The 576716-nt window shown below is 47.2% G+C and overlaps 2 protein-coding genes across 2 annotated transcripts; both read left to right on the top strand.

Annotated features, from left to right (window-relative positions):
* The first annotated feature begins 17285 nt into the window (after positions 1–17285).
* Positions 17286–46612, top strand: LOC119978721 (lipopolysaccharide-induced tumor necrosis factor-alpha factor homolog). Its single transcript, XM_038820556.1, has 4 exons — positions 17286–17444; positions 35474–35674; positions 43279–43432; positions 46012–46612. The coding sequence occupies exons 1-4, from the start codon at positions 17303–17305 to the stop codon at positions 46118–46120; spliced, it is 606 nt and encodes a 201-aa protein (XP_038676484.1). The 5' UTR covers positions 17286–17302; the 3' UTR covers positions 46121–46612.
* Positions 46613–108200: 61588 nt separating this feature from the next.
* Positions 108201–548195, top strand: LOC119978346. Its single transcript, XM_038819919.1, has 77 exons — positions 108201–108395; positions 109362–109412; positions 111478–111638; positions 116333–116403; positions 162422–162587; positions 164935–165072; positions 166968–167157; positions 174645–174784; positions 193641–193744; positions 224240–224405; positions 227218–227400; positions 233402–233554; positions 243108–243252; positions 244753–244911; positions 249249–249373; positions 255932–256222; positions 256891–257049; positions 260280–260464; positions 263906–264088; positions 267810–267901; positions 281389–281558; positions 293692–293851; positions 294653–294732; positions 311799–311979; positions 323946–324101; positions 341253–341386; positions 345834–345992; positions 349584–349764; positions 353658–353869; positions 360933–361121; positions 364487–364629; positions 365879–366041; positions 367089–367175; positions 371704–371838; positions 371984–372103; positions 382208–382300; positions 382988–383205; positions 387048–387241; positions 398764–399066; positions 401187–401416; positions 405078–405239; positions 407848–407925; positions 411454–411825; positions 414782–415138; positions 419573–419923; positions 423751–423882; positions 424214–424363; positions 429902–430018; positions 434311–434521; positions 436520–436686; positions 438056–438168; positions 439992–440070; positions 442051–442188; positions 453821–453983; positions 454165–454286; positions 456758–456898; positions 459341–459454; positions 460143–460271; positions 461049–461210; positions 462727–462891; positions 463253–463418; positions 467987–468186; positions 476663–476755; positions 481941–482145; positions 487663–487850; positions 489528–489625; positions 492783–492967; positions 499356–499558; positions 501610–501772; positions 514013–514122; positions 523168–523290; positions 528416–528557; positions 532310–532486; positions 535815–535938; positions 538730–538865; positions 542991–543179; positions 546131–548195. Exons 1-77 carry the CDS (start codon positions 108344–108346, stop codon positions 546299–546301), a joined length of 12318 nt encoding a protein of 4105 aa, XP_038675847.1. The 5' UTR covers positions 108201–108343; the 3' UTR covers positions 546302–548195.
* Positions 548196–576716: the final 28521 nt, after the last annotated feature.

The raw sequence follows: 576716 nt of genomic DNA, 5'->3' as shown, positions 1-576716 counted from the left end.
GAGCACTGTGAAAAATCGCTTGGAAGGTTCTCCACTGTTCCTCTACTGTTCCACCATAAAGTCTTAGCTCCCAGTCTACCTTAGCTAGTTCTTCTCTCATCCCCTTGTAATCTCCTTTGTTTAAACACAAAACACTAGTATTTGATTTTACTTTCTCACCCTCCATCTGTATTTTAAATTCCACCATATTGTGATCGCTCCTTCCGAGAGGATCCCTAACTATGAGATCATGAATCAATCCTGTCTCATTACACAGGACAAGATCTAGGACCGCTTGTTCCCTCGTAGGTTCCATTACATACTGTTCTAGGAAACTATCGCGGATACATTCTATAAACTCCTCCTCACGGTTGCCTTGACCGACCTGGTTAAACCAATCGACATGTAGATTAAAATCCCCCATGATAACTGCTGTACCATTTCTACATGCATCAGTTATTTCTTTGTTTATTGCCTGCCCCACCATCTCGTTACTATTTGGTGGCCGATAGACTACTCCTATCAGTGACTTTTTCGCCTTACTATTCCTGATTTCCACCCAAATGGATTCAACCTTATCCTCCATAGCACCGATGTCATCCCTTACTATTGCCCGGATGTCATCCTTAAATAACAGAGCAACACCACCTCCCTTACCATCCACTCTGTCCTTCCGAATAGTTTGATACCCTCGGATATTTAACTCCCGGTCGTGACCATCCTTTAACCATGTTTCAGTAATGGCCACTAAATCATAGTCCTTCACGATGATTTGTGCCACCAACTCATTTACTTTATTCCGAATACTACGAGCATTCAGGTAAAGTACACTTATGTTGGTTTTTTTACCTCTGTTTTGAATCTTAACATCTCCAGTTTTATTCCTTTTGTTATTACTGGGCCTATTCACTGTGCTCCCCTCAGTCACTGTACCTTGTACTGTCGCCCTTATGGATTTCTGACTATGTCTTCTCTGCCTTGCACTTTTCCCCTTACTTCCTTTTGTTTCTGTCCCTGTTTTACTACCTTCCAACTTCCAGCATTGGTTCCCATCCCCCTGCCACATTAGTTTAAACCCTCCCCAACAGCTCTAGAAAACACCCCCCCTAGGACATCGGTTCCAGTCCTGCCCAAGTGCAGACCGTCCGGTTTGTACTGGTCCCACCTCCCCCAGAACCGGTCCCAATGCCCCAGGAATTTGAATCCCTCCCTCTTGCACCATCTCTCGAGCCACGCATTCATCCTATCTATCCTGACATTCCTACTCTGACTAGCTCGTGGCACTGGTAGCAATCCTGAGATTATTACCTTTTGAGGTCCTACTTTTTAGTTTAACTCCTAACTCCCTGAATTCCGCTTGTAGGACCTCATCCCGTTTTTTACCTATATCGTTGGTGCCTATGTGCACCACGACAGCTGGCTGTTCACCCTCCCCCCCCCCTAGAATGTCCTGCAGCCGCTCCGAGACATCCTTGACCCTTGCACCAGGGAGGCAACATACCATCCTGGAGTCTCGATTGCGTCCACAGAACTGCCTGTCTATTCCCCTTACGATCGAGTCCCCTATCACTATAGCCCTGCCATTTTTCTTCCTGCCCTGCTGTGCAGCAGAGCCAGCCACGGTGCCATGAACCTGGCTGCTGCTGCCTTCCCCTGGTGAGCCATCTCCCTCAACAGTATCCAAAGCGGTATATCTGTTTTGCAGGGAGATGACCGCAGGGGACACCTGCACTGCCTTCCTACTCTTGCTCTTTCTTTTGGTCACCCATTTTCTATCTCCCTCAGTAACCTTCACCTGCGGTGTGACCAACTCGCTAAACGTGCTATCCACGACCTCCTCAGCATCGCGGATGCTCCAAAGTGAGTCCATCCGCAGCTCCAGAGCCGTCAAGCGGTCTAACAAGAGCTGCAACTGAACACACTTCTTGCATGTGAAGGAGCCAGGGACAGTGGACGTGTCCCTGAGCTCCCACATCGCACACGAGGAGCATGACACGGGTCTGGGATCTCCTACCATGTCTTAAACCCTTGGTAAACTTAAACAACTACAATTTCAAAATAAAAATAAGTAAATTAGACAATGAAAAGAAAAAGAGAGACTACTTACCAGTCACTTACCAGGGTTAAAGAGCACCTCCTCACACTCTGCACCGAATTACCTCACTGCACCAAATTACCAAATTTCAATCCTCCACTCTGTACGAGTCTCACTCCAGATGAGTCTCCTGGAAAGTGCTTGCTTACTTTGTGCGCAGTCTCTCTGTCTTTTATACAGACCTCAGCTAACCGATGACTCAAAAAAATACCTTAACTTAAAAGAGAAGAATACAATGTGCCCCTAAACAGGCCTCAACAGGCCTCAAGTGATTGCCAGATAACTGCCTCTCAGCAATTAGGGTGGGGGCAGCTTCAACCAATCAGACACTAAGCTCCACACTGCACTTTTAACTGAAAAACAGCAGAATTAGATTTTCCACTTACCTTTGCTGATTTACCTCACTGCACCAAATTACCAAATTTCAATCCTCCACTCTGTACGAGTCTCACTCCGGATGAGTCTCCTGGAAAGTGCTTGCTTATTTCAGGGTAATCCCCTGCGGTGGTCTCCAGGGGAGGTGTTTTCTGCTGTCTGCAGAGCTGGTGGAAGTACTGGATTGTTGGGACGTGCCCACACAGGTTTTTGAAGATAGACTGTGGTGATACTGGATCTTTTGATTTGAGGGGTGTATGAATGCCTCTGAGCAGACGACATTGGATCGCAGTTTCAAAAGATTCTTGACCTGCGTATTGTATTATATGTTAACAAGAACAGAACACCCTATATTATATTTTAACAGTAATGAGAGTACCCGACACTAGCTTCTGATCATGCTTGCACTCCCAAGTGCCAGATCACACGATTTAGGCCTGTGACTATCCCAAGTGTTCCAGTAGATGTTGAGATTTTTCCCGTGCCACCTTTCCCGCTGCCGCTATATGCTATCCTGCTGTTGGATCGGCGTAGTTTCACTAACTTCATTGTAACGCCCTACACTGGTGGGTGAAAGCAGAACTACGGGCATGACATGAAAATAAGGGGAAGTCTATTTAGGACTGAGCTTAGGAGAATCATCTTCACCCAAAGGGTTGTGAATCTATGCAATTCCCTGCCCAGTAAAGCAGTTGAGGCTCCTTCATTAAATATTTTTAAGGTAAAGATAGATAGTTTTTTGAAGAATAAAGGGATTAAGGGTTATGGTGTTCGGGCCGGAAAGTGGAGCCGAGTTCACAAAAGATCAGCCATGATCTCATTGAATGGCGGAGCAGGCTCGAAGGCCCTACTACTCCTGCTCCTAGTTATTATGTTCTTATGATCACTGGCAGTGCTCATTCATCACGTATATATCACTCCCGTCTGATATATCATCGGCTGTTACAGATAACCCTTACTGGACAGGTTCACTACGCTAAAATGTCCTTCAGCCCTGGAGTTTCAAACACTCCCTCTTAGACTTCGGCTTGTCTGGGAGATAAAATGCTGGGATAAGAATCTTGGTGCAGGGAGGAGGGGAGAGAGGTCTCCGGGCAGCCGCCTCTTCATCCTGAGGGAGGTCTCCGGGCAGCCGCCTCTTCATCCTGAGGGAGGTCTCCGGGCAGCCGCCTCTTCATCCTGAGGGAGGTCTCCGGGCAGCCGCCTCTTCATCCTGAGGGAGGTCTCCGGGCAGCCGCCTCTTCATCCTGAGGGAGGTCTCCGGGCAGCCGCCTCTTCATCCTGAGGGAGGTCTCTGGGCAGCCGCCTCTTCATCCTGAGGGAGGTCTCCGGGCAGCCGCCTCTTCATCCTGAGGGAGGTCTCCGGGCAGCCGCCTCTTCATCCTGAGGGAGGTCTCCGGGCAGCCGCTTCTTCATCCTGAGGGAGGTCTCCGGGCAGCCGCCTCTTCATCCTGAGGGAGGTCTCCGGGCAGCCGCCTCTTCATCCTGAGGGAGGTCTCCGGGCAGCCGCCTCTTCATCCTGAGGGAGGTCTCCGGGCAGCCGCCTCTTCATCCTGAGGGAGGTCTCCAGGCAGCCGCCTCTTCATCCTGAGGGAGGTCTCCGGGCAGCCGCCTCTTCATCCTGAGGGAGGTCTCCGGGCAGCCGCCTCTTCATCCTGAGGGAGGTCTCCGGGCAGCCGCCTCTTCATCCTGAGGGACGGCTCACGGCCGTCGCCTCTTCATCCTGAGGGACGGCTCACGGCAGTCGCCTCTTCATCCTGAGGGAGGTCTCACGGCAGTCGCCTCTTCATCCTGAGGGAGGTCTCACGGCAGTCACCTCTTCAGCCTGAGGGGTAGATCACGGCAGCCGCCTCTTCATCCTGAGGGAGGGCTCACGGCAGTCACCTCTTCAGCCTGAGGGAGATCTACAGGTAGCCGCCTCTTCAGCTGTGTAATTTCAGCTGAGCAGAAGGTCCAGTGTGGGTACTTTCCAGAGAGAAATGTTGGCACAGAACTTGGGGCCCAAAATTTTGCAGAACATGAGGCAAGGTGGGAATAAAAAAATTGCTTCTCATTCAAGAAATGTTGACCCTTTTTAAAAAAAAAAAAAAAGAAATGATGTGCATCATTCTGACACCTCGTTGAATGGCATGTAACTGAATTTAAAAAGCTTCTGTCAAAAACGGGAAATGTTACCTGTCCTTATCATGATTCTTTTAGGGACCTCGGGAGATTATAAAAATCTATTTCCAACCAGATCCACCATGATGGGGAAAATAGAGCGTGGGGAACCCTCCAGTACATGCTCTCCAAATTCACAAAGCTCTGAACGATCTGACCACTGTGGAGACACAGCCCTTGGTGCTAAGCCTTCCGTCAACACCCACCTGTCATAATATTCACTCATGTATATCATGAGATGCAGACAGGCAGTGATTGACACACAGGATAACCAATGAACACACACGACATAGAACAACCAATCACCAGACAGGAAACCACCACTATAAAGCCCACAGGGCTTTAAGGCTCTCTCACTCTCACAGGACACGGCTAGGGAGATAGTTGCAGTGCACAGGCCAATGAACCATCACCATGTGGTAGAGAGCTAGTCTGGTCAAGCCAGTAGGAGGTTAAGAGAGTGTCAACCCGCAATAGATTATGCATGGCAATCAACAGGTTCAATAAAACAGTGTTGGACCATCTCCTGTGTCGGAAGCCAGTTTCTCGCTTTACTGCATCAAGGTGCAGTTGATGTTAGACCAACACCGATAACACATCATGGTACCAGAGAGAAATTAACTCTAACGAACCTACCTCAAGTGAATCTGCAACGACCAGCACGCAGCCATCTAGCAGCATGGAAAAGATCCAACCTCCTCCAGATCTCCGGCAACCGGAAAGCCTTCAAACAGAAGTTCCTCCTGTATATCGAGGCCTCCGACCTCGAGGCAGCATTGGCTGCCCGAAAGATCGCGTTGTTCCTGTCGACTGCAGGGCCTATGCCATCCCCATCTATAACTCCCTCGCGTTTGCCGATGGCGAAGACAAGACTAAGTTCAAGGCGGTTCTGCTGAAATTCAACAACCACTGCGACAGTAAGGTGAATGTGAGCTTTGAACGGTACATCTTCCAACAGAGGCTTCAGGATAAGGATGAACCTTTTTATCCTTGTTGACCCATCTCCGCATCCTAGCGCAGTCACGTAATTATGACTCGACGGCTGATTCCGGGATCAGATCATTTTCGGGGTCCAGTCCGACTCCCTGAGGGAGCAGCTCCTCAAAATCAAACAGTTGACCCTCTTGTCACCATCAAAACGTGCGTTGACCATGAGCATGCCAGGAATCATTACTCCTGCATCAGCAGAAAATGCAGAACTAGTCTCCCACGAGGCAGAAAGGGTACAAGCCATCGCAAAAATATCAAGGCCTGAGCATCGAGGAGAGTGGCCATTTTGCGCTCCTTTCCCAGGTCCCTACGCATGCGCGCCACAACCAGGTGGATGATGAGGCCGAAGACCCCGATGCGCATGTGCGAAAGTCGGCTGACTGTACTGCGCATACGTGATGGTGCAAGGAACGCGCTGACGTCAGCGTCATGACGTGTCCAAATTGTGGCTCCGCTCATTTAAAGTGGCAATGTCCAGCCAAAGGAAGGCAATGTCTACAGTGTGGAAAGCTTGGGCATTATGCGGCCTTTTGCAGGTCCGCTCCACCGACCAACAGCCAGCGACCCCAGCTGCAGCGCAGACGTGTCCGCTGCGTACAACAAGGCATGCAGGGTTCGGATCCCGACAGCCCAACGGACCCCAATGCTGACTGCCTCGAGTCTCCATACTGGGTGGGCATAATCACCATGTGCGAGCTGGCCTCCACCGTGCCTGCAAACCACCTTTCAATCCTCACTGTCGATCCTGACGACGAGTGGTGTGCTGTCGTCACGGTTAACCAGTCTCACATCCGATACTTAAATTGGACACTGGCGCATCTGCAAACCTCGTATCACAGTCGGAGCTCGACAGCATCCGAGACCAACCTAGCATTCTTCCACCAGCCTGCCAGATCCTTGACTACAATGGTAATGCCATAGCTGCCAGTGGATAGTGTCAGCTAGATGTATCTCACAAGGCAATCAAAGCGACGTTACGACTCAAGATCGTCCGGCCTGACAAGGTATCCCTGCTCGGTGCTCGTGCATGCAAACTCCTAAATCTGGTCCAGCGCGTCCATGCCATGTCCTCGACGCGGGCAAATGCCTCGCCCAATGTAAATCTCCAGGCTGAGTTGACGACATTCTCACGCAATACCACAACGTGTTTGATGGAATGGGCGCACACTCACATCGTTACAAGATATTGCTCAAACCGAATGCCACCCCAGTCATCCATGCACCACGCCGGGTGCCGGCCCCTCTCGAGGATCGTCTGAAATCGCAGCTACGAGAGCTCCAAGACCAGGGTATCATCTCAAAGATCACGGAACCAACAGACTTGGTCAGCTCCATGGTCTGCGTCCAGAAACCCTCTGGTGAACTCCGCATTTGCATTGATCCCAAAGACCTGAATCGCAACATCACGCACGAGCGCTACCTGATCCCAAAGCGTGAAGAGTTAACCTGTGAGATGGCTCATGCCAAATTATTTACCAAGCTGGATGCCTCCCGTGGGTTCTGGCAGATACAGCTGGATGAGTCCAGTCGGAAGCTGTGCACGTTTAACACTCCGTTCGGCAGGTATTGCTACAACTGCATGCGGTATCCTATCAGCTGCCGAAGTATTTAATTGCATAATGGAGGGCATCGAGGGGGTGCGAGTCTATGTGGACAACATGATCATCTGATCCACGACACCCGAGGATCACATCGCTCGCCTCAAACAAGTTTTCCAGAGGATACATGAAAATGGCCTCCAGCTCAACTGGGCCAAATGCTCATTTGGTAGGTCCGCTATCAAGTTTCTGGGTGACCACATTTTACAGGGTGTGCAACCTGGTGCTGGCAATCAATGCCATGAACATAAAACATAGAACATTACAGCGCAATACAGGCCCTTCGGTCCTCGATGTTGCGCCGACTTATGAAACCACTCTAAAGCCTATCTACACTATTCCCTTATCATCCATATGTTTATCCAATGACCATTTGAATGCCCTTAGTGTTGGCGAGTCCACTACTGTTGCAGGCAGGGCATTCCACGCCCTTACCACTCTCTGAGTAAAGAACCTATCTCTGACATCAGTCCTATATCTATCTCCCCTCAATTTAAAGCTATGTCCCCTCGTGCTAGACATCACCAACTGAGGAAAAAGGCTCTCACTGTCCGCCCTATCTAATCCTCTTATCATCTTGTCTGCCTCAATTAAGTCACCTCTTAACCACCTTCTCTCTAACAAAAACAGCCTCAAGTCCCTCAGCCTTCCCTCATAAGACCTTCCCTCCATACCAGGCAACATCCTGGTAAATCTCCTCTGCACCCTTTCCAATGAAGACCCCAGAGGACAAAAAGGCGGTCCTCCGTTTCCTCGGGATGGTGAATTTTCTCGGGAAATTCATTCCCAACATGGCATTCCACACCACAGCCCTCCGGCATCTCGTAAAATAGTCGACAGTGTTCTAGTGGCTTCCCGCACATCAAGCGGAGTGGCTTGAACTGAAGCCAAAGCTCATCACAGCCCCAGTACTGGCATTCTTTGACCCAACCAAGGATACCAAGATATCCACAGACGCAAGCCAGGACGGCATTAGAGCAGTGCTCCTCCAGCGAGACGACTCCTCGTCCTGGGCTCCAGTGGCATACACCTCCAGGGCCATGACTCCGACCGAACAACGGTATGCCCAGATCGAAAAGGAGTGCTTGGGTCTACTGACAGGAATAGTCAAGTTTCATGACTACATATACGGCCTGCCAAAGTTCACGGTGGAAACAGAACACAGACCACAGGCCTTTAGTCCACATAATCCAAAATGATTTAAATGACATGACACCTCGGCTGCAGCAAATTCTTCTTCGTCTCCGCCTATATGACTTCGAACTCTTCTACACACCGGGTAAGGAACTGATCATCGTGGATGCCATATCCCGATCCGTCACCACGCCATGTGAAGAGGGCGACTTCATTCGCTACATTGAAACACAGGTGCAGCTGTGTGCCAGCAACCTCCCAGCCACTGATGAACGAGTTATACAAATACGTGAAGAAACTGCCAAAGATCCTCTACTGCAGCGCGTGATGAAGCACCTCGCCCATGGCTGGCAAAAGGGGCAGTGCCCCTGGTTCTTTAATGTTAAGGATGGGCTGGCGGTTGTTGAGGGGATCCTTCTTAAACTAGATAGAATCATCATTCCCCAAAGCATGCAAAACATGGTGCTCAGACAGATCCATGAGGGTCATCTGGGGGTCCAGAAATGTCGATGCAGAGCTCGGCACGCAGTTTACTGGCCTGGCATCAGCCAGGACATTACCAACACGGTCCTCAACTGCACAACATGTCAGAAGTTTCAACCAGCTCAGCCCAAGGAAACTTTGCAACAGCACGAGATTGTGACCTCTCCATGGTCCAAGGTGGGGATAGACCTCTATCACGCAAATGGGCGTGGTTACGTGCTCCTGATCAACTACTTCTCCTGCTACCCGGAAGTGGTGAAACTGTCGGACCTCACGTCCAAGTCCGTCATCAAAGCCTGCAAAGAGGCATTTGCCAGGCATGGGATACCACTCACGGTAATGAGTGACAACGGTTCATGTTTCTACGGCCAAGAGTGGTCTGAGTTTGCACGATCCTACCACTTTAGTCACATCACATCCAGTCCCCATTACTCGCAATCAAACAGGAAGGCCGAGAAAGGGGTCCATATTGTCAAGCGGTTGCTGTGCAAGGCTGCAGACTCAGCTGCGGATTTCAACCTGGCGCTATTGACATACAGCGAAACCCCTCTTGTCGACTGGTTTGTGTCTGGCGCAGTTGCTCATGAACCGCAACCTGAGGACGACTGTTCCAGCCATCCATGTTCCAGACCTTGACCACCTCACGGTGCTGCAGAAGGTGCAGCAATCCAGGGTCCAGCAAAAGATCACGTATGATGCTCACGCCACGGGTCTGCCTGTGCTCGCTCCAGACGATGTTGTTCACGTTCAGCTGCCTGAGGGAGGTTGGTCAGCCCCAGCTGTTGCCGTCAGACAGGCTGCTCCCAGGTCTTTCATTGTCCCAAATGGCTGATGGCTCCATTTTACGGAGCAACAGGAGGGTGCTGCGTAAAATTCCCTGCCCATCACCCATCACTTCTCCGCATGTCATCATGCCTCCTCCGGACGTCTTGCACCACGAGGCCACCGATCTGGCAGCGATCCCGCCTGTCCACAAGGCCACCGAGATGGCAGCCATGCCGGCGTCCCCCCCCCTCTACCTCTGCAGCAATCAACGAGAATTCGTCGCCCACCACAAAGACTGAATCTATAGACTTAAATCTTGTCAATTTTGTTTGCTTTGTATTTGCACGATAGACACCTTCCCATGTACATATGTTCATTCATAGATCACAGAATTTACAGTGCAGAAGGAGGCCATTCGGCCCATCAAGTCTGCACCGGCTCTTGCAAAGAGCACACTACCCAAGGTCAACACCTCCACCCTATCCCCATAACCCAGTAACCCCATCCAACATTAAGGGCAATTTTGGACACTAAGGGCAATTTATCATGGCCAATCCACCTAACCTGCACATGTTTGGACTGTGGGAGGAAACCGGAGCACCCGGAGGAAACCCACGCCTATACGGGATGATGTGCAGACTCTGCACAGACAGTGACCCAAGCCGGAATCGAACCTGGGACCCTGGAGCTGTGAAGCGTTTGTGCTATCCACAATGCTACCGTGCTGCCCCTTCACCACTTGTACATAGTTATGCATGTATATACAGCCACGTTCCAAAATTTATTTTAAAAGGGGGAGATGTCATAATATCCACTCATGTATATCATGAGATGCAGACAGGCAGTGATCGACACACTGGATAACCAATGCACACACACGACACAGGACAACCAAACACCAGACAGGACACCACCATTATAAAGCCCACAGGGCATTAAGGCTCTCTCACTCTCACAGGATACGGCTAGGGAGATAGTCACAGTGCACAGGCCAATGAACATCATCACCATGTGGTAGAGAGCTAGTCTGGTCAAGCCAGTAGGAGGTTATCAGTTAGGTTAAGAGAGTGTCGACCCACAGCAGATTATGTACAGCAATCAACAGGTTCAATAAAACAGTATTAGACCATCTCCTGTGTCGGAAGCCTGTTTCTCGTTTCACTGCATCCAGTTGCAGTCGATGTTGGACCAACATAGATAACACATCACCACCTTTCTCTTGAGACAATTCCAACAGGAAAGCCTCACACTGGACAGGTTGTCCATGTGCACCTCATTTGACTTCATCAAGTATTCTTGAAAGTTGGTTCAGGTTGTGATTGCTGTTCAACGTCTCACCTTTCATCTCACTGTTAGGGACCATTGTCACATCCTCAGTCACAATCTTGCACGTTGGAAACTATAAACTAAATTGAGCAATGCTAAACTATTCACTCTCTTGCTTTTTCCTCAGCTCCTCCTTTTGTAGTGTCGGATATGATGGCTGCTAGTAGGCCTGCTGACTCTCGCTGGGAGAGACTGCAGATGCCCTTGAGGTCTGACTTTGGATTATATTCATGTTGGTGGGCAAGAGTGGATTGGCTGGCTGACCAGGAGCACCAGTGGACTGGCAGAAGTGCCCTGTTTCCTTTCTGACTGCTTTCCACAAGCTCCCCAATCTTTCACCCAGTCCACTCGCAGGATTCAGCAACAGCTGCACTTGCTGCGGGTCACATGTTGTTTACATCCTGGTTCCTCTTGACATGTACGTTATTTGCATTTTGAGCACTATCACCACATCCCCAGAGGTGTGTGTATATATACACAGATTGGTTGTGAAAGATATGTACACAAAGCTAAATCTCTACACATTAACAGAGTCTGAATAATGCAGTTTACTAATCCTCTGTGGATTTCATTACAGTCGAACCTTCCAGAGATTCCCCTTCTGGAGCAGTAGCACTGCTACCTCACAGCACCAGGGACCCAGGTTCAATTCCGGCCTTGAGTGACTATCTGTATGGAGTTTGCTCTGGATGTTCCAGTTCCCTCCCACAGTCCAAAGATGTGCAGGTGTTAGGTGGATTGGCCAAGCTAAATTGCCCCTTGCTATCCAATGGTTAGATGGGATTATGGGGGTAGGTCGATGTAGACTCGGTGGGGTGCTCTTTCATCGGGTCGTTGCAGACTCTATGGGCTGAATGGCCTCCTCCTTTGGCATTTGCGTATCCCTTAACTGCTATCCGTTTCTCCTTATCACAGCCTAATTTGGTGTTGGCGGTCAGAGGATCTAGGCACGCTGCCCACTTTGGGTGGGTAACTATGACTAATCCGATTCCCTGGAAAGGGCTGGCAGGCTGGGTGCAGGTAGTAAAAATGAACATTCTGCCAATGTTCTTGTTTCTGTTCCAGTGCCGGCTGGTCTTTTTGCCCAAGTCAATCTTTCGAGGGGTGGACAGGCTAGTCTCATCATTTGTGTAGGGAGGGAAGGTAGCTAGGATAAGGAAGGGGACAGAAGTTGGGGGAGGGTTTGGCTCTTCTGGACTTGTTACATTATAATTGGGGGAAATTGTTACACTAATTAGGCGGCGAATGTGGTTCGGGGCTGGTGTAGAGAGATGGCGGCTTTGTGGGTTCTTGTAAAGGTTCGGGCACTGGCAACGGCGCTGCAACTGTTCGCCCTGGGGAATACTTGCGTAGTCCTGTGGTGGTCGCCACGTTGAAGATTTGGTGGCAATTCTGACAGCACTTCAAGGTGAGGGCAGGGTCGAGGGTGATGCCAAGAAGAGGGAATTATGGGTTTGAGCCTGGGAGAAGGATGAAGGAAATGATTCTCCGGCCTCTAGGCAGGTGAATAGCAGGAGAGGCCGAAACAGATAAACGCGCCAGACGCCAAACGGTTTGCTATGCTCCCATAGGTGAAAATCAGAATCTTGCTGGAGCATGGCGAGAAGCCAATTATCACTAGTTAAGCCCTATTTCCATATGGAGGAGACCCATATCCAATGGCCTCCGGTCATTCATCAGCTGCCCCAATAAGTGGTCACGCTGGCGCCAATTAGTACTACTTTTGAAAAATGTGTAACTGGTGAACGGGCCTCTGTGTGGAGTCGAGGAGGTGAGTAGCCATCTTTGCTCATGAGCAAAGAGCTCGGGGGCGCTGGACCTACCACCCCAATGATCGTTCTGGGGTGGGATGGCACTGGGGGCAGCTGTGCATGGCAAACCCTGGATTGAGTGTACCCATTCCAGGGGAAAAACCCGATCTCTTGCCCCAGTGACTTCCCATGACCCCTACAGACTGCTGAGGCCTCTGGCCGTGCTGCTGAAGGCTATTGCTAATAGGAAATTCGCAATTGTGGTTAAGTGAGCACGTCACACAACCCACATGGATTCCCATGAGTGGGCTGACCATGTAAAATGTGGGTGTCGTTCCCTAGCATCCCAATCGCACCTTGATGCCTGGACACTGCTTGAACAGTGCAGGAAGCAACACCACACACTCAACAGCCAACATCCGAACACTCATGGGGTGAGACACAGCTCCAGGGATATCTCATGGCTGGAGAGTGGGTGAGTGCTATGGGGAGGGGGAGAGGCCTGGAGAGTTGGGACAAGAGTTTGGAGGTCCGCCCTCATTGCGGAAGAAAGTGATAGAGGCATCATACTGGTTGTGCTGAATGTTTCACTGGTGTCATACAGTTCCCCACTCCGGATGGTGCTGGTGTTGCCCACCACACCAAGTGCCCTCATGATCCTCAACGTGATTGGCCTTCCTGGCTCTACCACTGCATCTAGGTGTCTCCCCAGGATGCGCATCTGAGGTGGAGGCAGCCAGCTCCTTGCCTCATCCCATTGCCTTTGATGCCTCTGGTGGGCATGCTCTGGCGCACTTGTCGACGGCACATGCACAACCGTGTCACCCTGTCCTGTGTGCTGACATCAAGATATGGCTTCATCAGAGGAGTGCGCACTGTCGCCACTCCATGGAACATGTCCAGATTGGCACCCAATGCCCCCCTCCTCTCAGTCAGTGCCCAAAGGACCCTGGGTTCACCTTGGGATGGGGCTTGGGGGGGGGGGAGCTTGGCCTGCCAGCCCTGACTGCTCCCTGATATCAACTCCCTCGGTGATGCTCCTCTGTGATTTGGGCCATGCTCTGCAGTGCCTCGGCCATTCCCATCTGAAAGTGGTTCGACCCCTGTAGCAGAAGGTCAACCTGGTACTGGGTAGCATCCCCACTGTGTTGGACATCTGCGAAGACCCTCAGCTATGGCCACTACCAACTGTGCGATGCCTTGGACACCTTCACTTGTGGTGCTGACGTGCGCCAGGCTCTCGACTGCGGTCGCCACCCTCGCAGTGGTGCCACGCATTGCCAGTGACATCTCCAGCGCCCATAGCCGTTGGGACTCCTCCAATCGACTATGGACCTGCTGGAATGTCTCTGACATCCCCCTCAATATTCTCACTGCACCCTAATGTCTCCATCAGCTCCAGCTATACCTGTTCCAGAGGCTCCGCATCAGGTTGCGATCCAGCAGACCTCCGATTACTGTCTCGCCTAGGGATTCCTGCCTCGATCTGATGTATGTCAGAAGCTGTGTGATGCTCACCAAATTGTGCCTCAGAAACCTGACCACAAACATTTCCCACCGAGTTGTGTGTATCTGTATTTACTGTTGAGAAAGGCACGAATGTTAGGGCAATTGGGGAAATACAAAGTTCAGTCTTGAGGACTGTGCACATTACAGAGGAGGAGGTGTTGGAGGTATTACAGCTCATCAAGATAGATAAATCCCAGGGACCTGATGAAATGTATCCCAGGACGTTGTGGGAGGCTAGGGAGGAAATTGCTGGCTCCCTAGCTGAGTTTTTGAATCATCGAAGCCACAGAAGATTAGAGGGTAGCAAATGTTGTGCCCTTGTTTAAGAAGGGCTGTAGGGATAAGCCCTGGGAACTACAGACAGGTTAACCTTAGTTCTGCAGTGGGTAAATTGTTAGAAGGTATTCTGAGGGCTAGGATCTACAGGCATTTAGACAGGCGAGAGCTAGCTAGGGAAAGTCAGCATGGCTTTGTAAGGGGAAAGTCATGTCTCACAAATTAGATTTTTTTTTGGACGGGTAACCAAGAAGGTAGATGCTGTCAATGTTGTCTACATGGACTTTAGCAAGGCCTTTGACAAGGTACCGCAGGGTAGGTAGGTTGTTGCAAAAGGTTAAATCTCATGGAATCCAGGATGAGGTAGCCAATTGGATATAAAATTGGCTTGGTGACTGAAGCCAAATGATGGTTGTGGAGGGTTGTTTTTCAGACTGGAGGCCTGTGACCAGCGGTGTGCCTCCGGGATCGGTACTGGATCCGCTGTTATTTGTTATATAGATTAATGATTTGGATGAGAATACAGGAGGCATGGTTAGTAAGTTTGCAGATGACACCAAGATTGGTGGCATAGTGGATAGTGAAGAAGGTTTTATAAGATTGCAACCGGATCTTGACCAATGGGCCGATGAATGGCAGATGGAGTTTAATTGGGATAAATGGGAGGCGATGCATTTTGGTAAATCAAATCGGGGCAGAACCTACTCAGTTAATGGTAGGGAATGGGGTGCGTTACAGAACAAAGAGATATAGTGGTACAGATTCATAGCTCCTTGAAGGTGGAGTGGCAGGTGGACAGGTAGGTGAAGAAGGCATTCAGCATGCTGGGTTTTATTGGTCAGAATATTGAATACAGGAGTATGCTGTTGAAGTTGTCAAGACATTGGTAAGACCACACATGGAATAGTGTGATCAATTCTGGTCACCCTAATTATAGGAAGGAGATAGTTTAAACTAGAAAGTGTGCAGAAGAGATTTACGAGGATGCTACCAGGACTTGACGGTCTGAATTATAAGGAGAGGCTGGATATGCAGGGACGTGGTTCCCTGGAGCGTAGGAGGCTTGGGGTGACCTTTAGGAGGTCTATAAAATAATGAGGAACATAGATAGTCGGCATCTTTTGCCAAAGGTAGAGGAGTCCAGAACTAGAGAGCATAGGTTTAAGATGAGTGGGGAGAGATACAAAAGAGCCCAGAGTGGACATTTAGAGGGTGGTGAGCATCTAGAACGAGCTGCCAGAGGCAATGGTAGAGGCGGGTACAATTCTTTCCTTTTTAAAATAAAAAACAACAGTTACATGGGCAGGATGAGTATAGAGGGCTATGGGCCAATTGCGGGCAAGTGGGACTAGCTTAGCGATCGAAACTGGGCGGCATGGACAAGCTGGGCCGAAGGGCCTGTTTCCATGCTGTAAACATCTATGAATCTATGACCGAGGGCGTCATTAGCCACCCGTGTGGTTCGGTTGTGGGGGTGTGAAAGAGGGGGTTATGTACCACATGGGGCGTTGGGGGTGGGTGGAGGGGTCCAGAGAGAGAGGTTGGTGTCTACTCGCCTATTCTGCCTGGTGTAGGGTGACCCCCTGGTCGCACTCAAGCTTACAGTTGCCGCCACCTCTCACCACCACCACCACCAAACCCCCCCCCCCCCCCCCCCCCGGCCTCTGCCGCATCTAGGAGTGTGGCTCGATCTGTATCCCTGAATCTTGGGGCCAGTCTTTTCATTGCCATGGTTGTGAGCTGACTTGGGTTGGCTGTGCAAGAGCTATTTAGTGGGGGGGCTGGAGAGCAAGATCCCGGCCGATCAGTTGGCGAGCCTTCATTTGCGGTGGAAAGCCTGTGGGGCCTTGTTACGTGGACCCTTAAATGTTCAATAACGTTGCCGGTCTTGCTGTGCTGAGTGCTGGGAAACTCGCAGCAGTTCCCACTGGCTTAGAAATCTTTCAGGGGAATTGCCCTCCAATAATCTATTTTTGGAGGGATGGTTCGCAAGCATGATGGGGGAGGGGTGGGTTCCAGCATTGGGGGGGGGGGTTCAGGTATATGCAGGCGCAGAAAGGTTTTCCCAAACATTCCGGTGGCACCGTCCTCTTTGGACGAGGTGCTGTCGGTGGGGGGGCCTATAGAGAGGGGTCGCTTGGCGATCTATGGTAGGATCATGGAGGAGAAGGAGGACAAGGAGTCCATGGAAAGAATTACGGCCAAGTGGGAGAAAGAGCTGGGGGTGATATTGGAGGAAGGACTATGGTGCGGAGGGTTAACACCTTGACCTTGTGCACGAGACTGGGGTTGATGCAATTAAAAGTGGTGCGCTGTACTTAATGAAGGCAAGGGTGAGCTGACTGTTTGAGGGGGTGGAGGATAGCTGCAAGCGGTGTAGGAGGGATTCAGCCAACCATGTGCAATGTTCTGGTCCTGCCCAAAGCTGGAGACATTTTGGGGGTTGTTTTTCAGCATCATGTCTGCATGTGAATTTGGAGTCGGGTCCCTTGGAGGCCATATTGGGGCTGCTGAATGGTTCGGGGGCAGATGTTGTGGCCTTCACCTTATTGATTGCTTGAAGGTGGGAAGGTGGGTTCTGTTGGGTTTGAGGCCAGCTTCTCTCCCCTGTGCCTCGGCGTGCCGGGGGGGGGGGGGGGGGGGGGGGGGGCAGTGGGTTTTTTGGAGAAGGTGAAATTTGTTTAGAGGGCAGATGAGGAGTTGCACCAGGGATGGGTATTGTTTGTCTCATATTTTGGGGATCTGGTTGCCATCGGTTGGGGGGGGGGGTGCAGTTCAGGTAGGGCGGCATTGGATATTTTGTAAAAATGTTAATGTTGAAAATTTGAATTAAAATATTTTTCAAAAGATCCCTGGATAGGATGTCTGACTCGACTTTGTCCTACTTATGGACTAGGCAGTTCCAAACCTTCACGCCAGTCGGTCGCGTATCGTCGTTGTTCGTTTTTTTTTTCTTCCTGTACTTTCTCCTGGTATTTGAGAGATGGGACAAACGGCAGCTTGGTAAGGTTATTCTCTCCTGTTTGGTGACAGTAAGCCCACGTCGAGTTGTCGCCCTCCAGTGTGACATGGCAACACGGAGATCTTGTTCCTCTGCACTTCACGGTGAACAGTGTAAGCCATTCACTCACTATCGTCCAATATAATATTTTCAGGGTGTACAAAACAAGTTGAACATTACGCACAGTGTCCCTCGTGGACATGCTTGAAGTATTTCACCCCCACGGATAGTGACTAAAGCTTGCAATTTTATTCCAAATTTGCAACTTATTTCCGTTGCAGCGGTTCTTTGGTGTGATTGTGCTATGCTTCACACATCCTCACCACCTTCTCCTCCATTGCTCGAATGGGCAGCACCATAGCACAGTTGCTTCACAGTTCCAGAATCCCAGGTTCGATTCCGCCATGGGTCACTGTCTGTGCGGAGTCTGCACGTCCTCCCTGTGTCTGCGGGGGTTTCCTCCGGATGCTCCGGTTTCCTCCCCCAGTCCAAAGATGTGCTTATTAGGTGGATTTGCCATGCTAAATTGCCCTTCGTGTCCAAAAAAGGTTAGGTGGGGTTACATGTGTACGGGGATAGGGTGGAGGTGTGTGCTTGGGTAGAATGCTCTTTTTCCAAAGGCCGGTACAGACTTGATGGGCTGAATGGGCTGGTTCTGCGCTGTAGATTCTATGATATAATTGTTGATGGCCAATACAGTTCCCCTGATGGCTACCGTGTGTTATCTCTTCCCCTGTGCCCCTGCAGTTTGTCCTGGTAAAGAGCACTTAGCTTTGCTTTGAAATTGCACCTCCTTAAGGTGTTTTTTGTACAGACAAAAACACACCTACACTTGGAGCATATAATAAATTTCAGAATATTTTCAGATGTGTAACACTTTTTTGCTGTGCCATCCTGAAGCTGCTTCTGTTTTGTTGACATTGTGTACATCTTCCAGGATGATATCTACCCTACACCACCTACTTGTAGGCTGAGCAAAACATCTGCAGTTTTTTTCGGATTCAACCGTCCTGTAAGTCATAGCCTGTGTTTTTATCAGTTGCCGTTGTACTCTGGGTGGTGCATTCATCAGTGGCTTATGCCAAATCTGGCTTATGGTCCATTTTCACCATGAATCATTCACCAAACACATGTTTGGATTCTTGTGATACTAAATAACAGAGCTAGGGTTTTGTACTCTTGTTTGGAATATAAATGAAATGAAAATCGCTTATTGTCACAAGTAGGCTTCAATGAAGTTACTGTGAAAAGCCCCTAGTCGCCACATTTCAGCGCCTGTTCGGGAAGGCTGTTACAGGAATCGAACTGTGCTGCTGGCCTGCCTTGGTCTGCTTTCAAAGCCAGCGATTTAGCCCAGTGTGCTAAACAGCCCCTTATGAATATAAACAATGCTTGTGATAGACGTTAAGGGCAGCACGGTAGCATGGTGGTTAGCATCAATGCTTCACAGCTCCAGGGTCCCAGGTTCGATTCCCGGCTGGGTCACTGTCTGTGTGGAGTCTGCACGTCCTCCCCGTGTGTGCGTGGGTTTCCTCCGGATGCTCCGGTTTCCTCCCACAGTCCAAAGATGTGCGGGTTAGGTGGATTGGCCATGCTAAATTGCCCGTAGTGTCCTAAAAAGTAAGGTTAAGGGGGGGGTGGGGTTGTTGGGTTACGGGTATAGGGTGGATACGTGGGTTTGAGTAAGGTGATCATTGCTCGGCACAACATCGAGGGCCAAAGGGCCTGTTCTGTGCTGTACTGTTCTATGTTCTTGCACAATGCACATTCCTAACCCTGATGATTCCTGAGACTGTCTCCTGTTCTTTCTGCTGCGATCAGTGAACTGGCCATGCTGTTTGGTTTTGCCCATCACTGCAATGTCATTGACAATGCAGAATCATTCAGGAATGTTATGCTGCTGGGACAGATCCTGACTAGCCGAAGGTAACCAAAGGGGTATCTTCCACGTGGTGTCCTAAATGTCATGATTTCTCGAGATCCCTCTGCCAAATGAACTGACCATAGTCAAGTTTTGATGTCCAGTTTGGAATTTCATTTCTTTCATGTTGGAACCTTGTGTGGGCATCTCTTTAGTGAGATTTAGACATGCCGAGTTGTGCCATCTTATTTCAGTACATGTGTGATGACAACAATAGTGTGCCAATGCACACAACTAATAATGCCGTTATGCTCTTGTCATCCGACTCTGTCTTGCTTCTCTGTTGACCAACAACATTGCATCTTCTGTTGTGCACCACCATATCTGAAATTTCCTGTATTGTCAAATCTATTTGGGGTAGATCTGTAGATCATGGACTGGCTCGATGTGTTTTATTCTTGGCCTCTTCCATTGCAATAGGTGCGTTGCATTCTGTACGTACTGGTAACCCTGTTACAGCTGGTCCACATTGTTTAAGAAAAATCGAAGCATAGAATATAGGTGCAGGAATAGGCCATTTGGCCCTTCCTTCAAGCCCGCAGCACTTCAATTTGATCATGGCTGATCATGCAAATTCAGTATTCCACTCCCGCTTTCTCTCCATCCCCCTTGATCCCTTTAGCCACGAGGGCCACGTCCAGCTCCCTCTTGAATATATCCAATGAACTGGCCCCAGCAGCTTACTGTGAGGTTTTATTTTGCGTTCAGACTTTCTGCATTTCAATACAAATGTAACAATGCAATGAATGGGTGAATGCAGGCATATCATTGGCTCCCAACAGTCCAGAAACCCACTTCTTCAGGATTCTGGTAAGATTTTTGCACTTGTCCCTGTATCAACTTTGGCTTTGAGTATATGACAGTGATGTCTCTTTGGGCACATGCTGTTGATCATAATAGTAAAGCTTCTTGACTATTTTGACTTCATCTACACATTCACAACATGGATAGCACGTTCAGACTTTTCCACTTTGCATCCTTACCTGGTCTGTCTTGTGGGCGATCTGACACACTCTTGATTGCTGTTATATGCCACAGAGACTGTTTGGTCGTGTCTTTTGCAACCTCTGGTTGCACCCCCCAGAACCAGAATTCCTGCCAAATGTCCTATTGCACCACATGGCTTGCAAAGGTCTTGGAATGCAGGGCAAATGAATTCCCTCCCATATTGGCACAGTGGTTAGCGCTGCTGCATCACAGCACCAGGTCCCATGTTCGATTCCGGCCTTGGGAGACAATATGGGGTTTGCATGTCCTCATCAAGTCTGCGTGGCTTTCCTCCGGGTGCTCCGGTTTCCTCCCACAGTCCAAAGATGTGCAGGTTAGGTGGATTGTCCATGTTAAATTGCCCCTTGGGGTGTGGATGCAAGAAAAGGGGGCAGGGGTTTGAGCCTAGGAAGGGTTCTCTTTCGAAGGGTCAGTGCAGACTCAATGAGCCAAGTGGCCTCCTTTTGCACTGTAAGGATTTTATGAACAGCACCGACAGTAGCAGTTCAAGACGCTGGCTCACCATCACCATCATCGTGGGTGCAATTGGAGATGGACAAAGATTGCTAATCTTGTCCACACAGTGTGAAAGAATAAACCACTTTTGCAGTGGATACAGGATACCATAGTAGCAGATGGTTGTTTTGTTTGCTTTCTACATCCTAGCTACCACACATTATTGTCATTAAGACAGTCACCCAAGGCCAGAATGAAACCCGGGTCCCTGGTGCTGTGAGGCAGCAGAGCTAACCATAACATCCTTCTGATCCTCCTTGGATAGGCCGAGCGTTGACTCAATGCAACCCCTCATTTCTAATGGCTGTTTTATTTTCACCACGTATTTAATCTGAATCTGCAACACATAACATTCTATCCTTTTTGTTTTTAAAAACCCTATATTTGGATAGGAAATCTGGTGGCCTTTTAATTCATGCTGATGAATGTAGTGGTCATCTTCCTGATGTTCCCTGTTGACCTCTCTCTCTTGCTTTGTAATCTCTCCCCTTGTGGAGAGACTCAGTAATGCAGGTGCTTTTAAAAAAAATTCTCTTCCCTCTTTGGCTGTAGTTCAGGTTTTTGCTCCACATCCCAGTCTGCAAAATGGGAAGCCAGTGCCACTATTTGACCTTTTGGCACAGGAATAGCCCCTGATTTAATGGTGCTGCTACTTTTGTCAAAACCGATTTGCACAGTGTGACACTGAACTGACTTGTTCCCATTCAGAACTGATATCCACTGTACTTCAAAACACTAAGAAGTCTTACAACACCCGGTTAAAGTCCAACAGGTTTGTTTGCAATCACTAAGTTTCAGAGCGCTGCTCCTTCATCAGGTGACCTGCGCTCCAAAAGCTAGTGATTCCAAACAAACTTTAACCTGGTGTTGTAAGGCTTTTTACTGTGCCCGCCTCAGTCCTAATGCTGGCATCTCCACATCATGGCTTCCGCACAGTGTCTGTGGAGAAACTGTCTCCCAGGGTTTTGGTGCGCGTGCTACCACTGAACTGCACCAAATCTTGTCTGTGGCTCCTCCTGTGATCTTCAAACTCTCAATCCTGCAATCATAAGATATGGAAGCAGAATTAGACCATTTGGCCCATCGAATCTGCTCCGCCATTCAGTCATGGCTCTGAAATTTGAGATGTGGTCTAAAAGTGCAGCCTTGGACTTCATGCTGAATAATTTTCTTGGATTAATTTCAGTGGTCCTCTAACTTCATATTCGTAGACCAATTCAGTAGGATTAAATCTGATGACTCATTCCAGTGCATCCCTAATAGCGAATAATAAAAATAGAATCCCTTTGTCCCAATCAGGAGGGTGATGCGACCATCAATTCACGCGAAACAGAGTAGATGTAAACTGTGGCTTTCATCGACTAGAACAGTGCCTGCCTGCGACTGCTCTGCTAGTGAGAGCTGCCTACAGGGCTACTGCTCTTTATACCTCCCCTCAAGGGGTGGAGCCAGGGGCGGAGCCCAACAAAGGCACCAACATGATACATTCCAGGTAATACCTTACAATGGTCCATAGGTGGAGCCCACGTGGGCAACAGCATGATACAGTGACATACATGGTGAATGGTTAAAGCAATATGTTCAGCACAGAGGGTATACTTAGTGATGTGCTCTCATCGTGGCTTTCAAGGTTTGATGCTACCACCTCTGATTTTGGATGAAATGTCGATTTGTACAATTTTATCTCCAGGATAGTTTTACCTCTCGAGTAATTTTGACCTGAAATCTGCCCCTTGATCTGTGGAACTCTAAGCCGTATCTAATAAAGCATTTGCTAAATTCCTCTACCATTCTCCCAACTATAATGTAGATCCATAATAGTTAACAAGTATCGATTTGTGTGTGTGTGTCAGCATCAGTCCCCAGCATACTGATGTGGACGCTGTTTATTACGCTGAAAGCATCTAATCTTTCCTGTGACTCTTATCCCTTCCGCATTGTCATTTGTATGTTGAGGTTTCATCTCCTTGGAAGTTTTAACGATTCTCTTTTTCCACCCCCCCCCCCCCCCCTTGCTTGACTGTCCTTTATTGCATCTTCCCATTTCCTATCATTCTCCGACTTAAGAGTGTTGAAAGTATGAGCTAACTCATAATCCTCAGCAAGCTCCGCTGCATGTCTCGCAAACCAAATGTATGTTTGAAACTGTTCTGCCACTTCTTTTGTCTGGAAGCATCCGGTACTAACTCATAAAGCAGTCTTTCTCTTCACTGTCTCATTTACCAGAACTTTCCTCTGGCAAAAATGCATAGACGTCATCAGCACAAACCACAAGTTTACTTTGCAAGAGCAACGTCCAAATATCTTGTGGCCATTTAATCTGTTTGGCTATTTTCTCAAAAGCTTTAAAAATACCCCTGTGCCCTTTTCTTCAATTTTTGCAAATGCCTGTACAAATCGAAACATCTCCTCACTAAGAACTGATATATTCAGCTCTGTTGTTCGGCTGCAATTCTCTGCATTTTAATTTGATCTCTTTTTTTTTGCTTTCTGCTAATGCTAGCTACTGCATTTCCACTTCCCTTTGGGAAATTCTCTTTCCCCCCCCTTGCACTTCTAATTTCTTCATTTCTATTCCTCTTTGAACTGGCTGAATTTCAATTACAATTTCCCCATTTTTTGACATACGGAACCTGTATATTTTAAATGAATTGCTATGCTTTCAATTACTTCAGCTTTTCTGACCTCTGTAGATATCCTAATTCCTCTGCCAATTTCGCGAACTTGGCTTTGGTGCAAATTTCAAATTTGCTAAGTTTATATTGTTTACTTCGAAAAAGGCCTGGGTTAGAACAGGACCCATCCTTGCAGTCTCCTTATTTTAAATAACACATTCTGACTTGGTTTCACATTGCCTCATGCTCATTATGTTTAAAAAGTCACAAATCCCCTCCATCCAAATGGAATTATGTTTTTTTTAAAACAAAAAATTAAGAGTACCCAATTAATTTTTTCAGTTTGAGGGGCAATTTTAGAGGAACTGTTACTGGGGAACAAATGGGAGGTCGGGAACGGCGAATGCCTGCGGAGGGTGCGAGCTAGAGGCTGGCCTAAAAAGGGTGATGGCTAGTCTGCAGGTGGGGGTCTGGAAGCCCCCCGACCAGGCTGATTACATGGAACGTCAAAGGGCTGAATGGGCCGGTCAAGAGGGCTCGCGTGATTGCATATTTGAGGGGGCTGAAGGTGGATGTGGCAATGCTACAAGAGACACACCTAAAGGTTACAGACCAGACGAGATTGAGAAAGGGGTGGGTTGACCAGGCGGGTAGCGATCTTGATCAACAAACGAGTGGCATTCAAGCCAGGGAGAATGGTGTCAGACAAGGGGGTAGGTACATAATGGTGAGTGGGAAGCTGGACGGGGTGTGGGTGGTACTCGTGAGCATATATGCTCCGAATTGGGATGACGTGGAATTTATGTGGTGGGTGCTAGGTAAGATCCCAGACTTAGAGTCACATAACCTGATCATGGGAGGGGACTTCAGTACAGTCATTGATCCGGAATTGAACCGGTCAAAATCCAGGACAGCGAGGAGGCCGGCTGCGGTAAAGGAATTGAAGGAGTTTATGGAACAGGTGGGGGGGGGAGTAGACCCATGGAGGTTTGCACGGACGAGGACGAAGGAGTTTTCCTTTTTTTCACATGTCCACAAGGTATACTCTCGCATCGACGTTTTTGTTCTGAGCAGGGCGCTAATACCGGAGGTGGTGGATACTGAATACTCGGCAGTCGCAGTATCAGATCATACCCCGCACTGGGTGGATCTACGGGTTAGTGTGGAGAGAGGGTAACTCCCGCTGCGGAGACTGGATGTGGGGTTGCTAGCGGACAAAGCGATCTGTGGGCGGGTTAACAAATCCATCCTGAACTACCTGGACACAAATGATATGAAGAAGGTCTCCACAGCAATGGTTTGGGAAGCTCTGAAGGCAGTGGTCAGAGGGGAATTAATCTTGATACAGGTCCACAGAGAAAAGGCAGAACGGGCTGAGGGATGGGTTAGTGGAGGAGATACTCCAGGTGGACAGGAGATACTCGGAGGCTCCGGATGCAGGGCTACTGAGGGAGCGGTGGAGGTTACAGGCGGAGTTTGGGCTGTTGACCACAGGGAAAGCGGTGGAACAGTTGAGGAAGACAAGGGGGCGGGGGGAGATTTATGAGAAAAGGGAAAAGGCAAGCAGCATGTTGGCGCATCAGCTCAGCGAAAGGGAGGCAGCCAGGGAGATGGGTAAAGTAAAGAGTAGATGTGGGAATAATGTCCTGGACCCAGTGGGGTGAACGAGGTGTTTAAGGACTTCTATAGTAAATTATATGAGTCGGAACCCCTGGCTGGGGTGGAGGGAATGAGGCAGTTTTTGGATCAGTTGAGATTTCCGAGGGTAGATGAGGGTCTAGTGGAAGGGCTGGGAGCTCCAATTGAGATTGAGGAAATAATCAAGGGGCTGGATGGCATGCAGTCGGGCAAGGCCCCGGGGCCTGACGGCTACCCGGCTAAATTCAATAAGAAGTTTTCAGAGATATTGAGCCCACTGCTGGTGAGGACATTTAATGACGGAAGAGAGAAGGGAGTTCTCTTTCTCCTCACCTCCCGCAGGCCTCTATTTCATTGATCCTGAAACGGGAGAAGGATCCGGAGCAATGCGGGTCTTACAAGCCAATTTCTTTATTGAATGTGGACGCCAAACTGCTGGCTAAGATACTGGCCACAAGGAAAGAGGACTGTGCCCTGGGGGTGATAGGGGAAGACCAGATGGGATTTGTAAAGGACAATCAACTCCAGGCCAATGTTCGAAGGCTTTTGAATGTTATTGTGATTCCCTCAGAAGGAGGGTATGTGGAGGTGGTGGTAGCAATAGATACGGAGAAGGCTTTTGATTGGGTGGAGTGGAATTACTGTGTGAGGCGCTGGGAAGTTTTGGGTTTGGTGAGGACTTTATTGACTGGGTGCAGTTGCTTTATCAGGCACCAGTAGTGAGTGTGCGTATGAACTGGTTGAGGTCCGGGTACTTTAAACTACACCGAGGGACGAGACAAGGGTGCCTCCCTCCCTGTTACTGTTTACTCTGGCCATAGAGCCATTGGCCATGATGTTAAGAGCCTCTAGGAACTGAAAAGGGCTGGTTCGGGGGGGGGGGGGGGGGGGGGGAGCACCGGGTCTTGCTTTACGCAGATGACCTGCTCTTGTATATTTCGGACACGTTGGAGGGGATGGGGGAAGTAATGCTAATCCTGGGGGAATTTGGCAATTTTTCGGGGTATAAATTGAACATTGGGAAATGAAAGATGATTGCGATCGTGGCAAGAGAGCAATAGAAGAGACTGGGGGAGCTGCCGCTTAGAATGGTAGGGAAGAGCTTTCGGTATCTGGGAATCCAGGTGGCCCTGGAATGGGAGGCACTGCACAGGTTAAACCTATCCCGGTTGGTAGGACAAATGGAAGGGGACTTGGGACATGCTCCTGCTATCACTGGCGGGGAGGGTACAGACCGTGCAAATGACTGTCCTCCCCAAGTTTCTGTTTGTCTTTCAGTGCCTCTCCATCTTCATCCCAAAGGCCTTTTTCAAGTGGGTGAATAAGGTTATTTCGGACTTTGTGTGGGCGGGTAAAACCCCGCGAGTGAAGAAAGTGTTGCTGGAGCGCAGTCGGGGGGGGGGGGGGGGGGGAGGGTGGTTGGTGCTGCCGGAATTCTGCAATTACTACTGGATGGCTAATGTAGCCATGATTAGGAAGTGGGTAGTCGGGGAGGTGTTGGTGTGGGAGCGGATGGAGGCGGCGTCATGCAAAGACACCAGTTTGGGAGCACTGATAACGGCACCTCTTCCGTTCTCGCTGGCCCGATACCGGTGGTGGTGGCGGCGGAGAATCTAGGGGCAATGGAGGTGATACAAGAGAGTGGAGGGAGCATTGGTTTGGACCCTGATTTATAATAATCATCGGTCTGTACCGGGTAGGCTAGATGGTGGGTTCTGGAGATGGCAAAGGGCAGGAATTAGAAGGATGGGGGATATATTTATAGATGGGAGCTTTCCCAGCTTGAAAGCCTTAGAGGATAAATTTGAATTGCCAGCAGTGAACTGGTTTAGGTATTTGCAGGTGCGAGACTGCCTGAGAAAACAGGTGCCGGCCTTTCCGCTGCTGCCGCCACGGGGGATACAGGATAGAGTAGTTTCCAGTAACTGGGTGGGAGAGGGGAAGGTATCGGATATTTACCAGGAGCTTTCAGATGCGGAGGAAACTCCAGTGGAGGAGCTTAAGGGCAAGTGGGAGGACGAGCTAGGAGGAGAGGTAGAGGCTGGTCTATAGGTGGATGCCCTAAGCAGGGTTAATACCTCCTCATCATATGCCAGGCTTAGCCTGATACAATTTAAGTTAGTCCACCGGGCACACATGACAGTGGCTAGGATGAGTACGTTTTTTGGGGTAGAGGATAGGTGTGCGAGGTGCGCGGGAAGCCCAGCAAATCATGTCCACATGTTTTGGGCATGCCCAAAGCTTAGAGGGTTTTGCTAAGGCAATGTCCACAGTACAAAAAACATGGGTGGTGCCGAGTCCGGAGATAGTGATCTTTGGAGTGTCGGAAGAGCTGGGAGTTCAGGGGGCGAAAGAGGCCGGCGTCCTGGCCTTTGCCTCCCTGGGAGCCCGGAGATGGATCTTGTTAATGTGGAGGGACTCAAAGCCCCGAGTGCAGAGACCTGCGTTAGTGACATGGCTGGGTTTCTCGGTCTCGAAGATAAAGTTCGCCTTAAGAGTATCAATGGTCGGGTTCATTCGGAGGTGGCAGCTGTTCGTCAACATTCTTGGGGAAAATTAAAATGTCAGCAGATGCAGGGATTCCGTGGGGGGTGGAAAAGAGGGCCGGATTGCTGTTTTTATGGTTGGGGTGTGTGAAGATTGGGATGGAGGTGGGGGGAATGTTTATTATACCATGTTGATGTCATTGTTAATGTTATTTTTATTAAAAAATTCAAATACCTTGATAAAAATATTTTTTTTAAAAATAAGTTCTACTGTTCAGACTCTTTGTCATTCTACCTTGTGGATTCGGCTGTCTACATCTCAAATTCTTGCCTTTTTAGAAGTTACCATTTGCATTTCTCCACTGATATCTGATAAATGGGGCAGCACGGTAGCATAGTGGTTAGCATCAATGCTTCACAGCTCTAGGGTCCCAGGTTCGGTTCCCGGCTGGGTCACTGTCTGTGCGGAGTCTGCACGTCCTCCCCGTGTGTGCGTGGGTTTCCTCCGGGTGCTCCGGTTTCCACCCACAGTCCAAAGATATGCGGGTTAGGTGGATTGGCCATGCTAAATTGCCTGTAGTGTCCTAAAAAGTAAGGTTAGGGGGGGGGGGGGGGGGTTGTTGGGTTACGGGTATAGGGTGGATACGTGAGTTTGAGTGGGGTGATCATTGCTCGGCACAACATCGAGGGCCGAAGGTCCTGTTCTGTGCTGTACTGTTCTAAATAAGGTTTCTGATGTGGCCACTTGCACCTCCAATGTCTCCAGATGCCTTGTTACTTGATGGTTATTCTGTTTTCATCTCCGGTTCCGTTAACGTAGTTAATTCTCTAAATTCCTAACACATTCCAGTCTAACCAGTCCAGCTCCGTTCTTGCCCCACTGGAATTCGCTCTCCCCAGTTAATTATTTTTACACTGGGCTGCCTATTTTCCTTTTCTATCACCACCATCCTAAACATTATGATACGATGATCACTGTCTCCTAAATGTTCCTCCACTGACACTTGATCTACTTGGCCCACCTAACTTCCAAGAATTGGGTCCAACAGTGCATCCTTTCTTGTTGAACTGGGGGGGGGGGGGGGGGGGGGGGGGGGCGCTGCTGTAGAAGATTTTCCAAAAACACCATCTAAGAGCTTTTGAGACCCTGTACCCTTTACAGTACTATATGTCCACCCTTTACAGTACTATATGTCCAAGTCTACATTAGGAATACTATGTTTAGGAATAAAAGCAGTAGGAGGCCATTCGACCCTTCGAGCCTGCTCCGTCATTCATTATGATCATGTCACGGCTGATTATCAAGTTCAATACCCTGAAGCCGCCGCCTTCCATATCTGATTCCTTTAGCCCCAAGGTATATCGAATTCCTTTTTGAAATTATGTGATGTCTTCGCCCCCAACTACTTTCTGTAGTTGTGAATTCCATATGTAGTGAATTAATATGTTTGTATCTCTCTGTATCTTCCTTGCCGACTTGTTCCTCTACACCTTTCCCATACACCCAGCAATATAATTACACCCTTGTGCGTGTGTGTTACACCATGCCGTGCCCCAGTCTTTATATTGCAGAGGGATATTTGGACAGTGGATCACAAACTGTAATTAGTCATTGGATCATAAAGAAAGAGGAGGTAGAGATTAGTGTTGGGGGTGGGATGGTGGAACATGGGTTATCTTTCCCAATACCCCTCTTTCTCCACCCTCAATTCTTTATAGCTTATTTTGCTGAATACTTCCATATCTATGAGTCCTCATCATCCGAATCGGGGGGTGTTTACTTCCTAAACCCTGGAAGTCACTGGAAAGATGTGGCGTTCTCCCAATCTACACCAGAGCAGATGTCAGTGTGCAGTAGTTTGCTGCACACTGTCCTTTTTGTATGAATGATGTGCAAGCTCCACTAAGTTGCTGGTGCTGGAGGAAGTGTTCTGCAGTCTATGATGAGCACCATGTTTTCTCACTTGCAGTCGTTTGAAAATGAAATGAAAATGAAAATCGCTTATTGTCACGAGTAGGCTTCAATGAAGTTACTGTGAAAAGCCCCTAGTCGCCACATTCCGGCGCCTGTCCGGGGAGGCTGGTACGGGAATCGAACCGTGCTGCTGGCCTGCTTGGTCTGCTTTAAAAGCCAGCGATTAGCCCTGTGAGCTAAACCAGCCAAAATGGGGATGTTCTGAAAACTGAGTAACCAGGCCAACGTTATTGATGGGGCCTGATGCAACAGTTCAGATACAATCCTTAACCAGTATCTGCAAACTTGTGCCCAGTGCAAACAGTTGACGTATAAAACGCCACATGCAAAGAATCAGTCACTGCAAGAAGAGTAGATAAAAGCAAATTATTGCGGACACTGGATTCTGAAACCAAAAAGAAAATGCTGGAAAATCTCAGCATGTCTGGCAGCATCTGTAGGGAGAGAAAGGAGCTAATGTTTCGAGCCAACTGGCTTGCTCCCAGTTGTGAATACAATGATGTGAGCCCCAGTGGGATTGAAGTTTTCTAAAGGAGGGTATTGAAACCAAGTCCATCTGGGCAAAACATTAATTTCTGGCAACCCGCTAAATTTTGTGTAATCTATGCTGCATGCATCTTGATCTGCATCTGATTTTTTTTTTTTCAAGCTCTATTTTTCCCTTCCCTCATCTGTGTAAATCTGTTCACTTCGGTAGGAGGAACTTTACTAGGCAAACCATTTTTGGATTTTATAGCAGGTGTGTACGAGTGTGTGTGTACGTACGAGAGTGTGTGTGTGTGTACGTACGAGAGTGTGTGTGTGTGTGTGTACGTACGGGAGTGTGTGTGTGTGTACGTACGAGAGTGTGTGTGTGTGTACGTACGAGAGTGTGTGTGTGTACGTACGAGAGTGTGTGTGTGTGTGTGTGTGTGTACGTACGAGAGTGTGTGTGTGTGTGTGTACGTACGAGAGTGTGTGTGTGTGTACGTACGAGAGTGTGTGTGTGTGTGTACGTACGAGAGTGTGTGTGTGTGTACGTACGAGAGTGTGTGTGTGTGTACGTACGAGAGTGTGTGTGTACGTACGAGAGTGTGTGTGTGTACGTACGAGAGTGTGTGTGTGTGTGTACGTACGAGAGTGTGTGTGTGTGTGTACGTACGAGAGTGTGTGTGTGTGTGTGTGTACGTACGAGAGTGTGTGTGTGTGTGTACGTACGAGAGTGTGTGTGTGTGTACGTACGAGAGTGTGTGTGTGTGTACGTACGAGAGTGTGTGTGTGTGTACGTACGAGAGTGTGTGTGTGTGTACGTACGAGAGTGTGTGTGTGTGTACGTACGAGAGTGTGTGTGTGTGTGTGTACGTACGAGAGTGTGTGTGTGTACGTACGAGAGTGTGTGTGTGTGTACGTACGAGAGTGCGTGTGTGTGTACGTACGAGAGTGTGTGTGTGTGTGTACGTACGAGAGTGCGTGTGTGTACGTACGAGTGTGCGTGTGTGTGTGTGTGTACGTACGAGAGTGTGTGTGTGTGTACGTACGAGAGTGCGTGTGTGTACGTACGAGAGTGTGTGTGTGTGTGTACGTACGAGAGTGCGTGTGTGTACGTACGAGTGTGCGTGTGTACGTACGAGTGTGCGTGTGTACGTACGAGTGTGCGTGTGTGTACGTACGAGTGTGCGTGTGTGTACGTACGAGTGTGTGTGTGTGTGTGTACGTACGAGTGTGTGTGTGTGTGTGTACGTACGAGTGTGTGTGTGTGTGTACGTACGAGAGTGTGTGTGTGTGTACGTACGAGAGTGTGTGTGTGTGTACGTACGAGAGTGTGTGTGTGTGTACGTACGAGAGTGTGTGTGTACGTACGAGTGTGTGTGTGTGTGTGTGTACGTACGAGAGTGTGTGTGTGTGTGTACGTACGAGAGTGTGTGTGTGTGTGTACGTACGAGAGTGTGTGTGTGTGTGTACGTACGAGTGTGTGTGTGTGTGTACGTACGAGTGTGTGTGTGTGTGTACGTACGAGAGTGTGTGTGTGTGTGTGTGTACGTACGAGAGTGTGTGTGTGTGTGTACGTACGAGAGTGTGTGTGTGTGTGTACGTACGAGAGTGTGTGTGTGTGTACGTACGAGAGTGTGTGTGTGTGTGTACGTACGAGAGTGTGTGTGTGTGTACGTACGAGAGTGTGTGTGTGTGTACGTACGAGAGTGTGTGTGTGTGTACGTACGAGAGTGCGTGTGTGTACGTACGAGAGAGTGTGTGTGTACGTACGAGAGTGCGTGTGTGTACGTACGAGAGTGCGTGTGTGTACGTACGAGAGTGCGTGTGTGTACGTACGAGTGTGCGTGTGTACGTACGAGTGTGCGTGTGTACGTACGAGTGTGCGTGTGTGTACGTACGAGTGTGCGTGTGTGTACGTACGAGTGTGCGTGTGTGTACGTACGAGTGTGCGTGTGTGTACGTACGAGTGTGTGTGTGTGTGTACGTACGAGTGTGTGTGTGTGTGTGTGTGTGTACGTACGAGTGTGTGTGTGTGTACGTACGAGTGTGTGTGTGTGTGTGTACGTACGTACGAGTGTGTGTGTACGTACGAGTGTGTGTGTGTGTACGTACGTACGAGTGTGTGTGTGTACGTACGTACGAGTGTGTGTGTGTACGTACGTACGAGTGTGCGTGTGTACGTACGAGTGTGCGTGTGTGTACGTACGAGTGTGCGTGTGTGTACGTATGAGTGTGCGTGTGTGTACGTACGAGTGTGTGTGTGTGTGTACGTACGAGTGTGTGTGTGTGTGTGTGTGTGTACGTACGAGTGTGTGTGTGTGTACGTACGAGTGTGTGTGTGTGTGTGTACGTACGTACGAGTGTGTGTGTACGTACGAGTGTGTGTGTGTGTACGTACGTACGAGTGTGTGTGTGTACGTACGTACGAGTGTGTGTGTGTACGTACGTACGAGTGTGTGTGTGTACGTACGTACGAGTGTGTGTGTGTACGTACGAGTGTGTGTGTGTACGTACGAGTGTGTGTGTGTACGTACGAGTGTGTGTGTGTACGTACGAGTGTGTGTGTGTACGTACGAGTGTGTGTGTGTACGTACGAGTGTGTGTGTGTACGTACGAGTGTGTGTGTGTACGTACGAGTGTGTGTGTGTACGTACGAGTGTGTGTGTGTACGTACGAGTGTGTGTGTGTACGTACGAGTGTGTGTGTGTACGTACGAGTGTGTGTGTGTACGTACGAGTGTGTGTGTGTACGTACGAGTGTGTGTGTGTACGTACGAGTGTGTGTGTGTACGTACGAGTGTGTGTGTGTGTGTGTACGTACGAGTGTGTGTGTGTGTACGTACGAGTGTGTGTGTGTGTGTGTACGTACGAGTGTGTGTGTGTGTACGTACGAGTGTGTGTGTGTGTGTACGTACGAGTGTGTGTGTGTGTGTGTACGTACGAGTGTGTGTGTGTGTGTACGTACGAGTGTGTGTGTGTGTGTACGTACGAGTGTGTGTGTGTGTGTACGTACGAGTGTGTGTGTGTGTGTACGTACGAGTGTGTGTGTGTGCGTACGTACGTACGTGTGTGTGTGTGTGCGTACGTACGTGTGTGTGTGTGTGTGTGTGCGTACGTACGAGTGTGTGTGTGTGTGTGTACGTACGAGTGTGTGTGTGTGTGTGTACGTACGAGTGTGTGTGTACGTGTGTGTGTACGAGTGTGTGTGTGTATGTGTACGTACGAGTGTGTGTGTGTGCACGTACGAGTGTGTGTGTGCGTGTGTGTGTACACACGAGTGTGTGTGTACGTCATTTATTTTAGTGTTCTTATTGGGATTTTTAACGTGTTAAGAATTATACACCCCTTTACATATGTATTTACCATTACTGGCTGGCCTCTAGACATTGTGTATAATTCCATTTGTTTTGCAAGGAAGGGTTGGGGGGGGAGGGGAGAAAGAACCCTGTTTTCTCACTTGTGTTCTCGAGAGAGAGAGGCTAGGATGGTCAGTTTCCCGGTTTGGCCAGGGGATCCCTCTTGTCGGTGGCCTTCCTCCTGTTTCTCCTGTTACACCCAAGCTCCCTGTTTTGTTACCTGTGTGGTAGGTAACATGTGCTACTCAATCCTGGGTTAGTGATGAGGTATTCTGAATCCCGATGAAGATTCAAACTCTTCCAGTTGTACCAAAAGGTTTATTGAGTAACTAGAACAATATTTGCATGAGTTCTTTACTTTAACTTTGATACTAGTGATAAGGTTAACAAGATCTAACTATGGTAACAATATGTAACTCCACTAGCCATCTGAACTAGTCTGCTGTTGCTTTGATCACAATGCATCCCAGAGAGAGAGACCCAATGTGGCTGCCCTTTATACCACTGTTGGTCCGTCCTTCTACTGATCATGTGCTGCTACTGATTACACATTAACTCCTTGTGTACATGCACACACAGATCACCACACTCCCTTTCACCTAGGTGTATCCTACTCCTCCCCAGATTTGTTGTTGGTTGTGAATGGGTGTTTAAGAATCTCCCAACGTTATCACTCCTGCATTATAACCATTTTCTACAAAATGCTTAGGTTTTTTTGGAAGGCAGGAATAATTTGTGATTAGTGGTCTCTAAACTATGGTGTGAATGTGAAATACGTCGAAGGTGGGGAACTGCAGAATGTTTTGAGACTCTGCCCACAGTAACGTGACCAAAGTATTCCGAGCGGACTTTCTGAAGGCTTTATAAATCGTAAATTATATCGACAAGGGAAATCTATGCCAAACTGGAGACTCAAAAGGCCATCAAATAGGTGGCATTAGATCAATCGTTCTGCAACTGATTCACTGGGGACTAAATTTGAAGTTATAATGAGTGACTGATCTGATATCATTTTGTTTTATGTCCCTTCAAGGTTGAACATTGTGTTTACAAATGTTGATGGTAGAACAAGGGACATTGTTAATAATTAACCAACTTGGGGGGATGTGTGGTGTGGGAGTGCCTGCTGAATTGGGAGTGCCTGCTAGTGTGGTTGGTGAGGAGGGGGGGGGGGGGGGGGGGGAAGGGAAGAGAAGGAAGAGTGGTGTGAGGGAGTGCCCGCTGAGCGTGGTTTGGGGGCAGGGCCGGCTCAAGGTACCGGCAACTCGGGTAGTCGCCCGGGGCGCCATGTGCTAGGGGGCGCCATCAAGGAGTGCGTGACCGGCGTCAGAGACCCGGCGCCGCGTAAAAGACTCTGGTCCCGCGTATGCGCAGTTGGGCCGGTGCCAACCAGCGCATGAGCGGTGGCCGCCCTCCCCCAGGCCGCCCCGCACAAACATGGCGGATGGATCCAGGCTCGCCGGTGGAAGAAAGGAGGCCTGCCGACAGAGAGACCGGCCCGCCGATCGGTGGGTCCTGATCATGTACCAGGTCACTCCGCCCCCCCCCCCCCCCCCCGCCCTCGGGGCCCCCTCCGCTCCGCCCCCGCCCCCCCCCCGAAGGGCGCCGAAGTTCAGCTTGCCCGGGGGCCAGCAACCCTAGGGCCGGCGCTGTTTGGGGGGGGGGGGAGGAGAGGAGGAAGAGTGGTGTGAGGGAGTGCCCGCTGAGCGTGGTTTGGGGAGGGGGGGAGGAGTGGAGTGGTTATGTGAGTGCCTGCTGAGTGTTGCTGGGGGGATTGTGAGTGGGGGAGTGGTGTGGGGGAGGGGGAGAGTGGTGTGTGGGAGTGCCTGCTGTGTATGTGTGGAGGGGGGGGGGGGGTGTGTGAGTGCCTGCTGAGTCGGAGGGGGAGAAAGAGTGGTGTGTGGGAGTGCCTGCTGAGACATCCGATGTACAACTTGAAGAAAAAGCATCTAGGCAGAGCAAAATTACCAGCATAACACTGCTCAAAGCAAAACACTACTCCAGAGCTTCAAGTAGATCTAATACTTGGGAAAGAGCTGAGTAATATTTCTTACTCTTCAATTTCAGGTGATATATCGAGCCCAATGGAGTCAAAAGGTGGTTATGGTGCTCCACCCCCGAACTATACAGATGCAATGCAACCACCAAGCTACCAGGGGATGCCTGGACAACCGCCTTATCCTGCACAGCCCTCTGCAGTTGGATACCCATCGTATCCTGCAGGACCCCCCATGGGAGGACCTGGAATGCCAGCACCTCAGCCTGTCGGTAAGTTTGCTTCTCGCATCCCTTGAAAGTATTACAATGAACTCTGAACAGATGTTATAAGAGTGTTGGATTGCCATGTCATACCCATCTACAAGAGTCTGCATAGACTTCTAATCATCGAATGGGGTGCGTTGTTCCAATATTACTGCCTGTGGATAGAAGGATTACCCAAATTGTTGTCTGCTTCACAGAATGGTTTTCATTCATGCCCAAAATTGGGGTTTGTCACTATGGGGTGCGCTAAAAGGAATGGGTAACCGAGCCATTGTGCATTTTCCTCCCTTCTTTAAAAATGCATCAACGTGTGCATTTTTTGGTTGTGGTATTGACTGCTTAATACTACCTGGATGTTCAGATAGGTGGAGTTTGACAAAGATGCTGTGGACCGAAAGACAAAGGGATGTAAGTGGTGGTGATGATGACCTGAGAAGTTTGCCAATAGTGGCACATAAGAGATCAGAATGTGTTATGAGATGAGGAGGAACTACATCTCGCAGAGGGTGGTGAATTTGAGGAACTCACTGCCCCATAGTGCGGTGGAATCTGAATTATTAAATGGTTTCAAAATGAAATAGATATATTTCTGATTTTTTTCTTTTAAAAACGGGTTAAAGGGATATAGGGAACAACAAGGACCTGGATTTGAGGCCCATGATCTGATTGAATGGTGGAGCAGGCTTGAAGAGCAGAATTGCCTGCTTCTCTCCTTGCCTTATTCTGCTCCTAGTTCCTATGTTAAATGGCAGAACAGGGGACAGGTGGCCCTAGTGGGGTGGGTTGAGGGGGAGACAATGGGGAGGAAAAACTGATCGATGGGAAAAATGAAAGTAAATTGACAGCAATAAAAGTGGGGTGAAAACCTATTCGGATGATTCAGGTGAAGATCTATTCAGATTTACAGGAAGCCTTGGGGTGGAGCCGATCCTGTATGTACTGTATGAATGGGTTATTGGCGGTCATCAATCTCTGTCTATTTTGCTTCCCTCTTATAGGTTGTTGCTTTCTGACCAATTATCCTATCTTTAGTGCAGCTGAGGTCGATTCACTTGGGCAGAATGAGAATTTAAAAATGAGATATCTCCTTATCAAAGACATAATACAGAATTAGGCAGTGCATTACTCACTAAGCTAGGATTTCTGAAATTTCCCCGCTACAGAACTCTTTAGACTGCCAAAGAACACTGAGAAACACACTATTGTGCTGAAGAGTGCAATAGGTGCAAACATACAAAAACCTAATTTATAAGTCTTTTCAATTTCTTTTATATCTACATTATAGTTTAAAATTTCTTGCATTAAAAATGTACTTGGGTCCTGCCTTTTTGTCATTTTGTGTTTTGAAAAATATTTTATTAAGGCATTTATATTATAAATTTTAACAAAATAAGCAACCGTCCACCAAACAAACAACAAAAACCAGCTAAAATGGCTTACATAAACAACTCCCCAACCTCAATTCAGAACCAACCTTACCCAACTCCCCATGCCTCCCCTTTTGAAACCCGCCCCGCACCGCTGACAGCTTAATTTTTCCCAAAGAAGTTGATAAACGACTGCCACCTCCGGGTGAACCCTAGCATAGATCCCCTCAGGGTGAACTTGATCTTTTCAAGTCTGAGAAACCCAGCTGTGTCACTGACCCATACCCCCGATTTAGGGGGCTCCTAGTCCCTCCATGTTAATGTCATGATATACACATCAGTATATAATGGTGCAGAGACACACACTGACTGACACACTGCAAGACCAATCAACACACACAACACAGCAGCCAATCACCAGTTAGGGCACGCTCACTATAAAGCCAGAGGGCACTAATTTTCCCGCTCATTCGGGATGCAGCCTCTGAGACAGACAGAGCTCCAGCTAGTAGCACAGACTTTCACCATGTGCTAACAGTTTAGACTGGTCAGGATAGGCATAGGTCTTCAGTTGTTCTAACATAGTGTCGACCCACAGTGCAAGTATGTTCAACAGTTCTTAGCTTAATAAAATAGTGTTGTACTATTACAAGTGTTGGGAGCCTGTCTACGTTACTGCTAAGATAATCACAGTCTCCATATATCCAGAGTACCCAACACATCAGTTAACAAGATCCGTCTCTGGGCTACCAGGCTGGCAAAGGCCAAGACATCGACCTCTCTTGCCCCCTGGACTCCCCGGGTCTTGTGACACACCAAAAATCGCCACCTCTGGACTCGGAACCACTCTTACTTTCAGTACCTCTGACATATCCTGTGCCAGTTTCTCAACGCTCTCAGCGGCATCGCCAACAGCTCTGTAGCCAGGGCAAGCGGGGAAAGTGGACATCCCTGCCTCATTCTCTGGTGCAGCCTAAAATAATACGAGCTCACCCGGTTCATCCGCACACTCGCCACCGGTTCGTCCACACACTCGCCACCAGTGCCTGATACAGCAGCCGGAACCAATCCACAAAACCCTGCTCAAACCCAAACTGCCTCAGGACCTCCCACAAATCCTCAGGGGCCATCATTGTTGCATTTGGCAACCTTCTGATATTAGTCGCCAGATGCCTCCCCTTCATGAACCCTGTCTGATTCTCCCTATCACCCCCAGCATACAGTGCTCCATTCTCGAGGCCAAGAACTTAGCCAATAACTTGGCATCCACATTTAACTGTGCGATCGGCCTATACAGCCCACACTGCTCCGGATCCTTATCCCGCTTCAAAATCAGAAAGATCGAGACCTGCGACAGTGTCGGGGGAAGCACCCTCTGCTTCCTTGCCTTGTTAAATACACTCACCAACGAGGGTCCCAGAATCCCAGAGAGCATTTTGTAAATCTCCACTGGCTATCCATCTGGGCCCGGGGCCTTGCCCGACTGCATCTTTCCAGCCCCTGCACCACTTCCACCAGCCCGATGGGGACACCCAATCCATCCACCAGTTCCTCTTCCACCCTTGGGAACTCCAGCCTCTCCAAAAACCACCTCAACCCTTCCACCTTGACTGGGGGACCCCACTCATACAGCCTACTGTAGAAATCCCTAAACACCCCATTCACCCAAACCGGGTCCAAACCTGTTTTCACCCCACTGTCCTTCACTTTCCCGATCTCCCTCACTGCCTCCTGTTCCCTCCCTCAACAGGTGATGTGTTATCTGTGTTGGTCTAAATCGACTGCAACTGGATGCAGTAAAGCGAGAAACAGGCTTCCGGCACAGGAGATGGTCCAACACTGTTTTATTGAACCTGTTGATTGCTGTACATAATCTGCTGTGGGTTGACACTCTATTAACCTAACTGATAACCTCCTACTGGCTTGACCAGACTAGCTCTCTACCACATAGAGATGATGCTCACCAGCTTGTGCACTGTGACTATCTCCTTAGCCGTGTCCTGTGAGAGAGGGAGAGTCTTAATGCCCTGTGGGCTTTATAGTGGTGGTGTTCTGTCTGGTGACTGGTTGTCCTGTGTCGTGTGTGTGCATTGGTTATCCAGTGTGTCAATCACTGCCTGTCTGCATCTCATTATATACATGAGTGGATATTATAACAACGGGTACGTCAGCATACTGCTTGCCTTCTCACCATATTCATAAACTGCCCTTCTTGCCCTCCTCGGCTGCCCAACTGCCTTCCCCGTGGATAACAACCCAAGCTCCTTCTGCCGCTCCTTCAACAGCCCCACCTCTGGGCTTCAGAGTTCTTCCTGTCCACCTTCAGAATCTCCTAAAGCAGCCTTTCCATCTCCACCCGCTCTGCCTTCTCCCTGTATGCCTGTATCAAAATAAACTCCCCTCTCACCACTGCCGTCAATGCTTCCCACAGCGTGGCCGCCGAGACCTCCCCTGTGCTGTATATCTCCTCATACCCCTGAAAGGCCCCCCTCACCTGCTCACACATCTCCTCCTCCTTATCCAACAAAAGCCCCACATCTAGCCTTCATTGTGGGCACTGGGCCCCATCCTTATTCACCCACAAGTCCCCCCCAATGCGAAGCATGATCTGACACCACTATCGCTGAATACTAGCATCCTATCTAAAACAAAAAAAGTCAATTCGGGAGTACACACTGTACCCATGTGAGAATAATGAAAATACCTTTGCCTTCGGCCTCCCAAGCCTCTGTTGGATCTACACCACCCTCCCGCCCTCTGGGTGCTCCATAAAACCACTCCCCTCCTTCGCTCCTGCAGACACCTTCCCTGACCTTAAACTTGACCTGTCCAAGCTTAGGTCTAAAACTATATTAAAATCTGCCCCCCCCCCCCCCCCCCCCCCCCCCCATTATCAACACATGCAAATCCAGATCCGGGATCTTCCCCAACACCCGCCTTATAAACTCCAGATCATCCCAGTTCGGAGGATAAATATTCACCACCACCGGCATCCCTTCCATTTTCCCACTCACCATATCACGTATCTCCCTCTCCACCTCTTTTCCCCCCCCCCCCACCCATGAGTCAGCCACTATACTCCCCACTTCGAACGCCACCGTTTATTAATCAAAATCGTTACCCCCTCATTTTTGAAATCTATTCCCAAATGGAATACCTGCCCTACCCATCCTTTCCTCAACCTAGTCTGATCCACCACCTGCAGATGTTTCTCCTGCAACAAAGCTACGTCCACCTTTTGGACTTTTTAAATGTGCGAACACACAGGCCCTCTTGACTGGCCCATTCAACCCTCACATGTTCCATATGATCAGCCTGGCTGGCGGGGAGAAACTGCCCCCACCAATCAACCATAGCCCCTCCAGCCCACGTCCCACACCTTCTCATGCCCGGCCTCGGATGCCAATTAACCCTCCCCATACCCCCTTTCTTTTTAAAAAAAAACAACTTCCCCTGTCAGCAGTCCCCCCCCCCCAACCACCGCGAACCACAAAAAACAGCCACAAACCTCATCAACACAATTGCCTCCTGCTCACCCCCCACTGCGCCTCCATGAACAAGCTTGCCCAGCTAGCCTGGTAGACCCTGCCCATGGCACTTAGCATCCTACACCCCCCCCCCCCCCCCCAAACCTGCTCAAACATTATCCATTATCCTGGTGTAAATGTAACTACACCAACCGAATACAAAGAAAAGAGCAACCCACCATCCCCCACCAAGAAGAAACACAGAGCAATGGCCCCAATCACAGTCCAAAAATAACACAAACTCCAAAGGAACAGGAATGGAACTCTCCTCCAAAGTTCCATCTCCTGCCAGTTCATTGTCCCTGACCAATTTCATCACCACCTCCGACATCCTGAAGTACAGCTCTCGATCCTTTGTAGGTCACCCACAGGTGCGCTGGGAATAACATGCCAAACTTCATTCCCTTCTTAAAGAGGGCTGCCTTCACTTTGTTGAAGCCCGCTCTCCTTTTGGCCAACTCTGCATCCAGGTCCTAGAATATATGCAGCTTGGTACCCTCCCACCAGGTGCAGTGCCTCATCTGCCTGGCACACCTCATTGGCCAAGAATCATTCCACGCGCACCACCATCGCCCTCGGCATCTCGTTCCCCTGCGGCTTCTTCGTTAGCACCCTGTGCGCCCGGTCCACTTCCAAGGCCGTTTTTATGGAGCACAGATACCCCTTCACCCAACAGCTTCTCGAACATTTGAGCAACATACATGCCGATGTCCACTCCCTCGCTGCCCTCCAGCAATCCAACGATCCTCAGATTTTGCCTGCGGGACCGATTCTCCAGGTCCTCCACTTTGTCCTGCAGCAGCCTCTGTTGATCCCGCATCATCGCCGTCTCCACTGCCATCGAGGCAAGCTGCTCCCCCACCGTCTCCTCCACCTTCTGGATCACGTGGCTCTTAGCCTCCAGCCTCTTCTCCATGCGGTCGATCCCCACCACTCTCGCCAGGTCCTCCAAATTTTCCTTCCTCTGCTGGGTGACCTCATTAAGGAAGCCCACCAACTGCTCTGTCGACCGTTGAGAGTTAGTGGCAATCCCTGACCCTCCACAATTTTCACCTGTGTCGTAGGCACAGCTCCAGCTATCACCAACCGTTCTCTTCTTTTTCAGCCACTTCTGGTCCATGAATCCATCCGCTGGTGGGACACTCTCCTACCACCCCACCAGAAAATCCACCCGCTAGCCGTGGAAAAGGTCCATAAATCCCATTATGAGCGGGAGCCATTAAATGTGCGACCACTCACACAATGGCCGCCACTGGAAGTCCACCTTTTTGTCATTTTATCTTTTTGTCATTTTTAATGCAAGTGTTGCTGCTTCAGTTCAAATAGGAAGAGTGCCAATGGACTTCTGGATTCTCATTTTTGAACACTGACACGTGCATACATCCTCGCTCATTCACTTTCTCCTTCTCCTTCTCTGTGGTCTAGTGACTCCAGCCCCCCCATCTCTTTTTCAGCATCTTCGCTCCCACTGGCAGGTCCAGTTCTCCCCATTACTCCCTCTCAGCAAGCCAGACTCTGGACAAGCTGGAAACAGCATGAAACTCAAATTGCATCAGTCAGTCTGGCCTGGTGCAGAACCCCAGGGAGGCTCCCATGGAACCCAATTTTTGAACCCTTGCATTAAGCAATCAGGATTTATTAGAATTCTTGTACCTGCTTGGGAATCTAACTCTGCGTTTCCAAAAATACTCATTGTGAATTGACCCTTGAACCTGAATTTCTGATCTGTTCTTGAATGCTGTCTTTGTTTTTTTCAAGCCTGCTGTTGGCTGTTTTTAATCACTTTCACCTTCCTCAATATTGGAGCATACACACTTTGAGTTTGTTATGGGAGCGGCGTTTTCAGAACCCCAAAATGTATCATGGAGTTCAACCAGGAACGCTGCCTTTAATGGATTGATGCTTTTGAAGCACACGCTTGTTCCCTAGATGTGGTATTACAATTATGGACATGTGGTTTTTGAAACAAAACAATGTTTATTCCATGGACTTAAATTAACCTTTTAAAATAAATATTGGTTTTCTTAACACCCCTTACTTCAAAGATAACTCCGAAAATAATACAACACTAAATCCTTCAAAATGTTCCATGAAACCTCCAAAAGACTTCACCTTTAACAACAGACATGAGGTTACATTCAATATACTTATAATCTTTGGATTTTCAGACATCAATAGACCAGGTCTGTGTTTTCTTCTTGCAGATTTTTGAAAAATGCACAAACACACCCAGCCTGGCACTTTTCAGCTGCTCTCTCTCTCTCTCTCTTAAACTGAAACCAAAACACTGCAAAATGGCTGAGCTAAAACCCAGCTCCACCCACACTCTGACATCACTTCAGTAATATGAGCTGCTCCATTTCTTAAAGGTACATTGCTTAAACATCCATTTCTTAAAGTTACTCTCACATGACAAGTTGAACTGAGCAAACAACACTCAACCAAGTGAACTGCTACCTGATCTCTCTTCCCTCTCCTTGCTTGGTCTTGAGTGTTTACTGATGTGAACCAGCAAGTATGAATGCAGAACATAACTTGCCCATGGAGACACCTTTGGGTTGGATAGTAAAATGGGAGTAGAAATATTTAAACTTCGAATAATTTGATTTCCACATCTTGTCATTATTGTTAAATGGTTTGATTTGGGTAGATTTACAGAATATTGGCTATTTAGGATGTCCTTCGTAAGCGCCTTTGTTCTTTTTTTCCCCTTTAGTGGTCCAGACTGTTGTTGTGCAGCCCTCACAACACTTCGGCTTCCAACCAATCCAGACAACCTGTCCATCCTGCAACCAGTTGGTTATCACTCGTGTCAGCCACTCGCCAGGTGCACTGACATGGCTTAGCTGTGGAGGTCTCTTCCTTGTTGGGTAGGTTATCCAAATAATCTGGAAAGAATCAATGAAATTGCACATGTGCGCTTGCTGTCCATCGCAAGTGTGTGGAAGCTATGCTCTTCCATTAGTGAATCTTTTGTTGAATATTTTTGCCATTTTCAGTACATTTTACATGAGTGCAGAAAGTTTCCATGGGTTGCAATCTGACCATGAAATAGGAAATGTCAGCAACTATCAACAACGGAGAAGGAATCTGTAATTTTGAGTTGAGACCGTTTGCAGAATAGGTAATATCAGAAGTGATCCTGGGGACCAAAAAACATTTGTACTTAATGATGTAGCATGGAATTATTAGATTTATGCCTTACAGAAGCAGAAACTATCAAAACAGTGAGGTGGAGGCAGCAATAGCTCATATAAAGAAAAAGAGAAAATGGGAGAAATTCAAAATGTAGCCTGTTGAAAACAACTTAAAATGCTGATAAAGCATAACGGGCATTTCTTTGTCCCGAAGCGGGTTAATATTGGGCAATGACCCTCTTAACAGCGAGAAAATATCTACCTTAAAACATCCTCCATGTCGAGAAGACATTCTAGGCAGAATTCCTAGTCTCCCCTATCTCACTGATGTGAGAGGAAGTTCTGCTTCAATAATATCAAAGCAAATTACTGTGGAAGCTGGAATCTGGGGAAAAAAAACAAAATGTTGGACAATCTCAACAGGTCTGATAGCATCTGTGGAGAGAGAAGAGAATTACTGTTTCCAGACTGGATGATGAGTTCTGTTTCTGAGATTGTGTGGGAAGGTGTGGTGGTTAGCACTGCTGCCTCACAGTGCCATGGACCCAGGTTCAATTCCGGCCTTGGATGAATGTCTGTGTGGAGTTTGTGCACGTGTCTGTGTGGGTTTCCTACAGGTGCTCCTGTTTCCTCCCACAATCCATAGATGTGCCGGTTAGTTGGATTAGCCATATTAAATTGCCCCTTAAGGGGATAGGGCAAGGACGTAGGTCTAGATGTGGTGTTCTTTCGAAGGGTTGCAGACTCTATGGGCCAAAAGGCCTCCTTCTGCACTGTAAGGTTTCTACGATGATTCTAGAAGAGCAAAAGCAGCTAGAGGTTGTGGTACCAGAAGCAGAAACCAGGGTTACTCAGGGAGCAATCTTCCAGAACGCAGGAGGTGAGAGGAAAATGCTTTTGATGTTTGGGCAGTGTAAATAGCAGGATATAATCCATTGAACAAGGAGGCTGGTGAGGTTAGAAGGTTTGTGATGAGAGGGATTTAGTTAGTTTAGTTAGAGGTGCAGGAAGGGTCTAATATTGTCAAGAGTCCTGTCACAGTAAATGGTAATCCTTGGCTGAAGAGATAGCAGGGTGCTTCCAAAGTTTTTCTTTAGTGCAGATGATAAAAGTCTTGCAGATTCAATGGAGAATGAGCAACTGGTAGAAATGAGAGGAATTCTTTACAGGATTCAGTTTGTGAGAAAGCACATTCTAGATGATTGTGGAAGACATTGGATGTGTATGACAAGCCTAACATTGGTAGGTAGAAGACCTGTGAAAGTACATCGTAGAATCATATAATTTACAGTGCAGAAGGAGGCCATTCGGCCCATCGAGTCTGCATCGGCCTTGGAAAGAATACCCCACCTTAGCCCACACCACCACCCTATCTCTGTAACCCCATCTAAACCTTTTGGACACCAAGGGTAATTTAGTATGGCCAATCCGACTAACCTGCACGTCTTTGGACTGTTGGAAGAAACCAGAGCACCTGGAGGAAACCCACACAGACACTGGGAGAAAGTGCAAACTCCACACACACTGACCCAAGCCAGGGATCGAACCTGGGACCCTGGAGTTGTGAGACAACTGTGCTAACCACTGTGATATTGTGCTTCCTGGTGACGCAAATGTTGTCATTAACAATTAGTGCTGAAGTTTAATACCCTCGTTTACACACTTTTGTCCCTATGATTGTTTTTCTGTGACCATATGATATAGGAGCAGAATTGAGACATTTAGCCCATCAAGTCTGCTTCGTTATTCAATCATAGCTGATATGTTTCTCATCCCCATTCTCCTGCCTTCTCCCCTGATCCCCTTATTAAGCAAGAACCTATTTAACTCTGTCTTTAAAGCTACTCATGACTTGGCCTCCACAGCCTTCTGCAGCAATGTGTTCCACAGATTCAACCATCCTCAGACTGAAGAAATTCCTCCTCATCTCCGTTTTAAAGGATCGTCCCTTCAGTCTGAGGCTGTGCCCTCACATTCTAGTTTCTCCGCTCCACATCCACTCTATCTAGGCCTCTCAGTATTCTGTAATTTTCAATAAGATCCCCTCCTCATCCTTCTAAATTAGTACAGACCCAAAGTGCTTACTTGCTCCTCATATATGACAAGCCTTTCATTCTGGGGATCATTCTTGGGAACCTCCTCTGGACGCCCTCCAAGGTCAGCACACTCTTCCTTGGATACAGGGCCCAAAACTGCTCACAATGAAAAATTATCTGGCCTATTTCCATGTTGTTGCCTTTTCAATTTGTATGTTCTTCAAAATCTTGTGTCTGAAGGATGCTCTAACTGCCTGATGTTTTCTCCCGTTCTAGGTGTGTGTTTGGCTGCTGCCTGATCCCATTTTGTGTCGATGGTCTTCAGGATGTGGAGCACAGTTGTCCAAATTGCGGGCAGCACATCAGCAGTTGTAAGCGCCTGTAAAAAGAGAACATTTCTCCGAGATCCTGCTGTGCCTCTGTGACACTTCAAATTTTGACGTGACTTCTAGATGGAATGTTCCTTTTTTTAATGAAATCCGATTTGTATCACTCGGGAGATATCACGTGTTCACTTCCAGGGTATGAACTGATGTTTTAGTGAAAAATCATTGAGAGGCTGGTTACTACATGGCGGTATCTTCTCGAGTGAATCTACACGGGTGGTCCTGCAAGAGTTGTTAGCAGCCGTAATTAGGAGGGGTGGGAAGGGGTAGAAATGGCAAGTCTTACTTTTCCCCTTCAGGTAACTTTGTCACTTGGTTTAAATGGTCTTAAAATAAGTTTGGCAACAATTTTTTTTTAAAAATAGCTTTTAAGTGAGTTTCATTAGAAGTAATTCTCAATATGAATCGTGTTTGAATTGGTCAATTTGATGGTAAAATCAATTGTGATTTTGACAGTAACTGTGCTAAATAAAGCTTGCATTAAAGAGAGATCGTCAGACTATCATTAATGTGCTCACGGGCTGGTGATCTGACATCTTATAGGTTTGGGCATCTGTCTAGTTCCGCACTAATTTCATGTTCCTTAAGTAGGGACAAGGTGAAAGATATTGGGTTGGATTCTCCGCAGCCCCATGCCAAAATCGCGGGGACGGAGAATCCACTTTCATGCCGTTATCGGGCCCTCGCTGGTCCGGCGATTCTCCGTGATCCGAAAATCGGTGTGACTGCAGAGTACTGCGCGCCACTGGGGGGCATTTGCCAGAGACAATCAAGCAGTCCTCCTCTCCCGACTAGCCAAGTTCCCAATGGCAAGGAACTAACCACCTATTGCCAGTTGGGATGTTGGCGTGGCGGCTGCAAATTCCAGTTGGGGGTGAGGGGATCGGAGGCCAGAGAGAGCTTTATGGGCGGCCAGGGTTTACATCTGCGCAGTTTCAGGCTCTGGCGCACAGCCGATCCGGGGGTCCCTTTCTTCGGTATGGCTCCGCGGTCTGAGTGCGTTATGGCGTTTGGCGAGGCCGCCGCCATGCACATGTGTAGACTCTGAACTGGAAGTGTGGGGGTCTGTATCCACAGTTAAGCTGAGAGATTTACTCCAGGTGCCTGCTAGCCCCCTGCAGGGCATTGAATTAGTTCAACTTTTTTATCGGAATTTTGGGAGTAAAACGCCACAGTTTTTACATCGGCGTGGGGACATCGTCTCATTTTGGGAGAATCCAGCCCAGTAACTTGCAGAACGTTTTATCTCAAAGTCAATTGATGCTGCTGCCCAGAGAGTCTGTCTATCTTTTCTTCTTTTTTAAAAATTTAGAGCACCCAATTTTTTTTTTCCAATTAAGGGGCAATTTAGAGTGGCCAATTCACCTAACCAGCACATTTTTGGATTGTGGGGGTGAAACTCATGGAGACGTGGGGAGAATGGGCAAACTCCACACGGCAGTGACCCAGGGCCGGGATTCGGGTTCCTCAGCGCCAATGCTAACCATTGTTCTGCATATCTAACCATAGGGTACTGGGATATGTCACACCTTTTTAAACATCCTTCATCTGCTGCATAAACATAGTGAGAAATTAAATTTGGAAATTTGGACATTAAAGGGAAAGATTAAGATCCATGATATTAAATGTGAAGATTCTCATTCTGTCTTGAAAACTGAACAAGAAATGGATGCCAGTTCGATGTGAATGATGCTATCATAGAATCACTACAGTGCCGAAGGAGGCCGTTCGGCCCATTGGGTCTGCACTAACCCTCCGAAAGAGCAGCATACCCCCACCTAACATTTAGATACAAAGGGGCAATTTAGCATGGACAATCCACCTAACTTGCACATCTTTGGATTGTGGGAAGAAACCGGAGCACTCTGAGAAAACCCACGCAGACACGGGGAGAACGTGCAAACTCCACATAAACGACGCCAGAGATCCGAATCGAACCTGGGGTCCCAGCACTGAGACAGCAGTGCTGACCACTGTGCCACCATGCCACTCCCTACATTAATGTTTTGAGGGTATGAATAAGAGTGACAAAACTGGAAGTGAAACCAATCCTTTGTCCATTCAATTGGAATCTAATGGGGCAGCGGACAGTAAAAGTTAACTGTTTTGCGTTAATGACAGATTTATTGCCGTGGGTGAGTTATTCATTGTAATGGCATCTCAATTTAAATCTAATGCAAACATCAATAACTCATGGTAGTAGGTAAACAACCGTGGAAAGTGAGTTAGAAATAGAATCCTTGCATTGCAGAAGGAGGCCGTTCGGCCCCATCGAGTCCATTCTGACCCTCCTGAAAAAGCTAACTAGGTGCTACCTGTAAACCTACCTAACCTGCAATCTTCGAACTGTGGAAGGAAACCCGCACAGACACTGGGAGAGCGTGCAAACTCCACAATCATCCAAATTGAACCCGGATCCCTGGCACTAAGGCAGCAGTGCTAACCACCGTGCCACCCCCTGATTAGTCATTAGATTAATTCGCAAGCATAGATTTAAAGTAGAGAAGTTTTCACGCCTTCCACCCCCAGATTGTATATTTTTGTTTTCTATTTTAGAAGTGTCGTAATATATACCAGTATATCATGGTGCAGACACACACTGATGGACAGACACTAGGAACTATCAACATGCACAAACACCGCAGCCAATCACCAGTTAGAACACGCACTATAAAGGCAGAGGGGAACATTTTTCCCGTTCATTCTGGATGCTACCTCTCAGAAGCACAAGAGCTCATCAAGTACAGTACAGACTCTCACCACGTGCTGAGAGAGTCAACTGGTTCAGACAGGCACAGGTTTCTAGTTAAACTAGCATCGTTTAAACCCACAGTTATAGTATGTCTATTATTTTATAAGAGTTAATAAAATAGTGTTGAACCTTCTTCAGTGTTGGTGGCATATGTCTGCTTCACAAGTCCACAGTGCCCAACAAGTCTAGAAGTTCCCAAGTATTTGAAAAGCAAAGTAGCTCTACCGCTTGCAAAGCAGTGAAGCATTTTTGAATCAGTGGAACAAAATCCTATCGTTACTTTAAGCTGGGTGACCATGTTAGATCTGCTGCCTATTTCATGTTCAGTCAACTTCAAATGATTGTAAAATGGGCAGTCGGTCCCTCTTCCACCCCCTTTGAGTGGGATTTATATTTTTAAAAACTCTTGGATAAGCTTTATAGGAATTGCATATGCCCCATACAAGTATGCACACACTGGGAAAACTGACAAATGTATCTTTGTACTAACAGCATAAAATAATAAGATTCCAGATACATGTGAATTGGATGCATGCAAATTGAATTCAATAATCTAACAGTGGTTTATTTGATTGGTGCTCGACATTGGCTACTTTTGTGGGTTCCACCCCGCCTGTGATGTTGCAGCCTGTCGCGTGACTTAGCTATTAAAGAGACATTGTGTACGACTACAGTGACACCCCATAAGTAACAGACAGTGTGTAGGGATGAGGAGTGTACTCATTAAATGTGCTGATTAGGGTGGCACAGTGGTTAACGCTGCCTTAAAGCTCCAGGGTCCCGGGTTCAATTTGTCCTCGGGTGACTGTGTGGAGCTTGCACATTCTCCCCGTGTCTGCGTGGGCTTCCTCCGGGTGTCTGGTTTCTTCTCACAGTCCAAAGATGTGCAGGTTGGGTGGATTGGCCATGATAAGTTGCCCCTTAGTATCTGTGGTGAATGTAATATGATAATTCACACTGTCTTTGTAAGCGCAGTAGCGTCATCCGACCACTAGGGGGAGGAGCTCTGGGAATGCTCAGGAGCTTGTACAGGGCTCCACCCGTGGCTCCGCCCATGACTCCTCCCCCTAGTGCTGCTATATAAATACCCTTGTCCAGAGTCAGCCTGCAGTTCACTGAGAATTCATCAACAGGTAGCAGGCTGGCTCTGTAGTAAGTTGATTAAAGCCTAGATTCATATCGGAAACAAGTGTCTGGTGAATTGATGGTTCCATCAGTATCCAAAAGGTTAGGTGGGGTTTTTGGGTTACGAGGATGAGGTGGAGGCATGGGCTTGTGTAGGCTGCTCTTTCCAAGGGCCGGTGCAGACACAATGGGCTGAAATGCTTCCTTCTGCACTGTAAATTCTATGGATTTGATCCTTTAAATTTTAGAGCTAGAATATACTGTCTGCTGCCACTTCAGCCTTTCAGTAAAAGCAGAGAATTACCCACACAAACTAGTTTTAACTAATTGTGGCCTGTCTAAAGCTTCCATTGTAATGATTTCTTGGTGAATTTGACTTATTCCATTTGAAAATTTATGGGCGCGATTCTCCCACCCCCTCAACGGGCCGGAGAATCGTCACCATTTGCGCCGGCGCGTTTGGCTCAGCGCCGGTCACGGGCTGCTGTACGTGGCGGGGCCAGCGATTCTCCGGCCCAGATGGGCCGAGTGGCCGTGCGGAAAAATCAGAGTCCTGCCGGCGATGTCCACGCCTGGTCACTGCTGGCGGGAACTCTGCACGAAGGATCAGGGGGCGGCCTGTGGGGGTGGGTGGGGGGTGGGAGGAAGGAGGGCTCCGATGGGGTCTGGCCGTGATTGGGCCCACAAATCAGCGGGCTGGCCTCTTCTTCCCCCCCCCCCCCCCCCCAACCCTGCCGAGCCTACTTTGTTGTGCGTCCAGCCCCAGAACCCCCCGTGCCATGTAGCGGCCGGAACATTCAGTAAGGCCACCGTCCAAAGATGTGCCGGTTAGGTGGGGTTTACGGGGATAGGGTGGGGGAGTGAGCCTAGGTAGGGGGCTCTTTCAAAGGGTCGGTGCAGATGGGATGGGTTGAATGGCCTCCTGTACTGTAGCAATTCAGTGGTCTATGCTATGGGACTTGAAGCCTGGTGAAAAATCATAATTTCTCTTCACCAAATATAAAAATCTTGCATATTGGTAGGGAAAAAATATGTTTGGATAAAAGTCTTTTGCATTTGGTGCATGAAGGTCGTGCCTCACATATTGGCTGAATAATGCCTGGAGTGTGGGGACAAGACATGTGATAAAACCTCTAAGAATAAATTTAATCTCAATTGGTAACCCTAGCAATAGATTCTGGCTAACACACACATCAGTGACGGAATACATTTTAAAAGTCACCGCTGAGAACCCCCTCTCATGGGTGGCACGGTAGCACAGTGGTTAGCACTGTTGCTTCACAGTGCCAGGGTCCCAGGTTCGATTCCCGGCTTGGGTCACTGTGCAGAGTATGCGCATTCTCCCTGTGTCTGCCTAGGTTTCCTCCGGGTGCTCCGATTTCCGCCCACAGTCCAAAGATGTGCCGGTTGAGTGGATTGGCCATTCTAAATTGCCCTTAGTGTCCAAAGGGTTCCGGAGGGGTTACAGGGGTAGGGTGGAGGTGTGGGTTTAAGTAGGGTGTTCTTTGTAAAGGCAGGAGCAGACACGATGGGCCAAATGGCCTCATTCTGCACTGAATTCTATAAATTCTATGATCTTGTTTGAGCCTGACCCAATAAAGGGGGAGGGGGGAGGGGGGGGGGGGGGGGAACGGTTGTGTTGCCACTGAAGTATGCGCATGTTTTTCTGCCATTTTGGACCTTTTGGTGTAAAGCAGCAGAGCAAGAACCTCCCTCTTTGCCTCATCATCTCATCATGGGAATATTTTATTTCCGATCATTTGGAAATATGCATGGTGCCATCTGTTCAGCTAATCAGTGATAGAGCTGTGCCTCCCCTGTTTCATCCTAATACTGAGCCTCCCCCACCCCATAAATTATCGAATAACTTGTCCTCTTCCATTCTATTATTTTTTAATTAAGAATCACCACCAATGTTACAATCCTAGCTGGTCTTACTGGACAATCTGGTCCCAGAATGGAATCCTGGCCCATTTTTATTTTTTGTTCATTCCAGTCTCTAAACAGAGTCTCAGGACTGCCAATTAACTTTTAATAAAAGAATTTACTAAACACAATGCACTGCTCCTTCACCTCACCTATATCTTCACAGATTTTAAGAATAACACCAGTTTCAAAATATATCTTTTTCTTAGTAGGTACACAGTTCCTGTAAACCAACAGGCCAATTGTGGTCAGACACACTACACTCTGAAACCAGGTGACAGATTCCCCACCCCCACTGTGAGATAACTGGTCTCGCTGGAACTTTGATTTTCACGCAGACATGGGGAGAATGTGCAAATTCCACAGACAGGTGACCCGGAGGCAGAATCATGGTCCTCGGCACCATGAGGCAGTCTCGCCCAACTTTGTTGTTTTAAAGTGTGTCTAATCTCTTAATCGGTATACAACCCACCATTACGCAGTGATCAGAGATTTCTGCAGGTACATACTTGTATGAGGAGTTGCAAGGCTGTAAATCTAATTTGCCTGCATCGATTGAAAATAGTGATTCAAATGCCACGGAGTGTTGTATGTTGCAACAATTATAACTTTACAATGTTTTGCTCGCATGATTATACAATGTACTGAACATTGGTTATTAATTAACGAAACATTTTATCCTATTTCTACATCTGGTAAATAGAAACATAGAAAATAGGAGGAGGCCGTTCGGCCCTTCAGGCCTACTCCTCCATTCATTCTGATCATCCAACTCAATAGCCTCATCCTGCTTTCACCCTATATCCTTTGATCCCCTGATTCCCTTAGTGCTATACCTAACTGCTTTTGCCTCAACTACTTCCTCTGGCAATGTATTCCACAGGCTCACCACTCTCTCGGTGAAGACATTTCTCCCCTCTCTGAATTCCAGTGAATACAATCCTCACCGATTCGATGTCTCCTCCTATTTCAGACCCGCCATCCCAGGAATCTGGTAAACCTTTGCTGCACTCCCTCAAAAGCAAGAGCATCCTTCCTCCAATAAGGAGACCAAAACTGCACTCAATATTCCAGATGTGGCCCTGTGTAATTACAGCAAGACACCCTTGCTCCTCTACTCAAATCCTCTTGCAATGAAGGCCAGCATACTATTTTCCTTCTTTACAGTCAGTTGTACCTGAAGGCGTATCTTCAGTGACTGGTGTACGAGAACACGCATGTCTCGTTGCACATTTTCCTCTCCTAATTTATGGCCATTCAGATGCCTTCAGTATGAGATTCAGTAAGGCATTCAGTATGCCTTCTCATTTTTGATCCATAAAACTGGATAACCTCTCATTTCTCCAAATTATACTGTATCTATCATTCATTTGGCCACACACTCAACTTTAGGACAGCACGGTAGCAAAATGTTTAACACTGTGGCTTCACAGCGCCAGGGTTCCAGGTTCGACTCCTTTTGTAAATTACAGAATGTAATTTGGACATTCTGAATTCTCCCTCTGTGTACCTGAACAGGCGCCGGAGTGTGGCGACTAGGGGCTTTTAACAGTAACTTCATTGCAATGTCAGCCTCCTTGTGACAATAAAGCTTAGTATTATTATTGTCCAAATCACACTGTAGGATCTCTGCAGGCTCCTCACCGCTCACCCACTACTGACATCAGGCTTACTGGTTTATAATTCCCTGTGTTCTCCCTAGCTCCCTTATTTTAAATTGTGGAGTTACATCAGCTACCCTCCAATCTGCAGGAACTGTTCCAGAGTCTGGAAGAGTCCTGAAAGATAATCACCAATGCATCCACTATTTCTAGAACCACTTCCTTAAGTACTCTGGGTATAGATTATCAGGCCTCTGGGATTTATCCGTCTTCAATCGAATCAATTTCCCCAATACAATTTCTTCACCTTCAGTTCATCCCTTTTGCTAAAACCAGCATTCTCAAACATTTCTGGTATCTGATTTGTGTCCTCATTTGTGACAACAGATACAAAGTGTGTATTTAGTTGCTCAGCTATTTATTTGTCCCCCATTGTATATTCCCCTTTTTGTTTTATAATTTTTTTTTCACAAGTAGGCTTACATTAACACTGCAATGAAATTACTGTGAAAACCCCCTAGTCACTACATTCCGGAGGAAACCCACACAGACACGGGGAGAACGTACAGACTCCTCACAAACAGTGACCCAAGCGGGAATCGAACCTGGGACCCTGGAGCTGTGAAGCAACTATGCTACCCACTGTGCTACCGTGCTGCCCCCGTTCTGACTGTGATTGTCTTAATCATACGTTTTTTTCTTCACGTACCTATAGAAAATTTACAGTCCGTTTTTATGTTCCCTGCAAGCTTCCTCTCACAATCTATTTTTCACTTAGTAATCAATCTCGTGGTCCTTCTTTGCTGAATTGTAAACTGCTTGCAATCTTCAGACCTGCTCTAAAATGCTAATCCCCTTGCAATTGACAACACAGTTACTCTTTTCAACTAACAGTTTGTGTTTTACTTTCTCACATTTACTGTAAAGAAAAACTTGTATTTATATAGCACCTCTCAGGCCCGCCAGATGTTTCAAAGCTCTTTCCAGTTAATGAAGTGCTCTTCAGATTTTAAACTTTGGACAGGACACCGGGGTTAACTCCCAAGATCATCTTTAAAATAGTGCTATGGAATCTTTATGTCCATTGGAAAGGGCAGACAGGGCCTTAGTTTAATACTTCATCCAAATGTTAACCCTTCTGACAGTGCAGCACTGGAGTGTCAACCTTGATGTATTGCCACTTCCTGACTCCAGAGACAAGAGTGCTACCAACTGAGCTATAACGGTTACCACAAGCCTCTGGGTGATCTCCTGACTCCTTGGCTCAGTGCCTAGAAAACACCATGTTTGTCCTTCCTGTTCGTTAGTTCATGTCGGTTCATGTTTCTGAAACTTCTGAACATGAACTCATAGGCCCTGCTTATTGCTGATTCTGGTTTCAATATGTGTCAGTATCTTTAATATTGAGAAATAGTTCATAAGGTTATAGGAGATTCCCCTTTCTGTGGCAGTAGTTAGCATTAATGTATCTCGTGGTCATCAAGAAATTCTTCATTAGTCAGTGATCATATGTGCAATTATCCAAGAACATCACATTTTGTTTTATTCTGCGATGGCTCCAGATGAGAACGACTACTTGGGAACGGCAAAATGGCCATGTAAGCAAAACCATGTTATAAAGTATGGAGCAGTGCATGTAGGAGGGAAAAGATGGGGAATGTAAATACTTCAAGAATGATATTGCAACAGCTAAAGTGTCAAAGGATAGATGCAATGCTCAACAAGTCGGGCTATGTGGAGTAGCAAACAATAAAGCAAATAAAAAGAATAACTTTATAATGTCTTGGACATATATAATTAGTATGGTTTGTGTGGAAAGAGGGATGTCTTTTCTTACCCTTGGGAGTGTAAATTCCAATTGAATAATTCAACAGCAAGCTTTCATGAGTTTAAAATTATGAAGTTTATTCTCACGCGTGTGCCCCGATTTAATGCAACATCACACACACCGTGTCACATGCATGTATGTGCACACTGAAGAAGATTATACAAACAGTGCCATTTTCCAGGATATAGTTAATTCAGCCCCTGGTTTACAGTTTCTGATCATATGACTGCTGGGTCATCTTTCTGCGGTTCACCCCGTCTTGTTTGGAGGAGGGAGACTTATTGTGATACTGTGGGAAGTTAATAGTAGTCATTAAGTTTCAATCTTCCTTTTAGCCAAGTATATTGTTACGACACCCTGAGCTAGGACACGGTCAACTTCAGTAGCCCCCTCCCCCCTCCCCCCCCCCACTTTGATATGGAGTCGCAACATGAATTAGAACATAGAACATAGAACAGTACAGCACAGAACAGGCCCTTCGGCCCTCAATGTTGTGCCGCGCAATGATCACCCTACTTAATCCCACGTAACCCGTATACCCGTAACCCAACAATCCCCCCATTAACCTTACACTACGGGCAATTTAGCATGGCCAATCCACCTAACCCGCACATCTTTGGACTGTGGGAGGAAACCGGAGCACCCGGAGGAAACCCACGCACACACTGGGAGGACGTGCAGACTCCACACAGACAGTGACCCAGCCGGGAATCGAACCTGGGACCCTGGAGCTGTCTTATTCTTAGAAAAATACCCAAAGACTGTAGCCCATGGCTGCCCAATGGTTACAGTCACCAGGTTTGTAAGTTTAAACACAATTGCTTTGTATTTATAACAAGAACTATAATGAAATATGCATCAATTCCAACTGGTTAACTATTATCTAATTCTTAAGCCACTCTCTACACACACAACACAATGGGGAGGAGAGGGGTGGAAATAATAAATTAAAAAGTGTCTAGACTTTCCTTCAAAGTAAGCTTTCAGATCCATATATCTGTTTTCATCCAGTAATGGTTTCACTGGAGACTAATTCATTCAGGTTCTTTGTAAGTTCAGAAATACATCAGCTCACAGTCTTTCAGGAGAGAGTGGGCAGGTCCTTTTCTCTGTGTCCCGCTCTCAACTCTGCTTTCCTTGGGCGGAATTCTCCGACCTCCCGCAGGGTCAGGGAATCGCCCGGGGCCGGCGTAAATCCCGCCCCCGCCGTGGCCAGAATTCTCCGCCACCCAGGAATCAGTGGGAGCGGGAATCATGCCCTGCCGATCGGTGTGCCCCCCGCGGCGATTCTCCGGCGATTCGCCGAAATCCCCCTGCTGACAGGCATCTCCCACCGGCGGGAATTGGAGCAACTCTGGTGCCGGCGGGATTGGCAGCGCGAGCGGGCCACCGGGGTCCTGGGGGGGGGGGGGCACAGGGCGATGGGATGCCCCCACGGTGGCCTGGCCCGTGATCAGGGCCCACCGATCGGCCAGCGGGCCAGTGCTGTGGGGGCACTCTTTTTCTTCCGCCACCGCCACAGCCTCCACCATGGCGGAGGCCGAAGAGACCCCCCACCGCGCATCACCTGGTGGTGACATCAGCGGACGCTGACGCACCGGCGCATGCGCGGACCGGCGAAGGCCTTCTGGCCAGCCCCAGTTCCCAAGTAGTCGAACTCATTTAAGAGCATTGCAAATCGTTCAATAAATACGTTCAACTTATCTCCGCGTCTGGAGCATCTTTCAGCAGAGCCTACATCAAGTCGCAGCTTATGTTACTTGAGGTAATATCACACAACAATCACCACTGCAGTTTGGGGGTCTATATAGAATGCCCACTAATCTTTTTTGCCACTTGGTGATTCTCAGCTCTACCCATACAGGTTCCACATTGTCAGAGCTGATATCCTTCCTCACTATTGTGTTAATTTCCTCCTTAACCAGCAATGCAATCCCACCACCTTTTCCTTTTGGATTGGATTGGATTTGTTTATTGTCACGTGTACCGAGGTACAGTGAAAAGTATTTTTCTGCAAGTAACTCAACAGATCATTCAGTACATGGAAGAAAAGGGAATTAAACAAATTTCAAGAAAATTCAAGAAAATACATGAGAATACATAATAGGGCAACACAAGATATACAATGTAACTGCATAAGCATTGGCATCGGTTGAAGCATACAGGGTGTAGTGTTAATGAGGTCAGTCAATAAGAGGGCCATATAGGAGTCTGGTGACAGTGGGGAAGAAGCTGATTTTGAGTCTGTTCGTGCGTGTTCTCAGACTTCGCTGATACCAAGGTGTACCACGACCACTGGCTGTTCACCCTTCCCCTCCAGAATGTCCACTAACTGCTCTGAGACATCCTTGATCCTTGCACCAAGGAGGCAACATACCATCCCGGATTCTCGTTTGGGGCCACCAAAATGCCTATCGACTCACCTTGCAATTGACAGCACAGTTATTCTTTTCAACTAACAGTTTGTGTTTTACTTTCTCACATTTCCTGTAAAGAAAAACTTGTATTTATATAGCACCTCTCATGACTGCCAGATGTTTCAAAGGTCTTTCCAGCTAATGAAGTGCTCTTCAAATTTTAAACTTTGGCCAGGACACCAGAGGTTAACTCCCAAGATCATCTTCAAAATAGTGCCGTGGGATCTTTATGTCCATTTGGAAAGAACATCCTTAGTTTTATATAATAATAATCTTTATTGTCACAAATAGGTTTACATTAACACTGCAATGAAGTTACTGTGAAAATTCCCTAGTCACCACATTCCGGCGCCTGTTCGGGTATACGAAGGGAGAATGATGAATATCCAATTCACCTAACAGCACGTCTTTCAGGACTTGTGAGAAGAAACTGGAACACACCGAAGAAACCCACACAGTCTCGGGGAGAACGTGCAGACTCCTCACAGACAGTGACCCAAGTTAGGAATTAAACCCGGGACCCTGGAGCTGTGAAGCAACAATGCTATCCACTGTGCTACCATGCTGTCCTTAACACTTCATCCACTTCATCCACTTCAACCCTTCTGACAGTGCAGCACTGGAGTGTCAACCTTGATTTATTGTCACTTCCTGACTCCAGAGACAAGAGTGCTACCAACTGAGCTACAACGGTTACCACAAGCCTCTGGGTGATCTCCTGACTGCTTGGCTCAGTGCCTAGAAAACACCATGTTTGTCCTTCCTGTTCGTTAGTTCATGTCGGTTCATGTTTCTGAAACTTCTCCTGAACATGAACTCATAGGCCCTGCTTATTGCTGATTCTGGTTTCAATATGTGTAAGTATCTTCAATATTGAGAAATATTTCATAAGGTTATAGGAGATTCCCCTTTCTGTGGCAGTAGTTAGCATTAATGTATCTCGGGTCATCAAGAAAATCTTCATTAGTCAGGGATCATAACTGAAATTGTTTTATTCTGAGATGACTCCTCATGACAATGACAACTTGAGAATTGCAAAATGACCATGTAAGCGAAATCATGTAATAAATTGTAGAGCACTGCATGTAGGAGGAAAAATTATGATATTGAAACAGCTAAGAGTGAAATTGAAAAGTATCAAGGGGTAGATTCACATAACACAATGGGGAGGAGAGGGATGAAAATAATAAATTAAAAGGTGTCTCGACTTTCCTTCAAAGTAAGCTTTCAGATCCATATCTGTTTTCAGCCGGTAATGGTTTCACTGTACACTAATTCATTCAGGTTCTTTGCAGGTTCAGAAATACATCAGCTCACAGTCTTTCTGGAGAGAGTGGGCAGGTCCTTTTCTCTGTGCCCCGTTCTCAACTCTGCTTTCCTTATGTCTCTGGAAATCATTCTATCCGGCAGGGTCCAATCACCACCTGTTACCTGGCAGAATATGGCTTTTTGGCCACCTGTCAATCAATCAAACAGAGTCCCACCCCACCTCTCGGATGCCGCAACGTCTGGGTTCTGCTGTCCAAGGCTAGCAGCTCCATATTCCTTGTTGCAACTTCTTGAATTGCTCATTCTCTCTGCTGCTTGACTTAAAGATACATGTCCATTGAGCATACATGGATTAACAATTATTATCTTTGATAAATTTAGAGTACCCAATTTTTTTCCACTTGAGGGGCAATTTGTGTGGCCAATTCACCTACCCTACATATCTTTTTGGGTTGTGGCTTGAGACCCACGCAGATACAGGGAGAATGTCCACACGGACAGTGACCTGTGGCCCGGATCAAACCCGGTCCTTGGCTAACCATTGTCAGCAACAACATGTATTCTTTCCAGTAATGTGTATAACTTTGCATTAAAATGTCTGCAAAATTTAGCTCCACTAGAACAATTTGAATTGGATCACTTTGAATCATTCATGGAACTTAAAAAGATTCTGGCTTGTGTGTATTAGGATCTCTTGGTGCAAACTGCTAACATGGACCTCCGAATGCTGGAGAGCTATGAAATGAAATGAAAATCACTTATTGTCACGAGTAGGCTTCAATGAAGTTACTGTGAAAAGCCCCTAGTCGCCACATTCCTGCGCCTGTCCGGGGAGGCTGGTACGGGAATCGAACCGTGCTGCTGGCCTGCTTGATCTGCTTTCAAAGCCAGCGATTTAGCCCGGTGAGCTAAACCAGCTAACAAAAAACCCCGAATGTTCCTTTCTCCACTGTAATGTACATGAATTGAAGCATCACTCCCTGTGGTTTTGTGGTCACCATTACTGTAAAAATGCTGACCTGCTTTGGTAGGAATTGTGAATGGCAATCTGACATACAAGAAATTTGGCAGAATTTACACTGGTATTTTTTATTGGTTTTATGTTAATAGAAAATACCGCCTGTTTAGTCTTTGTGCCTGCTTACAGTAACTCGTGGTGCATGTTTGCAAATGAATGCAAACACATCCAGTCTTTACCTCCTCCTAAGTCCCAGGAGGCTACATACACTGGAAAGAGAGACATCCAGCTGGGTTAGTGGTTTTTCTTTAGTAAAGCAACTTGTTTTATTATGCTCTTGACGTAGCATAAGCTGCTTCCTTGATGTGCACTCTGACAAAGGAAGACTTGGAGATAGCTTTAACACATTTATTAAACTGTTAACAATTCTCTTACTTGGATTTGACTCTCCCGTTAATCCTTCTATAGCTACTCAGACTGACAAACCAGTCTGCTACAATCCACGTGGTGGGTGTGATGTATTTCAAATCAACCCTGTATACTCACTGTGTGTCTCCACTGGAAAGAGGAAGATCATGTGTGCTGTGTCCTTCTATATGGGTTGGTGTAATGCCCCCCTGTGGTAGTGTGTCATCTCTGTGTGTATCGTGAATGCCCATTGGTCGTGTCCTATCTTACTGGCCTATTGGTTGAATGTCTGTGTGTCATGTCTCTGGTGCCCCCTCTAGTGTCTTATCTAGTCTACGTGCATTTACATTAACCCCTTGTGTATTTACAGTGATGCATATCACCACACAACTCTCAGTGGGATGAATATTTGTCTTCAGAACCTGGGTGCTAAAGTGGCAGAGAGAGTTGCCTGACCTTTGTAGAATCTACATTATTTTTATTTCTGACAGATTACCACCCAGGCAGTGGAGATTTAAAAAAAACTTAACAATGTTTCAGTGGGGAAACACACAGAGTTACATTCCTGAAGGTTCCCTATTCATTCTGTGTTGAATTAGCTGGCGTTATCAAGCAAACAGACCTCTGAGTAGAGAGCAGAGAAATCAACTTTTCTTCCTTATTACTATCCAGTGAACATGACCGATGTCCAGTCGGGATGGATTTAGCTGTGGTGCCTTTCAGAGTTGACACAAATACCTTATCAAGCGTAGCTCTTAAGATTCTGATGTGAAAAATAGCCACAGAGGTGGGACACTGGAGTATAGTCAGATTCAGCGGGAATACAGTGAGCTTGAGTCACAGTTGTTAGGAGAGGATGGGAGAATAAAGGTAAAACACAGTAGCTATCAAGTTAATCATTTACTAAATTAGTTTAAAACAAAAGGAACCATTGCTATGTACAATCGTTCATTAGTAACTTAGCAATGGACTCTGATGTCAGATTAATGATCTGAATCTCCAGCAGCTCATTCATAATGTGGCTTTACCCCTGCTGTTACACAATTATAGTCCAGCACAAAAGCAGCTTGAAAATATCCTGCAATCTTCCTCGATAAACGTTTGTTTGGAGGGAATTTTCTGATCCCACCTGCTGTCTCCTGGTACCAGAGAGAAGCAGAGCTTCACTACCGGCTGTTAATTGACCTCTCCAGCCTGACAGTGATATAATTGCTGCTGTCCCATACCATGACCACCCCGCCACCCCTCCATCTCCCAAACCCACCAGGTTTAGAGCCAGAACTCCTACTAGGCCACAATTGTTTGCATTAAAATAAAAGCCCCATCCCCTGGCTGTTATTAGGGTTGGCTTTAAGTTCTTCAAGTGATTTCAGGATCTAAGAAGTTTCATCTACTTACTACTAAGAAGGATGAAACCACATTAATTAGAGAACTATAAACTAGTTGGCTTAATGGCAGTGGCAGGAAATTTATTGGTACCCCTACTCAAGATTGCAGGCGCACTGGCTTCAGCAGGTGAATAGTCGATTTTGAGATTCCAGTATGCTGCAGTTTGGCAGAGGAGATTCCCTGTTTTCTTTTCAGCGGTGGTCTTTGCTATCTTGGCTTATTTCAACAATCAATGGTAAGTTCAAACAGAACCCATTGTCACTTTAGTCTCTGCCTGCTCAATATGGGAAATCATACTCCACAAAACCCGTGGGTAGAGCAATCAGTGACCCCTTGTGGTATTTGTGAGGTCTATAACATTCCCCCCCCCCCCCCCCACCCACCCTCCCTCCAACCCCCAAGTCCGTTTCATCCCTTTACTCCCACAGCGATGAGCCCTCTTTCGCCTTTTGATGCTTGGCCTTGAGTCTGTGGCGGTTGGAGCCAGATTGGGGGTTGTGAAGCAGATTCCTCGTCGAGTGCCTGAGGGTCAATGAAGGGGGCTCGATCTCTGTGTTGGCCCCTGGAGGCAACCCAGCTTCCTCAACCTCCACCTTGAATCCCAAATCTTCATTATCGGCGCGTGGTTTGGGGGGGGGGGGGGGGGGGGGGGTGTCCACCCATGGGTTAAAACCCTGTGCAGAAGGCGGCCATAACTGGAGCTGGGACTTTGTTTCCACTGGAGTGGGCTACCTACTCGGGTGGCCAAGGTGCTTTTTTTTTAAGACCTTGGCGTTAACTCTATAGGAGATGGGTCCTGACTTCTCCAGCACGATTTGAGGGATCTAACTGGAGCCATCCCTGAAATTCCGTACATAAATGGCATCTCCTGTCTTAAATGCTCTCTTGGGCCTCCTGGCATAGTAATTCCTCTTTTGGCTCTCCTGCTTGGACTCCACCTTCTGCACCAAACTGGGAAATAGCAGATTCAGCCTGGTGTGAAGTCATCATCCCATCAATAATTCCACCGCGGCGTCTCCTGTCATGGTGTGAGGCGTAGTTCGATAATCAACAGGAATTGATCCAACCTCGTGTCCATGGAACCTGCTGCCGGTTTCTTTATTCCATTCTTGAATGTCTGTACTACCCACTCTGCCAGATCATTGAACAATGGGCGATACGCACGCTCCAAATGTGCTTGATGCTGTTCGATTTGAATAATACCTGGAACTCCCCACTGGTAAAGGCTGTACCATTGTCGGATACAAGGACCTCTGGTATGCCATGGGTGCAAAATCTGTGCCGTAGCTTCTCCTATCATGGCGTGAGAAGTCATAGAGGCCATGCGATGCACTGTCAGCCATGTCGAATGTGCGTCGAGCATAATTCAGCTTAATGGATGAGTGAAGTCTACGTGTACCTGTACCCATGGTCTTCTTGGCCACTCCCCTGGGTTCAAGGAGGCCGAAGGTGAGAGCCTCTGGTTCACCTGCCACAAGGGGCATTGCTTCACCAAGTCCTCGATATCTGCATTGAGCCCTGGCAATCATACATAGCTATTCATGAGCATGTTCACCTTGAGGTGGCCTCCCGCAGTACAGCTGGGATATTTTCCCTAACCAGTAGCGCAACTCCTCCACCCCTTTTACATCCCCCTCTATCCCGCCTGAAACATCTAAATCCTGGAATGTTTTGCTGCCAATCCGGTCCTTCCCTCAACCAGGTCTCTGTAATGGCAACAACAAACCAGCTTTGATGTTTTTTCTGAAAAGTGCAGGGATGACAACAAAGTGGTCAAATTTGGGATTAATTTTACAGGCCTGAAAAAGATTTAAACTCTGCTGTATTTTGTGGGATTGGTGCTTCCTTGATGGCCTTGACTTTACCCTCATGGGCCATAGGCCTTTCTCATGTACCCTTGGTAAATCACTTTGCCTGCATAGAGTACACATTTCTCTCGCTTGAGACTTGCGTCAATATTGGAAAACCACCTGAAGGCCTCCTCCAGGTTCGCTAGGTGCTCTAGTTTCCAAGGAACAGAAGCAGAGGGGTGGTGCATCAGAGCTGGAAGTACAAAAACCTTACCTCGGGGATTCAGAGCCCAGTATCCAGAGAGCGGACTCAGAGGGATGGAGCTTTGGAGCTGTAAGTACAAAAACCTTCAGGGATTTATTCAGGGATTTCTCTGAAGCTGGAAAAAGACACTGAAAAAGTGATGTTGCAGGAAAGCTGTGAACTGATTGTCTGGAAGGGATTATGCACTAAATTTGAAAAAAAAACATTGAAAAACAAATTAATTAACTAGAGATGTCTGGGCAGGTGATGTACCATAACTGCATGATGTGGGAACTGATAGATAAATTGCAAGCTGCAGTGACCATATCTGTAGCAAGTGTTTGCACCTCGAGGAACTTCGGAGAGTTGATGAGCTGGATTCTGAGCTTTGGACACTGCGGTACACCTGGGAGAGAGAGATACCTGGACGCTTTTTTTCAGGGGGCAGTCATACCCCGTAGATTAGCATCTCAACTTCAGCCTCTGGTCAGGGATAGCAGCGTGTGACTGCGAGTGAGACAGATAGAAGGATCCTAAATTCAGAAATGGAAGAGCCTCAGCTCTTGACCTTGTCCAACAGGTACGAGGCACTTGCTCCCTGTGTGGATGAGGAAAAGCACTGTGGGGAGGATAAGCTAGCTGACCACCGTACCGTGGTACGGGAGGCCATTCAAGCGGGTGGGGATAGCATCCTTTGAAAGCAGGACTGATAGTCCCACATGGTATGTTGCCTACGTGGTGCCAGGGTAAGGGACATCTCTAACCGGCTTGAAAGGATATTGGAGGGGGAGGATCCAGTTATTGTGGTTCACATTGGGACAAACAACATAGGCAAGGCTAGGAAAGAGGACCTGTTTGGAGAATATCAGAAAGTACTAAGAACAGGTCCTCAAGCGTTATAATCCCTGGATTATTACCCGAACCATGTGAAAATTGGCATAGGGTTGAGAAAATTATGGAAGTAGACACGTGACGGAAGGAGTGGTGTGAGTGGGCACTGGCATCATTATTGGGACAGGAGGGATCTGTACCTTTGGGACGGTCTCCACCTGAACCAATCGGGGACCAGTGTTCTAGTGGAAAGATAAACAGGGTTGTCACAAGGACTTTAACCTAGCAAATGGGGAGGGGAGGAATGGCCTCAGGGAACTCGCAATTCTAAAAAACAAGTAGCTGGGCAGAGAGTAAAGAAGTAGGTCAGGAATCCAAATGCAGGGGGACTTCCGGTGGCGGCGATGTACGAGTGAGCCGCACATTCGGCGGGCTCTCACTCCGGCGGGGCTGAACAGCTGATTCCCCGCGATAACGGGACCACGGGGGCGGCAAAAAGGCTGCCGGGAACAGAAGAGGAGAGCGGGCTGCAGCAGACGGAAGTGTGGGAGGCCAGCAGGTGAGGAAGAAAGAGAGAGAGAGAGACGGAGGCAAGGAGGAAGCTGACCTGAAGGGTAAGATGGCGGACCCACGGACCTTCCTTCCTCCAGGACAAAGGGAAAAAAAAGTTTGGAGTTGCTGAGGAGGGACAGCGTGGACCCACTTCAGATGCCCAGGAGGTAAAATTCAAGGAGCTGGGCGAAGGAAAGCGGCAGCGAAGGCGCTGAGGAGCGGGCTGCGGCACATGGAACAGCGGGATTCCAGAAGGCAGAAGAAGAAGGAGAAAAAGGGACAGAGACAAGGACCTGAAGAAAATTACCTGGGACCTAAGATGGCGGACACACGGACCCCGGACTCAGCAATCCAGCTGGCGCTGGATAACATGCTCCAGGTAATGAAGTCCAGTTTTGAAGCGCTGAAGCGGGACAGCTTGGAGCCAATCCAGAAAGCGGTGGATCAGCTGAACCAGAGGCTGGACGCCCAGGATGTTAAAGTTAAGGAGCTGGGAGAGGCGGTGGAGGAGCAGGCGGATGCGCAAACGGTTGCAGCGCTAGAAGTCGACGGCCTGAAAGAGCGGCAGAGAAGACTGCTGGACAGAGTGGAGGAGCTGGAGAATAGAGTCCGCAGGAACAATCTGAGGATGGTCGGCCTCCCGGAGGGGACGGAGGGAGCTGATGCTGCAGCGTTTGTAGCAGACCTGCTGAAGCAGCTGATGGGGGCCGAAGCCTTTCCGTGACCGCTGGAGCTGGAGGGGGTACACAGAGTGCAGGCAAGGCAGGGCCCCGCCCGACGGTGATTAGGTTCCACAGGTTCGTGGACAAGGAGTGGGTGCTGCAGTGGGCAAAGAGCGCCAGGAGCAGCACGTGGAACAACAGTGTTCTCCGCATTTATCAGGACCTAAGCCAGGAGGTGGCTCGGCGGCGAGCAGCCTTTAAGAATGTCAAGGAGGTGCTGTTCAAGAAGCACGTGAAGTTTGGTCTGCTGTTCCCAGCTCGGCTATGGGTCACGCACCAGGGTCAACACCACTACTTCTCCGAGCCCGAAGAAGCGATGGATTTTGTGAGGGACCTGGGGCTGGTCCCGAAAGGAGGCCCCAAGGACGTGAGTTAGGGCCCGAGGATTTCTGTGGGAAGGAACGCTGAATGTGCCTGGACTGCTGCTCAACGGTTTGCTGGGCCAAGGGGGCCAAGCAGAACATTTGAGACTCTTTCCTTTGTTCATGGACATTTATGTGCTTTTTCTCTTTTTTCTGTGGTTTTTTCTTTTTTTTTCCTGTTTGGGCTGGTTTGTGCTTTTTGTGCAGCTCGCGGAAGACACTGGAGTCGGCTTGCCCCAGTGGGTGGGGAGGAGGACGGGGAAACAAGGGGAATGGGACAGGAAGGCGCCGGAGTGTTGAGTCACCGGGCTAGCAGATTGGCTAGTCAAGGAAGTCAGATGGGGGGGGAAGTTACAGCCAGTAGATGGCAGGGGTGGGGGTATCGGGGGATGGGGTTAGGGGAGGGGGGGGTTGTTCTGCTGACGGGAGAGGGACTTGAAATAGGCACTGGAAAGGAGGTTGAGGGTGGAGGCAGCCAAAGGGCGGGCCAGGAATGGCGCGACGCACGGGTCAGGGGCCGGCCCGAGAAAGGCTATGGCTGACCGGCGGGGTGGGGGGGTGGGATGTGCCCCCCGACCAGGCTGATCACCTGGAACGTTAAGGAACTGAATGGGCCGGTTAAGAGGGCGCGGGTGTTCGCGCACTTGCGGGCCCTGAGGGCGGACGTAATTATGTTGCAGGAGACACATCTGAAAGTGTCAGACCAGACCAGGCTAAGGAAGGGCTGGATTAGCCAGGTCTTCCACTCGGACTTGGACTCGAAGTCCAGAGGGGTGGCAATCATGATCAACAAGCGCGTGCAATTTGAGGCAGAGGGCATATCCGCAGACAGGGGGGGCAGATACCTGATGGTACGGGGCAGACTGGAGGGGAGAAGAGTGTTGCTGGTGAATATATATGCCCCGAACTGGGATGACGTGGACTTCATTAAAAGAGTGCTGGGGAAGATCCCGGACTTGGATTCTCGCAGGCTAATAATGGGAGGGGACTTTAACATGGTCCTTGACCCGACTTTGGATCGGTCGTGTCCCAGAACGGGTAGGCTCTCAGCAATGGCAAGGGAGCTGAAAGGGTTTATGGAGCAAATGGGGGCAGTGGACCCCTGGAGAGATGGACAGCCAATAGGAAGGGGCTACTCGTTTTACTCGCACGTCCATAAAGTATATTCCAGGATAGATTTATTTGTACTAAGCAGGGACTGTATGGGGGAGGTAAAGAACACGGAATACTCAACAATTACCATTTCAGACCATGCCCCGCATTGGGTGGACCTGCAGTTCGGGGGAGCGAGCTATCAACGCCCGCAATGGAGGCTAGATGTGGGACTGCTGTCGGAGGAGGGGATCTGCGAGAGGCTTCGGAAATGTATAAAAAATTACCTGCAGGTGAATGACACTGGGGAGGTCTCAGCGGCGACCGTGTGGGAGGCGCTAAAGGCAGTAGTGCGGGGGGAGCTGATTTCAATTGGGGCCCACAGAGCCAAGGCAGACCGGGCAGAGATGGATAGATTGGTCAGGGAAATGGGTCGGATAGATGAAGAGCACGCGGAGTCCCCGGGGGAGGTTTTACTCAGGGAGAGGCAGAGGCTACGGGCAGAACTGGGGGCACTATCCACGAGCAGGGCCGTGGACAGCTTAGGAAGGCGAGGGGAGTGGTGTACGAGCATGGGGAAAAGGCTAGCAGACTGTTAGCGCAGCAACTCAGGAGGAGGGAGGCAGCCAGGGAAATAGGTAGAGTGAGGGACGAGGGGGGGCGCAAAGTGGAGGATCCGGCAGAATTGAATAGGGTATTCCGGGACTTCTATCGTAAGCTGTATACTTCGGAGCCGCCGGAAGAACCGGAGGGGATGAAAAGGTTTCTGGACGGGTTAACATTCCCAACAGTTGGGGGGGGGGGGCGAGTGGAAGAGCTGGGGGCCCCGATTAGAGTAGAGGAGGTATTGGGGGGCCTAAAGGCCATGCAGTCGGGGAAGTCCCCGGGGCCGGATGGATACCCAGTAGAGTTTTATAGGAAGTTCTCTGAGCTGGTGGGCCCGGTCTTGGCGAGGGTTTTCAATGAGGCAAGGGACAGAGGGACCCTGCCGCCGACAATGTCACAAGCCACCATATCTCTGATATTGAAGCGGGGTAAAGACCCGGAGGTGTGCGGGTCCTACAGGCCAATCTCCCTGATTAATGTAGACGCCAAGCTCCTGGCAAAGGTACTGGCGGGTAGAATGGAGGACTGTGTACCGGAGGTGATTGGGGAGGATCAAACGGGGTTCGTGAAAGGTAGGCAGCTGGCGGCCAATCTGAGGAGATTGCTCAATGTGATAATGATGCCCCCGGCGGGTAGAGAGGTGGAGGTAGTGGTGGCAATGGACGCCGAGAAGGCCTTTGACCGGGTGGAGTGGGACTATCTATGGGAGGTGCTCGGATGGTTTGGGTTCGGGGAGGGATTGGTGGATTGGATCAAATTATTATATCAGGCCCCGAGGGCCAGCGTCAGGACCAACAGAGAAGTGTCGGAGTACTTTAGGTTGTACCGAGGGACCAGGCAGGGCTGCCCGCTCTCCCCGCTGCTGTTTGCGCTGGCCATAGAGCCGCTGGCGATTGCGCCGAGAGCCGCAGAGGGTTGGAAGGGGATGGTGAGGGGCGGGGTTGAACATAGGGTTTCTCTTTATGCAGACGACCTGCTCCTGTACGTGTCGGACCCAGTGGCTGGGATGGGAACTATACTGGGAATGCTGAGGGAGTTCGGCCAGTTCTCAGGATACAAATTAAATACGGTCAAGTGTGAAATGTTTGTGGTCCAGGCAAGGGGCCAGGAGAACAGATTGAGAGGGCTACCGTTTAGGCTAGTTGAGGAAAATTTCCGGTATTTGGGAATCCAGGTGGCACGAGACTGGGGCAGGCTGCATAAGTTAAATTTGGCCAGGGTGGTGGAGCAAATGAAGGGAGAGTTTCGGAGATGGGATGCACTCCCGCTGTCGCTGGCAGGGAGGGTGCAGACTGTAAAGATGACAATCCTCCCTCGATTTTTGTTTATTTTTCAGTGCCTCCCGATCTTTATCCCACAGTCCTTCTTCAAAAGAGTTAACGGGCTGATCATGAGCTTTGTCTGGGCGGGAAAGTCTCCGCGGGTGAAGAAGGCGATGTTGGAGAGGAACCGCAGCGAGGGAGGGCTGGCTTTGCCGAGTCTGGTCAATTATTACTGGGCGGCCAACATCGCTATGATAAGGAAGTGGATGGTGGGTACGGGGTCTATTTGGGAGCGGGTGGAGGCGGCTTCTTGCAGGGGCTCCAGTTTGGAAGCCCTGGTCACGGCTCCTCTACCGCTGCCGCCGGCCAAGTACACCACCAGCCCGGTAGTGGTGGCGACCCTGCAGATATGGGGCCAGTGGAGGAGGCATGTGGGGGAGATGGGGGCGTCTGTCTGGGCGCCAATCTGCGACAACCATCGGTTTGCCCCCGGCAGTATGGATGGGGGGTTCCGAGTATGGCGGCGAGCAGGGGCGGGAAGGGTGGGTGATATGTTCCTGGAAGGGAGCTTCGCGAGTTTGAGGAGCTTGGAGGAGAAATTTGGGTTGGTAAGGGGAAATGATTTTAGATACTTACAGTTGCGGGACTTTGTTCGTAGACAGGTCCCATCTTTCCCACGCCTCCCGCCAATGGGGATTCTAGACAGAATAGTCTCTAGGAGGGAAGAAGGGGAGGGCAGAGTCTCGGGTATATATAAGGTGCTCATGAGGGAGGAAGGGTCCCAGACAGAGGAACTGAAACTTAAATGGGAGGAGGAGATAGGCGGGGAAATGGAGGATGGGCTGTGGGCAGAGGCCCTGAGTAGGGTAAACTCGACTGCGACATGTGCTAGGCTCGGGCTGATCCAATTTAAGGTTGTTCACCGGGCCCATATGACGGTGGCTCGGATGAGCAAATTTTTCGGGAGGGAGGACAAATGCGCTAGGTGCGCGGGAGGACCAGCGAACCATGTTCACATGTTTTGGGCATGCCCTGAGCTGAGGGGGTACTGGGAGGGATTTGCGGGGGTCATGTCCCAGGTGCTAAAAACAAGGGTGGTGATGAGTCCAGGGGTGGCAATTTTTGGGGTTTCGGAAGACCCGGGCGTCCAGGGGGAGAAAGAGGCCGATGTGCTGGCCTTTGCTTCCCTGATAGCCCGGCGATGAATATTATTGGCGTGGAGGGACTCAAAGCCCCCGAAGACTGAGTGGTGGCTTGCGGACATGTCGAGTTTCCTGGGGATGGAAAAAATTAAGTTCGCCCTGAGGGGATCTGTGCAGGGGTTCACCCAGAGGTGGCAACCATTTATTGACTTCTTTGCGGGAGAGTGAGCGTCAGCAGGGGGTGGGGGGAGGGGTAGAGTAGAGTAGGAGGGAAAATATGGCGGGTAGTACCGGTGGGAGGGGAGCGGGCTTGTGCAATATGTAACGATGGAAGTATTGAAAGTACGAGGATGTTTGCACATTTTTGCCTTTTTTGCTTCCTTTCTGATGATGTCTGTAACTGTTTATAAAGCCAAAAACTACCTCAATAAAATTGTTTATTGAAGGAATCCAAATGCAGCTATTGGCAAAACTACAAGGGGTATACTTGTTAAACCAAAAGAGAAAAATAATAAACAATCAAATAAAACATCATTGCTGAGGGACAGGTATGGGGGAATAGTGCAATTTAGAGTTCTATATACTAATGCATGGAGTGTAAGGAACAAATTAGATGAGTAGCAGGCGGAAATGCAAATTGAACAGTAAGATGTAGTTGCAGGGACAGGGCAGCAGGATGGTCGGGGCTGGGAACTAAATGTACCTGGTTAAAATGTTTACAGGAGGGACAGGGAAGATGGCAGAGGGGATGGAGAAGCCTTACTGATTAGAAATATTATCAATGGTGAGGGAGGATATAATGAGGGGAAAACATCCTGTAGAGACCATGGGCACGATTCTCCGATGTCGCGCCGCATCGGGAAAGCCGTCGTGAACTCGGTCGAGTTCAACGACGGCGGGAAACGGCCCCGATCACAATCGATTCTGGCCCCGGGAATGGGCTAGCATCGGGGCTGCGAGGAACACGGGGGGCGTGACGTCGAAAGCGCGTCGTCAATGTGCGACGCCCGAATGACGCCGCTCCGCGTCGTAAAAGGGTGCGATCCACGCACGGAAAGGAGGGAGGGAAATGTCGGAGCCACGGAGGGCCGCCCCGAGGTTCCGTGATACGGACCTGGAGACCCTCCTTGATGAGGTGGAGCAGCGCAGGGGCATCCTCTGCCCAAGACGAGGGCATCGCCACCCTTCCAGCACCGTGCGACGGGCCTGGCGTGCTGTGGGGCAGACCCCTCGGTCCGGGGAGCAGTGCCGCAAGAAACTCCACGACCTCACCAGGGCTGCCAGGGTAAGTGCCACGGGCCGGAGGCACTTACGGGCACTGGGGGGGGGGGGGGGGGGGGGGGGGGGGGCGAGAGTGAGTGGAGGGTGGTTAACAAAGTTGTCACAGACCCACATGAGCGCTGCGACCCCCTGGAGAGATCCCATGGTGTGGCTGCAACTTTCCCCCCACCCTGTGCCAATATCTGAACGCCCTGATGATACCTGTCGAATTGTGATGCTCTATCTATGCCCCCCCCCCCCCCCAACAGGACAAGACTGCTCACAACAGCCGGGAGCGCAACCGAACCGGAGGGGGTTCACCCATTATGGACCCCCTGACAGTGTTCTAGCAGAGGGCCCTGGACCTTGCTGGGGGATCTGACACCCGGGAGGTCGCGCAATGCGAGGTTGGAGGACGAACGTCCAGGGCCGTCTGGTGCCACACACAAGCGACCATCCGCGATGACCACCGCACCCAGGGTCGCACGCCAGAGGGTGGCAGGAGGTCGGCCAGGAGTGCCATTCTCCAAATCCGGGACTCTCGAGCGGGACATACCGAGGACGGACAGTGACGACTTTCATGGCTGTGCATTGCCCGAAGGTCAGGCCGTGAGACAGGAAAGGACGGGGTCAGTGGACCCAGACGCACAGAGGACGGCGAAGCAGTCAACGGACTCATCTGACGTTGAACCGTACCTGGGCCGTGTGCGCCCTGCGCTGGGACATGACTGGGAACAAGACACTCCTGAATTTCTGACGGACGAGGACCTAGAGCTTGCGGCACTGCTGTCTCCCACACCATCCACCATCCCAGAGACACTCACCTCGGTTGGGCAATTAAGTGATGAGGCTCCTGGGTCACGGTCTGGTGTGCACCACACAGCTGAGCCGGTACAGCAGGTGGAGGTCGGAGCAGCCGAGGGGCTGTACGGTCGGAGGGCAGCCCAGGCCCAGCATCCAGCTGGCGCCCAGACGTTTCCCGGGTTCCTGGATTTACTCGACCCACCTGGACAGCCGATGCATTTTGAAACCCAGGGACACAATGACGGGATGAGGGCCATCTTCCAGCAGCTGCAGACGCAGTTAGAGGAGTCAAACCATGTCCAGGAGCAGGGAGTGGTGCCGCTCATGGCAGCCACCCAGGCCGACACCGCACGGGTAGCGTCCGCGATTGAGGCAATGGGTGAAACGGTATCGGCCATGGGTCAGGTTCTGCAAGGCGTTGGGCTTCACGTGCACGCGTCATCCATGGCCCAGGAGAGGGCTGCCCTCTCACAGGCAGCAATGCGCCAGAGCCAACATGACATTGCCGGCGCGCTACGGGCCATGGCCCAGTCCCAGCAGGCCATGGCACAGTCCCAGCAGTGAGTTGCGGAGAGCATCAACCGCCTGACGCACGTGCTGGATGGCGTCGCGCACTCACTGGTTGACGTCGCACAGTCCCTGGCGGGAATGTCTCACTCACTGGACTCCGTCTCAGCGAACGTTCGGACCCTGGTCGATACCGTTGCAGGCCTTCAGGGCTGGCAGCGCCAGGTGTCGGTGGGACGACGGGGCACCTCCCCGCTCGCACCTCCGTCCCACAGTGAGGCCAGGGGGCCACCGGGCTCCCCGAGGGAGGAGGAGGTTCTGGGGCCCGTCCCATTAACTCCATCACGGGACGTCCCTGAACACTCGGCCTCCCCCCGTCCCATCCCTGGTGCATCGGGTGGGCAGCGGGCAGAGCAGGGTGGCACCACGTCATCCGAAACGCCCGCAGAGCAGCCTGGCCCATCAAGTCCGGGTCGCCCCAGGAAACGAGTGCCGACGGGGAGACATGTCGCGGGGCGTGATGTCCAGGAGGCTGTACAACGGCACTGGCGAGGACAGCGGGCACAAAACGCGTTGGTGGCTGCAAGATTCATTGCGTGTGACGGCATCACTGAACAATACCACTACCACCTGCATCGCCAGTCGTGCAGACGGACAGCACACAACTCCCACCACCACCACCCCCCCTCCCTCCCCCCGCCCCCGCACCCCCGCTCCACTTCATGATCACCCTTACCACTGGGTCCAGACAGTATGGCACGACATTGATGGCTGTGTCAGCGGGTGTGATCAGTGCCATGTTGAATGATGACAGCCCGATCTGCAATGAGCTGTGAGCTCAGAATCGTTAGACAAAGTCTGACTCATGGTAATAGCTGAACCATCCATCTCAGTGGTCGCTGAGTTCACGTGCCCGGGGGGGGAGGGGGGGGGGGCGTCCCTCAAACATAGCAGGGATGAATGACTGCGCAAGAATGTACGCATCATGCACACTCCCTGGGAACCTTGCGCACACGTGCATGATCCTCATGTGGGGGTCGCATACCACCTGGATGTTCATGGAGTATGTCCCCTTCCTGTTAGTGAACAGTTCCCTGTTGCCTGCAGACGGGCGCATGGGGACGTGAACACCATCATTCACTCCCTGGACCATCGGTATCCCGGCCACGTTGGCAAATCCACGGGCTCGTGCTTCTTGATTTGCTCGGTCCTCGGGAAAGGTGATGTAGCGGTCCGCGATGGCGAACAGGGCGTCGATCACGTCCCGGATGCACCTGTGGACCGATGCCTGCGATATCCCGGATAGGTCCCCACTCGGAGACTGGAAGAAACCGGTAGCATAAAAGTTAAGTACCACCATCACCTTGACGGCAACCGGTATCGCGTGTCCTCCTCCCGTTCCACGTGGGGTGAGGTGCGCCACGAGGTGGCAGATATGTGCGGCCGTCTCCCTGCTGAACCGGAGTCTCCTCCTGCAGGTGATGTCCGGCAGTGTCCAGAAAGAGATCCGGTCACGGAACACCCTAGGCCTCGATTGTCGCCTCTGGCGCCCTGGCTCCACCATCAGTGTCTCCTCCTCCTCCTCCTCCCCCCATGCTGCTCGACATAAGTGCCCACAACCTGTGCTGTCCTCAGCGTTTGGGGGTCAATGTTCCCCTCGGCGTCCCCCTCGACATACCGGCCATGAGTGCCTGCGGCCTGTGCGGCGACGACGGGCCACTCCGCGGCCATTCCCTCTGCTGCTGCAGCTGCCCCTGCATCCACTGTGGGATGTCGCTGTGGACGCTGCTGGATGTCCAACTGCAGTGCAGCGGCCCCAACCACTGCGCTGAACATCGCCGTTCGGTTCGAATACATTATCGTCACCTACAGAAGGATGGTGGGGGGCAGAGAAACAACATATTAGACGGAGGTTATTCGACACCTCGGCAGCCGCCTGCCACGGGATACCTGTGTGTCTCGGTGGCCTGGTCGCGCTGCTGACACGCGGCCAGCCTAACCCCTGGTCACTTTCTGCGTCTAACGGTCAGTTAACAACGTCCCTCCTCACCGGTGCGTCAGTGGCCTGTGGCCATCAGCCACAGGGCAACCAGCGGCCGTGTCCTCGTCACCGTCCTGCCATGGCAGGGCGGCTGAGATGTTGCATCCGGGGGTGGACGACCCACTCCACTCACTCCCTCCGACTACTCACTCCCTCTCCCCCCACTACTCCCTCTCCCTCCCCTCCACTACTCCCTCTCTCCCCCCACACTACTCCCTCTCCCCCCTCCACTCACTCCCTCTCCCCCTCCACTCACTCCCTCTCCTCCCTCCCTCCGACTACTCACTCCCTCTCCCCCCACTACTCCCTCTCCCTCCCCTCCACTACTCCCTCTCCCCCCCACACTACTCCCTCTCCCCCCTCCACTCACTCCCTCTCCCCCCTCCACTCACTCCCTCTCCCCCCCTCCCACTACTCACTCCCTCTCCCCGCTCCAACTACTCACTCCCTCTCCCCCCCCTCTCACTACTCCCTCTCCCCCCTCCCACTACTCTCTCTCCCCCCACTACTCGCTCTCTCTCCCCCCACTCCCTCTCCCCCACTACTCCCTCTTCCCCTTCCACTACTCCCTCTCCCCCCCACTACTCGCTCCCTCTCCCCCCTCCCACTACTCCCTCTCCTCCCCCTCCCACTGCTCGGTCCCTCCCCCCCCCCCCTTCCCCCCCCTCCCCCACTACTCACTCCCCCCCCCCCCCCCCGGCCGCTGCGTTCTCGGGGAAGCCTTCCCCAGTCTGCGGAGACTCCGGGACGGTCCGCTCACCTCCTCTCTGCTCGTTAGCCAGCACGACTGGCTGGTGACTATAAAAAGCAGGTGTGGGGTCACACTGGGGTCACACCGTCGGGACTTCGGCCCAACCGGGCTGGAGAATAGCTGGGGTTCGGGAGAATCGGCATTTTGGGTGCCTCGGGCGATTATCCGGGTTTTGCCGCGCGGAACATGACGGAAGCGATTTGGCCGTTTGGGAGAATCGCGGCCCACTATTCTCCCAACCGGCGTGACATCGGAGAATCGCACCCCATATGTGTGGAACTGAGGATCAAAAAGGATCTAAAACATGAATGGATGTTGTGCATTGACCCCTGGTAGTAGCTTCAAGGTGTTAGATTGTATAAAGGAAGAAATTAGGCAAGTGTGTCGCAAAGGCAGAGTAGTATTATTGGGGGATTTCAATTTACACAAATTGGGAGTGGGGGGACAGGCACCTGTCAGAAAGGTAGTAAATTTTTGGAATATTTCTGGAATAGTTTCCAACGGCATTATGTTCTAGATGCAACAAGGGGACAGGCAATATTAGATTTTGTTATGAGTAATGAGCCCAATTTAATAAGTATCCTAACTGCACGAACATTTATCAAATAGTGATGACAACGTGATTGAATTCAATTTGCATTTGAAAGTGAAAAGCACGATTCAGATACTAGAATTTTAGACTCCCTCAGATTCCACATTAAACTGGGAAGATTTGTTAATGGGTCAAACAACTGAAGATCAGTGGGGAATATTTAAATAAACATTTAACGAAATGCAGAGCAAGTATATACCCCTGAGAGGAAAAATAACAGCCATGGGCAACTAAAGAGGTTAGAGACAGCATAAAACTAAAAGAAAGTGAAAATACAAGACATGGCACAGATCTGGAAGAGTGGGATAAGTACAAAGATGAGCAAAGGGCCACAAAGCAGCTTAAAAGAGCTATTAAATGGGATTATGAAAGGACACTTGCATAGGGCATCATAATCAATAAGAAGAAATGTCATAGTTATATAGAGAGATAGCAGGTGGTGAAGAGCAATGTAAGCTCACTAAAAGCTGAAAATTGAGATATTGTCAGTGATAATGGGGAAATGGCAGACATGTTGAACAATTACTTTGCCTCAGTATTTACAGTAGAAAAGCTACAGTTGAAGCCAAAGGCAGGTAAATGAATTTAGGTCACAGATCAGCCATGATCTCATTAAATGGTGGGACAGGCTCGAGGGGCTGAATGGCCTACTCCTGTTCCTCTCTTTCTATGAACCTTGTCCTGTGGCCCCTGTGATTAATACATGGTTGAGATTTACTGCCACCTGAGGTAGCCCTTGGAGAATATTTTCCACGTGCTGAAAGACAGCACATGCTGATGATACGCCGAAGGGCAGACTTGTATATTTGTACAGACCCTTATGGGTGTTAATTGTGACTCACTTTCTGGATGTTTCTTTTAGTTCAAGCTGGGGGCTCCCGTATCCACCTCCATCTCTAAGGAATGACTGTTAGCAAATTAACCTTATCCTTATCGGGGGTCAGAGTGACCTTGGTAGTGACGATGCAGTTTAACTGCATTGTTTTGTCCTCTGGAGGGCTGGTGTACTTGCAAGGACTGGGACTGAGGTGGCTTTGGCTTCCGGCCTGGGAAGCACACATACTTATGATTCTGGCAGCCTTGTCTAGCTTGTGCCCTTCAACAGTCTTGCGGCTGACAGTTGTTTTCCTCCGGGGAGGTTTCCCAGCTTCCTCTGTAGTGATCCAGCAGTTTTTTAAACTGCCAGGGTGTCTTTACAGAGTGTTGGGTTCTGGTGGGCGAGGCATGTGGGAAATGCAGGCTTCTCTATCCCCCTCCCCCAACCTAAGGACATTCACCAACCCATGACATTTTTGAGCCCCTTTTCAGCATTTTCCAGGGACAAAGCTATTTCTATAGCCCTCTGGAAGTCTAGGTTGGGCTGTTCTGGTAATTATTTCTGGATTTTAACCTTGTTAATACCACACACTAACCTACAACCTAGCATCTCAGTTAAAGATGGACCAAATTCACGGCAATCTGGCAACTTCCGCAATCTAGTAAGGAATTCCGTAAAGGTTTGCTCGGTGTCCTCCCAGCTGTGCTAAAATGGTAGCATTGGAGTATTACGGATGGCTTTCGGACGTAACAGTTTCCCACCAGGTACACGAGCTTGTTGATTCTTTTAGTGTCAGGAGCTGCTGGATAGGTTAAGCTTTGGATAATGCTAAACATCAGGGCCCTGCTGTCAGGAGTATTACCTTCTGACTCTCATCCCCTATCAATGCCTTTGGCACGAACAAAATAGCGCATGTACTTGGCAGACTGGCCCTAGTCTCGACATTTGCATCATATGGCTCAAGTCGTCCAAAGAAATGCATTCCCGGGGTTTTTTTTCCTTACCGAAGTTGTTTCTGAAGTTTTGAAGGCTGCTCAGACTGCCGTGCTTGATCCTCATCGCTAACCCAGAGGACGCAAGCTAAAAGACAAAGCAGGTTTATTCTTGAAGATAAATAAACCGCAGCCATGGTGTACAAAACAAATGTCCCAGCCCGGAGTCATTAGGAACTGCCAGTCCGGGTCTGGGGTCGTTACTTAAGGCCCCTCTCGTGAAACCCTATTGGGCGAACCTCCGCCCACTCAATCCGGCAACTCATCATAGAATCATAGAATCCCTACAGTGCGGAAGGAAGCCATTTGGCCTATTGAGTCGCACACCTCCACCCTATCCCTGTAACCCAGTAACTTCATCTAACCTTTTGGACACTAAGGGGCAATTTGTCATGGCCAGTCCACCTAACCTGCACCTCTTTGGATTGTGGGAGGAAACGAGAGCACCCAGAGGAAACCCACGCAGATACGGGGGAAAAGTGCAAACTCCACACAAATAGTCACCCGAGTCCAAAATTGAACCCGGGTCCTGGAGCTGTGAGGCAGCAGTGCTAACCACTGTGCCACCACACCGCCTCATATTCCAGGAAGCCCATGGGGAGACCAATCAGTGATTCCTCCATGGTCTTCATGGGGGTTATGATGTGGAGATATCGGCGTTGGACTGGGATGTGCACAGTAAGAAGTCTTACAACACTAGGTTAAAGTCCAACAGGTTTTTTTGGAATCACTAGCTTTCGGAGAGTAACTCCTTCATCAGGTGAGCGGGGGGCTTGTAGCAGATACGATGCTCAAACTTATAAATAGCAATTCACAGTCCGGAGACGGACAAAGGGTGGTTTGAACAAAGGAAGATGACATGACTGAAGAAATGTAAAAAGGACAATATTGTGACTATTGTTTAGTTGGATGTGGGTTTAAAAAAAGGTTTTCTGTTGAAAGGACAAAATTGCCTATCGCAAACCATCTGGCAATTGTGTAACTTGTTATTTTTCTCACAGCGGGAGCACTATCTGTGTTTGACAAGAACTGAGACTTTTTCTGGCTCAAGACTGAAATATTTGTGAACTTTACAGTTGAAACGGATTTAAAATAGGCAAAACCCAGAAGGTGGATGTCGCTGTGTGCAGCTGGGGTCAAAGGCAGATGGGGGAGAAAGGGGGTTGTTCACCCATGATGCAACTGCCTGGCAACAATCCTAAAAGAGAGCGGATTGGACAAATATCTGTGCTGCAATTGTCTGACATCCTGATACTCAACGAAGAAAAGCTTGATTAAACCACGTACTTGTTGCACCATTGTATACCCAGAGTACAACTAGAATCTAGAGCAGTGTACAGCCCAGGTAATAGAGGGACTTTATAATACATTCATGGGAGCATATGTCAATTAACATAAATTTCAGCAAGTAGATCATTTTTAGAGTGTTATATTTTGAAAAAGTACCTAAAGAAGCTAAAACAATGTCTTTAACATCAATGCTTCTTCCAGGATTTTGGTTGAGATCTGTTGTCTTCAAAAAATGTAGTTAAATATCAGACTCCAGTTATCCAGTTATAGAGGTATCATGAATTTACAGTGCAGGAGACCATTCAGCCCATTGAGTCTGTACCAGCCCTTGGAAGGAACACTCTACTTAAGACCACGCCTCCACTCTATCCCTGTAATCCAATAACCCTGCCTAACCTCTTGGACAGTAAGGGATAATTTTAACATGGTCAATCCACCTAATCTGCACTTGCTCTGGACTGTGGGAGGAAACCGGAGCAGGAGGGGAGAAGGTGCAAACTCCACACAGTCACCCGAGGCCGGAATTGAACCCGGGTCCCTGGAGTGGTGAGAACGCAGAGCTAACCACTGTGCCATCGTGCCGCCTCATATTCACTTTTCTCATGGGTATTCTAATGCAGCTGGTTTCAAATTTCCTGTGGATGAGCTTCTCCTTCGCTCTAACGCTAAGACGATAATAGGTTTGTTAAAAGTACTCTGGTTCCTGAAACATTGACTCCTCTGGAGGCATTGGGCGGAATTCTCCATAGCCCGACGGCAAAATCGGGATTAGTGATCGGGGGGGGGAAGAATGGCTTCCGATGCCGGATCCGGCGTAGGTGCCGGTTTGACGCCGGTTCGTGATGCTCCGCCCCCTCCAAATCGGCATCATTAGGACGCATGCCGTCTCGCCACTTCAGCCGGCCCACCCGCGATGCTCCGCCCCTGATGGGCCGAGGTCCCGACTGTGCGGGCCGTGTGTGGTCCCAGCGGTCAGGAACCCGGCGTGCCGGCTGCGGACAGTGTCCAGCACTGCCACACCCATCTGGGATCGGGGCCACTGGGGGGGGGGCTTCTTCTTGTGGTGGGGGTGGACAGGGGGTGGGCTGTGGGGTTGGGGTGGGTGGGTTAGGGTTCCAGCACGGCCGCGCCATGTTTTCTGGAGCGACCGGTGCTGGTCGTCAGCCCTGCACATGCGCGGCCCGGGACCCTGCGATTCTCCCACCATTTTCCTATGATCTGCGGGAGGTTCACGCGGCGCCGGTTCTAGCCCCTCACCGGTACTGGAATTGGTGAGGGGTTCGCGCCGGTTTTGCCGTCGTGATCCACCCGTGGATTCTCTGTTGGGGTCGGCACTTAGCCGCTGGAACGGAGAATTCCACCCATGGAATCTGGGATTCTAATTCGCAATATCTTAAGTGACATCTTGTTCGGTGGAAGTACTGAAGATGGTATATATGGGTTGGTGTGTGGATATTTGTGAATTGTGGAAGATTGCAAACTCAATGAAAAGTGTTGAGTGAGGAAAAAATAGTGAATTGACCTTGCTGTATTGTAACAAATGTTGAAAAGAAAGGGAGATTAGATGTGCGGTTGCAATGCATTTGTGGTGTGCACAAATAAATTGTTTAGGTTTAAGGGCGGGTGGTAACCTCGCAATGTAGCTCTTTGTAAATGGAAATCTTTAACATTTTGTGACATTTTGTATGCGCAAACAGAAATCATAGTGGTAACTTTAATTTAAAGAGAAAGAAGGGAATTTGTTGTATATTAATGTTTTATCCTCAAGTCCCCTGCTGGGGGCGTGTTCAGTCCCTGGTCTCGAATGCTTCATTGACGTTTTCGGGCTCCGGTATTATTTGCCTTTTCGTCCCTAATTTGGGCTATTTCCCTCGTGGCTGCATGTTTTCTTGGCTGATGAGCCACGAGGCGGCTAGCTTTGTGTCCGTGCTCGTACAGGCTCCACCATGCCTGGTGGAGTTGGTGCACATCTTTCCTCGTGGAGAGCAGGTCAAAGTCCATTTGTAGCTTTTTCCTCTCTGCCAGGAGCTCTATGGTCGGGGCCTCGGTGTATCACTGGTCTGCTTCTAGTGTGGAGTCGACTAGCTGTTGCCTCGCCATCCTCTCTTCCCTGCCTCTTTGTGCTTTGTAAGTAATAGTTCACCGTTCCCCATTCTGGTTATTAGTAATATACTCACCTATAGCCTGTGATATTTTCTTGCAGAAAGCCTAATCTGCCAGGAGAGCTGTGTCCACCCTCCATGGGGGGAGTTGGGCACGGCCCGTCTCCAACCTCACATCCATGTAATGTGGAGCATAGTTGGAGATTACCTGGGAGATGAAGCAGAACTCCTTCTCTCCTGGATAGGTGAACCACCATCGGTCCTCGGCCCCCATCTGCTCCATGAATAAGTTGAGTTATTTTGCCATGTTGGAGGTCTTTCCTGTTTTGAGATTCGACCTGTCTGTCCGTGGGTCCTACAGTTGAAGTGCCCCCATGATTAGTTGGTGCGTGTCTGTCTAGGATTTCGCCACGGCCTTTTTTTATTAACTCACAGTTGGCCAGGACTACTGGTGCCCCGACTAGGAAGCCGCTGACCATGATGTACCATCCCCCTGGGTCCATAATGGTCCTTGGAGCTGTAAACACCATCCTCTTATTTAGTAGTATAGCTACCCGCTAGCTCTCATCCCGTATCAGGAATGCTAGGTCTGTCCAACCCAGCCATTCCTTACCCGCAGTCAGTCCTTCTCTCTCAGGTTCTCTCTCTTGGAGGAAGTCTATGTCATCTTTTCAGGTGGGTGAAGACTCTGGACCTTTTCACTGGGCCGTTAAGTCCGCTGACATTCCAGTGACTATCTTGATGGGGGGTTTTATCCCCACTTTCCTGCGGGATCAAGGATATTTATCTGGTGGATGTGTCCCTGCACTCCGGGCTTTCCCTTTGTTAGGGGGGCCATCCAAAGTGGCTACAGTCACCTTTCTTCTCATGAGGTCGGGTCCCTGTGCACTGGGGTTTCCCTTTGTCTAGGGGCCACCCAACATGGCCACCAACTTGTACGCCATGTGGGTGAGCTTCTGCACCCCTTTGTTCATGGACCCTCCAAGGTGGTTGCTTGCGGTGCCATCTTGTTCCAAGCCGCCATGTGTGGCCTGTTGCAGCCAGCCTAATGCCCTTTCTCTCTTTGATCCTGTGTTCCCCTTGTGATATTTTCTCTTCCTCCAGCACACCCCCCCCCCCCCCCCCCCACTCCTCCCTTGCAATCATCCTCCCAGTCTTCCCCGCTTGTCAGGCGCTCTCTTCCTTGCGGGGATGCATGCTTCCTGGTGCCAGCTTCCCTGCCAGTGTGGTGGCACACTTCCAGGGTTAGTTGTGTATCCTCCCGTCGCCTGTTCTCTGAGCTCCCTACCTGCCATTCCCCTCACCCTCTCCTGTGCACTGCTGCCCTCACTCTTTCCTTCTTCTGTTTCATTCCTCGCCCCCAGAACGAGGCAGTGCAGTCCCGCACAAAGTGTTCATCCAGTTGGTTCATAGTTAGCAAATAAACAAGTAAAATCTCTTCCAATGATCTCTTCACTGCTGTCCCTGTTTGCCGATTCTCCAGCCGTTTTCCAGGACAAACATGTCCTCATTGTAGGGGCCGTGAAGAAGTGCTCCCTGCCTTGGAATGTGTTTATACCGTCAATTCTCTGTGAGACTGTGAGAATGAGTGAATATAAGGCTTTATTATCCAGGAATTCGCCTGCCAGTGTCTGCTGTACAAATGAGTGCCACCCACAGGTGGCCGATCTATATATCGCCCCGGGAGAGCGGAGCCCACTGGGGTTCCAGTACAAGGTCATAGGTCACGGCACTATACAGACAGTTCATACTTAGGTGAATACATTCACCACATGACCCAGAGCTTGGCTGAATATAGCATCCCAAGCTTTACGCCGCCCTTGTACAGGGCAGCCTTCGCCATGTTGAACTCTGCCTGGTGCTTGGCCAGGTCAGCCCCAATGTCCTGGTAGATCCTGATCCGGTGACCTTCCCAGTTATGGTTCATTAACTGCCTCGCCCAGTGCAGGATTCTTCCCTGGTCTTGGTACCGGTGCATTTTGGCGATTAGCGCCCCCGGGTCTGGGCTTTGGGCGAAGCAGCCGGTGTTCTCTGGCAATTTCTGGTGGGTTGGGTAAGCTATCCCTTACCACCAGATTGTTCAGCATTTGGGCCCACATAGTCCGACATAATCGATCCCCCCCCCCCCCCCCCCCCCCCCAAACACCCCCGGCCGGCATGTCCACAATCCGCAGGTTTTTCCCCCTCAATTGGTTTTCCTAGTCGGCTGTTTTCCCTTTCAGACGCACGTGTGCCGCGACCAACCTTGCTACTTCTTTATCTAGGGCGATGATCTGGTCGGCCTGGTCTGTTGGGCCTTCTCCAGCTATTTTATGGTGCTTTCCTGAGCTTCTCTGCCTTGTCCAGTGCCACCTAATTGGTGGTCAGAGCTTCTGCGACCGCACCCCTGAATGTCGTTTTTTGTCTCTTCCCTGTGTCCTCTCAGTTCCCTCCATCCTCCACCCACCCCTGGTGTGGGGGGGGGAAGAGAGATTCCTTGTGCAGCGGGTCGGTCCTTCCCGTTCTGGTGAGGCCTGGGTTTCGCCACCTTGTGTGTCAGCCAGCTCAGCCACTTGTTTCTCCTGGCTTTTTCCACTCCTAGTTTCCACACAGCCTCTGGAGTGGGTGTTATTCGTGTTGCTGATGGTTGAGGTGTGGGGATGTTTTCTCCTCCGTATTAGCGGGCTATTTCGGCTGAAAGAGCCTATTTGCGGGAGGAGAGCCACCTGATGTGCGACTTCGGCTCACGTCGTCGTCATTGGAAGTCCACTCTATGAAACATTTGAACTATTTATAGTGCATTTAATTGTGGAAATATTCACTCAGTAATGCAAGCATTTCTGATTTTCGAGACTTTTGCTTCTTTCTGAACGTATAGAACTTGTAATATTTAAAATTTGTAAATGTATTTAGATAGATACGTCACAGTTACAGCTCTCTATCAACCAAACTTGTAAAACTCACTCTGTATTCAGACAGTGACACTGTCAGGCACTTGATGGTATTGCAGCCCCATTACTGTAAATGGAGAATGCATGGAGGATTGCCTATATTGCAGCTCCATTACTGTAAATGGAGAATGCATGGAGGATTGCCTATATTGCAGCTCCATTGCTGTAAATGGAGAATGCATGGAGTATTGCCTATATTGCAGCTCCATTACTGTAAATGGAGAATGCTGGGAGGATTGCCTATACAGTGAGGTCTAATACTGTAGATATTTCAGCATGTGAGCTAGTCTAAATTAATTTCAAAGTAAACAGTTAAGGGGTGTTGTCAGTAAAAGCAGGTCAAAGCATGAAGAAATAGTACCAAAGAAATTAATGTTGGTACGAAAGATGTACACGGATACACTTTAGGTGGATTGGCCACGTTAAACTGACCCTTAGTATCCATAAGGTTAGGTGGGATTATTGTGTTATGCAGATGGAACGGGGAAGTTGGCCTAGGTAGGGTGCTCTTTCGGAGGGGCGATGCAGACTCGATGGGCCGAATGGCCTCCTTCTGCACTCTAGTGATTCTATGATCATTGATCATAAGTACAAATTATTTGCCAGAATCCATCAAGTTCACTTTCTGAGTAGAATACAACAAATAATGGTGTTGTTAATTAATCAATTTTTATCCATTAGTCTATTTTAGACCCAGATCCTGGTTATGATTTTACATAGAGGAGTAACATCTCACACACCCACACCGCCCCCCCCCCCCCCCCCCCCCCCCCCCGTTAAATATTCAGGGTGAGGCTACTTCTTCAGTGATTTAATGGCTCTCAGGACTTCGACACCCGTCTGGGCAGATGTTTCACCTCTGAGATCTGCCGGGTAATGAGGTGGTCGACAGCTCTCTAATCCAAGCACGGCACTGCTAATAGAGGCAAATCCTGATTGAGTAAGAGCCAGGTGCTGGGCACGCAGCAATACCTGGGATTTACTGGGGCTGGGCTGGGAGGGGCTACTGAAGGGGATGGAGGGCTGGATTCAGCATGCAGGATGGGGTGGAAGTTGGGGCTAACTTGGGGAGGGCTTCTATTGGGAAAGGTTTCCCCAAACAGGAGGAAACCTTCCCCACACCACCCCCTCCCTCCTAACCCCAGCCCACAAATAGACCACCAGGATCAAAGTGTGGACAACTCCTGCTACTGGTGTGATGAATGTAGAAATAGTTATGTATTGTACTTTGTATTTGTTGCAGTAAGGTTTTTTAAAAGCCTGCGTTCAGGTATATATTTGTTGCAGTAATATTATTGAAGAACCTAGGTTATGGTATTCAGACTGTGTCTGCTAACGCTGTAATTAAGAAGTCGTAAAAGGTGAGATCGTGATTGAGTCGAACCATTCACTTGTTTAAATAAAAATGGCTAATAGAACATTGTCATGATTGCTGAAGATTCCCTGGAGAGTAGATAATTTAGGAGGGGTATATTTAGTCCTAGCTAAGCAGGTCATGTGACATCTTAATGGGATACAGATGATGTAGTTATTGGGAGGAGCTAGGGCCACCTACAGTTTTCTATAGGATTTGAATCTGACAAGGATTTTAAGTTGAACAGCAGTTTTACCAAATGTTGCTATGTTGAAAGGAACTGTCTCTCCAAAACAAAATTGGGGTCTGGTCCAATATCCTAACAAATATTGGGGTCTGGATAGGTGTCCCAACAAATGGTGGGACATCATCCTACTTGCGGTGATATGCCTATGGGCCCTGTCATAGATGGATGATGTGTGACGCCCAACCAGCAGGTGGCAGTACAGACACTCTAGAGCAAGGTCATGTGACCTGTGACTCCCATATAAGGGGAGATGCATCCAGTCATCTTCAGAAGAACATTGAGAGGGTAATAAGACATACAAGTGAATAGTCAATGCTCGGTACAAGTTCCAGGCGAGTAATCAGCAAACTGTATCAGATTGCTATCTTCCCACATGAGAATTAATAAAAGATTCTGGTTTGGACACGTCAACCTGATTCCTTCATAAAGTATAAAGGACCAAACACAACACTAACAAATGTTGGCGTCTGCTCCAGGATCCCAACAAATGTTGGGGTCCACTCTGGAATCCTAACAAATGTTGGGGTCTGCTTCGGCATCCTAACAAATGTTGTGGTCGAGTCAGGTATCCTAACAAATGTTGGGGTCTGCTCCGGCATCCTAACAAATGTTAGGGTCTGGTCCAGGATCCTAACAAATGTTGGGGTCTGCTCCGGCATCCTAACAAATGTTACGGTCTGGTCCAGGATCCTAACAAATGTTGGGGTCTGGTCCAGGATCCTAACAAATGTTGGGGTCTGGTCCAGGATCCTAACAAATGTTGGGGTCTGCTCCAGCATCCTAACAAATGTTACTTTCAAGGCAATTCCCCCATGATGCATTCTTCATTTAGGGTAATGGGGCTGAAAAACCATCAAATGCCTGACAGTATCACTGTCTGAATACAGACCTGGAGTCTAGTACTGGTGATATATCAGCAGCAGCGTGGCGAGACCCTTCAGTGGCCAGTAACTCCGACATGCCACCTTGGTTGAAGCCACAATCAGATTAGCCATGATCTTATCAAATGGTGCAGCAGGCTCGAGGTCCAAATGGCCCACTCTTGCTCCTAATTTGTATATATGTTTATGTGTATCCCCTCTCCACCCACTCCTGCCAGAATACCCCTGGGCGTTCGAGGCAGATGAGCTGTACAATTCCATCCAAAGATAGGGAAACCACAGTAGATCAGGAGCTTTGGCCATTTTAGGTTCAAGGTCAGGCATTTCTCACAAGCAGGCTCCAGTCTCGCTCCGTGTCTGTGTGGGTTTCCTACAGGTGCTCCAGTTTCTTCCCACAGTCCAAAGATATGCAGGTTAGGTCGGGTTACGAGTTTATGGGGAGTGGGCATTGGGGAGTGTGCCTACATATGCTGCTGATTTGGAGGGTCAATGCAGACTCAGTTGGCCAAATGGCCTATTTTGGCACTGTGGTGATTCTATGTATTCTATGAGCACGAATACTCTCTCTCCCAAAATGTTAGATCATGAAAGAAATCTATCATATTTGCATTTGAATAAGTTTATCAGATTGTTTTCACCATGCTGCTAACAAGCCTATTTCACAGATTCACTACTGAAATAGTTCCACGGATGATTTTTAAATTTAAGAGCAGGCAGCCTCCTTCAGTTCCACTGTTATGGAAAATCTGAAATAACTTGGGTGGCAATCTCCGTCCCACCGTACCCGTTTTTGGGTGCGGTGCGCCCCTGCCAGCAGCAGGATTCTCCGTCCTGGCAGCCGGCCAATGGGAGCTGGATTCTCTGTTTTTGGGACTAAGTCCTCACGCCGTCGGTAAAATTGTAGTCTTTTACGGCAGGAAAACTTGCAGCAAAAGGCCACTGATTCACCGTTTTGCAGGGGGCCAGCAGGCAGCTGGCATGGAGCTCGCAGCTCCAGCTGCTGATATGGCCCCCCTCACCTCCGGGTCAGAGGCCGTGCATGCACACGGCGGTGGCCGCCAGCGGCCAAGCCACACACCATGGCGGACTCAGACGCGGACCTGGACTGGCAAAATAGTGCCCCGCATCTGCAGCCCGTGCGTCCCGGGCTGCCGCACACATTGCCCCCAGCCCCGAATGAAGCCCCCCCCCCCTCCCCCCCCCGCTCACCGATCTATGGTGGCCCTGTTCTGAGTCTGCAGCCGTCATGTGACCATGAGCGGTCTACGGCATCGGGAATTGGGCCGGTCAGGGACGGAGCATCGCGGGGCAGGGCTCAGGCAATGGCCTGCGGCGGTGGATACTCGGCGCGGCGTACTCCTAGAGTATGACGATTTTTGGGGGCAGAGAATTGAAGAACCGCCGCCACTCCCAATTTTGTGCGCCAAAATGGATTCTCCACCACATCGCCGAACACGATTTCGGCTCTGGGAGCGGAGAATCCAGCCTAGGGTTTCCCATTGTGTGCACCCCCACGCCGTCGGGAAATGCACGGTCGTGAGTGCACTGGTGGCGAAACAGAGGATCCCGCTGACGGAGAATCCAGCCCCTTGTGTCAATCATGAGTAGCTGGTCCCTTTAGAAATCTAAAAACAATCAGCAATAAAGTCTTACATTTGGCACTCCACCATAATTATTTCCTCAAAGATTTTCATATCACACTTTTGGCCCATAACTGCTCGCGGTGGGAATCCACATGCCGTCGATTTTAAAAGAGAAATCAGCATACTTACTAGCGCTCTGATGATGTGAGGCCTCCAGCTCCCTGGGCTGCATAGGCTCCAGTGCTGCGCAGGACGAGTGCAGCTCTGCCCCCTTATGATTCGGTTAGCTTGGGAACCCTCGTTGAGACCTGGCATTTAAACAGATAAAAAACAACGGGCAACATTTTTAACAAGTGTTTTTAAAGGTATGTAAAAGTTTTTTTAACAGGTTTTTTTTGCTCTTTCTTTTAAACGAGCATTACTGTTATTGATTTTTTAAAGTAAAGTTTAATTTTTTTATGATTAAAGGTGATTATTTATCAGTAAACATAGGTTTGGTTATTTGTTTTAAATCTGTGAAACTATTTAAATCTGCACTATCGGGACCCGTGTTCGATTCCGGCGTCAGGCGACTGCCTGTGTGGCATTTGCACATTCTCGCCGTGTCTGTGCGGGTTTCTTCCGGATGCTCCGGTTTCCTCCCACAGTCTAAAGATGTGCAAGTTAGGTGAATGGGCCATGCTAAATTGCTCCTTAGGATGGGGTTTCAGGAATTGGACGGGGAATTGGACCTATGTAGTGTGGACGTTCAGAGGGTCAGTGGTGACTCGATTGGCCGAATGGCCTCCTTCTGCACTGTAGGGACTCTATGATTCTATAATTCTATGATTATTATCTAACTTTACATGTGGCATGCTTAAAAATGTTTGTATGTTTTAGTTTAGATTATGGTCATAAGATTTTAAAAGTTCCCAGGGCTTTTTGTTGTCACTGATTTTTTTTTTATTAGTGTTTATAGAATCACTGCAGTGCAGAAGAAAGACAATCGGTCCATAAAGTCTGCACTGACACTCCAAAAGAGCACCCTACTCAGGCCCATGCCCCTGCCCAAGCCCCATAACCCCACCTAACCTTTGGACACTAATGGGCAATTTAGAAAGATAGCATCAGAGACTCGGGTTCAATTCCGGCCGAGGTTGACTGTGTGGAGTCACACATGGGAGTTTGTACTTTCTCCCCGTGTCTGCGTGGGTTTCCTCTAGGTGCTCTGGTTTCCTCCCACAGCGTGAAGCTGTGAAACAAAAACAGCCGGGAGTTGGATCGCCGCGTGCTTCTAGCACATATGCCAGGATGAGGGAACAAAATGTAACATCTCAAAGTTTGCAGATGATACCAAGTTGGGTGGGAAGGTGAACTGTGACGAGGATGCAGAGATCCTACAGCATGATCTGGACAGGTCGGGTGAGTGGGCAAATCAATGGCAGATGCAGTATAATTTGGATAAGTGTGAGGTTATTCACTTTGGAAACAAAAACAGGAAGGCAGATTGCTACCTGAATGGTTGTAAATTGGGAGAGGGGAATGTGCAGCGGGACCTGAGTGTCCTTGTGCATCAATCGCTGAAGGTAAGCATGCAGGTGCAGCAGGCAGTAAAGAAGGCTAATGGTATACATTGGCCTTCATTGCCTGTGGTTTTGAGTGCAGAAGCAGGGATGTGTTGCTGCAATTATACAGGGCATTGGTGAGGCCACACCTGGAATATTGTGTGCAGTTTTCTGAGGAAGGATGTTCTTGCTCTCGAGGGAGTGCAGCGAAGGTTTACCAGACTGATTCTAGGGTTGGCGGGATTGTCATATGAGGAGAGATTGACTAGGTTTGAATTGTTCTCGCTGGAGTTCAGAAGAATGAGGGCGGATCTCACAGAGACTTATAAAATTCTACAGGACTAGACAGGGTAGATGCAGGGAAGATGTTACCAATGATGGGTGTGTCCAGAATCAGGGGTCACAGTCTCAGGATTCAGGGTGAACCATTTCGGACAGAGATAAGGAGGTATTTCTTCACCCAAAGAGTGATGAATTCCTATGGAATTAATTACCACAGGAAGTATTTAGTATTTGATGCTAAAACATTGAATATATTCAAGAGGCGGCTGGATATAACACTTGGGGCAAATTGGATCAAAGGTTATGGGGAGAAAGCAAGATTAGGCGATTGAGTTGATGATCAGCCATGATCGGATAAATGGCAGAGCAGGCTTGAAGGGCCAAACGGCCTCCTCCTGCTCCTATCATCTATGTGTCTATGTACGCCGCACGTCTGGGTCGTCACGCCCTTGTTTTAAGAATGTAATTCGCCATGATAAACACCATGTTTTAACAATATATTAAAAATCTTGTATTTGGTGTTGACTTGACACTTACCTTCCTGTGACACTTACCCCGGCACACATTTTGAGCAACATCCCTGGTGTTCTAACCCACCATATTGTCTGAGTCATTGCAAGCAACAGCATGGGAAACCTACCAAGAACATATACACATCTATATGCCAAAGATGCAGTGAAGAAAGAGTGAGGTGTTTGCGATTCAGGCACGGGGGTGGAAAGGAGATTGAGGGAGTTACCTTTTAAAGTGGTAGGGAGGAGTTTCAGGTATCTGGGGATTCAGGTGGCTAAGGATTGGGGGCAGCTTCACAAATTAAATTTGGGTAGAGCAGTCGATCAGGTGAAAAGGGATTTCCGCAGGTGGGTCATGCTCCCACTAACACTGGCGGGGAGGGTGCAGACGGTAAAGATGACGGTCCTCCCGAGGCTGCTGTTCTTTTTTCAATGTCTCCCGATTTTTGTCCTGAAGGCCATTTTTAGGAAAACAAATGCGGTGATCTCGGATTGTGTGTGGGCTGGTAAAACCCTGAGGGTGAAGAAGGCATTCCTGGAACAGGGTCACGGGGAGGGGGGCTTGGCCCTCAGGAGCTTTATTAACTATTACTGGGCAGCCAACATATCGATGGTCAGGAAGTGGGTAGTGGGTCGGTTTGGGAGCAAGTAGAGGCGGCATCTTGTAAGGGCACGAGTTTGGAGGCTTTATTAACGGCGCCCCTGCAGTTCTCGCTGGCTCGGTTATCCACAAGCCCGGTAGTCGCCCTGAGGGTGTGGGGGCAATGGAGACAGCATATTGGATTGGACGGGGCATCAGTGTGGTCACCGATCTGTGATAATCACGGTTTTGTTCCGGGGGACTGGACGGGGCCTTTAGGAGGTGGCAGCGGGCAGGGATTGAGGGATTTGAGGATCTCTTCATTGAGGAGGGCTTTCCGAGCTAGGAGGCATTAGAGGGGGAGTTTGAGTTGCCTGGCGGGAACGGATTTCGGTACCTGCAGGCACGGGACTTTGTTCGGAGGCTGGTTCCAAGCTTTCCTCACCTCTCCCTGAGGGGACTACAGGATAAGGTGCTGTCAAAAGCAGGAGTTGGGGAGGGAGGATCTCGGAAATATATAAGGAATTGATGGAGTGGGAAGGGGTCCCAATCGGGGAGGTGAAGAGGAAGTAGGAGGGGAGTTGGAAGTAGGACTATGGGAAAAGACCTTGAGGAGGGTTAATTCATCCTCGTCATGTGCCGGGCTTAGCCTGATCCAGTTCAAGGTGGTCCACAGGGCTCATATAACTGCGGCCCGGATGAGTAGGTTTTTTGAGGAAGTGGAGGATAGGTGCAGACGCTGTGAGGAAAGCCCAGTGAATCATGCACATACGTTCTGGGCGTGTCCGAAGTTGAGGGGATTCTGGCAGGGATTTGCGAATGTTGTGTCAGAGGTCCTGGAAGGGAGGGTGACTTCGAGTCCGGAAATGGCAATGTTTGGGGTATTGGAAGACCCGGGTGCTCGGGGCGGGGGGGGGGGGGGGGGGGGGGGGGAGGCCGATGCCCTGGCCTTCTCCTCCCTGGAGGCCTGGAGACGGATTTTCCTGGGATGGAGGGACTCGAAGCTTCCAAAGTCAGGTGTATGGGTTAGCGACATGGCAGGGTTTCTCAGTCTGGAAAAAATTAAGTTTGCCTTGAGAGGATCAATCCAGGGGTTCGCCCAGAGGTGGCAGCCATTCATCGGCTTCTTTAAGGAAAATTGAACATCAGCAGTAAGGGGAGGGGGGAGGGGAAAAGGGGGGGGGGGAGGAAAATGGGAGGCATGGTAGTGTAAGACAAGGACAGGGAACTTATTATATGGGTAATCAGGAGATAGGGCAGGGGGGAGTAGGGTATGTTATTTTAATGTTGTTGCGTGTATCGGCCCGCTCAGTTGTTTAAGGAATGTTAAATTGTTAAGCTGTGAAAATTACAAAACCTTTGTGGCTGCTGTAGAACCACAAGGACCACTCTTGCTGCACCAACTCCATGTTCAGCAATTAAGTCTGTTTTTTAAATGTATCTTTTTATGTTCCCTTCCAGTGGTCCCATTAAAGACCAGTGCTTCGGCTGTATGGAAACAGGGCTCTCATGAAAAAGCTTCAGAAAGACCTCCTAAGAATGATGTTTGACGTTATGAAGGCAGACGACTAAAGGCTATTGCAAAAGTCAACCTCAGATATTTGCATTGAATCCCATTTTGGGCAGCAACGCTGCACAGTGGTTAGCACCGTTGCATCACAGTGCCAAGGACCTGGGTTCAATTCTGGCCTTGGGTGACTGTGTGCTGTTTGCACATGTGTCTACGTGGGTTTCCTCTGGGTGCTCCAGTTTCCTCCCACAGTCCAAAGATGTGCAGATTAGGTGAATTGACCAATGGAAATTGACCCTTACTGTCCAAAAAAACGATGTGTAGGTTAGGTTAACGGAATAGGGCGGGGGATTGAGCTTGGGTGGAGTTCACTTTCAGAGGGTCAGTGCAGACTCGGTGGGCTGAATTGTCTCCTTCTGCATTGTAGGGATTCTATGGTTCTATGAACCCTTTACGAATATGATGGGTGGTATGCACTGAGCAGACAAAGTTGGTATGCAAACAGGCAAGCAGCTGATATTGGACACATAGGTGCATGTTTAAATTTACAAATTAGGGTGTTAACAGATTATATGCTTAAAGATTGAGAAGGTGATGCTGCCACCTGTTGGTTAGAGCTAAGTATGGAAAATTATGAACTTGAATAACAATCAGCACAACTGTGTCACTGAGATCTGAGACCACAAACTCTAATGATCTTGAGTGCTTGAATCTCAATTCCCTTTTTTATTCCCATGTTAGCTTTGTTCTACCACTGTTGTAGCACAGTTCCCAGAAAGAAAAACTGCTCAATGTCATAAATGAAATATTTTAATATCAGGTGAATCACCTGAGGAAGGAGCAGTGCTCCGAAAGCTCGTGTTTGAAACAAACCTGTTGGACTTTAACCTGGTGTTGTAAGACTTCTTACTAATTGATAGAGGCATTGCCGTGGAGAATGCACCAGTTAATGGTGACTGACAGTTAACTGCCGATCATTGTTTGAAAATTTAAACTGGAGAGCTTGACTCTGGTCATTGCAGCAAATGTTTTAGTTTGCATTTATTTTGTTTAGCTCAAACAAAAAGATATTGGACTGGATTCTCCATTATTGGGACTATGTCCCCACGCCGGCGTAAAAGCGGTGGAGTTTCATGGCAGAAAAACTGACTCTACTCAATGCGTCCGCCCATAGACCACCCTCTATCTCTCCTCCCAGCTCCGCCTCCCACTTGTGCTTCAGCTCCTCAGTCTGCGTCTCCTCTGACCCCATAAGTTCCTTGTAAGTGTCTGAGACGCTCCCTTCTCCTACCCACCCTTTGGAAACTACCCTGCCCTGAATTCCCCTTAGCGGTAGGAGCAGGAAGGTTGACCTGTTTACGTAGGAAGTCCCGCACCTGCAGATACCTGAATTTGTTTCCCCTCGCCAGCCCAAACTTTTCCTCCAGCGCCCTCATACTCGGAAAGCTCCCCTCTATAAACATATCCCCCATCCTCTCAATCCCTGCTTTCCGCCATATCCGGAACTCCCCATCCATAATTCCCGGGGCAAACCGGTGATTAATACAGATTGGGGACCAGACCGATGCTGCCTCTGCTCCCACATGTTTCCTCCATTGCCTCCAGACTCTCAGGGCCGCCACCACCACGGGGCTGGTGGAGTACCGTGCCGGCGGGAACGGCAGAGGCGCAGTTACAAATGTCCCCAGACTGGTGCCCTTGCATGAAGCTGCCTCCATACGCTCCCATACCGACCCCTCCCCCACCACCCACTTCCTGATCATGGCTATATTTGCCGCCCAGTAATAGTTACTAAAATTTGGCAGCGCCAGCCTGCCCTCTCCCTGACTCTGCTCAAGCATTACCTTCCTTACCCGTGGGGTATTGCCCACCCAAACAAAGACAGAGATCACTTTGTTGACCTGTTTAAAAATAGGACCGCAGAATAAAGATGGGGAGACATTAAAACACGACCAGGAATCTCGGGAGGATCATCATCTTCACCGTCTGCACCCTCCCAGCCAGTAACAACGGGAGCGCGTCCCAACTCCAAAAATCATTCTTCATTTGGTCTACCAGCCGGGCCAGATTTAATTTATACAGCTGGTCCCATTCCCGTGCCACTTGAATGCCTAGGTACCTAAAGCTTCCCCCTACTAATCTAAGCGATAGCTTCCCCAATCGCCTCTCCTCTCCCCTCGCCTGGACCGCAAACATCTCACTTTTCCCCATATTTGGCTTTTATCCCGAAAACCAGCCAAATTCCACTAGAATCCTTATGGTTTCTTCCATCCCCTCCATTAGGTCCGATACATACAGAAGCAGGTCGGCTGCAGAGAGCGAGACTCTGTGCTTAACCCCCTCTTTCCCCCACTCCCCCTCCCCGGACCAGCTCCTTTCAGCCCCTTGATGCTCTCAGTGCAATTGCCAACGGCTCTATAGCTGGCGGGAACAACAGTGGGGAAAGGGAAAGGAGGCATCCATGTCTTGTCCCCCGGTGCAGTCTAAAATAGTTCGATGTTGTCTTATTTGTCCATATGCTTGCCACAGGAGCCTGATACAGCAACCAGACCCAGTGAATAAAGCCCCACCCAAATCCGAACGTTCCCAGTACCTCCCACAGATATTCCCATTCTATCCGATCAAAAGCCTTTTCTGCATCCATTGCGATTACTACTTCCACCTCCCTACCTTCCGGGGGCATCATGATCACGTTTTAACAACCTTCTTACATTGGAAACCAACTGCCTTCCCTTAACAAACCCTGTCTGGTCCTCCCCAATAACGTCTGGAACACACTCCTCAATCCTGGAGGACAGAATTTTGGCCAGCAGTTTGGCGTCCACATTCAATAGGGATATTGGCCTGTAGGACCAACACTGCTCTGGGTTCTTGTCCCGCTTCAGAATCAGCGAAATCGTGGCATGTGACATCGTCGGGGGCAGCAGCCCTCTTTCCCTTGCCTCATTGAACATCCTCATCAACACCGGTCCCAACATCCCAGAGAACGTTTTATAAAGCTCCACTGGGTACCCGTCCGGCCCCGGGACTTTACCTGACTGCATGGCCTTCAGACCGTCCACTATCTCTTCCAACCCGATCGGGGTCCCCAGCCCTTCCACCAGCTCCCCGTCCACCTTTGGGAAATTCAGCCCCCCCTAAGAAGTGCCTCATCCTCCCCAGCCCCGGAGGGGGTTCCAACCTATACAGCCTGTAGAAATCCCTAAACGCTTTATTCACCCCTGCTGAATCTCCAATCAGTTTCCCATCTCCGTCATTTACTTTCCCTATCTCCCTGGCTGCCTCCCTCTTTCCAAGCTGCTGTGCAAGCATTCTGCTGGCTTTCTCACAATACTCATAGATGGCCCCCCCTCGCCTTTCTCAGCTGCTCCACCGCTCTCCCTGTGGTTAACAAGCCGAACTCAGCCTATAGCCTCTGCTGTTCCCTTAAAAGCCCTGCCTCTAGGGTCTCTGCATACCTCCTGTCGACCTGTAGTATTTCCTTAACCAGTCAGTCCGTCTCTGTCCTGTCCACCTTCTCCCTGTGGGCCCGTATTGAGATCAGCTCCCCTCTGACCACCGCCTTCAGTGCTTCCCAGACCATCGCTGCTGAAATTTCCCCCGTGTCGTTGACCTGCAGGTAGTTCTGAATACATTTCCTCAGCCGCTCGCACACCCCTTCGTCAGCCAAAAGTCCCACATCTAACCTCTAGTGCGGGCGCTGGTTACTGTCTTACCAACCTGCAGGTCAGTCCAGTGCGGAGCATGGTCTGAGATTGTGATTGTTGTGTACCCCGTGTCCACTACCCCAGCCAGTAAGGCCCTGCTCAAAATAAAGAAATCAATCTGGGAGTACACTTTATGCACGTGTAAGTAGAAGGAGAACTCCTTCACTCTTGGCTGCCCAAATCTCCATGGATCCACCTCCCCCATCTTCTCCATGAACCCTTGTAGTTCCTTTGCCATTGCTGGCTCCCTGCCCATTTTGAAGCTTGACTGGTCCAAGCCAGGGTCAATAACTGTGCTGAAGTTCCCTCCCATGACCAACCTGTGCGAGTCCAGGTCTGGTATCTTTCCCAGCATCCTCTTTATAAACTCCACATCATCCCAATTTGGCGCATACATATTTACTAATACCACCTGCCCCCCCTCCAGTTTCCCACTGACCATAATGTACCGATCTCCCACATCTGAACCTATTCTACCCTCCTCAAACACCACCCGCTTATTGATCAGGATCGCAACCACTCTAGTCTTTGAATCCAGCCCTGAGTGAAAGACCTGACTGACCCAGCCTTTCCTCAGTCTAACCTGGTCCGTTACTCTAAGGTGTGTCTCCTGCAACATTACCACGTCCGCCCTCAGTCCCCTAAGATGCGCGAACACACGTGCCCTCTTGAACGGCCCATTTAACCCTCGAACATTCCAGGTGATCAGCCTAGTTGGGGGGCTCATTTCCACCTCCCCTTTGCTGATCAGCCATCCTCTTTTTTTGGCCCACCTCCAGCCCATGCTCCGCGCCTCCACTGGACCGCCCCAGGCAGCCTCCGTCCCAACCTCCTCACTGCCCCTTGGCCCAAGTCCCTCCCTCGTCAGCAGAGCATTTTACCCCCATCCCCCCCCAGTAACAACACTCTGTAACTTAACCCCTTTGATAAACCGAACACATGCACACCCCCCACTATGCTTCCGTGAACTAGCCCACCCAACTAGCTTGATGGCCCCCATCCCTGGCGCCGGATAGTCTCCCACCTATTGTTCCCCCCTCACCCCCAGCTCATAGAAACATACTGCAGCTTCAAACAATCCCCACACAATTGCCCGACAGAAAAATATCAAAATCTAAACAAGCACACCTCCATCCCCCAACAGTGCAAATGAAAACCTTAACTCACTCAGCTCTGCCACTGGTCTCAGATCAATACAGAAGGCATTACAAACAGTTTCCACAAAACGAAAAACGAGAAACTTTTTAAAAAAAAAGAACAGAGAAACAAAAAGAAAATAAAAAACATGAACTTTGCAGCAAAGTTCACAATTTCTCAGTCCATCACCAGTCCTTTCCTTTTCACAAAGTCCCGCACGTCCTCAGGTGACTCAAAATAAAAGTGCTGTTCCTCGTGCGTGACCCAGAGATGGGCCGGATACAACAGTCCGAACTTCATCTTTTCTTAAAAAGGATAAACCTAATCTGGTTGAAGCCTGCTCTTCTCCTGGCCACCTCCACATTCAGGTATTGGTAGACCCGCAGGATACTATTGTCCCACTTACAGCTCCTTGTCTGCTTGGTCCACTGTAGCATGCGCTCCTTATCCAAGTACCTGTGGAATCTCACCACCATTGCCCTGGGGGGGTCTCCCTTTTGCAGCTTCCTCACGAGTGCTCTGTGAGCTCTGTCCACCTCCAACGGTCGGGAGAATGCCCCATCCCCAGTAGCTTCTCAAACATACCTGCGATATATGCCCCAGCGTCCGCTCCTTCGGACACCTCCGGGAGCCCAACAGTTCTCAAGTTCTGCTTGAGGGACCTATTCTCTAGGTCCTTCATCTTCTCCAGGAGCTTCTTCTGCTAGTCTCTCAGCATCCCTTCCTCCAACTCCAGCGCAGTTTGATGTTCCTCCTGCTCAGCCAGCGCCTTCTCCACCTTCTTGATCGCCCGATCTTGGGCGAATGGTGTCAAGCTACTTGAGTATTGTTGGAGCGGCACTCATCCAGGTCAATGGAACGGCACTCATCCAGGCCAATGGAGAGCATTCCATCACACCCCTGACTTGTGCCTTGTGGATAATGGACAGGCTTTGGGGAGTCAGGAGGTGAGTTATTCGCTGCAGAATTATTGGTGTCTCACCTACTCTTTTTTCCACAGTATTCATATGGTTGGTCCAGTTCAGTTTCCGATCAATATCCCACAGAATGTTGGTGGTGTTTTGTCATATTCAAAATGCCAACCTTATACGAAGTCCAACATTTATTTGAAAAATGAAACATTACAAACACACACCTCTTGACTCAGGTTCAGTAAATTTCTCTTAATATGTGCTCAAGTGAAACCCCAATTAATACTTTCCACCTGCACAGAACTAAACACAATTGATATGCAATTAACAAGTGCAAAATCATTGTTATTGAACTCATCAGTAACTATTCCATGATCTAACATGTAGAAGTGTATTAGAACAGTTGTTTGGACAGTGTTTTGTAATTAGCTAATGTGCGGAAATGATGGATAAAGAATAAATGGGTTAACGTTAGTAAGGTTAGATTTAATCAGGGGTGGATTAGTCGCATGGCAAATCGGGAGGCAGGATTTCCAAGTGGGTGGGGAGTCCCCAACAGCCTGCAGTTTTAAAAACAGGATCCTTATCTGGAAGCCAACCAGACCAAAATGCTTGGCTCCCCATCAGATGAGAAAACTGCAGAAAAGGCTGCAGTCCAGGGGCAGGTATGTTGCATTGCTAAGAGAAAGATGGTGAAGGGGGAGTGGGTAGAGGCTGGTTTGTAGGGTCAGCGGCTGATGACAGGAGGTGGAGACAGATTGTGGCAGAGATCTGAGGGTTGGAGGGTGGTCAGTGATTGAGCGGAGGCCCGATCTTGGTGCTGAGTGATAGTTAAAGTGGGAGGGATGGTGTGGGGGTGGGTGGTGATCTCAGTGGAGATTCGATCAATTGTGGGGGGGGGGGGGGGGGGGGGGGGAGAGAGACAATTCAGTCACAGGGCGAGTCACAAGTTATCTTTCAGGTTGGAGGAACCGGTAGTTGGAAGCACCCCTACTCCTCTTGGTCCACAAGCAGTGCTAGAAAGACACTCCCACTTCCACACTGTGGTACTTGCCTCTTTTTAATGGCTAGGTTTCCCACACCCTGGAAAACCAAGTCATCTGTATTACATTTAAAATGAAAATCACAACTGAGGCCCACGTCCTGGGACTGGGTTTTGTAAGGGTCCTCCTTGTTTATTTTTCCTGTCTATTCCCTTATTTATCCCTTCTTTTATTTTCACCATTACATATTTGATTCATGGGTGATTAATGGACATTAATGGACTTGAGGCAAGCAGAGGATTTCAGCAGCAGGAGAGTTCACTGTGCTGGTTCAAGCTGGAGCTGTAGACTGATCAGCACCAACGACAGAGATTAGCTGGGGCTCAGTTTGATTGATTTGGCTGGTGGCCAATGAATTTGTCCAAACGGCTGTGCTCTGCCCCATAACAGGCGATGATTGAATCTGATCCCACCGGATCACAGTCAAGATGTTTCATTTTGGTTTCACTTTTGATTCTTCATCCCAGATTCAGGGATCTAACTAGTTCTGTCCAAAAAGATTTATTAATCATCTTCAAAAGGCTATTGTGAGGACTGACTCAGTCTCCAGCAAATCTGGGTGACATTCTTTTTGGACTACAGTGGCCTGAAGTCAAACTATCAGCTGAAAGCAAGGTTCAATATGAAATTAAATATCTCTACAGAAAGGTATAGACTTGAATGTGAACCTCGAACTGAAGGCACAGTTTGATGAGAAATAAACCTTTCCTCCAAAAAGCCTGCTGCCTGTAAGTACTGCATTTTCTGACCTGCGGGGATCCTTAATGAATGACTCTGCAAGGAAGACTATTACATGCGTGTGAGTATTCATTTACTGCAATTAAAAAGTCACACACACAACCCCTCAGTCACACACATACACACATACATACACACACACACACATCCCTCTTTCACACACACACACACAAACACACCCACACATCCCTCATTCACACAACACACACACACATCACTCATTCATATACACAACACACATCCCTCATTCACACACACACATCCCTCATTCACACACACACACACACACACACACAACACACACACACATTGCTCATTCACATACACAACACACATCCATCATTCACACACACACACACATCCCTCATTCACACACACACAACACACACACATCCCTCATTTGCACACACACACAAACACACACACACATCCCTCATTTGCACACGCACACACACAACACGCACACACATCCCTCATTCACACACACAGACACATCGCTCATTCACACACACATATCGCTCATTCACACACACAACACACATCCCTCATTCACACACACATCTCTCATTTGCACACACACATGTCCCTCATTCCCACATACCCCTCATTTACACACACACATCCATCCCTCATTCACACACACACACACCCATCCCTCACTCACACACAAACACAAACCCATCATTCACACACACACTAACCCCTCACTCACACATCCATCCCTCATTCACATACACACACATCCATCCCTCACTCACACACAGAGACTCATCCCTCACTCCCACACGCACTCATCTCTCACTCACTCCCACGCACACCCATCTCTCACTCACACACACATCCCTCATTCACAACACACGCATCCCTCACTTACACAGCCCGCTTGATTGGCACCCCTTTCAACAGCTAAAACATTCACTGCCTCCACCACCAATGCACAGAGGCAGCAGTGTGTACAACAAGGATTCCCAAACTGGGTTCCACATCTGACCAGGCAGACCATTACAATTTACATTTTAGCGGTTTCCAGCTCATCCAATCTCATTGATTCAGGGATGGGTGTGTACATGAGTGTAAAGGATGGCTCTAAACGTGTGAGAGAGGGCTAGGTGTGCATATAAGTGAGCGAAGGGTCTGTGTGTGTGTGTGTGTGTGAGGGATGGGTGTGTGTGTGAGGGATGGGTGTGTGTGTGTGAGGGATGGGTGTGTGTGCTAGGGATGGGTGTGTGTGTGAGGGATGGGTGTGTGTGTGTGAGGGATGGGCGTGTGTGTGTGAGGGATGGGTGTGTGTGTGTGAGGGATGGGTGTGTGTGTGAGGGATGGGTGTGTGTGTGTGTGTGTGAGGGATGGGTGTGTGTGTGATGGATGGGTGTGTGTGTGAGGGATGGGTGGGTGTGTGAGGGATGGGTGTGTGTGTGAGGGATGGGTGTGTGTGTGTGAGGGATGGGTGTGTGTGTGTGTGTGTGAGGGATGGGTGTGTGTGTGTGAGGGATGGGTGTGTGTGTGAGGGATGGGTGTGGGTGTGAGGGATGGGTGTGTGTGTGAGGGATGGGTGTGTGTGTGAGGGATGGGTGTGGGTGTGAGGGATGGGTGTGTGTGTGTGTGAGGGATGGGTGTGTGTGTGAGGGATGGGTGTGTGTGTGTGAGGGATGGGTGTGAGTGAGGAATGGATGTGCGTGGGTGGGATGGGCGTGTGTGGGTGGGATGGGCGTGTGTGGGTGGGATGGGTGTGTGTGGGTGGGATGGGTGTGTGTGGGTGGGATGGGTGTGTGTGTGTGAGGGATGGGTGTGTGTGAGGGATGGGTGTGTGTGTGAGGGATAGGTTTGTGTGTGAGGGAAATGAAAAAATGAAATGAAAATCGCTTATTGTCATGAGTAGGCTTCAATGAAGTTACTGTGAAAAGCCCCTAGTCTAGTCACCACATTTCGGCGCCTGTCCGGGGAGGCTGGTACGGAAATCGAACTGTGCTGCTGGCCTGCTTGGTCTGCTGTAAAAGCCAACGACTTAGCCGAGTGAGCTAAACCCTGTGTGTGAGGGATGGGGGTGTGTGTGTGAGGGATGTGTGTGTGTGTGTGAGGGATGGCTGTGGGTGCGTGTGTGTGAGGGATGGGTGTGTCTGTGAGGAATGGGTGTGTGTGTGTCAGGGATGGGTGTGTGTGAGTGAGTGATGTGAGTGAGGGTTGAGTGTGTGTGTGAGTGAGGGATGTGTGCGAGTGAGGGATGGGTGTATGTGTGTGCGAGTGAGGGATGGGTGTGTGTATGTGTGTGAGTGAGGGATAGGTGCGTGTGTGAGTAAGGGATGGGTGTGAGTAAGGGATGGGTGTATGTGTGTGTGTGAGTGAGGGATGGGTATGTGTGTGTGTGAGTGAGGGATGGGTGTCTGTGTGTGTGTGAGTGAGGGATGGGTGTATGTGTGCGTGAGTGAGGGATGGGTGTATGTGTGTGTGAGTGAGGGATGGGTGTATGTGTGTGTGAGTGAGGGATGGGTGTATGTGTGCGTGAGTGAGGGATGGGTGTATGTGTGTGTGAGTGAGGGATGGGTATGTGTGTGTGAGTGAGGGATGGGTGTATGTGTGTGTGAGTGAGGGATGGGTGTATGTGTGTGTGAGAGAGGGATGGGTGTATGTGTGTGTGAGTGAGGGATGGGTGTATGTGTATGTGAGTGAGGGATGGGTGTATGTGTGTGTGTGAGTGAGGGATGGAAGTGTGTGTGAGTGAGGGAAGGGTGTATGTGTGTGTGAGTGAGGGATGGGTGTATGTGTGTGTGAGAGAGGGATGGAAGTGTGTGTGAGTGAGGGATGGGTGTATGTGTGTGTGAGTGAGGGATGGGTGTATGTGTGTGTGTGACTGAGAGATGGGTGTATGTGTGTGTGAGTGAGGGATGGGTGTATGTGTGTGTGAGTGAGGGATGGGTGTGTGTGTGTGAGTGAGGGATGGGTGTATGTGTGTTTGTGAGTGAGGGATGGGTGTGTGTGTGTGTGAGTGAGGGATGGGTGTATGTGTGTGTGAGTGAGGGATGGGTGTATGTGTGTGTGAGAGAGGGATGGGTGTATGTGTGTGTGAGTGAGGGATAGGTGTGTGTGTGAGAGAGGGATGGGTGTATGCGTGTGTGAGTGAGCGATGGCTGTGTGTGTGAGTGAGGGATGGGTATGTGTGTGTGAGTGAGGGATGGATGTATGTGTGTGTGAGAGAGGGATGGGTGTATGTGTGTGTGAGTGAGGGATGGGTGTATGTATGTGTGAGAGAGGGATGGGTGTATGTGTGTGTGAGTGAGGGATGAGTGTATGTGTGTGTGAGAGAGGGATAGGTATGTGTGTGAGTGAGGGATGGGTGTATGCGTGTGTGAGTGAGGGATGGGTGTATGTGTGTGTGAGTGAGGGATGGGTGTATGTATGTGTGAGAGAGGGATGGGTGTATGTGTGTGTGAGTGAGGGATGAGTGTATGTGTGTGTGAGTGAGGGATGGGTGTATGTGTGTGTGAGTGAGGGATGGGTGTATGTGTGTGTGTGAGTGAGAGATGGGTGTATGTGTGTGTGAGTGAGGGATGGGTGTATGCGTGTGAGTGAGGGATGGGTGTATGCGTGTGTGAGTGAGGGATGGGTGTATGTGTGTGTGAGTGAGGGATGGGTGTATGTGTGTGTGAGTGAGGGATGGGTGTATGCGTGTGTGAGTGAGGGATGGGTGTATGTGTGTGTGAGTGAGGGATGGGTGTATGTGTGTGTGAGTGAGGGATGGGTGTATGTGTGTGTGAGTGAGGGATGGGTGTATGTGTGTGTGAGTGAGGGATGGGTGTATGTGTGCGTGAGTGAGGGATGGGTGTATGTGTGTGTGAGTGAGGGATGGAAGTGTGTGTGTGTGAGAGAGGGATGGGTGTATGTGTGTGTGAGTGAGCAATGGGTGTATGTGTGTGTGTGAGTGAGGGATGGGTGTATGTGTGTGTGTGTGAGGGATGGGTGTATGTGTGTGTGAGAGAGGGATTGGTATGTGTGTGTGAGTGAAGGATAGGTATGTGTGTGTGAGTGAGGGATGGGTGTATGTGTGTGTGAGTGAGGGATGGGTATGTGTGTGTGAGTGAGGGATGGGTGTGTGTGTGTGTGAGTGAGGGATGGGTGTATGTGTGTGTGAGTGAGGGATGGGTGTATGTGTGTGTGAGAGAGGGATGGGTATGTGTGATGGATTGTTGTGTATGAGTGTGTCCAATATGAGTTCTGAAGAAGAGTCTCATTGGACTCGGAATGTTAAATCTGCTTCTCTTTCCACAGATGCTGCCAAACCTGTCGGGTTTTTCATGGTCTGCCCGTTTATTCCCGACTTTTGTGTCGTGTCCCCCCTCGAGGAAAATCCTGCCACGATCTCTGGTAATTTTGGGCTGTATCAATTCAGGTCTCTGGCCAGTGGATGGTGCTGTGACAGCTAATGGCTCCATCTCCAGGCACCTGTTTATCTCCACTCACCGAGCTCTCATTCTGGAGAGCTCAACCGTTGAAATAAATTTTCCCATTGATTTTTAATATTGTACCTAAAGGGATATTTCCCCTATGTCTTACCCTATTCAATTTTACTGGGACCCCTGTAAATGGCAAGGGAAACATAACCAGATGTGTTTAAGGGTGGCACGGTAGCACAGTGGTTAGCACTGTTGCTTTTCAGCTGCAGTGTCCCGGGTTTGATTCCTGGCTTGGGTTACTGTGTGGAGCCTGCACGTTCTTACCGTGTCTCCGTGTGTTTCCTCCCACAAGTCCCGAAAGACGTGCTGTTAGGTGAATTGGACATTCTGAATTCCCCCTCTGTGTACCCGAACAGGTGCCGGAATTTGGCGACTGGGGGATTTTCACAGTAACTTTATTGCAGTGTTAATGTAAGCCTACTTGTGACACTAATAAAGGTTATTATAATTATAAAAGGGAATTATATTTATTTTGAAATGTTGTCAGTAGAAAGCAAAATAATATAGCAGGTGCTTTTCTGATCATCGACGTGAAACATGAACTCTGTCACTCTCTCCGCAATGCAACTTAACCTGCTGAGTATTTCCAGCTCTTTCAGCCTTTATTTCGGATTTCCAGGATCTGCAGTATTTTGATATTATTTAAGACTGCTGGTGTATATTTCTATTTATCCAAATCTCAATCCATACCAGTCTAAAAAGATTAAAGTGCTCCAGAGTTGAAAAAAGTCTTAAGGTTTTAACTTAAATTGTGCTCTTTATTAATTTCACAGATTTATTCACTGAAACACTCTTGAGAGACTATGTCTACATCAGCAATGTTTCGCGTTCATGGGACATTCAAGGGGGCATCAGATGATTATGTGAATAGAAACAATCTAAGACAGGGGAATGGCACTAAGTCATGATGCTCATTTGGAGAACTGGTGCAGACAATGGGCCAAATGGCCACCTCCTGCTTCGTAAAAATTCTGTGATCCCGTGGTTCAATGCGATAATAATTTTAGTGGGCGAAAAATATTCAAGAAGGAAATACTTTGGGAATGTAAAACAGAAGAAGGGAAAATGTAGAGAAGGCCGTTGATTTTAACTCGCGGTGAAAGTTGGGGAGGTTTCAACATGCACTCACTGGCCCAGCTTTCAGGCCCAGGGGGTTTTAACTCCCCAAGTCTTGTCTGTATATTGTCAGATTGTCAGTCAGCTGTGCACTCACAATCGGTCGGAAATAGGGCTGACGTCAGCAAGTACGCAAGTGCGGGTTGTCAAATGGCACTGGGCCAGGAGCAAAGGGAGACACAATCACAAGAAGGTAAGTGTCAGGGTGGGGATTTTGGAGCCCTTGTTCTGAACTCCTACATCAGACGAAATAGATTCTCTCCATTAACTCAGTCAACAACATTAATCAGATTTTTAGTCAGTAAGGGAATTGAGGGTTATGAGGATAAAGTGGGAACGTGGAGTTGAGGATTATATCAGATCAGTCATGATCTCATTGAATGGTGGAGCAGACTCGACGGGCCGAATGGCCTACATCTGCTCCTACGTCTTATGGTCTATTAGATCTTCTTTTAATCTTCTGTACTCAAGGGAACATAAACCTATGGAAGTATGAAATGTGTAGCCCAACTTAACTCTTTTAGTCCCAGAGCCAAACTGGTGAATCTGCACTCCACTCCATCCAAGGACAGCTTGGTCTGGCAACTCCTCGGCCCAAGACTGTACAAAACTATAGAGAGTTGTGAACACAGCCCAGTCCATCATGTGAACCAGCCTCCCATCCATTGACTCTGTCTACACCTCCCGCTGCCTTGGGAAAGCAGGCAGCATAATCAAAGACCCCTCCCACTTGGATCATGTCTCTTTCATTGGGCAGAAGATACAAAAGTTGAAGTACGCGCACTAACAGATTCAACAGCTGCTTCTTCCCTGCTGTAACCAGGCTCCTGAATTACCTGCTTATGGACTGAACTGATCTGTCTACACATCTCTATTGTTGTAGCACTATAGTCCGTATGCTTCATCGTATGTATTATGGAATTGAGCCGGGAATTGAACCTGGAACCCTGGAGCGGTGAAGCAACTGTGCTAGCCACTGTGCTATCGTGCAAGTTCAATACCCTGATCCCGTCTCCCCCCCCCCCCCCCCTATCCCTTGATTCCTTTAGCCCCAATAGTTCATTCCTTCTTGAAATTACACAATGGGATGGGCAATAAATGCGGGTCTATCCAGCGATGCCCACATCTCAAGCAGAAATAGTTTTAAAGGTCATGTTTCGACTGGACAAAATTTTGTTTTGAGCACAACTGGAATAGAATGAACAGTTCTGGATATCACAACTGAGGAAGCATTTATTGGTCTGAGAGGGAGTGCATGGTGGATTCACCAGAGTGAAAGCCACGCCTCTAAGGTTAATTTACCAGGAAGGATTAGACAAACCAGGTGTTCCTGGGTGGTTGAAATTGATACGGTCAAGGGGTCGAAGTTTGTAACATTTCAAGCTGAAAGCGCGGGGGGGGGGGGGGGGGGGGGGGGCGTAGAGAGAGAGATACATTTCCCACTGGCTGTTGAAATCAAGGCAATGGGATAAGAATGAACCTTTCAGGGATGAAATTAAGAGACACGACGACACACACGGTGGCGCAATTCGGAAAATCTCTTCTGCAGTCAGCAAATGAGGCTGAGATTTGCGGATTTCTGGGATGTGGGGGAGTGGATGGAGCTAGATCATAGATCAGCCATGATCCCCGGTGACAGGCTCGAGGGGCTGAATGGCCTCTTTCTAATCCTTTTAAGGAAAGAAACGAACACTGGAGCTAATTGGACATTCTTGACCCAGATTCAGTCCACAGGAAGCTGGTCTGATACTTAACACCAAGAAAGAAGACAGTCCCTGCGCTGAAACAGAAACTTTAATCAAAGCAGAGATTTAACATCCTGCGACCTTAAATCAGAATGAACCTTTCAGTTTGAGTATAAATCAATACATAACATTAGTTTTAAAGGGAACTCTTCTGCTTGTGTTCAGATCATTGCGGTTTCCTGTGTTTTTTTCTCAATATAATTTGATCTGTCTTTTTTTGGATATCACCCGACTGGGTATTCGCCTGCTGGATGTTAACTTTTCCTAACCAATCAGAATATTAGCCAAACTACAGAAGCCCCAGGATTGGTGGAAAGTTTCAAGCGATACCCCCCACTTCCAACTCCCTCCCTCTGGGCGCCTGGGCGAAGGAGTCAATGTTGGGATCTCGCCGCGGCTGAAGGGTTCCACTCACAGCCCCAGGGGGGAGGGAAACAGCAGCTTCATCCTCCTCCTCGTCCCTGTTGCAGGAACTGCCTCGCAAATGTGGGACTGTCCCAGGAGATTTAGCCTGTGACAAGTATGAGGCTGCAGGCGGTTCTCGTTCTCTGGGCGGCTGTCAGCGCCTTTGGCAGTAAGTTTACATGTGTGTGTATGTATGGAGATAGCCCATCCTCTATCTGGACAGAGTCTGTACCAGTTCCATGTTCTTTTCCAATCCAACGTTTATTCCATTGCTTAACAAACTGCGGTTCAGTGCGAGTGGGTTTAACAATAACAGAATCTAATGAGATTACTGAGCACATGAACAGGGTCCCCGCGGTGCCTCTGTCTGTCTGACTTGTAGAAACTTCGCTGTGAACTATGAGCAAAGTGTATGTGTGTGTGCAGAGTGAATTAGCCAATTTGAAAGACTGGTCTGCTGCAGGAGGCGGTGCTTTTGTCTGTTTAACTGTTTGCTAACCAGCCCAGGGTAGAAACTGTATTTCAAAATGATTTTTGTTTTGGAAACAAATTGTGTCATGAATTTTCCCCCTTTAAAGTCAAATAATCTGGAGTTAACATCCAGGAGAGTGCTGGGGAGGAGGGGGAACTCGAGCACTAGATTCTGCACCAGATATGTATCATCCAAGATGTTGGATTGGGAATGGTACAGTCGGGGATGAATTGTTGCCTTGTTCCGCTGACACCCAAAACAAGGTGGCACTCTCTCATTTACAAGGGGGAGGTTGGAGGTGACTACCTTAGTTTTGTTGCTGTTGCATGAATTGCACCCCAGTGATTGTTCGAGAGAAAGGGGATCCCGGTTCCTCTGGCTGTCTGGTCTTTCGGCCCCTCTTTGAATGACTGACAGCACCCCCCCCCCCCCCCCCCCCCCAAACTGTAAAACATTTGCACCCAGCCCTTCTGAAATCGCAGCCACTGGGCAAAGCAGTCCAGATATAATCTGTAAGAGGATGGGGTGGTGTTTCAACCTTGTTTCACAGTCCATTAGCCATCCTGATTACACCCCCCCCCCCCTCAAATCTTTAAAAAGATGCCTGTTGCCATGGAATTCATTGAGCTGTCTTTATGTCTTGTCTGTTTTTTTTAACTCCAGGAAATGTAGTGAAACTTCGACCAGGTATTCCCTGTATGGCCACTTGCACGGGTAAGCACCAGTTATCTTAATATGTGCAGGGATTGGGAAATCCTGTCAAAACTGACTGGAGATCTTTGACTAACAGTTGTGGGATCAGTGTTATTCACACACACACACACACTCTCACTATTAACCACAGCCATTTCTCTAATGATATCCGGTGTTGCCATTCAAACTGTGCTGATAGTCACTGGGATTGGGAGCAGCATTCCTGCTCTTCACTGGAAGTGTGGGGAGCACCGCTGACAAACTGGAATAGCATTAGTTGTTATCCAGCCTTCCCTCCCCAGCTCAGCTCTCTGCCTGCTGGAACAGACCAGCAGTGTGGTTTCTGCATTACAGAATAAAAGATTGGCGGCCAAAAAATTAGTCACTGCCGAACGGGCCTGGGTACAATAATCGTACTGTTGCTGCAACTCGGCTCTGCCCAACTCCAGAGCAGCAAAGACGAGCAGTTTTCCAACAGGAAAAGGGAAATCCTTCGTGTAACTAGGCGGCTGTTTGCATTTATCCTCAATTATCCTCAATTATCATTCATTATCATTGTTATCATCACCACTTCAGTGTCCACTGCCCTTCCCTTTCAGACCCTAGTGTGTTATGTCGACTGTTACGGATTGCTTCACCTGAAATTTGTGGACTAACATCGTATGTGTGCATTTTGAAGTCCTCCTTCAATATTCTGAGTAACTAGTAAAGTATTTTTGAAGCACCTCTTTCTGTTGTTAACTTTAAAAAAAAAAGAATCCTGGGGTAACAACATGCCTGAAATGACTGCAGCCAATGTTGCTGGACAAAGACATACACCCAGCATTTCAGTCCAAGTGCGAAACAATCCAAACTGAATGCAATAAGCTTCCATTAAAACAGGAGACAGATAGGCCCACATTTCTCTACTAGGAACGTCAGATGTAATTCCTGGCCTAGCACTGGGCAAATGGATTTTTGTTTGAGGATAGAGAATGGATTTAAAATCTAACTGGTGCTGAAATGATATGGAATTTGAGGGATTTTTAAAAATTCTGAAATATAATAGCGCGAATCACACTGAAAACGCAGGAATCAACTTCAGCTGCCGCTTCCCATTGCATGTTCTGTTCACACTAAGGTAACTCTGGCAAACGGGAGGATTGCAGCTCACTAAAAGAAAATCCGCTGTTACCGTCCAGCTCACTTTATTGCTATCTATTGCTCATTTTCACTTGCATTTCGACCTGAGGGTTGTTTCCTGATCTGCCTGTAATATTGCTGCAAATGGATCAACCCAGGTTTGGCCAGTAGTCTGCATTCTACAAAAATGCAGGCTGTATATCATCATTCACTGCCATTGGCAGCAGTCACTTCTGGCAATATCTTTCCTGAGATTCTATGGAGCTAAGTGAAAGAAGTCTTGATGTGAATCTGATTTATTTACTCGTCTCTCCGTCCGGAAGAAAGTACTCTCGAACATGTCCGTACTTCAGAATATTCTTTATTGCGATCGGGGCCGCTCTCTAGGTATTCCGGAGAACCACCTTGGGGAGTGCCAAAGTTTTGCTCAAAACATTCTTTTTTTATATGCATTATTAGGGGGCTGTCCCTTACATTCACTTGAGCTCGCCCCCATTACAAAGCATAAATTTGTTATTGCAATAGTTCCAGTACATAATTTTACAGACTTTGGGGTTATCTATTGGCACATGAATATGTAGCAGTCTTAGCTTAATTAGGAGGTGTTAGTTATAGTTGCAAGCGGTTCCCATATTTCATCTGGCCACCTTCCTTGTTTCTCAAGGCTATTCGGCTTACAGTCATGAGTTGGCTCAAGACTTCAAATATCAACTCCCTTATCTCAGCAAGTTCATTATCCTTCAATAACAAGCTCCTCCACTTGTGATTTCCCACTAATGTATCCCATTCATTCTGGCTCTTAAGCTTTGCTTCACGTCCTCATTGATGCTTCAAAAATATTTGATTAGTCATCGTAGAGCGTCATAAAAAAGCAAGGAAGTGCACATGCAATACTCGTGCTTCATTTATTATTCAACATTTTGGTCTATCACTGTAAAATCAACTCATTTTATTATTCCGTCAGGTACCAATCAACTGAACTACCAGAAAGGTTTCCGATATACCTACAAATACACAACTGCCACAAATAGCTTCCTGCAGGGCAGTTCACACGAGAGCAGTGGAGTAGCAATAGAATGCTTAGTGAATATCTATGTTCTTGACAAGTGCCACCATATGTTAACGGTAGGTATCCTTATTGGTTTTACTGTTTCTGCTGTTAGATTAGAATCACTACAGTGTAGAAGGAGGCCATTCAGCCTGTCATGTCTGCACTGATCCTCTGAAAGAGCACCCGACCTAGGTCCACGCCCCACTCCATCTCTGCAACCCCACATAATCTTCTGGACACTAAGGGCAATTTAGCATGGACAATGCATCTAACCTGCACAGCTTTGGAATATGGGAGGAAACCAGGGCACCTAGAGGAAACCTAGGCAGACATTGGGAGAACGTACAAACTCCACGCAGACAGTCACCCAAGGCCAGCATTGAATCCGAGGCCCGGGCACTGAGGCAGCTGTGCCACCGTGCCGCTCGTATTGTCTTCAGGTACATTACACTGCAGGCGGACCTTATTCTGGGAATGTTGTAGCTGTATTTTTCTCATCCACAGGTGACTGGGATTCACACTGCAAGGCTGGTAGCCAAGCAAGAGAGCTAGCCTCCAGAAAGGTGTTGGTGGGTCCCTTGACTGAGTCATCTGGGCTAGAGAAATTACCAGAACCTTGCAAAATAAATAGAATTTACTGTGCAGAATGAGGCCATTCGGCCCATCGAGTCTGCACTGGCTCTTGGAAAGAGAACCCTACCCAAGCCCACACTCCGCCCTATCCCTATAACCCAGTAACCCCACCCAACACTAAGGGCAGTTTGGACACTAAGGGCAATTTAGCATGGCCAATCCACCTAACCTGCACATCTTTGGACTTGTGTTGCAGTTTTTGAAATATCCCGTCCACCGTAAAAGCCCATATAATCTGTTTTAGGTATTCAGGCTGCTACTTTACAAATTATTCTGGGGACATCAAACACCCAATATCCTGTGGAAAGATGATGAAACACCTTGAGGCCAATGATGTCAGTAAGATTCCTTAGTGGTTTACACCTTCACTGGGATTCCTCTCGTGTGGACTAATATCATAATCTGCAAACAAACAAGTCTTCACCATAACCTATTGAGTTATTGGGCATTTCAATATAGAATCATAGAAGAAGCATAGAATCCCTACAGTGCTGAAGGAGGCCATTTGGCCCATCGGGTCTGCACTGGCTCTCTGAATGAGCACCCTAACCAGGTCCAGTCCCCTGCCCTATCCCTGTAATCCCACCTAATCTTTGGACACTAAGGTGCAATTTCACATGGCCTATCCACCTAACACACACATCTTTGGACTGTAGGAGGAAACCTGAGCTCCCGGAGGAAACCCATGTAGACATGGGAAGAACATTCTAACTCCACAAAGGCAGTCAGCAAGATCGGAATCGGAACCCGGGCCCCTTGAGATGTGAGGCAGCAGTGCAAACTACAGTGCCACCAAGTCACTGAAATATAATCTCTTTTGGCCCAAAGATATGAGTTTGCTGCCAATCACAGTACATCCTAGTCATTGGCACTAGCCCAGGGTAATCATTTTGGCAATAGTTGAATATTTTCAAGCAATGGGGTGGAAAAGAACAGTTTAAAATGGATTTTTGTATTTGAATGCCCCTAGCAGAGGAATGCAAACCTGATCCCACTTAATCCCCCTAATGATCTTCCTGCTGTTGCATCATAGCTTTCTGTTTGCAGCCATCTGCTCTATCCTCCGTGCAAGTAACTGAAGATTTGCTCACTGAGTCATTGGCCAGCAGGATTTAGACATTTTCCGCTAACAGAGCGGGGAAACCATTGAGCACGTCACCCGCCAGATCCTCAACCCAGCCTCCGTCTGTCATTATTCTTCTTTTGAAAGATCTTTTAGGCTCAATCACCCGTAGCGGGAAGGTCATCAGGGGCTAAAAGTGGCAGTTGTCAGTCTCCTGTGAGACTAACTTTTTGCCCAAAACAGCTAACACAACGTAGTCCAATGTTCCCCAGCTGTGTTGAATAATGCAACTGAGAAAACAAAGGGTGCTTTAGTGTATCTGAAACAAAAGGTTATAATTTAATCCTGATTGCATTTTAGACATTCTTGGAATGTTGAAAGTCTTTAACCTCAGCTGAATTACATTTTGGAGGCCATTACCAGTCATGTTATTCCATGTAGGCAGCACGGTAGCACAAGTGATTGGCACCATGGCTTCACAGCGCCAGGGTCCCAGGTTCGATTCTCCGCTGGGTCACTATCTGAGCGGAGTCTGCACGTTCTCCCCATTCTGCGTGAGTTTCCTCCGGGTGCTCCGTTTTCCTCTCACAGTCCAAAGACGTGCAGGTTAGGTGGATTGGCCATGATAAATTGCCCTTAGTGCCCAAAAAAGGTTAGGAGGGGTTATTGGGTTACGGCGATAGGGTGGAAGTGAGGCTTAAGTGGGTTGGTGCAGACTCGATGGGTCAAATGGCCTCCTTCAGCACTGTATGTTCTATGTTCTATATGCAGCAGGTAAGTTGTGATTGAATAAGCTACATCCTTATCTCTGTGAGGGCAGCATGGTGGCACAGTGGTTAGCACTGCTGTCTCACAGGGACCCGGGATCAATTCCAGACTCGGGTGATTGTCTGTGTGGAGTTTATACGTTCTCCCCATGCCTGCGTGGGTTTCCTCTGGGTGCTCTGGTATCCTCCAACAGTCCAAAGGTGTGCAGGTTAGGTGGATTGTCCATGCTAAATTGCTCCTTGGTGTCCAAGGATGTGCAGGTTAGATGGGTTATGGGGTTACGGGGTAGGGTGGGAATGTTGGTCCAGGTAGGATGCTCTATTGGAAGGTCTGAATAAAGCATTAATTCACTATTCTTACACTTTTTCAATTGTGCTTGCTAGATCCCAGCTCCTTTTCAATCCCTGAGTGACCATTTATTTGTTTCCAACTTCCAATATGAGGTTAATTTTGCCAATCTGAGGAAAGATACTTAAAGCTGTTTCAAAACTGATGTAATTTTATTGGGATTTTGATTCCAATAAAATGTCATAAAACTAACTGACATAGCCTTTAAATAAAAGCAACAGTTTGCAGATGCTGGAGATCTGAAAGAAGAATTGGTAACCGGTACATTGAAAGGTAGCTGAGTATGATGATGGTGCAGACAACCACATTTTTGTTCATTGTGCAGGAGCGGGTATGAGGGTACACAGCACTTTACAGTATTGAGCCAATGTTCTGATGAGGTTGGTTTTCCATTGTTGGGTGAGTTAGCTTAAAATTATCCCTGAAGTGAATTAATTACCTCATTACTGAAGCATTCTGTCATGGCTGAAATATCTTGCTCCCCGGCCAGCCCAATAAGTTGGCCAATCTTTGATCTCCCTTCTATTGATGGTTTACACCCAAATGTTAGTCTCAGCACACAGAGAATTGACCAAGGCATGTTCCGGTGATCACTGGTCAGAAAATATTGCTGGTCAAGATCTGGATTAGACTTGGCTGTATGCTGTCAAAATGAGAGTGTTTCAATGGTAAAATAGAACATAGAACATACAGTGCAAAAGGAGGCCATTCAGCCCATCAGGTCTGCACCGCCCCACCCAAGCCCTCACTATTAGTGGCCCATGGAATTGTGTCCAACAAGGGTTCTCCGTAATGAGGAAGAAAAAAAACTTCTCATAATCCTGGCTCTTCCTCTGAGAAAGGCGATACCTCACTTTTGGTCCTCTTTTATTTGTGGCATTAGAAGCAATTCGGACGAGGTTCGTAAAATTGATTCCAGAGGTGAGGGCTTTGTCTAATGAAGAGAAAGTGACCAGTTCAGGCCTATACTCACTCTCTCAAGTTCAGAAGAATGAGAGGAGATCTAATTGAGATATATAAGATGATAAATGTTATTGACAAAGTAGATGCAGAGTGGATGCTTCCTCTTGCTGGGCAATCTAGAACGAGATGTCTGTCATAATATACACCGGTATATTATGGTGCAGACACACACTGATGGACACACAGGGACCAATCAACATGTACAAACACCGCAGCCAATCACCAGTTAGAATACACACACTATAAAGGCAGAGGGCTCCACGGTTCCTGCTCATTCTGGGTGCTGCCTCTCAGTGTAACAAGAACTCATCCAACCCAGCACAGACTCACAACACACGCTGAGAGAATCAACTGGTTCGGACAAGGCTTAGGTCTCTAGTTTAAGTTAGCATCATTTAGACCCTCAGACATTGTGTGTTAGTTAGTTAGAAATAGTGAATAAAATTGAGTTCAACCTTCATCAGTGTTGGAAGTGTCTGTTCATCTCTCAAGTCTACACTAGCCAACACTTCAAGGTCCTAGCTTTAGTATAAGGGGTCGCAGATTTAAAACAGAAATTAGAAGAAATTACATCTCTCTAAAGATCGTGAATCTGTGGAATTCACTACCCCAGAGTGCAGTGGATACCGGGACATTGAGTAAATTTAAGATGCAGATAGAGAGATTTTAAATTAGTAATGAGTTGAAGAGTTATAGAGAGCGGACAGAAGAGTGGAGTTGAGGCCGAGAGGAGATCAGCTATGATCGGATTAAATGGCGGAGTGGGCTCGAGGAGTTGAATTGCCCAACTCCTGCTCCTCGTTCTGATGTTACTCACCATTAAACTCCTTGAGTGTGTTTAACACTTTAGGACTGAAGAACTAAAATGATGGTATTAAATTGGTATCTTATTGCTCAAATGAACAGATGTAGAGATTGGATGATTAAATATTACAATTCAGGATATGGCCTGTTTGTTACTTGCAATTCTAAATGGTCAATTTATGCTTTCAGCTAAAAAATACACAGATTAAAGGATCAATGTCAAATGAGGTGGAACTTCTCCCAGGTCAGGAAAAGCTAAGGTACTGTTTAAAAATGTTTAATGAACTTAAATTCAATTTTGATGGTTTCTTTAAACTGTTCGTTACAGGCCTGTTAGGCTGAGAGATTGTGGTGCTTTTTCATTCTGAAAATAAGGATAAATTCTCTGTTTCTGAGCCCATAGCAGTATCTGCACGCTCAGGGGAAAGGGTCAGAGGACGAAGGCTACCATGTTGCACTACCTCTTGACCCACCCCTTTATAGTTCATCTCTCAGAGCACATAACTCCCGAATTTTTCCAGCTTTGTCACCCAGCTTTGACAAAGAGTCATCCAGACTCGAAACGTGAGCTCCCCTCTCTTTTCAGAGATGCTGTCAGACCTGCTGAGATTGTTCATTGTTTTCTGTTTTTGTTTTGGATTCCAGCATCCACAGTAATTTGCTTTTATAACCACTCATGAATGTTTTGAGACTAAAAAAAAATCAATTTCAGTTACAGGGAAAATAAAATGATGTTCCATCAATTCTCACAACAGTCCTCCAAGGCATATGTCGCAATCACTTTGTTTTGCACTAAACATAACTCATACAGGAAGTTTGCACCTTACAGAAAATAATTTATATAATATTAACAGATCTCCCATGGCATTGCTCTCTGACCTGGTTTTTATAACAAAAAATCTCTTATGTTGACCATAAGATCTGACTCTCTTCTTGCAGTAATGGAATAAGTCCGATTCTATTGCATGATGCTTTGTGGATCAAATTCCAGAATTGTCCAATAGTTTGTAACAAAAAAAGAAGTTGTGAGGAGGATACAGAGAGGCTGCAAAGAGATCTCGGCAGGTTAAATGAGTGGGCAATAAGGTGGCAGATGGAATATGATGTGGAGAATTGTGGAGTTATTCACTTTGGTCGTAAAATTTGAAAGCAGAATATTTTGAAAAATGTGTGAAACTTGTAAATGTCGATGTTCAGAGAGACTTGGGTGTACTTGTACAAGGTAAATAGAGTTAGCATGCAGATACAGCAACAATTAGGAAGGCAAATGGCACGTAGGCCTTTATTGCAAGGTGATTGGAGTACACGAATAAGAAAGTCTTGCTACCATTGTCAGGGCTTTGATGATCATACCTGGAGTGCAATTTTCATCTCCGTATTTAAGGAAAGATGTACTTGTGGGGAGGTGGTTAGCAAAGGTTCACTCGATTGGTTTCTGGGATAAGGGAGTTGGTTTCTGGGATAAGGGGGTTGTCCTATGATAAGAGTCTGAGAAAATTGGGCCTATACTCCCTGGACTTTAGAAGAATGAGAGGTGATCGTGAACCACACTAGATTCTGAAGGGGATTGACAGGGTGGATGCTGAAAGACTGTTTCTGCTGGTTGGAGAATGTAGAACATGGGGGCCCCAGCCTCTGGATAAGGGGCCAATCACTTCAGACTCAGATGAGGAGATATTTCTTCACCTAAAAGGGCATGAATCATTGGAATTCTCTACCCCAGAGGGTTGCGGATGTTCCATTGTTGAATATATTTAAAGCTGTGGGATTGACAGATTTTTGGTGTCTTAGGGAATTAAGCGATATATGGAATGGGTGGGAAAATGCAGTTGAAGCCCAATATCAGCTATGATCGTATTGAATGGTGGAGCAGGCTCAATATGGGCCAAATGGCCTGGTCCTGCTCCTATTTCTTGTGTTTTTAATGTAAATGAGTGCCCTTATATTTACTTGTGCAAAGTAATACACGCAATGTTTATCACTTACCATTTTCGAAGCTGATACGCAGCAAGATTGTGTCTGCTTGATGTTACCTAAGGAACAATTAGCAGTAGATGTTAATCTTAGGCTTCGGTGGTATGAGAAAATGATCCTCAGATATGGCACATCGGGGTGAGAATTCTGGATTTTGGCAGTGATGAGACCATCAATTCACTAGACGCATGCTTTGAGATATGAACAGTGGTTTTAATCTACTTACTACAGAGCCAGCCTGTTACATGTTGAACTCTCGATGAACTGGTCGGCTGGCTCTGGGCATCGATATTTATACAGCAGTCCAGGGGGAGGAGCCGTGGGCGGAGCCAAGGGTGGAGCCCTGTACAAACTCCTAAGCATTCCCAGAGCTACTCCCCCTAGTGGTCAGGCAACGCAACTGCGCTTACAATCGTACGGTCTCATATATATATATCACAGTGTGAATTACAGAGTTACATTCACCCCCGACAAAAAAATCAAGTCCGGCGGAGGTGGTGGTTCATAAATCGAGTCTGTCTGGTGGTCGAGTCGACCGCTACGATCTGCGGAGCACCGGGGTTGCAGCCTCTTGTGGTGGCTGGATGGGTGTTGCGGGTTGGGGTATGATGGTGGACTCCGGGGGTGATTCCGTCCAAGCTCCATACCAGTCTGGTTCGACTGGGGGTTAGCCGGTGCGGGTGCGCAAAACAAATGTAGCGAGCTAGTGGGCTCAGGAGAGCAAGGGGGCGGCTGGGTGGGGTGTAGAATGAAGGGTCATTCAGCGGTCCAGACCGTCGCATTCTCCCTCTCCACCTGCCGTTCCCCCTGGGGTTGTAGCTGGTAGTCCTGCTCGAGGCAATGCCCTTGTCGAGCAGGTACTAGTGGTAGCCTGTCGCTCATGAAAGACGAACCCCGGTCGCTGTGTACGTAGCTGGGGAAACCAAACAGGGTGAAGATACTATGCAGGGCCCTAATGACTGTGTGGGAGGTCATATCGGGGCACGGGATAGCAAAGGGGAAGCGGGAGAACTCATCTATGACGTTTAGGAAGTAAACGTTCCTGTTAGTTGAGGGGAGTGGCCCTTTGAAATCGATCGCGAGGCGTTCAAAGGGCCTAGAAGCCTTGACCAGGTGGGCCCTGCCTGGTCTATAGAAGTGCGGTTTGCACTCCACGCAGATCGGGCAGTCTCTGGTGACAGCTTTTACCTCCTCAGTGGAGAAAGGCAGATTTCAGGCTTTGATGTAGTGGGCGAGCCGGGTGACCCCCGGGTGACAGAGGTTGTTGTGGATGACTTTCAGGCGGTCGTTCTGCGCGCTGGCGTACGTCCCGTGGGATAGGGCATCTGGGGGCTTGTTAAGCTTCCCCGGTCGATACTTTATATCGTAGCTATAGGTGGAGAGTTCGATCCTCCACTGCAGAATTTTATCGTTTTTTATTTTGTCCCTTTGCGAGTTGTCAAACATGAAGGCAACCGATCTTTGGTCGGTGATGAGGGTGAACCTCCTATCTGCGAGGTAGTGCCTCCAATGACGAACAGCCTCCACGATGGCTTGTGCTTCCTTTTCGACTGCCGAGTGTCGGAGTTCCGAAGCGGAGAGGGTACGGGAGAAGAATGCGACTGGTCTCCCTGCCTGATTTAGTGTGGCTGCTAGAGCTACCTCCTGAGGCGTCGCTCTCAACCTGAAAGGGGGTGGGTTCATCCACCGCCCGCATGGCCGCTTTGGCGATGTCCTCCTTGATGCAGTTGAAGGCCTGGCGTGCCTCAACTGACAGGGGAAATAGTGTGGCCTTAAAGAGTGGGCGGGCTTTGTCCGCATTTTGAGGGAGCCACTGGGCGTAATACGAAAAGAATCCCAAGCACCGTTTGAGGGCCTTGGGACAATGAGGGAGAGGCATACGGTCCGGGTCAGGACTCGGGACTCCGTTTTCCACGACATAGCCGAGGATGGCTAGTCTGGTCGTGCGGAAAACGCATTTCTCCTTGTTATAGGTGAGGTTTAGTTTCTGAGCCGTCTGGAGAAAACGGTAGAGTTTGGCATTGTGCTCCTATTGGTCATAGCCGCAGATGGTAAAGTTATCCAAGTACGGGAACGTGGCCCGCAGCCCGTACTGGTCCACCATTCGGTCCATTGCTCGTTGGAACACCGAAACCCCATTAGTGACGCCGAAGGGAACCTGGAGGAAATGGAAGAGGCGGCCGTCGGCCTCGAACGCCGTGTAGTGGCGGTCCTCCGGGCGGATTGGGAGCTGGTGGTATGCAGACTTCAGATCCACCGTGGAAAAGAGCCGATACTGGGCGATCTGATTTACCATGTCTGCAATCCTTGGGAGGGGGTACGCGTCGAGGAGCATAAACCTATTAATGGTCTGACTATAGTCTACGACCATGCGGAATTTTTCCCCGGTCTTGACGACCACCACCTGAGCTCTCCAGGGGCTGTTGCTGGCCTCTATGATCCCCTCACTGAGAATCCTTCGGACCTCTGGTCTGATGAACACCCTATCCTGCAGGCTGTACCGCCTGCTGCGAGTGGCTACGGGTTTACAGTCCTGGGTGAGATTGGCAAAGAGAGGAGGGGGGAGATTCGCAGTGTGGCTAGGCTGCAGATAGTGAGTGGGGGTAGGGGCCTGCCGAAACTGAAGGTGAGACTCTTGAGGTTACACTGAAAATCTAGGCCCAATAAGAGTGGGGCGCAGAGCTCGGGCAGGACGTAGAGCTGGAATTTGGCATAGCTAGCGCCTTCGATTGTGAGCGTCGCGGCGGTGCGCCCTTGGATCTGGACAGAGTGGGAGCCCGAAGCGAGGGAGATAGTTTGCCGCGCAGGGAAAACGGGGAGCGAACAGTGACCAGAGCTGGGTGTACGAAGCTCTCAGTGCTCCCGGAGTCGAAAAGGCACGTCGTGCTGTACCCGTTAATTTGGACCGTCGCCATCAAGTTTCGCAGATGCTTCGGGCGCGATTGGTCCAGAGTGACTGCGCTGAGTTGCGGGTAGTCGGCAGCTCGATCAGCTGTGCTGGAGTGGCGCTGCGATGACTGCCCTCTGAGTTCGTAGCCGTCGAGGTGAGTTTCAGAGTTTGAAGGGGATGGATCCCAAGATGGCCGCCCCCATGAGTTGCACATGGCCGGCCGCATGGAGGAGGATTGCCAAGATGGCCGCCCCCATGAGTCGCACATGTCGGGTGGGGGCGGAGTCGGCATACAGGCTGCAGCATTTCGGGGCCTCCGGGCCTGTGAATTCAGGGAATGAGTGCTTTGAGCCGTGGGAGGGTTAGAGGCTGGGGCGGAACGAGTGCTTTGAGCCGTGGGAGGGTTAGAGGCTGGGGCTTTCTTTGCCAGACACACTCTGGCATAGTGTCCTTTTCACCCGCAGCTGCTGCAGGTCGCATTGCGGGCCGGGCAGTGCTGCCACGAGTGCTGATTCTGGCCGCAAAAGTGGCAGGCTGGGGCAGCATTGTGGCTGGGCGGCCGTGCGGCGCAGGCCTGGGGGAGTCGCTGGTCGGGGGCCCATGATGGGGTCCACGGGGAACGAGGTGAGTCTGAGGAAGGAGACCTCCATAGTGGTAGCAAGTTCAACAGTCGCTTCAAGATTTAGGGTCCCCTTTTCCAGCAGTCGCTGGCGCACGTAATTTGACCTAAGGCCCACAACAAAGGCATCGCGTACAGCACATTCTCTATGTTCTGCCACGGTAACCGCCTGGTAATTACAGTCACTGGATAAAGTTTTAAGCTCTCTCAGGAATTCTGCGAGCGATTCCGTAGGCCGCTGGCGGCGAGTAGTGAACACGTTTCGTGCATAGACTTCATTAACAGGCCTCATATACATTTTGTCGAGTAGCGCTAGGGCTTCAGTATACGAACCGGCACAGTTTAGTTGAGTAGAGATTCTGTGGCTCACCTTCGCGTGCAGTAGGCTCAGTTTCTGCTCCTCTGTTGTTTCGGCTGTGCTTGCTTCCGCCAGGTAGGCTTTAAAACACCGGAGCCAATGAGAAATATTTATTTTGCCTCCGCATCCTGTGGGTCGAATTCCAGCCGCTCAGGCTTGAGGGCTGATTCCATGATTGATCCTGACTGTTTCTTAAGTAGATTAAATTGATGAGACCATCAATCACTAGACACGTGGTTTGAGATATGAACAGTGGTTTTAATTTACTTACTACAGAGCCAGCCTGTTACACGTTGAACTCTCGATGAACTGGTCGGCTGGCTCTGGGCATCGATATTTATACAGCAGTCCAGGGGGAGGAGCCGTGGGCGGAGCCAAGGGTGGAGCCCTGTACAAACTCCTAAGCATTCCCAGAGCTACTCCCCCTAATGGTCGGGCAACACAACTGCGCTTACAATCGTATGGTCTCATCATTCACCACAGGCAGCCCTTGGGTGGGGGTGTGAGGGATTGGCAGCTTGGAAGAGGGTCCTGTGTTTATCACTCCTCTGGAGGTGGAGGGGAGCAGCTGAGCTTTGTGATGTGGAACTGGGCTCTCTGCCCTCTGTATCTGTGGGTTTGTTGGCAGGGAGAAGATATGTGCCTTCAATAAAGGCGAAGGGAGTCCAACGAGTAAACAAAAGAAGATGTTTTATTTATAAGGATAACTATTTACATGAGGCCCAGTTAAACCTCACCGGATCCTCTCTCTCCCGAGGTTGGTTCCTGACTGGCCGACTTTATATATAAGCACGGTTAGTAGCTGCATAGTTTGCAGAGGAGCTCATACTCTTCACGGCAGACAGGGAAAATAATCATCCCTGCCCAGTATGTCCCCTATAGGTTACTGCAGAGCCAGACCGCATTGATATGAACAATCTGATTTATAAATTCCTAAGAGATGTCAGCAAATTCAGCGTTCCACAATTATTTCCCATCTTTTGATTCTTGTCCTTGTGCTTGCTTGGTGTATCTATCCTCATGGCCTGTGACCATTCTCTGTTCCTCTTCTCTTCCACTTGCTCTCACTACCATTCTTTTCGTACCTTTGTGGTTGTTACCATTCATTTATCTCTGCTCTCGCTAATTGAAATAGTGACCATCCATCAGTAAAGTAAAACCGATTCTAATCATTCTGCTTCTGTGAGAAACTTTCCAAAGTAATTCACCTTGACAGGAGAACCCTCCAGTTCTGACGAGTAACAACTCCACTTTTACTTGGGAAGGGAGATTTGGACTGCAGCAGTGGTGTGTTGAAATTGCGTTTATCAATGAGCGCTGAAATTTGTTGATCGTGCTCCAGACTTGCACGATCTACTAACTCCAGGGAACACCATTTCTGGAGCAGGCCTTTAAAGGGGAAAACTCTGCAGATTTCATGAAGTGAAAGGTTGCTGCCTTCGGTAGCCCTGGAATTGTTGAGTTGCAGCTTTCTCTAATGGTAGGAATTGTTTTGCGGTCAGCTCCTGCTTGGTTACCCAATACCCGTAATGATGATAGAAATAGCCAACCTAACCTTGAGGATGAAGACCTCGAATTACTGTTATGAGAAGTAGAACACAAGTGGTGGAATTTAACAGAAAAATTTCTAAGTTAATTTGTAGTAGGTTTTCAGGAAGTTTCCAGATCCGGTGACTTCCCCACCGCTATCAAACAATACTTAGTCATTTTTTGGATGCTGAGAGGTTTCTCACTGGTTTAGCCCACACCTAGAATTTTTTTTAGCACTGGGGAGCTGAACTCAAAGATCGGGCCGCCATTTTGATTGGGTGCCCCAATCACTAAGTGAGCTTGTGAGTCCTCCACACCCCCCACCCATCGGCAATGTCACCCCCCCACACACATGGGCACTACCCCACACCACCCAAATAAGGACACCCTTCTATGGGGCCCCCCACACCCCTTTACAGGACCCCCGCCAGCTCCCCCAACCTCCCAGAGGCCCCTACTTACCAGCCATGCACCCACCCTCCTTCAACCCATCCTCCTTTCATGAGCATGGCCCCCCTTCGGGTCCTGACCACTCTGGCTTCTTGCACTGCCACCCGGCAGGTGCTCTTGCCAGTTTGGTGGTGCCAGATGGGCCAAGTTGCCCATATTCCAGAGGGAGTGCCAGGGAGCCACCCTGCACTATCACTGACCATCTAGGGGTCTCCGATGGCTCGGGAGACCCCCCTCCGTGTGCCGTTTAACCAGGTCCACATTTATGTGCACCAGTACTGAATGGTGCTCTGCTGCAGTCTCGCTGGGGAGGCTGGTAGATCCCACGTAAGCGTGCCTAAGTAGGTTTGAAACTGAATTAACTGCGTGCCATTTGGTCACGCCCATTTTGGTGGGATTCCAATTCCGTCGCCTCACGGGACTTAGAAGATCCTGTGAGGCGTGAAGGCTGCTGGGAAGTCCACAAGAGGCCTCTCCCAGGATCTACCAGCTGCGTTGTGCTCTAGCTTGAGTGCAATGTGGCCACAAAATCGCAGCCACAGAAGTCTTTCTTTGTGATCATGGTGAAAAGGTGCCAAGGCAATTGTGGCACACTGCACTAACATGAGGCACTGTGGCTTGACTGTTGGAGTTCAACAATATCTACCAGACAGCTGGTAGTAGACACATTGTCCCCATTAGGTTCATCTATGATGTTAAAGTGCTGTAATCACATTTGTATTCTCGACCTACCATTTAGTTTGTCACACATCTGTTCTTTCCTCGAATGACATTCTGCTAACATTCTTTCAGTCAGAACTCCTGCATGCCCCAAAGGTTTTGCATCGTGACATTGCTGATGTTCACCATCACACTTAGTGTGACTAGCATTGTCGTAGAAATGTAACTGAAGGACGGTCATTCCTGCACAAAACTACTGCACGCAGGTGGAGAGGAAAGACTTGCGTTTGGATGTTGGCCAATGACGAGGTGATCTTGCATCATCAGTCACGCCAGCAGTCAATCACACACTAATCCAGACATGACCGCAGCAGTTAAACACACACTAATTCAGACTTTTAACCTTTACTGAACCAAATACATATAATACAAAGAAAAGTACAGCACAGGAACAGGCCCTTTGGCCCTCCAAGCCTGCGCAGACCATGCTGCCCGTCTAAACTAAAATCTTCTACATTTCCAGGGTCCGTATCCCTCTACTCCCATCATATTCATGTATTTGTCTAGATGCCCCTTAAATGTCACTATCGTCCCTGCTTCCACCACCACCTCCGGCAGCGAGTTCCAGGCACCCACTACCATAAACCTATGCCCCCTAGTAATTGACCCCTCTACAATACAATATATCTGAAATCCCTACATTCATCACAGGGGTATTAGCAAGTTGATACCTCCTCGTTCTGCATTGAGGAGCGGGGCAATGGGACATATCGAGCTCTCATAATGCTGCTCCCTGTGGAGCCATTCTTCCGGTAATGCCTAGAAGAATGATGTGTGTAGTCAGGCCACCTCCGTGAGCAGATGTCAGAGTGACCAAGATTATCCCTATGTAATTTTGAATTCCAGCTGCTTGTAAACTGCCCTGCACACTGACCCGATGAAGCCATGGGTGAAAGGACTGTATTAGGTAAAGTTGTCTAATGTGTCAGAAGGGAGTGATGTTCATGTTACAGAGTAGCTATATGTTGCCTTAATGCTACTCCATTAACTGTAGTTTAAGCCCTTCCAACGATGATCCCAACATCAGAGAAGATGGATTACGAGTTGTGATAATTCCATGAGAACATTGAACTTTTGAAATCATTTCTCTCTGTGATTGAAGGTGATGGAAAGTCCCAGGTAACAAAGGCAAAGGAAACAATTGTGGAAATGTGCCTGCACTTTACTCCTGGAATTGTGTAGCTATCAGTTTGTTACGGGCACATCTTTTGCATTGGTCCTGTGCAATGGCCCCTTGTTAACATCCTCTCTCTCTTCAGATCCATTTCCTTCAATGTCCTCCTCGAGCAAGGAGATATCTCACTCCTCTATTTATCCCCCAGGCAGCGCAAGGTTCATAGGATTCAGCAAACAATGACAATCCACTCTGTGGCAAATGTGAGTTACCACATCTATGGACAATTTAAGATGACTCGTAGGATCTCTACAATGCAAAGGAGGCCATTCAGCCCATTGAGTATTCACCAACCCTCCAAAAGAACACTCTACCTCGGCTCACTCTCCCTCCCTATCCCCATTGACCCTGTGAATTGATCATGGCCAATCCACCTAACCTGCAAATCTTTTTGGACTGTGGGAGGAAACCGGAGCACCCAGAGGAAACCCACGCAGACATGGAATGAATGTAATAACTCCATGCAGACAGTCGCCCAAGGCTGGAATTAAGCCCTGGTCCCTGGCGCTGTGAGGTAGCAGTGCTGGCCACCATGTGCCGCATGCAGCTTTGTCTTTTGTTCATCCCCACATATGAACACTGTGTTCGATTATACCTGCGATCGGATCACTAACCAGCATTGAATTTGCACCTCTTCAAGAACATTTTGGACTTCTTGGGGCCTTGCTCCTGCTTGCTGCTCAGGCCGCTGCACATCTTGGACCTGTGCCAATCGGTGGTGAACCCATCTCCTTATTTCATATTAGAGCTATAAACAAGACAAAGTTGCTTTTGTTCCTTGTTCCTCTTAGTATCTCAATAAGTACATTTGAGAATTAATTAAAACTTTCTGTTGACTGACTTTCCTCCATCTCCATGCTAGGAAGCCGGTGCAAAGCCCTTGGGCTAGCTTCCATCTAGGCATGGCATCCCCAGGCACCAACTGCAGGTGAAGCAGATGCTGGAGGACTGCAGGTGGCTGATCCTCACACTCAGCCATGACTGCACATTTACAATGAGGGTCTTGATCAGGGTGATTGTAGCCATATACAAGAAGCCCCCATCAGCTAATTGTCAGCTTGCCTCCATGGGTCTAGACATATATATATATATGAGAGAGAGAACATAACCCTATCATAGTGTGAGGACTTTAACCATTGCCAGCCATGATCATTTACTTGGGAATATTGAGCCTTGGAGTGTGCTTGGCTTCTGTCCAGCAGCTATGGCCCTAGATTGTTTGTCCCTCCATCCACTTGGCCAATCACACACATCAAATGTGGCTCCTACTATTTTGTAATAGAAAGAACTAAGTAAACAAATCAGATTAACTGAGGGATAAATTAAAGGGGCTGTCCCAAATGGATACAGCCTTAAACAAAAAGTGAAGCACGAATTAAACTTGAGACATCAAATCAAAACGTGGTTAACAGGGTTAGTAAGGCACCCCAGCCCCTGTGTTGTACACCAGGCACGGAAGGTCTCGAGGGTGCCCGTGGACACCACATACCCCCTCTCCAGGGACACCTGCCCGCGAACATAGCCAGGCCCAGGAGCAGGTTCAGAAAGGTCCTCCTCCCTGCCCACACCTCTCCCAGGCACCGGGTGCCAGTAGATCTGGAGCGTGGGACTGAAATGCAAACAAAACTGCAACAAATGATTTTTTTAAATAACTAAACAGGAGTGCAGCCTATAAAATGTAATGGACTCTCACAGGAATGTGCCCCATTAGTCAAGGAGCAATGTTCCTCCAATGGGCCTTTAACCAGTACACAGCTGAGCTTTGTTCTCCATTGCTTGAGCACTTAATTAATACTGTGCCCCTTCAGTCGGCTCAAAAGAATATTCCAGAACTCCTCCCACGCACTTTGAGACCCGTCCTGTATCGTTTTCTCCCGAGTTTATTTTTCCAACTGTTAAAATTTGAGTTTGACTAAGACTCTCTAACATCCTCCTTTCATACACCACGATCGCCCCATCCTCCTCCACAGTCATCACCTCTAATTCTCTCCTGTTACTATCCAGTCTCCCACCCCCCCCCCCCTTCGATCCCCATTACTCTTGACCCCATTGTTATTTATGTTGATATTCCTGTTCCCCACCAGTTTCCTTTATTATGATGTCCCCACACCCTTTTGTTCATCTCACCCCGCTCCTTCTCACCATCTGCAACCCTACCATCGGAGACCTCTCACCAATGACTTTGGAATTACTGGCCTACCAGATCCAGCTGCCTCCCCTGAATATGACTGCTCCCTCTACCTCCTAGTATAAAATGGTGTGGATGATGGACCGCTCGCTACATACAATTCTCTGCACAACTGTCACTTCCCAGAGAGGCCTTCCCCTGCCCAAGTTGGGACTAAGATGTGTGGCATGCAGAGCCCACCTACACGGCCCAGACAATGTGGCCTCAGTTGGCTTTGTGTCTGGACTGGATCTTCAGTAGGTGATGAAGCAGCAAGAGGGGAAAAACCTACTTCACCTCATCCTGACCAATCTACCTGCCGCAGGTGCACCTGTCCATGACCGTATTGGTAGGAGTGACCACCACACCTTCCTTGTGGAGATGAAGTCCTGCCTTCATATTGAGGATACTCTCCATCGTGCCACTGTGTTAAATGGGATGGACTTCAAACAGATCTTACAACTCAATACTTGGCAATTGTGAGGCGCGGTGGGCCATCAGCAGAAGCAGAATTGAACTCAACCACAATCTATAATCTTATGGCCTGTTATATCCCCCACACATTAACACCAAGTCAGGGGATTAACCCTGGTTCAATGAAGAGTGCAGGAGGGTATGCCAGGAGCAACACTAGGCATACTAAAAAAATGAGGTGTAAGCCTGGTGACGCTACAACACAGGACTACTTGCACGTCATAAGGCGGAAGCAGAATGCAATAGGTAGAGGTAAGCATTTCCACAATCAAATAATCAGTTCTAAGCTCTACAGTCTTGCCACGTCTAGTTGTGAATGGAGCTGGACAATTAAGCAACTCACTGAGGAGGGTCCACAAATATCCCCATCCTCAGTGATGGGGGAGTCCAGCAGATTTGTGTAAAAGACAAGGTTGAAACATTAGCAACAATCTTCAGCCATAAATGCCAAGTGAATAATCCATCTCATTCTCCTCCAGAGCTCTCCAGCTTAACAAATCCCGGTATTCAGCCAATTCAATTCACTCCACGTGATATCAAGAAATGGCTGAAGGCACTGAACACTGCAAAGGCTGTGGGCACCGACAACGTTTCAGTAATAGTACTGAAGGTTTGTTCTCCAGAATCAGCCAAGCTGTTCCAGTACAGCTACGATCCTGGCATTTACTCGGCAATGTGGAAAATTGCCTAGATATGTCCTGCACACACAAAGCAGGGCCAATCCAACTCGGCCAATTTCTTTATTCTGCGCCTGTGGCGCTGTGTGTCTAAATCAGCCCTGGGGTCATCTGAGCAGTCCAATCAAGGGGGTACCGCATTTAAACTGCCCCAAAGCACTTACTCACTGTCCAGCCAAGAAGATGGCAGCAAGAAAGGTAACTCCCAAGGTTCAGGGAGGGTGTCCTGACAAGGATTTTGGTTGCTGTGGAGGAGAGGAAGTCAACCATTTATCCGCAGACAGGCAGGAGACCTTGGGAGTGTCCAAGTCCATCTGACCGACCCCTTCCAGAGACTAAGTGGCTTGTGGCAGAGTGGTGAGAACAGGGTGGCACTGCGACCTCTGGCACCCGCAAGTAGGCCTGTGCCCTCCAGATCCCCTGAGTAATGATACAGGGAATCCTCTAATATCCCCCCCCACTCCTGAGTGATGATACAGGAAATCCTCAAACATTCCCCCCCCCCCCCAAGTCATGATACGGGGAATCCTGTAACCGAACCCCCTGCCCCATGAGACAGCATCAGGAGAGATGACTGTCTCCGCGCATCATTGCTCTGAACTGACCCAATCCACAGGGAATCCGTGAGCTGCCATCAGCCAGACGGGAGTCAGACATTCAGAGTATCTCTGAGGAGCATCACGACCCTTTACTCCCTGCAGGTCATCATCACCCTCCTGTATCGAATGGACAGCTGGCATTGGGGAACTCTCATTGCCAGCTTCCTGAGTTGTTAGCCCTCGCAAGCCCCCTCGGATGCTTGGAAGGGCCATGTCCAGAAAGGGTCACCCAAGTGTCCTCTCTAATCCTGGACCTGAACCTCCTGGAACTGTGTTGCGATGAGGGCTTCTCTAGCCCTCCTGTCCATGCGCATGGGACCACTGAAGGGTCTTTCAAGAGGGTCTTGGGTTTCCTGGTCGCACCTGGATGCTCACATTTGGACGTTGAGGTGGGCATTGGGAAGGGGGGAGAATTCATTGGGAACGCTAATGCAGGAGCTGGGGGTCCTGCGGGGAGGTGAACCCCTTGGCCTTATTTCTGAGACACCAGGTTTGCTAGCCCTCCCTCTGAAAGCTGTGGCTCAGCCTGGGCTGCAGCACTGTGGGGAGCTGATAGTGCAAAGGGTTAAATCATGATAGGTAATCAGTGTCACAAGCATAAATCACAGCTTACTAACTGGGCATCATTGTTTCCTCCCTCGGTGATAGCTGTGCCAGTAAACACCCTGGTAACTCAAGCGGTAGCCATCAGGGTGCTGTCATCCCTCCATAATGAAAATCACCGGATAGTAAATCCTCAGCTTCAGCCAGTGCCTCCTCCTCCACCCTCAATCTGAGGTCATGGTGTCAGGCTTCCGTTTATCAAAAGCAGTAGAGATTTGCACCTGCATAATGCCATGCCGGCTGGGTGGGAAGGTGCAACGAGGGCGGATCCTGCATCGTGATGCCTGCTAATGAGTTGGTAATGCATGCAAATCAGCCTTGTGCCCTTTCTATGCGGGAACCTGATTGTATCATTGGGTAGGGTCTGGGAAGATTGGAAACTTAAATCTCGTCATCGAGAATCTCATTTTTGCCATCTTGTGAGGTTTAGTGGTCATTATGGGAATTGTGCCCGCGTCTAACATGACCATTAATTGCAACCAATGTGACCATTAATTGTGGCCAGGGACAATTGTCATCAGAAACTAGAAAGTGGAAGGAGCATATGATTTATGTGGTTAATTGAATAGCATTTGGTGATGTAGAAGATTAATCTGGATCAGTAATAACTGAACCGCTGTAACTGGCCTGACCAGTCATTTATGCCAAATAATTATTACTTGTTTGCTCCTGTGCTTTATGCTCCATTTGTAAATCCAAAATTGCAAGTGTTCTTTCTTAAATGACTCTACTTGCTCACTCTTTCATGGGATTGTGCCTTTGAGGCCCGTAACTTATCCAGACATCAGCAGCTCTTGCATTGCCAGTATATTCCCAATCCTTGTATTTCCTCCCAAAATACGTCATCTCACACTTAACACATTGATTGGCATCTGTCTACTAACCTGTATTTTCCTGAACTCTACATTTTCCCTATTTGTCTCATTGGTTCTCCAAACCACCTACTTCTGCATTAGTAGCACACTGAGATTATGCCTCCTACTTCAAACCATCTGTATCCCATAGATCAGTTCATTACTTCCAGCAACACCCATTGAACCATCACTTTGTTTCTTGTCGGATCAACGTTCCAAACATGCTTTTACATTTTTAATTGTTCCATTTGCCTGAATTGTATTCTCAAGCCACTTGAAATAACTTTTTTTTCAAAGTATTTTTATTCAGGTTTTGCAGAAGTTTTCCTAATAAAACAGTAGTAACCATAATAACAAAACAAACTAGAGTGAACATTAACATAGTGCAAAAAGGGAATATACAATAACAATTAAATAGACATTACCCCACGTGACCCAGTCTTCCCACACCATCCCAATGAAGCACTCACCACCTCCCACGGATTGCTGCTGCTGCTGCTAACATTTTAATTTTCCCCGCGAAAGTCGACGAATGGCTGCCACCTCCGAGAGAACCCTAGCGTAGACCCTCTTAAGGCAAACTTTATTTTCTCGAGGCTGAGAAACTCAGCGATGTCGGTAACCCAAGTCTCTACACTCGGGGGCATCGAGTCCCTTCACGTTAATAAAATCCGTCTCTGGGCTACTAGGGAGGCAAAGGCCAAGACGTCGGCCTCTTTCGCCCCTGAACTCTCGGGTCTTCTGACGCTCCAAAGATCGCTATCTCTCGACTCGGCACCACCCGTGTGTTAAGCACCTTGGATATTGCCCTCGCGAACCTTTGCCAGAACGCTCTAAGCTCCGGGCATGCACAAAACATGTGGACATGGTTTACAGGGCTGCCCTTGCACCTCATACAAATGTCTTCTACCCAAAAAACCTGCTCATTCTCGCTGCTGTCATGTGTGCCTGGTGGACCACTTTAAATTGAATTAAACTGAGCCTGGCACATGCTGAGGAGGAATTAACCCTGCCCAGGACCTCTGCCCATAGACCCGCTTCCAACTCCTCACCTAGCTCCTCCTCCCACTTGCCCTTGAGCTCCTCCACCGGGGTTTCCTCCGCCTCCTGTAGTTCCTGGTAGATATCCGACACCCTCCCCTCCCCCACCCAGGTGCCGGAGACCACTCTGTCCTGTATCTTCAGTGGTGGCAGCATCGGAAAGGCCACTACCTCTTTTTGTCAGGAAGGCTCGTACTTGCAGATATTTAAAGGCGTTTCCTGACGGCAGATTAAATTTGTCCTTTAGCGCCTTCAAACTGGGAAAGCTTCCATCTATGAACAGATGTCCCATCCTTCTGATGCCTGCCCTCTGCCAGCTCTGGAACCCACCATCCATCCTACCCGGGACAAACCTGTGATTGTTGCATATCGGGGTCCAGACCGACGCTCCCTCCACCCTCTTGTATCTCCTCCACTGTCCCCAGATCCGCAGTGTCGCCAACACCACCGGACTTGTGGAGTAACGGGTCGGTGAGAACGGCAAAGGAGCCGTTATCAAAGCTCCCAGACTAGTACCTTTACATGACGCCACCTCCAGCTGATCTCCACCCCCGCAAATCGGCAGCTTTCTAATCATAGCTATATTGGCCGCCCAATAGTAATTGCGGAAGTTCAGCAGCGTCACCCCCCCCCCCCCCCCCCCCCCCCCGGACTGCGCTCCAACAGCGATCTCCTTACCCGCGGGGTCTTATTCGCCCACACAAAGCCCGTAATGATCCTACTCACCCACTTAAAAAGGGCCTTAGGGATGAAGATGGGGAGGCACTGAAAGACAAACAAAAATCTGGGGAGGACAGTCATTTTCACCGTCTGCACCCTCCCTGCCAGTGACAGCGGGCGCATGTCCCACCTTTTAAAGTCCCCTTCCATTTGCTCCACCAACCGGGTCAGGTTGAGCCTGTGCAGGGCATCACATTTCCTGGCCACCTGTATACCCTGGTAACAAAAACTTTTCTCTACCATCCTGGGCAGCAGCTCTTTCAGTCTCTCCTCCTGCCCCTTGGCCTGGATCACAAACATCCTGCTCTTTCCCATGTTCAGTTCGTACCCTGAAAAACTACCAAAATCCCTCAGGATCTGCAGAACCTCACCCATCCCCTCCACAGGGTCTGAAATGTACAGGAGAAAATCATCCGCGTATAGCGATACCCGATGTTCCATCCTCCCCTTGAACCTGTCCCCGGCAGTTCCTCGAGGCTCTCAGCGCCATAGCTAGTGGTTCTATAGCTAGGGCAAATAGTAACGGGGAGAGGGGACACCCCTGCTTCGTTCCCCGGTGAAGCTCGAAGTACCCCAACCTCAGCCGGTTTGTACATACACTTGCTACAGGCACCTTGTACAGCAATTTCACCCAGCCAATAAAGCCCTCGCCAAACCCGAACCTCCCCAACGTTTCCCAGAGGTACTCCCACTCCACTCCGAAAGAACTTTTTGAGCGACCTTTGAAATTCTATAAATTCTATTGCGGTTAAATTGGGCAATTCTTTTTAAAGGAGCTACCAAGTGTCCTATGGTTCTAAATTGGTGATATGCAGTACATACCTTTGGCTGGAACTGCACTGTCCACCATATTGTATAAAGCCAAACAAAGGGTGTCTTTTGATGCAGGAGTTAGGTTGAGCTCAGTTGGCTAGATGGCTAGTGTGTGATGCAGAGCAAGGCTAGGAGCGCAGGTTCGATCCCCATACCGGGTGAGGTTATATCGCCTGAGGTGCAGTGATCCTTAAGTTAAGTCATCACCAGTTAACTCTCCCCCTCAAAGGGAAAGCAGTCTATGGTCATCTGGGACTGTGGCGACTTTACATTTATTTTACATTTTTATTCCATTCATATATACCTAAGTGTTGCTTCAGGTCCCTACTGAAACTTTGGTTTAGTCTGGGGCAGCCAGCAAGGGAGTACTAAACCTAAGTATCACACTCTCGATGATTGCTTCTTCAGAGCCCTTCCCAAGATTCCTCATACCTATTGTTACCCAACACTCCACCCTAGACTTGCGCTTCCTCGCTGAAGTATTAGAAATATGGGGGATATGATCAGTAAATTTGCAGATGAGAAAGAAATTGGTGATGTGGTATATTGCGAGGAGGAAAGCTTTAGATTACAGGATGATGCAGACGGCTGGTCAGATGGGCAGAACAGCGGTAAATGGAATTTAACCCTGAAAAGTGTGAGTTGATGCATTTTGGGAGGACTAACAAGACGTGCAAATGTACAATGAATGGTAGGTCCTAGGACGTACAACAGACAGAGGGACCATGGGGTGCATGTCCATAGATCTCTGAAGGAAGCAGGATGGGTAGAAACGGTAGTTAACAAGGTGTAGGATCTCTTATTTTCTCAAGAGTCGAAGTTTGCTGGTAGGTTTAGATTGAGTTTATTGCAAAACTTAGTGCAGATATAAAAAAGAGACAAAAGCTCAGAGGAGCAAAAGAAAGAGAACAAAAAATATGAAATGAAAAGGATAGAATCACACGCGCAAAGGGTCAAGCTTTCTTATACATGCACATTTTTGGTAACAGCCCTTCCTTTGTTCCCCATTGGCTTACTAATCCTGAGTTGTGACTCCTGATTGGCACTCCATCTCTGCATTTTATACGTGTATTTAACTTAGTGGCTGTGCTCACATTGTTACATTGTCACATTTGTGGTTTGGATTCAATATTTTCCCACACAAGGTATATGGGGTACTTGGCTTTATCAGCTGAAGCATAGTATATAAGAGCAAGGAGGTTATGATGGAGCTGTATAAAACACTTGTTAGGCCACAGCTATTATGTGCAGTTCTGGTCACCACTCTGTAGGAAGGATGCAATTGCACTGGAAAGGGTGTAGAGGAGATTCACCAGGATGTTGCCCGGGCTGGAGCATTTCATCCATGAAGAGAGGTTGGACAGGCTGGCGTTGTTTTCCTTAGAGCAGAGAAGGCTGAGTGGGGACCTGGTTGAGGTGTGCAAAATTATGAGGGATATAGAAAGGGTAAATAGGAAGAAACTTTTTGCCTTAATAGAGGGATCAAAAACAAGGGGACATAATTTAAGGTAAGGAGCAGGAGATTTGGAGGGGATTCGAGGAAAATAATTTTCACCCAGGACGTGGTGGGAATCTGGAACTTACTGCCTTATTTAGACAAGCACTTAAAACACCATAGCACATAAAGCTATGGAGCAAATTTGAATAGATTGTGGTTTGCTGGCTGACACAGACACGATGGGTAGGATTTTCCGGCTAGTCGAGCTGGCGGGATCCTACTGTCCCGCCAACGGTTCACCTCCGCCACAGGTTTTGCGGCGGTGAGCGGTACGTCCAACAGGAAACCCCGTTAACAACGGCAAGAGCAGAATTCCCACCACCGGCCACTGGCAAGCCGCCCTCCGCCGCTGCAAAATATGGGGCAGAGGGGGAGAAAAATCCCGTCCAATGGGCCGAAGGGCCACTTTCTGTGCTGTAAAAACTCTATGACTCTGAAGTATCTACCTGACAGTCTAGCGCTGACTCAAACCTAGAATATTTGCCTTCTCTGCGGTGAAGAGATCTGAGGCTCACAATATCTAAACTCTTTGGAGCTCACAATTTGAGGCTGGGGGGAGGGGCTTGGGGTGGGGTGTGGGGGCTTTTACCACTGCGCTGTATTGTGCATTCCTGAATTTGTTCCCAAAATCTATTGTGTTGCCTTTATCAATCCATTTGGTCCCTTATAAAAGTGCTCTCATTATTCAAGCATGACATGCCTGCAGCACGAACTTGTTGCCTGTCCTTGTTTAACCCATGCATACCAATTACTTTTATCCCTAATTATGGATTTTGTGAGTTTGACATTGGTCTGTAGTTATTCAGTTTATGCTTTTCTCTCTCTCCCTTTGAACAAGGATGTTACTGTAGTTACTCATCAATCTTAAGACACAATTTGTATATTGAAGAATTGAACAAGATGGGCAAAATCTACATCACCATCCCCAACATTTTTTAAAATGTCATCAGTACTCCGTTTCTTCGGCCTGATTTTCTGTTGAGAAGTAATTTCTTTTCTAGAGGAGGATCTATCAGTTGCTCCATAATCTCCTCTAGGACACCCATGTTGTCCGTCCACTAAACATTCAAAATATCTACTAGCTCGGCCACACCTTCATGCTCCGCAATTTAATTCCATCCTTTGTCCTTGTGAGCTCCTATCCACTTAAACTTTTTAGTCCTCGTATGCTTATGCAACTCTTTTGGATTATTTTTTATATGACTTTACCCTTCTAAACTCCTTTAGAAATGATCGGCAAGATTTTCTGGCCATGCTATACTGGGTTTCCCCATGATGGATCTGTTGATCAATTTGAATCTCTGTTGACTGCATCGGGCCCGGAAAATTCCACCAGCTGGAGTTTTTTTATGATATCACAGGGAAGGTTTATTTCATAGATTTCATAGAATTTACAGTGCAGGAGGCCATTCGGTCCATCGATTCTGCACCGGCCCTTGGAAAGAGCACCCCACCCAAGCCCACATCCCCACCCACCCCTCAACCCAGTAACCTACCTAACCTTTTGGACATTTAAGGGCAATTTAGCATGGCCAATCCACCTAACCTGCACATCTTTGGACTGTGGGATGAAACCGGAGCACCTGGAGAAAACCCATGCAGACACGAGGAGAACATGCCATTGATACGGACTACATAGATTTCCAAAAGGTGTTTGATAAACTGGCACACAACAAACGGATGAGCAAAACTGGAGCTCTTGGGATAAATGGACAGCAGCAACATGGATACGGAACTGGCTGAGTGATGGGAAACAGAGGGTAGTGGTGACTGTCCCAGCTTTGACAAAGAGTCATCGGACTCGAAACGTTAGCTCTTTTCTCTCCCTACAGATGCTGCCAGACTTGCTGAGATTTTCCAGCATTTTCTCTTTTGTTCGTGGTGACTGTCTGTTTTTTTGGACTGGCAGAAAGTTCATAATGAAGTTTCTTAAGGGTATTGGCTCCCTGTTCTTTATGATATATTAATGACCTGGACGTTGATGTGCGAGGCACAATTTCAAAATTTTCAGCCGACATGAAACTTGGAAATACGATGAACTGTGAGGAAGGAGCATAGTGCAGAACTTCAAAAGGACAGGCAGGTTGCTAGAATGGGGAGTGGGGGGGGGGGGGGGGGGGGGTGTCAAGCAGCAGATGAAGTTTAACACATAGAAGTATGTAGTGATTCATTTTGGTCAGAGCAACGCAGAGACACGTTATAAAATAAAAGATACAGTTCTAAAGGGCAGCACAGTAGTATAGTGGTTAGCACAGTTGCTTCACAGCTCTACGGCCCCACGTTCGATTCCTGGCTTGGGTCAATATCTGTGTGGGTGCCTGCATGTTCTCCTCGTGTCTGCATGGGTTTTCTCCAGGTGCTCCGGTTTCCTCCCACAGTCCAAAGATGTGCAGGTTAGGTGGATTGGCCATGCTAAATTGCCCTTAAATGTCCAAAAGGTTAGGTAGGTTACTGGGTTGAGGGGTGGGTGGGGATGTGGGCTTGGGTGGGGTGCTCTTTCCAAGGGCCGGTGCAGAATCGATGGACCGAATGGCCTCCTGCACTGTAAATTCTATGAAATCTATGAAATAAAGAGTTGCAGGAGCAGAGGGACATGGAGCTTTTCATGCACAAATGATTGAAGGTAGCGGAACAGGTTGAGAGAACGGTTGATAAAGCATGTGGCATCCTGGGTTTAGAGTACAAAAGCGAGGAAGTTATGTTAAACTTGTAGAAAACTCTGGTTTGGCTTCACCTGGAATATTTTATCCAGCTCTGGAAACCACACCATGGAAAGGATGTGAAGACATTAGAGAGGGTGCAGAAAAAATTCACAAGAATGGTTTCCGGAGTAGAATGGAGGAGCTGGGCCCTTTCTGCTTAGAAAACAGAGGGTTGAGAAGAGATTTGATAGAGGTGTTCCAAAATTGTGGGGGATCCATAGAGAGTAGAGAGGGAAAAACTGTTTCCATTGGTGGAAGGATAGAGGAACCAGAAGGCACAGATTTAAGATGGTTGGTTCAAGAAGCAATGGCAATATGGGGAAAAATCTTTTTCCACAGTGAGTGGTTGGGACTTGGAATGGAAAGTGTGGTGAAGACAGGTTCAATTGAAGCACTCAAAAGGGACTTCAATCATTTTATGAAAAGTAAAAATTTATGAGACTCGGGGGGGGGGGGGATAGGCAAGGGCGTGGCACTAGGTCAGTAGCTCTTACAAAAGGGTCAGCATGCTCACGACCAGCTGAATGACCTCCTTCTGTGCAGTAACCATTCTGTCATAATATACACACAAGTATATGATGGTGCATAGACAGACACTGACTGACACACTGAATGACCAATCAACACACAGAACGCAGCAGCCAATCACCAGACAGGACACGGCCACTTTAAAGCCAGAGGGCACTAGTTTTCCCGTTCTCTTGGGATGCAGCCTCTGTGACAGCCAGAGCCCGTGATCAGCAACATGAACATCCACCATGTGCTAGCAGGATAGTCTGATCAGGTTAGCCTCAGGTCTCCAGTCAACTCAACATAGTGTCAACCCACAGTGCAAGTATGTTTAACAGCTCATAGTTCAATAAAATAGAGTTGTACTTCTACAAGTGTTGGAAGCCTGTCTCTCTCATTGCTATGGTAAATGCAGTCCTCGCAGACACAGCTTACCCAACACATCACATTCCATGAGAGTCTAACACCAATATTGTGCCTGAGAAATGAATAGTGAAGAACGTTGTTCTCTCTAGCCTTGACAAAGAATCATCCAGACTCAAAACGTTAATTCCGTTCTCTCTCCGCCTGTGCTTTTAGACCTGCTGAGATTGTCCATCGTTTTCTTATTTTGCTTGAACCAAGAATTAAGTTTGACTCTGGTCTTGAATGATCTGTTTGGTTCCACCAAACCCCAGCAGTGAGGGGTTAAAGTTCATTGGCATTTCTCCAAACATTCGTGAGGAGCTTACCTGTTTGATTCCTTTTAGGGGCAGAAAAAATGCTATTCTTCGCTGTATCATAAAGCGAACAGGAGGACAACCTTCCCTGACCACGTGACAGCCCGCTGACCACCTCTGTCATAATCCTTGGCCTACATAAAGCATTGCAATGTGAGCACTTGTCTCTCGCTCACAACTTCCTGGCTTGTTTTGCAAATGTATAGGTTAAGAATGTTTACTTCATCGTTAAAACTTGTATTTTCTTGACTGTGACAAAGCTAATTATGTTCCAGGATGAAGGTCTCTTCCATGCTAGCCTCCACATGACTGCAGATTTCACCTTGCGTTTTCTGCGCATGGAAGCATTCCCTGGGCTGAAAGCCAATTGACGGCCCATGTCATTTTTTTACAGTGGGGAACCTGAGGTAGCACAAAGCTCCAGGAATCAACCTCGCCCAGGTCCACTGAGGCAAATCTCCTGTAGTTACGGGCCTATCAACATTATTCCAAGATGTTGAGGCTGTTAAAGTGCTCTCAGAGCACGGTGAGAAATTCCCCTTTTAAAAAAAATAATATCTCGGGGAGAACCCGAACATTGACCTTAGGGCAAACTTTATTTTCTTGAGACTGAGAAACCCAGCCATGTCACTCACCCACGTCTCTGTACTCGGGGGCTTCGAGCCCCTCTACATTAACAAGATCTGTCTCCGGGCTACCAGGGAGGCAAAGGCAAAGATGTTGGCCTCCTTCGCTCCCTGAACTCCCGGATCTTCCGACACTCCAAAGATCGCTACTTCCGGACTCGGCACCACCCATGTTTTTAGTACCGTCGACAGTGCCTTAGCAAAACCCTACCAAAACTCTCCAAGCTTCGGGCATGCCCAAAACATGTGGACATGATTTGCTGGGCTTCCCGCGCACCTCGCACACCTATCCTCAACCCAGAAGAACTTACTCATCCTAGCCACTGTCATGTGTGCCCGGTGGACTAACTTAAATTGTATCAGGCTAAGCCTGGCATATGATGAGGTGGTATTAACCCTGCTTAGGGCATCCGCCCATAGACCCGCCTCTATCTCTCCTCCTAGCTCGTCCTTCCACTTGCCCTTAAGCTCCTCCACCGGAGATTCCTCCGCATCTGAAAGCTCCTGGTAAATATCCGATACCTTTCACTCTCCCATCCAGGTACTGGAAACTACTCTATCCTGTATCCCCCGTGGCGGCAGCAGCGGAAAGGCCGGCACCTGTTTTCTCAGGCAGTCTCGCATCTGCAAATACCTAAAACCATTCCCTGCTGGCAATTTTAATTCTCCAAAGCTTTCAAGCTGGCAATGCTGCCATCTATAAATAGATCCCCTATCCTTCCTGCCCTCTGCCAACTCCCATAACCTGTGCTTATTATAAACCGCAGTCCAAATCGATGCTCCCTCCACTCTCTTATATCTCCTTCACTGCCCCGAGATCCTCAGCCGCCACTACCACCGGACTTGTGGAGTGAACGGCCGGCGAGAACGGCAGAGGTGTCGTTACCAATGCTTCCAGACTGGTGTCTTTACATGACGTCACCTCCAACTGCTCCCATGCCGACCCCTCCCTCACCACCCACTTCCTAATCATGGCTATATTAGCCATCCGGTAGTAATTGCAAAGGTTCGGCAGCACCAACTCACCCTCCCCCCGACTGCGCTCCAGCAACACTTTCTTCACTCATGCGGTTTTGCCCACACAAAGCCCGAAATAATCTTATTCACCCGCTTGAAAAAGGCCTTTGGGTGAAGATGGGGAGGCACTGAAAGACAAACAGAAATCTGGGGAGGACCGTCATTTTCACGGTCTGTACCCTCCCCACCAGTGATAGCGGGAGCATGTCCCATCTCTTAAAGTCCCCTTCCATTTGTTCTACCAACCAGGATAGGTTTAACTTGTGTAGTACCTCCCATTTCCAGGCCACCTGGATTCCCAGATATCGTAAGTTCTTCCCTACCATTCTAAGTGGCAGCTCTCACAGTCTCTTCTCCTGTCCTCTTGCCTGGATCGCAAACATCTCGCTTTTCCCCATGTTCAATTTATACCCTGAAAAATTTACCAAATTCCCTCAAGATTTGCATTACTTCCCCCATCCCCTCCAATGGGTCCACAATGTACAAGAGCAGGTCATCTGCGTAGAGCGAGACCCGGTGCTCCAACTCACCCCCTTCACCCCCCCGAACCCAGCCCCTTCCAGTTCCTAGAGGCTCTTAACGCCATGGCCAATGGCTCCATGGCCAGAGCAAACAGTAACCGGGAGAGGGGGCACCCTTGCCTCGTCCCTCGGTGTAGTTTAAAATACCCCGATCTCAGCCGGTTTGTCCGCACACTCGCTACTGGTGCCTGATAGAGCAACCACACCCAGTCAATGAAGCCCTCACCAAATCCAAACCTTCCCAGAGCCTCCCACAGTAATTCCACTCCACCCGATCAAAAGCCTTCTCCGCATCCATCGCTACCACCACCTCCGCCTCCTCTCCTTCTGAGGGCATCATAATAACATTTAGGGCAGCACGGTGGCGCAGTGGGTTAGCCCTGCTGCCTCACGGCGCCGAGGTCCCAGGTTCGATCCCGGCCCTGGGTCACTGTCTGTGTGGAGTTTGCACATTCTTCCCGTGTCTGCGTGGGTTTCGCCCCCACAACCCAAAGATGTGCAGAGTAGGTGGATTGGCCACGCTAAATTGCCCCTTAATTGGAAAAAATGAATTGGGTACTCTAAATTTAAAAAAAAAGTGTTTAAAAATTAAAATAAAAAAAATAATAACATTTAGAAGCCTTCAAATATTAAGTTGCCTGCCCTTAACTAATCCCGTCTGGTCTTCCCCTATCACCCCGGGACACAGTCCTCTTTCCTTATGGCTAGTATCTTAGCCAGCAGTTTGGCATCCACATTCAGTAGAGAAATTGGCCTGCAAGACCCGCATTGCTCCGGATCCTTCTCCCATTCAGGATCAACGAAATTGAGGATGGTGAGACATTCCCAGCACACGCTGAAGTATTCCTGCCTCTATGGCATAATCCTGGTCCCGCAGATTAACCTGCGTATACCAGTGACGTGGAAACAAATTGGGGAGGCAGGAGGGGGCAGGCATTGGCATAGTACGGGACTATAATCCAGAGTCCCAGGCCAAATTCTGGGGCCATGGGCGCACATCCCACCATGGCAATTGGCGGGGCTTGAATTCAGTTAATTAATCTGGAATTGAAAGCTGGTCTCAGTGGTGACCTTCTTTGATTGTCCTAACACTAAAATCCATCTGCTTCACCAATTTCCTTTAGAGAAGGAAATCTGCCATCCTTACCTGGTCTGGCCTACATGTGACTCCAGCAATGTGGTTGACTCTTAACTTCCCTCTGAAATGGCCGAGCAAGTCATTCAGTTCAAGGGCAATTGGGCACGGGCAACAAATGCCGACCCTCCTGCTGCACCCAGATCCCATGAAAGAAAAAAAATCAATTAAATAGTCTGTATAGAACTTAAATCAACCAGCGAAATCACTCGAGTAGCATAAGCAAATCGTTGTACAATTTCGCTTTCTAGTCGGACAAAGCAATCATTTTCAAAGCAGGCTGAATTTCATGTTATAACAAGGTTTAATTGTATCTAGGTGGCAGGCATTAACTAGGGATACACTTGGAGCCCCTGTAAATAGATGTAGACTAAAACTGCTGCAGTAAGGTTAAACAAGGAAACCCTGCCATAACATGACATCTACTGACTGCACAAAGTGGATCTATTTCCCCAAGCTTTTAATAATTTCTTCCTTACTGCAAGTCAGATCAAAGATGGGAAAGATATCATGGCATCACTGGACATGCTTGTTTATGAAATTCATAAAGTGATCTGTGAAATATCTATCAGAAATACCAAACCTGACCATTCAGCAGATCTGGGGGGTTTTTTGGAGTACCAATTGCAACACAGAGGTCATCATTGACTTGCCATCCCCACTGCAGTTATCACCTCCAATCCTATTCTCTTACATTATTCCTTCTCCAAAACATATATCCTTTGCCTCTTAAATAATGATTCTGTTTCAGCCTCCATGGTCATTTCTGGTAAAAGTATTCCACAAGGTAAGAAATCAGTGAGTGAAAAAGGAGTTTAACATTCTGCTTCTTTTACAGTCTCTGATCTCTTTTTACTGATTTCAATAATTTGGACATAACAGGACAGATTTCAGAGAGATGTGTGTTTTGACAGGGTGGATGGAGAGAGATTAACGATAATCAAAATAAAAGACTAGTCCTGAAGAAATCCAACAAGAAATTCAGAAGAAACCTTTCTTCCCCAAAGAGATGTGAGAATGTGGAACTCGCCAGTGGTTGAAGCCAATAGTATAGATGGGTACAAGGGGAAGTGAGACAGCCATATGTGGGTGAGGGTTACAGTGATAAATTTAGATAAGGAAAGATGTGATGAGACTTAAGTAGAACATAAACACCAGCATTGACTGGTGAGACCAAATGCCCTGTTTCTGTGCCGTTATCCTATGTAATAACCATGTCATTTCTATCTTTACAACCTGAGCATAAAATGCAGCAAGGGAAACTGGTTGGGAAATAGCCCACATGCAAAGCAGAATCTGTTCAGTTGCTGAGAAGTAGAACTGAAGCCAATTTTTATGCACTATTGTATTTATTTACAGAGTTACACATTACAGACATAAACCTCCAAACCTAACAACCACAGTTTTAGTCGATATCTATTACGAGGGGGCTCAAGTGAATCCCTGGTTAACGCCCACCACCTATGTGCAATTAAACCCTGTAAAACATGAAATAAACTGGTGACATAAAAAGGATCTATTTCCCCAACCTTTTAATAATTCATTCCTTACTGGAAGCCAGATTAACCATTTGAAAGATATTATAGCATCACGGGACATGTCAGTTTACAAATTCCATAAAATGATGTGTGAAACTTTTAACAGGATAGAAGCACTCCTTTTCTATCCTCTACTCCTGTGAATAAGAAAAAGCTAAATAATGAGCAGTGCAGCTAAGGTTTACTAGCACACACATGTTTCAATCATAAGCAGCAGTTCATCTAGAATCATGTTGCAGCAAGTTGCCTTGATTTGGCAGTACACTTGGTCGTTTAGTTTCCCTTAAACCAATAGTTTCCTGTACTTGATGTACCAGCACTAGGGCCAGAAACCTCTGGCTGTTTGCTAGTGACGGGATTCTCTGGTCCTGCCGGCAGTGCACCCTGGTGCATGGGGTGGTTTCGATGGGAAAACTCATTGACAGCGGTGGGTGCCGAGGACCCCATCACCAGTGAACGGCACGCCGCTCCTGCTGCCGAGAAACACGCAGCTGGCAGGCCAGAGAATCCCATTCTAGATCTTTCAAACAAAGCACATACATGGGATGCAAAAGCAGCAAGAAAAGACAAATGGGGTGTATATTCTCTTTATGCTCACATCCACTTTTCAATTCAAGTTAGCAAACAGAGGATTATAAGTACACAGAATATTGAAGCATGCACATCAACAATTCAAGTAGGATGATGATGATAATGATGAACATTAAATTCACATGCTCTGCCAGATATGATCACTGTTAATCCATTATCCTCTTGGCCTGTCTGATATCAGTGCAAATGTTGAAAACCAGCTTGATCTTGTCCTTCCTTCCATCAGCAAGTCCATACTTTAGTTACTTTAATTAGGAGATAGCTTAGTTGGAAAATTCCCAGCCATGCATTTAGCTACAACTCCAAATGTATGCAGAATGATTGACAAATTTAATTATATGAGGAATGTTTTTATTCTTTCATGGGATGAAATCATCGCTGGCGAGGCCAGCTTGTTGTCTAATTATCCTTGAGAAGGTGGTGGTGAGCTGCCTTCTTGAACTGCTGCAGTCCATGAGGTGTAGGCACACCTACAGTGCTGTTAGGGAGGTACATCCAGGATTTTGATCCAGCGACAGTGAAGGAACAGTGATATATTTCCAAGTCAGGTTGGTGCCAGGCTTGGAGAGGAACTTACATCTGGCGGCAGCATGGACTGCCACCCGCTGTCCTTGTTCTTTCAGATGGTATCGGTCATGGGTTTGAGAGGTGCTGTCAAAGAAGCCTTGGTGAATAGTCTGAGACAGTTCTCCCAATTTTGGCACAAATCCCCAATGTTAGTGAGGAAGACTTTGCCGAGGCAACAGGATGGGGTGTGCAACTGCAAAACAAATGATAAAATTTGAGCCGAGTAGTCAGGGCTAATACCCGTGTTTTTAGAATCTAATGGTTTGAGACAGTAGCATCTAATGTAGAGTGCTGCCCAGTGAAAGCAATTGGGAGAGGAATACAACCTATAGTGAAGTTTGAATATAAACTTATCTTTGATTTATTCAAGTTTAGCTATTTAATACAAGAATCTGCCTGAAGTTGTTCTTTGCGTGCCTAAATGAAGAGCTGCTAATTGGTAATTCGTCTTCAAAGGCATGTCCAATACACAGCACCATCGCGTATAAGGAAGCTAGTTCCAAATCCAACCCAGCTGGAACAGGAATCATCCCTTATACCTCTGGTATGAGACTGCGACTGCCGGGCCCTCACAGCTACGGAACACTCTGACTTACTCATGCGCGATGCCTTTGTTACAGGCATTGCATCGGACCCCATCCGGCAATGACTGCTGGAAGGGGCCGCCCCCGACCTCGCGGCCGCAAAGGCTCTGGCGCTTTCCATGACGGCCGCCTCCCATAGTGCGCGATCTTACTCCGTTAGTCACTCGGCCCACCCGTCCTACATCTCGTGGACCCCGCAAACGCCCCCCCCAGCAGCCGCCCCCGCGCAATATGCCTGCGCTGCTCGCCGCATCGCGCTCCCTGGGGGTCCCCACTGTTACTTTTGTGGTCAGCAGGAGCACCCCCGCGAGCGTTGCCCGGCCCGCACCGCGACCTGCAAAGCTTGTGGCAAGAAAGGCCACTTTGCAGCGGTGTGTCAGTCCCGGACGGTTGCCGCTATGATTTGAGTTTTGCAAGCACACGGTTGGTACCTTGCCTGTTTGAATAGCTGAAGGGACGTGCTGTTTGATATGATCCGCTAGTCTTTGCTACATACGGTCTGCATACCTGGCACCACACTGGCACTGAAGTTCGTATGCCACGTTACTAATTTGTGTGATAGCATAATGTCCTTTTGGCTTGATGGTATGTTCCTGAGTGCAAGACAAAAACCTTTGTCAACATGTGTCTCTTTTTTCAGCAATACACAAGTTTTGATTGGATGAAGGAATAGGGCTGTAGGATATGAGAGTTGCTAAAGTTCTAGCTGCATTCAAGGAAGGAGTGAGTGATAAATCGGACAGTTACAGGACAGGCAGCCCAACATCCTTGGTGTGGAAGTCATTAGAAACCATCATCAAAATCAGCTTTTGTCTGGGGCTACTTAGCACCGGGCTAAATCGCTGGCTTTGAAAGCAGACCAAGCAGGCCAGTAGCACGGTTCGATTCCCGTAACAGCCTCCCCGGACAGGCGCCGGAATGTGGCGACTAGGGGCCACATTCCTAGTGACTTCATTGAAGCCTACTTGTGACAATAAGCGATTTTCATTTCATTTTCATTTCATTTCATTTTGTTCAGAAAGATAAAGATTAATTGAGGGGAGCTAGTTTGGATTTGTTGAAGGCAAATTGTACTTTTAATTTGCTTAAATTCCTTGATATGGTTAGTGATAGTTGATCTGGGCAAGTACCCGGCACTGCTGGCGTTACCTGGGCACTTTGGCACTGCCAGCCTGATGCAAAGGTGCCCGGGTCGCACTGCCAGCTGGCAGGGACACTGCCAGTGTGCCAGGCTGGCATTTTTCCCATGGCAGGGATGAGGACCGGTGGTGAGCTGCACATGAGGTGGGGAGTGATGTGGTGGGCTGGCTGGGTCTATGCGGACTGCGCTTGATGCAGTGTAGCGAGAGACAGACTTCCAACACTTGATGACATGCAACACGATTTCATTTAACATCTAACTATTTTACATGTTCAACTGTGGGTTGACACTATGCTGACCTGACTAGAGACCTGATGCTAGCCTGACCAGACTTAATGACTACCACATGGTGTTTGTACTAGCTATGCTCACGAGCTCTGACTGTCTCAGAGGCTGGATCCCGAGAGAGCGGGAAATATGGTGCCCTCTGGCTTTATAGTGGTCGTGTCCTGTCTGGTGATTGGCTGCTGTGTTCTGTGTGCTCACTGGTCATCCTGTGTGTCAATCACTGCCTGTCTTCACTCCATTATATACATAGATGTATATTATGACAGGGAGTAGGGGGCCTGAGGACCCCCTGACAGGCCAGTTGGGCCTTTTGGGAGGGGGGGGGGGTTTGAGAGTTTGGGGTGGCATTTAAAAATGGGGTCCAAATCTCTGTGCGGGCCGTTCTCCACTGAGGCTCCCAATTGAATAATAATAATCTTTATTATTGTCACAAGTAGGCTTACATTAACACTGCAATGAAGTTACTGTGAAAATCCCCTAGTTGCCACATTCTGGCGCCTTTTCAGGTACACAGAGGGAGAATTCAGAATGTCCAAATTACCTAACAAACACGTCTTTTGAGACTTGTGGGAGGAAACCGGTGCATCCGGATGAAACCCACACAGACACGGGGAGAACGTGCAGACTCTACACAGACAGTCACCCAAGGCGGGAATCAAATCCGTGACCCTGGTGCTGTGAAGCAACAGTGTTAGATAATGCGGTGTTTCTCAGCACTGCAAGTATGCGACTCTGTTCCAGTTTGTTTAGATCATGCCCCGTGTATTTATGGACTTTTAGAACATATCGAACAAAGTGCCCATTGTTAAGGGGGAAGTGATGGATATGAAAATGGCTCAGTGACAGGGAGCAAAGGATGGTGGGTGGATGTTTTTCAAACTCGCGGGTGGTTTGTTGTCACTTTCTCCAAAGATCAATTTTGGGTCCTGTCAGGAAACCGAGGTAGCTGTAAGTGATCTATAATTGTATTGTTAAATATTAGAAATAAGATTTAAGTGGGTTCAATTTAGTATTTTGTGTCGGAAAGGGTACAACCCTAGTAAAAGCCTACCATGTTAGACAAAAATGTTAATGTTTGGAGGTTTTTGGTTTCAGTTCCAACTGTCTCTGTTGTGCTGAGAAAGTTTAGAATGTGAAAAGTAGACACTAGCTTGGAGAAAGAATAAGATGTTGCTTTGCAACCAAGGGCACCTTTAGGGGAAAATTCATTTTGAGTGAGTTTTAAACTGAACCTAAAGGAAGTTGAGCTAGAAAGCTAGAGAGTGAACAGCCCTCATCTCTACTAGAAGCAGGAACATCAGACTGTGGAGCAACGGGCATGAAAGCAAGCTCCAGAGGAAAAGGACGGTTAGATCGAGAAACTAGAAAATGACGAGAAATTTTAAGGAGGATTGAAATAAAAGAGGAACTGCCATTAGAAGAATGTGCAACAGTTCATTGAAGTTAAAGACAGAGCTAAAAGGTGAAGAAATTGGTGAAGTTGGCTAGCAAAAATTTAAAGGATAAATTTAAAGACTGATCTGAAACAATCGTAAACTTTGGTGTCTGTATTTCCAGTCTTTGAAACAATAGTATTCTGTTGGGGACTGAGTGCCTGAGGTTGTAGGTAGAAGTTTGGACCCTGTGGCAATTCAAGGAATGCTGAAAGAAAAGTTGAAAATCGAGGGCAGATCATTGCTGAAACTGCTGAAAGCAAATCTTGTTTCGAAGGATAGTTGGAAAACCTGGAGATGGGTCCTTGATTGGAACAGTGAGAGTAAACATTTGGTTGAACGAAGATTATAAAACCTGCCATTTTGAGAGGGTAGGTTAGAAATGCTTGTGGGATAATCAATTTGAGGAGAAATCCACAGAAAATCGAGTGAGTGGAATCTGTCACTGGGTTTCAGAGTGGTGTGCTGCCAGACCACAGTTAGACTTTTGGGTTGCAGGAACTGTATGTGTATTGAGAACATTATAGCATAAGATATGTTTTGTAACTTTTGTTAATCTTTAAATCTGTGTACATTTGTGAAGATAAGTGGGAGAAAAGGAGGATTGTATTATAGTCAAACTTTTGATGTTTAATAAATGATTATTGAAAGATAGTTGGTAGTCCTGTGACTCTTCATCCATGTTTTGTTAAAAAAAGTAAAAGTTTGGTCTTTTTTGAGCGATGGTTCCGTTCTGGGATCTTCCTGTCCAGCAGTAGCATCAATTGGGATTATAACAGTCCAATACACTTTTCAGTTTTTTATAAATGACCTAGGCCTGAATTTTCCACCCATCAAGTACGCACATTTGACGGGTCTGGAAATGAGCGTGAACCACATTCCCGATTGCGGTTGGCCTTTGAACCCAATTTCACAATTAATGGCCATTCAGCCTGAAACATGCTCTGTGAAAGGCCGAGCATTGGCAGGGAGGGCGGGAAGAGGGGGAGGGGCTCCGAGAACAGCAAGAATGTGGGCTGATGTTTCCAGTGGGATCCCTCAGGGGGACAGCTGTTGCGGAGCTGTCTCAGCAAGCTGCTGACCTGTGAACAATAAATATTGATGTTAAAACTACGCCACGAGTGTTTAAGCAGCACAATCGCACAGAGACCTCAGTCCCCAGACATATGAGTTAAATATATTTCAACCCTGACCTTTCACCCCGCTCTGGATCGAGATTGCAGCTTAAACATAAAGACTTTGCACATTCTTCCCATGTCTGCATGAGTCTCAGCACCACAACCCAAAAGGATGTGCAGAGTAGGTGAATTGGCCATTCTAAATTGCCACTTAATTGGAAAAAAAAATGAATTGGGTACTGCAAATTTATTTTTACAAAGTAAAGGCTGCCTGGCCAATCGGCCCTCCCACCAACCATCAAGGCAAATGGGCCAAGTAAAATCCTGGTCAATGGCTGTTCAATTAATTTAATTTGGTTTCTTGATTGTTGGTGGGCGATCTTCCAACGCGCCTGCCAACTGAAATATCGCATGGGGGGTGCGATGACGTTGGGACGTGTGCCCCAAGCCGCCTTGTGCAATTTTACATTTCTCTAGGTCAGACACATACCGGAACTTTATATGTAAACTTTTGGCCCGAGACTTGGAGCAAGCAACATTATCAAGTCTGCAGATGGTATGAAACTTAGTAAAGTAGTAGACAGTGATCAGGACAGTTGGCTTCAAGGTGACATCTGCACTTTAATAGTGCAGGTTAAAAATAAGGTCTCCCAATTATGACCGAGATGGGGAGACATTATTTCGCTGAGGGTTATGAATTTTTGGATGTCTCTTTCCCGGAGAGTGTTGGAGGCAGGATCAGTATATATTTAAGGCAGAAGTAGATAGTTTCTTGCTTGACAAGGGAAGGGAATCAAAGGTTATCAAGGGCGTGGTGGAAGTGCATATAGAGGGCGGGATTTACCGGCCCTGTCATGCCCATATTGGTGACATGATGAGGCTGTTGAACCTCGCGAGAGGCCTCTTGCAATATTCGCGATGCTTGAGACATCTTGTGAGATTCAACCGAAATGCTCGAGACGTCTTAATCTGGATCTCTCCCTCACTGGGTGTGATACAGATCAGTGTATTTATATAAGTCATTAGGTTCATTTAAATATGTTTGTGCCATTTCTTCGTGGGACCTCGACCGGGCTCTGTTTAGTACTGGTCCATACAAACATGGATCCGTTGCAACGGCACCTGGCGGGTGGAGGGGGTGGGGATCTCGCAGACCATTGGAGACACCGTGTGGTCGGGCTCTGGTCAGGGTGGTACCCTGGAACTTCCACTGGCACCTGGGCATGTTGGCACTGCCTGCCTGCCACCTCGGCACTGTCTTATGGGCACCCTGACAGTGTCACTCTGGTACTGCCAGGGTGCCAGACTGACAGTGCTAAGGTGCCTGATGCCAGGTTGCCCATGCCAGGGGTAAGTCCCGGGGTTGCCTTGCCCTTAAGAGATGAGAAGGGGGGGGGGGGGCGGGGTTCTTGAGCACCCTGGAAGAGGTAGGTTGGGTGCAGTGGGGGGTCTGGAGACCGCAGTGGGGTTGCTGAGGGGGATCGAACGATCGAGCTGTCTTTAAAAATGGCGCCCCGATCCACAAATAGTCTTCCTGCAATGACGAGCTCAGCTCATAAGTGCAGGAAATTATTTAAGTGAGGCCTCGACAGGGTGTTGCTTGCCAAGGCCAAAAAGAATGGCAAAGAATAGCGGCGTCTTTGTTGATGCTGCAGCCACCAAGAAACACCCCGCTAAACACGCCCAAAAGCGGATTCTTTTTTTTTTTCCCGTTGAATTATGCCCAGTGTGTGGTGTTGAGATTGCAATACGATTAGCTATTGAAAGGCAGAGGAGGCTCGAAGGGCCGAATGGCCGTCTCCTAATCCCTATGTTTGTCTGACATATGGCAGACGCAATTCAACATGAAAACTTGGGAGGAATACAGAAAGACAGCATACTCTAAATGGCATGATTTTCAACAGTGCAGATGAACAGGGAGAACTGGTGTTCATATATACAAACCCTTAAAGTTGGCAGGGCCTGTTGATATGGTGGTTTTAAAAAATGGTTTCCTTGGACTTCTAAGCAGAGGAGTGGAATAGAATAACTAAGACATCAAGCTTAAACTTTATAAATTATTTGTTGAGCCTCAGCTGGAGTATCATAGTTAATTCTGGACACCAGATGTTAAGAAAAATGTTTAGGCCTTAGAGATGGTACAGATGAGGTTAGTACCAGAGGCGAGGGACTCAAATTATGAGGGGAGGTTGAGAGACTGTTCTCCTTCGAACAAGTAACCATACAGGGTGGCCTGATGGAGGCTCTTAAAATGATAATATAGATAGAAACAAATTATTCCCTCTGGTGAGAGTGTCAATAACCAAAGTCATAGGTTCAAAAAAATATTAGCGAAAGGTCTAGCAGGGAGATGATCTTTTTTTCACGGAGCTGGCAGGTTCTGGAATGTTCTATCTGAAAAGATGATGAAAGCTGAAGTAAATTCAACAGGTACTTGAGGATGAGGAGCTTAACAGGGTTAGAGACAAAAAATGGTGATGTAGCTTCATCTTCCATGAGCCAACATAGGGGCAATGAGCTGAATGATCTTCCGTCTACAATTCACTGATAATACTCTGAATCTGCTTCACAATGTCAAGGCATTGTTCACGTCTCGGCACGAAAGACTAAAATCTGTCGCATCATGTCTTGCTCCTGGGCTATCCTGCAACAACAAGACAGTGGGTAGAGACTCATTGAAGGCATCAAATCTGCTGCACAATCATTTACAATGTGTATTTGGGAATCTAAATTCTAACCTATCTTGGTGCAGTGTCACGAACAGATTCTTGGTATTGGCAAGAGGGGTATAATAGAGGAGGGTGGCACGGTGGTGCAGTGGTTAGCATTGCTGCCTCACAACGCCAAAGACCCGGGTTCAATTCCAGCCTTTAGTGACTGTGGAGTTTGCACTTTCTCCTGCGTCTGCATGGGTTTCCTCGAGGTATCCTCCCACTGTCTAAAGATGTGCAGATTAGGTGGATTGGGCACGATTAAAAAAAGAAAATGTCCCTTAGTGTCCAAGGATGAGCAGGTGGTGGGGAAGTGGGCCTAGGTAGGGTGCTCTCTTAGTGGGCCAAATGGCCTCTTTCTGCACTGTGTGGATTCTCGGCACTTTAATTTCTGCTGCCAGCTGTATGCTCACTTCCTGATTGTTAAAGCTGACGGTGTACACTCGCCAGCCCATTTCAGGTTTTGAAATCAGGTACGGGACTAAAGGAGAGTTTGTATGTTGCATCTGCCATGATGAATTGGGAGTGCTTTGAACACGAGATGCGACTTAACAACATGAGTCACTGCAGCAAGCGAGCGTTGGATTAGGATTTGGATCCGATCTGCATATATCCTGTCTTCTTTCTCTTTAGTGCTCACACGGGAACATTGCCTTGACATTGTGAAGAAAAGCAGATTCTTCTTTGCTCCATCTCCCTTGAATCACTTGCCCAACAAATATCTATTGATCTTGAAATTTTTAATTAACCCAACATTCAACCCCGTTTTGGGGAGAATGTTCCGGATTCCTCCTACCTTGTGTGTGAAAAACCGCTTTGTGATTTCACTCTTAGCCCTAACCTTTGAAGATGGTTCGGGATTCCTCTGCCAGATTAAATAGTTTCTCTGGACCTACTTGATATGTGAACTCCATCCCTAGTACTGGTGTTTATTTTTCAGATCCCCCCCCCCCCCCCCCCCACACACGGATCACTATTGTTCTAAAATACTTGCAAATATGCAAATCGGTATCTTTTTCCTTTTGCAGCTGGAGAGATTTGACTGTAATTAATTTTAAATGTCCAATTTAAACTCCACAGCTCTCCAATAAACATCAATATGAAGTGAGCACCATTTGGGAACTCCGATTTCGATTGAGATAGTGGTTTAGTTTATGAAACGTAATTCAGTTGAACCTAAGTTTTCAAAGGATCCTAAAGCCAACAAATGTCTGCTAAAACATTAAAAGAGTTTTATTTAAAAAGGTTAATTTTCGGAAGGCTTTTAGCTAAGACAGTACTTTCAGTTGAAGTTACTCCTGGACCAAGTTTTCTGTTTGGACAGATAACATTTGACTACTATAAAAAGAAAAAAAAATCTCACTTCCAGTTATTATTCCCTTGGTCATTTGCCTTGCTTCTTATAAAGAGAATCTTGTCTTCAAACCTCCGATGTTTTCTGTTCCCACTGATTATCACTGGTGGTCATGGCTGAGCAGAGTTGCAGAGTTTGCTGGTATGAAGGAGATAAATGAAATAACACAGTTGTGATGACAAGAGCAGTGAAAACCCCTGAGCAAATTATGCAAATTCTCCTGATTTTAGTGCAGTTCCCACACACTGTCAGGCATGGAAACTCCTCCTAGACACTTTCCCAGATGATGTCATGGAGCACTCACTAATCACTATTGAAATGAAAATTACAAAGCAAATCAATGGGAGTGGGTGACAACACGCAGGAGAACATTAACGTTAAGGATAGATCTTTCAAATTAAAAGGGCTACTGTCCACAGCAGCTGCCTTTTTTCATGGCGGCAACAGTTTTGCTGACGACAACAATCAAAGCGCAATGGGCCCACATATTACAGCTAACCCTCGTCAAACTGAAGGTGCCACTGTACGTGATCTGTTTTGCAGCCCCTTTGCCCCAATGGAATTTTGGTACCGATTCCCTGAAATGCCGACTTGCTCACTCTGATCTGGTTTCCATGCTTTAGAACATTGAACAAGCTGGACTGCTAAACTTCCAGAATGAAGCCTGTCTCCAGACATTCCATAGTGTGTCTGTCATTCATATCCAATCTGTGTGTGCGCCTGTTTTTCTCTCATTCAGGAGTCGGCTTGTCACCACCTTCTCTCAAGGACAGTTAGGGATGGACAACAAAAGCTGGCCTTGCCAGCATATCCCAGGAACAAATTTTTAAAATGCCTGAAACTGCAGTTCCCTGCACACGTTCTCATTGATGCAACGTCAGTGGAATTAACGAAAAAAGTGCATGTTACACGGCATTATCTCAGTAACTGGTTCCATTATTATGACTCTGACATGCTGGTCATTGCTGCTTCACTGGCTCATACACCAGTGTTTGAAATCTAAATTAATCTTCACTCTTTAATTTGTTCCCACTCTTTTTTATTTGTTCCCAAAGTTCATCTTTTGAATCCTCTCAGTTTATTTGTTTTTCCTCGCTGCTCTGTCCTGGGTTTTTGGCTAAAATAGCAGTCGCAACATTACCGTGTAACTGGCCTTGAGAAGAGGTAGACCAACTGAGACAACTTTCAGGCTGATTTCTTCCCCCAACCTATCCTCAAACCAGTAACCAGAACCTAAAGCTTTGGACACTAAGGGGCAATTTAGCATAGCCAAACCGCCTAACTGGACTACGGGAGGAAACTGAAGCACTGGGACGAAAACCCACCTGGGCAGCACGGTAGTGCAGTGGGTAGCATTGTTGCTTCACAGCGCCAGGTTCCTAGGTCCGATTCCCAGCTTGAATCACTGTCTGTGCGGAGTCTGTACATTCTCCCTGTGTCTGCGTGGGTTTCCTCCGGGTGCTCCGGTTTCCTCCCACAGTCCACAGATGTGCAGGTTAGGTGGCATTCTGAATTCTCCCACAGTGTACCCAAACAGGCGCTGGGATGTGGCTAGGGGCGTTTCACAGTAACTTCATTGCAGTGTTAATGTAAGCCCACTTGTGAAAATAATGGTTGTTATTGTAACCATGATGTGGAGATGCCAGCGTTGGACTGGGGTGAGCACAGTAAGAAGTCTTACAACACCAGGTTAAAGTCCAACAGGTATGTTTCGAATCACCAGCTTTCGGAGCACAGCTCCTTCCTCCGGTGACTGAAGAGGTTCCAGAAACATATATGGACAAAGTTAAAGATGCAAGACTATACTTTAAATGTGAGTCTTTGCAGGTAATTAAGTCTTTACATGTCCAGACGGAGCAACTAGAGAGAAGGATAATCCAGGGTTAAAGAGTTGTGAATTTTTAAGATTAGAACAGTACAGCACAGAACAGGCCCTTCGGCCCTCGATGTTGTGCCGAGCAATGATCACCCCACTCAAACTCACGTATCCACCCTATACCCGTAACCCAACAACTCCCCCTTAACCTTACTTTTTAGGACACTACGGGCAATTTAGCATGGCCAATCCACCTAACCTGCACATCTTTGGACTGTGGGAGGAAACCGGAGCACCCGGAGGAAACCCACGCACACACGGGGAGGACGTGCAGACTCCGCACAGACAGTGACCCAGCCGGGAACCGAACCTGGGACCCTGGAGCTGTGAAGCATTGATGCTAACCACTATGCTACCGTGCTGCGAATTGTCTCGAGCCAGGACAGTTGGTAGGATTTCACAAGCCCAGGCCAGATGGTTGGCAGTGAATGTAATGCGACATGACTCCAAGGTCCCGGTTGAGGCCGTACTCGTGTGCGGAACTTGGCTATAAGTTTCTGCTCAGCGATTCTGCGTTGTCGCGGGTCCTGATGGTCGCATTCATAGAATTTACAGTGCAGAAGGAGGCCATTCGGTCCATCAAGTCAGCACCGGCTCCTGGAAAGAGCACCCCACCCAAGGTCAACACCTCCACCCCATCCCCACAACTCAGTAACCCCACCCAACACCAAGGGCAACCCTGGACACTAAGGGCAATTTATCATGGCCAATCCACCTAACCTGCACATCTTTGGACTGTGGGAGGAAACCGGAGCACCCGGAGGAAACCCACGCAGACACGGGGAGGATGTGCAGACTCCGCACAGACAGTGACCTAAGCCGGAATCGAACCTGGGATCCTGGAGCTGTGAAGCGATTGTGCTATCCACAATGCTACCTTGGAGAACACTTACCCGAAGATCAGAGGCTGAATGCCCTTGACTGCTGACGTGTTCACCGACTGGAAGGGAACATTCCTGCCTGGCAATTGTCCGTTCATCCGTTGTCGCAGTGTCTGCATGGTCTCGCCAATGTACCACGCTTCGGGACATCCTTTCCTGTAGCGTATGAGGTAGACAACGTTAGCTGAGTCGCACGAGTACGTGCCGCTTACCTGGTGGGTGGTGTTCTCCCATGTAATGGTAGTACCCATGTTGATGATCTGACACGTCTTGCAGAGATTGCCAGGGCAGGGTTGTGTGGTGTCGTGGTCACTGTTCTTAAGGCTGGGTAATTTGCTGCAAACAATGGTCTGTTTGAGGTTGCGCGGTTGTTTAAAGGCAAGTAGTGGGGGTGTGGGGATGACCGTGGCAAGATGTTCATCGTCATCGATGACGTGTTGAAGAAGCTGCGAAGAAGATGTAGTAGTTTTTCCGCTTCGGGGATGTACTGGACGACGAAGGGTACTCTGTCGATTGTGTCCCGTGTTTGTCTTCTGAGGAGGTGGGTGCGGTTTTTTGCTGTGGTGCATTGGAACTGTCGATCGATGAGTCGCGTGCATATCCCGTTTGTACCAGGACATCTTTCAGCGTCTGTAGGTGTCTGTTATGCTCCTCCTCGTCTGAGCAGCTCCTGTGTCTACAGAGGGCTTGTCCATAGGGGATGGCTTCTTTAATGTGTTTAGGGTGGAAGCTGGAGAAGTGGAGCATCGTGAGGTTATCTGTGGGCTTACGGTAAAGCGAAGTGCTGAGGTGACCGGCCTTGATGGAGATGAGTGTGTCCAAGAATGCAACTGATTCTGGAGAGTAGTCCATGGTGAGTCTGATGGTGGAATGGAACTTATTGATGTCATCGTGTAGTCGTTTCAGTGATTCTTCGCCGTGAGTCCAAAGGAAAAAAATGTCATCGATGTATCTGGTGTATAACGTCGGTTGAAGGTCCTGTGCGGTGAGGAGGTCTTGTTCAAACTTGTGCATGAAGATGTTGGCATATTGAGGTGTGAATTTGGCCCCCATGGCTGTTCCGTGTGTCTGGATGAAGAACTTGTTGTCGAAGGTGAAGACGTTGTGATCCAGAATGAAGTGGATAAGTTGCAGTAGGAACCCACCTCTTCATTCACCTCAGGGAGGAGCTGTGTTCCGAAACCTAGTGATTCGAAACAAACCTTTTGGACTTTAACCTGGTGTTGTAAGACTTCTTACTATTGTTATTATTATAGACTTGGGGAGAAAGTGCAAACTCCACACAGACAGTAACCCAAGGTCAGAATTGAACCCGGGTCTCTGATGCTGTGATGCAGCAGTGCTAACCACTGTGCCGCCCTTGTCACTGTGCCAGCCAGGATATACAAGAATATTCCAACTCAACAGTGTAGGTTATGATGTGATGCTCCAGAAAGAAATACTAGCTTTGCCTTCGCACATGAATTTTATTTATACAGTGCGCTATTTTGACCAAACAGCAACACCTAGAAAGAAGCCATCATCTCCTTCATGCGCTTGAGTCATCCAAAACTAATCTCGCTGCCCCTCTCCACATGGACTGCAATGGTACAAGAAGGCAGCTCGTCATTACCTTTCCAAGAGCAATTAGTGATGAGCCTTGCCAGCGACACCCAGGTCCTGTGAAAGAATAATAAAAAATCTACCCATTGACAGTTGTCGTCTCTCAGTTTCAAATCATTAGCTATACACTTCCTCATGATACACTAGTGTGCCTCCAGTGACATAGCATTCCATACGTTTAACTAAGCATTTCAACTATAGCATACGCCACTGTTGAATGTTTAAAAGCAATGCATCCCTGTTTAGTAGATAGAGAATGTGTGAACTGGTTTAGCACTTGGCAGTCCTACCTACATGGATTCCTTACAGACCACTAAATTGTGTTTAGTTGGAGAGCACAGCAGAATATAAATAAGAGTGTATGCTCCCTTCTAAACATTATTGATGTTTTCTTTCTAGTTTTGCAATAACAGGAACTAGGATTCTTTTGCCTCCGCATCTTCCATTCATACGGGGACAAGCCTGTGCAAAAAGACTCATTAATGGAGCTGGATGTTCAAAACATCTTATGATAAACATTACAGCAGATTACGTGACTGGCATGATCTTCCAACATGAAAGAACAATTCCAAAATACACCAGCCTGATGTGCAGTACATTCCTCACCACGTCTGTTGCCCAATCCTTTTGAGCATGACCTCATTGAGGTCTACAAAATCATGAGAGGTATAGACAGGGTGGGTTGCAAGAAGCTTTTTCCCAAAGTGGGGGACTCAATTACTAGGGGTCACGAGTTCAAGGTGAGAGGGGAAAAGTTTAAGGGAGATATGCGGGGAAAGTTATTTTCGCAGAGCGTGGTGGGTGCCTGGAACGCATTGCCGGCGGAGGTGGTAGAGGCGTGCACGATAGCGTAATTTAAGATGTATCTAGACAGATACATGAATGGGAGGGAGCAGAGGGATACAGATCCTTAGAAAATAGGCGACAGTTTTAGATAGAGGATCTGGATCAGTGCAGGCTTGGAGAGCCGAAGGGCCTGTTCCTGGGCTGTAATGTTTCTTTGTTCTATCTCGGGCAATGTTGTATGTCCATTTGGCATCACCATCGAGCTCAATTACAACTGCCCCACTTTCAATGCATTAAATGCACCAATTATTTTTTGCAGCTCAGTTAGCACTTGGCACCTCGTTAAATTATGATTACCTTAATTAATTACTCTTTTGTGTCTGCCATTTAAATTTGTAGATTGAAAGGAGTAATTTAAATGTGACATGGAGATGCTGGCGTTGGACTGGGGTGAGCACAGTAAGAAGTCTTACAACACCAGGTTAAAGTCCAACAGGTTTGTTTCAAACACGAGTTTTCGGAGCACAGCTCCTTCCTCACCTGAGGAAGGAGCAGTGCTCCGAAAGCTAGTGTTTCAAACAAACATGTTGTAGTTTAAATGTGCAACAGGTTTTCTGGTATTTTTGTGATTGTTGAAGGCATTAGCACCACAGAGTGATGGTCAGAGGTGCCAGTTCCACAGGGTGAACAGACGAAACCCCTCGTGTCATCGGATGAAGTGTTAAGGCGCACGTCATTGAAATAAGTGGCATGTACCTCATTGCAGTGCATGTGGGCAGTAGTGCAGTTAGTGGGCGAAGGTGGGGGAGGAGAACCGGGGCAGAATTTGGGGTTGAAAGGTGGGGGGGGGGGGGGGGGGGGGGGGATATGGGGCAGAATTTGGGTTGAGCCAGATTCCAATGGAGCACAAATTATGAAAAAACGGTGACCCCTCCATCCCGATGACATCAAAATAGCCAGGGCCAGTGCATTCTCAATCCCCAACAGTGGAAATGGGGGCCGGTGCAGGTTTTTATGTAAAAAATAATCCAGTCCATTGTAGAGTAAACAGTTGCCATTGGGAAAGCAGCTACAAATAAATTGTTGCAGTCATTTAACAATTTGAACTCTTTGGCTGCGTGGTGATGGTAAGTATGGTGTTTGCAGGATTAAAGGCCCCGAAAGTTCAGCAAAAACGAAGAGCTATATTCAGGAGATGTTAGCACTCTAGGTGTACACTGCCCAGTTACCCACACAAATGGCTGATGGCATCATCTCCATTCTCTTAAAGTGCCTCTGTTCAGCTGCAAGGCTGCGAGTAAGGAATCATTGAAAATACTCTAAATACACAACAGTAAGATTCTAAGAATTCTGGTTGTAACTTCCTTTTTGGATTGGCTGTAACCCGTTCAGTCACATTGAATGAAGCAACAAGTCCAGTATTGCTCATGTATCTGTTGCATGGCGCTTGGCAGAACCTTGTGATCAAAGTTGTGGTAACGTGGAATACGTTTTAATACTGAGAGGTCCTTGCTTTTGTTTGAGATGCAGCAGAATATGGTCCCAAAATGGTGAACAGGAAGCACTTGCATGTTTCTGAACTGAGATGACTGACTTTGGTAAGGATAATCAAGATGCATCCTCTCCCTTTGCCTACGTCACTGGTGTTAGCCTTTTTGCTGAGACAAATAAGGAGCCTAGCCCCTGCTTGAGGTCCCACGCCAACATTGTTTTGAGACAGCCAGCATCATCACGGGAAACCAATCCTGGGGAACCCCTCCCATATGGAAGTAACTTGTCCAAAATGGATGTTCCCAAATACCAATAATGTGTACAGTTTGTGCAATTCTAGAATCTTATAGAATCTCCTCAGTGCAGAAGAAGGCCATTCAGTTCATCATGTCTGCACCGACCCTCCGATTGAGCACTCCATTTATGCCCACTCCCCTGCGAAACCCCCTCCGTAACCCCACCTAACCTATAGGTCCCTGGACATGAGGGACAATTTTCCCATGGCCAATCCACCTAACCTGCACAGCTTTGGACTGTGGGAGGAAATCGTAGCACCCAGAGGAAACCCATGCAGACACGAAGTGAACATGCAAACTCCACACAGACAGTCACCCAAGGTCAGAATCAAATCTGGTCTCCTGGCACTGAGGCAACACTGCCACTCATGTGGAACTGGGTATAGGATGGTGATCTTACATTAATTTTTTTGTTTGGAAATGTTTTTCATTGAGCTTTCATATTTTATATCCAACAAATTACATTATTAGAAAAAAACACGCAAAAATTAACATGTATATTTACAGGTAAGCATCTTCATAATAACAACTGTGGCCACCCCCTTTAACCGGCATACATATTTTACATTCCCCAATATGACCGAGGCACATGTTTATAGGCATTTATTTACAATTTGGTTTTGGGCCTTCGCTTGCCATCAGACTGTCGCTTGCGGCTTTGTCCTTTTTTTTTTGGAATAATTTTTATTCAAGTTTTCAACAACAAATTTTATCACAACAGAGAAAAACAGTAACCCCTCCAATACAAAAACAATAAATTAACAAGAAAAAGAAATAAGCGGAAAACCATGAGAACAAACCCCCATAACGAACCCGTAGCCCTACCCCCCGATTCCCATCCATTTTCCCCTGATGCTTGGCCACCCGACTATTCTTCCTCTTGTTCGTTGGCCACAAACAGGTCCCGGAACAATTGCATGAATGGCTCCCACGTTCTGTGGAAGCCGTCGTCTGACCCTCGGATGGCGAATTTGATTTTCTCCATTTGGAGAGATTCCGAGAGATCGGACAGCCAGTCTGCAGCTCTGGGTGGTGCTGCTGACCGCCAGCCAAACAGGATTCTACGGCGGGTGATCAGGGAGGCAAAGGCAAGGGCGTCCGCCCTCCTCCCCAGGAATAGATCTGGCTGGTCTGAAACCCCATGGCTCCACCCTCACCCCCACCACTTTGGACATAGCCTCGAAGAAGGCTGTCCAGTACTCCACAAGTCTGGGGCAAGACCAGAACATGTGGGCGTGGTTGGTCGGGCCTCTTTGGCACCGTTCACATCTGTCCTCCACCTCCGGGAAGAACGTACTCATAAGGTTTCTTGTTAAGTGGGCTCTATGTACCACTTTAGTTGCGTCAGGCTGAGCCTTGCGTACGTGGAGGTGGAGTTGACCCTATGCAGTGCTTCGCTCCAGAGTCCCCACCCTATCTCAATCCCCAGGTCAGCCTCCCATTTCTTTCTTGTTGCGTCTAGTACGGTGTCGCCCCTTTCTACCAGTCGGTCATACATGTCGCTACAGTTCCCTTTCTCTAGGATACTTGTGTCCAGTAGGTCTATCTTACATTAATATTAACCAGCATTCATATTAACCAGTCGATACATAACTGTATTCAGAATAGTTTTGCATGTCTGTCATTGCAGATCTTCCCTGGAGAAACATCCACTTCAATTTTCTTTCCAAGATGGGATAATCCCCGAGATCTGTCCTTCAGAGAGTGAAGAAACCTGGGCCTTGAACATCAAACGCGGCATCCTCAGTGTTCTCCAAGATTCATACACAGTAAATAAACAAAAAACTGTTGAGGAGGTAAGACACTTATAACAAGCATTCATATTAATGTTGAGGTTGATAATGGAATGTTCTGAAATTTAGACTGGTATCCACACTAAATTTGACCATACTGATGGAAAAGTTGCATCTGATTTAATTACAAAAAAATTGTGATGTATTTGAAGATTCCAGTATGTCAATCAGATCCTTCAATAAATCAGTAAATTAAGCATGTTATATTCCTGTTTTCTTCTTAAGCTAGTTATCATGATCAGGTTAACTTGTTAGTACCCGAGTCCTTTCACCTGTGAGTCAAAAGGCTGTGAGTTCAAATCCCATTCCAGGACTTGAGCACAAATATCCAAGTTGGCACTCCAATGCTATCCTGAGGGAGTGCTCCGCTGGCAGAGGTGTAGGGCGGTATTCTCTGTCCCGCAACACCCGTTTTCTGGTGCGGGGCATCCCCGCCGGCAAAGGGATTCTCTGTCCCGGCAGCCGGCCAATGGGGTTTCCCATTGTGGGCTGCACCACGCCGCCGGGAAATACGCAGGCATAACTGCACTGCTGGCCAAATGGAGGACCCCGCCGACAGAGAATCCAGCTGGTTGTGTTTTGGATGAGATGTTAAACTGAAGCCCTCCCACCATCTCAGGTGGATGTAAAAGATCCCATTGCTCTACTTTGAAGAAGAGCAGGGGAGTTAAACCTGGCATCCTGGTCAATTGTTATTCCCCAACCAACACCACAAAACCAGATTATCTGGTCACGTTGCTGTTCACACTGTAGCATTTTGAACATTACAACTTTATAAATACCTCATTGGCTATGAAGTACTTTGGGTCAATTAAGGACATTATATATAAATGTAGTATTTTTAACTTCAAATGATCAATTATTAATCCATGAATTATTGATCATGTTTCTGGTCTTTTAATTTGATTTTGTGAGTAATATTCATCATCACGATTGGTAAAGATGTATTGGACTTGGATTAGTTCAAGCTCCTGAATATGGAATTGTGCAGTGAGAAGTTTAAAAATAAAACCCAGATGTAACAAGGTCTCTTTGCTCCCAAGTCGGAAAGTTATTCAGAGAATTCAGTAATGTCTGACGATTAACCGACATTGTTGCCACTGGCACAAATCTGTGTTTTCATTCAAAGAGAGCTCCCACTGACTACATTAAGTGGGATTTCTTTTTATCTTCAGGTGTATATATTTTGGTTGAATAAGAATTTGCCACATTTACTTGCTGAAATCCCACACTTCATGAACTAAATAAAATATAGTATGAGTTTATGGATATTTAAGGGAATTTTCAGAAAAGAAATTTGAAGTTAGCTTTACTACAGATTCCAAAAGAGCCCTTTCAGAATTCTTAGCGGTTGATGAGCAAACATTGGGATTGAACCCAAGAAGAAACCAGATTACAGCATTCCTCACCAACTCAAATACCACATGAAGTCATCAGAACGTTTTGGCCATTCATTTTGCTGGGACTGTAATATCCCACCATGTGGGAGGGACCATAATATTCTGGCCACTGTCACAAAGCATAACAGAGTCTCATAGATAGGTGTGCACCTCATAATACATTACAGTTCCAGACTTGTGCTGAAAAGCAATAAAATTACTTTGGTGTTGCAACAGGTATATTGATATCTTATTGTCGATATACTGGCTGCTTTTGAAAATGCTATGCTCCGAACCCTTCGGAAATCTCTCTCTTGCCTATTTAACTGATCCTGTCTCCCGCACTGTTGTCACATGCAGATTTAGGGCAGGAAACTTATGTTTGTTGCATGACACTAAATGTGCAGCTTTTCACTCTAGTCCTGGTACTGTCTCTGGGCCAACAACAGCAACAACATCAAACATTTACATTTTGTCTTTTCAGATAGAAACACCTTCACACTATTTTCACATGTAGGCACAAAGGGAAACTAATGTTGGGCCAGGAAGGAAATATTAATGGGGTAAAACTGAAATATTGACTGAGACAAGGATTGCCATGTGGTTTTGAGAGGTGGAGGGGTTTAGACAGGGAGTTGGAGAGCTGAGGACCCAGGTTTGAATTCCGGTCTGGGTCACTGTCCGTGTGGAGTTTGCACATTCCGCCCCACAACCCAAAGATGTGCAGGTTAGGTGGATTGGCTATGCTAAATTGCCCCTTAATTGGAAAAAGAAAATTTATTAAAAAAAGGGAGGTGGAGAGAACAACTTGAAGTTCCTGTAAGTGCTCTGCAAAATATAATTTACATAAGATATAAAACGATGGGGGTTTAATTATTTTTGCTGCATTCTGGAACATCTCTTGTCAATTCCAATTAGTATATTATGCTATAATATATTTATAACTTTTTGTTTTAATAATTTTTCTACAGGTTGATATTTCGGGCAAGTGTTTGTCTACATATAAGGTGCAAGGTTCCCTCCTTGTGAAGTTTAAAAATCTAAATGATTGTTCACGACGCTCAATGGCTGTCACTTCATTGCAGTCAGTAGCTCTACCCAATTCTGCAGTAAGCATAACCTTTACCATCATATGTTAAGATTAATGTGACTTTTCTCTGACATCTTATAATAAAAGCATTGTACTTACCTACTTTAAAATCGTACTGTATCAGTTAATAGATCGATAGATTAATCCCTCAACAAATATCTAAAAAGATAGCTTCTGAATGGAGGTAACAGGGAAGGTTGATGAGGGCAATGCTGTTCATTTGGTGCATATGGATTTTCAAAAGGCATTTTAGACCATGCCACACAACAGACTTGTAAACAAATTCTAGCACATGGAATAAAAGAGAAAGTAGTCACTTGGGTAAGAAGGTGGCTGAGTGACAGAAAATAGAGAGTAGTGATAAATAGTTGTTTTTCAGATTGGAGGGAGATTTGTAGTGGAGTTCCCCAAGGCTCAGGGTCATGACCCTTGCTCTTCCTGATATATATTAATGATCTAGATTGGCGTTTAGGGCATGATTTCAAAATTTGAAGATTTGGAACATTGTCAACTGCGATGAGATTTTCTTGAACTTCAAAGGGACATAGACATAGTGATGGACTGGGCAAGCAAGTGGCAAATGTAGTTCAGTGCAGAGAAGTGTGAGATAATTCATTTTGGCAGGAAGAATATAGAGAGACAGCACAAAATAAAGAGAGAAATTCTAAAGGAGGTGCACGAATAGAAATACTTTGTTGTATATGTACATAAGCCATTGAAGATGGCAGGGCATATTGAGAGAGCAGTTAATAAGGCATATGGTATCTTGTACTCAATTTCCCTATTAATAACGTTTTGAGAGTAAGGATGTTGTGTTGAACTTGTATAAGACACTAATTAGATCTCATCTGGAGACTGTATCCAGTTCTGGTCTCCATACTTAAGGAAGGATGTGAAGCATTGGAAATAGAACAGAGGAGATTCCCAAGAATGATTCCAGGGATAAAGAAGGGTTAAAGTATAGATTGGAGAGGTTGTGATTGTTTTCCTTGGGGAAAAGAAGGCTGAGATAAGGCTCGATAGAGATATTCAAAATCCTGAGGTGTATGGACAGGGTAAATAGTGAAAAACTGTTTCCTCTCAAGACAGCATCAGGAACCAGATGGCATGGATTCAAAATAATTGGCAAAAGGAGTAAAAGTGATGTGAGGAAAAGATTTTTCACCCAGAGTCTGTAAGAAATTTCCTGGGAGGGTGGTGGAGGGCGGGTTTGATCGAGGTATTCAAAAAGGAATTAGATTGCTATTTGAAAAGAGAGAATGTGCAAGGTTGCAGGGATAAGGCAGGGGAGTGGGATTTGGTAGAATGCTCTTTCAGAGGGCCAGTGCAGACTCAATGGGCCAAATGGCTTCCTTCTGATGAGAATTCTGAGATGCAAAGACAAACTGTAAATAACTTGTTGGAAGAGATAATAAACAAGTCAACTTTTGAACTATCAAGTTAAAGCCACGACACTTGCAAGTTATCATTACTAGTATATTAAATCATCTTGTTGGTATAATATGTGAAAGAGAAAATGGCTATTCGAATAACTGGCAGCATGGTAGCACAGTGGTTAGCACTGTGGCTTCACAGCGCCAGGGTCCCAGGTTTGATTCCCCCCCACTGTCTGTGCGGAGTCTGTACGTTCTCCCCGTGTGCGCGTGGGTTTCCTCCAGGGGGTCCGGTTTCCTCCCACAGTCCAAAGATGTGCAGGTTAGGTGGATTGGCCCTGATAAATTGCCCTTTGTGTCCAAAAAGGTTGGAGGGGTTATGGGGATAGGGTGGAAATGAGGCCTTAAGTGGGTCGGTGCAGACTCGATGGACCAAATGGCCTCCTTCTGCACTGTATGTTCTATTATAAAAACAAGAGTGTTTGTGTAGGGACGAAATGGAGACTATTAATCCATCTGATGTTTCATTGCTCTATGTTAGTCTCATCAGCAGATTCTGGATTCCCAGTTGGAATGCACACAAAGTTATAAAGGTGGAATCATAGAAATGGCCACTTGCAACGAGTCGAATGTCTTTCGACCCTTCTCCAAAGAAGGTAAAGGAGCAAAGACAGAGATTGTCACGACACTGAAGCTTCTAAAGATGGAAGAAGCATCACCCATGCCCAGAGGTGAGTTAGAAATACTGAATGCAAAGCAGAACTCAGCACCCATTCCACAGAGCCATAGGATCCCTACAGTGCAGAAGGAGGCCATTCGGTCCATTGGGTCGGCACCGAACCTCTGAAAGAGCACCCTACCTAAGCCCATTTCCCCCATCCTATCCCCATAACCACACCTAACCTGCACATCTTTGTCTTCTGGAATAATCCGTATCCAAAGCCAGCATTTAGCACTGGTGCCATTGGTATCTTGAATCACATGGTCACCGTGTGTGTCGGCAAACTGTGTTGGACTACCAAGCTGTGTTGGTACATTTTAGCTCTCATAAAGATTTTGCAGCATAAATAAATGGAACGAATATTCAACTCTGGAATAGAGAGGGGAGCTCAAATTAAAGTTTCTACACGTAGCCATTTTTGAATGGTACAGGCTATTGTTTTCAAAATTAAACTATACATTGCACTGTACAGTTGAGTAGAAAAATGGTCATAAAGTGGGATTCATAGGTTTCCTTTAATTTCTATGTTTAGATCTCACAGATCCTTGTGGAGAACCACTCACATCTTTCAATCTGTAAAATGTCCTTTTATGCTACCATTTGCTATTCTCAGTAAAGTTCCATTTATCATAATTCCATCTACCCTTATCTTTATTTAAATATATAATATAGCACCTTATTAAATATGTCTTGAAAACCCATATGAATCATATCCATTGTATTTCCTCCTACCTGTCCTCTGATATTTACCATGTTTGATCTGACCTTGAGAAATCCTGCGGACTGGCTCTTATTAAATCCTGATTCATGAAATGCTTCTTTCAGTTATGTTCTTTGACTAGGCCCTTTCTTTGGGGACTGCTGGGCTCATTTTCCAGGCAGTCATCACAATCTTGACCAATTATTTACTGATCTCTTGTGGTTAAATTCAAGCCGTAGAACATCAAATATGGAAGCAGCGAAGCTTGAATCGAGGGCAGTGACTATCGACAACAGTAATATATAAACAAATATATTTTGTCATTCTACAAGGTGAATGGGTTGCTCTAAGCTTATTTCAGTCCAGACCAGAGCACCGTATGCAACTTCTAGAACAGTGAGATAGTGGGCTGCATCTAGTAAAGCTCCTGGGAGTGGGAAATGAGGCGAAAGGGGCATTCAATTGTGCAGGAGGTGAAATGGCAGCTTACCGAAGGGGTAATAGTTTGGAAGTAAATCAGCGGTGGATTAACAGTAGATCTTGTTCCCCAACAAGTGATAGGAACCTGTTTTTTTTTTTCTAAGGGGCAATTTAGCATGACCAGTCCTCCGAACCTGCACATCTTTGGGTTGTAGGGTGAAACCCACACAGACATGGGGAGAATGTGCAAACACCACACCGACAGTTACCCAGGGCCGCGATCGAACTTGGGACCTTGGCGCTGTGAGGCAGCAGTGTGAACCACTGCGCCACCATGCCGCCCAGAAACCTATTTTTAATTACCATGTCATGCATACTCAGTAAAACACCAGGTTTAATGGAATCTTTGCGATTTAAGTGGGCAGCAAATTAGGAGCATGTGCCTTAATTCAGATTCATGAGAAGGTAAGGGTGCCATGCAGCAGGTGAGGTTGTCTTCCTTGTGGATTTGGAGTGCAGTTGACGTCTGGAGAACTTTGTTGGATGAGGAGGTGAGGAAGCTGAGCTGTTGCATTAAGCTCGGCTGGTGCTATCTGGGTGAGGTCTGGGCGCGAATGTCAGATGGAGGGATGTCGGGTCATGGCGGCTTCATGATGGGTTGTGGCACGGAGGGAGAGAACTGAATGGCACAGGGAAGGTCAATCTCTACCGCTGTCAGCAGAAGCATCATAGAAGGGAGGGGGCTGGTTTAGCGCAGTTGGCTGGTTAGTTCTATCAATGGAAGCGCATGCCAAGAAAATTGACTCAATAAGTGGATCCTGTGCTGTATATTTTCTTTAGATTCCGGGTGGGATTCTCTGGTCTCCCAACCGCGTGCTTCTCTGCAGCGGGAGGCAGCGCGTTGTTCGCTGGCGGCAGGATTCTCTGCTCCAGCCGCTGTCAATAGGAATTCCCACTGAAGCCACCCCACACCGCCAGGAAACCCGTGGGCCAGCGGCACCAGAGAATCTCGCTGCCAGTGAAAATCCAGAGAATTCCGGCGTACATTGAGAAAAAATTGAATGCTGAACCAAGGCTGGAGATATTAAAAGGGGTGATCACATTTTTGGTAAAACAGATGAGTTTTAAGAGGGATCTTAAGAGGAAGGTGGAAAGTTGGTGTTTCTGGGCTTTAGGCCTACTGAGCGGAAAGCATGCCTATCGATGATGGGACAAAGAGAGCCCTGACTCAGAGTTCAAAGAGTGGAGGGGGCTGGAGGAGCTTACAGATATGGAAGGAGGGAGGGGTATCAAAACCATAAAGGAACTTAAATGAGGATGAGAATTTTAAGTTTGAGGCATTGATCGACAAGGAACCAAGGTGGGTGAGCTAGCAGAGGACTGATGGTGGAATAAGACTTGATGTAGGGTAAGATCCCGGCAGCAGAACTTTGAATGAGGCGAGGTTTATGGGCGTTAACGATAAGAGGCAAACCAAAAGGCATTTTAGTCTTCAGATTTCAGAAGGAGATTAGCTAAAGCAGGGATGGAAGTGGAGGATGTTTGAGGGGGCGTTGGTGGCCTTGATGTTGGAAAGAATATGGAGTCAGAATGTCTGCTGGGGGCTGAAGATAATGGCTTTGGTCTTCCCAATGCTTAGCTGAACGGAAATGTAATTCTTCCCAGGATGGGTATCGGAGAGTTTGATATTACTAAGGCAGTGGAGAGATTGAAAGGTTGTGGAGAAGTAGGTAGAACTGGATGCTGTCAGCATAGATGTGAAAGCTCACCCCATCTCTTCAGATGATGTCGCCAAGTAGGTGAATCCGTGACTAGAGCTTGTTGCGACCCCAGCCAAAGGCTACAGCGGGACAGAGGAAGAGGAGTGAAGTGATAATAATGGTCACAGTCGCAGAGGATGTAATTTGGATTAAAGCTGGTTGGCACCTTGCTTGGGACAATAAACCCGATTGGAAATATTTAGGAAGAAATCTGTAAGAAAGGTGGGCATGGATCTGGGATGTGACAGCAAATTGCAGACTTTGGAGAGGAAAGGGAGATTTGAGATGGGACATGGAGAGAGGTTTTATTTTTAGGTGATGGGAGGAGATCTGTTGTATTGAAAGGAAAGTTGATAGTGACTGAGAAGCCAGGTAGTCAGCAATTGAGTGAGATCCATAGAATTCTGACCGTGCGGAAGAGGCCATTCAGCCCAACGAGTCTGAACTGACCCTCCGAAAGAACACCCCATCTATGCCCGCTCCATCCCCACAACCTAATCTGTATATCCTTGGACACTAAGGGGCAATTTAGCATGGCCAATCCACCTAACCTGCACATATTTGGACTGTGGGAGGAAATCTGAGCACCCCCCGGAGGAAACCCACGCAGACACAGGGAGGAAGTGCAAACGCCACACAGACAGTCACCCGATGCCAGAATTGAACCCGGATGCCTGGCATTGTGAGGCAGCAGTGCTAATCACTGTGCCACCGTGACCCTGCTGATCACGCTCATCATGGACTCCGTTTTTGGTTAGAGCGCACTCGTATGCTTGAATGTGGGAGGGTTGATGAGTAAATTTGTTGATGATTGTAAGAATAGGTGGGGTGGTAAATAGTGAGGAGGATAGCCTTCGATTACAGGAGGATATAGATGGCTGGTCAAACGGGCTGATCAGGGGCAAATTGAATTCAGTCAGGACAAGAACAAAGAACCATACAGCACAGGAACTTCGGCCCTCCAAGCCTGTACCAGTTAGGATACCAACCTTTGCCAAAACCCTCTGCCCTTCCTTGTGCCATCTCCCTCTATACCCATCCTATACATCTGTTTGTCAAGATGCCTTTTGAACACCGTTAATGTACCTGCTTCCACAACCTCCCCTGGCAATGTGTTCCAGGCACTCACCACCCTCTGCATAAAAAATCTGCCTCGCACATCTCGTCTAAACTTTGCCCCACGGCCCTTAAACTTATGCCCCTGGTGATTGACCCCTCCACCCTAGGAAAGAGTGCCTGCCGATCCACTCTATCCGTACCCCTCATAATCTTGTAGACCTCTATCAGGTCACCCCTCAATCCCCATTTTTTCTAATGAAAACAATCCGAGTCTATTCAGCCTCTCCACATAACTAACACCCTCCAGACTAGGCAACATCCTGGTAAACCTCCTCTGCACCCTCTCCAAAGCCTCGACATCTTTCTGGTAGTGTGGCGATCAGAATTGTGCGCAATATTCCAAGTGCAGTCATGCCAAGATTCTATACCACTGTAGCATGACTTGCCAGTTTTTATACTCGAAGCCGTGTCCAATGAAGGCAAGTGTGAAATGAAATGAAAATCACTTATTGTCACAAGTAGGCTTCAATTAAGTTACTGTGAAAAGCCCCTAGTCGCCACATTCCGCCGCCTATTCGGGGAGGCTGGTATGGGAATTGAACCCGCGCTGCTGGTCTGCCTTGGTCTGCTTTCAAAGCCAGCGATGAGGTGATGCATTTGAGCAGGACAGACAAGACAAGGGAATACATGATCAATGGCACGACCCTGGGAAGCACCGAGGATCAGTGGGATCTTGGTGTGCATGTATACTAGTCCCTTAAAGTAGCTGGGCAGGAGGATAAATTGGTTAAGAAGGCATATGATATACTTGCCTTTATTAGCCGAGGTAAAGAGTTTAAGAACAGGGAGATTGTGCTGGAACTGTATAAAACATTGGTTCGTCCACAGCTAATATTGTGGGCAGTCCTGGAATCCACATTATAAGAGAGATGTGATAGCACTGGAAAATGTGCAGTGGAGATTTACCAGGATGATGCCTGGGTTGGAGATTTTAGTTATGGAGAGATTGGATAGACTGGGGTTGTTTTCCTTGGAGCAGAGGAGACTGAGGGGTGCCATGATTGGCATGTATAAAATTGAGGGACATAGAGTAGGCAGGAAGAAATGTTTCCTCTTGGTGGATGGGTCAATGACCAGGGGACATAGATTTAAGGTAAGGGGCAGGAGGTTTAGAGGGGATGTGAGGAAAAACCTTTCACCCAGAGGGTGGTGGGAGTCTGGAATTCACTGCCTGAATGGGTGGTGGAGGCAGATGTGCCCTTGCAATGCCAAGGCATACAAGGTATATGGACGGCAATGCCAAGGCATACAAGGTATATGGACGAAGTGTTGGAAAATTGAATAGTTAGGTCGTTGGTTTTGACCAGCACAGACATGATAGAACGCATTGGCTATCATCCAATCTTCCGGCATCTCTCCTGTGGCCCGAGAGGAATTGAAAATTATTGCCAGTGCCCCTGCTATCTCCTCCCTTGCCTCACTCAACAGTTTGGGATATATTTCATCTGGCCCTGCAGGTTTATTTACTTTTAAGCCTGGCAAACCACTCAGAACCTCCTATCTGGCTATGTTAATTTTTTTACTTTTATCACAGTCCTTCTTCCTGATTTCTATACCCACACCTCTCTCACTCGTGAACATCGACACAAAATATTCATTTACAACCCTATCTGCGTCCTCCGGCTCCACACACAAATTACCACTGTGGTCCTTATTGGGCCCAACTCTTTCCCCAGTTATCCTTTACTCTTTTATTGTACTTATAAAACAGTTTCGGATTTTCCTTTATTTTCCCTCCCAGTATTCTTTCATGTCCCCCTTTTGCTCTCCTAATTTCCTTTTTAAGCTCCATCTTGCACATTCTGTACTCCTTTAGGGTTTCTACTGTTTTGAGCCCAAGATATCTGCCATAAGCCTGCCGTTTTCTCCTGATTCCAATGTTGTATATCCCTCGATATCCAGAGTTCACTAGATTTGTTGATCCCATCCTTTCTCTTGATTAGAACATGTTGGCCTTGTACTCTCTCTATTTCCTTCTTGAATGGGTCCCACTGTTCTGTCACAGATTTACCTCAAGGTATCTGCTCCAGTCCGCTCCGGCCAAATCATATCTGATCCTATTAAAATCAACCTTCTCCCAATTTAGAACTTTGACGCCCATTCTTGAACTTTTCCACAACAATCTTAAATCTAACAGAGTTATGATCACTCTGCAAAATGCTCCCCAGCTGATGCTTCAGCCACTTACCCGACTTTGGTACCTAAAATTAAGTCCAGGACCAATCCCTCTCTTGTAGGACCTTCTACATACTGGCTTAAAAGGTTCCCCATAGAACCATAGAATTCCTACAGTGCAGAAGAAGGCCATTCAACCCATCGAGTCTGCACAAATCCTCTGAAAGAGCACCTATCTAGGCTCACTCACCACCCTATCCCTGTAACCTAAACTATACATCCCTGGACATTAGGGCAATTTAGCATGGCCAATGCACCTAACCTGTACATCTTTGGAATGTAGGAGGTAACCGCAGCACCCGGAGGAAACCCATGCAGACAGGGATAGAAATTGCAAACTTCACTCGGGCAATCTCTCAAAGTCGGAATTGAACAGGGTCCCTGGTGCTGTGAGGCAGCAGTGCTAAACGCTGTGCCACCAGACACATTTGAAGAATTCTGCTCCCTCTAAACCTTTCACACTATAGCTACCCCAATTAATATTGAGGAAGTTGAAATCCCCCACTATCACTACCCCATTACTTTTACGCTTCACTGAAATTTATCCATATATCTACTCTTCTATTTCTCTCAGATTGTTAGGGGACCAATAGAACAAAAGCAGCAATGTGATGACTCTTTTTTAGTTCTTAAGTTCTACCTCAGTTAAAGAATCTTCTAAAATATCATCCCTCCCTACTGCTGTAATTTATTCCCTGATCAAAATTGTGACACCCCTTCCTCTTTTCCTACCTCCCCTGATTCGACGAATGGTCCTATATCCTGGAATAGTGAACTGCCAACCCTGCCTCGCTTTCTCAATCATATCTCAGTGACAGCAAAGACATTATACCCCTATGTTTTAATTTGTGCCCTCAACTCATCTGCCCTGTGCGCCAGACTCCTTGCATCAAAATAAATACCATTCAATCTTGCCAAAATCCCATGTGACTAAATGGTCTAGCGATTCTATGCCTTCCTAACTCGCTTGCTGTCTCCCCCACCCCGCCAAGTTAGTTTAAACACTCCCCAACAGCACTAGCAAACCTCTCTGCAAGGACGCTGGACCCATTTTTGTTCAGGTGTAACCCATCCCCCTTGTACCACCATCCCTGAAAATGGTCCCTATGACCCAGAAATCTAATTATTGCTTGTGGCTTGCAAATTGGCTACATGGTTACGTTTTAGAAGCAGCAAAGTATGTTGAACCCATCCAGATGTTGTGAAGGATGCTGTACAAATGTCTTTCTTTCATTGTAATGGAAGCCTCGAAACCTGCACTGTCTCATTGACTGTGGTTTCACATTTGGCAATTTGTGAATCAGCAATTGTGTTTCTTAACAGTGGAACAAAAGACATCCCAGCACAGCACTCTGCTGTTTGAGAGAGAGAGCGGTAAAGGGAAAAAGACAAGATATTCGAGTGTAGAGCAAGTCACGGATGCAGTGAGACAGCTCTGTTTAACCAAAGGCATGACCTTTGAGGTAAGTCACATTTTGCTTTTTCATTGGTGGTGCAGAGGGTGGAACTAATTTACAAATAACTTTCTGTTCCATGAAGGCTAAAACTCTCAATTAAATGTTCAACTTCCTTGAACGTTTGTTGGAACGGCATATACAAAAGAACTTTTTAAAAAAAACAACAGGCAAATCTGGATGAAAACTGAAGGCCCACATTGCGAGATAGTGATGAGTCTGAAAAGAAAAGTGTGGGATGGATAAAGTGAAGAAGCAGCAATTAACTAATGCCAAGCTTTGGGACACAATTTTATGGCCACGCTGTGCCCGAATAGCAGCTCGCTCTGGCACAGCGGAGCCAATAGATGCCGGGAGACCCTACTCCCAGGATCTAACCAGCTCACAATGCCTCTCAAGATCTAACGTGATCTCGTGAGATGTGCAGTGTAAATCCCGTCCATTATGGGTGGAATCACTTTTCAGCAAATCTGCATGTTAAAACGAGACAGCTAGTCTCATTTTAATGTGCAGGTTCCCGGGTTACCCGAAGTGTGGGATCAATCCCCTTTGACTCGAGACCTCAGGTGAGCACTGTTCAGTACTGGCCAGCAGAAATGGGGGCCAGATGGAATGGCACTCGTGGGGGGTCTCCCAGGGAATTGGAGGCACCAGGTACATGCCCTCTCGGCAGGGTGGTACCCTGACACTATTGGTGCCACCTGGGCACCCTGGCAGTGCCTCCTTTGTGCAAGCCTGGCTCTTCCAAGGTGCCCAGGTGATACTGCCAGCTGGCAGGGACACTGGCAGGGTGCCAGGTTGGCACTGCCAGCTGGTGGGGGTGTCCTGTGCAGGTGGTTGGGGTGGGCGCGGTAGTGTGTTGGAGCGTTGGGGGGTAGTAGGGTTGGGTCAGGGGGCCTTGGTGATATACCATTTTTAAATGGCATCCTGATCTCCAGCTACACTGAGGAGTTCCAGCGAGCAGAGCTCCTCGATGCACAAAATAGGGCCACGTGCGGCCTCTGCTGCGCTTTCCCCGCTGAGGCCCCCTATCAAACACAAGTGGCATTTTATAGTCTTGTGTTTCCCGGCGCTATGAGCGCTGGGAAACATGCGGATAAACGTGCTCGCTATGGGACTTTGTTCCCTTTTAATAAAATTGAGATCTCGATATCAAATTTACAGGTTACACAGCAAAGGGGTCTCTGGAGATCAAAGCAAAATAGTTTGTATTTTTTTAAATCCTGAGGATTTCTAGAAGAATTGACTACTGTGGAAGCATCCATCAAGGCCATTCAGCCCATCAGATCAAAGTCCGTTCTCTGAAAGAGTTCTTGACCCATGTGCTTTTGCCATAACCTCTTTAAATTTATCATGGAGTCACTGAGTTTTACAGCACAGAGCGGGGGCTCTTCAGCTGTTGAATTAAAGTTGTTTTATGTTTAAAATAAAAAATTCAATGATTCAAATTAAGCAGCAGGACTAAAACAGGTGTCTGTGGTGCCGTATGATTAATTGATTTACTCTTTCATTGTTGGTGGCAAGGCCAGCATTTGTTCCCCTTCTCTAATTGCCCCTTGAACTGAGTTAGCCATTTCAGAGAGCAGTTTAAGAGTCAACCACATTGTCTGGAGTCACATGTAGGCTAGACCGGATAAGGCAGATTTCTTTCCTCAAAGGACATCAGTGAACCAGATGGGTTTTTACAACAATCGATGAGAATTTACTACCTTTCAATTCCAGATCTTTATTAATTGAATTTAAATTGCCATGGTGGGATTTGAACCCACATTACCCTGGTTTCTGGGTTACTCGTCCAGTGATATTACCACTACAACACCACCACCTCATTAAATTTGAGCTAAGTGACTTTGAATTAGTAGTATCATAGAACATACAGTGCAGAAGGAGGCTATTCGCCCCATCAAGTTTGCACCAACCCACTTAAACCCTCACTTCCACCCTATTCCTGTAACCCAATAACCCCTTCTACCTTTTTTTGGTCACTAAGGGCAATTTATCATGGCCAATCCACCTAACCTGCATGTCTTTGGACTGTGGGAGGAAACCGGAGCACACGGAGGAAACCCGTGCAGACACGGGGAGAACGTGTAGACTCCGCACAGACAGTGACCCAGCAGGGAATTGAACCTGGGACCCTGGTGCTGTGAAGTCACAGTGCTAATTACTTGTGCTACCGTGCTGTCCTTAGTATATTACTCTCATATGCCTGCATCTGCCTTGCATATTCTCCTCCTCCAGGTATTACCCTTAGAGGTAATTGCAACCATGGACATGGGATCCACTCCTGACCAGGCATCAAGCTAGCAGCATGGGAAAACCCGTCTAAGAGGGGAATATTAAATCTGGGCCAGTGCCACGCCTTCCCCATCTGTCATACCTGGAACCTCAGAGCTTCAAGCCATGAAACTTAATCACCTTTGACCTTTCCTCCAACCCCCATTACCCTCCCTCCATCACACTAGTCCTGCCTTCTGTGACTTTCAAGGCACCGACCATTAATCTTGATCAACTATGAACCTAGAGCGACACTGTGGCACAGTGGTTAACAATGCTGCCTCACAGTGCCAGCGACCCGGGTTCAATTCCTGCATTGGGTGACTGTATGAGGTTTGAATGTTTTCCCAGTGTCTGCGTAGGTTTCCTCCACAGTCCAAAAATGTGCAAGTGGATTGACTATGATAAAACTGCCCCTTATTGTCCAGAGACGTGCAGGTTATGTGGAGTTATGGGGATGGGGCGGGGGAATGGTCTCGCTCGGGTGTTTTTTCATGGTGTTCGTGCAGACTTGATGGGACATATAGCCTCCTTCTGCATTGTAGGGTTTGTATGGTTCTAGAGCTGTACCCTCCCACCTCTCCCTCTCAATATTGATCTGTCCTCCAGCACCTTGGACCTGCCCGCCTTCACACTTGACCTGCCAAACATCCCCAACTCTCCCCTCTCTCACCCTTGACCTGGCTCGGTTACCCTCAATTCCCCCGGCTTCACCATTGACCTGCCATCAACCATGCTTGATCTCACCTCCATCATGTTAGAACCGCCTTTGGTAGTGATTGACGTTCCCTCTGTCATCCACCTCCCTTCAACAGGCAGCCATGCCCATCTCTTCCCCCACCTCCCTGGGTAGCGACACCTGAGCTTAATGCAACAACTCCGCCTCCTATTCCTGGTCCATCAACGTTCCCCCATACGTGAAAGGTTGCTCCTTTCCATCAGGTAGACTCCCTCAAACAGCAAGAGAAAATACTGGACAATCTCAGCAAGTCTGACAGCATCTGTGGAGAGAGAAGGGAGCTAACCTTTCGAGTCTGGATGGATCTTTGTCAAAGCTTCTGAAAGGTCCAGGCGAGGTAGACTACCTTGCCTACTGCACGCCACCTTTAACCAGTTGTGACTCTGAAGGCACATGTTTCTTGTTTGCTGCTAACTTACTCGCAAAGTTACAATTTAATCTGGTGACCATATTGTGTTTAATTGTGAAGCATGACTGAAGCATTAAAGTGGGGCTCCTGCTGCTTGGGAGCCTGCTAGTGGAACCATAATCTGCCTTTAAACCACCACCAACTGATGACCTGGCTTTCATCTTATTACCAGGAAGCTGACATTTAATTTCCCGCACAATCAAGTGCCTTCCTCTTTTCCCGCTTCCAGAAACTTCGCTAGATGCTGTTTGTAGAGCCAGTTGGAGCCTTGGAATTTCTCCTTAATTGAGGTTGAGGAACTGGGAGAAATCAAAATTGAGGTGCAATAGCACTACCATTGGTGGAAAGAAGTGAAATGAAATGAAAATCGCTTATTGTCACGAGTAGGCTTCAATGAAGTTACTGTGAAAAGCCCCTAGTCGCCACATTCCAGCACCTGTTCGGGAGGCTGGTACAGGAATCGAACCATGCTGCTGGCCTGCTTGGTCTGCTTTAAAAGCCAGCGATTTAGCCCAGTGAGCTAAACATTACAGAGTGGTCAGTTACACTGAATCAGAGAATCATAGAATCGACAGTGCAGAAGGAGACCATTCGGCCCATCGAGTCTGCACTGGTTCATGGAAAGAGAACACTACCTAAGCCCACACCTCCATCCTATCCCCGGAACTCAATAACCCCAACCTAACCCTTTTTTTGGACACTAAGGGCAATTGATCATGGCCAATCCACCTAACATGCAAATCTTTGGACTGTGGAAGGAAGCCGGATTCTCGGAGGAAACCCACGCAGGCACTGGGAGAACGTGCAGACTCCACACAGACCGTGACCCAAACGGGGAATCATACCCGAGATGGAGCTGTGTAGCAACTGTGCTAGCCACTGTGCTACCGTGCTGCCCATAAACAACAGCTAGCAGTGTGTAACTCAGGAATTTTAATTTTTAATAATCTCTATTGTCACAAGTAGGCTTACATTAATACTGCAATGAAGTTACTGTGAAAATCCCCTAGTTGCCACATTCTGGCGCCTGCTCGGGTACACAGAAGGAGAATTCAGAATGTCCAAATTACCTAACAGCACATCTTTCGGGACTTGTGGGAGGAAACCGGAGCACCCGGAGGGAACCCACGCAGGCACGGACAGTAACCCAAGCCGGGAATCGAACCTGGGACCCTGGCACTGTGAAGCAATAGCGCGAACCACTGTGCAAATTTAGAATGGAGAAGTTGATATCAGAGTCTTTTGTGTTAGTGAACTTCCAGAGAATATCAGACTTTAGACTGTTTTATACTCATTACTCCATCCGTCCCAATCTGCTAATGTTTGAACAAAGAGCAAATGTTTGAACAAAGAACAATATAGCACAACAGGCCCCTCGACCCTCCAAGATACCACACCACCCTTGGCCAAAACCCTCAGCACTTCCTAGTGCCGTATCCCTCGAAACCCATCCGATCCATGTATTTGTCAAGATGCCTTTTGACTAAGAGCTCAAGCAGAATTTGTATTATCAATGGGAAAATATTTGAATTATAATGCGTTCTGCTTACATCGATATTGGCCGGAATTCTCCAGTTGTTGCAGCTCACTTTTCCCGCACCCCGTCGGTCAGTTTCGTGGCAATGTGGTATAGTTTCAATGGGACATCCCATTGACAAGCGGCGGGAGGTTAGAATCCTGCCGCCAGCGAACGGCAGGGACCGGAGAATCCGGCCTGTTAGTGATTTAAGTAATAAGGATATGTTGTAATCAAGCATATAGACCTGCTTTTCTGCACTTTGGTGATCTGAGAAAGCTATGCATTGGCGTGCCATGTAAAAGTAGACATTAATCAAAAGTAGGCATTTGCTTTGCTGTTAGGCAGCAGCGAGACACAGCCTGAGCGAAGCATTGGTGCTCCATCAATGTGATGTACTGAATTGAATAGATTCCTGTCCTTGTTTATGGCATTTTAGAGTGATGGTGTTTTAGAGTGAGGTTATCAAATTATTCCAAATTTGAAGGATGCAGTTTAACCCACTGGGAAACAGACATATTAATTTCAGTGAACCAATAAGGGAGATTTTGTCTCTACATTCAATGGTAAATTTTACTTGGGTGGCCATAGGTGAAAGGGCAATGTTCTAAGTCACTGGACTGTGCATTGATGTCTGCTATGTCATTGGCAACGTATGTGATAGACAGTCGACATGGTACAATTTTGTAGTTGCAAACAAAACAGAGATCTGTTGTTAGTAGGTAAAACAAACAGAATAGCCATTCTTCAACCAAGCAGTCACAGAAAGTCACAACACAATAGAGGGAAAAAAGCTTGAAAGGACACAATCCCTTTTGTGGGCATCAGGCTGGGCTTCAGACTTTCAATGGGAATAATGAGTTATGCTCACAAAACACCCACTGTGTTAGTGTTGGCGGATAAGTCTTTGAATACACATTAAAAGGCATTCGGAATAGGGTGAAGAGGCTTCACTCTGACATGTAGATCAGCACAGATAAAAGGACAGGAGATAAAAATGTGATGCTTTTGTTTCAAGTGGGAAGATTAATCAACTTAATTGTGAAAGACTTCTAAACAAAGCAAGGGCTGATGTCTGAACTATTTGTCGGTGTTATTTGAATGAACGTGGAACAAGCATGCACAGTCCCTGAATTTCCACAGCAGTTCCAATACTATTTTGTAACTTTTCAAACAACTATTTCTCTAGCATTACACTGTTCTTTGCCAAGCTTAAGGGGAAACTGAGGAAATCTGTGCAGACAATCAGGAACATTGGGAATAATTTTAAACCCCCCCCCAATGGCACTCACCCAGCCCGGAGCTGTGACCCATCCCGGAACTGTGTCCCATCCCCTGGGTGTTCAGATGTTGACTTCCGCGTGTGTGGTGTTGACATCCGCAGTGTTCAGGCATGAAACCTTACTCACCATCCCGCCCCTCAATCATCAATAAACATCCCTGATTTGCCTTATCCAAGGCCTTCCCCACCCTTCAGGCAGTCTATCCTGGCATCAGGTTGGCATTAGGGTGGTAAACCTGGAAAGAACATTTCACCAATGCTGTAGAGTTAAAATGCACAGCATTTAAGGAAACCCACATTTCCGCGTTTCCCCACTATGATTCCTGGATCCAAGCCCTGAGATTGCAGGAAATGTCGGCCAGTTGTGGTTGCTGAGGTGCTATTCCTGGTAAGCAATATTGCATCTCCATTTCACAGCACAAATCAAATATCTGTTCTGATCTGAGCCAGGACCTATAAAGGAGTTGGTGACTTTCCTCCAGTAACTGCATGCTCTCAATGATGAAGCATCTGGACTTGACTTAGAACCTTCCTAAATGTCACATCTGAGACAGACCAGCTAACCGACTGATTGAAAATACAGAAGAATGCTCTTATTCATATATTAGTTTGCAGTTCTGTCTATATTCCAATAATTTAAAATTGATCAATATCGGATTGTCAATTTGCAATATTTGTGAATCTGTGTATATTTCTACCCGTTTCATTTTGCCTTGTCTTAGTATGATTTGTACAATTTTCTCAATAAACCCACTTTTCACCGGAAAGGGTTGGGGGCAGGAGGTGTTTACACTTCTAATGTTAAGTAAGCTGAAGCATATTAAAGGGAATTCATTGCCTTTTGCTTATGATAGCTTGAACTTAAATAGCACACTTCGACCGGGAAAAAAAGGCCAGTGTCTCTACCTAATATGAAAGCAGCTCTGTCGTTGGTTTAAATTTCAGTAATATGTCACATAGGGCACGTCGAGATATTTACAAAGCACCTTTTTCATGTGGCTATAGGGATTATAAACTCATAAAGTTAAAGTATGTTTAGGCTGTAACTACTGAATGGTCTCTTACATATGGATCAAGTCATTCATTGTAAATGGGCAGTTTAAATCCAGCAGTCTTTTTAGCAGACATTGATAGCAATTAAAGCTCCTTTTATACTTCTTTACAAAACTGGAGAATGAAGACAGAAACTGGAGAACTGAAAAGTGTAGTAATGCATGGTTTGAAAATTTTGACCGCTTCTTTTAAAGTTTTATCAGCTCCCAGTCCCAACTTGGGAAGTTGCCTGAAAGGGAAGGAAAATTGAGGCAGGGACTTTCTACCTGAAATATCCGAGCAGCCATCCCGACCTTTGACTACGGGACTTTTAGGACAACCCGGATTAACTTGCTCTCTGATCCTCGATTCTATGGCATAAACTGTGAGTGCGAGAGGGAGAATTAGGAAAATAAGTGAGACCATCGCACTAATGAACGCAAGGAGTCAAATTCAATGCACTCCTGGCATGAGATGAAGTGCTGAAACTGCAGGGAAGCAATTAAATGAAAATGTATGCGCGTTCCATTTAAAACTGGCACTTGCTGGTTTTACTAAGTGCTGGATAACATTTGGAGCAGCCAAATGTAGATTTGCTGAGAAAGTGGGAAAACCATATTTTCAAATGTCAATGACATGGGTTTATGACTGCATGGTGATTCTGATTCAAAATGACGCAGACCTCTTTCGATTACTTGAACAGTAATCCATTAATGCAACAAAAAAGTGCTGAAAAATCCACAGCAGCCAAATCTTCCCTGAAGGAACTCCTGGCCATTTTTCTAGGTCCCCTTCCCAGCTGCTGACATTAAACATTGTGGTGCCTGAATCTTATTTAATTCTATTACACTACAATGAAGGCAGCACCAGTATAATTAATTTGATAACTGCTCTGCAGTTACAAATATGGAATCACTACCAATATTTAGTCAATTTGAATGTTCTTTTTGAGTATGTTAGGTAACTTGCCTTGCTGTTTTGCATAATGTGGAACAATTGAACAATTAAGGGTTGTCAACAAACAGTCAGAGTGGAGCCAGACTAATATTTGATCGTTCTGGAGCAGCCATTCAAAGCCTCATTTTCCGGCTGGTAGTTGGAGTCCAGTGTAAAACGGGCGATATCAATTGTACGTTGCTCCTAATTTCCATTCTCAGTGACTTTCAAGTCAAAAGATTGACCCAGATGTTTGCTCCTGGGTCGGGTGTGCAGAGGCAGGAGAATTCCCGCAGGCTGGATTCGAGGTTGGGCCCAGAAGTTGGAATGAGAGCGGAGGCTGCCGGGTGCAGAGATGGGCTGGATGCAGTGGCCGGCTGGGCAGAAGACGTGGCTTTGGCACTGTGTTGAATTAATTAAAAAAAAAAATTAAAGTCAAAAAAAGCATCCCTCACTGTGGGAACTCATTGTTGAAGGTTCATCATTTAGGAAGGCTGGGCAAAAAGGAGAAGAAGGTGGGGTAGTGCTGTTAATGAGAAACAAAATTAGTGAGAGAGGATCTTGGATCAAGATGTGGAATCTGTTTGACTGGAGCTAAGAAACAGCAAGGGGCAGCAAACCTTTGTGATATTTGTTTATAGGCAACCATACTCTGGTGGTAAAGTTGTGGGCACAGGATAAATCAGGAAAGCGGAGCAGCCAGAGGAAACCTATGCATACACAGGAGGAGGTGCAAACTCCACACAGACAACAAGGCAGGAATTGAGCCCTGGTGATGTGAGGCAACAGTGTCACCCTGCTACCCATAGTAATAATGGGCAATTTCAATTTACATATGAACATAATTAGCTCTACTTCTGTGGTCATGAATTCCTGGAGTATATACAAGATGGATGTCTGGGGCAGTACATTGAAGAACCAATGCGGGATCAGGCTATTAAAGATTTAGTATTGTGTAATAAGAAAGGGCTAATTAATAACCTTGCTGAAAAGGAGCCTTTCGGAAATAGTGACCATAATATGGTGGAATTTTACATCAAGTTTGAAAGTGACATAATTCATTCTGAAACTTGGGTCTTAGATCTGAACAAAGGAGGTATGAAGGTATGAGGGGCGAGTTAGCTATTGTGGATTGGGAGAATACATTAAAGGCTTTGCCAGTAGATAAGTAATGGCTAGTATTTAAAGAAATATTACGTGGTCTACAAGAAATATGCATTCCTCGAAGACACAAAAGCCTAACAGGAAAGTGAATTAACTGGCTAGCAAAATAAATTAAAGATTGTATCAGGTCAAAGGAAGTGTCTTATAAGGTTGCCAGAAAATAAAAGTAGCAAACATCTGGATTGGGAGCAATTCAGAATCTAGAAAAGGAAGACTATAAGAAAGGGAAAAATTAATATGAATGCAAACTAGCGCCAAACATAAAGGCAGATTCTAAAAGCTTCTCTAGGTATTTGAAAAGGAACAGATTAGCAAGGACAAATTCCTTTCCAGGCAGAGATGGGAGGAATGGTGTAGAGAATAGAGAAATGGCAGAGAAACTAAATAATTATTTTGTGTCTGTCTTCATAGAGGAAGCTCAGGAAAAACTCCATGAAATACTAGGGAACCAAGGGGTTTGTAAATGTGAGGAACTGAAATAAATTGTGTTTAGCAAAGAGGTAGTATTCAAAAAATTTATTGCATTGAAGGTTAATAAATCCCTTGAACCAGATAGGCCACATTGCAGAGTATTGAAGGAGGTGGCTATAGAGTTAGTGGATGCGTTGGTGACTATATTTCAAAATACTACTGACTCTGGAAAGGTTCCTGCAGACAGGAAAGTAGCAAACCAACCATTTAATGATGGAAAGAGAGGGAATACTGACAATACAGACCTGTTAGTTTGATGTCAGACTTGAACATTATCCCTCTTACTATTGTAAAGGCTGTGTTAAGTGAACACTGAGAAAATAATATGATTAGGCAGAGTCAACATGGATTTATGAAAGGGAACTCGCGTTTGACATACCTGTTGGAGTTCTTGGAGTATATTTCTTGTAGCACACATAAAGGAGAACCAGTGGATGTGGTGTATTTGGATTTTCAGAAAGCTTTGGATAAGGTCCCAGACAGTAAGTTAGTAAACAAAATTAAAGCACATTGGATTGGGGGGAACATATTGGTGTGGATTTAGAATTGGTTAACAGATAGAAAACAGAGTACGAATAACCAGATAATTCTCAGAATGGCAGGCTGATACTAGTGTGGTATCACAAAGATTAGGACTGGGACCACAGCTGTTCAAAAATCTATAATCAATGATTTGACTGTGGGGACCAAATGTAATATTTCCAAATTGGCTGATAACACAAAGGTGGAAATGCAAGTTGTGAGGAGGATGCATGGAGACTCGAGGGAATTTGGACAGACTAAGTGAATAGGCAAGAACATGGCAGATGGAATATAAAGTGAATAAGTATGAAGTTACTCACTTTGATAGAACAAAACAGATAGTTTTATATAAGTATTTCTTATATGGTCAGAATTTGGGAAGTGTCAATGTCTAAAGAGAGCTTGGTGTCTTTGTCAATGAGTCACTAAAAGTTAGCATGCAGGTGCAGCAAGAAATTAGAAAGGTAAAGTTGGCCTTTATCGCAAGGGGATTTAAATATGGGACTAAAGATGTCTTCCTGCAATTATGTAGAGCCCTGGTGAGACCACACCTGGAGTATTGTGTACAGTTTGGTCTTCTTACCGAAGGAAGGTTATACTTGCCACAGAGAGGCAGCACGGTAGCATAATGGTTAGCACAGTTGCTTCACAGCTCCAGGGTCCCGGGTTCGATTCCCAGCTTGGGTCACTGTCTGTGCGCAGTCTGCACGTTCTCCCCGTGTCTGTCTGGGTTCCTCCGGGTGCTCCGGTTTCCTCCCACAGTCTAAAGATGTGCGGTTTAGGTGGATTGGCCATGTTAAATTGCCCTTGGTGTCTGAAAAAGGTTAATGGGGGTTACTGGGTTACGGGGATAGGGCAGATACGTGGGCTTCAGTAGGATGCTCTTTGTAAGGGCTGGTGCAGACTCGATGGGCCGAATGGCCTCCTTCTGCACTGTAAATTCTATGATTCTATGAGAGAGTGCACTGGAAGTTCATCAGGCTAATCCCCAGGATGGCGTAATTGTCTTATGAGATGATATTTAGGAAATTGGGCCTGTATTCTCTGGAGTTTTGAAGAAGGTGATCTCATTAAAACTTCTAAAATTCTTAAAGGGTGTGGCAGGGTAGATGTGGATGGGATGTTTCTCCTTGCTAGTGAGTCTAGAATCAGGGGACACAGTCTTAGAATAAAGGGTAGACCATTTAAGATTGAGATGAGGAGCAATTTAGAGAGTGGTGAATCTTTGGAATTTTCTGTCGTAAGAGTGCTGGGGAATCTCAATCGTTGAGCATGTTCAAGGCAGAAATCAATTTAATAATTTGGCCTCATACTTGTGACTGTATAAATGAGCTGTGCTGTCCCTTATTTAAAGTATTTAATGCTAGGTTATAATCAGTGTTAAATTCAAAAGTTTAATAGCCAGCCTAACCTACCCTGTATTTTACATAATCACGGTGCACAGCTATTAAAGACTTTTGTACAAATACATAATTTTATACTTCATCGAAACTGCTTAGCGATTATGTTGTCTCGCTGTGTAATTCACAGGGAGAGATTTACTGGTGTGTGATGGGATAACTACTGCTTTTATTGATAGGGATCTTTGTTTATTACAGTTAGTGATGAGGCTCATGTCTGTTCACTAAGTTAGGAAAAACCAAGAACACGTCTTCCGCTGAATTACTCCAATGCAGGTCTGAAGGAATTTCCTGGAAGTAGCATTTCAATGCACTGCGGATTTCCCATTATTTTGAATTTACATTTCTATTCTGTTTCATGAGTGCTCTGTCCAAAGGCAGGTTCTTGGCTCAGGAGGAAGAAGCAGCATAGTGGGATATCACTAGACGAGTAATCTGGGGGTCCTTGCTAATGCTCCGGGGACGAGGGTTCAAATCCCACCATGGCAGCTGGTGGAATTTAAATCAAATTAATAAATTAGAATGTAAAGCCGGACTCAGAAACAGTGGCCATGGCCGGAATTTTCTGGCTGTTCCCGCCAGTGGGGTTTGAAGGTCCTGCCGATGGTTAACCTCTCTCTGCAGATTTCCTGACATTGGGGGGTGCATACAACGGGCGAACCTAGACAATGGCGGGCTGCCGCCAAACATGCTGCAGGGACACACAGAAAATTCTGCCCCATAAAACTGTCATTGATGATCAAAATCCATCCAATGCCTTTTAGGGAAGGAAATCTGCCATCCTTGCCCAGTCTGGCCGACCTGTTCCTCCAGACTCGCAATAGTGTGGTTGACTCTTAACTGCCCCTCTAAAATGCCCCAGAAACTCACTCAGTTCATGGGCAGTTAGGGATGGGCAACTAATACTGGCCCAGCCAGCCGCACCCACATCCCAAGGAAGGATAAATTTTCACATTATTATATCTCTAAGTGCCGCAAAGAGAAAAGGTTTTGAGGTGCCAAACACTTGGATTTCTTACAAATATGCTGAGGCGTTTTGTTAGGAGATGTTGCTCATACAGAGCACTGGAGAACTGGAAACCCATGCAAGCACACTGTTGATGTCACGATAGATCACGTGATGTTTCATCAGCAGGATGGTATTCCCTAATACTTAACACCCCTCCCCCGTTACTTATTTAGTGCAGGAACATCCTCTTAATGTTTTTACAGCAGACCTATTGTACATTCTCTCTATACATATATACAACTCAAGAGGACAGTCTCTCAGGTGGGCGTCTGTTTCTTTTGGGTTGTATCCACCGGTCTGGAATCTGGCTACTCGAGACCTTAGAAGTCTCCTCTATTCCTTCAGTAGGTGGTTCTTCCTGGAAAGTTACTGCAGTATCGGTCTTTACATGTATTGGAAAGTCCTCAGAAACTGAACTTGTCTCTGTGGCTGGTCTCTGTTCAGAAGTATCACTGTTAAGATTTTCCAAGGGAAATACTTCCTGGGAAGTTTCAGATATTTCACTCTGTGACACTAGTAGTTGATCAGTATGACGTCGGCAAAATCTCTCCGCACCCGTCTGTATGGTGTTTGATATGTGAGGATTACAGCGTTCTCAATGGTAGTGTAGCTTCTTGCTACCACTCACTCTCCTTCAGTGAATATTCGCTTTTTATAATTTTGTTCCCTCTGAGCAATCTATGCTAATTGTTGTCATTTAATAATCTCTGAAGTTTCAGGTGGTATCAAAAGGTCAAACATTGTTCTTGGCTTTCTTTTGAAAAGCCGCATCGCTGGTGGACTCTCATTGTGTGCACGGCGTTTTGGTATGATGGCAAGATGTTATTTACATGTCTTGATAATGTACTTTGATAAGGTTCTTTGATGCCTTGATTGAGTGTTTAAGTGACTGAACAAATTGTTGTGCTAATCCATTTGTTGCAGTATACCAACTTGATGTGCTGTATATCATTTCTTTTGAAGTAGTCTTCAAACTCTTTCGAAGTGAACTGAATTCCAGTGTCACTTATGACCTGCCAAATCTCGTAAATATTTCATCCAACTTCTCAATAGTTTGTTTTGTCCTCGTGGAGTTCATCGTCACTACTTCTGGCCATTTAGAGCAGTATTTTAAAAACTTTTTCTCCTGGGACCCACTTTTGCAAAACGGCCGACCTTCGCGACACACATCATGTTCGCTTACCTTTAATGCGAAAGGTTGATTCAATCTCATTTGAATCAGGTTCAAAGGAGGAGAGGGCAATGCGCATATTGGGTGCAGACTTCAGCCAGTTCCTTTGTGCCGACTTTATGTTTATGAAAACGGAAATCCAACCTCTAACATGCGAGTTGTCGTGAAGGGCAATAGCAACAAAATGCGTGTTTTATTCATCACTGGATACTCCTGGAGATGCTACACCAGAATGCTGACAGTCTCATGGGCTTTTGGCGTGTTTTTAATGTGGTATCGCAGGTCAGGTTCAGCAGCGTGGTCTTTTCATTTGGAGTCAGCTGTAAGTTAGTAACTGACACTGGGGTCTCAACCTCAAAAGGAGTTTTACACCCACCACTTTCCTTTCAAAATCTGAAACTTCCTCCCTCATTTGCTAGTACTTTCCTGCATATAACAGACATGGGCTTTGCATCCTTATTTGCATTGGCACAAGTGACAAAACCATACCTCAAGAAATCATCTTTACACTGCTTTGTTCTCAAATTAAGTTTCTTCTTTGTAGAACACTAGCCCTGCCCTGGACTCTTCTTAGCAGCTCTCTCCAGTAGATTGTGTTGTGAGATCCTGTCCAGTAGGTATACTATCTATTTGAGTCTCAGGCCGTCTCTTACTTTTAAGAAAACAATCCATCTTCACATTTTACTTGTCTTGCTTGCCAGCAGCTAGAAAATGGAAGAAGCTCTCCTCCACTATTTGGTGCCAAAAGCATGTACATAAGAACATAAGAACATAAGAACATAAGAACTAGGAGCAGGAGTAGGCCATCTGGCCCCTCAAGCCTGCTCCGCCATTCAATTAGATCATGGCTGATCTTTTGTGGACTCAGCTCCACTTTCCGGCCCGAACACCATAACCCTTAATCCCTTTATTCTTCAAAAAACTATCTATCTTTACCTTAAAAACATGTAATGAAGGAGCCTCAACTGCTTCACTGGGCAAGGAATTCCATAGATTCACAACCCTTTGGGTGAAGAAGTTCCTCCTAAACTCAGTCCTAAATCTACTTCCCCTTATTTTGAGGCTATGCCCCCTAGTTCTGCTGTCACCCGCCAGTGGAAACAACCTGCCCGCATCTATCCTATCTATTCCCTTCATAATTTTAAATGTTTCTATAAGATCCCCCCTCATCCTTCTAAATTCCAACGAGTACAGTCCCAGACTACTCAACCTCTCCTCATAATCCAACCCCTTCAGCTCTGGGATTAACCTAGTGAATCTCCTCTGCACACCCTCCAGTGCCAGTACGTCCTTTCTCAAGTAAGGAGACCAAAACTGAACACAATACTCCAGGTGTGGCCGCACTAACACCTTATACAATTGCAACATAACCTCCCTAGTCTTAAACTCCATCCCTCTAGCAATTAAGGACAAAATTCCATTTGCCTTCTTAATCACCTGTTGCACTTGTAAACCAACCTTCTGTGACTCATGCACTAGCACACCCAAATCTCTCTGAACAGCGGCATGCTTTAATATTTTATCGTTTAAATAATAATCCCGTTTGCTGTTATTCCTACCAAAATGGATAACCTCACATTTGTCAACATTGTATTCCATCTGCCAGACCCGAGCCCATTCACTTAACCTATCCAAATCCCTCTGCAGACTTCCAGTATCCTCTGCACTTTTCGCTTTACCACTCATCTTAGTGTCATCTGCAAACTTGGACACATTGCCCTTGGTCCCCAACTCCAAATCATCAATGTAAATTGTGAACAATTGTGGGCCCAACACGGATCCCTGAGGGACACCACTAGCTACTGATTGCCAACCAGAGAAACACCCATTTATCCCAACTCTTTGCTTTCTATTAATTAACCAATCCTCTATCCATGCTACTACTTTACCCTTAATGCCATGCATCTTTATCTTATGCAGCAACCTTTTGTGTGGCACCTTGTCAAAGGCTTTCTGGAAATCCAGATATACCACATCCATCGGCTCCCCGTTATCTACTGCACTGGTAATGTCCTCAAAAAATTCCACTAAATTAGTTAGGCATGACCTGCCTTTAACGAACCCATGCTGCGTCTGCCCAATGGGACAATTTCTATCCAGATGCCTCGCAATTTCTTCCTTGATGATAGATTCCAGCATCTTCCCTATTACCGAAGTTAAACTCACTGGCCTATAATTTCCTGCTTTCTGCCTACCTCCTTTTTTAAACAGTGGCGTCACGTTTGCTAATTTCCAATCCACCGGGACCACCCCAGAGTCTAGTGAATTTCGGTAAATTATCACTAGTGCATCTGCAATTTCCCTAGCCATCTCTTTTAGCACTCTGGGATGCATTCCATCAGGGCCAGGAGACTTGTCTACCTTTAGCCCCATTAGCTTGCCCATCACTCCCTCCTTAGTGATAACAATCCTCTCAAGATCCTCACCTGTCATAGCCTCATTTCTATCAGTCGCTGGCATGTTATTTGTGTCTTCCACTGTGAAGACCGACCCAAAAAACCTGTTCAGTTCCTCAGCCATTTCCTCATTTCCCATTATTAAAACTCCCTTCTCATCCTCTAAAGGACCAATATTTACCTTAGCCACTCTTTTTTGTCTTATATATTTGTAAAAACTTTTACTGTCTGTTTTTATATTCTGAGCAAGTTTACTCTCATACTCTATCTTACTCTTCTTTATAGCTTTTTTAGTAGCTTTCTGTTGCCCCCTAAAGATTTCCCAGTCCTCTAATCTCCCAGCACTCTTTGCCACTTTATATGCTTTTTCCTTCAATTTGATACTCTCCCTTATTTCCTTAGATATCCACGGTCGAATTTCCCTCTTTCTACCGGCCTTCCTTTTTATTGGTATAAACCTTTGCTGAGCACTGTGAAAAATCGCTTGGAAGGTTCTCCACTGTTCCTCAACTGTTCCACCATAAAGTCTTAGCTCCCAGTCTACCTTAGCTAGTTCTTCTCTCATCCCCTTGTAATCTCCTTTGTTTAAACACAAAACACTAGTATTTGATTTTACTTTCTCACCCTCCATCTGTATTTTAAATTCCACCATATTGTGATCGCTCCTTCCGAGAGGATCCCTAAGGATCCGAGAGGGTGCTTCACGTTTTGTACGTGCAGGGCGTGTGACCTGCTCGCTGCTGCCGCTGCTGGCCAGACGACTGCGCACAGCCTCATTTCTTTTCATTTAAAAAGCCGCCATTCTCAATTGAAGGCCATAAGACATAGGAGCAGAATTAGACCACCCGGCCCATCGAGTTTTCACTAGAGTGGTTTCACTAAAGGGCAGCAGGGCGGGTGAATGGGCAGCAGGGTGGGTGCATGGGCACTGAGGTTGGTGTACTGACCATGTGAGTGGGCAACTGTATGGACAATGTGAGCAAGCAGATGCCCGGCAGTGTGGGTGGGAAGAGGTTTCCGCAGTGGAGGTGGGCAAATGCACAGGCAGTGCGAGCGGGCAGGTGTATGGGCAGTGGACGTGGGCAGGTGTATGGGCAGTAGGAGCGGGCAGGTGTACAGGCATTGGGAGCGGGCAGGTGCACAGGCATTGGGAGTGGGCAGGTGCACAGGCATTGGGAGTGGGCAGGTGCACAGGCACTGGGGGTGGGCAGGTGCACAGGCATTGGGAGTGGGCAGGTGCACAGGCATTGGGAGCGGGCAGGTGCACAGGCATTGGGAGCGGGCAGGTGCACAGGCATTGGGGGTGAGCAGGTGCACAGGCATTGGGAGCGGGCAGGTGCACAGGCATTAGGGGTGGGCAGGTGCACAGGCACTGGGGTGGGCAGGTGTACAGGCACTGGGGGTGGGCAGGTGCACAGGGATTGGGGGTGGGCAGGTGCACAGGCATTGGGGGTGGGCAGGTGCACAGGCATTGGGAGCGGGCAGGTGCACAGGCATTGGGCGCGGGCAGGTGCACAGGCATTGGGAGCGGGCAGGTGCACAGGCATTGGGAGCGGGCAGATGCACAGGCATTGGGAGCGGGCAGGTGCACAGGCATTGGGAGTGGGCAGGTGCACAGGCATTGGGAGTGGGCTCTGGGTGCCCAGATTCTCTGAAGGAGAGGAAGGATTGAGTCGATGCTCTTCGGAGAGGCAGGCTGTCCCACTTAATTCGGGAACAAAGCAGTATAAAGATGATTTCTTGAGGTATGGTTTTGTCACTTGTGCCAATGCAAGTAAGGATGCAAAGCCCATGTCTGTTATATGCAGGGAGTGGGAAGGTGCACAGGCATTGGGAACGGGCCGTGCACAGGCATTGGGAACGGGCCAGTGCACAGGCATTGGGAGTGGGCAGGTGCACAGGCATTGGGAGTGGGCAGGTACACAGGCATTGGGAGTGGGCAGGTACACAGGCATTGGGAGTGGGCAGGTACACAGGCACTGAGAGCGGGCACGCGTTCAGGCATTGGGAGAGGGCAGGTGTACGGGCATTGAGAGTGGGCAGGTGTACGGGCATTGAGAGTGGGCACGTGCACAGGCAGAATACAATTGTCTTTACTTCCATCCTAGGCTGATGCTGAATGTTCCCCACGTTTTTAAGAGAACGTGATAAATTTATAGTAGGTGTGATTTATATCAGATTAGTTAGAGTAATTATAATCAATCTGCAAAGAATTTCCAGTGAATAATGAATCAACCCAATATGTCAATCAATTTTACAAATTGTCACTATGTTGTGATTGGAATGTTTTTGTAGTGTGATATCTGCAATTGTTCCAGGATCTAAGTTTGTATAATTAGTCTGGATTCTTTTAAACTTAGTCAAAACTTGCCTGTCCCACTGATTAATTTTGTCTAATTAAACTATACGAGCATAATATGTTCGATGATATCCATTTCCATCTGATACACATTTTAACAGTAAGATTACGCAGGCCTTGTTAGAAATATTCAATGCGCAATGAATTCAGATTTCAAATTCTGATTTATTTCCTTTGTTCAGTCTGCAGATCTTTTCATGTCTTTGGTTTTTGACCTCCGGGGCCTTTCCCTAGGTGCCCTCCGAGACTTGTGGCAGCGAGCGCTATTCAAATGCCGGGATAACTGGTAAGAAGTTCAGGCCTCTGGCAAAGGGCCTGTAGCTGAAATGGTAACTAATATGTTAGTTTTGCTTTAATGTGGTGCTGTACAACACGGTGTCAATACTTGTACCTTTGGGAGGTCTGGATGCGGGAATGGTCCCATTTGGCCCTGCCATTTTGGCGCCGTTTTTTTGGCGCTGAATTGGTTTGGCGCCGATTGTTTTGGCATTCAACGATTTGGCGCCGGATGTTAATTACCTACTTAATAACCACTTTTAAAACCAACATTTTAAATGTAGTTCTGTACCTAGTTCCACCAAAATTCCACCTAGTTCTGTAGCGCAACATACTCTTAGAATTTTACTCTAAAAATTTAAAAGTAGTTAAGTCTAATTTTACTTTACTGATTCTCATAAAAATTTATGAGAATCAGTAAAGTTTGCAGAAATGGCTGAAAGTATTTTAAGTAAGAAAGACAAACCTAAATTTTCTCACAGAATAAAGGTTTCGTATTTTTATCCAAGTTTAATTTAATCCATTTATTTACATGCTTTGGCGCCAAACCGTGGTGGGCCAAAAAAATGAGCGCCATAACAACTGAGCGCCAAATAAACGGCGCCAAAAGATCGGGGCCAAAAAGGCGGCGCCAAAAAGCACCCGACCCCTGGATGCACTGCGTTATTACAGTGAGGACGAGGAAGCTGTGAGGGACCTAACCACAGCTGTCACATGATCCCTGAGATTTTCCAGCCACTTATTACGGCCTGTGGACATTTTTGTGGTGACCTGCCTTTGTCACATCTACTTTACAGGGCAAACTGCCACCTACCAGCATTCCACTGATGTAACATCTGGAACACATTCAGCTCCTGCGTAACTTACCACAGCACAGGGTTTCTAAAGCACCACATCCTTGAAATCAGGCCAGGAGACACTTACACATTTCCTGCTCTGGAGTGAACTTAACTATCAACAAAGTAAGAAGACTAAAGTTTGGAGCAGGTCACCTCTTCATCCCTTCTCCTGTGGAAAGGAGGCATCAGCGATACAAGAGAAGCACCTTTCATTTAAAAAATAAATTCCCCTCCAGGAAAAATGGCCTACTTGCAGTCTGTGGGACTGTTGCATCATCCCCGGGGCCTTCATGAAGTCAAAGACTTATTTTTCTGACCACACACGCAGGACTCTGGGTGCCCAGATTGTTTGAAGGCGAGGAAGGATTGAATCGATGCTCTTCTGAGAGGCAGAATGTCCACTACATCATTCAGGAAGCCTCCATTCAGGGTACCAATATGGGCCCCGACTGGAAATCTGAGCATTGGTTTGCAGTTCCAACCCTTCTGTCCCCACTTGCAAGAAAAGTGCGCCAAACTGTGGGGGCACAATGGAACAGTGTATGTGAAAGTGCAGTGGTTGTGCACACTGCTAACGGATTGGCAAGTTCCCCATTTAGCTTTGTGCAACGTTTAATGCATCGCCAAAGAAACGTGCTGCGAAGCAAAGAGTTCACCCACCTTTACTTTGGTCCAGTGAACAGATTTGAGGGAAATGAATGCCATCTTTGACTTGGATTCAGACCTCACTCCATGCAGCTGGACAGATGCTCCTGGACCCAACCAGGATCATCCTCATCGTACACTCCCGGAAAGAAACCACCAAATTTTGTTAAGTTTTGCCCGCATGACTTTACATTGTCACCCTTATTGCTCCGACTATAACGTCAGCCTTTATGGTTAAACATGGCCCTTTAAGAGCTGCACCTAATCCGCAGGCTAAATGCTGCGAATCAACCATCCCTGTTCAAAATAGAGGGTTGATTATATGGAAAATCTTTGACAGTCGACCTCTTTGTGCTGTGGGCAAGGGTGTGCCCAAGATATGAGCCAGCACAAGACCATTTTCACTGGGATCATATAATTGAGCCCCTAATATCTTTCTTCAAATTATGAAATATCTTTATAAATAAACAGCACACTCAATCACGCACAGGATGAATCATCTTTCACTTTGTGGTTCATAGAATCAACAGTGCAGAAGGAGGCCATTCAGCCCATTGAGTCAACACCAGACCTTGAAAGAGCATCCTACTTAAGCCCACTCCTCCACCCTATCCCCATAATCCCACCTAACCTCTGGACACTAATGGACAATTTATTATGGCCAATCCACTTAACCTGCACATTTTTGGACTGTGGAAGGAAATCAGAGCACCCGGAGGAACCCCATGCAGACACGAGGAGAAAGTGCAAAGTCCACATGGTTCCCCATGGTAGGCTTATGAAGAAAGTAAGGAGGCATGGGATAGTGGGAAATTTGGCCAGTTGGATAACGAACTGGCTAACCAATAGAAGTCAGAGAGTGGTGGTGGATGGCAAATATTCAGCCTGGAGCCCAGTTATCAGTGGTGTACCGCAGGGATCAGTTCTGGGTCCTCTGCTGTTTATGATTTTCATTAATGACTTGGATGAGGGAGTTGAAGGGTGGGTCAGTAAATTTGCAGATGATACGAAGATTGGTGGAGTTGTGGATAGTGAGGGGGGCTGTTGTCGGCTGCAAAGAGACATAGATAGGATGCAGAGCTGGGCTGAGAAGTGGCAGATGGAGTTTAACCCTGAAAAGTGTGAGGTTGTCCATTTTGGAAGGACAAATATGAATGCGGAATACAGGGTTAACAGTAGGGTTCTTGGCAATGTAGAGGAGCAGAGAGATCTTGGGGTCTATGTTCATAGATCTTTGAAAGTTGCCACTCAAGTGGATAGAGCTGTGAAGAAGGCCTATGGTGTGAAAGCGTTCATTAGCAGAGGGATTGAATTTAAGATCCGTGAGGTGATGATGGAGCTGTACAAAACCTTGGTAAGGCCACATTTGGAGTAGTGTGTGCAGTTCTGGCCACCTCATTTTAGGAAGGATGTGGAAGCTTTGGAAAAGGTGCAAAGGAGATTTACCAATTTGTTGCCTGGAATGGAGAGTAGGTCTTACGAGGAAAGGTTGAGGGTGCTAGGCCTTTTCTCATTAGAACAGAGAAGGATGAGGGGCAACTTGATAGAGGTTTATAAGATGATCAGGGGAATAGATAGAGTAGACAGTCAGAGACTTTTTCCCTGGGTGGAACAAACCATTACAAGGGGACATAAATTTAAGGTGAATGGTGGAAGATATAGGGGGGGTGTCAGAGGTGGGTTCTTTACCCAGCGAGTAGTGGGGGCATGGAATGCACTGCCTGTGGAAGTAGTTGAGTCGGAAATATTAGGGACTGTCAAGCGGCTATTGGATAGGTACATGGATTATGGTAGAATAATGGAGTGTAGATTAATTTGTTCTTAAGGGCAGCACTGTAGCATTGTGGATAGCACAATTGCTTCACAGCTCTAGGGTCCCAGGTTCGATTCCGGCTTGGGTCACTGTCTGTGTGGAGTCTGCACACCCTCCCCGGGTTTGCGTGGGTTTTCCTCCGGGTGCTCTGGTTTCCTCCCACAGTCCAAAGATGTGCAGGTTGGGTGGATTGACCATGATAAATTGCCCTTAGATTATCATAGAATTTTGGACACTATGATTAAACTAGGACCAAAGTTCGGCACAACATCATGGGCCGAAGGGTCTGTTCTGTGCTGTATTTCTCTATGTTCTCTACGTCCACACAGACGGTCACCTGAGGCCGGAATTGAACCCGGGTCCCTGGTGCTGTGAGGCAGCAGTGCTAACCACTGTGCCACCCATATAAGAACATAAGAACTAGGAGCAGGAGTAGGCCATCTGGCCCCTCGAGCCTGCTCCGCCATTCAATTAGATCATGGCTGATCTTTTGTGGACTCAGCTCCACTTTGCGGCCCGAACACCATAACCCTTAATCCCTTTATTCTTCAAAAAACTATCTATTTTTACCTTAAAAACATGTAATGAAGGAGCCTCAACTGCTTCACTGGGCAAGGAATTCCATAGATTCACAACCCTTTGGGTGAAGAAGTTCCTCCTAAACTCAGTCCTAAATCTACTTTCCGTTATTTTGAGGCTATGTCCCCTAGTTCTGCTGTCACCCGCCAGTGGAAACAACCTGCCCGCATCTATCCTATCTATTCCCTTCATAATTTTAAATGTTTCTATAAGATCCCCCCTCATCCTTCTAAATTCCAACGAGTACAGTCCCAGTCTACTCAACCTCTCCTCATAATCCAACCCCTTCAGCTCTGGGATTAACCTAGTGAATCTCCTCTGCACACCCTCCAGCGCCAGTACGTCCTTTCTCAAGTAAGGAGACCAAAACTGAACACAATACTCTAGATGTGGCCGCACTAACACCTTATACAATTGCAATATAACCTCCCTGGTCTTAAACTCCATCCCTCTAGCAATGAAGGACAAAATTCCATTTGCCGCCTTAATCACCTGTTGCACTTGTAAGCCAACCTTCTGTGACTCATGCACTAGCACACCCAAGTCTCTCTGAACAGCGGCATGTTTTAATATTTTATCGTTTAAATAATAATCCCGTTTGCTGTTATTCCTACCAAAATGGATAACCTCACATTTGTCAACATTGTATTCCATCTGCCAGACCCTAGCCCATTCACTTAACCTATCCAAATCCCTCTGCAGACTTCCAGTATCCTCTGCACTTTTCGCTTTACCACTCATCTTAGTGTCATCTGCAAACTTGGACACATTGCCCTTGGTCCCCAACTCCAAATCATCTATGTAAATTGTGAACAATTGTGGGCCCAACACGGATCCCTAAGGGACACCACTAGCTACTGATTGCCAACCAGAGAAACACCCATTTATCCCAACTCTTTGCTTTCTATTAATTAACCAATCCTCTATCCATGCTACTACTTTACCCTTAATGCCATGCATCTTTATCTTATGCAGCAACATTTTGTGTGGCACCTTGTCAAAGGCTTTCTGGAAATCCAGATATACCACATCCATCGGCTCCCCGTTATCTACTGCACTGGTAATGTCCTCAAAAAATTCCACTAAATTAGTTAGGCATGACCTGCCCTTTACGAACACATGCTGCGTCTGCCCAATGGGACAATTTCTATCCAGATGCCCCGCAATTTCTTCCTTGATGATAGATTCCAGCATCTTCCCTACTACCGAAGTTAAGCTCACTGGCCTATAATTTCCTGCTTTCTGCCTACCTCCTTTTTTAAACAGTGGCGTCACGTTTGCTAATTTCCAATCCACCGGGACCACCCCAGAGTCTAGTGAATTTTGGTAAATTATCACTAGTGCATCTGCAATTTCCCTAGCCATCTCTTTTAGCACTCTGGGATGCATTCCATCAGGGCCAGGAGACCTGTCTACCTTTAACCCCATTAGCTTGCCCATCACTCCCTCCTTAGTGATAACAATCCTCTCAAGGTCCTCACCTGTCATAGCCTCATTTCTATCAGTCGCTGGCATGTTATTTGTGTCTTCCACTGTGAAGACCGACCCAAAAAACCTGTTCAGTTCCTCAGCCATTTCCTCATTTCCCATTATTAAAACTCCCTTCTCATCCTCTAAAGGACCAATATTTACCTTAGCCACTCTTTTTTGTCTTATATATTTGTAAAAACTTTTACTGTCTGTTTTTATATTCTGAGCAAGTTTACTCTCATACTCTATCTTACTCTTCTTTATAGCTTTTTTAGTAGCTTTCTGTTGCCCCCTAAAGATTTCCCAGTCCTCTAATCTCCCAGCAATCTTTGCCATTTTATATGCTTTTTCCTTCAATTTGATACTCTCCCTTATTTCCTTAGATATCCACGGTCGATTTTCCCTCTTTCTTCCGTCCTTCCTTTTTGTTGGTATAAACCTTTGCTGAGCACTGTGAAAAATCACTTGGAAGGTTCTCCACTGTTCCTCAACTGTTCCACCATAAAGTCTTAGCTCCCAGTCTACCTTAGCTAGTTCTTCTCTCATCCCCTTGTAATCTCCTTTGTTTAAACACAAAACACTAGTATTTGATTTTACTTTCTCACCCTCCATCTGTATTTTAAATTCCACCATATTGTGATCGCTCCTTCCGAGAGGATCCCTAACTATGAGATCATGAATCAATCCTGTCTCATTACACAGGACAATATCTAGGACCGCTTGTTCCCTCGTAGGTTCCATTACATACTGTTCTAGGAAATTATCGTGGATACATTCTATAAACTCCTCAAGGTTGCCTTGACCGACCTGGTTAAACCAATCGACATGTAGATTAAAATCCTCCACGATAACTGCTGTACCATTTCTACATGCATCAGTTATTTCTTTGTTTATTGCCTGCCCCACCATATCGTTACTATTTGGTGGCCGATAGACTACTCCTATCAGTGACTTTTTCGCCTTACTATTCCTGATTTCCACCCAAATGGATTCAACCTTATCCTCCATAGCACCGATGTCATCCCTTACTATTGCCCAGATGTCATCCTTAAATAACAGAGCAACACCACCTCCCTTACCATCCACTCTGTCCTTCCGAATAGTTTGATACCCTCGGATATTTAACTCCTAGTCGTGACCATCCTTTAACCATGTTTCAGTAATGGCCACTAAATCATAGTCATTTACGATGATTTGTGCCATCAACTCATTTACTTTATTCCAAATACTACGAGCATTCAGGTAAAGTACACTTATGTTGGTTTTTTTACCTCTGTTTTGAATCTTAACATCTCCAGTTTTATTCCTTTTGTTATTACTGGGCCTATTCACTGTGCTCCCCTCAGTCACTGTACCTTGTACTGTCGCCCTTTTAGATTTTTGACTATGTCTTCTCTGCCTTGCACTTTTCCCCTTACTTCCTTTTGCTTCTGTCCCTGTTTTACTGCCTTCCAACTTCCTGCATCGGTTCCCATCCCCCTGCCACATTAGTTTAAACCCTCCCCAACAGCTCTAGAAAACACCCCCCCTAGGACATCGGTTCCAGTCCTGCCCAGGTGCAGGCCGTCCGGTTTGTACTGGTCCCACCTCCCCCAGAACCGGTCCCAATGCCCCAGGAATTTGAATCCCTCCCTCTTGCACCATCTCTCGAGCCACGCATTCATCCTATCTATCCTGACATTCCTACTCTGACTAGCTCGTGGCACTGGTAGCAATCCTGAGATTACTACCTTTGAGGTCCTACTTTTTAGTTTAACTCCTAACTCCCTGAATTCCGCTTGTAGGACCTCGTCCCGTTTTTTTACCTATATCGTTGGTGCCTATGTGCACCACGACAGCTGGCTGTTCACCCTCCCCCCCCCCCCCCCCAGAATGTCCTGCAGCCGCTCCGAGACATCCTTGCCCCTTGCACCAGGGAGGCAACATACCATCCTGGAGTCTCGATTGCGTCCACAGAACCGCCTGTCTATTCCCCTTACGATCGGGTCCCCTATCACTATAGCCCTGCCATTTTTCTTCCTGCCCTGCTGTGCAGCAGAGCCAGCCATGGTGCCATGAACCTGGCTGCTGCTGCCTTCCCCTGGTGAGCCATCTCCCTCAACGGTATCCAAAGCGGTATATCTGTTTTGCAGGGAGATGACCGCAGGGGACACTTGCACTGCCTTCCTACTCTTGCTCTTTCTTTTGGTCACCCATTTTCTATCTCCCTCAGTAACCTTCTCCTGCGGTGTGACCAACTAACTAAACGTGCTATCCACGACCTCCTCAGCATCGCGGATGCTCCAAAGTGAGTCCATCTGCAGCTCCAGAGCCGTCAAGCGGTCTAACAAGAGCTGCAACTGAACACACTTCTTGCACGTGAAGGAGCCAGGGACAGTGGACATGTCCCTGAGCTCCCACATTGCACACGAGGAGCATGACACGGGTCTGGGATCTCCTGCCATGTCTTAAACCCTTGGTAAACTTAAACAACTAGAATTTCAAAATAAAAATAAATAAATTAGACAATGAAAAGAAAAAGAGAGACTACTTACCAGTCACTTACAAGGGTTAAAAAGCACCTCCTCACACTCTGCACCGAATGACCTCACTGCACCAAATTACCAAGTTTCAATCCCCACTCTGGATGAGTCTCCTGGAAAAGTGCTAGCTTACTGTGTGCGCTGTCTGTCTGTCTTTTATACAGACCTCAGCTAACCGATGACTCAAAAAATACCTTAACTTCAAAGAGAAGAATACAATGTGCCCCTAAACAGGCCTCAGGTGATTGACAGATAACTGCCTCTCAGCAATTAGGGTGGGGGCAGCTTCAACCAATCAGACACCAAGCTCCACACTGCACTTTTAACTGAAAAACAGCAGAATTAGGTTTTCCACTTACCTTTGCTGATTTACCTCTCTGCACCAAATTACCAAGTTTCAATCCCCACTCTGGATGAGTCTCACTCCGGATGTGTCTCCTGGAAAAGTGCTAGCTTACTGTGTGCGCTGTCTGTCTGTCTTTTATACAGACCTCAGCTAACCAATGACTCAAAAAATACCTTAACTTCAAAGAGAAGAATACAATGTGCCCCTAAACAGGCCTCGGGGATGGCAATGCAGATGGAGTAACCTGCCTGTGATATTAATGGGATTTTACCAGGTGAAAACTCATAGCCCGGAGGGTAAGAATTCCAAACCGGTAGAACTATAGAATTCCTACAGTACAGAAGAAGGCCATTTGGCCTATCAAGCCTTCACCAACTCTCTGAAAGTGCAGCCTACCGAAGCCCACTCCCCAACCCTTTCCCAGTAACCTCACCTAACCTACACATCTTTGGATTGTGGGAGGAAACTCCGCGGAGCACCCGGAGGAATCCCGCGCAGACACAGGGAGAACGTGTCAACTCCACACCCAAGGCCGGAATTGAACTTTGGTCCCTGGCACTGTGAGGCATTCATGCTAACCACTGTGCCACCGTGCTGCCCAGGTACTGGCACAGCCAAGGCAAACCATCTCCCCTCATGTTCTTTTCAGAGCGTTTTGCCCTGTTTAGAAGTTGGACTAGAACCGCAATTTAAATCATTTTTAAATGATCAGAATGAAGTGGTCGAAATCTGACAGCTTTATACCCTCAGCACAAATACCCTCCAACTGACAAAGCAACTTCCTTCAAGTATTTGCCTACAAACAAGCTCCAAGGCTTTCCCCATTCAATGCAATCTGACCCATAGCAGCCTGTTCAATGTGACTTTTCTGAGGCTTAATTTTGTCAGCGATGTTTTCAGTAAGATTTCTGTCTTTTAGATAGCTATTCTGCTACCACTGAGGAATTCTGCCAGCAACAACACGTACATCTCTGAGTGAGGATTTCTTCTAGTTATCCATTGGAAAGTCAAGTTAAAAACAATAATATGCAGGCTCCCTTGGCTCTGTGTCCTGGCAATCAGCTTAAAGCTTTTGAGATTACTATTTCTCCTTTGGGAGTTTACATTTGTGTACATCTGCAATTCAGTATTATAGTCACGTTCCTGTGCAAGTAACAGCAGCCACATTTAAAATTACAAATCTGGAAATAGTCATTGCAAGCAACGAGGAGGGTTAGGGCTGGGGAAACACAATTCCTGAAATGAGGATCTTCTACATCACTTGCCCTCTTCCGAATGCGGGATGGCACCTCAATTGCAAGTGAATAGACAGACCTTGTTAAATCAAAAACTATGGGCGAGATTCTCCCAAAACGGGAGAAATCGTAAAGCTGCCGTAAAACCCGGGCGGGTTTTACGGCAGCGCGCCCCTTCCCGACGGGGGACCGATTCTGGTCCCCGGTCGGGGCTAGCAGCCCGACGCCGTAGGCTCCGGCAAGACGGGCTTAACGAAAATCGTTAAGCCCGCTTACCGGAGTTAGCGCCGGCTGACGCGCCATATGACGTCAGCCGCGCATGCGCAGTTTGGAAGACTCCAACCCGCGCATGCGCGGGTGACGTCATCGCGTTTTTGCGCGAAACCCGCGCATGCGCGGGCCGGGTTGCCCCTCAGCCGCCCCGCGAATGGATACTGCGGGGCGGCGGAAGGACAAGTAGTGCGCGGGCATCGGGCCCGCTATCGGTGCCCACCGATCGCGGGCCCATGGCACCCTTGGCACGGCCGTGGTACTGCCGTGCCAATCGGTGCCATGGTTATAAAAAGCGAGTTGGTGACGCCGTTTTTACGAACGGCAAGACCAGGTGTGTTTGCCGTTCGTGAAAACGGCGGAAAGGGCTGGGACTTCGGCCCATCTAACAGCTGTGAATCGCTGCCGGCCGTAAAAAAACGGCGGCAGCGATTCGGGTCGGGACTTCGGCGGGGGGGTGGGAGAATAGCGGGAGGGCGGGAAAAATGTCGGGAAGGCCCTCCCGCTATTCTCCCACCCGTCGTGGGGGGCGGAGAATTTCGCCCATAGTTGGGGTTAGAAAGGAATAGAATATTTAACAATAAAAATAAGAATCAAATCACCCTCTGTGTTTATCTCTTTCCAGTTCACATCACAATAAGATAGAGTTAATGAAACTGCACTCCAGGCTGGGTGCCACACTTGATGGCAATGTAGATCAGAGGATTGAAATTGGTGGCCAAACCACTTCTGTCAATTAAAATAGTGAGTGTCATGAAGCAGGCACTAACCTCCCTGCCCGACTCTCTAATCTATATTCTTTCAAGCATAAAGGAAGGTGTTGTCATTGTTGGAGGCCAATTGTCTCAATCCCAGGACCTCACTTCAGGAGTTTCTCAGGGCAGTGCCCTAGGCCCAACCATCTTTAGCTGCTTCATCAATGGCCTTCCCTCCATCATTAGGACAGATGTGGGGATGTTCGTAGATGACTGCACAATGTTCTGCACCATTTGCAACTCCTCAGATACTGAAGCAGTTGATGTCCAAATGCAGTAACACCTGGACAATATCCAGCCTTGAACTGATAAGCGACAAGTAACATTCGCGCCACATAAATGCCAGGCAATGACCATCTCCACCAAGAGAGAATCTAACCATTACCCCTTGACATTCAATGACATTATTATTGCTGAATCCCTGCCACTATCAATATCCTGGATTACCATTAACCAGAAACTGAACTGGACTAGCCGCATAAATAATATGCAAATATTAAATAAAAATAATATATAAATATAATTGCAGATCAGAGGCTAGGAATACAGCATCGAGTGCATGATTCCCCCAAAGCCTGTCCACCATCTACAAGGCACAAGTCAGGAATGTGATGCAGTGCTCCCCACTTGAATAAGTGTAGCTCCAAAAACACTTAGGAAGCTCAACACAATCCAAGCCAAAGCAGCCTGCTTGATTGATACTATATCCACAAACATTCACTCCCTCCATCACCAATGCTTAGTAGCAGCAGTATGTACTATCTACAAGATGCACTTCAGCAACTCATCAAGACTTGTTATACAGAACCGTACAAACCTACAACCATAACCATCTAGAAGGACAAGGGATACATGTAAGCCCCACCACCTGGAGGTTCTCCTCCAAAGCCACTCACCATCCTGACATGGAAATATATTGCCGTTTCTTCACTGTCGCTGGGTCAAAGTCCTCACCTCCCTCACTAACACAGCAGTGGGTGTAACTACACCACATTGACTGCAGTGGTTCAAGGCGGCAACTCACCATCATCTTCGCGAGGGAAATTAGGAGTGGGCAATAAATGCTGGCCCAGTCAGTGACACTCACATCCCATTAATGAATTTTGAAAGTAGATCCACACTGTGAGCCTCATCACAGAATATTTAATATCATAATCTTGTTATGATTCTCATAGAGACTCATAACTTTTAAAAAGAAATTTCAACTTCTAGTTCATAGCAAAAGTTTTAAAACTTTTAATTTAACAAATGATGAAAAAGCACTATTGACTAAGCACTATTGTGTAGGCAATTTAAACTTTAAACTACAGACATTGGCCTTCCCCTTGTATACTTATCACCTATCCTACACGCCACGGAATTGCAGTTCTTTAAGCAAACAGTTCCAGTTGCTCCCAGTTTCCAGTTAATTGCTTTCTTTTTATTTTCCCAGATCGGTAATTTCAAATCCCAGAATTGACTTTCACTGTGGCAGTTCCATTGGAACATCCTTCCCTCTATGAAATGAAAAAATGAAAATTGCTTATTGTCACGAGTAGGCTTCAATGAAGTTACTGTGAAAAGCCCCTAGTTGCCACATTCCGGCGCCTCTCCGGGGAGGCTGGTACGGGAATCGAACCATGCTGCTGGCCTGCTTGGTCTGCTTTAAAAGCCAGCGATTTAGCCCAGTGTGCTAAACCAGCCCCTACCCACTAACTAGGAGAATCTTCCAGTTTCCTTTATACCTTCATGAACTCGGCCTCTTCAATCTGTGTTTCATATGGTGAACAATAAATTCAGCATTTTCTCAGCTTCAGATGCAGGACAGGCTTTCTACCTTTCACATAGCTGCAGACCAAACCAAACAAACTGATGTCTGTCAGTGATATTAATTGATTTATAAGGAAGCCGATACCCTGATCTCAAAATAGCTCTTCTTATGGCAACATGAAACACATTAACCTTGCATCCAGGTGGAAATGCTAATTGGACAACTTGATCCAAACTCTCTTTTATCTTTGAAGTAAATGGGCCATTTACAGCACAGCTGTTTACAACCCGATACTAACAACACCTTTCTGAGACTTTGGGAGACTCCAAGTATACTCACGGCATATAGTGAACTGCTGCCATTGTCTCCAATCATAAACACCTTGCCCGTTTTCAGTAAAGCAATCTAAGCTTTCCTTTGATCGCTAACAATCAAACCACCAAGGTTTATTGTCAGGCAGATGACAGAAGAGGTCATATGACCCCCCTTCATTTAAAGCCGCAGTCCCAAAATATGATCCCAGAAAACTCAAACAAGCTACTCTTAAATTCCTGTTTGATACATGGTTACTGCATCTGTCGCATATTGCATGTCACATTAGATGTAACACTCACTCATTTTGCTTTTAAATTTCACCTGTAATCTAAAGTGTCGTCAACATTTCTGATTTATAATCAATAATGCATTTGATACTGACTCTCGTCATCATCTTCTCGACATAGCATCCCTGATATTTTGGCGCTTCTGATGCTCTCAATACAAGAGCAATCTCGGAATGATTTATCTTTAAGGGTCTAAGCTTCATTGCAATTGGCAGTACTCTTGCTTTGGGATCAGAAGTACCGCCTCCTGGTATTGGATCACATATGAATTGTTTCCATAACAGACTCTGTGCAGTTGTGTTGCATGGAAAGAAGGCAGTTAGGGGATAAGAAAGAACAATTTGCATTATTTAGCACCATCCTAAAATGAATGAGCAGTTCATTTGTTGTTTGCAGTGTTGGTTAAGCGAGACAAATAGTAGTCAGATCTCCTTTGAATAATAAAATTGGATCTTAGCCTTAGCCTTCATTGAATCACCTGAATCAGTGAATCACCTGAATCAATGGGTGAACATCTCTGAAATACCAGATTCCGAGCACTGTCCTGGCATGTCATCTTAGATTGGGAACTCAAACTCCTAGTAAGGAGCTCAGATCCCAACATTTTATTCCTTGACTAGCTTGGTAACAACGAGGTTAAAGTAAAAGTCTCATGAAGAAGAATTAAGAAGAAGGATATGAGTCTCTGTTACTTGTATATTTAAACATGTCCCTCTTTTGACCCAACCAGATAGAGCATTTGGTTATGGACAAGCAGATAATTGTTGCTCACTTTTTGATATGAGTGCCAGTTATTATAATTTAACAATTGGTATTTGTCCAATTTTTTGCTTTGTTTAGTGGAGCCGGCAGCAACTATTCAACTTTTCAGTTGAAGCCAAACATAGAACATAGAACGATACAGCGCAGTACAGGCCCTTCGGCCCTCGATGTTGCACCGACATGGAAAAAAACTAAAGGCCATCTAACCTACACTATGCCCTTATCATCCATATGCTTATCCAATAAACTTTTAAATGCCCTCAATGCCCTCCTCTAGGTCATTTATAAAAAGGACAAACAGCAACGGCCCCAGAACAGATCCTTGTGGTACGCCACTCGTAACTGAACTCCATTCTGAACATTTCCCATCAACTACCACTCTCTGTCTTCTTTCAACTAGCCAATTTCTGATCCACATCTCTAAATTACCCTCAATCCCCAGCCTCCGTATTTTCTGCAATAGCCGACCGTGGGGAACCTTATCAAACGCTTTACTGAAATCCATATACACCACATCAACTGCTCTACCCTCGTCTACCTGTTCAGTCACCTTCTCAAAGAACTCGATAAGGTTTGTGAGGCATGACCTACCCTTCAAAAAACCATGCTGACTATCCCTAATCATATTATTCCTATCTAGATGATTATAAATCGTATCTTTTATAATCCTCTCCAAGACTTTACCCACCACAGACGTTAGGCTCACCGGCCTATAGTTACCGGGGTTATCTCTACTCCCCTTCTTGAACAAAGGGACCACATTTGCTATCCTCCAGTCCTCTGGCACTATTCCTGTAGCCAATGGTGACCTAAATATCAAAGCCAAAGGCTCAGAAATCTCTTCCCTGGCTTCCCAGAGAATCCTAGGATAAATCCCATCAGGCCCCGGGGACTTATCTATTTTCACCTTGTCCAGAATTGCCAACACTTCTTCCCTACGCACCTTAATGCCATCTATTCTAATAGCCTGGGTCTCAGCATTCTCCTCCACAATATTATCTTTTTCCTGAGTGAATACTGACGAAAAGTATTCATTTAGTATCTCGCTTATCTCCTCAGCCTCCACACACAACTTCCCACCACTGTCCTTGACTGGCCCTACTCTTACCCTAGTCATTCTTTTATTCCTGACATACCTATAGAAAGCTTTTGGGTTTTCCTTGATCCTACCTGCCAAAGACTTCTCATGTCCCCTCCTTGCTCGTCTTAGCTCTCTCTTTAGATCCTTCCTCGCTTCCTTGTAACTATCAAGCGCCCCAACTGAAACTTCACGCCTCATCGTCACATAGGCCTCCTTCTTCCTCTTAACAAGAGATTCCACTTCTTTGGTAAACCACGGTTCCCTCGCTCGACCCCTTCCTCCCTGCCTGACTGGTACGTACTTATCAAGAACATGCAATAGCTGTTCCTTGAACAAGCTCCACATATCCAATGTGCCCAACCCTTGCAGCCTACTTCTCCAACCTACACATCCTAAGTCATGTCTAATGGCCAAAGCTTGGGGAAATCGAGTCAGACAGTTAACGAGGGATTTTTTTTCTCTATTTTCGCTTGACGTTACTGTTGGCAGAAGTAAGATTGGTTAGACTTCGGGGTTGATTTTGAGCCCACGTTAGCCAACAATGAGGACGGCGACACGGTGTGTCCTTAGTGGGAGCTGGAAAGTGGTTGGGAGGAGCTGAATGCAGATGGTCACCACCGAGGTCAACTGTGAGGTACCTGACTGGGGTTCCATGAGATGTCAGATGGTAAGAGAATGATGGGGGACTCAGGAATGAGTTGCATCCCTGCCTCATGAGGCTTGAAGACCTTCTCACTGGGGAAAGGATGGCTGCAGTGTGAATAGAACCCTACACTCAGGCAGCAGTGTGAGGATAAAGGGGAAAAGCTGCCGGGAAGTTCAAATTCACTTGGCTGTGGTTGATAGGAGGTTGGTTAACTTTGCAGCCTTTATGACCTGGGAGATTAAGGGTGCCTGCTAGGGATGTGCTTGACATGCTAATTACACGTATCAGCTGTGCACCGTCTGCCACAAGAAAAGGCCAGTTGCCTGATCAGCATCCTCACCCTTCCCTCCTTGACGAGTCAGTTATGCAAATTAAGTGCCATTGAGTGGAACTAAGTTTTTAATTCTTTGCCCAAGCATCGAACTCCAAAGTTCATTGGATTTGGATTATTGTCACGTGTACCAATGTACAGTGAAAAGTATTGTTCTGTGTACAGACCAGATCGTTCCATAGATAGAACATAGAACATTGCAGCGCAGTACGGGCCCTTCAGCCCTCGATGTTGCGCCGACCTGTGAAACCATCTGAAGCCTATCTGGCCTACACTATTCCATTTTCATCCATATGTCTATCCAGTGACCACTTAAATGCCCTTAAAGTTGGCGAGTCTACTACTGTTGCAGGCAGGGCGTTCCACACCCCTACTACTCTCTGAGTAAAGAAACTGCCTCTGACATCTGTCCTATATCTACTACCCCTCAATTTAAAGCTATGTCGCCTCGTGTTGGTCATCACCATCCGAGGAAAGAGACTCTCACTGTCCACCCTATCTAACCCTCTGACTATCTTATATGTCTCTATTAAGTCACCTCTCAGCCTTCTCCTCTCTAACGAAAACAACCTCAAGTCCCTGAGCCTTTCCTCGTAAGACCTTCCCTCCATACCAGGCAACATCCTAGTAAATCTCCTCTGAACCCTTTCCAAAGCTTCCACATCCTTCCTATAATGTGGTGACCATAACTGCACGCAGTACTCCAGGAGTGGCCGCACCAGAGTTATGTACAGCTGCAGCATGACCTTGTGGCTCCGAAACTCAATCCCCCTACTGATAAAGGCTAGCACACCATATGCCTTCTTAACAGCCCTATTAACCTGGGTGGCAACTTTCAGGGATTTATGTACCTGGATGCCGAGATCTCTCTGTTCATCTACACTACCAAGAATCTTGCCATTAGCCCAGTACTCTGCATTCCTGTTACTCCTTCCAAAGTGAACCACCTCACACTTTTCCACCTTAAACTCCATCTGCCACCTCTCAGCCCAGCTCTGCAGCTTATCTATGTCCCTCTGTATCCTATAACATCCTTCAGCACTATCCACAACTCCACCGACTTTCGTGTCATCTGCAAATTTACTAACCCATCCTTCTACACCCTCTTCCAGGTCATTTATAAAAATGACAAACAGCAATGGCCCCAAAACAGATCCTTGCGGTAAACCACTAGTAACTGAACTCTAGGATGAACATTTGCCATCAACCACCACACTCTGTCTTCTTTCATAAGAACTAGGAGCAGGAGTAGGCCACCTGGCCCCTCGAGCCTGCTCCGCCATTCAATGAGATCATGGCTGATCTTTTGTGGACTCAGCTCCACTTTCCGGCCCGAACACCATAACCCTTAATCCCTTTATTCTTAAAAAAACTATCTATCGGCTAGCCAATTCCTGATCCAAACCGCTAAATCATCTTCAATCCCATACTTCCTTATTTTCTGAAAAAACATAGGACATACAATAGATACACAATGTAAATACACAGACACAGACATTAGGTGAGCATATGGTGTGTCGTACCACTCAGTAGAGAAGGTGTGTGGAGAGATCAGTTCAGTCCATAAGACGGTCATTCAGGAGTTGGGCACAGCAGGGAAGAAGGTGTTTTTGAATCTGTTGGTTTGTGTACTCAGACTTTTGTATCTTCTGTCTGATGAAAGAGAGAATAACCCGGGTGGGAGGGGTCTTTGATTATGCTGCCTGCTTTCCCAAGGCAGCAAGAGGTGTAGACAGAGTAAATGGATGGGAGGTGGGTTTGCATGATGGGCTGGGCTGTGTTCATGACTCTCTGTAGTTTCTTACAGTCTTGGGCCGAGCAGTTGCCATACCAGGCTGTGGTGCAGCCAGATAGGATGCTTTTTATGATGCATCTGTAAAAGATGGTAAAGTCAATGTGGATATGCTGAATTCCCTTAGTTTCCTGAGGAAGTATAGGTGCTGTTGTGCTTTCTTGAAATGAAAATGAAATAAAATGAAAATGAAATGAAAATGAAATAAAATGAAAATGAAATGAAAATCGCTTATTGTCACGAGTAGGCTTCAATGAAGTTACTGTGAAAAGCCCCTAGTCGCCACATTCCGGCGCCTATCCAGTGAGGCTGGTACGGGAATCGAACCGTGCTGTTGGTCTGCTTTAAAAGCCAGCGATTTAGCCCAGTGAGCTAAACCAGCCCCTCTTGGTCGTAGCGTGGACGTGGGTGGACCAGGACAGATTGTTGCTGATGTGCACACCTAGGAATTTGAAACTATCAACCATCTCCACCTCAGCACTATTGATGCAGGCAGGGGTGTGTACGACATTTCGCTTCCTGAAGTAAATGGCCAACTCTTTAGTTTTGCTGAGGTTGAGGGAGAGATTGTTGTCATTACACCACGCGACTAGGTTCTCTATCTGCCTCCTGCATTCTGACTCAATCATTGATCGAGATCCGACCCACTACTGTCGTGTCATCAGCAAACTTGTAGATGGAGTTGGAGCCAAATTGTGCCACGCAGACGTGTGTGTATAGGGAGCATAGTAGGGGGCTAAGAAAGCAGATTTGTGGGGCCCAATATTGAGGACTATCATGAAGAAGGTGTTGTTGTTTATCTTTACTGATTGTGGTCCATGGGTCAGGAAGCCTCGGTATCATGGTTACCACTTCCCTGACGCATATGATTGCTGCAGATGTACATTGAGGCAGTTATAAAGGATGTATCTGTGCAACAACATTGTTTTATCCCTGATGCAGCATGTGTATGTGGATCTTTGGGCAGGAAATCACAGAGGTCTATGGTAGATTGTCATGTAAAATGGGAGTGATAGAAACAGGGCTTCCTTAACAAGTACAGGTCCAGACCTGGGCACAGCAATAGATGTGGAAAATAAATAGCTGAGATATTTGTATCTTCAGTCGTTTGGCCCATACAAACTGGCTCATCATTGTATTGTCCAAAGAAATATCTGGCTCCTGTCTCTTTGTAATGTGCAAGTTCAAAACTGTTAGAAACCAAGGTTAATGAGCTGAAGTATTAGTACAGAAAAAGATTACAAAGATGAAACTGTGGTGGTGTAAACAGTAGAACCAGTAAATATATGGAGCAAAATGCAACCAAGCAGACATGAAAAAAAAACCTTCCTTCTCACTTTTAAAAAGCCAGCTTCAATAAGGAGGCTCCCAAAACTCCTTTACAGCATTTTTTTATATACAGCCATACCCTATCCCAATGCTGGGGCACTTGTTTGCAAACATTTGGTGAGCATTTTTTTTTAAGGTTAAATACAGCACAGGGCTAAATCGCTGGCTTTGAAAGCAGACCAAGGCAGGCCAACAGCACGGTTCGATTCCCGTAACAGCCTCCCCGAACAGGTGCCGGAATGTAGCGACTAGGGGCTTTTCACAGTAACTTCATTTGAAGCCTACTTGTGACAATAAGCAATTTTCATTTCATTTCATACGCACATTTGACATGTTTTTCTGAATCTGTATTGTATCTTTAATGTCCCATCTATAATGGGGTTTCATTTCAAAATCATACATTCTTGTTAATATATTTAAATGTTAAGTTTTGATGTGCACATTTCTAATGTAAGTTGATGATGTACACTTGCCACGCTGTAATTACACATGGTCACCAGAGGTTACGCAGCAGTAAATGTGGTATTGTAGAAAATGCTCACTTCATTATATATTTGTACCACATTGGTAACCTTCAGTGTTAGATACAACAAGTATTTGATTAATGAATTGGGTGCACTTTGAAACTGAACAGGTTTTAGTGTTGCTAATTGTATTCAGCAAAAAAGCTTTCTCGACTGAAAGGTAGCATGTTTAAGTTTAAGAAGAAAGAGTATACAATAAATCAGATGGCAGCTTTCTTACAACTTGCATGCAAACAAAATTTGGCTTTTGCTTCTATTTAAGGTAAGTTGGGAAGCGATGTAATGACAACTTGGCTCCTCTGCAGTTTCCCAGTCATTACATGTTTATGTTGCAATTAGAAGGCAGTGTGGCGAGAAATGTTTAAAGTGGGGCTCCATTAAATTCCTACAAAGCAGAAGGCGGCTATTCAGCACTGACTCTCTTTGAGAAAGCACCCCACCCCAGGCCCACTCCCCACCCTTTCCCCATAACCCCACTTATCTAAGGAGCAATTTAGCTTGGCCAATCCATCAAACCTGCACTTGTTTGGACTGTGGGAGGAAACCGGAAGACCCAGAGGAAACCCACACAGACATGGGGAGGAAGTGCAAACGCCACACAGACATCCAAGGCCAGAATTGAATCCAAGTCCCTTGCGTTGTGAGGCAGCAATGCTAACCACTGTGCTGCCATGCTGCCCTTCCTTGTGAAAATGTTTGGCTGAATTTTTCTAGGTTATTACAAGTACAGAATAAATAATGGTAGAACACTTCACTGCAACCACGTTCATATGTTTTGGTCCTGTCCCAAGCTAGAGGACTACTGGAAGGAGGTTTTTAGGATAATTTCTAAAGTGGTGCACGTGAAACTGGACCCAAGCCCACGAGAGGCCATATTCGGGGTATCTGACCAGCCAGGTTTGGAAACGGGTGCGGAGGCAGATGTTGTAGCCTTCGCCTCGTTGATCGCCCGAAGGCGGATCCTGTTGGGATGGAGAGCAGCCTCTCCACCCTGTGCCCTGGCGTGGCGGGGGGATCTGGTGGAATTCTTGACTCTTGAGAAGGTTAAGTTTGAACTGAGGGTAAGGACAGAGGGTTTCTACAATTCATGGGCATTATTCATTGTGCACTTTCAAGAACTGGATAACATTGAACATTAGTTGGGGGTGGGGGAGGTGGGTGGGAGGGTTGGGGGGGAGGGGACTGATGGGTGTTAATGGGGGCTATGGGTGATTCCTGATTCATTTTTGTCAGTTGTTTATGTGAACATGTGGGTGAATGTTTTGGGTTTGGTGGGAGGATGGGATCGTTGTTATTGATATGGGCATTGGCATATTTGTTACTGATTATTGTTTATTGTTGGTGGGTGTAAATTGGGGCGAAAATGTGAAAAAGGAGAATAAAGAAATATTTTAAAAGAACACTTCACTCCAGTGAGCATGATGGCATTGTGATAAAACAGTGTGTAGATCATCTCTCTCCCCAGTCAAACAAAAAAAAACAGGTTTCCCAAATATTGTTATTTTTTTTTAACAAACAATTTTATTGAGGTACTTTTTCGGCATTGTAAACAGTTACAGACATCAGCGAAAAGAAAGCAAAAAAGGCAAAAATGTGCAAAAATCCATGTACATTCAATACTTCAATCGTACCATACTGCACATGCCAGCTCCTCTCCCATCGGCACTACCCGCCAATTTATCTTCCCAAATATTATTAAGAGAACATTTTCTTTTCATGCTGGTGCTGTGCGAACAGCGCAGGTACACATAGAACAGTACAGCACAGAACAGGCCCTTCGGCCCTCGATGTTGTGCCGAGCATTGTCCGAAACCAAGATCAAGCTATCCCACTCCCTGTCATTCTGGTGTGCTCCATGTGCCTATCCAATAACCGCTTGAAAGTTCCTAAAGTGTCCAACTCCACTATCACAGCAGGCAGTCAATCCACATCCTAACCACTCTCTGAGTAAAGAACCTACCTCAGACATCCCTCCTATATCTCCCACCCTTATAGTTATTCCCCCTTGTAACAGCTGCATCCACCGTAAACATTTCTCTCCACACTGCCTTCTAATTGGAACATAAACATTGAATGACTGGGAAGCTACACAGAAGCCGAGTTGTCATTACATCGCTTCCCAACTTACCTTCCTACTTGTATAGTATTTCAAGTTACTGTCACGGGGTATAAACTGTTAATTCCTGACTCAAGCTGGAATGTTCTGTGTTCGTAATTTCCCTGCAATAATCTCCTTTGTCAAACATCTTTAAAGTCCCTGTTACCAGAACGATCCTAAGACTACAACCAATGCCACTAAAGCATTATTAACCCTTCACTTATATAACTGTTTCTAAAATATAGGAGAGGTGGGGAGGGGGTGGAATTTCCATGCCTAGTAAAGGTGCATTTCTCGGCGGTGGGAGATGACCCGACCTTCTCGTCCCATCGCTGTCATTGCGATATTCCATCAAATCTGCGTGTGTTCCTCCCCCCCCCGGTCGGTAAACCCACAGGAGCTTGCACCATTGGCAGCACTGGATAATCCTACTGGCGACAACAGCCAGAAAATCTCCCCCTTTGAGGCACGTGCATTGCCTGCTGTGCTTTGGCATGTCTTGAGGTGATGTTTGGAGTTTCAAGTACGTTCATTGGTTCCTTTCTTCATTCCTTAACATCTGAACTTCTTCGAAAATATTATTTTTTTTCTCAGTGAAAATTTACTTCACCGATATCTGAATATTAATATTTTTGGGCGTAGCCTGCAAGGAAAATCAATAATTTATTTTAATAAGTAAATCTGCTGAAGAAAATCATGAAGGACCCATTACATTCTTGCTTATCAAACTTAAAAATCATAAAAAATACTTCTTCACTGTACACTCCACCTGCATGAGTCGGAATTTAAATTATTAAAACAACGTACTTGTGTTTAGCTATGGTGAATGTGTACTAAACCGAGAGTATCTGTGCCCCACAGACGAGATTTTGCAAATTCAATTCACAGCTCTTCTCGTGATGTACACATCGCAAATTTAGACATAGACCCCAGAAACTGCTGGGTTAATACCAGCAGTGACAGGTTGAGGGCCCTTAAGTGGACATTAATTGCCGTCTTAAGGGCCTTATTCCATGACAGGGTAGGAATACTGTCCTAAGAACTTCCTACCACTGATTCCATCGGGCAGAGGCAGGGTCCTCACCCTTCCACTGAATTAAATGTCCCCTGCCATTAAATTCACCAGGAAGAGGGCATACATTCACTGTGGTCAATGCATCAGAACTCCTGATTTGTGGTTACATTGCATAAAGCTATGCCAGACAGAGGGTGACGGGGGAGTGAGGGGTGGGTAGAGGGTGACGGGGGGAGTGAGGGGTGGGCAGAGGGTAATGGGGGGGAGTGAGGGGTGGGCAGAGCGTGACGGGGGGGGTGAGGGGTGGGCAGAGGGTGACGGGGGGGGCAGTGAGGGGTGGGCAGAGGGGGTGAGGGGAGGGCAGAGGATGACGTGATGTTAATTCATAAAATCCACCCAGTCCAGTAGACTCTATTTAAGCAAGGTTTGAAATATTATTGGACTTTCCCTGTGCAGTCTTTCCGCAGCCTGTGTAGTTCACAGATAATACCGACAAGTTGCAAATCTTCTGGAAACTTGTGCATTATTGTTGGCAGAGTGCATTGCTGTGGGCTGGAGCCCAACCAATAACCATCCGTCAGAGAACCAAAGATGAATAATACATAGCGATCATGTTACTTTCACTCCTCAAAAGCATTCAGGAAATAAATATTTACGATCACTGTTTTACAATTTAGTCAAATGAATAAATCCATTCGTCATTAACATGCTATTAGTTTTCCACAACAACCAACATGTCCAGTGTTTTACGTCTGTTGTTTTCCCAAACATTTAGCAATCTTGGACAGTATTCCTGATGTATATGGGGTAAACTCACTTTTGGCTGATTTTTAGCGCTTTCTCGGAGTCTACTTTCTTCGTGTCTTGCATTTACGTAGATACATGGATTGAGAGTGTCACACATCAAAGCACCAAATTGTTACTCAAAAAGAAAGAGGTAGCAAATTGTGCTGCTTCCTTATGACCCAGGACCAGGAATGTACAAGCTCTTCCCAAACTGCCAATTTCTGTTAAATTAGCTGCTAACTCGTTTCAGGATTCAGCTATTCACAGCAATGTTTATGTGAGCCTGACTTGCTAAATTGAGATGCTGTACCCTTCAGCAGCAGCAAAATACATGGCAAGCAGTTCTTGAATATACAGTTGTTTCAATTACAAGGAACAGCACTTGTACATAGAAACATACATAGAAAACAGAAGTAGGAGGAGGCTATATGGCCCTTTGAGCCTGCTCCACCATTCATTATGATTATGGCTGATCATCACGTTCAATACCCTGATCCTGCCCCCCCCCCCCCCCCCCCCCCATATCACTTGACCCCTTTAGAGTTATTTCTAATTCCTTTTTGAAATTACACAATGTTTTGGCCTCAACTACTTCCTGTGGTAGAGAATTTCACAGATTCACCGCTCTCTGGGTGAAGAAACTTCTAACCGCAGTCCTTAAACTATGACCCCTAGTTCTGGACGCCCCCCACCATCGGGAACATTCTTTCTGAATCTACCCTGTCTAATCCTGTTAGAATTTTATAGGTTTCTATAAGGTCCCCTCTCATTCTTCTAAACTCCAATGAATATAATCCTAACCGATTTAGTCTCTCCTCACATGACAGTCCCGCCATCCCAGGAATCAGCCTGGTAAACCTTCACTGCACTCCCTCTATAGCAAGAACATCCTTCCTCAGATAAGGACACCAAAACTGCACACAAAACTCCAGGTATGGCTTCACCAATGCCCTATATAATTGCACTAAAACATCCTTATTCCTATATTCAAATCCTCTCGCTATAAAGGCCAATATACCATTTGCCTTTTTTAAAAATAAATTTAGATTACTCAATTATTTTTTTTTAAATTAAGGGGCAATTTAATGTGGCTAATCCACCTACTCTGCACATCTTTGAGTTGTGGGGGTGAAACCCACACAGACACGGGGAGAATGTGCAAACTCCACACGGGCAGTGTCCCAGGGCCGGGATTCGAAGCTAGGTCCACACTGTGCCACCCTCCCTTCTTTACTGCCTGCTGTACATGCACGCTTACTTTCAGCGACAGATGCATATGGCTACCAAGGACTCTCTGAGTATCCACCTCTCAATTTGCACCCATTCAAATAATAATCTGCCTTCCTATTTTTGCTACCAAAGTGGATAACGTCACATTTATTCTGCATCTGCCATCCATATACCCACTCACTCAGCCTGTCCAGATCCTGCTGAAGCATCTCTGCATCTTCCTCACAGCTCACCCTCCCACCCAACTTCGTATCATCTGCAAATTTGGATATACTATATTTGGTTCCCTCGTCCAAATCATTAATAAAAAATGAGAAAGGTTGGGGTCCTCGCACATGTCCCTGCGGCACCCCACTAGTCACTGCCTGTCAATCGGAGAAAGACCCATTTATTCCAAATTTTTGCTTCCTGTCTGCTCACCAGCTTTCTATTCATCTCAAGAGACGAACATTTTAAACGTGGACGTGCTGTTTCAAGTTGGTTTTGACTTTACAACACCATGTTAACACATCTTATATATTTTTATAAATATGATATGTAAATATCGTGGGCAGGATTTTCCATCAGTTGATGGCCTAATTGGGAAAGGCGATTGGGCAGAGAATCGTTTTTGACACCAAAATTGTGGCAGGCGCCAGTTCACACCAAATCGTACCCGCACCCAGCCCCCGCACCCAGCCCCCGCACCCAGCTCCCTGCCCCGAACCCTGCCCCCTGCCCCTGAACCCTGCCCCGCCCCTGAACCCTGCCCCAGCACCCAGCCCCCAGCCCCCGCACCCAGCCCCAGCACCAAGCCCCCTGCCCCTGAACCCAGCCCCCTGCCCCCGCACCCAGCCCCCGCCCCCGCACCAAGCCCCCTGCCCCTGAGCCCAGCCCCCTGCCCCCGCACCCAGACCACTGCCCCCGCACCCAGCCCCCTGCTCCCGCTCCCAGGCCCCTGACCCTGAACCCTGCCCCCACTCCCAGGCCCCTAACCCCGTACCCAGGCCTCTGCCCCCGCACTCAGGCCTCTGCCCCCGCACTCAGGCCTCTGCCCCCGCACTCAGGCCCTGACACCGTCCCCGCTCCCAGCTCGGCAGCCAGCCCCTGCCCCCGCACCCAGCCCCCTGCTCCCGCTCCCAGGCCCCTGACCCTGAACCCTGCCCCCACTCCCAGGCCCCTAACCCCGTGCCCAGCCCCTGCACCCAGCCCACTGCACCCAGCCCCCTGCCCCCGCACCCAGGCCTCTGCCCCCGCACTCAGGCCCTGACACCGTCCCCGCACCCAGCTAGGCACCCAGGCCCCTGCCCCCGCACCCAGGCCCCTGCACCCGCACCCAGCCACCACCCCCGCACCCAGCCACCACCCCCGCACCCAGCCACCGCCCCCTGCCCCCGCACCCAGCCCCATGCCCCCGCACCCAGCCCCCTGCCCCTGAACCCAGCCCCCGCATCCAGCCCCCTGCACCCAGCCCCGCCCCTGCTCCCAGCCACGGCCCCCAGGCACCGCCCCCGCACCCAGCACCCGCCCCTGCCCCCAGGCACTGACCCCTGCCCCCGCACCCAGCCCCCTCACCCAGGCCCCTGACCCCGCCTCCGTACCCAGCCCCTGCACCTAGCCCCCTGACCCAGGCCCCTGACCCTGCCCCCGCAATCAGCCCCAGCACCCAGCCCCCGCACCCAGCCCCCGCCCCTACACCCAGCCCCCGCACCCAGTTCCCTGTCCCCGCACCCAGTCCCTGCACCCAGCCCCCTCACCCAGGCCCCTGACCCAGCCCCCGCAATCAGCACCCAGCCCCCGCCTCCAGCCCCCGCCCCGTACCAGCCCCCGCACCCATCCCCGCCCCTACACCCAGCCCCCGCACCCAGTTCCCTGTCCCCGCACCCAGTCCCCGCACCCAGGCCCTTGTCCCCGCACCCAGGCCCCTGCCCCCGCCCCAGCCCCGCACCCAGTTCCCTGTCCCCGCACCCAGGCTCCTGCCCCCGCACCCAGGCTCCTGCCCCCGCACCCAGGCCCCTGCCCCCGCACCCAGGCCCCTGCCCCCGCACCCAGGCCCTTGCCCCCGCACCCAGGCCCCTGCCCCCCCACCCAGGCCCCTGCCACCGCACCCAGGCCCCTGCACTCGCATCCAGCCCCCTGCCCCTACACCCAGCCCCCTGCTCCTACACCCAGCCCCCTGCTCCTACACCCAGCCCCCTGCTCCTACACCCAGCCCCATGCACCCCGTCCCCTGCACCCACACCCAGCCCCCTGCACCCACACCCAGCCCCCTGCACCCACACCCAGCCCCCTGCACCCACACCCAGCCCCCTGCACCCACACCCAGCCCCCTGCACCCACACCCAGCCCCCTGCACCCACACCCAGCCCCCTGCACCCACACCCAGCCCCCTGCACCCACACCCAGCCCCCTGCACCCACACCCAGCCCCCTGCACCCACACCCAGCCCCCTGCTCCCACACCCCGTCCCCTGCACCCACACCCAGCCCCCTGCACCCACACCCAGCCCCCTGCACCCACACCCAGCCCCCTGCACCCACACCCAGCCCCCTGCACCCACACCCCGTCCCCTGCACCCTCACCCAGCCCCCTGCACCCACACCAAGCCCACTTGCACCCTTCACTCACCATGCCGGAAGGTTGCTACGCCGACAGTGCACTGTTTGGCTGTGCTCGAGGCCAGAAACAGGAAAACTGTTTTTGAAAACCAGAAATGAAGCTGTAAAATGCTTGCCTTGCCCCACAGGCTGATCTCACAATGATTATGATGGGACCTCTCGTGCCTGCGGCCTGAAGCCTGTTGCTCAGCCAGTTATGGAGAACGGTCACTGTGACCAGCAGAGATCTGAACATATCGGAATGAAAGGCCAAAACGTTTCTGATACAACGTTTCATCCAACACAATTTCTAGGCACCAATTCTATCACATGTGGGAGGACTGCCTCTTTATGCTATGTAAAATATCATTGGTGCCATTAAAGCAATAGCATGTAGTTTGACATTGCCATGGATTGTGCCATATTGGTCAGAATAGAGGAGTTGCCCATTGAACCTACTTTACCATTCAACAAGCTCAGAGCCAATCTGGTTATGGCCTGAACTCCACTTTCCTGCTGCCTCCTTAGCAAACGTGACTTGCAGGTTACTAAAGATACAGGGTCAGGTATGCCATTTCTACTCTTCAGCATGGAAGTTTCAGCAGGGTCCTCCCATTGTACGATGAATGGTGGCCGCAGTGAATCTTGTGGGAGCGAAAATGTCAGAAAACCTTCGGTGTAAAATCGCGTAGCAATTCTCCCGATCGCGGGTCAGTCTTCACCTGGCAGGTGCTCCGAACGCCATTTGCATTCATTTGCATCTCATAAATGCTTATTAAAAGAGCGGCCCACTGGAATCCCGTCGAGCCTTTCAATCGTGTGTCATGCCAGCAGGATATTACATCGGTCTAAAACCCAATTTGCTGATGATTGGCATGCACAAGGCAGCCCTCAGTTGGCCAGAAATTCGGGGTCAATGTAACAACTTCCTGCCATCGTGATGAGCTGCTCCTGACGCGCTGTTCACCAGTCTGCCGACAATGATAGACTACCCAGTTTTAAAATTTTCCTAACCCTACCACTAGGCATCGATGCAGCCCCAACATCCGCTGTAGGGACGAAAGTAATTTGCTGACTGCTATGTCCTCATCCCTATGATGACCTTGCTGGATGTCCTCTGGAGGCCTGAGCCCCGAAGGGTCCGGCCTCATAAGGGTGCTTAGGGGGCAGAGGTACCCTCGGTGACTGGCATCGCTGAAGTTGGTGCGGGTACAAGCAGAGGGGCTTGTGAGCGGCTGCACACCCTTGGAGCTTCCTGAGTGAAGGCCTCTGGGGTGTCCGACTAACGCAAATCCTTCCTGTGGGTGCCAGAGGGTGCTAGGCTGACCCCTCCAGGAGATGGGATACCTGGATGGAGGTCAAGGTGCTTTACCCCATGTGGCCTACATCCTGATGATGCCCACCTGAGAGTGGTCCATGGTATACATGGTCGAGTGCAAATCCATCAGGGTCTGCTGGACCAAGGTCTCCATGGTGGTCGCCCACCGTCCCTTGATGGCTTTGAGGCACTCTAATGTCGGAGCCATGGCATTAGACAGACCGCGGAGGGACTCCTCCATTGTGCACTGCAGTCTGCTGAGTGACTTTCTAAACTCTGCCCGATGTTCCACTGCCCCCTTTTGCATCTCCACCAGTGAGCTGACAGCCGCTTGCAGAGGCTCATCACCTAACTGGGACTGAGCAAATGGCTGGTCTCCAGTAGTCCTCCGAATGCCAGAGACCTGGGGTGTCTCTGCCTCCAACTGCTGCAGGGCCGTGTCGGTGAGGGTGTCTCTCAGAGCTACTGGGCCGGCTAGCTGGCTACAGTTTGCTGGAGCTGAAAAATACAAAAAGACAGTTTTAGTGGATGAGCTGAAGGTATTTCTGAGTACATGGCATTCATTGGGATTTGCAGGATTGGGGTGAAGTGATGGAGCTGAGATCTGCACTAGGTTGTTGCCGGAGGCCAAGCTCTATCACCACAGGAGCGATCCCAGCCCTTGTTGACAATGTTTGAACTCGCTGTGGGTGAGTAGCCATGAGCTTGCTGAGTGTCAGTATCTCTGCCATCTCTCTCCCTGTCTGGGCTCGCTTGAAGCAACAAGACAGTGAATGGTGGTGTTGTGGGAGTATCATTGAGAGAGTGAGTGTTGATATGTGTCCCCCGCTAATTGCTCTGTGAGATCTGTGAAGAGAGTGGCGTTTTGAGTACATGGTACCATGCTGAGAGTTTGGTAGTGGAGTGAGCTGAGAGATGACTTAGCCTGGCGGAGCAGATAAGGTCAGTCACCTGCTTCCTGACCTGGATGGCACTTTACGGCTGGGTGGTAGCCCCACTGACCTCATGGGCAATGGCCTCCCAGGCTGGAGAGGTGAGGTCCTTGTGCTTCTTTGAACCATCCCTGGGGTTGTCCACATGCTGGTGGGTCCAGACACCACCACCCCCTACCCCCATCAGGGTCACGACACCTTCGGCACTGAAAGCCGATGATGCCACTCTCTTGAGGCCACTCATTATTTGCCTCTGGGTTGCTGACGCCCTGCACAGTCTGGTGCAGACAGGTGGGCTGGAAAAAGTGATACGAGTGTTCTGGACTGGTATTTAAAAATGGTGCCAGGTCCTCGAACCCACCAGCTGAGGGCGGGCAGACAATTCAGCTGCCAACCCATCAATCCTGCCAGAGTGACCAGCGGGACAGGTCCTGTCGGAACTGCCCGCCACCACACTTAGTCTCCAACCATTAAAATGAAAGTCTGGAAAAAAATCACCGTTTATATTCAGTCCCATAACTGCTCAATGTTTATTGATGAACTTTACACCAGTCACAATCTTTGCAAGCTGCTTGTTCCCGGGAAATGCTTCCTTGTATTTGAACCATAGAATTCCTACAGCGCAGGAGGAGGCCATTTGGTCCATTGAGTCTGCACCGACCCTCTGAAAGAACATCCTACCTCGTCCCACTCCCCCACCCTATCCCCGCAACCGCATCTAACCTGCACATTCTTTGGACTGTGGGAGGAAGCTGGATCATCGGGATGAAACCCACGCAGACAGGGGGAGAACATGCAAACTCCACAGTCACCCAAGGCCGGAATCGATCTTGGGTCCCTGGCACTGAGAGACAGCAGTGCTAACCACTGTGCCACCCAGGTATATTTTGGCCTAGTGTGATGATAACTGAATTTGATAGGCAGTGTTCAACACACTGGGACACTAACACTAGCTGTGCTATTGTGAGAGGAGACATGGGTTGAGAACAATCAGGTTGAAACTACAATGAGATTTACCCTAGTGTGCGATCTTAAGCAACTGGTTCAAGCATTGAAGAAAGGTTTAAATTTAGGTCACCTTAGCCAGGAATAGAGTGTGGTATATAATGATAAATTATTGACCAATAAATAATTTGTCGATCACAAATTTTGATCTTGACGAAAGGTCACATGGCCTGTTGTTTCAAACTTTCCAGATTTTTAATGAATGAAGGGAGAAATGTCTGATTCACCGATATCATGCTTTTTTTCTTTGTCAGGCAGCCTCTGGCAGATCTGTTACCAGCGTGTGAAACTGAAGCATGCATCCATTTCCTAACAGAAATCATTTTGTCTCAAGAGCTGGATAAAGATCGAGTGGATGTTTTTCTGTGGTCCTTGGCTTTGATTCGAGAACCTACAGCACCAATGGTCGCCGCAGTTACTGTGAGAAATTTCCCTTTTATTTAGTTAAGTCTTGAAATGATTTAGATTTTTATTATTATATTTTGAGGTTACGGGAATCAGAAAAAATGACTACCGGTGCACAAGCATGGATATACGTCTCTAACATTACTTGGAAAAGAAAAAGCAATTCATCGTTTGCTGTTTAACACAGAATTAAATAGCTGGTTGGGAAAGAAATTGAAGATTATAAAGTTAAACCCTGAATTAAATCATTAGATACTGCATAACATCATCTAGTATTAAGCGAATCATCAGCTTATTAGGGAATAATAGAGGTTGTTCAGCTAACTCAGATATATTCAACATTGGCTCAGATGGCACGGTGGCACAGTGGTTAGCACTGCTGCCTCGCTTTCGATTTCCACCTCGATTGTCTGTGAGGAGTCTGCACGTTCTCCCCGTGACTGCATGGGTTTCCTCCGGGTGCTCCTGTTTCCTCCCACAGTGCAAAGATGTGCAGGCGAGGTAGATTGGCCATGTTAAATTGCCCCTTAGTGTCCAGGGATGTGCAGGTTAGGTTATGGGGTTACAGGGCGCTGCAGACGAGGGAGTGGACATGGGTAGAGTGCACGAAGCATCAGTGCAGTCATAATGGGTCGAATGGCCTCTTTCTGCACTGTCAGGATTCTATATATTCTAACTTTTCAATTATCATGGACAAGGAAAATATTCATAAGAATAGAAAAATTTGGTGAAAAACTTGAGAAAACAAATTAGACATGGGTCTGGATTCTCCGCTCCCTGACGCATTCGGTGAGGGGCGGAGAATCCCAGATTACGCCAATATCGGGAGCAGCTCCGTTTTCGTGATGCTCCACCCCTGAAAAGCGGCATACTCTAGGAGTATGTCGCACCACGTATCCACGGCCTCAGGCTATTGCCCTGCGATGCTCCGTCCCCGACCGGTTGAGTTCCTGACGGCGTGGGACTCTCATGGTCTCACCCATCGTGAACTTAGCATGGCTGCGGACTCAGCCCGGCAGTCAGGCGAGGACCGATCCGCGGGCAGAGGGAGCTTCATTCGGGGCTGGGGGCACTGTGAGCGGCCTAAGGGGGGCACTATTTTTGCAGTCCAGGGGCTGAGTCTGCCATGGAGCACGGTGCGGCCGTTGCAGGCTGCTGCCGTGCGCATGTGCGGCCACGCATCTGGAAATGCTCAGGGCCGTATCGGCAGCTAAAGCAGGGAGCTCTACGCTGCCTCCCTACTAGCCCCCAGCAAAATGGCGAATCGGTGGCCATTTTGCGACAGTTTTCCTGGCGTAAAACACTATAGTTTTCACGCCAGCGTGGGGACTTAGTCTCCCAAATGGTAAATCCAGCCAATGATCTCTGGAAGGGTATGACTTAATGCCTGTTTGTTACGACCAGAAGTTATTTAAATTCTTAGCCCTTTAAAAATGGGAAAAATATGTCTGCAGCTGTCGGGCAGAATTCAAACGAAACACCCCAAGGGGCTGCTTGATTCACAGGCGATCTGTTTTTTTCTTAGAAAAGCATCTATTGCTGCAGTTTCGGTGGAGTTCATTGCTGATATTTCACAAGGGTCAATACTACCTTTGAGACTATTATGAATGTTTGTTTGAGTTTCAAATGCTCCAAAAACATTCATCTCTGCAGGGGAGTGGGGTTTGAGTTCACGTTTTCATGACATTTTAAAAACACTGCCATTGATGTGGTTGCTGAGTAGAAGTTTGTTTACCGCTTGAATTCTTTGAATGGATTTAATGAACTATATTAGATTGTTGGAAGTATATTTTCTGCTCTGTTTTTCCTGAGATTTTCCAGTAGTGAATACTAGGGAGGTTGGTGATGGAGGTGGCATGGTGGATATGAGGTGACATGAGGGAGTTTGGTGAGGGCATTAGTTGGCATGGAGAGGGCCTGGAGGACATGGAAAAAGTTTGGGGAGTTGGTAGGGTGTGGGGATGGAGGGATGCGTCAGAGCGAGTGTGAGGGATATAGGGCCCAACAGTTTTTACAATAGCGAGGACAAAGTTCCAGAGAGCTGAGGCAGGCCTTCTAACCAGCTCACATTGGCGTTCACCCTCCCTTGTGGCTGCCACCGATCTGTGTCCGGGTTTAGTGGTCTCGACTCGATTCTGCCTCCATCCCTTCATGGCAAACATCTCCTGATTTGAGCTAACTGCTTTGGCAGTGGAAATCCAGTCTCAAGAACCAATCACATAATGTGGACAGACTCGATACATAGGCCAGACCAGGCTATTGGGGGGGGGTGGTGACACATTCCCTTGTGGAATGGACATTAATGAACCACCTGGGTTTTTATAACATTCATTGATCTGTCTTGATCATTTTGTCTATTGCTAATTTGTTAGGAAGTTGTGATGTTATTGAGGCACCTTGGTTGTAGTTGTAAAAGTGATGTGGAGATGCCGGCTTTGGACTGGGGTGGGCACAGTAAGACGTCTTACAACACCAGGTTAAAGTCCAACAGGTTTGTTTCGAATCACAAGCTTTCGGAGCACTGCTCCTTCCTCAGGTAGATGTAAAAGAACAATATAAAGGTTTGGTGATTATAATAGGGGGGGGGGGGGGGGGGGGGGGGGGGGAGTACGCAAGTAATTTGAGAGCAATTTTGAAAGCCTCACATATTAATTAGTTACAAAGCGAGTGTAGTATTGGCATTATCGACAGTAAGACGCAGAATCAATTTGTTCACAGAGGTAAGGGAGAGCGGGAGAGAAAATTGTAACAGTGACCGTGTTACTCTGTCCCTTTGATTACTGGCAAGTGTAACTCTTGTAAATCTAATTCTGAATTTAATTCACAGGCCCTGTTAAGATCACCAGACACAAGAGCACAGGCTTTTCTAGGAGTTTCTTCGCTGGTTCATAACTTCTGTTCAAAGAACGATAGATGTCAAGTAATACCCGAGGTACAGGAGGTCATGAAGATTCTGGAAGGTTATGTCCAAGGAAAGTGCAGAGCACGAGAACCTGACGAAAAGGAGAAGGTATAAATGCAGGTCATACTGTACAGCTACAAGCCTGCCATATTTTATAATGCTGTGTCTTCGCCCCTATGCTCCCATTTGTAATTCTCATTTGTTTTAATGTTTGAAGTACGTTTGTAGAGAATAGAATCTAATATTTTACTCAGGGCTACTTTCTATGACAATCATGTGAAGGAACTGCCTTTTATAAGCAGATAGGATAATTGGTTACACCACAGAAAGAGGCCTTTTGATCCATCTTTTATATTCTGGCTCTCCTCGGCCAAATTCCACTTCCTATAGTCAAGAAAGATGAAATAAAGGGAATTAATTTCAACACAATAAGATAAAAGGCGAGCATCATGCTAAAATTGATATAAAACTGTTAAACCTCAATCAAAATTAAATCAAGTAGTAGAATAATAACACATCATTCAATCATTCCCTCTCATTGGTTTAACATCCATATATCTTTGAAACGACACATCACCCACCAGCAGAAAACTTATCAGATCATTGTGTTTCTAGTCTTTCAATTGTTACAATCCTTAGCTGGCATCCAAGTTGGTAAGATTGGGCTGAGAACTATTAAGGGCAGCACGGTGGCATAGTGGTTAGCACTGCTGCCAGGGACCCGGGTCCGATTCCGGCCTTGGGTGACTGACTGTGTGGAGATTTTACATTCTCTCCATAGCTGCATAGCTGCGTGGGTTTCCTCCGGGTGCTTTGGTTTCCTCCCACAGTCCAAAGATGTGCAGGTTAGGTGGAATGACCATGATAAATTGCTCCGTAAAGGGATGTGCAGGTTAGATGGGGTTAGGAGGGAGTGTTCACTCGAAGGGTCAGTGCAGACCCAATGGGACGAATGCCCCCTTCTGCACTGTAGTGATTCTATGAATAATGTTTTGTTTAAAATAAATAAAGTTTGAGTTTCAAGACACTGCTCAGTGAAGAACGTCACAGGATTCCAGAGGTTTGGAACAAACAAAAATAAACTTTACTTTACCAGGTCACAAAGATAAAACGTTCTAACATTCAGAGTAAGTATCAGGTACATGTGAATTAACAAGGAAACTATGGTTGAACACACCACACTACATAATAAATGGTAGATGTGAACAAACCAGAGTCCATGGATTTCACACCCAGATGTCAGTAAATAGTGTGAGTCAACCAATCTCACTGAAATTCAATTACTTTCACGAGGGGTTCCAATCTTCACTTTCGAAGATCGATCCTGGAAATTCTCTCCAGAGACGGCATCAACAATGGCCCATCTCGTTTCCCTGGATTCCTAATTCTGTACTCAAGCGCTAAATTGCAGGCACAACTTCAAATCTTCAACCATGCAGATTGTACATTACTGCTCCAAAAGTATGTCTATGCCCAACGGCCTGCAGCACCAGTCTTTGATTGCCATCTTCACTTAAAGTCTGCTCTCCAAAGCCCTTTTCCTGTTCGAAGCCTGTATTTGTGTTCCTCTTTTTTTTTAAACGGAATTTTTCCTGTCCCTGCCTCCTCACTGGGAATCTTGGGAGTTCTCCCTGTCCCCTTTGGGATCTTTTCTTGTCCCCTTTCGGATAGCTCCTTTAGTATCTCTTCTTGTCCCCTCTGCCCTTTGGGATCTCTCCCCATTACCTTTGGGATCTGTCCTTCTCTCCTTTGGGATCTCTACCTGTCTCCTTTCGGCACACTAAGAAGTCCTACAACATCCAGGTTAAAGTCCAACAGGTTTGTTTTAAATCACTAGCTTTCGGAGCACAGCTCCTTCCTCATCTTCACCTGAGGAAGGAGCAGTGCTCCAAAAGCTAGTGATTTGAAAAAAAACCTGTTGGACTTTAACCTCGTGTTTTGTAAGACTTCTTACTGTGCTCACCCCAGTCCAACACTGGCATCTCCACATCATGTCTCCTTTGGGATCTCTCCCTGTCTCCTTTGGGATCACTCCCGATCTCCTCTGCCCTTTGGGATCTCTCCCTGTCCCCTCTGACCTTCTGGATCGCTCCCTGCCCAGGACACCAGCTTTCTATGGATCTCCACTCTCAGTCACCTGACCCAGCATTTTTGTACCATTTTCCATCTTGCACCAGGTGCACTGAGGCCAAAGAATATATAAACGCAGATCGGCACGTGTGCAAAGCTCCAAGGTGTGTCATGAGCTGATGCCCCAACATCCACTCTCGCAATTAAGAGGGTGGCACAGGGGCTGGTTTAGCACAGCGGGCTAAACAGCTGGCTTGTAATGCAGAACAAGGCCAGCAGCGCGGGTTCAATTCCAGTACCGGCCTCCCCGAACAGGCGCCAGAGTGTGGTGACTAGGGGATTTTCACAGTAACTTAATTGCGGTGTTAATGTAAGCTTACTTGTGACACTAATAAAGATTATTATTATAAATTTCAAAACAATATGGATTCATAAGTCTTGTCAGGGTCCGGGAGGCTTGTGATCGCCCCCAACTTGAATTTCACATCCATTTTTTTGTCCTGTAGACCACTTCCAAATGTAACTTTATATTTCAGATTTGCAGACCAAGTATATTTCTAAAGACTAATGTTTACTAAGCAGATATAAATTTATCAAACCTACTGTCTCATCTCCAAGCAAATGGAAGAATCTTAACGTGCAGACTAGCGAAGGTATTTTCTGATTTCACTAAAACAATCAAACCATTCTAGTGCTGTTTACATTAGGACGGTTCCCATAATTCCTGCTGGTGTTCTGACATCAGGATACATTTTCTCCCCCAATCTCTTCTGCTAGGTTAGAAATGGACCCGTCTTTGGAAGGATTTCATAGAATCATAGAATTTACAGTGCTGAAGGAGGCCATTCGGCCCATCGGCCCGTGAAAGAGTACCCTACCTAAGCCCACGCCTCCACCCTATCCCCGTAACCCCACCAAACCTTTGGATACTAAGGGCAATTTAGCTTGGCCAATCCACCTAACCTGCACCTCTTTGGACTAGTGGGAGGAAACCGGAGCACCCGGAGGAAACCCACGTAGACACTGGGAGAAAGTGAAAACTCCACACAGTCACCCAAGGTCGGAATTGAACAGCACTCTTCCTCCTTTGTAGGAAATATTTTGTGAGTGGAAGAACTCCAAGGATGGGGGAATCGCCTGCCGCTTCCTCTGCCACTGGCAAAACACCAGCAGAGGCGGTTTGGGGATGGGCAAGGTACCCCGCCCCATTCCCCCACCCACTCCCGCCTGCCACCCTGTTCCTGGGAAGGGTGCAAAATCCCACCCTGTGTGTTCAATGTCTGGAGGGTCGATAACCAGAGGACACAAATAAGACGATTGCCAAAAGAATCCGATATGGAAATATCATTTTACATTGGCTGTGGGTAGAGTTTTGAGTGTAGCGCCTTGATGGACTGGGAGGAGCAAACTTACCTTTGAAAGGGAATTTGACAAATACCTGAAGGAGAACAAAATTGCAAGGAATGAATCCAGAGTGGGACTAACTTTATTACTCTTCAATTGAGCAACATCGATAGCTGGGCCGAATGGCCCCCTTCTGTGCAATATTATTCGGTTCCTATGGTTCTATTAGAAGTTAAAAAAGTACAATCATGTTAACCAAAATTCACTCTTTTATTTCTAAAAGGGAGATTGTTAGCAAGACGTACTCTTTAGATTTGTTAAGAGTAAATTACTTCAGGTACTTGAGCCGAGAGACCGAAACTGTGAAATCATGGGCTGGATTCACCGCCGGCGGGATACTCCGTTTTGCCAGCAGCCCATGGGTTTTCTGACGGCATTGCCCCACAATTGGAAACTCCATTGACCAGCCGGCGTAACGGAGCACACCGCTGGCAGGGTGAAATAGAAATGTGGCACGGCGAGGCGGAGAATCCAGCCCCCTGTATCTACTTTTTTTTCCCACTAACTGTGAACATTCGTTTTGAGCAAGAATTTAAACTTAAATGGGCATGCATTGAAAATGCCTTTAATAAATAACACAGCTGGATGAAATGTTTGAAATACAAAGTACAGTATATAAACTGCTTAAACTAAAAGCATGAACATAGCATTGATATATGACCATGGGAAGAGAGTGCTTACATAGCCCTTCTGTGTTAATTATTTGATAAAAACATCTGAAGGAATTATCATTTTTCAGTTAATAGATTGAGTTCGGATTACTCTGAAAAAACACATCAGTGCAGCAAAACTTTTCTGGAATGATCGGATATGAAGTTGGAGAGTTTCTGTATGAAAGGCAGTATAAATATGTCAGGGTGATATGTTGCAAGGATTCCCTTTGACTCTTCCCCACAATTCTACCTTAACGTTCGGGGGCCGGTTTAGCTCAGTTGCTAGATAGCTGGTTAGAACCATAGAATTCCTACAGTGCATATGGAGGTCATTCGGCCTATCGAGTCCACACCGACCCTCTGAGAGTATTTTCTGGGACGGCACGGTAGCACAGTGGTTATCACTGTTGCTTCACAGCGCCATGGACCCGGTTTCGATTCCCGTCTTGGGTCACTGTTTGTGCGGAGTCTGCACGTTCTCCCCGTGACTGCGTGGGTTTTCTCCGGGTGCTCCAGTTTCCTCCCACAAGTCCCGAAAGACGTTCTTGTTAGCTGAATTGGACATTCTGAATTCTCCTTCAGTGAACCTGAACAGGTGCTGGAGTGTGGCGACTAGGGGATATTCACAGTAACTTAATGTAAATGTAACTTAGTGTTAATGTAAGCCACCCTGTGACACTAATAAAGATTATTATTATTATTATATTATTATTGAAAGAGCACCCTACTTAGGCCCACTCCCTACCCTATCCCAGTTATCCCATAACCCCACTTAACCTGCACATCTTTGGACACCAAGGGGCAATTAATCATGGCCAATCCACCTATCCTGCACATCTTTGGACTGGGGGAGGAAACCGGAGCACCCGGAGGAAACCCACGCAGACAAGGGTAGAACGTGCGAACTCCACCCAGACAGTCACCCAAGGCAGAAATTGAACCTGGGTTCCCTGGCGCTTTGAGAGGCAGCAGTACGAATCACTGTGCCATTTGTGATGCAGAGGGAGGCCAACAGCATGGGTTCAATTCTCATACCGGCTGAGGTTATTGATGAAGCTCCGCCTTCTGAACCTTGCCCCTCACCTGAGGTGTGGTAATCCTCAGGTTAAATCGCACCCAGTCAGCTCTCCCCCTCAAAGGGAAAGTAGCCGATGGTCATCAGGGTCTATGGTCACTTTTACTCTCCTTAACCTTAATCTCTTCATGAATATGAAGAAGTTTTCCCCATCGCCTCCTTGCGTTCATTGCTAATTTGTTCGAACAATGCTTGTTTTGTCTATCCACTTAGTAGAAACTGGGCTGAACCTCATGGTACTCACTTGGGACTATAATCATTCACAGAAAATACTTTCAATCTATGTAGATTCAAACTGGGTTCTGGAGGTGAAAGATCAATGTGACCTCTGACCCTATAAGACAAATGTTGTTTCTCCTGAAATTAGATTTCAGTTATACACGAATGATAAACATTCGACTTCTGACCTTTAACTTGTTAGTGAGAACTGCAGAGCTTTGAAGAGCCTTTGCCTGGCTTGTTGATCACCCCCAGCTTTCTCATTGAGCTAGTGTCTTTGGACACATTTCGGTACAAGTAAGCAGTTATCTTAACACCAGATGGTGCTGTTGTAGGAATCTGTATATTATCTCCTGATTAGCTGCTGCAACATCAGAGAGGTAATGACTTCAAGCTTTCAGTCTGGAGAGAGACTGACTCACTGAAGGTGCAGGGCAGAAATCTGGACAACCATGATTTTCCAACCTCTTAATTAATGGTTTGAAAATCCTGTGCCCAACTTTCTGAGGTGCACTGTTTATGAGCAATTCTGACAGAAACACGTTGACCCGGTCAAGTTTGAGTAACCAGACATTTTCTATTAAGGTGTAATGTGTACCTTTATGTTGCTTAAAGTTCACTTCTTATTTGTGTCAGTACACGATGTGAATAATGAAAGTTTGTATTTTTTAAAAAATATAATCTGCAGGTGCTGATATCTCTGAAAGCAATTGGAAACGCTGGTCTTGCCGCTAGTGCTCAGATTCCAACACTGAATAAATGCGTACAGTCTAAAACCAATCTGCTCGATGTACGACTGGCAGCCATTGATGCTTTCAGGCGCATTCCCTGCAAAGCTGATGTAAGATCACATTTCACAACTGATTCTGTTTCTATTGGCCTTCAAGGGTTTTTGTCATTCTTGGTTGAACTTTGATTCAACAAGTGTACAATATTTTAGCTGAGTTGAAACAACTACTTAAACTGTTCTGGCTATCTACAAACTCTCATGTGTGCTTGTGTCCTGGACAACCAGATGTCCAGAAAGTGTCACAGGCCGAATCAGCTCGAGCACTGGTTTTAGAGCTTGAGAAGCTGCCGTCATTGTGCTGCTTCCAGGAGAGTTTGAGAGCTTACATGCTCGAGCACCTTTCTTGAGGTGATCTCCTCTTGTGCAGGAGGAAGTGGGTGACTGCAGGAGGAAGTGTGGTTAGCATAAATGCTTCACAGCTCCAGGGTTCCAGGTTCGGTTCCCGGCTGGGTCACTGTCTGTGCGGAGTCTGCATGTCTTCCCTGTGTGTGCGTGGGTTTCCTCCGGGTGCTCCGGTTTCCTCCCACAGTCCAGAGATGTGCGGGTTAGGTGGATTGGCCATGCTAAATTGTCCGTAGTGTCCTAAAAAGTAAGGTTGGGTGGGGGGGGGGGTTTGTTGGGTTACGGGTATAGGGTGGATACGTGGCTTTGAGTAGGGTGATCATTGCTCGGCAAAACATCGAGGGCCAAAGGGCCTGTTCTGTGCTGTACTGTTCTATGTTCTATGCCAAACAAACAAGAAGGATCTTCCATGTGGTGCAGGAGTTTCTTGGGTGCATTTCACTCCCTGAAGTTGACTTTTGGAGACGGTAAAGGGGAGTGCAGTCAGAGCCCCGCGCACAGCAGTATCAATGACCCAGAGTGCACATGGAAGGTCAGATGGTTAGAGCCACTTTTGAAATGAAATGAAAATGAAATGAAAATCGCTTATTGTCACGAGTAGGCTTCAATGAAGTTACTGTGAAAAGCCCCTAGTCGCCACATTCCGGCGCCTGTCCTGGGAGGCTGGTACAGGAATCGAACCGTGCTGCTGGCCTGCTTGGTCTGCTTTAAAAACCAGCGATTTAGCCCAGTGAGCTAAACCAGCCCCACTTTTGCAGCCACAGGCCTGATTCCAGGATGATGTGTTACCTCACTGGTGTCAGGGTCAAGGATAGAATCATAGAACCCCCTACAGGCCATTCGAGTATTCACCGATCCTCGGAAAGAGGACCCCACCGAGACCCACTCAACCACCCCATCTCCGCAACTTCACCATCCCCGCAGCCCCACCTAACCTGCACATCTTTGGACACTAAGGAGCAATTTATCATGGCCAATCCTCCTAACCTGCATATATTTGGGCTGTGGGAGGAAACTGTGGCACCCGGAGGAAACCCACGCAGACACGGGGCGAACATGCAAACTCCACAGTCACCTAAGGCCGGAATCAAACCTGGGTCCCTGGTGATGTGAAGCTGCAGTGCTAAATCTGTGCCACCGTGCCACCCCTGAATGTCACTGAATAGTTGCAGAGTAACCTGAGTTGACCGGGAGAGGGTGGAGGGGGAGCTGGGGGAGATGGCAGGGTGAATTATCTGAGGTCAAAGTCCATATCATTACCAATGACACGGGTAGGAAGAGGGATGAGATCCTCTAGCTAGATTTTAGTGATCTCGGAAAGAAATGAGAAAGCAGAACCTCAAAGCTAACGATGTCTGGATTCCTCCCCCTTGCCATCCACGAATGAGCACAGAAATAGGAGGATAGAGCGGATGAATGCTTGACTGGACAGGGAGTGCAAAAGGAAGGATTTTAGATACCTGGAACTTTAAGACTGACTCTGGGGATGGTGGGACCCATTCAGGACAGACAAGTTGCATCTCAATAGGGCTAGGATACATATCGGTGTCGGGGGTGGGGGGGGGGGGGGGGGGGTGTTGGTGCTGTCGGGGAGTGTTTAAACTATCTTGGTAGGGAGATGGATGCCTGAGTGTGAATTCAGCAGGGCGAGAAGCACAGCTGGAAATATTAGGCAGGAAATTATGAAGCCAGTGTGAAAGAACAGTAAAACAAAGGAGGTTTTCAGTGATTGGTAGTGGGCACTTTGATGTGTGATGTCTCATTAACAAAGCAGGTGTACTGAGGGCACAGATGAACACTTGGAATGACAATGTCAAAGCTGTTAATGAAACATAGCTTAAAGCAGGATAGGAATATTAGCTCAACTCTCTTGGTTCCAGATTCTTCAGACAGGATGGAAAGGGACATTTAAAAAAAAAAGGTTACAATATTGTTTAAAGAAATAATCATATCTATGAGCAGGGTTAACATGGCAGAAGGATCATCAAATTAAGCTATATGTATTAAACTGGATAACAAGTAGCAACAATCACACTGCTGCCAATACACTAGACCCCCATGCCCCTGTCCCGCAGGAAAATAAAGGGGAAATATTGAGGGAAATTGCGGAGAAGTGCAAAAACAGTGGGAAATCATGTTAGGGGATTCCGACTATCCTAATATTAACTGGGATACATTTTGTGTAAAATGTATAGGAAATTCAGAGTTTTTAAAAATGTCTTCAGAATCTTTTTAATTTCATGGCAAGCCCAACATGAGAAAGGACAATTCTGAACTTAGCTTTAGAGAATGAATTTGGGAAGATGGAAGCAGTAATAATGCAAGAATGTGTTTTGTCGTAATTATCCCAATTCAGTTCAATTTGGTATCGCTGAGGAAATAGAACATAGAACAGTACAGCACAGAACAGGCCCTTCGGCCCTTGATGTTGTGCCGAGCAATGATCACCCTACTTAAACCCACGTAACCCGTATACCCGGTAACCCAACAATCCCCCCATTAACCTTACACTATGGGCAATTTATCATGGCCAATCCACCTAACCCGCACATCTTTGGACTCTGGGAGGAAACCGGAGCACCCGGAGGAAACCCACGCACAAACGGGGAGGACGTGCAGACTCCACACAGACAGTGACCCAGCCGGGAATCGAACCTGGGACCACTGGAGCTGTGAAGCATTGATGCTAACCACCATGCTACCGTGAGGCCCGTTTTTTTTTTTTTTTTTTTTTTTTTTTGGCGTCCTCTACGTGAGCAAAACTAACCCACGACAATATTTTGTCGTAGCTTTTCATCTTGTACTCAACAGGACAATCACAAGCATTCCAATGTCAGGGGAAACAACAATTCAGACTGTGTGAGAAGAGAGTGCTGATTGGTTGGCAACTGGACTCTCAATGGTCAAGACAGAGACCACTTGCCAAATACCCTCTTCGCATACAGTACCAAGTTGTTGTTTCCACTGACATTGGTAGTCTTCCGATTGTCGTGATGAGGGCAAGATGAAAAGCTTTGACAAAATGTCTTTTCTGCAATATTCAAATTAGATTTAGTTTATTTATGGAGAAGGGTAAAGATAGACCAAGTGACAATCTCTAGTGCCAGGCAATAGTGATCACCAGCAAGAGAGAAGCAAACCCATCACCCCTTGTCATTCAATGGCATTGCCATTGCTGAATCCCCCACTATCAACATCCTGGGGGGGGGGTTACCATTGACTAGAAACTGAACTGGACTAGCCATATAAATATAGCTACACAATCAGGTCAGAGTCTAGGAATCCTGCGGGAGTAACTCAGCTCCTGATTCTCCAGAGCCAGTCCACCACCTACAAGGCGCCAGTCAGAAGTGTGATGGAATACTCCCCACTTGCATGGATGAGTGCAGCTCCAACAACACTTGAGAAATTCAACACCATCGAGGACAAAGCAGCTCACTTGATTGGCACCAACCTAAACATTAATTCCGTCCGCCACCAATGCACAGAGTGGCAGCAGTGTGTACCTTCTGCAAGATGCACTGCAGCAACTCGCCAAGGTTCCTTCAACAGCACTTTCCAAATCCCGTGACCTCTACCACGTAGAAAGACAAGGGCTGGGGACATTTGGAAACACTATTTCCTTCAGGTTCCCCTCCAATCCACATACCACCCTGACTTGGAACTATACCACTGTTCCTTCACTATCACTGCTTCAAAACACTTACCAACAACACTGACGGTGCACCTACACTAAATGCACTGTAGAGGTTCAAGAAGGCCATTCATCATCACCTTCTCAAGAACAATTAGCGTTGCGCAACAAATGCTGGCCTAGCCAGCGACACCCACATCTCGGGAAAGAATAAAAAAAAGCTAAAAGTTTTAAATGGGGAAAAGGCGAATCTTACTAAACTGAAACATTTTGTGGCAAAAGTGGACTTCCTGAACAAGCTACTTGAAAGTAAATCAGTGTCAAAGCAGTGGGAGGCATTCAATGAGGAGATAGAAAGGATTCAGAACAAATCATAGAAACCTTGCAGTGCAGGAGGCTATTCAGCCCATCGAGTTTGCACCGACTGTTTGAAAGAGCACCCTACCTACCTAGGCCAACACCCTCACCCTATCCCGATAAACCGGTAACTCAACCTAACCTTTTTTGGACACTAAGAGGCAATTTAGCATGGCCAATTCACCAAACCTGCACATCTTTGGACTGTGGGGGAAAGTGGAGCACCCGGAGGAAACCCATGCAGACAGAGGGAGAACATGCAAACACCACACAGATAGTCCCCCCAAGGTTGGCATTGAACCTGGGTCCCTAGCACTGTGAGGCAGCAGTACTAACTCATTGTGCCACCGTGCTGCCCAAATCTGCTCCCACAAAGAAAAAGGGTGGGACTCCCAAATCTAAACCCCACCATGCACTGCCCCCAACCACGGATACCAAAAGGTAACGAGAAGGATGAGGCAGAGGAGTATGGGAAGTGCAGGGATTAAATTAGAAAATAAATTCAGAAATGAAAGAATAGGCTCAAAAAAAATATTGACAAGTAACAGCAAGGAAAACACACAGATGTTTTTATAAGTCGATGAAAGACAACTGAAAGTGTAGGGTTAATGAGACCAAAAAGCCAACTCGTGTGGAAGTAAAAGATGTGAACATGGTTCTTTGCAGCTGTTCCCCACAAAACTGGGATGGAGTAGACAATGTGGTAAAGGAGAAAGTGTGAAATATTGGATGGGATAAAACATCGAGGGAAAGAATATTAAAATAATCCTTGAAAGTGGATAAGTCACCAGGTCCAGATTTAAGGTACCCAGGCTGCTAGGGAAGCAAGGGAAGAAGTAACGGAGACTCTGACAATCATTTTCCAGTCCTTTCTGGCCTCAATAACCTTGTACTGTTGTTTGAAAAAAAAAAGAAATGGATAGAATAAATAATTACTGACCAATTCAGCCTAAGCACAGTGGTGGGAAAATTACAGGAAAAAATGGAGAGGCAGCATAATCCATCATTTAAAAAGGCATGGCCTACTCAAGATCAGCCAACATGGATTTGCTAAGAAATGTTTTGTCTGACCAACATGATTGAATGCTTTGGGAGTAACATGTTGGGCGTAGTCCAAAGAGATATTAGCAAGACTTCTGACAACTTCCCAGATGGGAGATTGGTCAGAAAATTAAAAGCTCACGCGACGTGAGGGAAAGTGGCAAGTTGGATCAAAACTTGGTTCAGTGGCAATAAGCAAAGAGTAATGGTTGATGGATGTTTTCGGGACCAGAAAGCCTTTAAGCTTTTTCCAGTGGGATTGTGCAGAGTTCAGCACTGGGAGTCTTGCTTTATATCAACGATTTAGAATTAAATGTACAAGATATTATTCGATGTTTAGAGATAACACAAAAATTAGCCATGTAGTTGATTGTGATGAAGAAAGAATGCAAAAAGATATCAATGGTCTAGTTAGGTGGGTAGGGAAGTGGCAAATTGAATTCAATCTGGAGAACTGTGGGACAATAGATTTGGGGAGCACAGACAAGGCAAAAGAAAGTTAAAGGTAGGTTGATGTTCTTAATACGGAGGTGATGGTCACTGTTGGATTAAAGACTGAGAGCACATATAAAGCAACATCCTCCCCGTGTGTGCGTGGGTTTCCTCCGGGTACTCCGGTTTCCTCCCACAGTCCAAAGATGTGCAGGTAAGGTGGATTGGCCATGCTAAATTGCCCTTAGTGTCCAAAATTGCCCTTAGTGTTGGGTGGGGTTACTGGGTTATGGAGATAGGGTGGAGGTGTTGACCTTGGGTAGGATGCTCTTTCCAAGAGCCGGTGCAGACTTGATGGGCCGAATGGCCTCATTCTGCACTGTAAATTCTATGTAAAAAAAGTCTGTTAATTTATTTGTTGATTTATAAATTTGCCCATTTTGTTGATTGATGTACTCAAAGAGTATAAAGAGAGACTGTATAAAGAGAGCACACAGTGGGCACTGCGGGAGTTGGAGTGTTTCATTAGACCTGGGAACAACATTTTAATATAATTCAATAAGGTTCCTTAAAAAACAGTCTCTTTTGTTACAGTACCCCTTTAAGGGAATCCTGCTTGAATTTGATTTGTTTATTTATTAATTTGCTCAGATAGAAAATGTGCCCTTAGGCTGGTTAGCTCATTTGGCGAGTTGCTTCAGAATAATGGCAACACAATGGTTCAATTCATGTTCAGCCTCAGGTAGGCTTGGAAGCTGTCTCTTGTCTGCTCCATGCTGGGTGTGAAGTGATGCCTCTCAAGCTGTTTATATAGCAAGTCAGCTGTATTACGACCCAAGACCAGATCCCAACAGTGGCTAGATATTGGACAGATACTGGCAGCACAAAAGCACAGTGGATAGCACTGTTGCATCACAGCACCAGAGTCCCAGGTTCAATTACAAGCTTAGGTCACTGTCTGTGAGGAGTCTGCACATTCACCCCGTGTCTGGAGGGTTTCCTCCGGGTGCTCCAGTTTCCTCCCACAAGTTCCGAAAGATGTGCTGTTAGGTAAATTGGATATTTTGAATTCTCCCTCTGTGTATCTGAACAGGTGCTGGAATGTGACAACTTGCAAGCCTACTTGTTACAATCAGGATTATTATTAGAAACCAGGAGTGATTCCACAAATAAATAAATATATGGTATATTGAAACAAACTATTATTAACAGTCTTAAAATATCTTTAAAATCACACCAGAAAATGGCTTACAATTATAGCTTTAACAATGTTAATTAATTCAGTGAATACAGTAACCCTCAACTGCCATCTTTATTCCCACTCAAACAACAAAAAAACCCATCTCCGCTCTCAATCCACTGGTACATACAGTTAGCCCTCAGAAATACCTGCTTTGTAGAGATGTTCTTTAAGAAAGAGAGATCCTTGGACACAGCTTTGAAGAAAAGATCTGAATCCTGTCAGAACCATGCAGAAACTCTGGCTATACGTCTTCAAAAGCTGTTTCAGTTCATTTCAGCTTACCTTCTAATTACACTCTAATGAACTGCTTGCAAATAAACTACTAATCCAACTACAGACATATCTTTTTACTGAACTGAGATGTTTGACTTTGGCTCACAACCCCACAACTAACTCACAACTAACACTTCTTTCCTGCAAAATACCATGCCTCCTCCTAATACTTACATCATCTTGCCAGGATCTAAATCTAATTAATTTGACAGGGAATATCCTTAATGGGGCAGCACAGTAGTACAGTGGTTAGCACTGCAGCCTCACAATGCCAGGGACCGGGGTTAATACCAGCCTTGGGTGACTGTTGTGTGGAGTTTGTTCATCTCCCTATGTCTGCATGGGTTTCCTCTGGGTGCTCTGGTTTCCCCCCACAGTCCAAGGGTGTATGGGGTAGGTGGATTGGCCATGGCAAATTGCCCCTTAGTGTCCTGGGATGTGAAAGTTATAGGATTGCAGGGATAGGGTGGAGCATGGATCGGTGCAGACTCAATGGGTCGAATGGCCTCCTTCTGCACTGTAGGGATTCTATGAACATTCAATTATCCCAAACTTTTAACAATGCTTTAATTGAACTCCTGGTACCAAAAATCTTAATTGTCTTTCAAAACTAGGATTGCCTTTAAAAACATGACTGCAGAAGTCACTCAGGTTCTTAACTTTACTGCATCAAATACCTATAATATAATATAAATGAAATTCCTATATTCATCACCGCTGGGACACTGGTTTAGTAGTTAGGGGCAGAGTTCTGTATTGTTGCATCCTGAGAATAAACCTAGTACCAAGGACAAAATCTCTGCCTCTTTCATACATACTTCACCAACTGGTTTGGATCCTTATAATGGGGGATACACAATAAATGGTAGGAGACTGAGCAGTGTGTAGGAATAGAGGAATCTTGCTATGAATGCCCCTGAAGGCAGATGGATAGATCAATAAGATGGTTAAGAAACAATAAGGGGTACTTTCCTGTATTGGTCGGGGCTCTGAGTATCAGAGCAGGGAAGTTATGTTGGAAATAGTTCTAGTCACTGCAGTACAGGGAGGATGTGATTGCGTTCGAGAGGATATGGAGGAGATTGATGAGGTTGGTGCCTAGAATGGGGAATTTAAGCTATGAGGAAGGATTGGATAGGCTGGAGACATTTCCTTTGGGTCAGAAGAGGCGGTGGGAGATTTAACTTGAAGGTAACTTGCATTCAGTGAACACTTTTCACCGCTGCCAGATGCCGAGAAGCGCTTTATAGCCAACTAAATATTTCTGAAGTAAAGCCACTGCTGTAATGTAATGTCAATTTGTGCACAGCAAGATCCCAGCAGCAGCAATGTGGTCATGGTCAGGTGATCTGATTTTGTGATTTCGATTGAGGGATAAATATTGGCCGGGGTTAACTTCCCCATTCTTGGAATAGTGCCATCGGGATCTTTTTCATTCACCCAGCATCATCTCTTCAGAAGGATGGATTCTCTGAAAGTGCAGCACATCAGCCTTCAGTTTTGTGCTTGAGCCCTGTTAGGGGCCCTAAACCCAAACATTTTGAGCTGACTCGGAGTGACCTAGATAGAGTGGATAGGAAGGAGCAAAGCAGGCAAGTGAATAACCAGGGGGTATAGATTTTAAGTAGTTGGTAGAAGGAACATAGAACATACAATGCAGAAGGAGGCCATTCGGCCCATCGAGTCTGCACTGACCCACTTAAGCCCTCACTTCCACCCAATCCTCATAACCCAGTAACCCCTCCTAACATTTTTGGTCGCTAAGGGCAATTTATCATGGCCAATCCACCTAGCCTGCATGTCTTTGGACTGTGAGAGGAAACCGGAGCACCCGGAGGAAACCCACGCAGACATGGGGAGAACGTGCAAGCTCCGCACACACAGTGACCCAAGACGGGAATTGAACCTGTGACCCTGGCGCTGTGAAGCCACAGTGCTATCCGCTTGTGCTACCGTGTTCCCCGGATTCGAGAAGAGTTTGGGGTAGACATATTCATCTGTGGGAAGTGGTCTGGAATTTTAGTGACTGATAAATTAGTAGAGGCAGCAACCCTGACTGCAGTTTTAAAAAGAAAATGTGGATATTTGAAGTTTTGTAACTGAAGGTGGGGTTAGACTGGTTAGCTCTTTCTCGGTTACCACGGACACGCTGGGTCGAACAGCCTCCATCTGTGCTGTAAATGTTCTGTTTCTATGGAGACTGTTTTGTTTCCTTTTGTCTGATGTGATCCCTTAATTCTAAAATTTCCTTGTCATCTCAGTGATGCTGTTTGTGTTTTTAGCGCACTGTGTTAGTTCATCTCTACCAAACCGCGGATGAAGATGTAGAGCTCCGAATTGCTTCTTACTATATGTTAATGAAATGTCCCAGCGCTCAGCTCTTTGAAACAGTGGGACTCACTCTACGGAATGAAAGATCCAGTCAAGGTTGGGAAGTTGATGCATTTTAAAATTTGCAATAAAACACCAAATAGCCACATTTTAAATCTGTACTGATGAGAAGGGTCCAGAAAAAGTTGCCCATAGGTTGTGCAAATTGCTAGTGCATTTGTTGCTATTCTTTTTTTATTGTTAATTCTTTTAAAAAATAATTGGTAATATTTATAAATGTACTAACATCACTTATATTAGCTTGCCTACTTTTTACAAAATTCAAGTTTTATTTCATTGTAACTTTTTCTGGCAACGTTTGTTACATTGAAGTGTTTGGATCTCTCTGCAAATAATCTCATCGAACTTCTCGACAGAATTATTGGTTTTAGTTGCAAAAATGAATATTTATTGACCAAAAAGTTACCAAACCTTATGTTTCAAATTAATGTGTGATCAGCAAACACAAATAATTTATATCCTAGTTTGTTTATAATCCTCAAAGTTTTGTAAAAGTTACAAGGTGGTTCTAACTGTAAAGGGCCAGACTGAATCTGACATTTTGACTTGATCACATTCGAATTGGTGTTCGGCCCTAATTTTTAACTCTGGTAGAATCAGCCCATGGGAGGGGAAATGGACCAGGGCAAAGGACCTGAAACATGCCGAGGCCCAGGAAAACCTCACCACCCAGCGCTACTTATACACGCAAGATGGCGCTCCCTCCTGATCCCTGTGCGAATCACAGCTTGGCTGGCGGTCAGAAGCAGGCTAATGTTAACAGGAGGCCAGTGCCTGGAATGTGCAGATTCCGTTCCTCGCGCACGTTCCATCAAAGCGGGAGGGAGAGGATAGGGAACCCAAAGCAAGGGTGCTGCAAGGTTTCTCTCTGGGTCTCTTCTCCCACTGGCTGGTGCTTTTGACAGGTTTGGTCTATTTGGCCCGCCTTCTCTGCCCCAATGTTCACTGTGTTAAAAAGGCCTTGCTGGTGTCACCAGAGCCTAAGTTACATATCTAAAGCGGACCTCACTTTCTTGGGTCAGGTGCCCTTGCCGCTGGCAGTTTAGTTGTCAGCCAGATCAGAGTTGGAAGACTGGTTAAATTTCCCCCTCTACTTTAACTGTCCCCCTCATCTGACTTTCAGCAGTGGGAAGTTATCATCGGACCTATAGTTCAGTTGGTTGGTAAAATACAGTGAAGGTTATGACTTGAGTCATGTGCAGATGGAAACACTTTGTATTATATTTCATTTCCATTTATCTAGCAAAATATGATCCACCATATACTGCATCCAAATTTATTTTCTGGAGAGTCAGTTAATTACTATTCAGAACAAATTTTCAGAATTTATTTTTCCTGACCGTTTATTTCAACATTGTTAGAGTCAACATTTAAATTTAGAGATAGTTCAGCGGCCAAGCCTGTTTTCAGGAATGTTGATCGAGCTGAATCCTGCTCTAAATGAACTCGCTCAATGAATTTCAGAATTTTATTGTGTACAGTGTGTTAAGATGTGAATTGTTCTTTATCATTTAACAATTAAATTTGTCTTTGCAGTGGGCTCATTTGTATGGTCCCACCTGACCCAGCTCATAGAAACCAATGACCCCCTCAAACAGCAGATTAAGGAAGCTCTTCCCAATTACATTATCAGCAAAGACTTTGACCTAGAAAACTGGAAATACTCGTCATATATGGATGCTACCTTCCAGTCAGGTACTATGCTCATGCATTTGATACAAGTACATTAAGTAATTATTGAGGGCATTTTCATTCATTCTGACTCAAATATCATTTTTTAAAAAATAAACATTTTATTGAGGTATTTTTGGAATAGTAACAACAACAAAATAAACAATATACATGAAACCATAAACATAGAGCAAGCGCCATTTACCTTTCGTACAGGTCCCACCCTTATTGACCCCCTACTCTGATCTAAACCAATCCCCCCCCCCCACCCCCACCGTCTGCTGACGATTAATTTTCCGCAAAGAAGTCAACAAATGGTTGTCACCTCCGGATGAACCCTGACATTGACCCTCTCAAGGCTAACTTGATTTTCTCCAAACAGAGAAAGCTAGCCATGTCAGATAGTCAGTTCTCCGACTTTGGGGGCTTTCAGTCCTCCAAGCTAATTGTACCCGTCTCCGGGCTACCAGGGAAGCAAAGGCCGGAAAGTCTGCCTCTTTCTCCTCCTGGATTCCCGGGTCTTCTGACACCCCGACTCAAATATAATTTTATCATGTGGAGTTCACAAAATTAAGGTTGATTTCTCCATCGGTAGGATTCTCTGTACTGCCGGCAGCACAATCCCGCCCGTGGGTTTCCCAGCGGGTGGAGTGGCTACAATGGAAAATCCCATTGGCCGGTGGCAGGAATGGAGAATCCCGCTGCTGGCAACAGTGCGCCGCCGAGAAACACATAGCTGGGCAGGTGGAGAAGTCACCCCAATGGCAACAAAAACAGATTAAACGTTGCAGTTTTTTTAAACCAGAAAAATGTCTTCCTGGCTAATTAGAGCTTTAAACATTTTTTGGGAGGAATATTTTAAAATTATATCAACTGGTTAATAAATAAGAGTAATTTGACCCTTCATATTTGGCCAACATCTGACAAAACTGGTATTAACATACTATGGGAATCAGCTAATGCTCCTGGATTTAGCACTGAGGCATGATATGTGGCTTCAAAGTATTCGAATACATCTTAACACTTACACAATACTGGCAATCTAATGGTCAACTTAAAATAGATCATCCAACTATTGGAACTGAAAGAACAGGTTTTTGTTTGTTTTTCAAAACCTGTCAATCAAAAATTCCAGGAGCAGGCAGCTGTCCTTTTTTAGTTCCCCACTTGTACTTGGGTTTTGCCTTAGTATCACGATTCCGCTGTGTGCTGTGAACCACGCATTCTTACAGAAAGGGCTCGTCTGCACAAAATGTGTAGTGCTCAATCCCTGCAATAGCGTCGGCAAGGTTGGGAGTCCTGTGTGTGGTGGGATATCTGCACCTTTATTCCGCACTGGTGAATATAGCTAGGAAAGAGAATGGGGAAAGAATCCCGGAATCAAGTTGTGCCTGCCACTGTTAAAGGGCTTCCAATTTAGCCAATGTCTAGGCCTTTAATCTACAGGTCTCCAGGCTGAATGATGTAAGACTGGGGGGGGGGGGGGGGGGGGGGGGGGAAGAAAGGGCAGTTATTGGCCAATTCTTTCAAAAACCCAGTATGATAGGCCAGGTGACCTCTTTCTGCGCTGCATGCTTCTTGGTTCATGGTTGCAGAATGGTCATTGTCATAATATACGCACAAGTATATGATGGTGCACAGACAGACATTGATTGACACACAGGATGACCAATGAACATAGAACACAGCAGCCAATCACCAGAAAGAACATTGCCACTATAAAGCCAGAGGGCACTAGTTTTCCCGCTCTATTGGGATGCAGCCTCTGAGACAGTCAGAGCCCGTGAGCAACAACTAGAACATCCACCATGTGGCAGTAAGATAGTCTGGTCAGGTTAGCCTCAGGTCTCCAGTCAACTCAGCATAGTGTCAACCCACAGTTAAAGTTTGTATAATAGTTAATAGTTGCATTTCTTCAAGTGTTGGAAGCCTATCTCTCTCACTGCCACAGTAAATGCAGTCCTCGCAGACCCAGACATCTGCAAGAAGTGTGAGCTGTTAAGGGAGAACGGATAGAGGATAGACAAACTGGGCAGAAAAAAAAATTACAGCATACCGGAGGTCCTTAAATGGTGCTTAAATCCAGTTGCTTTTGGATCCCAAAGGCACACACTCTGCATTCAAGTTTTTGGATCCTGAATTGTTGGGTCCATGTGTAGTAATTCCAGGGGATCGCAGACCTGTCATTGTGTGAATCGTTTAGTGGGAGGAAGAATAACTGGGCGGATTCTCCATTCCCCAAGACGGGTGTTTCTCGGCAGCGCGCCGTTGGCTGGCGGCGGAATTCTCCACTCCCATCGCTTGTCAGTGGGATTTCTGGGAGTGCACTACTGGTGGGAACAGGGAATCCCAATGGCCAGAGGATTCCGGCTAATGTCATACAATCGGGACTCAGTATTGAATAGTTCCATTTCCAAGCCTTCATCCCACCATTATGAGTAAGAATCGGAACATAGCTCCAATGTGCTCGAGATGTGTCCAAATTGTTGCCTTTGAGTTCAACACATTGAAACTGTCCGTTACTGTAACTGCCTAAGATTGCAGATAATAGTGCAGAGTAAAATCTATGATAGAGTTGGTGCAGGGGGGAGGGTTTTGGATTCCTGGATCACTGGAATGTTTCTGGCGAAGGTGGGACTTTTACAAGAAGGATGGTCTACATCTAAACCAGAATGGTGAACTAACATCTTTGCCGGCAGGGTTTCCATTGCTGTTGGAGTTTAAACTAATTCGGCAGGGGAAAATAAATGTTAGCAGAATAGGGACACAGCATAATACAGAAAAACAATCACAGGGAGTACAGCGGTAGTAAGTTACAGTAAGTAGGATCAGTAAGTTTGCGGAATACACAAAGATTGGCCGGGTGTTTAACGGTGAGGTTGAGTGTCTTGGGTTGCAGGAAGATATAGTCAGGATGGTCAAATCGGCAGAAAAGTGGCAGATGGTATTTAAAACTGAAAAGTGTGAGGTGATACACTTTTTTCCCGTACCTGCCTCCCCGAACAGGTGCCGGAATGTGGAGACTAGGGGCTTTTCACAGTAACTTCATTTGAAGCCTACTCGTGACAATAAGCGATTTTCATTTCATTTCACTTTGGAAGGAGGAATGTAACAAGAAAGTATTCAATGAACGGCATGATACTGGCAAGTTCTGAGGAACAAAGAGATCTTGGAGTGTTTGTAAATTGATCTCTGAAGGTGGGAGAGCAGGTTAATGGAGTGGTGAAAAATGCACATGGGACACTCGCTTTATCAATCGAGGCATAGATTACGAAAGCAGGGAGGTCATAATGGAGCTGTGTAGAGCTTTGGTGAGGCCACAGCTGGAGTACTGTGTGCAATTCTGGTCGCCATATTTTAGGAAGCATGTGATTCCACTGGAGGGGGTGCAGAAGAGATTCACCAGGATGTTGCCTGGGTTGGAACATTTAAATTATAAAGAGATGTTGGATAGGATTGGGCTGTTTTTGTTGGAGCAGTGAAGGCTGAGGAGCGACCTGATCGAGGTGTACAAGATCATGAGGAGCGTGGATAGGGAGCAGCTGTTCCTCTTAGTTGAAGGGTCATTCACGAGGGGACACAAGTTTAAGGTGAGGGGCAGGAGGTTAGGGGGGATTTGAGGCAAAACCTTTTTACCCAGAGAGTGGTAATGATCTGGAATGCACTGACTGGGAAGGTGGTGTAGGCGGGTTGCATAAAATCCTTTAAAAAGTACCTGGATGAGCACTTGTCACGTCATAACATTCAAGGCTATGGGCCAAGTGCTGGCAAATGGGATTAGGTAGGCAGGTTAGATGTTTTTCCTTTCATGAGTCAGTGCAGACTTGATGGATTTTCTGCACTATATTATTCTCTGATTCTGTGACATTAATTGCAAAATATAAAAACAAGAAAGAGTTTGGTCATGATTGATAACATATCACCATTAATGTGATTTTTTGGATAATATGGATTCTTGTAACTGCATGTGATATTTCACAATTTTTGTTGTGACACACATTCGCTATTGTTTGTTTGACTAAACCATTTAAAAACACCATCTCTGTAACAACATTTCTTCTTGGCTGTATCTCACTTGGCAGCACCTCGGGGCGTCTCCTACTCCATCGCCATGAAGTCACAGATAATAAACAGGATTTTCCAGTAACATTACAGTAATGGACCAGGAAAAACCCAGAGAAAATTCCTGGCATTATATTTTTCTTGATTTTTGGACAGATCTGTTGTAAACATTTAGATTACTTGTAGCACTAATTATGTAAAATAAGTAGTTAAAAAGATGGTTTCATATAAGTCAGAGTATTTAAAAGTGCTTTCAATTGCCCACAATCTGAGATTTTTGTTGCATTTATTTGTTGCAGAACCATTTTCGATCGGGGCAAATGCAGAGGCCGCCCTCGTTTTCTCCCCCAGGTCCTTCTTACCACGTTCAGCAATGGCAAATTTTACCATACATGTGATGGGCTATGCTATTAATCTATTTGAGGCAGGTTACATTTAGTCAAATTGAATGTTCTATTTTTAAATATTGCTTGATCTTCAGAAGCGTTTAAGTCTTTTTATTGTTGCTTTCAAGATGTTTCAACATTACCTGGGTCCCCGTTATTATCACAACCTCTGGTAAACTTGGCATAAAATGTTAATGTAATAAATCCCTCATTAATTGCTCAGATTATTTGAACTTCACAAACGTTTCTCAGCCAGCCTGTGAGTGTAAGTTACATCAACACATCTTTTTGAGAAGGTTATGCAGCATTTATGTAATTTTCCTGTGCAATCTACCCGCCTCGTCGCGCCAGACTCAGGACGCAACAAGGCCGTTAAATCTCGTGAAAGGCCTCTAGCGAGATTTAACAGCCTCGTAACGCGTCGTGAGATCGAACAAGATTTGCATATTCAAGTGTGCAGTCAGGCTCACTTGAATATGATCGCGTCGGAGTTACCCAAGGCGCAGGATCTAACGTCCGTGCTTTATAGATCCCAAATGGGTGCCATTTTGCACTGGTCTTCACCGTGGACCAGGGGTACTGGCACTTGGGGCATTCTTCATGGTGATCAGGGGCCACTGGGTGGTCGGGCTCTGGGCTGGGTGGTACCCTGGCACCCCTAGTGCCACCGTGGCACAGCTAGCCTGGCACCCTGGTGGTGCCACTTGGTTCCCAGATAGCACAGCCAGCCTGGCAGTGCCAAGGTGGCATCTTGCCCACGCTGGGGATTGGGCCTAGGTCTGCACTGCCCTTATGAAGTGGGGTGCGGGGGGCTCCAGGACCCTCTGATTGGTAAGTTGTGGCATTGAGGGGGGGCCGGGAGGCCACGATGAGGGGTTCAGAGATCGGGGCGTCATTTAAAAATTGTGCCCTGATCTCTTCCTGCACCCTGCACTGGTGAGCGGAGCTCGTTACTGCAGGAGATGGGACTGTGTGGCCTCGGGGGGGGGGGGGGGGGGGGGGGGGCACTCATTGCCGAGGCCCAGAAATGAAGCAGAGTCCTATTTAAAAGCGGGTCGTTCTCGGTACTGCCAGCATCGGGAAACAGCCGGCTAAACGCACCTCACAAGGGACTCCGTTTCATTTCCATTAAATCGCACCCATCATCTAGAAATCCATTTTTACAGACATTGGGATGGGATGTTCCCTTCCCCGCAACAGATTTTCGATGACGGAGACAGCTTGTCATTGGCCACTGGGGGGATCGCCCACTTCTGGTCCCGCGGGTTTCTATGATGTTTGCATGATTCGCCCGTCCCACCTTTAGCAGGGTTGGAAGGACCCGCCCGCAGGAAGGGTCAGAAAATCCCACCCATTTTGCACTGATTTTGAGTAATGTTTCCCACTGCAAATGAATTAACCACGTTAGTTAACCAATTTATGCCTGTCAGGAAAGGGTTTGCTATTCTAGCATGCAGAATTCTGTTAATCTTGATTAAATTCAATAGAGTTTATTACATTCACTGTCGGTGCCTTCCACTATATTTGTAACTGACTGGGATGAAGGAACATCGACCCAAAGTTGCTGAGAACACCAAGTTAGATGGCACAGCAAATTATCCAGATTGGGGTAGAAAGGTGCAAAGGGTCATTGATTGACTGAGTAGAGAAGACTGACAGAGGAAATTTAATATGGGCAAACGTGTGGTCATCCATTTTGAAGCTAAGAGAAGGAGGTCAGATTATTTTCTAAATGGTGAGAAGGGTGGATGTTGAGAGAGGCTTGACAGTTGAAGTGCAGGAACCATTGGTGGAGAGATTGTTTTTTAAACTCAAAAGGCTACTGGACTGTTTATCTCAAGATGTGCAGATGTATTAAAATACAGATAAGCCATAGTGTAGCAGAATGGTAGAACAGTCCTACAGGGCTGAATGGCCTCATGCTGGGCCTATCTTCATATCCTACCTGACATACAACAGTATCGTTGATATGATTATTGTGTCACCCCTCAAACAAAGGTAAGATTATTCAAGTGTTCAAAAAGAGGAATTCAGTCAAAGAACCTTTGTGTTCTGTGGAGAAATTATTGGCCAGAAGCAAAGCACTCCAGAAATAGCTGCAAGTATTAAAGGAGTGACTGCGCTTTCATTATTTTAAAATTCTAAATATATTGAGAATTTATCTGGGGCTTACATGGCTTGTTTAGTAGTTTCAGATTTAAACATTTCCTGGTGTACAGATACAGGACTTGTGTTTTCCAGTCGTAACGTTAAAAGATTCCCTTTCGTGATAATGGGTTTCCTATCGTGCTCCAATCAGAAATTCCAGACAAGAATAAATACTCACCTGCCCGCTCAGTATGATCTAATGAATCATTCTCTTGACTGCATTTTTATGTGGTTTCCAAATAACCACCAGTCAGCTCTTACCCTCAAAGGGAGAAAGCAACTTATGGTTATCTGGGACTATGGCGACTTTACACTTTACTTTTTACTATGTACAGTCCTCAAAAGTCATGCAGTGACAATGAATGCAGGTGAAATACATTAAACCTGCAACAATCTAATAAAATTCTCACTCCAACCTTTGTCATTGATACTGCAAAAAAAAAATTGTCTCCCACAGAAAAAATGTTTAATCCCTTAAGTGGTCATTAAGTTGTGTAAACAACCATGCATTCAGATACCACAAAGGCGGATTGTTATTAAAACCGTTAATCACTCCCCGAGCAACTGTGTCAACAGATTTCAACACTCTGCAAGATTGTGGAACTCAGCCAAGCGTTCATAATGGCCACAGTTATCAAAACATTAGTTTTTAACTCTAGACTCGCCTGAACCTTAAAGAACACATGGTGCCTTCTCCATTCCAACGCAGATTCATTGTCGATTAATGGAGTGGAGCAGATTGGATTTTTTGACCAACAGGGGCACATTCTTTCAAAGTAAATAATTTTGGAACAGTTAAATCTCAATCGAAATCATGACACAAGAGTTTGCCTGAAGCGCAGTATATTTCTTGTGCTGGTAATTAAACTTACTTTTTAGAGGAAGAAGTGCTGAACTGCTCCTTAGTTCCTGTCCTTCCACCGGTGCTGTGCGATCCAATCAACCTTCCAAATTGGACACTGATTCATCGTGAAGTTCTTCATCCACATCTGGTTGAGAACTACCAAAATTCATTCAACAATCAACTTCAGACCGGATCCAGACTAAGATTTGAGCTTTGTACCCCTTGTTGGGAGACCAGCTCTGATCCTACACCACCTGACTGCTCAATGTGGTCTGTTCATAATTTATACTTATTTATCTTAAGACGGTGTGTGTTATTAGTTCACATTTACGAGACTATGTGGCCGACAGGGGAATTCACTCGCCGTTGTCGCATATCAGAAAATTCTGTGAAATTACCTCTGTGATATTTTAATAGTTCATGTTGGGACAACCAACATGCCGGTCCATGTTTGGGCCAGCCTTTATGCTCAATCTTACGAGCTCCAGTTCGGTGGGCTTCTGCCCACTAGTGAGGAAGCTCTTATTCCACGAGCTCCACCAGGAGATCAATTACGGTTTAGGAAGCTCCGGCTAATTGTGAAACAGCTGTAATGAGCTTCTGAACGGGACTCTCTCACCATCTTTTACACTTTGTGGAGGTATAGTTACAACTGCTGGAGGAGCAGTGATTCACAATGGAGGCTGTCAATCTGTTGTTCCTTGTGCACAATTGGCCTGAACATACAATCCTTCACACCAGGCGCTATCAGCAGCTGTGAAGGGCGCTATGAACTCGTATGCCTGTAGGCGGATCTAAGGTACAACGAACAACAACACCCTAACTAATCAATTCACAGTATACAAATATAGGAAACAAAGTGACAGATCCCTTATTTGCTCAAGCAAGCAGTTTAAACTTGGTCTTCCTGACCAGCTAGCAGTAGTATTGGAAGGACTTGACAACTTGTTCATCGTTGACTGATTTGACTGAACAAAGATGCAAGTACACAATACCGCTCAGAAATTATTTCAGCTCATTTGGAGCCATAAATCAAGGAAGGGCACGATCGACCAAAAACAAAATAGAGTCCGTTCTGGGCAGGATTAAGCCCGGGAACGACCCTATCAACAACGCTATGCCGCACTTAGCGTCATTTCCTGTGCCCCTATCTCTCTACCCCCTGTTGCGACCACCCCAACTCACCTGTTGGGGGCTCCTTGTGCCCCACTGCACCACACCTCATGCAGACAGGACACTCCTGGGTTCGATCCCAGCAGAGGCAAAATGTCAGCTTTGTACCTTGGCACTGCTTGCCTGACAGTGCCCCTATCAGCCTAGCACTGCCACCTGGGAACCCTGTCAGTGCCAGGCTCACACCCAGATGGCACTTCAAGGGGGTCACTGCCAGGGTTGCAGTGCCAAGGTGCTGGGTGGCACCAACAGTGCCAGAGTGCCATCCTGCAAGGAGATCGACCACCCGGAGATCTCTGATCGCATGGGAGACCCCCACTCCCAGGCAGTGTTCCACCTGGTCTCCATTTGTGGGCGCTAGTACTTAACGAGGTCCAGCTGGGGTCTCCTCCGCAAGGCCGAAAGATCCTGGGTTGCCGTTCGATCCGAAAGCAGCACGGCTAAGTTTGTTCTTAAACTCCAAACATGTGAGACTGGGTCCCGCCCACTGTGAGCCAGAAATGGATCGCAACGTCCTGCGAGATCAGATCTGGTTAGGTACCATGAGGCATAACAGCCGTCAGGATACCGGAGGTGGGGGGAGAGAACACCTCTCCTGGCATCTACCAGCCATGTTCTGTTCCGATTCCAGCAAGGGTGCGGGGGGGGGGGGGGGGGGGGGCTGTAGAATCGCACCCCTAGTCTCAGATTCTAAAGGAATTCCCAAAGAAACAGCAGAAGAGCTGGTGCTCGTGTCCACCTTCACATTTGTACAAAGACTGACAGAGGAAAATTCTATTAACTGTGACCTAAGATTTGCAAGGGTTACATGATCTTGGCGGTTAAGCCAGGAATGCATCCACCATGGAAGTCTACTGTGGACCCTGCCGATGTTTTGGGGGGGGGGGGGGGGGAAGGGGGGCAAGGAGATGGGCCTCCAGGACAAGGGACTCTCTGAATTAAAGTAAAATACTGCGGATGCTGGAAATCTGAAATAATAAAAGCAGAAAATTCTAGATAAACTCAGCAGGTCTGGCAGCATCTGTGGAGGGAGAAATAGAGTTAACATGTCGAGTCCATGTGACTTCTACAACCGGTCATACAGACGCGGAATGTTAACTCAGTTTATCTCTCTGTATTTTCTGTTTTTATCCAGCATGTCCTGCTTTTACTCAAGGCACTGAAGGTCTCAGAAATTCTGGGGGGCAAATGCTTCGATAAGCAAGAAAATTGACTGCAGCAAGATGTTCCATGACTTGTATCACTGATGCTAGTGGGCTTATGGGCATACCAATCAGTGACCATGTTGAAGGCAGGAGCATGGTGTAGTGATCCTCGCCTGAGTGTGTACAGAAGGGGCTGATGGGAAATGGAAGTACCACCAGGGGACAGCGCGGGGACATATAAGAGTGACGCCGAAGGCCCGCCCTCGCACACTTTGGCCGGAGAGGCAAGGAAGCAGGACAGGTCGGAAGTTGAGCTCAGGGCTGCATGTATTTGGGCCTAGTTGCAGAGCATAGAAAAGCAGTATATTCACAAGTGCCATTCTGTAAGTAAAAGCCAATGAAGTAATTTGGAATGGGCACCAGTAATGGTGCTATGGCCGCACAAGACTATTGACCTTTCAACTCAAGTTCCCTTAATGGTCTTCACTAGTTTACACCCCATTACTGGTGTAAACCCATAGGTTGGCTCCAACTCTTCCGGATATGGCTAATTATGCCTGGTGATATCTGGGGCATCTTTTTCATTGTTAGAGTCACAATAAGGCCCAGGCGTGAGATTTACTGATCTAGTAATCCACCACTCGTAATTCCATTCCTCTTAGGCTGATGCACATGTAGGGTTGGTTGGATTTTCTGCCCCAAGAGGCTCATATGAAAGCACGTATTAAATCTGCTTCCAGACCTCTTGAGCTACGAAATAATCATAAGGCATGGAAAGTCAGAACCAATGAGACCCTTAAATCTTGCAGGAGATGTTTTTGTCCTGCCTTTCAATGAGTTATTTTTGTTGCCAAAATCTTCTTGCCTCTATCATTAAGGGTGCGTCTAGTGAATCCAGTCAAGCTTACACCCGATGAGAAAATCTAGGCAACGAGTCAAATGCTGTTTTTATTACTCGAGATCTTGTGTTTTGGGGATTGCAATCTAGAAATTACTTTTCATGATAATAGTGGATGAACACAGGACCCATTTTAAATGGATCAACGCTGCTACTGAAATAGCAGACATGGAATAATTGTACAGAAGCACTGAATGTTCATCTACATTTAACACAATTAAGACATTTTTGTCCTAGATTGTCCCTATTTTCTCCAGGAAAAGTGCAAATCAGTGACCTTGATAATGAAGCTTTGTATTTGAGAATGACGATTATTTGTACAATGAAGGATAAACTGAACCATTTTTTAACATCACTATATGCCATTTTTCTGATGATGTTTGTGCAGGTTGGCCTTAGAGTAGAGAACGCGGAGCACCTGATACACAAAATATTTGGTCACAAACATGCCCCCTTTATGGACAGTCCCAAGAACATGAAGAATTCAGGGAAAAAATGGAAGATGAAAAATCTGTCAAAGTCTCCCATTCAGGCTGTGGGTAAGAAGGGAGCTGTGCGGAGACACGCTATCAGCAAAGTTACAGCAACCAAGCAGCAAGTGGAGAAACCCAGGCTTCAGAAGGCAAATCAAAGCTGTCACAACGTGGACTATAACCGGATTTATGAAATCGAGGCCCAAGTAAGGATGCGCTTTTCAAAATACCAGAGCAAGTAAAGTCTGATCTGACCTAAACTGGAATTTTGGGAGATTAATAAATAATATATCCAAAGAGGCTTTCGCTTGCACTCAATGTCATTTGTGCCAATGGCAAACTTCACAAATTTACGATTTTATGTTATACTCAGATAAAGGATAGTGCCCAGGACAAACTATGCGTTCAGTGCTATTTCTTTCAGGCTCCACACAAGAAGGTTTGAACTGCCCCTGGAATAGTGCATGCTGACCCAAGAAACAAAAGGGGTCCCAACCCAAAAATGTCCATAACTTTGCAAAAAAAATAACTATTAAGTGACGTTATGTTCCTGAATCATTTTGAAAAGCAAGTTAAGTTTGGCTTCAGATGACAATCACTCTCAGAATTGTCCACCTAACAGAATTATCTCTTTAACGCCAATGATAAATTCCACATTTTGTATACTGGGAGGTACAGCAGTGTTTGGATTTCTGACCAGTTGGGATTATGCCTCAGGTGGTGCTGTGCTTGAAATGAGCTGAATATCAGTCATTCTGAAACAGCTTTAAACCCCTGTGATTGCAATGACTTAGTGCAAGGTATACTCTTCCATTAAGTTGTCCTCCCCATACTTGTACTGGACTGAGCTCTTTCTCTTGTTTTACTGATTCAGTTTGCAAAAAGGATGGCAAAGAAGAAGAAGAAGCTGACATGTGGCCTGAGCGTGAAGATATTTGGCAACGAGCTGAGCTTTATAGATTGCAGTGCCATGAGGACCCAGATCAAGCAATACTCCCTGGACATGGCAGAAATTGCAATTAAACTCCTAAAGGTACTGGAAATCTCACCTTTTTGGTCATTACCAATGGAATCCAAATTCAGTGAACCCATTCCGGCAATGCTGAATAGATGCTAAATAAATGTGCTTGATTGCAGTGGTTAGCACAATGGTTAGCACTGCTGCCTCACGGACCCGGTTCGATCCCGATGCCGGGTCACTATCCGTGTGGAGTTTGCAATCCCACAACCCAAGGATGTGCCGGGGAGGTGGATTGGCCACGCTAAATTGCCACTTAATTGGGAAAAAAAAAAATTGCGTACTTTAAATTTAAAAAGTATATATATCTGTGCTTAATGATTGGAAGATGAATCTATATATTACCCAAGAGTAGTAACAAATACCCTTATTCACCTCGGGGGTGCTCTCAGTTGGAAGAGGATGTGTAGAATGACCAGTTTGACACTTGGCAGTGATTCGAATCTCAGCAGAGGCCCGAATCCTGAAGTCCCGCTCGTGAAACCTGCCTCCAACATTTTTGCAGGGGTGGGAGAAGGAAAATTGGGGGCAGGTTATAAACCCTTCAACCGTAGTTCGCAGCTGTCTCCACTCATGTGATTTTGGTGACTGAAACCCAACGGGTGCAGATTAGCTGGTAGAAACACGTCTAAAACTCATGGATTATCTTGGTTACCCTTTTGGAGAGGTAGGCACTCTTTAGGTAGATCAGGTGCCCTTTGTGATTGTTAAAAGTAGACGTGATTATGTGTAAAACGTGGATGAACTCATTGGAACTGTCCAAACTGTCAAAGAACTGAAAAATTTCATTGGAAGTGTCAAAATTGACAAGAGATTTAACTCGGCTGGGCTTAAAAAAAATCTGATATTTTGCTCTAGAAATGCATGAGGGCTATTGTTATAGGATTTATATTGCATGACTGATTTTACAACCTAACATTATTACAGTGTGGTGCCTGTTAAGTGAGCAGTTTGTTTCACAGCTCCAGATGGTTATAGAATGGAAATGTTTGTTTTCATAAGAGAGTAGTTGAAGGGATTTCTACATATTAAATGCCTTTTAATCAATTAATGATTTTTTTAAAATAGTGACATCATCAATACGCACACAATTTTGTTTAATGTCAGCATGGCTTCGGAGGATCGCCCATGATAGATACTGGTTGAATTGTGATGGAGATGTCAAGGGCAAAGGGTTGTGGGTCAGGTTAGAAACCAGGGAGGTAAGATACTGAACAAATTCACAGGAGACTGCTAATGAACCTTTAACACAAAGAATAAAGTATGTATTAAACAAGAAATGTATTACACCAGGTAAAAAGATATTAGTTAAAAAAAAAACACAAGAAGATGCTTCAAATGTTGATCCATCCTTTACCCTAGCAACATCTTTACAGACACAGTGAAGAGATACCACTAGCTTGATATACAAAGCGAGACTGCCGCAATGGCAAACTGTTTTCTCCTGGTGAAGCTCTGAGCATTCACTCAATGTTTTTCACCCAATTCGGATCTCTTCCCAAGATACTCAAAAACCACAATCTAAGCTCAGTCGTCCAGTTGCATCTCTGCTAAATTGACCATTTTACTGAGTTATATAACTGACTATTCAGTCACCTACTGCCCCAATAGCCTTGTAATGTTTTCTTCTCAGGGAGCTGAAAATCCCTGCCATCACTCACTTAACTCTCACCTATTTTTTCTCATGTCTGGGTTCCAGACCACTGTCATTAAGCAACAGTAAAGTTTTCCTGTTTTAGTTTTCCCGCTGACAATCAGTAAACTCCTATCGCTTCAGGGTTGTAAAATATCGTTAAAAATGTCTACATACGGACAAATCCAAAATACTTGACCTTTCAGTCAGGAGTCCATCCAGACTTCCCAGCACTAAGGGTTCACAAACAAAACCTAAATGATACCGGAACCCTTTTTACTTAACTAAACACAAGTATATTTTCAACTTAAAAATTATACATTGTTCCTAACAGTTGGCAGTGGGGAGGGGGGTGGGGAGGAGATGGGGCTGGTGGTGGCCAGTGGTGTGAGGGCTATTTTGTGTTTTATTAAACCTTTCAATAACTTCACCAAAATGCTGGTGCACAGAGGCAGGCACAAGTGGTTAGCACAGCTGCTTCACAACGCCAGGGACGCAGGTTAGAATCTGGCCTTGAGCGACTGTCAAAGAACAAAGGAAAGTACAGCACAGGAACAGGCCCTTCTGCCCCCCCCCCCCCCCCCCCAAAACCTGCGCTAACCATGCTGCCTGTCTAAACTAAAACCTTCTACACTTCTGGGGCCTGTATCCCTCTATTCCCATCCTATTCATGTATTTGTCAAGATGTCCCTTAAATGTCACTATTGCCCCTGCTTCCACCACCTTCTCCAGCAGCGAGTTCCAGGTACCCACTACCCTCTGTAAAAAAAAACTTGCCTCGTACACCTCCTCTAAACCTTTCCCCTTGCACCTTAAACCTATGCCCCCAAGTAATTGACCCCTCTACCCTGGGAAAACATCTCTGACCATCCACCCTGTCTATGCCCTTCATAATTATGTAGACCTCTGTCAGGTCGGCACTCAACCTTCGTCGCTCCAGTGAGAACAAACCGAGTTTATTCAACCTCTCCTCATAGCTAATGCCCTCCGTACCAGGCAACATCCTGGTAAATCTCTTCTGCCATGTGGAGTTTTGCACTTTCTCTCCGTGTCTGCATGGATTTCCTCCGGTTATCTCCCACAGTGCAAAGATGTGCAGGTTAGGTGGATTGACCATGCTAAATTGTCCATTAGTGTCCAAGGATTTTCAGTTTAGGTGGATTGACCATGCTAAAGTTGCCCATTTGTATCGAAAGATGTGTAGGTTAGGTGGATTGACCATGCTAAAATTTCCCCTTAAGTGTAAAGATGTGCAGATTAGATGGGTTTATGGAGATAGGGTGGAGAAGTGGGTCTGGGTAGGGTGCTCTTTCAGAGGGTCAGTGCAGACTCCATGGACCAAATGACCTCCTTCTACACTGTAGGAATTGTGTGGATTCCACCCAGCCCACCTCCGCACTTATCCGAAGGTGGCGTACCTGACCCTCCCCACACCTGCTCCAGAACAGGCCCCTGTTTCCCGGATCGGTATTGCAGGGTCTGGAGATGCCCTGACGGGCAGTGAAATTCCAGGCCAGGATGTTTGTCTGGGTTATTGCCAACAATAATTTTCGTCCTGCTGTACCGTCCAGTTCTGTGTAGTGACTCTGTTCATTTCATTGTTTCTCTTTAGGGTCAGGAAGTACAGTATAGCAGAAGGACAAGTCTAGCTACAGAGGAGGCGACATTTTCATCCATTTCAGGCCTACCTATTAAACTTGCTGTGAATGCATCAGCTGCCACTAACATTAAAATTAAAGGCAATGTTGACCTTAAGCAGCGGACAGACTTTATCGTCACTGGTTTCATCAAGCCAAGGTATGGGCACAAAGAAAACTGAGCAATAATGAATGTGATGAAATTTATATTGATTTTGTTGCACAGTATGGTGAAATAAAACAAAATTGCTTCACATGTTAACATTTGCATGAAAGTAAACATTGCTACGTTATGGGTTGGATTTTACAGCAGCAAATCAAGCAGGCCTCTCCCTACATGTATGTCAATGACCAGGTCAGGTTGACAATACATCATCGCATCATAAATTGGAAGGCTGCCCTCCATTTTGAAATGGAATGGAAGTCGCCATATTCCCAGATGCCCATAGGCTGCTTTCCCATTTGAGGGGTGTTGTGTTATGTAATTTAGAAAAACACAAGCTGCCACTTTATGCAGTTTTGAGTAAAAGTTGCTCCAGACTTTGAAGTGAGTTCAATATGTTTTTATTGAACTATTAGCACAGTTCTCAATGAGTTCGACTCTCTGCTAATCTAAATGTAGTAACTCCGTCTAACTGAACCTACCTTGCTCTAAGCCACGTGCTGGGGTGTGATGCTGAGGATACACCCTGTCTCACTCTGTAGATGTTGGTCTGTGGAACGAGGTGGGATGCGAGTGCCTCATCCCTTTTATAGTGAGATACCACCCCTCAGTGTCTTGACTGCTCATTGGTCATGTCCTATTCCATGTGTTCATCAGCTGCATGTTTGCATATCATGACACACATATAATGTGGAGATGCTGGCGTTGGACTGGGGTGAGAACAGTAAGAAGTCTTACAAGACCAGGTTAAAGTCCAACAGGTTTGTTTCAAACACTAGCTTTCGGAGCACTTCTTCTTCCTCAGGTGAATGAAGAGGTATGCTCCAGAAACATATATGTATAGATGCCAGACAATGCTTAGAATGCGAGCATATGCAGGTAATTAAGTCTTTACAGATCTAGAGATAGTGGTGACCCCAGGTTAAAGAGGTGTGAATTGTCTCAAGCCAGGACAGTTGGTAGGATTTTGCAAGCCCAGGCCAGATGGTGGGGGATGAATGTAATGCGACATGAACCCCAGGTCCCGGTTGAGGACGCACTCGTGTGCGGAACTTGGCTATAGGTTTCTGCTGGGCGATTCTACGTTGTCGCGCATCCTGAAGGCCGCCTGAGAGAACGTTTACCCGGAGATCAGAGGCTGAATGCCCTTGACTGCTGAAGTGCTCTCCGACTGGAAGGGAACATTCTTGCCTAGTGATTGTCGCGTGATGTCCGTTTATTCATTGTCGCAGCATCTGCATGGTCTCGCCAATGTACCACACTTCAGGACATCCTTTCCTGCAGCGTATGAGATAGACAACGTTGGCCGAGTCGCACGGATATGTACCACATACCTGGTGGGTGCTGTTCTCACGTGCAGTGGTGGTATCCATGTCGATGATCTGGCACATCTTGCTGAGATTGCAATGGCAGGGTTGTGTGGTGTCGTGGTCGCTGTTCTGAAGGCTGGGTAGTTTGCTGCAAACAATGGTTTGTTTGAGGTTGCGCGGTTGTTTGAAGTGTCCCATGACACACACAATGCAGAACTTACCAAAGCTTTTCAGGCTTGTCCTGCCGCCCAGCTCCTGGTTGCAGTCCAGACCCCTCCCTCTCCATGAGGCTTCTCAAACTCAGGCAAACTGCCAAAAAGTCTTGCTAGGTCCTGGTTTCCCCATCTGGCTTACCAGCCACTTTCAGGAGTTTCAAGCTGTCCTAGGCTCCTGCCACTCATCAGTCCTGGATGCTTTCTCTCTCATCTCATTGCATTTGGCCCCTCAGCTTGTCAAAGGCACTGCTGCCTGTAGGGAGGGGTACACAGGGGTTGATCGCTCCCTTGGTTGATACTCTCCCCCATCATTGCCACCTGCTGCCGGAGGCCTGCTACACAATTGTATCATTCCATGTCCATTCAACAGGGAGGCCTAATAGGTAAATTTGTAGGTGCCACAAAATTAGGCCATGCGGTTGATGGTGAAGAGGATATCTGTCGACTCTAGAATGATTTCAATATTGAGTGGGCAGAGAACGGGCAAGTGGAATTAAATGTAGAAAAGTTTGAGGTGATGCATTTGGGGAGAGAAAACAAAGCAAAGGAATACTCAATAAATGGGAAGATATTGAAATGGGCTGAGGAAGTGAGAGACTTTAGAGTGCCTGTTCACAGGTCCCTGAACGTGGCAGGACAGATGGACACGGTGGTCAAGAAAGCATATGGAATGCTTTCCTTTATTGGGCGAGGTATTGAATACAAAAGCAGAGATATAACGTTGAAACTATATGATGCACTATCGACACATGCGAAGACGAGAGTAGAATGTAATCGAGGCTTTATTACACTGAGATGTGTGGCCTCCTACAGCAGCTGACGAAATGGCTGCTGTACGGGGAGCACACATATTTATACTCCACTTACTAGGCGGAGCCAGCAGGCAGGGATCTACCCCCGCACCTGTAGTACAGGGGCCTTACTGTAAAACACATATATATACAGTATATACATCAGTGGTGACTACCACACTATATAAAATACTGATTAGGCCTCAGCTGGAGTTTTGTGTGCCGTTCTGGTCACATGACAGGAAGGACATAATTGCCCTGGAGAGAGAGCGCAAAGGAGATTTACAAGAATGTTGCCGGGACTTGAAAATTTCAGCTATAAGGAGAGATTGGATAGGCTTGGGTTGTTTGGCTGAGGGGTGTCCTAGTTCAGGTACAAAATTATGAAGGGCCTAGACTGGGCTGATAGGAAAGACTTGTTTCCCCGAGCTGAGAGGTCAATTACCAGAGGTCATAGATTCAAGGTGGTTAGTAAAAGGATTAGAGGGGACGTGAGGAAAAACCTTTTCGCTCTGAAGGTGGTGAGTGTCTGGGATTCACTGTCTAAGTTGGTGGTTGGCGCTGAAATGCTCAATTCCTTTAAAAGGCACTTGGACCTGCATCCAAAGTGCTGGAATCTGCAAGGCTGCAGACCAGTTGCTGGAAAGTGGTATTAAAATGAACGGCTATTTTCTTTTTTTGGCTGGTGCAGATACACTGGGCTGAATGGCCTCTTTCTGTACTGTAACATTTCTATGGTTCTAACACGTGGCCTTCAGTGCAACTGATCTATCAATCTGCAAATAATTGGAACTAGACTTAAATCAAAGATGAGCTCCATTGGAACGTCTTGTTGATATCGGAGGGTGTGTATGCTTGTAATGGTTATTCTCTAGGCTTCAAAGAGGAGACTTTAAATTAAAAATGTCTCTTAAAAATTAAGAAACCATTTAAAAGTACAAATTACTAGGTAATTCATTGTCATCCAAATACCCATCCTTTCCTATCTCCGCAGTCAATTATTAGTTTTACACAAAAAAAACCTTTCATTTAACAAAACGTATGCAGTGTTGATATGTTTCTTGTTAGCATTTGAACAGTGGAACGGAGTCTCACAAGTTGTTCATACTCCTTTGCTTTTAGTGCGCAAGTTCATGTATCTATCCACATGGGAGTTGATGGGACAGTTGGTAAAGCTGGGCTGGAATGGGTGGCAGGAATGAGAACGTTGACGAGCCTCGACGGTGGAATCCAATTAAAGAAAGGGCAAGATCTGAAAATATTCCTCAACACACCACAGGATACGATGGAGATCATAGATATCAGGTAATAACATAAAGATGATTTGACTTTGAAACCACTGCAGAATGTACTTAATCCATTTACTTTGTGTATCGATGTAGACGTTTACAGCATGGAAATAGGTCCTTCGCCCAGCTTGTCCATGCCGCCCAGTTTCTATCACTAAGCTGCCCCACTTGCCCACATTTGGCCCATATCCCTCTATACCCACCCTGCCCATGTCTAACTGTTTTTTAAAGGACAAAATTGTACCCTCCTCTACCACTGCCTCTGGCAACTCGTTCCAGATGCTTACCACCCTCTGTGTGAAAAGATTTCCCCTCCGGTCTCTTTTGTATCTCTCCCCTCTCACCTTTAATCTATGCCCTCTAGTTCTAGACTCCTCTACCTTTGGGAAAAGATGTTAACTATCTACCTTATCTATGCTCCTCATTATTTTATAGACCTCTATATGATCACCCCTAAGCCTCATACGCTCCAGGGAAAAAAGTCCCAGCCTTTCCTTATAACTCAGACCATCAAGTCCTGGTAGCATCCTCGTAAATAGAATGCCGACTGTGGCTCTTCAAAATGGTATCCCAGCTCCTAACACTGCTTAACGGCCTCGCTAAACATGATGCCTCACCCCCACCCAACCCCCAATGCAAGTCATGCTCCCTCAAATCATCCATGACACTCGTGTATCTCTGTGATTAATATAGTTACTCATTTCAGTGAGTATGTATCAATTAATGTAGATTTTTTTACAAACAGACTTTTCTTTAAATCAGCTAGAGTCATTAAATAGCAGTAGAAAAGATGATAGCATAGGCTTGCATGACATTTTGATGTACCTTTGTACCTAAGCATGATGTTGCTTCTCCATTGGAAAAGTACTGTAATGCATGTGAACAAATATACAAGGCTGGTCAATATAAACATCAACTTGCCTTTAAAAAACAGGTCCCTATGGTGAATCACTGCATTAAAACACATTTACATTACAAGACACCTCGTAAAGATTTTTGATGGTGTGAAAACAGTTTACACTTACTTTTTAAAATGTACGCCTGAGCGGGGCATTCTACCTTCTTCATGAACTCTCAAACCTGGCATGATTTTAATGGGCTTCCAAAATCTTGCATCACCAGATGTAAATAGCGCGCTGGAGGAAATAGTTTAAAATAAGGAACCTGACCTCAATTGGGGCGGATGTGTCATTTGCACAGTAAGTGTTCACAACATACAAATAGGAAAATGGCGCAGCTTCGGGAATGTGAAGGAAAATTGGATTTCCTTCAAAAAATAAACTGTTGCTATTTGTGCATTGAGACACACCTAATGATCCCGATCCAAAGTTTGGCCCCACAATCTATCGTATCCAGTTTTGGTGTTGCTGGTGTACACTTACCTTGTACTGGCCTCCAGGGACTTGGACTCTGGGGACTGCTTGCAGTCCCAGTCCTGTCCACCGCAACCTGTGGCACTGTAGGGACTGCAAACCTGCTGGCCAGTCCGATTGGCTGGCAGCTCTCTAAGGTGGCACTTCCTCCCGAGCGATGGGCAGAAGTCTCGTCTCCAGCCATTTAATGTCTGAGAAGGAAAACCCCGCCATCCGTAAAACCCTGGTCATAATATCTGGAACCGGAATGGTGGTTGTGGCTGAATCACCGTTGTGTGAAATGGCCAGATATTTTTCAGTAATGAAAATCCAAGTGTTAGATATTTGTCACACAACAGCAACCATTCTACATGTTTATAATGGCAATTCACTGCAAGTGACAATTAGCCCAAGCAAGGGAAATGATGTTCCTCATTTGTTTTTGAAATGATACACATATTATGATCCAGATTAAAATAACTCCATTATCAGGGGCGGGATTCTCCCCTACCCGGCGGGGCAGGGGGTCCCGGCGGGATGGAGTGACGTGAACCACTCTGGCGTCGGGCCGCCCCAAAGGTGCGGAAGTTTCCGCACCTTTAGGGGCCAAACCCTAACCTTGAGGGGCTAGGCCCACGCCGGAGTGGTTGGCGCCCCGCCGGCCGACGGGAAGGGCCTTTGGCGCCACGCCAGCCGGGGCCGAAGGGACATCGCCGGCCGGCGGAAGTCTGCGCACGCGCCAGAGTGTCAGCGGCTGCTGACGTCATCCCCGCGTAGGGGAGGGGGTCACTTCCGCCTCCGCAATCATGAAGACTATGGCGAACGCGGAAGGAAAAGAGTGCCTCCACAGCCCAGGCCCGATCGGTGGGCCCTGATCGCGGGCCAGGCCACCGTGGCCCCCCCCCCGAGGCCAGATCGCCCCGCGCCCCCCCAGGACCCTGGAGCCCGCCTGGTCCCGCCGGTAAGGTAGGTGGTTTGATTCACGCCGGCGGGACCGGCATGACAGCAATGAATCCTACATCCCGTAAATTAATTAAAAAGGATTAAAAATTCCGAGGATACCTAGAATTCCTAGGATACAAAAACATATAAATAATGAACAAATAATTTATATTTTCTTATTAGATGTTTTAATTGTACTCCAATATATATGCCTTTCATGACTTGTCTAAATATAATACATTTTTACTTGTATACTTGCACTTTATTTAGGGTGTGATCTTTCGGCCTGGTCCCAGTAAATCTTGAGAGGCCTCTCGCGAGACTTACAGCATTTGTTGTGCCTTGCGAGATCTCGTGAGGTGTCACAATCTGGATACGTCCATTAAGGGAGGGATGCAGATTTACATATTTAAGTGTGCAGTTAAGCTCACTTAGATATGTTCACACCAGAGTTACCCAAGGCACAGTACGTAACGGCCTTGCCTCGGAGACCCCAAGCGGGCGCTGCTTAGACTGGTGTCCACAAACATGGACCAGGCATTTGGGGGTATCCCCGGTGATTGGAGCCCCCGCGTGGTCGGGTTCTGGGTAGAGTGATATGATGGCATACTGGCACTGCCACCTGGATGCCACTCTGGCAATGTCAGTGTGTCCAGATGGCACTGACAGGCTGGCAAGCGCAATATAAGGGTGCCAGACCTGCAGAGTCAAGGTACCCAGGTGGCCTCTTGCCATGCCGGGGATCGGGCTCCGATCGGGCTTTATGATGTGTGGTGCAGGGGGTTTGAGGACCTCCTAATTGGTAAATTGGGGTATTGGGAGGGTCCCAGAGGCTGCTGCGGGTAGTTCAGAGATAATTTAAAATGGCGCCCCGATCGCTGCTTGCACTGATGATCTGAGCTCGTTAGTGCAGGAAACTAGGCTAAATGCTGCCTGAGTGGGGAATTTCGAGGCTTCGAAATGAAGCAGAGTCCTGTTTAAAACTGAGGTTCTTCTTGCAGCGTGGGAAAAACCCACTAAACGCACAAAAACCAAACTCTGTTTCATTTCCGTTATATCGCGCCCTCAGTTAATTATAGTTATTCCAACAAAGCTTTTGTGCTAATTTTATGCATTGAATAGCAGCACACTCTAAGTTCATTTTATGTTGGGCACTAACAGAGACCACGTTTGTTTACTTAATTTATTATTCTATAACATGGCCAGGATTGTCAACTATTTGTAAGCTGTAAATAAAGTGACACACTGTATATAATATAACAAGCAAGGACAGCACAGTGGCACTATGGTGCCTCATGGCGCCAAGGACCCGGGATCGATGCCGGCCCTGGGACACTGTCCGTGTGGAGTTTGCACGTTCTCCCTGTGTCTGCATAAAGGAAGTGACTAACAGTGCCAAAATCCCCCGAAGCTAATGTACCTCTCCATTTGCTCTGGTTGCAGCTCAAGACTATACACAACAAATCCAAGTCGAAAGGAGGAAATGATTGGATCTCTCGATCGAAGAGAAGCGCGAACTTGCAGTGAAGAAGAATGTAAGTTGGTTCTGTTCACACTTACTGCTATGACTATTGTTCAAAAATAAAATAATTAGGGCAGCACGGTGGCGCAGTGGGTTAGCCCTGTTGCCTCACGGCGCCAAGTTCCCAGGTTCGATCCCGGCTCTGGGTCACTGTCCGTGTGGAGTTTGCACATTCTCCCCGTGTTTGCGTGGGTTTCGCCCCCACAACCCAAAGATGTGCAGGCTAGGTGGATTGGCTGTGCTAAATTGCCCCTTAATTGGAAAAAATTGATTGGGTACTCTAAATTTATTTTAAAAAATAAAAATCATTGAATCACTATAGTGCAGAAGGAGGCCATTCAGCCGATTGAGTCGGCACCGACCCTCTGCTAACAGAGGCCACTACAACACGGACCCCATTGCAAGATGGACACCATTGCAACACGGACACCACTGCAATGCATACCCCACTGCAACGCATACCCCACTGCAACGCATACCTCACTGCAATGCATACCCCACTGCAACGCATACCTTACTGCAATGCATACCCCACTGCAATGCATACCCCACTGCAACGCATACCCCACTGCAACGCATACCCACTGCAACGCATACCCCACTGCAACGCATACCCCACTGCAACGCATACCCCACTGCAACGCATACCCCACTGCAACGCATACCCCACTGCAACGCATACCCCACTGCAACGCATACCCCACTGCAACGCATACCCCACTGCAAGGCATACCCCACTGCAAGGCATACCCCACTGCAAGGCATACCCCACTGCAAGGCATACCCCACTGCAAGGCATACCTCACTGCAAGGCATACCCCACTGCAAGGCATACCCCACTGCAAGGCATACCCCACTGCAAGGCATACCCCACTGCAAGGCATACCCCACTGCAAGGCATACCCCACTGCAAGGCATACCCCACTGCAACGCATACCCCAATGCAACTCATACCCCAATGCAATGCATATCCCACTGCAACGCATACCGTACTGCAACGCATACCCCACTGCAACGCATACCCCACTGCAACGCATACCCCACTGCAACGCATACCCCACTGCAACGCATACCCCACTGCAACGCATACCCCACTGCAACGCATACCCCACTGCAATGCATACCCCACTGCAACACTGAAACCTATCTTCCTAAATTAAAATTACAGGGCTTGGGGGGAGGTGTTGACTATGGCCTCTGCCTCTGTTCGCAGACTTCAGGGCCTTTACAGAGGCAACCCTGGGCCTTATCGTCAATGAATCGTGGGGATGGTAAAAGGAGAAGACAAGGGGAAGTAGGGATGTCGGGTGTGGCCTCCCAAATGACACTTACAGGTGGGTGGCGGGAGGGGGGGGCGGTGGCGCAGTTATATTGTCACTGGGCTAATAATCTAGAGACCCAGCGTAATGCTCTGGGGCCCCAATTCTAATCCCACATCAGCAGACGGTGAAATTCAACTTCAATAAACAATCTGGAATTTAAAGTATAATGATGACCATGAAACCATTGTTGATTGTTGTATAAATCCATCTGGTTCACGTTCGGGAAGGAAATCTGCTGTGCTTACCTGGTCTGGCCTACATGTAACTCCAGATCCACAGCAATGTGGTTGACTCTTCTAAGTGCCCTCAGTTCAAGGACAACTAGGGATGGGCCCAGCCAGCTATGCCCACAACACATGGAGGAATGAAAATAAGTCCTAACTAGGATGGGGGGGGGGGGGTTAATAATGAATGAGGTGAGGTGGGGATATTAGATCTCACCACCCTATTCCTATTACCATCCCAACAACAATGAAATTAAATTGATGAATATTTCTTTAAATTGACATCAGTGCCTTGTGGGGAAGCTCATATTCCATGGGTTCCACGGGGAGATCAATTCGGGGATCCCATGGGCCTCGTGAGCGTTATTACACTCAGCTTCTCCAAAGGGACGGTACAGTGGTTAGCATGCTGCCTCACAGCACCAGGGTCCCAGGTTCGATTCTGACCTCATATGACTGTCTATGTGGCGTTTGCACATCCTCACCCTTTCTGAGTGGGTTTCCTCCGTGTGCTCCGGTTTCCTCCCATGGTCCAAAGATGTGCAGATTACGTGAATTGGCCAGGCTAAATTCACATCAATGCCGTGTTTATTTTCAAATGGCAGGTCACTGTTAAGAGAGGGTTTTGGTTGATGTGCCTGCCATCAAAATGCTATACAGCCTCGATAATGAGTGCTAGTAGCTAATTTACTTGCATGTCGTCAATGGAACGCTGGTGCTCCTGAACCCCCTTCTCAGCATTGTCACGGGACAGAGTAACTCAATGGCTCTTTTCAGGTCCAATGTTGATTCTGCCAACAACTTCCTCTGACTCACCACACTGTCAATCCCACACACCAAATGGTCCCTTAACATCTCGGAGATGTTCTACCAGCTTTCAGAACCTGTCGGAACCTTTGTCACCGATTCCCCCGGAGTCAGCATAGCATGTTAAACTGATACCATTATCACGAATGGTTTAGGGTCGTAATGATTCGCCACTAACTCCACTAATTCAGCAAAGGACTTTGACTTATGCCGAAGGCTGGGCCCTGCAGGCAGTCATGAGGATTACCTTCCATCAGTCCTCTCCACTGATGCCATTCGCCTGGAAGAAATACCGCATTCACTCGGCAAATTGGGCACAATCGTCCTGGCCTGCGCCATAGGCCGCTAATTTCCCAAAGAGGGGCATTTTCAAAACCTCTCCAATATCATTCCTGCACTGCAATATCCTGGTGTAGCTGGGAGGTCCAGAATCACAATTGTTTTTACCTCACCACCAGTATGAAGACCCAGGAGGCCCTGGTAGGTGAATAAACGGGAGTTTATTGTAGATATAGAAAATAGCCGCTATGGCAGCATACATACAATATATCCCCATCGGGACTACCAGAATGTTGGTCCCTGTCCTGCTGGATTTTACATAGCCCAGTAATGACTCCCAAGTGGATGGGCCTCCGCCCTCTCGTGGGAAAGCTCATATTCCATGGGTTCCTCTGGGAGATCAATTCGGGGATTCCATGGGTCTCGTGAGCGTTATTACACTCAGCTTCTTCAAAGGGACGGTATAGTGGTTAGCACTGCTGCCTCACAGCCCCAGGGTCCCAGGTTCGATTCTGACCTCGGATGACTGTCTATGTGGAGTTTGCACATTCTCACCCTTTCTGAGTGAGTTTCCTCCGGATGCTCTGGTTTCCTCCCACTGTCCAAAGATGTGCAGATTATGTGGATTGGCCAGGCTAAATTGCCCCTTAGTCTCCAAAGATGTGCAGGTTAGGTGGGGTTAAGGGGATAGGGCAGGGAGTGGGCCTAGGTAGGGTTTCAGAGGGTCAGTTCAGACTGGATGGGATGAATGGCCTCCTTCTGCACCGTGCGGATTTGATGGATTGTATGGTTCACTTCACAAAAATAATGTTTTTTTCCCCTGCTCGAAGGCAGAGCCTTGGCGATTATTCTCCAAACCTGGCAAAGTGCCGTGAGCTTTTTTATTACAGATATGGTGAGTGGGTAGGCTCCAAGCCTACTTCAGCTAAAACAGTGATCGAATCCCAAGGTGCTGGCTTTACTCTGATCCGCATGCGAGCTGTCTAGCCAACTAAACTAACCAACCTCACTCCCCCACAAAGACATTACATGCTGAGAATTAGAATCCAGGTTCCCAAGCCATTGCCACCATCTTGAAGAAATGAAGAAAGCACCCATGACTCAACAAGTTTGCAGCTGTCTCTGGAAATAATAAGAGCCAACCTTGATCACTGCCAAGTGTCATAACAGGATTCTGGCAGAGGAACAGAGTCGATTGTCCCACTGAAGGACTTAATCATACAGTTAACCAGAAACATGTGTCGCTTTTCTTCTCTCTATGCGTTACGCCATTTCTCTACTATATCATCAAATTCACTTTGTTAATGATCAGTCATTTTGGGTTACAATGTACTGATAGTGAACCTCCCAATGTTTCACTGTGAAGCCAAGTGGATTACCTGGCATGGAGAAATTCAAGCTGCTGGAGGCCTCAATTCAAGCATATCAAGCACTGGAACATGCATCATCACGGGTGTAGTTTTATCTGCTTGTGAAAGAATAGCTGGTTTGTGAACATGAAAAGAATGGGGTGGGATTCTCTATCCCGCCAGCCCTGTTTTCCAGCACAGTGAGTTCCCGCCAGCTGTGGAATTCTCCTTTCCTGCAGCTGGCCAATGGGGTTTCCCATTGTGGCCACCTCACGCTATCGGGAAACCAGTGGGCTTGGATATGTTGCCAGCGAACCAGAAAATCCCGATGGTGTTTGAGATAGAGGCACAAGGTAGGGAAATTTAAAGAGAGATTTCCTCCGTGTTTCATTTTTCTGCACTAGAAGCTCTTGACTTTAGCAGCGTCTGCCCATAATTTTCCATGGCTAACAATTCCTCACCTTAATAAACACTAAATTCACAAGTGACTAAAGTTGAAAGAGTAAGGTGGATGAGGCTGAATTTGCTTTGAGCATATCCTGCTCTGCTAACGTATCTTTATGGGGGTTTTCAGTTTGTGTCTGTTGATCGGATTTCTGCCACATTTCCAGTAAAGGTTCAATGAAGAGACAGTCAGTCACTTGACAGTACAGAACTTTAATATTGCTGACAAGAGAGACATGTTGCCGAAGCTTTTTGGTCTTGCACTCATCAGGACAACTACAAGAAGACCAAATTTCAAACATGATGTGGAGATGCCGGCATTGGACTGGGGGTGAGCATAGTAAGAAGTCTTGCAACAGCTTAAAGTCCAACAGGTTTGTTTCAAACACTAGCTTTCGGAGCAGTGCTCCTTCACCTGAGGAAAGAGCAGTGCTCCGAAAGCTAGTGTTTGAAACAAACCTGTTGGACTTTAACCTGGTGTTGTCAAATTTCAAACAATCACAATAAATTATGCTACAGGAGAAAAATGGATGCTGATTGCTCAACAAGTTGACCCTGATTGGCTGGGACGTTGCCAAGGAGAAAGGAACAGGAAACTATAGGCTTCCCAAGCTCCTGGTCGGTGCAAAGCTTGAACATATTCCTTTTGTTTGCAGAGGGCAGGTTCCTGTGTATGACCATTTGAAATTTGGAATTCTTGCATTTGTCATGATGAGTACAAAATGAAAAACTTTGGCAACATGTCTCATGTTTGAGCAATATCGAAGAGGCAGTCTGAGCACTTTAGTCTGCTGGTACTTGTGATGGATGCAGTGATTTACATGATCAGTAAAAGACTCTGAAGGGGAGATGTTTTTCTGACTTGATACCAAAAGCATCCAGATAAAAGGGTGTAGCACAGAAGGAAAACCAGTGAGTAATCCTTAGCTTTCATTCTGCTTCTAAAAATACTGCACCCAAATTCTCCCGTGTGTCTATGCCTGACTGTAGCTGAATAGGGGGCAGAAAATAAACCATACCCAAGTGAGCCTTAAGAGAGCCTAACACACAGGATTGCTCTTATATCTCCAAAGACCGATACAGGTTTAACGTAATCTCTGTAACTTTCAATCCATCTAATGCTTGATTTGCAATTTTTAGAAATGGCTTTATTACCCTACACTGCTTTTAATGGTTTGTGAATTTGTACTCCCAGATACCTTTGCTCCTCCAGCCCATATAGAGTCTTCCTTTCCAAGTAATATGTGTCAATAAATTGCAAAGCCCCTCGCACTCAAACCAGCACCCCCTACCACACTCCCTCTATCTACAGCTCAATGGCCCAGTGCTGACTTTGTTTTATTATCCTCAAGGCAGATTGGAGGGTCACCTGCTCTGAGAGAACAGCAGAAACACACCTTTGGCAAAAGTCTCTCGATCTTTAGCATCATTTTATTTCAAAATTGATCACCGCTGCTCAGAAGTTAAGTACAGTAAGAAGTCTTACAACACCAGGTTAAAGTCCAACAGGTTTGTTTTGAATCACTAGCTTTCGGAGCACAGCTCCTTCCTCAGGTGAATGAAGAGGTAGCTTTCAGAAACATGTATATAGACAAAGTCAATGATGCAAGACAATACTTTGAATGCGAGCATTTGCAGGTAATTAAGTCTTTACAGATCCAGAGAGAGGGGTAATCCTAGGTTAAAGAGGTGTGAATTGTCTCAAGCCAGGACAGTTGGTAGGCTTTCACAAGCCCAGGCCAGATGGCGGGGGGTGAATGTAATGCAACATGAATCCAAGGTCCCGGTTGAGGCCGTATTCATGTGTGAGAAACTTGGCTATAAGTTTTTGTCGGCGATTCTGCATTGTCATGCGTCCTGAAGGCCGCCTTGGAGAACGCTTACCCGGAGATCAGAGGCTGAATGCCCTTGACTGCTGAAGTGTTCCCCAACTGGAAGGGAACATTCCTGCCTGGCGATTGACGCGTGATGTCCGTTCATCCGTTGTCGCAGCGTCTGCATGCTCTCGCCAATATACCACGCTTCGGGACATCCTTTCCTGCGGCGTATGAGGTAGACAACGTTGGCCGAGTCAAACAAGTATGTATCGCGTACCTGGTGGGTGGTGTTCTCACGTGTAATGGTGGTATCCATATCAATGATCTGGCACGTCTTGCAGAGATTGCCATGGCGGGTTGTGTGGTGTCATGGTCGCTGTTCTGAAAGCTGGGTAGTTTTCTGCAAGCAATGGTTTGTTTGAGGTTGCGCGGTTGTTTGAAGGCAAGTAGTGAGGGTGTGGGGATGACCCTGGCAAGATGTTCGTCTTCATCGATGCCGTGTTGAAGGCGGCAAAGAGGATGCTGTAGTTTCTCCGCTCCAGGGAAGTACTGGACGATGAAGGGTACTCTGTCGTTGTGTCCCGTGTTTGTCTTCTGAGGAGGTCGGTGCGATTTTATTTTGCTGTGGCGTGTTGGAACTGTCGATCAATCAGTCGAGCGCCATATCCCGATCGTACGAGGACATCTTTCAGCGTCTGTAGATGTCTGTTATGCTCCTCCTCGTCTGAGCAGATCCTGTGTATACGGAGGGCTTGTCCATAGGGGATGGTTTCTTTAATGTGTTTAGGGTGGAAGCTGGAGAAGTGGAGCATCGTGAGGTTATCCGTGGTCTTGCGATAAAGTGAAGTGCTGAAGTGACTGTTCTTGATGGAGATGTGTGTGTCAAGAATACAACGGATTCTGGAGAGTAGTCCATGGTGAATCTGATGTTGGGATGGAACTTATTGATGTCATTGTGTAGTCGTTTCAGTGATTCATCGCCGTGGGTCCAACGGAAAAAAATGTCATCGATGTATCTGGTGTATAACGTCGGTTGAAGGTCCTGTGCGGTGAGTTATGCACACACGAGTATGGCCTCAACCTGGACCTTGGATTCATGCCGAATTACATTCACCCCCCACCATCTGGCCTGTGCTTGCAAAATCCTACCAACTATCCTGGCTTGAGACAACTCACACCTCTTTGACCTGGGATTACCCCTCTCTCTGGATCTGTAAAGACTTAATTACCTGCAAATGCTCGCATTCAAAGCATTGTCTTGCATTTTTGACTTTATCTATATATATGATTCTGGAACCTACCTCTTCCTCATTCACCTGAGGAAGGAGCAGTGCTCTGAAAGCCAGTGATTTGAAACAAACCTTTTGGACTTTAACCTGGTGTTGTAAGACTTCTTACTATGCTCACTCCAGTCCAACGCTGGCATTTCCACATCTGAAGTTAAGTGACAGAAATCCTACCCCCAAGTACTGTAACTTGCAAATTTCTTCAGCTGTTTCCCCTGTATTTGACCCCTCAACGTCCAGGTGATAGCTGTATTTCTTCAGCCTGTTGTGTAGCTGCTTCACGGTACCGAACCTCACCGGGAAGGCCGGACACTGAAGATGCCTGTATAATCAAAGGCACCTCTGATGTCCTTCCACTCTAATACCTCCTCGACAGCTCAAGGGTTGGACGAGGGGCTTTCATATTTCTAATATTCCTTTGTCAGAAGATTTTTTTTGTGGTCATTTTATTTCCTGCTGACTGCCTGAAGCCAGGCTCATGGTCTGAGGTAAAGCAAATAAATTGATTGTGAAATTCTATTTCCTCTGCGGATTACATTTGAGCGGATATCTAAAACTGGATCCAGATGGTGGGAGGGTGGGGGAGAAAGGAAAGGTCTAGCATCCTAAAGCGATCTGTAAGCGAATAGGGACTTGCAGTCCATCCCGATGTTGGAAACATTAACTGATGACTTCAAGGAAGTAGAGTTCATCATTGACAGCTGCTATGCAAGGATGTAAATCTCCAACGCAGGCAAATTCTTGTATTTTAAATTCTTCTGGCTGGCAGCCTTAACTCATTGTAAATAGTTTATTTTGTCTCAGTTTGAATTGCAAAGTGTATAGTTGACCCAAGCCGTCACTGGTAAGGTTTTGGCACCCTGCTTGCCAAAGTGGTTGAACGAGCTGAGGCCAGTGCGAGACTCTCTGTAAAAATAAATGTTTAAATGAAGGCTTTGGCTGGGATATCCTGGAGTGGACTCATGCTGAAGTCACACTGACATTTATGCCAATACTTACATTGGTCTTGCCTGAAATCAACATCCAAACCTTCTGCTGAAGCAAATGAAACAACTCTACTCCGACACTATAGTTACGCTGAAAAAGTTCAGGAAATTTTGAGTTTATAAATTGTGGATATCAGAACCAAGGGTGGGGAGAACTTTACACTGGAGGAGCCCATGGGTTTGGTTGTGGTTCGAGGATTAAAACTGACAAAAACGTCAGCACACTGGATGCTGGCTCCAACGTGCTGGCTTCTGCATTTAACTTGAGCACAGTAGTCTGGTTGTGCGCAACCCCCATCGGGACTGTCAGATTATCTATTATCACGTGCCAATTGCACAACTGGAACAAAAGTTCAACGCAGTTTTAAATTTAATGTTGCACCCAAAAGTTTTCTGCTTCCCGAAACTCACCATTGAAAGCAACCTGAGAACCCAACAGCCAATAAGGGTCTGACTCAGACTCAATCAATGCTCAGTACTCACAGCTGCTTCCTTACCGGCGATGGGGAAGGGTTGCCCCATATGTTTTCTGGGAGGTTTTCGAGATGACATTTTGGATTTAGTAGCAGTAATGATGGTAAAACTGTCAGCATTTCCCATCATTACTCCTCAGAGAGTGACAGTAATTTTAAGCGACTGCATGTGCAGAGTTAACCCTGAAAATCAACCCAGACTACAATCAATTGGAAATCACAGATCTGTCAAGAACATGTCCTTTGACACTATTGATTACACGGTGGAGATTCTTGAAGTTACCCCTTGGGCGTGATCCTCCGGCCACGCTGCTCCAGTAAAGCATCTCACAGCAGTGCGGCACGGCCGTTGAAAGCCGGGAGACCTCGCTCCCAGGATCTACCCAGCTCGCAACGCCTCACGAGGTTCAACGCAATCTCGCGAGGCATTGCAAGGGGAATTCTGCCCACAATGGACAGGATCACGTTTTAGCAAATCTGAGTATTAGTGCGAGGCAGTAAGACTTACTCTAATGTGCAGATTCCTGAGGTACCTGAAGCTTTGGGATTCAGTGCCTTCGCCTCGGGGCCCTTGGGCGCTGGTCCCCACAAACGGGGATCAGACGGAGCGGCACTCGTGGGATCTCCAAGGGGATCGGAGGCCCCGAGCTGCAAGTGGCCACCCAGCTATCAGGGTGGTGCCCTGGCACTGCTGGTGCAACCTGGGTACCCTGGAAGTGCCAGTCTGGCACTCTGGGTACTGCCAGCCAACCATCCTGCCATTACTACCTGGGTGCCTGCCTGGCACTGTCAAGGTGCCCAGGTGACACTGCCAGCTGGCAGAACACTACCAAGGTACCAGGTTGGTACTGCCAAGGTGCCAAGCTGGCATTTTTGCACGCGTGTACCAGGTCGGGGTTGCACACCGTGGGTGTTGGGGGTGCTTCCTTGGTGCGTTCGGGCTGGGGTGGAGGTCGGGCATCCTTTTCAGTGCTTCGTAGATCGGAATACCATTTTTAAATGGGGCCCCGATCTCTCGCTATAACTGGGAGTTCCGGCGAGCAGAGCTCTCCATTGTAAAAAGCGGGGCAATGTGTAGCCTTGGCCACTCATTCCCCTTTTAGGCCCCTTATTCAAAGCAAGTCGCTGTGAGCGCCGGTAAATACGTGGCTAAATGTGCTTGCTCGAGGACTTTTTTTCCCCTTTTGGGAGGATCGCGTCCCTTGTTAAGTGAGGTGCAACTAAATTTCATACTAAATTCAGAATTACTGCTGAAAAACCTTTCTCGCCCAGAACAAAAAATTTTATATTTGTGGAGTAGCCGATTTCTCCATCGTGTTAAAAGAAAATTTACATATTTTAAAGTATTTTTTTCATAAGTTTGTTTACGATATTGCTTCTACATTAATCCCACATGTATGTCCCAATCATTTACTTTGTCTCTGTAAAATTGATATTCATTGCATTTTAATTATTGATTTTCTCTCTGTGAGAATTGTCGATGTGATTGGCTGCTTAGCCTGATTGTTGACATCAGTGTTATTGGATGTATGGAGATCCCCGCCAAACGTTGAAATATTCAAACTAATATTGGAAAAAATCCACGTGACAGAGATCACTTGATCTTTAAGAGAAGTTTTTTTCAGGGTCCGGACGAGTGTCAGCACTTTGCCATTGATGGCAAAATCTGAACCGATTGGATATGTGCTGCCTTTGCAGTGAATGTTTATGGATCGGGCGCCAATCAAGCGGTCTGCTTTGTCCTGGATGGTATCAAGCTTCTTTAATGTTGTCGGAGCTGCTCACATCCAGGCAAGGAGAGAATATTCCATCACACTCCTGCCATGTGCCTTGTGGATGGTGGGCAGACTTTGGGGAGTCAAGAGATGAGTCACTCGCCACAGGATTCCTAGCCTTTGACCTGCTCTTTTAGCCACAGTAACACCCCAGGATGTTGATAGTTGAGGATTGAACGATTGCCATTGAATGTCAAGGGGCGATAGTTTGATTTTCTCTTGTTGAAGATGGTCATTGCCTGGCAATTGTATGGCGCAAATGTTGCTTGCCACTTGTCAGCCCAAAATTGGATATTGTCCACATCTTTCTGCATTTGCACATGGACTGACTCGGTATCTGTTGGAGGCATAACCAGGATCTTCTGGCCAAAAGGACCACAATGCATAAAACAGGTGACTGAGGATTATCTGCTTGGATCGGCAATGATTCTACATAGCCTGCAAAGAAATTGGTCAAAATGAGCAGGTCGTCGGATATGTGTCTCTCTCTGACAGACTTCCCTCAGGTTGAGGGTGTGATCGGTTGTAGACATGTGGCAATCTGCACACCCAGATCACCCTGGAGTGTCCATCAACTGCAAGGACCTGCACTACATAATTGTGAAACTGGTGTGCAATCGCATAAAAGATCTTTCTGTAGAATGTGTGCAAGAATCCCCGTGAGCCGCCATGATGCTTTACCCTGTGGCAGTTCACTTGTCCTGATTGCCTCTGAGGCAGAGGCAGACTTAAGGGGTGGCTGCTTGGGGCACAAGGTGATCCTTTAAGCTTTGCTGATGACATCCGCTAGATACTCAACCAACTCAACAGCACTATAGTGAGTGTTGTGTCACCATCGTATGTGTGATTCAACAGGCCAATAGCAATGCTGGAATGTGTTCAGGTGACTCATTTTTAATACACACATCAATGTTCTGTCCTCGCCTACACCACCCCCATTGCCACTGACACAAACCAGCAGTCCAACAATCGCCCCTTGCATATCCACGCTTTCGTCCCCATCAATTCATGCCTTCCCACTTCTCATCAAACGAGCTAGACATCAGCTTTCCACATAGCATTTATGACTGGACAAAATGGAAACGTGGTGTAAAGTGTTAACATTAATTTCTCAATGCAACATTATCTCATACAACTGTGTGCATACACTTGTGCAACTATAAAGAATTTATCTTCCTCTTCTTTCCACTCCTACATGTAACCGCAGTGATTTCAGTAACGATGTCGAGACAGGCTGCTCAGATCACTGTTCTGACTGTGCAGATGCTCTTGGCCATCATCTTCCAGTTGATGAAGGATAGAACTGGAGCCAATCTTTACAGACTTTTATAAGCATTTATTTGTAGAGTTATACTTTACCAGTGTTAATCTATCTCAACGACCACAATTTTCATCTGTGATCATTTACAGGGGCACAAGTGAAGCCCCAGATAATGCGCGCCACCTGAATACAATTAATATACAATTACTAATTCGATATTGGATGTCAGATGAGCAGCTTGATAACAGAGATCTGTGGAAGGATGGCGGAGGGGAAAAGCTTGGGCCTGAATTTTCATGGAGATGGATGGCACTGAGCTCTGATTCCACAATCCTTTCCCTGAAGCTGGTACCCACCATTTATTTTCATTTTCGCGAGGTGGTATGGCATGGGGGAGTAAGAAATGGTTTGAGGGGGGGGGGGCAGCGAAGGGCGGGTTGTACTTTGCAGGCAGCTGCTCAAATGCATCCAATTCCTGTTTGTGGGATGCCCAAAGCACGACTCGTGGGCATTAGACATTTGAGGAAGAGGTTTAAAGCCGCTGGAGATGTTTGAAGAGGTAAGCAACCCCTTTTGGAGGGTACAGGTGCCACTTTTGGAGAAATAAGGTGCTCTTTGGAAGATGTCAGATATCCATTTGGGATAAAGTAGACATGAATGTGCATAAAAAGTAGATAAGGGGCCTGCCTCATACAGATTAACAAAATGAAGGTCCTTGGGCAACACTGGAGGTCATGATGTGGGGGTCATAAAAAGAGGCCATAATTGGTGATGCAGTGGCTACGATTGGATAAGTAAGCGTAGAACCAAGCAAGAAATTTCCAGTGGGTTGGACAGTAGATTTCATATTGTTTTAATCTGTACGTATTTGGAGCTCTAAGATTCTACTCTGCTAGTGTTCTGCGTACTTATGGGTCCAGAGAAACAGTCACACAAAGCTGCAATGGTTAGGGAAGGGTGATCAATGCAGAAACATTATTGTCTGACAAACGGTCAGTCCAGGACACTGGTATCTGGCGAATGGGGCTTAAATTTATGCTGCCAATGCTCTAATCTCTCAAAAAGCTAGAAAAATGACCTCTTGAGGTGCTTCTGGCAGTTGTAGAGACAGTAAGATATTTACAAACACTGCTGCTAACACCAGAGCTGCTGTCTGCAGCACCAGTACATGTAATTGGGTCATTAGTGAACTGAATTACTTGGTTTAATTCCTCCATTTACTAATGTGCTGCACGTGTAGAATGTGTTTGCTGGACCTTCATTTTACTATGTGTGATTTCTGGCAAGTGATGAATATTCACAGCCTCCCCTTGCGTGACAAAAGTGCCTAAAACATTCCTTTCAATAACATTACCCTTGCAGGCGCATACATTTGGTGAGCCTTACGGAGATGATGCCCTGGTAATGAACTGTTCCCAGGTTTTATGTCTCATGTCTACACACTATTTAAAAAATGACATTTTGTTTCCCTTTTCAGTCTCCAGACAAATTGGATGGCAGATTTGTTCCGAAATGTCATATCCCTCGGGAAGCTCTGGTCCTACATTTCTACTCTCAGGCCCCGCTGAAGCGTCTGTTATGCTAATAAAGCGAGACAAAGGACTACAACAGTATCTGCTGGAGGCAGCATACTCCTATGTTACACAGGTACCCTTTCCTTCCTGTACAGGGCGAAAAAAAGGATTAGGTGGACTCAAAGAACTTTAGGCCCAAATTTAGCTGTGCGGCTGCATTGAAGGTAATTACATTTAATCAATGCGTGCCTCACCATGTCTTTCACTACAGTAAGTGCCCCATTCACTCGCTGTCTTGGAAACACCACAGGTATTTCTACTAGACTTTCCATGATTAATTCTAAAGATAGCGGTGTCCAAAGAATTTAAATGAGCCCAGTTAAGTGATTTTAAGCATAATTGAATGTTTCAAGAACAACATTTTGCTGTAAACCAGATTGTACGTTTTAATGCAATTGCATAACAATATAACTTGCCAACACACAAATTCTGTCCTGACATCCATTCAGATGCTATATAATTTCCCTACCTGACAGAACGGTACCAGGAGATGTGGGGAGTTGGAGAGGGGTCCAGGCACCAGTCAAAAACCCAGCAAAGCCAGTGGCCTGGCGGTCCAGGCGATCATAATAATAGGGCTTCATTAAAATATATTGCTACAGTCTCTCATCCCTAGCTGGCGGGTGGGAGAGTAAACCAGCGATAGGAGGGTCAAGTGGGGACAATTTCTGGTAACCAATATAAAAAAAAGGCAGGCATTTATGTAGCATTTTCCATGGCCACCGGACACCTCAAAATGCTTTACAACCAATGCAGTACTTTTGCAAAGTGTGGTTGCTATTGTACTGTAGGAGGGGCAGCACAGTAGCATGGTGGTTAGCATAAATGCTTCACAGCTCCAGGGTCCCAGGTTCGATTCCCGGCTGGGTCACTGTCTGTGTGGAGTCTGCACGTCCTCCCCGTGTGTGCGTGGGTTTCCTCCGGGTGCTCCGGTTTCCTCCCACAGTCCAAAGATGTGCGGGTTAGGTGGATTGGCCATGCTAAAATTGCCCGTAGTGTAAGGTTAATGGGGGGATTGTTGGGTTACGGGTATAAGGGTTACGTGGGGTTAAGTAGGGTGATCATTGCTCGGCACAACATCGAGGGCCGAAGGGCCTGTTCTGTGCTGTACTGTTCTATGTTCTATGTCTGTGCGGAGTCTGCACGTCCTCCCCGTGTGTGCGTGGGTTTCCTCCGGGTGCTCCGGTTTCCTCCCACAGTCCAAAGATGTGCGGGTTAGGTGGATTGGCCATGCTAAATTGCCCGTAGTGTCCTAAAAAGTAAGGTTAAGGGGGGGGGGGGGGGGGGGGGTTACGGGTATGGGGTGGATACGTGGGTTTGAGTAGGGTGATCATTGCTCGGCACAACATCGAGGGCCGAAGGGCCTGTTCTGTGCTGTACTGTTCTATGTCTATGTCTAAGTACAGCAGCCAATTTACTTACAACAAGCTCATGTCATGTTTGACCAACTTAACTGAATTTTTTGAAGAGGTGACCAGGGGTGTAGATGAGGGAAATGCATTTGGTGTAGTCTACTTGGACTTCAGTAAGCCTTTTGATAAGGTCCCACGTAGGAGACTGGCAGCGAAGATGGGAGCCCACGGGATCCAAGGAAATTCGGCAAATTGGATCCAGAATGGATGAGTGGCAAGAGTCAGAGGGTGATGGTCAAGGGGTGTGTTTCCAACTGGAAGCCTATGTCCAGTGGGGTTCTGCAGGTATCACTGTTGGGGCTGTTGTTGTTTGTGATTTTTCAATGATTTAGACATGTATGTGGGAGGGTTGATCAGTAAATTCGCAGATGGTAAGGAAATTGGTGGGATGGTAAATAGTGACGAGGATAGCCTTAGATTTCAGGTTGATATAGTCGGGCTGGGCAGATGGGCTGATCAGTAGCAAATGGAATTCAGTCCAGATAATTCATTTCCATCGTTTATGGAGAGACTGCAGCATAGTGGTAATGTCATGGGACTAGTATCCCACAGGTGTAGATTTATAAGATGGCACAGTGGTTAGCATCGCGGCTTCACAGCGCCAGGGACCCGGGTTCAATTCCTGCCTCGGGTGACTTTCTGTGTGGAGTTTGCACATTCTCCTTGTGTCTGCGTGGGTTTCCTCCGGGTGCTCCAGTTTCCTCTCACAGTCCAAAGATATCCACGTTAGATGGATTGGCCATGCTAAATTGTCCCCTAGTGTCCAAAAGGTTGGGTGGGGATACGGGGATGGAGTGGGGGAGTGGGCCTAGGTAGGATGCTCTTTCAGAGGATTGGTGCAGACTTGATAGACCAAATGGCCTCCTTCTGCACTGCAGAGATTCTATGACTCTATAATTCAATGACTCTATAAGTGTGAAGTGATGCACTTGGGCAGATTAAAAAGGCAAGGAAATGCATGATAAACGACAGGAACTTGGGAAGCACCCAGGATAGAGAGTCTTTGGTGTGCTGGTACACCGATCCCTTAAGGTAGCAGGGCAGATAGATACAGTGGCGAAGAAGGCATATGGGTATACTTGCCTTTATTAGCCAAGGCATAGAGTTTAAGAGCAGGGAGGTTATGTTGGAACTGTACAAAACATTGTTTTGGTCACAGCTAGAGTATTGTGTACAGTTCTGGAATCCACATTATGCATACAATTAGGGGATACAGTTTAAAAATAAGGGTTCTACTATTTAAGAGAAGAGTTGAGGAGAACTTTTTTCTCTCGGAAGGTAATGTGTCTGTGGAACTCTCACTCACCAGAGAGGATTGGAGGTTGGGCCATTGAATGTTGGGTTCGATAGATTGTTGATTGACAAGGGAGTGAAAGGAAATAGTGGGGCAGGAAGGAAACTGGAGTTGAGGCCACAATCATAAAGCCACAATTTTATTGAATGGTGCAGCAGGCTCAAGGGACCAAATGGCCTCCTCCTGTTACTAATTCGTATGTTCGTACATAATTGGCTTCTGCCTGTTTTCTAAGAGAACAGTCAAAATTGTGGCCAGTGTGTATCTACTTTTATTTTCCAATGACACTGCAAAAAGACATGTTCTGCATATAGAATTTGGGCTGCCAAAGCATGGGACCGCAGCCCAATAATAAGTAAAAAATGCCTTATAAATGATGAGATGCCATTACGCGAATCTCAAGATTAATCCACTGCCATGGATACAAAGCCATGGGAATCTGCCAAAGGGAATAGACCAGCAGAATTCACTTGAAACTATTCCTTATTATCTATTTATTGAATTGCAGCCAGTTTAGTAGTTTTCTCTTTGGCCTTGAGAATAAAAAGGTTATATTGAGCCAAAAGTATCTCTTAGGTCCTTTGATGCTCACCATAGGTTCTACAATTTTTATTATTCACTCATTGGATTTGGACATCACTGACAAGGCTAGCATTTATTGCCTGTCCTTAATTGTCTTCGAGAAGATGTTGGTGAGCTATCTTCTTGAACTGCTCCAGTCCTTTAATGGAGATACGCTCAAATTTCTATTTGAAAGAAACCTTTTTTAACTAGTAACAGTGAAGAGTACAATTCCATATAATTGCTACAGTGCAGAAGGAGGCCATTTGGTCAATTGAGTGTGCACCGAACCTCCAAAAGAGAACTCTACCGAGGCCCATTCCCCCGCCTTATCCCTATAACCCCGTGGATTGATCATGGCCAATTAACCAAAACTGCCCGTCTTTGGACTGTGGAAGGAAACTAGAGCATCCGGAGGAAACCCACTTAGACTTAGGGCAGCAGGGTAGCATGAGGGCAGCAGGGTAGCATGATGGTTAGCATAAATGCTTCACAGCTCCAGGGTCCCAGGTTCGATTCCCGGCTGGGTCACTGTCTGTGTGGAGTCTGCACGTCCTCCCCCTGTGTGCGTGGGTTTCCTCCGGGTGCTCCGGTTTCCTCCCACAGTCCAAAGATGTGCGGGTTAGGTGGATTGGCCATGCTAAATTGCCCGTAGTGTCCTAAAAAAAGTAAGGTTAAGGGGGGGTTGTTTGGGTTACGGGTATAGGGTGGATACGTGGATTTGAGTAGGGTGATCATGGCTCGGCACAACATTGAGGGCCGAAGGGCCTGTTCTGTGCTGTACTGTTCTATGTTCTATGTTCTAGACACAGGAAGAATGTCCAAACATCACACAGACAGTCACCCAAGGCCGGAATTGAACCTGAGTCGCTGGCACTGTGAGGCATCACTGTGCCACCATGCCACCCAAAGGTGCCTGAGCTGCAGGTAATGGTGTTCCAATGAGTCTGATGCCCTTGTTCCTCCAGGTAGAGACAGTTGAGAATTCAACAAACCATTAAATGCCAAGGTGAGGTGGTTAGACTCTTGTTGTAAATGGTCATTGAATGGCACTTGTGTGCCACAAATTTTACTTGACACTTATCAGCCCAAGCCTGAATGTTGTCCAGGTCTTGCAGCATGCAAGCAAGGACATCTTCGATATCTAAGGGATTGAGAATGGAGTCATCAATGAACAGCTCCACTTGTGACCTTCCGAACAGAAGACCATTGATGAAGCAGCTGAAGACAATTACCCAGAGGAATTCTTGCAGTGATGTCCTGGTACTGAGATGAATGTTTTTCCATTTACTCATTTGGAGTTTGCAGAAACCTCTGATGCCCATCTGTTAGATTAGCAGTCTGGGCGGATTTCATATCGACTTTGGGGATTTGTCCACCACCTGGAGAGCAGGCAGGATTCCCAAGTTACCTCTTTTCTGGAAGGCCGGCCACATTAAGTGACCTTGGTGGACCATAGACATAGAATTTACAATGCAGAAGGAGGCCATTCGGCCCATCGAGCCTGCACCGGCTCTTGGAAAGAGCACCCTACCCAAGGTCAACACCTCCACCCTATCCCCATAACCCAGTAACCCCACCCAACACTAAGGGCAATTTTGGACACTAAGGGCAATTTATCATGGGCAATCCACCTAACCCGCACATCTTTGGACTGTGGGAGGAAACCGGAGCACCCGGAGGAAACCCACGCACACACGGGGAGGATGTGCAGACTCCGCACAGACAGTGACCCAAGCTGGAATCGAACCTGGGACCCTGGAGCTGTGAAGCGATTGTGCTATCCACAATGTTACCGTGCTGCCCCGACCATCTCCAGGATAAATGCTCCCCAGCTCCCCCACACTGGAGGGAAGGGGGGGGGAATTCTCACCTTCCTAGAGTTGCTTGCCAATCAGAGGTGGCAGCTCTTCATCGCTTGCCTGCGCCAACAGGGAGGTTGTGGCTTTTGCCGGTACTGCACCACCCTAAGACCCCAAATCACCGAGGGTCCAAGCCACTTTTGATGGTGGGAGGGGTTAGTGGGTGGACGGCATAAGTGAGAGTCGGCTGCAAGGGCAGGGGTTGAATCTCAGACCCCAGCTGATAATGACCTTCCTTGCAAAGCCATTCACTCAAGGCCACAGCAGACTAGAAAACACAGTATAGTTATGGGCCAGGGTTTAACAACTCCAAAGTATATTATGGAATCCACCTGGCCTGCAACTCTTTATTGATTTTGGTTATGATGAGCACAAGAGCCTGCCTTTCCGGTGTTATTCAACAGAGTTCTTAAGTGCTTTTAATCAAAAATACAAGCTTTATTCGATGAATTCAGTTAACATTTGTATAAACACACACAGTAAGAAGTATTATAAACTACGAACATAAAGAACCTACACATCGACAGTAATCTATGTACAACCTTTAATAAATTCCCCCTTAACTGTTGCAATTTAATAACAAGATCCCATAAACCAAAAACCCCTTTCTACCAAAACAGTAGGTAACTATAATAATTGGGTTTCTTCCTTGGAATAACTCTTTAAAATTGGAAATAGAGAGATAGGCCAAAATACTTCTCTGTCTGAGTCTACAGCAGCCAAAGGAGAAAAATGAAGTAAAAACTCAGAGCCACAAACTGGCTCCAAATCCAAAGCGAGCCAACTCCCAGAGCCACAGCTCAGCTCCACCCACTCAATGACATCACTGAAGCCATGTGATAAGCCGAAAACATTTCTTAAAGGGACACCCCCATGACAGTACTTACAGGCAGCAGGCTTTATGGAGGGAAGGTTTGTTTCTTTCAAACTGGGCCTTCAGCTCGAGGTTCACATTCAGGTCTATATCTTTCTGTAAAGACACTTTATTTCAGCTCGTGTTTTCACTTCAGGCCTTTGCAGTCTCAAGAGAATGACACCCAGATTTTCTGGAGAAAGTGTCAGCCCTCACAGTGGCCTTTTGTAGAGGTTTAGTTAAATCTTTTTTGTAGAGTTACTTAGATCCCTCTATTCAGGCTGCATAATCAAAAGTGAAGCCGGCATGGAACCTTATGACTCTGAAAACATTCCAGTGGGATGAGATCCAATTGCCACCTGTTACTGGGCAGAGTACAGCCTTTTGGACCAATTAATTTGCCCCAGCCAAACTAATCAAACCAAGTCCAAGCCAATCTCTGTCATTGGTGCTGGTCAGTCTACAGCTTCAATTTGAATCAGCACAGTGATCTCTCCTGCTGCTGAAATTCTCTGCTTGAATTAAATGCACAAGCCACTTGCCTTAAAGACACGTGTCCATTAATCGCCCATGAAGTAAATTTGTAATGGCAAAAATAGAAGAAAGGGGATCTAAGCAAACGGGCAGGATATAAAAAAGAAGGGCCCTTACAATCTTCGTGCCCCCATGCCCATCCCCAAAGGCCTGGTAGAATCCCAAGCTCTATTTTGGTCATGTCCCTACATGTGTCAAAAGCAGTAACAAATCTAAGACTACATACTGCATCTTTCTTCTTTAAAGGTCCCCAATAGACTTCTTAATTTCAAATTGGCGATCTAATAATTTTCTTTGAAACACTAACTGGAGCCAGGCAGCACTTAAATAAATATTTGCTACAATTACAACGTTCCAAATTAGGCACAGATCTCATCTGTATTGCCGCATGTTTATATTTAAATCATATGCTTGGCCCCCTCCTCATTGAAATCCTTGCCAACCAACTGGTTAATCATGTAAACTATTTATTAGCTGGGATGTGATTTTAGTGAGTGAACAGTGTTGTAATCCCACCTGCAACCTGACAACAAATAAAAGTTAGTATCAGGCCAAATTTTTGTCAAATTGCTTTACTTTCTATCACAGTCCTCTCAGTGAAAATCCTGGGCACCTGAAAAATTATGCAAATATTTATTGATGCAGATCATGGAGCAAAAGCCTGAAAGTAAAATCCAGACACAGGAAACCACCTCTCGAGATACTTGTTGGCACTCTGGTAACAGTAAGGTTGTTCATTTACAAAGCAACCGCCACAGACAACAGGAAGATCGGATTGGGTGTCTAAGAAGATACTGCCGCCATGCCTTTTACGACCTGCTCAAGTTGCATTTCAGCACCTCTGACACTTCAGTAATTATGTGTGCGATTCTCCGGCCACGTTGCGCTCAAGCGAGAGCACAACGTGGCGGGAGAATCCCGGGAGAGGCCTCCAGCGAGCCTCCCAACAGCCTCCACACCTCCCAGGGCGTGACTAAATGCCGTTCCCGGAAGTAGGTCATAAACCTACTTGTCATCTACTCACCTGGAGTCCACCGGCCTCCATCGAATCATGGCCTCCCCAGGGAGGCTGAAGCCGAGCGCCGATCAGCGCTGGTCCACACAAACGTGAACCAGGCGGAATGGCACCTGGGGGGTCGCCCAGGCTATTGGAAGCTCGTGGTTGATCAGGAAGCTAAGTGCAGGGTGGCTCCCTGACCCTCGCCCTAGAACATGGGCACCATGGCATTGCCTAGCTGGCACATTGCCACTACCACCCTGGCACTGCCAAGGAGCCTGGATGCCACTGCCAAGCCAGCAGGAGCACTGCCTGAGTGCCAGGATGGCAGTGCAAGGATGCCCAGGTGCCAGGGTAGCACTGCCAAGGGTGGGGGGGGGGGGGCAGATTGAACGACAGATCTTGGAAAGGTACTGAAGTAACTTCAACTTCCCTGATATTGACTGGAACCTCCTTAATGCAAATGGTTTGGATGGAGCAGATTTTGTCAGGTGTGTGCAGGAAGGATTCCTGACTCAGTATGTAGATAGGCCGACTAGGCGGGAGGCCATATTGGATTTGGTGCTTGGCAACGAACCAGACCAGGTGTCAGATGTCTCGGTGGGAGAGCATTTCGGTGACAGTAACCGCAACTCCTTGACCTTTACCATAGTTATGGAGAGGGATAGGAACAGACAGTATGGAAGGTATTTAATTGGGGGAGGGGATATTATACTGCTATTAGTCAGGAGCTGAGGAGCATTAAGTGGAAACAATTGTTCTTGGAAAAATGCACAACAGTAATGTGGGGGTTGTTAAGGAGCATTTGCTCCGAGGGCTGGATAGTTTTGTCCCACTGAGACGAGGAAGGAATAGTAAGGTGAAGGAGCCTTGGGTGACAAGAGAAGTGGAGCTTCTAGTCAGAGGAAGAAGGAAGCTTATGTAAGGTTGAGGAAGCAAGGATCTGGCGTGGCTCAAGAGGGTTACAAGGTAGCCAGGAAGGAACTCAAAAATGGACTTTGGAGAACTGGAAGGGGGCATGAAAAAGTCCTGGCGGGAAGGAATAGCGAAAACCCCAATGCGTTCTACACTTATGTGAGAAATAAGAGGACGATCAGAGTGAGATTAGAGTCGATCAGGGATAGTGGAGGAAAGTTATGCCTAGAGTCTGAGGAGATAGGGGAGGCCCTAAATAAATATTTTGCTTCAGTATTCACCAGAGAGAGGGACCTTGTTGCTCGTGAGAACAGTGTGAACCAGGTTAATAGACTTGAACAGATTCATATTAAGAAGCAGGATGTGCTGGAAATTTTGAAAAGCATCAAGACAGATAAGTCCCCTGGGCCAGATGGGATATACCCAAGGTTACTACGAGAAGCGAGGGAGGCGATTGCTTCGCCGTTGGCGATGATCTTTGCATCCTCACTCTCCACTAGAATAGTACCGGATGATTGGAGGAGGCGAATGTTGTTCCCCTGTTCAAGAAAGGGAATAGGGAAATCCCTGGGAATTACAGATCACTCAATCTTACATCTGTGGTGAGCAAAATATTGGAAAGGATTCTGAGAGATAGGATTTATGATTATTTAGAAAACCACAGTTTGATTAAAGATAGTCAGCATGGCTTTGTGAGGGGTAGGCCATGCCTCACACGCCTCATTGAATTCTTTGAGGATGTGACGAGACACATTGATGAAGGTCAGGCAGTGGATGTGGTGTATATGGATTTCAGTAAGGCATTTGATAAGGTCCCCCATGGTAGGCTCATTCCGAATGTTAGGGGGCATGGGATATGGGGAAATTTGGCTGTCTAGATACAAAATTGGCTGGCCGAAAGAAGACAGCAAGTGGTAGTGGATGGAAAGTATTCCGCCTGGAGGTCGGTGACCAGTGGTGTCCCGCAGGAATCTGTTCTGGGACCTCTAATCTTTGTGGTTTTTATAAATGACTTGGATGAGGAAGTGGAAGGGTGGGCTAGTAAGTTTGCCGATGACACAAAGGTTGGTGGAGTTGTAGATAGTGTTGAGGGCTGTTGCAGGTTACAACAGAACATTGACAGGATGCAGAACTGGGCTGAGAAGTGGCAGATGAAGTTCAACCTTGATAAATGTGAAGTGATTCATTTTGGAAGGTCGAATTTGAATGCTGAATATAGGGTTAAAGGCAGGATTCTTGGAAGTGTGGAGGAACAGGGGGATCTTGGGGTCAACGTACGTAGATCCCTCAAAGTTGGCACCCAGGTTGATAGGGTTGTTAAGAAGGCGGATGGGGCCGTGTTTGCGTTGGTTTTGCCCCCACAACCCAAAGATGTGCAAGATAGATGGGTTGGCCATGCTAATTTGCCCCTTAATTGGAAAAAATTAATTGGGTACTCTAAATTTATAAAAAAAGATAAGGATTATGGTGTGTTGGCTTTCATTAACAGGGGGATTGAGTTTAAAGCCACGAGATTTTGCTGCAGCTTTATAAAACCATCGTTAGACCACATTTGGAATATTGTGTACAATTCTGGTCGCCTCATTATAGGAAGGATGTGGATACTTTGGAGAGGGTACAGAGGAGATTTACCAGGATGCTGCCTGGATTGGAGGGCATGTCCCATGAAGAATAGGAACTCAGGATTTTCTCACTGGAGCGAAGAAGGAAGAGAGAGGACTTGATAGTGGTGTACAAGGTGATGAGGGGCATGGATAGAGTGGATAGCCAGAGACATTTCCCCAGGGTGGAAATGGCTGTCACCAGGGGACAGAATTTTAACGTGATTTGTGGAAAGTATAGGGGAGATATCAGAGGTAGGTTCTTTACACAGAGTGGTGGGTGCGTGGAATGCACTGCCAGCAGCGGTGCCAGTCATTCGGGACACTGAAGCGACTCTTGGACAGGCACATGGACAGCAATAAATTGAAAGGGTGTAGGGTAGGTTAATCTTAGATTTGGATAAATGGTCGGCACAACATCGCGGGCCAAAGGGTCTGTACTGTGCTGTACTGTTCTATGTTCTATGCCCATGAAATGAGGGTGGAGGTGGTTTGAAGGGTGGGGGCAGTGGAGAGCAGGTACATCGGGGCCTCTGGGAGCTGATGGGTGTGTGTCCTGGAAGGGAGGGAGTGCTGTAAAGGGGGTTGGGGGGGCGCTGATGAGGGGGGATCCCATAGCAGGGTGTCATCACTTGCGGGGGGTAGTGTCCATATGTGTAATGGGTGACATTTCCCATGGGTGAGGGGTGTAGCTCGCTTAAGGATTGGGGCATCCTTTCAAAATGGCAGCCCGATCTCTGAGTTTGCTCCCCAGAGCTGCCTTCTTGAACCGCTGCAGTCCACGTGGTGTAGGTACACCCACAATGCTGTTAAGGAGGGAGGTCTAGGATTTTGACCCAGCGACACTGAAGGAACGATGATATATTTCCAAGTCAGGATTGTGAGTTACTTAGAGGGAAACTTGGAGATGGTGGTGCTCCCATGTATCTGCTGCCCCGGTCCTTCTGAATGGTAGAGGTCGTAGGTTTTTTAATAATCATTGAGCAACGAATTTAAGATAAATTAAGTGCCGGTCTACACAATTCAATGCGATGCTAATATAAACAGAAAATGTTGAAAAAACTTAACATATCTGGCTGCATCTGAGGAGAGAGAAACAGAGTTAATATTTTGAGTCCGATATGATTCCTCTTCATAATGCAATGTGTCAGGTATATTAATTCCTCCCCATTTGTGGATGCATTGACTTTGAACAAAAGAGTGGATAGTACACATTTCACCCAACCTGTAATAAATTGGTAAAATAAGCTCAAAGATAAATTTTTGCTCGACAGATGGAGTAAACTGATTTTCTGACATTGAACTGTCCTGGTTGAAAGGCCATTTGACATCAATAAGGAATATTGGGGGAATATTCTCAAAATTAATCAAAAGGATGGACAGTAAAAAAATGGGAATAAGCTTGAACTTTGTGTTTTTGCTTACAATTCTATCCGGGGCGGCAAGGTGACACAGTGGTTAGCACTGCTGCCTCACAGCTCCAGGGACTCGGGTTCAATTCCGGCCTCAGGTGACTGTCTGTGTCGAGTTTGCACTTTCTCCCAGTGTCTGCGTGGATTTCGGGTGCTCCGGTTTCCTCCCACAGTCACAAAGATGTGCAGGTTAGGTGGATTGGCCATGCTAAATTGCCCCTTAGTTTCCAAAAGGTTAGGCGGGGTTACTGGGTTACAGGGATAGGGTGGAGGCATGGGCTTGGGTAGGGTACCCTTTCCAAGGGTCTTGCAGACTCGATGGGCCAAATGGCCTCTTCTGCACTGTTAATTCGATGATTCTATGAGTTCCATAGCTAGTAAATTCATATAACTCTAATTATTGAGGTACTGAATTGGTAGTTTGTCATTGGACAGTCTTTATTTAGGAAAGTTTAATGTATTATTCAGCTGAGATCTTACATTTTTGTATTTCACAAATGTTTGTGTTGCTTGAATTTTTATAATATATATGTAATTTTTAAAGGATTTAAAAGTAAATGTGCTGTCCAAATGTAAGGAACAATTAATAATAGTGCAATTGTTTAACATTTCCGTGAATAATTTACTCAAAAGTACTGATGCCAAATGTATTTGAGCACTGTGCTCGCACTTCAGCTGGTAACTGTTATCACAAATATTCTCTTTACATAGAACTGCTCAGCTCTGCACAGCAGACGACCTGACAAATGCATTTTTGTCTTTCAGAAGAATAGCTGGTTCCCCACTGAAGCCCTGCTGCATTTTTTTATGGGAACTCCACATTCAGTTATTAACAGGGACGTAGCCATTGACTTTCAATTGAACTATTCAAAAAGAAAACTCACAGCGAAAATTACGCATCCAAAGAAAAAGTTAAAAATCGACGGTGAGCTGTGTTGTGTAGCTTCAAATGTACAGAACACCTGAAGTGTTGCTCAGGTGAAATGAGTAACGATGCTTAATGGAAGTATGCCATAACAGTGAGACTGCCGTGGAATGGTCAAAAGGCCGAATTCGCCGAGACTTCCCCAAGAGCTCGCCATTTTCCTAATGGCTCAGGTCAATAATCCTCCCATCAGAATGCTGATGGTCGGTCACAGACCACAATCGTTAATTAGGCTGCCAGAACTGCTGGGTATCTGCAGAATTCTCTGTTTCTCAGATCAGTAGTACGGTATGCATTGTTTGTACAGCATGCAAGAAACAATACTTTTCACTGTATACTGTACTAATACATGTGACAATAATAAATCAAATTAAATCAGATTTGCAGCCTCTGCACTATTTTGCTTTTGTTTTGTGGGACTGCCTTTAATAAGGCATTAAGTACGTGCAAGCTGTTGCTATTGGGCCAAGTATTTGTCCAGTTCCTTTTTGAAATTAATTGATATTCCCTCTAATTACTTTTATTGGACATAATCTAAGTCATAATACTGCACGATATTCTCACAGGAGGCTGCTATTGCTTATTGTGCACCTCATTCTGGGAAGGTTGCCATTATTGTGGCTGGATTCTATTCCCCACCTATACAATAAAGCCTTCAATAGGTCCAGGATCAGCGAAAGAAAAATTTTTGTTTTCCCAGAAGCAACATACTCTGGAAAGTTTAACAATACAGCTGTAGTCATGTTGGCACCCATGTCATATATAGATGCACAGTTAATGCTCTTGATTTTGATTTTACAGGCGAGATTACAAAAATGAAACACTTCCGCAAAGCACTGCTGGAGGTTCTCATAGATGACAAAGATTTGTATTACGCTAAGGTACAGTTGGCAAGTCACCCTCACAAGAATGTCTATCCATGTTAAAATACGCTTGTGCCAGATGTGTTACCCTGACGTGTCAATGTGCCTTATTGTTATTGCTTCTTTCAGAGTGCAACAAATCTGCAACGTTACAGCATCAATCAATTTGTAATAGTCACTACAAACTCCGTTGATCGCTTCTGCAGTTTTTTTTGGCAATTTTGATTGCGCTGTGATTTTAGAGGGCGCTGCAAATGTTTTTAAAATGGGTGCAGTACAGTTGTGTGAATTTTATGTACCTGAATAGTACTCAGATTTCCTGTGTGTGTTTTGAAGCAAAATGCCCCCCGCCCGCACTAGCAACCTGTTACTACTGGTTCCCAACTGCCATTCAGGCAAGCAATTAGGAAGACAAATTATATGTTGGCCATCATTCCAAGAGGATTTAAGTTCAGGAGTAGAGATGTCTTACTGCAGTTATGCAGGGCCTTGGTGAGATCACACCTGGAGTAGTCTGTGCAGTTTTGGTCTCCCTACCTAAGAAAGGATATACTTGCCATCGAGGGAGGTGCAGCAGAGGTTCACTAGACTAATACTGGGATTAGTGGGACTGTCCTAGGAGGAGAGATTGGTTTGACTGGGCCTGTACTCAGCTTAGGAAGATGAGAGGAGATCTGACTGAATCGTATAACATTCTAACAGGGCTAGATAGATTAGATGCCGGGAGAATGTTTCCCCTGGTTGGGGAATCGAGAACCAGGGGACAGTCTCGGGATACATGGTAGACCATTTGGAACTGAGATGAGGAAAAATGTCTTCACTCAAAAGGTAGTGAACCTGTGGAATTCTCTACCACAAAAGGCTGCGGAGGCCAAGTCTCTGAGCGTATTCAAGAAATAAATAGTTTTTTTTTTAGATTTTTATGGCATCAAGGATTATAGGGAGACATTGAGATCGAGGATGGGCAATGATCATATTGAATGGCGGAGCAGACTCGAAGGGCTGAATGGCCTCCCCCTATGATTCTATGAGGGGGTGAATTTTGTATTGGGCAGGAACAAAAGTCATCATTCCGAAATAAGCAGCCCAGTTTCCACTCCCCCCAATGTGTTTTTCCATTGGCTTATGATTCATTCGATCGTAGGTTTTGCATCCACTGCCCATTTAACAGTGGATCAGAGATATGGGACAGACTAAACGTCAGGTTAAATATTTATTTTTTATTTTTTTGGTTGACTATTAAAATCAGTTTTTGCTGCTTTAGATCACATAGAATGTCAGCATTTTACATTTCAAATTATGTATTCAAATTGTTTATGCTTTGTTCAGTTTTTGAGCCTCTGGGTGATGTCTGGGCCCTTGATTATCCATGTAAAATGAGCACATAACAACCCAACAGGCTTAGTCTGCTTTAAACTTAATTCTTACATCAAAGGCTGCTGGTGTTTCAGTTACTGTTGAAATGTAGCCTTTTGGCAGTGAATGGTTATAATGCATTGAACATATTGGCTACTTTTTCCCCAAGTATTCCTAACTTTTTATTGCTTCAGTTTGCTCAGTAACATTTTCCTGAAGTATTGACAATTGTTGACAGTATTATGTGCTGCAAACAGTAAAGTTTGGAGGATGCAAATCGCCTTGCTGCTCCCAGGGGGCTGGAGGATAAAAGTAAAGAGGTGTTGTTGCAACTGTATAAGGTACTAGTGAGGCTACATTTAGAATACTGTGCACAGCTTTGGTCTCTTTGTGGTGGCTAGAGACACATTGGAGGCTTCTAGTATTTAACAAAGGGGTTTATTGATGAAAGTCAAAGGCATTTAAGTAACAAGCACAGAACACTAAACAATAGTCTTAACACTTCAGCTCCCTGGTCCACACTGCCTCCTGGAGTCCTGCTCCCATTGGCCGAGGTTTGCCGCATATGTGTGATTGGGCCTGAGCCGATCGCGTGGCCTGTGGAGCCCATCCCCTTAAAGGGTCCATGCTATCACATCTCCTTATTTTAAGGAAAGATACATTGGGCGCGATTCAATTCATTGGGAACGAAGTCCCATAGCGAGTGCGTTTAGCCGTGTGTTTCCCAGCGCTCCGAGGCCCCCGGAGCGACCCAGAAACTCTTTCTCCCCCCCCCCCCCCCCCCAACCTCAGCCCAAACACACCATGGGAGGGTCTACGGCTCCCCCATGCCCCTCCCCCACCACCCACGCAGGGCACTCCTGGCCCGATTTTGCGCATGCAAAAATGCCAGATTGGTAGTGCCAATCTGGCACCCGGGAGTGCCCATGCCATCTGGCACCAGTAGTGCCAGCACACAACTCTGCCCAAGGGGCATGCAGCTGGGAATATCTGATCCCCTGGGAGACCTCCACTAGTGCTGTCCTGTCCGGTCCCCGTTTGTGGAGACCCCTGCTGAATGGCGCTCGCCCGAGGTCTCTGAGGCAAAGGGGATAGATCGCAATGCCTCAGTTACCTCGGGAAACTGCATATTAGTGAGACTGGCTGTCTCGCTTTAGTATGCAGATTTGCCAGAAAGTGATCCCGCCCACAATGGGCAGGATTTACATCGCAACATCTCATGAGATTGCGTCAGATCTCATGGGTTGTCTCGGCAGCGGGGTCGCTCGGCTTCTATTGGCCACGCTGCGCTGTGGCGAGCTAACTTTCAGGTGCAGAGTGGTAATTGGATTGCGCCATTCTGATTGGAGGCAGTACAGAGGAGGTTTACCAGAATAATCCCGGGTATGGAGGGACTGCCGTATGAGAAAAGATTAAACGGGTTAGGTCTGTACTCCTTGGAGTCAGACGAATGAGAGGTGATATGATTGAAATGTAGAAGATTCTTAGCGTTAGACAGGGTAAATGTTGGGAGGATGTTTCCACTCATGGGAGAGCGCAGAGGGCAGAATAAGGGGGAACTCATTTAAATGGATTTGAGGAGGAACTTCTTTTCTCAAAGTGTGGTGAATCTTTGGAATTCTTTATCCCAAAAGGTGGGGAGGCTGAATTCTTGAACATTTTCAAGGCTGAGATCGATAGGTTTTTAATCAGTTGGGGAATCAAGGGTTATGGAGAGAAGACAGGAAAATGGACTTAATGAGTGCTACATCAGCCATGCTCTTACTAAATGGTGGAGCAGGCTCGAAGGGCTGAATGGCCTAACCCTGTTCCAATTTCTGGTGGTTTTATGGTCATTGTGCTGCTTGAAGGGCTCATTCATGAACAGATAGATTTTCCAAGTGCCCCACAAGTGGCATGCTCACTGATAGTCAATACCCAAGCAGCCATGTTTACAAATAACCACTCCGACCTGGGTATGTCAAAAGAAACCTATCTCAGTTTCCTCAACATCACTGTGGATCAGCAGCCAAGCTACCTGTAAACTGATTACAGACAACCTCAAGGATAGGGGTGGCTTTTCTACGAAAGTCACTGTGATGATATAGAAAGCCAGATATCCAAGTTTGCCAATCTCACAAAGATAGTTGGCATTGTAACAGTGGAGATGGAAGCATAAAATTACAAAGCGACATTGAAAGATTAAGTGGATGGGCACAGATGTGGCAAATGGATTTCATTGTTGGTAAATGCGAGGTCATTCACTATGAAAATGAAAATTTCTTATTGTCACGAGTAGGCTTCAACGAAGTTACTGTGAAAAGCCCCTAGTCGCCACATTCCGGCGCCTGTCCGGGGAGGCTGGTACGGGACTTTGGGTCTAAAAGGAATTGAACAGGGGATATTATAAATGGTGAAAAGTTAGAAAAGGTGGAGGTCTAAAATGACTTGGCGGTCTCGGCAGCAGATGATTAAAATTTCATGAACAAATACATACAATAATGAAAACGCTAATGGAATTCTGACCTTCTATATCTCGAGGAACAGAATGCCAGGGGGCAGAATTCATGCTTCAGCTGGGCAAAGCCCTGGTAAGGCCACACCTGGAGCACTGAGAGCAGCTTTGGGCACCACATGTCAGGAAGGATATATTGGCCTTGATGGAAATACAATGTAGGTTTACAAGAATCATACCTGCACCGCAAGAGTTAAACTATGAGGAAAGATTATGCAAACTAAGCCTGTTTTCCCTGGAATTTACAAAGTTAAGGGATGATTCGATTCAAGTTTCAAGATATTAATGGCAACAAACAGGCTGGATCAAAACTATTTCCGTTGCTCGGGGAGTTGAGGATGATGCAGAATAATCTAAAAACATTGGAACCAGACCTTAAGGAATGAAATTAGGAAACACTAGGGTGGAAGCAGTTTAAATCTCTCTTCCGCAAGCAGCAGTTGATGTGAGTTCAAGTGTAAATTTGTAAACTGATAGATTTTTGTTGTTGAAAGTTACTGAAGGGTCCAAAGATGTGCGGGTTAGGTGAATTGGCCATGCTAACAATTGCCCCTTAATGTCCAATGATGTGCAAGTTAGATGGAGTTATGGGAATAGGGCGGGGGAGTGGGCCTAGCTTGGGTGCTCTTTCAGAGGATCGGTGCAGCCTCAGTGGGCTGAATTACCTTCTTCAGCACTGTAGGGTTTCTATGGTACGGGTCAATGAGAGGTATATGGAAGTAGGCCACTGATCAGCCATGATTTCATTGAATTGTAGAACAGGCTTGAGGGGCTGACTGGCCTACTCCTGTTCCTATTTCCCCGTTAGGTTAGATGTTAACCAAAATGCATATTGAGCAGAAATATTGCAGTTCATCGGTGTGCAAGTAGTTACAGGTTAGCACCACAGAAGTATAATCTTGAACATAAACACCATTGACATGGCAACTACAGGGAAGATGAACATACGAACGTATGAATTAGGAGCAGGAGTAGACCACTCGGCTCCTGGAACTTTCTCCACTATTCAGTAAGATCATGGCTGTTATCATTCTAACCTCAACCCCATATTCCCACCTACCCCAATCACCAATCAATCTATTGCTTATCAAGAAACTATGTACCACTGCCTTATACAAAAGACTCTGCTTCCACCAGCTGTTGAGGAAGAGAGGACAGTCATCTTTTCCAGGGGACTATTGAGCCACTGAAATGGCCAAATTATAAACATATTCCTGCTGCTGCTGGCATTGTACCAGCAAGGGTGGGCCCTCCATCATGTGGGAGACCACCTGGTGGAACTGAGGAGTTCCATGCAGGCTTCGGGTGGAGACTCTCCTAATCAGCATTCTGTGGTCTATGGAGGGGCCTCTCGATGGAAGCCTCACCCGTGGCAACCCACCTCGCGGCCGCCAACCCATCTCCATCCCCATCCCCCCTCACCCTTTGCTTGCCTGACTGACCGCAGTACCCCCAGACCCCACTTGCCTGGTTTGGGAGGGGGTGGCGGTGGAAAGAGGGCAACCTGCCCCCATGGCATCCTCTTCTTCCAGGTCCAGTCTCAGCAGTGACCACTACTCCCAGTGGGGCAGCTGAAACTACTGAGCAGCCTCACCTCCCATTGGCCAGCAGCTTCTGGGGAGGGGGCAGTAAACCAGGCAACAACTCATGAAATGTCTGACAGAGGTTAAAATGCAGCTGGGCATCCCATAAATGGCTGAGGGATGGGATTCCTCTGGCTTTCTGGCCTGTCGTGAGGTCCCACCACTGCAAAGTTCAGCCGCATATTTTATGCTCATTAACTTTTATATTTGACTTTCACCTTCTTTATCGATTTCTAGTCATCATTTGCTGATTTTACACTTTCCTATCCTGAGGCTTTTAAATCTTTTTTGACAATATTGTAAGCTTTTTCAGTCGAATACTATCTTTAATTTCTTCTGTTAACCATGACCGTACCATTTTTCCAATGCAGTTTCTATTCCTCAATAGAATGTATGAAATTCGGTAGCATTGTGGATAGCACAATCGCTTCACAGCTCCAGGGTCCCAGGTTCGATTCCGGCTTGGGTCACTGTCTGTGCGGAGTCTGCACATCCTCCCCGTGTGTGCGTGGGTTTCCTCCGGGTGCTCCGGTTTCCTCCCACAGTCCAAAGATGTGCAGGTTAGGTGGATTGGCCATGATAAATTGCCCTCAGTGTCCAAAATTGCCCTTTAGTGTCCAAAATTGCCCTTAGTGTTGGGTGGGGTTACTGGGTTATGGGGATAGGGTGGAGGTGTTGACCTTGGGTAGGGTGCTCTTTCCAAGAGCTGGTGCAGACTTGATGGGCCGAATGGCCTCCTTCTGCACTGTAAATTCTATGAAAAAAAAAATTATGATCATTCTTTCTGAAACAATCCTTTATTATGGGCGGAGTCTTCTGGCCCTTCCCCGCACTGGGATGGGTGAGCCACACCTGGAGGATCCCGCCGTCGCCGCAATGTCGATCCTCCTCTGTCACCGTGAGGGAGAAAAATGCTGGCCTATAAGTTACTAATTTTCCTTTTTACTCGTCCATGGGATGTGGGCATCGCTGGCCGGGCCAGCATTTATTGGCTATCCCTTAGGACATTTAAGGGTCAACCACATTGCTGTGGGACTGGAGTCACATATAGGCCAGACAAGGTAAGGACAACAGATTTCCTTCCCTGAAGGACATTAGTGAACCAGATGGCTTTTTACGACAATCAATAATCATTGGACTTTTATTTTCATATTTTTAGTGAATTCAAATTTCACCGTGTGCCATGGTGGGATTGTCCCTAGGCCTCCAGAGCATTACCCTGGGTCTCTGGGATTATGGGTCCAGTGACGATACCACTACACCATCGCCTTCTCCTGCCAATGGTAGTTCTGAAATGACCTGTTCCTTATTTGGTTTCTCAAGATATTGTTCTTGAATGCATTTCCCTGAGCCACTTTTGCCAATTTTCCTGAAGAATAAAGTCCACAAAGATTACCCTCACCCTCCCCTCTGGCCCTGACTTTGTACCTGTCCAATTATTGTTAGTGAGCTAATAAACTATCCCCATAAGTATTTTCTGTCCCTGTTTTTCCTTCGCTCCATTCATGCTGAAGCCACATCTTGATCATCTGGACTAAAATGTTTTCTCCTCGGTGTTTTTATCTCCGCCTTTGGTTCCCCCCACCCCTCCATCCTTGCTCCTTTTCCATTTTGTCTGTCAACTCTAAAAGTTGAGCATCCTGGAATATTGAGTTCTCAGTCTTGGTCACCCTGTCAACACAGCTTAATATTAGCAATTTTTGTGACTGTTTAAAACTCTCTTTTTCAAATGATTTATGCATTCCGAGGCAGAACCTTTCATTTTAACTTTTGGCATGTTTTCCCCTGACGTTTCCTTAAACCTGTAAACAATATTAAACTCTCTGGGCTGAATTCTCCGATCCCGCCCACAGCAGGTTTGGTGGTGGCTGGGAGCGGAGAATCTCGCGGTAGCAAAATGTCGTAGTAAAATCACGCAGCAATTCTCCCGATGGCAGATTAATGGTGGGTCAGTCTTCCCACTGTTGCTCCCGATGCGCTGTTCACCACTCTGCCGGGGCAGACCAGTTCCTGCTCCCATCTCCATGTTGAGATGGTCTTCATGGAGAGCGCCATGTGGCTGGGCCCATGGACCCTCTTGTGTCGTTAAGGGGGAAAGTGTGAAGGGAGGGCTGTGTAAGGAGGAAGGTAGTGTGAGGGCTCATGATGGCAGGCAGAGGGGTAAGCAGGTGGATGAGGATGATGAACAATGGAAGGCAGAGGGAAGACTGAGAGGAGGGAAGCTGGACCCTGTCTAGGCTGCAAGAAAACCTCACAGACAAGGAGCTCAAAGGAGTGCCACGTCATTTACTGGAAGGGGATGGGTGAAGACTCCGGATGCAGTGGGGAGAGATCCAAATGTTGTATGGCCGCCTCAGGTGATGGGCTCAGGGGACGGGTGGTTGAATCGAGGAACAGACTTCTTCTTGAGGCTGCTAGCCTTTTCACTCCGGGTTGCTGACATCCTGCTCCGTCTGGTGAAGGCAATTGGGCTGGATGGAGTAATATGAGTGTGCTGGATCGGTGTTAAAATATGGCCCACCAGCTGAACGAATCAGTTCCCAGCCCACCTCAGAGGGGAATGTGCTTGTGCGCATTCCAATGTGCGCAATGAGGTTCCAAGTGCAACATTTTGCGTGGAATCCTGCTATTCTGGTTGGCAGCCAGCACCGTACTTAGACTGAAAACGGGACAATTCCATCCCCTGTTTTGATACAGTGACCTCGAACTTCACTCCCAAGGTGAGCAGGCAGAGTTGGTCAATTTTCCGGTTCACTGCACCTGTCTTGGTGAATAAGTGTTTCAACTTTGTTTTAGAGGGGAGGGGGAGTCATGTCAGGTTTCCGCTGGAATTGGGCCTGTCACCCCCCCCCCCCCAGAAACAGTGCAGAGGCAGCTACAGGGACAACTGAATGCTGATGTGCCCTGCTTTAATGGCTTGCCTTAGTTCCCCGAGATTTTGCCCAACTTGTGTTGTTAAGTATTAGGCCCTCTAGCCCCCACCGCTCACACCTTTCTACCCACCCCCCACACTCACTCCCTGTGTCCTATCCATGCCAACTTCTGCAAACCCATGCACCCACCTACCCCCAGTTGCCCTTCAACGCATCCTCCTGGCCCCTTACGCCCCCATATCAACTTAGCGTCAATTCATAATAACCCATACCCTCCACCCACCACTCTTTGCTGTTACATCCTCCATGCCACCTCACCTGATATCGACCATGGGCAGACCTCAGGAGTTAAGCTGAATTAAGTTCCAAGTATCGAATACAGACTTCACTTGATTTGAAAAAAATACTCTTGTTCGTGAAAACCCATTCAATACACTTAAATGCCCTCATGTACTTAACCGCTCATAAAAACAAACATTTGTATTCATAAGCCAACATCAAAGACAGCTAATCCTTTAATAACCTCTTGGAATGGGCAATCAAACTGTGAACCTCCCTCCCCTGTGAGACTGATAGGTTGTGGAAGCAGTCAAGGCGTAATGATATTAGAAAGTTACAATTTAAGGTTATATCAAGGGCATCTATTGAAACCGAGAATACAAATTTGATTCACCTCACAGACACAGACAGGCTATTTTTGCTTTCAAAGGCAGGAATTTTGGGCGGGATTCTCTGACCCCGCCCCGCCGGGTTGGGCGTGACTCACATGACGCGGAGAATCGGCGCCATTGGCGTCCGTGCCAGTCGGGCGGCCCCTGGCGATTCTTCGTGCAGGATGGGGCGAGTGGATGCCGAGATAGCCCGAGTCCCGCCGGCGCAGTTCACATGTGGTCTTACCCGGCAGGACTTTGGTGTCCATCCTGCAGATGGGGGCCTGATGGGGGGGGAAGAGGGGATCCGACCCCGAGGGGGCCTCCACCGTGGCCTGGCCCACGATCAGGGCCTATCGATCGGCGGGCCGGCTTCTCCCGGTGGGGACCTCTTTTACTCCGCGCTGGCCCCTGTAGCTCTTCGCCATGTTGCGTCGGGGCCGACGCAGAGAAGGCAAGTAGCGCGCATGCGCGAGTTCGTGCTGGTTGCAGTGTGCATGCGCGAGTTCGTGCCGGTCGCAGCGTGCATGCGCAGACCCGCGCTGCCCATTTGATGCCGGCATTGGCAGCTGGAGCTGCGCGAGTCGCTCCAGTGCCGTGCTTGCCCCCTGGAGGGCGCTGGGTCGCTGATCCTGGGGCCTGTTGACGCCGTCGTAAAACGCTTGACAGCTTGACATTCCACAAACCTTATCTGACCTTTACGAACATTAACGTCTACTCTGAAAAAAATTGTAAGCCACACTTCGGGAATAAGGCCTTTGATCCAGCAAAAATGTGGGGCGAAATTCTCTGTTTAGTGTTGATGGCGGAACTAAATTTTGTGCGGTTTGCCTTCCCGTTCGGCATGCTATTCGGGTAGAAATTCAGGACATGTTAATTTTCCAGAACTCTGCTGGCACAAATTCCGAGCAATTCCCGGCCAAGCGGGCATTCTAACCGCTGGACCCAGAGTTAGCGCCAAAGAGTCTGGCAGCTGGAGCAGGTTTTAAGTGCTCCACTTATCACACACTCACTGCAGCCATTAAGGTGGCTCAGAGAAGACCTGCCCCAGAGATCGGGAGTGCGAGGTGGACCCACAGCTCCATGCCAGTGAGGAATGGAGGGATCCTAACCCTAACCTGAACCCCTCTTCCCCAGTGTGGGCCGCAGACTCTAGCCTGCCCTCCTGAACACTGCCTGGGAGCTGGTGGTAGAGGCAGTCAACGCTGCTAGTCTGGTGATGAGGAGCAGTGGGATCACTGGTGAGGCCTTTGCCCAGAGAGGGGCAGAGAACCAGGAAGGGTTCCAAAGTTTGTGGTGCAGGTTGGGGTGAGCTCTGCTGATCCCTGATCCCTCTGCAATGAGGCAGCGCTTCTGAGGAGTGTCAAGACCTGGTGGGTTTCTGATTGAACTTGGCCCTTGATGATACAGCTGGGGTATGAGGGTAACCAGATGGGTGGCATGGATGGGCTCCCAGAGACCAGAGGCCTTCTGAGCATTTAAAGGACACAGTCAGCACTCAGCAGTGTGAGCAGCCAGGAGCCTGTAAATAGCACCAAAGGGGTGTGTTTAAAAGACAGACTGCAGCAATGGCGGTCTGAGCCAGGCCATCCCGATCCCAAGGGAGACACTGCAAGTCCACGGACCTGGCACCAAGTCACGACCCGCTGCTGCCCCGGTCCGGGCACCATCCCCCAGCAAGCCCAACAGCTTTCTACGTTTTTTTCAGTTTAGCCTCCCTCTCCCCCTCCGCAGCCAAGGCTTCCGGTCCATGTTTGTAAATACTTGTCGTAATTCACGCCCGCGAAACTTCCCCCTGAGAGGCGGGAGCATCGCGGAAAGGCAGAGCATGAAGTGTCCAACCCGCTAATGACATTTAAATGCACGCAGATGCCGGTTTTGCTTGCCGCCGTCTGCGCGGGGCACAAACCGCGTTCTCGCCAACAGCGATGAACCAGAGCATGGCACCCGAATCGGCAGCGGGCGCTTAATTGACGCCCGATTCTCCGCCCAGTCACGGTTGCATTTGTGGCATCACGATGTGTATAAATTACCCCGGGGTCGATAGTTTCTTAGCACTGAAGCACTGAGTTCAATTAGCTCTGCCGAGTTTCGGTGTCCCCCATGTGAGAGTGACATCCTGACCTATTCCCTTACTGACGAAACTCAGGTCTGACAGAAATAGGGATAGATTTCTGGATCCAGGTTCCCAGAGCCATTTTGAACGAGTTGAGGAGTCTGAACAACTCTGTGTTAATCTAGGCCAATTCGGTTTGATTTTACCCAAATTTTACCCTGCTCTACAGCCTTTGACATTTCACTTCAGTCTTATAAATTTACCATTGCCTGAAACCTCTGACTGATTAATTTAGTGCCCTGTCTACCATCCTACTTAACTTGGTTGAGGTGGAATCTTAATGAGGTGGAATGTTAAGTCTGAAGACCGCATGTGAACAAGACATATGAACAGCTTCTTCCCCACAGCTACTAGACTGCTCACCGACTCTCCCTTGGACTGATCTGTTCCCTGTAAGACACTATTCATGATGTCCTGCTCTTGTTTGGCCTTGTTCCACACTGTACCCAATCACTATTTGTTGATGTACCATTGTCAATGTACTCTGTCGATTATTCTTTTGTCTACTATGTACATACTGTGTACATTCCCTTAGCCGCAGAAAAATACTTTTCACTGTACTTCGGTACATGTGACAATAAATATCAATCAATCAATGCAACCTCATTCTCTTTCCCCAGTACTGGTGCCAATTCACCATGAATTGCATACTCTGTCTCCCACATCACTCTTCCAGCTGTATATTTAAACCTGTTATCACTTTGACCTTCTGTATTAGTTTTGGGGCTGTATGATATCTGAACTGAGAAAGTAAGCAAGATGGCGCCAGAGCGAGGCGCATCTCCGCGAGCTCTCCCTTACAGATCCTCTTTTTATTTATCTTATACTCGTTCTAATCTTTTTAATGATCTGTTGAGCTAATGATCTGTTGAGCTGCTCGCAGAACAATACTTTTCACTGTACCTCAGTACACATGACAATAAACAAATCCAAATCCATCACTGGCCTTTAAACCTGGTGCCTGAAATGAGAGGAGTTCCGTTCATTAATCTTGTGAAAATGGATGCACAAGGCACTAGTTCTCTCTCTCTCTCTCTCTCCCCCCGCAAACATCCTTTGGACTCCCAAAAAGTGATTGATTTTTCTATTCATTCTTGGGATGTGGACGTCACTGGCTAGGCCAGCATTTATTGCCTGTCCCTAATTACCCTAGAGAAGATGGTTGTGAGCTGCATTCTTGAATCACTGCAGTCCATGTGGTGTAGGTACGCCCACAGTGCTGTTAGGGAGTGAGTTCCAGGATTTTGACCCAGCGGCAGTGAAAGAACGGCGATATATTTCGAAGTCAGAATGGTGAGTGGCTTGAAAATCTTCCAGTGTGACTGCAGTAATTAGGGAGATGTACTGCTGTATATTCTTCACCAACTGCTTCAGGCAGGTTAGGAAAGGCCTTCTTCTGCAGTAAGACTCGCCTAGCGATAACCTGGCAGATCAGAGTGCCAGCCTCTTACAGAGGAACAGGAGTACGGTTGAGGGGAACGTGTTGTAGAACCAGTGGGTTGCTCCACCAGATCACAATGTGGTTGACTCTTAAATACCTCATCAAGGGCAATTAGGGATGGGCAACAAATTCTGGCCCAGCCAGCGACACCGACATCCATGAAAGAATAATAAAAAACAAACTATGTGGTAAAGATACCAATTATTCCCCAGCTTTTTATCGTGAAGATGCATCCAAACGTAATGGGGCACACTGTGCTGCCACTTTGGTGGCATAGTGAGATGGTAGGACAGTGGTTATAACTGCTGCCTCACAGAGCCATGGGTGTGGTCTAGTCCAGCCTTGGGTGAATGTCTTTCTTTGCACTGAGTGCAGAATTTGGGTGCATTTGAGTGCTATAGTGAGAGTTTGGTGACTGAGGGAGTTAGGCGAGGAGACATTTCCTCAAAGAGCATAAACGGAGCCGGGAGTTTACAGAGAGTGCAGCTGACTGGGAGCAGAGTCAGAGGGCGGAGTTCCAGTTGATCCACAGGGCAGCTATATTCTGTAAGGTAAGAGGGGATGGAGGCTAGGGCAGTTGCATGCTCTTCCTGTAGGATGTGGGTGGTGAGGGATACCACCGGTGTCCCCGCTGACTATACCTGCGGGAAGTGCACCCAACTCCAGCTCCTCAGAGACCATGTTAGGGAACTGGAGCTGGAGCTGGATGAACTTTGGATTATCCGGGAGGTAGAGGGGGTCATGGAGAAGAGTTACAGGGAGGTAACCACACCCAAGGTACAGATAAGAGTAGCTGGGTTACAGTCAGGGGAAGGAAAACAAACGGGCAGACAGTGCAGGGATCCCTCGTGGCTGTTCCCCTTCAAAACAAGTATACCGTTTTGGATGCTGTTGGGGGGGAATGACCTACCGGGGGAAGGCCCTAGCAACCAGGTCTCTGGCACTGAGTCTAGCTCTGTGGCTCAGAAGGAAAGGTGGGAAAATAGAAAAGCAATAGTGATAGGAGACTCAATGGTTAGGGGAATAGATAGGCGATTCTGTGGTCGCGAGCGAGACTCCCGGAAGGTATGTTGCCTCCCGGGTGACACGGCCAGGTATGTCTCAGATCGAGTCTACAGGATTCTTAAGGGGGAGAGAAAGCAACCAGAAGTCTACGTGCACATAGGCACCAACGACATAGCTAAGAAAAGGGATGAGGATCTAAAAAATGATTTTAGGGAGTTAGGTTGGAAGATTAGTGATCTCATGATTGTTATCGGTGCCACGTGCAAGTGAGGCAAAGAACAGAGAGTGAGTGCAGCTGAACACGTGGCTATAGGGCTGGTGTAGGAGGGAAGGCTTCAGATATGTGGATCATTGGGATATCTTCTGGGTAAGGTGGGACCTGTACATGAAGGACGGATTGCACCTAAACTGGAGGGGCACCAATATCCTGGGTGGGAGGTTTGCTAGAGCTCTTCGGGAGGGTTTAAACTAGTTCGGCAGGAGGATGGGAACCAGAGCTATGGATCAGAGGATTGAGTAGCTATTGAACAGGCAGAAATAGTATGCAGTAAGTCTGTAAGGAAGGATAGACTGTTGATGGGGCAAAGTTGCACTCGGTGAAATAGGTTAAAGTGTGTCTGTTTCAATGCAAGGAATGTCAGGAATAAGGGAGATGTACTTAGAGTACCATCGTACTTGGAACTACGATGTTGTGGCCATTCCGGAGACATGGATTTCACAGGGGCAGGAATGGTTGTTAGATGTTCCGGGGTTTAGATGTTTTCAGAAGAATAGGAAGGGAGGTAAAAGAGGAGGGGGAGTGGCACTGTTAATTAGGGAGTGCACCACAGCTGCAGAAAAGGAGGTGGTTGAGGAGGGTTTGTCTACTGAGTCAGTGTGGGTGGAAGTCAGAAACAAGAAAGAAGAAAGATAGTAACAGACAGTGTGGGAAGGTATTTAATTGGGGGACGGGAAATTATACTGCTAGTAGACAGGAGCTGAGGAGTTTAAAGTGGGAACAATTGTTCTGAGGGAAATGCACAACATTATTGTGGGGGTTGTTTAAGGAGCACTTGCTGCGAGTGCTGGATAGTTTTGTCCCACTGAGATGAGGAAAGAATGGTAAGGTGAAGGAGACGTGGCGGCTTGATCTTGCGGGGCGGCGGAGGGGAAATAGTGCGTCCGATTGAGACGCTGGCCCGACGATCGGTGGGCACCGATTGCGGGCCTGTCCCCTCCCGAGCACAGTCGTGGTGCTCATTCCCCACCAGGCCCCCTACAAGCCCCAAACGGGCATCTCCACACCCATTTCACGACGGCGGCGACCAGGTGTGGTTGCCGCCGTCGAGAAACGGTCGCGAACGGCAGGCCGCTCGGCCCATCCGGGTCGGAGAATCACCCGTCGCCGTGAAAAACGGCGAGCGGCGATTCTTCCCGGGGGGGGGGGGGGGGGGAGAATCGCGAGGGGGGCGTGAAATTTGTCAGGGGGCCCTCCCGCGATTCTCCCACGCGGCTTGGGGAGCGGAGAATCGCGCCCAGGATTTATAATTATTTAGAAAAACATAGTTTGATTAAAGATAGTCAGCATGGCTTTGTGAGGGGCAGGTCATGCCTCACAAGCTTCATTGAATTCTTTGAGCATGTGACGAGACACATTGATGAAGGTCGGGCAGTGGATGTGGTGTATATGGATTTCAGTAAGGCATTTGATAAGGTTTCCCATGATAGGTTCATTCAGAAAGTTCGAGGGCATGGGATACAGGGAAATTTGGCTGTCTGGACACAGAATTGGCTGGCCGAAAGAAGACAGCGAGTGGTAATGGATGGAACGTATTTCTCCTGGAGATCGGTGACCAGTGGTGTCCCGCAAGGATCTGTTCTGGGATCTCTGCTCTTTGTGCTTTTTATAAATAACTTGGATGAGGAAGTGGAAGGGTGAGTTAGTGAGTTTGCCGATGACACGAAGGTTAGTGGAGTTGTAGATAGTGTTGAGGATTGTTGTAGGTTACAACAGGACTTGACAGGATGCAGAGCTGGGCTGAAAAGTGGCAGCTGGAGTTCAACCTTGATAAATGTGAAGTGATTCATTTTGGAAGGTCGAATTTGAATGCTGAATACAGGGTTAAAGGCAGGATTCTTGGAAGTGTGGAGGAACAGAGGGATCTTGGGGTCCACGTACATAGATCCCTCAAAGTTGCCACCCAGGTTGATAGGGTTGTTAAGAAGGCGTATGGTGTGTTGGCTTTCATGAACAGGGGGATTGAGTTTAAGAGCCGTGAGTTTTTGCTGCAGCTTTATAAAACTCTAGTTGGACCACACTTGGAATATTGTGTCCAGTTCTGGTCGCCTCATTATAGGAAGGATGTGGATGCTTTGGAGAAGGTACAGAGGAGATTTACCAGGATGCTGTCTGGACTGGAGGGCATGTCTTATGAAGAAAGTTTGAGGGAGCTAGGGCTTTTCTCACTGGAACGAAGAAGGCAGAGAGGTGACTTGATAGAGGTGTACAAGGTGATGAGATGCATGGATAGAGTGGATACCCAGAGACTTTTCCCCAGGGTGGAAATGGCTGCCACGAGGGGACATAATTTTAAGGTGATTGGAGGAAGGTGTAGGGGATATGTCAGAGGTAGGTTCTTTACACAGAGTGTTGGGTGTGTCGAATGCACTGCCAGCAGAGGTGGTGGAGTCAGAGTCATTAGGCCATTTAAGTGACTCTTGGACAGGCACATGGACAGCAGTAAATTTTGTGGGTAGCACAAGTGGATAGCACTGTGGCTTCACAGTGCCAGGGTCCCAGGTTTGATTCCCTGCTGGGTCACTGTCTGTGTGGAGTCTGCACGTTCTCCCCGTGTGTGCGTGGGCTTCCTCTGGTTTCCTCCCACAGTCCAAAGACGTGCAGGTTAGGTGGATTGGCCATGATAAATTGTCCTTAGTGACAATTAGAAGGGGTTATTGGGTTACAAGAATACGGTGGAAGTGGGGGCTTAAGTGGGTCGGTTTAAATTCGATGGGCCGAATGGCCTCTTTCTGCACTGTATGTTCTATGTCTATGTCTAAATTGAAGGGGTGTAGATTAGGTTGACCTTAGATTAGGATAAATGGTCGGCACAACATCGTAGGCTGAAAGGCCTGTGCTGTGCTGTACTGTTCTATGTCCTATGTCTGTGTGGAGTTTGTATAGTTTCCCCTTTTTGTCTGGGTTTCCCCTGTGTGCTCCGATTTCCTCCCTCAGACTAAACATGTGCAGGTTAGGTGGATTTGCCATGCTAAATTTCCCTTGGTTGGGGGAGCGGACCTGGAAAGTGCTCTTTCAGAGGATCGGTGCAAATCCGATGGACTGAATGGCCTGCTTCTATAATTCAATATTTTTTGATCACTTTCTCAAATGTCTGATAATTTAACGGGGTTGAACATGTGTTCTTATCATGCTTAATCATTGTAAAAAAGATTCCGAGATTTGGGTGTGTCTGCATTATTGTCCTTAGATTTCACAATGTCATCCTCCAGTTGTGGTCGATGCAAGTTATTTGGCAAGACACTGTTTCAGTATCGTAGGCTTTTTATGACTGGTGTCTTTTTTCTAGGGGTGGACAAGCTTGCAAAGTCTTGATGGGGAGCAGATGTTTTTCTCCCAGCTGGAAGCTAAATTCACAAAGCATGGGAATCCCATAATCCTGTCTGGCAATGTGACCAGAGTCCCTGGACAGAAAATCGCATTTTTTGTATCACTTAACAATGTAATGCAAGAAACAGCTACTGTGTCAGGTTAGTACGATCTGAGAAATCTCACGCATACGATCCAATCGTGAAAATGTTCAGCATTATTTTTCAGTGTTTAGGAATGCCACAATGGAACATTTTCGAAACTGTCTCCGGGGGCGTTTTTTGGTCGCCTCTTTGTTACTGATCAGCGAATAAAGCAGCAGATTGTGATGGTAAATGGACACATTAGGCCACATACGTGGTCCCATAACCATGGAAATAGGAACTAGATTTTTAAACCGATTAGGTCATCTTCATTCAGCTGCAGAAGCAAATCAAAGTTTTTCTGCTCAACTCCAATCTTTGGGGAGCTGAAACAGATGCATCATTTAGATCTAAAACACAACCCCCCCCCCCCCCCCCCCGCCCCCACCACCTCCTACTTTAGCAACTAATGGTGACCAGCTCTTTGAAATACAAATAAACAGCTGCCATCTTCGCTAGAACCCCTCAAGTGCTCCCCTCATGGTGCACTTGATTTCCGCAAGATATAGGAACTCCACCAGATCTCCCAGACACGCTGAGGCCCTGAGAAGCTGACCTCCAAGCCATCAGCGAGGCTAAGGTCAGGACATCAGTCCCCAAACCCATCTGCAGCTCTGGAAAGTCTGACACCCCAAATATGGCCACTAAGGGACAGGGCTCTGGTTCAATTTCCAGAATTGCCTACATGCGAGATTATCTCCCCTCTCACCACTGCCTTCAAGGGCCTCCCACTGAACCGAGGGCAAAATCTCCCCATTCTTATTAAATCCACGTACTCATCGATTGCCCTTGATATTCTTTTTTTTAAACAAACAGTTTTATTGAGGTAGTTTTTGGCTTTGTAAACAGTTACAGACATCAACAAAAAGAAAGCAAAAAAGGCAAAAATGTGCAAACATCCCCCCCCCCTGCTGGCGCTCACTCTCCCGCAAAGAAGTCAATGAATGGTTGCCACCTTCGGGCGAACCCCTGTTCAGATCCCCTCAAGGCGAACTTAATTGTTTCCATACCCAGAAAACTCGACATGTCCGAAAGCCACAACTCAGTCTTCGGGGGCTTTGAGTCCCTCCACGCCAATAATATTAGTCGCCGGGCTATCAGGGAAGCAAAGGCCAAAACATCACCCTGGACTCCCGGGTCCTCCGAAATCCCAAAAATTGCCACCCCTGGACCCATCGCCATCCTTGTTTTTAGCACCCGGGACATGAACCCCGCAAATCCCTCCCAGTACCCCCTAAGCATCGGACATGTCCAAAACATGTGTACGTGGTTCGCTGGTCCTCCTACGCACCTAGCGCATTTGTCCTCTATCCCAAAGAATTTGCTCATCCGAGGCACCATCATGTGGGCCCGGTGAACGACCTTAAATTGAATCAGGCCAAGCCTGGCACATGTTGCGGTCGAATTTACCCTACTCAGGGCTTCTGCCCACAGCCTGTCCTCTATTTCCCCGCCTAGCTCCTCCTCCCATTTGAGTTTCAGTTCCTCTGATTGGGACCCTTCCCCCTTCATGAGCACCTTATAAATATCAGAGACTCTACCCTCCCCTTCTTCCCCCCTAGAGACTGTTCTGTCTTGGATCCACATTGGCGGGAGGCGTGCGAAAGGTGGGACCTGTCTACGGACAAAGTCCCGCAACTGTAGGTACCTGAAATCGTTTCCCCTTACCAGACCAAATTTCTCCTCCAAGCTCCTCAAACTCGCAAAGCTCCTTTCCAGGAACATATCGCCCACACTCCCCAACCCCGCCCGCCGCCATGCTCGAAACCCCCCATCCATACTCCCAGGGGCAAACCGATGGTTGTGCCGTTGATATTCTTACCCACAACCTCAGATCTGCCAGCAGCCCCGTCTCCAATACAACATCTACCAGATGTGGGGCATGATTTGAAATAACTATCATGGAATATTCCGTTTTCCTCACCCCCGGCAGCAAAGACCTTCCCATTATGAATAAGTCAATGCGCAAATATACTTCATGCGCTGGAGAAAAGGAGAGTTCCATTCCCCCGGGTGCAGAAACCGTCACGGATCCACTCCTCCCATCTCGTTCATAAACGCTGTCAATACCTTTGCTATCTCCCCCCCACACACACACAGACACACACACAAGTCAGACATTTCACTGTGAGGAATTAGCCCTTCATCTTCCAGACTCCTAATATGTAACTGGACAAACCCATGACAACCACCAGACATACCCACAAGACCCACGCTCCGAAAGCTCATGTTTGAAACAAACCTGTTGGACTTTAACCTGGGGTTGTAAGACTTCTTACTCTGCTGAAGTTTGACAGCCACTGCGACATTGAGGTGAATGAGAGCTTTGAACGGTACATTTTCCAGCAGAGGCTTCAGGGTAAGGATGAACCTTTTCAGTCCTTTTTAACCCATCATCGCATCCTCGCGCAGTCCTGCAACTATGACTCGACAACTGATTCCATGATCCGGGATCAAATCGTTTTCGGGGTCCACTCCAACTCCCTTCACCAGCAGCTCACCCTCACCATCGCTATCTAAACCTGCGTCCTCCACGAACATGCTAACAACCGGTACTCCCACATCAGGGTGGCAGAAACGGCACGGCAAAACCCCCATGAGACAGAACGGGTGCAGGCCATCAAGCAAATGCAGGGCCTGAGTCTGGATGAGAGTGGCCATTTTGCGCGCTTTTCCCGGGCTCCAGCGCATGCGCGCCACGACCGAGGGGACGGCGAGACCGACGACCAGCCCGCGCACGTCGTTCGACCGCACTGCATGTGTGGTGGCGCACGGAATGTCCTGACATCGGCGCCATGATATGTACCAATTGTGGCTCTGCCCATTTAAAGCGGCAATGTTCCGCAAAATCTCGACGCTGTCTCCTGTGTGGCAAGCTTGGCCACTACGCAGCCCTTTGCAGATCTGCTCCACTGCCCAGCACACAGTGATCCCAACCACAGCGCAGGAGCATCCGATCGGTACAGCAGCCCGTGACAGACTCTGACCCCGACAGTCTACCTGATCCAGACGCTGAGGGCCTCAAATCCCCATTCCGGGTGGGCATCATCACTAAGCATGCGCTGCCTTTCTCAACGATGGTGAAACAACTCCCAATCCTGAGCGTTGATCCGGACGATGAGTGGTGTGCCACCCTTACGGTTAACAAGGCTCGCATACGTTTCAAACTGGACACCGGCGCTTCAGCAAACCCAATTTCAAAGTCTGACCTCGACACCACCCGTGTCAAACCAAGCATTCTTCCACCGGCCTGCCAGCTCCTCGACTACAGTGGCAATGCCATTGCTGCCAGTGGCTCATGCTAGTTTGCGGTGTCCAATAGGTCATCAAAAGCAACGCTGCGATTTGAAATTGTAGGAACCAACAGAGCTTCCCTGCTCGGTGCTCGGGCCTGCAAACTCCTGAACCCAGTGCAGGGAGTTCACACCATGTCACCCGCACAGGCAACAGCCTCATCAGATGATAACTTCCAAGCTCAACTCGATGACATCATAGCGCAATACCATAGCGTGTTCGAAGGTATGGGCACACTCCCTTACCGATTCAAAATCCTATTGAAGCCAAATGCCACCCCTGTCAGATGCCGGCACCCCTCAAGGACCGTCTCAAGCAGCAGCTGCAAGACCTCGAGTACCAGGGCGTCATTTTAAAGGTCACTGAACCCACGGACTGGGTTAGCTCCATGGTTTACGTCAAGAAGCCGTCAGGGTAACTTCGAATCTGTATCAACCACAAAGATTTGAACCGTAACATCATGAGGGAACACTACTCAATACCTAAATGAGAAGAGCTAACCAGCGAGATGGCTCATGCCAAATTCTTCACGAAGCTGGACACCTCCAAGGGGTTTTGGCAAATACAGCTGGACGCGTCCAGTCAAAAGCTGTGCACATTCAATACCACATTTGGTTGTTACTGTTACAACCGAATGCCCTTTGGCATCATCTCCGCCTCAGAGGTGTTCCACTCCATAATGGAACAAATGATGGAGGGCATTGAGGGGGTGCGAGTGTACATCGACGATGTCATTATCTGGTCCACAACTCCTCGAGCACATCAATCGCCTCAAACGAGTGTTCCACAGGATCCACGAGCATGGCCTCCGACTCAACAGAGCCAAATGCTCATTCGGTCAATCAGAAATCAAATTCCTCGGCGACCACATTTCGCAGCACGACGTGCAGTCAGATGCGGACAAGGTTTCGGCGATCAACGCCATGAAGACCCCGGAGGACAAGAAGGCAGTCCTCTGCTTTCTAGGGATGGTCAACTTCCTTGGGAAGTTTATCCCCAACCTGGTGTCAAACACCACAGCCCTCCGCCATCTCGTTAATAAAACTACGGACTTCCAGTGGCTACCCGCTCATGAGCAAGAGTGGCATGAGCTAAGGGCAAAACTTACCAAGACCCCGGTGCTGGCGTTTTTCGACCCCGCCAACGAAACAGCCAAGATATCGCCAACACGGTCCTCAATTGCCCGACGTGTCAAAGGTTCGAGCCGGCTCAGTCTAAAGAGACTCTACAGCCGCATGAAATGGTGACCTCCACATGGCCCAAAGTTGGTGTTGACCTGGTCCATGTCAAGGGTCGAGACTATGTCCTCCTAGTGGACTACTTTTCCAACTATCCCGAAGTGGTCAGACTGTCTGACCTCACGTCAGCAACGGTAATTAAGGCATGCAAGGAAACTTTCGTCCGGCATGGGATCCCACTCACGGTGATGAGTGACAACAGCCCCTGCTTCTTCAGCCAGGAGTGGACAGATTTTGCCCGGCTGTACAACTTTCGGCACGTCGCATCCAGCCCCTACTACCCCCAGTCGAATGGGAAGGCTGAAAAAGGGGTCCATATCTTTAAAAGACTATTGTTTAAAGCTGCTGACTCGGGTTCTGATTTCAACCTGGCGCTGTTGGCCTACAGGGCGACTCCTCTGTCCCCAGCGCAGCTCCTCACGAACCGTACACTGCGAACGACGATGCCCGCTATCCACATTCCGGACCGTGACAACTTCCCAGTCATACAGAGGATGCAGCAGTCACGGGCCCAATGCGAATCGGCATACGACGCCCATGCCACAGATCTCCCCGATCTGGTCCCTGCTGACCGAGTTCGTGTTCAGCTACCTGACGGTGGCTGGTCCGCCACAGCTGTGGTGGTCAAGCAAGTGGCCCTGAGATCGTTCCTCGTTCTTATGCCTGATACGCTCAGAATGAAAAGGAATGCCTGGTCCTCCTCACAGGGATCGACAAGTTCCATGATTATGTGTATGGCCTCCCCAAATTCACGGTCAAGACGGACCAGGCGTAACAGGCGGGCACTGCGTAGACTTCCACGCCCGCCACCCGACCGTGATGTCCTGCCTCGTACTCTGCTTCCTCAGGACGCGCCCTTCCACAAAGCCACCAATCTGCCAGTTATTCTACCAACCTCTGCGACCACCGCATTGGAGGCAGTTCCACCCTTTCAAGTGCAGGCGGCCTCTGACCCACCCTTGAGGCGGTCAACCAGAATCCGTCGCCCGACTGAATTTATAGACCTACTGTTGCATTACCTTGTTATCTCATCGTTTACACATCTGTACATACTGGTTTTTTCTCATGTGTTATCTGCCCTCTATCTGCACTAGACACCTTCCCATGTATATAAGTTAACGTATTCTGTATATAGTCAGGTGCCTGTACACATATTCACTATTTATTGACCTGAACACATTTTTTTTTTTAAAAGGGGTTGAGATGTCATAATATACATCTAGGTATATGATGGTATGCAGACAGGCAGTGATTGACACACATGGTGACCAGTGAGCACACAGAACACAGCAGCCAATCACCAGACAGGACACGGCCACTATAAAGCCAGAGGGCACTAGTTTTCCCTCTCTCTCGGGATCCAGCCTCTGAGACAGTCAGAGCTCGTGAGCAGCAACTAAAACAAACACCATGTGGTAGTAAGATAGTCTGGTCAGGTTAGCCTCAGGTCTCCAGTCAAGTCAGCATAGTGTCAACCCACAGCTAAGCATGTATTATAGTTAGTTGTTCAATAAAATCGTGTTGCGTTTCTTCAAGTGTTGGAGGCCTGTCTCTCTCTCTACTGCATCAAACGCAGTCCGCGTAGACGCAGCTTACCCAACACATCACCTTTCATATCAAAACCTGTCAAAGTATTTCACAAAATCAATTGAAGTACAATTTCTGTTGTTCTGGAGGTAGCGTGTGATTATGTGATATGGTACATTTGAACATCTCACAGATAGAAATACTTCCTTAAAGTCAGCCAGAATACAATAACAAACTGCTGAATTAATATTGCCTATTTTTTTGCAAGGTGGGGGGGGGGGGGGGAGGCGTGGGAGGGGCGTGCGTGCCTGGAAGACCAGGTTGGGGTTTGGGATGTTGCATAACTATTTTCAGAGTCCGACCCAAACACCTAGCAAGATTGGCCACCACCTGGTTGGTGATCGGGAGAAGGGACTTAGTGACAGGAGGCCGCAGCTGTGGTCAGGTCAGGGTTACTATAGCGGAGCGATCATGGGAATGTCAGTCTGGAATTCCCCAACTTGCAGGGGCATGCCAGGACTGGGGAGGCCCACAGATTACTGGAAGACTGGGTCTTTGGGAAAGTGTTCCTGTTGCCCCCAATCCACAAGGAGTTCAAAGAAGAACAGTTTTAAAACATTTCTGGACCACTTCTGGCCAGTCAGCATATCCCACCGTGATGTTGCTGTGGGGCATGTCACTACCAGGGTTCATTACAAAATATTATCCTGTTTTACTGTGAATTTTCAGTATATTTCCAGTGTGCTCCATATAATCCCTATAGAGCAAAAAGATGCCATTTGGCCCATCGAGTATGCACGACCCTTCAAAAGAGCACTCTACTTAGGCCCACTCCCTTGCCCTATCCCAATCGCCTTGCACATTGATCATGGCCAGTCCTTCTAACTGCACATCTTTGGACTGTGGGATGAAACGGGAGCACCCGGAGGAAATCCAGGCAGACATGGGGAGAACGTGCAAACTCCACACAGGAATCACACAAGGCCGGAATTGAACGCTGTGAGGCAGCAGTGCTAACCGCTGTGCCTCCATGCCACCTCCAGTATTCTCCAGGGTTTTACTGTGTATTTTCCTTGTATCTCTGGAGTTCTCCAGTGTATTTCCTGTCGTGTTTTCCATTTTTGTTTCAAACTATTGTTTCCTTTGCTATCGGTTTTAGTCTGACTCACCGGAGAACTGGCTGTGTGTAAATTTAATATACTCTCTGTTTGAGTCAGCAGACAATCACGTCATGGTTTCAAACAAGAAACTGAAGAGTATTGAAGTGCATTTTGTGATCATAACTGTCTCGTTAAAAAGAAATACAAGCATGTGAAATAAATAGAGCGATGAATAATTGGCTAGTTTTCCTCATCCGCTACTTATTTCTGACTTTTATCACCAGACTGGAAGCATTTAATCGGCCCTTGTGCTGACTCTTGGGTTTCCACTGAAACCCTTTGACTGTCTGGTCCCTCTGTCTGTGCATTGTCATTTTTATATCTGACATGAAGAATTGAAGGAGAAGAACATATTTCTGTAGAAGCTGGAGCAGGGAACTTTATAAACTTTGGCAAGATTGCATATGTCAGATCACACCAGTAGAGCATCCATCTTGTGGTCATGAAGACATTGGGTGCCGGGGGGGGGGGGGGGGGGATTTCCAGCCGTACTCGTCAGAGGGATCTTCCGGTCCCGCCGATGGCACGCCCCACTGCAAGTTTCCTGGAGACAGTGGGTGGATTCTGTGGGAAATCCCATTGACAGTAGCGAGAGCAGAAGATCCCGCCGCCGACCAGAGACATGTCAACTCCTGTCACCGAGAAACATGCTGCGTGGGAAATGTCCTCCCATTGAATTACAACACAGAAATAAAACAGAAAGTGCTGGAAATGCTCAGTAGGTCTCGCAGCTTCTGCAGTGAGAGAAACAGGGTTAACTTTTCAAGTTAGGTGGCACGGTCGCAAAGTGGTTAGCACTGTTGCTTCACAGCGCCAGGGACCCAGGGTTCGATTCCCGGCTTGGGTCACTGTGCGGAGTCTGCATGTTCTCCCAGTGTCTGCGTGGGTTTTCCCCCGGGTGCTCCGGTTTCCTCCCATAATCTAGAAAGAATTGGCCATTCTGAATTCTCCCTCAGTGTACCCGCACAGGTGCCGGAGTGAGGCGACTAGGGGATTTTCACAGTAATTTCCTTGCAGTGTTAATGTAAGCCTACTTGTAACACTAATAAAGATTATATTATATGACTTGTCAAAGTTCAGAAAACACATTCAACTCTAGGTAAATTCTCTTTCTTTCTCCATGGATGCTGCCAGGCCTGCTAAGTATTTCCAGCATTTTGTTTTTATTTAGTTTCCACCTCTCTTCAGTCAGCATTCTGACACCTCATAAGTAATATTGTTCTGAACATGGCTGAGGTAAAACCTGCATTAAAACTGTTCATTAATGATGATGCAGTGAGGTCCTCTGATGGTTTTAGGTTGCCTCAGAGGTATTTGCCTGTTATTCCTCTGCCCGATCCCGAGTTTTATTTGTTTGTCTTCATGATCAAAATGTTTCTCTTAAAATATTGAAGAATGTTTAGGCGAAGCGCTGCTGTACAACATATCGGAGGATTGCTGAAGATACTGAGTTGGCTGTGGGGAGTATTTGATTCTGGGTTCTCCATCTCAGCCATTGCTGCTGTGCGAGGGGTTAGGAAGGAGACAGGAAGACAATGCAGTAGCTGAGCCACGCTAGGATTGCTGTTTTAATTATACTTTCACCCAGTACCTAGTACAAATCGACGTTGCCTTTTTTGTTGTCTGTTTAACTTCTGTAGATATGCATATGTCCATTGCTACTTTATGAAAAGCCAGTCATTTTGATACAAATTCTACAATAGCTCAAAAGGGCTGCACCCTTTAATAATGTGCTGAATAGAATCATAGAGCCTACAGTACAGAAGGAGGACATTCAGCCCATTGGCACCGTCCCTCTGAAAGAGCACCCCACCAGGTCCAATTCCTGCCTACACTATCCTATCCCCTTGGCCCCGTAGCCTAACCTGCACATCTTTCGATACTAAGGGGAAATTAACCATGGCCAGTTCACCTAATGTCCCACATCATTAGATTGTGGGAGGAAACCGGAGCACCCAGAGGAAACCCACGTAGACACGGGGAGGACGTGCAAACTCCACACAGACGGTTGCCCAAGGCCGGAATCGAACCCGGGCCCTGGCGCTGTGAGGCAGCAGTGCTAACTATATAGAGGCCAAACTTCATGAGGTTGGAGGTGGTATCTCCCAGTGCAGTGTATTAAAATATTAAAAATTGCAAAGTGCTTTTTCTCCAATTAAAGCTATCATACACACATGCACCAGCAGAGGGGGCTAGATTTACGTCCTTCAGGGGGGGTGGCAGGAGTCACGTAATTTCCCGGCTCCCTGCTTGCACCTCGGAAGAAAGTTCCTGCAAAGACTGGGGGTTGAGGGCTGTGGGGTGCTGCGGGAGATAACAGGAATCAGGCTTGCTGCCCCTGGAAAGAGTTCAGAGGCTGCTGGTTACAGAGTCGGGCTGTAGAAAAGGCCCACCTCAGTATTTTGGGACTCCAATAAAGCCCTCACTCCCCATGCACCATCCATGCCACTTCATGCACCTTAATGCTTCTAAAACCCCTCCCCCTCCCCCATTGCCCCTCAAACTCTCCTTGACAAGCTATTGAACTTCCATGCCATTTGCCTGCTCTACACTTATATAAAACAACAAATCCTACAGTGAGAGTGTTAAAAAAAATGTTTTTTTTAAGTAATTTGTTCATAAAATGTGCTTTGACATTTGTTCATAAAATGTGCAGTCCCCCAGGCTAAACATTGCTGTATTGACAACTCTTGCTCTGTGATCTCTTCTGTCAATTTCATAATATTTAATATAAGTTAAGAGGTTTCAAGTGCTTACAATTTTTATTACTGATACAATAATGAGTCTGAATGGTTGATATTTGTATTGGACTGTAGTGAAAGCAATTTTTATGAATTAATTTTTTTTTTCAAAGCTTTTTAAACACATCCAATGGTCACAATTGGGATCAATTTTATTTCTAGCATATTATGGATGAATCGACATGAAAGTGCAATAGCTTAGTATGAGATATATGAGGGACCACAATGGGGGTGTGAAGGCTATGGGAGAGCGTGGATAATACCTTTTCAACATAACATTCAAAAGGTTTCTTGATCCCAACCACGATTCGCAAGGTCTCTGAAGTGCTGTGAATCACAGCCAATTGAAAAGTTACCCCGACGCCATTAAACAGCGGAGGACACGCCATGCCATGGAGCCAACCAGGTCAGCAATGAACTGCGACCTCAACCAGCCTGCACCCTTAAATGGAACTGCTGAAAACCGGAAACCCTGGGAATGGGGTTCGTAATCACTACTTGGGAATCACTTGCTTCACCAATGCCCTCCAGGGAAGGAAATTTGCTATCCTTACCCGGTCTGGCCTACATGTGACTCCAGACCGACAGAAATGTGGTTGACTCCCAACTGCCCTCTGAAATGGTCTGTAAGCCACTCAGTTCAATCTGAGCGTCAGTGAGCAGGTTATTGCTCAGCAAGTGCCGCTTGATACTGCCGTCGACAACCCCTTCTATCACATTGTCGATGGTCAAGAGCAGACTGATGGGGTGGTAATTGGTTTTGTCCTGCTTTTTACAGGACATACCTGAGCAATTTTTCATATTGTGAGTAGATGCCAGTGCTGTGATGTACTGGAACAGCTTGTCTAGGGGTGCGGCAAGTTCTGGAGCACAAGTCTTCAATACTATTGCTGGAATATTGTCAGGGCTCATAGCCTTTTCAGGATCCAGTGCCTTCAGCCATCCCTTGATATCACATGGAATAAATCGAGTTGACGGAAGACTGACATCTGTATTGCTGGGTTTGATCATCCATGCGACACTCTGGCTGAAATTGGTTTAGCCTTCTCTTTTGCTGGACTTCCTCAACATTCAGCATGGAGTTATTTGTGGCGCCTCTTCCCTCAGTTATTTGTTTAATTGTGCACCACCACCATTTAGGACTGAATGTAGCAAGACTACATGGCTTCAATCTGATCCATTTTGTTATGGCATCACTGAGCCGTGTCTATCACTTGCTGCTTTCAATCTTTGACATGCAAGCAGTCCTGTGTTGGTAGCTTCACCATGTTGACACTTAATTTTTCGGTATGCCTGATGTTGCTGCTGGCATGCCCTCCTACACTCTTCATTGAACTAGGATTGACCCCCGGCTTGATGGTAATGGTAAAGTCGGAGATATACCAAGCCCAGGAGGTTACAGGTTGTGGTCCTGCACAATTCTGCTGCTGCTGATGGCCTACAGCACCTCATGGATGCCCAGTCTTGAGTTGCCAGATCTATCCCATTTTGCACAACATTGCACAACATGATGGAGGGTATCCTCAATGTGAAGACGGTAACTCCTACCAATACTGTCATGGATAGATGCATCTGCAACAGATAGATTGGTGAGGATGAAGTAGGTTTTTATTTTTTTTAATAATACAGTGCTGGGCTTGGGAGGGATGAAAGACAGGTTGGGTAAGGTATGGGTGTTGGGTGGGATAGTGGCGGGTTGGGGATCAAATGGAATGAACAGCCTCAACAGTTCCAACAAAAGAGAAGTCCACCCCATTTCCTTTGGAGATTCAGCCTGAAGGCATGGTAATGTTGTCTCACAAGATGACCTGTTGCCCTTTCTACAATAGATCTCTCTCAGAATATGAGTATACCATACCGGGTGGAAGTTGACCCCGCTCCCCACCAGCCCCAGTAAGAGTAGTGAGAATTTCAATATTAGGCGGTGTCCCGGCTTATCACAGCCCCAGTCGTCTCTCTACTTGTCTCTCATCCATGGGAAAGACGATAATGTTTTATCTGTTCTTGTTTTTCTCTTCCTACAGTCCATTTGGAGCAAAAGATTGATGAGAAACAAAAGCAATATACTATCGAGGCTGACACCTATCTTCCGCGCATTCTGGGATGCCAAATAATTGGCTTTTTGCAGCAGAGAGGGACTAGTTGGTCCTCCACACTCCGAGGAAAATATGGACTCTTCGGTAAGATGACAGCTGTAACTAACGTGTGTGGCAAGTCAAATGGCAGGTATTGGATAGCAAGTATACAGGGTAATTTGATTGCTTCTTACAGTATACAAATAAGATATACCTGGATCTGCTCCACAGTCACTGTCAATTAAAAAAACACTTCTGCATTTATCATCATCCAAAATTAGCAAGTCTAAACTGCTCTAAACTTCAGGATACTGTCGGACACGTTGAATTTCTAGAGTCTGATCATCTTTGCTACTTTTATATTTTGAGTACTTCCTTGGCGTCTTTGTGAATGATGTGTGTGAGCCTCTTACTGTTCGCTATGTAATGTTCTTGGATTGAGAGGCACAGAAACCTACTTGGCTTGCTCTGGGAAATTTTTAAACTTTGAAATTTGAAGCAATCACAGCTGGACTAGTGTTACGAATCATCGCATGATACAGCAGAGAAAGAGCCCATTCAGCCCATCATGTCTGAACCATCTCTTTGACAGAGCATTCAATTAGTCTAAGCTCCCTGATCTTTCCTGATGGCCCTGCCAATTTCCCCCCTTCAGGTATTTATCCAATTCCCTTTTGAAAGTTATTAATGAATCTGCTTTCATCTCTCTTCCAGGCACCACGCTCCAGATCATTAACCCTCCTGTCACCCCTGTTCCTTTTGCCAATTATTTTGAATCTGTCACCCCTTCTGCCACTGGGAACAATTTATCCTGATTTAGTCCATGAAAACCTTTCATGATTTTGATCATCGCTATCAAATCTTCTCTAAGGAGAACAACGCCAGTCCCTCCATGGAATTGAAGTGTTTCTCATCCCTGATGCCATGCTAGTAACCCCCCCACCCCCAAAACATCTTCCCCCACCCCAACCCCCATTGGTGCATTGTCCATAGAGTCATGGAAATCTACAGTGCAGAAGGAGGCCATTCGGCCCATTGAGTCTACACCGACGCCCTGGTTTATACCCCATCCAATTTCGTCATTAATACCTCCAATGTGAAACTTAAATGACACAAGTTTCACCTCAGCTTTCCTGCTATAACATTAATAGAAACATAGAAAATAGGAGCAGCAGGAGGCCATTCGGCCCTTCGACCCTACTGATGTACCATCAATTCGACTCAAGACACATTTAGGATCCGGACTGTGGCTTTAATCAGCTAGTTGTTAGCCCGGTGGTCGACTACAGAGAATGGCCGACCGCCGGGAACTCTGGGTACTTGGGCAGGGCCTACTTGCCTCTCGACCAATTGGAGAGCAGTCACATGACTAGTCCCAACCAATCGGACGAGAGGTACATGACCAGCCAGAGCCAATGGGAAGCCAGTGCTCTGCACCAATGGCAGTGCTCATATCCATACCACCACATTCACCCCTTGTGGAGAAAGAAGGGGGGGGGGGGGTGTCCAAGGACTGGTGGTATGAGCAGCGAAAATCGATAGGGGTGAGCTGCCCACTGGTTCGTGGCAAAACAATACTACTACTACTAATAACAACAGAATAACACAAAATGTCCAAAAAAGGTCCCATGGCCGCATCAGATGGAGACGATAAGCCTGTCGGATGCCTGGGGTGTTCTGGTGGACCATCGCAGTGGAGCTGGTGACGTCGGGCCGATGGTCGTCCTTGCCTCCGGGAGCGTTGACCGTAAATGTGTCTCCGTACCCCGGGCTGGTGGTGGAGACACTGTAATCGGGAAGAGGGGGCATATGCGCTGGGTCCGGGGGGCGCTGGGGGGAATTGGGGTTGGGGGGGAGGTGTTGGTGTAGGGGGAGAAGGCCGCACGCCAGCGGGTGCCAGGTCCCGGAGCGAGACTGTATCCTGCTGACCGTCGGGATACTCCACGTACGCATACTGCGGGTTGGCCTGGAGTAACTGGACTCGCTCAACCAACGGGTCGGACTTGTGCACCCGCACATGCTTCCGGAGCAAGATGGGCCCGGGGGTGGCCAGCCAGGTCGGGAGAGGGAATCCTGAGGACGACGTCCTGGGGAAAACAAGAAGACGTTCATGAGGTGTTTGATTAGTGGTAGTACAGAGGAGAGACCGGATTGAGTGAAGGGCGTCGGGAATTAATTCTTGCCCACGGGGAATAGGGAGATCTCTGGACCGTAGGGCCAGCAGGATGGTCTTCCAAATGGTGCCATTCTCCCGCTCGACCTGACCGTTACCCCGGGGGTTATAACTTGTCGTCCTGCTAGAGGCTATGCCCCTGCTGAGCAGGAACTGACGCAGTTTGTCACTCATAAAAGAGGACCCCCGGTCGCTGTGGATGTACGCGGGGTAACCGAACAGGGAGAAGATGGATAGAAGGGCCTTTATGACGGTTGTTGTGGTCATGTCGGGACAGGGAATGGCGAAAGGGAATCCTGGGCACTGTATCGTCTACTCCGAGTGGCGACAGGTTTACAATCTGGGGTGAGATTAGCAAACAAGGAAGGGGGGTCCACTTTGAGGGACGCGAGGCTGCAAACAGTAAGAGGAGTAATAGGGCCGCTGAATTGAAAGGTCAAGCTCTGCAGGTTGCACTGGAAGTCCAGGCCCAAGAGTGCCAGAGCGCATTGACGGGGGAGAATGAGGAATTTGAAATTTTTGAAAACCCTCCCCTGGACTGTGAGGTCCGCTATGCAGCACCCGGTGATTTGGACGGAATGCGAACCTGAGGCCAATTCAATTTTATGTTTAACTGGGTGGATGGGGAGCGCGCAGTGTCTTACCGTGTCAGAGTGGACGAAACTTTCCGTGCTCCCGGAGTCCAACAGGCACCTTGTTTTGTGTCCGTTGAGCTGAACCGTTGTTGTAGTCTTGGCGAGCGTGCGCGGTCGCGACTGGTCGAGCTTGATGGAAGCAAGTCGTGGTGAGAGTTCCAGATCCTCTTCAGTGGCAGAGTAGTCGCTTGCAGGGCCTTCCGAGTTGGCCCAAGATGGCGGCGCCCAGGACCCGCACGTAGAGTCGGGGTCCCAAGATGGCGGCGCCCAGGATCCGTACGTGGTGTCTGGGGCCCAAGATGGCGGCGCCCGTGGGAGCCTCGTGGCGGCTGGGGGCAGTGTCAGCGGCGTCTGCGGGCCGGTCGGGGCAGCTGGGGGCGCGGTTCGGGAGGACCGTGGGGCTGTTGCGGGAGCCGGGCCGGAGAGGTTGGTGCGCGGCGTGGGGCCCTGGGGGGGCCCGGGGGGGGGGCGATCCGCGGTCGCTGCGCGGGACAGCAGTGACCGACTTGGTCTGGCAGACCACCGCGTAGTGGCCCTTCTTCCCGCAGCTCTTACACAGAGCGGAGCGGACCGGGCAACGCGGGCGGGGGTGCTTTGAGAGGCCACAGAAATAGCAACGGGGCCCCGCTAGTTTGTCGGAGCGACCCGCGGCGCAGGCTTGGGGGGGGGGGTCGGGGTCCACGGAGGATGGGGGTGGCGCATGCCATGAAGTCCAGGGGGTTGCTGCGCGGCCGGGGGCGTATGCGCGTGCGTTCAGGTCAGCAACCTCCAGGGTGGTTGCAAGAGTCCGTGCCTCAGCTAGGCTGAGGGCGTTCTTCTCTAGCAATCGTTGGCGGTTAGAAGGAGACTGCATGCCAGCAACGTAAGCGTCTCTGATTAGAAGCTCCATGTGCTCCGTCGCCGAAACTTGGAGACATGCGCACGTTCTCCCGAGAGCTGTGAGGGCCTGGTAAAACTCATCGAGGGACTCACCAGGGAACTGCTGTCTGGTCGTCAGGAGGTGCCGTACGTATACTTCGTTGACCGGCCGGAGAAAGTGTCCTTTGAGAATCTCCATGGCCGCATCAAAATCGCCTTCGTCCTCGATCATTGCGTAGACCGATGTGCCCACGCATGAGTGGAGGATGTGGAGTTTCTGCTACTTGGTGGGCCTGCCGACTGCAGTCGTCAGGTAGCTTTTAAAACACGCCTGCCAGTGTTTAAAGATTGCAGACCCATTTGCAGCATGCGGGCTGGTGCGGAGGCAGTCAGGCTTGATGCAAAGCTCCATTCCAAAATTCTAGCTGATTAAATTGATGTACCATCAATTCGACTCGAGACAGATTTAGGATCCGAACTTTGGCTTTAATCAGCTAGTTGTTAGCCCGGTGGTCGACTACAGAGAATGGCTGACCGCTGGGAACTCTGGGTACTTATACCCCGCCTCGGAGGCGGGGCCTACTTGACTCTCGACCAATTGGAGAGCAGTCACATGACTAGTCCCAACCAATCGGACGAGACGCACATGATCAGCCAGAGCCAATGGGAAGCCAGTGCTCTGCACCAATGGCAGTGCTCATATCCATACCACCACACCTACTCTGCCATTCATTATGATAATGGCTGATCCTCCAACTCAGTTGCCTAATCCTGCTTTCCCCCCATATCCTCCGATTCCCTTCACCTCTAGTGCTATATCTAACTGCTTCTTGGAAGCATACAATGCTTTGTCTTCAACTGCTTTCTGAGGTAACAAATTCCACAGGCTCACTACTCTCTGAGTGAAGAAATTTCTCCTCATTTCTGTCCTAAATGGTCTACCCTGCATACTCAAACTCTGACCCCTGGTTCTGGACACCCCCACCATTGGGAATATCCTTCTTCAATCAACCCTGTCTAGTCCTGTGAGAATGTTGTAGGATTCGATGAGATTTCCCCTCATTCTTCTGAACTCCAGCGAACACAATGCTAACCGACTCAATCTCTCCTCATATGTCAGTCCCGCCATCCCAGGAATCAGTCTGCTAAACCTTCACTGCACTCCCTCTAGAGCAAGAACATTCATGATTAGAAATTTCTCACTCATTAATATCGATGCAGAGATGGTGCCTATCATGGGGTGGATTGCTAACATCATGTTTAAATTATGATCTTTGCATGCTAACCGGTCATGGAGTGATGGAAATGTAACATCAGGATCCTGATTTTTGTGAGAGACCTAATCCAATATTGTCCTTACCATGAATTCCAATGGAGAATAAAGCTAACATGCCCAAGCTCCTGCTGATGTTAGTTTATTTTCTCTTAAAACACACTCCAATTTAAAGCAGATGTTTTATCAAAAATCACAGCAGTTTTTGGCTACTTTTACAACTTGCTCCTCCACCATCTGTTTTTATGCACATCTCCTGCTCGCTTCTCCAGGAAGCTGAGTCAGTGTCCGGCTGGTGCTCCGAGCCAGGGAATGTTTCCACATGCTCCGCCTGCTATTCCTGGACGGTGAGTGGTGGTCAATGAAGTGATTTTAGGGAGACGTGGGGCAGACATTGCTGCTAATCCTGAATTTTAGTGATTCCTACAGACATCCTTTCTGACAAAAAGGAGTGAGCTTCATTCCTGGCTAACTTTACCCTCAGTGACACACCAACTGTTGGCTTGGCTCGGGGAGGGCATCCACTAGGGCCCGATTGTCTGGATAGCCAAGAAACGCTACTTCCAACCCATCTGTTATCTAAACCATGGGGATATTTGGCTTTATTGTTCATTGTAAAATCTTATGATATTTAAATCAAAGAATCATGGGGCACAATTTAACTGGAAAAAAAAGAGTACCATTTTGGACGTCTGTAGCCTTTAGCGTGGTGTTTCTTGGCACCTGCAACTCGTGAGAACGATCCCCCTATCAAACGGGCTGCTTTTTTGAAAAGTGGCAGCTGGAGTTCAACCTTGATGAATGTGAAGTGATTCATTTTGGAAGGTAGAATTTGAATGCTGAATACAGGGTTAAAGGCAGGATTCTTGGAAGTGTGGAGGAACAGAGGGATCTTGGGGTCCACGTACATAGATCCCTCAAAGTTGCCAATCAGGTTGATAGGGTTGTTAAGAAGGCGTATGGTGTGTTGGCTTTCATTAACAGGGGGATTGAGTTTAAGAGCCGCGAGGTAAGGGCAGCACGGTGGCCTAGTGGTTAGCACAGCTGCCTCACGGCGCTGAGGTCCCAGGTTCGAATCCCGGCTCTGGGTCACTGTCCGTGTGGAGTTTGCACATTCTCCCCGTGTCTGCGCGGGTTTCGCCCCCACAACCCAAAAAATGTGCAGAGTAGGTGGATTGGCCACGCTAAATTGCCCCTTAATTGGAAAAAATAATTGGGTAATCTAAATTTTTAAAAAAAAAGAGCCGCGAGGTTTTGCAGCAGCTTTATAAAAGTCTAGTTGGACCACACTTGGAATATTGTGTCCAGTTCTGGTCGCCTCATTATAGGAAGGATGTGAATGCTTTGGAGAGGGTACAGAGGAGATTTACCAGGATGCTGCCTGGACTGGAGGGCATGTCTTATGAAGAAAGGTTGAGGGAGCTCGGGTTTTTCTCACTGGAGCGAAGAAGGCAGAGAGGTGACTTGATAGAGGTGTACAAGGTGATGAGAGGCATAGATAGAGTGGATAGCCAGAGACTTTTCCCCAGGGTGGAAATGGCTGTCAGGAGGGGACATAATTTTAAGGTGAGTGGAGGAAGGTATAGGGGAGATGTCAGAGGTCAGTTCTTCACACAGAGAGTGGTTGGTGTGTGGAATGCACTGCCAGCGGAGGTGGTGGAGTCAGAGTCATTAGGCAGGCACTCTTAGACAAGCACATGGCAGCAGTAAATTGAAGGGGTGTAGATTAGGTTGATCTTAGATTAGGATAAATGGTCGGCACAACATCGTGGGCTGAAGGGCCTGACCTGTGCTGTACTGTTCGATGTTCAATGTTCTATGTTAGGCCTGGTCCACGTTTGTTTGAACCGGTGCTAAATGGCGCCATAGCGAGTTCTCCCAGGTATGGGCGTTCAATACCGGGCTTCGGGAGACTGCAGCGCAGACATATTTTTATTTATTTACTTTATTTTTATAATATAAATTTAGAGTACCAGTTTTTTTTTGTTCCAATTAAGGGGCAATTTAGCGCGGCCAATCCACCTACCCTGCACATCTTTAGGTCATGGGGTGAGACCCACACAGACACGGGGAGACTGTGTAATCTCCACACAGTGACCCAGAGCCAGGATCGTACCCGGGTCCTCAGGACCGTGAGGCAGCAGTGCTAACCACTGTGCCACCGTGCCGCCCCCGGTACAGACATATTTAAGTGAGGCTAACTGCTCACTTAAGTATGCAAATCTGGATCCTGCCCAGTGATGGCGAGATCCATATTGTGACATCTCGCGATATGAGGCATAGCGAGCATTGCAAATCTTGCAAGAGGCCACTCGCGAGATTTAACGGCCCCGTTGCGTCACCAGGTTTGGCGCAACGAGGACATACGATCCATTGAGACCACAGTGGTAATTTGTGTGTGGAGCCGGAGGCAGGGTTCTAAATGAATATTTTGTGTCAGTGTTTACTAGTGAAAGGGAAGGTGTGGGTATAGAAATTATGGAGAAGAATTGTGGTAAAATTAAAGACATTAACATAGACAGAGAGGAGGTTCTGAGCGGTCTGACAAGTTTAAAAAGTGGACAGATGTCCAGGGCCAGATGAAATGTATCCCAGGTTGTTGAGTGGAGAGGTGCCAGAGGACTGGATGATAGCCAATGTGGTACCATTATTTATGAAGGAAGGGAGGAAGGGATCAGCCAGGAAACTAAAGGCCAGTTAGTCTAACATCAGTGGTTGGGAAACTATTGGAAGCAATTCTGGGAGGCAGAATTAATCTGTATTTGGAAAGGCAGAGATTAATCAAGAACAGTCAACATGGTTTTGATGGGGGGAGGTCATGTCTGACCAACTTGATGGAATGTTTTGAAGAGGTGACCACATGTGTAGATTAGGGCAGTGCATTTGACATAATCTACTTGGACTTCAGCAAGGCTTTTGATAAGGTCCCGCATGGGAGACTGATAGCGAAGGGAAGAGCCCATGGGATCCAAGGAAATTTGACAAATTGGATCTAGAATTGGCTGACCATAAGATAAAGGAGCAAAATTAGGCCATTCGGCCCATCGAGTCTGCTCCACCATTCAGTCATGGCTGATATGTTTCTCATCCCCATTCTCCTGCCTTCTCCCTGAGTGGCAGGAAGCAGAGCATGATGGTTGAGGGGTGTTTTTCTGACTGGAACCCTGTGCCCAATGGGATATTTTAAGGATCAGTGTTTGGGCCTTTGCTTTTTGCAGTTTATATAAATGATTTCGATCTGAATGTAGGAGAGTTGATCAGTAAGTTCGCGGATGACACAAAAATTGTTGGGGTGGTAAATAGTGAGCAGAATAGCCTTAGATTACAGGAGGATATAGACGGGCTGATCAGTGGCAAATGAAATTCAATCTGGATAAGTGTGAGATGAAGTACTTGGGCAGGAGAATACAAGGCAAGAGAATACATGATAAACGACAGGACCCTGGGAAGCACCCAGGATCAAAGGGACCCTCATGTACAGCGATCCCATAAGGTAGCAGGACAGGTAGATACAGTGGTTGAGATGGCATATTTAACTTTATTTGCTGAAGCATAGAGTTTATTAGCAAGAAGGTTGTGCTAGAACTGTATAAATTGTTTGTTTGGCCCACAGCTAGAGTATTGTGTGCAGTTCTGGAATCCAGATTATAGGAGCGATTTGATAGCCCTGGAAAGGGCGCAGAGGAGATTTACCAGGATGATGCCTGGGCTGGAGAGTTTTAGCTATGAAGAGAGATTGGATAGCCTGGAGTTGTTTTAATTTTGATTTGATTTATTATTGTTACATAGATTTCATAGAATTTACAGTGCAGAAGGAGGCCATTCGGCCCATCGAGTCTGCACCGGCTCTTGGAAAGAGCACCCTACCCAAGGTCAACACCTCCACCCTATTCCCCATAACCCAGTAACCCCACCCAACACTAAGGGCAATTTTGGACACTAAGGGCAATTTATCATGGCCAATCCACCTAACCTGCACATCTTTGGACTGTGGGAGGAAACCGGAGCACCCGGAGGAAACCCATGCACACACGGGGAGGATGTGCAGACTCCACACAGACAGTGACCCAAGCTGGAATCGAACCTGGGACCCTGGAGCTGTGAAGCAGTTGTGCTATCCACAATGCTACCGTGCTACCCCTTGTATTAATAATTACATGTATTAGTATACAATGAAAAGTATTGTTTCTTGCATGCTGTACAAACAATGCATACCATACATAGGGAAGGAGGATAGACTACAGAATGTAATGCTACAGTCATAACTAGGGTGTAGAGAAAAGATCAACTTAATACGTGGTAGGTCCATTCAAAAGTCTGACGGCAGCAGGGAAGAAACTGTTCTTGAGTCGGTTGGTACATGACCTCAACCTTTTGTATCTTTTTCCTGACGGAAGACGGTGGACGAGTGTATGTCCGGGGTGCGTGGGGGCCTTAATTATGCCAGTTGCCTTTACAAGGTAGCAGGAATTATAGACAGAGTCAATGGATGGGAGGCTGTTTTGCGTGATGGATTGGGCTACATTCATGACCTTTTGTAGTTTCCTGCGGTCTTGGGCAGAGCAGGATCCATACCAAGCTGTGATACAACCAGAAAGAATACTTTCAATGGTGCATCTGTAAAAGTTGGTGAGAGTCATAGCTGACATGCCAAATTTCCTTAGTCTTCTGAGAAAGTAGAGTCGTTGGTGGTTTTTTTAAACTATAGTATAGGACAGGTTGTTGGTAATCAGATTACCAACTTGAAGCTCTCTACCCTTTCTACTTCGTTCCCATTGATGTAGACAGGGGCATGCTCTCCTCTACGCTTACTGAAGTCGATGACAATCTCTTTCGTTTTGTTGGCATTGAGGGAGAGATTATTGCCGTTGCACCAGTTCACCAGATTCTCTATCTCATTCCTGTATTCTGTCTTGTCATTGTTTGAGATCCGACCCACTACGGTGGTGTCATCAGCAAATTTGAAAATCGTGTTGGAGGGGAATTTAGCCACACAGTTATAGGTGTATAAGGAGTATATTAGGGGGCTGAGGACACAGCCTTGTGAGGCACCAGTGTTGAGGATGATTGTGGAGGAGGTGTTGTTGCCTATTCTTGCTGACTGTGGTCTGTGGATTAAGAAGTTCAGGATCCAGTTGCAGAGGAAGGAGCCGAGCCCCTGGCCATGGGGTTTGGAGATGTGTTTCGTAGGAATAATAGTGTTGAAGGCTGAGCTGTAGTAAATAAATAGGAGTTTGACATAGGTGTCTTTGTTATCTAGGTGTTCCAGTGTTGAGTGCAGGGTCAGGGAGATGGGTTTGATGTGGACCTGTTGCAGCAGTAGGCGAACTGTTGTGGATCAAGGCAATCCGGGAGGCTGGAGTTGAATCGTACCACCTTTCCGTGGACATGATTGTGATGTATAAAATTATGAGGGACATACATAGTGTAGACAGGAAGAAACTTTTCCCTTTGGTGGAGGGATCAATGACCAGGGGGCGTAGATTTAAGTTAAGGGGCAGGAGATTTAGAGGGGATGTGAGGAAAAGATTTTTCACCCAGAGGGTGGTGGGAGTCTGGGACACGCTGCCTGAAAGGGTGTTGGAGGCAGAGACCCTCATAAAATTTAAGAAGTATTTAAATGTGCACTTGCGATGCCAAGGCTATGGGCCAACTGCTGGAAAATGGGGTTAGAATACTTAGGTGATTGACTTCCGGTGAAGGCGGCCGGGAGGCAGCCGCACATTGGAGGGCTCCCGCTCGGAAATAGAAATTTTGGGGTTTTAACGCCCGGTCCCAGGGGCAACGGAGGCTGAAAAAGCTGTAAGAAGGCACAGGAGGAGAAATGTCCAAGCTTGGGAAAAAAACGGCCGTGAAAAAGGGGGTTAATGAAAGTCCGCCGGTGAATGGAAAAGTCAGCGCAGGAACTGTAAGGAAAGCAGAGGCTGGAGCACCAGGGGAGGCCGCATCGCTCACAGCAGAAGAAGTGAAGCAATGAAGAAGGAGATGGGGGCGGTATTGAAAGTGCTGGAGGAGGAAGCGATTGCCCCGGTGAGGGTGGCGGTATCAAGCGCAGCGGCGGAGGTGTGGGAGCAAGGTGAGACACTGAAGGAAGTGGAAGAGGCATTATCGCAGAACAGTGATCAACTCACCTTGATGGGGAAGGAGTTGTGGAAGGTGACAGAGACCAATAAGGGTCTGCGAGCCATAATGGAAGATCTGGAAAACAGATCCAGGCAGCAGAATCTGTGGATTGTTGGTCTGCCCGAAGGGGTGGAAGGCCCGAGGCCGACGGACTATTTTTCCACGATGTTGGCAGAGCTATTGGGGAGGGAGACGATCCCTCTCGATACGAACTGAATTGGGCTCATCGGTCGTGGAGGCCTATACCAAAGACGAGTGAGCCGCCAAGAGTAGTAACTGTGTTTTTCCGTAGGTACAGCGTGAAGGAAAAGGTCCTGTACTGGGCAAAGCAGAAGCGTGTGGTACAGTGGGCTGGAGTTGTTATACGCATATACCAGGACTTTACGGTGGAGCTGGCGAGGAGGCGGGTTGCCTTCAGCTGGATGAAGAAGGCACTGTAATCAGCAAGGTGCAGTACGGCATAGTATATCCAGCTAAGTCGAGGGTGACCTACAAATGCAAGGACTTTTGTTTTGGGACGGCGGAAGCAGTGGAGGAGTTTGCGAAGGCAGAAGGACTGTGGTAGAATTGAGAAATGGGACTGAGAGCAGGTCGTGTACCGATGTAGCCTCATGTAACTTTATTTTTTCACTGCGTGTTGGTGTATATACTAAATGAGTCGATGCTGTATATTTGGACAAGGGAAGAGTTGGGACTTTCATTTGCAATGATGGTTCTTTGGGGCTTGGGTGTGAATGCTGGGGTTGTGTGCTAAAGAGGATTTCTTGGTTTTCCTGGGACCGGGCAAGGGGGAGGGAGACCCGGATGGGGGCCTTCACGCTGGCCGGTTTAAGCCAGCCAGTGAACGGGAGTGAGGTGGGGGGAGGGCTGCGGCCATCGGAACCTGGTAGAACAGGTTTCGGTGAGTCTAGCCGGGGTGAAAAGTTGGGAGAAGGAACTGAGGTTGGGGGGAGGAGTTTACAAGAGGAAGTGGAGGGGAGGAGTCTGGGGGTGGGGTGGTGTCTACAATTCATGGGTGCCATTCACGGTACTCTTTCGGGGATTGGGTGGCATTGAATATTAGGGGGTTGAGGGGGGGGGGGGGTGGACTATATGTGTCAACGGTGACTATAGGCGATTCCTGATTCCTTTTTCTTTTTTCCTCCTTGGGAGGTTTAGTTTTGTTTGATGCTTATATTGTCAGGTGGGCTGTTATTTGAGGGATGGTGGGAAGATGGGATCGTTGTTGTTGGTAGGGGGATTGATACTGTATTTGTTACCGTTTACTGTTTGTTGGGGTGGAAATACTGAAGGAAATGTGAAAATGGAGAATATTTTGCCAAAAAAAAAGAATACTTAGGTGATTGATTTTGACCAGCGCATACACGATGGGCTATAGAGCGTTTTCTGTGCTGTAGACCTCTATGACTCTAACCTTTGTGCCATTGTTGAGTGTAGACAGTTTTTGCACTGCAGACCCAGGCTCCTTAAGTACTACTATGTGCCTTATGATCTTGAAGGATTGTGTGGGGTGTGTGGTTACTGCTGTGGTTACTGCTGTGGTTATGATGGAAAGTGTAACATATAAATGTACCAAAAATACAATGTTGGGCACACATTTATCTCAGACCGAGCACAGAGGCTGAGGCCTACAACATACCCCATGCAACATAAAGGGAACTGGGAGCCTTCAGCCATAAAATGCACACAAGGAGGCCACATTAGGCCACTTGTAACTTTCATTTAACCTAAGTGGGGCCACCCACAGAACATAGCTGGTGAATTTTGACACAGTGCCAGTCACACAGAGCGACCCCCGACACTCCTCTAACTCACTATGAGCAGGTCCCTGGGCCACCATGCCAGCATCTGTGCAGGACACCCTGCCGCCATACAAAAAATGCCAGCTCATCACCTTGGCAGTGCCAACCTGGCACCCTGACAGTGCCCCTGCCATCTGGCAGTGCTACCTGGACATCATGGCAGCGCCAGGCTGGCACCCAGATGACACTGCCAGGGTGCCGAGGTGACCCAGCAGTGCCAGGGTGCCCCACTGCTCAAAGGGCATTCACCTGGGGGCCTCTGATCCCCTGGGAGAACAGTCTGGTCCCAGTTTGTGGAGACCAGTACTGAACAGTGCTCACCTAAGGCCCCTGAGGCAAAGGAGATAAATCCCAAAGCCTCGGGTGCCTCAGGAAACTGAATATTAGTGAGACTAGCTATCTCGATCAAATGCAAATTTGCCGAAAAGCGATCCCACCCATTGTGGGCAGAATTTACATCGCAACATCTCACAAGATCGTGTTTGCTCTCGCGAGGCATTGTGAGCCGGGTAGATCCCGGGAGCTTCGATCGTCCACATTGCGCCACCACTCGTTGCTTTTCGGATGCAGAGCGACCATTTAACCGTACCTCTTATATCAAGAATGCATCTTACAGTCTTGAATATATTCAATGACCGACCCTCCAATTCCGGGCAAAGAGAATTCCACAGACTGGTGACACTATGAGAGAAAACTAAAATTCTACTCATACGCGTCTTAAATTGGAAACCTCTAATTTTGAAACTGTGTCCCCAAGTTCACAGCTCTTCCAAAAGGGAAAACAAGCTTTCAGCATCCACCTCGTCAAGTTCCCTCAGGATCTTGTAATTAATTTTGTTCATTCATGGAATATGGGCCTTGCTGGCTAGGCCAGAATTTATTGCCCATCCCTAATTATCCTCGACAAGGTGGTGGTGAGCCGCCTTCTTGAACCACTGCAGTCCATGTGGTGTAGGTACATCCACTGTGCTGTTATTCATGGAATTTGACCTAGCAATAGTGAAGGAATGACGATATATTTCCAAGTCAGAATGGTGTGTGGCTTGGAGGGAACTTCAGAGGGCGTTCCCAGGTATCTGCTGCCCTTTTCCTTGGTGGTAGATGCTGCCTATTGGTGAGTTCCTGCAGTGCATCTTGTAGATGGTGCACATGGACACACTGCTGCTACTGTACGTCGGTGGTGGAGGGAATGCATGTTTGTGGATGGGGTGTCAGTCAAGTGAGCTGCACTCAACTAGGAGAGTATTCCATCACAGTCCTGACTTGCGCCTTATAGATGGTAGACAGGCTATGGGGGTCAGGAGATGAGTTATTCGCTGCAGGATTCCTCGTCTCTGACCTGCTCTTGTAGCCACAGTATTTATATGGCTAGTCCAGTTCAATTTCTGGTCAATGGTAACTCCCAGGATGTTGATCGTGGGGATTCAGTGATGGTATTGCCATTGAATGTGAAAGGATGATGGTTATATTCCCATTGTTGGAGATGGTCATTGTCTGGCACTTGTCAACCCAAGCCTCGATATTGTCCAGGTCTTGCTGTATTTGTACATTGACTGCTTTAGTATTTAAAAAATTGGGAAAGATGCTGAAAATTGGGCAATTGTCAGCGAACATCCCCACATCTGACCTCATGATGTTTCAATCAGAACACCTCTCATTCTTCCAAATTGTAGTGGATATAGGCAGAACCTATTCAGCCTTTCTTCATAACGTAACCCCTTCATCCCAGGAATCAGCTGAGCGAACCTTTACTGAACTGAATGTAATATAGTGATGTTCTTTCTCAAGTAAGGGGACTAAAACTGTAAACAGTACTCGAGATGTGGTCTCACCAACAGTGTACAAGAGTAATAAAGTATCCCTACTTTTATATTCAGTTAATAGATTATCATAGAATTTACAGTGCAGAAGGAGGCCATTCGGCCCATCGAGTCTGCACCGGCTCTTGGAAAGAGCACCCTATCCCAAGGTCAACACCTCCCCCTAACCCAATAACCCAGTAACCCCACCCAACACTAAGGGCAATTTTGGACACTAAGGGCAATTTATCATGGCCAATCCACCTAACCTGCACATCTTTGGTATGTGGGAGGAAACCGAGCACCCGGAGGAAACCCACACACACACGGGGAGGATGTGCAGACTCCGCACAGACAGTGACCCAAGCCGGAATCGAACCTGGGACCCTGGAGCTGTGAAGCCATTGTGCTATCCACAATGCTACCGTGTTTCACATACAATAAATTACAACATTCTATTTGTCTTCCTAATCAATTCCTGTATCTTTTGAAATTCATGTAACAGGACACCCAGATCCATCTGTACCTTAAAGAGTTCTACAATCTCTGTCAATTTATATAATTTGCTGTCTTTCTGTTCTTTCTGCCAAAGTGGACAAGTTCACATTTTCCTACATTTTACTCCACCTGCCTAACGTTTGCTCATTCACGTAACCCGCCTTTGTCCTTTTACAAACTCTATGTCCTCTGCACAATTTACTTCCGACCTAAGTTTGTGTCATTAGCAAATTTGATTATCATGCACTAATCCCTGTGGCACTCCACTGGTTGCAGTTTGTCAACCTGGAAATTATTCATCTTTTATCTCTACTCTCCTATTAACTAATCAATCCTCTGTTCATGCTAATATGTCGCCCCTTGCACCATGGGTTCTTATTTTGTGAAGCAACCTTTTGATGTGGCACCTTATCAAATGCCTTTTACATATCCAAGTACACCACAGAATAATAATTATTTTATTGTCACAAGTAGGCTTACATTAACACTGCAATGAAGTTACTGTGAAAAGCCTTTAGTCGCCACACTCTGGCGCTTGTTCGGGTACACCTGAGGGAGAATACAGAATGTTCAATTCACCTAACAAGCATGTCTTTCAAGACTTGTGGGGGGAAACCGGAGCACCCGGAGGAAACCCACGCAGACACGGGAGAACGTGCAGACACCACACAGACAGTGATCCAAGCCGGGAATCGAACCTGGGTCCCTGGAGCTGTGAAGCAACAGTGCTACCCACTGTGCTCCGTGCTGCCCCTTCTTCACATTGCCCTTTATCCACATTGCTTGTTTCTTCCTCAAAGAACTCTAATAAATTGATCAAACATGATTTCCCTTTCACAAAACCATGCCTGATTGTATTACGATTAATTACCTCCTTAATATTGGGTTTTAGCATTTCCTTATCACAGATGTTAGACAAATTTGCCTGTAGTTTCCTGCTTGCTGGCCCTCTCCTTTCTTGAACAGAAGTGCCACATTTATGATTTTCCAATCCATTGGGACCTTTCCAAAATCTAGGAAGTTTTGGCCAATCACAACCACTATCTCTGCAGCCACTTCTCTTAAGACACTCGATGCGGACCACCAGTCAGAGGGCTCATCGACCTTTAGTTTTATTTTACTAGGATCTTTCCCCTAGTGAATGTGATTACTTTAAGTTCCCCCTGATTGAAACCCCAAATTCCTTTGAATCCAGAATTCTACTTTAAAGGATAAAATGTTGTTGCAAAATATTTAATATTCGTAGCAAAAGAGCAGTCAGATTTTTGTCATGTATTGATCCAGTAATTCTTTTGACCTTCACCTTGACCGAAGGGCAGGTGTGTATAGACTGAACCATTCTACCCTCAGATGTTGGGCAAGAGTTGCTTTAGGATGGAATTTTTAAAGTACTGGAGTGTAAAATATTCCTCAGATTTCAACCTGGGATTAAACACGAAAGATTTTTGAGGGCTGCAATCCTGTAGATGGTATCAATGTACAGCCTCCCAACAGAAGGTTTTTGCTTATTCTTTCATGGCATGCGGGCGTTGCTGGCAAGACCAGCATTTATTGTCCGCAGCTAATTGCCCTTGAACTCAGCGGCTCGCTCGGCCTTTTCAGAAGGCAGTCAAGAGTCAACCTCATTGCTGTGGCCCTGGAGTTACATATAGGGCAAGATCCCGCCCCCATCAGCAGGAATGGCCGGCAAATCCCATCCATAGGCAAACCAAGTAAGAACGGCAGAATTCCTTTCCTAGAGGGCATTAGGCAAATGTTTTTTGGGTTTTTTTTGCAACAATCAATGGTCATTTCATTATCACCATTACTAAGTCTAACTTTCAATTCCAGATTTTAGGAATTGAATTTTAATTTTACCAGCTGCCATGATGAGATTCAAACCCAGGTCCCCAGGGCATTAGCCTAGACCTCTGGATTGCTAGTCCAGTGACATTACCACTACACCACCATCTCCCAGCTCAACAGAAGGTTCATCATGGCCATACCAGTGAAAAGGGCTTGTTTTCACATTAAACTCAAATATCCTGAGCAACTAGGGAGATTGTTTCTGACATTCTGGCTAATTGTGTATTTATTTCCTTTCCTTTTTAACAAGGTGACGCTCTGAATCTTCGACATGAGTGCAACACAGCTCAGAAAATTAAGAGAGCGACGAGTCCCACAGAAACCTATAAACTCCAATTGCAACATGAATTTCACTGCACTCAGATTACATCCTATAATCATAAGGTATCCTACTCCGTCTGGTCTGAAATATATACTGTTATGGTGTTAAGTAGTGGGACCACTCCATTCATTGAAGCACTGAGGTAAGTCTTCACCTTCATCACATGGCCGATCATCCAGGAGAGCAGGTTGCCCTCCTGTATTCAAAGCAGTTTGATGTTCATTTCATGGTTTTCACAGGGCGGGCAGCCTGTGCTGCCAGACATGTGGTAGAGATAGAAGTTTGGCTGGTTCTCAACAAGCGAAACAATTAGCTGGTGTCGGAGACTTCATGAATTCAAAAAGCCTGCTGGGTGCTTTGTTCTGCACACTGAGACCAGCTAACGTTGGTTTCGAATTTACTAAAAGCACAACGGTGTGTGAACCAACATACGCCAGCAGTAGAATATATCCCGTGAATTGTGAATCACTACAGTTTGCTGGCTGATTTACAGTGCTCTGCTGTTAGCTCCATGAAAATAGCATTTGACCCTTAACCTCCTTGTGGTTTCCATAATGTTGCTGCATTGGCAGATTAATCACACATTAAACTCGCCACAGAAAAGTTAATTCTAGTCACTGATAGTGTAAGTTCTCATTTAACAAAGTGATAATTTTAAATGATTGGCAATTCACTTTTTTGGCCCACAAAGTGAACCAGAGGAAGTATTAGATTTAATTTCTTCAATTAATGAATTGTTGGAGATTTTAAGAATGGCAACTTTTAAGTTTTCATTTTCTCATCTTTTTGTCTCTGTCTCTCTCGGTCGGTGTCATTTGTTTTCCAGGGGCCTAGGTGCCTCGCTTCCCTGTTTCCTTTGAAGTTCTACTCTCAGCCCATATTTTGAGCAACTTACAGGGCGAAGAAATTTGGGCTGTAACGTGCAGGACAAATTCTGACCAACTGGGCATGATGCACCACACCAGTAAATTCGAGGTCACTGAATCTCCTTGGGGCCCAGTCACATTTTGCGGGTTTTACACTGGCTAGTTCCCCGGGTACAGTATTACTTAGTTTCTCCTGTAAACATACTTTGCCTCTCATGTGACCAAGAATCGATATGAGGCCCAAGGAACATATTGCATGTACTTGAGTAACAGTCGATTTCATGTATAAGACGACCTTCAGCTTCTGGCGGAAAAATTCCAACTCTGTGCACGTTACTCTTTCTTAAAACTGTTCTTCCGATTTCTGATCATATTGCTGGCTTGGCTGGGTGTGCCGTACACCTCTAATTGGAGGAAAGCCTGCATATTTACTGAGTGAAATTAAACATAGTGTGAGAGGAAGAGAGGGGTTTTCTGTCCTGATGGTAGTACCTGGCAGGGAGAGAGACAGGCTACAACAGTTAAAGCTGCGTCCAATGTGGCACAGGTTGGATACAAACTTCGTGCTGTATTAAAACCATAAACCTTTTTGACAGGAAATTATGCAGCTGTCTAATATCAGTGAATGCAATCCTATAATGGAAACCCAAACTGCTCTGCTGTTTGATCAGCGCACTTCTGATATTATCAAGAGTGGAATCAGGGGAATGCAAAATTAGCATTTGTGTGGCTTTTTATCATTTTATAATGTGTAATTATTGTAGTCAGTGAGGAATCCCGAAAAGGTGAGTCAAAAGTAGTTTATTTCCTACTCACAGTTAGGAAATACAGCCACTAAACAGCAGTCCAAGTCCCAGCCGGGACCATCCGGAGATGCCGGCTCTTACTGGGCCGCCTTTTATCTCGGGGAATTAATGAGCCCGCTGTTGGGCCTCCACCCCTCAGCAGGGGAGTTCATACTCCACGAGCCCCATGGAGAAAACAACGTGGGTTTCATGAAGATTATAACAGTGATAGAGGATAAACAGCCTTAAAGATAGGTGTGGGCTGGCGGGAGGTCTTTAAGATGATAGATTGCTTTGAAAGAGTAGACAGCGAGAGAGTGTCTCCACTTGTGGGAAAACAGAATAAGAGGCCGCCAATTTAAGATTGTCATCAAGAAATCCAGTTGAGTAATTCATAAGAAGCGTCTTCATCAAGAGAGGGGTGGGGGATGAGGAACTTGCTGCCACAGGCTGCCATTTCAGGTAACCTTTGTTTTCCCGAGATCTGACTCTTCCAGTACTCTCCTGGCTGGTCTCCTCAATCCTATCATCCATTAACTTGAGGTCATCAAAACTTTGCCTCCTCTTCCTAGCGCATCCTTTTCCCCTGTCAGCACCCCTGCCACCAGGTTCCCAGGTGCCTTCGGGAGTACCTGGATACAACCCTACCCAAAGCCCAATCAGCCGTGGGCCACCAATGGCCTGGTCCATGTTTGTGTGGACCTGTGCTCAATGGCACCATGGCAAGATCTCCTCGGCGTGGACGTCTGTTCCTGGGCCTCGGGAGCATCAGGCACCGACATATTTAAGTGAACAATTACTACGTAAATCTGGATTTTGCCCAGCGAGGGCGAGATCCAGATTGCGACGCCTCGTGAGATCGTGTGAGATCCCGTTAGATCTCACGAGATGCTCCGAGCATCATAAATCTTGCGAGAGGCCACTCGAAGGATTTATCGGCTTTGTCACATCACCCAGCCAGTGCAACGAGTCCATTCGATTGCGCCCCTTATCTTTGTAATCTTGTTCTACCCCACAGCACTCTGAGATAGTTATGTTCTTTAATTCAGGCCTCTTTTATTCACTAATTTTATTCACTTATTCACAATTATATTCACTCCACCATTGGGGGACTGTACATTCAGTTGCCCTGTCTCCAAACTCTGGAATTCAATCTTTTCATCTTTCTGCCCCTCTACCTCATTTTTCTTCTTTCAGGCGTTCCTTTGAAGAAACCTCTTTGATAAAGCGTTAGGTCATCCGACCTGGTAGCTCCTGACAAAAACAGAAAATACTGGACAACCTCAGTGATGTACCATCAATTGAACGCGAGACGAGTTGCTGTACAAAAGTATGGCTTTAATCAGCTAGATGTTAGCCTGCGGTCGACTACAGTAAAATGGACGACTGCCGGGAGTACTGGGTATTTATACCCCGCCCTGGAGGCGGGGTTAACTCAGCCTCTCGACCAATCGGGGAGCCATCACATGATTGGTCTCAACCAATCGGTCGAGAGGCACATGACCGACCAGGGCCAATGGTAAGCCGGTGTTCTGCACCAATGGCAGGCAGCTATGTTAATCATACCACCACACTCAGTAGGTCTGACAGCATCTGTGGAGCGAGAACGGAGCTCACGTTTCGAGTCTGGATGACATTTTGTCAAAGGCTCCTTGTATCTCCTCATACAGCTCAGCATCATACCTTGTTTTATAATAACCCTGTGAAGCACCTTAGCATGTTTTATTATCTCGAAGACACTACATAAATATTAGGGGTGAGATTCTCCGGCCTCCCAGAGGTGTGATTCTCGGCGGCAGGAGTCTACGCGCTGTTCGCTGGCGATGGAATTCTTTACTCCCACCGTTGTCAATGGGAATTTCCATTGAAGTCACACCACACCGCCAGGAAACCCACAGGCAGGGGGTGCGCTGCCGGCGGGACCGCGCAGCAAACGGCCAGATAATTCCAGCAAGTTGTCTTTGAATAGTGTAGATAAATTGGAGGGGAGATGATGTAAACATATGAGAAAGTAATAGAAGGTTAACCTGATAGAGTTAGATGAGAAAGGCTGGGAGAAGGGCAGCACGGTAGCACGGTGGTTAGCATAAATGCTTCACAGCTCCAGGGTCCCAGGTTCAGTTCCCGGCTGGGTCACTGTCTGTGCGGAGTCTGCACGTCCTCCCCGTGTGTGCGTGGATTTCCTCCGGGTGCTCGGTTCCTCCACAGTCCAAAGATGTGTGGGTTAGGTGGATTGGCCATGCTAAAATTGCCCGTAAGTGTCCTAAAAAAAAAGTAAGGTTGGGGGGGGGGGGGGGCTTGTTGGGTTACGGGTATAGGGTGGATACGTGGGTTTGAGTAGGGTGATCATTGCTCGGCACAATAGTGACATGGATTAGTTAGGCTGAATGACCTCTATCTGGATTGTATATTCGATGTAATTTAGATGTTATGGTGGCATGTTATGGATCACTCTGGGTGTCTGAGTTGCTATAGCAACACACACTTTTTACATGTGTGTTATAATATGGCATGTTATGGATCACTCTGGGTGTCTGAGTTGCTATAGCAACACACACTTTTTACATGTGTGTTATAATCTGTTATAATATGGAAAGCGATGGCAGAGGCTCTAATATTCTTTGCATCGCATGGCTGACTAGGAATCTCTCCCTCTCTTACCATCTGTCAAAGGCACACTGGAAGGATGTTCAACCTGTTTGGTCATGTTGTAAATGCCCCATCCTAGACCATCAGGTCCTGGGGTGGGGATTTGAACCTGGAGCTGCTGGCTCAGAGGGAAGGGCATTACCCAATGCGCCACAAAATCCTCCGAGAGGTGTTGTACCGCCTTCTAAATATCTGTGCACTCTTGACAGCTCCATCTGCAGCATGAGGAAAATGAGTCGCGGACACACACCCAGCTTGAGGTCAACTATGGGAAGCACTGGGATGAGATTAACAACAGAAAGAAGATTTTTATCACTCAGCTGTTCAAGAATGATTCCAGTCCCAGCTTAACCAACTATTTCATGGAGGTAGGTCTGTGGAGAGTAATTTGACACGAATCATCAAACCGGAAATTCATCATTTTGGAGGGATTATTAAATACAAATCGGTTAGCTGCTGACACATGTCTAAAAGCCGGCAAGCTTGTGTTAGTAATTTTAAACATGTCTTTAGTTAGCTCTGACAAGGGGATCATTAGCCTGCGAATGCTGTAAATCAAGATCAGAGTCTTGGCTTACACTATTGGATGGCGACCAGTATTCCCGATAGTTGGCAAAGGTTGTTGATTTTATTTTATCGTTTGTGTTTAGAATGGAATCTGTTAAATTTTATTGTAGAAATATGGGGTGGGTTCTGCTGAGTTCCCGATGCGGGAATAGCCTTTGGATAAGCTACATGGTGGCATAGTGGTTAGCACTGTTGCCTCAAAGTGCCAGAGATTCTGGTTCGAATCCAGGCTTGGGCGACTGTGGAGTCTGCACGTTTTTCCCGTGTCTGCGTGGGTTTCCTCCGGGTTGCTCCGGTTTCCTCCCACGGTCCAAAGATGTGCAGGTTAGGTGGATTGCTTGGCTAAATTACCCTTCGTGACCAAAGGGTTAGGTGGGGTTACTGGATTAGGGGATGGGGTGCGGGGCGTGGGCCTAGGTGGAGTTCCTTTCAGAGAGTGGGTGTAGACTCGATGGCCCGAATGGTCTCCTTCTGCACTGTAGGAATTCTAATCATGGGCAGGATTCTCCTGTATCCCGGCGGGATGGGGGTCCCGGCGGGATGGAGTGGCGTAACCACTCCGGCATCAGGCCGCCCCATCCTGTACCTCAGGGGCTAGGCCGGCGGCAGAGTGGTTGCGCCCCGCCAGCCTGGCGTGGAAGGCTTTGGCGCCGCACCAGCCGGCACCGAAGCGAGTCCGCCGGCCGGGGGTCCGCGCATGGCGGGAGCATCAGCGGCTGCTGACGTCATCCCCGCGCATGCGCAATGAGGGGGTTTCACCTTTGCACTGGCCATCGCGGAGGTCTACATGGCCGGCACGTAGGAAAGGAGTACCCCATGGCACAGGCCCGCCCACAGTTCGATGGGTCCCGATCGCGGGCCAGGCCACCGTGGGGGCACCAGATCGCCCAGCGCCCCCCCCCCCCCCCCCCAACCAGGTTCCGCCCGCGCTGCCAGATCCCGCTGGTAAGGGACCTAGTCCTATTTAAGCTGGCGGGACCTGCATAGAACGAGCGGGACTTCAGCCCATCGCGGGTCGGAGAATCGCCGGAGGGAGCCCGCCGACAGGCGCGGCACGATTCCCGCCCCCGCCAAATCTCCGGCACCGGAGAATTCGGCAGCTGGGGGGGCGGGATTCATACTGCCCCCCCCCGGCGATTCTCCGACCCGGCGCGGGTCGGAGAATCCCGCCCCATATCTGTGCCACATTTGCACCCATTGATTTTTCTTGGTTTGATTATTTCAATTCATCTTTCAATTAAAGTGTGACTTTGCACGAATATCTCGGCACAATCTCTCCCCGTTTACAAACCTTTCACTTATTAGTTTAGTGACACAGATTAAGAGGCCATTTCATTGTATTTTTGCCATACCATTCCAACATATGGGTCTTGATTTTCTTGCATTGACACCCCAAAATTGGGCAGGATAATGGTCGTATTTGGGCATCATTTGAATGTTGAGGCCTATTACCACGAGTCTGCCCCATCTCAATTTTCCTCTCGCAACACATGCTGGGTTGCCTAACTCATGCATGCATATTATGATGCAGGCAGACCCTGCCAAACTGCCAAATTTCCCTGTCTTCCAAACGCTGCATTTAGAGATGCCAGGAAAAGTGATCCCTGATCCCTTAGGAGGAAGAGGGCCCTGTCACTCTCATTGAGCCTTGCTGGGTTTCTGAGGCACCTTTAACTCTTTTCACAGTAACTTAATTGAAGCCTGCATGTGACAATAAGCGACTATTATTATTAACTCTAAACGATTTTGTCTCCTCGGGTGACTCCATCCTGGCCTTTGCTGCCTCCAGACTGGAGTATTCCCTAATCCTAACCCTAACTCCTGGCTGGCCTCGCTTATTATTTCTATAGACTTGAAGTCATCCAAAAGTCTGTGCCAAGCCCTGTTCCCCTATCACCCCTGTGTCCTCTGACCTACACACTTATGTAATGCTTTGGTTTAAAACCCTCATCTTTGTTTTCAAATTCCCCACCCCCCTCCCCCCACCCCCCATCACCAAAATTGCTTCGCCCCCTTCCCTATCTCAATAAACACCTCCAGCCCACAACACTCCGAGACATCTCCTCCAACTTTGGTTTGTTGAACATCCCCAGTTTTAGTCGCTCCACCATTGACAGCTGTGAGCCGTGCTTCTGATTCCAGAAACCCAGTTGGTGAAGGATGATACTGGAGACAAAGGTTCAGAGAAGATTTCTAATTGGGATTTAAAATAATGAAGAGTTTTGATGGGAGTGAATAAGTGACATCGGGGGTCATAAGTTTTTCACAAGAAATGAGAAAAGGAATTAGACTGTTTTACTCCAACAACAGGTTAAGTGAAAGAAATTGTAAATTTTAAGGGAAAATTGGATAAATACTTGAAATATGAAAGTAGGGAAGAGAGGGTAATGAAGAAATGTTGGATTGTTCAAACAAAGAACCAAATTAGACACAATGGGCAGAATGTACAGTAAACAAATATATATAAATTATATCCCGTCAGAAATTACGGGCATGATTCTCCGCAAATGCGGCGAGTTGTAAAGGCTGCCGTGAAACTGGCCGTGTTTCACGGCAGCCTCCGCGCCCCCTCCCGGGACCCGATTCTCACCCCCGGGCGGGGCTAGCAGCGGGTCCCCGTGAAGCACGGCATTGCGGCCTTAGCGACCGTCGCTAAGTCCGCGCGCCCAGCGTCCCGCCGGCTGACGCGCACAATGACGTCAGCCGTGCATGCGCGGATTGGACGGCTCCAACCCGCGCATGCGTGGGGCCGTCATCTCCCTCGGCCGCCCCACGGACTGATCCTGCGGGGCGGCGGAGGGAGAAAGAGTGGTACTGCCGTGCCAATCGGGGCCCTGGATGCCCAGAACGGGCATGTTGCGGCCGTTTTTACGACGGCAGCAAGCAGGTGTGTTTGTGGCCGTAAAAACACCCGTAATGGCCTGGGAACTCAGCCCATTGGCCTGGGGAGAATCGCTGTTCACCGTAAAAAACGGCGAGCTGCGATTCATGTCGTGGTGCGGCCGTGGGGGGGGAGAATAGCGGGAGGGCGGGAAAAATGTCGGGGACGCCCTCCCGCTATTCTCCGACCCGTCGTGGGCAGCGGAGAATCGCGCCCTACATCTCTCCCTCAACAGCAGGAAAAGGATTAGGAGATGAATTTAATAAAATACGTACATTTTTGCAAGGCCCAATGCATTCAGAGAATCATTATCAAAAATCGAAGTGTTTAAGGCATTGTCACGCACATATTAATGAGTTTTTTAAGACTAATGACGGGATTGGGATGAGAAGCAACCGATTTTTTTGGTCTTTTGAACTGATTGCAGATGTTGATATATTTCTTAAATGTCAAAGTTTCCAGTTCCTCAACTGATCATTTAACAGCTTCAAATTATTTTCTCATTATTCAGTTCACTTTGCTAATTCCAGAGAAGCAAGTTAATTACAGGACAGAACTGCAGCATTCCCACTTACTGCAGGGTTACGCTGAAAGCAACACACACGTCAAAGTGCTGTACAATGACAAGATACCGTTCCAGGCAGGAATTCAGTGGAAGGATACCTCAAAACCAAAGTTAAAGAAGTGGGAAGGTAGGACGGCTAACTGGCTTGGACACAAAGGGCCGAATGTAACCATTCTATGATTGTATGATTCTAAGTCAACAAGCTATGGGAATACAATGTATTTTGCCTGCTGAGCACAACTGATGAGTTGTATTTCAAATGAATGATCAGAAAAAAATATATTTGTTCCTTGTTAAGTTCAAGTGATACAAGTACTTTGCCTTGCAGGTTCTCCACAAATAATTGGCTGGGTCAAATGGCCACTCTCTGTGCTTCTATAAAATTATGTCTGATCTTGATAGAGATTTAAGAACAGATTTCTTTCCCATTATTGGTCTCATGGAAGAGACATTAAAAAAAAGAGAAAATATGACAAAACTGAAGAAGTGATTGAAACATGCCCTTTCTCACTGGCAAAATTAATTTGAAGCTAATCCAAGACAAAGGTTTTGTTTGACTTTGGGCCAGAACGTAGGTTCCTGCACAAAGTAGCAACAAGGAAGATGAAAAATACTGCTGTCATGCTGTCGAAATTACAGCATAGAGTTGAACATTTCATGAACTCCCTGTAATCTTTATGCTTTTTTCGGTGTTACTCAGTATGGAATGGTTGCATCTTGATTTCAGTCCACAGGTCATCTGTGGAAAGATGAACAATTTAAAAAACAGTGCACATACACGGATGATAACAGAAATGGAGCTAAATTATCAGGAAAGGCCTAACAGTCTGGGTATCTTTGTTGAAAGAGAGAAGGGTGTGGGAGCGAGCTAAAAGTCTTTAAAATCTGAAAGGTTTTCCTCGAATGGATGCGGAGAGAATGGACGGGATCTTCCAGTCCCGCCCGCCACAGGACTGGAAATTCCCACCCAAAATCAACGGACCATTAGCTGCTCTGTCAAATGTTCCACCATTCCCGCGGTGGGTGGGACCAGGACATTTAGGCCAATGTTTCCTCTTGTGGGGATGAGCATAACTAGAGGCCATGAACATAAGACGGTCTACAAGAAATCCAACAAGGAATTCGGAAGAAGGTTCTTTCCCCAAGCAATGGTCCAAATGTGGAACTTGCTATCACAGGGGATGGTTAAAATGAATAATATAGATACATTCAAGGAGAAACTACCAGGGAAAAGGGAGATGGATACAATGGTCGATTTAAATGAGAAAAAAATGGGTGGAGACTCAAATGGGGCATTAACACTGACATGGGCTGGTTGGGCTGAATGGCCTGTTTCCTTATCACATCCTATTTATTCCTAAATGCTGTACATTTTTACTCCATGGCATGACCAGCAATTTGCCATATTAAAGAGCCTATTATACAACCCTCATCCCCAATATTCCCTTTCACCTGCAGTCCAGAACCTGCCCTGCCGGGGGAAAACTGGCCATGCAATTATAGTGGTCAACATTTTTAAAGGTGTCAGCATGTGGGCATGGGTGGGAATCTTAAAGAGACTGCCTTGTGCAGCAAATGGGACAGGAAAGTTAAATAAAAAGGAATGATGACAACCACTTGGGGTGTGCGGCACAAATGGGGGTGTGGTTAGATGGTGATGGTTTTTTGTGCCACGATTCCACACCTGTCATGGTTGTGTCATATACCCATTTGGAAGATGGAGACTTTACTTTTAAATGGCAGCATGGATGAACATGGATGGTTCAGCTTGACAAAATGGACACCAGAGGGTCAGGTGACTTTTGTGGTTTTGATACAGACAAAGACAGACACATCTGAGCAGGGGCCGGGCCGGAGAATCCCCGTGAACGGGCCATGCACCATTGGCACCGGGGTGGTTGGTCGCGGGCCACTCTACACGGCCGGCCTGCTAATTCTCCGACCCAAATGGGCCGAGCGGCTGTAAGAAAATGGCTGAGTCCCGCCGGCGCCGTTCTAACCTGCTCTGGCCGGCGGGACCTCGGTGTGTAGGGGTCGTGTGGCGGCCTTTAGGGGGGGTGGGGGGTCCATCCAATGTGGCCTGGCCCGCGATCGGAGCCCACCGGTCGGCGGGCCGGCCTCTGTAGCTGTGGGCCTCCTTTCCCACGCGCCGGCCCATGTAGTCCTGCGCCATGTTGCGCCGGGGCGGCGCGTTGAAGAAGGCCACTGCCCATGCCCGCGTTGGCGCCGACACCACTGTGCATGACCTCGTTGGCACTGGCGCAACTGCTCATGCGCGGATCTCGCGGTGCATAGTTCACGTTGGGATCGGTAGCTGGAGCGGCGCAAACCGCTCCAGCGCCGTGCTGCCCCCTGTAGGGGCCAGAATTAGTTGTGGGAGTGGCCCGTTCACACCGTCGTAAAACACAACGGCGTTTACGACGGCGTGGACACTCTGCCGCGCAATTGGAGGGTCCCGCACCATATCTCTGGAAAAGTAAATATAAAAAAAGTAAATATTCCATTGAAGAGGCTTAAAGCAATAATAACTGTTTGACTTGTTGATTCACGAAGACTGAATTACAAATAAATTACTTTGAAGTCTATTCATGGCTGGGATGTTGATGGTGTTCTAATGTCCTCCATTGTGTGCCAGGCTGCTCAGCCATCAACCCATTTGTGTGAACAATTGAAACATCGATACTGTTGTCACGTGGCAAAAACTGGCTTGTGATCGAAAATACCTAGAAGTACACTATTCATTCAGGACAGGCCAGGGACTAATATGGACAGAGGATGTGATCATGTCCAGAAAAAGGAAAAAGCCCTAACTGGAAAGGAAAGTAATCTCAGGCAGTGAAGTAGGGCTAATATGTTTTACCTGCAGTAATGTATCTTCACTGCAAGAGCTTGACCCCAACTCCAAAATGAGTTTGACCTTCTGCTAATCTAACTGTAATAACTCAGTCTAACTGTACCACCTTGCTCGAAGCCACATGCTGGGGTGTGATGCTGCTGATCAACCCTATCTAACTCTCTAGATGTCTGTCTGTGGAAAGAGGCAGGGTGAGAGTGCCACATCCCTTTTATAGTGTTTATGTCATACCCTCTTGTGGTGATGCCACCTCTGAGTGTCCTGACTGCCCATTCGTTGTGTCCTATTCTGAGTGTTCATTGGTTGCATGTTTGCATATCGTGACAGTCACAACACTCGAGGGGTCAGTCAAGTGGTGCAAAAAGGGAGAAATTACCCCACACCTCTCTCCTGTCCATAACACACCCCAGCACTTTTACTAAACTGAGCTCGGGCGCAAAAAGGTTGTTTCCCCAGAGGAGTGGGGGCCTAATTTAAATGGAAGTTTTGAATCACATTGATATCATTGGGTAATGCTCGTTATTTTAACAGCAGGCCCAGCTGCAACTTGCAAATTCTCCAGGTGTAGTAATCCACGGGAGGCAGGAGTTCCGTCACCACACCAATATTTATTTACAATAATGATATTACAGGAGCAGCTACAAACAGTGCTGCTAGCAGTCCAGTCAACTTAAGACTGGCTCACAAAGCCTACACAGGTGATTATATGGGCCCCTTCAATGAGCTATCATTGAGGGAGCTCATACTCCAATTGGCCAACCAATAAAGCCAATTGGAGTTCATTACACCAGGCAACAGATAAGTGCTTTTTAAAGTTTTGGAAAGGTCACTTGTGGATCAGCTTGTGGAGCTGAGAACTCTAGGTGCACACAAAACGACTTTGGAAGTGCAGATCTGGGAATTATTCTTAAAAAGCCGACATTGAGAGGAAAGGTGCCCAAGTGGGAGGTTGTATTTGGTAAAAAAACTGTCCAGTGCACCTGTTGATGGTTCTGTGACAGTTCAGTCTTCTGAACCTTGTAACTATTTACTAAACAGCTACAGGCTATATAGAAAATAAGAATTCACTAAGAAAAATGCACATGTGTATAAATACGAGGTAGTCTGGTGTTCAGTTGCAGTGAGTGTACTCATTGTAAACATTTCTTTCCCCAATGTCTGATAAGGTTCATTGAAGTTAGATACACCTTGGCTTTATCTTCAGACTTCACATAAGCTGAATCAACCTCACGTTCGTGCTTACCAATCAAGTGTGGAAATAACAGCAGCAAAAGCCATATCAGTGAAGGATCTGGTGATCTATACCTACTATAAAAACAAAGGAAATAAATTGGAAGGAAGGATTCATATTCACACACCCAGCACCACTTACTTAAAGGTTAGTAACAGACTACTCTTTCTTATCTTTAAAGAATGCACTAGGTTTGGGGACAGTGATAGTTTCAGTTCTTGCATATTATGCTGTTTATGTACTGGTCTACCCTTCTGAATCATTTTATTTATTCTTTATTGTCACAAGTAGGCTTACATTAACACTGCAATGAAGTTACTGTGAAAATCGGCTAGTTTGCACACGCCCTGATGATTAATTATACAGTTGAAAAAAATCTGCTGGGGTGGGTCCTCCCCTTTTTTATATCTACCAAGAGAATGGGTTAAACTTTGCGATGCAAATAGCAGCAAGGTTAACAGTTATTAATGTTGAAATCTTCCAGCAAGCACACCCACACTTAAAGCTGTAAATCAGAAAGCTGCTGTTCGCAATTCCCTGCTCCTCCAAACACTGCATGATAATCATCCTGTGATTCTTTTGTGAGGGCCACGAGTTGTAGAATAGAAATAAATAACATTTATTTACTTTAACATATATACAACAGCAGCAGTAATGCCCTTGCTTCTCACTCCTCTGTAGTTGGTTTCATACTGTGATGTGGAGATGCCGGCGTTGGACTGGGGTGAGCACAGTAAGAAGTCTTACAACACCAGGTTAAAGTCCAACAGGTTTGTTTCAAACACGAGCTTTCGGAGCACGGCTCCTTCACCTGAAGAAGGAGCCGTGCTCCGAAAGCTCGTGTTTGAAACAAACCTGTTGGACTTTAACCTGGTGTTGTAAGACTTCTTACTGGTTTCATACTGGCCAGCTCTATTTATGCAGGGAATCTGCTAATGATTTCTCTACCCCCTCCCCCCTCCCCCCTCCCCCTCCCCCCCTCCCCCTCCCCCCTCCCCTCCCCTCCCCCTCCCAACTCATTGGGGAAGCTCATACTCCCTAAGGATTGTGGGATTGCCATTAGTCCCCAGCCAGTGGTAAACAGACAGGTTATACCAGATTCATCATTTCAAATGCATTGAGCAGTAAAAGGTTGCTTGACCTAACTTATATAGACACACTAGTTATGCCAGAAAAAGTTAGAACATATCCACCCCAGTGTAAATACACTTTTAATAGCATGATAAGTCATAATTTGTGTCCAACAATCTTTCTGGCACTGAAAATTGCCTTTTGTAAGAGTGGAATCCCATCACTTCAGATGTTAACTGTTGTTGGAGATTTTTAAAATATTATGAGCGCGATCTACTACCAGCATCACATTCGAACCAGAGCGTTGCATGCCTGGTAGATCTCGGGGGTGGCCACTCACAGGCTTCCTGGCAGTCAGTGCGCCTTGTGAAATCTACCCAAATCCCACGAGGTATTGGAATCAAGATCACGCACACAAATGGGCATGACCAGGCCGCAGATGTCTACGTAGATGTTAAACTTACTTAAGCGAGCTCACCCAGGATCTACACAAACATGTACAAGAGTGTAAGGTGGCTATCGAGGGTGGTGGGGTTTAGGACATGTAAGTAGGGACCTCTGGGAGGTTAGGGGTAGGGAATGGTGGGGGTCGGAAGGGGGTGGCCTCTAAGGGGGTCCTGAAGAGGGGGGGCCTCGGGGACCCCATAGCGGATTGTCCTCACTTCTGGGGGTGTGGGATAATGCCTATGCATGTGGGGGGTGACTTTGCCTCTGGGCAGGGGGTGTGGGGGACCCTCAAGCTGACTTAGTGATCGGGGAACCTTTCAAAATGGTGGCCTCAATCTCTGAGGAGCCGATCGGGCCAGCGAGTTCAGGTCCCAATTGATGAAAATAATTCTAAGTGTGGGCTAAACAGGTGAGAAACTCCCCAGGGTCCAGAAAATGACTAAGTGTGGTTAGGTAACGGTGGGGAACTCGCCAACAGAGACAACGGGAATCTCCCAGCAAAGCCCGGCACAAATGGCACTGAGAAACCTTTCCGTTAGATCGCTCTGTCATTTTTTGTACTTTTTCTTTCTGTCCCTTTTATCTCTCTCTTTCCCTAATTCTATTTTTTTTTCCATCTCCTTTTATTTTCTGTGCTTGATTTGACATTGAATTAAATATTCTAATTATCCCCTCCTAGTTCAGCCCTGCTGCTGCTCACTAACAATTCTTCCACCTGATTGGTTAGGAAGAGACTTAGCTGATTGCCTAGTTCCCACCTGTAGAGGAGGGCTGGCTTCTTAGCTGGCTGGCTGATAGCAACCTGCCATGTAAAAACCCACAGCCAAGGAGTGGAGGCTGGTTTATAAAAGCTAATAGGAGAGTGAAAATGTGAAACATGAAAGCAATTGCCTCTGCAGAATTTTATTTTTAAGTTTGAGATGGTGAAACATAAGTTTAATTCTAAATAATCATCCCTTTGTTTTACATTTGTTGTAAAGAACCATTTGTGACATAGTAATCTGACTTTTTCAGAGAAGATGTTTTGTATTTTCCTCTTAATTGTTGATATACTGAAAAAGTTAAAACATTAACATGAATGGTAATTGTAGAGATGCATTAATGTATCTTAACAGAATACCAAATATTGACAGTTTTAGCTTGGGTGTTGGCAGCAGAAACAAGTTCACCTGATTAAAGGGAAGCTTAGTTCAGTTAGTAAATGTTAAGTCATGGGGGATATTGTCCCAACTATTTAGCAGGAGCAGGGATCCAAGCCCACCCCAGCGTTACTAACAGGCAAGGTTCTGTAGCCACCGAAGTTGGCCATTCCCGAAATACAAAATGGAGGAACGCAAAGCATACAGGTTAAAATGGACAATGTTTGCAGCACCAGCAGACTGCACCTAGCAGGTGTGGATTCTGTCTGCTAAGAAAGCAGACAGCACCGAAACGAACATCCCGCATTACTAATGAGGCAATCTCCGGGATAATTTGCATGTTAATGGAACGATTCCAGAGACAATGGACACAAATGGGGAAGTAACTGCAACATTGTAAAGGATACCAGATACTCGGGCACCAGCAGGGTTCGAAAACAAAGAGCCTGAAAGCCCGTCCAGTAGCTAAGGAACAGCCTCAGTATTGGGGGGATTCAAACATATCGATTGGGAAGAGACCCAATCGATTCCAAGCAGGTAAGGGAGTCCGCCCAAAGGAGCGTGGATCCCTGGGACCTATAAAAGACAGGTCCCACATATGGTTCAGTCTTCTCGTCCAGCCCTCCTCTCTCCTTGACCAGCACTCCTCCATGGACCAGCACCTCGACCAGCTTTTGCCAAGAAGACCCTGAAGGAGAGAGAGAGAGTTTCGGACAGCAGCCGCCAGCAAGTAAGTGTCTCACAACGATCGCTACCAGAGATAGACACTCCTGACCCCTTTTAACTTATACCAACCTGAAGTCTGCAGACCAGAGCAGAGAAAGAGGCCTTGTTCCCTGACCCGGCAGTTCCTTCGAGATAAGTATTAGTTTATTTAGCGGTAGGAATAGTTTAACCCTTTTAGCGTGTGCGTGGGTAGTTATTATAATTGTATTATAATAAACTCAGTTGTTTGAACTTACTAATTGGTGTATGGTTTTATTGCTTTGAACTTCACCTTGAAACTTGTGGCGGTATCTTAATGATACCTGGCGACTCCAGAGCTAAGTAAAGAAACAGAGCCAAATTGAGTGTTAAGCACACTCACCCAGAACGACCAACAGTTCCCACCCTCGAGTGTGCACATGGCTAATTACCTCTTTAAAGTTATGTCCTGCTTACTTGTCCAAAGTGACTTCATGCAATCCCAATGTAGCTCACGTTGACAGTATGTTGCTTCATAAAGTTTTGCAAGGTATTACTGCACAAGGTGGTATCAGTATTAGCTATTCCCTATGATCCCACAATATCCAGGAAAGGTTAAAGAGTTACATGCAGGGAACGCAATGGCAGTGTGTCTTATACACATCCGCTGTCTCTTTAATTTTGTCTGATATCATTCTGTCCATGGATATACCAACAGTACATTTAAATAGGGGTCCCACAGGGTATTTGGGAGCTCAGTTTAAAATTCATTGGTGCTCTCTGACTTTTCCAGGGTCTGGAAACATGCAGTGAAAGGGAGGTGGTCGCTACTGGTTGCATAAGGTAAGGTTAGTGGCCTTTGTGGGCGAGGAGAAGCAGCGACCACCTGACCCCTCCATCTTCATTATTAAACAAGGGAGATAAGGATAGACCAAGAAATTATAGGCCAGCCAACCTAATCTCAGTGGTGGAAAAGTTACTGGAAAGAATTCTGTGGGAAGAAGTGATACAGGGTTTGAAGGCTTAGAATTTGTGTGGGTAGAATTAAGCAATCGCAAAGGAAAAACTAAGCTGATGGGAGTTATGCACAGGGCCCTAGCTGTAGTCAGGAGGTTGGGCAGAAAATAAATCCGGAGATAGAAAAAGTATATAGGAAAGGCAATATTATAATAATGATGGGGGACTGCAATATGCAGGTGGATTGGGAAAATTAGGTTGGTAGCGGATCCCAAGGAAAGGAATGCCTTTTGGCAGCACGGTAGCACAAGTAGATAGCACTGTGGCTTCACAGCGCCAGGATCCCGGGTTTGATTCCCCGCTGGGTCACTGTCTGTATGTTCTCCCCGTGTCTGCGTGGGATTCCTCTGGGTACTCTGGTTTTCTCCCACAGTCTAAAGACGTGCAGGTTAGGTGGATTGGCCATGATAAATTGCCCTTAGTGACCAAAAAGGTAAGGAGGGGTTATTGGGTTAAAGGGATAGGGTAGAAGTGAGGGCTTAAGTGGGTCGGTGCAGATTCGACGGGCCGAATGGCCTCCTTCTGCACTGTATGTTCTATGTAAAAGCAAGCAGAGGACAACTTTTAAAAAGCAGTAAGGGAAGGAGAAGATGAAATATGAGTGTAAGCTAGCCAATAATATAAAAGAAGATTGCAAGAGTTTTTTCAACATGTAAAAGGTTGGATAGAGGCAAGAATGGACATTGGACCACTGGAAAATGAGGCTGGAGAAGTAGCAATGGCGAATAAAGAAATGGCAAAGGAACTGAATGGATACTTTGCATCAGTCTTCACAGTGGAAGATACCAGTGGCATACCTGAACATCAAGAGAGTTAGGGGCACAGAGGTGAGTGTAGTGGCCATCACTACGGAAAAGATGCTGGAGAAACTGAAAGGTCTGAAGGTGAATAAATCACCCAAACTAAAGTCAGACTAATCAGTCAATTAATTGAGTCTGTATAAGGCTCTGGTCAGACTCCATTTGAAATATTGTGAGACGTTTTGGGCCCCGTATCCAAGGAAGGATGTGCTGGCTTTGGAGGGGGTCCAGAGGAGATTCACAAGACTGATCCCGGGAGTTAAGGGCTTGTCATATGTGGAGTGGTTTAGGACTGTACTCGATGGAGTTTAGAAGGATATGAGGAGGATCTCATTGAAACTTACAGAATACTGAGAGGCCTGGATGGAGCGAATGTTGGGAAGATGTTTCCACTTGTAGGAGAAACTGAAACCTGAGGGCACAGCCTCAGTCTGAAGGGACGATCCTTTAAAACAGAGATGAGGAGGAATTTCTTCAGCCAGAGGGTGGTGAATCTGTGGAACTCTTTGCCACAGAAGGCTGAGGAGGCCAAATCACTGAGTGTCTTTAAGACAGAGATTGATAGGTTCTTGATTAATAAGGGGATCAGGGGTTATGGGGAAAAGGCAGGATAATGGGGATGAGAAAAATATCAGCCATGATTGGGTCTGCTTGTTCAAATGGCCCATCTGATTAGTAATTTGTGCCTGTAGGTTCAAGACCTGCTCCCTTTCCCCTCCTGGCAAAATAGGATCTGTCGGAAATTGGGGTGAGACTTCAAGATCCTGTCCACTATTTTGAACTGTCTACAAAGCCTCCAACACTAAAATTTGGTCCCTTAGTGGGAGGCACAGATAACATGTTCACTGGCTAATTACGAAGCCTTCAATGAAGCACTGTCACATCTTAAAACACAGCCTGTTATAAAGCTGCAGTATCTGGAAATCTCACTATTCTGTGTCCTTAGTGCTTCACCCTACACTTTGCTTCCTTTCTGCCCCCAGATTCTCTGCCAACCAGCACCCCCTTCCCTCGCCAGCCAGCACCCCTGCCCTCTCCAAACATCCGGCAACTGCTCCCTGGCCTTGCCTGACTGGTCCTAGTGACTTGCTGTGACACCAGCATTTATCGATGGGTCTCCCAGCTGAGTGCAGACCCAGCAGTGACCACTGTACCCAGTGATGCTGCTGGGATTGAAGAGTCTGGAAGCAGGGCAGGCATCCCATAAAGGGACAGGAATCCCGATATCTGCCCATTTGCTGCCATGCTGTCATAGAATCCGGCATGGGCTCTCCAGAATGGCCAACGTGGAGATGCCTCCCACTTTCCAGCTCATCATCGAGGCTATCACTACTCTGACAAAACCCAGCCCAATGTGAGTGGTTGCATTTTCCCTATCAAGCATTAAGGGTGAGATTTTCTGGCCTCCCAGGAGTGTATTTCTCAGCGGTGGGACCTTCTGGTCCCGTCGCTGTCAATGGGACATCCTATTGAATTCACCACATGTCACCAGGAAAACCACGGTGGGTGTACACCATCGGCGGGACCAGAAGATCCCAATGATGTGAACAGCAGGAAGATCTCGTCCTAAGACTTGCACTTTGGTACGCCCTATTTTTGTTCAAATGCTGTTACTGAGCAATGCAGTTCATATTGAAGCTACACTCTGCTCCAACTGAGATCTGTTTGAAATGAAATGTGAATTTAGACCGCAGAACCATTAAGTGAATGCTGGGGTGTGGGATGGAGAATCTTTAGCATTGTTGCTGCTGCAGTGTTGATTATAATCTCCGCTAATCTTCCAAGATTCTTGTACAGTAAATTACCATTTTGGAAATTGATTGAAGGTAAATGAAAAACAGCTGATGCTAATGCTTAGGTGTTGGTAATTTGTATGTTCCAAACTGTAACAAATTGTTTTCTGGATATAAAACATTAACTTCCTTTTTGTTTTACCATTTTACTTCAACCTCTAAACTGATGAGACCCAAAGGACAGTTAAATTGAGCCCATAATAGCAATTCTAGTTTAAAGGGTAGGTTTAATGACAATGTTCTACATTTTGTTTTTCAGGCAACTACTCTTGGGCACATTACAGAGAGCTCGTTCCGAAGCCACAGTGAGGTTGTTTCACTTTGGAACCAGCCAGTTAAGAACAAAATCCTTGTGGAAAGTAAAGAGAAAATTAAGACTGCCTGGTTTTGGCTAAAGCATCAGAAAAAGGAATTTAATTTCACCGCTGACTACACAATTAGGGAGGAGGTGAGATTTCAAAGTGTGTGAATGAGTGGCGAAGAGTTGTTGTCCTTCTACTTGGGAAATGTTTCTTCACATCCAAGACACACACATTAGGGTCGAGCCATTTCTACAATGATTCTCGGGTTTCTACTCTGGAAGCCTATTTTAAATGCTGATCAGTATCTGGGTAAAGGACAACACCTGGTAACTGTTCTCAAGCTATGTTTTACTAGTTAACGCAAGGCCTATTCTCTCTGTGTTAATATAAATATTTAGACTACCTGCTTCCATATCATTTGCTTGTATATCCCTATAAGGTCACTTCTCATAATTATATTTTATACGGGCAGAAGCACGGTAGCATGGTGGTTAGCATAAATGGTTCACAGCTCCAGGGTCCCAGGTTTGATTCCCGGCTGGGTCACTGTCTGTGCGGAGTCTGCACGTCCTCCCCGTGTGTGCGTGGGTTTCCTCCAGGTGCTCCGGTTTCCTCCCACAGTCCAAAGATGTGCGGGTTAGGTGGATTGGCCATGCTAAATTGCCCGTAGTGTCCTAAAAAGTAAGGTTAAGGGTATTGTTGGGGGTATAGGGTGGATACGTGGGTTTGAGTAGGGCGATCATTGCTCGGCACAACATCGAGGGCCGAAGGGCCTGTTCTGTGCTGTACTGTTCTATGTTCTAAGCGGCAGCATGGTGGCACAGTGGTTAGCACTGCTGCCTCACCGCATCAGAGTCCCGTGTTTGATTCCGGCCTTGCGTAACTGTGTGGAGTTAGCATGTTCTCTCCGTGTCTGCATGGGTTTCCTCCGGGTGCTTTTGGCTTCCTCCCACAGTCCAAAGATGTACAGGTTAGGTGGATTGGTCATGAGCAATGTGCTCAGTTGCTGGGATGGGGACGAGCTTGTGGGCCTAGGTCGAGTGCTCTTTTGGAGTGTCAGGGCACACTCAATGGACCGAATGGCCTCCTTTGCACTGTAGGGGTGCTATGGATTCTATGGGAGGGAAGTTTAGTGGCGTGTTGGGTAGTGTCCCTACCTCTGAACCAGAAGATCTGGGTTCAAGTCCCACTCCAGGATCTAATGGCTATGGAAGATGGACTCATAATGTGACCAAGCAGATCGATTATCAGCCTGTAAATCCTTTCAATGCTTTTGGCAGACAGTAAGAGTGGGAGAGTTTCCTGGGCAGTCAGACTGCAGGAGGCAATGGTAAAAAACTGCAGTACTTTACCAAGCATCATGGACTGATTCATTGGAAGTCCATGATTGCTCACAGCCTTGTAGGCATGGCACCTGAAGCCAAAGGAGGATATGTGTGGGGCAAATAAATTAGATTTAAAAAAAATATTTTTTATTCCTTTCTCAGAGTTACAAAGTCAATGAATCCATCTCACTGCTTGCTCCAAAAACCTATTCAAATTCAAATTGAATCCACGTCATGATCCCCACAAAGGAACATACTAGATCCAAGCTGATGAGCAGGCATTTCACCTGATTTCAGGCCTGTGCCTAAACTTGATCTTAGCCAAAAGGCCAAGAAAGAAATTAGCTGCCAATCTTAAAGTTGACGTTGACCTAATTTATCACATTTGACATATCTAATGAAAGCCACTTGAGGAAGTACTTACCACATATTACTGATTAGACACATCCCAGAGCATCCCGTCTTTGTGACTCAGAAACTACAGCATGGATCAGGATCCTGAAAGTATCAATATTAAAAAGCAGTAAGTGCTTCTGCAAAAAGAAAAGTTTTAAAATATTATATCAATTATTTTGATGGTTCTGCTGCATTAAATATACGTTCCAAACAGTCAGTAATATGTAGGATTTAAAACTTAACAGAAATGCAAGTTTGAGTCCAAGAGGATTGGAGTAATTTATTCTTCATTCAAGCCAGTTTCAATGTGGCTGCTGACACACTTGGAGTCCTGATAGATCCCATCTCAGCTTGATAAAGCCTGATCAATGTCACATTGAACAGAATAGCATTCACTGAAGTGTTTTCATGTGTCAAAGGCAGGATAAAAGGAAAATGTCTTGTGACTTTGGCAAAGTCGCTGAGGTTTAGCGAGTTGTCTCTTTAAAATATACAGCAGGAGAACTGTACATTACTAATTTTAAAGAAATCATTATTTAGTCATAAAGTCACAGATGTTTACAGCATAAAAACAGGCCCTTCAGCCCAACTTGACCATGCCGTCCAGTTTTTACCACTAAGCCAGTCCCAATTGCCCACATTTGGCCCATATCCCTCTATACCCATCTTTCCCATGTAACTATCTAAATGCTTTTCAAAAGACAAAATTGTATCAGCCTCTACTACTACCTCTGGCAGCTCGTTCCAGACAGTCACCACTCTCTGTGTGAAAAAATTGCCCCTCTGGGCTCTTTTGTATCTCTCCCCTCTCACCTTAAACCTATGCCCTCTCGTTTTAGACTCACTTATAATAATAATAATCGCTTATTGTCACAAGTAGGCTTCAATGAAGTTAGTAAGAAGTCTTAGAACACCAGGTTAAAGTCCAACATGTTTGTTTCAAACATTGCTTTCGGAGCACTGCTCCTTCCTCGGTTTCACCTGTGCTCACCCCAGTCCAATGCCGGCATCTCCACATCAATGAAGTTAATGTGAGAAGCCCCTAGTCGCCACATTCCGGCGCCTGTTCGGGGAGGCCGGTACAGGAATTGAACCCACACTGCTGATCTTGTTCTGCATTACAAGCCCCGTACCTTTGGGAAAAGATGTTAACTATCTACCTTATCTCTGCTCCTCATCTTTATGGACCTCTATAAGATCACCTCTAAGCCACATACGCTCCAGGGAAAAAAGTCCCTGCCTATCTAGCCTCTCCTTATAACTCAAACCATCAAGCCCAGTATCATCCGAGTAAATCTTTTCTGCACTCTTTCTAGTTTAACAATATCCTTTCTATAATAGGGTGACCAGAACTGTACACAGTATAGTACAAGTGTGGCCTTACTAATGTCTTGTACAACTTCATCCCAACTCCTGTATTCTATGTTCTGACCAATGAAACCAAGCCGAATGCTTTCTTCACCACCCTGTCCACCTGCGACTCCACTTTCAAGGAGCTATGAATCTGTTTGCCTAGATCTCTTTGTTCTGTAACTCTCCCCAACACCCTACCATTAACTGAGTAGGTCCTGCCCCGATTCGAGCTACCAAAATGCATCACCTCACATTCATCTATATTAAACTCCATCGGCCATTCATCGGCCCACTGGCCTAAATGATCAGGATCCTGTTGCAATTCTAGATAACCTTCTTCACTGTCTGCACCAATCTTGATGTGATCTGCAAACTTACTAACTATGCCTCCTAAATTCTCATCCAAATTATTTATTGAGGAATCTTACAATTTACAGCCGAAGAGGAAAAGGAGCTTAATAGTGATGGCCCTTTGGAAGGACAATAAGAGTCCACCTTTGGTAATGCAATTGAATGGACAGATCGAGGAATTGAAGAGGGAGAAGATGCTGTTCCAGAACCGTGCATTAATTCAATTTAGGTGAGGATTGCTGCTACCCGAATCTGAACCCGTCCCTCAATATCACTTTTGCAGTGCCACTGAGATAGATGTGTGAAATTCATTTGGATAAAGTTTTCGAAAGCTGTTTCCTACAATTTTTTGTGACACAGGCCACTAATATCTATTAATCAATTGTTGATTGATGATGACATGTGAAAGATCAGACTCCAGGTATGTTCATAGTCAAACAGTAAAATACTGCCAGGTTTCCAGTGGAATAGCGACAATGCTACTCCATCATCATCCAATTGGAACTTGAGTACCGCATGATTGGTTTAATTTTGCACATTAAAACTTGCATCAAATAGTTTGAGAACCGATTAAAAGCTGCCAGGACAAGAATATGGGAAGGAAGTGGAGGGGCCAGGCTCAAATGGCAGTCGCAAACTACTTATCATTTAATCTTGTGAATTTCTCCATTGGAGTTCACCAAGAGACCGTGGCCCAGAATATGCCGACGTGGGACATCTCCTGCCTTGTTCCCTTTGACTTTACCCTCACCTTTCACATCAAAACTTTCCTTCCCACAAATGTTGGAAGTGCAAGCTGATACTGGCGCAGTGAGGGCAACTGACATCAGAGAGCTTGCTGAATGACAAGACCAATAGTTTGTCCCTTAAGCAATCTGATTGATGGATAGAGAAAGAAATTCGATGAATTACAGTCGAATCAGGTGCGGAATGCGAAATGGCCTGGGAACGAAGAATGAGTTTAAGGAATTTTTTTTTCAGAAAGAGACAAATTAAACGTTCTTTTTTAAATTCTATGAGAACAATTTGCTACCTTCAGGAATGAGCTTCCATAGTTTCAATTGTTCCTTTCTGGGTCTGAGGGTTGAGTTACTTTGTAGAAATATAAATCTGGTCAACAGATGTGCCCTTAAGCATGGTCAATATCAGCCTCAACTATGAAACTGAGTTTAATTTATATTACTGTGCAAATGCAGCCATATATTGAAATTCACTGGGACTTTAAATGCGAGCTCGAGTTTCACAAGGATAATGGCAAGTCCAGTTTCGCAAGGATAATGGCAAGTCATTCAGTGGTTTGAGGCAATGGGCAATTCCAGAACATCTCTTCCTCACCACGAATTGCTGGACGATTTACACCTTAATAGCATTATAATCGTTAAGCTCAACTTTATTTTTCTAGCAAATTCTAAGCCAATATTTATTCCCTTCTATTATCTCTGATCTTATGCTCTGTGTGTGTGTGTTTCATTTTGTAGACACCCTTTTAAGCTGCCAGTACCACAGAACATCCTTCTACAGGAGACATTCACTGTAGACAAGAGGAAAAAGCATTACGTTTTGGAAGTAAAAGCCTTGGTGAATGAGAAAGAGGAAACAATTCACACACTTGTCCTTGGATATCAGCCTGAAAAACCATACGTAAGAAATAAAAGTCAACCTAAATCATTGAACACCTGGAGTAAGATTTCTTACCCCTGTAAAAATTTACCTATAATGCTAAAGAAATTAATTTGTTACTTTTTTTGCTTCATTAATATTGTGATAACTCTCATGGGCATCAAGGGGGGGGAAATCACTTATCGATCTCACAGTGGCGATCGTGAATACAACTTCCCATGGTAACGGGAGGCCTGTCCAGCTGGGATTCGTTACTGAGCCCTTTCACTGCCGTCCCAGACCCGGACCAGGAGTTCCGTTAGTTACATTAGTCCTGGCCTTGTGTTGTGCAACCCAGCTTTACTTTTGAGTTCAGAATAAACCTGTTTAAATTTTCCTCTTCGTACCTCCTGGACAGATGTTTGAAATGGTAACACCTTCTATTTGGAAGTGTTGAGAGCCCTTCACCTCTGCAGGTTATTGCCAAGTGGAATTAGTATGGACACTTACAGAACTAGCTGTTGGTGATTGGGGATTAAATGTTGAATGTGATTAATAGATCTTGGGCTGGATTCTCCGCCCCACCGGCAGGATTCTCCATTTCGCCAGCCGGTCAATGGGAATTCCCATTGTGGAGCAGCCCCATGCCGTCAGGGAAACACCAGGCATCAGCAAAATGGAGCATCCCGCTGGCAGAGAATCCAGCCCCTTATTCTCACTGCTTAGAGTTTATGATTTTGTATCCCTTATATTGCAATGATGTGGATTCTTAATCATACCAACTCACTCTTTACTTTCAAGTTGTGGCTCTAGGTTCGGGGCACATGCACATTTTTAGAAGTAGAGTTTTACGGCCCCTCCCACCAGCAGGATCTTCCGGTCCCATTGAAGTCTAATGAGTTTTGAACGAACCACAACATTTTCTGCTCCCTCTGGCCCACAACCAGGCTGTAAGATCCCGCCTTAGGTTCCTTTGTAATAGTATTGTTTTTTATTGATTGTGCAATTATCAGCTTGATATTCAGAATACAGGACAGTTCCACGTCTTTAAAAATGCTTCATTAATATTCAACACCTCTTTTCTTTCAGATCTGTGTCGCTTTAGCGCACCCTTATAAAGATGAAGTTATTCCAAAGAACATGGAGGTTTGTTTCAGAACAAGGACAGACCACATTGTGAGTACAGCTCAGTTGCTCTCTGCTCTGCAGCAGAGCATAGGGACATGAGGTCATTCAGCCCCTAGAGCTATTCAAATGAATAATGATTCCACGTTCTTTTTCTGCCTTAATCCATATCACTTGAGATCCTTGCCCAACAAAAGTCGATCGATTGCAGACTGGAAAACTCGGATTGTCTGAGCATCCACAATCCTTTTGAGGAGAAGGTCCTCTAAGCTAGTGTGAATAGTGGCTTCCATGGGTTTGATTATTAGGCTCTGGTGGGGATGGGCATGGAGTCAGTCAGACAGGCAGCCAACCTCCTGGCTCCCAGGCACCATCCCAATTCTCAAGCCATTTTCCTGGAGGCAGGATGGAGCAATGTCTGAGCTACCTGTCTGCAAGTGGTAGGTAGCCAATTAGCTTTGTTAATAAACTATTAAGGTCCAGTGCCAGGGGCAGACAACAATTTTCCAGGAGGTTTGAATGGTAGTTTCTCTTGGTAAACAGCTTTTGATACCAATGAAACTGCTGCTCCAGTGTTCGCCTCCATTTTCACCGGTTATCTGCCCAATAAAGGGGTGACTCAGCAATGGCCAGTATGTCCAACGACAGGCCAGTATGTTCAACAACAGTTCCTCATGTGATTGTGATTGTCACATGGATACTTATCAAGGGGCTGGTTTAGCACAGGGCTAAATCATTGGCTTTGAAAGCAGACCAAGGCAGGCCAGCAGCACGGTTCAACTCCCGTACCAACCTCCCCGAACAGGCGCCGGAATGTGGCGACTCAGGGCTTTTCACAGTAACTTCATTTGAAGCCGACTTGTGACAATAAGCGATTTTCATTTCATTTTTTTCATTTCTTTAATTTTCCATTTGATGCACTTGGTTATTGCTTTTTGCAGTTTGTGTTTGGAACTTGTTTCTTCCCCCAAAACGCACATTTAATGTGCCACTTTTTACCACAGTTCCCGTATTTTGCTTCTTTGCACCAGCAGTCTGCTGTTGCACTCCCAGCCTTGCACGTCGGGAGCAATTTCGAACATATGCCTGTCTCAGCTGACATGTTATGAATTCTAGTGCTCAAACTTAATTGTTGGGCTTCCTTAGCTGCTAATTCAATAGAGATTGCAACTTCTAACGCTTTCTTCAGGTTTAAGTTTATTTCTGTTAGCAACCCTTTTTGGATGGCTGTGCTTCTTAACCCACACACTAGCCTGTCTTTAGTAGTGTCATTCAAGCCATCTCCAAATTCACAGTATTTACTAGTCTCTTCAAAGTTGCTACGAATTGTGTGAATGATTCACCTTCTTGTTGGCGATGTTTATGGAACCTGAACCTTCGGTGATGACCAAAGGTTGAGGTGAGAAGTGGCCCTGCAATATCTCCACAATCTCATCTTAGGTTTCAGAGCCTGGACATTCTGGCTGCACCCGGTTCGCAGGAGGTTAAATGTTTTCCCAGCTGATGTAGTCAGGAAACTTGGGACTACATTATCTGCCCCAATTTTATTCGCTTGGATAAAATAATCAAATCTTTCCGTATATGAGCTCCACCATTTTGTGCGGTACCATGACGCCAAAGGTTCCTGCCACGTTTACTGTGGGAAGGGCTTGGATAAGCACAATATGCCACAAACTTTTAGCACTGCCTTGCTTTTATTTTCAAACAAGATACCCCTTGAACTCAGCCTGTTACCATTCACGTTTTTTCAGAGAATTTGGAACAGCCCAGCTCTAAACTATTGTTGCAGGCTACTTGCTGCTCAAAAATTAAGCTTAATTAGGTAAAATAGATTAAGGGCGTGATCTACCCAACTGGCAACAGAGTCCCGTAGTGAGCGAGTTTATCTGGGTATATCCCAGCGCTTAGAGTGCCGAGAAACACCACGCTACTGATCACTATTTGGGTAGATATGGAGCCTCAGTGGGGAACACCAGTGCGAAGGTGCCCAGGTGGTACCAGCTGTGCCAGGGTGCCACCCTTCCCAGAGGGCAAGCACCTGGGGTCCTCCGATCTCCTGGGAGACCCCCATGAGTGCCGTTCTACCTGGTCCCCGTTTGTGGAGACCAACACTGAACGGCGCTCGCCTAGATCCCTAAGGCAAAGGGGTAGATCATGGGAGTGCATATTAGAGTGAGACTAACTGTCTCACTCTAATGTGCATATTGCTAAAAAGATCTCACGAGGTGTGACGAGCCAGGTAGATCCCGGAAGAGGGATCTCCCAGCATCTAACGGCCACGCCGCGCTGCCTTCAGGCACAACACAGATGGTAGATTGCGCCCTAAGTCACTTAAAAATAAAATAAACTTGGAATAAAACTAACAAAATAGGAAAATAAAAAAAGAAAAGAAAAGCGGGAAACAATAAGCAAAAATAATTCAATCATTAATTTTTTAATAAATTACAAATATGCTGTTATGGCAGAAATTGAGCAACTGATCGATCAATCTTGCTGCACAGATTGATCATCCAAATACTCCCCCCCCCCCCCCCCCCCCACCCTATATATATTTGAAACTTGCAGAACCTGCTGGCTAAAAGTTAAACCTAAAAGTTTGTGGCACATTGTGCTTACTCAAGCCTTTCCCACAGTAAACGTGGCAGGAACCTTTGGCGTCATGGAACCGCACAAAATGGCGGAGCTCATATACTGAAAGATTTTATTATTTTATCCAAGCGAATAAAATTGGGGCAGATATTGTAGTCCCAACTTTCCTGACTGCATCGGCTGGGAAAACATTTAACCTCCTGCGAACCTGGTGCAGCCAGAATGTCCAGGCTCTGAAACCTAAGTGACAAAAAAAATCCAGAGAAAATTCAAGGTCAGTAATGGAAAATATTCTCTGGTGAACTCCTCTCCAACTCCCTCAGGCAATTGAAATCAGTGCAGGAGATGACCTGGATCAAAGATTATATGGAAAGACAAGACCCCCTTCATGATATGATCTCTGCCCCAGTCAGGGACAATTGAGGAAGTGTTCCAGAACCTCAGCTTTTGAGTGCCAGCTAATATTTCTCTTTTTTTAAAATAAATTTAGGGTACCCAATTTTATCCAATAAAGGGGAAATTTAGCGTGGCCAATCCACCTACCGTGCACATTTTTGGATTGTGGGGGCGAAACCCACATAAACATGGGGACAATGTACAAACTCCACATGGACAGTGACCTAGAACCAGGATTGAACCGGGAACCTCAGCGCCATAAGCAGCAATGCTAACCACTGCACTACAGTGCTGCCCCCCCAGCTACTATTTCTGCACTTGTATAATTTAAACTCATGTCTGTTCAACATTTCCAATCTGTTCAACTGGAATGACCGATTAATAGGGGCTCTTTCCATCCATTTCATTAGGGTGTGGTCCTCCATTAGGTTATCTTTTAGTCACATTGCTCCAAGGTAAAGAATGTTGAAGTACACCTTTAGGAATGTGAGCATGCCTCGGTAGGCCTCACTTAAAGGGAAACAATGTGGCCGAGATTCTCTGTTGTGAGTCCGCCCGACTACCGCTGCTAGTGAGGATAGAGAATTTGGGCGTGACATTTGCTGACGGCGGAATTCTCTGTTCCTGCCACTGTCAATGGGAATTTCCATTGAAGCCAACCCATACCGCCAGGAAACCTGCGGACTTGGGTGCGCTACCATTGAGACCAGAGAGTCTCGCCACCAGCGAAGGCCAGAGAATTAGGGCCTGAGTGTATTGTGTGTTCCAGTTTTAGTTTCACTTTTGATTTAAGCAAAAAATTCTCCAAACTTTACAATAACGTAAGACTGTTCTTGTGTTGCTAATCTTAATAAATGAACCCACAGTGCACTAATCCAGTCCCTTGTGAATGATTAGTGCTTTGTGGCTTACACAGCAAACAATCTCAGGGATTTAGATAATTATAAGAATTAAAAAGATCAACATCCATGAGCCTAAGTGAGTAGCTGAGGGACTTTAAGCTAGGAATCGCTCTTGTAGCTCTCCTCCAGATCTTTCTCAAGGCCAGTACATCACTCAAATGTGTGGGGGACAAAAGTATGCACCATACTTTAGCTGTGGTCTGTCAACAAATTGTGTAGGTTGTGTTAACTTTAGTTAATCATGAGGCTGGGATTCTTGATGGTGATATCAGGGAACAAATGGTTAACTGGTGTGTGACATTCTTCTGTCTTTGGCACAGATATTCAGTTCAAATAAACACGTTGACAGCTATGTTAGAATAGAAAACATTGGAGAGCTATAGGAATGTGCAACTACCCACTAATTTCTAGACTACGATATACATAGTGTAATATAAAATCTCATCCTCATATCTGAATACATTTGTTAGAATAATAGTGATTTCATTCAAATCAGCATCGGGATATTCAAATATATATATTTGAAACTTACAGAACCTACTGGCTGGGCCAGGGAAATTAGATTTATCTGGGTCACTGGAGGTGGAGAGTTGGATACAGTTTCCTTCCTATTAGAATTAATTCCATAATACGTGCCATCTTTGATATGTAGTTTCTGAAAGTACTGAGATTTTTCATGTTTTATGCCACAGGCAAAATTTGAGGCAGACGCAACAGTGAGAATCAACAAAAGAGATGCATTGAAGTTTCGTGGACAATATCAGAATAAATCCACCATTACAGATTCCTGGTACCTTGTGCACTTTGACACCGACCACAGTCTCCAGGTACACTGAGGCCTTGTATTAATGTTACTCTACCCGGTTAAATCTCTGCCACTGTTGGCAGCTTTTTTCACAGGCTTATTCATAAAATGTTGAACAGCCAACTGAACCATTTTCCCTAAATTGTTTGTTTCTTTTTGATGCACAGATACGAGTGCCTCACACTTTAATCCTGGATGGGGAGCTTTTCGCAATGCAGAGCCAGCAGGAGGATTTTAATTACGGAACAAATTGCAAATTTACCATCAATAAGCTGGATACATCACAGGTTGGAAGCAAACCATTGGTTGAGCATTTGGCTCCTGCACTTTCTAAAATATCGTCATCAGAGAAACTTTGGCAGGATTTAAAACGGTTTAAAATCCTGCCAAAGTTTCTACTTAACCAAAGCAACTACTTAACCCTAAGTGCAAAGGGAGATGGAGTATAAAAATAGGGATGTCCTGCTACAACTGTACAAGGTATTTGTGAGACTGCGCCTGGAGTACTGTGCACAGTTCTGGTCTCCTTACTTAAGAAGGGACATACGTGCATTGGAAAGCAGTTCAGAGAATGTTCACCAGGTTGATTGCGAAGATGAAAGAAAGAATGGGCAGGTTGGGCCTGTATTCTCAGGAATTTAGGAAAATGAGAGGTACATATAGGAATGAGAGGTATATACGTTTCGTATATGCGACACGGAATACTCTGAGCGGACAGGGCAAATGCTGGGCGGATTTTCCACTCGGGGGAATCTAGAGCTAAGGACACAGTCTAAAATATAACACATTTCCCAATGAAGGCAGAGATGAGGAGGAATTTCTTCACTCAGAGGGTCCTTCCTCTTTGGAATTCTCTTCTACATGCAACAGTGCAAGCTGGGTCACTGAATATATTCAAAGCTGAGCTAGATAGATTTTTGATCTACACGGGAGTCAAAACATTGTTGATCTACACGGCAGGCAGGAAAGTTAAGTTAAGCCACAATCAGATCAGCCTTGAACTTATTGAATGGCGCGGAGCAGGCGCGAGGGACAAAATGGCCTAGTTCTCCTCCTATTTCTTGTGATCTTAAGCGTATTGGTAAGACTGCAATTTCAAATAGCCCCATGTTATCTTGTTCAGCTCAAACAATATTTTGTATCATGTCAAGGCCCCTCTGGGATATTTGGCTGCATTTTATCTCAACGATGGCTTTATATGTGTACTTCTGTTGTGCGAGTCGCATCAACGAGCGTTTCTGAACATAGAATTTACAGTGCAGAAGGAGGCCATTCGGCCCATCGAGTCTGCACCAGCCCTTTGAAAGAGCACCTCACTTAAGCCCACGTCTCCATTCTACCCCTGTAACCCCACCCAACCTTTTTGGACACTAAGGGCAATTTATCATGGCCAATCCACCTAACCTGCACATCTTTTGGATTTTGGGAGGAAACCGGAGCACCCGGAGGAAACCCACGCAGACATGGGGAGAACATGCCGACTCCGTATAGACAGTGACCCAAGCCGGGAATTGAACCTGGGACCCTGGAGCTGTGAAGTAACTGTGCTAACCACTGTGCTAACGTGCTTCCAATCTCACTGTGGCTGCCGTAAATCTTGTACTTAACCAACACAGAATCATAGAGGACTGACGAAAGACCACTGCTTTCCATCTAGCCAGTCCATGTGTATAGAAAATATATCCCACAATACCTACCAAAACTTTCAACCAATATTCCTTCAGCTATTTATCCAACTCTTTCTTCACTTCCCCCTTTGCAGTCCAACTCAGGAATCATCATCCTTTGTGTAAAGCAATTGAATCCAAACTGTCTGTTCTCTCTTATCTAGCTTGTGGCTGCAATGTTATCATACTGATATAATGGGGCAGGATTCTCCAGTCTACCAGCCACGTGATCCTTGGCGGCACGCCATTCGCTGGCGCATGATTCTATCTTCCCGCCTCTTGTCAATGGGATTTCCCATTGTAACTGTAGAAGAGACACAGGAACGCAAGGCGGGATAGGAATGAACAACCGTTTATTACGGTATACACAATAATTACACAAGCTAAACTCCTCTCCCCGAAGGGCCATTCTCCCCGACCTGCACCCAGGTTGGGGTTTTTATACTGAGGGGTGCCCCCTTGTTAAGGGGAAACCCCACCTCCAATTACCGGGGGAATTCATACTCTGAGGTGAAAGGAATTGTGTATATCACAGTCCTTGTTCCCCAAGGGGGGCATAACAGTAGCCACCCCACGCTGCCGGGAAACCCGCTGGCGGGGGTGCACTGCCAGCGGGAAAAGTGAATCGCGGTAACCAGAGAATTCCGGCCTATATCTTGAACTTACATAATGTATAAACACAAGGCAGCCATCACTCATAAGGAATTTGATAAACATGACGTGGTTAATTTATTAAGATGACGCACATGAGAACGTAGATATTAAACTTGAAGACATCAGAGCGGTGTGTGTGCTTTATTCAAAGTAAAAGTGAAGTGAAGACTGGATCACATTACATATTTCCCTTCTAGTGATGTAATGCTGAAATCCCTTAAAAGCATATTACAACATCCCCCTTTCTTTTAAAGACTTCCCCCACTTCCAAAGAAGAATAACTATTTACAATACATGTTCATGTTTAGTTACCATTACATAAGTGCATAAAACTGAGAATCCATGAGTCTCTAAAATGTAACGGTAATCTACAGATATGCATCTTGTGATGGTTAACTTATCTGGAGATTTCTTTAATTGTTCACAGTGATCTGTGGAACTGTCTTTCCTGGATGTTCCTGGTTGCGTTTGGGATTTTTCCTAGATGCAGTCAGACAGTGTGGTGGTTGAGGAGTTGGTATGAATCAGATTTGTCCTCAGTTATGATTCACTGTTGAGCCTTTGTGTGCAATGAAGTCATAGAGCTGTGGTTCAAAAACAGCTTCTTCCCCGCTGATACCAGACTCCTAAACGACCCTCTTATGGACTGACCTGATTAATACTACACTCGTGTGCTTCACCCGAGTGTATGTCTATGTATTTACATTGTGTACCTTATGTTGCCCTATTATAAGAACAAAGAACAAGAACAAAGAAAATTACAGCACAGGAACAGGCCCTTCAGCCCTCCCAGCCTGCGCCGATCCAGATCCTTTATCCAAAGCTGTTGCCTATTTTCCAAGGATCTACTTCCCTCTGTTCCCCACCCGTTCATATATCTGACTAGATGCATCTTAAATTATGCTATTGTGCCCGCCTCTACCACTTCCGCTGGCAAAGCGTTCCAGGCACCCACCACCCTCTGCGTAAAAGACTTTCCATGCAAATCTCCCTTAAACTTTCCCCCTCTCACCTTGAAATTGTGACCCCTTGTAATTGACACCCCCACTCTTGGAAAAAGCTTGTTGCTATCCACCCTGTCCATACCTCTCATAATTTTGTAGACATCAATCAGGTCCCCCCTCAACCTCCGTCTTTCCAACGAAAACAATCCTAATCTACTCAACCTTTCTTCATAGCTAGCACCCTCCATACCAGGCAACATCCTGGTGAACCTCCTCTGCACCCTCTCTAAAGCATCCACATCCGTCTGGTGATGTGGTGACCAGAACTGCACACAGTATTCCAAATGTGGCCTAACCAATGTCCTGTACAACTGTAACATGACCTGCCGACTCTTGTACTAAATACCCCGTCCGATGAAGGCAAGCATGCTGTATGCCTTCTTGACCACACTATCGACCTACATTGCCACCTTCAGGGTATAATGGACCTGAACTCCCAGATCTCTCTGTACATCAATTTTCTCCAGGACTCTTCCATTGACCGTATAGTCTGCTCTATTATGTATTTTCTTTTTATTTTATTTTCGTGTACTTAATGATCTGTTTGAGCTTCTCGCAGAAAAATACTTTTCACAGTACCTCGGTACACATGACAATAAACAAATCCAATCCAATCCAATAAATCCTTGTCACCTTGGCTGGTTGCCACACACTTTCTGTGGGATCCTGGATGCAAACCTATTGTCCCAACTGCAAACTTGGCAGTTCTTTGCCTGCATTTTATTGTACACTTTGGTCATCTTTTCTTGTAGTTTTAAAGGTTTTTATCTAGTTTTTAAAAGAGTAGAATGGGCAAGAGTAGGCAAATTGATACACCAAACATGAGCTCTGCAGGTGATAGAATAATTGAACTTAAAGGTGTCACTCTCAGACTTAACATTGCAATGTGTAGATCTTGATTGGTCTGTCTACAATTGAGAATAGAGATTTTACTGTGCAAAGCATTCATTCATTCAGCTAGATCTAGAGTAATGAGGAGAAGAAGTAGTCTGTTCAATATTCCACTTCTTACACATAGCCTTAAATTGTTTACCAATAAATTGTGGACTGTTATTTGTAACGCTCTGTCTAGGCATACCAAACAGACTGACAATAAAACTTAAACTGTGCACGACATTTGTGCTTGATGTATTGTGCAGTTGTCAAATAATGGGTACTTGGTAAATTAGCCGCCAATAATGGTGAAATCAGTGCCTTGGATATGGGAGAGGTCATGTGATTTTGAAACAAGAATGGGAAAGAATTTTACGTGGAATCAGTGGTGCTTTGGGCTGACTTGGCATAAGCTCTTGACATGCCTCACACTTCTTGATGACAAGGTCAGTGTTATTGTTCATACCCGGCCAATAGATTGTCTCTCTTGCGAGTCTTCCCATCCAATCTATGCCCATATGTGAATGATGAGATTGTTGAAGAATATCAGGCTGCAAAGATTCAGATATGATGACCTGTCTCTCTTTAAAAATGACTCCTTGGGGATGCTTAGCTCATCCTGGTAAGGACAAAATAGTGTGATGTGTTTATGGACACGCTGAATTGAATCAGCCAATCCTTCAATGATGGTTTTTCCACAGTTTCAATAGTGTAGAATATTTCACCATTTCTTCTGGTAGCTGTTGGCATTTGCGTTGCGCAAAATATAACAAACCAGTTTGGAGAACATCTTCAAGTACGACGTCTATGATGGATAAATCTTCTGTTTTTGCTGGATTGGGCAATCTATAGAGTATACTTCATGTGGCAACCAAAGCAGTTACCTGGCTTGTCCCTGATCTCACAGTCATAACCCTGAATCTGTATCAAAAATGCTGCAACAGTGGCAGTGCACTCGTTGATGGTTATCGCCAAAACATCTCCAGTGGCCTATGGTCAGTCTCTACCACGAATATTTTGCCAAATAGATAGGCATGATTCCAAATGATTTTGAAGCAAATGCAATTGGTTTGCCTTTTTGTAGTATGCATGCTCCCAGACCTTTTTTTGTGAGGCCTCTATCCCTATGGTAGTTGCCTCTAAATTGCAATGTTGATTCTTCTGATAATCACCATTTCAGTATGGATACAAGAAATGAGGGACACAATGACACCTTCAAAAATAGTCCTTATCTTGAGGAGTCAGCATGGTCTGATCTATTTTACTTGGATCAGGACATAGGAAAGTGATAGAATCAATAGAGTTGAAGAAATTGATCCGCTGCACGTTGATATCACTTTTCAGACTGTTGAACACCAGTCCTTCATTACATGCCACTTGCACCAATAAGTAGAGATTATGGTCATGTTCTTGCTTTGTTATTCCCATAACAAATAGCCAGTAATTGAAAACAATATCATCCGCATGAGGTATGAAATGTAGTAAGCTCTTGGGACTTCTCTCCATGAGATGTACTGACCAGAAACCATTCTTGGTATCAAGCTTTGAGAAGAGGTTTGCACCTGCCAATCTTGGATTTAACTCTCCCAGTGTGGATATTTTATAAGGATAATGTTACAAGGCTGCATTTAAACATCGTGGATTACGGCATAGTCTCATGCATTCATCCTTCTAATGACACGTGACTAATCTATACACTCTTGAACACTTCTTTTGATTCAGTTTTTCTGTATTTCATCCAGTTTGACCTTCAATTTGCCTTGTATGTCGATGTTGCACTTACGTGGCAGATCAATTGAGGGGCTAGCATTCTCCTGCAGGGGTAATGTTGCAGCTCCCGTGAAACCACCGATTTTGTTCAAACATTCTGGATCTTTTGATGTTAGGCTGTGAACTGAGGTGAAAGAAGCATTTTCAGGGATTACTCTGCCTTGCAATGTTTGACTGATTCCATGGATTGTTACTGTTATGAGGTTTATGACACGCTAGTAGCCCTACAATTGTTAAGTCTTTAGTTTTCGCAATGTAGAACAATCTGTGACACTCAGAAGGATTGATCTTGGAATTTACAGTGCAGAAGGAGGCCATTCAGTCCGTCGAATCTGCACCAGCCCTTGGAAAGGGCACCCTACTCAAGCCCACACTTCCACCCTGACCCCATGTAACCCCACCAAATCTTTTTTGGACACTAAGGGCAATTTAGCATGGCCAACCCACCTAACCTGCACATCTTTGGACTGTGGGCGGAGACCGGAGCACCCAGAGGAAACCCGTGCAGACTTCGCACAGACAGTGACCCAAGCCAGGAATTGAACTTGGGACCCTGGAGCTATGAAGCAACAGTGCTAACCATTGTTCTACCATACCACCAGATTATACCTTCATTCCAGGATCCCACACATGGAATTAATGAGCAGGTGCACACTAAGGTTTTCACAGCAGTAGGCGTCCCAATGACATTCCATGTCTGTGGGTATGTGTACTTTAGAATTCATAGGGTTCATATGTTGACACTTGTCCCTATGTCAATCTTGGCCAATGCTGAAACATTGCCAAACTTTCTTAGGGCAAATAATTGTAATCCTGGCAAATGCTTTGGATGGAATGAGGATTTCTATGTTTTCAATGAGGTTGACAGGGTGTTCATCGCTCTTCACCTCATCGTTCACGTCATTGGCATTTTCTGGCTTGTCAATCACCTCATGCACATGTTTCTGATGGGATACCAGATGGACATTCTTATTGCATTAAGTTACCTGTTGTGTAGTTTGGATCAGTGTGTGGCTCTTTGCAGCTGCATCAATCTTTGCTCTAGTGCATTGCTGCTGCCAATTACCCTTTCGACCACATGCGCTGCAAATTTAATTTAAAGGTGGACATTTTCTTGGTGTGTGTTGAAGACCACACCTTCCACATGCCTTGCTAGGTTTAGGTGTTCTAGTGAGTGAGTCAACAATTTGGATTGTGCTTAGGGCCTGTAAGCTTTGTCAATCTGCAAGGATCCTTTCATACTTGTGTCCAATCTTGAGTACTTCAATGTTATATGTTTGTACTTGTCGAGCTGATCTTTCTGCTTCAATGGGACTGGATGCAATCACTAATTAAATATTTCTGTCGGCTAGCTTTGAATTTGAAAAAAAATCACAATACATATCCTTATCTCTGCTAATGAAATGGTTGTTTGAGTCTGTCAAAGTGGCATAAACTCTAGTTGATAAATACAGAGGTTTAACCTGATTCTGAACCGGTCTTCCAACATAGTGCATCTATCTTTTGAAGATTCTTTAGCTTTCCTAATGTTAATACTGACCTGTTCAGCCTGTGTAGACCTTTATTCCCAATTGCGAGGCGATGTTTTATGGCTAGCTTGTCTGGTTCAGACACACCTGATTCAAGAAACCATAATTTTCCGGTTGTTCACGCCAGCAGGATCTTCCGACAGTGCAGCCTCACCGCGGGTTTCCTGGCAACGAGGGGTGCATTCAACAGGAAACCCCATTGACAACGGCGGGACCAGAAGATCCCACTGCTGACCAATGGTGGGTCACTTCTGCCACCGCAAAACACGCGTGGAAAATACCACACTATGGGCTGGAATCTCCGATTTTGAGGCTACGTCCCCACGCTGGCGATGGATCGGTGGCGTTTGACGACAAACAAAATGGTGTAAAACAGCCACCGATCCTCCATTTGGCTGGGGGCTAGCAGACAGGCACCGTAGAGCATGCGGCTCTAGCTGCCGATATGGCCGGAGAATTGCCGGGTCCATGGCAGCGCATGCGCACGGCAGCGACCTGCAGCGGCCACGGCGTGCAACATGGTGCTGGCCGCTCACAGACCCACCTGTCAAATAGTGCACCCCCTCTGGCTGGCTCGCGTGCCCCGCCCCGGACAGTGCCCCCAGCCCCTGGCAAAGTCTCCCCTGCCCACAGATCATTCCCCCCCCCTCCCCCCCCCCAAAACTGTGGCCGAGCTGGACTGAGTCCGCAACCGCCACACTGAGTTCCCAGCGAATGATAGCACACCCGACCGTTGCCGTCAGGAATTCGGCTGGTCTTGGGCAGAGCATCGGGGGTGGTCCTCAGGCAACATCCTGAGGCTGTCGATACGCTATACAGCTATATGGAAGTACAAAGCTTGAAGGCATCAGAACGGTAGCATGGTGGTTAGCATAAATGCTTCATAGCTTCAGGGTCCCAGGTTCAGTTCCCGGCTGGGTCACTGTGCGGAGTCTGCACGTTCTCCCCGTGTGTGCGTGGGTTTCCTCCGGGTGCTCCGGTTTCCTCCCACAGTCCAAAGATGTGCGGGTTAGGTGGATTGGCCATGCTAAATTGCCCGTAGTGTCCTAAAAAGTAAGGTTAAGGGGGGGGGGGTTGTTGGGTTACGGGTGGATACGTGGGTTTGAGTAGGGTGATCATTGCTCGGCACAACATCGAGGGTCGAAGGGCCTGTTCTGTGCTGTACTGTTCTATGTTCTAACTGTGTGTGTGCTCTGCCCAAAGCAAAAGTGAAACTAAGACAGAATCATAGAATAATAGAATCTCTGCAGTGCAGAAAGATGCCATTTGGCCCATTGAGTCTGCACCGACCCTCTGAAAGAGCACTCCACTTAGGCCCACTTTCCCACCCTATCTGCGTAACCTCCGGCCATTCATTTTGTGCAGGCCAGGAGTTTCATGTGGCACAGCTGCTAGCCCTTCACCGGTCGCAGCATCTGAGGTGCAGAAAATACTGGACAATCTCAGAAGTCTGACATTTGTTTTTATGTCTGACTTGCTCTTAATTTCAGATTCCATCACCATGTCCCAAGATGCAACTGGGAGACATCCACAGACAAGTTTGCCAGTGGGACACACTGGGCAGCATAGTGGTTAGCACTGTTGCTTCATCACTCCAGGGTCCCAAGTTCGATTCCGGCTTTGGTCACTGACTGTGTGAGTCTGCACGTTCTCCCCCTGTCTGTGTGGATTTCCTCCGGGTGCTCCGGTTTCCTCCCGCAAGTTCCAAAATACGTACTTGTTAGGTGAATTGGACATTCTGAACTCTACCTCTATGTACCCGTACAGGCGCCAGAATGTGGCGACTAGGGACTGTTCACAGTAACTTAATTGCAGTGTTAATCTAAGCCTACTTGTGACAATAAAGATTATTATTGCAGTTGTAACCTTCTATTCACTACATTAAGACCATAAGATGTAGAAGCAGAAGGAGCCCATCGAGTCTGCTGTGCCATCCAATGAGATCAGGACTGATCTGAAATGTCAATCCTCAACTCCACTTTCCCGCCTTATGCCCATAACCCTCGGTTCCCTGACTAATTAAAAATCTGTCTGTCTCAACCTTGATCATACTTAATGATCTGTACTATATTGTTTTTACCAGTTCAACTGTATTTCTATTATTTTCAATTTCTTTAATTCCTTTGAAAAACATAAAATATATTCTCTACTGGAACAATTTGTTGATCCGATTAATTCACCGAGGTGCAGAATACTTTTTTAATTGTTCATATTATAATTGTCAGAATAATCTGAAAAAACAAACTGGGCTGGATTCTCTGTTCCCGACGCCAATTTTGTAAGTGCGTGACCGCGGGCCCTCCCCCGATTCTCCGCCCCCGATGGGCCAAGTTCACGATGGCGCAATTCACTCCTGGTCTCAGCTGTGCAGGAACCCGGCGTGGTGGCTGTGTCCAGTGCTACCACAGTCGAGCGGGAGCATGCTGCTAGCTGTGGGGGGTGGGGCTTCCGCGAGGGCTGGGGTTACTGGTGGTGGGTGGCCAGGGGCCGGCGAGGGATTGTCCAGGGAAGCGCTGTCTGGCAGGTCAGCTCCGCGCGCGGCCATCGCAATGTTGTACGCCGTGACCCCTGCAGGTTGTCGCCGTGAGCATGCGTGGCCACAGATCCGGCCATTCTCCGGCTATTTATTCAGTGGAGGCCAGGAGTTTTATGTGGCACAGCTGCTAGCCCGGTTCGCAGCATCAGTGAGGGGCTGCCGCTGTTTTCTTTTCACGTAAAACGCCACGGATCCTCCGCCCTTAGCCGCAGAATCGGAGAATCTACCCCAATGTTTTAGTTTGCTAAAACTTTGAGATTTGAATGTCACTTCAGTCCTGAAATACTTATTAAAATAAGTTGTTCAAACTCTTACGGTGATGATGATGTTAACTGACCATCTTTTGTATTCCGCTTAGTTCTCCGTTCAGGTGAATGGCTCCTCCGATCAGATGACAGTTCACTCCCAGTTCAGTCACCCTTACCAGTCAACAATACCTTACACTTTCCAGGTACATGCATTATAATCTCTTTGTCAAATACCCCGGCTCGTTTCTTACTGGGCAGGATGCAGAAGGGAGAATGTGTGCTTTGGGGAATTGCAGGTCTGAAACAGAACCCACCTGGGTTTCCTTCCATTCATTTTGATGAATAAAAAATTCCTGCTGGTGGGATTTCCTGGTCCCTTGCATCAGTGGGTTTTTCCGGTCCCACCAAAGGCAAACCCTTGCAGGAGATCCCACTGGTGGAAAGGGCCACCTCTGCCTGCCGGAAAATCCCGGCCTGTGTCTTCTCTAAGGTGCTTTGAAAGTATAGCCACTCTATTGTACACCAAGTCAGAAGCAATCTACACAGAGCACACAGCAATATCGACCAATGGCAATGAGCTGAAAGACAACTTGCTCTATTTTTGTGGTATTAAGGAAAGATTGGTGGCCGGGACACTGGTAGCGCTCTCTGCATTTCACAAATTATCCATGGGTCTTTAGGATTTACCTGAGCAAATAAATAGGACCTTAATTTAGCTCCTCCTCTGAAAGATAATGCAGCATTTTCTTAGTGTTGCACTTTCAGCCTGGATTATGCTTTCAGTTGCTAAAGGGAAGTGCAATTGATAAGCCAGCCTGAAGCTTCCCTATTGATTTGTTCTAATTAAGCATGATTTGATTTAATTCTTGAAACGTTTACTAAAAATATAGACCCTCGCAACAGCAAAGAATTATGGAGAGAGCAACTACAATGGCACATTCTACCTGCAATCTGATGGCAAAGATCTTTTGGTAACGGAGTTTGACGTTGTGAATGAGAGTAAAAGGAATGTCCGAATTCTGGGTGTTAAAGCTGCCATGCACCAGAGCTGTCTGACTGGACCAGAGAATGGCCAATTTCAACTAACTGTGAAAGCACATCATTCAAGGTAAAGTCTGTGATCCATGTGTAGCTGAAACTTCAATGCGTGGCAGGTTTTGTTTAAATATGTAAAACTGTAAGATGTGCCAGCATTTAAAGAGTTTCTGCTTGAGTGACACTAACACCAGTGATTAAAAATGTAGGGTCTAAGGTTTGGGAAATATGATCGTTGTGCCCTGAGGGAAATTTCCAAAGCAAATCTTGAATCTGCATTGTTGTCAAAATGTGTTTCAAGTAATTTCCCAGTTGCATCTTGCTCAGTAGCACAATATGCCAACTTTGACAAACTTAATTGAATAAAATTTGGAAGAGATTGATGTAGCTCTGTGAAAGGATTAGAAGCGGAGATGATTTTTTTTCTTTGCTTTGGAGCATGCAACTGCCAATGAAAAGATTTTTTTTTGTTTTGAAAAACATTTTATTGAAGGCACTTTAAATATATACATAATCACAAAAATACAAAAGCCAACCATAGCAACAGGTAATAAAAGCTGCCCCCTCCCTGCATCCCCCACAGCAACAGCCCGCTTCTACCCCAGTACCCGCCCCCTTTCCCAACAAAAGATAAATACCTTCCACTTAAACAGTTTCCACATCAAGGTGAACTCTTTCCTCCACCCCTCGATTGGCGAACTTAATTTTTTTCCAAATGCAGGAGCTCTGCCAAATTGGTCACCCGTACCCCCGCCTTTGCCAGCTCCCGAGTCCTGCCAACGAGCAAAATTCGTCTGCGGGCTATCGGGGAGCCAAAAGCTATGATGTCGGCCTCTCTCCCCACCTTTATAGCTGGATCCTCCAACCTTCCAAGTATCGCCACCTCCAGACTTGGAGCTACATCTACCCCCAAAACCTTTGACATTACATCTGAAAATCCCTTCCAAAACTCACTCAACCTTGGACATACCCAAAACATTTGTACATGGTTCGCTGCCCCCCCCCCCCCCCCCCCCCCCCCCCCCCCAAAGTCCGTCTTCATTCCCTCCACCAGCAGCGCCAAGTTATGCTTGTGCAGCTCGGCCCAACACCTGCATTCCAAGATAGTGAAAGCTCATGCCCAGCACCCGGAATGGCAATTTCCCGCCTCCTGTCCTGTGACTGTGCATTAATTGGGAACATCTCGCTTTTCTCCCTACTCAGCTTGTACCCCGAAAAATGACCAAACTTACCCAGAATCCCCGTGATCCTATCAAAACTCCCAACTGGGTCCAAAATACACAACAGGAGGTCATCAGCACACAACGAAACTCGGTGCTCGACCCTCCCTCCCCCCCACCCCGCTCTATCCCCCTCCACCTCTTTAACATCCAAAGCGCCATTACCAACAGTTCTACCGCGAGGGCAAAGAGCAGCGGGGAGAGTGGGCACCACTGCCTCGTTCCCCAGTGTAACCCAAAGTAATTCAAAGTAACTTTGTTCGTTTGAACAGACGACAACACACGAACACAATCCACAAACCCTTGCCCAAACCCGAACCAACCCAACACCTCAAACAAATACACCCATTCAATCCAATCGAATGCCTTCTCCACGTCCATTGCCACCACCAGTTTTACTTCTTGGCCCCCTGAGGGCATCATAACAACATTAAGCAGTCTCCATACATTCGCCGACAGCTGCCGCCCCTTCACCAACCCCGTCTGGTCGTCTCCTATCTTCCCCGGCTCGCAATCCTCTCTCCACGACATAAGCACCTTCATCAACAAATTTGCGTCTACATTCAACAGTGAGATCGGGCGATAAGTTCCACACTGCTCCGGGGCTGGTTTAGCACAGGGCTAAAGAGCTGACTTTGAAAGCAGACCAAGGCAGGCCAGCAGCACGGTTCGATTCCCGTACCAGCCTCCCCGAACAGGCGCCGGAATGTGGCGACTAGGTGCTTTTCACAGTAACTTCATTTGAAGCCTACTTGTGACAATAAGAGATTTTCATTTCATTTCTTTAAAATGAGTGACATAGAGGCCTTCGACAGCGTGTGGGGGAGCTCCCCCTCACCATCGACTCATTATACATCCCAACTAGCAGGGACCGCAGTAAAACAACAAAATAATACCAATGAAGGTCATTTCTGAGGAATGGTTTGAAGTATTTAGCCACTTGTTGAAGAATCTACCCTAACTCTCTACATAATTGATTCCAGCAATTCTTATAACATCTCAAATGTCTGATATAACTCGGTTGGGAGCCCATCTGGCCCAGGCCTTCCCTGCCTGCATTGCCCCCACACAATCTATCACCTCCCTCAGCCCAATGTAATGATATGTAGAATATTATTTGTGTATAATTTAATAACCGTAAGCTACGATAGGTGCCGTATGCATAGACTGAAATTCTAGCATCCTGGTGGCAGGAGTAGGTCACTAGAAGACAGGCCTCATGGAGATATGAGGAATCTGGACAACAAGCACAGAGCACAGTCGCATTTAAAAAAAAAAAATCATTTTTATTCAAAATTTTCATAAAATATCAACAAAAAGTAAACTTTTCTTACAAAGAAAAGAAAAAACAGTACCCCCTCCCCCCGCGCATACACAAAGGAAGAGGTAAATTAACACCCACCATTCGCACAAAAACACACAGTCGCATATTGAGCAGCTCCTGAGTCAATAGTGATTAATAAGAGTTAAATATAGTTATTTATATTTAGCTGTAATATCCAACTGCAATCTTACATCACAGAAAAGCTTTAGTGATTTAGTTAAATAATAAACAGTTTTGTTCATTTACAAACCGTATGTTCTCTGAACATTTCAACTACAAAGACCTCGTCATCCGTGCGTGCAGAGAACATTACGCCCAATCCTTGCACCTTCACCTCCCCAACCTTTGGGAACTCCAATCAATCCAAAAATTATCTCATCCCATCATCCCCCACCGGAGGCTCCGAATTATACAACCTGTACAATTTTCATGGCCGGTGTCCCCTCGATCCCCTCAGGCAGCCCCACGATTAGGGATTTTGCCTCCTGGAATGGTCCTCGAGGTCCTCCCCGCTTCTCCCTCAACCTCTTATGGCTATCCGCCGTGAGCACCACCTCTAATCAGGCCAGCCGGTCCTCCACTAACTCCTTCACCTTATGGAGCGCCAGACCCTCAACCTGCAGCCTCTGCTCCATTTTCTCAACAGCCATGCTAAGCGGCTCCACCACCTTTTCCAGGTCTTCTGAGGCTGTCACCGGAAGTCCAATGAAAAGTGTGTTAATGATTTATTATCACAGCTTAATGAAAGGTGCGGCCAATAATTTCTATACTCCTGGCTTATTGATTTTTGTTGTTCATTTTTCTAACAAATAGGCATTAAATGTCACAAGTGATGATGAATTCATATATACAGCATAAAGAAGCAGAGTTCTTGTAGAAATTCTTACCTGACTATTACATGGCAAGATGTAATATTTAGGGATTTCTAAACTTTGAGCAATTAATGTTTTGAAATGGCCAAATTAACAGAGCACCGTGGGGCGGCACGGTGGTTGGTTCTGTTGCTTCGCAGCGTCAGGGACCCGGGTTTGATTCCCATCTTGGGTCGCTGTCTGTGTGGAGTCTGCGCGTTCTCCCCGTGTCTGCGTGGGTTTCCTCCGGGTGCTCCGGTTTCCTCCCACTATCCAGGGATGTACGGATTGGGTGGAATTGTCACACTAAATTGCCCCGTAGTGCCCAAACGTTAGGTGGGGTTGCTGGATTACGTGGGTAGGGTGGTGGTGTGGTCTTAGGAAGGGTGCTCTTTCAGGGGCCGGTGCAGACTCGATGGACTAAATGGCCTCCTTCTGCACTGTAGATTATATGATATGAAATGTGCTGGCTTTGTGACATTATTTATCTCACTAACACAGTATTGTTGCCTGGCTTTAGATATTTGATGGTTTCCAGTCTGCAGTTGGACGAGAAAGCTTTTGACATAGACTTGATGGGAGTAAAGGAGAACCAAGATGGCTTGACCTTATCAATGACTGGTACTCTCCAGCATAATATGAATAATGGGCAAACAATCCCACAATTCCTGCACGTGGATGCAACCATAAAACAACAAAATAATACCAATGAAGGTAATTTCTGAGGAATGGTTTGAAATATTTAGCCACTTGTTGAAGAATCTACCCTTACTCTCTACATAATTGATTCTAGCAATTCTAATATAAAGCAACAATATACAAACACCAAAAGATAAACTAACTTTCATGCTGAGTGGTGGTTGTTATTTTAGTACTGGACATCCAATCCTCTTGTTCAAAGTGTTTTAGGAACTCAAGGCCCTCATTTCTGACCTGACTCTGAAATTTATTGCCTTTCCATTCACTCTACCTCTTTTCGGGGTATCTACAGAGACGGAATCAAATTGTGTAAAATAATTGCGTTCAGATTAATTTGCACACAATATCCAACGAGTAGGATTATTTACTTCCATCACCATCACAGTATTGTCCACCTTCCCTCCTATCTCACCTTATCCATGGCTTTGACACCTCAAGATTTGATTTCTCAAATACCATTTTCTGGCCTCCATAAACTCCGACCTTTTGTTGTAATCTCCACTGCCTGTGTTCCGATTTACACAAAGGCTTGGTGCCTGTTCATTTATCACTTTGATCTATTTTTGCCATGGTAAAAGATACTTATATGAATGCAAGTAGTTGTTGGTTTGGACGCACTGCTAACATGAAGTGGGAGATTTGTGATCGTGTTAGCTGCAGGGTGGAATTATACCAGATTTTTTCAAACTGGTATTTAGCTCCCCAGATGCAGAGCCCAGTTTTCTCTCCGGATATTGAGCCTTTTTAAAGAAAGAAAATGGGTGGCCGTTGTTTACACCATCAATCTGGCAGGGCAGAACGGGGACTGATAGAGCTGGCACCCGGCTCCACAGAGACTGGGGTCGCATCTTGAAAGATGGCGGCCCAATTGGAATGGCCCCCAGCCCTCACCACAGAGGTTTTGGGCGCTCCCCCACCCCGGACATACACAAGGGGCTTTCCCCCCCCCCCACACCCCGGGCTCCCCTGCCCCCTTCCCCACTACCATGGAAGCACCACCAACGTTCCCCTGCCCCCAGATCGCCTGTTCTGCACCGTGTCTGCAATTTCTGGGTGCCCAGTACATAGGAAGATACGGTCTACTCAGAAGGATGAATGCATCTTGGAAAAATTAAATGTAAATCCCCAAGTTTAAGCATAAAACACTTTGCAGTTCAGGATTTCATTAAATCATCATGTTTCCATTGGAAGAATGTACTGTTAAAACATCAATTCATCAATCCAGATGAAGAATCTTTCGGCTGTGCGAATCAATCTCATGCTCCCAGAAGATCCCCGTTTGAAGGAAGGATGGGATGTTAATGAAGCTACAACACAACATTGGCAATTTCTCTGGGCAGGATTTCTCTGTGCAGCCCCTGCTAATTGGAACGTATAATAAGTCGATGGTGAGAGTCGATGGAGATCCCAGGCCCTCAGACTGAAATGGGGGGTCAGAAACCCACCCAGTGTGGGAAACAGTCAATCATTGTTATTATCCCTGGAACAGACAAAATGAATGTTCAGAGGACAGGTTGACTCCAAATCAGAGGCCTTCCAATTTGAAAGGGGCAGTAGACTTTCACGAAACATAAATAAGGGAGAGGGCACTTCAAAATCTGGATTTAATAGCTCCGCCAACATTTTACAGCCTGTAAGGAGGAGGGGGGGGGGGGGCAACAAAAATCCCATCCCTCTTCTCAGTAATAGTGGCCTTAAAACTATTCTCGATTGTCGTAAAAACCCATTGGTTCACTAATGTCCTTCAGGGAAGGAAATCTGTCATCCTTACCCGGTCTCTGGCCTACATGTGGCTGCAGGCCTTTGTAAGCCTCCTTCAAGGACAGTTAGGGATGGGCAAGAAATGCTGACTTTGCAATGTGCCAATATCGCATGAAAGAATAAAGAAAAAAAGTGTGTCAGTTTTCCCACCTGTTGTTGAAAACTCACCACTATTCTTAGAATTCCCCCTATACCAAAAAGGGTTGATATTCTAAATGGTGAACAGGGATTCTCACTCCCTGACTCCTGTGCAGGCTTCAGTGGGTGCTATTCAGGTTAAACTATGTTTTCAAGTTATCCCCCGGTATAGCTCATACCTTCACAGAAGGATTTTACCTACTTGCCACTTAATAGCATTGATATCCTGGGTCCTGCATTGCTAAGTAAGTAAAGTAGGTTTAGGAATAACCACTGTTTCAGGTTAAAACTTTTAAGTTATTTTATTATTATATTTTTTCTTTTAAAAGCTGCAATTACTGTCTTTACAGAAAGGTAAAAAGATCTTGGGTGCGATTCTCCGCTGCCCACGACGGGTCAGAGAATAGCGGGAGGGCCTGCCCGACAATTTTCACGGCCTCCCGCTATTCTCCCCCCCCCCCCCCTCCGACCGCCCCCCGACACGAATCGCTGCTCGCCGTTTTTTACGGCGAACAACGATTCTCCGCAGGCCGATGGGCCGAATACCGCGGAGTTTACGGCCGTTTTCACGGCCGCGATCACACCTGCATTCAGCATTCGTGAAAACGCCCGCAAAGTGCCCATCCCGGACAACCATGGCACCGATTGGCACGGCCGCACCACGGCCGTGCCAAGGGTGGCATGGGCCTGCGATCGGTGGGCACCGATCGCGGGCAGCGGGTCCGATACCCACGCACTATTGTTCTTCCGCTGCCCCGCAGGATCAGTCCGCGGGGCGACTGAGGGGCATGATGCCCGCGCACGCGCGGGTTTTGACGGTTGACGTCATCATGCGCGTCAGCCAGCGTGACACTTGGCGCGCGGACTTAGCGACGGTCGCTAAGCCCGCGATGCCGTGCTTCACGGGGCCCCGCTGCTAGCCCCGCCCAGGGGGGAGAATCGGGTCCCGGGTGGGGGCACGGGGGCTGCCGTGAAACACGTCCAGTTTCACGGCAGCCTTTACGACTCGCCGCATTTGCGGAGAATCGCGCCCTTTGCTTCTGGACCCTCCTGGTTAGTTGAAGGGACCTTCAGGCCCACCTTGACAATCAATCTTCTTTAAAATCTGATTTTCTTTAGATGTATTCGCTGGTTAACTCGGTCTTGTCGATCCCATGTACCGAGCTATGAGAGCTGGCTCTTCTGGCTATCTCTGAGCTGACTCTGCCTCCTCTTTAAATTCTGGTCTTCCTCAGATGTATTAAGCTGTTTTAGCTCAGCTGCTTTGCTCTGTCCCATGACCAAGCTGACTGTAAGCTGACTCTGCTAGCTTCTCTTGTTCCTTCTCTGCTTCTCTGCTTCTCTGCCCCTTCCTCAGGGTTTATATATTAACAGTTATTAAGTTTTTATGACTTTATTGTAAAGTAACTTTTATTTCACTTGGATTGTGAAAGGTACCTTTAATCTGAATTTTTCTAACACGACTAAGTATTCATTTTGGGCATGACCACAGCTCATAGATCTGATTACATTGTGTCCTTTGTGATGTTCAAAATGCTTTGATTTCAAGAGGGGGGTGAATTTTGGTTCCTGTCATTTCTATAGTTTAATTTTCCAATTGTGTCCCCAGCTCATAATTTTGACTTTGATTTTGGCGTTAAATTATGTTTCTCATAGACTGATCGTCTCCAATTTTCTTTTAATTTACCTGATGTCAGCAGAGCTTCACATCTATATATTTGCCCCCCCCAGTCATTCTTTTGTATCTGCTGATTTTACTTCAATGAAGGTGTGAATGCTTTTAGCGTAATGCTAAAAATTGGTTATAACTTGAAAGATTTACATTTATCACTAACTCAACTGAAACCCTCATCCATGCTTTTCCAGATGCTTACTAAGATAGTTACTTTCAATGAAGGTGTGAACCATTGTTTTTAGCTTCATACAAAAATCCTGTGTGTTTGCTAAGCCTGTTTGGGAGAAGGAATCTGCATTTTATAATCCTGCTCTTTGCAGGTGCTGTTAACTCTTCGTGGGATCTTTCCCTGTATCCTGTCATGTTCCTCTCAGATCAGATATTGCCAGACTTTCATGTTTCAAATGACATATCTTTCCATATTTTGAATTACACACCCTAAAAAACTGTAAATCGTGTCACCAGCAATTTCCTAGCCTGGCACCATGCCAGCCTCCAAAATGCTTGGATGGTGAAGAAAGAACTCCCAATGTTGGGGAATCCTCGCCCTTAGCTTTATCTCTGCTTCATCTGTGACCTTCTCTGACGGTTCCCAAATAATCCCACCGGAAACTCCATTGCGAGTCCTTGGGCTGTCTGGGACAAGGGTTGAACAATGGATTCTCTGACCCAGAAGTCACATTGCTGCGAAAACAAAAAGTTAATTCCCATGAAAGGATAAACTCTCATTAACTTCTGGTGGCCAGAAAATAACAAGTATGTAATCTAGGAATGAAGTGTTAGTTTGACCTGTAAATGGCTTGGAGAAAAGCCTCTGCAACAGTTGAAGTCACATTGTTTGGAGTTCGAACTGTGTTGTTTGGTTTGGGACTGGTTCAAACTTGAATATGTCGTAATCGCTGTCAGAAACCTGGGATAAAAGAGAGAAACTATCATTTTCAGAAGATCAGACAATGGGTAAAATTGTAAAACTATTACTTTGGGTGTGATTTAATGGGGAAAAAACACAAAGTCTGACACCGAGCCATGTAAACAGCTATTGGCCAGGATATTTTGGGTGGTGGGGTTTCCCTTCCCGCTATCTAAAGAGTTGGCAGTGAACACATCCCCGTCGACACACCACGCTCCACAATGATTTCATGCGTCTACGAGTGTTAATTGGCTGCAGACTTGCCACTTGCCCCTCACTCAGGAGCAAGTCCACCTTAGTGCCAGAAGTCACAGTGGACAGGACTGAGACTGCATGCAGCCCCAGGAGCCTAAACCCTTGGATTCCAGGAAGTGATTTGGGTGTCGGGGGAGAGGCCATCGGTGGGAGGGGAGGGGGAGGGGTTGTCGGGAGGGGGGTACTCCGTTTACAATATGTTAAGTGGGGTGGGGGTTGCCCAAAGTTTTTTTTAAATTTGGCGTAACCAATTTTTTTTACCAATTAAGAACAATTTAGCATGGCCAATCCACCTACCCTACACATTTTGGGTTGTGGGGGACAGACCCACACAAACACAGGGAGAATATGTAAACTCCATACAGACAGTGGACCGGAGCCTGGATCGGTCCTCAGCACCGTGAGGCAGAAATGCTAACCACTGCACCACCGTGCCGTCCTTGGGGTTCGTTTGAAGTTAAAAGGAGGTGCCAAGCCCTACCCCCAGTTCCCGCATGAGGCCTGGACCTGATTATTTTCAGTCTTTCCCCCATACCCCGGAACTCCTACCACCATTCTAAAAACATAGGTTGAGGGGAAAACGACCCTTTAGTGGTCAATAACTGGTCACTTAGGAGCCTTAACTGGGGCAAGGGGGGACACGCCATCCAAGGCCTCACCCGCCCCAGTGGAAATTTGCAGAGAGGATTGGGCGGGTAGAAACCCAGATCGTGCCTTGGGTGGGATTCTCCCGTAATCGGCCCGATCACCGGAACCCGACGCCAAAGACGGCACAGATCACTCCGGCATCGGGCCCCCCCCAAACGGCGCAAATTCTCTGCCGTCATGGTACAAAAGACGCCTCCCTCCTGGAGACCCAACAAGGTGGCTGCCCGCCGCGCAGCTCCAAGGTTCCAGGAGCGTGACGTCGAGGCACTCCTGGACGCAGTAGAGCAGAGGAGGGAGGCCCTGTACCCCGGACACAGCCACAGGGTGCCCCACGCCTCAGCCGGTGCCTGTGGAGGGAAGTTGCAGAGGCCGTCAGCGCTGTGGCTGTAACACCAAGGACAGGCGCACAATGCCACAAGAAGGTGAATTACCTTGTCAGGGCAGCCAGGGAGAGCAGCCCCTCTCCCTCCCCCGCACCCCGATGTGTGGCACACCCCCAGGTGCAACTAATCCTAACCCTAATGTGCTGTGCACCTCTGCCAATATACGCAAAACCGTTGGCCTGCATGTATATCCCCGCCTAACACTGTTGCCCTTTATCCGTGCCACCTACACACCCGCCCCCCACAGGAGAAGACCGCACACAACAGGGAGCATGAGATGACTGGAGGGGGCACAGCTGATGAGAGACCACTCACTGTTCATGAAGAGAGTGCCCTGGAACTGGCAGGCAGACCAAAGGACCGGGAGGTTGCCGATGCAGAGGTCGGGGGCGCCACCACCAAGTGAGACCCCCCCATGGCCCTTCCCCTATATCCCCGTTCCCCCATATCCCCCGATCACCACCTGTGTGTCTAACCATGCATGCAGTATTGTGTATTGCAGGACCAAACGTTGAGGCACCCGTCCCCGCGGATGCCGTCCGCCCCCAGGGTGGCTAAGAGAAAGGGAGAGACCCGGCCCTTCCAGCATGCGACGCCCGCAGGACGCCACGAGACAAGGACAGGCCCGGAGCAACACGGAGACGACACCCGCGTCTCGTGCATGTGCGGCGACGCAGGTGTATGACACCCAGCGACGAGGGGGACAGCATCATGCCCCCATCGCAGCCGAGCCAGGACATCCCTCCCCAGGACACCCCTACCCGGGACACCCCTACCCGGGACGCCCCTACCCGGGACACCCCTCCCCGGGACACCCCTCCCCGGGACACCCCTCCCCGGGACACCCCTACCCGGGACACCCCTACCCGGGACACCCCTCCCGGGGACACCCCTCCCCGGGACACCCCTCCCCGGGACACACCCTCCCCGGGACACTCCCTCCCCGGGACACCCAACCCGGGACCCCCAACCCGGGACACCCCAACCCGGGACACCCCAACCCGGGACACCCCTCCCCGGGACACCCCTCCCCGGGACACCCCTACCCGGGACACCCCTACCCGGGACACCCCTACCCGGGACACCCCAACACGGGACACCCCAACACGGGACACCCCTACCCGGGACACCCCTACCCGGGACACCCCCTCCCGGGGACACCCCTCCCCGGGACACCCCAACCCGGGACACCCCAACCCGGGACACCCCAACCCGGGACAACCCCACACGGGACACCCCAACCCGGGACACCCCAACCCGGGAACACTCCTCCCCCGGGACAACCCCGTCCCGGGACAGACCCCTACCCGGGACCTACCCCTACCCGGGACACCCCAACCCGTGGACACCCCAAACCCGGGACAACCCCTACCCGGGACACCCCTACCCGGGACAACCCCAACCCGGGACACCCCCACCCGGGACACACCCCAACCCGGACACCCCAACCCGGGACACCCCCAACCCGGGACACCCCAACCCGGGACACCCCTCCCCGGGACACCCCTCCCCGGGACACCCCAACCCGGGACACCCCAACCCGGGACACCCCTACCCGGGACACCCCTACCCGGGACACCCCTACCCGGGACACCCCTACCTGGGACACCCCTCCCCGGGACACCGACACGCATGACACAGACACACAGTGGACGGGTGGACAGGAACCGCCACCCCAGGGGACCATGGACTCTAGGTCGGACGATGATCATGACACAACGCCACTGCTTTCTCCAACACCCTCCACCATCGCAGAGACACTCACCCCGGTTGGGCACTTAGCGATTAGACTGCTGGTACACTCACTGGTGCGCACAACACAGTCGTACCAGTACAGCAGATGGAGGTAGGAGTAGCCGAGGGGCTGGGCGGTCGGCGGGCAGGCTGGCCCAAGCAACCACCTGCCGCCCAGACAGGTCCCGGGTTCCTGGAGTTACCACACCCACCCATAGACCCGATGCAGTCATGGAACCAGGGACAATCGAAGCGGGCGACGGCCGGCTTGCAGCGGCTGCAGACGCAGGTGAAGGAGTCCACCTGCATCCAGGAGCTGGGAGTGGTGCCGGTCATGTGTGCCACCCAGGCCGAAACCACAAGGGTGGCATCCACGGTGGAGGCAATGAGTGCGACTGTGTCAGACATGGGGAGCAGTATGCAAGGCCTGGGCTTTCCGTGCAGGCGGTGCCTGTGGCCCAGGACATGGCTGCCCTCTCACAGGAAGCCATGACACAGAGCCAGTGGCAGATCACAGAGGCGCTCCACGCTGTGGCCCAGTCTCAGCAGGCCATGGCCCAGTCTCAGCAGGCCATGGTGCAGTCCCAGCAGGCCATGGCCCAGTCTCAGCAGGCCATGGCCCAGTCTCAGCAGGCCATGGCCCAGTCTCAGCAGGCCATGGCCCAGTCTCAGCAGGCCATGGCCCAGTCTCAGCAGGCCATGGCCCAGTCTCAGCAGGTCATGGCCCAGTCTCAGCAGGTCATGGCCCAGTCTCTGCATGCAATGGCCCAGTCTCAGCAGGCCATGGCCCAGTCTCAGCAGACCATCGCTGAGGGCATCGGTGCCATTGCCCAGGTGCTGTCCGGCATCGCCCAGACACAGACAGGGATGGCCAACTCCCTGAGCTCCATGGCTGCAAACTTGTTGATACCAGGTGGGCCTCCAAGACTGGCAGCGCCAGGTGTAGAGGGGGCTGTCGGATGGTCGGTCCGTTCGCATCCCCGCCCGTGTAGAGGCCCGGGGGCCATCGGGCACCCCGAGGGAGGAGGAGGTGCTGGGGCCCATTATGGGTCCCTCTGTAGGAGAGGCCCCGGAACCCCGCAACACCTCGGTGTGCCATAAGGTGGCAATTGTGTGCCATGGTTTCCCGGCTCATCCGGAGTCTCCTCCTACACGCCTGGTCCATGAGATCCTGGTACGACAAGCAGGGCCGGTACCAATGGGGCCTCCTCAGGCTTCTCCGTTGCCACAGCACCACCCCCTCCTCCTCCTCTTCGTGCTCCTCCTCCTCGTCCTGTCTGGCAGGCGGCCCTCCAGCCTGGGCGGCTGCCACCTGCCCCTCTGCAGCATGCTCTGCTGCGGCAGCCTCCGCCGTCTCACTGGCACGCTCCTGCTCAACCAGGGAAACGTGTAGAAGTGCGGCGCCCGCCACGGCGGCCAACATCGCTGGCTGATCCGCATACTAAACAGCCTGTGGGGGTGGGGGGCAGCACGACATGTCAGCCCTGCCCGTACCCCCCCCCCCCCCCCCCCCCCCCCCCCGGCCAGGGTCCATGGGCTGCATGTCTGTTGGAAGCTGGCACCTGGCCAGGCGGACGACCTCCCTCGCCCTCTTCCCCCCACCCCCCGCCACTCTTCCCCCCCCTCCCCGCCACTCTTCCCCCCTCCCCGCCACTCTACCCCCCTCCCCGCCACTCTACCCCCCTCCCCGCCACTCTTCCCCCCTCCCCGCCACTCTTACCCCCCTCCCCGCCACTCTTCCCCCCTCCCCGCCACTCTTCCCCCTCCCCGCCACTCTTCCCCCCTCCCCGCCACTCTTCCCCCCCTCCCCGCCACTCTTCCCCCCCTCCCCGCCACTCTTCCCCCCCTCCCCGCCACTCTTCCCCCCCTCCCCGCCACTCTTCCCCCCCCCTCCCCGCCACTCTTCCCCCCTCCCCGCCACTCTTTCCCCCCTCCCCGCCACTCTTCCCCCCCTCCCCGCCACTCTTCCCCCCCTCCCCGCCACTCTTCCCCCCTCCCCGCCACTCTTCCCCCCTCCCCGCCACTCTTACCCCCCCCTCACCCCGGCACTCTTTCCCCCACACCCTCACCCCGGCACTCATCCCCCCTCACCCCGGCACTCTTCCCTCACCCCGGCACTCTCCCCCCCCCCCCCCCTCACCCCGGCACACTTCCCCAACCTCACCCCGGCACTCTTCCCCCCCCCCCCCCCCCTCGGCACTCATCCCCTCACCACGGCACTCTTCCCCCACCTCACCCCGGTACTCTTCCCCCCCCTCGGCACTCTCCCCCCCCCCACCCCGGTACTCTTTCCCCCCCCCCCCCCCCTCGGCACTCTTCCCCCTCACCCCGCCACTCTTCCCGACACTCCAGCACTCTTCTCCCCTCACCCCAGCACTCTTTCCCCCCCCCCCCCCCATTCACCCCGGCACTCTTTCCCCCCCCCCCCCCCCCTCACCCCGGTATTCTTTCCGCCCCCCCCCCCCCTCGGCACTCTTCCCCCTCACCCCGGCACTCTTCCCCCTCACCCCGGTACTCTTCCCCCCCCCCCCCCCCCTCGGCACTCATCCCCTCGCCCCGGCACCCGCCCCTTCACCCTGGCACTCATCCCCTCACCCCGCCACTCGCCCCCTCACCCCGACACTCTTCGCCCCTCCCCGCACACTCCCCACCCCCCCTCCACGGCACTCTTCCCCTCCTCCCCGGCACTCTTTCCCCTCCTCCCCGGCACTCTTCCCCTGCTCCCCGGCACTCTTCCCCTCCTCCCCGGCACTCTTCCCCTCCTCCCCGGCACTCTTCCCCTCCTCCCCGGCATTCGCCCCCTCATCCCGCCATTCTCTCCCCTCCCCGGCACTTTCCCTCAACCACCCCTCTCCCACACCCCCCCCCCCCCCCCCCCCCCACACACGCACACCCCCCCTCCACACCGACTGCAGCCATGCCGTCACTTCTCCTGCAGCCACCCCACGCCGTGACCTACCTCCACGCTGTCCGGTGTCAACCAGCAGCACTGGTTGACGCCGTTATATAAGGTGGTTCGATTTATGCCGGCGTGACCCGTGGTCATGTCGGTGGGACTTCGGCCCATCCGGACGGGAGAATTCGGGCAGCCCCGGGGTCCATAGCGTCGCGCCGGTCTCCGCCATTCTCCGAGGCGGGCGGCGCAAATCACGCCTCGGCGACTTTTTGGGGGGGCGTCGGAGAATTCGCAGGGAAGGGATTCACACCGCCCCCCAGCGATTCTCCGACCCAGAGGGGGGTCGGAGAATCCCGCCCCTTATCTGCCCTTCTTACTTCTACTTCATGAATTAGTGATCTCACCTTGCAGATGAAGGTCCTTGCAACAGCCAAAACTCAGTATTGAGTTCAAATGGCCCTGCTGAATTCAAGTCCCTGCACCCCTCCCCTTACGATGCCCCGGCATGAGTCATAACCTGCACCTTTCCCCCGACCAGCAAAAATATGGTATCAGAACTAAGGGTCAAACAGCCACACCAGGTCCTTGCCCGTCATTTTTATAGAATCACTTTGGTGCAGACAGAGGCCATTCGGCCCATCGAGTCTGCACCGACCCTCTGAAAGAGCATTCCACCCAAACCTACTCTCTGCCCTATCCTTAACAGTTTAGACAAAGGGACAAATTTAGCATGGCCAATCCACTAACCTGCACATCTTTGGATTGTGGTAGGAAACTAGAATATCCGGAGGAAACCCACACAGACACAGGGAGGACATGCAGACTTTGCACAGACAGTCACAAAGATTGGAATTGAACACGGGTACCTGGCGCTGTGAGGCAGCAGTGCTACCACTGTACCACAGTGCTATTTCTAAAGGTCCATTGAGTCTTCCCAACCTTGCAAAATTCTGGGCCCTCATCGTGAATTTGGTTGTTTAAAAAAACGAGCACTTTCCAAGAAGGCATGGTCAAATATTCTGATTTTTGCTGCAATAATGTTGGCCACATCCTCAATGTTTAAGGATACTTGTTTCCTCCTGCCTTAGCTTTCTCATTCTCATGATCTGTTTCTCTTGCTCTTGCCTTCATCTGCAGGCAACTTGAATATTGAAATTGATGATATCCATTACAGACTACACCTTCAAAATAACAACACTTTTAGTGATAGCATTGCCCATGAACTGCTCGTCACCTTGATCCAGAATGGCAGCCTAGCAATCCCAGCAATCACTGAGTTTGAAGGACACCTGGAGCTGGGCCAAGAATCAAGAGTGGGGCAGGCCTGTTGGCAAACCGATGATAAATCGATCTGTTTCCAGCTTTTACAGGTGACCAATGCAAACCAGACCAAAATCACTGGTAAAGTGACTCACAACCTGGAAGAATTAATAACTACAGGTAAAGAAACAACCATTTTTGTGAATATATTTCTTTATTTTTGAACAGAACCTAATTTTCCATATTCTAGGTGGGTTCCTGATGGCAATCCAGGAGGCATGGGCCTGGGCAGGTTTTCCGGTTGTAATATTGTTGTATTATTCGAAAAGAACTAGGAACTCATTTTTAAATGTATGTATCCCTGGGTGGCATTTTCGCTGTCGCACCGTCAAAGTTGCAACACGTGTTTACACCGTCGCAGTCCACCAGCCACCTGGAGAGATGCAAGAAATTGACTCAATGATGGTCCAGTTTTTTGTGTCCTTAAGTATGATTCATTCTAACCCATGGGAACCAGGAGTCTGAAAATCTGGCCACAGCCACAGGCCACCCTGTGGAAGAGTTCCCCCTCCACAATTGTGACCTGGAGGCTGAGGCTATTTTTTGTATAAAACCTTTAAAGTTGCAGAGAAAGCATCTCAAGATGAAAGTGCCCTCTCGCTCTATCTCTCTCTCTATCTCTCTTACCTGAACTGCTGGCAGCTGGCTTTTCCAAGTTGAAAGGTCCCTAATGGCCTTCCAGCCTACAGAGCCCATCCATCATCCTTAATTGGAGAGTGAGAGCACCCACTCGGCCATTAATTAGCGAATTTGGGGAAAATCACTGCCAGGGTCTTACTGACCCCAACATCGGGTTCTGAATGCAAAATTCTGCCCAGGAACATTTTGATATCGTTGGATTTAACAATGAGGAATTTTAAGCATAGTGCAGGCAAAATCACCTCACCTTGGAAACCACGGGCTGAATTCCCAGTTTGGGAGATTGTGCTGACGCCGGCGTGGGAACAGTGGCGTTTTACGCCTGAAACAATAGCGCAAATCCTGCACCAATCCTCCGTCTGGTGGGGGCCTAGCAGGCACGCAGCGTAAAGCCCCCCGGCTACAGCTGCGGATATGGCCGGAGAATTGCCAGGTCCATGGCCTTGCCTGCGCATGGCAGCGGGCGCGCGCGGACCCGGCCTGCCAAACAGTGCCCCCCTTTGACCAGGCGCGCCACCCTCCACCAGTGCCCCCAGCCCCCGCCAAAGACCCCTGCCCGCGGAACGGCTCCCACCGGACTGTGGCGGCACTGGGTTCCCAGAAAAAAACAGTACACGTGTCCCACGCCATCAGGAACTCGGGCCATCGGAGACAGAGCATCGGGGGAGGGCCTCAGATGAAGTCCTGAGTCCATCCCGACGGTGTGCAGCATACTCTGCGAGTATGCCGTTTTGGAGGGGGTGGAGCACTGCATTGCAAAAGCGGGGATTTCGGTGATCCCAACGGGAATTCTTCGGCCGATCACCAAACGCGATTTCGCCGTCGGAGACCGGAGAATCCTGACCCACAATTGTGATATTAGCGGTGCCCCTCAAGCTATATGGCATTTGTCTCGCTCTCTAATGGAGAGACACCTGTTTTTCTTTGTGACTTATAGCTAATTACTTACTTTACAATTACGTGTCTAATGTAACAATTCATATAATGGGATCAGCTCACAGATGCGAGAAGAAAAGAACATTGTTCTGCATCTTAAACTAGGCTGTATATTAATGAGCCTGAAATTTCGACCTCCCTGCTTAGATTTAAAACTGTGAACAAAACCCAAAGGAAACAGTCACTTATGTATTCAAGTTTCATAGCTCATTGAGTCTATTCTTCTCCTTTATCTCCCTTAAACCCTTGCTTGGGTGCAGCACCGGTACCATCTTCTGCACCTTGCTAAATTCGCCATTCTTCCTGTGAGGCAGCATTGGCTGATGGCCTGGGAGGTGTTTTGTCCAATGTAACATTGAACTATACAGATTCAGAAGGTCCTGGCTCTATCCCCAGATACAGAGGAGTCCACCTGGGGCAGCAGTAGTACAATGGGCACAACGTACCTCGGTTGGGAAAGAAGTCCTGCTCCTGAGGCCATCTCAGGATATGGCCTGAACACGATATGAAAACAGGATCCAGTGTGGCTGTGACACATGGTCAAATAAACTGCTTTATTTGAATATTGAGTGTATCTAGTGGAGACAATCTATTTTCTTAACACTGTACGTCAAATGTGGTTGCCAGTTTTAAGAACCTGATGAATTCCATGTCATGATGATTAGGTTTACCTGCTGATGGGAGATTCTCGCTGAATTATGATCACATGAATAAGAATCGTGGGGTTCTGATTGAAATGCAGAGTGGCAGTAAACACATACAGGCATCTGTCGAGATGGAAAGAACGTTTACTGGCACACCTATATACCAGCTAACCACCAGGCTGCTGCACAATGTGAAGGAACTAGAAAAACTTGGTCTTCCATTCTCATCTGCTGGAAGTTATCATTATCAGGTGAGGCTGTGCATGTGAACCTTAATGTCTGTTCCCCCGGCTCTTCTGTAATTCACTTATTAAATATGAAGCTTGACCTCTCCAGTGCCTTTGGATCTGACCTCCCCATGTCATCTCTTGACAAGCTTTAACAATCGAAATACTTACCCCCACGTCCTCATCTCAAGTATGACGCACATTCACATTATCAGCATTCGCTTTGACAGGGGTTCACAAACTTGGGGTCACGGGCTCTGAGGCAACAATGGTGGCTGTGTTCTGATGACTGAGTTATGACAGTCCTAGGATCGGCAGCACAACAGCATAAGTTAGCACTGTTGCCTCACAGTGCCAAGGACATGGTTCAATTATGGCCTTGGGTGACTCTCTGTGTGGAGCAAAAAACAAAGAACAGTACAACACAGGAACAGGCCCTTCGGCCCTCCAAGCCTACGCAGATCATGATGCCTGACTAAACGAAAACCCTTTTCACTTCCCAGGTCCATATCCCTCTATTGCCATCCCATTCATGTATTTGTCAAAATGCCTCTTAAACGTCACCATCGTATCTGCTTCCTCCACCTTCCCCGGCAGTGCATTCCAGGTACTCACCACCTTCTGTGTAAAAAATATAGTTCGTACATCTCCTCTAAACTTTCCCCTTTGCGCCATAGGTGCCCCCTAGTATGTCCCCTAGCAATTGACTTTTCACCCTGGGAAAAAGCTTCTGACTATCCACTCTGTCCATGCCACTCATAATCTTGTAAACCTCTATCAGGTCACCCCCCAATCTCTGTCATTCCAGTGAAAACAATCAAAGTTGATCCAACCTCTCCTCATAGCTAATGCCTTCCAGACCAGGCAACATCCTGGTAAACCTCTTCAGTACCCTCTCCAAAGCATCCACATCCATCTGGTGCTCCCTCTAGTGTCTATCTAGTCTACGCGTATTTACATTAACCCCTTGTGTATTTATAGTGAGGCATATCACCATAGGGAAAACCAACCACTCCTGGCCCTGCCTGTGTAGGTCTTTAACGAGCTCCAGCTGGGTGGCCTCCACCCCCTATCTGGGAAGGCCGTACTCCACAGCGAGATCAAGAATGGTTCCCCCGTGGTTCGTGTGGGTGTCATGACATCCCTGCACCCCCCCTCTCCAAAGTCCGAAGTTCCCCTTCAGCTGCCAATGGTGAGGGCCACCTGCGCCACTTTGCCCGAGTCTCTGCTTCAGTGTGCAGTGGCTCTGGGTCGTGCGGTATATATTAGTTCCTCGACTGCCTTCTTCTGGCTGATGGTCAGGGTCTGGTTTAGCACAGGGCTAAATAGCTGGCTTTTAAAGCAGACCAAGGCAGGCCAGCAGCACAGTTCGATTCCCGTACCAGCCTCCCCAAACAGGCGCTGGAATGTGGCGACTAGGGGCTTTTCACAGTAACTTCATTTGAAGCCTACTTGTGACAGTAAGCGATTTTCATTTCATTTCTGAAGTGTTATTGCCGGGACCTCGGTCTCGGACACGATGTCGTCCATCGCATGGCTTTTTCCTTGTCCATTTCCGAGTCGGAGTCAACCTCCTCCTGCTGGACCGGGCGTTGGGATATAGATGACAGGGTCCCCTGGTTGAGGGGCGGTTCCTCGCACAGAGGGTATGTTAATGCTGCCAGTTGGGCATTGTGTAGCATGGGTTCCCACTTCTTGAGGTGGCCCAAATGTTTCCACTGAACTCTCACCTGAATCCTGACTTTGTAGGAGTCTGGTCCCATTCTCTCCAGTGCCCCATCTCCAAGTTGTGGGCATAGACCTGTTGGGATGGGTTGGGTTATGAATGACCTTGCTTGGTATATATTGGCCTGGATTCTCTGTTGTAAGTCTGCTCTGCCACCGCTGCTAACGAGGACGGAGAATTTGGCACGTTGTTTGCTGGAGGCAGGATTCTCTACTCCAGTGGCTTGTCAATGGGATTTCTCATCGAAGCCATAAGACATAGGAGCAGAATTAGACCATTCGGCCCATTGAGACTGCTCATCTATTCGATCATGGTTGATGTTTCTCATCCCCATTCTCCTACCTTTTTCCCATAATAGTCAATATTAATAATGATCCCCTTAATAATCAAGAACCTATCTTCCTCTGTCTTAAAGACACTCGGTGACTTGGCCTCCACAGCCTTCTGTGGCAAAGCGTTCCACAGATTCACCACCCTCTGGCTGGGAAACCCACGGGGGATGGGATGCGCTGCTGACAAGACCAGAGAATGTCCGGAGAATTCCGGCAAACCTACCAGGAAACACACATTGCTGCAGTGTGGGGACCTGGCCAATGGGGGGGGGGGGCCGATAGTGAGAGGTGGCTGTGGTGAGTGTAGAACATAGAACATAGAACATAGAACAGTACAGCACAGAACAGGCCCTTCGGCCCTCAATGTTGTGCCGAGCCATGATCACCCTACTCAAACCCACATATCCACCCCATACCCGTAACCCAACAACCCCCCCCCCCCCCTTAACCTTACTTTTTTTATACACTACGGGCAATTTAGCATGGCCAATCCACCTAACCCGCACATCTTTGGACTGTGGGAGGAAACCGGAGCACCCGGAGGAAACCCACGCACACAGGGGGAGGACGTGCAGACTCCACACAGACAGTGACCCAGCCGGGAATCGAACCAGGGACCCTGGAGCTGTGAAGCATTTATGCTAACCACCATGCTACCCTGCTGCCCCTGTAAGTCCGCCTCTGGTGTGTATTTATCTACAAGTGTCAGTGTTGGGCAGCATGGCGTAACATTTGGCTCACAATCCGTCCTTGCTCACTCACCCACCCCAACGCTTCTTCGGGTCTCGATTATGATTCCTTTGTTCTAAAATCCAGGTTCCTGCGAAAAGAAAGCACACATACACAACGGGTTTATTCCCCCATTTTTCTGGTTGGAAACCAGTGGTCGATGAGCCCAAGATCAACGCCTTGTAGCTACAACCCAGTCAGCAACACGACCTCCTGTTAAAGCCATAACCATTTGCACCCAAAGGTGCAGGCCATGCCCTCTCCTTCGCTACCTCCACCAAACTGGGAGGTTGGCCATTGGAATTCCCTATTCACGCTGGCAGCGCACCCGCGCCCATGGGTTTCCCAACGGCGTGAGGAGGCTTCAATGGGAAATCCCATTGACAAGCAGCGGGAAGGGCTAATCCTACAGCCAGCGAATGGCGCGCCGCTGAGAAACACGCGGCTGGGTGACCGGAGACTCTAGTCCCACATCTCACACTCCAACTTAAAGTAAAAACAAAATATGTTGTAAATGGTGAAAATTTAAGTAAAAACAAAAAATGCTGAAGGTACTCAGATCAGTCAGCATCTGTGGAGAGAGAAACAGTATGGTTATTGCCAATTCACTCATTCTTTGCATATGCTGTTTGCCTTCACTGTTTCATTGGGGGCAGAGTTTAATGCCATTGGGGCAGGGCTTGACATCATTTGGGGCGGACTGCCACATCACCAGAGGGCAGGGCATGATGTGAGGGGGTCCCCCAAAAGGGTATATCCACCTTTGTATTATTTGAAAATGGATTCTGATGTTGGTAAGATGGTAAGTAAGGTGCAATGGCGGAGCAGGCCCGAGTGGCCTCCTCCTACTCCTAATGTGTATATTTGTATATGAATGTCTCTCTTATCCCCTGGACAGAATCTCAGGAGTGGGTACATTGCGAATGTAAGTGTGAGGTTGGAGAATCAGTATCTCCGAGCAGCAATCGAACAGAAGAGCACTGCAAGAACAGGAGAGGTTTTCCTGCTGTTCACCCATGATATAGAGGCATTGTCCGAAAGGATACCAGAAACAATTCAGGTAAGCCTGCGAATGGCACACTGCACTCACAGATTTTTTAAAGTACTGGAATGCCTCGGATCTTTTACCTTAAGTGCCACCAATACTGTTTCAGGCCCATGGGTATAATGAAGGGCGCGATATAACTAAATGAGAGCAAAGTCCCACAGCCGCGTGTTTACCAGTGCCAGTGCCGAGAAACGCAACTCACGTTTGATAAGCGCCTTCAACGGGAAGCGGCAGCCAAAGCCGCATATGGCCCCTTTCGTACACTGAGGAACTCCACTCGTTGGAACTCCTCAGTGTACCAAGAGATCGCGACACCATTTTCAAATAGCGTCCCGATCTCCAAAGCCACTGAAACGACCACCCCAACGCACTACAGGAGGATTCCCTCAATCCCCCAAGACCAGCACAGGGCACCCTTGGGCCAGTCGTACCCACGCAAAAAATGCCAGCTTGGCACCTTGATAGTGCCAACCTGGCAGTGCCCCTGACCAATGGCAGTGCCATCAGCAACTTGGCAGCACCAAGCTGGCACCTAGGTGGCACTGCCAGGGTGGCAGGCTGGCACTGCTAGTGTGCCCAGTTGGCACCAGCAGCATCAGGGCACCACCCTGCCCAATGAGCATGTACCTGAGGGCCTCCAATCTCCTGGGATACCCCCACATCTGCTGTCCCATCTAGTCCCCGTTTGTGAAGATAAGTACTGACCAGTACTCCCCCGAGGTCTCCGGGGCAAAGGAGGTAGATGCCATGCCTCGGGTAACTCATAAATCTGCACATTAAGGAATCACCACATTAAGGTGAGACTAGCTGTCTCACTTTAATATGTAGATTTTCTAAAACGTGATCCTGCCCACAGTGGGCTGCGCCACGGCAAGCTACTTTTCGGATGCAGCATGGCCATCGGATCACACCCTATGTGTTAGAGATCAACGAGGCAAATTTGTCTTGATTCCTAAACCTTCCTTCTAAAAGCAGGCAGCTGCTGCGTTTCTTTGCTTTTTGCAGCCAACAAATTATTGCTTTTGTCCCTTCCATCTGAACTGGTCATTATAGAATTGTAAAATAAGAAGGGATTTGTGCCAAAATTGCAGAATAATTGGCGCCGGTGCAGGATTCCCACCACAGCTGTTAGTTTTATCTGGCCTATTTGTGCGTATATTCCAAAATTTAATAGGATATTTTAATTACCGTTTTCAGCAATAATGCCTTTCTCTGGTACTATGCATGATATGTTTAACTGTTTCTGTCTCTAATAATTGAGGGTATTCAAAGAAAATAGGTGTCAGGAAGAACAAATGCCTTCATCACAGTTAGTATGGCGCATGACTAAAAAATGGTTGCATGCAATGGTGGTATTACAGTTCATTCAAGGAGTCCGAGTTACTGTAGTGTATGTTATAGTCTGGAGTGATGAATAGTGATAGTAAAAAGAGCAATATTGTAGAAACTTAGAGCCAGAGAGTTTAACAGCACTAAAAGAGGCCCTGTGCCATCGTGTCTGTGCCAGCCACCAAGCACCAATCTACACTAATCTTATTTTCCAGCACTTTGTCCGTAGCCTTGTATGCTTTGGCGTTTCAAATGCTCATCTAAATGCTTCTTAAATGTTGCGAGGGTTCCCGCAAAAAACAATACATTCTTTCCATTGCATGGCTGACCAGGAATCTCTCCCGCTCTTACCATCTGTAATTAAAGTGCATTGGAGGGATTGCAGGCCGATGCTCAACCTTTTAGACCAGGTTATGAACACATCTTCCTTGACCACCATGTCCGAGAGTGGGATTTAAATCTGGAGCTTCTAGCTCAGAGGCAGGACACGGCCCACCCACCACAAGGCCTATGCAGTAGTAGAATGTACCCCTAATTATCCTGTCAGATGTGAAGGTCTGGGACAGCGCATCTCCACACTTAACTGGTCCACAGATTTCCAAGGCCCTTGTTAATATGGACGATCAGCGACTGTAATGAAGAAGTTTTCAAACCGTTGTGTGTGAAATGATGAAATGAAATGAAATGAAATGAAAATCGCTTAGTGTCACGAGTAGGCTTCAAATGAAGTTACTGTGAAAAGCCCCTAGTCGCCACAGCCTGTTCGGGGAGGCTGGTACGGGAATTGAACCGTGCTGCTGGCCTGCCTTGGTCTGCTTTAAAAGCCAGCTCTTTAGCCCTGTGCTAGACCAGCCCCTGATTTGAGGGAGGTGGTTTTTTTCCTGAAATATTAACGCATATTTTTGGAGCTCTGCTGTGTAACCTCTGAAAGACGCTGTGAGTTCCTCAAATAGCAGATACGTTTCTAGACATGTTGAAAAACAGGAACTGAAAAAGAAAAAAAAAATCAGGGCTACGAGGAAAAGGCAAGGAGAGTGGAACTGGGTGAGTTGCTCTTGCAGAGAGCCAGCATGGGATATAATGGGCCAAATGACCTCTTTTTGTGTTGGAACTCATTTGTGATTCAGTGAAAATACAGTAATCTGAAAAGTCTACAGACACACTGTAATTTCCTGCTGGATATCCTCCGTGTCATAGTTTAAAAACCAAATATGTCCTGATTAAGAAATTGGCCTGTCTTTTCTGCTGTTGTTAACCTGTTTGTTTTATTCCTCTCTATCCGTCTTTACAGGTAAACTGCAATGGTGAAGCTTCCCAAAAGCTGCTTCTGGGACACTGTTCTGGAGCAGTTGCAGGCAAGCCTTTTGAGGTACAGATTTCACTTACAAAGCAACATCACAGATATTGCTCAATTCTGGAGCTCAGGCACCGCAGACAGGGCCTTAGTTTTGAAGGTTGTTTGAATTTAGCGCATAGACAAGAAATAAGAGCAAGACTTGTTCATACTTCCAAACTATTGCAGTCTTTTGGTTTCCCAAATGATGCACAAGTGGTGACCTTTTACAAGAACAGTGCAAGTAAGCACGTGGGCATGTTCCACCTAACGGTCGATGGACATAAAATTTTAACCAATGTTGAATGGTCAGTGGAGCCTGATTTTGGGTGGCACTGGTGCGCTTCATATTTGAAACCAGGTCGTACCTCTCTGAATAATTCTGTGGAGGTGAAAGGGCTGGTCAGACCAGAAGGTTGTGTTATGACAGGATCACTTAGGACATCATCCAAAGATATATTTATTACAATGAATGTTACTACAAAATGCACAGGTTCCTGTGGTGCTGAAATCAAATGGGAACACAAAATCAGGCGGCGGGGCAGTAAAAGAGAAAGTAAACTTTCCTTCCAAGCAGCCGGAGAAATAAAAAGTAATCTTTATACTGGAAGGTTCGCAATACAGAAGGATGAGAATTATTTCAACATCAGTGGCAATCTTCTTGCCTCCAAGAACAAAGCCATATTAACCTGGACAATGAAGCAAAGAATAGGAGGATTGAAATCCCTGGCGATTCCTGAAAGTTTGCAAACCAAAGGTTTGGTGTACTTCAGAAGCAATTCTTTTGGAACGGCTGCAAGTATTATATTTGGTGTGAAGCCTGTTGAAGTGAAACTGAAAGCAGTATGGGGCAGAAGAAACCGATTGGATTTGTTCCTCCGGCATGCTATTCCTGCCTGGAGAAAGACAGGGATACCCACCAAGAACAGGTTGACTGCAATGGCTACATTCGGTAACACCGTGGGCATCAGCCTGGAAACCACGACAGGGTTGTGCAGAGTTACTGCAAGTGGCCAACTTAGCAGGGGCACCTTCACCAAGTGGAACTTGGCGGTTGACAATCAATGTCCCAACCTTGAGGTAGAAGGAAACAAGTCCCCAAGTAGGGGGGGCATTTGTTTCAACACTTTTCGATTCTCTTCCTTTATTAATTCTGACCCTCAAAGTTGTGCTGAGCCACTTCATTAATAAGAACTAACAGGCTAAAAATGACGCCGCTGCACTTGAATACTGCAATTAATCATAAGATGTGACAGTGACGTTCCAGTTATAATTATCACCTGGTTTTATTCGCTCGCAGAATGAAATCATTTCGCGGACAGTTGTTGGACATAACGATTGCAGATTTCAAGTAATTATTATCAGTATTCCCTCCACTTCTGAAAAGATTGCATATTACCAGTCAACGTTAGTGCCTGTAACTTTGAAAATGGCCACACATAATCAAATCTGTTGCGATTCCCTTGAAAGGTGGATGATGGCAAATCACCAAGAATCTCTGGAATTTCAATCATCTTCACCAAACTTAATTTGCGGAAATTTTATAAGTGTGATCAAATTCCCCTGAGAGCTGCTGCTGATTGGCTTCTATTCTTGTCTTCACCGAGCTTGAATATTTGAAACTAGAATATTTGAATGTTTGGGCGTTCACTTGATCACGATCTCTCTGGTAGAGGTGACTAGCAGTCTTGGTTTGAGTCTGATGATAACCTGATCCTCCCTGCTCTATGGCCACTTATACAGAAACCAGACTTGAGCAGTTGAAACTGCGGAGTTGCAGCCAAGTGTACGAGTGAAAATGTCTCACTTGGCTGCCGGGGTGGATTTTCTGATTTATAAGAAAGCTGCTTTTAAGTACATTCACAGCTTGCACTGCTGCTATATTTTTTTAAGCTTTGTACTAAAAGACACCCTGGAAACTTCAGTCTCAGGACATACAGCATCTCAAGTATGCTCAATAAATGAATTGGTTTCCACGTTGGCTAAGTGGTTTATCTTCTTGTGCTTTGTGGAGCCACTTTACAACACTGGCATTAGTGCACATATCACAACTGTTGTTGGTACAATCAATACTAACATCTCTTTTCCTTATCTGAGCACTGTTCCCATTATTTGTCACATTTTTCAGTCTTCACCAGAGAATTTGGAGTTGCATTTTATTAGCCTGGTGGGTTGAGATTGGGTCTGTTCTCAAAAACATAAGAATCTGAAACCCAACCCCAGTGCACCTCCAACCCATTCACTTCCATCTATAACGGATGGGGGACAAGATGCGGGCAGTCAACCATTTCCAAGGGTTGACGGACAATATTTAATGAGGCATGCAGCTTCTGATTTATCTTGCTTTGTGGGTTTTATAGTGGGTGGTTGTGTTTCTCCAGCCTCCAGAAACTTGGCTGCTGAATGGAGGCAAGGACAGCTTCAGGGAAGACATAAATATCTTCACAGCACTTCTTGGGGGCCAGGGGAAGCAGGAGTACTTCCACTAGCACACCAAGATCCCTCGTTATTAGACCATTCCACTCATCTTAAGATCACCAGGATCATTTTACTCCCCAACCTCCAAGGGTCATATATCGCTCTCTCTCCTTTGGCCCAGGGATCAAGCCCTCCCCTACCTCCTCAGGTTAGTGACCAGACTTGCTTGCTCCTGTGGCCTGCTCCAGAGTGGCCCAACAGGAGATGATAGCATATTGGTTCCTGGATTATTAATCAAGTGGCCCAGTTGAATGCATTGGGGGTACGGATTGACACCTCACCATGGCAGCAGGTGGAAATTAAATTCAATTAATAAATCTGGAACATAAAGCTAGTCTCAGTCATGCTGATCGTGACAACTAAACATCAATAGTTTTTTTTTAAAAACATTTAGTTTATTAATGCCCTTCAGAGGAGGAAATCTCCCATCCTCACCTGATCGAGCCTACAGGTGACTCCAGACCCATCGCTTGTGTGATTGACTCTTAACTACCCTTTGAAGTAGACGGGCAAGTCACTCAGTTCAAGGGCAATTAGGAATGGGCAACAAATACCGGCCTTGTCAGTGATGAACATCTCATGAAAGCATAAGGAAAAGAAAACTGGGATCCAAGCCTTTTACCCAGGCTGACTTTTCGGGGAACTTGCCAAATACAAAAGGCACATGTTCTGGAGTTCAAAGTCCACAATACACAGGGAAACCTGGACCTTTCTAAAACCCCACCCCCAACATACATTACTGATCCCTCTTAATATCCAGACCTCTGATTGATGTCATTCTGTTAATGTTAACAGAAGTGCTGCCAAAATTCATAAAGACATCTGTCAGAGAAGGCTGCTCCTCGTGGGAAAGTGTGAGGATAAGGTTGCTGGTTCAGTACATTATGATTCCAGTATCGAACATAATTACTGTATTCACTCCCAACTTGGAATACCTTTTCAAGTGTTGGATTTCCTGTACGACTTTTAAAGACTGCATTTTTATACAGCTTTATAATGTTTGCGAACATTTGACTCACAGATTTGAATAAAATGAGTGTCTCTTTTATTAATAAAGTGTTGAAATAACTTTATTTCCTTTTCTAGAGCGCAGTGCCAGCCAAATTCTCAGTAAATGGCTCAATGAGGACAGACCGTTGTGAAGCAGACTTCACTGGCCACCTGCAAATGGACAGCAAATTTGCACAGCTTGAATGGCAGACTATATGGACCCCAATTCCCAGCATTGACATTGGTTTCAGGCACTCTGTTCCCTTACTGCTCAATGTGGGAATCCCAAAGGTGAACAGACTGCTGATCCAAACTGGCAAAGGAACAAAGCATGAGGCATCTGTCGAGTTTACCATTGGCAAATGCAGCTTCAGAGCTGTCGGTGATGTCAAAGCGCCTGGCAACAGAAAGGATGGAACGAGAACCGAATGGTCAGCTTCCCTCATGAACAGATGTCTTGCCCTTGAGGTATGGATAAAGACTCGTTTGGGGCCATCAGATTGCCTGTGTTTGGTATGGATCTTACAGCCTGGCCTTGCGTCACATCTAAAAAGGGAATATATTTGAAGTGAGCCTTAGTAACTTAGTTTGTAAGCAAAAGAGAGCCCTTTTCAAATTAATTCCCAAATAGTTGAAACATACCTTTTGAAAATGGTTACGGTTATTTGTAAAACAGTTGTTACCGGGTAATGCTCCTCCTGCCATTGTGATGTTGATCTGAAACGTTAACTCTGGGATAGATTCTCCAGTCTCCCAGCTGCGTGTTTCTCGGCAGTGTTCCGTTTGCTGGTGGCGGGATTCTCTACTCCCGCTGCTGGTCAATGGGATTTCCCACTGAAGCCACCCCACGTGCCGATGGGGATGCGCTGCTGGCTGGAAAAGAGAATCCCAACCCTAGCAGTGCCCTTGCCAGCTTACACTAGCATCCAGGTGGCACTGCTAGGGTGCCAGGCTGGCAGTGCCAGGGTACCACCCTGCCCAAAGGGCATGCACCTGGGGGCCTCCGATCCTCTGGGACTCTCCGATCCCCTGAGAGATCCCCCATGAGTGCCGTTCTGTCTGGTTCCTGTTTGTGGAGATCAGTACTGAATCACGTTCGTCCAAGGTGAAGAGGATAGATCTGCAGTTGTGACCGAGTCACTGCACAACGGAAGCATCTTGGGTGCAACCTACTAGCTGCGTCCCGCCGGAATGTGGGCTGGACGCGGCAGATAGATTACAGGAGAGGCCTCCTCCAGTATTCCCAATGGTGGTTATGCCTCGCAAAATCTAACCAGATCAATTGAGACTTTGCAATGTGGGTCCCGCTCACAATGGGGAGAACCCAGGCCCGCACGGCTAAGTGAGTTTTAAGAACCCACTTAGCCGTACTGTCGCCGGATCGATCAGCCTCACCGAGGAATCCCAGCTGGGCGCTGCTCAGTACTAGACTCCACAAACTGGGACCAGGCGGAAAGGTACCTGGGGGTGTCTCCTAGGTAATTAGGCCTGAGTGGTTGGTCTCCAGGCAGGGTGGCACCCTAACACTGCTGCTGACACTTGGTCACCTTGGCATTGCCAGCCTTGCACCCTGACAGTGCCACCTAAACATCCTGGATTTGCCAACTGGGTGCCAGCCTGAAACTGCCAGGGTGCCCCGGTGCACTGCCAGGCTGGTAGTGCCAAGGTGGTAGTGCCCGTGCCGGGAGGCGGGTGGGCCTGGGAGTGACTTGTCGGTATGTGGTGGGGTGCAGGGGGGTCCTGAGGATCCCCAACAGGTGAGTTGGGGCACTGGGGGGAGTCCAGGGGTTGTGTCAGGGGGTCAAGAGACCAGGGCACCATTGAAAAATGTCCCAACAGCAGCACTGTAGCACAGTGGTTAGCACAGTTGCTTCACAGCTCCAGGGTCCCAGGTTCGATTCTCCACTGGGTCACTGTGCGGAGTCTGCACGTTCTCCCCGTGTGAGCGTGGGTTTCCTCCGGGTGCTCCGGTTTCCTCCCACAGTCCAAAGCTGTGCAGGTTAGGCGGTTTGGTCATTCTAAATTGCCCTTTATGTCCAAAGGTATTAGCTGGGGTTACTGGGTTATGGAGATAGGATGGAGGTGTGGGCTTAAGTAGAGTTCTCTTTCCAAGGGCCGGTACAGACTCGATGGGCCAAATGGCTTCCTTCTGCACTGTAAATTCTATGATTCCTCCTGCACTGGGGTCGCTCCTGGCACTATGACCCTGCTAATACTGTCCAGAACAGACTCTGTTTTATTTTGGTTAGATTGCACCCCTTATGATTAAAAAAAATCACTCCATTAACCCTTTTGATTACTTTTTGTATCTATGTCCTACATTTTAGTTATTTCTGAATTTAGACTCCCAAAGTTCTTGGATCCTTTAGAGCTTTTGAACATGTATGAATTAATCATTGTAAAAGTAAAAGTAAAGTTGCCATAGTCACAGGTGACCATCGGCTGCTTTCCCCTTTGAGGGGGAGAGCTGACTGGTGGCACTGTAACCTGAGGATCACCACACCTCAGACGAGAGGCAATGTTGGGAAGGCGGGGCCTTCATGAATAACCTCAGCTGGTACGGGAATTGAACCCGCGCTATTGGCCTCGCTCCGCATCACAAACCAGCTGTCCAGCCAACATCATTGTAGCAGCAAAGTGAATGACCCCTACACTTGCCCACAGTTTGCCACAGTTGTGAATTCTGTTTACCACAGTTGTATCCACTCAGTTAACCTGTCTCTGTCCCTCTGTAACATCCTACCCCCAGCTGCGCTATTCCTGTTCCTCCCAGCCATCTTTGCCTTCATGACAAAGATTCAGGGGCAGCAGAAGGTAAAAAAATTTGTATGGAGCAGGTGCATCTGCGCTATCCAGGATGCTAGCTTCCCCAGTCTTTCAGAAATCCAGCCTCTGACTGCTCAAGATGGAGCTGGGCCGGGTCGTAGTCATGATCTCAGCCTGGATCTTCCTTCCAAGTAGGCCGTTTCTGACCTTTAGAAAGCCAGTATGCCTCTCCTCATCCAGACTAGCCTTCAGACTTGTACCACATTCCTTTCAGTCCAAGGCCTCAGGTTCCTTGAGGAGAGGTAGGCCCCATCCCATCCTGAACATTAGTTTTCCTTCAAACCATCAAAGGCTCCACCTCCGAGCAGGCCCACAGCAAATCCTTCATGCAATTCCAGGTCTATCATATTAATCGTGCAGCCATACAACTTTGCGGAGTTACAGCAGAAAGGCTTCCAGAATGATCAAGCTGTATGGGCCCCAAAGTTTATTTGGAACAACAAGGGATATTTTAAGTAAATATAATACAGGTTACAAAAACATAATCTTTCTGAACCTGAAGAAATCAAAATGCCTGAATAAATAGGCCGTATAATGTAGATGTTCAGCTCTGGTTGCATGTGTATCAGAATGAACACTTGAATTCTTTTTCCCACAGAGAGCGGGTGTTCCACAGAATCTGGAGACCAGCGGTTTCCTGGATATCAACAACTGCAACGTTGCAATCAAAACAAATCTGCTGAATGATGGTAAAACAGCCGAGTTTCATCTGGAGACGTCCTGCGATCCCAAGTACACAGTGCAGGGGGCTTTTAGACACACCATCCCACAGCTGAGTGACCGAGGCCTCCCCAGTGAAAGTCGAATTCTCCTGTCTGCTGTCAAGGCAGAGAAAGTGGAAGGCTCGTTCATGCTGCAGTCAGCAAACTGCAACGTCCGGGCTGATGGTAACTTAAACCCTGGAGCTAAAACAGAGTGGATGTGGGTGACAGAGACAGATTGCCAGGTTTTACAGGTAGAACTGAGCTAAAATTAACTATGGAATAACCACAGGAAATCCTTTCTTAAAGCAATGTTCAAGCATATTCTAAAACCTAGTTGCTACCAAGCAAATTATTTCTGTGGGTCGAATTATCCAGTCCTTATTGAAGGCCAGCAAGCTTTACACGTGCCACATTGATGCACCATCAATTGGACTTGAGTCGTGAAGTGGTTCCAAACAACAGGCTTTAATACACTAGATGTGTGCCCGGCAGTAGATGTACAGAGAAAGGCCGACTGCCGGCCGGTACGGGTTCTTATACCCCACCTCGTAGGCGGAGCTACCAACCTCTCAGCCAATCGGCGGGTAGTCACATGACTGGCCTCAGCCAATTGGCAGAGAGGCACATGACTTGCCTGAGCCAATGGGCAGCGAGTCTTCTGCACCAATGGCAGCATGGTTCTAAGGTACCGTAATCTCCCTAGTCATACTACCACACACATCTTTGGGGATTGATGGCAGATTTAGAGGTATCTTAATGTCCCTCTTCCTACTCAAGGATAATGACCCAATGAAGAATCTTTGACTTCAAATATATCAAATGATATTGGCTTGTTCGTGCCTCTGACATGACTCCTCATGTTCCTCTACTCATGGCTCTGATTGGACTGCCTATGAACAGCACTCTTAATGCATCCCAATGCACCAGTCACATTATTCTCTGAAATGTCGTGTCAACAAAATATAACTGAACCATTACAAGTAATTAAGGGCATATTTATAAATATTGTCAGAAATTAAATCCAGGGCATCTGAACTTGTAACAATCACATTTGGAGAGAGTTGCATAGTGGTTAGCACTGCTGCCTCACAGCGCCAGGGACTCTGGTTCAATTCTGGCCTTGGATGACTGTGTGCAGTTTGCACTTTCTCCCTGTGCCTGCATGAATTTCCTTCGGGTGCTCAGGTTTTCTCCCGCAGTCCAAAGATGTGGGCAGCACGGTAGCATTGTGGATAGCACAATCGCTTCACAGCTCCAGGGTGCCAGGTTCGATTCCGACTTGGGTCACTGTCTGTGCGGAGTCTGCACATCCTCCCCGTGTGTGCGTGGGTTTCCTCCGGGTGCTCCGGTTTCATCCCACAGTGCAAAGATGTGCGGGTTAGGTAGATTGGCCATGATAAATTGCCCTTTGTGTCCAAAATTGCCCTTAGTGTTGGGTGGGGTTACTGAGTTATGGGGATAGGGTGGAGGTGTTGACCTTGGGTAGGGGGTAGGGTACTCTTTCCAAGAGCCGGTGCAGACTCGAAGGGCTGAATGGCCTCCTTCTGCACTGTAAATTCTATGTAATGTGCAGGTTAGGTGGGGTTATGGGGATGTGGTGGGGAGTGGGCCTAGATAGGGTGCTCCTTGTGCACTGCAGGAATTCTATGGTTCTAACTGTTTTAGTCTCCGTCATTTGTGCTCGAAATCAAGCAACTTCCAAATCGAGATATTATCAGTATTCAGTTTCCTCTTTTAAGGTTCACAATTCTGGAAGTATACAACAGGTCAGTCAGCATCAGTAAAGAGAAAAGACAGGTTTATATTTTGGATTTAACCTTTTGTCTGAAGATTTTGGTTAGTCTGTCTGTTTATCTTGACAGTTACCTTAACCCTAACCCTTTGTGCATATTTTATTTTTGTTTCAGATTTTCAGTACTTGCAGTCATTCTTTGTAACGAGTTCAATTATATTTCTTCAACTTAGAATCTCTCTGCATGAAGCAGACATAGTCAGTGCTTGCGTTTCTGTACCTAGTTTTTCCTGTAACAGGTCACCAGCTTGATGCCAGATGATTTAACTTGAGGGGCACCACCTCACATCATCAATGACTGACCAAAAGACTCCCTCACTCTTACCCCCAGCCATAAATGCATTGGATGGATTCATGAGTTGAAAAATCAACATGTTTTGGCCGGGTTATGAATGCACCTTCCTTGTACACCGAGTCCTGGGGTGAACGTGCAGCCTTTGGCTTAGGGGCAGGGATGCTACCCACTGCGCCATGAGACCTCCTTCAATTATGTTAACATTCCCATCCCAAGTTATTCTATTTTTTTTTTTACCCAGCCTGTTCTAATAATCCAGATTTACGACCTAAAATCGCTCAGGAAGCAGATTCTATTGTAACTTTCAAAATAGAATCAGATATATACTTATATATGAGGGCAGCACGGTAGCATAGTGGTTAGCATCAATGCTTCACAGCTCCAGGGTCCCAGGTTCGGTTCCCGGCTGGGTCACTGTCTGTGCGGAGTCTGCACGTCCTCCCCGTGTGTGCGTGGGTTTCCTCCGGGTGCTCCGGTTTCCTCCCACAGTCCAAAGATGTGCGGGTTAGGTGGATTGGCCATGCTAAATTGCCCGTAGTGTCCTAAAAAGTAAGGTTAAGGGGGAGTTGTTGGGTTACGGGTATAGGGTGGATACGTGAGTTTGAGTAGAGTGATCATTGCTCGGCACAACATCGAGGGCCGAAGGGCCTGTTCTGTGCTGTACTGTTCTAAAAAGGAGAATTTACCGGGCTGTGGGGGAAGAGTGGAGCAATGACACTAATTGGAACGGCCTTCCTCAAAGAGCTGGCACATACAAGATGGGTTGAACGGCTGCCTTCATTGCTGTTTGATTCTGTGATGGCCAGAAAAATCTGCTGGTCTGCACTCAGCACAAGAGGCCTGACATTCTCAATTACCAGGGTAGAAAAATGGTGAATTTCAGGCATAGGGCACCAGTATTTTGGGTATGGGTCAGATTTAGAAATTACACTTGTTCTGAAATCAATGATAAAGTCCTGTAGAAATAACTGGTGGTGGAAGTGGTGCATGTACCCAAAGACAAAATAATGAGGGCCAAAAACTATTGTCCCAGAAATTGTACCACTTCCACCAAAATTGTACCTGACTTAAATTAAGTGACCTGTTGGCATATCAAACCAGAAAATGTTTTGAGTTCACAGGATTTGAATGTCCACAAACATTGCCTGAAATACTTAACTTTGACTGTAGTGTTGACAATTATGGAACGATTCGGCAAACCTATTTTCAACATTCCAGACGTAAAATCTTAATGCTTTACGTCCTTCCCTCATGGCATTTTTACCATGGGCTTCACCATGGATATTCCCAAGTCTTTACGAGGGAAGAAGAGCCAGAGGAAGAGGGAGGTGGTGAGGGCTATGTCAGCTATGATAGAGTGACGGTGAGGCAGATCAAAGGAGTAGACGACCAAATCTGAGGCACTCTACCACCAGGGTCTTCAGACTGTGAACTCCTTTGGCCATGTCTCAACTTAAATGGTATAAAAGGGACTATTGCAAACTCAGATCCAGGCAACTTTTCAAACCCACAGCCAAAAAAACAATCTATCTCTGAATACTGAAACCGATTTCATTTAGAGGCATAATCTGTGATTAAAAGAAATCATCATTTTAATTTCTGTCAAGTTAGCACTGCTGTCTCACAGCTCTGGGACGAAATTCTCCCAACGGGAGACTGAGTGCCGATGCCGGAGTGGCGTCGGAGACCGCTCCTCGCACCCTATTCACCCCCCCCCCCCCCCCCCCCCCCGGAGCAGCGGTTCGTGAATCCCGAACACCCAGCCTTGACGCTTGCGTCAAAGCAGCGCGCCGAGAATGACGCTCCGGCGGCGCCGAGGTGACGTCAGCCGCGCATGCGCAGGTTGGCCGGCTCCAACCCACGCATGCGCGGTTGCCGTCTTCCCCTCCGCTGCCCCCGCAAGACATGGCGGCTTGATCTTGCGGGGCGGCAGAGGGAAAAGAGTGCGTCTCTTAGAGACGCCGGCCCGACGATCGGTGGGCACCGATCGCGGGCCAGTCACCTCATGAGCACACCTGTGGTGCTCGATCCTCTCTCCGCCCCCCCACAGGCCCCACACTTACCTGTCGCGCGCTGTTCACGACGGCAGCGACCAGGTGTGGTTGCCGCCGGCATGAACCGGTCGGGTTCGTCAGGCCGCTAGGCCCATCCGGGCCGGAGAATCGGCGGTCGTCATGAAAAACGGCGAGCGGCGATTCTCCGAGCAGCGTGTCGAAAAACATGACACGCATTTTTGGGGGGGTGGGAGAATCACGGGGGGGTGCCAGGGCGGCGTGTCATGATTCGCCCAGCCCTCACGCGATTCTCCCACCCGGCGTGGGGAGCGGAGAATCGCGCCACTGGTTTCCTCCCAGATTCTAAAGATGTGCAGGTCAGATGGATTGGCCATGCTAAATTGCCCCTTAGCGTCCAAAAGATTAGGTGGAGTTAAGGGATAGGTTGGGGGGGTGGACCTAGGTAGGATGCTCTTTCAGAGGGTCGGTGCAGACTCGATGGACCGAATGGTCCTGCATTGTAGGGATTCGATGATTCTCCGAAATGCTTAGAAGAAGCAATATTTTTGTAAGCTATTGACCCAGATTGTTTCTTCCATTTCAGAATTTCATGATTCCAGCTCAATCACAGTGTAATGGATCCATTCAGGTTGAAGGCTGTAAAGCAGAACTTCAAACCAATATCCAGTTCGAAGGCAGCAGTGCGACCCTGAAGCTAAATTCGGAGTGTGACCCAAAAGTCAATATAGAGGTCATATTTGAACACAAATTGCCAATGCTAAAAGGGATTCCAGAACATAATAAGCTCATTTTTACAGCAGAAAGACACTTGAAATCTGAGTTTGAATTAGGTTTAAAGATGGGCACTTGTAATCTTCTAGCAAGTGGAGGCCTTCAAGTGAAAAATAAAACTGAATTCAACTTTTTGATAAATAACAAATGCACAAAGCTGCAGGTATGTTTATATTACTTTCACCTAATTGTGTTACGTTTAGAGAAATAGTTGGAGAATCCTCAATGCATTTGTAAACTGTATTCATCATTAGTAATGAATCTAATCTGGCAAGTGAATGGCCAGAGCCGTCAATATTTGTGGACCATTGTATCCATGTTTCCAGCCACTGGTTGATGAAAATACTGATATGGTTAACTCTTAACTGTGCTCTGAACTGGCCAGGAAAACAACTTCGTTGCATCAAACCGTTACAGTAAAGTTTAAATAACAACAAAACCGGACACAGCAACTGGCATTGACCTGAGCACCAGATATGACAAAGGCACACCCTGCCCAGTTGATCCTTCAAAGTCCTCCTCTGTACATCAGAGAACTTGTGACAAAATTGGGTGAGCTATGCCATAGTTATCCTGATAGACCCATAATCACAGAATCATCAGCCAATGCCACAGACATCACCATCCGTGGATATGTTCTGTGCCACCGGCTGGACAGACCAACCAGAGGTGGTGGCGGCACAGTGGTATTCGGTCAGGAGGGAGTTGCCCTGGGGGTGCTCAAAATCAACTCTGGATCTCATGAAATCTCATTAGGTCAAACATTTTGGGCAGCACGGTAGCATGGTGGTTAGCATAAATGCTTCACAGCTCCAGGGTCCCAGGTTCGATTCCCGGCTGGGTCACTGTCTGTGTGGAGACTGCACGTCCTCCCCGTGTGTGCGTGGGTTTCCTCCGGGTGCTCCGGTTTCCTCCCACAGTCCAAAGATGTGCGGGTTAGGTGGATTGGCCATGCTAAATTGCCCGTAGTGTCCTAAAATGTAAGGTTAAGGGGGGGGTTGTTGGCTTACGGGTATAGGGTGGATACGTGGGTTTGAGTAGGGTGATCATTGCTCGGCACAACATAGAGGGCCGAAGGGCCTGTTCTGTGCTGTACTGTTCTATGTCTATGTTAAACATGAGCAAGGAAACCTCCTGCTGATTCCCACCTATCGACCTCCCTGAGCTTATGAATCAGTACTCCTCCATTTTAAAAAGGCAGATGGTGAAATTTGAATTCAATAAAAATCTGGATATGAAGTCTAAGGTGACCATGAAACGATTGTCATAAAAACCCACCTCGTTCGCTAATGTCCTTTAGGGAAGGAAATCTGTCGTCCTTATCTGGTCTGGCCTATATGTGACGCCAGACACACATCAATGTGGTTGACTTTTAAATGCCCTCAGGGATGGGCAATACAAGCTGGCCCAGCCAGCAATGCCCACATCCCATGAACAAATTGATAAATGCCACCCGAAGGAACCACTGAGTGTGGAAAAGGCACAGAATGTATTCTGCGTGGGGGATTCCAATGTCATTCTCCCAAGCGTGGCTTGGTGACAGCGGTACTGACCAGGCTGTCCAAGTCCTGAAGGACATCTTTGACTGACTGGCTTGCGGCAGGTGGTGACTGAACCAACATGAGGGAAAATATGCTCAGCATCACCCTCACCAGTCTGTATGTTCCAAGACCGTACTGGTAGGATTGACCAGCACACAGCTCAGCTCTTGAGGAGACAAAGTCCCATCTTCACACTCCCATCATATTGTGTGGTACTACTGCCATGCTAAATAGAATAGACTCAGGTCAGGTTTAGGAGCTCAAAACTGGGCATCATGAGGTGTGGTGGGCCATCTGCAGAGTGGAATTGTACTCGAGTCTGTAACCTCACAGTCCAGTATATACCATTACCACAAGCGGGTGATCAATGAAGAGTGCAGGAGGGCATGCCAGGAGGGGGACACCCCACTGGTTGGAGTCTTACGTGGCACAAAGGAAGATGGCTGTGGTTGTTACCCCAGGACACTAGAGTTCCTCAAGGTAGTGTACGAGGCCTAACCACCTTCAGCTGCTGCATCAATGGCTTTCCCTCTATCGTAAAATTAGAAGTGGGGTCATTCGCTGATGAATGCACAATGTTCAGTCCATTCATGGCTCCTGAGATACTGAAGCAGTCCATGTCCAAATCCAGCAAGACCTGGATAACATTCCGGTTTGGGCAAGTAACATTTGCACCACACAAGTGCCAGGTGATCGGCATTTCTAAGAAAGACTCTAACTATTGCTCTTCGATTACAATCGCTGGGCAGGATTTTGTGGTCCTATCTGCTGCAGGAGTTTCAGCCATTATCATCAGTCTGGGGTTATCATTGACCAGAAACTGAACTGGATCCAACCATATAAATATTGTGGCTACAGGAGTAGTCATAGGCTGGGAATTCTGCAGCTACTAACTCACCTCCTTACTCCCCAAAGCCTGCCCAGCATCTGCAATGCACTAGTGTTAAGAATTGAGGGAAATCAAGATTTAAAAAATGAAATTGGGATATAAAATAAAGAAACGTGATAAAAGGGGAACTGATAAGTACAGTTGTCTGAAGCATTTTTTTTGAGAGCAAATTAATGTTTACCTAAGTGACTATGGGAAAACAATGGTGTACAGAAGAGGTGACTTCAAAGTGGAGAGACAAGGGAATTGGCACTTATAGCCTGATCCACAGAGTGGGTAACATCAAAGGGGAAACAATTATGTATCCATGTGAAGATAACTAGAGAAGAGGGTAGAAAGGGTAGCCACAGCCAACTGCAGAAAGCAGGCTCTCCCAAAACCAAGCCTTTGCTGAAACTCTGTTGCTAAAAAACTCAAAACTCTAACAGAATCTCTACGCTGAATACTGAAGACAACTTTGCTAAACGTAAAAAATAATCTGTGGATGGTACCTATATGCTGGATTTAGCCCATTGAGCTATATAACATTGGATGTTGTTTGGGACTTTCTCAAAGTACAGGGAACATATGTTGTTGGGAACAAGGGGGAACCTTGTGTAATACTGTGTGTGGAGCTATTAATGCAGTTAGGTGTACTGCTGTAGTGTATTATAGTTTTTCTTATGTGTTTTCTTTTAAATTAATAAATATTCTTTATTAATTGATCACAACAAGACAAGACTGTTCCTTTCTCACATTATACCAATTTAAAATATACACCAGTAAGATCCGGTGTTCCAAGTTGCCCTTCTGGTTTTTAAGATACCCTCGCATTTAACATCAGCAAGGTTCTGAACATAAGTCAGGAGTGTGATGGAATACTCTCCCGTTGCCTAGGTGAGTACAGCCCCAGTAACACTCAAGAAGTTCAACACCATCCAGGACAAAACTCCCACTTGATTGGCACCTCATCCACCACCTTAACCATTCACTGCCTCCACCACAAACGCACTGTGGCAGCAATTTGTACCATCTACAAGATGCACTACATCACTCACCAAGACTCCTAGATGGCACCTCCCAAACCCATGTCCACTACCATCTTGAAGGACAAGTACAGCAGCAACATGGGAACACCACCACTTGGAGGTTCCCCTCTAAGTCGCTTATCATCCCAACTTAGAAATATATCTCCGTTCCTTCACTGTCACTGGGTCCCTCCCTAACAGCACTGTGGATGCACCTACACCACATGGACTGCTGCAGTTCAAGAAGGCAGCTCACCACCACCTTCTCAAGGGGCAATTAGAGATGGACAATAAATGCTGTGTGAACCAGCGACCCCCAACATCCCTTGAACAAATAAGAAAAAAAACAACAGAGCTAAACTTTAAAATCTTGCATTTCTGATTAATCAGAAATCACTGTCATTATATGTCCGCAGTCTTTGTCCATTTAGAGCCACTAACAAGATGAATTTCACTTTGTCAGCTCACTTGAGCATGTGTCTGTTGTAAATAGTCCTTTGGGCTCAAAATATTTTTTTGCGTGTAAATAATGATTTAATTTATTCTGTTTCAGGATCTCGGCGTGCCACTGAAAATTGATGGGTCAGGTTATATTGTGATAAATGGAGTTAACTTTGAGTCACAGATACAGATAAACATTGACCAAACTAAACTAAAAGGTCTGATCACGCTGAAGGCTGGTGCTGTAAGTACTATGTGTAGCTTTAACCTTGTCTAATGGACAGCACATTTATTTAACCTACAGTGGAATGAATAGAATAAGAGACGGAGGGAGAAAATACATTAGTGGTCAGGATAATAGTTACTTAAATGTTATGTATAATAATGCATATTAAGCAAAAGATAATTAAGAATCTCTTTATGAAAATTACAATTGACAGAATAAAACATGCTCATTTGACTCTTCCTGCCCATTGGACACATTGTGGTTTAATTCTTTGAACTACGAAATCAAAATAGAATACCTAATGCCTGCATAACCGATGATAACTTTAGACACCTCTCTTCCCTTCAAGAATAAGCATGAAGTTAATGCCTCATTGCTCCACAATATTGATGGCGCCTCACAGCTTGGAATTCCAGGAAACACAGTTGTGGCTTTAACAGCTGAGAATCAGGGCGACACGTATAAGCGGTCCATCCGATTTATCGTTGATAACAAGCAGGTAAAGTCGAAAAATGTTAAACGCTCTCTGCTTGTAGTCGAAGAAGATTACCTAAAAGATTACGGACAAATTAAACCAGATTTGCACATCTGTAAATCCATAACCGCTCCTCTTCCAAATCACATCACTTAATATTAAAATATAACTTCACATCCTTTTGTTTTGTTACTGAAAATAATTTATGTTAGTTGGAGCACCAGGCCTCAACTGGGTATCCGCTTTCAGCATGACACATGAATTGCTTTTTTACGTTTAGCAGCATATTTTAAACTGTGATTCACTCAGTTGAGTAATTAATACTTCATCCTGTATGGTTCTTCATCATGAATGCAGTTTGTAGTGTGACACAGATGACCTCTTCAAATTATGACAAAAGAAGGTTGAACAACAATTAATGAAAAGTAAATTTCGAACAAGCAGCAGGAAAATCTAATTTATTCATGGAGTGACTAATGTTTGGAATAATCTGTGTTGGAAGGTAACAGAGGCAGCAATATTGGAAAACGTTCAAAATGCAATTAGATGTCATGATGGAATAGTTATGAATTAGGAGAATGAGTTTGGCCCTGCCAAATCCAAATGTCTTTCCAGTCCTTTTGTGCCCCTTGAAATGAACCATATGGTCAGCCACTGCCCCCCTGCATCCCTCCCACACACCCTCACTAATTCAACCCAGGTCAAGTAACTCCATCAAATCATTATTAGAAACAGTTACATTTATATGCAGCTTTACCATGGAAAAACATTCCAAATGCTTAATAGTTTGTAGCCAACCAAGAGCAGTTAGGAAGGGGCAACAAAATGCTGGCCTTTCCAGCGATGTCCACATCCCATTAAAGAATAAATTTTGAAAAAGCCGAGAGCAGTAAGAATGAAGCAACACAAAGGAGCTCGGTGACCGGGTCCTTGAGTGCAAAGCAAGATTGTCGAGTGGTGGGAGTGGAGTTCACATCGTCGACCAGACTGATAGACCAGTAGAAGATGTGAGCAGGAGTGAAGGGCTAAAAAAGATTAGAGACAGAAAGAAGGCCGTGGAGGAACCTATAGATGACACCTTTGACTTTGAAGTTCACAGGCCAATGAATGTCAGTGGATATCAGGGTGATAGGTGTTTGCAGAACAAGTTAAGTAAAAAAGGCCAATGCAAATCATGCAAGGAGTTTGCACGTCCAAATCCCTGTGTCACCTATAAGACATAGGAACAGAATTAGGCCACTCGGCCCATCGAGTCTGTTCCGCCATTCAATCCTGGCTGATATTTTCTCACCCCCATTCTCCTGCCTTCTCCTCTGATCCCCTTATTAATCAAAACCTATCTATCTCTGTCTTAAAGACACTCAGTGATTTGGCCTCCACAGCCTTCTGTGGCAAAGAGTTCCACAGATTCACCACCCTCTGGCTGAAGAAATTCCTCCTCATCTCTGTTTTAAAGGATCGTCCCTTTAGTCTGAGATGATGTCCTCTGGTTCTAGTTTTTCCTACAAGTGGAAACATCCTCTCCACGTCCACTCTATCCAGGCCTCGCATTATCCTGTAAGCTTCAATAAGATTCCCCCTCATCCTTCTAAACTCCAACGAGTACAGACGCAGAGTCCTCAGCCATTCCTCATATGAAAAGCTTTTCATTCCAGGGATCATTCTTGTGAACCTCCTCTGGACCCTTTCCAAGGCCAGCACATCCTTCCTTAGATACGGGGCCCAAAACTGCTCAAAATATTCCGAATGCGGTCTGATCAGAGCCTTATACAGCCTCAGAAGTACATCCCTGGTCTTGTATTCTAGCTCTCTTGACATGAATGCTAACATTCTTAACTGCCGACTGAACCTGCCCATTAACCTTCAGAGAATCATGAACAAGGACTCCCAAGTCCCTTTGTGCTTCTGATTTCCGAAGCATTTCCCCATTTAGAAAATAGTCTTTGCCTAAATGCCTCCTTCCGAAGTGTATAACCTCACACTTTTCCACATTGTGTTTCATTTGCCCACTCTCCTAGCTTGTCCAAATCTTTTGCAGCCCCTTTGCTTCCTCAATACTACCTGTCCCTCGATAGATCTTTGTATCATCTGCAAACTTAGCAACAGTGCCTTCAGTTCCTCCTTCCAGATCATTAGTGTATATTGTGAAAAGTTGTGGTCCCAGCACAGACCCCTGAGGCGCCCCACTAGTCACCGGCTGCCATCCTGAAAAAGAACCCTTTATCCCCACTCTCTGCCTTCTGCCAGTCAGCCAATCCTCTATCCATGGCAGGATCTTACCCTTAACACCATGGGCTTTTAACTTATTTAACAGTCTCCTATGCGGCACTTGCCAAAGGCCTTCTGGAAATCTAAATAAATCATGTCCACTGGGTTTCCTTTATTTACCTTCCTTGTTACCTCCTCAAAGAACTCCCTTTGACAAAACCATGCTGACTCAGTCCTATTTTACCATGCACGACTAAGTACTTTGCGATCTCATCTTTAATAACAGACTCTCAAATCTTACCAGTGATTGAAGTCAGGCTAACCGGCCTATAATTTCCCATCTTCTGCCTCTCTTCCTTCTTAAACAGTGGTGTTACATTAGCTATCTTCCAGTCCTCTGGAACCCTTCCTGCCTCCAGTGATTCCTGAAAGATCATCATTAATGCCTCCACAATTTCCTCAGCTATCTCTTTTAGGACCCTGGGGTGTAATCCATTCAGTACAGGTGATTTATCCACCTTCAGACCTTTCAGTTTCCCCAGATATTTCTCCTTAGTAATGGTCACTGCACTAACCTCTGCCCCCTGGTTCTACTGGAGCTCTGGCATCCCACTGGTGTCTTCCAACGTGAAGACCGGTGCAAAGTTCGTCTGCCATTTCTTTGTTTCCTATTATTACTTCTCCAGGCATATTTTCCTGTGGTCCAATGTCTATTTTTGTCTCTCTCTTATCTTTTATATATTGAAAAAAACTCTTCCTAACTTCCTTTATATTACTAGCTAGCTTGCACTCGTACTTCATCTTCTCCCCCATTATTGCATTTTTGTTATCCTCTGCTCGCTTTTAAAGGCTTCCCAGTCCTCTACTTTCACACTAATCCTCACCACTTTGTATGCTTTTTCTTTAGCCTTTATGCTGTCCTTGATATCCCTCGTCAGCCATGGATGCCTTGTCCTGCCCGTAGCATGTTTCCCCCTCCTTGGGATGAATTTCTGTTGTGCCTCCCTAATAACCCCCAAAAACACCTGCCATTGCTGTTCCACTGTCTTCTCTGCTAGGCTCCTTTTCCAATCAATTCTGGCCAGCTCCTCCCTCATGTCTTTGTAGTTACTCTTATTTAATTGCAATACCGTTACATCTGATTGCAGCTTCTCCTTCTCAAACTGCAGGGTAAATTCTATCATATTGTGGTCACTGCTCCCTAAGAGTTCCTTCACCCTAAGTTTCCTAATCAAGTCAGCCTCATTACACATCGGCAAATCCAGAATTGCCTGTTCCCCAGTAGACTCTGTCACAAGCTGCTCCAAAAAAAATCTTAGACATTCCACAAATTCCTTTTCTTGGGATCCACTACCAACCTGATTTTCCCAGTCTGCCTGCATATTGAAGTGCGCCATGATTATTGTAATATTGCCTATTTTTACATGCCTTTTCTATTAACTGATTTATTTTCTGCCCCACATCTTGAGTACTGCTCAGGGCCTGTACATAACTCCCATCAGAGTCGTTTTACCTTTGCGATTCCTCAACTCTACCCACAGAGATTCTATGTCTTCTGACCCTTGCTATCAATTTAACTTCATTCCTTACAAACAATGCAACCTGCCCCCTTTGCAATCTGCCTGACCTTTCAATAGGACACATGTCCTTGGAAATTAAGATTCCAACCCTGATCCCCTTGCAGTCACGTCCCTGTGATGCCCGCAATATCGTACAGGCCAATTTCAACGTGCGCAACAAGCTAATTTAACTTGTTCCGTATACTGCATGCATTTAGGTACAGCACCCTCAATCCTGCATTAACCACCTCCCTTTTCACACTCTCCTTCGTCACTGTACCTTGTACTGTGGCCCTTTTTGATTTTTGACCATGGCTTCTCTGCCTTTAACTTTCCACCTTACTGCTTTTTGTTTCTGGCCCCGTTTTACTACCCTCCGACCTCCTGCATCGGTTCCCATACCACTGCCACATTAGTTTAAACCCTCCCCAACAGCACTAGTAAACATCCCCCAGGACATCGGTTCCAGTCCTGCCCAGGTTCAGACCATCTGGTTTGTACTGGTCCCACCTCCCCCAGACCTGGTTCCAATGCCCCAGGAATTTGAATCGTTCCCTCTTGCACCACCTCTAATGCGACGCATTCATCCTAACTATCCTGACATTCCTACTCTGACTAGGTCGTGTCACACATAGCAATCCTGAGGTCCTTTGAGGTCCTGCTTTTTAGTTTACCTCCTAACTCCCTGAATTCAGCTTGTGGGATCTCATCCCATTTTTTACCTATATCGTTGGTGCCTAGATGCACCACAACAGCTGGCTGTTCACCCTCCTTCCTCCCCCCCTCCCCCCCAGAATGTGCTGCAGCTGCTCCGAGACATCCTTGACCCTTGCACCAGGGAGGCAACATACCATCCTGGAGTCTCGATTGCGTCCACAAAACCGCCTGTCTATTCCCCTTACGATTGAGTCCCCTATCACTATAGCCCTGCCATTCATCTTCCTGCCCTTCTGTGCAGCAGAGCCAGCGACGGTGCCATGAACCTGGCTGCTGCTGCCTTCCCCTGGTGAGCCATCTCCCTCAACATTATCCAAAGCGGTATATCTGTTTTGCAGGGAGATGACCTCGGGGGACACCTGCACTGCCTTCCTACTCTTGCTCTGTCTTTTGGTCACCCATTTACTCTCTCCCTCAGTAATTTTCAGTGGTGTGGCCAACTCGCTAAACGTGCTGTCCATGACATCCTCAGCATCGCAGATGCTCCAACGTGAGTCTTCCCGCAGCTCGGAGCCGTCAAGCGGTCTAACAGGAGCTGCAGCTGGACGCACTTCTTGCACGTGAAGGAGCCAGAGTCAGTGGATGTGTCCCTGAGCTCCCACATCGCACATAAGGAGCATGACACGGGTCTGGGATCTCCTGCCATGACTTAAGCCTTAGGTTAACTTATATAACCACAATGCCAAAAAACAGAAGAAAATAAATAAAGATTGTGTGATTTGTTTCATTGACTTTTGTATTAATTACATTTGTGGCAAGGTTTCTGATATTAATTGTTGGCAACAGGAAAGTGACATTAACAAAGTATAGAAAAACATTGGAACATAATACACTCAGAGGAACAGAGTAGGCCATTTAGCCCTTCTAGGTTGATATGATGAAGGCTGATCTGCAACCTAATTCTATTTATCGGTAGCATATAGATGTAACTTGTTGCTCAACTTTCCAAGCATAAGTCGCCAGTCAAATTGTACCAAGTGCTGTACCATAGATATGCCCTCTGTGCTAATGTATTGCAACATGTATAACAAGAAAAACTTTGATGAATCTACTGTAATTGTCATTTCATTTTCATTAGATAATTGAAGATTTGACTTTCATTCGCAAGGCACATCATATTTCATTGAACTACAAACTTACTCATAATGTAGAGATACTTAAGACCCTATTCATAAATCAACACACTGATATACAGGTAAGAAACTGTCTTCAGTAAGAGATAATTGTACATTCTTGTTCTTTTAATTGTTCAAAAAGTACACCAAAAGACTTCTGTTTACGTTGAAATGTGTTTCTTGTAAATATGTTGATGTATAATATTGACAAGTCATTGTAGCTTTTACAGAAACTTAATCTTTTACACAAATAAATGTCAATGCCAAGAAGAAGCGGGAGGGAAGTTGGGTGGGTTCCATGTTTTATTTACCTCCAAGATGTGCCTTAGCATCTGGTCTTGGCTGATGGAAGGGAAAATTAATAAGCTGCTTCTTTAGCCATTTCTGAAAGCTATGAGCAAATTACTTTTGGGCAGTTTCAGCCTAGTTTCTAGTGGGACCAACTTGTCCAGAATTAAACAATACTTAAAATTATACTCTAATGTTAACCTCCTGTAACAGTCAAGAATGGGGGAGGGGGTAGTCGGGGGGGTGGGGGGGTTGGCTTAAAATATCTACAACATAATACTTAATAAAAAAATATTTTGAAACTAAATGAATATAGTTCCTGATGGAACAATAGTGACGGTATGCGGACTGCAACATATCAAGCAGTTGCTTGCATAGTCCTTGTTTTAAATATAAGAGCTTACCTCAGCAAGGTTTATAATATTTAAGGCTGCTATATGAAACCAGATTTATTTTTCTCTTATGCCATTTTTAGTTTAGCAATGCATTTCTATCAGTGCTATTTTGAATAAATTAACAATAATGTTGAATTGGAACAGACATGAATTTAATGCCATTGTATTAGCTGGCATGCCAAAGCACAATAGATGTTTTAGTGAATTGTTCCAATATCTGGCGGGCTACCCCTGACTGAGAGAATTAAAAACCCTTAACAATGCTTAGCGTTGTTTAAGGAAAGAATTGCTCGAGTTATTTTGTGTGTCAGTATGCTTCATGCTTTTTCCTTTATTTTTTCATGGGACATGGGTGTTTCTGACAAGGTCAACATTTCTTGCCCTTTGAACTGAGTGACTTGCTGGGCCAAATCAAAGGGTAGTTAAGAGTCAACCACATTGCTGTGGGTCTGGAGTCACATGTAGGCCAGACCAAGGTGAGGATAGCTGATTTCCTTCCCTAAAGGACATTACTGACCTAGATGAGTTTTGAATGACAATCAATGAGTTTGGTTGCCATGACAGCGGCTAGCTTTATACTCCAGATTTTATAAATTGAATTTAAATTCCACCAACAACCATGGCGGGATTTGAACCTGTGTCCCCAAAGCATTAGCCTGGTCCTCTGGATTACTAGTCCAGTGACATCGATACTATGTCACCGTAGTAGACAACAGTAGTAGACTCGCCAACTTTAAGGGCATTTAAGTGGTCACTGGATAGACATATGGATGAAAATGGAATAGTGTAGGTCAGATAGGCTTCAGATGCTTTCACAGGTCGGCGCAACATCGAGGGCCGAAGGGCCCGTACTGCGCTGTAGTGTTCTATGTTCTATGTCTCCCACTATGTAATGTCTGGAGCAATTGTGCCCCTTCTCAGAAGTCGATCTGAAAAGTACTTCTGGAAGAATTGCAATCACTAAGGATTTGCAGCACATCCAGGGGTAGATATTTTACTCAAATCTGCCTTATTTCAGTTAGATCTTGGCAAGATGAGGTTAGAAAATCTACTGGGGAACAGTTCTATGGTTCTTCAATGATTGCTGCTCGATTGTGACTTCACTGAAGGCGATAGTTATTCAGTAATTATGTATGGGCAGACATATTCAAAATGAGTATTAATGATGGGATGATATTAATTAAGATATTTCCCATCAGCACCACTCTAGTAACCCAGATGGAAAGGATTCCAGTGAGTCAATTGCACGGCAATGGGAGGACTTCTCAAACCTTCAGCTCCTCATAATAGACTGCAATCAGTCGTGAGCAACAGTTTTTCTTCACTTTAAGCAGAATTCCAGCGGAGGTGGAAATCCCACTCAATCTACCAAAATGACACTAGGATGAGCAATGCTACAAATACAGTAGGATTCTGACAAGGCAGAAAATTCAAATCTGCCCGCAACTACTAGAAGGAGGTCTGTTGAGATCAGCAGCAATGGTTTTATCTGAAACCTTTTCTATATTAAACTGAAAAAATATTCTTCAAATCATAGAAATTCTAAACATTAATTTGTTAGAAACATTTTCTCAGTTGTGGTCATGGCTCACTGTCAATGGGTGCCTGTCAATGGGTGCCTGTCAATGGGTACCTGTCAATGGGTGCCTGTCAATGGGTGCCTGTCAATGGGTGCCTGTCAATGGGTGCCTGTCAATGGGTACCTGTCAATGGGTGCCTGTCAATGGGTGCCTGTCAATGGGTGCCTGTCAATGGGTACCTGTCAATGGGTGCCTGTCAATAGGTACCTGTCAATGGGTACCTGTCAATGGGTGCCTGGCAATGGATATCTCTCTTTCACCTCCGAAGGTTGTGGGTTCAAATCAAATTCCAGAGATTTGAGCATATAATCTGAGGCTGCCACTTCAAGGAGACCTGCCATGTCCAGAGAAGGGTGAAGATTGGCTCTCTTGTACAAAGATTGCATTCCTTAAAGCAACCAATTGCTTTATGGCCAGCAGTCTTGCAGAAACTGGCCTTCACCAATCGTATGGCATCACATCCCCACCCCTCCAATTTGGCCCACTTTGATGTACTGTGCCCCTGCAGGTGTACAATACATTAGCAGCACTGAGACTGGGCTGCTGGCCACTGAACACAGCTCCATTCCTGATGCTGGAGTCCAAGAACCAGAGAAAAGAACTACCCACCCCACGACTTCAGGAACCCTCAATGCATCCGGAATGGGATGTAGACCTGGTATAAATGGGTCCTGCCCTGATTTCTGCCGTCATCTGCCCCAGCCGAGGAAATGTGGTCCACCACAACTGAAAAATTCTTCTTGCCAACCAACCAGGAATTCTTCGGGGAGCAATTTTTCAAAACTGTATCTAATTTGCCAAGTAAAAGATAGCTTGGGATTTGAACTCAGGACTTTTTGATTAATTTAATTACTAAGTGTTCAACTACATGCTGTTCCGGGACTATCACATCATCTTCAGTAGCTGAATTGTGGAAGAGAGGGAAGAGTTGAGGGCAAGTCAACGTCACAGTTTGGGTGTCACGGTAGCACAGTGGGTAGCACTCGTGCTTCACAGTGCCAGGGACCCAAGTTCAACTCCCGGCTTGGGTCACTGCGTGGAGTCTGCGCATTCTCCCTGGGTCTGCGTCGGTTTCCTCCGGGTGTTCCGGTTTCCTCCCACAAGTCCCGAAAGACATGGGGCGGGATTCTCTGAGCCCGCGCCAGGTCTGAGAATCCCTGGGGGCCGCGCGAATTACGTCACGTTGCTCTGGCGCGGGACGCGATTCTCCGAGGCGCAAACAAAAGGCGCGTACGCATGGTGCCCCGCGCAGAGAGAATCGCGGCAAGTGGTCACAGCGGCTATTCTCTGGTGGCCCAGCAATTCCCCGGCCCGGATGGGCCGAAGTCCCGCAGGCGTGACCGGATGTCACGCCAGCACTGTTCTAATCTGCTATACAAAAGTGTCAACCGGTTGAGCTGGCTGACGCTGCGGGAGGAGGTGGGTGATGGCGTGGGGAGGCCCCGGGTTGCCGGCGTGGCTGCGGGCGGTGTGGGGGAGGCCCCAGGGGGAGAGGGGGGGTTGGAGAAGGGTGACAAAGGCTGTGGGCGGCCATGGCCCACTATGGCAAGCCGGATCCAACGGCCCAGACGCCATGACGGCTGACACGCAGATGGCAACCCAACCCATTCGTGTCGCTTTATATGCGCCGTGTCGATTGCATAGCGTTGTGTCGATTGCGTGGCGCCGCGTCTCTGAGGCTGCGCCCCCGCGCTTCCCGCAACGCCCGCGCTAGCCTCCATGTGGACGGGAGAATCAAGCCCCAAAACGACAGTTGACGCCGGCATGCAACACTCCCGTTTGATGCCGGCCTGAACACATAGTCCATGTATCAGAGAATCCCGCCCATGCTAGTTGGGTAAATTGGACATTCTGAATTCTCTCTCCATGAATTCGAACAGGCGCCGGAATGTAGCGACTGGGGGATTTTCACAGTAACTTCATTGCAGTGTTAATGTCAGCCTACTTGTGTCACCAATGAAGATTATTATAAATAAAGATTATTATTGTGTATCTTTTCACTGTGGCTTAAAAATAACAAAGGTCAAGGATGGTTAGCTGGGCACCTGTCCACCCTTTTGGTGGAGAATAGTATTTGTCCCTAAATGGAGACATCTTCTTTCATTTCAGGTAAAGGCAGATATCCAAGGCCTGACTCCTAATCTTGAGGGATCTGTTCAAATCATTGTGGATGGTGAAAAGTCCATTTCATATGCATTCAACACTTACTCAAATGATGAACATCTGAAGTTAATCCTCAAGAACAGTCACACTAGTGAAAGTTTAGCGACTGCGGGTTATCCAAAGGAGATTGTTCTTGTTTTAATTGCACAAAGAACAGGTAAGGCTTACGTTTGTTTCCAAATTCATAGCATTGCCCTAATTGCTAAAAAGAAATTTTCTTACTAGCTCTGCCCATTTAGGTTAGGAACAGAGGAAATGGAATCAGGAGGTAGCCATTTGGTATCATAGATATTAGCAGTTTTTTCAGTTAATGTCAGTAAGATCACTGCCAAGTTGTTTACATTTTTTAAAGCAATGGCTACACTTGTTGACCGATCAGGAAGTGTGAGGTTGTTATCTTTTGGAGAAAGATCTTCACAAGGTCTTTGAGTGTTTTCAGCCAACCATGAGAGGTCTGTGGCACAGTGGGTAGTGTTCCTGCCTCAGAGTCAGAAGCTCCAGGTTCAAGGCCCACTCCAGGGTTTGATAGCCAGGGAATGTGCACTCATGACAAGGCCAAACCACAAGCAGGTTGATTATCAGCCTGTGAATCCTCCCAGTGCACCCCAAAGGCAGGCGGTAAGAGCAGGAGAGATTCCTGGGTAGTCATGTGATAGAAAGAAAATCAAAGCCTCTATCTATCCGTAGCTCCAAACTACAACATGTATATAAAAGTGCCATCGCCACTCAAGACCCCCTGAGTGAACAATAACACACCATCAACACATCCATATTTGCCAGATATCATACCTAAATGGATACTATTAAACACAGACGTCTCAATTATGGGACACAGGTTCAGGTCCAGCCAGATACTTTGAGAAAGTCTTTTGTATCCACCACAAGATTTTATTTCCGAATTAATTTGGGCAGAATGAATTCTGTTTCTATTAGATACGGTTGCACAGTACAAAATGACTCCTGATTGAACATAAGTTGTGATTTTCATTCAATATGGGCTTAGGATGGCATGAGAATGCTACAGTACAGTAGAATGCAGTATCACAGGATCACCAAATAATACAGCGCAAAAGAGGCCCATCGGCCCATTGAGTCTGCCCCGATGCATGAAAAACAACTGACCTGCCTACCTAATCCCATTGCCAGCACTTGGCCCATAGCCTTGAATGTTAAGACATGCCAAGTGCTCATCCAGGTACTTTTTAAAGGATGTGAGGCAACCCGCCTCTACCACCCTCCCAAGCAATGTATTCCAGACCGTCACCTCCCTCTGGGTAAAAAAGCTTCCCCTCAAATCCCCCCGAAACCTTCTGCCTCTCACCATGAACTTCTGTCCCCTTGTAACCGATCCTTCAACTGAGGGGAACAGCTGCTCCCAATCCACCCTGTCCGTGCTCCTCACAATCTTGCACACCTTGATCAGGTCACCCCTGAGTCTTCTCTGCTGCAGCGAAAACAATCCAAACAGCACCATAGCATAGTGATTAGCACAGTTGCTTCACAGCTCCAAGGTCCCAGGTTCGATTCCCGGCTGGGTCACTGTCTGTGCGGAGTCTGCACGTCCTCCCCGTGTGTGCGTGGGTTTCCTCCGGGTGCTCCGGTTTCCTCCCACAGTCCAAAGATGTGCGGGTTAGGTGGATTGGCCATGCTAAATTGCCCGGAGTGTCCTAATAGTAAGGTTAAGAGGGGAGAGTTGTTGGGTTACGGGTATAGGGTGGATACGTGGGTTTGAGTAGGGTGATCATTGCTCGGCACAACATCAAGGGCCGAAGGGCCTGTTCTGTGCTGTACTGTTCTATGTTCTAAACGTAGAAAAATGACTGCCACCGACGCACAGTCTTCTCAAACCACCATAACCCGGATCTCAACTTTAATTATACCAATGACGTGCCATGTAATACGCTGTGTTATTCGAAGCACAGGAATGGCCATTGCTGATACTGGTGTGTAAACATTTAGATATAAATGTACGATATTCCTCTCTGCTATTTTAACACCAATGTCAACCCCTTTATTTTACGTAGGTTAACAACCCTGCTAAAATAACACATTTTCGCACGGCCGATTATTGCCAATAACAATTTTGAAGCTGCAGTGTGTGAAGTCTTCAGTTTTGCCAGCTCATGTTGTTTTGTGTCACTCTTTTGATTCTCAGACACCAAAATGAGTTCGACCTTTGACATTCAATATGATTCCAAGAGTATGAAGTTAAGTTTGGATGCCTCCAGACAGTTTGCATTGGGTTCTGTCATTGAATTTAATATTGAAGTTCAGCATACAATCCCCTTCATTAAGAAGCTTGGAGTGCCCTTCAGTATCAAGGTACCCGATGAAAATGATTTAATTGTGAATTCTTCCTGATTAATAATCTATTCTATAGAGTAATTTAAAGATGAGTTTGCAATACAGTTTTTGAATTGTGACATTAAAGAGGGAACATCGATGGGATGCAAGCAAGATAGTTAAGCCAGGATAGTGGTGCTTAAGCCCGTCCTGTGTTGGAGTTTGTCAGGTTTGTGGGCGGGCACCTCACTTGCGCAGGGCCAGTGGACACACGCAGTGGTCATCCAGCAGCCCGTGAGAGCTGGAAACGCCAGTAGCTGTCGCCCATGAGTGGGGGCGGACGATTACCCGGGCCACAATCCTGAAATAGGAACATAGGAATTAGGAGCAGAAGTAGGGGGGCGATTCTTCGAGCCCCACGCCGTGCCTGAAAATCGGCGCAACCGCGCCCCGACACCGGCGGGCGATTCTCCGAGGTGCGGAGAATCGGTGCCATTACCGCCGCCGCTTTTGACACAGTGCGGGCAGCTGGAATTGGCAGGGCCGCCGATTCTCCAGCCCAAACGGCCGCGCAGATACGACAGAGTCCCGCCAGCGCTGTTCACCCCTGGTCGTGCTGGCGGGAACTCTGCGTGAAGGGCCGGGGGGCAGCCTGTGGAGCAGCGATCCTTCACCAGGGGGCGGGGTCCAATGGGGTCTGACCTGCGATCGGGGCCCACCGATGGGCAAGCCGGCCTCTTCTCCTGCCCCCTTCCCCCCCCCCCCCCGGTCTACTTTCCTCCGCGGCCGGTCCCTGAACACCGGCGCCATGTTGAGTCGGGGCCGGCGTGCAGAAGAAGTCCCCCGCACATGTGCAGGTTGACGTGGCGCCCATTTGGCACCGGGGAGGGAGGCTGGAGCGGTATGAACCGCTCCAGCGCTATGCTGGCCCCCTGTGGGGGACAGAATCGGTCGTCCTCGTGCCCGTTTCGCGCCGTCGTGAAACACGACGGCGTTCACGACGGCGCGAACACTTGCGCTCCATTTTGGAGAATCGCCCCCAGGAAGGGATTTCAGGTGCAAAATGTAACACATTGTTCTGCTTCAATAGATTAGCTCAATACATGTTTTACATTTTACAGTTTGTTTTTAACAAAGTAGTGACTTCTAAAGACATGAGAAGAGATGGAGAGGGTGCTAAAAGCAGATCTGGTACTGTGCAGACTGGTCTCGAATGCAAAATGGCTATAATGCACACCATTTTTCCCTTAGAGTAACATAATTGTCCAGTTGTAGAGATGACACTTGGCAAAATAATCTGGGTCCCTGAGTTTGAATGGGCTTAACCCCACCACTGCCCAACAAATATTTTAGGAACTGCATCCTCTTCTAAAATTGTACTTGTGTTGTAATGCCATCATTTACTCAGGCTGATTGCTATGGAATGCTCAAAGACAACGAGGTGGATGCATCATTGAAGCTGAAGTATGAGTCGATTGCCAATGTGATCCTACATGTGGAGGGAAGAAATCAACATTACAAGTAAGAGGAACAATGTCAGCAGCAATCTAAAGGAGGTCAAGGAATCCCAGCTAAATAAATAAAGCCTTCATACTGTAATTAGTCAATATTATTTCAGTTTGAAAGCCTCTGTTGAACAAATGTACAGTGATTGAAAACACGCCTTGTTTTCCACTTTAACAGCCATAGTTCACAGCATGGAAACAGGTCCATTGGCCCAGCTGGTTCATGCCACCCAGTTTCTATCACTAAGCTAGTCCCACTTGCCCGCATTTGGCCCATGTCCCTCTTTACCCACCCTGCCCAGGTAACTGTCTAACTGTTTTTTTAAGGACAAAATTGTATCCGCCTCTACCACTGCCTCTGGCAGCCCATTCCAGATGCTCAATCCTGCCATTAAACATACTGTGATTACTCCGATTCTGAACATTTGTTGCAAGCACCGAATATGTTAAACAATTGGAACCATATATTCTTCCGAAATGGAATTGGATAAATAGCTAAAGGGAAGGCATTTTGCAGAGATAGGTGAAAGGATGGGGGAGTGGGGCTAGCTAATTTGTTCTTGCAGAGAACTAGCATGGTTTGGTAGGCTGAATGGCCTCCTTCTGTACTGGAACTATTTCCATGAATCCATACTATTCTATTAAAAATATTGCTAAAAGCCGCTGGACAATATTACTGAGGCTGAAATTTATTTGAGGGAAATGGTGGTGTCGTGGTAATGTCACTGGACTAGAAATCCAGAGACCCATGCTCTGGGGACATGGGTTCAAATCCCACCATGGCAGCTGGAGTGGAAATGAAATGGAATGGAATGCTAGACTTAGTCATGTAAACATCATCATTTAAAACAAAAGCCCACCTGGTTCAACAACGTCCTTCAGGGAAGGAAATCTGCCGTCCTTACCCGGTCTGGCCTACATGTGACTCCAGATCCACAGCAATGTTTGGATTTGTTTATTGTCACATGTACCAAGGTACAGTGAAAAGTATTTTTCTGCGAGCAGGTCAACAGATCATTAAGTACATGAAAAGAAAAGGAAATAAAAGAAAATACATAATAGGGCAACACAAGGTACAACAGCTCAACATGTGGGTTGACTCTTATTTGCCCTCTGCCCAATGGCGGGGGGAACTACTCGATTCAAGGGCAGTTATGGATCCCATAAAAATCACTTCCTGTTTGATACTTTATTTGTTTTGGAGATGTGGGTGAAACTAGTGATGCCCTATTTATTGCTCATCTGGTGTACCCCTGAAACATTAAGAACCGACCATGTAGGGTGCGACTGGAGTCCTGCCACATCAGATGGGGATGGAATGTTCCCTTTCTGGTCAGACAGGGATCCAATTATATTTTCCAACAATCTAGTAGCTTTTATCATTGTTATTTCCAGCAAATAATCAGATGTCTTAAATTCAGTTTCATAACTTGCTATGGGGAGATAGTGAACTTGTGTCCTCTGGAGCATTATTCAACACCATAACCATCATAGTGTGATTTTCTGCTAATATTATTTCAATGAAATATGAGGGGCGAGGTTTTTTGGCCGCCCCACGCGTGTTCTTCGGCAGCGGGAGGCGGCCCACCATGGGCCGGCAACAGGATCTTCTGGTCCGGCCGCTGTCAATGGGTTTCCCATTCAATCCCCCCCCCCCCCCCCGCTGCCGGGAAACCCATGGCGGGGGTGTGCAGTCAGCGGAATCGGAAGATCTCACCCGAGATTTCTCTTCAGTACGTGTGATATAATTTACCTGTGTGCATCATTGTTCTCAATAATGTTTACGATGTTCTGGTTTGGTTAACTGATGCTTTGGTTTCTTTCTTCTTCCCTTCATAGTAAAGAGTTTCAGCTTATCATTTTACAGAATGTCCCTGCCCTCCATTATCTCCCTGGAGCAGTAGAAATTGCAACAAAGGTAAACATCTACCATTTTTAAGTTACTGAAGTCAAACAGTAAAACTCTTTTTTTTTTTAAATGCATTTCACCGTGTATTGAAAGCAAAGGGGGAGAATTTCAGTTTGGGCACAGGGTGGTGGTGGGTGGTTGGGCACCAGATGCCCATTGTACCCGTTGGTTGAATTTTGGGCCCGGCTTTTCTGGCCATTCGCTGGTGGCGGGTTTCTCTGGTCCTGCCGGCAGCACACCCCGCCCACAGATTTTCCGGTGGTATAGGGTGGCTTCAATTGGAATTCCCATTGACAGTGGCGGAATTAGGGAATCGCGCTGGCAGCAAATGGCACACTGCCTCCCGCCACCAATAAGCATGTGGCTGGCAAGCGGGAGAATCCTGCCTTTGCTTTCAAACAATTAGGAAGTTGGATGGTTGGGTGGGTGGATCACTGGTCTTCAACCACTAACTGTCCATCCAAGCTGAAGACAACCTCCCACCAACATATCGGCCATTTAATGCTGAGAAGCCTAATTGTTTTTTTTATTACTTATTAATCCGCTTGATCAAATTAACCAAGTGCTTTTCTTGAGCTTGAACAAGCCTCAAACCTGAAATACATTTACAGCAGTAAGTCTTGGACTGCAAAAGAAAATATTGGACCATACCCAAACTGGAGTGCGCTTTTAAATTTATTGCGCACAATCACAGGACTACTTGGCCCAGCCTGACCGTCGTCACACACTGACAATCAAAGAATTTTACAGTTTCTTAAACATTTCTACTTGAATCATTGTCTACCACCTCTGCAAACACTGTACATGTTATTTTTATATTCTGGCACAGTTCTGCTCTCATTACTTCTAATTCCCATTGAGAGGGTTTATGACATAGAGAATGGGACCCCATCCAGTTGACTGCAGCCCTGCCGCACTGTGAGCCTCCTTTACATATGCACAGTACTGTCAGTGTTAGAGGAGACTTAACTATCCTGGGTCACTGTGAGCCTAACAAGTCCAGGAAAAAGTATTCAAGGATCAAGAACAGGATACATATAAGACTATAAAAAATAGGAACAGAATTGGGCAATTCAGCCCATTGAATCTGCTCTGCTATGCAATCATGGCTGATATATTTCTCATTCCCATTTTCCTGCCTTCTCCCCATAACCCCTAATCCCCCTATTAATCAAGAACCTATCAATATCTGTCTTAAAGGCGCTCAGTGATTTGGCCTCCACAGCCTTCTGCGCCGAAGCGTTCCACTAATTCACCACCCTCTGGCTGAAGAAATTCCTCCTCATCTCAGTTTTTAAGGATCGTCCTTTCAGTCTGAGGCTCTAGCCTTGGGTTCTAGTTTTTCTTATTGGTGGAAACATCCTCTCCACGTCCACTCTATCCAGGCCTCGCAGTATCCTGTAAATTTCAATAAGATCCCCCGCCATCCTTTTAAACTCTAACGAGCACAGACCCAGAGTCCTCAGCCGCCCCTCATATGACAAGCTCTTCATTCCAGATATTACCATGTTTTCTGTTTATTGCCAATAATTTCTGGCAGGTTACTGTAAACATGTGCAGATAAATTATTTTCTATTATCTGTTGGCAAAAGCACAAATGAAGCTTAATAAACAAAGCATGATCTGTAACTCTTAGTTAATTAATGAAATTACAAGCACAGATTTATCTGTGTGAATTTTCTACTGAGTTTATGGTATGCATGTATCCATCTGCTATATATAGAGATATGTTGGGCTGGATTCTCCGTTGTCAGGATTTTCCGCTGCGCCAGCAATGCGCCCACGCCCGGAGATTTCCCGACGGTATGGGGCTGCCCACATGGGAAACCCCATTGGCCGGCTGGCGGGACGGAGAATCTCGGCATCAACGGGGCGGTGTAGTAAAGTAGCCTGTGTGCTTTATACATTTTTATATTCAATTTTAATTATAAAACAATACAAATAAAATAAACATAACCTAATTGAATTATTTCATTATTAATGCTGTAGGTTAATTACACTACAAATGTGATAGACGGAACATTGAGCATCATGTTGGATGAGAATAAACTGAACGCGTTCATCATTTTAACTATTGGTGCTTCTGGTTATAGTGAAATCTTCGAGATGACCCATACATTCTCACAGGTTTGTCCCACCATTTGATTTAATGCATTATGTTTGTATTCTGTTATGGGGTGGCACGGTGGCACAATGGGTTAGTACTGCTGCCTCATGGCGCCGAGGTCCCTTGTTCGATCCCAGCCCCTGGTCACTGTCCGTATGGAATTTGCACATTCTCCCCGCATCTGCGTGGGTCTCACCCTCACAACCCAAAAAACAAATGTGCAGGGCAGATTGATTGGCCATGCTAAATGCCCCTTAATTGGAAAAAATAATTGGGTACTCTAAATTAATTTTTTTAAAATACAGTGTTATAACTGATATTTTGTGATTTATTTCAGTGATTACTAGTTGTACATTTTATACTATTTCTTTTATTTTTACCATGAACATGCCAATGGCTTTGCCTGATTATCCAAGCTGCCTTTCGATCCAACAAAGCTGACTACCGGGGTTTAGATATAGATTTTGTTAATAGTTATATCCTCAACAGACTACGTGACATGCCACCCACAGAGATGTATTCTCTAATACATAACACACCCTCCCCATTTACTTCTTTAATACGATGACAACTTTTTTTTTTTTAAATAATTTTTATTGAAAGAGTTTTTCCATACAGACATTTACCCCTACTAATTTTTAAATTATTTACAACACAATCCCTCTAGGCAAATATCCCTCCCTCGCCCGTCCTCTCGCGCGCACCAGTCCTCCCCCCCCCCCGCAAGCAACAACTTAACAAACAAGGCAGCCTACAGTTTCAGACATGAGCAGCGAGCAGACTTGCCCGCATTACAGTCGTGCATGTCCCCCCACGACCATTGCTGCCCCCCCCCTCCCCTCCCCCCCTCCCCTCCCCCCCCCCCCCCCCTCCCCCCCCCCCGGGTTGCTGCTGCCACGACCCCGAACGCCTATCTCTGATCTAAAAAGTCAAGGAAAGGTTGCCACCGCCTGGAGAATCCCTGTACCAACCCTCTCAGGGCAAATTTGATCCTTTCTAGCTGAATATAGCTAGCCATATCGTTAATCCAAGTTTCAACGCTTGGAGGCCTCGCGTCCTTCCATTGAATTAATATCCTTCGTCGAGCCACTAGGGACGCAAAGGCCAGTATTCCGGCCTCCCTAGCCTCCTGTACCCCCGGTTCTACCCCGACCCCAAAGATCGCAAGCCCCCAGCCTGGTTTGACCCTGGACCCCACCACCTTCGACACCGTCCTTGCCACCCCCTTCCAGCACCGGACATGCCCAGAACATATGCACATGGTTCGCTGGGCTTCCCCGACATCTGACACACCTGTCCTCACCCCCAAAGAACCGGCTCATCCTTGTCCCCGTCATGTGAGCTCTATGCAGCACCTTAAATTGAATGAGGCTCAGCCTCGCACACGAGGAGGAAGAATTGACCTTCTCCAGTGCATCCGCCCACGTCCCGTCTTCTATCTGCTCTCCCAGCTCCCCTTCCCACTTGGCTTTCAGCTCCTCCCCCGATGCTTCCTCCGCCTCCTGCATTATCTTGTAGATGTCCGATATCCTCCCCCCTCCGACCCAGACCCCCGAGAGCACCCTATCACTCGCCCCCTTACTGGGGAGCAGGGGGAACCCCTCCACCTGCCGCCTAGCAAATGCCTTCACTTGTAAATATCTGAACATGTTTCCCGGGGGGAGCTCAAACTTCTCCTCCAGCCCTCCCAGGCTCGCAAACCTCCCCTCTATAAACAGGTCCTTCAGCTGCCGTATGCCCACCCTGTACCAGCTCTGAAATCCCCCGTCGATGTTCCCCGGGATGAATCTATGGTTCCCTCTTATTGGCGCCGCCAACAGACCTCCCTTTTCCCCCCTGTGTCGCCTCCACTGCCCCCATATCTTGAGGGTGGCCGCCACCACCGGGCTCGTGGTGTACCTCGTGGGGGGGAGCGGCCATGGTGCCGTTACTAGGGCCCCCAGGCTTGTGTTGCCACAGGACGCCCTCTCCATTCGTTTCCAAGCTGCCCCCTCCCCTTCCATCATCCACTTGCGCACCATCGACACATTTGCCGCCCAGTAATACCCCGAGAGATTGGGTAGTGCCAGCCCTCCACTGCCCCTACTCCGCTCCAAAAAGACCCTCCTCACCCTTGGGGTGCCGCGCGCCCACACATAGCTCATGATGCTACTCGTCACCTTTTTGAAGAAGGCCCTAGGGAGGAAGATGGGCAAGCACTGAAATAAAAACAAGAACCTTGGGAGGACCGTCATTTTGATTGACTGCACCCTCCCCGCCAGCGACAGCGGTACCATGTCCCACCTCTTAAATTCCTCCTCCATCTGTTCCACCAGCCTGGAAAAGTTCAACTTGTGGAGGGTCCCCAGTTCCTTGCCACCTGCACCCCTAAGTACCTAAAGCTCTTTCCTGCTCGCTTGAAGGGGAGCCCCCAATTCCCTCTCCCTGGTCCCCCGGGTGTATCACAAAAACCTCACTTTTGCCCAAATTTAGTTTGTACCCCGAAAAGTCCCCAAACTCTGCTAATAGTTCCATTATCTCCGGCATTCCCCCTTCTGGGTCTGCCACGTACAGCAGTAGATCATCCGCATACAGCGATACCCGATGTTCCTCCCCTCCCCTAGTCAGTCCTCTCCACCCCCCTGAACCCCTCAGTGCCATCGCCAACGGTTCAATCGCCAGTGCGAAAAGTAAGGGGGATAGGGGACATCCCTGCCTGGTCCCTCGGTGGAGTCCGAAATACTCCGACCTCCTCCCGTTTGTCACTACACTCGCCGTCGGGGCCGAGTAGAGCAACTTCACCCACTTAATAAACCCTTCCCCAAACCCAAACCGTTCCAACGTCTCCCACAGGTACTCCCACTCCACCCTATCGAATGCCTTCTCCGCGTCCAGCGCTACCACTATCTCAGCCTCCCCCTCCACTGCCGGCATCATAATTACATTCAGCAATCTCCGCACGTTCGTGTTGAGCTGCCGCCCCTTCACGAACCCCGTCTGGTCCTCATGGATTACCCCTGGCACATAATCCTCTATTCTAGCTGCCAGGATCTTTGCCAGCAACTTGGCATCCACGTTCAGAAGCGAGATAGGCCTGTAGGACCCGCACTGCACGGGGTCTTTATCCCGCTTCAATATCAGGGAGATCAGAGCCTGCGACATTGTCGGGGGCAGAACCCCCCCCTCTCGCGCCTCATTAAAGGCTCGTACCAGTACCGGTCCCACCAAGTCCACATTTTTCTTATAGAATTCCACCGGGAACCCATCTGGCCCCGGCGCCTTCCCCGCTTGCATCTGACCTATTCCCTTGACTAGCTCCTCTAGCCCTATTGGCGCCCCCAGCCCTTCTACCAGCCCCTCCTGGACCCTTGGGAACCTCAATTTGTTTAGGAAGTCCTCCATTCCCCCTCTCCTCGTCGGCGGCTCAGACCGATACAACTCCTTGTAAAAATCCCTGAAGACCCCGTTCACTTCTTGCCCCTTCTGCACTACCTTCCCGCCCCTCTCCTTCACTCCCCCAATCTCCCTAGCCGCATCTCGTTTGCGAAGCTGGTGTGCCAGCATCCTGCTCGCCTTTTCCCCATACTCATAGACCGCGCCCTGCGCCCTTCTCCACTGCGTCTCTGCCTTCCTGGTGGTCAGCAGGTCGAACTTGACCTGCAGGCTGCGCCGTTCTCCCAGCAGCCCCTCCTCTGGTGCCTCCGCATATCTCCTATCCACTTCCAATAGCTCCCCCACCAGCCTCTCCCTCTCCTGCCTCTCCTTTCTTTCTCTGTGTGCCCTTATGGAGATCAGCTCTCCCCTGATCACTGCCTTCAGGGCCTCCCAGACCATCCCCACCTGCACCTCACCCGTGTCATTCAAGTCCAGATAGCTCTCAATGCTCTTCCGGACCCTTTTACACACCTCGTCGTCCGCTAACAGCCCCACATCCAGCCGCCACAGCGGGCGCTGGTCCCGCGCCTCCCCCATTTCCACATCCACCCAATGTGGTGCATGATCAGAGATCGCAATGGCCGAGTACTCAGCTTCCCGTACCCTCGGGATCAGCCCCCTGCTCAACACGAAGAAATCGATTCTGGAGTACACTCTATGGACGTGGGAGAAAAAGGAATACTCCCTCGCCCTCGGCCTACCAAACCTCCATGGGTCTACTCCTCCCATCTGCTCCATGTACCCCCTCAGCACTTCTGCCGCTGCCGGCCTCCTATTGGTCCTTGAGCTCGATCTGTCTAGCCCGGGGTCCAGCACTGTGTTAAAGTCCCCCCCCATGATCAAGCCCCCTGCCTCCAGTCCCGGAATGAGGCCCAATAGGCGCCTCATAAAACCCGCGTCATCCCAGTTCGGGGCATATACGTTGACCATCACCACTTCCTCCCCCTGCAGCTTACCCTTCACCATCACATACCTACCCTCCTTATCCGCCACCACCTCCTCCGCCACGAACGACACCCTCTTTCCCACCAGAATCGCCACCCCCCGGTTCTTTGCGTCCAATCCAGAGTGGAACACCTGTCCCACCCACCCCCTTCTCAGGCGAACCTGGTCCACTACCTTCAAATGGGTCTCCTGTAACATTGCTACATCAGCCTTCAGTCCCTTCAGGTGTGAGAATACCCTTGATCTCTTGACCGGCCCATTCAGCCCCCTCACGTTCCAAGTGATCAGCCGGGTCGCGGGACGACCCGCCCCCTTCCCCTGCCGATTAGCCATGTCCTGTTCCCTGCTCGCCCCGGGTCGACCCTCCCCTTCTGACCCGCTCCCCATGGCGATGGCCCCCTCCCCCCCCCCCTCCAGTCCTCCACTTCCCGTTCCTGGTCTTTCCAGCAGCAACCCGGTGTCCCTCCCTAACCCCCCCCCCCCCACCCCCCCCCCAGGCTAGGACCCCTCCTAGCCGCGATGTACCCTCCATCGTACTCCCGTAAGTCAGCTGGTTTACGCTGACCCGGCTGCTCCTGCCACACTCCGACTCCTCCCGGCTCGGGGGAGGGGGGCCTCCCCCCCCCTTGCCACTCCTCCCTGGCCCCGCTCCAACGCGGGAAAGGTCGCCATTGCTAGCCACGCCCCGCGCTCCTCCCCTCCCCCCTCCTCTGCCCCGCGCGCGGGAAAACAGAGGAAAGCCCGCGCTTTCGCCCTGCCACACCCCACCCCGCCATCTTCAGTTCCACCCCCGTCCCCGTCCATGCCTGTAAAGAACCCCCCCTAGGAGCCCATATCCCCGATCTGCTCTCCCCCCCGTCCCGCCTCCCCAACTTAACATTATAAATAACAGATAGATAACAAATAACAATGTACTTAACAGTCGCCCTCTACCAAACAATATAAATAACCATAAATAACCATGAATAACCACAATAACAATAACTAAGGGAAGTTGGCAAAGGGGGGAAAAAACATCAGAAGAAAAACCCAAAGCAAGAGTTCAGGATCCAAACAAAGAAAGAAGAAAAAAAAGGAAACCGTTCCAATAAGAGTTGCCCAGTTCCGACCCAGCCGAAAAAAAAACCGCTTGTTCAGCTGAAAGTACCCGAGCGGCTACGGCCGCCAAGTATCCCCTGGGTCTAATTCGAGTCCAGTTTCTCTTCCTGTACAAAGGCCCACGCCTCCTCTGGGGACTCAAAATAGTGGTGTTGGTTCTTGTAGGTGACCCACAAGCGCGCTGGCTGCAGCATTCCGAACCTGATCCGTTTTGCATGTAGCACCGCCTTCGTCCGGTTGTACCGGGCCCGCCGCTTTGCCACCTCCGCACTCCAGTCCTGGTAGACCCTCACCGTCGAATTCTCCCACTTGCTGCTCCTTTCCCTCTTGGCCCACTCCAGCACTCTCTCACGATCGCTGAGTCGCTGGAACCGCACCAGCACCGCCCTCGGGGGCTCATTTGCTCTTGGCTTCCTAGCCATGACCCTGTAGGCCTCTTCCAGCTCCAGGGGCGAAGGGACGGCCCCTGCCCCCATCAGGGAGCTCAGCATTTCTGCTACGTATCCCGGGAGGTCTGACCCCTCCAGGCCTTCTGCCAGGCCCAAGATCCTCAGGTTCTTCCGCCTCATTCGGGTATCCAGCTCCTCAAAACGGCTCTGCCATTTCAGGTGGAGTGCCTTGTGCACCTCTACCTTTCCCACGAGGACCGTGGCCTCCTCCTCCCTCGCAGTCATCTCCTGCTGCAGCTCCCGAATCGACGCCTCTTGGGTCGCCTGGGCTCCCATCAGCCTGGTGGTCGTCGCATTCATTGACTCCAAGAGCTCCATTTTCAGCTCCGTAAAGAAGCGCAGGAGAGCGGCCTGCTGCTCCTCCGCCCATTTCCTCCATTCCTCGGGTGCGCCACCGGCCGCCATTTTGGTCTTCTTCCCCCGCTTTTTTTGGGGAGCTGCTGTTGCTTTCTTTACCACCCCACTCCGGGTACCGACCATAAAGCTGGTCTGGTTCTCCTCAGAGAGCCTTCCCCCACCGGGATTTGTCCTTCCAGCGCCGTTGGGGCCCTCCAATCGGCCCGAAAACACCTTTGTAGCAGGAGCCGCCAAACGTGCGACTTAGCTGGTCATCGCCGCAACCGGAAGCCTCGATGACAACTTCTTATTGCATAATGGGTCTGTTGTAAAAACTTTGGGTGGGATTCTCTGTTCCCTGACGCCAAATCGGGCACGGTGCCGGTTTTGAGTCTCCGCCCCCTCTGAAATGGTGTCATCATATCGCGCGCCACACGGCGTTGGAAAGGCATTGGCACGTAACCGGAAGCTCTACCTCCGATGCTCCGCTCCCAATGGACTGAGTTCCCGACCGCGCAGTGGACGTGTGGTCTGAGCGGCCGGTAACCCAGCGTGACGGCTGCGAACTGTGTCGAGTGCCTCCACAGCGCTGGGATCCAGGCCGCTGGCCAGGGGGGGCTTCTGCGAGGGTTGGGGGGACTGGTGGCGGTGGCCTGTGGTGTCGCATTTGGCGGGTCGGGTCCACGCACGGCCGGCGCCGGCACGGCACAGTGCGACTGCTGCAGGTCATTACCGTGCACATGCGCGGCCACGAGCATTCTCTGGCTGTTTTTGGCGTGGGAGCGATCGGCAGCATCCAGCCAATTATCTCTATACATACATACAACACAATAGGACAGTCTCTCAGGTGGACATCTATTTCTTTTGGACTGTACTCGAATTCTGGAACCTGGCTACTCGAGACCTTGGAAGTGTCTTCTTTTCCTTCAGTAGGTGGTGCTTGCTGGGAAGTTACACCAGTGTCAGTCTCTATTGGTATTGGAAAGTCCTCAGAAACAGAATCTGAATTTGTCTCTGTGTTCAGTCTCTGTTCAGAAGTATCACTGCTTAGATCGTCCAAGGGAAATACTTCTCGCGAAGTAGCGAGCAAGTTTACAAACTGCTGTTCTGCTTACTCACGGTTGTGTTCCATTTTCTTTTAAACCTTGAACATTGGTGGGTTTTGCTTTGCCTGACATATTCCTATGGCTGCCCCCCCGTCTTTAGCAAATTCACCCAGAGGAGAGGCAGCATCGTGGAGCTGTCTCAATGTGGTTTTGTGATACTCTCCAGGCCTCTTCCCAGTTACAAAGTCACCAGCAAGGGGATGGCCAAGATTCCGCACACTATCTTCCATCTTACACTTATTACAGAAAGTCAGGATCTACCCCGGGGCAAGCTAACACGGTATCACCTTAGAGTAGCCACCTCTGTGGAATTCTCATGTTCCAACAGTAAATTACTTAAGTAAAGGACTTCAATGATGCACAATCAGCCTCAGAGAATAGACATCAGGGCAAGTGTGAGTCAGATGTGGAGCTGGGAAACCAGAGAAACATATATGATGCCCTCAAGATGGTAATCAAAATTACAGTAACATATCCCATGGTGTATATTTTTTCCATGGACATCTGGCTCAGAATTAATATAAATATGCAGCAGTTGCAGTCTGGATCACCAAAAGGAAGATGGTGTTATATATCACCAACACACCAGCCACCACCATCACCAGGGGTAACAAGGGTGAACTTGACGGACCAACAAAAGGTCCATTGAAGGACTACAAAAGCCCGGTCTGTAGGCAAGATTTTCCAACCCCCTCCCCCCTTGCTACACAGTGGTGTGTTTAGCCGTAGCAGAGGCAGCTCACCATTGACCACATCTTCCAGTCCTGTCACTGGTGACCACCGGTGGGACTGGAAGATCCTGCAAGTGGGAATGGCCAGAAAATTCCACCCTATGTATGGAACGATTAGCTTTTAATTCTGGATGTATTTTTCTTATTCAAGGAATGGAGGCTTCGCTGGCTTTCCAACGTTTATTGCCCAACCCTAATTGCCCTTGAGAAGATGCCAATGAGCTGCCTCTTTGAACCGCTGCAATCCATGAGGTGTAGGTACATGCACAGTGCTGTTAGGGAGGGAGGTTGCAGTTGTACATCATGTCCTGTCCTATAACTTTGCGGTGGCATTCAGGGCTCCTCTTGTGCAGCGTTTAAGCCATTGAACTTGTTCCATTTTTAAATTACTGCTCACCATCTAGGTGAGGTGCCCCAATGCATCTATCCTTCACTGTATTATTAGTCAGGAACTATTATAAGCAACCTGGAAAAACGGCCCACCTTCGGGTGGGTTATGATTGTCCTTTTTCTTCAGCCATTCTGCACTGTGATTGAACAAAGAACAAAGAAAATTACAGCACAGGAACAGGCCCTTCGGCCCTCCCATCCTGTGCCGATCCAGATCCTTTATCTAAACCTGTCGCCTATTTTCCAAGGATCTACTTCCCTCTGTTCCCCGTCCGTTCATATATCTGTCTAGATGCATCTTAAATTATGCTATCGTGCCCGCCTCTACCACCTCCAGGCACCCACCACCCTCTGCGTAAAAAGCTTTCCACGCACATCTCCCTTAAACTTTCCCCCTCTCACCTTGAAATCGTGACCCCTTCTAATTGACACCCCCACTCTTGGAAAAAGCTTGTTGCTGTCCACCCTGTCCATAACTCTCATGACCTCAATCAGGTCCCCCCTCAACCTCTGTCTTTCCAACGAAAACAATCCTAATCTACTCAACCTTTCTTCATAGCTAGCACCCTCCATACCAGGCAACATCCTGGTGAACCTCCTCTGCACCCTCTCTAAAGCATCCACATCCTTCTGGTAATGTGGCGACCAGAACTGCATGCAGTATTCCAAATATGGCCTAACCAAAGTCCTATACAACTGTAATATGACCTGCTGACTCTTGTACTCAATACCCCGCCCGATGAAGGCAAGCATGCTGTATGCCTTCTTGACCACTCTATCGACCTTCGTTGCCACCTTCAGTGTACAATTGACCTGAACTCCCAGATCTCTCTGTACATCAATTTTCTCCAGGACTCTTCCATTGACCAGATAGTCCGCTCTTGAATTAGATCTTCCAAAATGCATCACCTCGCGTTTGCTTGGATTGAACTCCATCTGCTATTTCTCTGCCCAACTCCAATCTATCTATATTTTGCTGTATTCTCTGACAGTCCTCGCTATCTGCAACTCCACCAATCTTAGTATCATCTGCAAACTTGCTCATCAGACCACCTGTACCTTCGTCTAGATCATTTATGTATATCACAAACAACAGTGGTCAGAGCACCGATCCCTGTGGAACACCACTAGTCACCTTTCTCCATTTTGAGACACACCCTTCCACCACTACTCTCTGTCTCCTGTTGCCCATCCAGTTCTTTATCCATCTAGCTAGTCCACCCTGAACCACATACAACTTCACTTTTTCCATCAACCTGCCATAGGAAACTTTATCAAACGCCTTACTGAAGTTCATGTTTATGACATCTACAGCCCTTCCCTCATCAATTAACTTTGTCACTTCCTCAAAGAATTCTATTAGGTTTGTAAGACATGACCTTCCCTGCACACAACCATGTTGCCTATCACTGATAAGTCTATTTTCTTCCAAATGTGAATAGATTCTATCCCTCAGTATCTTCTCCAACAGTTTGCCTACCACTGACGTCAAGCTCACAGGTCTATAATTCCCTGGATTATCCCTGCTACCCTTCTTAAACAAAAGGACAACATTAGCAATTCTCCAGTCCTCCGGAACCTCACCCTTGCTCAAGGATGCTGCAAAGATATCTGTTAAGGCCCCAGCTAATTCGTCCCTCGCTTCCCTCAGTAACCTGGGATAGATCCCATCCGGTCCTGGGGACTTGTCCACCTTCATGCCTTTTAGAATACCCAAAACTTCCCCCTTCCTTATGCCGACTTGACCTAGAGTATTTAAACATCCATCCCTAGCCTCAACATCCATCATGTCCCTCTCCTTGGTGAATACCGATGCAAAGTACTCATTAAGAATCTCACCCATTTCCTCTGACTCCACGCATACATTTCCTCTTTTGTCTTGGAGTGGGCCAATCCTTTCTCCAGTTACCCTCTTGCTCCTTATATACGAATAAAAGGCTTTGGGATTTTCCTTAACCCTGTTAGCCAAAGATATTTCATGACCCCTTTTAGCCCTCTTTATTGCGCGTTTGAGATTCGTCCTACTTTCCCGATATTCCTCCAAAGCTTCATCAGTTTTGAGTCGCCTCGATCTTATGTATGCTTCCTTTTTCATCTTAGCTAGTCTCACAATTCCACCCGTCATCCATGGTTCCCTAATCTTGCCATTTCTATCCCTCATTTTCACAGGGACATGTCTGCCCTGCACTCTAATCAACGTTTCCTTAAAAGGCTCCCACATTTCAAATGTGGATTTACCCTTAAACAGCTGCTCCCATTCCACATTCCCTAGCTCCTGCAGAATTTTGTTATACTCTGCCTTTCCCCAATTTAGCACTCTTCCTTTAGGACCACTCTCGTCTTTGTCCATGAGTATTCTAAAACTTACGGAATTGTGATCGCTATTCCCAAAGTAATCACCGACTGAAACTTCAACCACCTGGCCGGGATCATTTCCCAATACCAGGTCCAGTATGGCCCCTTCCCGAGTTGCTCACCACACAGTTGAATTTTCAGAATTTTGATTTCCATGGGTTATTGGTAAGAGATGATACAATGTACATTGTGATGGGCTGAGCATCAATATTTCACAAAAAAATGTTTTTAAAGCATAACCCTCCTGCTGTTTGCTAGCAGTCCTGCTCGCACATCTTTTTTTCGAAAATGTGAGTGTCACGTCCTCAGAGACAGGTAATCCAGTAAATTCAGATCAGTGAGAGTGGGTTAATGACATTTCACTCACGGAATCCCTACAGAGCAGCAGGAGGCCATTCAGCCCATCGAGTATGCACCGACCCTCTGAAAGAGCACCCTACCTGGGAACAGGCTCTACCCTCTCCCTGCAACCCAGTAACCCCACCTTACCTTTTGGACACGAAGGGGCAGTTTAGCATGGCCAATCCACCTAACCTGCACGCCTTTGAACTGTGGGAGGAAACCGGAATCCCACGTAGGCACGGGGAGAAAGTGCATACACCATACAGTCACCTGAGGCTGGAATTGAACCCAGGTCTCTGGCATTGTGAGGCAGCAGTGCTAACCACCGTGCCACCCCCTCAGCATGTTACTCAGCGATTGCCTCTTGATTTGAGCCAACGCCTTTGTTTTTTGATAACTGTGTCATGATGGTCACACCTATTCCTTTCCAATATAGTAGGTACACGATTAACATATTAATGACCTGTATTTGTTTCACCTTTACAGTTGAAAACCATTCCTAAACAATTGGTCTGTAACACAGTTTATCAGAAGATTGGCCGAACGTCCATGCTCAGTCACAATGCCACCTGGGAAGACAAAGAACTAAGATTATTAGGAAGCTACAGTGGATCATTCCCAAAGATATTTGGACGACATGAAACCCGTGGTAAAATCTAATTTGGGAGACTTGGGAAACAGATATGAAATTGAAAATTTTGATTCTCCAACCTGAACTATTTGCTTATTAGTGCAGCAGAATTATTGTAACTTTTTCATATATCTTTAGCAAAATAATTTATATTCTGCATTTTGAACAAGATTAACGAGACTTTGTTACTTTTTTGTAGTGACCTTTTCCCATCCGTTTACCATCCCATTACCTCAGCGATCACAGCTCAGGATGAGTCTTTCGCATTCACTCCTTAGTCACCAGGATGATATTGTAATTCACTGGGACAACAAGGATCAGGTTTGCTTGTTAAATATGGATACTTTATTGTGACTGACACTAACATGGAAACAGTGACTTCGAGATTTATTGGGCGCGATTCAGCGGACAAATGCTAAAGTCCGCTTTTGGGTGCATTTAACGGGGTGTCTTTTAGCGGCTGCAGCCTTGCGAGACACCCTCGAAGTGCTGTTACCCGTGCTCCATGTTTGTGTGGGGCAGTACTTAACGGCACCCTGGCGAGATCTCGCAGGCGTTGAGTCCCGGGAGCCGGACGAACCTGGCGTCTGGGTATTTGTATGCAGATCTGGATCTCACCCAGCGAGGGTGAGATCCAGATTGGGCGGAACAAATCGGGTGACTCGCAATCAACCCAGTGTGGAGCCCGGATTCGCGCCAGGCACAATGCGATCGCAGAATCCCGTCCATTGTGTTTATTAGGAATTATCCCTAGGAATTTATAGCCTGAATTCAGTCTTTTTTTTATACATTCATAGAAACATAGAAAATAGGAGCAGGCCATTCAACCCTTCGAGCCTGCTGCACCATTCAACATGATCATGGCTGAACCTCTATGTCAACACCATATTCCTGAGCACTCCCCATAAACCTTGACTCCTTTAGAGTCTAGAAATCTATCTATTTCCTTCTTAACTATATTAGTGACTTGGCCACCACAGCCTTCTGTGGTAGAGAATTCCACAGGTTCACCATCTCTGTCCTAAATGGTCTGCCATGTATTGTGAGACTGTGATTCCATGTTCCAGACTTGTCTCCAACCCCTCCACACCCCCACCCTCCAGCCAGAGGAAATAACATCCCTGCAACCAGTCTGTCCAACCCTGTCAGAATTTTATACGTTTCAATTAGATTCCATCTCATTCTTTTAAACTCCAGTGAATTCAGGCACAGTCGACCCAATACCTCCTCATACGACAATCCTGCCATTCCAGGGATTAGTTCTGTGATTCTTCTCTGCACTCTCTCCATGGCAAGTACATTCTTTCTTGAATAAGGAGACCAATACTACACTCAATACTCTGGGTATGGTCTCTCCAAGGTCCTGTACAGCTGCAGTAAGACAGCCTTGCTCCTGTACTCAAGTACTCTTGCCATGAAGGTCAACATACCATTTGCCTTCCTAAATGCTCGGTATACCTGCATGCTTTCTTTCAGTGACTGGTGTACTAGAGTACCCTGGTCCCAATTTCCCATTCTATCACTGCCAGGCAGCAGAGGCACTGCCAGAGTCCCAGGCTGGCAGTCCAAGGATGTCCGGATGCCAGGCTGGCACTGCCAGGGAACGGTGCAGTGGGGTGGTCTTATCAAGGGGAAAGGGCGAGAGAGTGTTCCCGGGGGCCTTCTTACATTTTGGGGGGGATGGGGGGTGGGGGGGATGGAGAAACAGGGGGGTGCAAGGGGTTTGGGGCAACCAGATCCGCCTGGCGCGGATCCGGGCTCCATGCTGGGCTGATCGCAAGTCACCCGATTCAGCCCCGATCAGCAAGGAGTATTTACACCCAGCAGGAACTGACTCGAGTATGGCCTCAGTGGAGAGAAACTCCCCGAAAACAAATAAACGGAAAAGTGCCATTGAATAGGGGGGTGATTCACGACACTGCAGCTGCTGAGAAAAACCCTGCGAAACGTGCCCAAAACCAGACATACATTTTTTACGGTTGAATAAACTAGGATTGTTCTCCCTCGAGAGATGGAGGCTGAGGGGCAACCTGATAGAAGTTTATAAAATTACTAGTGGTATAGATAGGGTGAACGTTTGGAGGCTTTTTCCCAGGGCGGAAATGGCAATTACAAGGGGGCACATGTTCAAGGTGAGGGGAGACGTTTTTTACACGGAGGGTGGTGGTGGCCTGGAATGCACTGCCAAGTGAGGTGGTTGAGGCAGATACATTAGCGACCTTTTACCTGGATAGACACATAAACAGATGGGGTATAGAAGGATACAGGCGGTTGGTCTAGATAGGACATGTGATCGGCACAGGCTTGGAGGTCCAAAGGGCCTGTCCTGTGCTGTATTGTTCTTTGTTCTTTGAATTGCTTACTTTTATTGAATTCAAATTACACCATCACCACCAAAGCATTTCCCTTGGATCTCTGGATTACTGATCCAGTGACAACACCATCACCTGCCCATATTTAGCAATTCTCTATAAGCTACTGATAACCAGATACACCCTCAAACTGTCAAAAATGGACCCACCTCAATGACTTCGGGAAAAATTGAACCGGGCCCAACTGGAATTTGGAAGCTGCTTCTCCCTGTCATTTACCATGACTTTTACCAGTAATCCTACTTCTGCATTTAATCCCATTTAAGAGGTAACCTAAAGTTCAGGTCGGAATTTTGATGCATGTGCAAATTGGGCATCAAGAATGGAAGTGAAATGTGCTTTAATGTGTCGGTCAGAATTGGAATGTTTATTGAGCTTTATAATGGGCAGTGATAAAAGTAAAATGTTCCCTTTGAACAGATCGTTTTTTTAGCCTCTCTGAACTTGGATAATGATCGGCTGGAAAGCAGAGTCAATCTTCAACATCCATTCCAACTCGCCTTGAAAAAGTTCGAACTACAGTGTCTTTCTGAAAGAAAAGAACAGAAATACAATCAAAAGGTTGGAATAGTGAACCAGAGAGGGGAAAGGGCAGAGTGTTCACTGATTTTTAAAAAATGTAATGCATTCCCCATCATCCCTTCTTAACCATTTGTCTTTTGCTGACTAAAGAGAATCATAGAATTTACAGTGCAGAAGGAGGCCATTCAGCCCATCGAGTCTGTACCGGCTCTTGGAAAGAGCACCCTACCCAAGGTCAACAATTCCACCCTATCCCCATAACCCAGTAACCCCACCCAACACTAAGGGCAATTTTGGACTCTAAGGGCAATTTATCATGGCCAATCCACCTAACCTGCACATCTTTGGACTGTGGGAGGAAACCGGAGCACCCGGAGGAAACCCACGCACACACAGGGAGGATGTGCAGACTCCGCACAGGCAGTGACCCAAGCCGGAATCGAACCTGGGACCCTGGAGCTGTGAAGCGATTGTGCTATCCACATTGCTACCGTGCTGCACACGTGCTGCTGCAGAAGGCCCATGAGACACCACTGCTAATGGCTTTAAACACTAAACAATGCACTGAGACTAAGATCAAGCGGAGGATCAAGCCCGAGATCAGATGTGATGCCTGCCTTCTCCGTTTGGATCTAGTTTGTCTCTGTTGTGAGGACCATTAATTGGATTCAATTTGAATTGATTTTCGGAACAAGCAAGAAGATGGATTAAGGGCTTTGCCCTGTCTGTTCTGGGCAGTAGTCTTTTAACTCTGAGAAAGGAAAACTCTTGTCAACAGTTTCTGAGCAGCCCACCCCCCCCCCCCCCCCCCCCCCCGGCCCCAACTCCTCTCCCAACTAGACCATCTGATATTTTCTCTCTACATGAATTGTAGTGGAAATTCTAAAACCTTTTGAACTTTTGCCTGATTGGAAAAGTCTCAGCAGGCACGTTGCCAACAGCAATCTAAGTCTTTCAAGCCAGCCTTTAAAATCTGATGAACTTATTTGTATTACTTCATTGAAGATTGTTTTACAGAATATAATTATAACACGTTGTGGCCAAAAGAAAATAATTATTGGAGCAGAGCCTGACTCAGCATAAACATTTCACTGCACAGTGAGAGCCATCCTGTGACAAGGAATAAAAAGTGTGCAATGTGTTTTATGTGTAACCCAAAAGAGAACTATTTATCTTAACGTTATTACATCCCACATAATGTTCAAGGTTCAGATTCAAACACTTCGCTTCAAAAGAGCCATTTAATTCAGTTACTAAAAGATGGCTCACCCGTTTGCAGTTCAGTAGAAATATATCATTAGTTAATTACATTTTAGGATCATTTCTGAAGATCAGGCTAGATTTGATGACCCTCTGGAAAGTCCTGTAAATGCCATGGGGCACCCTGCCTGCTGGCTATCCACCTGCTCATGCCCCTGCCATTATTAAACCAACGGTAGGGAATTGTCTGGAGTCTTATCCTGCTGGCACTGGGGTTTAATGACCCCCCTCCCCCCAGCTTCCCCCTTGGTCTGTCCACTCTTTTCCTCCCTTCGTTGGAGCCAACTAGCTTGACTCCAACAAGATCCCTCCCCACTTAGCTTCAATATTGGCTCCATGACTGGCTCTAGCTGCAGTCCCAGCAGTGGCCTCCGGTGACAATGGCACTGCTGAGACTGAAAAGCTACCGGCCATCTGGTTGGCCAACAGCTCCCAGAGGCAGGCTTCCTCCCCTAGATGCCTGCAGTAAAATCTGTTGGGGTATGGGGGACGAGCCCAACTCTGACATTTTCACCAGAGGAGCGTCGCCCCTGCCACATTGAGAAACCAGCACAAAGTCACTCCTCTTCTGAAAGATTGATCCGTGCATCTTTTCTACCTTGTGAATTCTAAAGATGGCAGGGTGATGGTACTGTGTAATGTGAAATCGGATTGCTAAATGCCCTTGAAAAATGATAGATTGGTCAGGATGTTATGTGTCTGACTTTTGAGCTGCTGATCTTTCTAATGTCACTCTGCATGATAATAAGGCAGGAAGTATAACGGGCTGTTGAAGTCAGCTGTAAAAATATCGCATGAGTTCACTCAGTCCAAACTTTGTTTCCCATCACGTGCTTCCCTCATCAACGTCACTGTCATTTTATCTGCTATTGATGCAACAGTCATCCCTGTTTGAAAATGGTTTTGTTCTGTACTTACCGTCAATCTTTCCTGGTCCTTGTTTCCTGTTGTCTCGGGAGAAGGCTGGTCCAGTTTAGATCCTATTCTAAAACCGTTTCGGGTTTTCCTTTTCATTTTCGACAAATTTGCAAGTCAGCACTGTGTACCTAGCCCTACGTTATCACCCACCCAGGTCTGAAATCAAACTGATTAAAATTAAGCACAGGCTATGATAATAAACACTGAATAATAACTTGGAACAGCAACTATATTTAATGTACATTGTAATCTCGTATATGTTAGAACAATATGAAGTTTGACTAACATTCTTTTAATCTCTAGGCCCATGTTGCCTGGAATGGAGGCCAACCCCTTGATCTTAAATTTACATTGGAATGCAAATTGGAAAGTAATTTGACAGCGTGGGATACATGTGTGGACTTTTCCTCAGGCCAGGTATGCCCCATCCACAATTATATCAATGGCTTGTATAATAGTTAACAGAAACAGGGCTCTCTTTTTCTCTTTCGCATTTCCCATGTTAGGGAAGTGAGCTGTATTTCCAAAAATGTGCCGCACTGCAGCAGTTAATCAACGATATTTCTATCGCTATTCAAGAATTTTAAAATCACATTTCTTAAAGCCACAACCAACTAAGAAAATATATTTTTTAAAGGAACAACCGAAGAAATAATACAAATCAAATTGGAAGAGAAAGACATTAGAGGGGGGTGGGAGGAAGAATACTAAGACTTAATAACAGGGAACTGCAATGCCAGAAACGCAGGAAAATGAAAACATCTTCTGTACTGTAATGAAAATCGTATTGCGTATTTTGTCCACTTGAGGCTACCATATGCATATGTACCAGCAGAGGGAGTCTAATGGAGAGAATAATGATAAAGAAGGCCCCGCATTTAACAGCAGGTGCCATTCTAATTCTGAATGTCTCTGGTTTCTCTCCTAAGAAAGAATGTCACATCTTCCTGTTCATTTCGTCATTAATCTGGTGAACAAAACGGTAGAATGATGGTGAATAGTAACTAAAGTAATGAGGTGGGAACATTGCACAATAATAGTTGGGTTTTATGACAGTAACGGAGGTAAATCCATGCACGGCTGAAGCATTGTTGTGTTTATCCAGCTGCAGCCTTTGCTTCTGATACAGTCTCTGCATGGCTGTGGATCGACCAGACATACTCCAAAGTCTTTTACTGAGAGTGTAGAACTGCACTGGGATGACAAGAAGATCAACCAAAGCTTTGAATATCAGGTAAAGATAAGGGTTTCAAAAAGCTAATCTGTTAATTTGTGATAAAAGTGTAATGCAGTGTTAGTATTCCTTATGTAAATTAAGCCCTCTACTTTACAACTTGAGCTTAATTTTACATCATAGTTACACACATCAAGCATTTCATATTTCTGCATTGAAAGATGTCATTAAAAATATAATTCTCCCAACGAGTGGAAAATATCCAGGCTTTCTGGATTGGAATAATATTAATAATGTTATAAGAAGTGATTTCATGGCATCCCATGATTATTTTTAAGTCTATAGTTTTTGGAAATGAGTTCTATCTCAGGAAGTCGCGTTAAATAGACGATAGCACGCAAACAGTCCATATTATACATGAAGTAAATGGAAAGGGACATCAGGTGGAGTCTAAACTGGGCAAGCAGTACACTAACAGCCACCACAAATTTCACCCCCATTAAACTTGTCATGATTATTTTAATATTCTATCATTTCCTCATTGATGTCTTACCACCGTAATATATTAATGGCTGACTTGGCTTTACAGCCAAGCATTTTTGGAGTCAGCCGCCAAAGATATTTTGTCATACATAGCTGCGGTTTTGGTTATTTTGTGACGCATTTCATGTGTACCTCATCTTTCATCTCAAAGATAAGGCAGGAATGTGCAGTGGTCCAGATCTAGTCTGTACTTTACTCAGCAACAATCCCTCAGAAAGAAACTGGGAGAGGATATTTTATAGATAAATCGTAATGGAATACTGCCCTTTGTCATTTGTTTTCCACTTTCTACAGAATAACAGACCGACGAGACCAGATAATGTCTGGATTGCTGCCACTTTCACAAATGTTATCCAGTCATCTTGTGGGAGGCAGGACATTCTTGGAAGGATCCAGACAGATTACCATGACCAGCTCAACCATTACCTCAAAGTGACCTTCTGTAACATGTCGAATGTAGGAATTATTTTGTATTATTTTAGCTATCGACTGGCTGGGATTCTCCGTTTGATTCTGTCCTGCTACCGCTGCCAGCGAGGACGGAGACTTTTGGGGTGCCGTTCCCTTGGGGCGGGATTCTCTACCCCCATCACTTGTCAATGCGATTTCCCATTGAAGCCATCCCACACACAATCTGAAAAGTTAGGACATCGATTGGTCATTTTAAAATTTGTGGGATAATCTGAAAAACTGTGAACCAAGAGCATGGGCTGGTGTGTTACCAAAGGAGTTTTTCAGCTGGTTAAGCTATGACTAACATAAACCACTGTCATCCCTGGTTCAAACTCCAACCTGAGCTGAGTTAACAGGATGGATTTTATGAGGGGATCGGTTAGCCGGTCCCCACGCCCCATCATGACAACCAGAAACCTGACCCCCCCCCCCGAGCAATAATACACTTGGAGCAACCTTAATTGTTTCGGATAGGAACTTCCGCCAACAACCGCCTCCTGCCCCCCCTCTCCCCCAACCACTCACTCCATCTGGCAGGACATCCCACCCTGATGGCCAATCTGATCGATCAGCAGCTGTCCAGTCACTGCATTGTCACCGGGACCAAATGGTGGTGCTGCTGGTACTCCAGTATGTCCAAGGATGATCATCCCTGGAGCTCCAGAACGTCAGTAAATGGGGTGGGATCATGGGGCTCAGATTGGGAGGCTGCGCATGAGCGGGCAGGGAGGGTGTGGGCGTAAAGGTCAGGGTGGTGCCTAGCGCAGGAGTGGCACTTGCTGCCAGCAGTTCCCTCCATTGGGTAGAGGTTGTCCCAGTAGAGATCAGCCCACCAATCTACAGCCTGCCGTCAGAGTTTACCTGGTGGTTTGCCTCCATGGCCCATCACTGTTTTAATGTCACTGGTGGTGGAATGATGCCCCTAGATGACCCTTAAGAGCCCCAGTTGGCCTATGGGTGTGAAAGCCATTATCGACTCTTTAATTGATAGGTGTTGAAGAGTGAAACATGCTCATCATCCCCAGCCTACCTGCCCAATTATATGACCCTCCCTTCGTTGTCCAGTCCACACCTTGGAGGGAGCATTAAGTTGCAATCAGAAGTAAGACTTCTGTCCTGCAGGATAAAATCATGCTGGAAATTCCTCATCCAAGGGCAAGGAACCACACTGGCAGCCAGCAGACTGATTGCGATTTGATTCTGACCAGGCTCCAGGAAATGTCCAGGACAGGATTGCCGGCAGCTCTCCAGCAGTGGACTGTGTCACTAAGGGAAAGGGCAGTACTGGGATTGGCTCATATCGCTACTGGTCAAATGGTCACTCTACAGGCTCAGCTTTGGCCTAGCGAATGGAGTGTTGGAGTCCAGCACCTTTTCTCCCTCCAAAATGGATTCGATGTTGGCAAAAATTCTGAAGAGCAGATGAGAAAGGGGAATTTGACAGAAATAATGGGGCAAAAATGTAAAGGAAATACTTGTGAGGTAACATTGTAATGAAAAGCTTCAACTGTGTTTGCAGTCTGTCAAACTGACAGGAAAACATCAGCGGAATATAGGAGACATTGTCCTGTCAACTCAAACCCGAGTCAGTCTTTCCAGTGATGAGAAACATGACATGGTGTTGGGAATGTCGCTGAGGAATGGTGGACAGGCTGACATGAAGAACTATTCTCTTGATCTGGAGGTAATTGAATTAACTTTGTGGAAGGAAACTCTATATTTGACATTTGTCTAGTGTTGGGCTCAAGGGGCAGAATGGACTACACCTGCTCTTAAGTCAAATGTTTATATGCCAGCCATTGAATTACTATTTTATCACTGAATTATTGTTTGACTGTCCAATCTGGCAATTGAATTTTTTTCTAAATTAATACATACTTAAAATTACATAACATTTTCCAGGTCCATGCTCGATGTGGCATCAAATTAAAATCTGATTGTACATTGAACCGTTCAATTTTACCTTGTCATAATTTTGAGTGCCCTTTTGATTCCCAGATTAAAATACAAAAACTGGAAACGTTGATTTTTTGCTTTGTTCACAGTGGAAGGCTTCTGAAGCCAGTCATCTCGGCCTCCTGGGAACGTACACTGCCTCTGCCCTCAGGAGAACAGTTGTACTCGAGGGAAATTTTGATCACAGAGAGAAAGTTAAACTCGCCAGCACACACGAGAAGGGATGTCAGCAGTACTACACTGGATACACGAATGGTACAAAATTCTTACCGGGCTTGGTGGGGTAGATAGTGGAAGGATGCTATCCCTGGCTGGGAGGTAGGGCGAGTATTTCGAGAACATGGGGACGCAGTGGGCTGGATTCTCTGGTACCCAGCTATGTGTTCCTCAGCAGCCGCCGCTCGCTTGCAGCAGGATTCTCTACTCCTGCCGCTTGTCAATAGGATTTCCCATTGAAGCCACCACACCATGGGAGGGGGGGGGGGGGGGGGGGGGGGAACGACAGGAACAGTGAATCCCAATGACTAGAAAAGTTTGGCCTGTTTCAGATTAAGGAGCAAGTCATTTAGGACTGGGGCGAGGAGGAAATTCTTCACTCAGAGGATGGGGAACCTTTGGAACTCTCTACTGCACATGGCTGTGGAGATCAGTTATTGAGTATGTTCAAGACTGAGATTGACATTTTTAGATATTAAAGGAATTAATCAAGGGATGCAGTGATAGTGCAGGGAAATGGCATTGGGATAGAAGATCTATGAAATTAAATTAAATGAAAATCACTTATTGTCACAGGTAGGCTTCAAATGAAGTTACTGTGAAAAGCCCCAAGTCGCCACATTCCGGCGCCTGTTCGGGGAGGCTGGTACAGGAATTGAACCCGTGCTGCTGGCCTGCTTTGGTATGCTTGAAAAGTCAGCTATTTAGCCCTGTGCTAAACCAGTCCTAATCTATACTGATATATTAATTTTTTTTTTTAATTTTTTCTTTTATAAATTTAGATTACCCAATTATTTTTTCCAATTAAGGGGCAATTTAGCGTGGCCAATCCACCTACTCTGCACATTTTTGGGTTGTGGGGGCGAAACCCATGCAGACACGGGGAGAATGTGCAAACTCCACACGGACAGTGACCCGGAGCCAGGATCGAACCTGGGACCTCAGCGCCGTGAGGCGGTTGTGCTAGCCACTAGGCCACCGTGCTGCCCTTACTGATATAATAATAATAATAACTTATTGTCACAAGTAGGCTTTAATGAAGTTACTGTTAAAAGCCCCTAGTCACCACATTCCGGCGCATGTTCGGGGAGGCTGGTACGGGAATTAAACCCGCGCTGCTGGCCTGCCTTTAAAGCCAGCTATTTAGCCCTATGCTAAACCAGCCCTTAATTGAATGGCAGAGCAGGCTCAAGGGACCGAATGGCCTACTCCTGCTCCTATTTTCTGTGTTCCAAATGGTAAGGGTTACTAATGGACAGATCTAAACAATATTTAATTTTGTTATTTGATAACGTGGTTATAAGATAGCTGCAACTCATTGGCTTAAAGGAGACAAAATGGAGAATGTGCATTTATATATTGTGGCATGGTGCAGAGATTGGGAGTAGCTCTAGATCCATAAGAACAAAGGTCCATGAGACATAAGAGCAGGAATAGGCCACTTAACCCGTCATGCCTGCTGTAATATTCAGTGAGATCATAGCTGATCTGATTGCGGCCCTAACTTCACTTTCCTGCCCATCCCTCATTACTTGGCAGAATGCACTTTCTGATGCCAATTTGTCATTTATCACGCCTAAAACAGCAACAGGGTTTGGGATTGGTAATTTAAGACTTAAGTGAGCCAATTATTTGCAGTCACATTTTTTTGGCTGAGACTGAGGGCTGGATTCTCCGCCGCTGGTGGCAAAGTTCCCGATGCGGCGGAATATCCAGCATCGTCAAAAGAGCGCCGCCCCCATGCTCTGGTCCCCTGCTGGCGGCGGTATTGAGATAGGCACCACCCCCACCCCCCACCAGCAGGAGGATACAAATGAGTCAAATTGACCCATATTTGCATCCTATTAACAGGCTTGCCTGAATCTCTGGTCATCTGGGGGGGATTCACCTGGGCGGGGATTGGTGCAGGTATTTCCCATCGAGGTCCTGACATGGTCAACCTCGCAGTGCGCCAAGGGGGTAACTCTTTAAAAGAGTTGTCTCCAGAGTCCATCAGCGGGCTACCCTCCCCCTCACAAAGAAAGACCAGTCCACCCCACCCCCACCAGACGCCACCACCAGAGACACCCCCATGAGAGAGACCCACACCAGAAACTCCCATTACAAAGACCCCCCCACCCGAAGCCCGCCATAAGAGAGACCCCCACCGGACATTTTCCCCCATCAAAGGGACTCCCATCAGAAACTCACATGAGAGTGACCCCCACCAGAGGCCCCTCCATTACAGAGATCACTGCCTGGAAGCAAGAGAACAGTCTAGACAGCGTCAGTGCAAACATAATTGCTTTAGGTGGGGTGGGGTTACGGGAATAGGGTGGAGGTGTGGACTTGGGTAGGGTGCTCTTTCCAAGGGCTGGTGCAGAATCGATGGGCCAATTGACCTCCTTCTGCACTGTGAATTAGAACATAGAACATAGAACAGTACAGCACAGAACAGGCCCTTCGGCCCTCGATGTTGTGCCGAGCAATGATCACCCTACTTAAACCCACGTAACCCGTTCTATTATAAAAATCCCTTTCTGTTTAAAACTCACCTGTGCCCCACACCTGCTGGCTCAGGAAGAGAAAGCAGCACCTGTAAATTCCTACAAAGCAAAGGCCTCATCAGTTGGGGTCCAAACCCCCTCAGGTCTTTGATCTGCAAGGCTTTCATCCACATCATTGGCAAATTGGTTTTACTAGGTTGCGATTGACTGCTTGCATACATCCAGCTGTCTGGATTGTTTAATTTCATTTCCCTTCATCCTTGAGTGAATCTCAAGTACCCAGCTGTGAAACTAACCAAAATGGTTATAAATATCTAGCCGTGGTTTATAGCTCTTGACCACATAAATCGCAGTTAAGTGCTCTCACTTCCTCTTTTTCTCTGTAGAAAAATCAGGGGGGTTGGGCTTGGTCAAGGGGCTGAAGCGTTCCAGGTCAGGGGATGCACCTGGTCAGGGAATGGTGAGGGGCTTTGCATTTGTGAGCCCTTCAAGCCACCTTTAAACATTGTGGAGACCCATAACAGGGCAACCACAGCTTCACTCTATCTGCCCTCCGAAACACTTCCAGCACAGAGCCCTGCTGCCCCTTCTATCCTGAAATTCAATTTCACTTACTTTCACTGTCAACAGCCTCTAGCTTCACAGCGGGAGGCTATTTCAAACGATGAATTAGCCTTGTTAGTTGTGTGAGCTCTTCACAGCTGCAGATTGCGTTTGCTGCTGCTTAGCTGCTAATGCCTGGAGGTTACTGTAGATGAGAGTTAGTTTGCTGCTGCCTTTTCTGCTTGCCTGCTGCCTCTTCCCCTTAAACTGGCTGCTTGCTGAATGAAGAGAAGGAAGACAGAAGGCCTTTCGGTCTCTTTACTTGGAGTGCGGCGAGGGGCAGATTTTGGCAGGCTGAGAATATAGGAGGACTTGCTCAAGCAGTCTGGGTGTTTTTAATGGCCTATTTTGTGTGTTGACTGTGTGTTCTGTTCTGGACTTGTGGGTCACCTGTTAATGCCTTCGTGTTCCTGTGACCCGGTCGTCGGATGCTGATACTACAGGAGAGGAGAGACGACCGTCCGACTTGACTGTGCAGCCTGGAAGCTGCATCGGGACACTTTAATGGACTGCCGGTGACATTTTATGTTCAACAGCCATCTGCTGCTCCCGTTATGGATTGCTGGTGTTCCTTGTTTTCCTTTTGTTCCGTGTTTGGCCTGTTTGTGGGGGAGGGAGGGAATTGTACAATGGATACCATGTAACTGCGGTTTATTTTTTTCACCGGTTGCAGCCTCTCCTATCTCTTACGGCCTGTGGGTCGTTGGAATGAGGTATTGTCAGTGCTGGAGAGGGGGAGGTGGTTTTCACTTTCTCTCCTCCTCTGCTATGCTCCATGTCGGCTCACCAAGCGGCTTTCCACTGATGCAGGTCCACTGGAGGGGGAAGGGGGGGGCGGGTGTAAGTTGTTTTTGCACCGTTGGCATGTGTTGCTTTTTTTTTTTGCCTGGCAGCTGTGTAATTGTCTGCTGCGATCCCTCTCACTTCTATGGCCTGGTCCCCAGGAAAATTACAAGTGCTGGAGAAGGTGTGAGGTCTCTCCTTCCTCTGCTGTGCCCCATGTCGGCGTGACAGGAGTTAAAATTCCATGATTCCCAGGGAGGGTGTTTAAATTTAATTCATTACCAAATATTGAATAAAATTCCTGTTGAAAATCATTATGAAACTACCAGATTGTCATTAAAAATCCATCTGGTTCACTAACGTCCTCCAGGGAAGGAAATCTGCCAACATTCCTTGGTCAGTCATGTGACTCCAGACCCACAGCAAGGTGATTGACCCTTAACTGCCTTCGGAAATGGACTGCAAACCATTCAGTTGTATCAAACTGCAACAGAAAGGGTGAATAAGATGTCCGGGTGGACCTACACCTCCCAGACCGCACAAATTAAGGTCAATTTGAAGATGGACAATAGACATTGAGCCTGCCAGTGACACTCACATCCCAAAAAATGAATAATTTTTTAAAAAAGCTTCTGTTTCACAATTTTCCAATCACCCTTGTTGCTCCACTGTCCTTGACATCTTTCCATTTCTTGCAACAGTTATTATTAAATATTATTTGCTTGTCTGTCAAAGGTGAATCGGATGAGGAGGGAGTGGGACTGGCTTTTTGCTCCAATGGACGAGGCACTGCAAAAGCACAACTGTATCACACGCTGAACCAGATGAGGAAAGGCGAGCTTGGACATATCGCAGTCACTATTGTTAACAGGAGTATGTACAGTGCGCTAAGGGTAACAGCAAACGGCTGCGGGCACCTCATTACCAGAACCGAGGTAATTTTGGCTAGATGTTGACTATAGATGCATAAATGCTAATACATTCCAACATTTAGCTCTCACAAAGGAGCTTTACCAGAATGATGCCACGGGATTGGTTTTATGAAGACATGGCAAGCCCACACTGAGTTGTAACAAAAGAAACAAAGGTTAATTTAAAGTTTGAAGATACACTGCTCCCGATAGTACCCAATGAGGTCTGAGACAGCGAGTCCCAAACTATCCAACTTTGTATTCAATATTAATTTAGATTCCCCCTGAGCAGGGAAGCCCGTATTCCGCAAGGGGCATGGGGAATACATCCTTCCCACACCGTAAATCCTGTGTGGGTAGCACGGTGGTTAGCACAATTGCTTCACAGCACCAGCAAACCGGGTTCAATTCCTGCCTTGGGTCACTGTCTGTGTGGAGTCTGCACGTTCTCCCCGTGTCTGAGTGGGTTTCCTCCGGGTGCTCCGGTTTCTTCCCACAGTCCAAGGATGTGCAGGTTAAGTGGATTGGCCATGCTAAATTGCCCTTAGTGTCCAAAATTGCCGTTAGTGTTGGGTGGGGCTACTGGGTTATGGGGATAGTGTGGTGTTGGGTAGGGTGCTCTTTCCAAGAGCCGATGCAGACTCGATGGGCCGAATGGCCTCCTGCACTGTAAATTCTATGAAATCTAAAATTATTGCTGCGTTCAAACAGGACCCATTTTGCCTATTCCAAGAACCTTAGCATGCAGTGCGGGATATTAAGATATCAAGGACATACATTTATGGGGAGGCATTAATGCTCTTGAAGGGTGGATAAGGTCGGCTTAAGTCTACAATGATTTAGCCATTCAAAACTGAAAAAAATAAACTTCAGCATTCAGTTGGGAGTACAGAAAATACGACTGCTGGAGTGCATTAATTGACAGGCCATCTGGCATAGCTTAGAACGAGACATTAGCTATCTGTTCCTATAGTTTCATTGTTGACATTTCCAAAGAGTTGTTATTACAGCTGAGCCCATTATGCTTGTTTGACTATATTTCAAAAGCTCCAAAACCTCTTGACTCAGCCCCCAATAATATCACCTTTTCAAAGTTTTAAGAGGCTATTAAAGGACTATCTGTTTAATACAGTTAATGAATAGATGTTTGTGTGTTTTTACAACAGATTGGCCACTTGAGGGATTAAACATTTTTGAATGGATTTCATGAGAGAGGGCTCTCTTAGGTTGTTCAAAGTTTTTTTACATCACATGGCTTTTGAGGTCTGCACCCATATTGGTTACTGGGTCAGTGGCTATAGAGGTGGTATAAGGGTATGAAGGGGCCAAGAGGTGGTATCAGGGAATAAGGGGGAATGGAAGTGGCATTGGGTGTATGAGGGGATGTGGAGGTGACATTGGGGTAAGAGGTGGCTTGGAGGTCACATGGAAGGGTATGGACGAGGGGACATAGGGATGGGTGGGGAGAGGGAGGGTCAGAAGGCCTGCCAGCCTGTTATACAGCTAGTCCAAAGTCTCAGGCAGGCCTTCTAACCTGACTGCCTCGGCACTCGTCTGCTTCTGTGGACACCTCTGATCGGCTTCCAGGGTCACTGGGCCCAACTTGATCCGTCTCCCACCTCCCTCGAGCAAAAATCGTGCATGCAGAGGTTGTTTCCATGGAGACAGATCTATAGAATAGGGAAATTTCCCGGATGGAGCTACCTGCCTCGATAATGAAAATGCAGCCCATGCTTCAATAACCAACTCTTGCAGTGGGCCCAGAGTCTCACAACCTTTTTGATTTCCTTGTATTTGCACTGTCTGAGTTTTTCAATTCATTTTTTACAGGATGTGGGTTCACCGGCTAGGCCAGAATTTGTTACCCATCCCTAATTGCCCTGAGAAGGTGGTGCTGAGCTGCCTTCTTGAACAGCTGCAGTCCATGTGGTGTAGGTACACCCACGTGGCATGAGGAGAGGTTTGATACAACTGAGAGTCTTGCCACATTGCTGTGGATCTGGAGTGTAGGCCAGACCAGATGAGGACTGCAGATTTCCTTCTCCAAAGGATATTAGTGAACTAGCTTGTTTTTGTTTTTACGACAATCAACAATGGTCATTAGACTATTAATTCCAGATATTTATTGGATTCAGTTTTATCATCTGCCATGGTGGGATTCGGATCCGGGTCCCCAGAGTATTACCCTGTGTCTCTGAATCACCAGTCCAGTGACAATAGCACCTACGCCACCGCCTTCCCTGCACTCTAATCTCAACATACTTTGGCACCCTAAACTCCATTCAGTGCGCAACTACAGGCGAGCTTTGACCAATGATCTACCAGGAAAGTGGTGCACCAACTGAGACGAGCAAGGGGGGCAGTTTACGAACATGGAGATAAGGCTGTTAGCGGGTCAGCTCCGGAGGGAAGCAGCGGCAAGGGAAATTGTGCAGGTGAGGGATAGGGCAGGGAAGTTGGTGGTGGCGCCGGATCTGATTAACAAGGTTTTTGAGCAATTTTATGAGAGGTTGTACAGGTCAGAGCCACCTGTGCTGATCGTGAGATGCAGGAATTTCTAGATGGGTTGGAGTACCCGAGGTTATGGAAGAGAGCCGGGGTACATTAGAAGAAGCAATAGTGGAGCAGGAGATAAAGGATGCAATTGGGAGGATGCAGTCGGAGAAGGTAGCAGGGCCGGATGGGTTTCCAGTAGAATATTATAAAAAAATTCAATGATAAGCTGGCACCCCTGATGGTGGGGATGTTTGAAGAAGCGATAGGGAAGGGGATGTTGCCACAAACCTTGGGGCAGGCATCGATTTCCCTGTTGCTAAAAAAAGATAAGGATCCAACGGAGTGTGGGTCGTATAGGCCCATATCACTTCTGAATGTGGACGCAAAAGTATTGGCGAAGGTACTGGCGGGTAGGCTGGAGTACATAGAACATAGAACAGTACAGCACAGAACAGGCCCTTCAGCCCTCAATGTTGTGCCGAACAATGATCACCCTACTTAAACCCACGTAACCCGTAGACCCATAACCCAACAATCTCCCCATTAACCTTACACTACGGGCAATTTAGCATGGCCAATCCACCTAACCCGCACATCTTTGGACTGTGGGAGGAAACCGGAGCACCCGGAGGAAACCCACGCACACACGGGGAGGACGTGCAGACTCCACCCAGACAGTGACCCAGCCGGGAATCGAACCTGGGACCCTGGAGCTGTGAAGCATTGATGCTAACCACCATGCTACCGTGAGGCCCCATCAGTAGTGCCTCCTGAAGGTGATAGGTGAAGATCAGACAGCGTTCTTGAAAGGGAGGCAGCTCTTTTCAAACATTAGAAGGGTATTGAACGTCGTTATGGCATCGGCAGAGGGAAAGGAAACCGAGGTGGTTGCGGCATTGGACGCTGAGAAGGCGTTTGACCGGGTAGAATGGGGGTACGTGATGGCAGTTCTGGAGCAGTTTGGAATTGGACCAAGATTTGTGAACTGGGTAAAGCTACTATATAAGGAGCCGAGGGCAAGTGTCCGCACAAACAACATCAGCTCAAGATACTTTTCCTTTCCACCGTGGGACTAGGCACGGATGTCTTATGTCCCCCCTGCTGTTTGCAGTCGCGATTGTGCCATTGGCCATCGCATTAAGAAGGTCGGGGGTAGGGTGGCACAGTGGGTTAGCCCTGCTGTCTCACGGCGCCGAGGTCCCAGGTTCGATCCCGACTCTGGGTCAATGATCGTGTGGAGTTTGCACATTCTCCCCGTGTTTGCGTGGGTTTTGCCCCCACAACCCAAAGATTCGGGGCAGCAGGGTAGCATGGTGGTTAGCATAAATGCTTCACAGCTCCAGGGTCCCAGGTTCGATTCCCGGCTGGGTCACTGTCTGTGTGGAGTCTGCACGTCCTCCCCCTGTGTGCGTGGGTTTCCTCCGGGTGCTCCGGTTTCCTCCCACGGTCCAAAGATGTGCGGGTTAGGTGGATTGGCCATGCTAAATTGCCCGTAGTGTCCTAATTAAAGTAAGGTTAAGAGGGGGGGGGTTGTTGGGTTACGGGTATAGGGTGGATACGTGGGTTTGAGTAGGGTGATCATGGCTCGACACAACATTGAGGGTCGAAGGGCCTGTTCTGTGCTGTACTGTTCTATGTTCTATGTGCAAGCTAGGTGGATTGGCCACGCTAAATTGCCCCTTAATTGGAAAAAATTGATTGGGTACTCTAATTTTATTTTTAAAAAGGTCGGGAGTATGGAAAGGAATAGTGCGGGGGGGGGGAGGAATAGAGCATAGGGAGTCCTTATATGCCGATGGCTTGCTGTTGTTCGTGTCGGAACCGAGTGTGTCGATAGGGGGAATACTGGAGCTGCTTCGAGTGTTTGGGTCTTTCTCGGAGTACAAGCTGAATGTAGACAAGAGTGAGTATCTCGGCCGGGTGTGGGGTCAGGGGTGGGGGGCCTGCCATTCCGTAGGGCAAGGACTCACTTTAGGTACGTGGGGGTGCAGGTTGCCCGGGAGTTGGGGGGGGGGGGCTTCACAGATATAACATTTCTAGTTTGGTGGGAAGAGTGAAAGCTGATCTGGCAAGGTGGGATGGTTTCCCTCTGTCACTGGTGGGTCGGGTACAGGCGGTTAAAATGAACATGTTGCTATGATTTCTGTTTATTTTTCAATGCCTGCCGATTTTCCTGCCAAAAGCTTTTTTCAGAGAGATTGAGGGAAGGATTACGTCGTCATATTGGTAGGAAAGGTGGCCAGAGTTAGAAAAGTGCTACTACAGAGGGGAAGGCAGGCAGGGAGTTTGGGTCTCCCGAACCGGATGTACTACTACTGGGCGGCGAATGTGGAGAAGGTGCGGAGCTGGGTCAGAGGGGTTGATTCCCAGGGGTCAGAATGGAGGAGAGTTTGTGCAGGAGGTCAGGATTGAAAGCACTAGCAACAGCGCCGCTCCCAATAGCTCCGGGGAAACACTCAGGGAGTCCGGTAATAATAGCTTCATTGAGAATTTGGAGGCAGTTTCGCCAGCACTTCGGGTTGGGGGCAGGGTCAAGGGAAATGCCGATTTGGGGGAACCACAGATTTGAGCCAGGGAGGTGGGATGGAAATTTTCGGTAATGGGAGGAGAAGGGGATTAAGACACTGAAGGATTTGTTTCTTAGGGGTCAGTTTGCAGGATTGAAGGAGCTGGAAGCGAAGTATGGGCTGAAGCAGGGAGAAATGTTTAGATACGTGCAGGTACGAGATTTTGCTAGAAAGGAGATACAGAACTTCCCGGAGGAGCCAACCTCCACATTGCTGGAGGAGGTGCTGATGACGAGGGGACTGGAGAAGGGGGTAATGTTAGCGGTTTACGGAGCTAATTTGGAGGAGGAGAAGGCACCGCTGAAAGGGATCAAAGCAAAGTGGAGGAAGAGTTGGGAGAGGATATGGAGGAGGGTTCTGGTGTGAGGTGCTCTGGACAGTGAATGCCTCCACCTCGTGCGCAAGGTTGAGGCTGATACAGCTGAAGGTGGTATACAGAGCACACCTCACGAGTGTGAGGGCTGAGCAGATTCTTTGAAGGAGATGAGGACGTGTGTGAGCATTGCCGGGGGGGGGGGGGGGTAGTGTGGTGGGAGGGCCCGCTAACCACATTCATATGTTTTGGTCCTGTCCAAAGCTAGAGGATTATTGGAAGGAGGTTTTTAGGATAATTTCTGAAACTGGACCTGGGCCCCTGGGAGGTCATTTTCGGGGTGTCGGACCAGCCATGGTTGGAAACGGGTGCGGATGTTGTAACCTTTGCCTCATTGATTGCCCAAAGGCGGATCCTGATGGGTTGGAGAGCAGCCTCTCCACCCTGTGCCCTGGCGTGGTGGGGGGATCTGTTGGAATACTTGACTCTTGAGAAGGTTAAGTTTGAACTGAGAGGAAGGATGGAGGGGTTCTACAATTCATGGGCATTATTCATAATGCACTTTGAAGAACTGGATAACATCGAACATTATTTGGGGGGTGTGGGTGGGAGGGTTGGGGGGCGGAGGGGGGCGATGGGTGTTAACGATGGCCATGGGTGATTCCTGATTTTTGCCAGTTGTTTATGTGAACATGTGGGAGAATGTTTTGGGTTTGGGGGAGGGTGGGATTGTTGTTATTGATATGGGGATTGACATATTTGTTTCTGATTATTGTTTATTACTGATTATTGTTTATTGTTGATGGGTGTACATTTGGGAGAAAATGTGCAAAAGGAGGAGAATAAAGAAATATTTTTTTAAAAACTCCATTCAGGACGTAAAATGTAATATTTATTTATCTTCATCATTGCATTTTGACTTTTATATTCTACACTCCTTGCCACCTAAGCTGCTGCTTCTGAAACTGAACTGCCAAACCCTTTGCTTTGACAAAGAGTCATCTAGACTCAAAACGTTAGCTCTGTTCTCTTTCCACAGATGGAGTCAGACCTGCTGAGATTGTCCAGCATTTTCCCTTTTTGTACCAAACCCATCTACCTTTCACCCAGCCTCCCCTGATGTGAGGGATAATTATCACCATTTGTTCACCAAAACATACCAACTCACACTTGGTGACGTTGAGTTCCATGGGCCACCATCTTATCAATATGCCTCCACTGCTTCTTGTGTCCCTCACGTGACAAGAACATTTGAATATCTGTCATTGTTTGAGCTGCAATGGTGAGGTTTGATAACTGGGAAAGACTATAGTTGCATGTTAGGGGTTTACATAGAAGCAGAAAATCAGGTTAATTTGTAATGATTAACTATATCTGAATTGTTCCAGTCATCTTAGGTTAACTGTTAGGATCCTGGACCAGGCCCCAAAATTTGTTAGGATATCGGACAAGGCACTTTTTTTTATTATTTATAAAACTGTGAGGAAAGGATACTTCACCTCAGGCGTGATGACTCTGGCCAACAGGTATCTTTTTTGTTGAAACAAACTTTAATTTAAACACAGAATTAACCACATTAACATCACAGCAAATAGCTTTACATTTAGCATAGAATAGAATCTCTACAAAGCAGAAGGAAGCCATTCAACCCATCGAGTCTGCACTGATCCTCTGCAAGAGCACCCTACTTCGGCCACTTCCTTGTCCCATCCCCGTAACCCCACCCAACCTTTGGACACTAAGGGGCAATTTAGCATGGCCAATCCACCTAACCTGCAGATCTTTGGACCATGGGAGAAAATTGGAGCACCGGTGGGAACCACGTAGACTCGAGGAAAATGTACAGATTCCACACAGACATTCATCGAAGGTCGGAATCGAACTTGGGTCCCTGGCACCTGCGAGGAAGCATTGCTAACCACTGTGCCACCGTCCCATCCTTATCAGTTACACAGTTCTTAAACACACAGTGGAAACTTAAATTTATGCCTTTTACTTTCATTGTCAATATTCCAACCAAGCAATCCCAATACAGTTCAAATGCCACTTATAAATAAAGTTAAAAGAACAAGTTTACTTGTTTATCCGTGTAGTGACATTTTGGAGAGGGAACCTTTCAAGAGCAAGTTGAAAATGATTCTGTCTTGACAGAGCTCCTGCTCAAACCTGACGACATTTGGAAAAACTGCAGTTCAACTTAAAATCCTATAGCAGACTGCAAAATTACAGACAGACCTGGCTCCTCCCATTAATTACATGAAATGAAAATGAAATGAAAATCGCTTATTGTCAAGAGTAGGCTTCAATGAAGTTACTGTGAAAAGCCCCTAGTCGCCACATTCCGGCGCCTGTCCAGGGAGGCTGGTACGGGAATACCGTGCTGCTGGCCTGCTTGGTCTGCTTTAAAAGCCAGTGATTTAGCTGAGTGAGCTAAACCACCATGATGTTCCATCACCTCTTAGCTAGGACTAAATACAATTCCTCATATCTTATCTATTCTCCAGGGAATCCCCAGAAATCATAACAATGTTGAATTAGGCCCTCTATAGGTAAACAAGAAAATGGTTGGAATCAATCATGATCTCACCTTTTACAGCCTCTTACTTGCAGTTTCAGCAGACGCACAGTCTGGATACCTTCACCTAGGTTCTTTAATAATATTACTGTAACAAATATATACCTTAACCCAGGTTATTAAAAATATCAGTGCATATGAAATACAATATATATACCAACTTCTTACATTCATTACACAGCACATTCAGGAAAAGACTCGACAGGAGCTCAGTGTCATTTTGCACTTAGTATTCAAAGTATTTAATCATTGGATATTATACAGACAGTAATTTTTCCAGTTACCCAACAACGGAACATTGTTTGCAGCCAGCAAGCATCTTGCAATATTGAAAGGTTTTAAAACAAAAAATAAGGTGCTGATTTTAATTGAGATCTACGTTCCTCATTATGATATTGTTTGCTGCAGTACTTTCCAATTCTCCCTCCAAATTTTGCGCAGGTGATGTGAATGTGAAGGACTTGAAAGTTGTTGAAAAGTCCCCTATTCAGTGTGCTCTAAATCTAATTCCTTCAAGCCAATTGTGTTTTCTTTTTAATTTGTTTTTAGGCCAAACTTTCAGAAATTGTTTTGCAGTTTAAGAACCGGTTGCTGAAAAAGTTGAAAGATTTTGATCTACGTGTTTGGCAATTGAGGAAGAATGTAAGTACCGCACACAAAGATGTAGAATTTTCGGTTTTCTTTTATTTGAATTTAGAAAAATTCTGATCGAGGACTTTCGGGTCAAGGGTAGACCATTTGGAGCTTTGAGCCTGTTCCGAGTAAAATTCAAGGAGTGTCCTAACTCCATATACCCGCTTTTGCTTCTATATCCCTGAATACCTTTGGATAACGAAGATGAATCAATCTCAATATTAACATTGGCAGATGGAGTTTAATTTGGATAAATGTGAGGTGATGCATTTTGGTAGTTCAAATCAGGGCAGGACCTATTCAGTTAATGGTAAGGAGTTGGAGAGAGTTACAGAACAAAAAGATCTAGGGGTACAGGTTCTACAGGTTCATAGCTCCTTGAAGGTGGAGTCGCAGGTAGACAGCGTGGTGAAGAAGACATTCAGCATGCTAGATTTTACTGGTCACAATATTCAACACAGGAGTTGGGACGTCTTATTGAAGTTGTGCAAGACGGGACTTCTGGTGGCGCCCTCGAGGACACAGGTCGCAGGTCGGATCGCTCCCGCCCGCGATGGGCAAACTGAACTTTTTTAACGGACTTTTTTGGGACCTGGCAGCCTGAATCGGTGGAGGAGACGATAGGGAAGAGGCTTCCTTTCCAGGATATGGGCAGCTGGACTAGAAGTGGTCGAGTGGAGCGGCAAGGATCGAAGCGGGAGCAGCGGGGACCCCAGGCCGGGCGGCCAAGCATGGTGGACGGCAGGGACCGGGGAGCGGAGGCTCACTGGCCAAGGGAGGAGCAGATGGAGTTCTTCAAGAACTGCTTCGCCGAGCTGAGGAGGGACACGCTGGTCCCGATGAGAGCGGTGATGGACCAAATGGTCGAGACACAGGCGGTCCAAGGGAAGGCGCGCAAGGAGGTCGAGGTGAAGCTCTCCAGCCAGGCGGGCACGGTAACGGAGCTGGAGCACGAGGTGGAGGAGCTGAACGCCCATCAGAGGAGGATGCAGGAGTAGCTTGAAGAGCTGTGGAACAGAGCCAGGAGGCAGAATTTAAGGATCATTGGCCTCCCCGAGGGCTGCGAGGAGTCGGATGTTGGCGCATATGTGACGGGTATGCTTGAGGCGCTGATGGGACCGGAGGCCTTCCCTCAACCCCTGGAGTTGGATGGGGCACATAGAGCCCCCGCAAGGAAGCCCAGGATGGGCGACCGACCGAGGGCCTTGGTGGTCCGCTTTCACCGGCTTGCTGACAGGGAACGTGTACTGCGATGGGCCAAGGCGGAGAGGAGCAGCAGATGGGAGATCTGCGAGGTGCGCATTTACCAGGACTTGGGAACGGAGCTGGCCAAGAGGCGTGCAGGATTCATCAAGGTAAAGGCAGCCCTCTACAAAAAGGAGGTGAAGTTTGGAATGCTGTATCCTGTAAAGCTTTGGGTTACGTTTGAGGAACTCCACTACTATTTTGAGACACCAGAACAGGTTTGGACCTTTTTTAAGATAAGAAGCTGGACTTGAACTAATGGGCACTTGGTTCTTTCAGTGCTGTACTGTGGCGGGGGTGTGTTAACCTAATTTGCTCTGATTAGGTGTGGACTTTTATTAAAAGAAGAAGCTGGACTGGAACTAAAGGACTTTGGGCTCTCAGATATTTTGTGTGGCGGCGGTTTGTTAAACTATCCTGTACTGTAATGTTTTATCCAAGATTGTTTTCAGCCTGGACAGAGGTGGGGGCTGGAGGGCGCACTGTTTAGGGCAGGGGTGGGCAAACTACGGCCCGCGGGCCGCATGCGGACCGCCAAAGGTCTTTATGCGGCCCACCAAGATCAAGTCATTAAAAGAAAAAGAAAAAAAAATTTTTTTTAATTGTTTTTTTTAAATTTTAAGGTTAATGGGAGGAGGGGGGGGGCTGTTGGGTTACTGGTATAGGGTGGATATGTTGACTTGAGTAGGGTGATCATTGCACGGCACAACATGTGTTTCATGTGAAGTTTCTACTTTAAAATATTAATTAATAAAAATTAATTGCTTTTTTTTCTTTAAAAACCTTTTATTTTGGCTATTTTAAATATTAATTATTTTACTTAATATACTATGCGGCCCTTTAAAATTGTGAATTTCTGAATGTGGCCCTTGCACGGAAAGGTTTGCCCACCCCTGGTTTAGGGTGTTTTGGGGGGATTGCAACAAGTGGGGGGGGGGGGGGGGGGGGGAAGAGAGGGGCCCTGCAAAATGGGGCCCTGCACTTGGTACCTTTTGGCGGGAGATCGGGGCCTCTGATAGGGGGATGGGCTAGGGGCTGGTTACGGGACTTGAAAGGGCATGGTGGGATACAGTTAGGTTAATGGGTCCCTGGTGTGTGGGGGGAGGGCCCGAGCGCTCGGACGGGAGACAGGCAGGCGCCAAGGGCAGGGGTCAGCGTAGCTAGCGTAGGTCAGGGGGCACCAGGGAGAGTCGGAGGTGGGGCGGGGCGGGCTAGGGCCAAGCGCAGGGCTGACCTGGCAGTTCAGGCCTCGGGGGGCAGGGGAGGCTCGGGGGGAGGGGGGGGGGGGGGGGAGAAGAGGGTTAGGGCCACATTAGTTTAGTGTGGCATGGGCAAACAGAGCTGGCAGGGGAAGTGCTTTATTAACATATTTATTCTTTCCCAATGTTCGTTTTCACTATGCTAAGGCTCTTTGCACAGGGCCACTTTTCTCTCTGTAACTGATACAAATTTGTGTTAAATAAAAAACTCAAAAAATTAAAAAAAAGAAGTTGTACAAGACATTGGTAAGACCACACATGGAATACTGTGTTCAGTTCTGGTCACCCTATTATAGCAAGGATATTGTTAAACTAGAAAGAGTGCAGAAGAGATTCATGAGGATGCTACCATGACTTGATGGTCTGAGCTAGCAGGAGAGGCTGGATAGGCTGGGACTTTTTTTCCTGGAGCATAGTAGGCTTAGGGGTGATCATATAGATGTCTATAAAATAATGAGGGGCATAGATAAGGTAGTCAACATCTTTTCCCAATGGTAGAGGAGTCTAGAACTAAGGGCATAGGTTTAAGGTGAGGGGGAGAGATACAAAAGAGATCAGAGGGGAAATTTCTTCACACAGAGGGTGGTGAGCATCTGGAATGAGCTGCCAGAGGCAGTGGTAACATAAGAACTAGGAGCAGGAGTAGGCCATCTGGCCCCTCGAGCCTGCTCCGCCATTCAATTAGATCATGGCTGATCTTTTGTGGACTCAGCTCCACTTTCCGGCCCGAACACCATAACCCTTAATCCCTTTATTCTTCAAAAAACTATCTATCTTTACCTTAAAAACATGTAATGAAGGAGCCTCAACTGCTTCACTGGGCAAGGAATTCCATAGATTCACAACCCTTTGGGTGAAGAAGTTCCTCCTAAACTCAGTCCTAAATCTACTTCCCCTTATTTTGAGGCTATGCCCCCTAGTTCTGCTGTCACCCGCCAGTGGAAACAACCTGCCCGCATCTATCCTATCTATTCCCTTCATAATTTTTAATGTTTCTATAAGATCCCCCCTCATCCTTCTAAATTCCAACGAGTACAGTCCCAGTCTACTCAACCTCTCCTCATAATCCAACCGCTTCAGCTCTGGGATTAACCTAGTGAATCTCCTCTGCACACCCTCCAGCGCCAGTACGTCCTTTCTCAAGTAAGGAGACCAAAACTGAACACAATACTCCAGGTGTGGCCGCACTAACACCTTATACAATTGCAACATAACCTCCCTAGTCTTAAACTCCATCCCTCTAGCAATGAAGGACAAAATTCCATTTGCCTTCTTAATCACCTGTTGCACTTGTAAACCAACCTTCTGTGACTCATGCACTAGCACACCCAAGTCTCTCTGAACAGCAGCATGCTTTAATATTTTATCGTTTAAATAATAATCCCGTTTGCTGTTATTCCTACCAAAATGGATAACCTCACATTTGTCAACATTGTATTCCATCTGCCAGACCCGAGCCCATTCACTTAACCTATCCAAATCCCTCTGCAGACTTCCAGTATCCTCTGCACTTTTCGCTTTACCACTCATCTTAGTGTCTTCTGCAAACTTGGACGCTTTGCCCTTGGTCCCCAACTCCAAATCATCTATGTAAATTGTGAACAATTGTGGGCCCAACACGGATCCCTGAGGGACACCACTAGCTACTGATTGCCAACCAGAGAAACACCCATTTATCCCAACTCCCCCAACTCTTTGCTTTCTATTTTTATTCAAAAAAGCTGCTCTTTGTGCTATAAATGAAGATTCACTCAATTTTATTGAAAATGTTTTAGAAAAGCTGCCAGATTATTGAGAAGAATACGTCAGCATAGATTCTGAAGATGAAGAGAATGAGAACAGTCTATTGGAGGTGTTTGTGTCGTGGGATTGTCACTGGCTCAGTAATCCAAAGACCCAGTTGGCTGGATAGCTGGTTCGTAATGCAGAGCGAGGCCAGCAGCTCGGGTTCAATTCCCATATTGGCCGAGGTTATTTATGAAGGCCCTGCCTTCTCAACCTTGCCCCTCGCCTGAGGTGTGGCGATCCTCAGGTTAAATCACCACCAGTGAGCGCTCTCCCTCAAAGTGGAAACCAGTTTATGGTCATCTGGGACTTTGGCGACTTTACTTACTTATTCCAAAGACCCAGGTAATGCTTTGGGGACTACATGGACTGCAGCAGTTTGAGAAATCAGCTCATGACATCTTCTCAAGGGCAGGTAGCGATGGACAATAAATACAGCTTAGCCAGTGATGCCCACATCCAATGAATGAATAAAGAACTTGAGGGTTTTTTTACCCATCACTGATGAGTCATGGTCTTTTTAGCTTTGGTGTACATTGCATTCTGGCAGTCTGTAAGGCTGTGTTTTCAATCTCAATAATCCAACATTTACTCCTTGTTAATGTCATATCAATTACATCATTAAAGTAAGAGAAACTGCTGATGGGTATTAATTGTCTTTGAGCAGATATAAAAACGGGATAGCTGGGGCACTGTGTTGAATGGGAGGCGAGCTGTCAAAATGCTCTCAATAAATACAAGCTCTGTAACTTGCTTTCTACTTCACCAACTGGTTTGGAACCTATTAACACTCCTGGTTCACTTAATATGAATGGCCTGAAAAGTGTCTGTCTGTCTGAGATTATGTGCGAAAACATCTTCCTCTCTGCATTTGCAGTCTGAGTGATGATTTGATTCATCTGTAGGTTGAAGATACTGACTTCCTGTACGAAACATGTGGTTGGATGCTAAAAGCCTCGCAGAAAACAGCCGACGCCATTAGGAATGGTGGTAGAACATTCCGTCAGTTATGGAGGCTGAGTAGAGTCAGGCAGATGATGCTGCACGTTGTTCCATTGTACCTCGAAAAGATTCAAGAAATGTTACAACAATTCCAAGGAGAACTACAAAGTAAGTGCAGAGCTCATGAAGAAAATGCAAAACAAAGATTGAAAAGCTCTTGGATACATGAGTCAATGGCTTCGTTCTTTTGCACCTTTTCAATGCAGTTGACCTGAAATAGGCATAAATGCTGCAAAAGAGCAGATAATTTTACATTCAGCACAATTCCAGATTCTGCGCTCATTTGCACCAGTTGTTCTTTTCAAAATCATGCTAAAAGCAAGCCTCATCCATAAAACTGACCACCGTGCACCCCTGTCAGGATGAATTAATCACCATTGGAAGGTTCTGGCAATTGTGGTCTCTTGGAATCTTCAAGGAGGTTTCGAAGATTTAAGCTGATTAGGGCCAACTAATTCAAATGGTTTAAAAGCTTTTGAAAATCTTTTTTCTAATTTGCTATGAAGCTGATAATTACAACAATATAACTAGCAAGTGGTTGTGAATTTCTGTTCAAAATTTTCAGCTATTTAAAATCAGGTCACTCAAAGGTGGGGGTATTTGACGCTGACGAATTAAAAATGCTTGCTTCTTTGTGATAAGAAAATAGGGTTGGAATTCTCCGACCATTGGGATTTTCTTTTTCCGCCGGCAAAGCACCTCCAGCCTCTGGGTTTCCCAGCGATATGGGGAAGCTTCAATGGGAAATCCCATAGACAAGCGGCGGGAAGTGAGAATCCTGCCGCCAGCGAATGGCGTGTCGCTGAGAAACACCCGGCTGGGGGGGCTGGAAAATCCCGCACCAGATTTTGATCAGCTGTGATAATCAAACTACCAATTTACCACTCTTAAGTGAACCCTAGGAACTGCTGCAGTATTTTCTCCCCATTGCTTTTGATGTTTTTTATTCAAGCACAAATGTCTGTCATTTCACTGATATTTATTGAGTTAGGCCCTGATCTTGGCGGCTTGTCATTCACTGATGGCGGGATTCTCTACTCCCAACGCTTGTCAATTGGATTTCCCATTTAAGCCACCCCACGTCACCCGGAAACCCAATGGTAGGAGTGCACTGATGGCAGGAACTGAGCATCACAAGGGTCATAGAAGTTGAATCTATGAAGCCTCTCAAACCCCCAATTAATCAAAAATGGAGTTTGCAGCAGTTTAAAGAGGAGGCTCACCATCACCTTCTCGAGGGTAATGAAATTAAAATCGCTTATTGTCACGAGTAGGCTTCAATGAAGTTACTGTGAAAAGTCCCTAGTCGCCACATTCCGGCATCTGTCCGGGGAGGCTGGTACGGGAATCGAACCGTGCTGTTGGCCTGCTTGGTCTGCTTTAAAAGCCAGCGATTTAGCTCAGTGAGCTAAACCAGGGATGGGCAATAAATGCTGTCCATCCGGCAACACTCACACTCTCTGAACAAGTAAATTAAAGGATAGGAAGGTCTGCAGATGACAAATTTCATCATTTTAAACAAAACGATTGCATTCTCCATCTTTTAGCATAGTCGGGAGAGGTCGAATTCTTGAAAAAGTTGATGCTTTTCTTCTTCGCTCTCTTGGTCTCCCATCCTTTTCACACCCCTCATGGGCATCAAAGTGTGCTAATCCATTGTGGTCTCCAAACTACTGATGGGCAGGACGGTGGCACAGTGGTTAGCACTACTGCCTCACAGCACTTCAGGGTTCAATTCCAACCTTGGGTGACTGTGTGGAATATTCACTTTCTCCCTGTGTGCGTGTGTTTCCTCCGGGTGCTCCAGTTTCCTCCTAAGTTCAAAGATGTGCAGGTTAGGTGGATTGGCCAAGCTCAAATTGCCCCTTAGTGTGTAAAAAGGTTAGGTGGGGTTACTGGGTTACGGGGGTTGGACATGGACCTAGGACGGGTGATCTTTCGGAGGGTCAATGCAGACTTGAAGGGCCGACTGGCCTCCTTCTGCACTGTAGAGGTTCGATGATTTCTATGATTCTATTAGTGAGCGACAAGCTTCCTCTACCCTGTGACAGTCAGTGAAAATGGTGATCCTGCGAGTCAGAATGTTCAACATCAGTGCGACATCTGGATGGAATTTGAGAGCACATGAAGCAACTGAGACTTTTTAATGTGGTCGTGAAAATAGGGTTCCACTGAGTCAACACAGATTGCCAGATGTTAGCTGGGGGGGTGGGGGGAGCTTTATTGCAGATGCAAAACAATTTTAAGACCGTACATGCTTCTAAAACTGTAGATTTAAACTGACAAGGACATTCCAATGTGAAAAGTTTAAGACCAATCAATAATTAAACACTGAATGGCCTGAAAATCTATTTACCTAACCATTAGATGGTGAGGCCTGAAAGCAACAGGAGGCGAATAAAACACGGTACGTTAAATAGTGTAACACTCCATCTGTATATAACTCTGCCTTTTCTGAATTACAAAAGACAACATCGTAACGGAACCATTGTTTATATTATAAAATGGTCTAATTTTATCTATTTCCTGTTCTGTCACATTTCCTATCTCAGCCCACCGGGATAACATTTATTCAAGAATCATGGGTGGGTTTTACTGATGCCGCCGGAGTTCTGGCTGGCTCGCTGGATCTTCCGTGGTGTGGCTGGAAATCCCACCCCATATTCCTATAACTACTAGACGTTACGATGGTCGACCTAGCTTTTGGTTACCTGTCCTAATATCTCTTCATGTGGCTGGATATCCAATTCTGTCTTATAACAATGAATTGTGCAGGACGTGTACAGCACAGAACATGCCATATTTGGCCTAACCAGTTCATGCCGGCATTTATTCTCTTCTCAAGCCTCCTCTCGTTCTTCCTCATCGAGCTATCAGCTCCTGGGAATTGTCCTTGAGACAGTTTTACAACATTAGAGGCGCTATGGAAATGCAGGTTGTTCTCTACAGTAACAGAATTGAAACCGATCAAATCCATCAACGGTTTTCAAAATCCTTCCGAACGCAGAAAATCAGAAGCGAGCAATTGTGAAAAGCTACGGAATTTCTTTTAATTCAGCGGACAAATGATGGTTAAACCAAGGAAGAAACCCGCAGAGAGAAAAGCACATCAGGGCGGCATACTATTGGGTGGCCTGGTGGCGCAGTGGTTAGCCCTGCTGCCTCACAGTGCTGAGGACCCGGGTTCGATCCCGGCCTCGGGTCACTCTCCGGGTGGAGTTTGCACATTCTCCGCCTGTCTGCGTGGGTCTCACCCCCACAACCCTAAGATGTGCAGGGTAGGTGGATTGACCATGCTAAATTGCCCCTTAATTGGAAAAAAATAATTGGGTACTCTAAATTTATATATTTTTATAAAAGAGTGGAATACTATTATCTTGAGGTATATATTGTCGTAAAGGCTGCCATGACACCTAATTCATATGCCGACTGACATCAATAGAGGGAGGCCCCACTTATCAATCAAGAAGCAATTGGGGGCAAATTTTGCTGTTAGAGTATTTTGTGCAATAGATTGTTAGTTAGCACATAATGTGAAGGATAAAATCAGGAGAACTGCAGCCTTGTAAGGAAACCAGCCCAATTTTCCAACTGTGAATTTAAATAGGCATGAATTAAGACAGGCTTCACGACCAACATATCATTGAAGTATTAAAAGACTTGCCACCTTGCCCATGCCGGCTAAGAGAAAGCTATCCAGCCTAATCCCATCTCCAACTTTTGGTCAGTGACCCTGTAGGTTAGGTTAGTGCACCTCCAAGTGTTTTTTAAATGTGATGAGTGTTTTTGCCTCCACCACCCTGGTACTCTATGGGTGGAAGGATTACTCCTCATCTTCCCTCGAATCCTTCTTCAAATTACTTTAAATCTATGGCCCTGGTTATTGACCTTGCTGTTAAGGGAAACGGGTCCTTCCATTCCATTCTATCCAGGCCCCTCATAATCTTGGACAACTTAATTAAATCTCTCCTCCATCTCCTCAGTTCCAAAGAAAATAACTCCAACCCAACCAATCTTTCCCCTTTGTTAAAATGTTCCATCCCTGGCAACACACTCATAAATCTCTTCTGTACCCTCAAGTGTTTGAGCATCCTCATCGCCTGAAGTCCTTCTACAGATTATCCAATGTGACCCATGTTACAACCGGTTGAGGACGAGTGAACTGGCTCCCCTTTATTTCGTCCCCTCAATTGGTCACTGTAATGATATGTATATATGTAGACAAGTAAAAGGTTAACAATTACATCTCCGTGTAACACAATCAGTAGAGGGCACCACCACTTCCCAGTATAAATAAGAACTCAGGGAATCTTGGGTATTCTAGCCAGTAGAGTATAAGCAGAGAGAGAAATTGATCACAGCATAGTTAAGATTAGTTATTTTAAATTAGTTATTAATGGGGTCATGTTCCAGGAAGGGGGAGGAAGTAGTGTCTGAGAGTTGGCGCAGGAACAACAGCCACATTTAGGGCAGCATGGTAGCATAGTAGTTAACACAGTTGCTTCACAGCTCCAGGGTCCCAGGTTCGATTCCCGGCTTGGGTCACTGTCTGTGTGGAGTCTGTACGTTCTCCCCATGTCTGTGTGGGTTTCCACCGGGTGCTCCGATTTCCTCCCACAGCCCAAAGATGTGCATTTTGGTGAATTGGCCATTCTAGATTGCCCTTAGCGTCCAAAAATGTGAGGTGGGGTTACTGGGTTACAGGGATATGGTGGAGGCGTGAGCTTGGGTAGGGTGCTCTTTCCAAGGGCCGTGCAGACTCCATGGGCTGAATGGCCTCCTTCTGCACTGTAAATTCCATGATTCTATGATTTACTTTGCTGCTTCTGAATAAGCAGCATTCTTACAAACTGCCTAACAAATTCTTTCACTGTCACAACCCTCAGTCATGCTCATTCAGCGAGCCTGGACAGACGTGATGGGCTGAATGGCCTCCTTCTGCTCTGTAACAATTCTGTGATCTCCTAACAGTCCAATCTCTGACTCACTGAGCACAATCCCGAGAGATCTGCTGATGTATGTGTGTTTATATAAAATAAAGTTTTGTGTCTTTTCACTTATCTATCACACACTCTGCTTTTCCTTCAAAATATCACACTTTGTCATTGATCCAAACAGTGTTTAAAAAGAAATGAAGGAAAAATACACCATCACTGAACTGCAGCTTAAAATATACACACCATCACAACTGTTTGACCATGGGAGTTTACAAGTAGCTGTAATCATCTCGCTTTCCCCATTTACATTATTTCCACGATGGGAGAGATTGACCAGTGTCCCATGGCTATAATTATCCCACTTCGCCTCCACTGGTGGGAAGGTGTAATTGCAGCATGTTAAATACTTTTGGCATCTTTTCACTATGATTGTCGGTGGCCTTGTGGCTCAATGGTTAGCCAGGCGATTTGGGTTCAAGGCGCACTCCAGGACTTGTTTGGAAGTTGCAGTTCATAATACAGTTCAACAGATTGATAATTCTTCCAACATTGCTCCACTCTTCCCCAAAGGTGCAACAAACAATTCTAATTGTAGGAATAGCAAGTTGTAAGGGAAGCAATGGGCAAGAGCTGTATGATGTGCAGTTTTTTAAAAATATAGTAATAGTTAGGCCATTTTGATTTTCAGAGCCTGTGGCCACGCTGAAGGATGCTTACTACGATGTGACGCTGAAGGAACTAGACCAAGAGTGGAAACAGAAAACCGAGGAGTATCTGGAGAAAATTCAATCTTTTATACCCACAGTAGTTGAGGATACATGGCTGCTACAATCAGTGCCACAGGTGCTGTATATTGCCAAGCAAGCATTTGATTTGGTAAGTATTAAATGCTGCACTGCAGAGGAGAATACTTTTTACGATCGAGATTCCTTATACTAGGAAAATTTTATTTGTTTCTCAGCTTCAGTTGACCTTATTGATTCTTAAAAAACTCATGGTCAGTCCTATAAATTAGGAATAGCAAGATATTTGGAGTGTGTAGTTCAGAATAACATCAACAGTGTGGGATTCGATTCCCTTTCTGACTTGGGGTCCACCCCATTGCCGCATGAGCTATGCTTCAGAGACTTCAGAATAATCAGGGATGCTACCCAGAGAGATATGCCCCTCCCAGTTATCATTGACTTCAAGGGAAAACTGAATTAATATTGCCCATTTTACACCATCCTCCAAAGTGGAGATTCATGCTGCGACGTGTATTTAGTTGGCCTGAGCAGCGATAATTTAGAGATAAATCCAGAAACAAATTCCAAAATAAATATATGAGTGGCAGAATGAAAACATTATGACTTATATCCTGGGGCATGTGTGTCATTCAAACTCGATTGCAACAAATCACTGAAATCTGCGCAGGTTGATAAATGGAACCTTCGATGGTAACCGTATGTTCTATCTCGGTAGGAGGGAAACTTGTTATGGCCACAGGTGCAGCTCGCCCCCATACCCTGCCTAGCAAACTCAGTATGTCACTAGGTTAAGGCCTAGTCTTTGATATCATAGAATCATAGAATTTACAGTGCACAAGGAGGCCATTCTGCCCATCGAGTCTGCACCAGCTCTTGGAAAGAGCACCCTACCCAAGGGCAACGCCGCCACCCTATCCCCATAACCCAGTAACCCCATCCAACACTAAGGGCAATTTTGGACACTAAGGGCAATTTATCATGGCCAATCCACCTAACCTGCACATCTTTGGACTGTGGGAGGAAACCGGAGCACCCGGAGGAAACCCACACACACACGGGGAGGATGTGCAGACTCCGCACAGACCGTGACCCAAGCTGGAATCGAACCTGGGACCCTGGAGCTGTGAAGCAATTGTGCTATCCAGAATACTACCGTGCTGCCCCCATATGAATAGATATGATAGATGATATGAAGAGAGAAAGGCAGAGCAGCTCAAGAGAGTCAGGAACCATAATATCAGTTGACAAAAAGTAAAGAGAATCAGTCACAAAACTCAGTGTTCCCTCCGAGAAATTCCAGACTTGTTCCATTGATGAACAGGAACAGAGTCAAAATGGATCAGCAAAAGATATTGGGCTGGATTCTCCGGTCCCCCAGCCCTTTGTTTCTCGGCAGCACACCATTCGCTGGAGGCGGGACTCTCCAGTCCCACTGCTTGTCAATGGGATTTCCCAGTGAAGCCAACCCACGCTGCTGGGAAACTCACTGGCGGGCTGCGCTGCCGGCGGGAACAGAATCCCGAAGACTGGAGAATTCCCGATATTTTCTGATATTGCACAAAACTGACAAATGCATAATTTAGTTCCTGAGATTTCCAATATAATCAAAGTAGAAAATAAATCAAATTTAATTTTGGTTCAGAATATTTTACTTTCCTTGTTCTTGGTTGATTAGTTCTGACTTATCAAATAGCTTGTATTTATGGTATTCCTCAGTTTCATTTATTATTCCCTTCATTTTTTTTTTGCCGCTGTCTATTTAAATCTGACATTTGTGAAGATAATACTGTTCCCCATTTCCAAACAGGCAACACAGCAACTATTGAATTGGGCAGAAGCTAAACTCTCCAAAGCTACAAGCAAGATCCATAAGCCACTTGCAAATCTCTACAAATACTCACCTGAGTAAGTACCAGGTTATTGAATTTTTAAAAATTCATTCAAGAGATGTGGGCGTCGCTGGTTAGGCCAGCATTTGTTGCCCATCCCCAGTTGCCCTTCAGAAGGTGGTGGTGAGCTGCCTTCTTCAACCGCTGCAGTCTCTGAGTGTAGGTACAGTCACTGTGCTATTCTGGAGGGAATTCAAGGATTATGACCCAGCAACTGTGAGGGAACGACAATATATTTCCAATTCAGAATGATGAGTGCCTTGGAGGAGGGGCTTCCAGATGGTGGTGTTCCTATGTGTCTGCTGCCCTTGTCCTTCTAGATGGTAGTAGTTGTGGGTTTGGAAGGTGGCTATCTAAGGAGCCTTGGTGAGTTCCTGCAGTGCATCCTGTAGATGGTATACACTGCTGCCACTGTTCATCGGTAGTGGAGGGAGTGAATGTTTATAGCTGATGCACCAATCAAACAGTTACTTTGTCAGAGGTGGTGTGGAACTTCTTGAGTGTTGTTGGAGCTACCCTCATCCAGACAAGTGGGGAGTATTGTCTGACATGTGCCTATAGATGATGGACAGGAGTCAGGAGGTGAATTACTCACTGCAGGATACCTACCCTCTGACCTGCTGTTCTAGCCACAGTATTTATTTGGCTAGTCCAGTTTAGTTTTTCATCAGTGGTAACCCTAAGGATGTTGATAGTAGGCGACCCAGCGATGGTAATGCAGCTGAATATCAAGGAGCGATGTACTATATTCAAAAATATTATACCAAATATTATGCATTTATAACTATATTTGAGTTGCATTTGATGCTTTTTTCCAAAAGATTGTTGTGTCAACCAGATAAAATTGGTAACACACCTCTGCATAACAGTGAGTTAAGCATGTTTTGCGATGTACTCTTGTTTCTATGAACATCAACAATTATTGAGTAATTTGTGAAAAGTTTAGATTTTTTTGCAGAAGTTCTCATCTCAATAAGTGCCTGTGTTAGAAGGTACAGGATCCAAAGAACAACAAAGAACAAAGAAAAGTAAAGCACAGGAACAGGCCATTTGGCCCTCCAAGCCTGCGCCGACCATGCTGCCCATCTCAACTAAAACCCGGGGTCCGTATCCCTCTATTCCCATCCTATTCATGTATTTGTCAAGATGCCCCTTAAACGTCACTATCGTCCCTGCTTCCACCACCTCCTCCTGAAGTGAGTTCCAGGCACCCACTACCCTCTGTGTAAAAAAAAAACTTGCCTCGTACATCTCCTCTAAACCTTGCCCCTCGCACCTTAAACCTATGCCCCCTAGTAATTGACCCCTTTACCCAGAAAAAGTCTCTGACTATCCACTCTGTCTATGCCCCTCATAACTTTGTAGACCTCTATCAGGTCGCCCCTCAACCTCCTTCGTTCCAGTGAGAACAAACCAAGTTCATTCAACCTCTCATCATAGCTAATGCCCTCCATACCAGGCAACATCCTGGTAAATCTCTTCTGCACCTTCTCTAAAGCCTCCACATCCTTCTGGTAGTGCGGCGACCAGAATTGAACACACAACTCCAAATGTGGCCTAACTAAGGTTCTATACAGCTGCAACATGACTTGCCAATTTTTATACTCAATGCCCCGGCCAATGAAGGCAAGCATGCCGCCTGCCTTCTTGACTACCTTCTCCACCTGTGTTGCCCCTTTCAGTGACCTGTGGACCTGTGCACCAAGATCTCTCTGACTGTCAATACTCTTGAGGGTTCTACCATTCACTGTATTAGACATTCCAAAGTGCAGTACCTCACATTTGTCCGAATTAAACTCCATCTGCCATCTCGCCGCCCAAGTCTCCAAACAATCTAAATCCTGCTGTATCCTCTGACAGTCCTCATCGCTATCCACAATTCCACCAACCTTTGTGTCGTCCGCAAACTTACTAATCAGACTAATTACATTTTCCTCCAAATCATATATGTATACTACAAACAGCAACGGTCCCAGCACTGATCCCTGCGGAACACCAATAATCACAGCCCTCCAATCAGAAAATCACCCTTCCATTGCTACTCTCTGCCTTTTATGACCTAGCCAGTTCTGTATCCATCTTGCCAGCTCACCTCTGATCCCATGTGACTTCACCTTTTGTACCAGTCTGCCATGCGGGACCTAGTCAAAGGCCTTACTGTGGTCCATATACACAACATCCACTGCCTTACCTACATCAATCATCTTTGTGACCTCCTCGAAAAACTCTTTTCAAGTTAGTGAGACACGACCTCCCCTTCACAAAACCATGCTGCCTCTCGCTAATACGACCACTTGCTTCCAAATGGGAGTAAATCCTGTCTCAAAGAATTCTCTCCAGTAATTTCCCTACCACTGATGTAAGGCTCACCGGCCTGTAGTTCCCTGGATTATCCTTGCTACCCTTCTCAAACAAAGGAACAACATTGGCTATTCTCCAGTCCTCCGGGACATCACCTGAAGATAGTGAGGATCCAAAGATTTCTATCAAGGCCTCAGCAATTTCCTCTCTTGCCTCCTTCAGTATTCTGGGGTAGATCCCATCAGGCCCTGGGGACTTAGCCACCTTAATATTTTTCAAGATGCCCAACACCTCGTCTTTTTGGATCTTAATGGGCCCAGGCTATACAAACCCCATTCCAGGAACATGCGCACATAACCTCGACTGACACTTCAGTGCAGTGCTGAAGAGGCACTGTCTGAGGTGCTGTCCTTCAGCTGAGATGTTAAACTGTTGATTGATAAGGCCTGATGTAGATATTGAAAGTAGAGCTGGCGTGCTCTCCTAGTGCCTGGTCCACATTGACCTCTCAACAAAGAAGTAAAAACAGACCGTTTAGTCATTTATCTCATATTTGTTTGTGGGATCTTACTGTGTAAAATTGACTGTAATGTTTGCTTATATTTCAATGGAGGGGGTCTATACTTTAAAAGTATTTCACTGGCTCTGAAGTACTTTTGGACATTTACTGGATATAAATTATGCTGAATGAATGCAAGTATTTTCTTTCAACTACAGGCCATCAACAAGCTATTAAGTGCAATATTTGAAAAGCTAATTTCCACACTAGTTAAAAAGCATTTGGTGCCACATTTCAGTTAAATTGGATCCTGTATATAAAACAAGTTGCTGCTAGCTTTCATTTTTTCATGCCTCATGAATCTATATTGCAGAGATTGTTCTGTTGTTGTGAATGTGCCGTTGTTGCCCACGGGGGAACAGTTGCTTGATGTGGCTAAAATGACCAACTACCTTGTTGAAACCAAGCTGATAAAGACACTGAGGAGTCTGTACAATATAAACCCCATCGCAGAATATTACAGACTAAAACACCGGATGATGGACAGTCCATTTGAACGTAAGTTGTTGGAACGTCAAGATACCTCGTTGTGTGAAGCACTCTTGGGGATTTTCTGAGTGATACCCTGTGAATTTATTATTATTACGAATTATTTTCTCAATAAAATTGAGTTTGCTTTGAGCTTCCTCACAGCATGCCAGCATTGAGTGCAGCAGCTGACTGTGGGATTCAGGTAATCACATTTCTGTCTCTCACAGTGCAACACGTTTGCATACTGCAAACGCAAGGCAGCAAGGGTTTGACAGTTAGCACCGCACATTGATTTGCAGACATTTACTGCCCATTCCTGCCCTGTGCAGACCCTCATGCTTCCCCTGTGTGGACCCTCCGTACTTCCCCAATGCAAGTATAGGTAATCCGCACGAGGAACAGCAACTGGGCTGGGAGTGGGAAAGAGCAACACCGAGGCCATGAATAAGAGGTGGTTATATTGAAAACAGGTTCATAACATGGCGAGGGGTCAGGGCCAACGTGCAGCCGGGTCACATTTTTTAAAAAATTCATTTATGGGATGTGGGCGTCGCTGGTTCGATCATCATTTGTTGCCAATCCCTAGATGCCCTTCAGAAGGTAGTAGTAAGTTGCCTTTGAACCGCTGCAGTCCTTGAGATGTAGGTACATCCATTGTGCTGTTAGGGAGGGAGTTGCAGGATGTTGCTCCAGCAACAGTGAAGGAGCGGTGATTTATTTCCAAGTCAGGTTGGTGAGTGACTTGCAGGGGAATCTTCAGGTGGTGGGGTTTACAAGTATCTGGTGCTCTTGTCCTTCTAGATTCTAGTAGCTGTGGGTTTGGAAGGTGCTGTCTAAGGAACCTTGGTGAGTCACTGCAGTGCAGCTTGTAGATGGTACACACAGTTGCCACTGTTCATTGGTGGTGGAGGGTTTGAATGGTTGTGGAAGGGGGAGCAATCAAGTGGGCTGCTTTGTCCTGGATGGTGTCAAGCTTTTTGAATGTGGTTGGAGCTGTATCCATCCAGGCAAGTCAAGAGTATTCCATTACACTCCTGACTTGTGCCTTGTAGATGCTGGACAGGCTTTGGATGGTCAGGAGGTGAGTTACTCCCAGTGGGATTCCTAGCCTTTGACAGTATTAATGTGGCTAGTCCAGTTCAGTTTCTGATCATTGGTAACCCCCAGGATTTTGATTGTGGGGGATTCAATGATGGTAATGCCATTGAATGTGAAGGGGCGGTGGTTAGATCCTCTCTTGTGGGAGATGGTATTTACCTGGCATTTACGTGGCGCGAATGTAACTTGCCACTTGTCAGCCCAAGCCTGGATATTGTCCAGGTGTTGCTGCATTTGGCAATGGACTGTTTCATGATCTGAGGAGTCGCGAATGGTGCCGAACATTGTGCATTCATCGCAAACATCCCACTTCTGACCTTCTGATGGAAAGCAGGTTGTTGATGAAGCAGCTGATAATGGGTTGGGTCTAGGAGACTACGCTGAGGAACTCCTGGAGTGATGTCCAGGAGTTGAGATGATTGACCTCCAACCACCACAACCATCTTCCTTTATGCCAGGTATGACTGCAACCAGAGAGTTTTCCGCCTGATTCCCATTGACTCCAGTTTAGCTAGGGCTCCTTGATGCAATAACCGGTCAAATGCTGCCTTGATGTCTAGGGCAGTTACTCTCGCCTCACCTCTGGCATTCAGCAAAGAAATCCAGGTACGACCTCCGCAAAATCATCAGGGATACCAAGAGACAATATTAGACCAAGCTAGAGTCACAGACTAGCGTCATGGACTCTCGTAGGTTGTGGCAAGGCTTAAACAACATAACGGGCTACAAAGCGATGCCGAGCAAAACCGACGGCAGCAGCGCGCCCCTCCCCTATGAACTCAATGCATTCTATGGTCGGTTCAATCAGGAAACCATCAAGCCTTGACATCGATCGTAATGAATTGCTACGAGAGGTTGGTCATGGGGCACATCAACACCATACTCTCAGAATGCCTAGGCCCACTGCAATTCACATACTGCCACAACTGGTCCATAGCAGGCGCCATCTCCCTGGCCCTACACTCATGCCTGGAGCATCTCGTCAACAAGGACTCCTACATCAGACTCATATTTATTGACTAGAGCTCCACCTTCAACACCATCATCCCAGTCAAGCTCATATCAAAGCTCCAAAACCTTGGACTTGACTCCTCACTCTGCAACTGGATCCTCGATGTTCTGACCCACAGACCACAATCAGTAAGGATAAACAACACCTCCTACACAATAGTACTCCATACTGGGACCCTCAAGGCTGCAAACATCGCCCCCTACTATACTCCCTATACACACACGACTGCATGGCAAAATTTGGCTCCAACTCCATCTACAAGTTTGCTGACAACTCAACTGTAGGGGACAGCACGGTAGTATGGTGGTTAGCATAAATGCTTCACAGCTCCAGGGTCCCAGGTTCGATTCCCGGCTGGGTCACTGTCTGTGTGGAGTCTGCACGTCCTCCCCGTGTGTGCGTGGGTTTCCTCCGGGTGCTCCGGTTTCCTCCCACAGTCCAAAGATGTGCGGGTTAGGTGGATTGGCCATGCTAAATTGCCTGTAGTGTAAGGTTAATGGGGGGATTGTTGGGTTACGGGTATAGGGTGGATACGTGGGTTTGAGTAGGGTGATCATTGCACGGCACAACATCGAGGGCCGAAGGGCCTGTTCGGTGCTGTACTGTTCTATGTTCTAGTGGAGTCAGAATACAGGAGGGAGGTGGAGAATCTAGTGGAGTGGTGTATCTCCCTTAATTTCAGCATAACTAGAGGTGGTCATTGACTTCAGGAAGCAAAGTACTGTACACACCTCAGTCAACATCAACGGTGCCAAGTGAAGATGGTTCACAGCCTCAAATTGCTAGCTGTGCACATCACCACCAACCTGTCCTGGTCCACCCACATCGATGCTATGACCAAGGAAGCACAACAGAACCTATACTTTCTCAGGAAACTAAGGAAATTTGGCATGTCCACACTGACTCTTACCAACTTTTACAGATGCACCATAGAAAGCACCCTATCTGGCTGCATCGCAGCCTGGTAGGGAACTGCTCGGCCCAAGACTGTAAGAAACTACAGGGAGTTGTGAACACAGCCCAGTCCATCACACAAACCTGCCTCCCATCCATTGACTCTGTCTATACCTCTCGCTGCCTTGGGAAAGTGGGCAGCATAATCAAAGACCCCTCCCACCCGGCTTACTCTTTTCAACTTCTTCCATCAGGCAGGAGGTACAAAAATCTGAGAACACGCACAAACAGATTCAAAAACAGCTTCTTCCCCGCTGTTACCAGACTCCTAAATGGCCCTCTTATGGACTGATCTTATCTCTTCACACATCTTCCCTACTGAGTAGTACTACACTCAGTATGCTTCACCCGATGCCGGCGTCTATGTATTTACATTGTGTATTTTATGTACATTGTGTATTTATTTTTGCCTTATGTATTTTTCATGTACGAATTACCTGTCTGAGCTCCATGCAGCACAATATGTTTCAATGTACCTCAGTACACGTGACAATAAACAAATCCAAATCCAGCTCTTTTGCTCATGTTTGAACCAAGGTTGTAGTGAGCAACATCAGCAGGGGAAAGATCTTGGGGTGGTGAGTTGAGCCAGAGGTATTCTGAAGAATTTACATGGAGAAGTTGGGAGAAGAGTGACATTTGCTTTAATTAATTACTGCCAGATGCAGCTTAATGTTTGGTGACAACAGGGGCATTTTCCAGGCCCATTCACCACGGACACAAATCCCATTAAGGCCGTTAAGTCTCACCAGAGAGCTACAGGGATTTGCTCCGGGAAGATCTCAAATTAGATCCTCCATACCCTTCGCCTACGGCATAATCAGCTTCACGTACATCGTGGATGTGAACTTAATTACCATCAATTTGAATGCATTTATATAATCACCATATCTTCCAGAGATATCCAATGTTTGACCCCCCCTGCCGGCGTGACGTCACACCAGCGGGAAGCCTTACTGCTCTTTAGCAGTCGTGATGACCACACCGGGGATACAGAGGCTAGAGTTACCTTCGCGTGGCACTGGCAAGTTGGCAGGGGCAGGGTCGGGGGGGGGGGGGGGGGCAGGACCTCCAGGGTACCAAATTTAAGGGGGGTTTCCCACTATGTGGCTCTGCCAGCAATGGTGGTGGGAGGGAAGCCTTTCACTTTGAGATCGGGACATACTTTAAAAATGATGATCTAACACGATCTTGTGAGACGTTGCGATATAAATCCCACCCGCCTCTACCGGCCATGTTGCGCTCCCATTGGGATGCAATGTGGCCGGTAAATCGCACCCTATATCTATTGCAGTAATGTTATTATAAGCCTGGGCTAAGGTATATATTTGTTGCAGTAATATTATTAAAGAACCTAGGTGAAGATAGCCAGACTGTGTGTCTGCAAGGGCAGTAATTAAGATCATAAAATGTAAGGTTGTGATTCTTTCGAGCCATTTATTTGTTTACATATTGAGGGATAATGGGATATTGTTGTGGTTGCTGGAGATTCCCGATGGGGTAGATCATTTATGAGGGGTTGTATTTAGTCCTAGATAAGCAGGTCATGTTAAACTTAGTGGGATGCAGATGATGTAATTAATGAGAGGAGCCAGGTCTGTCTGTAGTTTTGCAGTTTGCCATAGGATTTGAGTCTGACAAGACAGAAGGATTTTAAGTTGAACAGAAATTTTGCCAAATGCTGTTAGGTTGAGCAGAAGTGTACTGTCTGCTCTTGAAAGGAGCTCTCTCCAATGACCTGCACAGTTGAGCAAGCAAACCTGTTTTGTTAATTTTATGCATAAGTGGCGTGTGAATTGTATTGGGTTGCTTAATTGGTGTTAGTAGCAAGGTATAGATGGTAAGTTTAGGCATTTCCTTGTGTTTAAGAACTGTTTAACTGATAATTGTAAAGCGGAGCTCCTCAGTGCAGAAAACAGGGGTACGTGCGACCTTGGCTGCGCGTTCCCCACTGAGGGCCCCTATCTAACCCGAATGCCATTTTATAGCATTGAGTTTCTCGGCGCTGTGAGCGCTCACTATGGGACTTTGTTTCCATTTAGTTCAATCTCGCCCTTAGAATTTTTTTCATCGCTGTGGAGCTGAACTCGGAGATCGGACCGCCATTTTGAAAGGTGCCCCGATCTCAAAATGGCCTTCACCCCCCCCCCCCCCCCCCCCCCCCCAGCCATGGCAATGTTACCCCCACACACATGGCCATTACCTCACACCCACCCAAAGTGAGGGTCCCCACCCATCAAACCCTCCCCCAACTCCCAGAGACCCTTTCTTACCTGCACTGCACCCCCCCCCCCCCACCCTTCATACCCCCTCCTGCACTCTCCTTTCATGGACATGGCCACCCTCGGGCCCTGACCCTTGGCAGTGCCACCTGGGCCCCCAATGCACTGCCACTCAGGAAAACACGGAAATTGTTTGAGATGTTTAAATAACTTGCATGATAAAATATACAGGAGGCGCTCTGACACGTGCAAATATGTAACTACAAGGGCCTTTCAATGCATCAAGCCCTTTTATAGTTTAAAACATGGAATGCACAGGTAGTCAATTTTGTGAAAGGAGCAACGTTTTGGAATGGGCATCACCTGTAAAGGTAGAAACCCCCTCTTTTCCCAGGGGTGAATGCCTGTCTCAGGCATAGAGCAGTTTCTCTCCTGCTGTGGATGCTGGGTAAAGAACTCACCATTGAGCTGAAATTACCATTTTGGAAATGAGCACACCTGCTGATGCCAGACTTTAAGGTGTACATGTTTTACTGTGTATAGTTATAGCGACACTTGATAACAAGTGCCCAATGGCCGTGCTTGTTCAGCTCATGACAAGAAAATTAAGGGCTGACACTAATGAGAATTTTGTCACACAAAGTGTAACAACACTTGGATAAACTTCAGGTAGATATGGACGTAAAGCCCTAAGAGATATTCATGGACTCTGTGATGGGGAAATTGGGAGTCTTTACTATTTGGATGATGGAACTAAAGTGGGTTAATTTGCCTTTTCAGTGATTCTCACAAGTATAATCTCCCAAGCAGTAACAGAACATCTCTGTTACACCATATGGGCATTCAGACTTAAGAATGTAACACACCACATGCTGGCTCATTTATTATTCTAAAACAATTTTTTTTTTTACTTTGGGCTAGAATGCAAAACATAACTGGTAAAATCCAGTTTTCACTTGTTTGCAAGCCAGTCTTGGCAACAGTGTTCCTTGTATGACACCAGAGGGGAAAGATATTCCGCACTTGTTTGAAATCTGTTTTTAATTTAAAAGTAATTTAAATATAAATATTTATGTTCAGAGCAACACTTTATGAAACTTTGAAACTCTTTTCCTTAAATGTTCCATAGATCAAGCCCTGCTCATTGGAAACAAACATTATGTGACATTTGATGGGAAGATGTACAATTTTGCCAGCACGTGTAGTTTTCTTTTAGCTAAAGATTTCCAGAGGAACACATTCACAGTGTTACTGAATTCTGAGAGTGATGGTAGGAACTTCCTCCGTGTGGAAATGAATCACACCGTCATAGATATATATCCAGGACTTAAGGTAAAAACACCAGCTCTCAAATACAGGCTATCAGAAATGCTCTTTCTCATCACACCCACACAAATGTATCTTAAACTCTGTTTGGACTGAGAATCTTTTCCTACGAAATAATCTGAAAGGACATAATGGTTAGCAAGTATATCCAGTGGTTGTTTCAATCAGGGCTGTTCAACTGGTCCAATTCTGCCTCAGGAAAAATTTAAAAACCTGGAATTAAAAGTCGAAAAGGTGACTATGAAATCATTGTTGTAAAAACCCATCTGCTTCACTAATATCCTTTTAAGAAAGGAAATCTGTCGTCCTTACGTGATCTGGCCTACATGTGACTCCAGACCCACAGAAATGTGGTTGACTCTTAAATGCCCTCAGGGATGGGCAATAAATGCTGGCCCAGCCAGCTTCGTCCACATCCCATGAAGAAACAAAAAAAAAAGGAAGGTTTACTGAGCGAGAGTTCGAAGGAGCACTGGATACCACTCTAAATGAAATGTTCCCTAATTCCAATTGACCTCTTTGCAAAAATGTTTCCTGTGCGGTTTTGTTGAACTTTTTGAATGCATAGCGATTTCGAATTAAAAGAGTGGGTTATGAGGTTCCTCACGTTTTCATGACTGATTTGTTTTTTTTAAAGCTGTGCCTGTACAGATAATTTATTCTCTTCTTCTAACCCTAAAAGTTATATATGGCTCCTGTACCAATAAACACAATTGTGCTGACGGATTATCAGATCCGTGCTACCATAAATACTTTAAGAGACCATGAATGTGCAAGCAAAAGTCCCGTCTTAAACTTTCAGCTTTCACTGGGCAGCACGGTAACACCGTGATTAGCACTGTTACTTCACAGCTCCAGGGTCCCGGGTTCGACGCACAGCTTGGGTCACTGTCTGCGTGGAGTCTGCACGTTCTCCCTGTGTCTGCATCGCTTTCCTCTGGGTGCTCTGGTTTCCTCCCATAAGTCCCGAAAGACGTGCTGTTAGGTAATTTGGACATTTTGAATTCTCCCTCAGTGTACCAGAACCGGGACTAGATTCTCCCCTACCCGGCGTGACGGAGGGTCCCGGAGTAGGGGAGTGGCGCCAACCACTCCGGGGTAGGGCCTCCCAAAGGTGGGGAATTCCCCCCACCTTTGGGGGCCAGCCCCGCGCCGGAGCGGTTGGCACCAGAAGAGTGGCGCAAAAAACTGGCGCCCCCGGCAGCGGGGCTGGCCGAAAGGCTTTCGCCGGTCGGCGCATGCACGATGTGGGTTTCCCTTCCGCTTCCGCCATGGCGGAGGCCGTGGCGGCCGCGGAAGAGAAATAGTGCCCCCAGGGCACTGGCCCGGAGTCTGAGCCAGGGGCCCCGATCATGGGCCTGGCCACCGTGGGGGCACCCCCCCGGGGTCCGATCACCCCCCACCTCCCCCCCAGGACCCCAGGGACCCACTCGCGCCACTGATCCCGCCGTTACAGAGGTGGTTCAAACCTCGGCGGCGGGAGAGGCCTCCCAGCAGCAGGACTTCGGCCCATTCGGGCCGGAGAATCACCGCAGGGGCCTCGCCGGTCGGAGTGGCGAGATTCCCGCCACCGCCACTTCCCGGGTGGCAGAGAATCTCTGCCACGGCAGGGGCCGGATTTTCGGCGGCCGCAGACGATTCTCCGACCCTGCTGGGGGTCGGAGAATTTCGCCCCCGGTGCTGGAATGTAGTGAGTAGGGGCTTTTCACAGTAACTTCATTGCAATGTTAATGTAAACCTACTTGTGACAATAAAGATTATTATTAGGCCGATTTTCAACTTGCTGACTATCTAACTGTGTTATGGATTGGCATTGCAATGCTAACTTTACACTCAAGTTATTTCCGTCCCATCATGCCATTACTTGTAAATGGCATCACTGGCACAGACATGACCAAAGAGTGCAGAAATTTGGACCTTAATTATCTTCAGTTTTAATACCCACAGGTTATATTTTTCTGGGCATTTTACTCTTTCAACCCATTTTATTTTTTAAAATAGAACAATTAGTCAGCATAATTAATGAATGAAAATATAATTCAAGTTGTATTCCATAGGTTGAAGAGAATTGCAAAGCCAGTGAACTACCCCTGGAGAAGAATGGAGTGACAATCAGAAAGGATCTTAATGAAGTCAAGGTGACAAATCAAAATGGAGTTATTGTGTCGTGTGATATGCAATATGAAATCTGCAGCCTGACCCTCCCTGGATGGTACCATGGTTAGTGTGAGCAATATTTGCATTTTAAATTGTACCTCTAGTGTAGATGTGCGTTGTCCATTTAAAGGCAAACCATACGCTGAAAATTATGGAACTTTGAATACACTGTAACCACACCAGGCCAGAATTCCAAAAACTGGAAACACCAGGGGTGGGATTCTCCGTCCAGCGATGCCGTGGTTGTGCAGAGTGACACTGGCATGTGGGTGCACACCATCCCTTCCCTACACTGATAGGGCCCGGAGGTGTGGAGGGCAGAGTGACAGGGGGAATGGTGGGGGGTGGGGGGGGGGGGGGGGGGGGGGGAGAGAGGAGGAGGGGAAGGGCAGAGGGACATGCGGTACAGTGCAGGCCAGTGCCACCGTGTAGCTCATTGGACTTGGTTGGGCACTGGGGTACGCAGCATGCTATCATGTTTGCCTTTCACACCCTGCAGACAATGGACTTTGGAATGCAACTAGGAATGTTTGCCATCATCCTTGCCGCCCTGAGAGATACACTGAGGCTGTACGAGGCTGAGCTCCTCGGGGATGACCATGGAGCAGCGGAGCCTGACAGCCATCTTCTGGGGCATGGTTGGGCTGGCAGTCTCTCGGGTGTCTCAGGTGACATGGTGCCACCTTGTTCTGTCCGCTGCCCATCGGATGCACCAGGGACTTGAAGGGGGGAGTCCGAGGCACTGTGGTGTTCCAGCACCCTCCTGCGGGAGTCACCGGCAAGGGACCCATCACCTCCTCCTCTCTAGGGGTACCCGGTGGCCCCCAGGCTACTCCTTGCGATGGGGCTGCAGCTGGAGCGAGCTCCAGGGGCTCCCCCATCACCTGACGCTGCCAGACCTTCAGACAGGCGCCGGAATGTGGCGACTAGGGGCTTTTCACAGTAACTTCATTTGAAGCCTACTCGTGACAATAAGCGGATTTTCATTTCATTTCATTTCAGTTGGATTGTGGGTTTGGCTGGGGTGGAGGTGGTGGTGTGGGGTGGGGGTGATGGTGTGATGTGGGGTGGTATGATGTGGGGTGGTGGTGTGGTTTGGGGGTGGTTTTGTGGTGTGTGGGGGTGGTGTGGTGGGGGTGGTAGTGTGGTATTGGGGTGGTTTTGTAGTGTGGGGTGGTGGTGTGGTGTGAGGGTGGTGGGATGGAGTGGGGTGATGTAGGGGTGGTGAGGTGGGGTGGTGGTATGGTGTGGGGGTGGTTTTGTGGTGTGGGGTGGTTGGGAGTTGTGTTGTGGGGGTAGTGGGATGGAGTGGGGGTGATGGTGTGAGGTGGGGTGGTGGTATGGTGTGGGGTGGTTGGGTGTTGTGTTGTGGGGGTAGTGGGATGGAGTGGGGGTGATGGTGTGAGGTGGGGTGGTGGTATGGTGTGGGGTGGTTGGGAGTTGTGTTGTGGGGGTAGTGGGATGGAGTGGGGGTGATGGTGTGATGTGGGGTGGTGGGATTGTGGTGGGGTGTGTCATGTGAGAGTATCTTTAAGAAATGGGTGTTTATAAATGGGTGTGTATATAAGTATCTGTAGTGAGAGTACCTTTATGAAATGGGTGTTTATTACTGCAGTGATGTCAGAGAGTGGGTGGAGCTGGGCTGTCTGTCAGCTTTTTACTTTCGTTTTAGGCTGTTTGCTGCAGGGTGTGTTTTAGTTTCATTTTCAGAGCTGGATAGCTGCAGTCACAGCCAGAAAGTGTACAAGTCTCTCTCGCTGTAATCTAAAGACTGTAAATCGATCATTTTGTGATTTAAAACTAATAACTGCTCTCAGTAGTGACTTTAACCTAATGTCCTTCTGTTTAAAGGTTTTTTTAAAGTCTTATGGATGTTAAAAGCACAGCTTAAGGATTACTTAGTTTTGTATTCTTTGGGAGTTATATTTGAATTGATGGTTGGTAAGATGTTCACTGTATGTTTTAAAAAGGTTAACTTGAATTCATAGAATAAACTTTTTTTTGTGCTTGAAAAATACTATTCCATTTCTGCTGTACCACACCTGTAGAGTGGGCCATGTGCTCCCCATACCACAATCTATTAAAAGTTGTGGGTCAGGTGAACTCCATGATACACTTTAGGATTCTCTAAACCCTGGCCCATAACAGGTGAGGGTGGTGGTGTGGTATGGGGGTGGTTTTGTGGTATGGCGTGAGGTGGTGGTGTGGTAGGGGGCAGTAAGGTGTGGTGGGGGTGGTGGTGTGGTGTGAGGGTGGATTGTCATGGAGTGAACGGTCGCACATTTAGCAGCTCTCGCCTTTAGAGGTATTAAAACGGCTTTTAAGCTGGATTTTCGCGGGAATTTCTCAACATAAATTGATAAAAATGAGAGGAGAAGGAGGCGACTCCCAATAAGAAGAAATCAAAAGATGGATGGAAACAAAACTCAGAAAACAGTGGGTTCAATGACAACGAGGCAAAGTTTGGCCGCATCTACCCAATGGACAATGGACCAGTTGGTCGAATATTTGGACGGGAAGTTCACCCAGGATCGCAAGGAGTGTGCTGAGGACCTGACCCAGGTGGTGGCCTCGATTTAAGGGGGTGGTCGACCGGGTAGAGGAGAAAGTGAAGACTCAGGGACAGGAGGTTCAAAAGCTGCAGGAGTAGGCAACGGAACGAGAGGAGGAGTCCACATCAATGGCAATGGAAATTGGCATTCTACAACAGCGGCAGAAGCGGGGTAGTTGGAGTTTGAGTTGCCGGGCGGGAACGGGTTTCGGTACCTCCAGGTACGGGATTTTGTCCGGAAGCAGGTTCCTGGCTTCTCTCTCCTCCCCCTGAGGGGGTTACAAGATAAGGTGATGTCAAAAACAGAGGTTGGAATGGGGAGGGTCTCGGAGATATACAATGAGTTAATGGAGTAGGAAGGGTCCCCTATCAGGGAGGTGAACAGGAAGTGGAAGGAGGAGCTGGGTGGGGAGATAGATTTTGAGCTGTGGGAAAAAGCCCTGAGGAGAGTCAATTCATCCTCCTTGTGTGCCAGACTTAGCTTGATCTAGTTCAAGGTGGTCCACAGAGCCCACATGATGGTAGCCCAGATGAGCAGGTTCTTTGAGGAGGTGGAGGACAGATATGTGGGGGTAGCCCGGCAAACCATGTACATATGTTTTGGGCATGTCCGCAATTGTGGGGATTCTGGCAGGGATTTGCAGACGTTATGTCAGAGGTCCTGCATTGACAATGTTTGGGGTATCGGAAGATCCAGGAGCCATGGGAGGGAGGGTGGCCGAAGTCCTGGCCTTCTCCTCCCTGGTGACCCTGAGACAGATTTTGCTAGGATGGAGGGACTCGGAGCCCCCAAAGTCAGGAGTGTGGGTCAGCAATATGGCAGGGTTTCTCAATCTGGAGAAAATTAAATTCGTTTTGAGAGAACCAATTCAAGGGTTCGCCCTGAGATGGCAGCCGTTCATAGACTCCTTCAAGGAAAATTGAACATCAGCAGTAGGGGGGGGGGCAGGAGGCATGGTAATGTTACAACTGGACAGAGAATATAGTTTACGGGGGGGGGGGGGGGCGCAGGAGGCATGGTAATGTTACAACTGGACAGAGAATATAGTTTACGGGGGGGGGGGGGGGGGGGGGGGGGGCAGGAGGCATGGTAATGTTACAACGGGACAGAAAATATAGTTTACGGGTAGCTACGGAATAGAGCGGGGGTAGTAGGGGATGTTCTGTAGGTTGTTTTTTTTTTCTTTCTTTATGTGTATCGGCCCACACAGTTGTTTAAGAGATGTTAATGTACAATAATGTGAAAATTACAAATGCTTTAATAAAATATTTTCTTAAAAAAAAAGAGCATTTTTCTGCGAGCAGCTCAACAGACCATTAAGTACATGAAAAGGAAAGGAAATAAAAGAAAATGCATAATAGAGCAACACAGGGTACACAATGTAACTACATAACACTGGCATCTGTGGGGGTGATGGTGTGGTGTGGGGGTAGTGGGGTGGTGTGGGTTCTTTCTGAAATGGAGCCCAGTTGTCTAATACTTTCAGCTGAAAGGTCGCAGATATAACTTTTGGGATCACGAGCTCCCCCTCTTCTGAGGCAACAACTCTGAGCAAAAAATGCACGTTTAACCTTAGAAAACCTTTACCAGTTACTGCTGAGTGGATCCAGGTTGTTTTGCACTGACCTGGTGAAGACAGACGCCGGCAAGTGTAACTCACTAAGTGACCAATGTGTCCGGAGTGCAGGAAGGCTTGGGAGGGCACTACAGCTGAGCTGGGAAGGTAAGTGGCAGCTTCGAATTTGACTGTGTGGCTGCTTCTGGCTGTCTATTGTACAGGCTGCTCCTCACCCTGGCTGGGGGCTCTGAGTCACAATCACTGCCATCTAGAACAAAAATGGGGCAGAGAGGCTAATGTGTGTGTGTGTGTGTGTGTGTGTGTGTGTGTGTGGAGGTGAATACTCTGTGTCCAGGAGGGGGAGAGGGCCTGAATGCAGTGTATGTATTAAGATAGGGTTACATTGGAAATAGTTTGGGAAGCACTGATGTGAAGGAAACAGATCAGATAAGAAACTGAATTAACTGCAAGTGTCTTCAAATGTATACCATGAATGCATTGGGACTTAGAAGCCTAAAAGAACATTTATAAAGGAGGGTATTGGTTAACTGTGAACAATGCAATTTTATTCTGGAGCCCTATGCATTAATGCATCAATCCATATTTTCAAATCAATGAATTTGAAAATACACACTTTTGATGTTTATTGTATCAGGTACATATTTATATCTGGTTCAAACGTGTGTGGTTAAGGTATTTTAAAGTTATTCTATAATCGGGAACATTCTGACATTCTGAAATGCCTTGGTACCACCCATTCCCGACTGGGGAGGTTACAGCGTAGTTTATTTAAACACCATCCTCAGTCGAGTGTCCAGAAACAGAGGTTATAGCAAATGACACTGCTTTTACATGAAAGTAGTAACCATTATTTTAAATATCCTGTTTAATATTTTAAAAATATTTGCTATGCTTTTCCCTAATTATTTATGCCTTCTCTGATTTTCCTGTCTCTTGTCTTCCTTGCAAACTTAAACTTACTGTTATACTCATTGCAATTGCCCACCTTTCATGATCCTGTTTTAGAATCGTATTATTTAGACAAATATTTATTTTTGTACGAAACCTAATAAACTTTGGGCGTGATTCTCCGGCCTCGTTACGTTCTTGCTCAATCGAAACGAGACTGGTGAATAGCGGGAGAGGCTAAAAACGAGATCCGCGCCGGCCGCCAAGCAGTTTGCAATTCAATCGGCCCGCTGCCCTAGGTAAAACCAATTATCACCACTTACACCTAATTTCTATGGAATTAACGGGAGCCATCCCAGATCCAACGGCCTCCTGTCATTCAGCGGCATCCCCAGCAAGTGCTCACACTAGCGCCGATTAGTACTCCTTTTGAAAAATGTGAACCTGACGGAAGGACCGAGGAGGTGCGTGTAATAATATTATAATCTAAGGAGAGTAAAGGGTTAACAAGATGATGTTCATTTATCTCAACACTAGATGGCATTACTGAGTAGTCTTGGAAAAAGCTGTGTCAGGCAGCACGGTGGTGCAGTGGTTAGCATTGCTGCCTCACGGCGCCGAGGTCCCAGGTTCGATCCCGGCTCTGGGTCACTATCCGTGTGGAGTTTGCACATTCTCCCCGTGTTTGCGTGGATTTCACCCCCACAACCCAAAGATGTGCAGGGTAGGTTAATTGCCACGTTAAATTGCCCCTTAATCGGAAAAAAGAATTGGATACTATAAATGTATGGGGAAAAAAATAAATAAATAAAAGGCTGCGTCACTAAGCATTCTGGGGGAAGCTTATGGAGAAGTATAGCGCGAGGTTGAGTTAGAGCAGGGGTGGGCAAACTTTTCCGTGCAAGGGCCACATTCAGAAATTCACAATTTTAAAGGGCCGCATAGTATATTAAGTAAAATAATTACTTCACCCGGTTATGATACTGGGCACCTCATATAGAACATAGAACAGTACAGCACAGAACAGGCCCTTCGGCCCTTGATGTTGTGCTGAGCAATGATCACCCTACTCAAGTCAACGTATCCACCCTATACCCGTAACCCAACAGCCCCCCCATTAACCTTAAAACAAATTTTTTTTTTTTAATGACTTGATCTTGGTGGGCCAATAAAGACCTTTGGCGGGCCGCATGCGGCCCGCGGGCCGTAGTTTGCCCACCCCTGAGTTAGAGTGTTGGTTTAATTAGAGACACATAATAGATTACTGTAACATAGATTCAATACTGTTATTTTGTTAGCTACTACTTAGTAGAGTGTGCAAACCATTTAAAGTAGTGTAAAATAAATTAGCTGTGTTTTAAATACTTGATGTTCTTTGTAAACACTATGACTTTTAGCTATCTTGGAGAACAATACAAGGAACATCACAGTGAGTAGCCATCTTTACTCACAGGCAAAGAGCCCGGGGGTGCTGGGCTTGCTGTCCCAGTGATCGATGGGAGGGTAAGGGACCCTCGGCTGGGGGTAAGGGACCTTGACTGGGTGGGCCACCATGGGGGGGTTGGGGAGAGGTGTTTGGGGGGGGGGGGGCAGCCACTCTGATGTACCATTAATGACCACAAAATGAGAATGGTGAAACAACCGAGGCTTTATTGCACAAGATGTTGTGCCTCCTGCAGCTGGAACCAGAATGGGAGCAGCGCAGGAGAGCACACACTTTTATACAGCGCCTGCTGAGAGGAGCCAGCAGGCTGGGATTTACTGTGGTACCTGTAATACAGTGGCAGTACCGTAATACATGTAGTGTGTTACCAGTGATGTTTACCACACACTCGCGGCTACACCATGCCAACCCCTGTCTTATGTGTAGCCATGCCAGGGGCAACCCTTGTCCCTGCCCGCCTGCCCCAATGACCACGCATAACCCCCACTGATTGCTGAGGCCTCTGGCTGCGCAGCTGAACGCTAATAGGGAATTGGTAATCATGGTTACGTGAGCACTTCACACATGCCAAGTGGATTCCCGTGGGTGGGCGGGCTATGTAGCACGTGTGCATCATTGCCTAGCATCCCAATCACACCTTGATGCCTGGATCTGTGCTTGAACAATGCGGGGGGGGGGGCAACACCACACACGCAACATCCAAACACGCAACATCCAAACACCCAGGAGATGGGAAACAGCTCTGGGGACATGTCCATGGCTGGAGGGTGGGTGAGCGCCATGGGGAGAGGGGGGAGATGCCTGGAGAGATGGCCAGAGGATCCAGTAGTCAGCCCGCGTTGCGGAAGGAAGTGACAGAGGCATCATAATGGTTGTGCAAAAAGATAGTCAATGTGTTGTAATACCCTACTCCCGATGGTGCCGCCCCATCCCCTACCTACCCCCCCATACCCCACCCCCCTCCCCCAGTTTCCCTCATTGTTTCTCAACATGCCTGGCTCTCCTAGCTCTAAAACTACATGTTTCCTCAGGATGTACATCTGAGATGGAGGCTGCTAGCTGCCTACCTCATCCTGTGGCCTTAGATGCCCCTGGCGGGTGTCCTCTGGTGGCTCTGGGGTTGGAAGGCCCCGGCCCACTTGGTTCCTTTGTTCCTCAACCCCACCTAGACTTGCGCCTTCCAAGTTATAAGTTCTATTCCTCCTACCAGAATCAGCATTAAACTTATCCAGGGGCTGGTTTACCACGGGGCTAAATTGTTGGCTTTGATAGCAGACCAAGGCAGGCCAGTAGCACAGTTCAATTCCCGTAACAGGCGCTGGAATGTGGCGACCAGGGGCTTTTCATAGTAACTTCAGTTGAAGCCTACTTGTGACAATAAGCAATTTTCATTTTGAATATCTGGTTTAGCACAGTCAGCTGGCTTGTAATGCAGAACAAGGCCAGCAGCGCGGGTTCAATTCCCGGACTGGCCTCCCCGAACAGGCGCCGGAATGTGGCGACTCGGGACTTTTCTGATTAAAATTTTTTAGGGGCTGGTTTAGCACAGGGCTAAATCGCTGGCTTTGAAAGCAGACCAAGGCAGGCCAGCAGCACGGTTCAATTCCTGTACCAGCCTCCCCAAATGGGCGCCGGAATGTGGTGACTGGGGGCTTTTCACAGTAACTTAATTTGAAGCCTACTTGTGACAATAATCAATTTTCATTCATTAATTTTCATTCATTTCAAACTTCATTTGCCAATTATTTGCACATCTGCAAGTTTATTAATGGCCTCCTGTGCTTTGTTGCAACCCTGCTCGCTGACTATCCCCCCAACGCGCAATTTGCTGTCATCCACAAATTTGGAAACTGTGTTTTTGGTTTCAAAATCTATGTTGTTGATGTCAATTGTGAACAGCTGTGGAACCAGCCCTGACCCCTTTGTAAAACATACCCATCCCATGCCACTCTGAATAAATAGCTCTTCATTCTGCCACGTCCCCTGGCTCCACATTCTCTGACTTTCATGTATCTATAATAGGACGCCAAAGGCCTTCTGAAAATCCAGATCAATAACAGCTGCTGCAATACCATTGCCTTCCAACAAGGTTGATCAAGCAAGAGATTCTCTGTTGAAATCCATTCTGACTATTCATTGTCCGGGCAGCACGATGGCACAGTGGTTAGCTCTGTGGCTTCACAGCGCCAGGGTCCCAGTTTCGATTCCCAGCTGGATCACTGTCTGTGCAGAGTCTGCACGTTCTCCCTGTGTCTGCGTGGGTTTCCTCTGGATGCTCCAGTTTCCTCCCACTAGTCCAGAAAGGCGTGCTGTTAGGTAATTTGGACATTCTGAATTCTCCCTCTGTGTACCCGAACAGGCGCTAGAATGTGGCGACTAGGGGCTTTTCACAGTAACTTCATTGCAATGTAAGCCTACTTGTGACAATAAAAATTATATTATTATATTTTTCATTTCTAGATATCTTATATTCGCTCCTTTAATTGAGATTCTATTATTTTCCTACAACTGATGTTAAACCGCTGGCCTGTAATTCCCTGGACAAGTTCTGCCCCCTTTTTGAAATATAGGAATTACATCAGCTTTCTGCCAATCATCTGGGACTACACCATTTTCTGAACAAATTATAAATGATGAGCAGTAATGCCTCTGCTAACTCTTCCCTAGATTATTTTAAAATATGTGGAGGCAATCCACCTGGATCAGGACTTTGATCCACTTTGTCTGTTTAGTTTATTCAATATATCACCTCTTTTATTTTAAATACACTTAACCCATCGCTCATCTCATCAGTCATGTCTATCTGTTCTATTTCCCTGGTAAATACAGAATCAAAATAATTATTTCATATTTCTGCCATCTGGCTGTGGTTATCTGTGGCATTGTCCCGTCTATCTCTTAATTGCTCTATTCTCATCATAGCCTTGCTCTTTTTATTAATGCACCTTTAAAATATTTTTCTATTCTGTTTTATGATAACTTCATAGTTCCTCTTTGCTTTGTTAATTGTTTTCTTCTGTTATTTCTTACCTAACCTCTTTGCATTCTGCACACCTCTGTTATCTATATAATTGATACTTTTTTCCCAACCCTCAATTGCTTGCTTATGTCTTTATTCATCCATGGAATCTGACTATTGTTTAATTTGTTTTGTCCTTTTAGTGACTATATATTCCCTGCACTCTGTCAGACACCATTTTAAATATTTCCCATTGTTGATTTACATCATTGTTCATATTGTTGCCCGTTTTATTTTGCCAAGTTCTATTCTCAGCCCCTCAAAATCAAATTCGCCAATCTATAAATCTAAGTTCTGCCATATATATATATATATTTATGTCCTGATCATCCTTTCAAAACGTATTGGGCTGGATTCTCCGTCCCACAACGCCCAAAGCGCGTTTCCTGATGGAATAGAGAATTGGGCATCGGGGGAAAATTGGGATTGGCACCAGGCGCCAATCCGAATGCTATGCTCCAGCCCCTTGATGGCACGTGATGGAGGGTCACGACCGTACACCAGCGGAAGGATGTAAATGAATGCAAATGCGTCTCCAGCCCTCCATGATTCTTCGGTCACATGGGTCGGGAATCACATGGGCGCGGATCACTTCTGTTATTTACCAGTGCGGTCCTGATGTGGTAGACCTTGTGCTGGGCCAAGGGGGTAGCTCCTCAGGGGAGTTGTCCCCAAAGTCTATCCCCCTGACTAATGTGACCCCCCCCCCCTCACAGGCAACCCCCTCCCAGAAAAGAGACCCCTGTCTGGAAGCTAGAGAGCAATCCAGGCTGGGGCAATGCAAAAACATTACAGTTGTAACACTTACCTGGAGGCTCCACCTGGTCCATTATTAGAAGGAGAACAGCTGTGACCTGTGCTTTAACCCCACAGATCCATTCAAGCGTCTGATTGCAATGCACATACTGCTCTCTGCAGTGGTTGATATTTGTAAACATTGGGGTTTCAGCACTTAGAGTCACTCATCCATGAAGGGAGATGAATGAATCAAGGCTGTAGCTTGTTTGTGGAAGCTGTCAATCACAGCCCACTGCTAGAAAGGAATATGTGGCTTGCAGCTAATGGATTTGAGGGAGTAAAACGCAAGTTACAGCTGTTCTCCTTTGATGAATGGACATGTGAAGCTTCTAGGTAAGTAGTACAGCTGTAATTGTTTGAACTGCCCCTGTCTGGACTGCTCTCCATTACAGGAGCGGGTCGGGTCACCCCATAACAGGGGGAAGGGGGACAACCAGGCAATCCGGGGTGGGGGAACTGCTTTGCAGTGCAGTGGGGCACTGATTTGCTTGCAGAGGGGAGGGGTGACCAGCCAAAGGACTTCGCTATCGGGCCACCCGCTCAAAATGTTGGTCCGATAGTGGGATTCCCTCAGGAATCCCTTGTATTCCTTGCCTTGCATAAATTTGTAGGCAAGGTATACTGAATTGCTTCCCAATTTGCGCTAAATCGGTTGAAATTCTCCTCCGGCGGGTGAACATAGCTTCCCAACCGGAGAATTTTAAACATTATGTTCTAGTCACTATTGCCTACAAGTACTGTTGCCCCTACTTTTACATCTCTTATCTGCTCTGGTTGTTTTCCCATTATTAGATCCAATAGTGAATCTTCCGTTTTCACCAATTGGGTTAGAAAGGAGTCTTGTAAACATTGTAGAAACTTGATTCCCTTACCCCATTTACCCACCTTTTCTGACCAATTAACATCAGGGTACTTAAAATCTCTCATGATGATTATGCTATGTTTTTTACTCAATTCTCCTAATTCATCTGCATATTCCATCCTTCATCTCCCTTGCAGTATTAGATGGTCAATAGATGGCACCAAGTCATGAGAATGATCTTTAATTAACTTATATCTCTGTTGTATTTTTGTCGTGCTGAATAGCTGTCTTCCTTTTTTCTACTGCCATTATGTTTTCCCTATTAGGTACAGCTACCCCTGCAGTGGCTAGCAAGCATCCTTATATCTGTGCTAAAAGCTCTTGTTAAGTCCAACCCCAGGACATTTGATGGCCAAGGAAGGTGCATTCATCCCATGATCAAACAGGTTGAGTATCAACCTGCAAATCCTTTCAATGCACACCAGTTGCAGGCAATAAGAGTGGGTGAGGTTCCTGGTCAGCCATGTGGGAGAAATAAAGTTGGAGCCTTTACAATCAACATCCGTAGCTACGGACTACCACTTGCATGGAAACATATATGTTGCCATAGCACTCGGACTCTGAGTGAATTATAAAACACCACTCCAACTCCCCATTTTCTTTACATTTTCTAAACCTATTATTCCCTGTAATGTGGAATTCCCAGGCCTGATATTTCCGCTTGCCGTGCATCATAATCACAACTATATCTGCTTCTTCCCAATTCATGATTGTCTCCAGCTCCCCTGTTTTATTACAGACGCTGTGTACATTGCTGATCATGTGAAGGCAATCCGTTCAGTAGAGCTCCTTCTTGGTCCGCTGATCACTATATCAAAAACAGCTAAGTGCTTTGAGTTTCTCTTTTTCACAACATGAAACACGTAGCTGCCTTTGATGTGGTGATGACCTGTCAATCATAGCAAGAGTATTTACAACAATATTGTTAGCATCAAAGCAGGGTAATGGTAATGTATTCAAGCGTGAAGGGAAAGATCAATGGTGACGGACCAAGTGCTGGAAAGTGGGATTAAAATGAGCAGCTAGTTTATTTTTTTCTCTTTTTCTTTGGCCGGCGCAGACCATGATGGGCCGAATAGCCTCTTTCTGCACTGTAACTTTTCTATGGTTCTAAATAAGTAAACAGAGTTTATTATTCATGCTTTTACTTGTTATTTGTAGGTTTATCAGCTGGTCTGTTTGGAACAAATGATAATGAAGCTGGAAATGAGTTCACCCTACCCAATCACTCGCAAACTGAGGACGTGGAAGAGTTTACCCAGAAGTGGCAGGTGGAGTATTGATTCCAGCACACTTTCACACCCAATGATGAAATTGTTGGTTGGAACCCACATCCTGGCTGAAAGGTCAGGGGCGTGCCAATCCCACAGGGCCAGGAAGCAAGTTCAAAACCGTAATAGGCCGTTCAGTGACAAAGGTCACGGCTCCCACTCTCACCGAGAAAGATGCCCTGCCTCCAAGAGCTTTCAGCCAATGAGGCTCCCACAAGGAGCGCCAAGAGGAGGCCAGATTGAAAGGCGAGTCAGCCCGGCTTCACCGTGACCAGTCAGCAGGCACTGTCAAGGGCTGTCAATCAGAAGGCCAGGGTGGGGTGATATAACAAGCCTGTGGGGGGGTGGGGGGGGTGCCGTGATGATCACTTGTTGCAGTGGGGGAGGAAGGGGAATCCATTGTGGGTACCCAAACAAAATAGACCTGCTCTCTCGCCCCCCCCCCCCCCCCCCCCCCCCCCATAGGCATAAGGCCACCAGGGTTTACATGGCAGCCTCGCAACGTGGCACGGGCAGCACCCCACGCCCCCCCCACCCCCACTAACCGCTGCTGCGGCTTTATCTGTGGTAGCTCAAGGAGGCCTGGCGTAGCCATTAATTGGCCACTTAAAGGCCTCAATTGGGCCAAGGGCAGATGGGCCACCCAACATCCCCAGCTGGTAAAATACCAGCCAAGACAGGTAGACGACAGGTATGATACTCCGCCATGCGACCTAATCTTACACCACCTCGAAGGATACGAGCAGCAGATGCACAGGAATGTCACCCCCTGCAATTCGCTTTCCAAATCAAACACCAACCCGAGTTGGAAATATATCACTGTCGCTGGGTGAAAATCCTGGAACTCCCTCCCTAACAGCACTGTGGGTGTACCGACACCACAAGGACTGCAGCGGTTCAAGTTACCAGCTCCCCACCACCTTCCCAAGGGCAATTAGGGACAGGCAATAACTGCTGGCCTAGCCAGCGACAGCCCAAATCGCATGAATGAATTTTTAAAAAAAGATTAGCCCCTTTTCATTCCACCAACACAGACATGAAAGTGAAGCAACAATCAGAAATAATTATGATGGGCAAATTAAGCAAAAGCTTGATTTGGTTGGGGATTAGCTCTGCTTCCCAGAGAGAATAAAATCTTTTAACTTTGGGCAGGATTTTCCAACCCTTCCTGCCGACCAGATCTTCCAGTCCCGCCAATGACGATCTCCCTCGGAAAGTTCCCCAGCAGTGGGGCAGCTGAACCACACGGAGCTCCGCAGACATCCATGGGATCGGAAGATTCTGCCAGCGGCCGATCCAATGAGCTGCCTCCACTGCCAGAAAATACGCTTTGATGGGAAGGGGGGCAGAAAATCCCACCAATTGACTTTATACGGCAATTAACCATAAAACAATCTGCACTTCACAAACGCTCACCATTTATCCTGTGTGTTTGTTGATATGGGGCGGTATTCTCCGCTCCCGATAAAAATCGGGATGGCCGTCGTGAAATCGGCCGAGGTTCACGAAGGCCTCGGGCCCGCTCCCCGCACCTAATTCACCCGCACCCGGGGGGCTAGGAGCGGGTCTCCGTCTTTCCCGGCCGAGACCTCCGCATGCGCGGATTACTTCATCGCGCAGACGGCGCGAACCACGCATGCGCGGTGGCCGTCTTTCTCCTCAGTGAAAAACAGCGAGCGGCTATTTTTCCAGGGGTGGGGGGGGAGAATCGCTGGGGGCGTGAAAAATGTCGGGAGGCACTCCCACGATTCTCCCACGCCACGTGGGGAGCAGAGAATTCCGCCCAAGATATTTGACTTAATTGCAATTATTGTTACTGTTTCCTTAATTGATGTTTGTAGAATTTCTTCTGTAAACTAAAGAAAAACTGAACATCTGAAATAAAACCGCAAAATACTACAAAAGTTTAATTGGCACCAGAAAGAGAAAATATTTATTCTTTAATTAAAAATGCTCTGGGTTCCCTTGAAACAGTGTTGCTCAATGGAAGTCGATCACTGTGGTATTTTCACCACAAGCATTGATTTTGGTGGGAAATGCCTGGGCCCAATAATCTGCTTCCCATGTGCATTTACTTAACCAACATGCAGCGCAAAACATTGTTATCTCCCTCTTTTACCAAAATGGAATCCTAACATCAGTCATACACAGCCCAATTTAGTGCAGGTTCCAGGTTTCTATCCAGCAGTCGCTGGCAGTTCTTTGGCTTTGGAGTGATGAATGCTGACTCACACAAGAAGACATGACAGGCCGAGCCCTGCTCTCCACCCAGATCATGGTTGGCAGCTGCTTACCCGGTTGTCCTCTGCCCTTTTCTCTTTTGGCATGACGGAGCCTGTTGGCAGTCCCTGTTATTGACTCGCTCGCCTGGAGCGGTTGTTCTGACTGTATGGACAGAGAGCTTTTATCGTTTTCAGCTGGACCATTGTTGCTGGTGTTACACATGATTTCAGCAGCTAATCAATAAACAGTAACCAAGGACGTGAAACACACACAATGATCAAAGGAACACACTTGTCTGTGCCCAGTAGTTTAATACAGGTGAGGTTAAGTCAGAAGCCCACACTTCTCATCTGACTTTTTTCCCCACTACAGTCAATAAGGGGTTAAGCAGGCTGCAAACTCACTATCATTTAATTTACATACTATACCAAATCAATATCAAGCTCCCTGCTTACTACTTTACTAACACAAAGGGTTAAATACACATACATACACCATGCAAATACTCATAATGCGATCGTGTCCCAATGATTATTTATTACTCTTTCACTTACTGATCAATTATTGTGACTGATAAATTTGATAACACTGTGATAAAGGATCAGATACAAAACAATAGTCTATTTTAGTTTGTCGAATGCTGGAGGCCTGCTCTGCCTTTTCAGTATTCTCTGTTTTTAATTCTTAATTGTAGTTGGCTTTATTTTAAGTGAATTTGATTATCCTAAAGTTGCAAACAGATGTGATCCCATCATAATGCGATGCTGCAGTGGAGAAGTTTGCTCAAGCTTGACAAACATCTTCCATTGAGTAAATTGGAATAAACGTGTAACATCTAAATGCGTCGTCCTTTTTAACAAATTGTTAAACAAATTAAATTGGGGGCTTTCATGAGAATGGTTAAGCACATTGCCCCCTTAATAAATTCTGAAATGGTAAGTGAATTACTGTGTGTGACCAAAATTGTTTCACCAAAAAGAAAATACAGCAATTCAAATAAAAGTAAGATGCTTAGGTCATTTGCAGAAATGTTTCTGTCTTGGAATTGTAATGTTTTATTGTGACGTCTTGTTCATCAGTTTATGGTATCTTTCTACTTTTGTTAGGGAGGACTAAACCGACCGGCCAAAACTGTTAAGTGATTTAAGATAATCTACTTGTCTTCTGAGTTGAGATATGATACCGGGAGATGGTGGCAAAGTGCTAATGTCACTCATCTACTAATGTAGAGATTCAAGCTAACACGCTGGGGACATGGGTTCAAATCCGGCCCTGGCCGTTAATTTTTCAGTTAATCGAAACAAAATCTGGACTATAAAGTTAGTCTCCGTAATGGGGACGATGAAACTAGCATTGATTGTTGATGAGTCACTAATATCCCTTAGGGCAGGAAATCTACCATTCTTACCTGACCTGGCCTGTGGTGATCACAAGTTAACCAGATGCAACACAACTGAGCGACCACTAGAGGGAGCACGGGAGAGCCATATAAATAGATCAGGACAGGAAGTGAGGACACACTCTTCACAGCAGGCGGGCTGGTAAGCAGGACACAGCAAGCAAAGCTGGTAGTTAGCACTGGAAGGTAGTTCTAGGTCGAGCTCTGGAAACTGAACGAACCCACAATAAAGCATCTTCTCCACATTTGAGACTGCGAGCTTTATTAAGACACGAGGAACAACACATGGTACCCAGGAGTGATTTCAGACGCTTATGACAGGACAACTCAGCTGCAGATACAGAAAACAAAAAAAAAATGGCATGGAAATCTCAACCAAGAATGGCATGGAGATCTCCTGCTGGACATTCGACTTGGGAAGACATTGCTGATGAGAGGATGTGCCTTGGATACCCACTTCACCTGGACACGACTGGAAAAGTAAGAAGTGTCTGGGAAAGGTTTAAACAAATGTTCGATTTCGGTATCATAGCATATGATGCAGTAGCAGCCTCAGACGAAATTAAAATAGCAATCCTCATCGAAGGACATGAAGCTAGGAAAGTTTATAATGGATTTAAATACTCAAAAGGTGAAGACAGAAACAGCTTACAAACGTTACTAAACAAATTTGAAGAGTACTGTGAGAAATTTGAACAGCAAGACATACTCAGAGTCCAAACTGCACAGAGACTGAGTGATGCAAAACTTAAAAAATCACGAAAAGAGCAAGAAATCGCGAATGAAAAGTACAGATCAAAAAGAAGAAATAAAAAGAATTTCTCACAAAGCCAAAACGCTGAAATCCAGTCCAGATCGGAAAGAAAAGGTAACTTACAACTTTTAGAAAGAAAAAACGCTGAAATCCGCGATAAAATGGCGTCGGAGCACATTTTGCAGTCTCTGGTAAGCAAAGAACTACAAATCGCGTCTGCGCATGCGCCGGAACCGGAAGTCGCGCATGCGCCGGAACCGGAAGTCGCGCATGCGCAGTTTACAAAAGATCGTGGCGCCGATCGTTATGCGCATGCGCAAGCCGCGCATGCGCAATCAAAAAAAGTCTTCGTCGCGGACCGTCATGCGCATGCGCAAGCCGCGCATGCGCGATGGACACCGAACCGCACAAGGCAAGAAAGCCGATTTGCGCATGCGCAAGTCATGCCAACGCGTGACGTCATGACGTCTGAGAATCCTGACCACGCCCACTTAAAAGGGAAATTCCCGAAAATTGAAAACAAGACACTTAAAGTGGTAAAACCAAATTTTCTTGCCTCAGAACACAGAAAAACGCCTGAACTTAAACCAACAGTGAAAAACAACTTGCACAAAACCTTGGAAAAAGCTGCCTTCACCACACACAGTGAAGCGAACAAAAAGAATTCCGACACAACAAAAGATGATTTGTTTTTCGACGATTACCTCTCAGACCTGACTGGGTCAGTCGGATATGCTTATCACAGCATCAGCGACACGGTCGCAAAGCACAACACGAACCAACTCGTGGTAGATGAATCCAACCAAGATGATTTGGTTTTCAAAGAATACTATTCAGACATGGCTGAGTCAGTCGGATATGCTTATCACAGCATCAGCGACACGGTCGCAAAGTTCAACACGAATCAACTCGTGGTAGAAGAATCCAACCAGGATGATTTGGTTTTCGGAGAATACTACTCAGACACAGCTGAGTCAGTCGGATATGCTTATCACAGCATCAGCGACACGGTCGCAAAGTTCAACACGAATCAACTCGTGGTAGAAGAAGCCAACGAAGATGAAATGGGTTTCAAAGAATACTACTCAGACATGGAGGAGTTATTTGGACATGCTGATCACAGCATCAGCGACACCGTTGCAAAGCTCAACACGACTCTACTCATGGTGGATGAATCCAACATCATGGTGCCATGGCAGCTCGTCGATACATTGGATGACAGCAATACCCAAGACGAAGACGACGCCACACAGAGAGCACAGGAAGACTCCACGGAGCGAGCGATGACAGGCTCCACAGTGCGAGTGATGAAAGACGCCAACAGGGATGCAAGCAAACACTCCCGGGCGGACACCAAGCATGAACAAGACCATGAAGGTAAACCCGCTGTACCTGAGCAACCGCAAGCAGACTATGAAAGTCTACCAAGCTCACAGGAACAAGAAGAAAGAGCGGACTATGAAAGTCCAACACGCTCACAGGAACAAGAAGAAAGAGCAGACTATGAAAGTCCAACACGCTCACAGGAACAAGAAGAAAGAGCGGACTATGAAAGTCCAACACGCTCACAGGAACAAGAAGAAGACAATGCACCTCTGCCCACTGCATGCGAAGACAGTGACAAGGTGATCACACTCAACGTACAGGATCACAGTGAGACTGACAGTTCTCAGCTTGTCTGTACCGAAGCACAGAGCGAAAACAGTGACAAGGTGCTCGCACTCGACGTACAGGATCACAGTGAGACTGACAGTTCTCAGCTTGTCTGTACCGAAGCACAGAGCGAAAACAGTGACAAGGTGCTCGCACTCGACGTACAGGATCACAGTGAGACTGACAGTTCTCAGCTTGTCTGTACAGAAGCACAGAGTCGGGCCACCCAACAGTCCAGAGAGACGATGCCGAAAGAAAACATGCAGATTTTGACTCCAGAAGAGGAGCACCTGGAGCCCAGAGAGACAACGCCAAAAGAAAACATGCAGATTTTGACTCCAGAAGAGGAGCACCTGGAGTCCACAGAGACAATGCCGAAAGAAACCATGCAGATTCTGACTCCAGAAGAGGAGCACCTGGAGTCCAGAGACATCAAACAAAAAGAAACCATGCAGATTTTGACTCCAGAAGAGGAGCACCTGGAGTCCAGTGAGATAACATCAACAGAAATCATGAAGATTTTAACTCCAGAAGCGGAGCACCAAGAGTCTAGAGAAACCACGTCAACTGAAATCATGCAGATTTGGACTCCAGAAGAGGAGCGCCGAGAGTCCACAGACACCGCGTCAAATGTAATCAAGAAGACTTTGACTCCGGAAGACGAGCACCAAGAAAGCAAAGATGCGGAATCCAATTCTCCACAACTGATTGATGTCACCTGCACCGATGCAACATCAGATCATTCGCACCACTCGCGAGAAGACGAGCACCAAGAAAGCAAAGATGCGGAATCCAATTCTCCACAACTGATTGATGTCACCTGCACCGATGCAACATCAGATCATTCGCACCACTCGCGAGACGGAATGCTCAATGACTCAAATTATCCACTCGGGACACTCATAGAGTATAACAAGAAAAACAAAAGTCAAAAGAAACACAGCAAGAACAAAACAACATGCAGCGCGACAAGACCAACAACAATAGCAAGAAGCACAGCAGAAACGAGAACGACAACAGCAAGAATAAAAGCAACATGAAGCGCAACAAGACAAACAACAACGTCAGGCACAAAGATAGCGACAACGACAGAGGCAGAAACAACAAGAATGGCAACAAACACAACAAAGTCAGGAGCAAAGATAGCGACAACAACAAAGACGGAAACGACAAAAACAGCGACAAGTACGGCAACGGAAACAACAAAAACAGGAACGACAGAAACAACAGCAATGAAACAACGACTTGTACACAATGGCACTACTTGGCACATGATGGACGATGCCACAGCACACTGCAAAACGATAACAAGACTACAAACATGTCATGGGATGACAACGAATCGCACAAACTCACGTCTGCTCCAGAACAAGCAAGCACACCAGCATCCAAGGCGGATGAGACAATAAATCAACACCACAAGCACAAAAAAAAGTCCATGCCAGTCAACATCAGTGATGTGACCATGCAAACACCTCGGGATGACGCATTGGGTACTTAAGATAACAAGGAACACCAGCAACATTCACAGCGGACTTGCAATATCAATATCACCACGTCATCAACAACAAAAAGAAAAAAAAAAAAGCTCTGAACAAATTCATCAAGTTTGGACTCATAAATGTGTTTATTAAGTTTGGACATATAAATACATTGGCTTTGTTAACTAAAGCAATAGCATCATCACTTGTATAGATACGCATATCATAAGTTACTGTTTTGTATAATTTTCCTTAATGATGTACAGAAACTATGTAATGAGAAAGAGGGGGATGTGGTGATCGTAGATTGACCAGATACAAAAACAACAGAGCAAACACGAGCGGGAGAGCTATAAATACACTGGGACAGGATGTACAATTTTCTTTAACGATGTTCAGAAAATATGTTAAGAGAAAAAGGGGGATGTGGTGATCACAAGTTAACCAGATGCAACACAACTGAGCGACCACTAGAGGGAGCACGGGAGAGCCATATAAATAGATCAGGACAGGAAGTGAGGACACACTCTTCACAGCAGGCGGGCTGGTAAGCAGGACACAGCAAGCAAAGCTGGTAGTTAGCACTGGAAGGTAGTTCTAGGTCGAGCTCTGGAAACTGAACGAACCCACAATAAAGCATCTTCTCCACATTTGAGACTGCGAGCTTTATTAAGACACGAGGAACAACACATGGCCTACAGCCAAAAGGTACAGCCGTCCAAATAATATAGTAAGCCACTCAGTTCAAGGGCAGTTAGAGATGGGCAATAGGTGCTAGCCTTGCCAGTGATGCCCACATCTCATGAATTGATATAAGGGCTGGAATTCTTTGGTCCACTGGCAGTACACCCTCGCCCATGGGTTTCCAGACAGTGTGGGATGGCTTCAATGGGAATTCCCATTGACAATAGCGGGAGCAGAGAATCCCTACACCAGAGAACAGTGCGCTGCTGCGAAACACGCGGCTGGGAGGCCGGAGAATATTGTCCAAAGAGTCAGAGAGAAACATTTTTTTTGAAAGATATTGGAGGTTATTTTAGCTCCTGAAGGATTTGTTTTCCTGGTTGCTAATGTTAAGGAGAAAAAAAGAATTGTTTTAAAAAGACGCTCTATTTTTACTTTGGTTACATGCAAGAGACAGCATTACAAACCCTCCGCTCAACCAGAGCAATTTAAATTCATTACAGGGGCCGGTCTGGGTGCATTGTGTCAGGGCACACTCAGCAGCGAGCCAGGCTATTGATGTTTTATTTGTCCCCGTGTATCAATGCATTGTGCCCCAGGTACATAAGTGCATCTGCAGGCTAGGGGACGAGGCAATTGATTCGTTGGTAGATCCGTGAAAATGCTGACTCCAACCTGTTGCTGAGTCTGAGGTTAGACTGTTGACTTTGGTGTTAAGAATTCCAAGGCCAGGATCATCCTGCCCCACCGGAAGTCAGCCAGCGCAGCCACGATGGGCCAAGTGGCCTCTTTCTATGCTGCAAACTGTCTGCATGCTGTGATCTTGACCATTTTTCCTCCATTTTCAATAGATTGATGGACCGTGTCGCACGACTGGCAGGAAGATTAAGCTATGCTTTGGCAGTGCCTTTCAATACATCTGCAAAGCGTTATTCAAAGGCACCTATTCACCACTGAGAAATTGTTTCCGAGTGGTAAGTTACTGCATCATGGCAATGGCAGAGCTACTCTGTTTTAATCTATCTTGCATCTTAATGATGACCTTATCTCTCGTAAATAAAACTGTGCTTCATAAGACATCACCAGGACGTGTTCAAAAAAAAGTCAATGTCCCAAAATTTGCAGGAGTCCAGCAATTATCCCAGGCCTGCAGCCTGCCAGCTGCCTTCCACTGGCTGAATCAGTCAAATGACTGTAGGGAGATAAACTGGTATGAATAAGGGTTTGTTATAAATGTATTGGGGCGACACGGTGGCACAATGGTTAGCACTGCTACCCCACAGCTCCAAGGACCCGGGTTCAATTCCGGTCTCCGGTGACTGCCTGTGTGGAGTTTGCACGTTCTCCCCGTGCCTGCCTGGGTTTCCTCCGGGTGCTCCGGTTTCCTCCCACAGTTCAAAGATGTGCAGGTTTAGGTGGATTGCCACGATAAAATGCCTTCGTCCACAAAGGTTATGTGGGGTTACTGGGTTACGGGGATAGGGTGGATGTGTGGATTTAGGTAGGGTGCTCTTTCCGGGAGCCAGTACAGACTCGATGGGCCAAATAGCATCCTTCTGCACTGTACATTATATGATTTTTTTTTTCTATGAGTTAAAAGGAAAACCATAATGAATATCATTAGTAAAACATTGGGGGGGATTTTCCTCCCCACATGGCATGTTTCTCGGCGACGGGAGGCGGGACGCCTTTGGACCTGGAACTCAGAAAGCCAGGTGTGGTGAAGCCAGAGCCCCAAGAAGCCGATATGTTGAGAACAGGCAAGGCAAGGCCTTGGCAGGCCAGGGAGGGTAAATTAAAATCAGGCCCAGGGAGGTTGAGGTTTTGTCATTTTGGTGGGACTGGGAGCAGACAGTGACTGAGGGAGTGTGTGCCAGCTAGTGACTGTGTGGGTCTGTGTGAGCAAATGACTGAGTGTTTGTGTGTTTGAGTGACTGAGGCTGTGTGTGTGCATGGGTCAGTGAGTGACTGTGTGTGAGAGTGAGTGGCAGAGTTATGGGGCGCAATTCTCCGCACCACACGCCGGGTGGGAGAATCGCGGGAGGGCCGGGCGAATCACGCCACGCCGCCCTGGCACCCCCCGCAATTCTCCCACCCCCCCCAAAAATGGCGTGTCGCGTTTTGTGACAGGCCGCTTGGAGAATCGCCGCTCGCTGTTTCTAACAGGCGACTGGCGATTCTCCGGCCCGGATGGGCCGAGCGGCCTGCCGACCCCGACCGGTTAATGCCGGCTCCAACCACACCTGATCGCTGCCAGCGTGAACTGCGCGCGACCGCTGTGTGTGGGGCCTGTGGGGGGCGGAGGAAGGATCGAGCACCACGGGCGTGCTCAGGAGATGTCTGGCCCGTGATCGGTGCCCACCGATCGTCGGGCCGGCGTCTCTAAAAGACGCACTCTTTTCCCTCCGCTGCCCCACAAGATCAAGCCGCCATGTCTTGCGGGGCAACGGAGGGGAAGACGGCAACCGCACATGCGCGGGTTGGCGCCGGCCAACCTGCGCATGCGCGGCTGATGTCACTTAGGTACCGCCGGCCGCGCCATTCCTGGCGTGCCGCTTTGACGCAAGCGTCAAGGCCGGCGCTCGGAATTCACGCGCCGCCACTCCTAGCCCCCCGGGGGGGGGGGGGGAGAATAGGGGGCGAGGAGCGGCCTCCGACGCCGGAGTGAAACACTCCGGATTTCACTCCGGCGTCGGCTGTTTGTCTCCCATTGGGAGAATTGCGGCCATGGTGTGTGTTTATGGAGTGAGTGACAGTGTATGGATAGGTATGTGGGAGTGAGTAAATGACAGGTGAGTGTGTGGGAATGAGTGAGTGACTGTGTGTGTGGGAGTGAGTGACTGTGTGTGTGGGAGTGAGTGACTGTGTGTGTGGGAATGAGTGACTGTGTGGGAGTGAGTGACATGAGTGTGCGGAAGTGATTGACGGGTACGTGTATGGGAGTGAGTGAGTGATGGGTATCTGTGGGAGTGAGCTATTGATGGGTAAGTGTGTCTGCGAGTGACTGTGTGGGTGAGTTTGTCGGAGTGAGTGACATGTGAGGGTGTGGGGATGACTGATGTGTGAGTGTATGGGGCTGTGTGTAGGGTTGAGTGATGGATATGTGAGAGGGTGAATGACGGGTGAGTGTGTTGGCGTGAGGGACGGGTGAGTGTGAGTCTGCCTTATGCCCAGTGTCAGTTTGCTCATTCACCTTCACCACCAGACACTAGCGCGCATACACAAACACATGCATACATATATACATACACGCACGCACACACACAGACACGCACATCCCCGCCTGAGAGTTTCCTGGCGGTGTGTCGTGGCTTCAATGGGAAATCCAATTGACAAGCGGCGTGAATAGCGAATCTCTCTGCCAGCTAATGGCGCACTGCCGGAAAACATGCAGCTGGGGTACCGGAGAATCCAGCCCAATAAAACACAATGGGCAAAATTCTCCACATTCCGACACTGCAAAGGTGAATCGCGATTGGGCGGAAAATCGGGTGTCTGGCCAATATCAAGGTCCACACCCGACGTCGATCTGAGCGCCATGCTTTGGTACCTCACTGGTAGCAATAACGATGTTTGGTGGGGCACTGGTAAATATGATTAGCAGGTGGGCACCCTGCTCAGGCGGGCGTCTTGTGGACGTGAATTACTACTATTATTTACAAACGGGGAGTGCATGCCAAGGCAGCGGAGGGGGACCGAGTGGTTAAAATAACAATGAAAAATCATAGGGCGGCACAGTAGCACAGTGGTGAGCACTGTTGCTTCACAGCTTCAGGGTCCCGGGTACGATTCCCGGCTTGGTTCACTGTCTGTGCGGAGTCTGCACGTTCTCCCCGTGTCCGCGTGGGTTTCCTCCGGGTGCTCCGGTTTCCTCTCACAAGTCCCGAAAGACGTGCTGTTAGGTAATTTGGATATTCTGAATTCTCCTTCAGTGTACCCGAACAGATGCCGGAGTGTGGTGACTAGGGGATTTTCACAGTAACTTCATTGCTGTGTTAATGTAAGCCTACTTGTGAAAATAAGAAAGATTATTTATTTATTTATTGAAACTGTTGGGCTTGCTGGGGATGGTGCCCGGGCCAGGGGCAGTAGTGGGTAGTAACTTGGTGCCAAGTCTGTGAACTTTGGGTGTCCCCCTCGGGATCAGGATGGCCTGGCTCAGACCACCATTGCTGCTGTCTGTCTTTTAAACACACCCCTTTGGTGCAACTTACAGGCTCCTGATTGCTCACACTTCTGAGTGCTTCCGGTGTCCTTTGAATGCTCAGAAGGCCTCTGGTCACCTGGGAGCACATCCAAGCTTCCCCTCTGGATATCCTCATACACCAGGGGCGGGATTCTCCGACCCCCGGCTGTGCCGGGGAATTGCCGGGGGGTGGGTGTGAATCCCGCCCCGACGCCGGCTGCCGAATTTTCCGGCGCCAGTTTTTTGGCGGGGGTGGGAATTGTGCTGCGCCGGTCGGGGGCCGTTGGCAGAGGCCTCCCCAGCGATTCTCCAGGGGAGGGCGTGGGGGGATCTGGCCCCGTGGGGACCCCCACGGTGGTCTGGCTCGCGATCCGGGCCCACTGATCTGCGGGCGGGGCTGTGCCGTGGGGCACTCTTTCCCTCCACGCCGGCCGCTATAAAGCTCCACCATGGCCGGCGCAGAGAAGAAACCCACTGCGCATGCGCAGGAATTGCGCCAGCAGTTCTGGGAACACGCTGGCGCTCCTGTGCATGCGCCAACTCGCACCAGCTAGTGGAGGCCCTTCGGCGCAGATTGGCGCCACGCCAATCACTCCAGCGCCGGCCTAGCCCCGAAGGTGCCAGAGGATTCCGCATCTTCTGGGCAGCCTGACGCCAGAGTGGTTCACGCCACTCTGTGGCACCAGTACGGCCTTCCTGCCAGTTACCGGAGAATCCCGCCCCAGTTGTCTCATCAAGGGCCAACTCCATCAGGACCCACCAGTTATGACGCTCCTGAGAAGTGCTGCCCCATTGTAGATCAAGCAGGGGATCATCAGAGCTCATCCCAAACAGAGGACACCTGCACTTCGGCCTACAGAGCCCTCCCTGGTTTTCTGTCCCTCTCAGAGCAGAGGACTCATCAGTAACCCTTCACCCCCACCCCCCAGATCACCAGCTGGCTCCTCCTGGTGAGACCGGCAGCGCTGACGGCCTCTGTCACCACCTCCCAGGTGCTGCTCATGAGGGCAGGCTTGGTTCTGCGGACCAAGCTGGGGAAGAGGGAGGCCTCCGCTCTTCACTGGCATTGAGCTGTGGGTCCACCTCGGACTCCCCACCCTGAGGGTAGGTCTTCGCTAAGCCATCTTGGTGGCTGCAGTGAACCGCACGCAATTTAGTCCCAGCATCAGCACTTGGTCGAGTGAACGGAGAAATTCGTCCAATACCTTAAATGCCTGAGTTATAGGTACCGGTAACAACATTATAAATCGCATTCCATGGATTATTTCAGGAATTGGAAGTCCACCACTATGTTAAAAGGCCCCAAGGCCTCCTGCCTATTTTATATGCTGAATTTTATGTTCCCGTGTGGTGGGGCTGGAAAATGCTGCGAGCCATTCAAAGGTCCGTTCATTTGGGCGGAAGTGGAATATCTCGCCATAGGAAAATTCCACCCTATGTATTTAATTACATTGTTTTACAATATATCAGCCTTATGTCAATATTTTCTAATTGTGTCTGCACAAAAATTATTGAGGGGGATTTTCCAGCTGTTCTTGCCAACAGGATCTTCTGGTCCCTCCAATGGTGAATCCCACTGTGGATTTTCCGGGCGGCAGGGGTTGGGTTAAATGAGAAATCACATTGACAATGGCGGGACCAGAAATTCCCGCCACCGACCAATGGCGGGCCGATCCCGCTGTCAGGAAACATGCCACGGGGAGGCCAGAGAATCTCGCCCATAGCCATTTCTTCCTTAACTTGATTTTTTTAAGTGAACTATATTCTGAAAGGCAGAGAAGTAGTTTTGGTGAAGGTAGGTAAGAAAGGAAGGTTTGACATTTAAATCCTCAGATCTTATTTTCTGATGAATATTTTAGTTATTAATGTAAGCCTCATAATATGAAATTTGTGCATTTCTGTCTTACTTTTAGGTAGATCCCGCTCCATTCTATGACATGTGCCTGAGTGACATGTGTGAATCCTCAGATCTTCAGCCAGGCTGTAACCTGGCAGCTGCCTTTGTCCACTTATGCAACAGGAATTTTGTTCCTCTGGAAATCCCATCACAATGTGGTAACCTTGGCTACTTTTCATCAATCAGTTGATAAAATGATAATGTTAAATCAGAAAACTACTGTAAAATTTAATTGGAAAACAGGATGTGGAGATGCCGGCTTTGGACTGGGGTGAGCACAGAATGATTCACCTGAGGAAGGAGCTGTGCTCCGAAAGCTCATGTTTGTAACAAACCTGTTGGACTTTAACCTGGTGTTGTAAGACTTCTTACTGTGCTCAATTGGAAAAGTGTGAGGATTTGAAGAGGGCAATCAAAGGAAGGGAATACTCAATACACAGGAGGGTATTGAGACGGGTTGAGGAAGTGAGAGTCATTGGAGTGCATGTCCACAGGTGCTTGAAGGGAACAGGACAAGTGGGCAAGGCGGTCTAGAAAACAGATGGGATGCATTACTTTATTGGGAGAGGTATTGAATTAAAAAAGCAGTGATGTAATGATGGAACTGTATAAAACAATGGTTAGGCTACAGCTGGAGTTTTATGTACAGTTCTGGTCACTCACATGACAGGAAGGACATAATTGCCCTGGAGAGCGAATGCAGAGGAGATTCACAAGAATGTTGCTAATGATTGAAAATTGCAGCTATTAGGAGTGATTGGATATGCTTTTTTTCCCCCTTCTAACAGAGGAGGCTGAGGGGTGACCTCATTGAGGTGTACACAATTATGAGGGGCCTAGACTGGGTAGGCAGGAAAAACTGGTTTAAGGTGATTCAGAGAAGGATTAGAGAGCAGCTGAAGAAAAACCTTTTTACCCAGAGGGTGGTGGGAGTCTGGAATTCACTGCCTAAATTGGTAGATGAGGCTAAAGCGCTCAACTCATTTAAAAGGCCATGATGTGGAGATGCCGGCATTTAAAAGGTACCTGGACCTGAATCTGAAGTGCTGCACCCAGCACCACAATGGACCAGGTGCTGGAAAGAGGGATTCAAATAAGTGTCTGGTTTCCTTTATCTCTTTTTTTAGCTGGTGCAGGTACGATGGACTGAATAGCTTCTTTCTGCACCGTAACTTTTCAATGATTCGAAAAGAAACTGGCCTTTGTTTGCTTTCTTGAAAGCAGGTGAAAAGCACTGGACCTCTCAAAGTTTAAACTTTATTCTTCGTGGCTGTGTGGCACACCCCAATTCACCTTTCTATCTTGAAAGGGTTCTTACCAATTGTTAATTCCTTGGTACAGTGCCTCACGATTCTTCTCAGTGGAAGAGAAAACAGCAATAGCCATTTGGTATTGCATCAAGCAGGGTGGTGATTGAGGGAAGGTAATAAATGTCTCTGTTATCCTTTTCCATATGGGGTCTCGCATCCTGCCATCCAATGTTTTCCCTCCTCCAACTCCAAGCCCCTGGCAGCCATTTCAGACTGGAATGACTGCTGTTAATTGGCTGCAGGTGGGAGGGACCTGCACCCCTCACTTGGCAGAAAAGTGATATGCTGGAACTCTCCAGTCCCTACAGTGGTGAGAGCTGCAATGGACCGAAGAGGAAATGCTTGAGGCCGCCTATGATTAAGTCTTGGCACCAGAGGCCAAGATTTAAAGTTCAAGGGGTCCCAGGACGGGGAAGTAGGGAGGGAATGTGGGCCACAAAGGGGATGATCGGATTAGAACATAGAACAGTACAGCACAGAACAGGCCCTTCGGCCCTCGATGTTGTGCCGAGCAATGATCACCCTACTCAAACCCACGTATCCACCCTATACCTGTAACCCAACAACCCCCCCCCCCCCCTTAACCTTACTTTTAAGGACACTACGGGCAATTTAGCATGGCCAATCTACCTAACCCGCACATCTTTGGACTGTGGGAGGAAACCGGAGCACCCGGAGGAAACCCACGCACACACGGGGAGGACGTGCAGACTCCACACAGACAGTGACCCAGCCGGGAATCGAACCTGGGACCCTGGAGCTGTGAAGCATTTATGCTAACCACCATGCTACCATGCTGCCAGTTTGGCATTCTGGGGGAAGAGGCCGCGCGGTGGCAGGGGAGTTCTGGAAGTCACCAGACCCTAAGAGATGGGGGGGGGGGTGTGCAAACTTCAGAAGGGGGTTTCTGATTATAGCCCCCCCCCCCCCCCCCCCCCCCTTCTCCACTTCCCGTCTAAGTCAGTTGATATTCAGGCTTACCACCTTCTCTTCTCCCCCCCCCCCCCCCCAACCTTTTCAATCCTCCCACCAGCCTAAAAAGGTGGGTAAGAAATGGCCAATTATTGACCACTAACCAATATATGGCCACTTAAGGGCCTCAACTGGGGCAAAGGCAGGATACTTGTTCAAGGCATTTCCTGTCCCAACATAAAATTGCTGTATGGTTGGGGAGGGCAGGAATCCATAATCAATCCCATTCCTTCCACTTCATGCTCCAAACCCACCCTGTCCACCCCCACCCCACATAAAAACTGGCGGAGTGTGGGGGCGGGGTGGGTGATGCGGGGGCATTGTGAAACGCTGGACATGGTGTATATTTTCCTACTTTTATGAGTGAGAAAATTGGTATCTTTGTTTCAGGGATAATCTCACAGCACAGAGGAAAGCCATTCGGTCCATCATATCTGTACTGTCTCTTTGAAAGAGCTATCTAATTAGGCCCAAACCCCTCAGCTTTATCCATAACACTGCAATTTTCTCCCCTTAATGCTTTTATCCAGTTTGAAAGGTATTATTCAGTCTGCTTTTGCTACCTCTTTTTAGGTAATGCATCACCGATCATAAGAATTTACAACCGAAAAACCATTCTCCAGAAATCGCCTCTGGTTATTCAACCAATTACCATGAATCTGTGTCGTCTGGTTAACAACCGTTCTACCACAGAAAGCAGTTTTCCCTTACTTGCTTCATCAAAGCCCTTCATGAATGTGAATACATTTGTTAAATCTCCCTTTAACCTTCTCTGCTCTAAGGAGTACAATCCAAGCCTTTCTCATCTCTCCTTGAAATCTCTTCTGTACCCTATATAAGACCATGGAGTCGCTAGGTTGAGTGAGGTGATACAGCTGGGACAGTTTAACTCGAGTGTCTTCAGGAGAGCATAGACTAGACAGAAAACTCCCGGTGGGTGGAAGAGTGAGCATTATCAAATTCTACGCCATTGCTTCTGTAATGATAATGACTGTTTGGAGGAAAGACATTTTCAAGGATCATAATTTCTTAAAGGTGGAAAGATTTAGGGAGGGAATTCCAGACCGTACGGACCAGATCACGGAAGGCGCAGCCATCAGTGGTGAAGCAATTACAATCCGTGATGCTCACTTAGAGGAGTACAGTTATCTTAATGGGTTTGCGGGGCTGGAGGAGATTACAGAAATAGGGATTGATTTGGCAAAAAAAACAAGAACCTTTTAAGATCAAAGCACCACATAACAGAAAATATAGGCCAACAAGCAAGGGTAATAGGCGCACAGAACTCAGTGTGTGATTGGAAATGGGCAGCAGAGCTGTAGATAAAAAATTTATTAAAAGGAGGAACTACCGATAATCTAGGGTTAAGGCTCATAGTTTCCAGATATATAGCAAGAGGGTTTTATAAATATTTTCCAAACTTATTTTGTAAAACAATAATTTCTGGCATCTCTGAGGTTCATTTTACTTTCTGTGGCAGTTGCTACAAAGTATCTCAGAGTATCAACCAGTCGTGTAATTTAGGGACTCAGATTAACCGTATCCAACAGAGGGGTTCTATCCCCTATGGCAGGCAATCAAAGTATTTACTCTGGTATGCTGTACTCTGATATGTTTTCTTCTTGCAGTGGCTGGCAAAGACAGTGACAGCATGCAGAATGACGATGCGATCGATAACAAGCAATGGCTGGCATTAAAACTAGCAGATGTCCTTTTCATTATTGAAGAAAGAGACTGCAATAGGCCCATTGTTACAAAACTTCCTTCACTTATTAATTCATTGGTGGAAACCTTCAAAAAACAAGGTAATTTTCCCTTTCTGTTTCAACTTATTAAGCACATAATTGGCTTGAAAGCAAAGACAAGAAATGATAGAATCACTACAATGCAGAAGAAGGCCATTCAGCCTATTGAGTCCACACTGATCCTCTGAAAGAGGACTCTACCTATGCCCACGCCCCTACCCTATCCCCGTAAACCAGTAACCCCACCTAACCTTTTTGGACACTAAGGGACAATTTAGCATGGCCAATCAACCTAACCTGCACATCTTTGGACTGTGGTAGGTAACTGCAGCACCGGGAGGAAACCCACTCAACACAGGGAGAAGGTGCAAACTCCACACCGACAGTCACCCAAGGCTGGAATAGAACCCTGGCTTGGTAAGGCAGCAGTGCTAACTACTCTGCCTCCGTGCTGCCCGATTATGAAAGGGCACTAGCAAAGTCAGTGTGGGATTGGCACCTGTAAGTGTTTTGTCACTCTCCATTCTTGACCTCCTGAGGTCCTGGTGAACAATCTCCAGGTTGGAGGGACGGCAATGTTGCTGCTGACTTCCTCGGCCTCTTCCCACCTTGGTGCTTGGTTGGATTAGTTGTCCTCTTCCTCCCATTCGTGGGAAATATCACCTCATTGCAGTCCCTCCGAACCCACAACAGGACCTCAAAGTAAAAATGAGAGATCCAGGGAGCTGCCTCTCTCAGTCTCCTGTCCATTACTCTGTGATCTCAAAAATCCATATATAGGATGATTCGCTGTAACCTATCACGGATTCCATTTCATTAGAAATCTTCCCTTTATCAGATCCTGCCTAGCCTTGTTGAGTGGTCGGAACTCAGTAACCAGAATGCTGATATGGTGGGAGGGATCTACCAGTCGTGCTGCGCACAAAAAGCAGGGCAGCGCAATGAGACCGGTAGCTGCCAGGGATCTAACATTTTCTCGCTAGACATCGCAATGTGAATCCCAGGGGATTGGAGGCCCCCAGGTGTATGCCTTCTGGGTAGGGTGGTACCCTAGCATTGCTGGTGCCACCTGCGCCAAACTGGCACTGACATTCTGTCACCCTGGCAGTGCCATGTTGGTGACAGGCTGGTGTCCAGGTGGTAATGCCGGCTGGCAGGAGTACTTACCGGGTGCCAGGCTGCCATTGCCAAGCTGGCATTCTTTGAGAGACGGTGATTGGGCTGGAGGAGGGGTGCTATATGGCGGGGGCAGGAGGGGTTGTCCTTGGATCGCGTCGGGAGATCGGGGCGCCATTTAAAAATGGCGTCCCAATCTCTCGCTGCATTGAGGGATTCCGGCGAACTGAGTTACTCGATGCGGAAAACGAGGCCAAGCGCGGCCTTGTCTGCGCGTTCCCCACTGACCCGCCCAATCTACCCGGATGGGCATTGGATAGTGGGGTGTTTCTCAGTACTCCGAGCACTGGGAAACATCCGGCTAACCTTGAGCGCTATGGGACTCTGTCCCCATTTGGGTAGGTCGTGACCTGTGGCTCAGTTAAAGAGCCTCAGTAGAATCATCTACTTCAGAATTCGGGAGACCCCCTAATGGTTCCCCCATTTTGCCAGGGAGTATGGGAACAATCTTGGCTGCTTTCATTCTCAGGTGTCGGAACCATTTAATCAGCACATGTTGAAGTGCATCTGTTGTATACTTTATATCTCTCAGAGCTATGCAAAGGTGAGGCTAGTTTCTATGTGTAACCTGTTTAATTCACAGTGGATTAAAATGTCCACTCCATGTTTCTAGCTCAGGCTTCGAGCTCTTTCTCCAATTTGTTTACTTTTTCCTGAGTCCACACCCAGGCTTAACCAATCAATTTTTACAATTTTTAAAATTAAATTTAGAGTGCCCAAATATAATTTTTCCAATTAAGGGCAATTTAGCGTGGCCAATCCACCTAACCTGCACATCTTTGGGTTGTGGAGGTGAAACCCACGCAGACATGGGCAGTGACCCAGGGCCGGGATTCGAATCGGATCTTCAGCGCCATCGGCAGCAGTGCTAACCACTGCGCCACCGTGTCACCCAATCAAGTACAGCAACAAGTAAAACAACTTGAAAAATCAAACACAGACTAACGAACACTACAGCATCTGTGCCCTGTTCTTTCAAGAAGTGGACAATTAAAGGCCACTTTCACATTCACCATCTTGTTAAGGACAGCAGGCAGGACACAAGTGCGGGCGGGCCCCATCAAAAGGTTTCTGTGGGATTACTGAAAAAGGAGCTGTTAGGGCCATCAAGGTGATGAGGCATCCACTGTTCACGAAAGCTTTTGGCCGTGGTGCTGTATGTTTCAACCTTTCAGCTCTGTGATTGGCAACTTCCAGTGTCCCTCGAACCTCCCGTCACAATGTGCTACTGGGCTCCATATGCCTTCCAGTGCTGCACATATGTAAGAGCGAATTGCCTTTTTTAATACTTTGAAAGACGACCTGCCACTGCCTCAGAGAGTCCATCACTGGGCAAATCTCCTACAGGTTGAGGAATGGATTCGACATGACTTGGCTTCCCATGCACCCCACACCCCTGCCTTCGAAACCTCTTTCACAGGTCCTGGACAATTCTATCCTATCCGTTTAAAGTTGTTCCCCCGCAGCGCCGTTTCCCCTCTTTCCAGGAAGGACAGGATTAAGGATTTCCCTGCCTGAAACTGCTGAGAGGCAGCTGTCACAGATACGAAAAGATCTCTGAAATTTCTCCTGTCGAGTTTGCGGACAAAGACTGTCAGATCCTGTAAACTCAACTGCTTCTTGCTTTGAGGAGCCAGAACGTAACCTACAGGTTTAAGCGAGATTTCTGGGCCAACAGCTTTGGCCCTGGTCTGTCATTTGTAAAAATGTAGCACTTTGGCAGGAGATCCAGGCCAGTAACATCCTGGAGTCCACCACAGTGGTTACATTATAATTCTTGTTACTTCTTTTTGTCAGCATTTATTTGGAAAGGATAGCACCCACAGGTTAGGAGAACATTTGGTACATGAAACATAGGGCAGCATGGTAGCGTAGTGGTTAGCATAGTTGCTTCACAGCTCCAAGGTTCCCGGCTTGGGTCACTGGCTGTGTGGAGTCTGCACGTTCTCCCCGTGTCTGCGTGGGTTTCCTCCGGGTGCTCTGGTTTCCTCCCACAGTCCAAAGATGTCCGGGTTAGCTGGATTGGCCAGGCTAAATTGCCCTTGGTGTCCAAAAAGGTTAAGTGGGGTTACTGGGTTACAGGGATAGAGTGTCGGTGTGGGCTTGAGTAGGGTGCTATTTCCAAGAGCCAGTGCAGACTCAATAAGCCGAACGGCCTCCTTCTGCACTGTAGATTCTTTGATGAATGTCCATGATTGTCTTTCTTCCCCAGGAATCACAGACGTGAAATTTGGTTTCATTGGCTTCGGTGATGACGGCATTCACGAGCAGCACCTCCTCGCTGTGAAGACTGATAACTCATCTTCGTCATCATGGCACTTGGAAAAGGAGCTGGGGTAAGGTTGTTAAAAAGAGTCACGCAGTGATACTGAAACCTTTTCAAGAGCTTCATTATTGCGAAATAGACCATTTTTGGAGAATAAAAATATCCCATTTTCCCACAAACAAATTGTCCATCGGGAATGTCCTTGTAACAGAGCTTGGCTGTTAGGTAGTACTATTTAACTGGTGCTAGGTATTTTAATGACATGTAAGAAATCACTTCAAAATGCGTTCAACCGTCAAAATGCTAAAGAGGATTTCTGAAAGCTGTTCTCCATGTGTAGTCAGTGGGATGATGCAGTCAGATAAACTTCAGTCCTTACGATCACTGCTGTGGCCTCACACTGGATAAAGTCAATTTGCTGTTTTATTACCCATCAAGTGGATAAACCATCCTGAAACACTCCAACCTCCTGCTATAAACCCTGAGAAACCACAAGAGAAATGGCCTCATAAGCTGAAAATGGACTCTAAAGCCATTCGAGGGGAATAAGACCATTAGAAATAGGAACAGGAGTAGGCCTTTCAGCCCTTCGAGACTGCTCCGCCATTTAATTAGATCATGGCTGATGTAACTCTCACTAAGCCCACTTTCCTGCCTTCTCTCCGTAACACTTCGGTATCGATCTGAGCCTTGAAAATGTTCAAGGACTCGGCCTTCACAGCTTCCTGGGGTAAAGAATTTCAAAGATTCACCACTCTTTGAGAGAAGAAATTCTTCCTCAAATCCGTCTGAAATGGCGGATTCTGCGACACTACCCTCTGGTCCTACACTTCTATGAGTGGAAACATCCTCGCAACATTTACCCTGTCCAACCCACTTAAGAATCTTCTATTTTCAATCATATCACATCTCATTCTTCTGATCTCCAGACCCAACCTGTTTAATCTTTTCTCATATGGCAGTCCCTCTGTACACAGGACCATCCCAGTAAACCTCCTCTGTACTGCCTCCAGTGATAATATATTTCCATAAATAAGGAGACCAAATCTGTACACTGTGCTCTTAATGTGGCCTCACCAGTTGCAGCAACACTTTTTTACTTTTATAGCTGATGCGACCATCAATTCACGCGAGAGAGAGCGTTGAAGTGAACAGTGGCTTTAATCGACTAGAACAGTGCCTGCCTGCGACTGCTCTGCTACTGAGAGCCGCCTACAGGGCTACTGCTCTTTATACCTCCCCTCAAGGGGGTGGAGCCAGGGGCGGAGCCCACAAGGGCACCAACATGATACATTCTGTGTGATATTGTACAATGGTCCATAGGTGGAGCCCACACGGGCAACAGCGTGATCCAGTATAATACAGTGGTGAATGGTTAGTACAATATGTTCACCACAATAGCTCCCTTGAAATCGAAGCCAGCAATCCATTCTCCTTCCCTATTATCCTCTGTGCCTGTATGCTAGATTTCTGAGTTTCATGAACAAGGACCTCCCGGCCTCTTTGTGCTGCAGCTTTCTCTCCATTTAATTAATAATTTGCCTTCTCATTCTTTCTTCCAAAATGAACAATCACACATTTTCTCACATTTAATTAAATTCGCCAATTTTCTGCCCACTCACTTAACCTGTTGATGTGACCATCAATTCACTAGACACACGATTGGAAGTAAACTGTGGTTTTAATAGTCTTACAACTGAGCCTGCCTGCGACCAGAGGAACTGAGAGCAGGCTTACAGCTGCAGCACTTTATCCTTCCGGTTAGTGGGAGGAGCCGTGGGCGGGGCCACAGGTGAAGCCCAGTACAAACTCCTCATCTCCCCCTATGGGCCGAACCGCGCAACGGCTCACATACGAAGCCCACAAGGACATAATACAACGCAATGCAATACAGTGTGAATTACAATGCAGTATAATTCACCACACCTGTCAATATCACCCTGTTAACTATTTATACCCTCCTTCCAGCCTGCCTTCCCTCCCACCTTTGTATCCACAAGTTTGGTCACAGTACATACTGTTCCTTCCTCCAAATCATTAATATATATTGTGAAGAGCTGCGGTCCCACCACTGATCTCTGTGGAACACGACAGGTTACTACCCTCCAACTTGAGAAAGACCCTCTTATCGCTAGTCGATGCTTTCTACCTATGGTACACCAGTGCAAGCCCCATGTCTTTTCCCAAGCCTGGAACCAGCCCAGCCTCTCATAATGCCCAGTCTCTAACCCAAAACGTGGTCCAGCCCTTTCTCCTTTACTAACCTCGTCCCCATAATGTGCTCTGCCTTTTAAGAATTTTCTCAATTTACTCATAAATGTCATTTGCCCAGCTAACCCATGTATGATTTCTGACAAAATGATCTTAAATCTCAACTGGCTTCCAAACGGCCTGATTCTGGTTCTGTCGAAGGAGGGCAGCCAATCTGCTCAAAGAAGATGGAGATTGGGGGTCGATCACTGTTTTACATGTTGGGGCTCACAGACACAACACGAATGGCAAATACACTTGCATCCTGCAGACCTAGATCCCACTGGTTTCTGTAGAGACAGGAAGGAGAGTCTGGGACCGCCTCTACCACCCGCAACATGCATTCCCCTCCCTCCCCTCCAAAGTGACACCTGTAAAAATGTGTACAGGGGATCAATTCAAAGTAGTTCCTATATCCCTTCCTTTGGAATTTGCCATGTGATCAAGGGAAGCTGAAGGATTGTAATCCAAATTCCATGCCAAAGGAGATGGGAAGCTCTATCCTTTGAACCGATTGATGTCATTAGACCAGGGATCGGATAGAAGAGCTCTGTAAAGAATGTTAAGCATTTTGACACTGAATTCCTTAACACATATTTTATCTGCACCAGTGACCTGACGTTCACCCACAATATCTCTCATAATGTGCCTGCTGCTGTGAAACTGGTAACGCAGTGGCCATTCCGGAGTGAAGCGACCAAGAGTGCCATTCTGCTGACCTGTTCCCAATGTCAGCAAAATTACAAGGTAACTTCTTATTAATTACAATGCAGATCCAAGCTAATAACATATGTCTCCGGGCTACCAGAGAGGCAAAGGCCAGAACATCTGCCTCTTTCTCCTCCTGGATCCCCGGTTCTTCCGACACTCCAAAAATCGCCACCTCTGGACTTGGTGCCATCCTTGTTTTCAACACCTTGGACATGACATCCGCAAACCTCTGCCAGAATCCCCTGAGCTTCGGGCATGCCCAGAACATATGGACATGGTTCGCTTATCCTCCCGCACACCTTGCACACCTATTTTCTACCCCAAAGAACCTACTGATCCGAGCCATTGTCATGTGAGCCTGGTGAAAGACCTTGAACTGTATCTAAAGAAGGAGCGTTGAATAAAGATGGAGAGACACTGAAACACAAACAGAAATCTCGGGAGGACCGTCATTTTCACTGTCTGCACCCTCCCAGCACGTCCCACCTTCGAAAATCTTCCTTCATTTGGTCTACTAGCCGGGCCAGATTTAACTTGTGTAGCCGTTCCCATTCCTGCGCCACCTGGATGCCTACGTACCAAAAGCTTCCCCCTACCACTCTAAACGGCAGCTCCCCCAATCGCCTCTCCTGCCCCCTTACCTGGATCGCGAACATCTCACTTTTCCCTATGTTCAATTTATAACTCGAAAACCAGCCAAATTCCCCCAGAATCCTCATAATTTTTTCCATCCCTTCTAGTGGGTCTGAAACATATAGGAGCAGGTCATCTGCATCTAGCAAGACTCTGTGTTCCATCTTCCCCCAGACCAGCCCCTTCCAGCAACTTGAGGCTCTCAACGCAATTGCCAGCGGTTCTACGGCCAGCGCGAACAGCAGTGGGGAGAGGGGCCATCCCTGCCTCGTCCCCCGGTGCAGCCTAAAATAGTCCGATGGCAACTTATTCGTCCGAACCACTTGCCACGGGCGCCTGATACAGCAGCCTAACCCAGTCAATGAAGCCCTGTCCAAATCCAAACTGCCCCAGTACCTCCCACAGATAATCCCATTCCACCCGATCAAATGCCTTCTCTGCATCCATTGCGATCACTACCTCCACACCCCTACCCTCTGGGGGCATCATAATTACATTCAGCAGCCGTCTTACGTTGGCCGCTAACTGCCTACCCTTAACAAATCCAGCCTGGTCCTCCCCAGTCTTCAATCCTTGAGAACAAGATCTTGGTCAACAGTTTGCCGTCTACATTTAGTAGGGAGGTTGGTCTGTAGGACCCGCATAACTCCGGGTCCTTATCCCGCTTCAGGATCAATGAGATAGTGGCCTGTGACATCGTCAGGGGACGCCCCCCCTCTCTCCCTTGCCTCATTAAATATCCTCATCAGCAGTGACACCAGTATCCCAGAGAACATTTTATATTACTCCACTGGGTACCCATCCAGCCCCGGGACTTTACCCGACTGCATGGTCTTCAGACTATCTGCTATTTCCTCCAACCCGATCGGGGCCCCCAGCCCTTCTACCAACCCCTCGTCCAACTTCGGGAACCTCAGCCCCCCTAAGAATTGCCTCATCCTCTCTGCCCCAGCTGGGGGTTCCGACTCATACAGCCTGCTGTGAAACTCCTTAAACGCCTTATTACCCCTGCTGAATCTCCGACCAGGTTACCATCCCCGTCCCTTACTTTCCCAATCTCCCTGGCTGCCTCCCTCTTTCTGAGCTGCTGCACAAGCATTCTGCTGGCCTTCTCTCCAAATTCATAAATCGCCCCCCTCGCCTTCCTCAGCTCTCCATCACCTTCCTAAACAAGCCACACTCTGGGGCCTCCGCATAACCTGTAGTATTTCCCTTATCAGTCGGTCTGTCTCTGCTCTGTCTACCTTCTCCCTGTGGGCCCGTATCGAGATCAGCTCCCCTCTAACCACCTCCTTCAGCGCCTCCCAGACCATTGCCGCCAAGACTTCCCCCGTGTCACTAACTTCCAGATAGTTCTGAATACATTTCCTCAGCCGCCCACACACCAGCTCATCCGCTAAAAGTCCAACATCCAGTCTCCAGTGCGGGCGCTGGCTACTCTCCCTGCTCACCTGTAGGTCAACCCAGTGCGGGGCATGATCCGAGATCATGATCGCTGAATACCCACCGTCCACTACCCCAGTCAGTAAAGTCCTGTTCAGGATAAAAAAGTCAATCTGGGAGCACACATCATGCACATGTGAGTAGAAGGAGAACTCCTTCACTCTCGGCCACCCAAATCTCCATGGGTCCACCATCCCCATCTGTTCCATGAACCCCTTTAGCTCCTTTGCCATTGCCGGAACCATGCCTGTCCTTGAGCTAGACCGGTCTAGCCCTGGGTCATTAACTGTGTTGAAGTCACCCCCACCCCCATGACCAACTTATGTGAATCCAGGTCCGCGATCTTCCCCAACATCCACCTTATAAACTCCAGATCATCCCAGTTTGGCGCGTACACATTCCCGAGCACCACCGGCAGTCCTTCCAGCTTCCCACTAACCATGATATACCGACCCCCCACATCCGCAACTATTCTTCCCACGTCGAATGGCACTCGCATGTTGATCAGGATCGCGCCCCCTCGAGTCTTAAAGTTCAGCCCCGAGGGGAAAACCTGTCCAACCCAACCCTCCCTTAATCTGACCTGGTCAGTTACTCTGAGGTGCGTCTCCTGCAACATTGCCATGTCCACCTTCAGTCCCCTCAAATGCACGAACAAGCGTGCCCTTTTAACCAGCCCATTTAGCCCTCTTGCATTCCATGTGAGCAGCCTGGTTGGGGAGCTTCTGCCCCCCTGCCGATCAGCCATTCCCCACCCCCCTGCTGATCAGCCATCACCTTTCTTAGGCCAGTCCCCAGCTCACATCCCACATATCCGCAGGCCCACACCCAGACAGCCTCTGTCCCCGACCTCTCTGTTGTCCCACAGCAAAAGTCCCTCCCCCGTCAGCAGAACATTCCCCCCCCCCCCCCCACCAGTAACAGCACTATGAAAACCACTCCCTTCACCCTTCAACAAGCATAACATCTGCTCACCCCCCACTGTGCTTCCATGAGCCAGCCCGCCCATGGCGCCAGACATTTTCCCACCTATTGTCCCCCCCGGACACACATGCAAACGAAAGCAATCCCAACCCAATTGTCCAACAAAAGCACAAAGAAAATCAAAAAGAAGTTCCAACACCTAAAAATTCACACCTCCATCCCCCATCAGTGAAAATGCAAGCTTTAACTCACACAGCTCAGCCGCAGGCCCCAAATCAATACAGAAGCATTACAGATAATGTCCAAACACTCCTTGTCCAGGTACCTATGAAATCTCACCACTATTGCCCTCCGGGGTTCCCACACACACGCTTCCTCGCGAGCGCTCTGTGCACCCTGTCCACCTCCAAGGGTCAGGTGAACGTCCCCCAGCAACTTCTTGAACATGCCCGCTATCTATCCCCCTGCGTCCGTTCCTCCGGATCCCTCCGGGTGACCCACGATTCTCAAGTTCTGCTGGCGGGACCTGTTCTCTAGGTCCTCCACCTTCTTCAGGAGCCTTTTCTGTTGGTCTCTCAACATTCCCACCTCAATGCCTTTACATTTTCTGGATCGCCCATTCTTGAGCATCCAGTCTGAGTTCCAGCTGCGCAATCGATTCCTTAATCGGGTCCAAGCATTCCTGTTTCTGCTTGGCGAAGCCCTCCTATCTGAACTGCATCAGTTGCTCCGTCGACCGCTGGGTTGTTGAGCCAGGACTCCGGTCGTCCGGCATGCTTTCTCCCTCTGCAGCCCCAGCCCAAGCCTTCTCTGTTCGCCTATTTCTTCCTTTGCGAGCACTCCTGGTCCGCTTCTCCATGCACTGATGTAGGATTCCTCCTCACATTTGCATCTAACATCAATTTTCCAAATCAGATCCGACACAAAATCGGGGGGAAAGGTCCAAGGTCCGGCCCGAGCGGGAGCCTCCCATGTGCCATCTGCACCTTCATAGCCGCTACCAGAAGTCCCCGCTGAACACAAACCTGGCCTTAGGAGCGATGCTGTGATTTATAGGGAGCATGAATTTGTCTTAGTCTGACATGCCCCAGATGCTGCCTTTGTGTAGTTTGTGTCATCGTAGCCTCCTGACCCCACTAATAATTTCTGTTGCTTTGTCAGATGTCTGAAGACACTTTGCAGAACTTGCTGACATCCTCAGGAATCACGTTGCATGTGCTAAAAAACATGAAGTTTCAGCTGAAGAATGGGGAGAGCGACGCCAGTGTTGTGGGCTTGGATGATAGCGATCTCTTTAGAGTCAACGGTGCTGGCAGCTGGCCTTTTAAAACATTACGCCATCACATTGTGGTAAGTTCATATTGCTTCAAAGGGAAGATTCACTTTAAGGAGGAACACTTTAAACGTACAGAATTCTTCAGCTGAATCAATCTCCGAAAACAAATTTGTTCTCATTACCGGTGACACTCTTTTATCTTTGGGTGCTTCCTTGCCAGAGACTAATTGCATCAGGCCTGCTAATATGAAGATAACAAGCCTGCTGCTGTACACAGTGAGCAGTGCTCCATTGTTCAATAAATCATTTCATTCTCTTTCCTTGTTCCTTCTTTGCCTGTTCCAGAGATCTAAAATCAATTGTTTTCATTAAATCTACGAACAAACTTGTCACATTTACTAGCGCAGTGGTGTGTTTTCTCTCTAACAGTACCTTAGTGAAGCTCTGGGCAAATATGGTCAGATGGATCCACTGTGCAGCTAAAGTATTGAGATTGAAATTCATCCGTGACAGAAAGACCATTTTTTTAAAAATACAAAAATTTATCAAATCTGTCCCGTTTTATTTATTTATTCAGGGGATATGTGAGTCGTTGGCAATGCCAACACTTATTGTCCATCCCTAATTACCCTTGAACGGAGTAGCTTCCTTGGACATTTCAGAGGACTATTAAAGGACAATCACATTGCTGTGGATCTGAACTCACATGGAGGTCAGAGCTGGTAAGGACAGCAGATTTCCTTCCCTGAACGACATTAGTGAACCAGGGAGGTTTTTACAACAATCGATGATAATTTCATAAATCAAAGCAAAGTACTGCGCATGCTGGAATCCTGAAATTAATCAAAGAATAGAGGAAAAATTCAGCAGGTCTGGCAGCATCTGTGGAGAGAGTTAATGTTTCGATTCCGTATCACTCTTCTTCAGAGCTAAAGAGAGGTACACTTGTGATAGATGTTGTGCTGTTTAAGAGGGTGTGGAGCAGGCGGAACAACATAGATCAGGGATAGGTGGGGGTCTCAGGAAAGATTTGGCAAAAATGTCTTGGGCATGAGACAAAGGGAATGTTGTGGATATTGTCCAGGTTGTGTTAAAGTCTAAAGTTGCTGAGAGTGGCCTCAAGATCAGGTGATAGAATGTGTTAATAGCAGCACAAGGGTCAGTGCTCTCTGAAATTAAGCAAAACATGATCATTACATGGTTACCATTGCTGAGACTAGCTTTCAATTTCAAGTTACATGGAAATGTTAAAATAGTGTTGTGATCCATTTAGAGCTGCATGGTATACTTTTATCGGTGTCAAAGCTGCAAATTAATGTGTATTTCTACCTACACTGTTGCTCAATCTTCATTTCCTTTTTTTACAGAAAATGATCTCTATCATAATTTAGTGCCTCTCTCACTCCTTGGACCCACTCAATCTGAACGTTTTTATTCATCCGTGGGATGCGGCTGTCACTGACTAGGCCAGCATTTATTGCCCATCCCTAATTGCCCTTGAGAAAATGGTGGTATGCTGTTTTATTAAACCACTGCAGTCCATGAGGTGTAGGTACACCCACAGTGTTGTTGGCAAGGGAGCTCCATGATTGACTCAGTGACAGTGAAGGAGCGGTGATATATTTCTAAGTCAGGATAGTTTTTGTTTTATTCATTTACGGGACGTGGGCCAGTATTTATTATCCATCCCTAATAACCCTTCAGAAGGTGGTGGTGAGTTGCCTTCTTGAACCACTGCAGTCCCTGAGGTGTAGGTACACCCAAGGTGCTGTTAGGGAGGGAGTTCCATGATTTTGGCACAACAACAGTGAAGGAACGGCAATGTATTTCCAAGTCAGGATGGTGAGTGACTTGGCAGGGATCCTCCAGGTGGTAGTGTTCGCAGGTATCTGTTGCTGTTGTCCTTCCAGATGGTCGTGGGTTTGGAATGTGCTGCTTAAGGATTCTTGGTGACTTCCTGCAGTGCATCTTGTAGGTGGTACACACGGCTGCTACTGTGCGTCAGTGGTGGAGGGAATTAATGTTTAAGGAAGGGGGAGCAATCAAGCGAGCTGCTTTGTCCTGGATGGTATTGAGTTTCTTGAATGCTGTTGGAGCTGTACTCATCCAGGCAAGTGGAGAGTATTCCACTACACTCCAGACTTTTGTCTTGTAGGTTGTGGACAGGCTTTAAGGGGTCAGGTTGGGAGTTACTCACAGGCCTTTGATATGCTTTTGTAGCCAAAGTATTTATATGACAAGTCCAGTTCAGTTTTTGGTCAATGGTAACCCCCAGGATGTTGATAATGGGTGATTCAGCGATGGTAAAGTCATTGAATGTCAATGGGAGCTGGTTAGATCCTTTCTTGTTGGAGATGGTCATTGACTGGCACTTGGGTGGCATGAATTTTACTTGCCACTTATCAGTCCAAGCCTGGATATTGTCCAGGTCTTGTTGCATTTGGACATGAACAGCTTCAATATCTGAGGAGTCGCAAATGGTGCTGAAAATGGTGCAGTCATTAGCGAACATCCCCATTCCTGACTTTATGATGGAAGGGAGGTCATTGATGAAGCAGCTGAAGATGGTTGGGCCTCGGGTGTAGCTTATTGAAAAACGTGCAAGTGGTAGTGCTACACTGCTTCTTGTAGATAGTAGACACTGCTTCCACTGTGCATTGGTGATGAAAGGGTGTGAGGTTTAAGGTGGTGGATGGAGTGCCAATCAAGTGGCTGCTTTGTCCTGGATGGTGCTGAGCTTCTTGAGTGTTGCTGGAGCTGCACTCGTCCAGGCATGTGGAGAGTATTCCAACACACTCCTGAATTGTGCCCTGTAGATGGTGGACAGGCTTTGGGGAGTCTCTGACCCCACTTCCTCCAATCTTTATTTTAACCACTATTTACTTGATGACTGCTTGACCTTTGTAACCCTGTATTATTGAGCCAATAAATTTGGAATTTTGTACACTCCTACGCACAATTGCAGCCAAAAGGTCACATTCAGACATAGAATTTCTCCCAGATGCCTATTACTTTTGTTTTTCAGTTGCCTGCTGAAGATGTGTGTCAGACTGCCGCAATCAAATCAGGAGGTGCAATATTTGATTCTTCAAAGTTCATCAATCAAAGTGAAAATTTCCTCCAATTATTTAGTTTCCGTGTCACCAGGAAACACAAGGTTGGCAAGTGTGAGATTTGCCAGCCCACCACAAGCTGAAATGGTTTTGCATTTGAAATCTGAGTTAACTGCTTAGACGCAAAAGAATGTTGAGATAATTCTAATGGCAGATGCACAATATAAAGAATGTCTCCTACAGTCTGTGACACCCATGCCATTAAAAGTCATATTTTCACACTCATTGCAGTCCACACTGAGCTGTCACTGTACATATTGCTCTAAATTCCTGGTCCAACTTCAATATTATTTCAGACGAATTAGAATAAATTCTGTGTGTTTCACTCTATGACTTGTTTGTACAGTCAGTCCGATGCTGGATTTATATTCCCGATACCTTAAAGGGCAGGATATTTTTAAAGCCCCCTAAATCATTGCTGTTCTCTCATTGAATGGTCACCAGAAAGAATTAACGATAATGATGAGAGGGAGTTAAACACGCCAGATAAAATACACTTCAAAAGCACAGTCTTGGAAACTGTTGCTTTGACATTTCAGCTCAACAAAGCTGCAAGGTGACACAAGCTGGCTAGTTTGACTGTGCTGTGCAGATAGCTTTGTCTAGGTATTTGACATTAATGTAATTTAATATAGATTAAACCATAAACATTCGGTTTCTTCAGTTTTGAATTATGACTAATCTTTCTGAATCATTCGCCACAAGAAGCAGAACAGTAAAGATCCGAGCGATTGGATTTTACTGAATAACGAATAGAACAGTACTTGGTTCAGGGGCTGGTTTAGCTCACTGAGCTAAATTGCTGGCTTTTAAAGCAGACCAAGCAGGCCAGCAGCACGGTTCGATTCCTGTACCAGCCTCCCCGGGCAGGCGCCGGAATGTGGCGACTAGGGGCTTTTCACAGTAACTTCATTGAAGCCTACTCGTGACAATAAGCGATTTTCATTTTTCATTTCATTTCATAGTGGGTGGCCAGACACATTTGAAGAGCTCATCCTGCAGTAAATGAGAAAGATTGAGACTCTGCTCATTTATTGTACAAATCCTGAAATCATGTCGAGGCCCGAAATCCTTTCCATCATTTGCAACAGACTGTACGCTCCAGATTTATTATTGTTGGTGCTAGAACCATTGTGGTATTTGTTGGACCAGTAGAGTTTGCCATAACAGAAGTCTAAATTCCATTAGATTGCCTCACGAGATGAGGAGGTTCAGTAGCTGTTATAATCAAAGAACAGGTCTAGCACATCTAAGGCTGAAATGGTCAGAAGTAGAGGAAAATTGCTGGTTAATACGGCGATGAAAAACACAGCCGCTATTTTTCCAACAAACTTTAGCATAAATTACAGGCATCTTCATTACTCTTATTAGATGCAACCAATTATGAAAAAAATATTTAGGACATTAAGAAAGGCATCAATTTGTTGTGTAGCAATAATAATTTGGTGCAGAATTGTAAATATCTCAATGTAGCATAATATTGATGCCTTTTTATTTGTCTATCAGTTTACTACATTCCTTTTCCCTGTACTAGTAAAATAAATTCTTTGACTTTTGTGGAATATAGTTTTATCAGTCTCAATGACGTATACTTTCAGTGAGTGAGTCCCGGAAGTTCTGTTTTTCCCACTGGACATTAAATGTCCTGAAATATTGCTTTCCGATTCACATTTACTTGAGAAATGTATAAATAATATTATCTGCAGGTTACATTTGTTAATTAATTCTATTAATTAAATGTATTACATTTGTTAATTGTATTACATATTTTTGGAATCCAGAGAAATCAATGTTTTAGTTATAGAATCATAGAATCCCTGCAATGCAGTTGGAGGCCCATCGAGTGGGCACCAATTCTCCGAAAGAACACCCCCTCCTCTGCCCACTCCCCCACCCTATCCCCATGACCCCACTTGAGGGGAAATTTATCACGGCCAATCCATCTAACCCAGGGGTGGGCAAACTTTTCCGTGCAAGGGCCACATTCAGAAATTCACAATTTTAAAGGGCCACATAGTATATTAATTAATAGTCCCGGTTGTAACCAATTAGCGTGCGGCATATACCTCAGCGCTTCCCCCGGCGGCATCCTGCCTTTAGCCCTCTTTTTCTCTACTTTTCAAAAATGGCGCTTCACCCGGTTATGATTCTGGGCGCCTCATATAGAACATAGAACAGTACAGCACAGAACAGGCCCTTCGGCCCTCGATGTTGTGCCGAGCAATGATCACCCTACTCAAGTCAACGTATCCACCCTATACCAGTAACCCAACAGCCCCCCCCCCCCCCCCCCCCCCATTAACCTTATAAAAAATAAAAATAAAAAAAAAATTTTATGACTTGATCTTGGTGGGCCGCATAAAGTCCTTTGGCGGGCCGTAGTTTGCCCACCCCTGATCTAACCTGCACATCTTTGGACTGTGGGAGGAAACCGAAGCACTCGGAGGAAACCCACGCAAACCGGGGGAGGACGTACAAACTTCACACAGTCACCCAGGACCAGAATTGAACCCACGTTCCTGGCACTGTGAGGCAGCAGTGCTAACCACTGTGCCACCCTGTGATTCTCGGTTTTTTGTTTCATACTATCAGTGATATTATTTTATTAGAACTTTGTAATAGATTCCAGTCATTAGATTTGTGTGATTGGACGGGACAGTCTTGCACATGTTTTCAATGTCTTGGTTCCCCTTTACCTCATTGATGCAATGCACTTTTACTTTGTGTTTATGGAATCTTTTTTTAATAAAATGAGATTAGACGTCACTGTGTGCATTTAGTCTTAATTTGGAAGCACTTGGCTTGTTAAAGTATTAACAAGGGGTATCAAAGCATGCTGCAATATCTGTTTTTACATGATGTGTTCATTTTCAGGTTCAAATTGAATTTGTGTAACCCATACCATCAGTGTTTTTGATATGTTTGACTTTTTTGTCAAAAAATAAACTTGATTCAATATTGTGTGTCAATTTCCATAAGTGCTTGAAGTATATCAGTCTAGTACAGCTACCTAGGCTAGTGAGTGGGCCGCATGAATGGCCTTTCTTCATCTCAATGTGCCGTAAGATTGAAATTGGTCTTGTTCACTGACCATGACTCTATGAATAAGATTAAATACAATTAATGCATGGCAAATATTTCATAACGATTTATAGAAAATGCTTAATCATTTATATATTGGCAAACTAATATATAGTTCCTTGGGGATCAGCAACCATAAAATGATAGACTTTTTCATCAAGGTGGAGAGTGAAGAGGTTGATTCTGAGAGTAGGGTCCTAGGAAACTACGGTGGCATGAGGCACAAGCTGGCTATGATACATTGGGACACATTACTTAAAGGGATGACAGTGGATAGGCAATGGCAAACATTCAAGGGGGAACTGCCACAATTGTTTATTCCTGTCTGGCACAAAAGTAAAATGGGAGAAGTGGCCAAGGGAAATGAGAGATAGTATTAGATCCAAGGAAGAAGCATACAAATTGGCCAAGAAAAACAACAGGTCTGAGGATTGGGAGCGGTTTAGAATTAAACAAAGAAGGACCAAGGGATTGATTCCCGTACCAGCCTCCCCGGACAGGCGCCGGAATGTGGCGACTAGGGGCTTTTCACAGTAACTTCATTGAAGCCTACTCGTGACAATAAGCGATTTTCATTTCATTTCATTAAGAAGTGGAAAATAGAGTACGAGAGTAATCTTTCAGGGAACATTAAAAACTGACTATAAATGTCTCGGTAGATACGTGAAGAGATTGGTGAAGACAAATGTAGGTCCTTTACAGTTAGAAAAGGGAATTTATAATGGGAAAAACAAATGACTGAGCAACTAAACATCTACTTTGGTTCTGCCTTCACAAATGAGGACACAAATCAGGTACCAGAGATGTTGTTGAATGCAAGATTTAGTGAGAGGGAGGAACTGAAGGAGATCAATATTGGTAGAGAAATGGTATTGGGGAAATTGATAGGATTGAAGGCTGATAAATACCCAAGTCCTGATAATCTACATCCCAGAGTACTTAAGAAAGTGGTTCTAGAAATAGTGGATGTATTTGGTGGTCATCTTCCATGATTCAATGGACCCTGGAACAATTCCTGCAGATTGGAAGGTAGCTAATTAACATAGAATTTACAGGGCAGAAGGAGGCCATCCGGCCCATCGAGTCTGCACCGGCTCTTGGAAAGAGCACCTTATCCAAGGTCAACACCTCCACCCTATCCCCATAACCCAGTAACCCACCCAACACTAAGGGCAATTTAGCATGGCCAATCCACCTAACCTGCACATCTTTGGACTGTGGGAGGAAACCAGAGCACCCGGAGGAAACCCACGCACACATGGGGAGGATGTGCAGACTCCGCAGCGACAGTGACCCAAGCCGGAATTGAACCTGGGACCCTGGAGCTGTGAAGCAATTGTGCTATCCACAATGCTACCGTGCTGCCCATGCAAACTGCAGAGGGAGCCCCTCCCACCTTCCCAGGCCAAAAATTGAAAAATTCTTCTTGTCCAGCCGAATCTAATGTAACTCCACTGTATAAAAAGTGAGGTAGGGAGTAAACAGGGAATTATAGACCAGTAACCCTGACGTCGGATGTGGGGAAAATTCTAGAAACCCGGTCCAACCCATCCCTCAGCCTTCTGAAAGAGCACTGAGGTACAGGTGTTTATTTTGAACCCTAGCAGGTTAACAGGTCTATAAGAGTGGCACGCATGATCGTCACCACTTCCTGCCCCTGCAGGTGGTTGGACTCCTCCAACTGCACCTGCAGGCACTGGATGGTTGCAGACACCCCCTCATCTAGCCCCCTGCTCTGTGTCTGCATCTCCATTATCAATGGGGCCGCCCTTTCCAAAAGACCGAGACCCGTCTGGACGGCAGCTAATCACCGGGGTCGAACCGCTCTCCGACTGCCTGCCCCCTCGGGGGGGGGTTCTAACCTCCACCTGATGTACTGCTGCGTGTGTGTGGTGCACACCAGGTGAGGGTGTCGGTAACAGAAAGTCAGTGTCGTCCCCGGACTGGTGTTCCGGGCTGTCTCAGGCTGGTATTTGGGGGTTTGCATCACTGACCGTTACTGATTCTTCACTGGAATCTGCTCGGGGTTGGGGGCCGGGGACACCAGAAAGCCCACTGTGTTAGGCAGTCAGACAAGGAGTGAGCAGCTGGTAGCCTTTTATGCCAGGAGACCTGGCCATATCAGGCAGTATGGGTGCTGGCATATGGTGCAGGGTGGAGTGCGAGCAGACTGCTGGCAGTTGGGGTTCGGTCGTACCCTGGATTGGGCTGCTTGTTGTCAGGGGCATGCTGCTGGTTACTCATCTTGGCCGCCCTCAGGAGGTTGAGTAGCTTCTTCCTATACTGCAGTGGGGCCCACGACACACAAACTTTGCCACTTGTGCCCAGGCCCGGTGTACAGCGATGTGCGGCAGCCTCCTTTCCACCTCGGGGTACAGGGTGGCACGCCTCTCCTCCACGGCGTCCAGTAGAATCTCGAGCACTGCACTGTGAACCGGCGTGCCACTCTCAATGGTGCCATCTTGTTGGCTGGGATGAGTGCGTGTGGGGAGTGGAGTGCTAATATGAGGCTGCAGCTTGTCACCCTCTCAAGTGGGGATCCCGACCCTGACACCGTTTTTCTTTAGAATCAATTGAGTTCCACGTGGCGGGGTGCCAGCCTATTAATGGATCATTAATTTCTCCAGCACTGGTGCCAATTTAGTTGTTGTTGAAGTCCACTGATTCAGTCCCGGCATCAACACTTAGGGCTGGATTCACCGATTTTGAGGCTACGTGCCGACTCCGGCGTGGGAACAGTGGCGTTTTACAACAGAAAAAAATGGCGCAACAGCTGCACCGATTCAGCTACTTTAAATGGGCTCGCGCCATCGCCATATGGAACGCAATCAATTCCATGGAAAACTGTGCAGGATTCGCCAGGTCTGTGATTGGTGCACATGAGGCTCATCACGCTGCAGCCGCACTTAAACATCCATCCCCCCACACACGCCGTCCCAGACAACAAGATAGCTGGAAGGAGAGCAGCGCCATGGTTCAGGAAACCCTCCTGGACGGTGTGGAGGAGAGAAGGATGACCCTGTACCCCGGTCCTGAAGGAAGGCCGCCAGGTGCCGCCATTCACTGTGATTGGGCGCTGGTGGCAGAGGCGGTCAGCGCGATGGGCAAAGTCACTGGGCAATGCAGTGCCGGAAGAAACTTCATAATCTCCTCGAAGCTGTAGTGATATGCATCACTGTGTATACACAAGGGGTTAATGTAAATACACTACAACTAAGTAACCACTAGAGCAGTGGTTCTCAACTGGGGTCCACATGGACCCTGGGGGTCCATGTAACATTACTGGGGGTCCACACAAAAAAAATACCGAATTGGGGGTCCACGGTGATATTTTAGTGGTCCATAGAGCAATTCTACTTCAGAACAATTGTTATTACTGAGAATTAAATTTTTACAGTAATCTACGCCATATTAAAATACTAAAAGTAGAAATATTCATGTAGCTATGAATTTTTTATGGCAATCAAGTAGAAGAAAAAAACTTTACATTTGACAGTGTCGTAAATTTAAAGTTACCTAGAACAAACGAAGGTGAAAATCACTCATCTTTTCTCAGGTAGCAGGCAGCGACCTTAGATGTTTGTTTTCATGATGAATATTCACCTTTCTCTCTCTCTCGCTCTCTCTCTCGCACTGACAACGGTCAAAGAGAGATTATAATCTATCTAATTTACCTTGAGGGCTGAAGGGGCTCAGAACCAAAAAGAGGTGCATTTGCTGTGGCCCTAATTGTCCCACTAATCTCCCTTGGATTAGTTTACCACGCTAATGAAGGAAGGATTAACGGCATTAACTTCTTTAGTAGCAGAAACGATTTCGGTTGAAACTATCCACTCTCAGGAGCTATAAATATCGACATGACCCAAGCAGGTCACTTCAGTTCTGTGCAAAACTCCATCGCGACAAGATAAGAGATATTAAAAGTATTGGTTCATAAATATATGTTGCATTTGGTGCAAATTTATCTTTTAGTTTTGTTAACATTTTACATATAATTCTTAATTATAAACTTGTAATGCATACTGAGGTGAGGTGGTTATCAAAGGGGAATTGTCTTCATCGTTTTACTGAACTTTGGGACTCTATTATCTTATTTCTGGCTAACACCCAGCTTGGAGAACAACTGCTTGCAGCTAAATGTGATGTATTTTACTTATCTGATATATTTGAAAAAATCAATTTACTTAATAAACAGCTCCAAGGAAAACATTCTGATCTCATATCCAGTAAAGGTGCTATTACTGCTTTTCTGAGAAAACTGCCGCTGTACAAAATTAATATCAGACGTCGTGCATTTGAACAGTTTCCTTGTTTGACCTCGATTAGCAGCGATTTGCACGATGATGACCGTGCATTGTATGCTGAATATTTGGAAAATTTGCATGAAAATATGCAAGCTTGGTTTAGTGACCTACCCATGATGGATATACCAACTTGGGTGGCAATTCCTTTTGAAGTTAATGCTGCCGATGTAGACATTTCTTTACAGGAGACCCTCATTGAATTACAAAGTGATGAAATATTGCACGCAAAATTCAAAGATGGGAAGCATAATATATGGAAAACAAATGACACTGCTAAAAAGTACCCACTACTCTGGGATAAAGCACAGCTCTATGTTATAGCTTTTCCATCATCTTACCTTGTTGAATCAGGATTTAGTCGTGTTTTTCACTTATTATCAAAAGCTCGTAATAGACTCGACATTGTGAAAAAGGGTGATCTTCGACTATCATTGACCCCGATGGAGCCGAATATAAAAAAACTCGCTGAGTAGCATCAACCACAGGGATCTCATTGAATAAATCTGCATTTTTTTCTTAATTACTCACTTAGGCCTATCTTAAAATGGTTTATTATGAATTATTTACTAGTGTACATAATGCTCTATAGAATTTAAATGTTAAATATGTTTATTTGCAATAAATTAGTTTTCCTTCAAAATAAAGCATAATAATTTACTATTTCTTTAATATTTGATACAATTCCTTTATTTTTTTGTTAGTGAAAAATATAAGAAGCTTTTTTTTCTGTGGAATGGCTATGGGGGTCCACAAAAAACATTAAGAGGAAAAGGGGTCCATGGGTTAAAAAAGGTTGAGAACCACTGATCTAGAAGGACAAGAGCAGCAGATACCTGTGAATCCCACCACCTGGAAGTTCCCCTCCAAGTCACTCATTATCCTGACTTGGAAATATGTTGTCCTTTCCTCACTGTCGCTGGGGCAACATCCTGGAACTCCCTTCCCAACAGCACAGTGGATGTACCTACACCTCAAGGACTGCACCAGTTCAAGAATGCAACTCACTACCACCTTCTGAAGGGCATCCAGGGGTTGGCAATAAATGCTGGCCTAGCCAGCGACGCCCACATCCCGTAAATTAATTAATTAAAAGAAAAGTGCCCAACATCGCTATAGTGTGCTCACAGTTGTGTCGCTGGCCGGGGGCATCTGACAAGGCCCAGAGTAGTGGGGGGCTGGGCCGTGGAGTTGGAGTAGACCACTGCCGCAGCCTGCAAGGCAGCAATTTAGCTGTGCATACCGCTAATTTCCCATTGTGAACTTAGCGCCACAAGTCCTATGGGTGTCTCCCCAAGCCACCCCCTTGGTACCCTATGACCCCAGCCAACCCATTAATAGGAGGGGTGTGCTCCAGCGCAACCAGTGCCATCATCTTGGTTGAGCGATTGGAATTGTGCGAGTTGTGGTATGTGCCGCCGGTGCTAGCCCATTAACGAGAGCTGAATCGCTCCAGCACTGGCACCGCAATTGTCCAGTTAGAACACTCGCCATTCAGGCTCAACATCAGCATTTAGTCTCCCAAATGGAGAATTCCACTAATTCTGTTAGGCAGCATAGAATTTCTCGATTACTTGAGAGTTGAAGTGTTTCATTTTTCTGGCCACTTTACAATTGAGCCTCTTGTTGATGAGGTGATAGAACACCACTCTCACATTCCATTGAAGTCAATTTTAATTGACAATTCAATAGCCAAAAGCTGACTGAAACTAGAAGGCTGGCTTTAGCTGACAGGGGTCGTGTAGCCAGCAGAGCTAAAGCAGGGTCCGTTCTGAAGTGAATGGACTTGAAACTTTGGGTGCAATTCAGTGACCGCTTTTGAGTGCGTTTGGCGTGGTGTTTCTTAGCAGCTGCAGCAACAAGATTTACCTCACTATTCAATGTGCCGGTCTTTTGGGCCTTGGGAGTTTCCCACTGCCGTGGCCAAACTTTAGTGGATTGAAACGGCTCCTCACAGATTTGGGCACCATTTTGAATGGCAGCCCCGATCTCCACATACACACACACCCTTTAAGCCCCCCCCCCCCCCCCACACTTTATGGACCCCCCCTTAAACTCTCCAACCTTCCAGAGGCCCCTGGAACCTCCCTTGCCCCCCTCCAATGGGCAAGTCAACCCCCTGCACCCAAACCCTGACAGTGCCAATCTGGCACCTGGGCACTCTGGCAGTGCCAGCCTGAAAATGCCCCTGGCAGCTTGCCCATGCCACCAGGGCCATGCCAGGTTGGCACTTCCAGTGTGCCAGGCCGGCAGTTCCAAGGTGCTTAGGTGCCGGGGGAGTGCAGGGATATCACCTTCCCCTGTCCCCAGCAGTCTGTAATGGCCTACAAGGCTCTAATTTAAATATGCAGACCTAGATCACGCCTAGCAAGGGTGAAAATCAGATCCCGCTGAGCTGAGCAAGTCAAGTGACTCACAATTGGCCCTGTGCTGCCGCGGACTTGGCCTCTCCTGGGATCCATCCGGTGTGCCCAGGACTGCTTGGGCACAATGCAGTGGCTGAATTGCGGCCACTGTTTCCTCACACTGGAAGAAACCAAAAAATTATAACTGGAGGGAGCAGAGGTAGTCAACAACAAGAAGGTGGCAGTATGACACCGGACGCTGTCATGATATGCAAACATGCAACCAATGAACACTCAGAATACGACACAACATATTGTCTCTGAAGGAAAGGATCTGGCAACTGATACCCAGGTCATGGACGTGTCTGGATTCAAATATGATGTGCCACAACCCTGGAGATTTATTTATTTTTTGTTTTCTAGAACAATAAACGCTGGTTAAGTAAATGCCCTGTTTGCTTCAGTTCAGTGAGAGCTTAGTATGGGATTTCTGTAGATCATTTGAAAATGAAATGAAATGAAAATCACTTATTGTCATGAGTAGGCTTCAAATTAAGTTACTGTGAAAAGCCCCTAGGCACTACATTCCAGCGCCTGTTCGGGGAGGCTGATACGGGAATCAAACCTGCTGCTGGCCTGCTTGGTCTGCTTTCAAAGCCAGCGATTTAGCCCTGTGCTAAACAGCCCTTTTAATTTAAGATGGTAGCTCCTAAAACGGTAATTCACTTCACGTCTCTAATGCTTCCTACTGCCAGTAATTTATCTATTTACAAGGACAAAAATAAACTAACTGATTAAGTGAAAGGTGTCTGTAATTGAGAGATAAATGTGAGGATGTAAATAAATATTTACAGTGATAATTATTTACTACGTGAAAAGAAACTGAGCAAATGTCCCATCTAGCGAGTGATTTTAGATTCTGTGACAGCCTTTGGGTACACTTGGTCAGATCTGCTTTTTTTGGCAAGGGTGACGATGAATAATATGAGCTCATGAAGCTTTGACTTACACAGAGGTACGAGGCAGCGGTGCCCACTGTCGCTGTTGCTGTTTATGCTGGCCATAGAGCCATTGGCGATGGCTCTCAGGGGATCGGCAGAGTGGCGGGGGATTATGAGGGGACAGAGGGAGCATCGGGTGTCGCTCTATGCCGATGACCTCTTGCTGTATGTTTCGGATCGATTGGCGAGTATGGGAAGGATTATGGGCCTGTTGAGGAGGTTTGGAGGGTTCTTGGGGGACAAGCTGAATGTAGGGAAAAGCAAGGTATTCCCGGTGAATGAGCTGGCACAGCAGCTGATTTAGGGGGATGCCATTTATGGTAGCGAGGGATAGGTTTAGGTATTTGGGGATTCAGGTAGCGAAGGAAAGGACGGGGCTCAATATGTTGAACTTAACGAAGCTGGTGGAGGAGGCCAGGGAGGATCTTAGGAGGTGGGATACACTGCACATAACGTTGGCGGGGAGGGTCCAAGTGATGAAAATGAATATTCTGCCGAGGTTCATGTTTATCTTTCAGGCTCTCCCGATCTTTATACCAAAGGCCTTTTTTCAGAAAGTGGACACAATCATCTTGGACTTTGTATGGGTGGGGAAGGCGCCGAGGGAATACACTTCTACAGAGGCAGAGGCATCAGCGGGGGTTGGCGTTGCCGAATTTGCTTCATTATTATTGGGCGGCGAATGTGGACAAGGTGCGGCGGTGGTGGGAAAGAGAAGGGATAGAGTGGGTTAGGATGGAGGAGGAATCTTGTACGGGGTCTAATTTGAGGGCTATGGTGATGGCAGCGTTGCTAATGGCTCCGAGTAGGTATTCAGGGAGCCCAGCGGTGCAGTTCATGGTGAGGATATGGAATCAGCTGAAGAGGCATTTTAGGATGGAAAGGATGCTGGTGTTAACGCCGCTGTGTGAGAATCATGGGTTTGAGCCAGAGGGGATGGAAAGTGTGTACAGGAGGTGGAGGGAAGTGGGGCTGGTCAAGGTGAAGGATTTTGTATTTGGAGCAAGGATTCACCAGTCTGGAGAAGCTAAGGGAGAGGGTAGAGTTGCCGAGGGGTAGTGAGTTCAGGTATCTGCAGGTTAGGGACTGGAGGTTCCCTAGGTTGCCGGATACATTTTGCTGGAGCGACTGCTGCTTCCGGATGTGGAAGGGGAGGGAAGAATTGGGGATATATATAAGTGGCTGGGGGGAGCAGGGAGGGGAGCGGGTGGTGAAGATCAAGGAGAAATGGGAAGCAGAGTTGGGAGGGGAGATCAATTGGGGAGTATAGAGTGAGGCACTGCGAAGGGTAAACAGGACCTTCTCTTGTGCAAGGATGAGCCTGATGCAGTTTAAGGTGGTGTACAGGGTGCATATGGCTCGGGTGAGAATGAGTGGGTTCTTTCAGGGGGTAGCAGATGAGTGTGAGAGGTGTGGCGGGGGCCAGCGAATCATGCGTACATGTTTTGGGGTTATGAAAAATTGGGAAAATTCTGGGCAGGAGTGTTCACGGTCTTAGCCAGGGTAGTGGAGGAGGAGGTGGACCCGGATCCTTTGGTGGTGATATTTGGGGTGTCAGAGAAGCCGGAGCTTATGGAGAGGAGGAAGGCTGATGTCTTGGCCTTCGCCTCTCTAATTGCACGGCGGCAAATCTTGCTGGAATGGCGGTCAGCATCGCCACCGGGGGTAGCAGCATGGTTGGGTGACCTGTACGACTTCCTGCAGTTGGCGAAGATAAAGTATGAGTTAAGGGGCTCAGCAGGGGAGTTTGAGAAAAGGTGGGGGATGTTTGTGACCGTGTTTGAGGGGCTGTTCATTGCAGGGGATGGGAGGAGGAGGGGTGGAAGTTGAAAAAGGAGGAAAATCTGTACAGACTGTATAGTTGATTGTTGGGAAGTATGTTTCCTGGGGTGTTTATTGGCTGCATCCTGCTTTGATACATGTTTTGTAATAAAATACATTTTTTTTAAATGATCTGCTTTTTTGGTCTGTGAATTATATTTCTTTTGATACGACCATGTTCTGTTGTGAGAACAGAATTTTTCACAATGTTTTATAAAGCACTTGATATTTACCAGTAATTATTTTTTATATCACAACATAATATGTACTTCTGACTTCTTTAACTGATTATTGATAGGGATAACTAATTATTGTGAGGAGAGGCATAATTTCTTGTTCGATTTTTTTCTCCCTCGATGGCCCCTTACACATTTCTTTGAAGGTTCTCCTTGCATTATAGGGTTTGGTAAAGGGGCGGAATTCTCCGCTCCCGTAGAAAATTGTGAAGGCCGTCGTGAACACGGCCGAGTTTCACGACGGCCTCAGAGGCCGCTCCTCTCACCGTATTCACCCCCACCCAGAGGGCTAGAAGCGGTGCTCCGTTATTCTTGGCCGCCGGGACTTGTCGCTGGCGCGCCAAGAATGACGCGGCCGGCGCGCCTAATGACGTCAGCTGCGCATGCGCAGGTTGGCCGGCACCAACCCGCGCATGCGCGGTTGCCGTCTTCCCCTCCGCTGCCCTGCAAGATGTGGCAGCTTGATCTTGCGGGGCGGCAGAGGGGAAAGAGTGAGTCCCTTTGAGATGCCGGCCCGACGATTGGTGGGCACCGATCGCGGGCCAGTCCCCTCCCGAGCACGGCCGTGGTGCTCACTCCCTTCTCCGCCCCCCACAAGCGTCAAACCAGCGTTTGCCGCCATGTTCACGACGGCAGCGACCAGGTGTGGTTGCCGCCGTCGTGAACCGGTCGCGAACAGCAGGCCGCTCGGCCCATCCGGGTCGGAGAATCGCCGGCCGCCGTGAAAAATGGCAAGCGCCGATTCTTCCGAGCCGGGGGGCGGTGGTGGTGGGGGGGGGGGGGGGAGAGAATCGCGGGGGACACCAGGGGGGGGCGTGTCGTGAGTCGCCCGGCCCTCCTGCGATTCTCCCACCCGGCGTGGGGAGCGGAGAATCGCGCCCAATTCGGGAATGGGAGCAGTATGACCCACACAGTGGCATTACAGAACACATGGCCCACACCAAAGGATCAATCCAATATGGACAGAGCTGTGTGTACAAGCAAGCTTGGAAACAGCTCTCAGCTTAAGCCCCTCCCTGTATATACGTACACTGTTCTTGTAGTTAACAATGATACATACAGTTAACCTACTTAAGACTATGAAGACTTTGTTAAGATGTATTGAATGGTATTCAACGGCCTTCAACATTCCTCACATAACATGGATGGCACGGTGGCGCAGTGATTAACACTGCTGCCTATGCCGCTGAGGACCCAGTTTGACCCCAGCCCGGGGTCACTGTCTGTTTGGGTTTCTCCCCGTGCCTGCGTGGGTTTCTCCCCACAAGCAAAAGATGTTAGGGGTTAGGTGGATTGGCTATGCTAAATTGCTCCTTAATTGGAGCAAAGTGATTGGGTACTCTAATTTAATTTTTTTTAAAACACTCTTAGCATAACAAGCATCAGAATTGGCACCAATTCCATCCAGGTCCATTGTATTTCATAAGGTTACAATTATTTGTTAATGATTTGTTCCGTCAGTCATTGAATATGTCACATTGAGAAGGCAAGAAAAAAATAAGTAATGCTTTTTTCTCTTCCATGTTCACTTGCTTAAATTCTGTTTTTAGAAATGTGCAAAGGCTATCTCATGGCTATCTGCTGGAATGTGACTTGTATTGTACAAACGTTCCAGCCAAGCTAACACAAAGGACTAGTAGACAAAATGTTTGAACCAGCCAGGGTGGGACAAAGGGAGAGCTATTGAGACTTTCACTGTGCTAATAGTTCCATGGGTGGCACAGTGGTGAAATGGTTAGCACTGCTACATCACAGCACCAGGGACGCGGGTTCAATTCTGGCCTTGGGTCACTGCCTGTGTGGAGTTTTCACTTTCTCCCCGTGTTAGGAGGGTTTTCTCCGCGTGCTCCGGTTTCCTCCCACAGTCCAAAGATGTGCAGGTTAAGTGGATTGGCCAAGCTATGTTGTCCAGAAATGTTAGGTGAGGTTACTGGGTTGCGGGGATAGGATGGGGGAGTGGACTTGGGTAGGGTGCTCTTTCGGAGGGGCGGTGCAGACTTGATGGGCTGAATGGCCTCCTTCTGCACTGTGGGAATTCTTTGATTCTATTCTATGATTCTATGATTATCTGCTCAAAACACAATGGGCTGGATTCTCTGTCAGCGAGGTCCTCCGCTTCATCGGCAGCGCATTCACGCTGACATGGGGGTGCCCACAATGGGAAACCCCATTGGCTGGCTGCCGGGACGGAGGATCCCGCTGCTTGCAGGGATGTGGCACACCAGAAAACGGTGCAGCAGGACGGAGAATACACGCTCTGATGTATTAAGAATTGCTGCAACTAATTCATAGAATGATAGAATCCCTACCCTGCAGAAGGAGACAGTTTGGCCCTTCAAGCCTGCACCAACCCTTTGAACGAGCACTCCACCCTATCCACTCACCCAACCACCCCTCCCTACCCCAGTAACCCCATCACCTGACCTGCACATCCCTGGGCATTAAGGGACAATTTAGTATGGCCAATCCGCCTAACCCATACATCTTTGGATTGTGGGAGGAAACCAGAGCACTCGGAGGAAACCCACGCAGACAAGGGGAGAATGTACAAACTCCACACAGTCAGTGACCCAAGTGGAATTGAACCCAGGTCTCTGCCGCTGTGAGGCAGTAGTGCTAACCACCATGCCACCGTGTCATCCACAGGTTTGTATATTTCTATAATTCTATGTCTCAGATCACAATACATAATAATAATCACTTATTGTCACAAGTAGGCTTCAATGAAGTTACTGTGAAAAGTCCCTAGTCGCCATATTCCGGCACCTGTTCGGGGAGGCCAGTACAGGAATTGAACCCACGCTGCTGGCATTGCTCTGCATTACAAACCAGCTGTTTAGCCCACTGTGCTAAACCAGTCATGCGAACATGCTAACATTCCTGGTGCTAACATCATTTACCACAGAATGAGCATAGCCAAATGTTTATATTAATCCAACAGATAAGCAGTTGTCTTCTTTGTTCTTCCATTTATTATTTTCTTTTTGGTACTGTTAGAATTTCGAGAGAAAAACCATCTTCAGACTCTGGAGGCCTGTAAATGACCCGGAATAAAACAATGTTGATAATCTGCCTTGCTTGCTGTGAGCCATAAGATTGCTCATGGAATTGACACAGTCTAGATTTCATGCGTTTATTTTCATTTTATTTAATTTGGATGTAAAAGACAATTAGGTAGAAATGATCAAGTCTATCCATCATGAAGCCTGTCCAATTTTCAGTCTATTTAAGCTAGTGAATGGAAGATTAGGTGGGTTGTTGCAATCAAGCAATTTTACCCAGTCAGTTTTTTCTATGTCCTCTACCCAGACAATCTACTGACAAAAAAAGAAAAATGTTCCCTTGTCTGTTTAAAGTGTCAATTTTAATATTCATCACGGGGATAGGGCGGGGGAGTGGGCCTGGGTTGGGATGTTCTTTCGGAGGGGCAGTGAAGACTCAATGGGCTGAATGGCCTCATTTTGCACTATGGAGATTCTATGATTCTATTTGATCAGTGTAATGAGGACTTTAGTGCTAGGCAATTAAATGCTTTCCATTTAGACACTCAGTCTTCAATGTTGGCAGTGGTGGGGACGTTAGTGTGGGGATGGGGGCACGGAAATAGAGTTTCAGATGGGGATATTTTGACAGGATCCCCATCGAGAAGTCAGCTTGATTGCTGTGGGGAACATTCCAGATCAACCCTCGGGGAAGCAGCAAGATCCCGCTGGCATTTCATAGTTTTTCTTATATCAATGCAGAGTAAAGCTCTTTCTGCTTTATCACAACAACAACAGCTTCCATTTATATGGTACTTTACTGTGGCGACTTTACTTTTATTTAAGTACTTTTAACATAGTAAGACAGCCTAGGGCGCTACTCCGGAACATTATCAGTCAAAATGTGGCATAAAAAGATATAGGTACGGGTAGCCGAATGTTTGATAAAAAATTGATGTCAAACATATCATCTGAAAGGAGGAAGGAGAGATTGAGCGGAGGAAAGGTTCAGGAAAGTAATTCCAGAGTTTACAGCCTAGACTGTTGAAGGCATGGCCACCAATGGGTGGGGTAAAGGAACATAGAACATAGAACAGTACAGCACAGAACAGGCCCTTCGGCCCTCAATGTTGTGCCGAGCCATGATCACCCTACTCAAACCCACGTATCCACCCTATACCCGTAACCCAACAACCTCCCCCTTAACCCTACTTTTATTAGGACACTACGGGCAATTTAGCATGGCCAATCCACCTAATCCGCACATCTTTGGACTGTGGGAGGAAACCGGAGCACCCAGAGGAAACCCACACACACAGGGGGAGGACGTGCAGACTCCACACAGACAGTGACCCAACCAGGAATCGAACCTGGGACCCTGGAGCTGTGAAGCATTTATGCTAACCACCATGCTACCCTGCTGCCCCAAATTGGGGATTTACAAGATGCCAGAGTTGCTGGAGAGCTGTGGGCTAAAGGAGGTTACAGATCTGAGTAATAAAATGTCCTCCAATATTGTAAAGGAGATTTAATTCCCAGGATGAACAAACATATTCCTGTTGCAAAGGTAAAGATGTAAGCCTTGTTAACAAACTGATGCATATGTGTTCTTTCAAACTACTTGTAATGTTTGTCTACTTGGGTACCCTCTGGTTCCCTGACCCCCTGCCCACTTCCCCACCCACTCCTTCCCTGTCTTTCACAACCATTTCCCACAATATAGCATGTAACAAGTCCTAGATTGGGGCCTCACGGTAGCATAGTGGTTAGCATCAATGCTTCACAGCTCCAGGGTCCCAGGTTTGATTCCCGGCTGGGTCACTGTCTGTGTGGAGTCTGCACGTCCTCCCCGTGTGTGCGTGGGTTTCCTCCGGGTGCTCCGGTTTCCTCCCACAGTCCAAAGATGTGCGGGTTAGGTGGATTGGCCATGCTAAATTGCCCGTAGTGTAAGGTTAATGGGGGGATTGTTGGGTTACGGGTATACGGGTTACGTGGGTTTGAGTAGGGTGATCATTGCTCAGCACAACATCGAGGGCCGAAGGGCCTGTTCTGTGCTGTACTGTCTGTGTTCTATGTTCTAGATGAGTGTGGAAGAAAACAAAAAGTCATATAGTGGCTTTCGTAACCTCAAGACATCCCAAAGAAGTAGTCTTTAACATTTAACCACATTGTTAAATTCACTGCCACATTTTTGACATTACAACCATGGCTACATGTCAGAAAGTACCACAAAAAGCTCTTACAAATGCAAGTCTTTCTTTTGTTGTCATTGAGGAGCCCAGAGAGTCATTCAGTTGATTGTTGCCATTCAACTTTTTTCTTAGATAATATTTTCATTATTTTTTCATGCCCAACCATTTGTGAAGATGTCTTGAGAGTTTTTTTAAATGATGAAAGTTCATCAACCTGAACGCCAACTCTGTTTATCTCTCCCCATTTGCTGCCAGACCTAGAATCATAGAATACTTACAGTGCAGAAAGAGTCCATTAGGCCCATCGAGTCTGCACCAACCCTCTGAAATACCACCTTACCCAGGCCCACTCCCCCACCCTATACCCCTAACCTTACCTCACGTTTTTGGACACTAAGGGGCAATTTAGCATGGCCAATCTATCTAAACTGCACACCTTTGGACTGTGGGAGGAAACTGGAGCACCTGGAGGAAACCCACGCAGACACGGGGAGAATGTGAAGACTCCACATAAAAAGGCACCCAAGGCCAGATCGAATCTGGGTTCCTGGCGCTGTGAGGCAGCAGTGCTAACCACTGTGGCACTGTGCCAACCTGCTGAGCATTTTCTGTTTTTGTTTGAGATTTTTTGTTTTGGACGCTTTGAATGTTTGTTTCTTGCAAATAACCTGTTCTAGGTTATTCTAAAGATGGGTGTTCATGTTGCTTGGCTTTGAATGACTGTCACAATATATGGTCCCATAAAAGCTAACAATAGTGCCACCTACTGCTCCAAACCTTTTGCCATGTTGAAATGGACAGTTCTTTTAATATATAAAAGAGAGAAACATTAAAGATTCAGTGATTTGACAGCTAACCATAAGATGTCAAGAGATGGATACTAAACTGGCCCTTTTTGGCTGTTAATCATGACCGGAATTCTCTGAGCCCGCGCCGGGTCAGAGAATCACTGGGGGTGGGCGCGAGACTCCTGCCACGCTGCTCTGACAAAGGGTCGCCGATTCTCCGGCGACCGGAGAATTGGTGCCGGTCGGGGACCGCTGAAATAGGCACCCGCGACAATTCTCCACAGGCGACATGCCAAACTCCCACCGAGTTCCGATGAGTCCCTGTACTGCATGATTCAAACCTGGTACCACCCGTTGGGAGCCCAGACCCGCGACCGATGTGGACGTTCTGGTGGGGGGGGGGGGCGCGGGGAATCTGACTCCGGGGGGGGGGGGGGGGGTCCTCCACGGGGTCCAGGCCCGCGATCGGGGGCTTCCAATCGGCAGACGGCTGCAATCTGGAGGGGGCCTACCTCCTTGCGCATGGGCCCGCTATTCGGTGGCCGACATGTTGTTCCGTGCCGGCGCAGAGACGGCAGTCACGCGCATGTGCGGACCGGCTGTGTACGGCCACCTTTTGACGCCGGAGCAGCGCACAGCACTCCGCCGTCGTTCTAGCCCCCAAGAATAGGAGAATTACTGGGCCTGGAGGCCTGTTGAGCTGGCGTCGCTCACGTCGGTTTTGACGCTGGCATCAACACTTGGCCGCGATATCGGAGAATCCCGGCCCATGTGAATTATTATTATTATGTCTATTGATTATTGCCCCAGTTTCTCACTACCCATTCTATCAAAATGTTTTGTAATTTGGTCCTTATTAACCCATATCCTGCCTGGTAGAGCATGCCTGCCATATTTAACATCGTGGGAAGGTTGAAGCAGGTGGAGACAGGCCTCCCAGCTCCCAAAGTGGAGCGAAGGCAAGCAAATGTCAAAGCGGGCAAATTAGAAAAATCACTTCTGTCCACTGGGACACTAGTCTTGTCATCAACATGGTTATTAGGCCACTGAACCCCCCTGCCCTCACCCCCTTCAACCTTCACTCACATCCCATACGCCTTCCATACTGCCCATGCATTCTCCATTACCACTCTTCCCATCTCCACTAGGTGAAGAACAAACAAACAAGTTCAAGAACGTCACTGGCATTTAAAATTGGATTCCACTGCAGAGATGGCCTCTTAAACTGAATAAATTTATATCTTTGAAGCAGCTGAACAGATGGCCACTTGACTCACTACACGGATGACTTCTTTAATAGACAGGTTGGCCATCTGTTCAATCTACTTTAAAGGTTTTAATCTGTTCAGTGTTAGAGCCTTTGTCAACACAGGTATGCAATGGAATCCCATCATGAATGAGTTGCCAGTGTTATTATCATTGATTTTGTATCCAGCAGATGCTGAAAGAGTACTTCAATTCTTCAGTAATAAAAATATCAGGACATTAAAGTACGATGAATATAAAGCCACCAGGTCTCCTAAACGTATTAATATCTGATTTTGCAGACTCTAGAATGCAAAAATCACTTTATCCACTGGAGAAAGAATTCTAATGCATCCGAATACTTTCATATGAGTGGTCAATTTAAAGTTAATTATCTTCTAAGAACAAAGCCCACCTCTCAATCACTGCATAAATACTTACTTAAATTATCATACACCATCTAAATATGACACATGGGGTTGGTAGCACCATATAAACCTACCTGCCAAGAGGTTACAAACTTCAGAAGAGGCATTCCACATTGGTAGTAGCTCCTCTGAATGACCGAGAATGGTGTCTCCTGCAAAAGCCTGCCTGACTGAGTCAAAATGGGGAGGGAAGTCTAAAATGTCCACCCTCACCATGGGCAGGATTGCTGAGCATGGCTTGCTGTTCACAGCTTTATCATATGGCCACAGAAAGACAGGAATGGGGCTGTGAATCCCAGAATCTGTTCCCACCCTCAATTTTGAAAATTCCTGCCTCTGTTCTGACAAGGATGTGGGAAAGTCAATCTGGCTCATTTTCCACCCTCTCCGCCCATGTTTTGTTTACTGGCAGTGGAGGCACCTCTCCGTTGACCGTCGGAAGGATCTTCCGGTTCCGCCAATATTTAGCGTTTGGCATGACTCACCTGTCCTGCCCGGGACCGAAAGATCCCTCTGGCGGAAAGAGCTAGAAAATCTCCGCCCTATGCCTCTATTTGTAAAGGTTTCTAAACTCAGCATGTTTTCACAACAGCCTTATCAACATGTCTGGATACTTCCAAAGTTTGTTGCATTTCCCACACCCATCCATACCACACATTGCACTTGTTCAATTTTTTTATTTCTGTTGCCTCTTTTTGTTCCTCCTTCCAAAGTACACCATTTTGCACTCTCCAGTGATCTTTCTTCACGATGTCTACCCATTTTAAAAGCCCGTCTATATCTTCCTGAAGATTGCTATTGCCCTCATTATGCTGTGCACATACCCAAATGCCGCGTCTGCACATCCTGGTCATAAATATATATTAAAAAGAGCTGTGTCCTGATACTGACCCCTGGAGGACAGCACTTCTCCAGCCTGATAAACAATCGTAATTCAACACTCCCTGTGCTTTCTGTGCTTTAGCCAATTTTGTATTCACAGTGTCCCTTCTTGACTCTTAAAATGTCCTCTGAAATGGCCGAATACGCCACTCAGTTCAAGGGCAGTTAGGGATGGGCAACAAATACTGGCCCAGCCAGTGACACCCCCATCCCGTTAATGAGTAAATTAAAAAAAAATCTTAGTTATATTACAATAAATTAGAAAAGTTATGGTTACAGTAAAAATCATTGTTGACGCCAAGTCTAAAAGGTAAGAGCCCTCTTAGCTGTTTAAGACGCTCTTATGCAAAATGAAAGGATTCTGTCAGCTTCCCTCAAAAAGAAAAATCTGGAATAAACACTCTGAAATGGAGGACATTGGGTTTCCATGGAAACTCCGCTTTTAGCATTGGATCTTAAATGTGTTAAGTGCGACTGCCCATTTCCTGTTCTGTAATGAGTTTGCAGATTTTAAATACTGCAATTTGTGACCATTTTACTATTGTTGGGGTTCATTTTCTTTAGGTACTGGATTGTTTTGTGGTTTGGATTAGTGGGTTAACTCACTGCAACATCCACTTTTATATTTTCTCATCATTTTTGCCCAGCTTTCTTCCCTCCCCATCTGAAGGTGCAGATTTATGCTGACATAAGGTTCCACAGGTGCCGGTTAGACCATGGCACCATTCTCAAGTTGCTAATATTTCAAACAATGAGAGTCAGGGAGACCTATCTGACCCTTTCCCCTGTACCTACACAACGAAAGTGCTGAGGGGCCTCCAATGTTTCAGTGCTAATGAAATTTGCCATATAGAATCCATGGACACTCTACAGTACAGAAGGAAGTTGTTCAGCCCATGGAGTCTGCACTGACCCTCGGAAAGAGCACCCTACCTAGGCCCACTCCCCTGCCCGCTACCTATAACTCCACCTAACCTTTGGACACTCAGGGCAATTTCATCATGGCTAATCCACCTAACCTGCACATCTTTGGACTGTGGGAGGAAACCAGAGCACTCGGAGGAAACCCATGCAGACATGGGGAGAACGTGCAAACTCCACACAGACAGTGACCCAAGGTAAGAATCGAACCCGGGTCCCTGGTGCTGCGAGGCAGCAGTGCTAACCACTGTGCAACCCTGCTGCCCACATTCTCCCTCACTGTTTTCTGGGTTGACGTCAGCTTGCTCAGTACAGATTATGAATCACATCTCTTGCCAGTTAGGTCTGTATGGCGTCAAACCATAGCATGTAATGCAGTTAGCCCTCGAAATATTAGGCGAAGCTCTCTGAGCACTTTCATTATCAAAGTAGTAAATCTATGATCAGTTTTGATGTATTTTCCTTTGCCGAATGGATTATGATATCAGCCAGTTTCACAGTATCCCCATTATCTGGAGGAATAAATAAAACTGAAAATGTAAACAATAAAGTAGAAAGAAAATAGAAAGCAAAATACTTCAGTTTTTGAGTGGCATTAAATGTTAGCAATGGGGTCATGCCTGTCAGCTCTTTAATTGGTCAGAGACCATGTCGCCGCCCCCCCCCCCCCCCCCGGGAAAGATTCACCGGAATTAGGTACCACTGGCCAGAATCACGCTTTCTTCAGGGGAGGATGTCTCACCACCAAAGAGCTACTGGACAACCAGATTGATGGCAGCTCCACGTCCCCTGCGATAGCCATGGGGAAAGGGGGCTGCTGTCTGTAGTGCATCCATCACAGACCGATTGCAGAGGGAGATAGACCACAAGTGAGTGAGGGAAAGCGAGGGGTTGCAGGGAAAAAGGTCACCACTTGGTGTGAAGAGGAGGTCTGAAGAAAGGGCACAAGAGTGACCCAACCTCCCCACCATACCAATGCCAGATCCCTCCGGTTTTTTTTCAGGCTCCCCATATGGCAACTCGCTTGTCACCCACTCCTCCGCCCCCTGTTGGTTGAATACCAACGGTAGTGGTTGAGTCTCTTTAATAATCATTAATTTCCCACTTTGGAGTTAATCAAACAGGATCGCTCATTCTGCCTCCTCCAGCCTAATCAAATGCCTCCAAATATACCACCCTGGAGGATGGCATTAAATTCTGTCCAATGTTTCAGAACGATGACCTTTGATCAGAAGTTTTTATTCAAAAAGAAAATATTTGAAACACAACAGCAGTTCCATCAATATCTACTGAAAGGTTTGTGTGTGGACTCCTCTTCAAAACAAAAACAAAGATAAACATGGTCCATTGTGATGTGTTAGAAATAAAAAGGAGGGTGAAAAGGGAAAGAGACAACTTGCACTTTAATTAATGAAAAGAAATCAATAGTCCTTTTGTAGTACATAATTTAAGTATTGCTGAAGAAAGAAACATCTTGTCGAAGCTTTTCATCTTGCACTCATCAGGATAGCTCACAAGAAATTATCAACTGTAACGGGGGAACATTAGTTCATTCTGTATGAGAACGGTGATGGTCAATATACACATAGGAATCCCTACAGTTCCATATGCTATAAGATTGGCTTTATCAGTAAGCTTGTAAATAAGTCCTGAGCCATTTGTTCACCATGCTAGTTTGATGCTAAAATGAGAATTTGATGCCCTCGTACAAACGGGATATGGTGCTCGACTCATCGATCGACAGTTCCAAAGCGCCACAGCAAAAAACTGCACCGACCTCCTCAGAAGACAAACAAGGACACAGCTGACAGAGTACCCTTTGTCGTCCAGTACTTCCCCGGAGCGGAGAAACTACGACATCTTCCTCGCAGTCTTCAACACGTCATCTATTAAGCCGAACATCTTGCCAAGGTCATCCCCACACCCCCACTACTGGCCTTCAAACAACCGCGCAACCTCAAACAGACCATTGTTCGCAGCAAACTACCCAGCCTTCAGAACAGCGACCATGACACCACACAACCCTGCCATGGCAATCTCTGCAAGACGTGCCAGATCATCGACATGGACACCACCATTACACGTGAGAACACCACCCACCAGGTATGTGGTACATATCCGTGCGACTCGGCCAACGTTGTCTACCTCATAGGCTGTAGGAAAGGATGTCCCGAAGCGTGGTACATTGGCGAGACCATGCGGATGCTGCAACAACGGATGAACGGACATCGCGCGACAATCGCGAGGCAGGAATGTTCCCTTCCAGTCAGGGAACACTTCAGCAGTCAAGGGCATTCAGCCTCTGATCTTCGGGTAAGGGTCCTCCAAAGCGGCCTTCAGGATGCGCGACAATGCAGAATCACCGAGCAGAAACTTATAGCCAAGTTCCGCACACATGAGTGCGGCCTCAACCGGGACCTTGGATTCATGTCGCATTACATTCAGCCCCTACCATCTGGCCTGGGCTTGCGAAATCCTACCAACTGTCCTGGCTTGAGACAATTCACACTTCTTTAACCTATGATTATCCCTCTCTCCAGTTGCTCCATCTTGAGCTGTAAAGACTTAGTTACCTGCAAGGACTCGCATTCAAAGTATCGTCTTGCATCATTGACTTTGTCTATATATATGATTTTGAAACTCACCTCTTCATTCACCTGAGGAAGGAGCTGTGCTCCAAAAGCTAGTGATTCAAAACAACCCTGTTGGACTTTAACCTGGTGTTGCAAGGCTTCTTACTGTGCTCACCCCAGTCCAATTCCAGCATCTCCACATCATGGCTAAAATAAGGAGCATTGAAGCCATCCTGTGGGATAATGGCTGACCTGATCAGAATATCTTTTGCGATATATCGCACAAACCACAAACTCATGAATAGGCAGACCTAAAGACTGCCTATTAATGTCCTGAAGAGTGCCAGTCTCCTTCAGGTTACCCTGGAAGGTAAGGTGTTTCAAAAGTCTGAACAACAGATGAAGCTAGCCATTGCAGTAGCAATATGAGTGGTGTCCTCCACTAACAGAATACTGCAGTAAGCCAAAAAGATGTTTTCCCTGTCACACAAATGAGCAATTTTACATCTGAATTTCAATGCGAGCGTGATACCAGATAATAATAATAATCTTTATTGTCACAAGTCGGCTTACATTAACACTGCAATGAAGTTACTGTGAAAAGCCCAGGGCCACGTTCCGATGCCTGTTCAGGTACACGGAGGGAGAAGTCAGAATGTCCAAATTACTTAACATCACTTTGGGACTAGTGGGAGGAAACCGGAGCATCCTTTCCAAAAAAGGGTAGGTGGGGTTACGGGTATAGGGTGCAGGTGTGGGGTTAGTGTGCAGGTATGGGCTCAGGTAGAGTGCTCTTTCCAAGTGCCGGTGCAGACTCGATGGGCCAAATGGCCTCCTTCTGCACTCTAAATTCTTTTTTAAAAATAATTTTTATTAAGATTTTCAAAAACATATCAAAGACATAAAATAACAACAAGAAAACTGTATTAACAACAACAAAAAAAAGAAAAAACACAATAACCCCCAAAACCAAACCCCCCCCCAGTAACTACAAAAAGAAGAAATAGATAAGCACTCGGCATATTCAATAAACACATATACACATTTCTCCCTTCCCCCGCAACAAACCCCGCCCCCCTCCCTCCCTCCCCTCCACTCCCTCCCTCCCTCCCTCCACTCCATCCCTCCACTCCCTCCCTCCCTCCACTCCCTCCCTCCACTCCCTCCCTCCCTCCCTCCACTTCCTCCCTCCCCTCCCGCCCTCCACTCCCTCCCTCCCTCCCTCCCTCCCTCCACTCCCTCCACTCCCTCCACTCCCTCCCTCCCTCCCTCCACTCCCTCCCTCCCTCCCTCCCTCCCTCACTCCCTCCCTCCCTCCACTCCCTCCCTCCCTCCCTCCACTCCCTCCCTCCCCCCACTCCCTCCCTCCCTCCACTCCCTCCTTCCCTCCACTCCCTCCCTCCCTCCACTCCCTCCCTCCCTCCACTCACTCCCTCCCTCCACTCACTCCCTCCCTCCCTCCCTCCCTCCCTCCCTCCCTCCCTCCCTCCCTCCACCCCCCCCCCCGGATTGCTGCTGCTGCCGGCCTATTTTCCTACCGTTCTGCCAGGAAGTCCAGGAAAGGCTGCCACCGCCTAAAGAACCCCTGCACTGATCCCCTCAGGGCAAATTTCACCCTCTCCAATTTGATGAACCCGACCATATCTTTGATCCAGGCCTCCACACTTGGGGGCCTCGCATCCTTCCATTGAAGCAAAATCCTCCGCCGGGCTACTAGGGACGCAAAGGCCAGAACACCGGCCTCTTTTGCCTCCTGCACTCCCGGCTCCACTGCAACTCCAAGAATTGCGAGTCCCCAGCCTGGCTTGACCCTGGATCCTACCACCCTCGACACCGTCCTTGCTACCCCCTTCCAAAACTCCCCCAGCGCTGGGCATGCTCAAAACATATGGGCGTGGTTCGCTGGGCTCCCCGAGCACCTAGCACACCTGTCTTCGCCCCCGAAAAACCTACTCATCCTCGTCCCGGTCATGTGGGCCCTGTGCAGCACCTTGAACTGTATGAGGCTAAGCCTCGCACAGGAAGAGGAGGAATTCACTCTCTCCAGGGCATCCGCCCACGTCCCCTCCTCAATCTCCTCACCCAGCTCCTCTTCGCATTTACACTTCAGCTCCCCCACCGAGGCCTCATCCACCTCCTGCATGACGTGGTACACGTCCGAAATCCTCTCCCCTCCAACCCACAACCCACACCTTGTCCCATACCCCACGTGGGGGCAGCAGAGGGAACCCCTCCACCTGCTGCCTGGCAAACGCCCTAACCTGCTCATGGAACCATCAATTCACCAGACACGTGTTTCCGATGTGAATCTAGGCTTTAATCGACTTACTTCAGAGCCAGCCTGTTACCTGTCGATGAACTCGTAGTGAACTCAGGCTGACTCTGGACAAGGGTATTTATACAGCTGCACTAGGGGGAGGAGTCGTGAGCGGAGCCAAGGGTGGAGCCCAGTACAAGTTCCTGAGTGCTCCCAGCGCTACTCCCCCTAGTGGTAGGATAACGCTACTGCGCTTACAATGACAGTGTGAATTAACATATATACATCTATCTTACATTCACCACATTCACCCCCTGCAAAAAAATCAAGTCCGGCGGGGGTGGTGGTCTAGTCTATAAAGCCAGTCTGTCCGTTGGTCGAATTGTCCGCTGTGATCTGCGGAGCACCGGGGTTGCAGCCTCTTGCGGTGGCTGGATGGGTGTAGTGTGCTGGGGTATGATGGCGGATTCCAGGGAGGGTTGTATCCAAGCTTCATACTCCCCTGGCTCGACCGGGGTCTGGGGGTGCTGGGGGCTGGCCGGCGCGGGGGCACGGAACTGGTGGGGCGAGCTCGTGGGCTCGGGAGCGCAAGGGGGCGGCAGCATGGGATGTCGAGTGAGAGGTCCTTCTGTGGGGGTAGAGGGGGCGCTGGATCAGCCAGATCCCGGAGGGATACTGTGTCCTGATGGCCGTCAGGGAACTCGATGAATGTGTACTGGGGGTTGGAGTGGAGCAGGCGCACCTTCTCAACAAGGGGACGTGTTTCCTCAGAAGTACGGGGCCCGGCGTCCTCAGCCATGCCGGAAGTGAGACCCCCGTGGTAGTGCCCCTGGAGAAAGAGCCTCTCGTGAGGGGTCTGGTTGGTCGCCGTACACAAAAGGGACCTAATAGCGTGGAGTGCGTCTGGGAGGACTTCCTGCCACTGGGAGACTTGGAACTTTCTAGACCGGAGAGTCAGTAGGACGTTCTTCCAGACCGTCGCGTTCTCCCTTTCCACCTGCCCGTTCCCCCTGGTGTTGTAGTTGGTATTCCTGCTCGAGGCAATGCCCTTGTCGAGCAGGTACTGACGCAGCTCGTCGCTCATGAGGACGAACCCCGGTCGCTGTGTACGTAGCTGGGGAAGCCAAACAGAGTGAAGATGCTATGCATATCTCCTGTCCACCCTCACCATCTCCCCCACCAATCTCTCCCTCTCTCTTTGCTCTCCCCTCTCCCTATGGGCTCAGATGGAAATCAACTCCCCTCTAATGAACGCCTTCAATGCTTCCCAAACCGTCCCCACCCGGACCTCCACATTATCATTGGCCTCTAAACACCTCTTGATACACCCCCGAACACGCCCGCCCACCTTCCCATCCGCCAGCAGTCCCACCTCCAGGCGCCAGAGCGGGCGTTGGTCCCTCTCCTCCCCCAGCTCAATGATTATGGCCAAATACTCGGCATCCTCCACCCTCGAAATCAGCCCCCTGCTCAGGACAAAAAAATCGATCCGGGAATTGGCTTTATGTACGTGGGAAAAAAATGAATACTCCTTGACCCTCGGCCTCGCGAACCTCCACAGATCCACCCCTCCCATCTGGTCCATAAACACCCCCAACACCTTAGCCGCCGCGGGCCTCCTGCCCATCCTGGACATGGATCGATCCAATGGGGGATCCAGCACCGTGTTAAAGTCTCCCCCCCCCCCCCCCCCAGTATCAAGCCCCCCGTCTCTAGATCCGGAATGCGGCCCAACATGCGCCGCATAAAACCCGCATCGTCCCAATTTGGGGCATAGACATTCACCAGCACCACGCGCTCCCCTTGCAACTTGCTACTCACCATCACATACCTCCCGCCACTGTCAGCCACCACCGTTGACGCCTCAAACGACACCCTTTTTCCCACCAAAATCGCCACCCCCCGATTTTTTGCATCCAGCCCCGAATGAAACACCTGGCCTACCCAGCCCTTCCTCAGTCTAACCTGGTCTGCCACCTTCAGGTGCGTCTCCTGGAGCATAGCCACATCCGCCTTCAGCCCCTTCAGATGCGTAAACGCCCGGGCCCGTGTGACCGGCCCATTCAGCCCCCTCACATTCCAAGTTATCAGCCGGATCAGAGGGCTCCCTGCCCCCCTCCCCTGCTAACTAGCCATAACCCATCCCCTGCCCGCCCCAGGCCAGCGCCCCTCGCTCGGCCCGTTCCCCACGGCAGCAAACCCCCACCCTGGTCCCCCTGCATACTCCAGCTCCTTCCTGGTCATTTCAACAGCAACCCGGTACCCCCCCCCCCACCCCCACCCCCCAACTAGGACCCCTCCCGGCCTCGTTACTCCCTCCGTAGCACTCCCGTGAGCCAGCTAACTTCTGCTGACCCCGGCAGCTCCCGCCACACCTCCGACCCATCCCAACGTGGGGCTACTCCTCCTCCCCCAGACCCATCAGCAGACCCTCCTCCTCCCCCTCCCGCTCTTGCGCGGGAAAAAAGCCCGCGCTTCTCAGCTCCGACCCGGCCCCCATCCACCCTCAGCGTGGGAAACAGAAGAAAAGCCCGCGCTGTCCCTCTGCCTGACCCCGCCCCCGCAAAAATAAAAGACAGCAACCCACCCTCCCTAGAAACAACACGCAACCAGCTTAAAACAGCATGAAACAGCATAAAACAGAGACCCTTCCCACCAAAAGTTAACACAGTTATTTACAAACCACCGACCCTCAGTCAGAGTCCAACTTCTCGGCCCGCACAAAGGCCCACGCCTCCTCCGGGGACTCAAAATAAAAGTGCTGGTCCTTGTAGGTGACCCACAGACTTGCCGGCTGTAACATGCCAAACTTCACACTCTTTCTGTGGAGCACCGCCTTCATCCAGTTGTACCCGGCCCTCCGCTTGGCCACCTACGCACTCCAGTCCTGGTAGATCAGCACCGTGTTCTCCCACTTGCTGCTCCGCTCCTTCTTGGCCCACCTAAGCACACACTCTCGGTCAATGAACTGGTGGAACCGCACCAGTACCGCCCGTGGCGGCTCATTCGGCTTGGGCCTCCTGGCCAGTATTCTGTGGGCCCCCTCCAGCTCCAGGGGCTCCTGGAAGGACCCAGCTCCCATCAGCGAGTTCAACAAAATGACCACGTAGGCCCCCAGGTCTGACCCTTCCAGCCCCTCCATGGGGCCCAGGATCCACAAATTTTTCCGCCTCGACCGGTTCTCCATCTCCTCGAACTGCTCCTGCCACTTCTTGTGGAGCACCTCGTGCATCTCCATCTTTACCGCGAGGGCCGCGGCCTCATCCTCCCTTTCGGAGGCTTGTTGTCGGACCTCCCGGTATCTCCACCCACTGGGCTGTCTGCGTCGCCAGCAGCTTGTCCGTATTCGCCTTCAGCGAGTCCAGAAGCTCCACTTTCAGCTCCTGAAAACAGCGCGGGAGAGTCTCCTGCTGCACCTGCGCCCACTTCCTCCATTCCTCGAGGCC

Source organism: Scyliorhinus canicula, chromosome 15 (assembly GCF_902713615.1).
Source record: "Scyliorhinus canicula chromosome 15, sScyCan1.1, whole genome shotgun sequence".
Lineage (NCBI taxonomy): Eukaryota > Metazoa > Chordata > Chondrichthyes > Carcharhiniformes > Scyliorhinidae > Scyliorhinus > Scyliorhinus canicula.
This window is presented reverse-complemented; position numbering and strand designations above follow the sequence as displayed.

Bases quoted from the DNA above. Each gene is read 5' to 3' on its own strand.
- LOC119978721 (XM_038820556.1), top strand. From the start codon at position 17,303: ATGTCTGACTCGACTTTGTCCTACTTATGGACTAGGCAGTTCCAAACC. The intron at 17,445-35,473 runs GTAAGGTTATTC...CTTCAATTTCAG, and splicing joins ATGGGACAAACGGCAGCTTG to GTGATATATCGAGCCCAATG. The intron at 43,433-46,011 runs GTAGGTTATCCA...CTCCCGTTCTAG, and splicing joins GGAGGTCTCTTCCTTGTTGG to GTGTGTGTTTGGCTGCTGCC.
- LOC119978346 (XM_038819919.1), top strand. From the start codon at position 108,344: ATGAGGCTGCAGGCGGTTCTCGTTCTCTGGGCGGCTGTCAGCGCCTTT. The intron at 361,122-364,486 runs GTGAGATTTCAA...TACAATTTACAG, and splicing joins ACTACACAATTAGGGAGGAG to CCGAAGAGGAAAAGGAGCTT. The intron at 371,839-371,983 runs GTACACTGAGGC...TTTGATGCACAG, and splicing joins ACACCGACCACAGTCTCCAG to ATACGAGTGCCTCACACTTT.